Genomic DNA, 498,032 nt, shown 5'->3' with positions numbered 1-498,032 from the left:
GCTGATGGGAACAACCTGGGACGCCCCCGGGGAAGCGTGGGCGGGAGAGAAGCTGAAACAGGCCGGGCGGGCCTGAGGAGGGCGCCGCAGTGAGCACGGGCTCCCAGACACGCGGGAGGTGTCGGGGGAGAAGAAGGAGCGCCCGAGGAGCGGGAGGGACCCGTGAGCGGGCCGTGGGGCCACAGCGGCGACCTGCAGAGGCCATGGCAGCTCCAGGACGGAGAGCAGGTAAGACGGCGGCCCTGAAGGGAGGAAGAAAGCCCTCCCCTCTACCCTTGTGCCCCATGACGCAAGTGACCCCGAAGCCCCCCAAATGGGTACATTCAGTTCCCTCTCGGGACTGGCCTCCCCTGCGGGAAGGGTGAGATTCCAGGGCAATTGGATGTGCCTCCCCCAGCCTCCCCGCACCTATTTGCTGACGGCTGAAATTATTTTAATAGCACCTAAGACCTTTCACTTCCATACTTAAAAGATTGAATTATAGTACAAAGGACAAATGTTTCCTGAACCCAAATGTGTTCGTAGTAAAGTATAAGTGACTAAGGTAAGGCCTGTTCAGTAGTGATAGAGGTTAGGAAAAGGGACACCTCGCTTGGGGTGGAAAAGCCCTGAAACGGGAGGCTGGGGTCCGAAGAGGCCGATATTCACAGTCTGGCCGTGTCCTTCTGGGCTGTTGACCTGAAATGGATCTGAGTCCGGGAGAAGCGGCCCGGGCGGGGTCCCCCGGTGGGCAGCCGCGTCGTCAGCCGCAGCAGGGCCACGGCTTGAATTATTTCCTCTGCCTGAGATCGCGCTCGGAACTTTTGTGTAGGAGAAGCGTTTCACGAATCTCTACACCGCAGAATACTTCCCAGTATTGAGTTACTCAGAAGATGCTTACGATTCATGGGCGTGAGCCCAGAGAACAAATACGCTCACACCAGGGGGACAGACATAAATGTGGGGCTTTCTTTGATCATATTGGCTCCTAGTTAAACATAACAGATACTCCTTCTCCAGGTGTCTACAGACTCTTTTCCAGAGTGACAGTAACTTTTTCCCTCTGACTCAACCTCCTCCTCCATCTTCTCGGCGTCCCCTGCCAGCAATGAGGGGAGGGCCTCATTCCGAAGTCTGTTTGCCAGGTTATGGGAGCTTGGAAGTCTTTTCAGCTGTGGAACGCAGATTACTCACCCCTTTTCAAATGATCTAACATACACACAACCGTGGTTAGAGTAGTGACTCAGCCACTAAGTGAGTGGGTATTTTTTTTAATCCATGACAAACATGTTTGGAAGTTATCTTATTGTCCCCTCACTTCCTAATTAGGACACTGAAGCGCTCTAGGGAGTCCCTTCCTTTCAGACGGCAATTTTAATTCTCTTTAGTGTATCTTCACATTCATTGTCTCCTTCTATTCAGTGCCAGTAAAGTAGGTAGGGCACGTGTCATTATTCTCACTTGACAGATCAGAAAGATGAAACAAGACACAGCAAGGGTTTGCTTTGGTCACAGAGTAAATTAGGAGCAGACCTGGATCTGTGAAGTGAGGTCGGCCGCATTGGGTGGTCTCCTGACCCAGGCTTCGCACAACTTCAGGCCCGTGTATCCAGGACTAATGAGCTCACCTGAATCTCACTAGGCCTGAGCATCAGGTGAGCTGTGGAGGGCCTGTCAGTCATCCAGCCGGCACCCTCCTCCCTCCAGATAGGATGGGGGTGGAGAAGCCAAATGCAGGCTGTCTGTCCCTGAGTCAGGGCCTAATGGGCAGGGAGAGCTTTGCCTTTTTTTCAGAGAACCTTATCAGGTTCTTAAAGTGGGACTTGTAGTGAACAATATTCTCAAAATAACAAGTGTCAGCCATGGAAAAAATTTTCTAAATAGTAAAACATTACCACTGATTAGAAATCTAATGTATCAAGGTGCTTTGGGCTTAGAACAGGACACTTCTCTCACAGAGGGGGTTTGCTAACAATTCACTGGCTACGGTGGCAGAGCCAGGGTCTCTGTTCTGTCCCTCTCAGATCTTTGTTCTGTGTCTTGATCAATTCTTCTGTCATTCTCTGTCCTCTGTGGGTATGTTTGTGCGTGAGGGTAGAAAGGGTGGATGGATATGTGTAAATTCTCTGCAGTCTATCCAGTGCCTGATTATTCTATTACAAGGGCTTTGCTGTCCTGCTTATAAATCCTTACATACTTTCTTTCTCTCCTCCACTCTATTTGGAAAGTTTTTGTCTCAGATCATTGACTATTGGTTATATCAGCCCCCCTCCCCCTCTTCAAGAGGGAGACGCTGTTTATCTTTCCCAAGAAATTTTATGGTTTAGGTGGGAAAAATCTGGCTCCCTGCAGAGCCCGGAGAGGAAGATCCAAGAAAGAAAATAACCCTGTATTTCTGGCATTTCCTGGCTGCCCAGAGCTTCCCTCTACAGCTGACATTGATAAAATTTCATCAAGGACATTAGTCGATCAGGCTACAGGCTTTTATTATGTCACTTACTCAGAGTCATATTAGCATTTAAGATACTGGTCTTTTTTTCTGCCTAGAATGTGATATGTCTCTATTTGGCATGTTATCACATTCCTAAAAACTCAATACAACCCCTAAATTAACTGAAAAGTGACTTTAAAATATAATTTAACACTCCTGACAGACACAAAAGTATTCTTAAACAAACGGAAAGACATTTCCTGTTTTTGCATAGGATGACACAACATTATAAAGATGTCGTTTTCCCTAAATTAATTTAAAAAGCTAATGACAAGCTAATGACAATACTGACAAGTTGCATTTTAGGCAAGTTGATAATGAAGTTCACGTGAAAAAACAAATGCATAAATAGCCAGGAAAACACTTGAAAAATAACAACTACTAGAGATGACTAGCCCTACCAGATATTAAAATATACTATAAATCCTGTGTAATTAAAAGTGTAGTGGTGCCACATGAAGAGACACATTGACCAGTAAAATAGAATGCCCAGAAATAGACCAAAAAACATATGGAAAGTTAGACATTAAAGATGGCATCTCAAATCATAGGGCGAAGATGGACATTTTAATAAATGGCACTATTCACAAAAGCCAAAAAGTGGAAAAAGCCCAAACGGCCATCATGTAATGAATGGATAAACAAAATGTGGTATATTCATACAATAGAATACAACATGGATAAACCTTGAAGACATTATGCTAAGTGAAAGAAGGCAGTCACAAAAGACCATTATTCTATGATTCCATTTATATGAAATGTCTACAATAGGCAAATCCATAGGGATAGAAAGTTGGTTAGTGGATGCCTAGGGCTGGGGAGTGGGGAAGAATAAGAGTAGATACCAGATTTCTTTTGGGGGTGATAAAAATGTTCTAAACTTAGATCGTGTTGATGGTTACCGAAGTTTGTGAATATACTAAAACCAGTGAATTGCACACTTGCAAGGGGTGAATTCTATGGTGTATGAATTCTATCTCAATAAGGATGTTTTTAAAAGGGACAAATGACCAAAAATCCAATAGAAAAATGGGGGAGATATTCTTCAAACATATGAAAAAAATGTTCAAATCCACTCAGATGCAAATTAAGCAACACTGAGCTACAGTTCTCATCCATCATATTGGCGAAAATTAAAAAGTATGATGGGGGCTTCCCTGGTGGCGCAGTGGTTGAGAATCTGCCTGCTAATGCAGGCGACACGGGTTCGTGCCCTGGTCTGGGAAGATCCCACATGCCGCGGAGCAACTAGGCCCGTGACCCACAATTACTGAGCCTGCGCGTCTGGAGCCTGTGCTCCGCAACAAGAGAGGCCGCGATAGTGAGAGGCCCGCGCACCGCGATGAAGAGTGGCCCCCGCTTGCCACAACTAGAGAGAAAGCCCTCACACAGAAACGAAGACCCAACACAGCCAAAAATAAGTAAATAAAAATAAATTAAAAAAAAAAAAAAAAGTTAGTTTAAAAAAAAAAAAAAAAAGTACGATGATCCATTGGGTAAACAGGCATTCTCACACATTGCTGGTGGAAATGCAAACTGCAAAGAGAGTTAGGAAATAACCTAACAAAACTACAAAAGCAGTTTGACCTAGCAACACCACTTTTAGGAATACATCCTGCAGATACACTTCCAACAATGTGAGAATATATAAGCACAAGGTTACTCATTGCAGCATTGCTGGTCATTACAAATCTAAATGCTCATGCAAAGGAGATTGATTGAATAAGCTATGGTTCATCTAGAAAATGGAATACTAAGCACTCTATAAAATAATGAGGAAGATCGCTATAAAATTGATATGACTTCCAGGATACACTGTTAAGTGAAAAAAATAACATGCAAAAGAGCATCTTAGTATGTTATCCTACATGTGAGAAAAAAAGAGTTATAGGGAAAATATACATGTATTTGTTCTTTCATACAAAATATGAGGAGAAACCAGAAACCAAGAGATAGATTACTATTATGAGTTGAATTGTGGTCCCCCCCCCCCACCATTACCCTCCACTCCTGAAGAGGTCTATTGAAGTCCTAACCCCCAGTACCTCAGAATGTGATCTTATTTGGAAACAGGGTCATTGCAGATGTAATTAGTTAGGATGAGGTCATGCTGGAGCAGGGTGAGCCCCTTATCCAGTATGACTGGTGTCCTTCTAAGATGACCATGTGAAGAGAGAGACAAAGGGAAAACACCACGTGAAGATGAAGGCACTGATAAGGGTGATGTATCTATGAGCCAAGGAGCATCAAAGATTGCCAGCAAACCACCCGAAGCTAAGAAGCAGCAAAAAGTATTCAGAGGGAGCTCGGCCCTGCCAACATCTCCATTTTGGACTTGGAGCCTCCAGAACTGAAAAGATAACTTTCTATCGTATTAAACCACTCAGTTCATGGCACTTTGCGTGAAATACAGTTTCCTACAGAGTGTAGGTGGGAAAGGGGTTGAAAGAAGGGAAGAACTGGACTGGGGTCATTGGGATAAGGAGAGAGCACACTTCTTTGAATAGACCTTTCTTTGAAGCTCTGACTCAGAACCGTAGTAAGGTTTCACATACCACCCGAAAATAAACATTTAAAAATCAACCAGGATGTGGGCGAACCCAATGTGGCATACAGGCAGCAAAAAATGAACCTGACCGAGGTGAAAATAACATAACTACATTGAGGGGAGTGAGGGAGAAAAGAAATAACCTAAAGAACTTTGCAGAACAATATTTTGGTTGGATACTATAAGGTTAAAGACAAACTATATACAAATTTTGTACTCCAGTTCCTATACTTGTTTCTCACAGTGGTATGGGTTAGCCATTCTGAAACGACTGTAGGTATATACCAGAATTGAACAAGTAAGTAAATATATTATAAATGTTGAAAGGTACATTTCTCAAGGTGAGAAGGAAGTTACCAAAAAAGGGAGAAGGCTAGAAGAGGCTCTATGGTGGTGGGTTAAGTTTGGAGGAATTCTAATGAATCTTGGTTTATAATATATATAAAGATAGATGGATCCATCCTTCTCCAGTAAAAGGAACCAGGGCTCCTTAAAGAAAACGTTGAATCCAGCGTTGGGGCAGGGAAAATAAAAGATAAGCCTGGAACATCTTGTAGTTACAGAAAGTAAGTTCTCAAAACCTGATAAAGGGACCTCAGAAGAACCCAGAAGCCAACCTGAAGGAGCTCTCAACAGCGAGAGTGGAAAAAATTGAGAAAGAAAATGATAGTATTGCATTATAACCCATAGAATAAAATAAATATCCATGAGTCTATACTGATCAAAATAACTGAGTAAGTACAATGGTGGAGGGGGACAGCCCCTCCTCACAAAAGAATTCCAATGAATTAATGTGGGAAGACAGAAATTAAAAATCATGGTTAGGCAAACATCACAGTAATAATTGTTGCGGGCACGACTCACACTAATGGATGCTGAAATTTAAAGAGAAATGGGATGTTTGCATAGTCTTAAAGTATCTCCCTGGAGAGAGTAGTTACCACGGGGAAAATAGTAACTTTGGAGAAGCCTTGCAGACATCACCTTAACCAGGTGATCAAGGTTAACATCACCAGGGATAAGTCATGTTGATATCAGGTACCCCCAATTCGAGGCAGTGAGAAGGGCACAGTATCACTCATGATCTTCTTGCCAAATGCATAGCTTCAATCTAATACGAATGAGAAAACATCAGGCAAACCCCAGCCAAACACTCTGCAAAATAACTCTTTAAAAGAGTCAAAGTCACGAAAGACCGGGCAAGACTGAGGAACTGTCACAGATTGGCGGAGACCAAGGGTGCATGACTAATAAATGAATGATGGAATCCTGGATGCGATCCTAGGACAGAAAAGGACAAAAGTGGAAAAACTGGTGCAATTCAGATAGGGTCTGTATTTCAGTTAATAGTATCATATCAGTGTTAACTTGCTGGTTTTGATCATGTGCCATGGTTATGTAAAATGGTAACATCTAAGGGAGGCTGTATTAAAAGTACATGAGAAATATTTGTACTATTATTTACAACTTTAAGTTTAAAATTATTTTGAAATATAAAGATAATAATGTAGTTTGAATTGTTCATCCTCAGTTCTACCCCCAAAGTTTTAGTTATTTCCCATCATATGTATAAACAACGTTTCTGCTTCTATTCCTTGATGTACCAATTTTACACTTTACCTATTTCCTGCTATAACAGGTGATATAGCTCATTTATTCTATCTCCTACTGTTATAAACTCCCAGAATTGTTATATTCCAATTTTCAATTTCTCTCTTGACCCATTGCTATGGTCTGAATGTGTGTCCCCCCCAAAATTCACATGTTGAAATCCTAACCAAAGGCGATGGTATTAGTAGGTGGGGCCTTTGGGAGGTGATTAGGTCATGAGAGTAGAGACCTCATGAATGGGATTTGCTCTTATGAAAACGATCCCACAGAGCTCCCTAGCCCTTTCTACCAAGTGAGGATACAGGGAGAACTCTGAACCTGGAAGAGGGCTCTCACCAGACCAGGATGGCACCCTGATCTGAGACTTCCAGCCTCCAGAACTGTGAGAAATAAATTTCTGCTGTATATAAGCCACTCATTCTATGGTGTTTTGTTATAGCAGCCGGACAGACTAGGGCAGCCATACTTACAACTTTACATAAAAACAATACCTTTTTCTCTTCCATCTTCTAGAGACAACACTTCTTGGCTTCCTATCAACACCCCTACTTTTCCCTCCAGCTGGCTTCCTCTCTTTCTCCTAATCCAGTTCATCTAACTTTTAGTTTTGTATTTTGAAGATTCCTAATGGTTACATTCTGTTTTCAAACCATACTTTAGTCTTCCTTGAACTGCCTGTTGGTTAAGTCCAACAGCTGAAAATTAGTAAGCAACAATTATATTATTATGACCAGGTAAATAGTGTTCATTGCTGAGTCACACAGTGTATGCATTATAATTGAATTTCTTTTTGTGCAGCTTTCTATTTTTCCTGGAATTTCTCAGTAGATTTCTTTTTTGTTCCATCAGTTGTCTTTAGCATATTCCCAATTATTTCCAAGCTCTTCATAACTTAAGTATTAAGTATTATTTTCCCTGGAGACCTCTTTTTGGAGATCTCTGGCTTCCTGCTCAGGTTGGAAACAGTTGCTCAAGAAACCTCTTGAAATCCCTTGACACCTCTCCTAGACTGGCTCCAGTATTTCCTAGGTCTTATTTTTTTTTTTTTTAACATCTTTATTGGAGTATAATTGCTTTACAATTGTGTGTTAGTTTCTGCTTTATAACAAAGTGAATCAGTTATACATATACATATATCCCCATATCCCCTCCCTCTTGCATCTCCCTCCCACCCTCCCTATCCCACCCCTCTAGGTGGTCACAAAGCACCGAGCTGATCTCCCTGTGCTATGCGGTTGCTTCCCACTAGCTAGCTATTTTACGTTTGGTAGTGTATATATGTCCATGCCACTCTCTCACTTTGTCACAGCTTACCCTTCCCCCTCCCCATATCCTCAAGTCCATTCTCTAGTAGGTCTGTGTCTTTATTCCCATCTTACCACTAGGTTCTTCATGACTTTTTTTGGGTTTTTTTCCCCTTAGATTCCATATATATGTGTTAGCATACTGTATTTGTTTTTCTCTTTCTGACTTACTTCACTCTGTATGACAGACTCTAACTCCATCCACCTCACTACAAATAACTCAATTTCGTTTCTTTTTATGCCTGAGTAATATTCCATTGTATATATGTGCCACATCTTCTTTATCCGTTCATCCAATGATGGACACTTAGCTTGCTTCCATGTCCTGGCTATTGTAAATAGAGCTGCAATGAACATTGTGGTACATGACTCTTTTTGAATTATGGTTTTCTCAGGGTATATGCCCAGTAGTGGGACTGCTGGGTCGTATGGTAGTTCTATTTTTAGTTTTTTAAGGAACCTCCATACTGTTCTCCATAGTGGCTGTATCAATTTACATTCCCATCAACAGTGCAAGAAGGTTCCCTTTTCTCCACACCCTCTCCAGCATTTATTGTTTGTAGACTTTTTGATGATGGCCATTGTGACTGGTGTGAGATGATATCTCATTGTAGTTTTGATTTGCATTTCTCTAATGATTAATGATGTTGAGCATTCTTTCATGTGTTTGTTGGCAATCTGTATATCTTCTTTGGAGAAATGTCTATTTAGGTCTTCTGCCCATTTTTGGATTGGGTTGGTTGTTTTTTTGTTATTGAGCTGCATGAGCTGCTTGTAAATTTTGGAGATTAATCCTTTGTCAGTTGCTTCATTTGCAAAGCTACAGTAATCAAGACAGTATGGTACTGGCACAAAAACAGAAATATAGATCAATGGAACAGGATAGAAAGCCCAGAGATAAACCCACGCACATATGGTCACCTTATCTTTGATAAAGGAGGCAAGCATATATAGTGGAGAAAAGACAGCCTCTTCAATAAGTGGTGCTGGGAAAACTGGACAGGTACATGTAAAAGTATGAAATTAGAACACTCCCTAACACCATACACAAAAATAAACTCAAAATGGATTAAAGGCCTAAATGTAAGGCCAGACGCTATCAAACTCTTAGAGGAAAACATAGGCAGAACACTCCATGACATAAATCACAGCAAGATCCTTTTTGACCCAGCTCCTAGAGAAATGGAAATAAAAACAAAAGTAAACAAATGGGACCTAATGCAACTTAAAAGCTTTTGCACAGCAAAGGAAACCATAAACAAGACCAAAAGACAACCCTCAGAATGGGAGAAAATATTTCCTAGGTCTTATTTTTAACCTCCGTTTACTCCCTCCTTTTTGGGGAGCATACCTTAAAGTAAATTCCTAAGAAAGAGATTGCATGAAATAAATTTCTTGAGTCCTTACATGTCTGCAAATGCCTTGGCTTTACCCTCCTGTTCAAAAGGTTCAAATGGTTTTATACACCCTTTGTTGGGTATATAAAAGTTGATCATCTTTTTCCCTCAGAATTTTAAGATCTTTGTCCCACTGTCCTCTTGCATCTACTGTTGATATTGTCATCTGATTCTTGTTCTTTTGTTGATATTCTGTTTTATTCTCCCTTGAAGCACTTAGACTCTTCTTCATTCTCAGTATTGTGAACTTTCATACCATATCTAGGTATGACTCTATTTTTTAAGTTTATTGTACCAGGCACTCAGTGGACTATTTTAATTACAATGTCACTCATTTACATTGTAACATCATTCAGGTTTAGACATTTTTCTTATATTCTTCCTTTCATAATTTCCTCTCCATGTTCTTGGTTTGTTCTTTCAGAAACTTAAGACAGAGTTTGGACCTCCTTGATTGGTTGTCTTTTTCTCTCATTTTTAGTGTCTCTGTGGGATTTTTTGTTGTGGTGGTGCTGGTGGTGGGTTTTTTTTTTTCCCCATCTTATTGTCCTTGTGTCTTTGTGTGTTGTCTTTATTTTACTTTCTGGGAGAGCTCCTTGTCTTTATTTCCAAAATCTCTACTGAATATCTATTTCCGCAATCATATTTTAATCTCCAAGACCTCCTTCTTATTTTTTCCTTTTAAAATAGCATCCTGTTCTTGCTTTAAAGGCATGATATCTTCTCACATTCTTCTGAGGATACTATTTACAGATTTTTTTTCAAGTTCTCTTCTGTTCCCTGAATTACCTTTGTTTCCTCTGGAGCCAATTTTTCTATTTGTTTGGCTCTTTCATTCATGTTGTAATTTGAACCAACTGTCTGGTGATCCTTGGATTTCTGTTCCTGTTTAAGAATGAGGGGTTAAGAAATTGTGTGAACGGGAGAGGCCTGTCAACCAGCAGGTGAGTGAGCAGGAAACTAGCTGTCCCATTGGGCAGTCCCTAAATGCTAAATCCAGGCAACTCTAGAGCTGCTCAACTTCATTAGGAGAAAACTTCTAATTTTAAAGTTTTTAAATTTTTTAAAACATTTTTTTCCAAGGGAAGAGATTCCAGCTTCCAAGAGTTGTGTGTATGAGAGAGGGGAAAGATGGTAGGGCTCAACTGGTCTGCTCACCTTCCTCCTTGCATGGTTTGGTGCAGGACAAGTTTCCAACCTGGGTTCAAGCCCTGGTTCACTTCCTGGGGAACCTTGTGTGAGTGACTGCAGCATCACAGAGCCCAGGCTTCTTCCAACTGCAGCTCCCTCTAGGACATCACCCCCAATCCCAGCAAGGTCAGCTGGTAAGGGCAGTCACTGAGACATGTTCTCTGTGTGGCCGTAAGCCCCTGGAGCAGGGCAAGCTCTATAAATAGCAGTGGTGATTACGGAGTAACACTCCTTTTAAATGCCTGGACTTTCCATTCAAAACAGTTCTGGCCCTGTGTTTAGTCTGTCTGGGGGGCAGCTGTAAAGGCCACCTTGTTTCACAGCTAAGGAGAGGTTACAAGGCAATTAAAATATTTTTGTCTCTTCTCTCTTGTGATGATTATTCCCATGCGGTGGTGGCCACTAGAGTAGTTCCTGTCTCCATTGCCCACAGGGAAACTTGACAACACAGGGGCAGCACAAGCCCTGGAGCTGGGCTCAAATGAGAGCTTCAGCCTGAAGCCTCCCCTTGGTTTTCAGAGAGTTAGAAGTAAAAGTCACAAATAGTGGTGTCTCTAATCGCCATAGCCAGGCAACTGCCACTTACTTTAAAGGGGTGTTTTTCCCTTTTAGGAACAGGATTAGGTCCTTTAGGAACAGAGTAAATACTTCTTGTGCCAGAGTAATTAGATGCACTAAACCCTGGATTCTTCAGTCTGATAAATATAGTCATTGTACAAATAAATGTATGTTTGACACACATGGACATATTTAGTTAAAGACAACGTGCCACATCTCATAGCTCTGAATCATAACAAATAATGATAATTATCCTAGTCATAAAAATTATCATCATATGGAAAGAGTAGCTGTCATAATCTTAAAACTGATCCTGACATAAGCAGCCTCTTCAGTGTTCAAGACTTGTCATTAGGGACTTCCCTGGTGGCGCAGTGGTTAAGACTCCGTGCTCCCAATGCAGGGGGCCTGGGTTCAATCCTTGGTCAGGGAACTAGATCCCACATGCATGCCGCAACTAAGAGGTCACATGCCACAACTAAGGAGCCTGTGTGCCACAACTAAGGAGCCTATGTGCCACAACTAAGGAGCCGGTGAGCTGCAACTAAGACCCAGCGCAACCAAATAATTTTTTTTAAGTGCACTGTTGGAACATTAAGAAAAAATCATCATTAACCCCCTCAGAGCATCCACGCAGGGCAGGCTAGACAGGTATCATTACCACCCCACGCCCCCCCATACAGATGGACACACGGAGGCCTAGAGAAGTTCTGGCAGTAGTTAGTAGCCAACACTGTATTAGGCTCATCAGCCGTCAAACGCTCTGTGTGGTCCCTCCCCGTGGGGCTTGGTGGCCAGTGGACAACAGCCCACGTCACACACCTTCCAATGCTCTCTGCACCAAGTGATGGAGGCTGGTGTTTGGGGGCGCTTGTTCCTTCACTGGCCTGAGGAATGGATGACAAGGGGGAGGAGGAGAGAGAGGATTTGGAGTGTTAAGGATTCTCCAACTCAGCAGGAACAGATTCTGCAAAACCATTTTCTCTCTCTCTCTCTCTCTCCCTCCTCCAAAAGAGCAATTATGAAAAATATTTCCAGGAAGGAAAATATTAAAATGCAAATTAAATACAGTTGTGACTGTAAATCATTGAAGAAAAATGCCATCACTCTTTTTAGAGTCCAGTGTAGGAGCTGAGGAACATTGGTGGTGAGGCCAATGGAGCTGACATCAGATAGGATAGGACCACAGAGATAATAGGGTCCAGATCCCTCATTTTACAGATGAGAACACTGAGGTGGAAACGGTTAGTGAATTTTCCCGATAATGGGAGATGGCATAGTACAGTAGCCAGCACAGAGCCGGGTACAAAGCACGTACTTATATCAATTAGGAAAGTGTTTGGTTGAAAGCAACAGAGAACTGGCTTTACAGGTTGGTTTTTCTCACATGAGTGCAGAGGTAGGAGTTCTGGGCCTGGCTGTTCCTGGGCCTAAACAAGAAAAATAAGCCTTGCTGTTCAGCAGCTGATCTTCCCAGAGGCAGGGTGGAGTTCTAGGGATGCAGTGTGACCGGAGAAGGGAAGCCTTGTTGAGAAACCATGAAAGAAACCAAGGATATTTAACCTGAAAGGAACGGTGGAAACTTGAGAGAACAGGTCCTGTGTTGCCCAAGAGGTCAGAATTAGGACCAGTACTGCAACTGTTAGATGACAAACAGGACTGAACAACAGGAATAATTTTAATGATAAGCACTTACTGAAAATTGGCCACCTCTTAAAATAGTGAGTTTCCTGGAGACATTCAAGCTGAATAAGGAATTGGAGAGGGGTGTGTGTGTGCGTCTGTGTTGGGGGTGTTGAACGGTGAATATTGGGTGGGGGGAGAGAAGGAGAGGTTAGGAGGGAGAGAAGGAGAGTTACAGCACTGCATGGGGAGATGGTCTCCAAATTCCCTTTTGGAACAATTCATTTAGCAAGTATCTGTTGAGTGTCTATTGTGTTCCACAGAGGAACCATATTTTCCAAATAAGAAGCTGGTCTGACATTTATGAAAAAGCTAACTGAGAGAACAGGGTGTATGATGAGTGTTGCTTACTGACTGACTTCTCAGGAACCACTTGCTTCCTGGAGATTCCAGGGCTCCCAGCACCCCCTCCCTCTCCAGGGAACTGGCCTATCTCCATCCAGGCTCTCAGGACCGGTGTAAGGGCCAGATGCATAGTTCAGTAGCAGCATTTTTTCCAGATACGCTGGAGCCCGGGCTTACTCTCTGTCGCCTGTGTTGTCCACGTGTCTGAAAGGCAGCTGGGAAGTATCAGAAAGGTAGCGGGGAGCTGGGTCACTTATTCGCCATCTCGAGTCTTTCTTGCCCTCACTTTTCTTACCTGGAACATGGGAGAGAAGAGATCGTCTTCGCAGGCTTCTGACAGGGATGTCCTGGGCTTTGCATAGTGCTCAGCCCTTGTTAAGGATTCAACAGATGTGGCTCATGTCGTGCCTCAGCTCTGCCACTGATTTTGTGAGGCCCCTTTTGCAGACCTGGGTTTCCTCTCCTCTACAACGAGGGCAGGTTGGGCTGCAACAAGCCCTGTAATTCCTGCCCGCGCTGAACCTTCTGGTGTGCCCAAACAAAATGGCTGCTGCGCTCTCCCAGCCTCGGCCTGGAGGGCGTCTCTGCCAGGAGGGGGCGCCACTCACTCATGTTTCCACCACAGGTGAGTCTGACCATTTGGTAATCTCCACTCAGCTTTGAAAAGGAGCCTGAAAAGGCGCTTGCTTAGCAGCCGCCTCTACACTAACTTTTAAAATCACGGTGCTGATGGTGTGACTGGATTTTGCACTCTTCCGCTTGCTTCCAGCAACTCAAAATCATCTTCCTACGGACAGTCCTCAGTATTTACAAAAGGGGTAAAGAGAGAAACGTGGCAGGGCCAACTTCCCCACTGTGGCCCTTCCCCTTGCTCAAAATCAAAGCTGCAGATACCAAGGAGCATGTGCTGTGGAATTGCACCCACAATCAGCCATTTGCATGCTATTCAGGGGGCACAAATGGCCACTGATGCTGGCAATTGCCTCACTGCCATGTGGGCAATCACAGATACAACTTTGCAGCCTCAGACCTCTGGCAGTGGCTAAGCTGGAGAGGCCCAGAAAATGTGGTTTCCTAGTCATCTTGGGTTCCTGTGAGCAGGGTCAGCATTGTGGAGACTAAGCAGGTCAGGAAAAGAACTAAAGGCCAATAGGGCCAAAGTCTTAAGTTTACCCAAGGTCCGTCCTGGGTTTGTTAAGTGAATTGAAGATGGAAATTCCCTAACTCTCTTCCACTCTTTGACTTTTCTCAAGAGTTAAACAGAAGAGGGAGGAGAGAAGGAAAGAGAAGGGTGGAAGGGGAGGGGGAGAGAAAAAGAAAGATTAATTATCATAAATAGTTAAATATTTATTTATTCATTTATTTTGGCTGTGCTGGGTCACCATTGCAGCATGCAGGATCTTTTAGTTACAGCATGCAGACTCTTAGTTGTGGCATGCATGCAGGATTTAGTTCCCCGACCAGGGATCAAAGCCGGGCCCCTGGCATTGGGAACACAGAGTCTTACCCACTGGACCACCAGGGAAGTCCCCATAAATAGTTAATGTTCAAATAGATTATCCTCTCCATTGTAGCACTATTTACAATAGCCAGGACATGGAAGCAACCTAAATGTCCATCAACAGAGGAATGGATAAAGAAGATGTGGTACATATATACAATGGAATAGTACTCAGCCATAAAAAGGAATGAAATTGGGTCATTTGTAGAGACATGGATGGACCTAGAGACTGTCATACAGAGTGCAGTAAGTCAGAAAGAGAAAAACAAATATTGTATATTAACACATATATGTGGAATCTGAAAAAATTGGTATAGACAATCTTATTTACAAAGCAGAAGTAGAGACACAGACATAGAGAACAAATGTATGGATACCAAAGGGGGAAGGTGGGGGTGGAATGAATTGGGAGATTGAGATTGACATATACACTATTGATAATATGTATAAAATAGATAACTAATGAGAACCTACTGTATAGCACAGGGAACTCAGTGCTCTGTGGTTACCTAAATGAGAAGGAAATCCAAAAAAGAGGGGATATATGTATACGTATAGCTGATTCACTTTGCTGTACAGTATAAACTAACACAATATTGTAAAGCAACTCTACTCCAATAAAAATTTAAAAAAAAAGATTATTCTGCCTTTTCTCTCTTAAGAAGTACATAATTTTAAGCTTTAGAAAGTAGAAGATATAAACGTATTATCTGGTCTTCGCTTCGAGCTCACCCTATCTCCCATACACTTGTGATCAATAAACAAGTATTTGGTTGGCAGGCTGGAATATTAATGGGCTAAATCAAATTATCATGTGGACTGGTTTTGACCTTGTGAATGTTAAGTTGTCAAAACTTTCTTCTCTGGGGTACCAGCCTCAGCTGAACATTTAGGATGCATCCATTTCGAAGAGGAAAAAATTACTTTCAGACCCTATGAAAGATTCTCTTGTCATTCAAAAAAGACACGATGATTCCTCATTTATGGCGAAGGAAGTGGTGTAGGCAGAACAAGTGTCTCTCTGTTCTTTTTTTTTTTAATTTAATTTAATTTTTATTTTACACTGGAATATAGTTGATTTACAATGTTGTGTTAGTTTTAAGTGTACAGCAAAGTGATTCAGTTTTACATATATCCATTCTTTTTCAGATTCTTTTCCCATATAGGTTATTACAGAATATTGAATAGAGTTCCCTGTGCTATACAGTAGGTCCTTGTTGATTATCTATTTTATATACAGTAGTGTGTATATGTTAATTCCATACTCCTAATTTATCCCTCCCTCCCCCTTACTCCTTTGGTAACCATAAGTTTGTTTTCAAAGTCTATGAATCAGTTTCTGTTTTGTAAATAAGTTCATTGGATCATTTTTTTTAGCATGCACATGTAAGTGATATATGATATTTGTCTGTCTCTGACTTACTTCACTTAGTATGATAATCTCTAGGTCCATCCATGTTGCTGCAAATGGAATTATTTTATTCTTTTTTATGGCTGAGTAATATTCCATTGTATATATGTACCACATCTTCTTTATTCTTCTGTTGGACATTTAGGTTGCTTCCATGTCTTGGCTATTGTAAATAGTGCTGCAATGAACATTGGGTTGCATGTATCTTTTCAAATTATGGTTTTCTCCAGATATATGACCAGCAGTGGGATTGCTGGATCATATAGTAACTCTATTTTTAGTTTTTTAAGGAACCTCCATACTGTTCTCCATAGTGGCTGTACCAATTTACATTCCCACCAACAGTGCAAGAGGATTCCCTTTTCTCTACGCCCTCTCCAGCATTTACTGTTTGCAGACTTTTTGATGATGGCCATTCTGACCGGTGTGGGTGATACCTCATTGTAGTTTTGATTTGCATTTCTCTAATAATTAGTGATGTTGAACATCTTTTCATTGTGCTTTTTGGCCATCTGTATGTCTTCTTTGGAGAAATGTCTATTTAGATCTTCTGCCCATTTTTTGATTGGGTTGTCTGTTTTTTTGATATTGAGTTGCATGAGCTGTTTTTATATTTTGGACATTAATCCTCTTCTATTAGAGCTAAACTGATTACTTTAGGTTGCTTGAGAAATCACATCACACATTGTCAAGTCTCATGGATGGGGGTGTAGATCTTGTTAAGCAAATCATTTTTCTTCACTATTAACCAACCAAGTGTTTTGTGTGTGTCTTTCAAATTTACATTAAAAAACCCATGTCTTGAAAGACTGAAGGTCTTTCAAGGTTTGAGAGGCAGAATGGGACAGGGGATGTCATAATGATGGTTCTGCCATGTCCAGTGTCATGCAGACTTTGGCGGGGGCTTGTCTTTCACTGGACTGGGAAGACAGGGGTTGCTACATCCCAGAACATTCCCTTCTGCTCTTGCCCCCGTACCATCTGCAGAGTGGAGCAGGTGGCGTGTGGGTGAGAACATTATTCTGGTTTCATCTGTTGTTGCTTACAGAAAGAGAACTTCCCTGTCGAGGTTTTGGCTTTCTCCTGGTCTAATGAATGAGTCCTACTCTAAGATCAGCATCTCATGACACCACCAACAAACGAACTCTATTAGAGGATTTTGCAGCGGCTTTTAAATTTATTTATTTATTTATTATTTCTTTTTGACTGTGTTGGGTCTTCGTTTCTGTGCGAGGGCTTTCTCTAGTTGCGGCAAGCGGGGGCCACTCTTCATCGCGGTGCGCGGGCCTCTCACTATCGCGGCCTCTCTTGTTGCGGAGCACAGGCTCCAGACACGCAGGCTCAGTAGTTGTGGCTCACGGGCCCAGCTGCTCTGCGGCATGTGGGATCTTCCCAGACCAGGGCTCGAACCCGTGTTCCCTGCATTAGCAGGCAGATTCTCAACCACTGCGCCACCAGGGAAGCCCTGCAGCGGCTTTTAAAAATGTAATCAATAGCATGGAGGCCTTTGCAAAAGGCAGTTTCTTTCTCTTGCTTAAAGTCACACTTCTGGTGTGCAAATGCCTTATGTGACAGTGTATAAAAGGTAGAGATTTTTCTATTTTGAGAAGAATACCCAGTCAGATTTCTGGCAAACTGAATGATGCTTTAGGTCCTATTTCCTTTTTTGAGACTTTCCCAGAGTGTCGAACAAGGATAAGGGGACAAACGCTACAGGCCCTTGTGGGGGGTGGTGCTCTATTAAATTGCGTTGGAGGTGAGAAGAAAACACACTGTGAAGGAGACATTTAACACATGATATGAATTCTCTCATTTAGTCCTCACTACAGTGTAGGAAGGTTTTGCCATCCCATTTCCTAGATGAGGAAACAGGTTCAGAGAGAAAGAGTAATTTGTTCTGAGTCACGCTGCTTCTAGGTACTGAGAGGGGAGTTGCAATCTAGGTTTGTCTGATCAACCCCTGTGCCGTTTTGATACCCCGTGTAAGTTGATTGCTCTAGAAATGCAAAATGCTATTTGTCAATCATTTCTATGGCGCATATTATATGCTAAGCACTGTTTTGAGTTAGAGCCTGAACTGGGCTGGGTGGGGAGAGAGTGACTGCTGGAACCTAGAGGAGTAGGCTGGGGAAATGGGTGCCTGGAGTTTGCCAAAGGAAGCAACAGTAGCTCCAAGGATGATTCACTGTGGGGCCTGAGACAAAGAGGGAGGGAGCAGTCAGCCTTGGTATCAGGGTTGGATCTGCACCAGCACATTATTGCAGGTTGACTCAGAGCAGCCTGAAGTGGGAGAAGACGATCCCCCTCCCCTAGGCTGTACTGTTCAAAACTTTGCAAAAAGTCCAAGAAAACATTGGCCCAGAGGACTATAAAACACTGTGGTGTAGACCAGCTGAAGTGAGTTTTAGGCTCAATTGAAAGTCATCTTGGCCGCATTCCCTCAAAGCAGTGTAATTCTCTAGAGAGCCTGGCTTTTGCAGTTGGACCTGGCTTCGCATCTCTGTATCTACCTACTTGATATGTGACCTTGCACCTCAGTTTCCTCACCTCCAATAATAGCTGCCTTATAGGGTTATCGTAAGGATCCAGTGAGATCATTTACAAGATGTGCTTGACACAGTGCTGGCCTAAATTCAGCATATTATACATACCTCCTCTGGGATTTTGCTGTCTCAGCCATCCCCCTCCCCTGGCATGTCCAAACTCCATCTCCCCTCAGCCTGAGACCATATGCAGATCTCCTTCATCTTAATACCAACACAACAACAAAGCCAAACAAACTTTTTCTCCACTGCTTTGTGGTGCTACCCTCCTAGTTCTCTTTGTCGTTCCTCCGATCTTCCTCTTTTTTTTTTTTTTCTTGATTATTGAGGTGTAATTGACATATAACATTTCCCCAATCTTCTTGAAAGAGGACTCATAAGCTGCTAGTTCCAAAAAGTAGAGACATGACTGTTTTGCATATTCCTGAATCCCAGGGTCTAACCTAGTACCTGGCATGTAGCTGGCACTCAAACATTTGCTAAACGAATGACTGAATGTCTCCATTTCTTCATTCTACATTCCCACCTTGTAACCTTGCAGTCCAGCTGCTTCTCTCACCACTCTTCTAAAACTTCTCTTTCCAAAATTTCCTCTGACTTGATTACCAAAACTGGGGCTTCTCTCTTCATCCTCTTCTCTCTGAGCTCTCCCTAGTCAATGTAAGTCTTTAAAACAGATTCCACTTTGCAGCATAAAGCAAATGCAAAAGTACTCCAAAGAACACAGACAAGGCTAGGCTCTCCAGTTTCTTAGTTATCTACTTGGTTAGCAGTATCCTTTGAAGTCTTCCGAGGTCACCTCTCTTTGACGGGGGTGAGTGGCATAAGACAGTGAACATCCCGGAAGCCACCTTCCCTGATCTCAACAGCTGGAAGCAATCTCCCCCTCCTCTGACATGCAGTACTAAGCTTTATCTGTGCTTCTCTAATGGAACTCTTTCTATTTTGTTAGGGTTTATTATAAGCATATCTGTGTCACCTGCTCTGTGTACACCCTCTGAGGGCAGGAACTGGGCTTTATCTCATCCTCCCATCTTGCTCAGCCTCTAGCATCGGGTTATACAAATGGGCCAATGGAAAGAACTAATAGTGGAAAGAAGAGAAGGAGACCTTGAGAGACAACAGAGACCCTGCTCATGGAGAGTTTTATAACAAACCTTTCACTCATGATAGACTGAGTAAAGCCCTGTTATGAACTAGCCCTGGCCTGGGTACAGTGGGAAGGATAAGATAGAGAATGACCCTGAGAGCAGAGACCTAGCTTACAATCTAATTGGAACAACGAGCTATACATGTGAAATGTTAAATAGCAATTCTAAAATGCAGGGGAAAATGCAATGAACAACATGTAAGGGACAAACATGTACTGAAATAATATTAAGTAGCAACTACATGCTAGCTGTGTGTTATAGGACTAAAAGGGGGCTGGGAGGAGAATCTCTGAATTGCAGTGATGAGGGGTAGTTTCTAGAAGAGGTTGGAATTATGCTGAACTCTTTTGACGACTCCATTCAATTTTCCACAGTATGAGATAGATATGTCCTAGCATTAATTCCAGTCTATGAGCTGTGGGTCTTGGGCACTGCGCTCTTTAAAGCCCAGGTGGTTCCACTGTGGTAGAATGGTTAAGAGTGAGAGCTCTGGGTCAGCAAGACCTGTGTCTGGCTGGCTGGTGGCCCAGGAACACATGGTCTCTCTGATCTGGTAGCTGCCATCTGGAGTAAGAGGAGTTCAGTCCAGTCTCTAGTATTTTTTTAAATGTCTAAATGTCATGGTGCTGTCTTCCCACAGAAATATTTCCAAAATGTAATCAGAATAAATGCTAATTGTAATAAAGTTAGAGCCACGGCTAGGCTCAGGAGGAAGCAAGGGTGACCTTTCCGGGCTGCTCTTGGCTGATGTGAAACACTCACTGCCCGTTGAGGGTGGCATTTCACTGCTGGCTCTCTCCACTCTTCCCCGGAGTCTCTACTCCCCCTGCTCCTGCGATGGTGCTGGGTCATCAGAAAAACAAACCAGCATGGTTATACTCGTTTATAATCTGATTTGTTTGGGGTCTACTCTAGGCTTATCTGAGGCGAAGTTCTCACACATTCCGATAACTAGGTAACTTGACCTTTAATCTCACCATTTTCAAGTTAAGGGTACTTTATTCTACACTCCATCATTTGACCGGATATTGATCTGATTTTTCACAATAGGCTGTGTTCAATTATAGCCAAAGAGGGCATCCTCAGTTATATATATAAAAAAGAATTCACGCTGATTAAAATTTGGTCCTTACCTGTGATTCAGGGTACATCAGGATGTCAGTGCAAACCTGTTGAATATGCTTCATATCGAGGATGTCACCACAGGGCTTCCCCAGTGGCACAGTGGTTAAGAATCTGCCTGCCAATGCAGGGGACATGGGTTCGAGCCCTGGTCTGGGAAGATCCCACATGCTGCAGAGCAACTAAGCCCATACGCCACAACTACTGAGCCTGCGCTCTAGGGCCTGTGAGCCACAACTACTGAAGCCCACGTGCCTAGAGCCCGTGCTCCACAACAAGAGAAGCCACCGCAATGAGAAGCCTGCACACCGCAACAAAGAGTAGCCCCCGCTCACCACAACAAGGAAAGCCCACGTGCAGCAACGAAGACCCAAGGCAGCCAAAAAAAAAAAAAATTGCCCTAAAAAATATGTATATATTCAAAAAAAAAGAATATATTAGACTGAAAATTCAGGAAGTGATTTTAAAAAAAACCCTAACTTTGTCTAACCCAAGGATTCTTTAAGCATTTAAACCATAGGACCCCTTCAACCTGTTAGGTGTTCTACCAGCCTGAAGGGCGCTGGTATCCATTGAAAGCCATGGGAGAAAGTCTGGGACTAGCTTCAAACCCTGATGTGGACAGCAAGGCCTTCACCATCAGGCTCCCAATAGCCTTTCTAACCTCTTTTTCTTTCTCACCATCATCTTTCTCTACTCTCTCTCCCCAAAATACCCCATATCATAACCTCAACAGACTGGATTTCCTTAATGTTAGTGGGCTATTGCCCACATCTAGACCTAATGCTTTTCCTTCTGCCTTGAATGCCTTTTCCTGGCCCTCCACCATCAGCTACTTCTACACTTATAGTTCAGTCTCTAGCTATGGACACCTCTTCATCTCTTAAGACCTAGTTCAGATGTTTCTCTCTCCAGGAAGACTTCCTGGAGGATCCAGCCCAGCCCAGCCCCTCCCCCAGAGTGAGCCCTCCATCCTGTGCTTGTGCAGCTAATAACATTCCTCTGCTAGCACACTTGTCCAGCTGGATTGCAGCTACTGGCTTATACGCCTGTCTCCTTGGCCAGTCTAAGAGATCACACAGGGCAGGAATGGGCTTACTCATCATGATGATACCTGTGACTACAATTTTGTTAAATTGAATGAATAAATGAATATACATTCCTTAGTTCAAAAACTTCCAATGTTTTTCGAAGACTCAACAGAGCACTTAAACTTCCCTGACTGTTAAGACCCTCCATAAAATAGCCCACGTATCCATCCAGACTTCTTCCTCATTGCTGCCCAGCCTGCAGTGTCCACTCCCACCCTCACCCGAAGGGTAATACCTGACCACTCCTACAGCCATCTATTTGTTAGCACAATTTTCTGAAAGGAAAAGATGCTCCTGTATTTTTTCATATTTATCCAATCATAGGGTTGTTCATGGGGATGCCACTGAATAATAAAGGTGAATACTTTGCAGAAAGTATAAAAGGTCAGACCCTGTTAGGGAGCCCCACTGGGAAGGGGGCATCTGTGGACTGGGTCCCCTTTGTGACAAATTGCAGGATGGTCTGAGGGCCCCAGGAGAAAAGCCCTCTGTCACCCACCCCCGCCCTCTGGTTCTCCTGTGACTGCAGCCAGAGTCTGCAGATGCCTATCTGTGTAGCCCGGGGCAGCTGTCTCTCATCCCACAGCCTGCTGAAGTCCTTCAGAGGCTCTTTTGTGTCAACAAGCTCCTTTCTAGAAGTTAAGAGGGTATATTAAGCCATTCGCCTTTTAAATCTTAATGTGAATTGTCATAAACTTTGCCTTTCTCTCAATAGTAAAGTCTGAGGGGAGGGGACTTCTGAAGGGGGCTACTCAGGGTATTTTCCATTCTGACTATGACAGCCTACTAAACAGAGGTGGGAACCAGCCTTTCCAAGCAGAGGGGGTACATTTTGACCTAAAATTTCCTTGCTGGTCTAGTAGTGCATCCACTGGAGCCCCTCAGGCCTCTGAACACACCCTTTATGGAGGAGCCCCCACTGCCTGCTATAGAGTGATTGACGGTATAACCGGGGTGTGGGCTCTGCAGAGGGACTCCCAGGGTCCTAGTCTCGCCTCTGCCACTTACTAGCTGTGTGATCTCAGGCAAGTCACATACATAAACTCAGTTTCCTTATCTGGAAAATGGAGATTATAATAATTATGCTCGTTTCACAGAGTTGTGAGGTCTAGACAAGCAAATAAAAAGTGCTTAGCAGAGAGACTAGCCCTTGGTGAGCATTACACTTGTTAGCATTTTTTCCCTGTGTCCTTCACCAAGGCACCAGATGCCTAGAAGACCCTCTGTGAATGTTAGTTGAAAAGGAGGGAAGCATTTTGGAACAATGGAAGGGGCACTTTGGAGAGATGTCCTGGGTGTGATCCGTTCATTTCTCCCTTCCCTCACGCTGAACACGTAGCCACCAGGCCAGCCAGATAGACATCCCCCCAACCCCAGGGGCCCTCAGGTCTAGAGGAGACAAGTATACAGACAGATCACAAATCCAACGAAGCATAGCAAGGGATTGAGATTAAAGTAGAAAAGAGGAAGTGGGAGGGAGCAGCTTCACGTAGGTGCCTCAGAAAGGGGGTGAATTCAAGCTGACGGTTCAAGGATGGGTTCAAGTGGGATGCGGGATGTGGAAGAGCTGGTGGGAAGGAGAAGAGACACACATGTGGATCCCAGCACTGAGCTTTCATGCCTACAACTTTGGCTCCTGGGTGGGCACTCTCCTCTCCTGCCTGAGATCCGACAGACAGCTGCTCCTTTCTTAGGAGCCCAAGGAGAAGGGGTCCCAGGCCCCCAAAGCCCACTATCCTTCCAGCCCTGGGGAACTGAGTTGAGGGTACTAAATCTCCATCTTCCCCGGGGACAGCCATTCGCCCATGGCCCAGGGACCCAGCTCCAAGGAGAGAGTCAGACCCACCTTCTTCCCCTGCTCCTCCTGTTTCCTCCCTGCAGCCGCTTTCCTGCTGCAACAGGAGACGAAAGCCCTTCTTCTCTCCCTCCCTCCCTCCCTCCCTCCCTCACCTGCCTGGAGAGCTGGCGCCAGAAGGGAACCCACAGGGCCTGGAAAGGTTTTTCTGGGACAAAAGCACGAAGACACCAGGGAACGTACTTCTGACCATTAGGGGCCTCTGGCGGGGAGCCCTGTCTGCAACTCATCAAGCAGCCTTTTGTTACCTGCTGCTGGGGGATTATTGACCCAATTGGCTATTCTGAGAGGTCATGGTTTAACATTCCTACCTGGCCCCGGGGCTGTGCTTTTCTGAGTTTCATTCCTACACCCGACATGAGATTTGCATGTGTGACTCCATTAGGGGACAGTGTTTATTTCTTTGATTTATGTGGGACCTTCACGTTAAAAAGCTAAATCCAGGCTTGCAAATCATGCCAGTAGGTAACTGTCACTGTCCTGACAACAGAGCCCATTGCTTTTGCCCTGAAAAGGAAGACGAGTTTAGAGAGCAGGCCCATCCACGGCTTCTGCTGACCAAACTGCTCCCTACCTACTCCACCTCCCCCAGTTACTCACTGATGGGAATACTCACACGTCAGGTTTTTTACTGACTATCGTTAAGTGTAGAGTTGCACGACTACTTGCGTCCCTTCCAGAAGTAATCACTCTCCACTCCCAGCCCCACTACTGAATGACAGACGGCAAATAAACAAGATGCACTGGGGCTGCAGAGACATTGATCCTCTGGTGGACGCGGAGGTGGTTGCTGTGAAGACCTGGGTGCACAGCCAACGTAATATTTATTTACTTGTTTATTGGGCTGCGTCGGGTCTTAGTTGCGGCATGCGGCATCTTTCGTTGCAGCATGTGGGCTTCTCTCTAGGTGTGGTGCGTGGGCTCCAGAGGCGCGGGCTCTAGAGCGTGCAGGCTTAGTTGCTCCGCAGCAAGTTGGATCTTAGTTCCCCAACCAGGGATCCAACCCGTGTCCCCTGCATTGGAAGGTGGATTCTTAACCACTGCGCCACCAGGGAAGTCCCCACAGCCAGCTTAAAGAGGACAGGAACAGGAGTTGCCAGAGACATACTGACAGTATCCATACAAGTCCCCGGAAAGGAATTCGATCAACTGTTCTCAGGTGGCAACTGTAACATCAGAGAACCACTGCGTGTTAATAACCCTCAGTTCCCCGTTTTTCTATTTGTTCACCTATTTTTGAACCAGTTTGTCTTGGCATTGCCGCCTCCTAAAAGCCGGAGTTGAGCTAACCCCCCCTCCTCCCCAGGGATCCTGAGATGACAAGAACATGTGACCTGTGCAGAGCAGTCATATTTGGGGTTGTTTTTAAAGCAGGGGGATGGCCAGAAGGGTCCTTCCAGAGCAGGGGTGGGTAGGTAGTGTTGGGAACAAGCGTTGCAGACAGAGAAATCTGTTTATCTTCACACTCCAGAGAGGCAATCCCTCTTCCCGTGACAGCGGAGAGTACTGTAGCAAGCACATTCCAGGAGCGGAGATGTGTGGGCTCCCCGGCCAAGTGGCCTTCTCCTAATCAGCAGTGGGTCTCAACGAGATAAAATGGGGCAAGAGCAGCAGGAAGCCTGTTCCATCTTTCTCTCTAGGTCTTCAGAAGAAACTTTGATCAAAGGAGAAGTGGTATTTGTGAAGAGCCGAGAAAACTTGAAAGAAAATCACAAGGGGCATGGATATTTGTTTATATTTGTCTGGGTTTCTGGGGCAGTCTGGCCTGCAGCTATTTCAGCAGCTCTGCCCTCGCTTCATCTCTCCACCCCTCACCCCATCAATTCCCCCAGACAGAGAGCTTTTCTGAAAGGTCAAAAATTTCTTACAATTCTGTCATTTTTCCAAGTACCTGATCCATCCACAATTTTATGGGCTAAGAAGGAGCTGTGAGGGTTCAATTGGATTTTACAATTTTTATTATGTATAAGAGTAGAAACCCTCAGGAATGCTCTTATCTTTGTCTCCAAGGCCTCAGAAAGGAAGGCTTGTGGACACAGACCGGACAGAGAGAAACCAAATGCGTGTGCGCGTGTGCGTGTGTGCGTGTGCGTGTGTGTGCGCGTGTGTGTGCTGGGGGGGCATTTTTTTCGATCAAAGAGTTTCATTTGGTGTCCTTCTTCCTCTCCTCTTCCCTTCCCCTCCCCCCTTCATCTCAGATCAGTTTGAAAAGGACTCAGATCTCTTTTCCCACACACACAGGCTGACCTGATAGTGGAGGAATGAGCGGGGGAGGGGTCCGTTCTGGTGTGGAGCGGAGCCAACTCAGCACCGTCAGTCTCTGATCTAAAGACGATCCTGGTAAAAGGAGACTGTGCGTGATTGCTGGACAGCTTGGAGGTGCAAAAAGTAAAAACAAATGCCCCCAGACCAGGCAGTAGTAGTAGTATTGCTTTTACTGCTTCACCCAGGACTCCTGATAGTTGCCATGGACTGAGTGTTTATGTTCCAGGCATTGTGTTCAGTACTGTGCACGAAGTAGCTCATTTAATGCTACCGACAACACTCCGTAATAGATTCGACCCCTGACTTCCAGATGGGGAAACTGAGGTTAAGGGACAGGAACTGGCCCAAGGCTGCCTGGCTGGTAGAGCCAGTGTTCACACCCAGGTCTGTCTCACTTCAAACCTTGGTCACTCTGCAGTAAATGGTGCTGAATGGTGTTGCAGAGTATGGGCTCTAGGCGCCCGGGCTTCAGTAGTTGTGGCACACAGGCTCAGTAGTTGTGGCGCACGGACTTAGTTGCCCCTCGGCATGTGGGATCTTCCCGGACCAGGGCTCGAACCCGTGTCCCCTCTGCAAAATGTGTTGATGTGCTTCTGCCACCACCTAAAAAACTGGAATCATCTGTCACTTCTTCAGTAGAGCCTGATTCACATCTGGGACAAATATATTCCTGTAGTTTGGGGCTGACCTCGCCCTTGCAAAAGTGGCAGAAAAACCAGTGCGCGGCAACCGCGGCGGCCGCGCTGGCCCCGGCCGCCAAGACCTCCACCATTTTTGTCTTTCGCCGCGGCCCTTGGTCAGTCTGCAATAAATGGTGCTGAATGGTGATGTAGATATAAATCCAGGGCAGGGACTCCTCTGACAAGCGTTAGGCAATATGCTGTCCACTACAATGCAATGAAATGAATAACATATGTTAGTAAACATGCAAGCCTTTGTGGCAGCAGAATGACTATGGCTCTGCTGACAGATGGAGACGTTACTGTATTCCTCGTGGACTGTGGCACATCTGGAAACAGAGGCCAGCCTTGAAATCAGATGTATTCCAGACATGCACAGGTCCCCCTGCCTCCCCCCTGGAAAAACCTTTGCTGGGCCCTGCTGTGCCCTCCAGCTAGGAGCCTGTTCTCTCCTCCCTTGCCCTGCCAAACTTTCTGAATGAAAAATGGAGCCACTCAGCATCCTGCTTCCTCATCCCCAGCCCCTGCACTCCAGCTTCCTCCCACTGCTCTCCTGAAACCTTGAAGAGGTCACCAGTGAACTACTCATTTCCAAATCCTACGACATTGGCTCTGTCTTCATTCCCTTGACCTTCCCCCAGCCTCTGATGCTGTTTATCATGGTTTCTTTCTCCCTTGATTCTGTGATTCTGTCCTGGGCAAATCCACTTCTGCCTTGGTCTCTTCTGTGATGTCAAAACACCGTCTTGGTGGACCAGGCTTTCTCCCTATTCTCTTTTTTCTCCGCCCTGTGCTCTCTCGGTGACGTCTCCTAGATGTCTGTGCTTCAGCTATCATCTGTGAAAAAGACATCGGAGGGGATTCTGTAGAAAGAGAACAGGACAGAACACTGGCCACTGCTCCCACACCGTCTGGGAGGTCTTTGGGAAGCCGCATAATTACTTTCTCGTGCCTCACTTTCCTTGTCAGTAAATTAAGGATGGCCATAGGTACGGCACAGGATCATCTTATATAAACTGTAAAGCACTGTGGAGATACTAGTTATTGTGATTGTCATTATCTTTCTTTTCTCACCTTCTGCTCTAACAATAGCACTCATCAGCTTTTCCCCAGAAGTTGGAGCAGGCCTTCTCAGCTCCCAAAACTGCCATTCCCATCCCAAGGTGTATAAATATGGTGAGATATTAAAACGTACCAAGTGACATTTAACTGTGCAAACCTGCCACGAGAATTTTATGTCCTCCAGCTCGACTGAGCCCGGGCCACTTGCCAGTAGCGCTCCCACAACTTCTGAAGCTCAATGCCCACACTGACTGCTGCTAACCTTCTCTCATTTGAACTTTCCATTTTCTCTTCATCAACCCTGAGTTCACAGAGAAGATGAGAGCATCTCAGTCTTGGAGTTAGAATGGGTTTCAATTCTGACTGACTCTCATAAGCTGGATGACCACGGCAATGCATTTAGCTTCTCTGAGCCCCAGCCTGCCAATTTATAAGAAGAAAACTGTAATTGGTTGAATGGTGTCCCCCCCGCCAAAACAAATACGTAACTCAGAATGTAACCCGATAACTCAGGATATGACCTTATATGGAAATAGAGTAGTTGCAAACGTAAGTAATTAGGATGGTGTCATACTAGAGTAGGAAGGACCCCTAATCCATTATTAGTGTCCTTATAAGAAGATGGCCATGTGAAGGCAGAGGGAAAGCACCATGTGAAGGTGAAGGCAGAGACTGGTGTGATGCACCCACAAGCCAGGAACACCAAAGACTGTCAGCAAACCACCAGAAGCTAGGAGAGAGACGTGGAACAGCCTCTCCCTCAGAGCATTAGAAGGAACCAACCCTGCCAACACCTTGATTTCAGATTTCTAGCCTCCAGAATTGTGAGGCAATGAATTTCTGTTGTTTGTGATACTTTGTCACAGCAACCCTGGGAAACTAATACAGGCACAATACTCATCAGGGAAGAGATAACAGATTAAAGTGTTAGGCTGCTAGTATGGGATCAGCCCTGCCCCACCTTTCTGGGCTCCATACTGCCTGTCTTTGCAGTCAGACTCTATCTTCCCCGTGGTCCCAAAGGGAGGGCGATGTCTTTCCTCTGCCTGAACACATAATAACCACCACTCCAGCTCTAGCCCTGATCCTTTCTTTACGCCATGAAATCCCGCCAGCTGTGGATCTGCTTTCAGAAGCTGCCATGATGGCCAGAGCCATGCCCCAGCCCCAGGCATGTGCCCCTCCACGCCATCCCCCACCCCTTCTTACTTGACCCCCTCCTCCCACCTCCCAGCCTACTGACTGACTTAACTTCAATCACACCCTCACGTTTCCACCAACATGAAAAGAGAACAATCCCTGGAATTTACAGCCTCCTTCCAACTGTCACCCTATTTTCTCTTTCCATTACAACTGATTCTTCAATTATATCATCCAAATCAGCAGTGGATTTAAGATCAACTTCTTTGCTGTGTATACTTTTGCCCCCTCCAGCCTTCACCTCTCCAGCCTACAAAACACGGTAGACTGAGTTACTAAGAATGAGAGCAACATTTTTTTATTTTTAAAACAAAGACTCGTTTTCCTTCTCCAACTTTTGGAGATTGGTCAGTAATAGCTCTTCTCTTACACAACATTTGCCTACTCTAGAGGTTAATTTATTTCTTTCCCCTTTCTGCGGGGACCTCTGGCTGTGAGGTAGATGCTGCTTATGATTCCGCATAGCTCACAAAGATTCCTCCTTCTCTGTGGAGTGGCCCCGCCCCACAGGGTGGGCCCCAGAGGCCACATCCATACTATGTGACCCAGTGACCTTGGCCATAGCTGATTAATCCAGGGGTGCTAATCCCCCCTTGGGTCCCTCCCTAGAACTGGAGGTATGGAAGAGAGAGACGAGGGATCCTCGGCCTTGTTGAGGCTAAGTCATGTCAATAGCAGGAGTCCTGAGAGATTAATGTCCACTGCACAAGCACCCAGAGATGTCCTGGATCCTTTCCTTCCTTTCATCTTATTCTTTTTTTTTTTTTTCATTTTTTTATTGAAGTATAGTTGATTTACAATGCTGTGTTAATTTCTGCTGTGCAGCAAAGTGATTCAGTTATACATATATATACATTCTTTTTAAAATATTCTTCTCCATTATGGTTTATCACAGGATATTGACTATGGTTTCCTGTGATATAGAGTAGGACCTTGTTGTTTATCCATTCTATATATAATATTAGAGCTTACATCTGCTAGCCCCAAACTCCCACTCCATCCCTCCCCCAACCCCCATCCCCTTGGCAACCACAAGTTTGTTCTCTATGTCTGTGAGTCTGTTTCATATATAGGTTCATTTGTGTGGTGCATATATACAATGGAATACTACTCAGCCATAAAAAAGAACGAAATAATGTCATTTGCAACAACATGGATGCAGCTAGAGATTATCATACCAAGTGAACTAAGTCAGAAAGAGAAAGGCAAATACCATATGATATCACTTACATGTGGAATCTAAAACATGACACCAGTGAACCTATCATCCGATTCTTTCTTATTCCAAAATAGACCCCACAGAGACTTCCAGTCTCCTGTCCCACGTGTAAGGAGTCATCTTTCCCGTCCACACAAAAAAGAAGAATGCTGAACAAACCGAAAATCAATAACTCTTCTTAAATCCATCAGAGAACTGAGGTCACAGGGCAAACCCCTGCCCCCGACATTGAAGAGATAGACAGAAGGATACATAGAAACACAAGTAATTGGAGTAGAAGCCCAGGAGCATAAAATTCTGCAGGAACCACTGCCAGTTTCCTTTTACCCAGCACTGACACCGGGCTTCCAGCAAAACAGACCCTATACATTCTTGTTCTTAGTTTAACATACACAGTGTTGGCTCCTGTTGTTCAACCCCGATAAACACAGCCCAGACATTTCTACATTCTTTCACATGATCAATAGCTACCAAGTGCCCACTAGGTGAAAAGTGGGTGCCAGCCTCGGTGAGAAATGTGAAAACATGGGATTCCTCCTTTCCTGGGGCTCACGACCAGTCGGAAGCAGATTTACAAAAATAATGTTAAATACAAGTTTGGTTGAGATCTTCCGCTAAAGCAGAGGCACCAGGAAGTGCTATGGGAAATTAAGCTTGTGAATATTCAGGAAAGCTTTAGGAAAGCAAATGACAGTGAACTGGGTCGAGGGTTTCAACAGGCACAGATAGGGGTGGGGTGGTTCTCCTGTGCATGGATGGAAATGAGAATGTGGAGAGTTTGGGACCAGAACGTGAAGGATAAAGAGTTGGGAAGGGACCGAAAGGGGTGGGGGACGGCCTGGAGTTGCGGGACCAGACTGTGATGAACATAATAAATTTGACAGCTTGGTGTAAGATGCACTAGAAAGAGGAGAGACAGTTAGGGAGGTCACTGAAGCAAATCAAAGAAGTTCTTAAAACCCAGACTAGATGGAGGTAGTGGGAGGGAGGAGAGAGACACAAGCCGTGTGGCAGGTAGGATGGATGAGACTCACTAACCGGATGTATGTACATCAAGGGGACAAAAGGAGACAGAGAGATGGAGTCTACCTCCGCTGATCGTTTCTTCACCCCTTACCCTGTCTAGACCTGGCGAGCTTCTGCGCTTTGCCATCTCGGAGGGCCCCACCTCTTCTCTGAGCCACCATGGCTGGCCTGGCCTGTGTACAGGAAGATGTGGGTCCTGAGACCATCTTAGGGGGTGCATCCTTAGCAGAAGCTCACCGGCACAAGTCAGCATCAAGGGCAAAGCATCTGTCACTGTTCCACCATTTACGTGCCTTGCATTTTAATCATATCCCTGACTATTAAGTCACAGATTTTCCAAACTGTAGGTGATGTTGCAGATCACAGCATCTAATGCCCTCATTCACGTCTGAGGAGACGGGAGTGCAGAGGAATTAAGAAGCCTGCCCGAGACTAGCAGCTGTTCTTAGGGTTGGGCGAGGAACCCCAAGAGGTAACTTGACCTCTCTGGTTCTGAGCATCTTCATCTATAAATGGAAATTAAAATGGTGCTTATTTCACAGGGTTGTGGCTCGAATTAAATAAGACTGTGAGGGTAAAGTGCTGAGAACAGTATCTGGAATATACAACAAATGTTGGCTATTACTATTGTTGACTGCTCAGACATCATTATTGCTGTGTCACTTACAGCTTTGAACATATAAGCAATTCCCCCATTCAGTCAGCACCTATTTACTGAGTATCCGCCATGTGCCAAGCACTATGCTAGGTGCTGAGGATAGAGTCAGACCCTGCCCTCAGTTATTTTACAGGTCACTGGTTGCTGGTACAAAGCAGGCCAGGAGAGAGAGCTCCAGGAGAATAGTGCTGCAGACAGCAGGAAAACTTTCAAGAGAAGACATTTGATCTTCTTAAAGAATAAGTCTGCAGGCTGGGGAAGAGGAGGAAGAGAGACTCACAGGCATTCCAGCCTCAGGGATATCCTGGCAGAGGCATAGAGCTGAGAAGCAAGGGAGGCAGTGGTAAGAAAAGAGGCTGCAGAGGGAGCCTGGGGCCACAATGTGGAAGGTTCTTATAGGTAAATTGCAAGCTTCCGGTCTATCCCTTGGGGTAGTCAGCACAGTACTTAATTCAAAAAATGACTTGATTGATTTCTTTTTCTCCCTTAGACACACATGGAGAAAATGGATTCATTCTCAGCATCCGTTATCACCACTCTACATTTTTGATTCCCAAATCTGCATTTCCACTTCTCTTTGCTTTACCACGAGCCCCACATGGCCAGATGGCTTTGTAGTTGAAATATTTAAGATTCCTACACCCCACTATTTCCCATTACCCCCTTACTCTTCCCTTAATCAGGCAGCTAGACCAGAGGATATTCAGTGCCTTAATCTGTGGAGGAAAAACTTTTGACACTTAAAAGTTCAGGCCTTGGAGGGACCCTCAGAACACAGAAAACAACAACAACAACAAAAATCCTGATGCCTGCAGCAGAGCTGGCTTGGAAGACAGTGATAAAAATCATTAGCAGGAGTGGGAAGCAGCCGCATAGCACAGGGAGAGCAGCTCGGTGCTTTGTGACCACCTAGAGGGGTGGGATAGGGAGGGTGGGAGGGAGACGCAAGAGGGAGGGGATATGGGGATATATGTATATGTATAGCTGATTCACTTTGTTATACAGCAGAAACTAGCACACCACTGTAAAGCAATTATACTCCAATAAAGATGCTAATAAATAAATAAATAAATAAAGCTCAGGCAGCCATCTCTCCAAAAAAAATCATTAGCAGGTAGCTCCCTGAGAAAGGAAGCCTGTGCCCTGCCTGCCTCTTCTAGCTTGGCCTGGGGTGTGTCGGTGGGAAATGGGGAAGAAAACCGCAGATGGGTTTGGGCAGGCTGAAAGCAGAGGACACCCGTCCCCTTGTCCTTGGCAGACCCCAGAGGCAGCACAGCTCAGAGTGTATATGGCTGTGTGAGTATGTGAGCAGCTGGCACCAGGGTGGTAGAATGAGCTCCCTTGAGCCTCAGAGGCAGAGAAGAGTCAGGAACAAGAGACAACTCAGCTATGAGTTGTATAGAAGGAAGACTGAGTACAAGATGGCTGTGTATGAGCCCTCCAGGACTTATACCCAGTCCTCAAGGAAAGTGGGAGAGTCCCCCCAAATTTCTGTCACCCTGAGGGAACAGGACTCATAGAAAAGTAAATTTAGTTTTTTTCTTTTTTTTTACACACCTGGCGTTTGGGGGATATCCCCAGCACCCACCTAAAAAATTTAACTATAGTAAATTTTAAACTCACTCTGTGTAATTTATTTCAATAAATGCTTCTTGGGCAGCCACTAATTGCAAGGCACCCAAAGGAGTCCAGTGGCGGGGACAGACACCCAAATGTGCAGACTCAAAGTACAAGCAACATACTGTGAGTGCACGGAGGAAACACTCTTGCATTCTGGCTGGCGGGAGGGCAAAGCCTTGAGGAAGCGGCTGGCATTGGCCTGGGGCCTAAAGACAGGGGTAGGAAATTGATAGGGAAACAGCAGTGGTTTCCTACTGTTGAAGAGGTTGGCAGAGCTTAGAGCGCAAGGCTGGAGTAAGGGTCCACAGGGGACACATCCCCATTTAGGGATTTGGCATAATACTAAGCTTTTAACCTAAATTCTCTTCTTTATCCTTACAATAATCCTAAATATAAAAATTATTATCCCATATGGGAGTATTGTCTTCCCACTTCTACTCTAATCCTAATAGTGTCTAAATTACTAGGATTTTTTTCCAAGATGTTCTGTATCATCCAAGGTGGGGTTTTTTTTGTCATGTACCTATTGTTTTCTTAACGAAAACAATTTTATTTCTTTTTTTTAACAAAAATAATTTTAAACCAAGCCTCTGAAGTGATCTTGTCTTTAAATTTTCTTCCTGCTCTTCATCCAGCTATTATAATTTCATATTTCTTTTCCTCAATACAATTTCACACTAATATTTAATGGTTCAGGAACCAACTGACTCATTCCTACCTGTGTGCCTCTCACCATTTGCTTCCTCCTCTAGGATTTCATTCAAGCTGTTTTCTCTTCCCTCCCCTGGAATATCCACCCTGACCTTGGTCACCCTAGCCACACCTGTTCATTAAATCATACCCATTTTTCAAGACCAGGCTAACACGCTGCCTCCTACATGAAGCCTTCAGGAAGTCTTCCCATCAGAATAACTCCCTTTCTCTTTGCTATCCCCGTGAGCATTGCTTCTGTGTCTTTATGTGGTTGTATTTAAGTTCTACATGCACATATTTTTCTTCCTCTTTCACTAGATTGTGGGCCCATGTCTTATATTACTTGTGTGTCTTATGCATCCCCATTGTTCACATTACAGATTTTTACTCATATAAATATTTTTTTGAATTGAATCAGAGAGAAACAAACCCAAATTTCTCCATCAGGTGTTCCAGGCCTTCCCTTCCCATATTCTGTTCCTCCAGCGTATACACTAGATTTTTGTGAGGCCATGATCATTAACGCAATCATTTCCTCTTCTTCCCCTGGTCATTTTCTCCTAAAATGGAGGCGGAAGGAACTAGATGAGCATCTGGCAGCCAGAACTGCCCTAGGCCTGCCCGAGTCCTCAACAGGCAAACACCAGGGGGTGTGCGTGTGGGGTGAGGGGGAGGCTCTGGACTTCTAACCTTTGGAACAGCCTTCTCTGGGGGGACCCTGATGCTGGGGGCGACTGTGGTTTCAGGGAGCTGAGATCACTGCGACTGGAAGCCTGGAAAATACCCAAAAGTCAGACCTAAATTCCAGAAGATTTTCGAAAGAAAGGAAAAGAAGTGCAGAGGTAGGGAGGACTCATGGTGAGGTCTTGCTGATTTCCTTTTGAAATTGATGGAGAGAGGTTAATGAGCAGGAAATGTCCCTGTGTCAGTTAAGTTATAGTGAGCAAGTCAATGAATTTCTCTTTGAAAGATGTCTGTCCAAATGTGCTTTAAAATGTTCACAAGGGGAAAAGACAAAGTTCTTTTAATAAGAAATCGTTGTCCAAAGTACAACATAAGCAATGGATGAGTTAGATGCCAGAGAAACCAAGTACAACCATATGCTGAGCATATCTTGTGTGCAAAGTCTTAGAAGCTTATATTAAAGTCCTTAAGTAGTTTGGGGCTGAAGGCAAAAGGTTAGCACTTGGGAAAGGTGCTCAAAATGTCTTACTCCACCTTCTAGAATACAAACAATTATACATAAAGAGTAGTTTGCAAGAACAAGAGTAATCCAATGTCTTCATTCCTAGAGAGATTATGGAAAACAGAATGTGGCCTGTCTTTAATTCTTTATCAGGAACAAAAAAAGCATAGGCATTTTAAGTATCCAGACTAACAAAATAAAAGCAAGAATAACAAACAAAAAGCAAGAATATATCATGCAGGGACTTCCTTGGTGGTCCAGTGATTAAGAATTCATCTTGCAATGCAGGGAACGCAGATTTGATCCCTCGTCAGGGAATTAAGATCCCACATGCCACGGGGCAACTAAGCCCACACGCCACAACTACTGAGCCCGTGAGCCTCAACTAGAGAGCCTGCGTGCTGCAAACTACAGAGCCCACGCTGTCTGGAGCCTGTGTGCCACAACTAGAGAGCGTGGGTACCACAACTAATGAGCCCACGCCCTCTAGAGAGAAGCCCGTGCACTGCAACGAAGAGCCCACGCGCTGCAACGAAAGAGCCCACGTGCCTCAACTAAGACCCGAAGCAGCCAAAAAATAAATAAATATTAAAAAAAAAAAGAATATATCTTACAGTCCAATCTTCTCATATTGTTGATGAGAAAAAAATGAGTCCCCAAATGGTTGAATGCCTTGCTCAAGATCATCAAAGACAGATTTAAACTCATAAACTCAGAGAAGCCAAAGGGAAATAATGCCAAGATATTAAATGAGTTTTATATCAATAGCATGAGGGATGGGAGATCGCTCCTGCCCGGTCTCCATGGCTTTGGCTACCCTGCTAAACGGGAAGAGATTTGAACGCCAGCATCTGGTTGTCCATGTGCCCCTAGGCTGGGGAGGTCAGCTAGTGAGTCAGTTTCCAAATCATGCTGGTTTTTAGAAAACGGCCAAGCAGGGAGGGACCAGAAAGAACAGAGGGAGCGACAGAAAGTTGAAGCCTTTTAAAAGCTCTCCACAAAAGGCAAAGAGTTCTCCTTGACCAATTCTGACCCCAGCTGACCTCGTGACCTTGCTACCCAAGGTCAGCTTAACACTTTAGAAATGGTCCTGGCTGGCTCTGTAACCTCTGTCACTCACAACTAACAAATACGTCTTTACAGGGGTCACCTCTTGGCCAGAAACTGGCAGATTCTTTCCTTTCAATTCGCATATTACCCCCAAAGTCTCTTTGGTTTCTATCAGGAAATTCAGGCTGTCTAATTTGAAACCTTTTTCGCTAACACAGGATGCTGCAGTAATTGTCACTAACACAGAATTCTCTAGAGAGTCTACATTAATACACAGTTTGGAAAGTCGAGTACATTTCATAGCGACACTCAGAGAACAAACATAGTATGTCCCTCTGTATGTTCATGCTGCTATTCAAGATGGAGAGAGCACTGAAAACTTAAATTTTAGGGGTCCAAATAAATCTTGTCTTTGGAGGAATTGTCAACAGTCTCTCTGGTGCATAGAGATGCTTAGAGAAAAAGAATGGGGGCCTAAGTAAACAATCATCAGTTATTCTCATCACATTGTCAAATGTTGAAAGATCAAGGACAACTTGTTTAGAGCGAGGGGTCTCCATGTGCAATCAGACAGTTTAAAAGACCCCAGGTACTGTATGCAACACGGTTTCAGTTTTACTCAAGTTTCAATTTTATTCGAGGCAGGAGCGCAATCAGAAGTTATAACTAGTCCCCAGCCTTCAGGTTCCCTATATTTACTGTAAAGATATCTTATTACTCAGGGGATTTACCATTGCAAGATTCTCTCTGGCTAGTCCTCCAATTCATGTAAGGTACCTTCCAAATTCAGAAAGGGGCATGAGAAAAGGAACGTGACCATCTCTAGAAGCTGGAAAGTGCAAGAAACAAGATTCTTGCTAGAGCCTCCAGAAAGGAAGGCAACCCAGCTGACACCCTGATGTTAGCCCAGGGAGACCTGTGTCAGACTTCTGACCCACAGAGCTGTAAGATAGTAAATCTGTTGTTTTTAAGCCACTGTGTTTGTGGGAATTTGTTACAACAGCCATACAAAAGTAATACATTGACAAAAATCTAAGGATAAAAAACGTTTACTGTTATTTTCAGACACTAAATTGGGGGGGCGGGTAATTTGTTACACACCAATAGATAACCAATACAGATGTTGATGCCTCAAAGTGGGCTACTGACAAAATAAAAAACTTAAAATGTGAGAGAAATTTGGAGCCAGACAATGGGAAGAACCTTTAAGGACTTTAAGGAGAGCATTAGTGAAAAACTAAAGGGCTCTGAAGAGACTGTCTGTTGAAGCCTGGTGGCCTTTGAGAAAGCTGACACTGAGGTCTTACAGGAAAGTTAGGAAATTGTTATTAGAAACTGGAGGAAAGGTGATCCTTGTTATGCAGTGGCAGAAGTTTTAGCAATGCTGTTGCCTGTGGTAACAGGAAAGTAATAAATGTATCTAAGGAACTAAGTGCTCTAGCTAAATAGGTTTCCAGACTAAGGGTTGCAGGTGCCACTGGTTTCCCTTTGCTACTTCAGGTAAAATGTGAGAGGAGAGAGAAGGCAAAGAAAGGACTGTTCAACAGAAAGATTCCAGGAATTATTGGGTTTGAAAATGCCCAGCCTTTCCAGATGATGGCACATTGATACTAAAATTAAGAAAACGGGTTTCCAGAGGAAAATAGAATCCAAGGCATTTGCAGGAAAACATGGTATATACAAAGATGAAGTTCGCTGTAGAATCCTTTGTTAAGACCTCATAAAAATTCAGGATGGTGCCTCAGAGAACCTTTCAGTTTAAAAAAACTGGGCTCCTAAGAAACTTAAGGGTGCTGCCCCTTACCAATGGGATGAGACTTTGGGGGGCCTTGGATGGTGGTGAACATATCTTGCATGTGAGAGAGAAAGGAAACACTGGAGGCCAGGAAGTCAGGCCATGGATAGCCAGCTTGCAAGATGAACTCCCAATTATTCTTGTTTCTTTGTATTCAAGTCTTTGTGTAGTACCATCTTACAGTATGTCAGGGTTAGTCTACATGCCAAATACAATATGGCAGAAGTAATGGTGTGTGACTTTTTCAGCTGGGTCATTAAAGACATGGTCACTTTTGCCTTGTTCTCTTGGATCATTCTGTTGTTAAATCAAAAAGTAAATAAAGGGCTTCCCTGGTGGCGCAGTGGTTGAGAATCTGCCTGCCAATGCAAGGGACATGGGTTCGAGCCCTGGTCTGGGAAGATCCCACATGCCGCGGAGCAACTAGGCCCGTGAGCCACAACTACTGAGAGGCCGCGATAGTGAGAGGCCCGCGCACCACGATGAAGAGTGGCCCCCGCTTGCTGCAACTGGAGAAAGCCCTCACAGAGAAACGAAGACCCAACACAGCCAAAAATATAAATTAATTAATTAATTAATTTTAAAAAAGAGTAAATAAAACTAATAGACATGAGGCAATTGTTATTTGATAAGCAGAAGGGAAAGAGATTGGATGGCACTAGGTACTGGCTGCAAAAGGAGCAAATGAAAGAAAACAAAAATACATTTTAATTATGTAGCAATTTTTTCCCTGGTACTTAAAAATGTCCTAATAGTAGTAATAATAGTAATAATGATAGCTAACATTTTATAATAATGATAGCTAATATTTGTTGAGTGTTTATTATGTTCTAGGAATTGTACATACATTCTCTTACTAATCCTTGCAACCCTAAAAGATAAATACTACTACTATCCCTATTTTACTGACCAAGACAGCTCAGGTTCAGAAAGGTTAAGGAATGTGGCCATGTCACTCGGCAGGTAAGCATACTGCCCCTGGTAACCATTTTTCCTGTTTGCAGATACCAAAACTTTTTCTCTGACCAGACCATGATGTCTTGTTGACTTCTTACTCTCTGATAGCTTCCCAGGGTATTTGTTGGCTTTCTTTCTGAACTGGGCTATGGCAGAGACTATATGTTCATTAAAACCCATTTCATTTACTCCTGGGAAACCATCTACACTACATCTCCCCACCCACCCCCAGTTAGAAAGATTTGGTCATGGGGTTGAGTTCTGGCCAATGGAAAAATGGGCTGCAATGATGTACCATGCTTCCAAAACTGGTCCATAAATACCTTCTGCACAGTCCTCTCTCTCCTTCTCAGTCTGCTGTCCATATGTAGAATCCTCAGCAGAGGATTGTGAAGCCCTATCTGATGGTGGATCCACAGGATGAAGGGATCCTGGGTCCCTGAATGACCATGTTGATCTTCATCCACTAACCAGGAATATTTACACTGGACATAGCATAGCGTGAAATAAACGTTTATTGTGTTAAACTATGGAGTTTCACAGCAGCTATTGTTCTTTATTATACATAAAACATGGGCCTACCAAAATGGCATGCAGAAACAGAACTTGATTAATTCATATCATAAATTGCTCAGCACCTTCCTTATATGAAGCACCTTCCTGTCTGGTAACAGTTGCTACAAATATCTAACAAATTATTTGAGAGTCAAATTCTTATAACCTAAGGTGACTGTTATATGTAACATCAATATCTAGAAGAGATGCATATAAGTATACCCTACAAATCAGTGAGTAACCCTATTTGTTAGGCCAGGTGGATTTGAAGCTTCCTGGTCATTATAGACGTGGAATTGGATACCTGTGCGTTGATTCTAATAGTTCACAGGGAGGAAAGCTTGCATCAGATATTTTTCTGACTCTTTATAAGACAAGAATCCTCATATTCATTGAGAAAAAAATCTGAGCTCTTTTGGAGTATTAAATGCTTGACTGAACGTGGAGCTCAGTTGCACATTACATATGCAGATATAATATGGTTTACATTTATTGAGCATTTATTTGCTGTGTGCCAGGCACTCTGCCAAGCTGTTTATATGTATTATCTCATTTAGTCTTTGTAACAACTCTGTGATATAGGTACTAATTTTTTTTTTTTTTGAAAGTAGAGGGAAGGTTTTATTTATTTATTTATTTATTTATTTTTGGCTGTGTTGGGTCTTCATTTCGTGCGAGGGCTTTCTCTAGTTGCGGCAAGCGGGGGCCACTCTTCATCGCGGTGCGCGGGCCTCTCACTATCGCAGCCTCTCTTGTTGCGGGGCACAGGCTCCAGACGTGCAGGTTTAGGAAAAAAAAAAAAACAACTAGCCACAACTAAAAAAAAAAAAAAAAAATTTTTTTTGTTGTTGTTGTTGTTGTTTTTTATTTGTGGCTAGTTGTTTTTTTTTTTTCAGTTGTGGCCCCTGCATTGGCAGGCAGATTCTCAACCATCACGCCACCAGGGAAGCCCAGTACTAATTATTATCTACCTATCACAAGCAGGGAAACTGTAGTTCAGGGGATTAAACAACTTGCTCAATATGTGAAGGAAAAAAATTTGAAATCAAGTGGTCAGATTCAAGATTAGAGAATTCACTCTTGATAACTACAATGACTATAAAAATAAAAATGAAAATTTGGAAAGAACTTCACGTATATAGTTAGTTTCAAATCAGGTGAAGTTTAGTATTTAACATGAACAGTTTTGTTATTTTTTTGGCCAGTGTAGTCTAAGACTTGGATTTCTGTTGAACTAAAATGAACAAACACAAAAACAACCATTAGGCAAAAACAATTTAGTGAAAGAGACATGAGTTTAATAAAAGTTTGAATTTTTGTTTTGCTCTTATGAGTATTCACATAATAACTTAGAAAACCATGGATGGTAGTCTTAAACCTAAGAGTGAGGCAAGAAATATATTTCTATTCGCAGAGTGGATGGGAGACAAAAAGGTATTTATTTGGTGGTGAAATCAGAGACTGGCATCGAAAGTGGAGAATTCGTTGCTTAATCCTCTCTCATCAAGTTGGGGCCTTACAAACCCATTAAGTTAGACCTGTTTATCACCTTAGAACATAAAGTATAACATTTTGTTTTAATTTCTATGTCTTCTAAAACATTATCCTGGTTCCTCTCAAAGATTACTCATTCTTTGTCTTTTTACTCTCTTTGGATTTTCCATTTCCACATCTAATTTATTTATCTCACTTTTTACATTCTTCAACAGACAGACATTTTTCATTAACCTGTTCTTTTAATTTATCTAGAGCAAAGAGAATGCTAAACTGATCCCTGATCAAAGAAAATCAGACTTCTACCCATCATTTCTTTAAGAAATAGGAAAAAGAAAATGTCAAATGAGTTTTTATTCACTGTTTTGTGATGAAGCTTTTAAAAAATACTACAGAATAGCTGGTAAATATTGTATGAGATCAAGTTTGTGAAAACATTTGGTAAACTATAGAAATTATATAAATGGAAGGCATTATTATATGGTATTTGTTTTACTTTTTAGAAAAAAACACTTTTGAAATTTCTTTCATATTACAAAAATTTTAAGTTGAGATAAGTTAGTCAAAACTGAAAATAACTGTTCAAAACACAGTTTTCTCTCTAATTTTTTTAGTCACAATCAGAGAATCTTACAAGCTGATAAATGTCAGTAAAATTGCTTTTTTCTCTTGAGAAATTTGCAACGCAGAAAGAGCCCACTAGTTGTTGGAACGACAGATGAAAAAGAACGCACACTGAATGTAAACTGGTATAGCCACTATGGAAAACAGTATGGAGTTTCCTTAAAAAACTAAAAATAGAGTTATCATATGACCTAGAAATTCTACTCCTGAGTATATATTTGGAAAAGACAAAAACTCTAATTCAAAAAGATACATGCACCCCACTGTTCATAGCAGCACTATTTACAATAGCCAAGACATGGAAGCAACCTAAATGTCCATTGATAGGTGAATGGATAAAGAAGATGTGGTAAAGAATGAACTATTGCCATTTGCAGCAACATGATGGACCTAGAGATTATTATACTAAGTGAAATAAACCAGTGAGAGAAAGACAAATATTATATGATATCACTTATTTGTGGAATCTGAAAAAATAATACAAATGAACTTATTTATAAAACAGAAGCAGACTCACAGACATAGAAAACAAACTTGCAGTTACCAAAGGGGAAGGAGGTGATAAATTAGGAGTATGGGATTAACAGATACACACTACTACATATAAAATAAACAAAAAGGATTTACTGTGTAGCACCAGGAACTAACTATATTCAATATCTTGTAATAACCTATAATGGAAGAGAATCTGAAAAAGAATATATATGTATATATATGTAACTGAATCACTTTGTTGTACACCTGAAACTAATACAGTATTGTAAATCAACTATACTTCAATTAAAAAAAAATCCACACCAAGTCACATGATGAAATTTCAGAGCACCTTGGATAAAGAGATAATCCTAGAAACATCCAGAGGGAAAAATCAAGCCATCTTCAAAGAATTAGGAATCACAATAATTTAAAGGACTCTTCAACACAAAATAAAGCCAGAAGACAGTGACTGTCTTTAAAATTTTGAAGAATGATGATTTTCAATTGAGAATTCTGTATCTTGCCACACTGTCAATCAAGCATGAGAGTGAAACAAAAGCATTTTCAGGGATTCAAGGACTCAAATAATACCTCCCAAGCACCCTTTCTTGGAGATCTACTACAGGATATACTTTAGCAAAATAAAGGAATAAGCAAGAAAGAAGACATGGGATCCAGGAAACATAACTCCAACTCTGGAGAACTAGATAGGAAAGTCCCAGGACAAGAGCTATACAGCAGCTGATAGAGTCATGAGCCCAGACTGGAGGAGGGAGATGGAGGTTCTGTTTGGGGGATGGGGAGGGGTACACAGAACTGCTTGTTCTCATCATGACTCTTTATGTTCATGTGTTACTTTGATAACTTTTAACTTATATCCTGTCTTGGATTATCCTCTCCGCCACTTAAGCACATTCCTCCCCAGCCCAGTCCCCCCAGCACTGTTAGAGCACATATCACGGAGCCTTATCAGCATTTGTTTATATGTCTGTCTCCACAGTTATGATGTGAGTTCAATGAGGGTTGGGGCTGTGTCATTTCATCTTGATTTTCTCAGCCTCCAACAGAGTGCCTGAGTATGTGTTTGCCCAATTAAACCAAATACTGATTAAGATAGTTGCCTGTAAGAAATTCCTCAAAAAGAGCATTTTATATTGACATGATAGGATTTCAAATCAGAGAAAAAAGTCTATTTCAAACAATTAACATTCTCCTGACATTAATATTAAACTATCAACAGATGAAATGATTACGTCTACAAAATGCACTAATTCATTCATCGAATAGATATTGTGTCCACTTTATGCCAGAAAATCTTCAGCTTGCTGTAAGCCAGATAAAGTCCTCTAGTGAGAGAGAGAGGAAATAAATACAGCACGAATAAATATATGCAATAATGCTGTGCTAGGAACAGAGAATGACAGTGGGGGAGAGTGGGGTTTTCTCTTAGATGGGGTAGCCAGGGAAGTCCTCCTTTTTTCCCTGTTCTTCCTTCCTCTGCTTCCCTCCACCCAATTAGAAAATGGGGCAGCCTTAGAAAACACACAGTGAGATTTTAATCAGGACTCCCCCGAGCTGAGTCAGATTCTTCAAGTAGAGATGGAGAAAAAGAGGGCAGCTCCTCTCTCCTTCCCTCCATTTAAGGTGATAAAACAAAACAACCTTTATGGGACTCAGAAAAGGATTTCTTGCACCCTCAAAGGCTGTGAAGAGGCCACTGTGAAATCTATTAAAAAATTAACACTCCACTAGTACAAGAGCATTGAACTGAAAGCAGGTAGCCAGGGTACCACTCCACATTAGCTGCTGTCATTCAGTGGTAAATGGGATTTGACTGGTATAAATGAGAATATGATTGCTTAGCCTAAGTGAAACTTTAGGAGTCAAACTTTAAAATTAAAATCTCTTCTAATTCCTGAAACATCATAATTAAGGGGGATCAATTTTTGTCAGCGCTTGTAGTAAGTCATACCTACCACTCCCAAAATATATAATCATACATTTTCATTTTGGAAAATGAAAACATATCAGACTTTTCAGTCTTCGTTCACAGTTATGTTGTCACTAAAAATGCTACAAGAGAAAGTTGCTCTACATGATAAAGTTAATCTTTATTGGTAGACTATTTTTAAAAAAATAAATATAAGGCAACTGCTAACCTGTTAAGTCATCAGTCATAGTTATTTTAATAAGAAATTTGAACTTGCAGAATATAAATTTTCTGAAAAATGCTAGCCAAAGCAAACAAATTATAATCTATTTGTATGGTTATATATGTTCCTGCATTTATCTACCTTTTCTTCTCTAACTCTTATAGACAAGAGGTCTAGAAAACACCTTGCAGGGATTCAAAAATCTTTAAAAATCTTATACTAACTTTAAAGATTCTACGTCTATAATTACAATTATTAAAACTATTCTCCCCAGTCACCTTCACATAGCGTCTATCCCTTGCCAATGATAGCCATACAATCTGCAAACTAGAGAAATATATCTGCACATTTGTTAGCTGAAAGAATGTGTGCTTAGTGTCAAGGATCTACAGGTTTATGAGCTCCTAGATAGAGCTGGTGAACCATTTAGATACAGCCACACAGCAGACGGTAAACAGAAATTACTAAATACCACTAGTACTATTATTTATGGTAGATAGGAGAAGGAGTAACAGCGAACCAATATAGAGTGATGGGCTTGAAATTTCCCATTGATACAAAATGCATTTTCAATGTGACATTAAATACTTACCAATTGATAGAGGTCTTTGAGGGGTTGCTCAAGAAAATTATTGGTTCATAAAGTGTAACTCATTAAATGATGGGCTAGAAGCTGCCACTATATCTCTCTCTTTATGTGGGTCATCAACATTTCCCACGGCAGGGAGTAGAGAGAGCTTGGTGTTTCTCGAAGCTTGAGGCTTGAAACACTGGCCAGGTGAGTTAGGGTGGGGTGGACGCAATTCAGAAGCTTTTAATTGTGAACTACATTCCTTTCCCTACTTCCGCATCAGCCCCACCACGAACATACCAACCACGGACTAGAGACTATCAGCACCACTCCGCTCATCAGGAGACAAAGTGAAAAGCAGTTTATTCCTCCCTTGGAAAATTTGGGGACCCCCTGGTCCACTGTGTGCAAAGCACTTTGCTAGGTGCTATGTAAAGGTGTTGAGGCATGGTGCACTATTTGAGGACAGTCATAAAAGATTTATGAATGTACTAAATAAAAGCTTAGCATGGGTGTGTCTAGAAATGGAGTGCTGAAGTCCCTTTAGACCCCTGGCGTGCCTCTAATGAAGCATGAAGGTGTTGGGGCCAATATCTTAGTACACAGTGTTCCCTCCCACCAGCACCACTTTTCTCTTTTTCTCATCCACCAAACAGAGCATGAGTAAGAACACACACCTCTTTAGTGGTTTAGGAGACCTGCAGCAGGCCTGGCTGGAAGATGTGGAATTTCTAAATCCCACAGTTGTGCTGTGAATTTATTCCCCAACTTTTACTTCTTTGGTCTAAACCTTTTTTTCACCTCTTCCTTTACAGATCTCACTTCACAGATCTTCACTACACTTTCCTTCAGCATCCTCAAACTTTCCGCTTTCTGATTGTTTTTCTTTCTTCCCCTGAAGTTGTATCAAGCAGAGCTGGACATAGAACTCTTACATGAAGATAAGCTCATTGCTGAAGAGGAGGGAATGATTAACTTTCAGGTGCCAGAAGTTATACTAGGCATCCCCACTGCCATGTGTTCATGCATGTGTGTGTTTTGCTTGTTATTTCTTAGATGCATTGCAGTAAAACCCCTGAAATAAAAGTTCAGTTGACATTAAATCTTGTCTACTATAGATTTTTGAATATGATCAAAGACAAATATGAATCCAATGATAAAGCCACTCTTGGTGTGGCTAAGGAAACAAACACACACAAAGCAATAAAGCATGGATGAGACAAACCCATCTTTGAATTTTGCACTGTCACTTACTTGTTGTGAGACCCTGAGTAAGTTTTTTAATCTCTCCAAGCCAAGTTTTTTAACCTCGGTAGAATGGATTAGCTATTGCTATGGCTGCTATTATTTTGGCCTCCAAACATTTACCCTATTGGTTATTCTCTGCCTGCATTCTAGGCCTTGACTCTTAAAATGTGGAATTCAAAGATGACTATAATATGCTAGACCTAGTAGGACCAAAGTGACATATAATGAGACTAACCCTTCCTTGTCCCGGACAATATGCATCTACGGACACAACACAGGTTTGCATTAGCACGACTGCAAACACACGCATTGTTGTCTCAGTTGTGATCAATATCTGCAGGTCATTTTCTCACAAACTGCAGATAAGTCAGTTTTCCCCATGACCAACCCTGACTCCTGTCCATCAAGTGCAATTAAATTAACCAAAAAGTACGAGTTTATGTTTATCTCAGTTAAATTCCATGCTCTTTGAAAAACAAGGGAGATGTTTCTCGCCTATCACACAGTCCAGCTGTATCAGTTGTCTAAGGTTTACCGGTCCAAGTAAAGCAGGAAAAAAAGGTGGTCTCAGGTAGACTGCGGTAGGTGAGGGAGTGTGCCAGCAGGAACAAGTGAGTTGTGTTATTTCAGAGCTTAAGAAATATGGACAGAAATCTTGGCTAGTAAAAAGGACCTTGTTAGATCTGTCTGTAGTTCTAACCATCAACCTCCAGCTATTACTCCTCTCTCTCTTCTCCTTTTCACAGGACACTCAGAGCTCTAAGAACAAGGACTCTGTGTCAAGTAGACTTGCAGGAGAATCATGCTTTTGTCATGTATCTGCTCTGTGAAGCCCACTAAGGCTACTTAGCCTCTGCTCATCTGTAAAACGAGGACAGTAATATTATACCTAGCCTATCTGGTTGTGAGGATTGAGTGAGATAAAATTGCTATAGCACCTGGCACAGGGCACACAGAAAACAGTGCACCACAGGCCACTTGTCCAAAGGGCAGCTTTTGGGGAAATTATGGCCCCCTGGACAAAGTTCAAGCTCCTTAGCATGGCATGAGGCCTCTTTTGACGTGGTACTGCCTCTTTTCCCTCCACTCTCCAATGTGGCCTGTACTCCAGGTGTACTGACTGAGAGCTACAGGTCAGTATCCTGAATATACCTTGATCTTTTGTACTTCAGTGCCATATTCATACCGTTCTATCTGGAAGGCTCACCCCAACCCAGTCCAACTAGAAAACTTCCACTCACCCTCAAGATTCACTGCAGATATCAGCTCCACAGTCAAGCATGTATTAGGAGACAGTTCTTCATGGTTCTCTTGCATTTCTGCACATCTTGAAAGAGAGGCACAAGCTGCACTTTGTGCTGGACTGTCTCTTCAAGGATGTTTGTATAGCAAATAGCCATGGAAGACAGAGATAGTGTCTCCCTCTGGAGCAAAGGACAGGCATGCCTAGTACCCATTATAAAAGGTTTGGGTTCCTAAAGCTTAGGGCTCCTCTCCTGTAACACAACCCACTGTGCAGGTGACATCTGGTCCTCTCTGTGCTGTTTAGGGAACTGATGCAAAATTGCTGGTATTCTGGCTACTGTTACTGCTATGTGTAATATACTGCCCTTCATCTCTGACACAGGAGTTTTTGTGTCTTCTACCAGCATCCACGAAATGGTGGCAGGATAATCTGTTAGCTTGCAAGCAGGGTAAGATCTGAGACCGTTCATACTTCTTGGTCGCATGTTCCCTCCCTTCCCATGTCATCCCTCTGTAGGAGTGTAAATTGCTCCTTAAATTCCATTCTCAAATTATCGTGAACGTTGCAGACTTTATCACAAAATTCAGTATCTGCATCATTTTCTGATAACTGTATCTGCAGTGTCTATCACTGTCTATAACACACTGGATGCTCAGTACTTTGTTGAGTGGATGAATGTGGCTAGCTGTCAGCAGTTCCTCAAGACTCTTCCCATTGTTGGTGGGTATCCGAGGGGATGCCCAGTGCTCTCGGCCTCAGTTCTAAATGTCCTGTGTTCTCTTCTGCTCCAAACACTTGATCACCTCCTTTTTCCTGCCCTGGAATGGCGCATTCAGTTCTGGTGGCTGATGAGTTACTTCTGGCTCCCGCTTCCCGACTCTTTTCAGTTTCCTTGTAAATTGTGTACTAGTAACAAATCCTCACTTGAAGAGTCCCCCCGGATCTCTCTTCTGAATTTCCACCTTCCAGAACAACTACCAGGACTGGAAAAAAAATTCTCATTCTATCATGCAACATATTAGTTATGCATCGTGTTACATGCAAATTAAGATAAATGTGTCCACTGCATTCTTTATCCAAGCCAACAGTAACAAATGTAGAATATATATGATCTATATATTCTTAGCAAACATGGGCTTCTGCTTTGTAGTTATCATCACTGCCTTCACTATACATTTACAACCTGCTTTTTAAAAACTGTGGTTAAAAAAAAGAGAACACACAATGTAAATTTACTCTTGACAGTTTTAAGCGTGCAATACAGTATTAACTATATGCACATTATTGTACAACAGATTTCTAGAACTTTTTCACATTGTGTAACAAACTCCATAATCATGGAACCTCAACTCCCCATTTTCTCCTCCCTCTAGCCCCTGGCAACCACCATTCTATTTTCTGTTTCTATGAATTTGATTACCTTAGATACCTCATATTAGTGGAATCATGCGTTATTTATCTTTTTGCAATTGACTTAACTTCACTTAGCACAACTCCCTCCAGGTTTATCCATGTTCTGGAATATGACAGGACTTCATTCTTTTTTAGGGCTGAATAATATTTCATCATATGTGTTGTGATATATATATATATATATATATATATATTTTCTGTTATCCATTCATACGTTGATGAACATTTAGATTGCCTCCACATCTTGGCTATATGAATAATGTTGCAATGAACATGGGTGTGCAAATATCTCTTCAAGATCCTATTTTCAATTATTTTAGATGTATACCCAGAGTGGGATTGCTGGATCGTATTGTAGTTCTGTTTTAATTTTTTGAGGAACCGCCACACTGTTTTCCATAGCAGCCACACCATTTTTCAATCCCATGATGTTACCACCACTTTTAAAATAATCCATTTCAGAATGTTTCTGATGGCAAATATTAAGCTCATCAGTGAGTGATTTCTTTTTTTTGTTTTAATTAATTAATTATTTTATTTATTTTTGGCTGCATTGGGTCTTTGTTGCTGCGCGCGGGCTTTCTCTAGTTGCGGCAAGCAGGGGCTACTCTTTGTTGCGGTGTGCAGGCTTCTCATTGCGGTGGCTTCTCTTGTTGCGGAGCACGGGCTCTAGGTGCATGGGCTTCAGTAGTTGTGGTACGCGGGCTCAGTAGTTGTGGCGCACGGGCCTAGCTGCTCCACAGCATGTGGGATCTTCCTGGACCAGGGCTCGAACCCATGTCCCCTACATTGGCAGGTGGATTCTTAACCACTGCGCCCGCCACCAAGGAAGTCCTAGTGAGTGATTTCTTAAATCACATGAAGATCATAGCATGTGATCCTCATCCAGGGCCTGGCCACCTAACCAACATAGTAGGAGCTCAACTCCAGAAAAAAAAATTGAATAACTCCAGACTTTTGCTGCGTTTTCTCATTCTCTATGCTTCATAAGCATATACAAATGGTCCTATGATTCCATAGAACCAGATAATGTTTAGAAGCCAGAGGGCTGGAAGATCATTTTGTACAGCTCCATAATTTGGTGGGAGAAGTTATGTCATTTTTCCCTCCGAAAGGCTAGGAGTCTTGAATTTATCTAGAGAAAACTGATTCCTTTTTTTTTTTTTTTTTAACCTACCATCATCAGATTTCAGTTCTCTTTTAACTATATAGGCTCTACCCTTTTTGGCTTGAAAATAATTGTCCTTGTTTTAGAATATAGAATATAGAATAGCCCTAAGCAAAATAGGGCTTAGGTAGTTGTTTATATCAATGAGATTTTTTCCTTCAAGGGGATAACTTTGGGAGGTTAAACACCTAGGCATTTCTTACCTCTTTCAGGACCAGCTTAGGAACTATTTCAGTAAGTCATTATTGTTACCATCAGTGTAATCACCAAACAGATTAATCAAATTTGACTCTTAAAAACCTGAGTATTGCAAAATTAAACCCACTCTAAAAGGACACAGATTTGGCACTAGTGGGAATATTTACTCACAAAATAATAATAGCAATTATTTATAGAGCTATGCACCAGGTACTTTCCATGCATTCTATCACAGCACCCCATTGGTATTATACCTATTCCCATTAAACAGATGAGGTTTGAGAGCATAAATAACTTGTCTACATAAGACTGAAATTGGAACTCTAGTCTGTCAGACACTCAAAACTATACTCTTAGCCATTGCAGTGTTACTTACTATACGCAAGGCACTGTAGTAGAATCTGTGGGGCATTGGAGAACTAGGTAACAAGTCATTAGGTAGCTTATGCAGCCTACTACATGACATAAGACAAGTATTATACATGAAAGAAAATGTAACTGTCCAAGAAGACATGTACTGTGTTATTTAAAGAAGTATGCTATAAATTCTGAAGCCGACAGGAATAGGAGTGAAGGGAGGGAGGGATGGAGGGGGAGAGAAAGAGAGGAAGGATGGAAAGAAGGAAGGAAGGAGAAAGAAACAAAAAAGGAAAGAAAAAGAAGTTTAAATGTAAAGACATAAAGGATTATACAGTAGAAAGGGCAACAAACAAATCAGAAGGCATGGATTCTGGTTTCTAGTTACTACTTACTAATATGTGACCCAGGGTATACTGTAAATTTTATATACTATGGTATAACTACATCATCAGGGTAAGTTTATTGCTGCCCAACATGGGACAGTAAATATACCAGAAAAGTTTAATCTCATCACATTATATGTATCATATATATCATATATGTTATATTATTTTCACATTAGATGCAATGCTATGTTCTTCCCCAATACAAGTCAAGGTCCAAAGCCATCTTATGAGAATCAAAGGCTCCTGTGATTAATTGAAATGTTAAAGAAAAGGCAAAGTGGCAGTTTAAAAAAAGTTCTTCCCTTGCTTTTTAGCTTATCTCTCCCCTCCCCCAGCCTTTATTCTTCTGATTTACTCAAAAAGGAGAGCATAAAAGCATCTTATTAGCAATTCTTATCCAGGAAATATAAGCACTTAGGATCAATTGAAAGGGAACTGGGAGAAGGGGGAGTTAAGAGGGAGAAGACTGTCATACAATAAAAAAAAATCTAGTTTAGTACGCACACAGTTAAGAATATCACTTTGTGTATATCTGATTTATCAGATGTTTAAAACATCCCTGCAAATGTTTTATTACCTCTAAACATTTTCCCTTTCCATGAACCTTTATTCTGCTGCTTAGAAATACTTGAAATTCATCTAAATTATAAGTCAGCTTTTGGAAGCAATAGAGCCCAGGGTATTACATGCAGTTAAGTTGAAATTGTTAAGTAGACTGATCCCTATTATAGTAAGCTTCCGGGGGAGGTTACTCCCAGCAGATGTGCTAAAACTGTTGATTCCCCCTCCTTTTTTTTTTTTTTTTTTCCTCATAAGGAGGATTTCTGGAACATGCTAAAGGCAGCGAGTGTGTTGATGTCCTAGTGACAAAAGCTAGATTTCTGTCAGCTGCTTTCATTAAGGTGAGCTTTTAGCCTGTGCCCTCATCACGGCCATAGATTTAGTTTTGGGTTAGAAAACGCTAATCCACGTGTAAATGCTCTCCATGATCCACACATGTGTAGCAGTCTGATTACATTTTTAATGTACCTTTTAACTCCTCTTGTTATCCTTACTTAATTTTAAGAGACGTGAACAAATTCACATTTGTGTCTTTCCTAGTCAGCTTAACTTCTAACCAGGTAGTATCAACGCCTAGTCCCCCAGACCCAGCTCGGAGAATCTAGAAATCTCATCTGGACTCAACTCTCAGTACAGGGCCTTTTAAGTGCACAGTTCTCACGAATTAAAGGACTTTAGGTTGAGAAAGAGATAATAAAACGTCTCCCCAAACGGTAATTGTTCATTTCAGGGCACTCTTCAGAGATGTGTTTAAGCCAGGGCTGCATCTCACGGGGGCAGGGAGGACAGAAACCGTCTCCAAATGTCGGGGCTTATCTCCCGGAGATGCCTCCAGTGTAGCTGACAAATCTCCGAAGTGGGAAATAGTTTTCCCTCCACAGGGCCTCGGCGTGTGAGGGAAGGAGGGGGATGGGCAGGGGCCATCAGGGGAGAAGTCTCCGGCCTTTTCACGTCTCTCAACACCATCCCTCCCTCACCCCGCCTCCTCCTTCCCCGAATCCTAAACAAGCCTGGGGGTGGAGGGGAGTGGTCTGTGGGGGGGGGGGGGGAAGAGGGGCCCGGGGGCCGGCCGGGCCGGGAGGCTCGGCCTTTGTGGCTCTGTCCTCGACGGCGAGGGGGGAGGGGAGCCAGAGGGGGCGGGGAAGCGGGCCGGAGACCCTCAGCCGGGGCTTGACCCCCAGGTGCATTGTCCAGCGGGGCCCGCCCCCTCCCCCCGGGGCCGCGACCCGGCCGCCACTGGGCCCCCTCCCAGCGTCTCCCTCCGCGGCCGCGCCGACCTCGCGGTCCCCAGACCAGGGGCCAGATGTAGAAAGTAGTCCCGAGGCCGGCAGTGGCGGCGCTGTCCACTCCACCGCCCCCGCCCTCTCCAGCCGCCGCCTCACTCCGCCCCCGGGCCGGACGCTCGGGCCCCCCGCCTCCTGCGAGCGGGTGTCCGTGCGCCGGCCTCGCCGCGCCCGAGGAGACCAGCCGCCGGCCGCGCCGTGCCACGCCACGCCGGTGCCCGAGCGGGAAGCCCAGGCTGCGCGCGTCCAGCCGCCGCGCGGAGAGCGCCCGGAGGAGGGAGCCGGCAGGCGGACAGCGGCTGCGGGGCGGCCGGGGAGCATGCCCACCCAGCCCCGCTGAATGGCGCCTTCCCTGCGACCCCTCGCCCGGCCGCGGCCGCCAGGGATGCTGCTCGGCGCGCTCCTGCTCCTGCCGGTCCTCGGCCCCGTTCCAGGTGGGCGCGCTTTCTTCTGCGTCGGTGGGGCGTGAGCGAGCGCGAGTGGGCAGGGGAAGGAGGCAACCGGGTGTGTGTGTGTTGTGGGGGGGCGGCGGCGGGTCCTTTGCGGGGGCGCTGACCCCCGGTCTCTGCCCCCTCCCTGCAGCCAGTCGGGAGCTGCCGCTGGAGCGCGAGGTGCCGGCGGGCTCTGCGGGGGCGCGGGCGGCGGTGGGCGCCTCTCGCAGCGCCCGCCCCTCCCCGCTGCGCTCCCCCGGCCGCGCGCTGCGGGCCGGCGCCCGCCGTCCACTCTCGCCCCTTTCTCCTCGCGCCATTGTCCGCGCTCCGGCCGCGTACTCGCCTTCGGGGCCAGCCTGGGCTCCGCGCCGCCCGCCCTCCAGCCGGGGCCGCTGCGGCCGCACGTGGCTTTATTTATATTGTTTCCTTAGTGGCAGCCTCACGGCGCAGGGGGCGCCGCGTTTCCGCGCGGCTTCCCCTGTTTGCAGTGGGGGCTTCCCCACGTTTTAGGGCGGGGGAGAGAATAGGTGAACTCAGCGCCCAGGTCAGACCCCTAAGTGCCCCCACTTTCCCGGATCCGGATCGAACGAGGAGGAGACGGGAGGGGTGGAATTGGAAAGAGAAGAGGAGTGGAAGTTTTGTGGCCCATTTGTGCCCCGGAGGGGAGGGAGAAGGGTCCCGAAGCTGAGAAGGAAGGTATCTAAGTAGGGTTTATTTCTAACAGCTAGGGATTTTGGGGCAGGGCCTGAGATGTGTGCGAATCTGAAGATCCCTCCAAACTCCAGGTTAGCCTTGCGCAAACTTGGATGAACTAATTTTTCTCTTTTGACGTGTTGCTTTATTCTTAAAGAGTTAAAAATTGTAAAGTGGATGCGGGGGGCGCGGGGAGAAGAGGTGTTAAGAAGAATGGGTTGTTTTATTTATTTACAGGTTACAAACTCCTGACTTTCGTGGGTTTTTTGTTTTGTTTGTTTGTTTGTTTCCTGGAGGAGTTAGTTTTCTATTAGCAAGAGAAAAGGATCAAAGTCAGATGTGACTCGGAAACACAATGGGCGCCTTCCGGAGTGGTCCTCGCTGCGCGGGGCTATTAGGGTCGCTCGTGTCGCCCTGGGCATCCATTAGGAGAAGTCGGCAGCCAGGGCGTGGGAGCGTGACTAGTGTGTGAGGTTTGGAGGACCTGCCTTGATGAGAAACAGAGATCAGTCCCGGGGATTGGTACTCATGAATTCAAGACAATCAGAAGGAAGATGAAATGCCCTCCGCCCCTAAACCCCTAATACTCTACTCGGCCCCAATCAATATGCAAGACTTAAGCTGACCTTTGCGCTAAATGCAGGAGGTGACAGGGTATTAGTTGGTCATCGGATGCTTTATCCTGACGGGGACCGGGGACGATGTGTATGCCTAGCATAAAGCCTTTACTCTGCTCGATAAAAATGTGTATTGGTTGATTAAGCAATCTCCTGTCCCTGTTAGACAGTAAGGACCAATTAGTCACGCATTTTTTCCAACAGTTGGTAGTTCTAAAAAAAAAAAGAAATAGAAGTTTCCTAATCCGATCACCCACTGAGTACAAGCAGTAAGAGTTAGCAACTTTTCAAAGTCAAATGTTTGTCTTTTAAATACCTACCATACTCTGCAGAAATTAAGTAAATGGGTCTCTTTCAAGGAGTAGAGACAGAATCCTTGCTATAAAAGGGCAGATATAAAAGTGCAAACTTGTCATCTGTCACAAAAGATAAACGCACTTCCCAAAGGAGTAGGTACCAAGGGTTTCAAAAACTCTTCAAGGGACAAGGAAATAAACTTGCTTGTTCACAGAGTCGGAGTTTTGCTAATGATTTCTTGTAAAATTAGACTTTTACGACTTACCCTGTTCAAGATCTTTTTGACAAGCTCGTAAAAGTAAGCAAACAGCTTGTGCTCAAGAGTTTTCCTGATGATTTTGAAACTCTAGCAAGGCACTTGAGGACAGAATTCTTAAAAGGGGTAAAAGTTATTGAAATCTTCCCTATGCTTTTTAGTATAAGATGTTGTAAAAAAATTTCTCTGATTTGTTGAGAAGGTTAGCTGAAACTTAGATTGGCTTATTAAGGTGTAAGTTAATTAATATGGTTTGTTAAACTTTGTCTCATTACACTCTGAATATGTGTTTTACAATTGTGTGTTAAGAAATGATTTTACACTTATAATTCTGGGTATGCCTTTCCCCCCTTTTCCTTGTAGGAGTATGGTGCTTTAGCGAACTGTTTTTTATCAAAGAGCCACAGGATATAACTGTCACAAGAAAGGACCCAGTCGTTTTAGATTGCCAGGCTCATGGAGAAGTTCCTATTAAGGTCACTTGGTTGAAAAATGGAGCAAAAGTGTCTGAAAATAAGCGGATCCAGGTTCTGTCCAATGGCTCTTTATACATCAGTGAGGTGGAAGGCAAGCGAGGAGAGCAGTCTGATGAAGGATTTTATCAGTGCTTGGCCATGAACAAACATGGAGCCATTCTTAGTCAAAAAGCTCATCTTACCTTATCAAGTAAGTGCTTAAGTTCTTGATTGTTTGACGTTTTTCACTGCTACATTTTGATGATTTCTCGATTCATTAGCATGCTAACCTGAAAAATCACACAAACATTGAGAATTTTCCTGGAGATAGTAGTTGATGCTAACTAAGGCATGCAGAAAAATCTGAGGAAAAAAAATATATACATTCGAGTGAGTGATTTAGAACAAAAGTCACATTAGGTTTAGAACACCAAAACCTGTAGAGGTGGCTTTGTATAAATTTAAGTGTTTCAAACTGTGAAAAAAGTTGGATGAAAAGTTTGGCCAACACAACAAAAGTTGTTCTAAAATCTCATTTTTGTAAATTAATAATTAAATTTTGAAAATCACAAGCAACTTTTTCTGCTTTGTAGATGACCCTTAAGTGCTAAATCTTTCATATAGCCCAAGCTTCCATTTCTCTGACTGCTTTAAGATCACCCATGTTGCTTTTTAATTGAAAGAGAGGGCATTGGTCAGTAACTCTCAAGCCTTTGAAGTATTCCTAGGCTTTTCCTGCTGGGAGAGAAAGAGATTAAGGCCATTTCCATATTATGCCTAATGGACTTAAACCAGATCTGCCCACTTTTTTCCAGTTGTCATAAAGTTTGCTGTCTAATGATTTCCTTTGTATTAACAACCCAGTCAGATCAACCATTTGTCCAAGTGACCCACTGCTTGGTGGTTGCCCTGGTAACTGTTGAGTGTAAACATGGGCCTAGGATAGTTAGAGAACTCCTTGTTTTCACTGAGGCTTTCCACCTCTTCAGGTGATCAAATACCCAGCACTCAAGATTACAAAAGACAATGTAAATCTTAAGACAAAACAAAACACAGCACAACTGTATCTTAAAAATAGTTTTACAGGCATCCTAGCTACAAGCTTTTGTTAATCCTCAAAAGACAGATTTTGCACTATACCTCCAAATTGATCATTTACAAGATGAACAATAGAAGGAGGGAGCTCTTGAGATAAAGTCATAATCTTTAAGAAATAGTTTCTTCAGGGTCTCCACAGTTGAAATTCAGCTATTGGTGGGGGTTTCCTAGGTGACTTTATTGTAACAGTCCATGGCCATATTCATGCCATCCTCATTTTAGTGATATATTTTATTTGTACAATAATAATTAATAGTGGAAAATAAATTGCAAGCAAAGATATTTTTGTATTGAAAAATGTCAGAAAAGTAGAGATTTCCAATTCTAGTCCCCCTCCCCCAGAATAGTATAAACCTGAGAGAATGTCTGATAAACTTTTTTTTTTTTTGCTGTGATCATTGGCCAATAATCATCTTTTTGTGTTGTTGTTGTTGAGTAGTGGTTTTTCAGTACAGTATTGTTTTCAGGATAGTGTGCTTTTTATGCTTATGTCCTGTTCATTTAATTTTTGTCTAATGTAAAATTGTTCTATAGAGTTGTAATTTTTCTACCTTTTTGGGTTTGTGGAATATTGTGTTTTCATATCCAGGAACTGTAACTTGTATTACCTTGCCAGAGAGGAGAGGGGCAGGATGGAAAGGTGGAGGGGGCAGATGGGCTTTGAAAGATGAAGCATTTGTCATGACCACATGGTATTTCCAGGACCTCCTTAGAAGCCTGACAATTCTAAGGCACTCAGAAATACTTTGAAAACACACAGAGCTTTCAGTTTTCATAAATAAAGTCTGAACAGTATTAACATAGTAACAGTGAAACAATGTTAGTATTGGCTTTTTGAGTAGCTTTAGATTTTGTATCTTTATAAAAATTATTAATGACAAATATTTTATTAGATGTGAATCATTTTGAAGGCTTTTGTGGTGAAGTATTCATATTTTAAGTATCAAAAACTTTCCAGTTAAACTATGTAGAACATTGCTTTGCTGTTAAATATCAACTGTAGTATGTTAGTTATAGGAACCACACTTTTCATATGCACACATTTAACTTGGAGGAGGTGCTTTGCTAGGAAATTGCATTCAGTATTATAGATTTAAAATAAACGCATAGTGGGTTTAGATTTTTCTTTAGAAATGAAATTTCTTAGAGATTTGAAATTCACAAAGTTAGTTCTGATATCTGAGAAGCAATGTCCAATGACATTGTAGGCTCAGATGACTTTATCCTGTGTTCAGGGTAAGACGTTATACGTATTAAACAGGAAGAGAATAGGCATTAAGTGGACATTCTGTTTTTGTGGGTTTTTTTTAAAAGGTTAGTTCTCTCCTAGTTAGTGATAGCAGCAGGGTGCAAGTATGTTCTTTTTATTTTCTGCTCAAGGATTTTGTCAGCAAGCATATCTTTTAGTTCTGAAGTGTAATAAGTAAGACAGCACCTGGAAATCTAAAACTTTAATCTGTGCAAGTTTTAGATTTTTAACACAGGCAATCAAGTCTTGGTTTCTAAACTTAGGAACTAGAAGCTGAAAGTTGCACTCTAGGCAAGAATTCCATTATTCATGTGTAAATTAGGAATTCACAGGGTTAAAAGGTTAGAAACTGGCCAGGATGAGGTTTACCCTTGTGATAAAGAGCAGATGACCCTCATTCATTGGCCAAAGCTTTCATGTAGCTCTTCTGCAAAGTTAGTTATTGCCATGAATTGTTCTTGAGGAATGCAGAAATTCAAATGTGAACAGGCCTTTCCTTAAGTGTCACTATGGAGCCTTATCTCCCAAGCACATCAGAGCTGGCTGTGGGGACAAGGTTCCTCCCCAAAGGCCTGGAGGCTTTGCTTTCCTGTTGTTCATCCAAGCACAAAAGGATTTGTCTAACTTAGTTTTTCTAAGGCATCCCATTTTTAAAGGAAAGTATAGGGTTAAAGTAATATTTAGGTTTTTTAAAAAGTTAATCCTTTTTATTGATAGCCATTTTAGCCATTTTACATTTTCATGTAATGGAATAGAAAGGGGAGTAATGTGGGAGGCTCTTTTTCTAGTTGTATACAATAGTAAGAACAGAATATTAAACCATTTCCCATAAATTTCAGTATTTTTAACAAAATCAGATTTTCACTTTCATAGGGGCTAAGTCTTCACTACATAAATAATCTAATTTAAATATTTTAGGAGTGAGAAGTAATCTATGACATCTTGACATTTCTTGCATTCTAAATGTTGAAGTAAGATAAATTTCATAGGAAAGCATTAGTGTGGTAAAACGGTCTCATATTTCAACAAGTTTAAATTAAGATGAGACATTTGAGAGAAGTAAAGGAGGCGGGTTGTGTTCTGTGATGTGTAAAAGACTGGCCGTAAGCTAGTGATTGAACAGGAAGCTGGTTGTTTATTTCCTTTCCATAAAAGGTGGAAATTGAAGTCTTAGGATAGAGGGAAAGAGAACATAAAGCTGGCTTATATTTGTTGGGTTTTTCAGGACTGTTTGCTTGGGTGCAAAATAATTTTTTAAATGAGCATTTGTAGCTGGAAGACCATAGGAATTATTATAACTTTATGATGGGTTTTTTCCTCCAAAATTTTGAGATTAGTTTTAGCATCCATAAAATTGTTTTGGGGGGGGTGTCTATTTCTGTAATTTTATGTAGCAGTAGTCTCCTGTAAAAGGATGATGTAGGTTGTTTTCCATGAATAAAATGTTTATTACTTCAGTTTAAGTAGAGATGAAACTTGAGGTTTTTTGATGAGATTAATGAAAAACTGTTCTGTGAGTGTGGTTCCTAGCTTAAAAAGTAGTACATAAATTATAGCTCAAAGCTGATCTTGAAATGTGAAGTTCAAATATATTGAAAACATTTAGAGTCATGTTCGAAAGAAAAGAGGGTGGGTGGTATATTGAAAAGAGAAAGGTAAGAGCTATGAGACTGTTAGCCTAGATTTTGAATTTTATTAATGATCCTGGACCCAAGATGGGCAAGAGTTTGCTTCGTTGTCACTTTTTATTGAGATTTGTAGATGCTGTAAAGGACATTGTCTCTTACCTGTGTGCGTGTTCACTTCAAATTAAGCTGTTAACAGTTACTTGCCCTAACTTAAGAGTGCTAACACAAAAGTAAAAGTTGTTTGATTTTGGAAAAATAAGACAGACTGAGATATTTAGAGAGACCAATCTGCCAACATTGTAGATAACGTTCAGATGGTGCTTTCTGGGTCTAAGAAAAATCATCTATCTTTAAAGAGAAGGGGGTATGGTTCAAAAGTACATATTTAAATTAAAAATTTACTAGCTTAAAATTGCATAAGTTAAATCAGGGAAGTAAAAGCACATGTAGTTCTACAGGCTTATTTACAATGATACTTTGTTCTTAAAGTCTGTCTACCTGAAAGGTTTATCAGGTACCTGGTGATCACTGGGTAATGGAACCAGTTTTTCCCACTTTGCACTTGATTAGTGAGGATCATTTCTCATCTGCAGAAACCTGTAACGCTATCTCACTGTTTTTCAAAGTTGTTGGATTTTTTATTTTTCAATGAAGCAGCGTCCACTGAGGGGTAGAATTATAATTTGCTTTAAGATGTATAAATGTGTTTGTTTATTTTATTTTTGTCCAGCTTCTTAATGGAATTTTGAAAGGGCATTTGGTATGGCCCTCTTGTGTCAACTAGCTCTGATTATTCTAAAGAAAGACCCTAACTCTCAGCACTTGTTTGCCCAGGCATTTGTTGTCATTGCTCCTGAATTTAACAGCTGGGCCTATTGATGAGGTCCAGAGCAGTTTAAAAGAATAGCAGAAAACAAATCTCTTAAGCAGGGTGTTAGGTTGAAGGAGTATTTCAATTAATAAGTACATGCATTTGAGGTTACTTTTTTGAAAACCCTAATATTCTTGACTACAATTTTGAGAGATGATTTTTATTTCTCCTAGGCAGAGGTGCTCAGTTAGGGTTGATTACTTTCAGCTTTTAAACTGGCAATTACTATTAATATGAAAATAATAATGTTAAGTCAGGCATTTTGCTGAGGATTATAGTTGAATTTTAAAAACAACACTGATTATTGATCTGTTTTAAGAGAAATTCTAAAAGTTGTACCCCAAGTAAAGTTTTTGTTGTCAGTCAGGGCTATTTTATTTTTTAATTTATTTTAAAAAATATTAATTTATTTCTTTGGTTGTGCCAGGTCTTAGTTGCAGCACGTGGGATCTCTTAGTCGCGGCATGTGGGATCTTAGTTCCCTGACCAGGGATTGAACCCCGGCTCCCTGCCTTGGGAGCACAGAGTCTTAATCACCGGACCACCGGGGAAGTCCCAGTCAGGGCTGTTTTAGTACTTCTGAGAGTTTATAGTGTTCAGACTCTTTATTAAAACATTTTTAAAACTCTCATTTGGTAAAAATCTTGGTAAATGAGAGGAAGAAGAAGATATGGTTGTAATCATTGAAGCAGTATTGGAAGTTGTCCTAACATGGTAATCTGCACAGAGCAAGTTCACAGTCAACAGTTGACAATAATGATGTACAAAAAAGGTAAGAATGTTCCAAATTACCTTCAGTGGCTATAATTCTGAAGCCAAGTGAACTGCTTTAGGGATATGTATTGCAGAGGATAAAGGTGTCATCCTCACAAAGGTCTCTGACACTAATCTGACAAATACTTTCCTGACTTTTACATTCCTTGTTTTTTTTTCTTTTTCTTTTTTTAACCTCTGGTTCTCAGAAACTGCTTTTGATGAGCTTTAAAAGCCAAATTCTTATAGACTGAGCAGAAGGCATGAATTTAAAATGTTTGGGATTTTTTTTTTAAGTTTCTGGAGGGTCTGCCTTTTTCTTGTGTTCGCATATATATATTTTACAGCTTTAGCATTTGTAGTGGCTAGATTAATCAAGTAACTATTGGAGAATGCAATCATTGTTCAGGGTCCTGGTTTCAAACTTGTATCCTCATTGGATTTGTTGTTAGGACTGATGGAAAGAAAATTTTCTTTAAAAGTTTTGCTTTATGAAACTATAGTAAATCCCTGTTTAGAACAGTGTGACAGTTTTTTTTAAAATGATATTGCTTCATATAGACGACTTTCTCTAAATAAATCGTATTCCTTTGGAATAATCCTCCAAAATGGCCTGTTTATTGCTTTGTAGTCTTTTTAGTACTACTCAGAATGGATCTTCCACTCCACCAACATTTACCAAATAAGTAAATAAAAGAATAAATTTCTTTTTTTTTTTTTTTTGAGCTGTGGATTACATTTCTCAGGGTTTCTCAGCCTTGGGGCAATTGACATTTTGGACTAGGTAATTCTTCACTGCAGAGGCTGACTTTTGCAAGGTAGGATGTGTAGCAGCATCTCTGACCTCTACACACCAGATGCCAATAGCACCCCTTCCTAGTTGTGGTGACCGAAGAATGTGTTTTGGGAGGCAAAATCACCCCTGGTTGAGAACCACTGATGTTTCTGAGAGTAGTGCAAAACTTCTTTCCAAGTGTCACTAGGCTATTAGTATTTTAACTGTTTCTGTCTTAACTTGATATTCAACTTTTTTTGTTTTTAGCAGTGTTAAATTTATTGATTGGAGACGACTTACTATTTTTAGGTACTGTCAAGGAAGCTTGATAAAGAAATGTGTTTGGATTGTTGTTTGTCTAATTTGGAGTGATGCCTTTCCATCCCTTTTCACACATAGTACATTGAAAACTGCTACTATGAGTTTACCCTTCTGTGGGGATGGTGGTGTGCTGAATTGGGCGATTGGGATTGACATGTATACACTGATGTGTATAAAATTGATGACTGATTAAAAAAAAAAAAAGAGTTTACCCTTCTGTAGGTTCATTCATTTTGATTTCAGTATTTCAGATCTTTTTTGGGGGATATCTAGTCTAAGAGTAAATGCAAATTTCATTTAACTGTGTTTACGTAGCACCTTTCTTTTCTTGATGTGATGGACACCATAGTTGAAGAGATATGAGAAATCTCCATGTGTGGTTAATGTTAGAGAACATCTTTTGTGATGCTCTGCATGGTGAGAAGTAAAACTGTATGAGATTAACAACCCAGAGAATAACATTTGCCGTGTGGTAGGTTTTCCACTGGGTGAATGGTTAACAGAAATCTTTTCAGCTAATTCAGTGGTACCATAGACTTATTTTGGGCAGAAGCAATTTCACTTCTGCACATAATGATGTAAAGATGGTAGCATCTTGTGGGGGCATCAAGGGGCGACAGAAGGGAAAAGAATTAGACACTAAAGTATATTAACTAGTACATAGAAAGTCACAGGCAAATTGAGTGGTTATTATTGAAATATTTGTTTTAGATTACTTAGTAGTCGTGGGCAGGGACTTCACAGTTTTTATCTTTCCCAGGATATCACTCTATGTGTGTGCTTCCGTTTTGATTAAGCTGTTTATGCTAGTAAAAGTTACGATTGTTGCTACATGCGGTTAGTCACCCGTAGAGGTCACTAGCCACTGGTGGCTCAAGTGGGCAAGTTGAGATAGATGAAGGAGGAAGCAGAATATTTTAATGAGTGATTCTAGTGCTGAGCAAGTCTGGCTAAACGTTTTTGGCACCATATGTTCTATGTCAAAAACGTACTTGGAATAGAACAAATCATCAGTTAGTTCAAAATAGAAGAGAAGAATGCACATTTTCATTATATTTGAGGGAAATAGTGTTTGAGTCAAAACAGAATTTTAATATTCTTGAGTGCTTGTTTTCCTGTCCTTGTAGTCATTTCATAAAGAAATTATGAAGTTGACAATTTCCAATAGCTGGTAAATACTCTTCATGCTGCTAAATTTTTACTGAGTTGCTGGGAGGGGTGAGGTGGGGAAGCAGAAAGAATGACAAAAAGGCAGAAGAGCCAAGCATTAATGCCTTCTCCATTGTTGGTGACTTATATGACTTTAGACAAATCACTTAATCATTCTGATCCTTGTCAGATCCTTGTCTTATCTGTAAAAATAGGTGCCTGGGGGGAAAAAAGGAGGGATGGATATTGAGCAACACAGTGCGCTTAGTTTTTTAATTCTGTTATTGTAATTCTAAGTAAGTGGCCAATAAGTTATATTTTTTGTAAGGCTGAGTCCAATCACATTGCAAGAGAACCATTTAAGTCATTGAGAAAAATTTTTAAAAAGCTAGTCAGTTATTTAACTTGGTACTTTTAAGGATTCATACTCTTGCAGTGGACCTTAGGAAGATCTGCTTTTGGAGATGGGGAGGCCTTAAACCAATACTGATAATTTGAATTAGTACTCTTTTTAAGAGTCTAGAAAAATAAATTACTTTGTCTGGGATTGGACAGTTCAGAATAGTTGTGCTGCTTTGAGGGTTGACATAGTGTAGGAGAGGTATAACTTTACAAATATGTATCTGGTTCTGCTAATAATTAATAGTGTATTCTAATGTTTATTGACTCGGTGTTTAAAAAAATAGTGCTGGTTTCATCTTAAGAGAGTTTTGCTAATGTTATTAGTGTTTTAATAGAAATAGATTATACTGGCTTCCCCACTACGACCGCCAATTCCTGTTAAGAATGATAAGGTTTAATTTTTCCCCCAGCTTTCAAACTGAATTAGCTTGAGTCCCTCTGATTGGATTTAAAGTAATTTCGATTAAAGTACTGACCTCAAACTGGACACATAACAAGAAAAAAATGCTTTGATGTTGGTATTGCATTTTGGTACTTCTTTTTAAAAGGGAGTTCACAAATTTTCTTAAATAATTTTATCAGCTAAATGTGTTCACTGTTTTCTTAATAAAAAGAATTCACTTTTTGTATATTTAAGAAAGTCATACCTTCATGCTCTGACTTAGTAATACTTTTAACATAATTTTAACTGAGGGACCAACTTCAGTAAAGCAGTAAGATTACCAAAAGTTTCGCCAAAAGGATTATGAATGTTATCCCAGTGATGGAATATGATTTCTTCAAAGCCTATAAGTATCTTTACCTGGATGATTTACCACATTTTTAGAAATCTGTCATAATTAATACTTGAAAGAAAGTACACAGACAGAAGAAACCTTGTGAAATTTAAGTTTAATTTTCAGCCTACCAGTTGTCAACTTGGAAGCTCTGATATTTAGGGAAAAAATTTTACTGCTTAGCACATGGTACAATGAGAAATTATAAGTGGATCCACAGTTGGTCAGTAGAAAGGTGATCATTTTCTTACCATACTAGAATCGACTCCACCATTCTTTTTATTTTTTTAATTGAGATATAGTTAATGTACAATATTATGTAACTTACAGGTGAACAACATAGTGATTCACAAATTTTAAAAGTTATACTCCATTTATAGTTATTATAAAATATTGCTTATATTCCCTGTGTTTACAATATATCCTTGTAGCTTATTTATTTTATACTTAGTAGTTTGTACCTCTTAATCCCTTACCCCTATTTTACCACTCCCTGCTTCCCTCTCCCCACTGGTAACCACTAGTTCTCTATATCTGTAAGACTGTTTCTTTTTGTTATATTCACTAGTTTGTTGTAGTTTTTAGATTCCACAAATAAATGATGTCATATAGTATTTATCTTTCTCTGACTTATTTCACTTAGCATAATATCCTCCAAGTCCATCCATGTTGTTGCAAATGGCAAAATTTCATTCTTTTTTATGGATGAGTAGAATTGTATGTATATGTATACCACATATTCTTTATCCATTCATCTGTTGACAGACACTTAGGTTGCCTCCATATCTTGGCTATTGTAAATAATGCTGCTATGAATGTTAGGGTACATCATGTATCTTTTTGAATTAGTGTTTTGGTTTTTTTGGGGGGGGATATATATACCCAGGAGTGGAATTGCTGGGTCATATGGTTTTTAGTTTTTTGAGAAATCTCCATACTGTTTTCCGTAGTGGCTACACCAATTTACATTCCCACCAGTAGTGTACAAGGGTGCCCTTTTCTCCACATCATCACCAACATTGTTATTTTTGTTTTTTTGATGATAGCCATTCTGACAGGTGTGTGGTGATAGCTCATCGTGGTTTTAATTTGCATTTCTCTGATGATTAACAATATTGAGCATCTTTTCATGTGCCTGTTAGCCATCTGTATGTCTTCTTTGGAAAAATGTCTATTCAGGTCTTTTGCCAATTTTTTAATCAGGTTTTTTTTTTGATATTAAGTTGTACGAGCTGTTTATATATTTTGGATATTAACCCCTTATCAGTCATATCATTTGTAAATGTTTTCTCCCATTCAGTAGGTTACCTTTTCATTTTGTTGATGGTTTCCTTTGATGCTCAAAAGCTTTTAAGTTTAATTAGATCCCATTTGTTTATTTTTGCTTTTATTTCCTTTGCTTTAGGAGACAGATCCAAAAAAACACTGCTACAGTTTATGTCAGAGTGTTCTGCCTATGTTCTCCTCTAGGAGGTTTATGGTTTCCTCTCTACCATTCTTTATCAGAACAGAAGGAAAGTGATTAATCAAAGTTTTTTCCTGTTAGACAACTTTCCAAAGGGGATGACATTTTTAGAAAATAAAAGACAAAGAAAATACATTATTATTTTCCACTGATCTCCAAAATTTTAAAGACTTGTTTAGATACTGGCTATGAACATTTTGAAGAGAGAACCTTAAGATTCGTAAAACTTATCCCATAGTCAGCAGAGAGTCCTTGCTTCCTAATTTGACTTGCAGTATCATTCTGCCTTTCTCTAACATGAGTAAAGAGCACAATTCGTAGTCTTAGAAATTTCTATTTTGCAAATAATAAATATGAAGCTTGAAGGAGTTAACTGCCTTATCCAAGGGCACAGCTGCTAGATCTGAGACCAGAGCTCAGGTTTGCTAATTCTTGTCATGAATTTGAAATGCTTAAATAAAGATTTTGTCCTGTGTATTGTGTGGAAGTGTGTCTTACTATATTCAAATATCTCTTCACACCCAGAATATAGAAAAGTGAATGGTAATGGAATTGACCCTGAGGTTAAAGATACTTCTTACATTTCTTAATATTTATGTTAAAAATATTTTATCATTGTGCAACTTACCCTTTACTGTACTTATATAAGGTTTTGATGTTGTTTTTGTTGATGTAGTGAAAATCACTAATGTGTTTATATTTTTACTGGTCCTGTAACACTTCATGGAACTTCTTTTCTTGTGGATAACTTCAGTGTGGGGAGATTTTGAGCTCTTGTCTCTTTAGAGGCTCAGTGTTTGTTGATACATCTATCCAAATGGAAGTTTCATCTAAAGCAGTGATTTTCAGTGTGTCTTTGAAGAACCTCCGATGGAGTGAGACTCTTTTGTAATTAAAAGGTTGGGATTTTTTTTTCTTTTAATGAAAACTACTATTTATTTATTTATTTATTTGCTTGCTTTCTTGCTTGCCATGCCACACAGCTTGTGGGATCTTAGTTCCCTGACCAGGGATCGAACTCAGGCCCTCAGCACTGAAACGGCAGAGTTGTAACCACTGGGCCACTGGGAATTCCCCAGAAGGTTGAGTTTTAAATAAATGGTTGAGCATGTGTCATTACTATCTTATGGGAAGAGGGGGCATAGTGACAGCCTATATCTAGCTTGGAAATGGTTTTTATAACTACAGTTTTATTGAGATAGAATTCACATACCACAAAGTTCACCCTCTCAAAGTGTACAAGTCAGTAGGTTTTGTGCATCTATCACCACTGTCTAATTCTAGATTATATCCATCACCCCAGAAAGAAACCCCACACCTCCCAACTCTCCCCTCCCCTATTCCCTGGAACCACTAATCCAGTTTCTGTCTCTAGATTTGCCTTTTCTGTATATATTATAAAAATGGAATCATACAGTATGTGGACTTTTGTGTCTGGCTTCTTTCACTTAGCATAATATTTTCAAGGTTCCTCCATGTTTTAGCATGTGTCAGTACTTCATTCCTTTTTGGGGGCTGAATGAGATTCTTTTGTGTGATATACCATATTTTATTTATCTAGTCATCTTTTGATGGACACTTGGATTGTTTCCATCTTTAGGCTATTCTGAATAATTCTGCAATGAACATTGGCACATAAATATTTGTTTGAGTCCCTCTTTTCAGTTCTTTTGGGCATATACCTAGTAGTGGAATTGCTAGGTCATCTGATAATTCTACATTTAACCTTTTGAGGAGACACCAAACATTTATTCATGTGCATATTGGCCATTTGTATATTTTCTTTGGAGAAATATCTATTCAAGTTTTTTGCCCATTTAAAAAAATTGGGATGTTGATCGTTGTGTTGTTGAGTTGTAGGAGTTCTTTATATATTCCGGACAGTAAACCCTTATAAATTATATGATTTACAAATATTTTCTTCAATTCTGTATTTTTGTCATTTCACTTTCTTGGTAATATTCTTTGATGCACAAAAGTTTTTAATTTCGATGAGGTCCAGTTGATTTTTTCTATTGTTGGTTGTGCTTTTGGTGCTATATCTAAGAATCCGTTACCACATCCAGTGGTAAGTCATCCAACTTTGTTCTTCTTTTCTAAGACTGTTTTGGCTATTCATGGCTCTCTGCAATTCCATATGAATTTTAGGATTGGCTTTTCCATTTCTATTGGGTTGGCCAAAAAGTTCCTTCTGTTTTTAAATAAAAGTAAAAGACACATTTTTCATTTTCACCAAGAACTTTATTGAACAACATATTCACTGTTTTGTTCCACTACCTTCTGCCATTTTTCAGGCAACTTCATAATTCCACCTTCCCAAAACTTTTTGTTTTTTTTGAGCAAAGAACTGTTCCAGGTGCCTTTTACAGGGAATTGAAATTTTTTCCATTAACAGAATTTTGTAAAGACGAAAATAAATGGAAATCTGAAGGTGCAATGTCTGGTGAGTATGACAGATGAATCAGAACTTCCCAGCCAAGCTGTAACAATTTTTGCCTGGTCATCAAAGAAACATGCGGTCTTGCATTATCCTGATGGAAAATTATACATTTTCTGTTGACTAACTCTGGACGCTTTTTGTCAAATGCTGCTTTCAGTTGGTCTAATTGGAAGCAGTACTCATTGGAATTAATCATTTGGTTTTCTGGAAGGAGCTCATAATAAAGGACTCGCTTCCAATCCCACCGTATCCACAACATCACTTTCTTTGGATGAAGACCAGCCTTTGGTGTGGTTGGTGGTGGTTCATCTCACTTGCCCCACGATTTCTTCCGTTCCACATTATTGTACAGTATCCACTTTTCATTGCCTGTCACAATTTGTTTTAAAAACAGAATGTTTTCATTACGTTTAAGTAGAGAATCGCATACAGAAATACAGTCAAGCATGTTTTTTCGCTTCACTTATGTGGAACCCAAACATCAAAGTGATTCATATAACCAAGCTGGTGCAAATGATTTTCAGCACTTGATTTGGATATTTTGAGTATGTTTTCTATCTTTTGCCTGGTATAATGTTGATTGTTCTCAGTTAATGTCTCGATTTGATCTCTGTCAACTTCAGCTGGTCCACCCGACCAAGGAGCGTCGTCCAGCGAGAAATCTCCAGCACAAAACTTCGCAAACCACTTTTGACACGTTCAATCAGTCACAGCACCTTCTCCATACACTGCACAAATCTTTTTTTGCGTTTCAGTTGCATTTTTATCTTTCTTGAAATAATAAAGCATAATAGGCTGAAAATAGTTTTTTTCTTCCATCTTCAATATTAAAATGGCTATACAAAAATTCACCAATTTTGATGTTTTTTTTTAAATGCAAGCTGATATGACAGCTGTCACATACAACCTAACAAAATTGTTTCAAATGAAGTTAAAGACAACTAAGTGCTACTAGAGCCATCTTACGGAAAACAACCGAACAAACTTTTTGGCCAACCCAATACATAAAAGAATGTGGCGTGTTGATATGGATTGCATTAAATATGTAGATTGCTTTGGGTAGTATTGATATATTAACAATATTAAGGCTTCCAGTTCACGAACAGCATATCTTTCTGTTTATTTAGGTCTTTATTTTCTTTCAGCAATATTTCACAGTTTTCAATGTACAAATATTTCATCTTTTTGGTGAAATTTGTCAGTATTTTATTCTTTCAGATGCTATTGTAAATGGAATAGTTTATTATGGGTGTATATACACACAATGGCTTTATGTGTGTCAATCTTGTATCCTGAAATTCTTCTGAATTGATTTATTAGCTTTAGTAGCTTTCTTACAGGTTCTTTGGAGTCATATATATATATATATATATATATATATATACATATATATGTATATATAAAATCATGTCATTTGTGAATGATATAGTTTTACTTATTTTTCTCCATTGGATGCCTTTTATATCTTTTTATTATCTAATGCCCTGGCTAGAACTTCTATGTTGAATAACCTCTGTTTCCAGTTCTCAGAGCAGAAATATGGCTATTATTACTGCAAGGACTGCAGCATATGATGGGAAAATACTTATGTGTGCTACCTACAGAGTACCAACAAGGTTTACTTCAAGGAGTTTTGCAGAACTTGTCGGAAGTCTTATAACGCTTACCAAGTGGAGAATATTACCTATCAAGTAAATCAGATGTTTGCATTTTGTGTCTGAATTGGGTGGCGGTAGAGAGTTATAGTGTATTTTCTTGAGTGTATTTTCTAAAAGAGGCTAGGGTCCCAATGACCTTAGGTTTTGATTGCTTTTTATTAGGAGTTGTAGAAATAATACTCAACTAGGAAATGGGACTTCAGTGAATGTTTCCTTCTGCCCTTGCAAATCTTGGTCTTACTAACCTCTTTTGAAACTTACCTCACATGCATTAGGGAAGAATATTTGCTTTACCTGCTATTCAGAGTGTACTGTAAGAAAAAGAAGCAAACTGAAAAATAGGCTACTTTTCTACCAAAATGTGTGTGTGTGTGTGTGTGTGTGTGTATGAGAAGCTTTCTGTCTTTCACCATTGAGTGTGATGTTAGCTGTGGGTTTTTCATAAATGCCCTTTATCATGTTGAGGAAGTTCCCTTCTACTCCTAGGTTTCCGAATGTTTATTCACGAAAAGATGTTGGATTTTTTCACATGCCTTTTCTGTATCAGTTGAGATCATACAGTTTTTTTTCCTGTGTTCTGTTAATGTTATATATTACATTGATTAATTTTCTTCTATTGAACCACTTTTGTGTTAAGATAAATCCTACTTGGTCAGTACAGTCCTTTTAATATGATGTTGAATTCAATTTGCTAGTAGTTTGTTGAGATTCTGCATCTATATACATAAGGGTATTGGTCTGTAATTTTCTTTTCTTGTGATGTCTGCCTGGCTTTGGTATTAGAGTTGGCCTCATAGAATGAGTTACGAAGTATTCCTTTCTCTTCTATTTTTTGGAAGCATTTGGGAAGGATTGGTGTTCATTTTAATTTAAATGTTTGGTAGAATTCACCAATGAAGCCATCTCGTCCTGGACTTTTATTTGTTGAGAGGTTTTTTATTACTGATTCAGTCTCTTTGCTTAGTATAAGTCTGTTGTGATTTTCGATTTCTGAGTCATTTAGGTAATTTGTATGTTTTTGGAATTTATCCATTTCATCAAAGTTATCTAATTTGTTGGTGTACAATTATTTATAGTATTCTCTTATAATCTTTTTTTAAAAAATTTTTGTAAGGTCGATAATAATGCTCCTACTTTCATTTCTTATTTTAGTTATTTATGTCTTCTCTCCTTTTTTTTCTTTGTCAGTCTAACTAAAGATTTGTCAATTCTGTTCATCTTTTCAAAGAACCAATTTTTGGCTTTGTTGATATTATATGTGTGTGTGTGTGTGTGTGTGTGTGTATGTATGTGTGTGTGTGTGTGTGTGTGTGTGTATGTGTGTGTGTGTGTGTGTGTGTGTGTGTGTGTATATATATATATTTTGCTATCCTGTATTTCATTGATTTCTACTTCAACCTTTATTATTTTCCTCTTTATACTAGCTAGATTTAGTGTTTACTTCTTTTTCTATTTCTTCAAGGTATAGTTTAGGTTATTATTTTGAAAGCTTTCTTCTTTTTTAATGTACACATTTACAGGTGCATATCTCCCTCTGAGCACTGCTTCCACCAGCCATAAATTTTGGTATGTTTTATTTTCATTTGTCTCAAAATACTTCCTAACTTTTATTTTGGTGATTTCTTCCTTGACCCACTGGTTAAGAGTGTGTTGTTTAATTTCCACATATGTGTGTTTTCCAGTTTTCCTTCTGTGCTTGTACTTCTAGCTTCATTCCATTGTGATTGGAGAAAATATTTTGTATCAACTTAATACTTAAAAATGTATTGAGACTTGTTTTGCGGCCCAACGTATAGCCTATCCTGGAGAATGTTCCATGTGTACATGAGGAAAATGTATCTTCTACTCTTGTTGGGTACAGTGTCTTTATATGTCTTATTAGGTCTAGTTGGTTTATAGTGTTCTTTAAATCCTCTGTTTCCCTACAGATCTTCTGTCTGGATGTTCTGTCCATTATCGAATGTCTTGTATTGAAGCCTCTAAATGTTATTGTAGAACTATCTATTTTTCCCTTCAATTTTGTCAGTGTTTGCCTCAAATATTTTGGGATTCTGTTGCTTGGTGCACATATATTTATAATTGTTATTTTTCTTGATAAATTGACCTGTTTAGCTGTATATAATGTCCTCCCTTGTCTCTTGTAATAGTTTTTGGCTTAAAGTCTATTTTGTCTGATACTAGCATAACCCCTCAGCTCTCTTTTAGTTACCATTTGCATGGAATACCTTTTCCCATTCTTTCACTTTCAACCTGTTTGTTTCTTTGGATATAAAGTGATTCTCTTAAAGACAGCATATAGTTAATAAATCATTTTTTAATCCATTACACCAACCTCTGCCTTTTGATGGAGAGTTTAATCCACTTATATTTAATGTAATTACTGATAAAGAAGGATTTCTGCCATTTTGATTTTTTTTTTAATATGTCTTGTATGTTTTTTTGTCCCTCATTTTCTCCACTACTGTATTCTTTTGTGTTTAGTTGATTTTTTTGTGGTGAACAATTTTGACTCCCTTCTCATTTCCCTTTGTGTATGTTTTTTAGATATTTCTTTGTGGTTACCATAGGGATTATATTTAACATTCTAAATTTATAACAGTCTAGTTTGAATTGATACCATCCTAGCTTTAGTAGCATGCAAAACTCTGCTCCTATGCAGCTCAGTCTCCCCTTTTATGTTATTGTGATATGTTACATCTTTCTATGGTATGTGCCCAGTAATATAGATTTATAATTATTTCTATGCTTTTGTCTTTTAAATTATGTAGGAAATAAAAAGTGGAGGTGCAAACCAAAAATATGTTAGTTCTGACTTTAATATTTTCCTATTTAGTTACATTTACTGGAGATCTTTATTTCTTCATATGGCTTTGAGTTAATGTGTAGTATCCTTTCTTTTCAACATGAAGGATTTCCTTTAGCAGTTCTTGTAGGGCCAGTCTGGTGGTAATGAGCTTCCTTAGCTTTCATTTATCTAGAAATGTGTTAATTTCTGCCTCATTTCTGAAGGCCAGTTTTATTGGATATATAATTCTTGGTTTACAGTTTTTTCTGTCACTTTAACTATGTCATTCCACTGTCTTCTGGCCTCCATGGTCTCTGATGAGAAACTAACTGTTAATTTTATTGAGGAATGATAAGTACATGACAAGTCTCTTCTCTCTTGCTGTTTTCAAGATTTTCTATTTGCCTTTGTCTTACAACAGTTTGATTATAAGTATATTTATGTGCATATCTCTCTTAATTCATCCTCTTGGAGTTCATAGAACTTGGGTTTTCATCAAATTTGGAAAGTTTTCAGCCATTATTTCCTCAAATATTCTTTGTACCCCATTCTGTCTTTCTTCTTCTTCTGGAACTCCCACAGTGCATATGATGATCAGTTCAGTGGTGTCCCTTAGGTTCTTTCACCCATCTTTGTTTTTGCAGATCATTATGTTCTTCCCTTATGGCTTTATTTTTGTCTTTTCTTTCATGTTTTTAAACATTTTAAATCCTTATCTTGGCAGTTTTCTTCAACTTTACTGTTATCTCAAGTTCTTAAGGTGCCAGCCTCCTCGTTTTCTATGTCTGGTGATTTTCCTTAGGGCAGATTGTTTCCTTATGTGACTTGTAATCTTTTATTATGAGCTCATCTTCACTAAGGCTTAATATATCCTATATTATGGAAGTGTTTTTTTTCTGTTTGGTGCCCCACAGTTTCACTGGTCATGGACCAATTTGGGGATTAATTCTTGGCTGCTTACATTATTTATATAATTTTATAATCTACACCAGTGTGTGGTAGAGGCCAGGGGTTTATGTTTGTCACGGGAAACATTTCTTCTCATCTAGAATAAACCCTCCTTGTTGCTAATCTTACTGGTGGGTGAGTTTTTCTACTGACTCTTTCTTCAAGTGCTTCTGGGATTTCAGCCTCAGGTCTCAGTTACTTATGTTGTGATGGAACAAAACCACTTTCTCTTCCTAGAAGCCTCCAGTGCCTATAGCCACCTCTGGACCATCATGGCATCAGGCCAAAGTTTACTATTCTGTCCTTGCCCTTAAAATTTTGTTAGTGCTGGTGATGTTGTTTTGAATATGTTCTGTACAGCATTTCTATGTGGCTTTAGCAGGAGAGAGCATCTGTATTTACTCAGCCTACCATTTTGTAGGAAATGAAAAAGATGGTGTCTTGAAGAATCTCTTCCTACCTCAGAAACTACACGCCTGATCTTTGAGGACTTAGTTCCTAACTTCTTAACTTCACATCTCTGTATAATCCTAACTCTCTTCGTTTTATTTCTCATCATCCCTCCCAGCTACATTTCTGTCTTTCCTTCCTTGTTGTTTCAGCCCAGTCCTAGTTAGTGGGATTTTTCAGTGACCTTGACTTATATTCCCTTCCACTGCCAGAGCACCCAGGAAAATGCTTCGCACATTGTAGACATTAAAGCACTTACTGGTTTGTTGAGAATTGTGTGTTTAGGCTTATTTCTGACTTGGCACTGTCATTCATTGCTTCAACAAATAGTGATTGAAAGCCCACTCTGTTAGGTCCTGAGAATACCACAATTAATTAAAAAAACAGTCCCTGATCTCAGTGATAGGTGAGTGGGAGCAAGGAATTCATAAATAAATAATATTTAGAACAGTACGGTTGTGCAGTAGTAGAGTGTATTTTTGGTAGAGTTGCATGTGTAATATTATTTTTTCCAACTTTATGTTGAAAAATTTTAAATCTATAGAAAAGTGGCAGGATAGTATAATGAACACCTGAATACGTTTCACCTAGATTCTTAGCTGTTCATTAAAATTTTGCCACATTTACTTCATCCTTCTCACTCTCTCTAAAAATGTAAGTTGCAGACATCATGACATTTCACCTCTAAATACTTCCCTATGCATCTCCAAGTCTGGGGTGGGAGGTGGGAGGCACTTAGGGAGAGATACTTATGGAAGTGATGCCTAAGCTAAAATTTAAAGGAAAACTAGATTTTAGTTAGATGAGGGAGGTGATTAGTCCAGTAAGGTACAATCGTAAGAAACAACATGTTATGTGTGGAATAATAAGCTGTTTGGTGTTGCTAGAGAATACATTTCAAGGAAGTGAGGCCCAGAAATGGAGTTGGAGATGTGGGCAGGATCCACTCAAAGAAAGACTCATTATATATCAATGCCCTTTTAAGGAACCTGGAATTTAACCTGTGAATGATGAGGAGCTGCAGGGGATTGGACTGGTCAGTTTGTGTTTTAGATTGATGACACTGGAATCTGTGAGGACAGAACTCAGGTGAACAGGGATGGAGGCTGTGACAGTAGCACGGTGAGAGCTCCTAAGGGCCTGGACTGGAGCACCAGTAAGGGGGTGAAGGAAGACAGATTTAGGTTATAATTAGGATTAAAAATTGGCAGTACTCGTTAGATGTGGGGAATAAGGGAAAGGGAGAAGTTCAGGATAATGTTGATATTTCTAGTTTGGGTGACTTGGTGAATGGTGGTGTCACCAACTGAAATGGAACACAGGAGGAGGAGCTAATACAGGGAACAAGATTATGAGTTTTGCTTGGAACGTGTTCATTTTAGGCATCTGTGAGATACCTGTGTGGAGCTGTCTAGCAAGTGGTCCCACAGAGCAGTTGGGAGTCAAGAGAGGCATGGCCTAAAGATAGTGAGTTGAGCATCACCAGGACTTAGGTGGTGTTGAAGTGATGGGTAATTTTGAGCAGGATGGGTGTGTAGTGCAAGGGGCATGGGCAACCAGCAGAGACAAAAACAGTCCTCAGGAAGGTAGGTGGAAAACCAGGAGAATACAAAATCACAGAAGCCAAGGGAGAGGTTTCACAGAGTTTATGAAACAACATCAGATGCAACAAAGAGTTTCAGTAAGACAAGACTTGAAAAGTACCCTTTGTTCCAGGCTATTTATAGGTCATTAAAGTCTTAGAGCAGTTTTGGGACAGTGAAAACAAGCACAGTTTTTTGGGGACACAGAATTTTTCCTAAACCTTATCAGTGGGATAATTTCTCATTGTTTTAATATTATCCAACATTATTTTCAAATTATAAATAATACTTTTATGCTACGATTTAGAAAAATAGTATCATTTTATACTTTCCTGAAACTTTTATCAATGTCATGGTTATTATCAGAAGATTAAGTTATTTAACTAGTATAAATGGTTAGATTGCTATTGTATTTTATCTGAAATAACTATTACACATATACAGTTCTGCCTTGGGGAACATGCCCTTTAAAAATAATGATCAGTGAGGTATATGAACCCATTAATAGCAGTTCATCATTTGTTTATTAAAGTTCTCTGTGACATCCATTAAATTGATGTTCGCTCAAAATATACACTTCTAAAATTTTAGCATACCAAGTCTTTAACTTGAGAAGGAAAGCTTGAGTTTTAAACAAACTTCCCTGTTCTATATCTTTTAATATCAACTTTGCAGATAATGTTCATGTGGTATAACAAATGTAGCCATTTCTCAATAACCTGTAAATATTTGAAATATTTTAGAAAACCAACTAAGACAAGGAAAGCAATCAATCCCACAATCCCTGTACTACTATGTACCCTGTACTATGGCTTTTCTAAACAATTCAGTTATTCAATTTTCATAAGCAGCCCATCTAAGATACTGGTTTGAAAGTGTGTATATTTATAAAACCAGTTACATATGTATAATATGTGTTTGAGAAACTATTAATGAAAAGTATTTTGAGTCTTAAAAGGCCTATCATTATAAACATGGTATATCCGTAATGTTTGAGAAGGCCAAATGAAAATATTACATTAAAAACTTGAAGAAATTTTTACAAGGAGTTTTTCTTTTAAGAAAAGGATTTCATGTTAACTTTAAAATGCTGCACACTTTTCATATATGATAGTGAAAATTACAGTGATTTTTAAAAATACAAAACAGGGAAACAAAACTTTCATCTTAACGAAACAGCAGCATAGGTGTTAATAAGAGAAGGACATTTGGCTCTTCAAACATATTGTGTCCCACTACGTAATAGTTCGCTAGATTAAATGAAATTATTGATTTCTGCTTCATTACTGACATACATATATGAGCAGTTTCTTTGGCACCATAGCACTATGTCAAAGGTCACAACTTTCTTTATTTGGAAGAATAAAAGCTTTCAGATGGCAAATCCCAGAAACCTTCACTGTGGCCTTTTGCTTTTTCTCTCGCATAGAATTACTAGAGAGGCATGCTTGAAAGAAACGTCTCATAAATCAGCAGGAAAGAGCCTTTACCCTGTAGGTCTTCTTAAAATTATCGACTACTAGTAGAATTCCACTACAGGATAATATTCTGCTTTACCCTAATTTTGATAGTTTTCAGTAGGAAACAGTTTGTTGTAACATGCCTCTTTGTATCCTCTATTTTATGGGAGATATCATTTATATTTTTAGTTAAAGCATTCAGTTTGAAATGTTAGAATATTTCACCTGTGTTAAATATATACATTTTCTACTTTCCTGTAAAAGCCAGGTCTCCATGACATCAGGATGGGCCGGTAAAGAGTTGGGGATTTGGGAATTCCCTGGCGGTCCAGTGGTTAGGACTCAGTGCTTTCACTGCAGGGGGCCCAGGTTCAATCCCTGGTCGAGGAACTAAGATCCCACAAGCTGTGAGGCAGAGCCAAAAAAAAAAAAAGTTAGGGATTTGGATATTTCCATCACTTAATTGGGTCATGTAACTAAAGCCCTTGCATCAATGACTGGACTTTCCACTTTTCATCAAGATGTTTTGGTATCATGTAGCTAAAACCACAATTTTTACTGTAGCTGGCATACCACTGTGCACATGAGGATGTTACTAGACATGAATCCTATTGGAGAATAAAAAACCCTTTCCATTTCATAATGGCAGCTTGAGTTTTAGGGATTAGCAAGTTTTATAAATATACACAGGCATACCTTGGTGACATTGCAGGCTCATTTCCAGACCACTGCAACGAAGTGAATATCGCAATAAAGTGAATCACATTAATTTTTTGGTTTCCCAGTGCAAAGTTCTTCTTACACTGTACTGTAGTCTGTTAAGTGTGCAATAACATTGTGTCAAAAAAAAGTGTATATCTTAATTAAATACCTTGTTGCTAAAAAATGCTAACCATCATCTGCACCTTCAGCAAGTCATAATCTTTTTGCAATAGTAACATCAAAGATCCCTGATCACAGATCATGAGAGCAATTTTGTGACAACCTAGATGGGTGAGGTGGGAGGGAGGTCCAAGAGGGAGGGGATATAGGTATACATATAGCTGATTCACTTCATTGTACAGTAGAAACTAACACAACATTGTAAAGCAATTATACTCCAATTAAAAAAAGAAAGAAAAAAAAAGTTTGAAATGTTGTGAGAATTACCAAAATGTGACACAGAGATACAAAGTGAGCAAATGTTGTTGGAAATATGGCACCAATAGACTTGCTCAATGCAGGGTTGCCACAAACTTTCCATTTGTAAGTAGCAACATCTGCAAAGCGCAATAAAAGCGAAGCACAATAGAATGAGGTATGCCTCGTGTGTGTGTGTGTGTGTGTCTGTGTATACATACATACTATATATATTATATATAATATGTTATATGTAATCTATATTTTTGTTATATATATACTTCTGTAAAATTACTTTTTCTGTGCTGTGATAAATTTAGCAGTTATAATCCTAAGAGTTCTTTATATCTTTGTATGTTTTGTCTAAATAGATACAAAAAAAGAAAAAGAGAGAGAAAAAGGCGAAAGAATGATTTTTTTCTTCCTAGTGGTATGGTCATTTAGAAAAAAAATAAAAACTAGATTATACTGTTTTCTTCAAAAGTAGATCCTCTCAGCTCTTGACTTTAAGATGATTTCCATATTATGAAGATTTTGCAACACCCCATTGAAATGCTCTTGAAATTTCAAAACTTCTCCAGTGAATCCTTGCCTCCCATGCAACTAAGGGTTAAATACTAGTTTAGTCACATGGATTAAGGAGGTAGGAAAAGCTTACATATTTGGCAAAGGAACTGTCATTCTTCAGCCCATGGGTTGTTTATTCTGAATAAAAGCTTGGTTTTGGCTAACGACAAATAGGGCTATTACGATTGATATAAAATTTTATTTGGAGAATCAGCTAATTGTCAGTCCAAATTCATTTACACATTGGTGGCAAATAATTTTTATTTTCAAGCTGAGTGCTATATTCTAATTATATGAGAGCTTTTGGGCATATCTGAAAAAGCAAGATAGTGTGAACAAGTGTTGATCATTTTAATAGCCATGCACTTGCTGAATAATTTACCTATGCCTTCTTCTTCAACTTGTGCCAGTTGAGATAGAAATAAATTGCTCATCTAAATGTTTTATCACAAAGTTTCCCTCTTATTTTTTCTCTCACTTGGAGTTAGTGTTAATTGATATACCAAGCCAACAGCAGTTAAATTGCTTTTTGAGTTTTTCACTGCCTTTTTGGTTTAAAGATGAGCACTTGTTGACCTTAAAAACGGTATTTTTCCAGTTTGAATCCCCAGTACTCAAGAGTTTTTTGGATAATTCCAGAGGACCCTGACGTTGTGATCCCAAATCAAAGACATTTATCCCCCTTTCTAAAGAAAAAGGGATTAGGAACTTCCTGTGGCTTTTGTAAACACTAAAAGCATCCTTTAGGGCTTGGAGTTGCCCTAAGGTCACTTTTACAAATGCTTCAAATACTCGCAAGGCCCCAGGTCAGCTCTTAACTTCATGCTCTTGCTTTCAGGGATAAGGGATAAAATTCCTAATAGTCTAATAGATTTGTGTATAGAATCAATGAATCAATCAGATTAAAAACATAGTTGGGATTATCTAAAGAAAGTGTTCTTATCCCTGAAGGGGAGTGGAAAATAGCCTGAAAATTCAGGTTTATTTTCCTATGATTTTGCCACAGATGTGGTGGAAACTAATTCATTAGACAGGAAACAAATGTGAAAGCTTTGGCACTGAGGTCTTAGGATGAAAATATTTTGTTTTAACGCATAGCCTGTCATTGTAGCCTCAATTAAACAATAGATAAATTACTTAAAAGTTCATTTTTACGTAATGTAAATATATAAAGACAGCTGATATGTTATTAAATGTTTTTGGTGTTAGATAATATGAAAAATATTCTACTATTTGAATAAATAAAAAATAAATTATTAGATTAAAAATTACAATTATATTCAGTATTATCATTATAGTGTCTTGTCTGTGTATTATAAAGCTCTGCTCATAAAAAGTTAAGGAACTATCTAAATGGATTTTCCTCAATAGTCTCCATTGTGGGGCTGTCATTTGAATTCATTAAACACAGAGATTTTTTTTTTTTCCTTGGCTGCATCGCACGTCACTTGCGGGATCTTAGTTCCCCCACCAGGGATTGAACCCTGGCCACAGCAATGAAAGCCCCGAGTCCTAACCATTGGACTGCCAGGAAACTCCCTAAGCACAGAGATTTTTAAAGATTGTTTCCAGGTTTAAACTTTAGCAACATCAAAAGATGTTTATATATTTCTTTAAGGAGCTGCTGCTCAATTTTGATGCATTAAAACATGTTTTAGATAGGAAAAAAATGTATATCATTTCTTAAAGCTATTTTGTGTAGGTTTATTTTTTAAGTGTAAGTGGTTAAGAGATTTGAATAGTTGCAATCTGGACTAGATCATGACACCTGAAACAACTTAATATTTCAAAGCTTATATGATGCATAAGCAGGGGAAAGAGTCTTTATTTAGAAACTTTAAGCTTTTTTCTCTACATAAAAAAAAAATAATAATAACTTTTTGTCATCATGGGGCAGTGAACTCATGCTTTGGTGTATTCTCTCTGCTCCATATACATAGCAATGATACGTTAAATATAAGAATAGAAAACTGAAAGACATATCCTGGCTCAAAAACAAGAGAAACATCTACAGAGGCCAAAACAGAAGAGAAGTGTAGAGGGTTATGTGGCTTGAAGTTTTAGGCTTGGCCTTAGTTCTGGATACAGAATGATTTAAAAATAATTTGCAAAAAACCTAAACTATGAAGAAAAATTAATAAATTTTATTAAATTTTTTAAAATTTAAAACTTATGAATTTTGAAAAGACAGTATAAACCAGGAGTAAAATGACAAACCACAACCAAAATATGTGCAGTGAATCTAAATGACAAAGGATTTGTAACCAAAATATATGAATAACTCATATAAATCAATAAAAAAGAGACAAACATCATAGTGGAAAAAATATGAACAGGAGGCAGTTCACAGATCGCTGATAAATATGAAACTATGCTTAGCTCAGTTGAAATCAGGGAAATGAAAAAAATTTTTAAACTATAATGTTTTACATCTACTAGATTAACAAAAATCAAAACACATGGTATTTCCAAATGATAGCAAAGTAAGCTGACGGTAATCTAAATTGGTAGAACTATTTTAGAGAACAATTTGGCAATATCTGGAAAATTTGAAAATGTTGTATGCCCTTTGAATCACCAATTTCATTTCCTGGTAAATATCATAGGAAAACTCTTGCCCGGGTACCTAAGAAGACTTACATAAGAATGCTCCTTGAAGCATCCTTTGTAATAATAAAAAGTTGGAAACAACTTACTTGTCCATCAATAAGAAAATGGTTAATAAATCGTGTCATACTATATACAGTGAAATAAATCAGTTAAAATGATTAATTAGTTATATATACATCTCAATATGGATAAATGGCAAAAAAAAGTTGAGCATAGAAATGAATTACAGAATAGTGTATGATGCCTTTGTATACAGATTGAAAATATGCAGAACAGTACATACTTTGTTTATGAATACACAGATATTTAGTGATAGTGTAAAACATCCATGGGACTAATAAACACTAAATTCATGTTAGTGGTTACTTCTGGGGAGGGAAGGAAGAAGATCAGATCAGAGAAAGGTATACAAGGGGCTTCAACCAAATCTATAATGTTTTATATTCTTTAAGAAAATTCTGGAACAAATATAATAAAGTTAATATTTGATAAAGCTTGGTGGAATGTATATCAGTGCTTGTTATTTTATAAACACTTACATTACTCTTTTATATGTATGAAATATTTTGAATAAACAATCTTCAGATGAGTGGTTTTAAATACATTTCCTTGTTTTGTCAGAGATAAAGTGTCCTATTAGTGGCCGTCTGAAATTAGATTATCTTATATTGCTGTAAATATTTTGTTCGTTTAAGTTATTTGACAGCTTATCTTAAAATTTTATCTTTACTGTCTTTTTTACTATCTTCTAAGTCTTGAAGGTACCTTGAATTTGCATAAAAATGTATGATATAAAAGGATACTAATAATCTGAAATAACATCTACTCTGATATATGTTGAAAAATTAAAGCCATAACTGTGCTTGGCACCAAATTGTCTCAAGTTGATTCAGCATGGCCTTTGAGTTATCAATCAGATTGCCACATGTTTAATTCATTTTGGGAGGTAGCGCAATTATAATAACCAGACCATGAACCATTATTTTGGTTGTCTTAATGATCAAATTGGATCAACAGTTAGGGGTTGAATCAGCTGCCTTTAAGTTGGCTATTATAATATCCAAAGAAAGCAAATCCACCTGAGGTGTGTGTATTTGGTTGAAACGTATAGCAGAGCTGCATTCTGGAAAATCTTTGCTGGTACAGAAAACAACCCCCTCTCTCTGAAGACTAAAGCTATTATTTGAGACAGGGGTCTTTGTCTGTCTTTGACCAATGGTCAGTGAACTCTAACCGAGCATTTCATTTCACCATCTTGACCATAGTGTGGGTTGCCAGTGACTGATTCATTAACCCTCTAGCGTTCACATTCTTATGTCAAAGATTTATCCGTATAGGGAAAAAAGGTTCGATGTGAGGTTATTCCTTTGATTTAAAAGGCTAGGATGAGTTGTGTGATTAGAGGTTACTCTGAGGCCTGAGAATGCCTTCACTGCTCCATTTTAATTTGACCCAATTCAAGTCTTATATCCAGAATTATCTACCTTTTTCTTAACAGTTTCATCTCACTGTGATCTCTCCCTTCTCTGAACCTCCCTCTGTGTAACATTCATCTGAGAGCTGTCATCTACTTTTTACTTATCACTTATATCTGCATTCATTAAGCGGATGTTTTTTGTGTATATACACATAGATACATAGATACACACATACATATACATAGATATACACACAATTACTAAAATTATTTTTATAATATATATACACGTATATATATTAATGATTATAGGGTGAAAGATGAAACAAGGAAACCAATTATGGCAGCTTTCTAGTAGCCAGCTCAGAGATGGATGCATGAGTAACCATGAGAGCAAAAAAGAAAGTTTATCAGTTAGATTCACTACATAACAAACTACTCCTAACATGGTGGCTTAAAACTGTAAATATCTATTACTACCTACAAGTCTACCAATCAGGTGGATGGCTCTGCTGGCATGAGCCATGATTGGCTGATCTCAGCTGGGCTCACTCATGTGTTTACAATCAGCTGGCAGGTCTGCTGGGAGGAGGGGTGCTGGTTTGTTCAGGATGATCTCAACCTGTGTGGCTGCCTGTTGGAATGATGGGAGAAATTGGACCACATGTTTTTCATCACCCACCAGGCTATCCTGAGTTTGTTCACATGTCTTGGCAAGTTCCAAGAGAGTGGGGGGAATCACACAAAGCTCCTCAAGGCTCTGGCATGGAATTAGCATGCTGTTACTTCTATTCCATTCTGCTGGCCAAAGCAAGTCTCAGGGGCAGCCCAGATTCTAGAGGCGGGAAAGGAGCTCTTTCTTTACAATGGAAAGAGCATGGATTTGGAAAAGTGAAGAATTTCAGGTACTTTCACAATCAGTATACTACAGATGGAAGGTATATAAGAGAAAGTGTTGGAAGGAAGATTTGTTGATCTCTACTCTCGAAGATAACTTGAAGATTTAGGACTTTGTTTTTAGATGGTGACATCATTAAATCAGATTGGAAAGAAAGATGGGATTGGTAAGCAGAAAGAAAGTGTTGGGGGTGGGGAGAGGTAGAAAGGGGAAAGAATAGGAAAGAATATGTATGAGTGAGAAAGAGAATGCATTTAGTCCTGTCATACCAAGCTTTAGGTGTCTTTGGGACATCTCGATGGAGACATTTAGCCATATTGTTGGTAGAATTGAAGATTTTCTAAGAGAAAAGTTGAAGTCCAGAAATACATAGATTTAACAGTCATTAACACATTAGGTGCCAGAGGTTGATGGGGTTGCTAAGGAAAAGAGTAGTGTACAAAGATAAAGATAAGAGGGCTGAAGACACAGCCTTATGTTTAAGGAGTGGGTGAAAGAAGAAGAGTCATCAGCGTGTGTAAGGAAGTAGGAAAGAAAATAGTGATGTGGGTGTCAGACAAGGAGGGAATCTGAAGGTGAGGGAATTCCACTGTTGTAGATGGTGTGGAGTCCGAATCAGCTGAGGATTGAGGAGAAGCCATTTGGTTCATCACTGGTGGTCATGGTGGGGTTGAGCATTGAGTAGGAGATGTAGTGGTAGAGGAGTGAAGTAAGAAAAAGGCAAAGGGCTTGAGATGGAAGCAAGCCCAAGAGATCATCCATATGGGATAGGAAAGACATGAGTATATTTGTAAGCTGGTGGTACCTAGGGATGAGGAAGAGCTGGAAGACAGAAGTTGTAAACAAATCAATATTATGGAGGAATGGGAAGGGATGGACAGACTTAAATCCTTTGTGTAGAATATTTCATTGAATCCTCACCATGACTATGAAATAAATTTCTCACCCTTTTATAGATTAAGAAGCTAAGACAGGGGCTTCCCTGGTGGCGCAGTGGTTAAGAATCCGCCTGCCAATGCAGGGGACACGGGTTTGAGCCCTGGTCTGGGAAGATCCCACATGCCGCGGAGCAACTAAGCCCGTGCGCCACAACTACTGAGCCTGCGCTCTACAGCCTGTGCTCCGCAACTAGAGAAGCCACTGCAATGAGAAGCCCATGCACCGCAACGAAGAGTAGCCCCCACTTGCCGCAACCAGAGAAAGCCTGTACACAGCAACAAAGACCCAATGCAGCCAAAAATAAATAAATAAAATCAAAAAAAAAAAAAAAAAGAAGCTAAGACATAAAGCCATTAAGTAATTTACAAAGTCACAGCTGTTAATCAGTAGATCTAAATTCAGTTTCTTTCTGAGCTTCTGCTCTTTTTGTTTTGTTTTTGGTGTATTTATGCATATTTAAAAAAACGTATCTACTATATACCCTTTTAGAGGGAAAAGGCAAGTCTACTGAGGGCAGGTATAAGGTTTCACTTTTTCTTCTATCTCCCACTGTGTCATAGATAAAATTTGAGAGTTTACTATATTTTTGATTGACAATTTTGATTAGATTAGATAATCCATATGTTTAAATTGATCAGGAATTGAGTGAATGCATTGAAAGAGGTGTAACGTTTTAGCTTATAGGTCTTTAGAGAAGACCTTTACATCTGTTAAAATAGAATGATTTAAGGACAAATTAAGAGTATTTGAACATCCTGTGGTAAATATCCTAGATCAAGAAAGCATTAGGGCTTCCCTGGTGGCGCAGTGGTTGAGAGTCGGCCTGCCAATGCAGGAGACACGGGTTCGAGCCCTGGTCTGGGAGGATCCCACATGCCACGGAGCAAATGGGCCCGTGAGCCACAATTACTGAGCCTGCGCGTCTGGAGCCTGTGCTCCGCAACAGGAGAGGCCGTGATAGTGAGAGGCCCGCGCACCGTGATGAAGAGTGGCCCCCGCTTGCGACAGCTGGAGAAAGCCCTCGCGCAGAGACGAAGATCCAACACAGCCATTAATAAATAAATAAAGCAACCTAGTATAGTGTAATTAAAAAAAAAAAAAAAAAGAAAACATTAAATTCTAGATACTATAATGACAACCTAAATTTTCAGAAAGAGAGGGCTTTAAAGTCAGAACTCTAGATCCACATCCTCCAGAAAAAGACACAAACTGAATATGAGTAATTTTAGTGGTTTAGAGTTAGCAAACACTGTTCCATGGGGGAAAATGTCCTACGAATAACAGTTTACAAATAGACCTGTTTAATTCATGTAGTAGCTAATAAATTGTACACGTATGATGAAAAATATAGAAGTAACATTGCTATGGTAAGTGTAATTAAGTAGATTATTAACATTAAAACTAATAAGAAATAGTGTTTGACCATTGAGAATGAAGAAACTGGTGGAAATGTTTATGATTTTGAATAGGGCTTTCTGGAACTTTAAAAGGCTTTTGAGGATGCTGACTGATTTCTGTTTTTATTTTTGACATTACAGAAGTAATACATGCTTACCATAAGTATTGAAATAATAGAGAAAATTTAAGTTCTTAGTTCCTCCAGAGGTAGTTATTGTTAATGGTTATGTAGATTCTTCTCTAAGATCCCATAAGCTGCATGATATGGCCAAAAAAAAAAAAAAAATTTAGGACTTTATTCTGTGCATTTACAAACATGTATGTATGTTCACACATGCAGGGGTTTTTTTTCCTTCAGTTTTTAAAAATTTTATTGAAATATGATTAATACAAAATAAACTGTACATATTTATAGTACACAATTGAGTGAATTTGACATCTCTGTGTACTGATGACAACATCACCACAGTGAAGATAATGAATGTACTCAACACTCCCAAAAATTTCTTTGAACTTTTGTCATTCATCCCTCACCCCCATCTGCAGGCAACCACTGATCTGCTTTCTGTTACTATTAATTAGTTTGCCTCTTCTAGAATGTTATGTAAATAGAATCATGTAATATGTATCCTTCTGTTTGTCTGGATTCTGTCATTCAACATAAATATTTTGAGATTCATCCATGTTATGTGTATATCAATAGTTCGTCTTTTGTTGAGTAGTATTCCATTGTATAATATACCACTGTTTCTTTATCCATTCACTTGTTAACAGACGTTTGGGCTGTTTTCCAACAGTTTGGGGCTGTTGTACATAAAGCTGCTATGAACATTCATGTACAAATCTTTTTGTGGACGAGTTCATTTCTCCTGGTTAGATACCTAGGAGTGAAATGGCTGGGTTGTATTTTAGGTATATGATAACTTTTTAAGAAACTGCCAATGGTTGTAATCCCATTAAATGTGCATGAATTGTTCTTTAACTTTTTTTCCCCACATAATACACAAACACTTTATTTTTGTTATTGGCCTCCTTGATACTGTTGAATCATTACCGTGTCCTTATATCCATAACTACAGCCATAAAGAAATTTGATTAAACTATCTTTAAGGTCTCTTAGAGCTTAAAAAATTTCTGTAATTCTCTTAACTACTCATTTTCCCAGATAACCAAGAATTTTAAAAAAAACTTATTTCATAGCCCCAGCAGTGATCACTTTGAAATAATCCTGGCTAGGCATATTTACTAGTATAGTCAGCTCCAGTACTTTGTCACCAAATTAAAATGTACTAGAAGCTATTGTCATAATTGTTTAGCAGTGATTGGCAGAGCCATGATTTATCCCTTTGTTTTTAAATTTTGTTCCCCTTTATTTGCACCATTCATTACTGATCTGTTCCTTCTCGTTGTCTTTTTACTTGTCTTATTTCTTGTCATGGAATATTTTCCCCTGTATTTTTTCTATTTTGTTCTTTCTCTTTCCCCTCTTTCTCACTAATTCTTTTGCCTCCGTTTTCTTTGCCGTCTTACTCCACTCCTATCAGCAAGTTCGTATTTGTGGGAAAGGAAGCTTCTAAAGGGCCTCCTGGGCAGGAATAAAGACGCAGACGTAGAGAATGGACTTGAGGACACAGTCGGGAGGGGAAGCTGGGACGAAGTGAGAGAGTGGCATAGACATATATACATATATACACTACCAAATGTAAAATAGCTAGCTAGTGGGAAGCTGCTGCATAGCACAGGGAGATCAGCTCGGTACTTTGTGACCACCTAGAGGGATGGGAAAGGGAGGGTGGGAGGGAGGCTCAAGAGGGAGGGGATATGGGGGTATATGTATACATACAGCTGATTCACTTTGTTGTATAGCAGAAACTAACACAACATTATAAAGCAATTATACTCCAATGAAGAGAAAAAAATAAAATTAAAACTAAAATTAAAAAAAATAAAGGGTTGCCTATCATGAAATAGAAGGGGTTGAAAAACACTGTCTTAGTGACCTCTGAGCACTGGTAAATGTCCAAAAATCATTCAAATTACCTGATGCCACTGATGGTCATTTCTTTAAAAGAAACTCAGTGTTTCTGTTAAGCCACGTGGAAAATTTGCATTAGGCTTATGAATAGCACTCCACACCAAGTTGGAGAATCCAGCTTTACAGTTGGTTCTGAATGTGGTTGTATTTATATCAGGGTCACGGTCCTATTGGGATATCAGTCTTGGACCAGAGGGCTGTGAGGACTGAATGTGGGTAGCAGTATCATAATTTTTCTATCTCTGTAAAAGATGCATTGCATAGTCAGACACATATAACTACATTTTTCCTGTTGTTATTAAGAAAATCAGTTTTATTGTCTTTTTCAGCAGGGTCATGTTTAAGTACAAAATCTTCTCTGTGACATTCATTGTCAGCCATCAAAGAAGAAATCGGGCTCTCTGGCTCTCTCCACTGTCAATAACAGGCATTTATTTTATTTTATTTTTTTTTAAACATCTTTATTGAAGTATAATTGCCCTACAATGGTGTGTTAGCTTCTGCTTTATAACAAAGTGAATCAGTTATACACATACAATATGTTCCCATTTCTCTTCCCCCCTGCATCTCCCTCCCTCCCACCCTCCCCATCCCACCCCTCCAGGCGGTCACAAAGCACCGAGCTGATCTCCCTGTGCTATGCGGCTGCTTCCCACTAGTTATCCATTTTACATTTGGTAGTGTATATATGTCCATGACCCTCTCTTACCCTGTCACATCTCACCCCACCCCCTCCCCATATCCTCAAGTCCACCCTCTAGTAGGTCTGTGTCTTTATTCCGTCTTGCCACTAGGTTCTTCATGGCCTTTTTTTTTTTTTTTTTCCCCTTAGATTCCGTATATATGTGTTAGCATACTGTATTTGTTTTTCTCTTTCTGACTTACTTCACTCTGTATGACAGACTCTAACTCCATCCACCTCATTACAAATACCTCCATTTCATTTCTTTTTATGGCTGAGTAATATTCCATTGTATATATGTGCCACATCTTCTTTATCCATTCATCTGTCGATGGACATTTAGGTTGCTTCCATGTCCTGGCTATTGTAAATAGAGCTGCAATGAACATTTTGGTACATGACTCTTTTTGACCTATGGTTTTCTCAGGGTATATGCCCAGTATTGGGATTGCTGGGTCGTATGGTAGTCTATTTTTAGTTTTTTAAGGAACCTCCATACTGTTCTCCATAGTGGCTGTATCAATTTACATTCCCACCAACAGTGCAAGAGTGTTCCCTTTCCTCCACACCCTCTCCAGCATTTATTGTTTCTAGATTTTTTGATGATGGCCATTCTGACCGGTGTGAGATGATATCTCATTGTAGTTTTGATTTGCATTTCTCTAATGATTAATGATGTTGAGCATTCTTTCATGTGTCTGTAGGCCATCTGTATATCTTCTTTGGAGAAATGTCTATTTAGGTCTTCTGCCCATTTTTGGATTGGGTTGTTCGTTTTTTTGTTATTGAGCTGCATGAGCTGCTTGTAAATCTTGGAGATTAATCCTTTGTCAGTTGCTTCATTTGCAAATATTTTCTCCCATTCTGATGGTTGTCTTTTGGTCTTGTTTATGGTTTCCTTTGCTGTGCAAAAGCTTTTAAGTTTCATTAGGTCCCATTTGTTTATTTGTGTTCTTATTTCCATTTCTCTGGGAGCTGGGTCAAAAAGAATCTTGCTGTAATGTATGTCATAGAGTGTTCTGCCTATGTTTTCCTCTAAGAGTTTGATAGTGTCTGCCCTTACACTTAGGTCTTTAATCCATTTTGAGTTTATTTTTGTGCATGGTGTCAGGGAGTATTCTAATTTCATACTTTTACATGTACCTGTCCAATTTTCCCAGCACCACTTACTGAAGAGGCTGTCTTTTCTCCACTGTATATGCTTGCCTCCTTTATCAAAGATAAGGTGACCATATGTGTGTGGGTTTATCTCTGGGCTTTCTATCCTGTTCCATTGATCTATTTTTCTGTTTTTGTGCCAGTACCAAACTGTCTTGATTACTGAAGCTTTGTAATATAGTCTGAAGTCAGGGAGCCTGATTCCCCCAGCTCCATTTTTCGTTCTCAGGATTGCTTTGGCTATTTGGGGTCTTTTGTGTTTCCATACAAATTGTGAAATTTTTTGTTCTAGTTCTGTGAAAAATGCCAGTGGTAGTTTGATAGGGATTGCATTGAATCTGTAGATTGCTTTGGGTAGTAGAGCCATTTTCACAATGTTGATTCTTCCAGTCAAGGAACATGGTATATCTCTCCACCTATTTGTATCATCTTTAATTTCTTTCATCAGTGTCTTATAATTTTCTGCATACAGGTCTTTTGTCTCCTTGGGTAGGTTTATTCCTAGATATTTTATTCTTTTTGTTGCAATGGTAAATGGGAGTGTTTTCTTAATCTCACTTTCAGATTTTTCGTCATTAGTGTACAGAAATGCAAGAGATTTCTGTGCATTAATTTTGTATCCTGCTACTTTACCAAATTCATTGATTAGCTCTAGGAGTTTTCTGGTAGCATCTTTAGGATTCTCTATGTATAGTATCATGTCATCTGCAAATAGTGACAGCTTTACTTCTTCTTTTCCGATTTGGATTCCTTTTATTTCTTTGTCTTCTCTGATTGCTGTGGCTAAAACTTCCAAAACTATGTTGAATAATAGTGGTGAGAGTGGGCAACCTTGTCTTGTTCCTGATCTTAGTGGAAATGGTTTCAGTTTTTCACCATTGAGGACAATGTTGGCTGTGGGTTTGTCATATATGGCCTTTATTATGAATAACAGGCATTTAAAAGCAGATTTTTATCCGTTAACTTTGCTTGAATGAATGTGACACTTGACAACAGATGAGATACGAGCTGCAAGTTTCTTTGACCCCATTTCTATAAACTATGCATTGTTTTGAGTTGGCTTATTGAACATATTATAGGGGATTTCTATATGATTGTGGTCCAGAATTCTGTGCTTTTATTCTTCTTAGCTTAAGGTTGCATATAATTAACAAAAAAATATTCTGAAAGAATGTATGCTTTCTTCATTTAAAAAATGGTTTGTGAACAGCAAATACAGACTGTATCTCCCCTACCCAAATAATTCAAAGGCTGCTAACAGGCCAGATAAGAGTTTGAGTTAAAGAAACTATTCAGGGAGCATGGTTGCATAAACTTGATTTAAATCACTAGTTGGATATGGTTAGATGTGGATATGGTGCTTTTGTCCTACAGAAGGTGCGTTCTTGGTGTTTGAGGTAACCTTAAATATTCCTTCTATCATTGGTAGCCTCTGTATAGGTAAGGAAGCACTTCTTAAAAAATTTCAGCTTCATTGAGGTATAATTGACCTATAAATTGTAAGATATCTAAAGTATATGTCATGGTGATTTGATATACATTATGAAAGAACTCCCTTCATCTAGTTAATTAACACCTCTATCACCTCACATATTTATCTTTTTTTTGTGTGTGTGAGAACATTAAGTTCTACCCTCTTAGCAAATTTCAGTTATACAATTTAGTGTTACTAACTAGAGCCACCGTGTTCTAAATTAGATCTTCAGACCTTATTAATTGTATAGCTGAAAGTTTGTGTTCTTTCACCAGCCTCTCCCTTATCTCCCTCACTCCCCAGCTCTTGACAAACATAGAAAAAGAGAGTAGAAAAGTGGGAAGCATTTTTATGAAACAGTCATTCTCAAACATCAGAATCCAATAGGAAGTACACCATAAAAAGACCACATTGCATTTTTGGCGACTCATAGTTAATTTCCCATATTGCTTTCAAATCCAATCGTGTGTATCTTTTGCTTAGAATATTTCATTGGCTTCTAATTGCCTTCAAAATGCAACCCAAATGCTTAGAGCCGTGCTTCTCAAATTTTAAAGTGCGTGTAAGTCACCTGAGCATCGTTAAAAAATGCTGATTGGCATTTGGTAGGTCTGAAGTGGGGCTTCATATTCTGTATTTCAAACAAATTCTAAGGCTTTTCCAAGGACCACACTTTGAGTAGCAAAGCATTAGAGCATAAATTGGCAAGGTTCTTCATTATCTGGTCCCCCCTGCTCGGCAGCTGCATCCTTTACTACTCTGTCGCTTCATATCTCCACCCTACCTCACCCTCTGACTCTTCTTCACGCCTTACGTTCCTATCGCATGGAATTTCTGTTCTCTGAATGCATTATGCTCTCTTGTTGCTCTGTGCCTTTGCCTACTCTCTACCCTTCGCTGGGACTACTCTTGATAATCCCTTGCTGCTTACTAGGTCTTCAACCCTCAACCACATGTCACCTCCTCTTCACAGCCTTCCCTGATTCTCAGTCTTGATTTGATGGCTGGGGGATGTTAGAGCATCCTGTGGGTTGTACTTTTATGGAGGGCTTTAACAGTGTAATGTTCTTAGGTTCTGAGTGTTCTTTAAAGAATGGCAAGTGGATTACTTGGAATAGACAAGATAAGTCTGTATTGGAGAATAATGTGGATAATTGTACAATTAAATTGATGTTGCTGAAAAGTAAGTAGAGGGAGAAAGAATTGCTGACAGAAGATCCTAAAAGTCCTCACTGATGATTCTGAGAGTGATGTAATAGCCAATCAACTGGAAGGTTGGGGAAATATGTTTTTGCTGTTATTTCTAGGAAGTTTTAAAGGAGAACAAATTGGAGGAAGGGAAACTGCTTGTCTTCTGTGCATGAATGTCTGTTTCCTACTGGGGAATAGACTCACAAGGCCAGATTTGTGTTACTTCTCTGAAGTGCTATGGTGGACTCCTTGTGTGGACTCCTTATGTCTCTAGGGCTGCAGGCTGGGTATAATTAAAAAAAAAAAAAAACCACACCATTTTGACTCATGTCTGCACTATTTTACTAATTCTGTGACCCTGAGCAAGTGGATTAACCTCTCAGAACATATTTCTCTACTTGTATGTAGAAGTAATATTACTTATCTGTTACGGTTTTCCTGAATATTGAGTTGATGTATATAAAATGTATAGTAGATTAATTCTCTCTTCTCTCCCTTTTAGTACTGTGTGGTCAAGCCTAATAAAAAAGTGAGCTACTGTGTCATTAAAAGACTCCATTGTGGGGACTTCTCTGGTGGTCCAGTGGGTAAGACTCTGTGCTCCCAATGCAGGGGACCGGGGTTCGATCCCTGGTCAGGGAACTAGGTCCCACATGCATGCTGCAACTAAGACCTGGTGCAGCCAAAATAAAAAATAATAATAAAAAGAAAGACTCCATTTTGTTATAGACAGGTAGCTTAGAACTCAAGGTCCATTTTATCAATTCACTTTAACAAGATCATCTGATGTGTGTGTATACTTTTTTTTCTGTTATCAGCTAAATAGGCTTTGCCTTTAACAGCTCCTAGAAGATGAAAGAGATACCCAGACATTTCATAGTGATTGATTATTCCCAGTTTATGAATTGAGTTTCATATGTAGACCATTTAATTAATCTAATAAATTATGATTATGTAAACTTTAATGAATTGTATTGTTAAACAGGCATTTACTAAATATCCACTGAATGTCAGTTTATTATGTGAAAAAGAAAGGAAAACCAGGCCTTTTATAATCTGAGAAAGCAGCATATAAAACAACAGTGGAAAAGAATATTGTAAGGTTTATCAACAAATAATTTAATATACTGCAGTTCTTGAATTGTTGTAAATGTCCTTTAGATAATCACTTGGAAAAGCAAAACTAACCCTAGTAGGAATATTTTTGCTTTAATTTTGGTGGATTTTGTGATTTTTTTTCCCCATTATAAATTGTAAACGGATGAAGTTGCTAAGTGACATGAATTTTGTTACAAAACCTTACTCTTCTTAATGCTTTTTTGATCCTTCTGTTTCTCTGACAGATTGCAAAGTGTAAAATTGCATGGAATGTTCTTCCTGCACAGTTGAGCTATTAAGCAGAACTAATTCTTTATGGAATGACAACAAGGCATAAGAAAGGCATTTCTTGGATTAGGCAATATAAGGCAATCACTTGGCAAACGCTGAAGGGGAAGTGGTATTGGAGGAGACAAAGCAACAGCACTTTTTCTCTTCCCCTTGAATTCATAGGAGCCACACAAGTTGAACGGCTTTGAAGCTGGTTAATGTGGCTTACTATGCATGTTTTTTCTGTACTGTTTCCTGCTTGTTTTTGCCAGCAGAGGGGCCAAGAATAATCACTTGATAAATGCATTAGCATGTCTCATACACTTCTGTGACCACACACTGTTGCTGGGAAGACAGATAATTTGAGAAGAGGAAAATCCCAGTTGGGGATGTCTTTCAAAGTGAGATCAGACTTTACTCCCAAACTAACAGGATTCTGTCTAGATTATGTGAGTACCATATGGAGACTGATTATTTAAAAAAATTTTTTTTAACTCAAGATTAAGTAACAGTTGGGAAATATGAAAGGCAAAGTGAATAGTGGTTTATTTTCATTTTATCAGCTCTAGAATGGAAGACAAGGAATGTTGGTAGTAATTTTATGATGGTTAAACAACTATAGAAAACTGTTTTTATTTCCTTGGATTTTTCCTATTGACAGCATGCTCCTGTTTATTTGCTTAGATGTGTGATTTTTCCTTCTTCCTAATCTCTTCCTTAAATTCCTACCAAGACAAACTCTTTCTCTTATAGCATCACATTTCCACATCTACTTATGGTGTTCTTTATTATTTGGTCCTGAGAAGCCACCCTAATTGCCTTTTATTCTCTACTTACTGCTGATCTCTTTAAGGGGAAACACCATCAATTCAGCAGAACATAAGTCAAGGTGCAGCTGAAGAGAACTGTATATTAGCTGTAGGTGAAGATGCCAGAAGTGGTTGTGACTTCAACATTGAAAATCTTCATTCAAATAACTCTTTTCACCTTTGCTTTAGGAGAGTGGAAGTGCAAATGTGGCACAGATGTGTGTGCAAAACAACACACCTTTATTTTAGCATGCAGTGGGACAGTTTAATCCTGAAGGAGGTCTCAGATGTTCAGCAGTCTTGGTCAAACAAGAATTCCAAAACCCTGTAGCTAATCTAGAAAATCTATTTCTCATGTGAGATACCTTGGATCAAACCAATTGGTTCCAGGACCAAATTCTAAACAATTTCAAGCCTGGCCTGATGGCATCTGAGTCAGGTTGAATACTATGAGATTCTCCAAGATGGGCTCAGAATGCCAGGGGGCCTAGAGCTGACAAGTGTCTGCAAGATATGCTGGGTCATCAGCCTGTGAAAAAGGACTGTGCAGGAGTTGCCGTCCTGCAGTGTGCTGCTGACATCAAGAGGCAGGGAGCTGGGCTGGGCTACTCGGAAAAGGCTGGTTGTTCAGGTGTATGCATGTATGCGTGTGTGTGTGTGTGTGTGTGTGTGTGTGTGTGTGTGTGTATTGCCTTACTGACTCCCCACTCTTCTAGCCTCTCAGCAGAGGTGTGACTGCTCTCCCACCACTTACCACTTCAGTAGGTGAAGGGATAGGAGGACTGTAGGTTCCTTACTCCTCCTGTTCCCCAGGAACATAGGTTCATTTCTAGTTATTAGGATACATATTTTTCTATATACTTTTCATGTTAGTATTCTAAAGATAATGTAAACTTAGGTTCAGCATCTTAGTCCTTCAGATTATTATTGTGTGCACATTATACTGAATGCACTCCAGATGAAGGGGGTGATGACTGAACTGAATGTGTATGTACCGTAGGACATATTTTATTCGTGTGTTTATCAGGACCTTTTGTATCTATGGTGTTATGCCAGGAATATGAAGATGAAAAGACAGATTCTGTCTTGTGGTAGAAGCAGAAAGTAGAGCTTATAAAACACTGAGACAAACAGGATACTCCAGCCTCCTGGGAGTGTGTAAGAGTTCTATAGTTTTATTTGGGAAAATCAGGTGCATCCTCACAGAAGAAGTGAAGATGGTCTGCAGGACTTGGCATTTAAAATTTATGTGTACTGTCAACTTGCTTAATTTATAATTCTTTATTAAGAGTGATGAGAAAATTAAAAGTCTGTTTATAAGGAACATAGCCTTTTTGAAATTTATTTTTTAATTTACATACAGTGAAAATTATTTGGGTCCACAGTTCTGCGAGTTTTAGCATATGCACAGTTGTGTAACCTTCACCAAGCTCAGGATACAGAATGGTTTCATTACCCCAAACCTTTTCTCATGTTGCCTATGTAGTCATACCCTTCCCTCCTCCTGACTCCTAGAAGCCACTGTATCTTGCATTTTCCAGTATGTCAAATAAATGAGATTATACATTATGTTACCTTTTGGGTCTTGCTTCTTCCACTTAGCACAGTGCCTTGAGATTTAACTACTGAATATGTTGTTGAGTGTTTCAGTAGTTCTTTCCTTTTTATTGCTGAGTAGTGTTCCATAGTATAGGTTTACTGCAGTTTATCCATTCACCAGTTGAAGTTGAAGGACATTTCGGTTGTTTATGTTTGGGGCAATTATGTGACTGCAGCTTTGATCAATTTTCTCGTACAGGTTTTTGCATGAACATAAATTTTCATTTCTATTGAGTAAATATTTAAGGTGAGAATGCAGTAAGTGTGTATATAATTTTATAAGAAATTGCCAAGTTATTTTCCAAAGTGACTGTACCAATTTGCATTCCCATCAGCAGTGTTTGAGAGTTCCAGGTACCCCACATCCTCATCAGTTTATGGCTTGTCTTTTCATTCTCTTAACAGTTTTTTTTTCAAGAGCAGAAGTTTTTTTGTTTTGATGGAAGCCAATTTACAATATTTTTCCTTGACAGATTGTGTTTTTTATGTCCTATCTAAGAACGCTTTGCCTAACCCAGGTCACAAAGATTTTTCTATGTTTTCTTCTAAAGGTTTTATAGTTTTGTGTTTCACATTTAGTTCTGTGACCCATTTTGAGTTAATTTTTACATAAGGTTTTAGGTGTAGGTCAAGGTGCTTTTAATGTTACAGGCACTGTCCTAAGCGCTTTACACCCAATACCTGATGAATTCATAAAAATTCTTTTAAGAATCCTATTTGACATAACAGAATGTGTTTATGAAGTATAAGTAGGGAATTCCCTGGCGGTCCAGTGGTTAGGACTCAGCGCTTTCACTGACGTGGGCCCAGGTTCAATCCATGGTTGGGGAACAGGCTGCACATGCAAGCTGCCTGGTGAGGCCAAAAAAAAAAAAAAGTAACTTGCTCTGGGTTATACAGTAAGGAGTGATATAGCCAAAATTACGTTAATCTTCTCAGGGAGATAAGAGGCAGAGTTTTTTTTGATGTAATTAGGGGTAGGTGGTGATGTGGTTCACTGAGTTTACTTAAGAAACCTTTATCAAGTGCCTGTTGTATACAGGCCACTGTTCTAGCAATATACAGACAAGTAAGACATGTCTCTAAACTCAATTTACAGTTTAGGTTAAAAGTGACTGGGGACTTGAATAAATTGGAAAGGTAGAGCATTTCTGAAACCAGTTCTGTTTTTTAAAATTTTTATTTATTTATTTATTATTTTTGGCTGTGTTGGGTCTTCGTTTCTGTGCAAGGGCTTTCTCTAGTTGCGGCGAGTGGGGGCCACTCTTCATCGCGGTGCGCGGGCCTCTCACTATTGCAGCCTCTCTTGTTGCAGAGCACAGGCTCCAGACGCGCAGGCTCAGTAGTTGTGGCTCATGGGTCTAGTTGCTCCGCGGCATGTGGGATCTTCCCAGACCAGGGCTTGAACCCGTGTCCTCTGCATTGGCAGGCAGATTCTCAACCGCTGCGCCACCAGGGAAGCCCCCCTGAAACCAATTCTTAATATGAGTTAAGAGAATTGTTGAACAGCACTGAGTGGCCCAGATGACAGTGGGGACTCGACGAGCTTTGTGTCATTCTTTCCAGACAAAGAAATTGAGTTTGGGGAGTGCCAAGTCTGGCATTTGCCAGGATAGGCTTGATAAAATATCAAAGAAGCAAAGAATTCTCAGATGTTATTAAAGGTATCTTTCAGTATGGATACAGTAGGAATAGACAGAAAAATAATCTAGTCTGTGGGAAATTTGCATATAGCAGCTATTTCTGAAAGTCCCTGTTCCCAACTTTGTTACAAAGTTTCCAGCCTTCATTTTGTTTATATTTATTTGGACACATTTTGATTTAAACATTTCCTTTGAAAAGCAAATGTATACCTCTTAGCACCTGGTTGTCAGAATTGCCATAGATTCAAGCAGGATACTAAATTCACTAGAAGTCAGATAATAAACCACTTATACAATAGCTGTTGCATACTCAGTATAGATTTTAAAAATAGGTCGATATGCAAGATGTAATGATCACATTACATTATTTTTATTAAACAGATGAATTGTTTTCTGTAAAATAACTTTTAAAAAGTTCAAATAGCTTCTTGCCTAGTCTTAAGGCTATAGTAAGTTGTCAACTTCTGTTTGAAACTTGTACCTTGGTTGATTTTTATCTCAGTAAGTAAAGCATCAGTTACCCTGGTTTGATTAAATGCTGGATCAGGTCTCTTGTTTACTTCCTGTTAGTTGCAGGTCAGTCTTCAAGTTTGAAGACTCAAAGTGAATTGAACCTGATGAGGTAAGAAGTTATAACTATGTTTTGATTAGTAAATCCTGGAGTAGACAAATGCATGATTTGAAAGACCAGTTTCATAGAAATAAACTTTAAGCTAATATTCATAAAACTCCATAACTAACTCTGAAATTGTGGACATTTGAGTGTTTGAGATAGAAATCTCCTCGTTTCCTTGATGAGCTATTTATAGATTTCTCCAGAGCTACTGATTGGTGACTTAGAGCCATGGAATCAGCACAGAAGTATTGGAACATGACTGCTGGCCACTTAGGACTCCCCCAGGAGGGGTGGGGTGGTAGCAACTGGTATAGTCCTTGTCCAGCTGAGGCCTCCAGATCCCCTGACTGCTGTGCAGCGTTAGGACCACCAGTGTAAACCCTGCGTTCAGGTTCTCACCGACTGAAGTTTTTTCTGTTTAGTGAAAGAATATTTTAAATGTAATTTACAAAAGAAAATTATGTTTTCTTACATTAGGGAATAGTTTGCGAACTTATTTTAAATTACTGGATGGCTTGTCATTTCAAATTGTGTATTCATAATTTTTAGTTGGTTTTAACATCAACATGTATCAAGTATTTTATTCATTGCAACTTTTAAGAAGCATGAATGGCACATTAGTTTAATATTACAGTCATACATTTCCAAGGTGGAAACATTAATATGTTGGTTTCTGATCAAATAAAAGTTGGGAGAACATTTTCTTCTTAGCATTTTTTTTCCTCTTAGCATTTGGATCCTTTTTTTTTCTGACTGTAAATCATAGAAGCAAATGATTAAGTAGACAGGTGAAGAGGAGGAAGTCACAAATAAAATAGGCACTTATATTTATTGTGTTTGCAAGGTTGTTTTTGAGGACGGTGCATGTTTCTTGAGACCTTGTTTCTTGCCTATTTTATAGAGCTCTGGCCTCTTAGCAGCACTGCTTTAATGACTTCTCGTGGGGCTCTTGGTTTATGTTAGCACTGACTGGGGAGGGAAGAGAGAGGTCAGGTTTCACAAGAAGGCTGTAGACTTGTAAAATCATACCTAACTGGCAGAAATGAAGTCCACATCAAGGAGAAATCGAGATTTGCATAAGAATACAAGATATTTTGCCTTGTAAATAAGTACGGAATGTTTTGATAATGCCGAAAACAGTTTGTCTAAAGTTTTAGGGGGGACTTAATACTCATTGTAAAGGATGTATTCATTTACTCAGCTTAACACCACACTTAAAAAAATTAAAATAGAAAAACAAATACTTCCTGAGAAACAAAGTTTAAGACTGTCATGATATATCATATTTGTGCATGCTTTTCTGAAGTTTCTAAGTTTTGATACAAATTTTTAAGTAATTTTTTTTTTATTGAAAAGTGGTTTTTATTCAGATGTTCTTTTTCTCATCACTTTTCACATTGAAGGCACTGACTGGGGAGGGAATCAGGCATCCATAGATCATGGGTGATAGCTGCTGCCCAAAGAACGATAAGCTCAAAGTACTAAAAAGGCAGATGAATATTAAGGATGAGGGATTTTTTTTTTTTTGGCCTCATTGCGCAGCATGTGGGATCTTAGTTCCCTGACCAGAAATCAAGCCTATGCCCCCTGCAGTGGAAGCACGGAGTCTTAACCACTGGACTGCCAGGGAAGTCCCAGGATGAGGGATTTTATCAGGTAGTTGAGCAATGGTAGAAAATTTATGCAGACTCTTCCTTCAATCTATGCACCGTAAGGCATATAAAATTTATTTTTAAATGTCATTAATTTTTCTTAATTATGTTGTTTTGTAGGAAAAGATTTAAGTACAAAATACATAATTCCACAGCTAGAGATCCTCTTGTAATCTAGCCCCTTATTATTTCATCATTGAAGTAGGGGATTTTATCCTCTTCAAATAATTTATTCACGTTAAAAATGGGAAAATTATTTCTGTTTTACTGCACTTTAAAAAAAATATATTTATTTATTTATTTATTTTGGCTGCGTTGGGTCTTAGCTGCGGCATGCAGGATCTCCGTTGCGTCTTGTGGGACCTTTCATCGCGGCACTTGGGCTTCTCTCTCATCGTGGCACACGGGCTCCAGAGTACTTGGGTTCTGTAGCTGCGGCATGCAGGCTCTCTAGTTGCGGCGCACGGGCTTAGTTGCCCCGCGGCATGTGGGGGTCTTAGTTCCCCGACCAGGCATTGAACTGGCGTCCCCTGCATTGGAAGGCAGATTGTTAACCACTGGACCACCAGGGAACTCCCTGTTTCTCTACACTTTATGTACCTTTATGTAAAAGCTACATAGTCTGGCTTAGTAGAAAAAAAAAATTTAAAATCTTAGAATACCTCTACCTTTGTTAGGGCTTTAAATTTTATTTTTATTGTATAGTGGTCACTAACATCCTTTGTTTGACTTTCTTTAAGTTATCGTTCTGAAAGCAAAACCAGTGTATTCATAGCAAGATATCCTGTAACTATTACTACTTCCGGTACCACTGCTAGGAGATTACTAGATGCCAAGCAGTGCCTAAGTACCTGCTTATATTATTGTGTGTGTGTGTGTAAACATGTTTATGTATATATAATTTAATGTTATTCTTAAAATATTCTTATAAAGTATTATTATTATCCCCATTTTACTGGGGAATACTGAGGCATGGAGCTGGGTAACTTCTCAGGGGCACACAGCTCATGCATGCAAAGCTGTGATTCTAACCCAGACCTTTAGATTTTAATATCTGCACTCTTAACCTCAAGGCTATGCTGCTGCCCCACCTCCGTAAATTATTCCCTGTATCATACTGGGTTTTTTCCTGATGTTCTTTAAACCAGCTAAGATTAAATTTTACCATAGTTTTAATATCCTTTACTTCAGTTTTCTAATGCCTTAATTTCTGTCATCAAGAAATGAAAATAAGTTAAGATTGGAAAAACAGTAAACACTATTTCTCCTAATCTCATTGCAACAGAGCCTCAGAAGTAGGAAATCCTTTTCTCCACTAATTTTACATGTTATACATTGTTATTTTTATAGGCCACTATTATAAAAACTCATGCATATCTTTCTTTAAATCTTAACCACAGCCTAACATGTGAACCATTAGTTTAAAAATCAGGATGGGAACTTCCCTGGTGGTCCAGTGGTAAAGAATCCACCTTCCAATGCAGGAGACATGGGTTCAATCCCTGGTCAGGGAACTAAGATCACACATGCTGTGGGGCAACTAAGCCCGCACGCCACAACTACTGAGCTCGTGCACCACAACTATTGAGCTCGTACGCCTCAACAAGGGAGCCCACACGCCACAAACTACAGAGCGCACGTGCCCTGGAGCCCTCACGCCACAACTAGAGAGAGAAAACCTGCACGCCACAACTAGAGAGAAGCCGGAGAGCTGCAACGAAGAGACCGCGTGCCACAACAAAAGATCCCACATGCCTCAACAGAAGATCTTGCGTGCCGCAGCTAAGACGCGACACAGCCAAAAAAATAAAGAAAATAAATAAATATTTTTTAAAATTTTTAAAAAGTAAAAGTAAAAATCAGGATGAATAGATATTTGAAACTGTTGACATTATTAATCCCTGTCCTCATTTTATAGTTTCCCAGTCTTCCTTAGCATGGCCAGTTTTTTTTCATTCTCATCAAACGAGGATCTGTGATGCAGATTCATCGGTCCATCCGAACTCTCTTCCTACATCCTCTGTTCAGGCACCATAGTATCCCCCAACCTTCCAGGTGTGTAGGCCGGAAACCTCAGAACCACTTGGGTCTTTCTTCCTGTTTCCCTTGAACACCTTGTGGCCACATCGTGTTGTTCAATGCACAGCATCTTTTGTATGTGCCCTGCCTTCCATTCCCGTCATCTCTGCCATCATTGAAACCCACAGCTGGTCTCTCCTTCTCTTTCTAATGGCCTCTTAACAGGTCTCCCTGCCTCTAAGCACTATCTCTCTATAGGTATTTGACTGTTTGATGATCAAATGTGCATGGGCTTAGAACTAGGAGACTAATAATAAAGGAATAGCTAATATTCCCATGAGGTAAACTAGTTTTTTAAAAATAGATTTAAAAAAAGTACTTGATTCCTCCACGGGTTCTATCCCTGGTCCAGGAAGATCCCACATGCTGCGGAGCAGCTAAGCCCGTGTGCCACAATTACTGAGCCTGCGCTCGAGAGCCCATGAGCCACAGCTACTGAGCCCGCATGCCACAGCTACTGAAGCCTGCACGCCTAGAGCCTGTGGTCTGCAACAAGAGAAGCCACCGCAATGAGAAGCCCGCGCACTGCAATGAAGAGTAGCCCCTACTCTCCACAACTAGAGAAAGCCTGTGTGCAGCAACGAAGACCCAACACAGTCAAAAATAAATAATAAATAAATAAAAGATCTAAAATACTTTCAAAAAATACTTGATTCCTAAATAAATTTTAGACTGATTCAATTTACATGCATATATCTATCTTTCCTATCTTTTTTGTGTGTGTGTGTGTGTTAACTTTTTTTTTTAATTAATTAATTTATTTATTTATTTATGGCTGTGTTGGGTCTTCGTTTCTGTGTGAGGGCTTTCTCTAGTTGTGGCAAGCAGGGGCCATTCTTCATCGCGGTGCGCGGGCCTCTCACTATCGTGGCCTCTCTTGTTGCGGAGCACAGGCTCCAGACGCGCAGGCTCAGTAATTGTGGCTCACGGGCCCAGCTGCTCCGCAGCATGTGGGATCTTCCCAGACCAGGGCTCGAACCCGTGTTCCCTGCATTGGCAGGCAGATTCTCAACCACTGTGCCACCAGGGAAGCCCTATCTTTCCTATCTTTAACAGATTCCTAGAAATGGAAATAATACTGCTTGAGATGAGAGCCATAGTTTCAAAATCCTAGTACACCAGAGTTTAAAGGTGTTATTTGTTTTAGAAATTTGGGAATTTAACACATATTCTTACCCAGCTAGAAAGCCAGTGCATATGAACCTCTATTTGAGCAGCAGAATTGCTTGGAAGTAGAACCAGTAAGTTTTACCTTCCACAGAAAGTTTGAGAATCTCAAGCTTTTACTGAGAAAATTCACATGGGATCTTTGGAGATTACCTGGATTCAGATCGCACCCTCACCTCACTGGCTGCAGAACCTTAAGGAAGTTGCTAATCTCCTTGTGTCTCAGTTTCCTGAACTGAAAACTGGGGTAATAATAGTTGTGAGGATTAAATAAACTAGAATATGTAATGTACTTAACGTGCTGCCTTGCAATAAAGTATATGTTAAGCTATAGTTATTTCTGTCATCATTGTAACCTCTGTTCTGTGCTTTCATAATATTCCATAATTTTCCTTCATAGCATTTATCACAGTTTGAAATTACTATATACTTGCATAGGTATTTAGTTAAATGCCTTTCTCCATTGCTAGACAAAGATCCCTGAGGGTAGAGCCTCTGTTAGTTTTGTTCATCATTGGATCCTTGGCATCTTGAACATACTAGGCACTGAATAAACAATTGTTGAATGAATGAATTTAGAAGAGATTACTTTAGTCTAAAATTGTTCTAAAATAAGTGTGATTAAAATCTTTTTCTGGAATAGGGAGACAGTTAATCTGGCCCATTATTTTATGAATAATTGCTTGATTCAAAGCCTGTCAGCATGGGTTAACTATACATTAAATGAATGGTTTGATTATAAAATAGTGGGATTGATGTTAATAATGACTCATGGAGATTAACTTCTTTGTGTCGTAGTTATAATGTATACCTTTAATAGCATAAATATTCACTTTTTTATATAACTATTTTACACTGACTATTTAAATACTGTTGCATGCTTACCATATAAATAGTTTGGGAGTAATTGATGCCAAACTACTTCTTTTTTTGGTGAGGGGGGTTTGTTAAAAGCCTGCTGACAAATCTCATTTGTTGAGAATGTACCCAGTGAAAAAGAGTTAAAAATATATAGTTAGTAGAAAGAAAAATATCGGTTCCTTTCGATGTAACAAAGATGTATACGTGCGTTCAGTTTTTCTAGTAATTAGGCTAAGCAGTTTAAAGATTTAGAAGGAGGGTGACTAAGACAGTGCTTCTGGACAGCATTTAAAATTGAATCACATTCTTTGTGAGACTGTGTTGTTCATGGTGGTTTTAGCAGTAATGGTTTGACTTACAAGAGCATTTGAATTGATAGATGGAAGCCACTTACGAGTCAAATGCAGCCCATATCAAACACTGTTGTATGTCTGGAGGATGTTTGTGAAAGGGGAAGAGGGAAAATGAGAGCAGGGAGACCAGACAAGAGACTGTTATAGTGATTCCATGGAGAGATGTTGGGACAGGGATACAGGAATGGGTTTAATATATGTTTAGGAGTTAACATCAGTGGGAAGTGGTGATTGATTGAAGAGAGTGCAGGGTGAGTCGCTGCACAGTGGTGTGACCGACTGAGGTAGAGATACAGGCTGGGAGGAAAGAAGATGATTTCATTTGGGACATGATGAGTTTGAAGTACGTTTTATAACTTCCAGGTGAAGAAGTCCAGTAGGCAGTAGGAGCCATGGGTATGAAGCTGTGAGCGTGGTGATCTAAGCTGGAGATGTATTCTGGGGACTCCGAAGCAACAGATGGATGTAGTTGAAAACTAAAAGTGGATGAGATCACCCAAGGAGAATGTGGAGAGAGAAAAGAACAGAGAACTCTAGGAGGGAGGGCAGGAGGAGGAGGGAGAGCCTCAGAGGGAGTGAGAGAAATAGGAGTGCACAGTGTCATAGACACTCTTTCAATAAAATAATAGGGGAAGAAGGCACATTAGATGTTTGAGGCATCGCATCAGAGAGGAAGAAGGGGAGACAGCTAGAACTGACTATTTTTTAGGGAAGTTTTGATGCCATGGGGAAGAGAGAGAGTGGGTAGCTGCTCGAGGAATTTGTGTTGTAAAGAGAGGCCTGGAGTTTTGTTCTCTTTGAGTTTTGAGTTTGGGAGAGAATCACTTCTTAAAAAATTATTTATTTATTCATCCATTCATTCATTCATTCTGCTCTGAGTCTTAATTGCGGCACGCGGGATCTTCCCTGTGGCACGTGGGCTCTTAGTTGCGACACGCATGTGGGATCTAGTTCCCCACCAGGGATGGAACCCGGGACCCCTCTGCATTGGGAGCGCAGAGTCTTACCCACTGGACCACCAGGGAAGTCCTTAATCACTTTTATAAGCTGAAGGAAGGAGTCAGGAGAAGAAGATTTTAAATATGCAGGAGAGAGAAATAAAAAACACATATATCAGGTTCCCAGAGGCGAGGGCAGAGGAAGTGGGTGGCACCCAGATGGAGGAGTTACAAAAGGGAAAAAGGAACTTATTTTTATGGTTGAGTCATGTTGGCCTCTTTCTCTTCAGTCTCAGAGGTACTGATGAAAATCCCAAGGAATATCTGGTTTGGTCTTCTCTGGGCAAAATCATTTTGCCAGCAGGTTGGTTCAGAAGAGACCAAGAAGTTAGACATGTTAAGTATAAAGGTGTTCTTGAGGATTTAAAAAAAAAATCTTTATACAGTACTTGCTTCATAACTTGCTGAAAACCAGAGAGGGATCAAGAAATAGTCTTACTTGATGGATGTATTAACTAACCTTATTGTGGTCGTCATTTCCCAATATCTACATGTATCAGACCTCAGACTTACACAGTGTTGTACACCTTAAACTTACACAATGCTGTTTATCAATTATATCTCAATAAAGCTGGAAGGAGGGGGAAAGAAACTAGATTAAAGATTGCCTAGGGCTGGGGTGGGGAGGGGGTGGGAAGATTAGGGAGTGATAACTGAAGGATATGGGATTTCTTTCTGAAGTGATGAAAATATTCTAGAATTGATTATAGGGATGGTCACAAGCTCTGTGAATATACTAAAACCCATCAAATTGTATACTTTAAATGGGTGAATTATGGAATGTAAATCACATGCAATGTGAATTATATCTCAGTAAAGTTGTTTCATACACACACACACACACACACACACCCCACCAAAAATAAATAAAATTCCTTGCTGTATTACAGGATACATCCATTTATGTTTTAGTTCTCAGAGTTTTGTGACTCCAAAGTTCTAGCCCATTTGACCTAAAGGGCAAAATTAGTTTAGTTTTTATAGTAAAAAATGCTTAGGAGTTTCATAGACTTATTTGTCTGAGAAAGAGAGGGAATTGCTCAAAGTAAAGGTAGTGGTTCAGAGGCATCATATTGTTTGATTGATTAGATGAGATTCAGAGTGAAAACAACTCTCAAGTGCCTAAGTGGTTGGAGGGAAGTTACTCAAGGCAACAGAGTGATTATATTGTTCTCAGTAATCACAACACTGATAAAAAGTTTTATAATATATAAAAAGCCCTCACTATGTTGGTTTATTTAATCTTTATAAAAATCCTTTAAGAGAGGAGGGACAGATATTTGTTTATAAAAATAATACACTAAAGTATGGGGGGTTGTTTAGAGTTATAGCAAACAAAATAATAAAAAGCATTATTTTCTTCTCATCCCAAGCCTTGGTATTTATACCTGGGAAACTCCCTACATTTCTGGTTACTTTGTTTAAAGACCTAATAGAATTGGAAAACAGTTTTTAAATTTCAGTTTAATTCAACAAGTATTGTTTTAGTGCCGAGTCTGTGCCATTCCTCGACTTAAGGGATCCTGCAAAGAATATGACCCACTACTCAGCCTCATTGAGCTCAGAGTGTAGAATGGGAGAAAGACGTGTGAATAAGTGACTATAATACTGTGGGATAAAAGTAGCAATAAAGGTCTTCATTTTACAGAAGTAGAGAAAAACGTCAGGAACAGCTTCCCAAAGGTTCAGACAAGAGAACAAGGCTTTAAATGATAATAGGATTTCATCAGCTGGACAAAGAGACCTAGGATATTTGAAAGAGAAGAAAAGCTCGTATAATGCTCAAAAGTGTGAAATATAGTATATTCAGAGAATTAGAAATAGTTCAGTGTCCGTGGAACATAATTTCAAGTGGTTGAATACAAAGTGACAGAGTTTTGCAGGGACTAAATAATTCATCAGTAACACAAATCAAATTTCTATTTTATGACCATCACTCTGGAAGGTAACTCTGTTGTCAGGACAGATCTCACCTAAGACACTCCAGCAAGACTTCCAGGTAGTAGGTGAAAAGGACCTGAATAAAAAAGAGTACTATTAGGGATAGAGAGAAGTCAGATATGAGATGTATATTGATAGATAGAGATGTCTCATATATATGTGTATCAGATAAAACATACTGAATTAGGTGCTTGATTCATTGTAATGGGGTAATGGAAGAAGAAATTGTTCAAATAGATGGGGTTGGAGGAACTACTGCTTTATGAAGAAAAGTTAAACTATATTAGATATTTCAATCTGGGGAGGTAAATGCTGGGAAAGAGTAAGATGAAAATTCCCACTTTGAAGTCTGTAAATTGAATATAGATGGGATTATCAATGACAACTAAATCTAAAGGTCAGCTCCTCACACATGGAAAAAATAAATATGGAATCAGTAAGAGCAATTAATAATTCATAAAGCAGGCATTAAACTTTTCAAAATTTAGGTCTTAATTCCCCCGAAATATGAATGTATTCGACAAAAGTTTAGTTAATTAAATGAAAGATAAGCTTACATTGTTATTTGTTTGTAAATAGATTAATATCCTAGAAAGTGATTACAGAAGCAATGAAAAAGAAAAACTGTATTGATTTTGAGAGTTTGGTGTTCTTGAATAGTGATTCTTAAACATTTTAGTCTCACTCTTTATATGCTTAAAACTTTTTGAGGGCCTCAAAGAGCTTTTATTTATATAGGTTATATCTTTTGATACTTTATTATTAGAAATTTTTAAAATATTCATTAATTAATCTTGAAATGAAAACATTGATCAATTATATATTAACATAACACATTTAATGAAAAATAACTATTTTCCAAAACATTTTAGTGAGAGGAGTGACATTGTTTTACGTTTGCCCAAATCTCTTTAATTAGCTTAATAGAAGACAGCTGGAGTCTCACACTGCATTAGGTCTGTTGCTTTATCACCCATCATGTAGCTTCTGGAAACACTATATACTCAACAGAAATGAAAGTGAAAAAGGCAAAGGATGATTATCATAAGAATGCTTTTGACCTTGTGGGTCCACTGACCACAGCAGTTTGAAAACCAGTGTTCTTAAAGAAGTAGGAATTTTTTGTTACATACATAAATAAAGTATTAATTTACCCCCACTCCACCCTTCTTGGAAGTAGATACTCCTAAGAATATTTTCACTTTTATTCACTGACTTTGTTCCATACCTCTAAAGGCCCATGATTCATTTACAGATTAATGAAGTCAAGTCCAAGGCAGAATTTGTTAGTCTTCTGTGACCTTTTACCCTTCTCAGTCTAATGAAGCATAAGGCATCTAGCCCTTATTCCTTCTATTTTTCTTCATAATTTCTCATTTTATTGGTAAATTGTAGAGACATATATATTTTTTGAACTGGAGTTTGAGAATGGGGAGTAAGACTCTCATTGGGGCCCTTTCTTTATATCCTGGAAGACTTAGTAGAGGGAAGGCAAGCTACACTATTACCTGGAGTCTGGACTCCATCAAAATGTGGAACCATGGACATGATGACCAGTTCCTAGAGGCTTGTCTAGAATACTAAAGAAGAATTATCTAGAAAATATCAACACTTAAGACTTATTTAAATCTAAAGATAGTCTCTCGAGTCTGTGTACCTTTTTATTCATCAGACATATCATTTATCTTCACTCTTTCCTCTCTCATTCTGCTCCATCAATACCAACCTCATCTGATTCCAAACATGGAGTGACATGTCTGTGTCTAATAAGAATCAAGTCTCTGTTTTCATTATACCTGTAGAATCTCTCCGTTCTCACTGCCACCACCCAGTTCTTTCACTTTGATTTAAACAGCCTGTTGGTCTTTTGATTTAAGGCTCTTTTTCTTCAATCCATCCTATCTAACAATACCTGATTAATTTTTCCCAGACACTACTGTTATCATGACACTCCTTTGCTCAAAACTTTTCAGTGATGCCTTAATTTGTACCATGGTACAAATCTGTTTTATCTCTACTCTCCTTCCACTTTTCCATGAACGCTTAATCTGATTTATTCTACAATAGTTAGTCCTGGCTGTTACTGTAGAATCTTGTGAACGCAGGCTGCACATTTCTTACTTCTGTGCTTGCCTTCACGTTACTCCTTTAACCTGGAATGTCCTTTTTTTCTCCTTCCATCTAAACCCAAAGGGTTCTTCAAAACTCAATTCACAACCAATCCCTGTAAAAGGTTTTTACCTGACTAATCTGTCTTTATTGATTTCCCTCTCCTCTGAAATACAATAGTGTTTGAGATTTGTACTACACAGCTTAGTATATCATTATATACCATTGGTAATTGCTTATTTTTGTTTCAGTTATATTAATTTTTTTCTGAAATAGATCTAAGTTTCTTGAGAATTTCATTTTGGGAAAGACCAAACTCCTTTAGCTGGACAACTGCCCAGTGGTATTTCTAAAATTATTCCTTAATTTCTCTTTGTGCTTGTTAAGTTGAGTTGGCCTTATGTCTGGGCAGGAGTTCAAGTTTGATAAATAATATCTAGCATAATGTTATTTCCAAGTATAATATGATAGTGCATGTACTTATTCTGAATTTGACAAACTTTACCTTATAGCTATTTCTGCATTTGAAGTTCAGCCCATTTCTACTGAGGTCCAAGAAGGTGGAGTTGCTAGATTTACATGCAAGATTTCATCAAACCCTCCTGCAGTCATAACATGGGAATTAAATCGGACAACTCTACCTGTAACTATGGACAGGTAAATACAGCTTTTGTCTTTGAATATGATACAGGAATGACAAGGACTTCATCATAAAACTGTATATGGGGAAAGACCACTGTGGAGCTTATTTTCGTTTATGATAACAATATCCAATTTCTTAAAGACATTTCAAACTTAGGCAAAGAATTAGATCATCAGTCTCTGGTACATGGGGCATAGTTCCTGGTTTTTTGGTTCAGATCAGAATTCAGATACTCTACCTTAGTGCTTTGTTCCTTTCCTCAAACATCTTTTCCAATCATGGGACCACCTGAGTACCTGGATGGCAGCCCAAGGATTTAGGAAACTGAATTACACTTTTACTGCAGGGGATAGTAGTGCTGGTGTAAGGGTCTCCCATATATGCAGTGGTGGTTGCCCACTTCCATCTCTGCCTTCTGCCTACCAGCCCCCTCTACATTACACACACACACACGCACACACATGCGCATACACACACCTAGTGCTCTGAAGGTGGTCAGAGTTTAGGGGTCAACTTGGCAGCAACTTCAAAAGTTTGATTCCAATCCTGATGAGTAGCAATATTCCTTAGGAGGCAAAAATCATTTGCTGAAATGGTAGAACTAAGATGGACAAAGTTACTCAAGGAAGAGCTTAAAAAAAAAACTTACATTCAGATATATCTTGGAGAATACATAGATATTAATAGGCAAAAAATCAGGTATTTGAAAAAATATCATACTAAACTCTAGACCACCAGTTAGCTAAATGTAAGCTATAATGTGAAGTGAGATTCTGTGTAAAATCACACTGATAGATTTCACAAATCACATACAGCGGGGGTCCTCAACCCCTGGGCCATGGACCGTTACCTGCCCGTGGCCTGTTAGGAACCGGGCTGCACAGCAGGAGGTGAGCAGCAGGCGAGCAGCAAAGCTTCATCTGTATTTACAGCCACTCCCCATCGCTCACATTACCGCCTGAGCTCCGCCTCCTGAGCAGCATTAGATTCCCATAGGAGCACAAACCCTGCTGTGAACTGCACATGTGAGGGATCTAGGTTGCACGTTCCTTATGAGAACCTAATACCTGATGATCTGAGGTGGAGCTGAGGCGGTGATGCTGGCACTCGGGAGCGGCTGCAAATACAGATGATCATTAGCAGAGAGGTTTGACAGAGACCATAATAAACCAGTTGCTTGCAGACTCATATCAGAACCCTATCAGTGGCAAGTGACAATTAAGTTGCGTCTTACAGACTGGACAGGACATAAGCAACACACTTCAGGTGTCACTGTCTCCCACCGTCCCCAGATGGGACCATCTAGTTGCAGGAAAACAAGCTCAGGGCTCCCACTGATTCTGCATTATGGTGTGTTGTATAATTATTTAATTATATATTACAATGTAATAATAATAATAGAAATAAAGCACACAATAAATGTAACACGCTCGAATCATCCCTGGGGGGGCTGGGGAAAAAATTGTCTTCCACAAAACCGGTCCTTGGTGCCAAAAAGGTTGAGGACTGCTGAGATACAGCATAATTACTTATGTTTTAGAGAGTTGTAGTAACCCAAATGAAAACAATTGATCAAGCTAATATTTTTAAAAGTCTTTAAAGTATTATTGCATCTGGCATTTTTAAAAGGTTGAGTATATGAATTCTTATCATAGAATATATGTTAAGATAAAATATAAAATCTACTACAGAGAGTTTAATCTTCTTTCCTCTCATGACAGGGTAACTGCACTACCAACAGGAGTATTGCAGATCTATGATGTTGACCAAAAGGATGCTGGAAATTACCGTTGTGTTGCTGCTACTGTAGCCCACAGACGTATAAGTATGGAGGCCTCGCTCACAGTGATTCCAGGTACCACACATAAGTTGATGTTTCAGTTTTTAATTGGCCCAGCTATTAATTTGCCTTCTCTGGCTATAATAGTATGCCATAAAGTAGTACTTTAATTACATTTAAATTTTATTGTAATCTATTTGGAAAATGATCATTTTTATCTATTTAAGCAACCTTCTTCTCAAACTAACTTGTTTTATATGTTAATGTCAACATCTTTAAGAAAGATTGAATTTTTGTTTTGTAAATACTTCATTTTTGTTTTTAAAATATAAAATACAGAAAAGCTCAAAGAAGAAGAATAATCATCTATTTCCACTAAAATTGTCCATTGTCAATAAAAATACATTTGTTTCCAGTTTGGGTTTTTCTGTTTGTTGTTTTAAGAAAAATTATAATTTACATTTGTAGAAATGATGCATGTTTTATTTTAGAGAGTAATGTCTATAAAAGTAAAATAATTTTTTTTACATTAAACAGTGTAAAAAGTACAAAGATATATTTTTAAAATGTCCCTAGTTCCATATCCAGAGATTATCACTGTTAACATTAAGTGAACATAATTTCATATATTTTGCCATTCATAAATATAGTTAGAAGGGAAACTAGCTTGAGAGATGAATATGAAGAAAGAAATATTTATTTTATTAAAATGGAATTATACATAGATGCTAGTTTTTTATTTTTTAATAATTAAATTTACTTGAATGTAGTGGAAGAAAACCAGACCAAAAGACATTGTTGAACTTCACATGAGTGTTTACTCTTCACAAGAGATATTACTTCCTAAAAGATCCTTTAAGACTAAAAATTTTTTCAAAGAAACATTGAGACTGAAATTAAATTTTTAATGCCATGTTTTAATTTTAGGTGGTATCTGTTAGCTTCTTGGTATGAAGCATAAAGACAAAAGCACTCTCACACTTCTTTGTTTTCCCCACTGTCACATAAATTCCTAACAAGATTAGTGAAAGCATTGAGTCAGTGTTTGAACCTCAATTAAAAGTGGATGATATGGAAACAACCTAAGTGTCCATCAACCAATGAATGGATAAATAAAATGTGTCTTATCCATTTAATTAAGTATTAATCTATTATTATTATTCAATAAAAAGAAATGAAGTACTGGTACATGCTACAGCTTAGATCAACCTTGAACATTATGCTAAGTGAAAAGCCAGTCCCAAAAGACCATATAATGTATGGTTCCTTTTTTATGAAATGTCTGGAATAGGCAAATCCAGAGACACAAAGTAGTTGTCAGGCTATGGGGAGAGGAGATTGGGGAGTGACTGCTGATGGGATGGAGTTTCTTTTTGGGGTGATGAAAATGTTTTAAAATTGATTATGGTAATAGTTGTATAACTCTGAAAGTACTAAAAACCATTGAATTATACACTTCAAATGGGTGAGTTATATCTCAATAAAGTTGTTTTAAAAAAAGAAAAAAGTGAAAAACTTCAGAATAGATATTTTAACTCATTTCATTCATTGTATCTTATTTATAATTTTTTCTTATATCCTGCCTTTTCCATCTCAAAGGTAAGGAGTCTAAATCCTTCCACACACCAACCATTATAGCAGGTCCACAGAACATAACAACGTCTCTTCATCAGACTGTTGTTTTAGAATGTGCGGCCACAGGAAATCCCAAACCAATCATTTCTTGGAGCCGTCTTGGTAAGTCTTAGGGGAAAAAAAAAAAGTCTTTTTCCTTCAACTTTGTTCATACCGGTGAAACTGATAACATGTTTATTTTATATACAACACACGTTTGGCAATTATGTGGCTTTTATCTTTCTGGTATTTCAGCGTGTAGAGGAAAAGTTTTAGCATAGAAAATTTTAGACTTTTTATGATAATGATTGTTTGGATAGTGATCTTTTGACAAATTTTAGATCACATGTTACATTGTTTTAACTGAAGTGTTCTCTTTGAAATAGATCACAAGTCCATTGATGTCTTCAATACTCGGGTACTTGGAAATGGTAATCTCATGATATCTGACATCAGGCTGCAACACGCTGGAGTATATGTTTGTCGGGCCACTACCCCGGGCACACGCAACTTTACAGTTGCCATGGCAACTTTAACTGTATTAGGTATGTTTTCTTTCCTTCTGCAATCAGGAGAATCTTACGTTTTAACATTTGCTGTTTTATCTCATAGCTTACTTGCACTTTTCTTGAATTTTGTAGCATTGATATGAAATTGTAAACCAGTGATGAATTTTAAGAGGAACTTAAAGCCCTATGTTAAAATATAACTAGAATCACTCTGAAGTTACCATCCTGTTTGCTTTTATAACATTATGGTCCTTCTTAGTTAATTTAAGCTTCCTTTTTATTTCCTTCTCACCCACCTACAAATTCATATACCCATTGACCAGTCTAAGATTTTAATCTGTTGTCTCCATGCATTCACAAGTAGCTGTATATTGGGCTTGGTTAAGTTAGGATTATGGCACACATATTTTTAGTGTGTTTATATAGATGGTGTCAATGGGGAAAGCCTGGGGAAAGTGGACATTAACTGAGCAATGCAGAGAAAAGGCATCTGGAGAGATAGATAGATGTAGAGTGTAGACAGGAAGCTCAGAATGTCAAATATTTTCAGGGATGGGACTTGCGTCACTTGCTGTACTCTTCCTTGACTCTATATCATTCCTGTTTGCACCACAAAAATATTTTCTTTTTTCTTTAAAAATAGCTCCTCCTTCATTTGTCGAATGGCCAGAAAGTTTAACGAGGCCTCGAGCTGGTACTGCTCGATTTGTATGTCAGGCAGAAGGAATCCCCTCACCCAAAATGTCATGGTTGAAAAACGGAAGGAAGATACATTCAAATGGTAGAATTAAAATGTACAACAGGTGGGCTAAGTCACTTTGCTACTATTTTAGATAAGATATAATGGCTTTAGTAATTCTTATGTGAAACGGTTATAGTTATAATATCAAATACCTAAATTATCCTGGTATCTTAAACTGAAGTAAAATCAATAAGAAATTAACTTAAGACTGTAATATCAGCATGTCAAAAATCCTTTTGTATTTTATATTGTGGATCACGGAAGTGGTAGATTATAATGAAATGAAGGTTGGAACAGTTCCCCAGACCTGGGTTCTGATCCTGGTAAGCCACCAGCTAAGTTATTAGCAAGCATGTTAACCCTTTGGAGTCTCAGTTCCTTGTTCCATAAAGTGAGGAATTTAGAAGGAAATAATTAAGTCTCTAAGAGTTCCTCCACAGTTCAAACTTAATGATTTTAAGAACTCATTTTTATTAGTATAAATATGAATCTTCTTGTATCACTCTTGTATGTTGAACAAAACTTTTGAACATTTTTGTTGACCTGAATTTTATGTAACATTGCAATGTTACAGAAATTAGATGCTACTAAAGATTAATATACTTTCTTAATAAAAGCCAAATTTTAAAAAAGAGATTAAGCTGTCACCTAAAGCAAACAGGATTTGGATATCACAAGTACTTATTTATATAGACTCAGAAAATAAGAGTAATTTTAAGCAATTCATATAGATTTTTTTAGTAGGGCTGGTCACACAGTCTTTTGTTCTTAATAACTTGTTTTTTAAAATTAAGAGTGCACTTAGTAATAGCTTAACTTTATTTTTATGTCATCCTTAGAATTTTCATTGAAATAATTGTTTTCTTTCCTCAGTAAATTGGTAATTAACCAGATTATTCCTGAAGATGATGCTATTTATCAGTGCATGGCTGAGAACAGCCAAGGATCTATTTTATCTAGAGCCAGACTGACTGTAGTAATGTCAGAAGACAGACCCAGTGCTCCGTATAACGTGCATGCTGAAACCATGTCAAGTTCAGCCATCCTTTTAGCTTGGGAGAGGCCACTTTATAATTCAGACAAAGTCATCGCTTATTCTGTGCACTATATGAAAGCAGAAGGTAAGCAATTTGAGGACTATTTATTTTTATGTGCTATTTACTGTCAGGGATTTGTTTTCAATATAAATGATGTCTCACATAATCCACAAAAGGTTTTTGAAGTTCTGTGGCATTTACCTCTTTTAATAAAGTAATTACTATATCACCTGTGTATAAATTTTTTTGTTAAATTTTGTATTGTTTTATACTTTATGTATATAAGTATAGTTTAAGATTTTCTGTTTAGAAAAAAGTACCATCTCTGCTTGCTATAAGTTACAGAGTGGTGTACTTATGAATTTCGTTTCAGCCGAGATGTAAATTCCTTACCTAGGACTTAAATATATCAATTTAAGTGTGCAGTTACATAGGAACAATGGTGTAACTGCTTAATAAAATAATAAGGTGAACTGTAGTCACTATAGCATGTTATTTTTAAAGGGGAAAGTAAACATTTTCAGATTCCCTGTAATATGATTTTATATATTTTGATTATTTTCTGAAATCTCATAGAACTCTCTAAAAATTGAGCAGGATACTCTTTATTGATATCTCATTTATTATATAAAAGTAGATATCAAATCTTTCTTAAAATTTTTATCCAGTTCCATTTCTGGAATCTTTTTTATCCTCATATTTTCTTTTGGCAAAAATTTAGAGGAAAAGGAAAAACTAGTTATAAATCCTAGAGATTTCACTATTGATTTCTCATGGAAACAATGGCAGAGGTTTACAGATTCTAGTTGTATACAAAACAGCCTACTTTTTATGTGATAGACATTCCAAACAAATTCAGATACCCAAAGAGTGGTGATATAATAAAATTGTCTGTAGAAACAGGTGGTTTGTTGTTGTTTGTTTTTTGTACTTTGAAGTAGTATTTTGAAAAGGAGTATTTTGAATTTAAATCAGGGGTCATGGTAGCAAGAAGAATGAAAGTCTGTTAACTGAGCATGTTGGAGTATGTTAATTCCCTTTTTAATGATTTAAGAAGGTAAAAGGAATGCTGGTTTTGGTGGAGGCCACTCTTGTTCGCTATTATGGTTGTTTCATTAGAGCCCTCCACATGCGGCTCAGTGGTCTATTCAAAGGCAGAACAAGGCTTTTTAATTCGAACTCAAGGACCTTGTTTGGTAGGTCAGAAATCGTACTATGCGGTTCCTAATTAACGAACCATTAGCTAGTCTGTTGTGAAATGCCTGTAATCTTGTCTAATTAAAATGCTATCAAGTTAATTCAGAAATGTGGGAAAACTTAATAGTGGAGTTTGCCTTCTGTTTTGTTTATAAATCCAGTGTGGAGAGAAGGGGCTCCATCCTTAGAGAGTTTTGATTAAGTTGACGTGCATTTGCTGTGAATTGTTCACAAAGCACAGTAGCTGCCAGTGCTCTTGTTCCACTTTACAAGTTTACTCTGTAGGAATTAAATCCCACAAAGACAAATCCTCTTCTATACCTTGCCATGCATATTTTATTAAGAATTGCTGAGAATTTTTTTCCTCTCTTGGGGGGGGAAAAAAAAACCTCATTGTGGAACAAAACATTTTGAAGCACATTCTGTGCCTCCCAGTTCTTTTGCTTTCAACGTAAGTAAAAGAACAACTTGTGTCAGTCAAATTTAATAGAATCTCTAGGGGCAGAATGAGATCTTTTGCAGGACAACTTTTGGTTTGGTTTGTTTTTATAAAGAGTAGAGCCATTACATTCCCTACTGTCTCTCCATTTCTGTTTAAAAGAAAAAGGAAACCATGAGTTTAAGCAAGTAAAATTTACACTGTTAATAAACTACAGTACTCTGTAGCGTTAAACTCTGTTGTGTTACTGCTGTACATTGTCTCTGCTGTGGGTTTTGACTAGATGTTAAATGATGTTTAGAGAAGATTAATTGTTTTCAGTTTGATTTATTCAGGAAAAATTCAAACTAGTAATTTGTAACAAGACATGGTTACTTTTAGAAAATAAAAACCTTCCTATTCACATTTTTTAAAGGGTCACAAAAGATAACAGAGAGATCCAAGGACCAGTGTTTCATAGTGGAAGAAAATGGTAATGGTCTTGTTAATTTTATTTTGAATATTCATGATTTTTAGACACTGATTCCTTAACCTAGGTTTAAACAATGAAGAGTATCAAGTAGTCATCGGAAATGACACAACTCATTATCTTATTGATGACTTGGAACCTGCCAGCAATTATAGTTTCTACATTGTGGCTTATATGCCAATGGGAGCCAGCCAGATGTCCGACCACGTGACACAGAACACTTTAGAGGATGGTAAGAAAACGTGACTCTACGTCATCTCAGCATGAACAGTAGTAATATGCTTTATCGCTTTCAATGAATACGTGTTCTAACTCAGAGAAAATATCCTGGTTTTGGTTTAAAAACAAAAACAAATGTGATAACCAGCAGGCTAATTTACCATTTCAAATCTTACTCTCAGTTTTTGGCAGTAACATGATGAAGAGCACTTTCATTTATAATTCGTAATACAAATTTTAATAACAAAATTGTCCTTGTATTTCTTCAAGTTCCTGGTTTAAATTGTAAATGAGTTGCAGGGTTTTTGGTTTGTTTTCTTTTCTTTACTGAGGAGAACAAAATGTGAGATTCTCTAGGCGGGAATAAATATAATGACAGTTACATATTGAGTGTATGTAATGACTGGAGGTTAGAGGCATTGGACTTCTGAAACTGGGAGTTCAAGAAGTTTAGTACTTGTCAGTTAAAAAAATTCTTATAGAATCAGATAGCAGTTAGTTTATTTTTAGATACATTGTACTTATTCTGCATAAGCAGGAAAGTATTGCCTGTTCAGTTTGTTACCTGGGGTTGGAAATTGAGCTGCTGTCCTTTTGAGGGCAGGCCTCCATATACTCTTATAACGGTGGGAAATTCTAGCCATTAAAATAGTCCTGGAGAACTGATTCTTCTCCTCTGACTCTTCATCTCTCTCTTCAGGGCCTCTCCATGGCCCATTTTTGTACTCTGCAGTGTGAAAGGGGGATTGTTTAACATATACTTAATTATACTGTTCTTCCTTTACAAATGTTTTTGCATCCTCAAGAAATGGTCCACCTTTAGTTTTCAAAACATTTTCATATAAATGATTCTCAAGTCTTTTTCTTTGTCCATTTGGTCCCAAATCTATTATATCTCTATACTACTACTTGTGTAAATGTTTATAAATTCAGACTTTTACTAAATGAAAAAATTGTCATTGATCTGGATGCTGAATTCCACATTTCAGTTTTCGTTTAAGAGTCTGTTCCATTTTAGAGTGAACCATGACCTCTCTGGTTACCTAATTACATTTAACAACCTCTGACATGCATATCTCAGGTGAAACACAGGCTGGTGTTTCTTGTAGTTGTTTTGGGTTTATTTGGTATATGAGATGTATTCCCCCATACCCTTCAAGAAAATGTGTCTTACCATAGCAAGCTACTGGTTAAAGCTTGCCAATTCCAGTTAAGTTGTGATCTCAAAGTTTTTCTCCTTTTAAACCTTTGCTTATTCTGCAACTTTTTTGTTTAATTAAGTTTCATTTTGTTTTCTGGATAACATAGAGACTTCTGACACTGCTTTTCAATTTTCTGCATCAGTATTCCCCCATTTCCTCAGCCTGTACTTCTCAGACTGAGATGTGTGGGTCTCCTAGTGTGCACATCAGATACAGCTAACACTTTTGGAGTGTTTACCACTGCCTGTTCTAAAAACGTTCCCTCCATTATCTCCTTTAATCCCTACATAACCCTATGATAGAAGAACCATTGTTATATAAGAGGTAGTAGGGTGTAGGGGGTAAGAAAATAGGCTCTAGATCTACTTCTTCACTTAACAAGCTGTGTGACCTTGGGTAAGTGATTTGACCTCTTTGTACCTCAGTTTCCTCAGCTATAAGGTAGAAATGATAATGGCACTTTCTTCACTGGGTTTTTGTGAGAATTCATGAGTTCATACACATAAAGGACTCAGAAATGCTTGATTGGTTTTCCCTTTCCTACCTATTATTTCATTCATTCAACAAATATTTATTGAGTACCTGCTATGTGTTATTCAGTATTTAGTAGTGAATGAAAGAGACAAAAAATTGTCCCATACCTTGTGGAGCTTACTTTCTATTGTGGGAGAAGGACAGAGGAACAATAAATAAGATAAACAGTCAATGATATGCTCTGTTAGATAGTAATAAGTGTTGAGGAGAAGCGGAAAAAAGCAGGGAAAGGGGTAAGGCTTTAGACGGAGATACCTCATGTAATAGGTGACATTTGAAGACCTGAAGGAAATGAAAATGAGGGAGCTGGCTAGGCAGATGGCTGGGGGACGTGAATTCTAGGAAAGGACATACATGGAAATTGCTAAGGGCCTGAAGCACAAGCATGGTTGGACTGGAGGGAAGAAGCAGAAAGCAGCAGGAGATGAGGCACAGAATGAATGAGGAGCCAACCATATAAGCAGGTAGGGCTTTGTATGAATCCATCATGAGGACTCTGGCTTTTACTGTGAGTGAAATGGGAGCTATTTTGAGCAGAAGAGTGACAAGATCCGACTTGCAATTTAACAGCAAATGTGTTAGAGACTAGATGGTGAAGAAGAGGGCAGAGGCAGGGAAATCTGTCAGGAGGCTATTGCAACAAAACAGGCTAAGGGAGACGGTGCAGGGACCAAGGAGGTGGCCGTGTGAGTAGTAGAGTCATAGAATTGAACGTGGAGAGTGTATGGGGGAGTCAGGGGTGACACCAAGGTGTTTGTCTTGAGCAGTTGGACAAATAATTGCCGTTACGTGAGGTAGGAAAGCCTGTAGAAGAAGCTGTTCTTTTCATCCCCATGTTGTATATGAAGAAACCTAGACACAGAGAAATTAATTTGGCCAAGATCACACACAGTAGTAATTGATATAACAGGGATTCAGTTACACAGAGACTAACTCCAGAACCCATCTTAGCTCTTAATACTAGACTGCCTTCCAGTATACTTGGCTCATTTTCCTGGACTGCCTGTTGTATTCGAATTATTTACAGGGAAAACATTGTTTTCATATTAAGCACCATATATTATAATTAGGAATACAAAATTCACACTAATTTTTTTTTTTAAATAATCTTTTTTTTTTTTTTTTTTTAGAAATTCACGTTCTTTTATTTATTTATTTATTTATTTATGACTGTGTTGGGTCTTCGTTTCTCTGCGAGGGCTTTCTCTAATTGTGGCAAGTGGGGACCACTCTTCATCGCAGTGCGCGGGCCTCTCACCATCGCGGCCTCTCTTGTTGCGGAGCACAGGCTCCAGACGCGCAGGCTCAGTAGTTGTGGCTCACGGGCCCAGTTGCTCCGTGGCATGTGGAATCTTCCCAGACCAGGGCTCGAACCCGTGTCCCCTGCATTGGCAGGCAGATTCTCAACCACTGAGCCACCAGGGAAGACCCCACACTAATTTTTAAGATACAACTCTTATTAAACACTTCAGATTATTTGTCAGGTTATAACCCTGGTGTCCTAAGCTTCTCCATTCTTGTGTAATTCTCTCTTCCTTGTTTTAAGGCATTTTGGTAGGGTTACTGAGAAGTATTCTCATATTAAGTAAGCTCATATTAATCCCAAACAACATCAGAACGGTCACAACAACAACAGTGAAAACCTTGCTTTCTTTGGTTCTCTGTATCGGATCCTCCCTCATTATTTTTTCCTTCCTTTTTCTGGTTTGTACTCTGCTTGACTGGAAACCTCAGCTAGGGCTGAAAGTATCTCTCTCTCCTTTATTATGTGATGTGTTGCTGTTAAGATACTTCAATAAAAACTGGTGTGCTAGTTGACAATTTTGATTCTAAATATTTATAAGCAACCTGTTTTCTTGTATGACTAGTTCCCCTGAGACCTCCTGAAATTAGTTTGACAAGTCGAAGTCCCACCGATATTCTCGTCTCCTGGCTACCAATCCCAGCCAAGTATCGGCGGGGCCAGGTGGTCCTCTACCGCCTGTCCTTCCGCCTGAGTACTGACAACTCCATCCAAGTTCTGGAGCTCCCGGGGACCACTCATGAGCACCTGTTAGAGGGCCTGAAACCTGATAGTGTCTACCTGGTGCGGATTACTGCTGCCACCAGAGTGGGGCTGGGAGAGTCTTCAGTATGGACCTCACACAGGACACCCAAAGCTACAAGTGTGAAAGGTAAATGTTGACTACTGAGGAAGAATAACACAGTATTTTTCTTTTTTTTTTTCTTATCTAACTTATGTTTATATTTTAAAATTTTGTCTTATGAATTAAAGTTATTCCATCGATCATGGGCTTAATTGAAAAAAATTTTAAACTTTTTATTGAGTAGTTGCTTTTTGCATGGAGCTCATTAGTGTGTAAAACTTTTGGTTACTCTTTGCTTACTTAGCAGATCCTTCAAAGACAGATGGGTCCAAATCAAATTGAATTACCAGAAGTTATATATTAATAGAGACCTAATTAATATCATTGCCATATTTTTTTTTTTAAATCATCAGTTTAATAGAAAAACTGTAATACTAGGAAGTTCCAGACCCGCCTCCTCTTTTACTAATGTGGAATGTAACATGACTGGGCTTTTTCTTGTTAATTGATTAATAATAATGCCTGTTCTATCACACGGGAATATTGGATAGTCAAAATTAGGAAACACATATTGCTTCTTTGAAAAAACTTAAAAAGCACATGTAATTTTGTTCTTATTTATATACCTTAGTTTTTTAGGTAGTATTTTATATTTTTAATTCTGTCTCAAGATTTGATATCATTGTGGAATTTTTAATATTAAGGTAAAGTAAAATTGTTGGAATTGAATTTTTATGCAACTGTTGGTTTAAAACAGAGAGAGCTATATACTATCCTGTGTTTTCATGTGCATTACGAGTTTCTTATACATCTGGTGAATTTTTCTAGCCCCTAAGTCTCCAGAGTTACATTTGGAGCCTCTGAATTGTACCACCATTTCTGTAAAGTGGCAGCAGGATGCTGAGGACACAGCAACCATTCAGGGCTACAAGCTGTACTACAAAGAAGAAGGGCAGCAGGAGAATGGACCCATTTTCTTAGCTACCAGTGACCTTCTCTATACTCTCAGTGGTTTAGGTGAGTGAACCTGTACTGTGTTTTTCCTTTTTTCCTTCCTCCCTGACCAACTGGGAAAAAAGTTATAGGATATAAGGCAGAAGTAATGACTTAATGGTAAAAAGAAAAGAATTGACCCTGCTACATCATTGTGCATATTCTACTGCTTAAGTCAGTGAATGGTCCTTGACTCACCATTGTGAGTGAATCGGTACAATGTCAGATAACCAGGTAATCTTTCTATCTTCTCCCCACCTTTGGGCATCGATTTTCTTTCTAAAGTTCACTTCTGGTGGAGTGAGAGCCTGATCAAGTCTTGTGACTGTGTGGTGGATGTAGAATAGAAATGTAAAATTAGGAATATCACACCAAATGATCAGATAATACACAATAATTTAAGTTTAACTTAGAAATTGCCTGAGAGTGCCAGGTAGGTGTATTATTTTGCATGTGTAAAAGGTATGTAAATTACGTACAAAATAATGCTCTTACATATGACCCATGTAACTGTAAATATTTACTTTATGTAGTTCTAACCCAGAAACACTAAAGAAAAAGCACTTAATTTTGTGTTTGGGTTCGTCAGAATTCTGAAAGACACGTTTATTCCCTATTCATCCTCTCTTTGCACAGTGAAAGGATTTCATGATGAAAACATGTTTAGTAGACAGTAAAGACACAACTACAGTAAATGCGTGAGTATAAACATACTCAAGGTGTAGAATGCACACTTAGCTATTTGTTGCTTGTGAGTAGATTTTTACCCTTAAGCACAAAGCAGCATCAACTAAATTCCTACTGGATTTTTATCACACCTTCTGCACATAATGGAAATTTACAGGCACTCTGGCTTTCCCTGTAACAGACTGCCCTTTGGAGTGCAGGAAGGGAAGAGGCACGGTGGTCCCACAGGGGACTGCTTCATTTTTTTTCCCTGGCCTCACGGCACAAGCTGTGAGAACAGCATTAGACCCAAATCCCTGTGCAGTAAGAAGCAGTGGTGGGAATCTGTTTTCAGACCCAGGGACGCAGAACCCCATCTTCCAGTTCTTTGCCGTAATTTTTCAGGTGCCGTTTTGCTTGTAATCTTGTTGTGTTGGATTTTAATTGAATCTGCATTAGGTTAAGTTTCACAGTTGATCCCTGTCACACAGCTTTATAAAGGACGAGGAGAAGTTACATATGTTCCAGGGTGACCTTCCTTAAGCCATTGATACTCAGATGACGTTAGCCCAACCTACTGTCAGCCATTCAGCAGCATTTATTTCTAGCCATGCCTTCTCAGGGTGCCCTCCCTTTCCACATGCATGTCATTTAATCAAGAAAATTTTAGTCAGTATCAAGTAAGAAACAGGATTTGAGACAATTTTTGATGAAAAATCATACATCAAACTCAGTACCTCCTATTTCTTCACTGATAAGGAAGTATACATACATTGAAGATAACAAAACAGTAGATTGTTAGACAAGTCTTATTGAACATATAGGTAGCTTATTCTAAACAGATGAATAACTTATTAGAAAAAAACAAAAGACTCCTGTGCTTGTGAAAAGTTTAGAGAAACATTTTATTGAAACTTAGCCAATTAAAAACAATTCCTTAAAATTTAAAATTTTTCTACAGATGGCATATATATATGAAGACGATCCATTGATTTTTGTTGAAATTTTTTGTAATTTCTGAATAATAGCTTTCCATCCTGTATACCTTTATTTCTTCCTGTGTTTTAAAAATAAGTCTCATATATTCACTGCCTGTGTTTTTATGTCACAAAATCCTTTGCATATGCCATTTGCAAAGGATTTAAAATCATTTCATAGTGCATAAAAGTAGGAAATGATTTTGTTATAGTCAGTATACCCCGTCTATTAAAATAGCCACGTGTCTCCTGACTGGAGTCAGACTGAGTGGCTGGAGTAATTGCAGTGCAGGGTTGCAGAGTACTCTCTCACAGCCGTAGGGCTTTCTTGTTAGAAGGCCCGTTCCATACCCCTGGAGTTGCCGTGTCCAGGGCTGGATAGGCTGACTGGCAGGGATGCAGTTGTGTGGATTCAAGCGCTGTGCAGCTGTTGACTAGATCACCTTCAAGATGCCTTCTAATCTTGAGAGCCCTAGGGTCTCATCTTCCTTTTCTAGAAAGTCACTCTTGGGGCCTAGCCAAGCTTACAGCAGGCGAATGGGTTTAACCCACTAAGCAGGCAAGTGTTAACAGCCCTCACTCCTCTCCGTCTTACTTTTGGCTGTTGGGAGAGCAGTATGTTCTATTAACTGGACAACTGACCATCTGTGACCATTTTTAGCGAGAGCATCTGGCGGTAGCTGCCTGTTTAACAGAGTGTGATGTGTCTAGAGGGCAGTAGGTTAAGGGAACCCTATCTGTGTCTTACATGGTGAATACTTGCTTTTACTGAGCTTTTGCACATTAAAGAGACTCTAACCAGAACTAGATTTACTAAGTGGGCTTGGAAATGAAATTTAAATGCTTTTGTTTGCTGATTCAGTGTCAATTTGAGTAGGAAGCTGATGTCTCAAAATTTCATTTTCATACTAATCCCCTTTCTGATGCCCTTTTCGTTTCCACTTTGGGTAATGAAGTTTTCAATAAAAAAGTATGTTATTGGGACACAGTCTCCTTAGTAATACCTACAGTTCTTTGTTTCTGAAAGAAAGAAATAGGTGAATGAGCTCATATATTTCATTTCATTTAACAAGCATTTTAAATTCTTTTTTAAGTAAGGCATTACAGCACTGGATTAAAAAAATGTAACAGATGTGACCACTGCTAAAAACAAGGATTAAACCAAAAGATTAAGTTGAATCACTTGTCCAGTTTTCTCCCAAATTTCTGATTAACTAAATTTAATTGTACTTAGTAATGAAAGTTATTTTAGAATATTTTACTGTAAACCCTCAAAGCTCTATTCCCTGAGATGTAGAATGTTTTGTTTTTTAAAGTGGCTAAAAAAGGTTCTTGTGTCTTTATTAGTATAATATAAATATTGGCAGAGCAGTGGAAGTATTTTTGATGTTGCTCGTTTGTTTTAGTTTAATGATTTTAATATATACAGTTTGATTTTATTGGAAGTGGTTTACTTTGGGGGAGTTGGATAAAAAGCACTAGGCTTGTGATTTAGTGTTTATGTGATTTGTTCTAAATTGTGGTTTGCGGTTTTCTTCAAGATTTTGCATCTTCGTAGTAATGATTTTCACTTAGTTTTTTTTCCTTGGCACTTTCAGTGTTTAGTTCAGTTTTAAATAGAATTTTTAAATGTTTGTTTCATTCATCACACAATAAACTGAAGCAAAATTAATAGCACACTTGTGTTCCCTGATAATAGACTGATTGAAATAATTTGTTCCTCCTTTTTCGGTCTGTTTATTTCAGAAGGCTTCAAATTCTGAAGTTAGAGTTTCTAATTGCAAGAGGACTGTTTTCATAAGCTGATTGTCAGAAACTGTTCTTAATTGTTTTGTCTGTAGAATAGAGTGAAAAGGGGGGGATTATTTAGATAGTGCTGTTGTTTAGCATTTAGGACACTGATGTTAGATAATCTTTAGCTTCTTTTTTGTCAATGAATTTGTGCTATTAAATTTCACAGCGAGCATGATTAATGAGCATTCTATTTAGCACCAATTGTGAAGATCCAAAATATTTAAAATCACACCTTCAAAACTCAGATCTTTTTTTGAGAAATCTAAAGTTATAACTCCCAGTTTCTGCTGGGAGTAGGAGTCTGAAGAAACAGTCCCTGGTTAATGATGTAATTTTTGAAGAAACAGTCCCTGGTTAATGATGTAATTTTAGAGTCCCTTAGCCAGTTTGTATAGAAGCATGGCAAAATTAAGTTAGATTTCTGGGTGTTATCTTTCACTGTAGTAGAATAGGATTTGGTTGTGTGGCTACATATCTCAAGAAAGAAAACAGAGAACTAGCACTGGTGAGACAAATTGATATAGCTGGAGGCAGTTGTAAGCTTTCCTTTAGTCGAGGCAGAACAAGATTTTGTGGCATAAAGGAGACCACTTCGAGACCACTTTGAGCAGAGAGGGATCATTGTGAACCTTACTATAATAGCGATTTTGTCTCGAAGAGAATTAGAATCACTCAGTTTACAAAATATGGAAGTCACGTTTTAAAGCAAGCCAAAGTCTTTTCAGAGACTGTCTTCCCTCACCCCTCTCACACAAGGAAGCCTTAGATAACACTCAGAAAATCTTTGGAAACATGCTACAGGTGAAAATCCTTATTATGTGGTTGGTCTGCAAATTTCACATAAGATGGAGTAAAAAATACACTATATTTTATAACAAAATCTTCCTAATTGTGAATAATTTCAAGTGTATAGTTCCATGCTGACTTAGCCTATAAATTCATTTCGGATAATCTGGTGCTTTGATACTGACTACCAGCTTAAATGTCATTGTAGATGCCAGGAGTCTTCCATGCTGAAGTAATGTATAGTCGACAACATAAATGTCATTAAGCATTCTGTCCAGATTAGCTTTGACTTCATAAAGCAGCACTGGTTTCTGTGAGATCACTTTGCATTTATTTAGCAGACCTTTTTTAGGCTTGGTGTAAAAATGCCATTAACATTATTGCTGTCATTTACCACAGGAAAGATCTTTGGGGACATAACGTCACATTTTTTGCCTCTCTTCAGTTCTTCCTGTGCTTTACCACAGGTAATTTTTACTTTTAGTAGAAAAAGTTGCTCTGAGCAGTATCTGATTGCATTCTTTCATTCTTTTCAAATAATTACAAAATAAGTTCATTTAACTGAAGTCAGCAGACTTCTTAAAGAAATGATTTTGGAAACCACCTACTATGTAGGCCATAAAATCGACTGTGAGTACAAATTATAACATAACAAAGGGAACATTTGAAAAGTACTGTATTTCACTTCCTTCACTGTTAAATATCTTTTAGGTTATTATGTTGTGTTTAATCTTTTATCAAGACAAAACATGCTGAAACTTAAACACAGACTTTAGGGAATACTGAACTATTTATTCCTAATTTATCAAGAGAGTAAAAATTTTTGAAAATTCCCTTCTCTGCAGTATCCAACAATGCCAAATATGATTGATATTCAAATCACATTTTAGAACCTTAATACTTAAAATTAAAAAAAAATACTTAAAAAACCAATACCTCAAAAGAAATGGAGCATCCACTTCTAAAAAATCCCATTACTAAAAACGTACTGCTACATTAAGACAATAAAAAAGATTTTCATTTGCCAATTTGCAACTACCTCTAGTTAAAGACAGAATGTTTGCAGGTTGATGAAACTGTAAGAACTATACAAAAGTTACAGTTAATCATCTGTTTATCTTTCCTTAAATTCTTTTTCTAGGATGAAAGGTAATCCTCCATTTTAAAATATTTTTGATGCTCTCTGGACAAAATTAGAGACCTATCTCTTCTCTCTGGAAAAAATCTTGCTCAGCTTTTAAGTCTTAACTCTTGTGGGAATCCTCTTGTGACCCCAAATTGTGTCAGTCATTCCCATGGTGCGTCATCTACAATGCTTTATTATGGGAGGCACGTGGCACTGACAGTTAAAAGAAAAACATCAGTTGACTAAGCTTCATGTCTGCTGCCTAGGTTTAACTTACAAGCTCCACAGCTTATTAACAAATTAAATCCTCGTTGTTTGCCTAATCTTTTAAATAAGGATAATAATAATAATAGCTATTTTAGAATGTTAGGAAGATTTAATGACATACACATAAGGGTTAACATTGCATTGTAAATTGCATTGTAAGTCCTCAACAAATGTTAGTTAGCTGTTGTAGTTGTTTTTACAATAACATAGTTCTCTTCCGAGTGTAGAGTCTGAAAATCTGTATTTAAAAAAAATTTTTTCCCATATAACTTATCATGATCATTAGATATGGAAACCACTACTTCTTGAGCTTTAATATGTGTTTGAATTTACCCAGGGACCTTGTTAAAATTTAGTAGGTCTGGGTGAAGCCTGAGATTTTTGCATTTCTGCTCACTTTGAGAAACAAGGGTCTAGACCAGGGCCAGGCAAATTTTTTCTGTAATGAGCCAGAGAGTAAATATTTTAGGCTTTGTGGGCTTTATGAACTGAATGTTTATGTTCCCACTAAATTCATATGGTGAAGTCCTAACCCCTAATGTGACTGTATTTGAAGATAGAGCCTTTGAGAGAGTGACAAATGTTAAATGAGGTCATAAGGGTGGGACCCTAATCCAATAGGGCTGGTGCCCTTAGAAGAAGAGGAAGAAATACCAGAGCTCTCTCTCCACCATATGAGGCAAGGAGAAGGTGACTGTCTACAAGCCAGGAAGAGAGCTCTTACCAGAAACGGACTCCTGCCAGACCTTGATCTTGGACTTCCCAGTCTCCAGAACTGTGAGAAGTTAATTTCTGTTGTTTAAGCCATCCAGTCTATGGTGTTTTGTCATGGCAGCCTAAGCAGACTAATACAGTGGGCCATATGGTCTCTTCCACTGCCACTGTAGCACAGAGCAGCATAGAAAATTCATAAATGCATGGGTGTTGGTTATGTGCCAGTAAAAAGCCTTACTGTATTTATGGAGACTAAAATTTGAGTTTCATATAATTTGGACGTGTCACAAAATATTGCTTAAAATTTTTTCTGACCACTCAAAAATATAAAAAACCATTTTTAGTTGGCAGGTAACCCAAAGACAGTAGACCATATTACCATGGTTTGCCAATTCCAGATGTAGACTTTATAGTCCTTGCTCTTTAAAGTGTGGTCCCAGGCTCAGCAGCATAATCTAGAATTTTACTTAAATGCTGAATTTCAGGCTCCCCCTGTCCCTTCCCCAGACCTACTGAATCAGAGTCTCCATTTTAATATAATTACTAGGTGACTAGTATGCACATAAAAGTGGAAACACTGGTCTAGATGACCTAGTAATATTCTTCCTAAATAGCCAATGTTAATTCTTTATAACTTAATAACTCTTAGCTCTAGTTTGTTATTCTTGTTGGAAATCTTTCAGAAATTTGTTATTGTGCCTTCTAGGTTCCCATATTTCTGACTCTCTTAATTGTCAGGCCAATTATAATTTTTAATTATTGTTACTACTAAACCTTTCTTTAGTCCATGTTTACTGCACTTCTTACTGCTTATCTTGTTTCTAGTCACACTTCCCCATACTTCTCAGCTTACACATGGAGAAAAACATGGCCTTTCATGAGTATCATCATTCAGTCAGTACATTTCTTCCCAAACATCCAAGGAGTGGATGAATCACAGGCTTTCAGGTATAATCTTCTCGTTTGGGCCCTTTGTTTCTATATTCTGTTTGCCACTGATACTCATTTACCAAACTCACTATGTGGTAGTCCCTACATTAGAACACAGCCATATTTAATGTAAGCATGATCATAGCATTTGGGGAACTTAGGAGGAAGAATGATAATTAAATAAGCAATTAAAATAAGGTGTGATGAACTCCTTGATAGTAGATGTCAGATTGCTGTTACGACACTTGGCAGGAGTCTCTGACCTATTTTAGGGCTAAAATGGGGATGGCTTTCAAGAAGAAATAACATTTATGTTGAGATCTAAAGGAAGATTAGCATTAGCCAGGCAAAGGGGCAGGGGCAGGGGCAGATACAGGTTATGTGGAGCCTGATAAAATAAAATAATATATAATAAAATAAGTTGAAATAATATAAAAATACACTGTAGTACAGTGTCTTTAATAGACCCCATGCAGGTCAAGGGCTCTGAAAGTTAAGCTTCATAGCTTCAGGGTAAATCTGCCTCTACAAAGAGGGAATGGCAGAACCCAGGAAATACTCAGGGAATGCTGAAATTTATGTGGGATGGCCAGGCGGTGAGGGAGACCATGTTCTGGAGGAACTAAGTGTTACTATGACCAGAGTGAAATTGGAGAGGCCTGCAAGAGGCCAGCACCTGGTAAGGCACGTGAGGGAATTTGGGCTTTGTCCTAAGGGCAGTGTGAAGCCATTAAATGATTTTAAGCAAGCAAGTGGCCTGATTAGATTTATGTTTAGAAATATCTTTCTGTTGCAGTGTGTAGAACATAATATAGAGAAATGAGACACAAAAGCAGCTCAGAACTGCTTCCTCCCTGAAAGAGGTTTTGTGAACTTTCTTTTTACTTTCTGGTTCAGACATGTTATAAAAGTCTATACTCCAAGTTTGCTGTAGTCCCTACTGTACATGGCAGTTTCCATCTACACAAATGGTAAATTAAAATTCCTTTAGAAAACAGCTTATTCTGTTGTTTTAAATCGCTATATACTCAACTTTTGGGGATTATAATCATTGTATAATATAATATCCACCAGGTCAGCAAATTTGGAAATTTCACTGTGCAGACCCTCTTCAAAAATCATTTACAGAGTGTTAGGTAATATTGATCCCATATCTGGAAAAAAAAACCCCTACCATTTTAACATATAAGGGAAAGGTATTTGGTCCTTTGGCTTATGCCTCCCTTTAAGCCAGTTCTATAACTGTTAGTTAAAGTGTTTTAATTTATCCTTCATTTTGGTTGAGTAAACTCTCAGGAGGCATCCAGTCATATATCTAATAACATATTCTATCCCCTGAGAAAACCTAATTACTCTTAATTTGGTCATCTCATTTTAGGTAACTGTGATAGTGCCAAATTAATTAAATTTTATGTTTTTAAATGATCAAAGAAATAAACATAGCCATGGATTCCATAAACCCATAACACAAACTGTTCTTTGAATCGACAGCATGAAGCCAGGAGCGTTTAGTAGTCACTCGAAAGGAGAATATTTTTCAACCCACTCAGCTGCTATCATTGCGCTTCACGATGGGCTCTGAGAGCTACAGCACTGTTTGTAAAGCCCTCATTAGCACTGTGTGAGTACAGTGAGTACAGTGTTTTATGGAACTCAGTAGGCCTCAGATAAAGAGACTCCTATGCTTTCCTGGGGCTGGTCTCTTGGGCCCTACTAGAAAGCTTATAACACAGAAGCTCTTTGGCCTTGCAGATCAGTTGCGCTCCATTTAGAAATTACTGATAATGGGCTGCAGTTACCGTTAAATTAGTGTAAATTAATTACCAGCAAATTAATTGCAAAATTGAAACCATCCCCACAACATGCAGTTTTGACTTCTGTGATTTCTTCTCCTAACTCCTCATGAAGACATTGCCTAGAAGATAGTGCCAATTAGAAATGCAAAATTTCTAATTTTAGGGTTGATACAATACACATTTTTCTCAGAAGTTCCTATGTATGTGTTCGCCATTATTTTTAAAATTTAAAAATTAGCGTATATTGATTGAATGCACATACTCACCAGGCCCTGGATTGGGCACAAGGAACCTGAATGTAAAATGGCATGCTTACCTCCAAAGTGTTTAAGTTCAGCCTGGAGGACCTATCAGTGTTCATAGGAAAATGTGCTGATAGACAAAATTGAGGTGTAGTCAGACTACTCTGAAAGCACAGAGGATAAATGACTAATTTTACTGTATGCTAAACAATTGCCAAGTAGAGAAATGGAGGAAAATCATTCCCATCATAGGAGCTTAAAATGTACAGAAACAAAAAGATTAAAAGAGGTAACCTCATTGGTTTGCTATGGCTAAAACATGGGTTGCTATGGGTAGGAGTTACGGAAGCTAAAACCATAGAGTTAACTAGGTCCCATGTTTTAAGGACCCTGTGTACCTTGATAAATCAGTTAGTCTTTGTCTTATCTTGTTAGTAGTGCAGAGCCATCAAGTTTTTAAGTGAGAAAATGACATGGCTTGTTCAGACAGATAACTGGTAACCATATTGTAGAGGATAGGTTTAGAGAATGCAGTGAGCGTGAGCCAGGGAGGGAGGGGGCTACTGAAGACAGGAAATCAATAAAATGGTTGTTGAAATAATCTAAAATAATAAGTATAAGCTAAGACAGTAGTTCATTGGAGAGAAGGCAGGTGTGAAGTTTTTCACTCTTAGAACTTGACTGATTACATGTGGGCCTAATGGGAGACCTTCATATATAGGGATTACACCTAAGGGGTCTATGAAAAGATGCTCAACATCATTAGCCATTACCAAAATGCAAAATAAAAATTTTTAACTACAATAAGATACCACTACATACGTATTGGAATGACTAAAATTTTTTTAAATGTCAAAACTGCCAATAACAAGTGCTGACATGGATACAGAACACCTGGAACTCTTATGCATTATTGTAGGAGTGCAAAATGGTACAGCCACTCTAGAAGACCGTTCAGTGCTGTCTTATGAAGTTAAACATGCCTGTGCCATGTGACCCAGCAATCTCATCCTACGTGTTTACTGTAGAAAAATGAGAACTGATGTTCACACAAAAACCTATACATAAAATGTATAGCTCAATTCACAGTCCCCCAGACAGGAAACCACAGTTGTCCTTCAGTGGGTGAGTGGATAAACAAACTGTGATATACCCATACCATTGAATTACTCCTCAGCAATAAAAAGCAATGAACTATATGGCTACTTGCGATAGTTTGTTGATGAATATTGGCATTATGCTGAGTGAAAGAGGCTGGTCTCAATTTTTTTTAAATATTTATTTATTTGGCTGCGCCAGGTCTTAGTTACTGCATGTGAGATCTTCGATCTTCATGGTGGTATGTGGGATCTTTAGTTGAGACGTGTGGGATCTTTTAGTTGTGTCATTTGAACTCTTAGTTGAGGCATGTGGGACCTAGTTCCCTGACCAGGGATCAAACCCAGGTCCCCTGCATTGGGAGCGTGGAGTCTTACCCACTGGACCACCAGGGAAGTCCCCATTTATGTGACATTCTTGAGAAGTCAAAACTATAGGGATGGAGAACAGATGAGTGATTGCCATGGATTGGGGTGGGAGTAGGATTTAACTACAGAGGGGCAGCACCAGCAGTTTCTTGATATGATGGAATTGTTCTGTTTCCTGATTGTGGTGGTGGTTACACAAATCTGTGCATGTGTTAAATAGAACCATACACCCCCAAAATGTCAGTTTTAAAATTTAAAATAGAAGACTGAGGGTTTTGAGATAAGATGGCCAGGCTTTGAATTCTAGCTCTCCACACACTTGATCTTGGTCAAGTTACTGCACCTCCAGGAACCTCAATTTGCACAATGTCCAGGATGTTGAGGATTAAGTGTGCTAGTACATGTAGAACCCTCAACAAGGTGCACTGGTACATAGTAAGTGCTCAGTAACTATTAGCTGTTTGTAAATATGATTAGGTGAGGAAGAAGTTGGACCAGTTCTCGAGAGCTCTGGGTGGACAATACTTTAATTGGAGTAGAGCGTTAGGAGTTAAGACCAGGTTTGGAAAAGTGGGAGATATTAAGTTCAGTTTTGACCATGTTGAGTTGGAAAGGTTGGTGTTCTGGTGGAGATGTCTCTAGCAGCTTAGTATATGGTTTCAATTTCAGAAGATCTGAAATGGTGAATCATTGGTGTGCAGTTTGGAGTTAAGCCTACACACTGATGCTGTCCTGCTGCAAGGGACCCAGCATCTTTCTGTCTTAGCTGCAAAGATTTGAGCAGAAGAAACCATTGTCAGCATAATTGTAAAATGAAAGACATTAGGTCATTTTCAGGAAAGTGGGGCACATCCAACAAATCTCATTGAAATTTCTCTTACTATGTGAAATTTTGAACATTCTCATTTTCTGAGTTGTCACTTTCAGTGCTATCTTTTTTTGTTTAATCATCTTCATAGACCTTAGGAAACTGAAATTCTTTCCATATAGATGAGGTCATATTTATATTCTTAATTTGGTGCAATTCTAAACATTTATCAGTTTCTTTTACTTGCCGCAAAAGATAGAGGAATTTTGGTTAAGAAAGAAGCAAAGGGATTAGACAAACCATTGCTGCTATATTATGGGAGCAATATAGTTGGCAAATTCCAGATTGTATCTTGCAGCAGATCACAGAAGATATTTTGCCCTCTTCAGTATATGAAAGCCTTTCTGTAGCTTTTTTTTTGTAAAAAAAAAAGTTGAATGTAATAGCAGTACTGTTAAAATTTGCATTTCTGCCTCTTAAATTCAGAGGATTGCAAAAAGCATTAAAATGACAGTGTCTCCTGAAAGAATAAATGCCTTTTACTCTTGTGCTGTATCGGAATTGTTATCAGTGGCACCCTATGGGATGTTACACTCAACAGTTTTACTTCCCACTTTAAAAAGATTGTTTTGGTGAGAGAGAAGAAAGGCAACAATAAATGCCTATGTTTTCTTAAATATGTTTCTCCATCTTTAAAAAGATATTAAGGTTCAACTTTCCATATCATAGCCAAAAACATAATTGGGAAAAGAATTTTGATAGTTTTTCCTGGACTTTTATATTCTTAGTCTTGAATAGTCATTACCTTTCAAAATGCTCTAAAACGTGAAAAGCTCTGAAAAACATTTGTCTTGTTAGTAAATGAGGTATAATTTGTGAACAAAAAAACCTACTCTTTTTTTTTTTTTTAAAGGATAAAGCAAAGTTGTTTTTTTTTTTTTTCAAGAATGAAATTGATGTATTTGCCTAAATGGTCATCACTTTTGTGGGTTTGAAGTTGTTTTACTGCTTTAGCAGCTGTGTGGCAAGTTTTCTAGGAGACAATGGTGGTGGGGAGGGAAACTGGTTGCATCTGGTTTCCCTTTGTAAAATGCCTGAAAAGTTGATATTTAGTAGTTTTCTTGAGAAAGCAGTTCATCTATAGAAGAGGGATCTTTTAGTACCTAAATTAGCTTGCTGTGTTTCATATGCATATGTTTTGTTTTCTTTTAAAAAAAGGAGAAAGAAAGAAAGAAAAGAATAAAGAAAATCATCTACTCTAAAACTACATAGCACAGATAACCCTTTGACCTTTGGAGCTGGGGTAAAGATTTACAGTACTTGTGGAGCCTCACTTCTCATGCCTGACTGAAAAGAACCCTAAATAAAGTAAGGCCCCTGTGGAGATGGGGAAAATAAGCAGGATAAGGAAGTTCCATTATTTCAAGTGGCAGTGTTTTTTTTACCAGTCTATAAAGTGAAATACCAATTGTGATGTGTTTCCACTTTTGAGTCTGAGGTCACTTAAGTTTGGGGTCTGATGTTAGAGTAGTTAAGAGTTGGGGATGCCAGAGGCAAAGTGTCCTTCACTGCTTCCTTCACTCTCAGCAAATATCCCTTCCTGCTGGCTCCCTCAAAGTAAATTTCCACTTGAAATATCTTTTCTTTAGGGAAAGCAAAACAACAGAAAACTTACCAAAAAAACCAGAAACAGGCGCTATTGAAATATGAGTGAGAATGGGAATTGCCAATTGTTTCTCTCTTTGTGTGTTAAGTAGTCAAATTTTTCTTCAGATATCAAATATAAAAAGTATATGAGAACAAAATTAGTCCCGCTGTTTGTCTCCAGGAAAAGTATTTTTTAAAATTTATTTCATTCAAGTATAGTTGACACACAATGTTGTGTTAATTTCTGCTGTACAGCAAAGTGATTCAGTTATACATATGTGTACATTCTTTTTCATATTCTTTTCCATTATGGTTTATCATAGGATATTGAATATAGTTCCCTGTGCTATAGAGTAGGACCTTGTTGTTTATCCATCCTGTATATAATAGTTTGCATCTGCTAATCCCAAACTCCCAATCCATCCCTACCCCACAGAAGAAGAATTTTTAACTTCATTGCAAATGACACCAAATTAAGATCTTTGAAGAAACTTTAATAATTTACTATCTAATGATGTTCATATCTATTAATAATTATTTAACTAATACTTTTATCCTGAGTCTTTAACCTTATGTATCTAGCTCCTAAAATATCCCAGTAGTCTCTATAGCACTTTGTATTTACATTTTGAAGTTTATTTATTCAATTTATCTTCTGTTATATTTTCTGCTTCCTTTCTACATGTGCTAATAAAACCTCATTAAAATGGTAACAAATAAAAGCCATGTTTCTTTGGTATTAGGAAGACGCTCATAGTTATTGATCAGCTCTTGATTGTTTTATAGGCCAGAACTTTTCCAGTGGTAATTTTATAAGTGAAGGAAAAATTTCAATAAGCTTTGCCTTCTTATTTAAAAATAAGAATCTGTAAGCATGGTAAAATGCTTGACATGAATTGCGAACAACAGTTTTCCTTACAGAAGGGAAAACTCTTGTTTTAGGAAATTAAATCAGTACTATCCATTAATCATACTGCATGTCAACCCTCAGACCACTCTGGAAGTTTCTGGTGAATGTAAAGAATCTTTAGATGTGTGAGGTCTTTAAAGATCTAAGTTAAAGGAGAGGAGGTTTGTTAAATACCACATTAGCACATGAAAGAAACTTCAGGGTGGATAGAAAAAAAACATTTGCTGCATAGCAGTAATTATACTTGGGGGTTTTGTTTTGTTTCTGTTTTAAGCTTGTTCTTAAAAAAACTTAGTTAATGCAAATGAAATGTTAAGCTTTGTACAAATTATACACACCATGAGGTGGAGGGGAGCTAGCTACAAGACAAGCATTACTGTAGGAAAGTATTTTTTATCTTAGCCTTTAAAAATATTTTTGTATGTTTATTTCACAGTGTACATAATAGGACAGTCACACATGTATATATGTTATAAGTATGCTTGCTAGAAAAAAAGTTACTAATGGGGGGTAAAATGAAAAAAATGTGGAGACCACTATTCTAAAATAGATGATTGGTTATTTCTAACTAACTACCACAGTTATGAAATGTTACAATCTAGAGGATGAAACAGACGTTAATCAAATCACCATATAAATTGTAATTGCAAGCTTTTGTAAGTGCTGCAATGGAAAAGCATAGGGAGTGATAAGTTATAGGGGACACCATATAGTTTGCAAGTGGGCGTTGGGTTAGGTTTCCCTGAGATACTGATGATGAATTGAGATCTAAAGGATAATAGAAGTTAACTAGGTGAAGGACCTTAATGGAACAATGAAAGACTTAAAGGAGGCATGACATAAACATAGTCATAGACTAATCGTCAAAGCAGGCTAAATACTGGTATATTTTCCTATCTAAACAACTTGATTTATCAGTTCATTTGGATAGGCTGCTGTGATAACATAATCCTGACAGTTTATTGAAATTGTACTTTTCTCTTCCATTTTGAGATGTTTGAACTCTTCAAAGACTTTGCATAACATCCCAGAACATAGGCTGTCCTGTGTAAGTGGAGGCTTCTTGAATTGGCCAAGATAGGTGACTCCATTGACACTTACCTTATCATAGAAACTAGAGCAGTTGCTTCAGCTGAAGGTAAAAATGGCATCTTAGCTTTCTCAGCATGCCAGGATGTTAACAATAACTTAGGAAACCTGTGCAGACGGTAGGCACCACATTGTGCCTGATTATCACAGCTTATACATCCTCCCTGGTAGATTTTGTAAATGTATCTAGCTAGTCATTATTTCAAATTTATATACCTCCTGCTTCCTTCTAAGAAAGATTTGGAGTAACTCAATACAGAAACACAAAATAAAGAAATAGGTGATATAAGGCCCAGTGTTAGTAAGTGTTGGGGATTAAAGAACACTCATGTTAATAGTGGGAGTGTAAATTGATACACAGCTTTTCTAGGGATAATTAGGCAACACCACCAGGAGGCAGAATAATATACACTCTTTTACCCAGCAACTCTATTAATAGAACCTGTCATAAGAAAGTATTATGAACATGCACAGTAGTGCATGTTCACTGTAGTGTATGGGGTCAGTTATAATTGTGAAAAGCTGGAGAAAACCTAAACGCTCAGCTACAGAGGTTTAATAAAGTAAACTTGGTACCTCCATACAATTTGAATAAATGTAGACATTAGAAGGAATGTTTTAGAATATTTAATAATAGGAATAGTTGTCCAAGGATACTAACTGAAAAAAGCAGGTTATGAAATATGAAATATACTGAGTATGGGTGCATATGGATAGGAAAGGGAATGAAAAAAACATAACAAACTAATGTTCACAGTGCTTATCTCTGGGTGCTGGTTTTAAGGATATTTTATTTTTATTTCTTTTGGCCCGAGTTACATAAATTTTCTGTAACAAACATGTATTTGATCATAATGAGAAAAAACAGTAAAGTATATTTTAGTTGACTATACTTAGATGAAGAAATTGGAGCAAAGACAAATCAAGATTGAAAGAGTCAGTGAAACCAGGATAACGACTTCTTTGTTGCATGCCGTAAGATACTGTACAGTTGCTAGAAATGCCTATAAATTTAGCTATGAGAGCTTCCTTGCAGCCAAAGCAAACCACAAACACCGGTAGCTGCGGGGAACAGGATATTTTAATTATTAGGAGATTTTAATATACTAACTAAATTCCCAAAATACAGTACCTCCGAAAAAACCACATGCTCACATTGTTGGAGAGTCTCTGTGAATCTGTATTGAAAACTATATTATGTTTGACAATGACTTAAGCTTTAATAAGGGAAGAAGATTCCTGTAGTTTCTAGGATCATTTAACAAGTTACAGCGTTTTGGATGACCTAGAGATACTAATGGAGGAAACAACTAAAATAATTTTTTTGAACTTTCACCTTTCTCCATCTGGATGACCAAGTATGATGATTTTTAGTATGGCTTCCCTTTCTTGAATACACTCCCACTCTTTTCATAAAATGGACTTTTGTCTCAGAAGAAAAATCATGGCAGATGGGCCTTAATTCTGACCCTACAAAACTATAGAAACTATATTTGAAACACTCTTTTTAAAAGGCCCTTTTTCCTATGCACGTATCCACTCTGAGAAATTACAGTGATTGTTTTAATCATATTAATTCTCTGTCCCATGTTAACTGAATTGCACACTTTATGGCCCTGATTTCTTGGTTTACTCTATTCCCAGGCTGTGTATATTACAAATTGGCTTTCCAGTGTGAGTCATTGAGAATTAAGGAAACAAATCTGCATTTGCATTATTTATGTACAAAGTCCCAGATATTTCTAGAAATCTTATAAGAACCCTAAAAACAAGTTGGTACTTTTCATTGTCTTGTCAGGCAAGAGTTGAATACAAACATTCATATGGATAAATATAGATAAATGTAGAGATAAAATTGGCCACTAAGAAAACACTATTCTGGAGTTAGGAAAGCTTTTGAAACTATGATAGTTCCTCTTCAACAAAAAATATAACAAATTTGCAGTTACAAAAAATGTGTATTTTAAGTTATATTTCCCTTAATAAAAAAACCCTATATTAAAGTCATAGTCTAACCTGTGTAATATTCTTGCCAAAAACATTTAGTCTGGATCTAACAATGAGGAAACAATTAGATAAATCCAGATGTGAGATAGTCTATAAAACATCTGGACTGGATTCTTTAAAGATGTCATTGTCACAAAAGATAGGAAAAGGACAGGGAGCAATTCTAGATGAAGAAGCAGTGTGTGACCCTCAATTGGATTCAGGAATTTGGGTGGGGGTGGGGAATATAAAGGACATTATTGGTGGGAAATTTCAAAATAGACTATGTATCAGATAAAATTGTGTCATTGTTAAATTTATTGGATGTAATAATGGTATTGTGGTTATATAGGTTATATATGTTTCACCTTGTTCTCAGGGGAAACATGTCCAAGTATTTCGGTGTGAAGTGTACTGATAATTCAACAAAAGAAAAAGTGGTGTGTATATGTACACTTGAACACATGCACATACAGATAAGAGAATAAGAAATAAGGAAAATATATCAAAGTGTTTAAAAAATAATTTAAAAGGTTAAAAATGCTCTGTGCTGTGTGTTTAATTAGTTCCTCCAGGTTAGGAATGGTTTTACAATGATTATGCACATGGTTAAAACGACAGCACTTCTGAAATAACAATTGATTATATAAAACAATTTTCTGGAGATGTGTGGGATATTTAAGAGTTATATCAATTGGCATACATTGTAACATAATTTTACCTACTGAGAAAAAAAATACAGAAAATCAGTTTCTTATTCATACTATCCAGTAACCCTTCCAATTAAAGCTCACTTGAGGAACTAAAAACTGAAATTATTTCCTTAAACAACTAAATATTTCTTCTGTCCTTGGAACGTTTATAAACTGGTGTTTATAATAATATATTTCTTTTTTTTGGCTGCGGCTTGCGGGATCTTGGTTCCCCAACCAGGGATTGAACCCAGGCCACAGCAGTGAAAGCGCCGAGTCCTAACCACTGGACCACCAGGGAATTCCCTTATAATAATATATTTCAGATTGAATATAAGAAACCTTAGGTCTTCTGTTAAATATTTTATTTCTCAGAAAATGTTTTTAGTTTAACTTCATATGCTCAGATTGCTTCAGATTCTCTATCATATGTGTTGAAAACTATTTAAAGATATACTGAATAACTTCCAAGCACCCCCAGACATCTTCAGTGTCTTTCAGTACCTGAAAGATTTAAGGTTTATATAGAATTTGAGTGGACTGTTTATAGCCAATTAACATGGTAATGACCTGCACCTGCTTGTATCAGACTCCCAGAATTCTCTCATCTGCTAACATTAAAATCAATTTTGAAGTGGTACATTCAGCAACGTTTAAATAAATTGCTGTAATATAGTGCTTTTTGTGAGTTCTAAAGGAGGCATAAATAAACAACGCAATCATGTTTTATCACTATGATTGATGAAGCTGATATTTTACCAGCTTGCATTTCCTACTTGAGAAGAAATTTAAGACTGGTTTCAAGCTGTCTACCTGCTTCTCTCCCATCTTGTAAGCATGCTTTTAACTGCCGAGGGCTGAGATTTGGAGGAATGGTTATCAGACCACAGATGTTTTTGCCATGAAACGGTGCACCTCCAACCAAGTCACCGTGGTTCAGGAGATGATAGATGGTATTTTCATGTTGCCTCACAGAAAGGTCAAAATGGCATGGCGAGCCCATGACAGTGAAAGGGAGAAATGTTAGTCCTGGAAGGAAATTTATTTCATGGCTTCAGGGGAAGTTTGGTTGTCATGAATAGGCTCTCTCTGTCAGTCTACAAAAATATTGTTTGTAAGGCAATGATGTATGTCAAACAGACAGTGTCTGTGTGTTGGCAGACAGAGCAGCTAGTTAAACAAATGCTAAGCCAAGTATAGTAGCGCAAGTCAAGTACTTTGTATGCTTTTAGGGTAAGAATTGCTCTTGATAGAAATATCAACATAATCAAAGGAACTTATTTCATTTTCTTACGTAACGACTTTAAGTAAACTTCCTTTGTAAATTTTACGACCTTTTAAAATGCACCCCGCCATTCTAACACTTTTTATGTGTTAAAAATTCTTATAATCAGCAATCGCTCTAGTTTATTCACTTCTAAATTATTTAGGAACATATATGTGGACCAGCCTTATTAGTACGCTTCACATAAAGCTGTTATCAATTTTGAGACAGTTAAGCCCCTGCTCTTTTGGAGTCTTCGTTCTTTTTCTCTTCCCCAACCCACAGGGGCTATCAGCCACGGGCATAATTCCATTGATGGTGTGGTAGGAGAGACTCAGTGGCATTGCTCACTCATCTTACAAAATTAGACCATGGAAGTGCCTTTCTTCCACGGGGATTCCCAAAGGGAAAGGAATGCCATAAGAAAAGAACATAAAAGATCAAAAACTGTGTTTCTTGGAGCCTCCATTATCACTTTTAGATTTGTTTTTCAGTGTTTGGATGAAAATCAGATTGATTCATGGCAACGTTCAAGTAGAAATCTTCAACCCCAAATATTTCTTATCCAGACAACCCGAAGTAATACATTTGTCAAAAATAAAAAATAGATTTTTTTAAAAGTCTTGAAAGCCTAATAGATGTATAAAATGAAATCACATGATCAAAAAAGAAATCACATGATCACAATATTCTTGAACACAGTATAATTGGGAAAGCCTTATGCTTCTGGATTTTACAAAACAATCCCAGTCTTTTGGGGAAGGTTTTTAAATTAGAGATTAACAATAGGATATACTTATTTTGGTAGGAAACTAATCTCAAATGTCACATACAAAGAACTTTCTTCCAAATTATCCTAAACTCAGTAGGAGAGGGGATGTTTTTACTGGGAGCGAGAGGTGTTATTTATCTTAGGGCCCTTCAGGGATGCAGGACAAAAGGGACTGAGTCTTTTCAGGTTTAGACAAATACTCTACCATCAGCTTCCATAGAGAGCTGTTCTACAGAACACAGAGGGAAAGCTGGGAGAGTGGGGGATTGCCCATTCCATCTGCCATTCTGTTTTACACTCAGATAAATATTCTGGATTACCACAGAATACATTTATAACATTTTGGCATGGTGATCATTAAAAAAAAATACTTTCTTTAAATTTTTAATGCAAAGTGAATTATGTTTATGATTAACAGTCCCTTGCAGAAGTTCAGTTTATGAACAAAAGGAGAATGCATTTTTAATCTAGGCTTACAGTAAAATTTACACTCTTTTAGCTAAAAAACCTCTTTTTAAATCAGCATACTAGCGCATTTATGTAAGGCATTATTTCAACCATCATGAACTTTTTCCATTCTAACATAAGTCTGATAATACAAGACAAGGAAATCCCTCTTAGAATAGACTTGGTCTCCTAATCGCAACATGGTTTAGAGAGAGGAGAAACACTAGTCTTACAGCATTTCAGTAACTTGAAGCCAAATCACATCGTTCAAATGTGATTTGTGTTTTTGTTACTGTGCTTACACATAGCATTTTAAAGTAGAGCATTTCACTCAGCTTTCCTTTCCCACCCATCCCCCTTAGCATTTTTCCTGCTCCTCTGCTGCTGGACCAGACTTGGTCTGGCCCCAGATTCTATGTCAGAGGCCGTGACCCAGGTGTCACAGTGGTCCATACTGCTGGCCTCTTCTCTGAATAATTATATGGGGTATTGTATTGGAAGGACAGGCTTGGGGGCAGTGCAGTCACCCTGGCTAGCCAGACCAAGGAGCTCTCCCGTCAAACTGCAGGGAAACAATGGGCCGAAAAGGCTCACACAAAACCTTGTAGCACAAAAGATTAAATTAAAAATGGACATTTGGCCAGACACTAGGTTTCATCCCACAGAATGTCACCTTTCTCACTTTTTCTGAGCATTTCCTTCTTTAACAATGTTTATACTTCCTATGTTGACCTTATAGCAGCACATTTTCAGATTGCTGCTTTTAGATTACCTTTGCATATATATTCTAATTTACTTGATTATTTTTAATGCTTTGAGGCTGTCTTAATTGTGACACTTTGTTGCTAATATAAGCAAAGCTTTTCTTTAGCAGTGGTTTAAGTAAGTAATTTAAAGTAGTACATAGTGGATTTTTTGTTTGGCGGTGGTGCGGCATATGGGATCTTAGTTCCCCTACCAGGGATTGAACCCGTGCCCCCTGCCGTGCAAGCGCGGAGCCCTAACCACTGGGCAACCAGAGAATCCCCACACAGTGATTTTTAAAGTAATGCTTTTTGTTCTCTTAAGATGTTTTATTAAGCTACTCTAGCATGTTCCATGTCTGTAAATTGAACAAGTGTCAGGGGACTGTCCCAAAGTAGATGTGATTACTTTACCTTCTTTTGGTCCTAGGAGGATTATTTTTCCCATCACCTGAGAAGTTTCCATAACAAGATGGGGAATAAAACTCATTAAGTCTTTATGAGATTTGAATGTTAGAAATTATGTCAGAGGTGGACTCACTGCTGTGAGGTAAAAGTTTTTTCATGGTCCTGATCTCAGGTTTTCTCTTAATTTTATCTACCCCTGAACTGTCCACTTTGGCCTGGCTCTTTTCAAGCCTTCTGGAGCCTCACCAACAAGCAGCAGCCAAAAGAAACAAAGGCTTGGTTTTCGTGACCCCAGTGTTATTATTGGTCCACAGCTAAACACTTTGTAAATAAATAATAATTTTCTATTGTGCATTTTTCAGGAAGCCAAACTTCTAGAAATGTCAGTATTATAGCAAAGAATCCATAAAGTTTGAATTGATGTCCGTCTCTTTTACCATCTGAGTTCATCTCCAATCAGAGAACACTTGGTCTTTATAGTGTTTGGGTGAAGGTATGGTGGGGGAACTTCCTACGAAGTGAGCCTTTTAGTTTTTACTAAAAGTTTTTAGTTTTTAGCCTTTTGTATCTTAAATAAAGATGTGTAAGGATGGAACAATGATCAAAATCCAAAAGGATTGGAACTCTTAAATGTTTTCTCCTTAAAGTAAATTTTATTCCTTAATGGTTAAATCTCTGATTATTCTGCTTTTGTTCTACTGTGTAACTGATTACTTTGAATGTACATTAGTATCACCCACTTATTCAGGGCCTACTTCAGAGATAACCTAAATCCGGAAACAGGCCAAAAAATAGGGTTTAAGTCATAAAGCCATGCAGTAGGAGAGGATGACATTCTTTAGAATATATTCTCTTAATTTTACACATGTTCTCACATGTTTTGCTCTCTGACTTCTTAAACATCAGTGATTATAGGGCCCCTGGCTTTATCACAGGCCCAGAAGCACAGAAGTGAAGCTGAAGGACAACAAAAACAAGTTTTAAAAAACCTAGCTACTCTGTGTTGTAGAAGATATAATAAGTGAACTTACAGCCCAACTTATTTCTATCGTACTAAAGAATCAAAAAGATTTGAAATAGATTTTGGGGTATTTTATATAGAAAAATGGTTAATTTCTAAAGGAAAGCTAGTTTACTTATGTAGAAGTATCTTTATAAAATTAAAATAATAATTCTTATTTTATAGAGTTGTAAGGATTATTTAAGGTAATGCATATAAGTACATATTAGTTTGTTGGCATATAAAAGATAATACATTTTCCCAACAATTCTTTACCATTTTATTATTACTGCAGCTGCACAACCAAAAGCAAATCTCCACGCTTTTCTGTGCCTCAATTTCCCCATTTATAAGATGTGGAAAAATAATACCTAATCTTCCTTCCTTCTCTAAGAACTAAAGATGCTAATCTGAGATAAGATGTGCCTTCTATTGCCAGTTACAGTTTCCTAATGTGCTTAATTTTGACCCTGCTAAATGTAGCTGAAGGGGAGAAGAAATCTTTATTAAAAATCTAAGTAATCAAGGTACTTCCCTGGTAGTCCAGTGGTTAAGACCCACGCTCCCAATGCAGGGGGCCCGGGTTCGATTCCTGGTCGGGGAACTAAGATCCCACATACCACAACTAAGCACGTGTGCTGCAACTAGAGAAGCCCGCGCGCCATGACGAAGACCCAGCACAGCCAAAATAAAGAAATTAATCAATTAATTTTAAAAAAAGATAATACGTTTTCCCAAGAATTCTTTACCATTTTATTATTACCACAGCAATTCATATTTATTGTAGAACAGGTAGAAATATAGGAAGCAAAGTAACTAAAAATTTGACCGTATAGAGCTAGATATCACTGTTAACATTTTGGTACATAAGATAATGCATTTTCATTCCCCTTTATAGCTCTTCCTCCGATGTCCCACCATTTCCTTGCTCCTTAACTCCATGTTTTCTGCTACCCCTAACCTCACCCCTTCCTGATGAATTTATTCTGTTAAAGGACCTAGATAACCAGATGTCATTCTTACCCTTGGTGACTTCTCTGCAGCTTTGGATATTGTCAGCCGACCTTCTTTTGGTTTCCATGGTATTTTACCTTCCCTGTTTCTCCTCATGACTCTTTAAGAACACTTCTCTTCTTGCCCCCAGGTTTCTAGTCCTTGCTGTCTTTCCTCTCCCGTGGCATCCCATCCTCCATTTAAATGACCGCTGAATGTGGTTCTCCATCCTAACTGCCGGCTCCAGCTGACACTTTTAGTCGCCCGCTGGTCAGCTCCATTTGAATGCTCCTCTGGCATCTCTGATTTGGCATGTCAATGCCTCCACCAGGCATATCCTCTTCCATCTCTGTCAGTCAAGCCAGGCTGGAACTTGGGAGCTTTCTTACTCTTTCTTCTCGTTAATCCCTTCTCTCAACCATCTCATTTAGTCACCTGTTTTCTGTGCATATGTAATAAAATCCACAATGCCTAGCCCGGCTCTCAAAGCCCTGTGAAATCTAGCCCCAGCCCAACTTTTCTTTGTGACCCTCACTCATCATGCACCCTTTCCTGAGCTCTTCCCTGTCACTCATCCCTGATCCATGTGTTCCTGTCCCCGAGCCTTTGCTTGTACTCTTCCCATGACCTCAATCTTTTCTTCCCCACGCTTACTAGAAGGCCAGATTCTGCTCGGACGCACTTCTTACATGAAGTCCTCCCCACCCCCCCAAACTACTAGTAACCATTCCCTCTTTAGAATTCCCTTAGAGTTTCAACAAATCTCTTTGTAGCAGTCACTCCTGTTTTGCATGGTGCTTTTTTGTTCCTTTGTCTTAGCTCCCCTACTACAATAGTACATAAACAAATTTGAGAGCAACCGATATATTTCAACTTCCTAATTTTAAAGACGAGGAAACTGAGTTCCAGGAGACCACCTTTGCAGCCGCACAACTACTAAATCCAAGATTAAAATCCAAATCCCCCAATTCTCAAACCAGCCCCCTCCTCTACATTTATTTATTCAGCACTAAAAAGCACCTACTCGGGACTTCCCTGGCAGTCCAGCAATTAAGACTCCACGCTTCCAATGCAGGGGACATGGGTTTGATACCCGGTCGGGGAACTAAGATTCTACATGCTGTGCGGTATGGCCAAAAAACAAAACAAAACAAAAAAACAATAAAAAATAAAGTAAAATAAAAAGCACCTACTCAGTACCAGACATTCTTCTAAGCTTTTTATATATATAAACTCATTTAATCCCCATTTTATAGAAGAGGAAACTCAATGCAAACCCAGGTAGTCTGGTTCCAGGGTCTATCCTTTCACCATTACACCATCCTGCCCTTCTACAGGAGAGGGAGGAGGGATTAGGAGTTATGAGATGCTTCTAATAATTATATTATTACTACTGATATTTCTATCTGTATATTATTTTTATTGGTAGGTTATTATTATTGATGTTATTATCATACACTGGTACTACTTTAAGCACTTTATGTGAATCAATCTATATCATCCTCCCATCACCTCAAGAGATAGATGCTTTATCATCATTGTACCCATCTTACAGGTGATCTTAACCAAGGTAAAGAAGAGAAAATAACTTCCCAAGTTACACAGTATTGACCAAGCTAGAACTGGAATCCAGGGAGTCTGGGTCTGACATCTCAGCCCTTAACCCTCGTGCTAAACCGTCTCTTAGGTTCTTAGTAGAGCTGAGTCATTGGGAAAGTTACCTTACTTCTGTTTGTCTCAGCATCCTCCTCTGTATGGGACAGGTGATGAAAACAGTACCTTACTCACAGGGTTTTTAAAGTTCATGTGAAATATTTCTGTGTATGACAGACGCTGATCCAAGGCAGCCCTTCTCCCTTTTACAGCTTTGCATTTCATGAAATCTTTAATTGGTGAAACTAAAGCAGTCGCCCCAGTTCATGCATACCTGTTTTGAATTGCTCATTCATCAGTTTCAGCTGATATCTGAATAGCTCTCGCCTTAGTAGCTAGATGAGTCGTCACTCTCCTTACAGGCACACAGATGCCATCTAGTGATAGAGAAGAGAAACGCAAGTTAGTCAGGTAAAACCCTGGAAGAAGGCATGGGTTTTTTTGTTGTTTTGTGGTGTTTGGAAACACGTTGCAGTGAAAAATGGGTATATTGTACCAAAAATTTTAGTAGGTTACTTAAGATTTTGCATAAAGATACAGTTAATTCACTGTTGTTAAATCATATGCTTTTAGAATGGAATTAAGACAGGTTCTTGATCAGTTTTAATCTGTGTGCATCTTTAAAAGACCTTGGCATTACAGGGAGTCTCATTTTATTGATCTTTGTTCTTCTTGTTCTGAGTTGTCACTGAAGGTAATTAACACGTAATTGTTAAAACTGGATATAATTAACAATAAATTAGTTTGTTGTGTCCGTCTGCTTGCTGTATCTAATGCTAGTCCTCAAACTTTTCCATATTTTGTTTTTGTGAAACCATCTACTGTTCTTCCATTAGGAAAGAGATCTATTAAGTTGCTTTCCAAAGCATTTATCATCATCAGGTTGTTTCTTTGTTAGCAGATGATAGCGTATTCGATTAATATGGAAGACGTGGGTGAAGGTGGATTTGACACTGAGAGGATTATACTCCATGTGACATGGTTGCCAAAACAGCAAGAATTCTTCGTGGCCATAAACACAAAACACAGCTCCTTCAATCATGTATACAACTCAGACACACACTTGAGAGCTTTTGCCTCATTCCCTATGAACCAGGGAATGTTAATGAGGATAGAGAGTAGTTAGAGCTCAGCTTCAGTGTCTGCTAATTGCAAATTTGCTGATATTCTGGATTCTAGACCTTGCTTGTATGAGCGAACAGCCTTCCTACTCATTTGCCTTCACCAAGACGATTCCCAAACTTAAGTGCAGCGTAGTTTTGGCGGTGCCTTTTCTGTTCTCCCAGGCAACTTTACTCACATAACAAAAACAACAGTAATGTTGTGTTTACTAATTATAGGAGCTGCTGTACAAAGTCCTTAATAGGCATGGTTTCATTTAATACTGTTAAAATCCCTATAAGGGATTACATTTGTATTTTCCATATGAAAATAAATGAGGCTTAGAAAACTAAGAAACTTACCCAAGGCTACACAGTTGGTAAACAATACATACAATGTCTTCATTTCCCAGTCTGTCCCCTTTGGTAGATTGAAATTAAAAGCAAGAGTTACAGCTTTCTAATGCTTGAGTCTTCCATACAGTGCCTGACTTTTAGTAGGTACTTGATAAATGTGTATTTGATACCTGTGGACTCTTTCTTGGCCAACCAGATTTCTGGTTCTGATTCCTTATGTGAAACAAACTCAAGTAGAAGAACTGGTAGTGAGAATGAAACAGAAGGGGAAGAAGGTGAGGCAGGTCCTAGAGCCAGTGGAGAAAGGTAAAGGGTATAGCCATAGTAATGTTTCAGGAGGGAGAGCTTCATTTTTGGCCACAGGTTGACTCCCTAATAAAGAAAGACAGGTTAATTTGGCTGAGACCTCGATCACATTAACTTAAACTGACACTCCAGAGTTACGTATCAAAAGGTTTAGTCAGATGTGTGTTAAATTAATTTGGGCTTTCTTTCCTGACCCTTCATCTTTATATATTGCTAAATCTTTAAGCAAGTTTAACCGGAAACCAAATGCTACCTATCACCCTCGAGACCATTAAGAAATTAGCCCTCACAGCAATCAGAGAAGAAAAAGAAATAAAAAGAATCCAAATTGGAAAAGAAGTAAAACTGTCACTGTTTGCAGATGACATGATACTATACATAGAGAATCCTAAAGATGCTATCAGAAAACTGCTAGAGCTAGTCAATGAATTTGGTAAAGTAGCAGGATACAAAATTAATGCACAGAAATCTCTTGCATTCCTATACACTAATGATGAAAAATCTGAAAGAGAAGTTAAGGAAACACTCCCATTTACCACTGCAACAAAAAGAAAAAAATACCTAGGAATAAATCTACCTAAGGAGACAAAAGATCTGTATGCAGAAAACTATAAGACACTGATGAAAGAAATTAAAGATGATACAAACAGATGGAGAGATATACCATGTTCTTGGATTGGAAGAATCAACATCATGAAAATGACTATACAACCCAAAGCAATCTACAGATTCATTGCAATCCCTATCAAACTACCAATGGCATTTTTCACAGAACTAGAACAAAAAATTACATGATCTGTATGGAAACACAAAAGAACCCGAATAGCCAAAGCAATCTTGAGAAAGAAAAACGGAGCTGGAGGAATCAGGCTCCCTGACTTCAGACTATACTACAAAGCTACAGTAATCAAGACAGTATGGTATTGGCACAAAAACAGAAATATAGATCAATGGAACAGGATAGAAAGCCCAAAGATAAACCCACGCACATGTGGTCACCTTATCTTTGATAAAGGAGGCAAGAATATACAATGGAGAAAAGACAGCCTCTTCAATAAATGGTGCTGGGAAAACTGTACAGCAACATGTAAAAGAATGAAATTACAACACTCCCTGACACCATGCACAAAAATAAACTTAAAATGGATTAAAGACCTAAATGTAAGGCCAGACACTATAAAACTCTTAAAGGAAAACATAGGCAGAACACTCTACGACATAAATCACAGCAAGATCCTTTTTGACCCACCTCCTAGAGAAAAGGGAATAAAAACAAAAACAAATGGGACCTAATGAAGCTTAAAAGCTTTTGTACAGCAAAGGAAACCATAAGCAAGACGAAAAGACAACTCTCAGAATGGGAGAAAATGTTTGCAAACGAAGCAACTGACAAAGGATTAATCTCCAAAATATACAAGCAGCTCACGGAGCTCAATATCAAAAAAAGAAACAACCCAATCCAAAAATGGGCAGAACACCTAAATAGACATTTCTACAAAGAAGATATACAGATTGCCAACAAACACATGAAAGGATGCTCAACATCATTAATCATTAGAGAAATGCAAATCAAAACTACAATGAGGTATCACCTCACACTGGTCAGAATGGTCATCATCAAAAAATCTACAAACAAATGCTGGAGAGGGTGTAGTGAAAAGGGAACGCTCGTGCACCGTTGGTGGGAATGTAAATTGATACAGCCACTATGGAGAACAGTATGGAAGTTCCTTAAAAAACTAAAAATAGAACTACCATATGACCCAGCAATCCCACTACTGGGCATATTCCCTGAGAAAACCATAATTCAAAAAGAGTCATGTACCACGATGTTCACTGCAGCACTATTTACAATAGCCAGGACATGGAAGCAACCTAAGTGTCCATCGACAGATGTGAATGGATAAAGAAGATGTGGCACATATATACAATGGAATATCACTTAGCCATAAAAAGAAACGAAATTGAGTTATTTGTAGTGAGGTGGATGGACCTAGAGTCTGTCCTACAGAGTGAAGTAAGTCAGAAGGAGAAAAACATACTGTATGCTAACATATATATATGGAATCTAAAAAAAAAAATGGTTCTGAAGAACCTAGGGGCAGGACAGGAATAAAGACTCAGAGGTAGAGAATGGACTTGACACGGGGAGGGGGAAGGGGAAGCTGGGACGAAGTGAGAGAGTAGCATGGACATATATACACTACCAAACGTAAAATAGATAGCTAGTGGGAAGCAGCCGCATAGCACAGGGAGATCAGCTCGGTGCTTTGTGACCACCTAGAGAGGTGGGATAGGGAGGACGGGAGGGAGATGCAAGAGGGAGGGGATATGGGGATATATCTGTATGTATAGCTGATTCACTTTGTCATACAGCAGAAACTAACACAACATTGTGAAGCAATTATACTCCAATAAAGATGTTAAAAAATAAAAATTGGCCCTGGTGAGGAGTGGTTTTTATGCTCCTTGTCTTGAGTTTTGAAGGAACTGGGACCAGCTCTCTCCCCTCTCTCTCATTCTCCTTCCCTCACGGGGTTTTGAGGAGGCTTGCACTGTCCTTTGTGGCTGCTCTTCCTGACTCTGCTGGTTTCCCCCTAAACCACATAGCCTAAGTCTGCTGAGTCTTGTGTAACCAAGCACCACATACGTGGCAGTGCTTGACTCAAGAAAGGCTGTAACAGGCCCTGGGAACCAGCTCCCTGTGGCATTTCACAGCGTTGATCCTGAGTGTCTGCTTTGTCCCTTACGCATCAGAGGGTCTTTGCAGAACTGTAGAGTTTTAAGACTTGTGCCACTTTGCTGTGGTACATTATTTGTGCATTTAACTGTACTTAACATATTGGTCCTAAACGTTATTCTTTTACTCTGTATCCTTAATTTTGTTAATTGTGCAGCTGTTCTCGGTTTCCTTTCTTAGCTGGTAACTTTTATTGCCTGGTAATGCTCATCTTAACATTATGTGAGGGCTCTGGTCCTTGGGTCCCCTCTTAAATTTACAAAAGTAGATGAAATTGAATTTCTAGCAAATTGATGAACAATAATGAGCCAGGTTTTTCTGGGGTCTCTGGATTCACAAACCAAAATAATACAGTGACGAGATTTTGAAATTGGACTCATTTTTAAAACCTAAGAGAGAAGTACATGGCAGATGCAGGTGACCCACAGCTCAGCTTGGCCCCCAACCTGGCACTTTTTTTTTTTTTTTTTTTTAGTGTGACGAAATGTTTATTATAAGTTCAAGCATGAATTGACACCAGAGAGTCCATACGAAAGGGAATCAATGTAACATATAGGACAGAGGACTTGTTCAGACTTCACAACTCACTAGACATCAGAATATATACATCTTTGATGAAGCCACAAGAATGTAATGTGTGTATAAAGGCTTTTATCCGTAGTGGCACTTTTTATTTTTTAAAATAGATTCTTTATAGAGCATGAAGAGTAGATCACATGTGAACAAAGGTGAATGGATTTTTCCCTTTCCTTTACATTATTTTTCCTACCAGTATGTCCTATAATTTTATTTTTTTTCTACTAAAATAATTTCCAATTATCCTGGTTCATGTTTTACTTTTTTTGTGTGGATAGAAAGGAATCTCGTGCACCCAGTGTACTCTATTTGCCTGCCTGATGGTTTGCCTCTTCCTGACCTCACATAAACTAGCAGGGGGAAGGAGCCCAGCATTGGAGACTGTTGCTCTGGCTACGTGGATGATTTCCAGGTGGGCGTCAGAAGAGCTGCCTCTTCTTGTGTTGGGCTTGCTGGCATCTGTGCTGAGTGGGTAATAGCCAGGTGCTGGCCATGTTGAGGAACCAGCTCTGTTCTCCCATCTTCTTAGGACATGTAAGCTGCTTCTTTCTGATCAACGACAACAACAAAAAGGTTAATTCTGGATTTAAAATTTAGTATAAGCAGCTCATTTTTTGAAAGAGGAAGAAGGGAAAAATGAATCAATTTTAGGGTTAAAAATAAATAACCATTCCAGAGAAGTATTTATGAAGTATTGACTGATTGTTTGCACAGTGGAAAAAAGATTAATCTCTCCACCTCTAATGATAACCCTCATCAAAATCAGCTTTCTACGAGAGTTTGCTGTATCTGTGTGTGGTTCCCTGAGAATGTGAGTTACTGTGGGCAAATTCTACTTCATTCTTCCTTTTCTATATCTCCTAATTCCTGGTGTAACACCTTATCATACTCAGGAGGCTTTCCTAAAAGTACTCTTCTAATTGAATAGAGACAGAATAAAGAAATATGTCTGAAGAACTTCTGCAGAGATCCAATTGAATTTCATTTATACCCATTCAGAAGGAGTATTTGAGATACGGAACTCAGGATTCAGTTGACTAATGAGTTCAGCAATAAGAGGAAAGAAAGAAGAAAACAGATTCAAATGAAGTAGCCATTGATCTGAACAGAAACCTTTTGAATCTTAGAATTTCAGTGCTGAACGTTAGAAATCATTTCAGTGATGAAATTCAAATGTGGTTATGTTTTCTGATAATTATTTTATAAATTGAAAATATTTCTATGTTAAAATTCATTATAAGGAGACATACTTGCTGTGACAAAGGCACATGTATTTGTGTAAATTTAAAGGCCCTGTACTTCGTCAGAGAAATAGCCACAAGTTCCTGGTTCCACTTTGTGTGACATTGGACGTGCTAGTTAATACCTTTTTACCACAGTTTATAAAATGGGAATAACATATATCTTACAGGGTTTTGTGATACTCAAATAAGATAATGTATCTAAAAAACATTTCCTATAGGATGGTCAAATGTTGTTAGTCTTCCCATCTTTCTATCTAGAAAATACAGAAATGTTCTAAGTTGTATAAATTTTTCTTCTTGTGTAATTTTGTCAAAACAGATAGAAATAAAATTTTTATATTTTAGGACATCCTTTTAATACATTTTAATATTAAATATTAAAATACATCAGTTTCAAAAATATTTATACAAATTCTTAAATTACATTGGAGAATTTAATAAACTTTACATCTTGTTTTTGGATATTAAATGTTTGAATTCAATCTAGAATTATTTTTATTATTCTAAGGGTTTTTTTTCACATTTGATATATCTATTAAGGATGATTGCTTTCCCTTGTGAAATTCCCTTGGATTTATTTATGTGTTTGTTTTATTATTATTTAGAGCAGTATAATACAGAAATGCATTAAAATTAGAAATAGACTTAGCGTATGATCCAGCAATCCCACTTCTGAGTATATATCAAAAGGAAATGAGATCAGTACCTCAGAGAGTTATCGTGAAAACAACCTCAATGCCTGTTAACAGGTGAATGGATAAAGAAAACGGGGCATATATATACAATGGAATGTTATTCAACTTTTAAAAAGAGGGAAATCCTGCCGTTTGCACAACATAAATGAACCTAGGGTACATTATGCCAAGTGAGATAAGCCAGAAAGACAAATACTACATGATCTCATTTATATATGGAATCTAAAATAGTTAAACTCATAGAAGCAGAAAGTAGAATGGTGGTTGCCAGGAGTGGGGGAAATGGGGAGATGGGTACAAAGTTTCAGTTATGCAAGATGAGTAAGTTCTGGAGATGTGATGTACAGCATGACTATAGTTATCAAAGCTGTATTGTATACTTGAAATTTACTAAGTGTATAGATCTTAAATGTTTTCACCACACATATACACACACACAAATGGTAACTAGTGAAGTGGTGGGTCTTTTAATTCACTTGATTGTAGTGATCATTTCACAGTGTATGCCTATATCAAACATCAAGTTATATACCTTAAAAATATACAACCTTTATTTAAGGTCAACTATACCTTAATGAAGCTGGGGGGAGAAAAAAGAATACATTATTTCTGAATAGTTTTATTTTTGCCCTAAGCAAGTATTACTTTATAGTTAAACGTTATCATAAGCACTTACATTTAAACGTATTTATATCATTAAACTTCTTGAATATCTTCTAAAGTATATTATTTAAAATTGTAACCACCTAATTCCTCAAAAACCTGAAAAAAATTTTTGTTTTAATATGTATGGGATGGACTTCAGTTTCTGTATTGTGTTAGTTAATGAACACCGGTAGAGGGAGCTCCAACTCATCTTTCTTGATAAATTTAGCTCTCAACTGAAAATGTAGGTTTGTGGAAAAGGGCACGCGGTGAAATAAACTTAAATAATACGTGGTTATAAACGTTTTCAAAGGTACTAAAGAATGACAACTGTAATTCTTCTTACCTCTTAGGGGGAAAACAATCTCAGTTTGATTTCCATGCTTTTAAGTTAACTACCCTCAGATAACCAAACAGAAAACTTCTATGTAGCATAACCACTTGTAAGGAATCCATCAGGCAGCCCGAGGCTTTTAAAATCAAGAATCTATGTCTGGTCAGTTGAGGAAGAGGAGGAAGAACAGTGGTGGTAATGTTATTGTTTGAAATAAGGTTAAATAAAATAAAATTTTATTAATTGGTAGATAGTCACAATAGCAATGTCATAATAAGGCTAACTGCTGAGTCACTGTGTAGAACAAGGAGAGAGAAAATTTTCATTTTACTTAGAGCTCTTATGCATTCAGAAGGTTTTTAAACCAAAATCTAGAAAGGCTGTAGAACCTTTGTTCCTATCTAGAGGGCTGGGCCTAATTATTACCTGTTGGTTTCTTTATAGACCCGAGAAGAAAATACCATGTGAGATTGCTGGCTTACAACAACATAGAAGATGGCTACCAGGCAGATCAAACAGTCAGTACTCCGGGATGCGTGTGTAAGTAAGAGTTACAGTAGCTTGTTTCACAATGTAAGACTCATACTCTTTTTTTCCCTTCTTCCTTCTTTAAATTTAAGTCTCATTACTACTTGGATACCTTGGTGGTTTTATTACTTTCATATCCTCCAGGATACCTAACATAGTATCTTGAACAAGTACATACTCAGTAAATATTTAAGTGAGATGTATTTAATTATAAGAACCTATTTTAGTTTTGCAAGGAAGAGACCATTAGAAATTTAACTGTGGGGACTCCCCTGGTGGTGCAGTGGTTAAGAATCCGCCTGCCAGTGCAGGGGACACGGATTCGAGCCCTGGTCTGGGAAGATCCCACATGCCATGGAGCAACTAAGCCCGTGCACCACAACTACTGAGCCTGCGCTCTAGAGCCCACGAGCCACAGCTACTCAGCCTGCGTGCCGCACCTACTGAAGCCCACGCACCTAGAGCCCATGCTCTGCAACAAGAAAAGCCACCACAATGAGAAGCCCATGCACCGCAACGAAGAGTAGCCCCTGCGCGCCACAACTAGAGAAAGCCCATGTGCAGCAATGAAGACCCAACGCAGCAAAAATAATTTAATTAATTAAATTAAATAAAAAAAAAAAAGAAATTTAACTGGGAAAATAACCCTGAATACCTAGAGATACTAAGTTTTCTTTTATCTCCTTTAACCTTGAGGCTAATTATTTCCTTCCAGTTGCTATTCAGTTTTATTGCTACTGAGAGCTGTTTGGTTTTATTGCTACTAAAGAGGATGTCAGTCTAGTTTTAAGTCTACTGCTGGCTTTCTGAATGTCTTCGGCTGGTAGCTTGACTTCTCTGTGCTTCTGTCTTACATTCTAAGTATTGATAATATTTGATTCCTTATCTAACTTACGGAAAAGTCGCTCAGGTTTGAATGATACATCTCTAGACCACTCTGAACCTCTGGTGGAAGAAAGACCTGAAGGGTGGGGTGTTATGATTTTACCGCTTTCTACATTAAATGTTACGCCGTGTGGTAAGCTAGCATTGTCTTTTTCAATAGCTGTTCGTGATCGCATGGTTCCTCCCCCGCCACCACCCCACCATCTCTATGCGAAGGCCAACACCTCATCTGCCATCTTCCTGCACTGGAGAAGACCTGCGTTCACCACTGCACAAATAATTAACTACACCATCCGCTGCAACCCTGTTGGCCTGCAGAATGCTTCTTTGGTTTTATACCTTCAAACGTATGTAGCTTCTATTAATGGTGGTTTTCTTTGCTCTCCTCCCCACTCACACTTCCTTCTTTACTATCTTGGGCCAACTTGAGCTTCAGCTGTAAGCATTTGTCTCAGAACTTACCTTACTCATGTTAGGGCGGGGGATTTTGCATCTTTACCATATTCAGTTCTGAAAACCGCATTTATTTTGAAATTTAATTTTCATAAATGATTCTTTGTTGTTGTTTCCCCAGCCTCATGCAACAAGATTAGACAAGAAACTATCAATATGATGACTTTCAAGTAGCTAAACTTAGCATATTGAAAGAAGGAAACAAGGCAATTTTCATGCTGGCATCAAAAAATAAAGCTAGTTATTCTGTTTGCTAGGTTATAGGTAGAAAGATGCCCATCATTATACTTTAAAAGAGTGATTTGACTTACAGTATTTCAGAAGAAATCCCTTTGATTTGAGACATTTCTACACTGTCAATTTCCTAGTTTCCTCTCAGAGAGGCAGTTTTTTTTGTTTTTTTCTTTTAATTTATTTATTTATTTAGTTAGTTAGTTAGTTTTGGCTGTGTTGGGTCTTCGTTTCTGTGCGAGGGCTTTCTCTAGTTGCGGCAAGCGGGGGGGGCCACTCTTCATCGCAATGCGCGGGCCTCTCACTATCGCGGCCTCTCTTGTTGTGGAGCACAGGCTCCAGACGCGCAGGCTCAGTAATTGTGGCTCACGGGCCTAGTTGCTCCGTGGCATGTGGGATCTTCCCAGACCAGGGATTGAACCTGTGTCCCCTGCATTGACAGGCAGACTCTCAACCACTGTGCCACCAGGGAAGCCCCAGAGAGGCAGTTTTTAGGCTTATTTCTATAATACCCAATGTAGCATTTTAATAATCAAATTAGATTGCTTTTTAATCTAAAAAAAATTTTTTTAAAGAAAATGAGGAGGTAATAAATAATAACAGTAACCTGTATTGATTGGAAATACTGACAGTCTTTTAGAAACAATGTGCTACCAGCATTAACTACTTTATTACTCATTATAGATCAGAAACTCACATGTTGGTTCAAGGTCTAGAACCAAACACCAAATATGAATTTGCTGTTCGACTGCATGTGGATCAACTTTCCAGTCCCTGGAGCCCCGTTGTCTACCACTCTACACTTCCAGAAGGTAAAGAAAGCAGCTCCCCTGTGGGTTTTATCTACATATTATACACACACACACACACACACACACACACGTGTACGTCACTTTGAAGAAGATACTACCCTGCTTGCCACCTACCAGTCTACGTGTATGTATTTATTTTGTTTCTTAACTTTTGAAGTTTCTTTTCCTTTATTACAGTAAAAATATTTTTCCCCTCAATGTATTGCACAAGCAAGTGGGCTTTAATTTAGGGTCTCTTTAGGGGGTGCTACATTTTCTAAGAACAGGTGTGCTGTGCAAGGCTGCACCCAAGTAATTTAAAATGGAAGAAAGTGAGTAACATATTTAATGATGTTAGGAGCCCACATTAGAATCTAATGTGAATGGTAGCTTGATGCTGTGCATAGTGCAGTATAGATGATACCTGATTGAGCACCAATTCTGTAGCTTACCAACGGCAGTTGCTAAAATATTTCATGTCTCTAAACCTGCATTTCCTTTTTTTAAAAATTAATTTTTATTGGAGTATAGTTGCTTTACAATGTTGTGTTAGTTTCTGCTGTACAGCAAAGTGAATCAGCTGTATGTATACATATATCCCCTCTTTTTTGGATTTCCTTCCCATTTAGGTCACCACAGAGCACTGAGTAGAGTTCCCTGTATATAGACAGTATATAGCTGTATATATACAGCTATATACAGTAGGTTCTCATTAGTTATCTACTTTATACATAGTATCAATAGTGTATATATGTTGGTCCCCATCTCCTAATTCATCCAACCCCCCCCACCCCTGGTATCCATACATTTGTTCTCTACATCTGTGTCTCTATTTCTGCTTTGCAAATAAGTTCATCTGTATCATTTTTTTAGATTCCGTATGTAAGCGATATTATGCGATATTTGTTTTTCTCTTTCTGACTTACTTCACTCTGTATAACAGTCTCTAGGTCCATCCACGTCTTTGCAAATGGCACAATTTCATTCCTTTTAATAGCTGAGTAATATTCCATTGTGTATATATACCACATCTTCTTTATCCATTCCTCTGTTGATGGACATTTAGGTTGCTTCCATGTCCTGGCTGTTGTAAACAATGCTGCAGTGAACATTGTGGTGCATGTATCTTTTTGAGTTATGGTTTTCTCCAGGTACATGCCCAGGAGTGGGATTGCTGGGTCATATGGTAGTTCTATATTTAGTTTTTTAAGGAACCTCCATACTGTTCTCCATAGTGGCTGTATCAATTTATATTCCCACCAACAGTGTAAGAGGGTTCCCTTTTCTCCACACCCTCTCCAGCATTTATTGTTTGTAGATTTTTTGATGATGGCCATTCTGACCAGTGTGAGGTGATACCTCATTGTAGTTTTGACTTGCACTTCTCTAATAATTAGCAATGTTGAGCATCTTTTCATGTGCCTCTTGGCCATCCATATGTCTTCTTTGGAGGAATGTGTATTTAGTTCTTCTGCCCATTTTTTGATTGGGTTGTGTGTTTTTTTTTTGTTTGTTTGTTTTTTTGATATTGAGCTGCATGAGCTGTTTGTATACTTTGGATATTAATCCCTTGTCAGTTACCTTGTTTGCAAATATCTTCTCCCATTCTGAGGGTTGTCTTTTCGTCTTGTTTATGGTTTCTTTTGCTGTGCAAAAGCTTTTAAGTTTAATTAGGTCCCATTTGTTTATTTTTGTTTTTATTTTCATTATTCTAGGAGATGGATCAAAAAAGATCTTGCTGCAATTTATGTCAAAGAGTGTTCTGCCTGTGTTTTCCTCTAAGAGTTTTATAGTGTCTGGCCTTACATTTAGGTCTTTAATCCATTTTGAGTTTATTTTTGTGTTTAGGTTGTGTTCTAATTAGGTTATTTTGTGTTAGGGAGTGTTCTAATTTCATTCTTTTATATATAGCTGTCTGGTTTTCCCAGCTCCACTTATTGAAGAGACTGTCTTTTCTCCATTTTATATTCTTGCCTCCTTTGTCATAGATTAGGTGACTGTAGGTGTGTGGGTTTATCTCTGGGCTTTCTATCCTGTTCCATTGATCTATATTTCTGTTTTTGTGCCAATACCATACTGTCTTGATTACTGTAGCTTTGTAGTATAGTCTGAAGTCAGGGAGCCTGATTCCTCCAGCTCCATTTTTCTTTCTCAAGATTGCTTTGGCTCTTTGGGGTCTTTTGTGTTTCCATACAAATTGTAAAATTTTTTGTTCTAATTCTGTGAAATATGCCATTGGTAATTTGATAGGGATTGCATTGAATCTGTAGATTGCTTTGGGTAGTATAGTCATTTTCACAATATTAATTCTTCCAATCCAAGAACATGGTATATCTCTCCATGCATTTCCTTTTCTCTAGAATGATGGTGAAGGTGTAGATGGTCTGTAAAGACCATTGCAGCTCTAATTTAATGATGCTGAGAGAAAACAAAGGATATTTATTTAAGTGAGCATTGGGCTGTTTTGCTATTGTTTTGGCAGTATTCCATATGTGAGGTAGTGCCCAAAACCAGCTCTTCACACCTTTAGCTCATATTGAACATGGGCTCCACTAAAATCCCAAGACTTCACTACCTTTCATAAACGTAAGGTATTAGTCTAAGATAGATATAAGGTAAAGGTAGATAAGATATGAGGTAAAGTCTGTTCTATAAATTCACTGATTCACAACGATTTGGCGAGTAACTGAATGTTTCAGTCTCAAGTATTTCTTGAGTGGCTTCCTAGATCAGATTAAATATACATTCTGTGCATTTTAGTAAGAAATGTAGTTTAGCTTCAGTACCTAATAGAGTGAGTAATGCACAGGTGCCCTGGTGGAACTGTAAACCTTTCTGGTTGTCCATGTGGCAAAACAATATAAAGAGCCCTAGAAATGCTGACAACCTTTGACTTAGTAGTTCCTCATCTAGGAATCTACCACCTCCTTTATATATTTTTAATGTTTTAAACATTATAAAAATGAAATGAGTTTTCAGATAAAGAAGAGAAAAATTGTATTTTGATATTATCACTAATGAGCTGTAAAAGCTGTGATTTTGAGATGTTTTTATAGTAGTTTCTAGTTTTTTAAACTCTTATCTGTGCCTCTCCAGGTATTTGAGTACTTAATGACCATTTTCTCCTAATAATACAGTATTTTCTACATGTGTGCACAGCACCAGCAGGCCCACCAGTTGGAGTGAAAGTGACATTGATAGAGGATGACACTGCCCTGGTTTCTTGGAAACCTCCTGATGGCCCAGAGACGGTTGTGACGCGCTACACTATCTTGTATGCATCCAGGAAGGCCTGGATTGCAGGAGAGTGGCAGGTCCTACACCGAGAAGGTATATATGATCATAATTTACCAAAGGGCATGAAAAGTAAGGTTATTAATGATAAGGAAACAAAGGGAAAGAGGGATCTAGAGTTTGTTTTGAATTTATGTTTATGAAGTAACAAATGATTAAGGATTTTAGTTTTGTTCAAAGGACGTTGGGAAGCCATCAACATACTTTAAGCATAAGCCTGATTTCACACTTCAGAAAAATCACTCTGAGTATTGTGAATAGAAGAGGTTTGGTAGAGGAGGGGTAGGGGGTAAGAGTAATGCAAGGAGACTAGGAAGTGATTGTTGCGGTCCAGGAAAGAGAATGATAAGCCCGGGTTAGGGTGGCAAGGAGTGAGACGGAAAGAAGAGGGTGGTTGAAAGACAGACAGTAAGGAGGTAAAATTAACAGGACTTGGTCACTAAGGGAGGGAGAGAGAAGGTAAGGAAGTAAGAATTGTTATAGATAATTACTAGATTTCCAGTGGTTGTGTGTCTTGCACTGGAGTAGCAAACACTGGAGGAAGACCTGGTTTAATGGAGAAGACTTTTGTACAGCTACTAAAATGGTCCACATGCAAATAAATTGACCCATATGAGTATTAGGGTCCACTTAAGTACAGGGAAAAGCTGATTAGGGCTTAGGAACACTGAATTTAAATTGTTTAATACCAATTTTATTTTGGCTGAGAAAAACTGTATTCTAGAATTTAACATTCTTACTTCATACTGTTATAATATGCCCTTTTTAAATTTTGGAAGCTTTCATTTGGACACATCTCATATGCCAATGTTTGGATGGACCATCACATAAATAGTATAATTTCATGATTTTGATACTTCTTTTAACTTTTTATTGAATTATAGTTGATTTTGATATTTTTTAAATTCAGACATGCATGCTAAGAACTGTTTTCCAGGCAATTAAAAGCTTAAGAAGGATTTTGAGAAGGAAATTTGTTTTCCATCTACATATTCTAAATACTTTACAGTGCCAGGCACTTCCACATACATTTTAACTTTTAAGGGGAATATTTACCCAGTTAAGAGAATACACTCTAAGGTCACTTAACGTGGATGTAATCAATATAACACTTTTGTAATTGTAAAATAAACAAATGGTAACAGAAGCTGGAGTTTTGATAGTTGCATATTCCTATTTTTCATTAAGCAGGTGCCCCACTAAGTAATGCTTTCCTAGTCACTGAACAGCCTGGAAAGTAATAATAAGTACCTGCCAGCAATACAATTTTGTGTTTTATCCATTATCTATTGCTACCTAACAAACCACTCTAAAACTCAGCCATTTTATTTTCTCACATTCTCTGAGTCAGCAATTTGGACTTGGATCAGCTGGGCAGTTCTTCTTTTGGTGTCTCCTGAGGTCACTCACGAGGCTCTAATCATCTCAGGGTTTCAACAGGGTGTGGGTAGCATAAAAACGGTGAGAGAATTCCAAAATCCGGGAGAGAGGGAAGAAGCCCCACATACAAAGCTTTGCAGACCTCTGCCTGATTCACATTTGCTAACATCCCACTGGCAAAACGAATCATGTAGGCAAGCCCAGACTTAGTGTGGGAAGGGACTGCCCACAGGTATGGAGAGATGGAAGCATAATTTATGCAGGGCTATTCATCTTACAGTCTGCCACAATATTCTTAAAATATATAATTCAGTTTTCATTAATTAATTCCAAAATGATTTATTGACACAACATTTGACCAAGTGACTAACCTGATTTAATGAGTGTTATATAAGTACTAATAAAAGCATTTTGATCTCAGGAGCACATACTTCCTTTGGCTCTTCGTTTGTACCTGCCTAAAAAGAAACAGTATTTAGTTTTGGTTCTTTTTAATGCATTCATTTGTCAGTTTCAGACAAGGCCCAGAAAACAACATTTTTGCCTCATTGATGGCCCAATAGCGAAATGAAATGTAATTAGAGGTTTTTACTTCTGTACAAGCCTTCCTAACTATATAATGAAGCATAGGGGGAAAAATTCTATTTTTGCCATTATGCTGCTTGTGTAAGTTTAAGAAACATTATCAATGAAGAGCTTTTGTCTTTTGTTAAATGTAGGGAACCTTTTTCATAGCTAATGCTAGTAATTCATAGAGAACAAAATAAACAGTATGAGTAAAAAGCAATTGAGTTTACTTTTTTCAGAGAGAAAAATATAAAGAGTTTGAGGGGGCTTCCCTGGTGGTGCAGTGGTTAGGAGTCCGCCTGCCAATGCAGGGGACGCGGGTTCGAGCCCCGGTCCGGGAGGATCCCACGTGCTGCGGAGCAGCTAAGCCCGTGCGCCACAGCTGCTGAAGCCTGCGTGCCTGGGGCCTATGCTCTGCAACAGGAGAAGCCACCTATGAGAGGCCCGCGCACTGCTGCGGGGAGTGGCCCCCACTCGCCGCAGCTGGAGAAAGCCCGCATGCAGCAACAAAGACCCATGGCAGCCAAAAAATTAATTAATTAATTAATTAATTATTTTAAAAAAGAGTTTGATTTACTCACTTATAAACAAAAAGTAAAGAACACACATGGCATTTAAAGAAAAAAAGAAAGTAGTCTATAGTATCTAATTTTGGCAACTTTTGGAAAAGATAATGGTGTAGAAAAATTGGGGGAAAAAGAAAGAATATCAGTATCTCATATATATCTATTAATCTTCTATACGTATTATGTTTATACACATTTATGTGTATAATTAATTCACATATTTATTGCCAAGTGGAACAAGATTTTTTTCATTAGTCAAAACATTTTAAAAATGTTCCTGGTGACCATATATTTGTGGCTAAAATGAGACATTGTAAAATGGGTTAGCAGAAATGCAGTATGAAATTATGCTTGTGTGTAATTTAAAGTGGGTCAGAAATTACAGCCTTTACCTTCCTGATATTGCTGAAAATCAGCACAAAGTAATCAATTACTTTAAAACCTACAAGGCAATGTAGGAAGTCATGCTCTACTACAGCAGTTTCTGGACTCTGTTCCTTACAGCATTAGTTTCCCAAGATCATAAAGGCACCCTGCTTCAAAAAAAAAAGTTCCATAACTAAAAAAGTTTGAGAAACATCATATACCGTTTCCTCCTATTAGAGATTGACATCGGAAATTAAAGTCCTTCAGTAAAGGAATCCATTTAACTTAATATTTACCAAATAACTTGGACTACTAATAGTAAGAACATATTGATTTATTAAATATTGAGGGATTACTATGTGCCAGGCTCTTTTCTAGGCATTGACAATACCACAGTGAACAACAGAATGTCCCTTTCTCATTGGCACTTACATCTCAGGTAACAAACAAATATATAAATATTCAGGTAGTGTCATGAGTGCTAAGAAGAAAGCTACAATAGGGGAAAGAATAAAGTGATGGAGGTAGTGGGGTAAGTTCTTTTGAAAGAAATGACATCTGAGCAGAGCCATATGGATATCTGGGGTAAGTGCAAAGGCCATGAGACAGAAGTGTGCTTGGCATTTTAGAGGAACAACAAGACGGCCAGGGAGGCTAGAGTGAGGGGAAGTGGGAAATGAGGTGGGGAGGTAGCCAAGGGAAGATCAGGTAGGCCAGACTTCCTGGACCACGGGTTTTTTTCTAAGAGGGATGGAAGACATTGATCTGATTTACATTTTGAAAGGATTACTTTGACAACCCCCTAACAGCCTACCTGAAAAATTGACTATAAGTAGGTAAGAGTAGAAATTGGGAAACCATTTACTTTTTAATTTTTTCTTTTTTTTAAAGTATATTTTATTTTATTATTTATTTATTTATTTTTGGCCACGCCATGGGGCATGTGGGATCTTAGTTCCCCGACCAGGGATCAAACCCATGCCCCTCACATTGAGAGCGTGGAGTCTTAACCACTGGACCGCCAGGGAAGTCCCTGGGAAACCATTTAATTCGCAGGTGTCTGTGTGAGAGCCAATGGCAGTTTGGCCAGAGATAATAACAAGGAAGGTAATAAGAAGCTATGAGAACCTAATTTGAAAGAATACTCTACTTGATTTGCCACAGATTGATGTGGGGTATAAGAAAAAAAAATAAGCAAAATTGGTGGGGGAAATCAAAAGTTTGGTTTTGAACATGTTACATTTGAGATGCCTCTTGGATGTCCAAGTAGAGAGGTTGAATAAGCGGTGGGAGGGTTAAGTTCACGGGAGGGGTATGGACTAGTGGTATAACTTAGGAGTCATCAGTATGGAGATGAAGCTAAGACTGTGGAATTGAAAAAAAATCACTTAGTGTGGACAGAAGAGAGCAAGGTATGAGACTGCATACTGGGACTTTTCTCCAACCGTAAAATCTTACGCTTTGCTTTTTTAAAATAAATTTATTTATTTTATTTTATTTATTTTTGGCTGCGTTGGGTCTTCGTTGCTGCACGCAGGCTTTCTCTAGTTGTGACGAGCGGGGGCAACTCTTGTTGCAGAGCATGGGCTCTAGGCACGCAAGCTTCAGTAGTTGTGGCACATGGGCTCAGTAGTTGTGGCCCACAGGCTCTAGAGTGCAGGCTCAGTAGTTGTGGCTCACTGGCTTAGTTGCTCCACAGCATGTGGGATATTCCCGGACCAGGGCTTGAACCCGTGTCCCCTGCATTGACGGGCGGATTCTTTTTTTTTTTTTTTTTTAAAGATTGATTGATTGATTGATTGATTGCTATGTTGGGTCTTCGTTTCTGTGCTAGGGCTTTCTCTAGTTGCAGCAAGTGGGGGCTACTCTTCATCGTGGTGCACGGGCCTCTCACTATCGTGGCCTCTCTTGTTTCAGAGCACAGGCTCCAGACATGCAGGCTCAGTAGTTGTGGCTCACGGGCCCAGTTGCTCCACAGCATGTGGGATCTTCCCAGACCAGGGCTTGAACCCGTGTCCCCTGCATTGACACGCAGATTCTCAACCACTGCGCCACCAGGGAAGCCCCGACGGGCGGATTCTTAACCACTGCCCCACCTGGGAAGCCCCCAGAGTCTAATATATTCTGAGAGGTTTTTTGTTTGTTTTTGTTTTTTGTTTTTAGCATGAAACAGTGTTTTATTGTATAGGTTAAAAGCATTTGTAAGATTTGATAAATCTTTACTGAGTAGTTTATAAGTCAGGGTGCTCCAGAGAAAGAGAACCAATAGGATTTGCATATGTGTGTGTGTATGTATGTACAGATAGGTAGGTAGGTAGGTAGGTAGGTAGGTAGGTAGATAGATAGATAGATAGATAGATAGATAGATAGATAGATAGATAGATAGATAGAGAGACAGATAGATAGATAGATAGATAGATAGATTAGATAGAGAGAGAGATTGAGATTGAAGGAACCGGGGCTGCTAAATCTGAAATTTGCAGAGCTGGTCAGCAGGCTAGAAATTCTGACAGGAGTTGATGTTGAAGTCTTGAGTCTGGAGGCAGAATTCTTTCCTTCTCAGGGGTACTCAGTCTTTTTTCTTAAGGCCTTAAACTGATTCGATGAGGCCCACCCGTATTATGGAGGGTAATTTGCTTTACTCAAAGTCTACTGGTTTAAATATTAATTTCATCTTAAAAAAGAAAACTTCACAGCCATATCTAGACTGGTGTTTGAGCTAGCAACTGGACACTATAGCCTAGCCACGTTGATATATAAAACTAACCAGCATAAGTACCCATTAGGCACTAAGCATTGCTCTGGACACTGGGGACACAGCAGTGAACTAAAGAGAGGAGGTCCCTGAGCCCCGTGAAGCTTGTGTTCTTATAAAAGTCTGAATGTCATTTCCAGGGTGAGTTGGGGGTGGGAGGGGCAGGCAGCGGAGGAGCTGGGGAGGTTGGGGTCTGGGAAGCCAGAGAAGAGACACGTGATAGCGTGAAGGTATGGGGTGATGATGTTAAGACTGGAGTGACAGCAGTGTGCCTGGAGTGGAAGGCGCTAATTGGAGGCGGAATGAATAGTAATTAGTATTTGGGGATGGGCACCAGCTCTTCATTTTACAGAGAAGAAAATTCAGGTCTGGAGAGGTGATATGACAAGTTCAAGAGCTTGTGACATATGGTGACATTCTTTTTTTTTTTTTTCTATAAATGTATTTATTTTTGGCTGCGTTGGGTCTTCGTTGTGGTGCGTGGGCTTCTCATTGCAGTGGCCTCTCTTGATGCGGAGCACAGGCTCTAGGCGCGTGGGCTTCAGTAGTTGTGGCACGCGGGCTCAGTAGTTGTGGCTCGCAGGCTCTAGAGCGCAGGCTCAGTAGTTGTGGCTCACGGGCTTAGTTGTTCCGTGGCATGTGGGATCTTCCCAGTCCAGGACTTGAACCCATGTCCCCTGCATTGGCAGGCGGATTCTTAACCACTGTGCCTATAAAAGCAGGGAAGCCCTGCTTTTATATTTTAAATGAACATTCCTTTGGTAACAAATGGCTCATATTTTAATATAAGTTCAGTTGGTATTTACTGAGAATTATCTTATGCAAAGCATTATGCTAGCCACCTTCAGCTGTTCACATGTGAAAAAAAATTTCTGTCCTCCAGAAAGGGAAGAGGGGAGATCAGAGGTGAGGAGGAAGACCTACTTTCATTGAGTGTATACACTTGTGTCAGACACTTGTCCATGGTAGTTCATTTAATCCTTATAATAATTATATGAGGTGGGAATTATTGCCCCCACGAGGAAAGTGAAGTTCAGTGACATGCCCCAAGTTGCAAATTACTTAATTGGTAACATGCCAGGACTTATCAACATTGATCCAACACCAAGCCTGTTACACTGTCCGGCGTGTGAAACTCCTAGTCTAGCTAAAAGTTCAGAAGCTGTAAAAGGCTGTAGACTGAAATAATCACACCAGCTGGAATTTAGACCGTTTGCTGAGAGAATATAGGGGCAGTCAGATCACTTTAATATTTGGGAACTGGTTTAACTGTGCTCATATGGGAACCAGAATGTTACAGTTTCCTTTTTGTTGTCTGAAGGAAGACTTTCTGTGGGAGAAAGGGGAGTGTGCATACGCACATATACACACAAAGCTCAACCATTTGTAATGTTTAAAGTAAGCGAAAGAATTTTAATTTCAGGTAGTGATTGGTTTTGCCAAACACTTTCTAAAATTAAATGTAAAGTATTCTATGGTAAAATGGAGACTCAGTTTATTTATATGTTGGTAAAGAAATTGAATTGTTCTTCCTTCTAGCTAATGGTAACATGTCACAGTACATTGTTGCTTTTTAATTCACCTGCCTAAGAGCAAGTGGCAGTGGAAAGACTTCCTGATTCTAAATAGGGGTCAGTGTGTTTATTCAACGATTGTGTATTCAAGTAGCTCACGCTCTTTCTAGGCCAGGTTGAAACCGGAGCACATGAAAGCAAACCGCCTTCAGCTCCTCGCACTGCCCCTGGGTTCGGCCCCCTCCCACCATGTGACCTGCAGAGGTAGCCTCTGAGTCATGGCCTCAGCTCTAAGATCACCCTGCCTTTCCCTTGCATAATGAAATATATTGTAGCAAGTGCACTAGAGTAGCCAGCTCTGAACTGGTGGTGACAGCTACCAGCTGTTGTAAGCTCTCTAAAACTATTTATTGTAAGGGTGCCCTGCATCAGGAAAAAATGAGAAGAAATTACCCCAGGGAAGCTAGGTTTCCCTGTGAATATCCACCCACAAATGCAGTGCAAGAACAACTTCCTGGTTGAATTTCTTTTATACCTGCTTTCATAACATTAGGACTAATTCCTGGGGTGGGATTCCCTTTGTAAGAAAAATACTTCAGTGCCGTGGCAGGACAAGAGCAGAAAGACGCCTCAAGAAATAGCAGTGCCCTATGAAGACATTAAATATTATTATAATATTATAATAAATATAAAAATATTAAAAAAAAAAAAAGAAATAGCAGTGCCCAAATAGGAGTCCTTCTTGGCAGTCATGCCATCAGAGAAGATACTTTTCAATACCAAATATATATAAATTCAAATGATTACTTTTGGAGAGAAGTAGATGCTAGCCAGGTTGCTGGTGATAATTTTGATAGTCTGGGGTCTCGGCCTTCAACACCCTGAGGTTCCTACATAACTTTGGCATCTTCTTGCCTGTTTATATTCAGGAAATCTTAGATAATGATTAGGAGGGTGAAAAATATATTCATACTTTCAAAAATAATTGTTGTTTCTAATTTAAGAAATAAGAGCAAAATCATCTATCACAATTACTGTAAGTGGTTTAAACATTTCTAAAAGAAAAAAAAAAAAAAAGATACTCATTGGAGTTCCCTGGCAGTCCACTGCTTAGGACTCAGCGCTTTCACTGCAGTGGTCATGGGTTCAGTCCCTGGTCAGGGAACTAAGATCCCGCAAGCGGTGAGGCGTGGCCAAAAAAAAAAAGAGTCTCACATTGGATTTTTTAAATCTACTTGTAATTGTTGAATCTGAGTTCATTGTGTTATTTTGTCTTTACCTATGTTTGAAATATTCCATAATAAAATGTTTTTAATGCTATTTGTATCCATACCTATGTAAAGAGTAAAAAATTGCATATATGTTTATATATATTTTTTGGTTAAAAAAAGTGTGTATTTATATATATATATGTATATACATATATGTATCCAAACAAAAATGCATGTTGATTTTACGAGCTACTCTTAAAACAAAATTACAGAGAAGGATTATAGGGGCAGTGTGCATGGCACAATGTTAAATGAAAACTCTAGGATATAAAAATGCATGTAGTAAATATGTACTCACACATGTATAGTACACACATACACATACACACATACAAATACACAAAAATGTTAACAATGGGAGATTGTCATTTTATTTATATTTATCTTTATTTTACAGATGTTTTAAAATGTGTTATTTTTATAATCAGAAAAATATTTTAAAAATAAAGGACCATGGTTGTGTGATTAAAAGAATAAATAAAAGATAGTTTACTTAATTTGTAATTGATATATTTATAGGGGCAATAACCATGGCTTTGCTAGAAAACCTTGTGGCAGGAAATATATACATTGTCAAGATATCTGCATCCAATGAGGTAGGAGAAGGACCCTTTTCAAATTCTGTGGAGCTGGCCGTACTTCCAAAGGAAACTCCTGAATCAAATCAGAGGCCCAAGCGTTTAGATTCTGCTGATGTCAAAGGTCTGTATACTGCCATAATCATTGATTTTCCTTAAGAAGAGAAAACACACATATTTTTTTCCAGCTCCCCTCTGCTTTATTTCTGCTCCTACCATGACCGTATCCCTAAACCCGTACTCGGCTCCTTGAATTCTCGCTGGCGAGGTTCTGGTGCTGTGGGGCTGCAGGGCGCTCTCTGCACTCCCAGGAGAACACACTGACCTCAGAACTAACCGCGGTGTTCAGACCGCTGTGTCCCAGTTACTTCTCCTCCCAGCTGTGCATCCACCAAGACAGACGAGCCACACCACCCCTGAGCTGATGGGAGCGGGCGTCTGGGGGTCTGTGGAAATAAATGGCAGTGATGGTTGTGGTGTTCAAGCTAAGAAGAGCATGGTTTTCATTAAGAGTTTTCCCCACCAAAAACAACAAACAAACAAAAACAAAAAACTCATCCTCTCCGGAGTGAAAGTTATTTCTCTCCAGAAAGCAATTGGAAAAAAATACCTTTAAAGAGCCATTCTCACTCCACTCGGTATCGTCCTGCTGTTGTGAAGGACGACGGGGCCCCCTGTGACCCAGGACTGGACACCTCCTTTTCCCCCTCTCTGGGGGAGGGGGCCTGGGTGGCGATGCAGGGTGTGGCAGGGAGAGCTTCAGATCGAGGAGATGCCAGCTGAATTCAGGGCGGGATTAAAGGCTCTTAGTTTCTCAGAGGATAGTCATTCGGTATTGTGTGCGCTTTGGGTATGGACACTGGGAAGGAGAGAGAGAAGCAAAGAGAAGGGCAGGGCAGTCGGATTTAAGCACAGGAAGGAGGTAGCCACAGTAGCTGCCATATCATCAGGGGAAGCAGAGAGCAAGGCTCATATCCGTTTCTCAGATACCTTGCTAGTCAGAGTGCCTAGAGACCAGCAGCATAAATGGCACCCGGGAGCTTGTCAGACATGCAGAGTTGTGCGTGGGCTCTACCCCAGACCTCGTGAATCAGCATCTGCATTTTAACATATCCCCTAGTGACTCTTATGCACATTAAAGTTTGAGAAGCACTGCTGTGTAAATGAAAATACGTAAATGGAAAACTAATCTTCAATATACAGATCTGCTTTTAAGGTAATATGACATGAAAGCTACCCTTTGGCCTATCAGTGAACATCTATGCCTTGTGCCTTTTAGCATTATAAATTATGAACTGATGTTCATGTTTGATATAATAATATAATACCTGGAACTCATTTAGAATCTTCAGTATGAGAAGATAAGCCAATTTTAAGGTCACTGATAAAAGAGTAATACGTCTTTTTTGCTTAGACACAGATACTGTCAAAAGTTTTCCTATGAGAGGAAGGCAAATGATTGAAAAGCTAATATCTGAGAATTATGATAAATGGAATCATTTATTTTTCTGATTGACTCTGAGTACATGTGTTTCCCCTTCTAGTTTATTCAGGCTATTACCATCTGGACCAAAAATCAATGACCGGCATTGCTGTAGGTGTTGGCATAGCCTTGACCTGCATCCTCATCTGTGTTCTCATCTTGATATACCGAAGTAAAGCCAGGTGTGTTTCCATTGCTGGAGATGTTGATGTGGTTAAAAAACATTTAAATTACAGTAACCACAGAAACAAATTGAAATCAAGTGCCTTTTAGAGTAACTGGGATTTTCCACTTTAAAATGAATGTATTATTACTTGGGTTCTTACAGCTACAGAGATGTGCTCACTTTGGAAGATTATTCTCTCGCCATTTGAAAAAAATTACTGTACCAACAAAATACTCTTAAATGAGGACCTAGTTTTCTCATTTCCTTGGTGTTTTGAGAAACACAAAGTATATCCTTTGGATTTTTAAAAAAACTAACCCACTTAATACGATGCATCTGCTGATTGAGGGATTCCTTACTGACTGGAATATTTTCATATTTAAGTAGCCTGAAATGTCTGAGTCACTTGAGAGCTCTACCCTCACCACCACAGGTCATATGTTTGGGATTCTCCAGACATGGATTAAAACAAATGTAATAACTAGGGATTAGTTCTCTATAAACTGTTGTCAGGCAATTTTATCAGTGCTTTTGACTTCAGCTAAATTCTCAGCATTCAGTGAACCTCTCTGTTTCTAACCTTTTATATTTTGGCTTTTGCTTTCATTTATTAAGGTTCTTTATTTTAAAAAATCAAAGTCAAATACACATCATTTTTAGGTAATCTCTATCACTAGACTGTCTCCATTATCATAGGTTTTGCAGAGTTTATTCTATATGTTTTTGGTACTTGTGCGTAGAAACACACTCAGAAAACATGTTAATGAAAGAGTTAGTTCTAAAGTTTTTTGTATATGGAACTGGCTTAATTTTACTGTCCAAGTTTCTCTTCAAGAATTTTTTAATGAAATCTTTATGTACATTGTTTTAGTGATGCCCAAATCTTGCATAAGTGCTACTGTAAATTTGTCATCGTTAATTGTTACGTTAGTGTGACAGTCTGCAGACCTGAAGGAGAACATGTAAATTTTTTAAACTAGTTTCTGTGTATATTATAAATAAGCGACAATAATAAATAATAGTACTTTATAAATATTAAGGTTTTTACTAAGTGTAAAAAGTAATTTTATATAAACAGACCTTGGGACAAAAAGAAAGAAGCCTTCTCACATCATAGAAGTTTGCAGCAGTGAGCTGGAGTTATAATATAATAGTTTCTAAAGATATTTGAGAAACAAGCGTTAAGGAACTCCATTGTTTGCAAAGTTGTGAACTTCCCAGATTTCACCAAATTTGGTACATTTGCTTCTCTCTTCTTGTGGACTTAGAAAATTTCCTTTCCTTGCAATATTTCAGGAAATCAACTGCCTCCAAGACAGCACAGAATGGAACTCAACAATTATCTCATACCAGTGCCTCCCTAGCCAGTGGAAATGAAGTAGGAAAGAACCTGGAAGGAGCTCTAGAAAATGAAGAGTCCTTAATGCCAATGATCATGCCGAACAGCTTCATCGATGCCAAGGTACTGTGAGCTGAGGGACTGTTGTGCTACGTAATCCTTCCTACCATTCATCTTCTCTTTATGCGTAAAATCTTCTTACCAGAAAATTGTGTGTTGAATGTATTGTGTCCATACTCCACATAATGAAATGTGAAACCGTTTCGCTCAGATCCTTCCTTGCATACAATATTTGGGGAGAAGATAGGGATAGATAAAAGAATAAAAGATGAAGATAAAGAAAATATGAGAAAGTAGCATAAATTCAATTAGTTCGGATTATATGGAGCTGAGATGTGTTAAGTAAGGACATCAAGGTCATCAGTCCATATTTACTATAATTTGGATTGTTCTGTGTATACTGGATGGACAATTTTTTATTAATCCATTCTCAACTTAGTTTATTTGATTTTAGAACTAAATGGAGCCTCAGAACATTCCAGGTGTGAATGAAATTTTTTTAAATACGGAGTATATAAATAGATGTCTCAAGATCCTTCCCTGTATGGCCTTAGGAAGTTGGATATAGTAAAGAGGTGTCACTGGAGGATATTACTTCATGTCCTTTCCACTATGTGTAATAATAGTACAGCGATAAGCGTTATGAACACCAACTGAAAATTATTTTTAGTCACATTGCAGCATTAGATATCGTGCATTGTTATAATAGCCCTCATAACCAATGTGCTGTAAATTAAGTATCCGCAAACTATATCCCAGCCCAGGCCAGCCTACAGCCTGTTTTTGTATGGTCATCTCTGAGCTAAGTATGTTTTTCACATTTTTAAAGGGTGGTTTGGGGGGAACAAAAAAGGAGGAAGAGGAGAAAATGCAGCAGAGGCCATGTGTGGTCTGCAAAGCCTAAGACATTTACTATCTGCCCCTTTACAGGAAAAGTTTGCCAAATCCTGCTATAAATTCTTCTTCCCCAACCTTTCCCTAAAATTTAGAATACCAAAAATATAACAAAATTTCAGGCAATTTTGATGTTAAATTTTATATAATTATATTTAGCAGATGCAATTTATGTGTATCTAGCACAGTGCTATCTATATACTATATATATTATGGGTAAATAATAGTAAATTGATTTTTGCTACTCCTGTTGTCTTTTTGTTTGCAACGTAATTTAGCTTTTATTTTCTGATACAAATGTAAGCCATTTAATTCAAATTAATCTAGAACATTAGAACCTAAAACTTTTAAATAAGCACAGAAAGTACCAAAATACACTGTCATTCTGTTATTACTAACTTGGAACTAGACATAAGAAAGGATTGAAGAGAAGTGAAGTGGGGAGGAAGACATGGGAAGAGAGAGGGAGAATCTAAAATGAAAGGAGACAGAGCAGAGTGGGGGCCTGAAGTGAAGCAGAGAAGCCAGTTTGGAGGCCAGGTCTCTGAATTCCCTTGGGTTAGCCTAAGAGCTGATCCCCCGTCTATTGCCATTTTGTTGAGCATATGTGGGCCCATTTTTCTCTTCCTAAATCCTTTTTAAATTTTTCAACCATGTGGAAATGTTGAAAAAATTTAATAAATGCACAAATAATTGTCAGTATCTTTTCATACTTTTGTATCTCTCTCTGTATATTTTTGTTTGCTCTGTCATTTGAAAATAAGTTTTGGAATCCTTACACTTTACCCCAAATACTTCAGCATATATAGCTCTCTTAGGAATAAACCTATTATATCTTTTTGATCACTAACAAATACCCTGTATTTGTTGTGTGCTGCTAGTGTAAAAGAAGAAATAATAATGTCTGTGATCATTTTTTTCTTTCAACATTTAAAAATTTTGTGTACTACTTGTAATAAACGGAAATCTATAATATGTGCATTTTCCCCTTTTATATCTCCAGGGAGGAACTGACCTGATAATTAATAGCTATGGTCCTATAATTAAAAACAACCCTAAGAAAAAATGGCTTTTTTTCCAAGATTCTAAGAAGATAAAAGCTGTGCAGGTAACTCACCCATTAAGTGGAAAAAATCTTTTGCTACTCCTGGTATATGAGATGGTAATTTTAAAAAGAGGAAAATGTAAATGAGTTTTTTTTTTAACTTCTGTGTTCTTTCTAGCCATGATTTTATTAATTTGGGGCATGACTTTATGGAAAGCCATGGGGACTGATGACCGAAATGACAATTGGAATAGTAATCAGAGCTGTGGTTTTCAGTGGGAGTTGAGGGGCAATGGAGAAAGGGATGGGGCAGGAGCCTGCATCAACATCACTGAAGAAGCCTTTTGACATTTCACTTGCCCCAGTCATTCTGATGTGTTCCCACTCCTCGGAGAACCACGGACCTAGACAGTTCCTTCATGATGATCTTTTACCCATGTACTCGATCAGTTTGCTATCTCAGCATACATAGAATATGCAAAACCAGATTCGTTATTTTTTAAGAGCACTCTGGTATCACTGATGGTGTTTTATGTATTTTTACCTAGCCTCAAAGAAGATTTACTCAAGCGGTCTGCTTTTACCAGCCAGGCACTACCGTATTAATCAGTGATGAGGACTCCCCCAGCTCCGCAGGTCATACAGCCAGCTTCCCAAGACCCTTTGGTGTTGCAACTGATACTGAGCATTCAGCGAATAGTGAAGGCAGCCACGAAACTGGGGATTCTGGAAGGTTCTCCCATGAGTCCAATGATGAAATACACCTGTCCTCAGTTATAAGTACCACACCCCTGACCCCCAGTTCCTTCACTGGCACTGATTCGAGTGGGGATCCCTCGATGAGAAAGTGTGAAGAACATGCAGTGCCATCAGATGCTGAGCAGATTTCCTCTTCAGTTCCTCAGCCACCATCTGCCGTGCTCTGCTTTGATAAAAAGGATTTTCCAATCTAGATAGCCACGTCCAGGTATTCTCACCTTTAAGTCTTTTCGAAGGACAGTGAACAGGGAGCCAAAGCCTTTTGTGAAAATCATGATATCTTATTGGGTATTTCACCTTTTATGAATGTGTTTTGTTTCTTTATCTTTAAGCTCACGTATTTTGAATGTTTCAGTGTCAGCAATGTGAAAAGACAGTCAAGATATTTGACTGGATTATGAAATATATCACTGGAGCAAAGGGAAGACTTTTGAAAGCCCCTTTGCTGACTATCTACCTCAGTTTGCCACACGGCAAACTCAGAAGACAGCTTTGTTACCTCGTTTGTTGTGATAGTTTCTCAGCTACATAACCGATGATACTTCCTAGTAGCGTTTTGTTTTCATTGCTGTATGTGTAATGTGTGTGATCAAAGGAGTCATATAGGTAGATGAGTAAGAATGTTTATCTGAAGCTCTGATTTAAGAAACAGCAGCAACAAACTATGACCTCTGTATGGTTTGGATAATTTAACACCTCCAGCTGTGAGGACTGAAACCGCAGAGAAGAGAAAAGTGGGACTGTTGACTTTACTGAATGACCAAAACAAAAAGGTATATCTCTTTTGAGAATAGAACTGTTCAGTAGCATACAGGGACTCCTATTGCGTCTAGGGCCTTTATGTTGTGGGCATTAGAGTCTTGAGTGCTTTATCTGCTGTATCCCAAACCTCAGCCTGCCTAGAAGCTGTGCCTTTTCTACCTGCTCCTTTGCCTGACAGTTGGCCAAAGGCTGCACTGTCTAGTTTGCAAAGCATCCTCAACCTTTCCAGAATTAGTTGCAAAACTCCTTGCAGAAAATAGACTTTCAAAGAGAACAGGTTAGGGTTGGTGTTTTTTTTTTTTAACTCCAGCTTGGCTTAAAGGGGTAAAGAAGTTTCATTAAATATTAATAATGAAGATAAATGCAGCAGTAGACAGTAAAATGAACTTGAGGTTATCACGGTAACAGTGCCTTCCATTATATATTATGAAGTTCTTTGCCTTATACCTTTTTAATATTCATGAAGTTGTTGAGGATAAGAGTGCAAAAAGTTGCCTTAGGAGTTTCTTGGATTTTATCAGTAACTCTTTTGATGTACAGTATTTTATCAAAGCATTTTGGTTTGTTTTTGTGCAGGTTTTGTTTAGGGATAACAGAGCTCTACCAACTTGGTTGTATTTTCTTGAATTCTTAAGAGAATTTGGTACTGTTTAATCTTCCTTCAGTGTCAGTGCTGTGAATGAGGAATGCTAGCTCCAGGAGTGAGTTAATCCTCTTGCTGGTTTGAAATCAGTGAACTGTTTACTTAGCCACATAGAATAGGCCTTCTTTCAGTAATGAGACAGTTACCTGTTAGGTGCCCAGCAGTGAGAGACAATAAAGAATTAAACACATGGTGTAGAGAAAGGACCCCCTTTTCCTTTTGAAAGTATTTCTTGAAATTATCTGGAAATGACTTTTGAGCCGCTTTTTAAAAGGAATCTTAATGGGTATCCCCCTTGAAACCTTTTGTTTATGGAAGTGGGGGGTCGTGTTAAATGGTGCTTTAAAGTCAAAAAAATGTTACTGGACGACAGTCCCACCTCTATCATCTTCTATCCCAGTGTCTGATGACACAGCATTTTTTGGTTGTTTTTTAATCTGTAGTTTTGTGCCAAATTGGATGTGTTCAGAAGTAGACCAACGTTAACTGCTAGCATGCGTTTCTGAACTAAATTCACAGTCCCCCATTTAGTTATCTAAGTATGGGCTTGATGGCAAAACAGAAAAGCAGAGCTTTAGGTGAACAATCTGAGGCCAGGAAACATGCTGCTCCTGCCTTTATAGCTCCTGTTTATACTACCTCCTTTTAAACTTATTCTAGTGTTATTTTTTTTTTTCCTGTACTCAGGGAACGTTTTGTTACTTTTGAGCTGCCTCATGGAAGCATGGGCAGATTGACAGGGTATGGCGTTTGGGGGTTCATAAGTAGAATTATGCGAGGCCAGCTTTTATCAATATCTAAAACTAAGGACTACAGTGAGTTCATTTTACGTTTTTAAACTTTCGTTAAAAGGCAGACAGAATCTAAAGTTGAAACATCATCCATCGTGTCTCGGACTCTATTAATTTGAATCATTTTAAAAGCCTAAAATGATGATCTGAAGTCCTTAAGGAAAGTATTTAGTTTGTTTTGTTTTTGATGAATAGGCCCATAGTTATTGTAGATCTTTAGGCTATAACTGTTCGCTAATTATTTACCAGTACATTTTTCACTCTTTCACCTTTTCATTTTGTTCTTATATAAGATTTTTTTCATAATAATCCTATTACCAAAGAATTTTCAGTAGAAAGTGAAAATTTGACTATGATTTCCCCCAAAATTGAATTAACTAGAAACATCTATAGGTATGACGCTTATACAAGTAGTTACTAACCCAGAATAATAGGGTTTATCTTGATTGTTGTAGTTAATTAGACTAGTAATTTTAACTACCTTATTGTTACCAGAGCATTTAAAATAAGTTCTTTACCAGCAGATAGTTCCAAAGAATTTCAAGTGTAATTTTTTTTTCTTCAGCAAGTAAATCTTCAGCTATACAGTATTAAAGTATTTTGAAATTGTTGAAACTACTTGTTGTAGAGAAAAAAAAGTCTTTTCACCAAAGATAAATATTTTGGTCTCATTGAATAAGATATTTAGTGAACACCAAAGACTTCTTTTTACTTGGCCAAAGCTAGCTTCTTTGAAGTCTTAAGTATGAAATTGTAACTAAAATGTGAAGGTTCTCTTTCATCTCTCATAGTGGTGTTACTTCATGGTATTTTCACTCTGAAGGGGCTAATATGCAAATAGTAACTATTTTCTTTTCCAAAGACTTATTTGCTGTAAGTACTAATACATGCATGTCATTTTTATGCCAAATATTACAAGATACTGCTCATCAGTATTTTCATACCAAAGATCATGCAAATATATAGATTAGCCTGTAAGTAAGTAAAGATGAGCAGATTTGAAATAAATTTATTTAGAGGCTGATAGGGAATCTAGCTTTAGTAGCAAAAGATATCAAAGGGCTAAGTTTACATAATTAAAAGCAATACAATTATATTGGTATTTATCAGTGTTTTAATTCACGTACTTTTTATCAACAAATTTTTAGAAAACCAAAGATATTTAAGGTTATGTCCACATATAGGCAGATTTAGTTGTACATTAAACTGTTGTTTCTTGTTTTTATGTCAACCAAACTTGTCTCTCCAGAACCCTGTCTGTATACAAATAGCATAATACATAGGAACTTCCCATTAAATCTGCTGATTCAGCCACAGGATGTTTTTGCCACATGATGTGATACTTTCCTATGCACCTTGAGTGTGAGTTGTCAACAGAAATATCAGCAGGCTTTTCCACTGCAGAGCATTATGGCAACCCCTGAATCAGTCTGTGCTGTCTTCCTCCTGCTTAAAACATTACGTGGTTGACTCTGAAGGCTCGAGGCAGTCCCTTAATAATAGGGATGTTCTCATCTCTGGGGAGCAATGGGATATAACAGGGAAACGAATCATATCACTGTTCTAAGTGGCTGTTCTTTGATAGATGTGCTCTTTAAAGTTGTCCATAAATTGAAATATTTTAATTGCATCAAGGGAACAAAAATCTTTTTCATGAAATCTGGAGTTTTATATTTTGATTAGCCTAAAAGTAAGGACACAGCTTTATCCACTAAGTGGCTTTAAAAAATCAGTTTTGGCACCCCAGGGAAATTAGATCCTCAGTGAAATGCTTTTTGTTTGCTTTTGCTTCAAACAAGAGCAGTGCCAACGCTGGGAACAATGACAGTGATTTGCATTGGTGTGTCTTGGCTTCATTAAGGACATATGCCAGAAACTTGCTCATGTTGACAACTCAGGGTCATTGATCAAGTCGATGAAGACACCTTTGGAAACAATTGAGTGTCACAAAAAAAGATGATTTGAAAGGTTTTTTTTTTTTAAAACGCTAGAATATCCAGATGTGGTTCCATCTCAGCAGTGGCTGTAGTGATTCACACATACATTTCGATTTCATTGAATATAAATGTTTAATACTGAATGTAAAAAAAGAAAAAAAGTGCCAATACATTGAAAGAGGCATGATTTAAGACTAAACATGTATTTTGTAGACTTTGTTCCTGACGATTTGGCACATGGGTCTCTGGTAAAATTGCTTTGGTTTAATAGTCATAATTTCTGTGGGCTGTGAGCACAGAGTACAGGGTTCTGGAGATCACCATACACAACCAGTTGTCTAATTGTGAATTTTATTGATGTTTAGAAGAACACATACCTAGAATTCTGTGTGAAGTTGATTTATGCTCAGGACATAAGATCACAGGCTAATGCAATGTGTATGTTTGCAGGCTTTAATCTTCTCAGGCGGTTTCCCTTGGTAAGCCTTTGAAGGTGTTTAAGATTAACATGACAGCCTTGCATTTTTACCAGGCAGATACTGTATTATTTTCTTATTGCTGCTGAAATGAGTTACCATGAAGCTGGCCTTGAAGCAACACAAATTTATTCTTACAATTCTGTAGGTCAGAAGTCTGACACAGGTCTCAATGGGATAAAATCAAGGTTTGTTTCCTTGTCTTTTCTGGATTTTAGAAACTGTAGACCCCACCCTCTATTCTCTCTGACCCCACTTCCATTATCATATCTCTTTTTCTGACCCCAACGGGGAAACATTCTCCAGTGTTAAGGACTCACGTGATTAGCTGGGGCCCATCTGCACGATCCAGGGTACTCTCCCCATCTGAAAATTCTTAACTGAATCACCTCTGCAAAATCCCTTTTGCCCTGTAATGGTAACATATTCAGAGTCCAGGGATTTGGGCGTGGACTTCTGTAGGTGGCCATTCTTTTACCTACAACAGATATATTATTTCTGTAGAATTCTGATCTCCATAAAATGTCTATAGCATTACAGAGATTGGAAGTGTGAAGCCATGTGCCCCTTGGTGATCTTCAAAATGTCAAAGCTATGAAAACCTCGGCTTATCGCCTACTGAAAGTTTACATTAAACTTTCTCTCTAAATCACTTGCAAAAACAGTTCGGCTTTAAACTTTTTGAATATGTGCTTTGTAAATTAACATCTCAGTTCTATGTGTTTAACAGAAAGTTTCCTAATATTTGGCTCTAACTTTATGGAATTTCATCAGATATTTTTGAAAACCGTTCATATTATAGTTGAGCTTTCTCCTTTTCTCTTAAGTGATTACGTCGGTGGGGTAGGGTTGGGGGAAAGACCTCAAACGTAGGAACTCAGAGTAGATGAGCAGGACCATGCTCAAGTTCATTCTTCATTTTCTTCTAAAAGCATTTTGCAACATTCACCCTTTCTGACTTTTAAATCGGGTCTGTTTCTTCAGCTTCACCAGCCACTGTTTGGTTTTCAGTTTGATAGCCTCTTGATTCTCCATCAGCCTTAGCAAGAACCTCCACTTGTACTTAGCAGCATGTACAACTCCTAGGAAATTTTGTCTTTGTTTTCTTTGATTTCACTTGTCCCTTTTCCTAGAAAGCTTTAGATTCCACAGCTCTAGTTTGTTCTGATTCCTGGATCATGTCAAGTCAAGCCTTCTTTCAGATTTGAAGGATAATTTATAATTATACCCTAAGTTTCAGCATTTCTTCAATGAATGAAACAAAGCTATCTCCATCATGGGGTAGAGACCATGATGCTATTCTGAGTAAGGTTAAGAGTGCTGGTCATTTTTCAGCCACTTCTGACTCTACTCCTTAGGAAGGGAGAAGGCCATTTACTGAGTGTATATGATGTGCCAAGCACATCTTCATCCCTGCACACTGCTACATTCTGCAAGGCAAGTATTATTCCATTTTAGAGATCAGGAAACAGGTTTAAAACGTCTAACTTGCCAAAGACCACAGCTAGTAAGTGGCTTAGCCAAGATACAAACCCAAGTTGGTCCAACTTCAGTGTTTATAGGATTTCTACTATGATAACATCATCTCAGCTAAGACATGATGTTTAATTACCTAGGCTCATAGTGCCTTCCACTGTGTCAACACAACCTGTCCACACAGTCATAGCCAATCAACAGAGAGAAGTCTGTCTTAGTTACGTTCATTTATTCAAGGAGGAATTTAGGAGGCTGGGCTATAACTCACTCTTTGTCATCTCGTGAACTCCCTTCTTTCCTCCTTTAAAACCTTCTATTTCTCTTAGCCGAAACTGTGTCTGAAAGCTGATGCTTGTGCCTAGAGTTGCAGTAAACAAGGTAGGTATGGTTTCTGGAGTCCTTATCTGTTCAAGCATTTCCTTATTAGACTAGGTGTTCAGAATTGAATTTTATCTTTTGTAATTTTTCTGTAGTCCCCATATCTAAATAGAAACTTATTAACTAGAAAAAGCCAGGTGTGTAAGCAGTCATCCTTTCTTGCTAGATCTGAAGAGCATATTTGTTATTTGAATTCAACCTAATTAATTTAGGAGAGAGCAAAGTAGAGAGGAGAATCATATAGTAGAACAAGTATAAGGTTAGTCTTCGGCACACCTAAATTCTAGTTTTTGACCATTTTGAGAATTGTTTGGTAGGAAAGTTCTTAACCTATTTTTGTTCCTTTTCTTAACATGAAGTAAGGATACTTTGCTGTGCAGAATGAAGCAGTAGTACTTTGAAAACTTAAAAGTGTAGATAATTATAATCCAAAAGTCATTTCTATAAGGCTGTGAAACATATCTTAACAGATTTTTTTGTTTTACAGGGCAGCCTTTCCAATTACATTTTGCCTGTGCTAAAATGAAAAATGTTTGCATTTCCTGTATACGCACCAAAAAAACTAACAGAAGAAAGTGGTGGATAAAAGATGTAGACGGGGATTTAAACACTCATCTTTAATATAGGTAAATCTATAAGATGAATAGGGGAATTTACAGTGCTTTCGAGAATACTAAACATGAAATCATCTTATCCTAATTTAAATCTTTCATTTTTTGTTATCTTGGCTTTTAAAGATCTCTCTCTTAAGGAGAGAGTCAAATATCCCCAGAGGGGTAGATGGGTAAGACAGAAGTGCATTTTTAGGATTCTTCTCTAACAGATCTACTTTTTCAAGATTATGGAGCATTTCCAAATTTCTTTAAACTATTTGGAATAAATTTTAGGGTAACACCTACTGGCACCTAATTCTAGTTTACTCAAGTCAACCTTTAAGGCTTATTGACAAGAAATATATGATTATCATCTTTTTTTTAGAGAAAGGAAATACTTTCCCTAACTTTTTCTTGAACCAGCCAATATCACTCTTAGTATAATCCATGAGATTGTGAACACCTTTCTTGATTTACTCAGGTTTATATCTTGTAAGTAGTTCATGGTATGTAGACACAGTCCTAACTTACAAACTTCATCTTTAAAAATTTATGTTACAGCAGTTTCTTTTTCTACAGAACTGTCTTTAAAAATAACGAAAATACTTAAAATTTTTACCTAAAACATTTTTCTCCCTATTACCACATTCTTTATTCTGTTTGCAAATGAAAATGATTACCGATGATTAGCAACATGAGCCTGTTACAGAAATTTGCAAAGCCTGAATACACACACATTGCCTTAGCCTATCAGTAGACTGGAGGACATATATTAAGTAAGTTTGTCTGTCCGTTGCTGTTGTTGGACAAAATTTTATGTCTGTGTATGTGCGATTTTTTTTTTCTATTTTCTTTGAAGATGTGAATTAAATGAAAGCGTGGGAGCCAGTTATATTGTTTCATATTATGGGTGTTCTGGGTCCTTCCACTCTGTATACCATTTCCTTGTAAGGGCAGCATTTGCAGACTAGCTAATGGACTCTAGAGCTGAGCTATTTTAATTTTATACTTGACTCAGGGGATCAGCTCTGTGAACTCCATTGCATGAAGAAAGCAAATGTTTACCTTGATTTTGAATGTACCTTTTTAATGTCTTCTTAAAACGTATTTTGCTTAATAATGTGGGTTTGTTTTCCTTTTCTAGCATCATAGTAAATATTGCCTAGTACCTTCCCCCTCCCCAGGATAGTTTATATACTATCCTACAGGTCATGCCAAAAATGAATAAAAGTTTAAATGCCAAAATGTTTATAGAACTGCTGTCTAAATACTGATTGATTGCACAGTTTAAATAAAAGTTTTCCTTAGTTAAAAAAAGAAAAAAAAATGTTTTCTTTTACTCTTCACTTTTCTTTTGGGTGATAGAAAATGAAAACTTTGAGTTTATAGAATGATGGCTTTCATATCCTGGGATGGGATGATTATAGAGTCTACTGCAAGCAGTAGGAATAGAGCCTGTTTAAGGCATCTAAGAATTGTTTTCATCTGGCATTTACTGAACAGCAACAAGGAAATAACAATTTTCCCATTCCAGTAGATGATTGCTCACCTCAGGAACTAAATAGCCTAAAAGCTATGGGTCATCCAGATAGACACATTTCTAATTCAGGTTAAAATTTTGGTTTTTTAATATTATAAAAAATGGTTAAGAAATATTGAAAACACTTCCACTTTAAAAATCTAGAAATAACACGTAAAGTATGACCCAAACAAGCTTTGTAAGATAGCTGAATTCTTATTTTTTAGAAACTCCCAATTTGGGAGGGGAACTGAAAAACAGAACAGGAACTTCTTGAAAAGATATTGTGCTGACTGTGGAGGACATGAAAGAAAGAATTGAAACATTAGAGAACAATAAACTATATATTTAAAAAAAAGAACAGGTACATTTAAAAACAGAAATGAATAGAATTTCCAGAAATTAACAAAAAAAGTCACTGAATTTTTGAAAATCTGTTAAATAGCATATCAAATACACTGAAAGAATATTCTAAAACTGGAAGATAGATGTGAGGAAATTATCCAGGATGCAGCACAATAGATAAACAGAAAATATAAAAGAGATAAACAGAAGATTCAGCATACATCTGACAGTCATTCTAAAATGAAGGGGAATGAAGGCTAAGCAATTTCCAAAAAGAATATGACTAAATAATTTATGAAATCCTCAGATTCAGGAAGCATAAACCTCAGTCTAAAAATATAAAAATAAGTCCAAACCACGATGTCTTAGTGAACTGCAGAACATCAAAGCCAAAGATAAGAACTTAAAGGCAGTTTGAGGGGAAAAAATGATAAATAGATTGCACTAAGAAGATTTCTCAATAAAAGAAGCAAGAAGATGGTGGGATAATATCTTCAAAACATCGCAAAGAAAAATAACTGCAGTGTGGAGTTCTGTAACCAGATAAATGATAATTTAAGTGTTAAGTAAACACAATTCTAGATACAGATATGAGTGAATTTACCACACACATACTCTTGCTAAATAAACAATAAAGGATGTACTTTAGGAAGAAGGAAATATAACACACAAGGAAGATATGAGAAGAAGCAACAATGAATGAGAAATACAAATCAAAAAGACAGTGAGATACCACTCCATATCCACTAGGATGACTGTAATCAAAAAGACAGATCATAACAAGCGTTGACAAGAATGCGGAGAAATTAGAACCCTCATAGATTGCTGGTGGGAATGTTAAATACTGTAGCCACTGTGGAAAATAGTTTAGCAGTTCCTCAAAAAGTAACATAGTGTTACCATTTGACCCAGCAATCTCATTCCTTAGATATATACCCAAGAGAAATAAAACATGTTCATATAAAAACTTGTACAGGCATATTTATAGCAGCATTATTTATAATAGCCCCAAAGTGGAAACAACCCAAATATGCACCAACTAATGATTGGATAAATGGAATGTGGTATATTAACTTAATGGAATGTTATTCAGCAATATAAAGGAATTACGTACTGATATATGCTACAACAAGGGTGAATTGTTTTTAATGCTAAGTGAATGAAAGCAGTCAAAAACCCCAACATATTGTATAACTCTATTTGTATGAAATGTTCAGAACAGGCAAATCTATAGAGACAGAAAGTAGATCAGTGGTTACATAGGACTGGAAGGTTGTAGTGAATGGGAAATGACCACTGGTGGGTATGAGATTTCTTTTGGAGAGATGAAAATGTTCTGAAATTGATTGTGATAATGGTTGGACAATTCTGTGGATATACTAAAAAAAACTATTGAATTGTACACCTTAAATGGGTATATTGTATGGTATATGAATTATATCTCAATGAAACTGTTCTTCAAAAATCCATGATGAGCAAAGAGAGAAATGTGGGTAAATCAACATTGACTATATAAAACAAAAATACTACTAACTAGTTTTATATTAAAACAAGGTAAAACTAAAATACTAGACAACAATGAGCCACAAAACTAGAAGATAAATGAGCAGAGCCAAAGTATTCTACCATTCATTTTAAAAATAACTGTATGTTAAAATTTAAGATTAAGTGCTAAAATAATAGAAATAGAATGTATCATTTCTAAGTCTGCTAATTTAGGTGGAAAAGGAAATGAAGAGTACATGATCAATTTAAGAGAAGGCAGTGAAGCAGATGGGAAAAAAGCAAAAGATAATCCTGAGAAAAAGAACAGTAATATGGTAGGAAAAATACAATTATATCTGTAGTTACAAAAAAAAAAAGTAAATAAACTACTCCTATTTTAAAGATTGGATAAAAAAAATCTTCCTATATGTTGTTGCCACTTAAAACTTAATAACCCCAGTCTCCCAAGGCAATAGAAATAAAAGCAAAAATATAAACAAATGGAACCTAATTAAACTTAAAAGCTTTTGCACAGCAAAGAAGACCATAAACAAAATGAAAAGACAACTCTATGGACTGGGAGAAAATATTTGCAAATGATACAACCTGTAAGGGCTTAATTTCCAAAATATACAAACAGCTCAGCAGTTCTCCAAAGAAGTATACAAATGGCTAACAAGCACATGAAAAGATGCTCAACATCCTTAGTCATTGGAGAAATGCAAATCAAACCACCATGAAATACCACTTCACATCTACTAGGATGGCTATAATAAAAACAACAAAATTGTAAAGGAAAATAAATATTGGCAAGGATGTGGAGAAATTGGAACCTCACACATTGCTAGTAGGAATACAAAATGGTGCAGCCATTGTGGAAAACAGTTTGGATTCCTCAAAAAGCTAAATGTAGAATTACCATATGGGCCAACATTCCACTTCTAGGTACATAGCCAAAAAAATGAAAACAAAGACTGAAACAGATACTTGTACACCAGTGTTATTTGCAGCTTTATTCACAATAACCTAAAGTTAGAAACAACCCATGTGTCCATCAATAGATGAATGGGTAAACAAAATGTAGTGTATCCATAAAATGAAATATTATTCAGCCATAAAAAAGGAATGAAGTTCTGATACACATTACAACATTGATGAACCTTGAAAGCAATACTGCTCCCCCATGAGCTAGGTTAGTAGGTAGAACTGCAAAAGAAGAAACAAAATTATCATTACATGCATATGGTGTGATTGTCTGCATAGGAAATCCAAGAAAAATCTATAGACAAACGATTGGTCCAAACAGAAGATTTAAGCAAGATTGTTGGGTATAGGATCAAAATACAAAGTACAAGAGAATTCCCATTTATCGGCAACAAATACCTACAATGTATAATTTTAAAGAAAGGTATAATTTACCAAACCAACAATAATTAAGGATTAAAAATATATCATACCAAACGTGTAAGACTTTTACAGAGAAAATTATAAAGCTCTATTGAAGGACATATTTGAAGAACTATTTAAAGAAGGAGAGAGCCCATGTTTATGGATAGGAACATTCACTATCTTGAAAATGTCAAAACCCCCAAATCTATATGTTTAAGGCAATTCAAATGAAAATCCTAATAGGATTTCTCACAGAAATTTCCATATGAAAAAGATAATTTTGGATGCCTACCTAATCTAAATGAACAAAACACAAATAAATGAACAAAACATTAAAGACCTGATTGCAAAAAGCCCAGTAGAATTAATTCTATATAGCACTTACTACTATTCTAAGCACTTTGTGTACATTAACTCATTTAATCTTCACAACAACCCCATGAAGTAGATGCTGTTATTGTACCTATTTTGCAGATGAGGGCACTGAGGCACAGACAGGTCAAGGAACTTTCCCAAGATTATACAACTAATAAATGTAGAAGCAGGATTTGAAGTCAGGCAGCCTGGATCCAGGTGTCTGAGTACTTAACCAGTATACATACTGATTCTCTTTTACATGTATTTACACATATATTCAGATCAATATAAACTAAAGAAAATTGATAATTAGGAAAATAGCCTTTTGTTCTATTAGATCCTCCCTGACTTCCTCCAATCCTTACCGTTCTCTCTCTCACCCTTCTTCACTTCCAGTTCCCTCCAGCTCAGCCTTATAAGAGCTATCTACTAATCTCTGTGTAAGGTATAAACCAATTGTAAAGCCTTTAGAGCCAGGTAATATACATTTCAATAGATAACTCTTTAAAACCAGAGCAATTTTACAATCCAAAAGCATGGTGAAGAGACATCAAAATAATAGTGGAGCAACAAGTGGTGGTGAGGTTGACATTTTGGGGAAAGAGAGCCTGACTAAAATTCATTTAAATGAATGACCATGTACTCTCAAACTGTGCATGTATACATGAGTGCACATGCGTATAATGTGTATGCATTGTTAATATAATTTTGAATTTAGAAATGAAAGCTGTGCTCCCACATTTTGCTTATTTTGTAACAAAAGCTATAATAAAAATGGGAACTCTGGGAACCAGGGTTCTCATTTTAGGAGAAGAAAGATACAAGAAGGGAAACAGTAAAGGCAAAGAAGAACCATGTGAAATTGGTTTGGAATTATAGGTGTTCGTATGTATTGATATGAATTCATGGTTTAATATATTTAGATGCACCATATGAAACTGAATTTTTCCCCAGAAAAGAGTGTAGAAGCAGTGACAGTTTAGTGGCAAAGAGCACACCAAGCACTCAGAGTTTGTTTTCTAAATACCATTTCCCACTAGAAGGAACGAGGGCTCCTTGTGGGAAATTGCTTATCCTAGGGCTGGAGCAGAGACGGTATTTCATCCTGGAACACCTTGTTGCATCAGAAAGTAAGTAATAGCTCAAGAAATTATGGGATATGTTCAAAAGATGACAGGAGTCACCCAAAGGGGCTCCTACTAGCCAAATCTGGAACAAATTGAGTATTAAAATGAATAATGAATTACTATTATAACCCTTTGAATAAATTTATTCTGATAGGAAAGAAAAAAGGAAGGAGGTGACGGAAGGAGGAAAAAAAGGAGAAAGGCAAGCTCTTTCTTACACTAGAATGCCAAGTAAGAAATGTAGCGGAATGGCAGAGTTAGAAATGACCATTTTGCAGCTATGATAGTAATAACTGATTCAGACAGGAATCACCAACTAATGCAAAAACTAGTAGATGAAAGTTTAATGAGAAAAGGGATATTTATATAGTCTCAAAGTATTTTCCCAGAGAGTACTCATTAACTTTACAGTGATGATATCTTTATAGTAGAGAAATCTATTGGACACCATTTTAACCAGGTGATCAAAGTTAACATCACCAATAATAAAACAAATTGATATCATGTGCCTCCTGGTGTGATACACTGAGTAGGACACAGACTCATCCATTATTCCTGCCAGGAGTGCAATAATCAGTCTAATCCTGAACAAAAAAAATCAGACAAGTCCAAACTGAGCATCATTACACAAAAACAACTGTCCTGTACTCTAAAAACATCAACATCATGAAAGACAAGGGAAGACTGAGGAACTATTCCAGACTCAGGAAGACCAAAAGGACATGATAGTTATATGCAATCTGGATCTTTATCAGAGGGAAAAAACTGATATAAAGGATATTATTGGGAATATTGGTGAAATTTAAATATGGACAGTAGGACTTCCCTAGTGGCGCAGTGGTTAAGAAATTGCCTGCCAATGCAAGGGACATGGGTTCGAGCCCTGGTCCGGGAACATTCCACATGCCGTGGAGCAACTAAGCCCGTGTACCACAACTACTGAGCCTGCGCTCTAGAGCCCGTGAGCCACAACTACTGAAGCCCGCATGCTTAGAGCCCGTGCTCTGCTGCAAGAGAAGCCACCGCAGTGAGAAGCCCACGCACCGCAACATAGAAGCCCACGCGCAGCAACAAAGATCTAATGCAGCCAAAAATAATAAATGAATAAATAAACTTACAATAAATAAATATGGACAGTATGTTAGATAATAGTATTTTATCAGTGATAAATTTCCTTAATTTGATCATTATTTTGTGATTATGTAAGAGACTACCTCATTCTTAGGGAATATATTCTGAAGTATGGGGTAGAGGGGCATGATGGTTCAGAAGATGATTCAGAAAATAATAATAGCAACAATAATAATGTGTGAGGGTAGAGACAGAAAAAAGAGAGAAAGAAAGCAAATAAGCAAGTGAGGCAAAATGTTACTTTATCTATCTGGGTGAAGGATATATATGAGAGTCCTTTTTATTATTCTTGTACCTCTTCTGTAATTTTGAAAATAATTTAAAATTTAAAAATTTAAGAAGTGAATGTTCTGGTATATTCATACAATGGAATATTATTCAGCTATGAAAAGGATTGAAACACTGATACATACACAGGATGATGGACCTTGAAAACATTACGGAAAGTGAAAGAAGCCAGTCACAGAAGGCCATATATTGTATGATTACATTTACATGAAATGAAATGTCCAGAGTAGGTAAATTCATAGAGACAGAGAGTAGATTAGGGGACTTCCCTGATGGTCCAGTGGTTAAGAATCCACCTTCCAGGGCTTCCCTGGTGGCGCAGTGGTTAAGAATCCGCCTGCCAATGCAAGGGACATGGGTTCGGGCCCTGGTCCAGGAAGATCCCACATGCTGCAGAGCAACTAAGCTCGTGCACCACAACTACTGAGCCTGCGCTCTAGAGCCTGCGAGCCACAACTACTGAAGCCCACGGGCCTAGAGCCCATGCTCACAACAAGAGAAGCCACCGCAATGAGAAGCCTGCACACCGCAAGGAAGACCCAACGCAGCCAAAAATAAATAAATAAATTTATAAGAAAAGAAAGAATCCGCCTTCCAATGCAGGCGACGCGGGTTCGATCCCTGGTTGGGGAACTAAGATCCCACGTGCCACGGGGCAACTAAGCCCGTGTGCCACAACTACAGAGCCAGAGCGCTCTGGAGCCCACACACCACAACTAGAGAGAAGCCTGCGCACCACAACCAAGAGTCCAAGCACCGCCACGAAAGATCCTGCGTGCCTCAACTGAGACCTGACGCAGCCAAAAATAAATAAATATTAAAAAAAAAAATTACTAGTGGCCAGGGGCTAAGAGGGGTCAGGTAGGTGGAGGGGTGCAATAGGGAGTGACTGCTAACCAGCACAAGGTTTCTTTTTGGGGTGATGAAAATGTTCAGATTTAGATAGTGGTGATGGCTGCACAACTCTGTGAATATGCTAATACTAAAAAGTGAATATACGATACACCGAGTTGCACATATTTAAGTGGTGAGTTTTATATATAAATTATGTCTTCATTCAAAAATCTGAATGTACAAAAAAATGGGGGAACTCAAAGAAATGTTACTGTGCAAAGTTGTCATTATCTTGCCTCCCCTTTTCCAATCTTTCCCTCCCAACACACATACAAACTAAAAAGGCTTAAAATTGGCACATTTTCTGTCTTTTAAAAGAGATTTCATAAAATGCCAATTGTTTTATATTTACAGTTTGTTGTTTTAACACCCAGATTTGTCATGTTTCTTAGGTAGTCCTGCCTTGCTGTGTTTCATTCACAAATAAGCACATATCTTGCTCATTCCCACATGCTCTTAAAAAATTTCTCAAGCACCCACAGTGTTGCAGTCTGCCTATGTTGGCAGTATTTATATCCTGAAAAAAAAATCTGCCTCTTTTCCCATTGCTGTAAGAAACAGAGCAAAACAAGGCAAAACTCCCACATTACTTTGCCATATTGGTTTATCAACTGTCATGTAAGAAGTATGTGACTCACTATGTCTTTAGAGTCAAAGATCAAACACAGGTGCCCCACTGGAGGCACCTCACTTAACCATGAATGTTTTAACCACGCTGCCCCAGGAAAGATTGAGGACCTTCCTTGATGATTATGTTAAACTCAAGTCTTGTGCTTATTTGCAAAGGGTATGTCAGGTTCATATGACAAACAATGATCATGATGAAGAGCTACATAGACACTTGTCCCCTTTCTTGTCTTGCAAGCCTCCTTAATATTTTAAAAGAATTACAAATGCTCTATCAATCATTTCCTTTGTTATTTTTAAATAACAATTATCCAGTAGGAATACTTCGAAATATGTCTTAGTCTGAAATAATATATTTCAGAATGTATTAGTCTAAACTTTGTATGACTGAAATTTTTTTTGGCTGTAAGAATCTTACTTAGTTGACCACCTTGAACATGAGTGTTAATATATCCTTTTTCCCCCCAGCTTTACAGTAGTTACTATATCTTAAACAATCGATAGACAAAATTATAGAATGTTAAGACTTTTACACTGAATTCTTAGCAAGTATATAATTCACTCACTCATTCCAGAAAGTGTTTATTGAGCACCTAATATGTGCCAGCAAAAATCAACACAACCCTTGCTCTCATGAATTTTAAAGTCTGGAGGTAAAGACAAAATGTAATCAGATAGTCACAGAAATTAATATGTAGTTTCAAACTGAGAGAAGTGATGAAGCAAAGAACATGGAAAAACAGAATCTGAGGTAGACTAGAGAGAGCCTTCCCTGAGGAGAGAAATACTTGAGTTGAGAATGAAAGATAAGAGTTTGAGTTAAGTAGAGTAAGAGTAGGGAGAAGAGCATTCCTGCAAGAGGAAACAGCATTTGCAAAGCCCTTGTGGCAGGCGAATGTTGGAGGAAACTTTTTTTCCCATTTTTTAAAGTCTTTATTGCATTTGTTACAATATTGCTTCTGTTTTATGTTTTGGTTTTTTGGCCACGCGGAATGTGGGATCTTAGCTCCCCGACCGGGGATCAAACCCACACCCCTTGCATTGGAAGGCGAAGTCTTAACCACTGGACCACCGGGGAAGTCCCTGGAGGAAACTTTTAAAAGGCCCGTGAGCATAAAAAGCAAGGGCAGTGGCACAGGATGAGGTTGGAGAAATCAGTGGAAATCATTGTATAAGCCTTATAGTCTGTGTTTAGGAAAAAAAAAAAAAAAATCTAGCCTTAATTATAATAGCAGTGGGAAGCCATTGAGGAGTTTTATGTAAAGTGATGACAGGATGAGATTTGTGTTTTAAACAGAGCACTCCACATTCTGGAAAATAGTTTGGCATTTCCTTCAAACTAAAAATGGACTTACCATATAACCCAGCAATTGCATTCTTGGGCATTTTTCCCAGAAAAAAATGAAGAGTTATTTTCACACAGCAACTTGTACATGAATGTTCATAATGGCTTTATTCATAATAGCCAAAAAAGTAGAAACTACCCACGTAGTACTTCAGCGGGTGAATGGTTTCACAAACTGTGGTACATCCATACCATGGAACAATACTAAGTAGTTTAAAAAGGAGCAAAATATTGACACACACCATAACTTGGATGAAATTCAAGGAAATTATATTACATGAAAAAAATCTCAAAGGGATACATACTGCATGATTTCATTTGTGTAACCTTCATGAAATAACCTAATTATAAAAATGCAGAATTGATTAGTGGCAGCCACTGATAGGTTAGGGATCAGGGGAGTGGATGGGTATGGCTGTAAAGAGATGACACCAGGGAATCTTGTGCTGAGAGTAAAGTATCTTGATTGTGGTGGTGGTTATACGAGGCTATACCTGTGATAAAATTGCATAGACTTACACACACACACATACACAAACCCATGCATGTATAACTGGTAAAATCTGAATAAGTTCTATGGATTGTACCAATGTCAATTTCTTTAAAATTTAAATTTTTGCTTTTTAATATCGTACTATAGTTGTATGTGATGTTAACATTGCCGGAGGATGAGGGAAGAACGCACAGGACTTCCCTGTACATTTCTTTGCAACTTCCTGTTAAACTATATCTCAAAATAAAAATTAAAAAACAAAGAGCACTCTAGCTACAGAGCAGGAAATGGATTGAATAGAAGTTAAGGCTGATATGGAGGAAACTACTGACTGATTATTATATTAGTCTAGGAAAAAGACAAATGATCATGGCTAGACTTGGGTGGTCTAGCCAAGTCTCTCACCTAGGAGAGACTTAGGTGGTCTCTCTACACGGCAGTAGAGAGAGAGAGAAGAATGGACACATCTGAGAAATATTTAGGAGGTAAAACTTATGGAATCTGGTGATGGATGGGATATAAGAGGCTAAGGAGAATGACCTCAAGGGTATTTTGAAGTGTAACTTTGCCCCATATTTCATAGCCTAGAAAATAGATATACATTTAGGACAAGACAGCAAAAAATTGGAAGGCATCATCTTATGACAGAGCATATTCCACAACCAAAGGTGCTGTTGCTATGAGGTCACTTGGGGAGCTTTGCTAGCCTAAAGTACACAGTATTATTGTGTCAAAACTCAGTTTATTGTCTCTCAACCCCAATTTACCCTTCATCGCCTGTTCTCCAAAAATGAAGCTGAACGCTTGAACTATTTTTCCTTTGCCAACCAGCACGATGTTATACTTTCTCAGCAGAGGGTGCTGGAGAGATATTACAGGAGGAAGGGGTTTTTCTTCCTGTTCCAGTTGCTCCTCTTTGTAGGCTCCTTTCAGCATGCATGGCTTCTCCAGCGTCTGGCTGCTGCAGCACTGGCAACTTATCCAGTGCCAGGATCCCGCAATACAGGCAGCACCGAGGGACCGGCAGCTTCCACGGGCACTCCCCTCCGTGCGCGGCTGCACGCTCTCCAGTAAGTTCAGGATCTTAGCCTGGAGAGGGAGGGGTCTCTTCTCTGGGGGCTCTATCGCAGTTTTAAGGGTAGTAGCTCCTCCTTATGTCTGCTTTTCTCATATTTTTTAGCATTCTCTTTACTCCTTGCTATCCAATCCCTCCCTACTTCAACCTCCTGCTGTAGTTAAGAATTCTTTGATTAAACTTACCCTGTTCAAATTACTGTATGACTTTTGTGTTTGGATTGAATCCTGATTCAAACAATCCCCCAAAGAGTGCTGTTTTGATTCCCTCAACACTGAGCTTTTAATAGCCCATCTATATTTGTCAACAAAGGGCTCCTGGATGTGGTTGACCAATGTATAGAGGTTGCTAAACTGACCATGGTTTCAATTATATCATGAAAGTATTCAAACCAATGTCGCAAATTTTCCAAATATCTAGAATTGGGTTTTACTTTTATTCAACTTGAAACAAATCTATGATTTTAAGTTTGAAAATAGAGTCTATAGCAATATTTTCTTTTTTTTCTGAAAAAAAGTTTGCATGTTAATCTAAACCAACTTATATTAGCATCTTTATGTTTAAAAGCTCCACTGTGCTACCTTGCACAATATAAACAGGTAAAATTTGAGATGTAAAATATTAAAAGCAAAGACTATAAAATACTTCCAAATATAAGCAAACGAGGTTGAGTAGACTCCAGGCCAAGGATGGTGATGATAGAAATGAGTGTTTCTTTCCGCAGCATGTGAAAACGTTGATCTTTTCTCCCTTTTCTTGATTGCCCTAACACTCCTGGTTTTTGTTTTTGTTTTGTTTTGTTTTTCATTCCTTCTCATTTTCCTTTACAAGCTCCTCTATTTCAGTCCACCCTTTAAAATGTCAGTGTTTCCCTGGATTCTCTTCTTGGCTCTCATTTCTCATTGGTGTTGGGTGAGTTTATCCAGACTTAGGTAATGTCTCCTTTATTTGTATCTGCAGCCTAGGCCTGTCTCCTGAGCTCCAAAGTCCTTTACATGATCCAGTTTCTAGTCTGGGGTCAGCAGATGATGGCCTATGGGCCAAATTCAATACAGTTTTTGTAAATGAAGTCTCGTTGTAACACAGCCACACCCACTTGTTCACATATGGTTCTTTCCTACTATAATGGCAGAGTTAAGTAGTTGTGACAAAGAATGCATGCTCTACCAAATCCATATTTATTATCTAGCCCTCCACAGAAAAAGTTTACTGACCCCTACTCTAGCCTAAGCTGTGCATTCTACTGTGGTCTAGGCATGACTGAGCATGTACCTTTTTTTTTTTTTTTTTGGCTGTGTTGGGTCTTTGTTGCTGCGCATGGGCTTTCTCTAGTTGCGGCGAGCGGGGGCTACTCTTTGTTGTGGTGCGCGGGCTTCTCGTTGCGGTGGCTTCTCTTGTTGCAGAGCACAGGCTCTAGGTGCACGGGCTTCAGTAGTTGTGTCAGGTGGGCTCAGTAGTTGTGGCGCACGGGCTTAGTTGCTCCACGGCATGTGGGATCTTCCCCGACCAGGGATCGAACCTGTGTCCCCTGCATTGGCAGGTGGATTCTTAACCACTGCACCACCGGGGAAGTCCGAGCATGTACTTTTAAATAGAGCGGTAGGCCCGTCAACAATAGCTTTACCTGCATCTCTCCGTATGAGAGAACCATACTCATAACTCTGGAACTCATATCCAAGACCCATGGATAAGAAGTACAACAGCAAGGTGAAGGGATATTTTTGTTAGGAATTCTGTCATACTGGGAACATAAGGAGCATAACGCACGATGCTCTTTGCTGTAGAATCACCTAGAGAGCATTTAAAGACAGATTGCTAGACCTCATTCCCAGAGATTCTGATTCAGTACAGCGGGGGAGGACCTTGGGAATCTGAAATTTTAGAATGCTTTCCAGGTAATTCTGACATGTAGCAAATAGTCAGGATTTGGAAGTCCAAATGATCTAAAAATCCATGGCCAAGTAAGATGGTCTTTTTATTCTTGATGAATCATTAAAAAGAGGCCAATTCGTTTCTCTTCATTTGTATATTATTTATGAGTCTCTAGCTTTAGGGAGTACAATAAAGAATTCAAAATCTCTTAGCAATGATTTTTCTCAACCACTTTTCTTGCACTAAGGATCATGTAATAAAACTCTACGCTTCCATATTGCCTGATATTTTCAAAGTGGTTTCACATCTTCTCTCAGTGACCCTGTGAGATAAAGTGAGGATCCAATACTTAGCATTCGCTTGAGTTTATCACACTTACCCAAACCCTGTCAATCCGTTGACCAAGGGCCACTTCCAGTCTGTTATTCATGCATTCATTCAACAACAAAAAAATTTTTTGAACACTTGCCAGTCATTGTTAGGTACAAGGAATTGTGGACTGGATAAAATTCCTGCCCACATGGAGCTTACATTCTAGTTGTGGGACGGGGAGGGGGGCGGGGGGGCTCTCCTTATACGTGCCTTCTGTAAAAAATTCCCTAACCTCTCCTAGTCTGAATCTTCAAATTAGGAATTTCCCCCCAAACTTATTAAATGAGAAAGGATAACATTTGTCTCATGGCCACACCATATCCTGTCATTTAAAGCTGATTCCTCTGCTGTGGTGCTTGTCTGTCACGTAGCCCTTAAGGCTGTAACACTGGCTTCATGTTTACATCTGTTCTGACATTATACGTGCAAGTGAATGAGTTCTATGGGTCTTGTCTCCGAAAGGAAGAGACTCCTATTTGTTGTTAGTTCTAAGCCCTCATATGATTAATGAGCGCTTCTCAGTGATTCTGGATCAAAATAATCGGTCTCACCTGATTGAAGATTAGAGTCTGCACCTACAGATTCTCTTTAGTAGGAGAACTGGAAACCCAACAAACAGGGAGAATAGTTTCGTGAAAGTAAGCCAAAGAATGTCAGAGCTAGAAGAGACCTCAGGGATGTAGCACCACTGCCTTTTCAAGATCTGAAATCTGAGACTCAGAGAGGTTACCTAAGTTGCCTCAGGTCACACAGCCTAAACGATGGATGTGGAATCAGTAACCAAATACAATCTACAATCACATGGGGGCGGGGAGATCCTTCTCCTAAAATTTAACGTCTACATCAGGTCCCGGCGCCTCATCGCTTCCACCCATCCCCCTTTCTTGTATTAATTACGCATCGCTCTTTTTTGAAGAATCGGGTCGTTAAAACTTGCAGTTGGGGCATTCCACAAACAGGTGTCCAGATCACTGACACATAGTCGGGGAATCTGGGTCTCCACCTGCCCGCCGAGAACTCTCCAGCTCCCGCGTACAAAGTTTGCTCGGCTCGTACACTCCTCTTTCAGATCCCTGGCCGCGAGGCCAAGATGCCTGCTGAGGCCTCCGAAGAAGTTCGGAGATGCAGTTTCCTCGCAGAAGCCGGGCCGGGGCGCGTCGGCCGCCGAGCTGAGCGTCCTCTGGCTCGGTGGCGGCGAGGGAGCGCCGGGCGCCTGTCGGCGCGGGGCTGGGCGGGGCGGTCCCTCAGCGCGCGCTGCCCGCCCCGGCTCCCGGGGCCGCGGGCCCGCTAGCCCCGCGGCGAGCGAGAGGCGCGCGCGGGCCGTGGGGGCTGGGCCGAGGCGGAGCGCGAGGCGGGGGCGGCGGCAGGAGGCGCCGCGCGACGAGGCAGCGGCCCCCGCCCCCCGAAGTCCGTCCCCGCGCGGGGCTGGGGAGCTCGGGGCGGGGAAGCCGCGGGGCCGCGCCACGTCCCTCGCCCGCCCCAGAGCGGGTTTTGCAGGCGGCTCTAAGCTGGGGGCTTTTGTGTCTGCGACTCGGGAGCGGCGAGAGCGCAGACCTCATCCTCAGAGGGCGCTGTGAGTGCGCCGCCAGGGCCGGGCCGCCCGCCTCCCGCCTCCCGCCTCCCGCCTCCCCTGTCAGCGGCTCCTGAGGCGGCGGCGGCGGCGGCGAAGAAGGAGTGGGAGGAGGTGGCGGCGGCGGCGGCGCACTAGTCCTCCGCACACGCCGGCCCCGGGCGGGGGGCCGCCCCCAGGCCGCTCTCCCGCCCGCTCTCCCGCCGCCGCCGCTGAGCCCGGCCGGCCCCAGCACGCTGCCCGGCCGCCCCGAGGCCTCGTCCTCCTCCCAAACTTTGCAAAGTCGGCCCGCGTCCCCACCGCCCTCGGCCGCGCCTCGCCTCGGAGGCTCGCCTCGCAGCCGCAGCGGCCCCGCGAGGAGGAGGAGGAGCCGCCGCCGCAGCATCAAAGAGACCGAATTCCCGCGGCCTGGGGGGGAGTCATGCTTTGCGGTCTGTAATGTCAGCAGAACAGGAGAAGGATCCCATTTCGCTGAAGAGAGTTCGAGGTAACCGAGAAGGGCGCCGGGTTGAGGGGAGCGGGGTGAGCGGGGCGCGCGGGGGCCGCGTGCCCGCCCGCCGGGAGGCCACGGGGCTCTGTCCGGGCCTAACTCCGCGCAGCCTGCGTCCCGCCTGCGCCCCGGGGACCGGGCTGCGGTCGGAGGCGCGCGGCCCCCGCGTCCCCTGCGCCGAGCCCTGGCCGCCCCGACTTTGTGTTAGGAGGCAGTTGAAGCGGCACTCAGCATCCCTTCATACCCCGCTCTTCGCCCACCTTACCTCGTTGGCCAGACACAGCACAATAGGCAGCCCGGAGGGTGAGAAAGAAACACCCCCTGGCAGAGGCCACGAACGATGCCCTCCACCCCCGCCTCAAAAAAAAGTAAGTTGGACCGCACTAGAGTTGACGCTCTTGCAGAAGGTGTGCCGGGCCTCCGTGTCTCTCCCAGCCCCCCTTCCCATTCTCCAAAAGGCAACAAACATACAGCTTTATTTTCCTTAGGCTTAAGAGGAGGAACTATATTCATTCAAAAGGCTTTTCTCTATTGGCTTATGGATAAGAATCATAATCGCCCCAAATCAGTTTTATACACGGTTGGCTTGCTTCTTCCTTGCACACTAGTTAGGCATTTTCCTGCTGCCTTACTATCTAAGAAATATCAGAGGGAACGATGTGCCAGACAAAAGATAACGCATGTAAGTTCACAGACACCAAGTGCCGTCTGGAAATTTGGGGAGTATCCTCCCGCTCTTATTTCCAGCTTTCAATAGGGTTCAGGCCGAAAGTCCCAAAGTTGAAGTAATACTGTTTGTTCATTAAGCAAATATTTATTGAACATCTACTGTGTGCCCGGCACTGTTTTTGGCACTGGGATACTGCGGTGAACAAAGCAAAAAGACCATCTGCACCCAGGAGGAATGCACACTCTTGGAGGGTAAACAAATGATGAGCACATAAAAGGTATAGAATGTCAAATGGTAGGTGGTATGGAGAAAATCAAAGCAGGGAGAGTGGTTAGAAAATATGTATGGGGGTGGAGAGGTAGCGATTATGTATAAGAGGGCTCACCTGGAAGATGGTGTTTGAGCAAAGACCCAAAGGAAGTGACAGAGCAGAGCCATATGGATATGTGTGGGAATAACAGTGTTGGCAAAAGGAACAGCAAGTGCAAAGGCCCTGGGTCTGGAATTTGCCTAGTATGTTCAAGCAACTGCAAAGAAGCTATTGTGAGTGAGCAAAGGGAGAGTAGTGTGAGCTGAGCTGAAGTATGGGGTGAATGTGTATTGGCCTTGTGAGCCATTTAAAAGATTTGGGCTTTTACTCTGAGGTAGGGACTGGATGGGTTTGTGCAGAAGAGTGAGTGATCTGCCTTATGTTTTGTTTTGTTTTTTTAAAATTATTTATTTATTTATTTATGGTTGGGTCTTCGTTTCTGTGCGAGGGCTTTCTCTAGTTGCGGCAAGTGGGGGCCACTCTTCATCGCGGTGCGCGGGCCTCTCACTATCGCGACCTCTCTTATTGCGGAGCACAGGCTCCAGACGCGCAGGCTCAGTAGTTGTGGCTCACGGGCCCAGTTGCTCCGCGGTATGTGGGATCTTCCCAGACCAGGGCTCGAACTCGTGTCCCCTTCATTGGCAGGCAGATTCTCAACCACTGCGCCACCAGGGAAGCTCCTTGCCTTATGTTTTTAGCTGGCTGTTCTGCAGAGAATAGACTGTAGAGAACAAGGGCTAAAGCAGGGAGGCTAGTTAGGAAGTTATTGAAATAATCCTTTCATCCAAACAGGATAAAGTGCTTTATCAATCAGTAAGTAGTAAGGTAAATTTCCAATTGACTTAAGTGATGTAGAGATCAAGGAACACAGTCATTCATCTATGTTTTTGTTCCCTGTGACTAGAGAGTAAACCTATAGAACTGGCTTGTGACACAGTGACAATGTGATATCCAAATAACATCACTTGAGTATTTAGTTAGAGATTGATTTTCTTAGCCATTTAAGCAAAAACATAATTTAGAGCAGAATATTGTTTTTACAGGCTTAATAGCACAATCTTTCATTTGGTGAAGGTTTTCTATTTCAACTTTCTTTTCTCTTTGTGGTTATGAATTGCCAAAGCCTTTAAGGAATAGACCTTTCTAAGATAGTTATTTCTTTGATATGTTTGCCATGTTATTTTGCCTACTATTATAAATTACTTTGGGGTTGAAGGAAAAGAAAGCTTTATTAAGTTTATACCTTTGAACTCAATTATCAGTCTTAATCAAATGTAATTTTAAATAAAATTGATGGGTATTTTATTGTGTGTCAAGACTACAGATCTATCTTTGTTTTATTACAACTGCTGGTTTTAAGTTTGATGCCCTAGTTGTTGGAAGTTGACTTAGGTGTCAGCTCAAGAATATTCTGAGAGTCAAGTACCAGAATAAAAGACACAGCACTTTTTAAAATAAAAAACCAATATGAAGAGGGGTTTTTATGATGTCATTTTGTACTAATTAGAACATTAATTTTTAAAACATTTTAAAATTATTTTATAATCCGTAAAAGGTACCAGATTATCTACATGAGCTCTTCCGAAGCACAATTCTGCTGAACTTCACTGCCCTGGAGCTTCTAGTTATAATTTATATCATCAGACTGCATGTAGAATGTGGTGTTTGCAGAGCATAATCTCTTGAACAGTGCTTCTCAACTGTTTCTTATCCAATGATATATATATAATCAGACTTTTTAATGGTTATGTATTTATTTCATGTGTATTATCAAAAATATAAGTTATCAAACCTTTTGCTTAGGATAAGACTAAGATATAGATAAATAGATATATCTGCATATATCTGTCTATATAGGAAAGACCTATATATTTTTTTAAATTTAAAGGAATTACTAGAAAATAATATTATAGACATAACTCAGATATGGCAAAATTATGACAATGTGAATGACTAAGGACTTTGTAGACCAAAAGCATCGTAATCCCTTAGGATGCTTATTCAAAATGTAGCTTCCTGGACCCACAGAATCAGAATTTCTGAGAGATTTCTCTGCATCTTTAACAAGCTCCCCCGGTGTTCCTTATGTACACTAAAGTTTGAGAACTGCTGCTGGTAGACCTAGATAGTGAAGGTAAGTGGACCAGAGGAAGCTGATTGGTGGTTTTCCAAACTTGTCCTGATAGTTTATTTATTTATTTTAATTTTATTTTTTTAAATATTTATTTATTTGGTTGCGCCGGGTCTTAGTTGCGGCAGGCAGGCTCCTAAGATTCCGCTCGCCAGCTCCTCAGCTGTGGCATGCGAACTCTTAGTTGCGGCATGCATGTGGGATCTAGTTCCCTGACCAGGGATTGAACCCGGCCCCCTGCATTGGGAGCCTGGAGTCTTACCACTGTGCCACCAGGGAAGTCCCTGTCCTGATATTTTAATATTAGATTCAGAATTGCTATTTAGTGCCAAAGTATCTTACTCCTATTTCCTACCAGTTGTTACCACCCCCCAAACCCTCAGCCCTGGATTGTAAGACAGATCCATGAGGATAGGTGCAATATCTTGATTATCTTTCTGTTTCTTTCCTAATTGCCTTGCTCACAGTAAGTACCAAATGAACGAATGAGTGAATACAAGAAGGAACTGATTCGTATCTTTATGCTGCTTTTGGATTGTCCATAGCCCCTCCCACCACGTTTACTTGCCCTTTTTCCTTATTTTAACCAACACTCCCATTATCCAGTATTTTTAGAACTCTTAGATGTTGATCTGATGACGCTATTCATTCGTTTATTCAACAAATATTTGTTGGGCAGTTATAGTGCCAGACAGTGGGAATACATTGATTAAGAAGACATAATACCTGTCTTCAAGAACTTTTAGTGTAGTCTGGGATACTGACAAATAAGTAATCAGTTACAAACAGCATGATAAATGCTGTGATAATCTACAGGAAATAAAGGAACATATAACCTATCTTTAAGGGAGTCAAGGAAGGCCTCCTGGAGGAGAGTTCTAAGAAGCGGTGGATGTTCCTTTGTTTTAAATGATGTAGAAAGAGCAGCAAGGAGGACGAGGGATGAGAAAAAGGTCTAGGAAGTTAGTGGTGATTTTGAGAAGGCACTTTTGGGAGAAAACTACATTTCAAAGTGGTGAAGATATGATTTAAAAGAAGCTTGGTGATAGAAGGAAAGACATAGCCAATAACTTGGAAAGAGAGTCAAGAGGAAGTTTGTATGGGTTCTCTTTATTATTTTTTCTCCCTTGAAAAATGACAGACATATTAGTAGACAAACAAAAGAACCTGATTTAGAAGGAGAGGGGAGAAACTGAAAAAGCAACAGAAAGAGGATAATTCATTAATAAAGCATTCAATACATGTTTTTTAATATCTACCATGTGCTAGGCATTCGCTGTTGTGGAAGCTGGGCATTAGACAGACAAGACTCCTATTCTCGTAAATCAGGTTTCTGCATATGAGAGAAGGAATAGCAACAAGGATGCAAATGAAGAGTTAGTCTTGGGGAAAAAAAGAGAAAATGAAGGAAGAAAAACAAATTTAGAGATGAAGAAGGAAGTTGAAGCATTCATTTCAGATGAAATGCTTGTTTTTTTTTACATAAATGCCACATTTATTGTTTCAAATGCAGTTATGTCTGATTTATTACTGATTTTGCCTGAAGAAGTTAAGAGAGCAGACTTAATGACTCATATCAAGACTATGGTGAACACTGTATAGTATCAAGATAACTCCATCTAGACTATGAACAAATGATAGTTCTTTAGTAAAAGTAGAAATTTCACTAGTCATGAGGCAAAAGTGATTAAGTAGCTATCTGCTTTTAAAAGACTGTGCACCCTCAGATGAAACGCTTTTAACCAGAGTTAGAAATGACATTGGAGAGGTAAGCATGTATTTTAGAATGGCATAGTAACACAAAAATGTCACAGAAGTGCTAAAAGTAGACTGTACTAAAAAATATAGACCATCTTGATCAGAGAAGTGTGTGGAAGATTTGGATTAAGATTGAAGAGAAAGCATAATTTACAGTCACAGAATTGACGGAAAGAGCTGACGAGAGAAAGTCTGAAGGAGAGAATTGGGGGTTTTTGTTGTTTTGTTTTGTTTTTTAATTGGCATATGTAAGGGCTAGGCAGAGTGTCAGGGAAGCGAGTTTGGTTTTCAACACATTGAATGACTATCCCCCTGGGATGTTGCAGTGTATGCAACAGATATACGTGGTTTGGACTGAGGCGGGTGGTCTGAGCCAGAAATAGAGATCTGGAAGTTATCAGTAAACATGTGAATACTAATTGATGCCTTGGGAGTAGATGAGCTCACACAAGCGAGTGAGGCGTGAGAAGAGAAAAACATTGAGAAACACAACTTTAGGAACACTAACGTTTAGGAGATAAAAGGGGAAAGAGAGGGGCTTCCCTGGTGGCTCAGTGGTTGAGAATCCGCCTGCCAATGCAGGGGACACGGGTTTGAGCCCTGGTCTGGGAGGATCCCACATGCCGCGGAGCAGCTGGGCCCGTGAGCCACAACTACTGAGCCTGAGCTCTAGAGCCTGTGCTCCGCAACAAGAGAGGCCGCGATAGTGAGAGGCCCGCGCACCGCGATGAAGAGTGGCCCCCGCTTGCCGCAACTAGAGAAAGCCCTCGCACAGAAACGAAGATCCAACACAGCCATAAATAAAAATAAAATAAAATAAAATAAAAATAAATTTAAAAAAAAAGGGGGGGGGGTGGAGAGGACCCTGAAAAACAGAATGCAAAGCAGTAGCCAGAGAGGTAGAGGAGAAAACTGTAAGAGAATGGTGTCAGATATATAACAGGAAGAGTAAATTTATGAGGGGGAGATAAATGGATTTTGTTGTTAACAAGTAGAATGAAAGGTGTCTATCTCTGAGACCTCCAGCATGCTCTTTCTCCCATATTCCCTAACTTGATGAAGATCATTCATCTAGTGACCCAAACCCATGCCCCACTGCAACTCAACACTGTCCCAGAGTCCTAGATTATCTGTCTCCTTAGTATGTTTTGAACCCATCATCTCCTCAATCTTTCCACAACCACTTCTTTAGTTCAGATTTTGCTTATCTCTTTGATTATTATAATAACCCTATCACTGGTTTCAGTGGCCTCCCGTTTTGTCTTTCTTAACCCATTTTCCACATTGTTACTTACTGCTGGTGGTAAGTAACTACCATCTATTGAGTACTTACCAAGCAGTTTGCTAAGTAATTTAAATGGATCATCTTGCTTAATCCTCTTAATAACCCTGTAAGCTAGCTGATATCATCATTCTAGGTTTACAATTGAGGAATTGATATTCAGAGAGGTTAAGTAATATGTGGTTAAGTAACATATTCAAGTTTACCCAGCTAGTAAGTGGTGAAGCTAGAACTTAAATTCTACGGCCCCAAATCTTAGCCAGTATGTTCCATTGCTATAGTGCTCCCCAAACACAATTTAGTCATGTTACTCTTTTTTGTAAAATTCTTCATTGGTTCCCCATTGCATTTAGGATAAAAATCCAACCTTCTTATATTAACCCAATCCAACCTTCTTATATTTTTATTTGGCCCAGGCCTACCACTTAGTCCTCCATCCTTCATATTCCATGAAATGCTTACCCTTGTCTCCCATGCTCCAGTTCTGAAATAGTCACATTTCCTCTCTAGATGTTGTCATGATCTCTCATGTCTTTCAGTTTTTCTTTGCACATTCTGTTCCTTCTGCTAGGCATGCCCTCTTTTTTCCCGACTTTGGTAAGATACTCATCCTCAAAGCTTCAGCTCCACTGAGACCGCCCATTATTAGAGGTATTGATATTATTGTGTAGAGTCAGCTTCACACTTGGATGCCATCCACCCACCCTTCTATGCTTTACCTTTGTGAGCAGCCTTAAACCTCATGTACCTCAGTAATGCAAAGATCATTAGTTTGGGGAGAACAACTGGCACAAGAACCACAAATATATGAAACTTTAAATCACTGATGTTGAGGGCTTTCTGAATTTAATATTTATTACATGCCCAGATTGATCTAGGTTTGGGGCATCACATAGCAGACACTTTCTGCCTTGCATTCTAAAAGGAAATAATGTCTTTTTCATGTCAATCATATAAGGCCATTTTGCCAAATGCTTAATGGAATTCATACAATACTATATTCACATATTAATTCACAATATTTCCATTCCATGGTAGAGACCAGTATTACAGAAGTGTGTGTTTCAGGTGAAGATAAAGCTGTTAGCTAAGATGTTCACATCCATAGTAAATGGTAGAGTAAACTGACATTATATCCCAGACTTCTGTGCTGTTGTGAAAAACTGATACTTGAGTGTCCACTGATTGTGCTGACACTGCTGGCTATTAGATATTTTGATAGGATGTTAAATACTATAGAAGCTGAAATGAAGTGCACTAGTGGTATAGTTTAGTCTAAAGGAAAGCAAAATGAGAACTAATAATTGAGTACCCATTGTGTGCCAGGCAATGTGTTAGGCACTGTCTTAGTCCGTTTGGGCTGCTGTAACAATACCATAGACTGGGTTGCTTGTAAACAACAAACATTTTATTTCTTACAGTTCTGGAGGCTAGAAAGTCCAAGATCAAGGTGCCAGCAGATTCGGTGTCTGATGAAGACCCACTTCGTGGTTCATAGACAACAATCTTTCTCACTCTGTCCTAACATGCGGAAGGGGCTAGGGAACTCTCCCAGGTCTGTTATATAAGGGCACTAAATCTCCCAGATCTGTTTTATAAGGGCAGAGCCCGCATGACCTAATCACCTATCAAAGGCCCCATCTCCTAATACCATCGTAATGAGGATTAGGATTTCAACATACGAATTTTGGGGGAAAACAAACCTGGTTTGAGTCATTTAATCAGCCTAGAATACATCCTTATACCACATACACATATTAAAATAAACACTTATTTGGAATAATGAGGAAGCAAGTCTCTTTAAAGGAAAATGTTGATTATAAAATATTTTAAAATAATGTAGTCACATTACTTATGAGAGAAGTCACTGTCACAAACCAAACCATTATTATGAATAAAGTGAGTTTAATAAAGGAAAATTTAAAATATATTAAAGGCACTCTGCTATCCAGTGTACAGAATAATGCCTTCACTCCCTTTTAAGGACATGGGGCCAAAATAGATTGAGTCTTTAATAGGAAGAATAAAGAAGTTGTAACTAGACCTAAAAAAAAAAAATGCATAAAAGGCCTAAAGTAAATAATCCACTCTTTACAAAATAAAAAGTACTTACAAATAAAAGAATGATTTTATACTTACAAACGGATTTCATATCAAAAAATCATTGATTTATAGCATCTTTAGATGGGGAAAAAATTGTATCATTTAGTAGGTTGGACTCTCCTCTAAGACCACAAGTAGAGAAACAACTTAAGCTTCCAGCTCTAAATAAAGGTTAAAGGGTGAAAGGAGAGGTAAAACTATTTTTGTGCTTAATTGAGATTGATTGGCATAATGAAAAGTGATAATATATAGAGAAAATTCCTTAACTTAAGATGAGAGAGGTTTCTTTTTCTATTGTTGATATCACCCTTTCCCACTTCACTTCCGCCTTGTGCATTTGGAGGGCTCTGGGAAGGTAGGAGTGAAGAGATGAGTTGAAGAAATTCAATTATTAACAGAAGGATCAGAGTACCCACTGTTACAACAAGATTTGGAAGTTCCCCTTTTCTTGGTTCTGTGCCCCACAACTCTCAACTTCTGGCTGAATGTTCATGGTTTACCTTGCAGAGTTAGCCACAGCAGATATGTAGAGCAGATAGAGAGACGCTTTGGTACCAAAAGTTATGAAGGTAACCTAAATAACTGGCTTTATGACCACTACTTTCCCCTCCCCTTGCACTTCGTTTTTAAAGAGTAATAATTACAGAAATTCTTGGTAGCTTATATTCTGATTAGCCCCGATGACCATGAATCTGATCTAACATTACTTATTAACATCATGGAGATGACAGAACCACCAGTATTACATATACCAATGGGAGGGACCTAGGTAAGGCCAAGAGTCAGAGCCATTGGAAATGTTACATAGTTAACTTTTTAGATGAACTGTAAGTGGGGCAACTGAGACCAGTGGGAACTTGAAGATTGTTTTATGGAGGGAAATATTAGACCCTTTTTTTTTTTAATTTTTATTTATTTATTTATTTTTATTTTTGGCTGTGTTGGGTCTTCGTTTCTGTGCGTGGGCTTTCTCTAGTTGTGGCAAGCGGGGGCCACTCTTCATCGTGGTGTGCGGGCCTCTCACTATCGTGGCCTCTTTTGTTACGGAGCACAGGCTCCAGACGCGCAGGCTCAGCAGTTGTGGCTCACGGGCCTAGTTGCTCCGCGGCATATGGGATCTTCCCAGACCAGGGCTCGAACCCGTGTCCCCTGCATTAGCAGGCAGACTCTCAACCACTGCGCCACCAGGGGAGCCCCGAGATATTAGACTCTTAAATAAAAAACTAATACTATAAAACTCAATTTTCAAAAAAGAATTTTAGGTGGTTTTGCTTACAGATTACTTGAAAATAATGAATTTATTTAAATGATTACAAATGTCAGAGTTTTGCCTTATAGTAAATACAGAAATTATCATTAGAGTTTTAGAAAATGAACAGAGATGGTAGATACTAATCATTAAGAGTACATTTTGTCCATCTTTAAATTACAGCATTTTAATAGTAAAATTACAATTATTCAGTAGTCTTAATAATGCTGTGAATGGTAATTTATGTATTCTGGATTAGAGACTAATTTGTTAATAACTTTTTATTTTTTAAGAATTACCTTTTTCTATTGATACTTTTGTTATAATGAAATACCCATAACAAATGTTAGGAAAGACAGGACTCTGATGTTTGGACCTTTTGTTTATTTATATAGCCACTTTATTATTTGACCTCAAGCCCATTACTAATTCTTTTCCACAGAATTTCTAGGTATTCAGATTCAAGAACAACACATTTCTCTGTTCAGTATGTTAGTATATACTGTTATGGAAAACTGCATACAAATTGTTAATATGAACTCATTAGTTCAGTGTATATAGGCTACTGAAAGTTATACATTGGTTAAGTAGTTTAGCCATTCCTGAACCATATGATTTTGAATGAATGACCTTGAGGAGTGCACTGGATCTCTCTCTTAGTTCTTTACTTACCATCTGTTCAAATGGGATTACCATGTCAAATTAAAATTAAAAGATAGGAGTCCCTTTATCATTTTTTATTAAAAAAATTTTTTTAATTGTCACAACTATATTTTAATTTAATGAATGTTTATATTTTTCACTGTTTACGGTTTTTTTTTAAAAATTGAAGTTTAGTTTATTTACAATATTATATTAGTTTCAGGTGTGCAACATAGTGATTCAGTGTTTTTTATTGATTATATTAAGATAGGAGTTCCTTTAGTTTGAACCAGAAGTTTCCATTTTTGCCTTTTGTGGGCCACTGAGGAAGACAGTATATGTATAAGATCTTAGGGAGGCAAACTACTATATTAGAAGCAGATAAACCTAGTTTTATCCAAGCAACAAAACAAAAATAAATAATTCGAACTTCATCAAAATTAAAAACTATGGGTTTTACATCTGATGATTCTAGTATCCTTAATATATACATAAAGAATTCTTAAAACTTAACAGAAAAGACAAACACTCTAAAAAATAGGCAGAGAACTTGAATAGGCATTTCTTCATAGAAGATAAAGAAATGGTCAATAAATACACGTAAAGATGCTCAACATCATTAGTAATTTTGGAAATGCAAATTAAAAGCACAAGGAGATACCACTTCATACTCACTAGAGTCACTATATTAAAAAAAACAAACTATAAATCTTGGGGAGAATGTGAAGAAATTAGAACTGTCAGACTTTAGAGGTGGGAACATAAAATGGTGCAGCCACTGTGGAAAACCGTTGAGCAGTTCCTCAAAATGTTAAACATAGAGATACCATGTGACCCAGCAATTCCACTCCTAGGTGTATACCCAAGAGAATTGAAAACATACATTCATTTAAAAACGTGTGCATAAATGCATTATTCATAGTCCCTCCAAAATAGAAACAACCCAAATGTTCACCAGCTAACGACTGGATAAACATAATGTGGAATATCGTTCAGCCATAAAAAAGAATGAAATACTAATACATAAAATTACGTGGTTGAATGTCAAAAATGTTGTGCTAAGTGAAAGAAGCCAAACTCAAAGCCACATATTATATGGCTAACAGGTATGGGGTTTCTTTTTGGGGTGATGATAATGTTCTGGAATTAAATAGTGGTGATGTTTACACAGCCTGGTGAATATGCTCAAAACCCACTGAACTGTACACCTAAAAGCAAAAGAAAACAAATACTAGTTTTAGATTTCAGAGCTGCTTTTTTACCAGGGGTATGATCTGTACCTTTACAATTCCATTTCTTTTTCTTTCTTTTTTTAAAATGGGGATGATTTTCCTCATAGGTTTGTTATGAAGAGTAAGTGAAAGAACATAGATATAGATATAAACTTCTAAGATAGTAGAACAAAGCTACCGTACAGATTCTCTTCTAAATTTCAAGTGAAATGAACCAAAACAGTTTTAAAAAACAGCAAAAATGTCAGCGATAGCAGCAAACAAGGGAAGTGGCATAGCCCGGTAACATAAATCTGCAACAGGGTGAAATCTGGATCACTGTTTTAGGCTTCTAAAACAATCCCTGCCCCTTGGAAGCTGCTGGTGATTTACAAAATTTTGAGAATTACTAATAACCCCAAGTCTGGAGAAAAGCAAATTAAATGAGTAGTCTTGTCTTCTCACTCCTTTGAGTAAGAAAAAAAAAATGAGTGAAACAGGAGAAGTTTTTGTTGTTGTTTTTAAAGGACTCTCTGGCAGAAAAGAAGCCTTCAGGGATACAAATTGAATCAGAGGACTCAAGGGAATCCTCCCATGTGAATGGGTTACTGCACCCCCTGACTAGGTAGATGTGCATTTAACACAATCTTAGAATTAAGAGCCTGGATGTTTCAAGGAAACACAACAGGTTAATCTTACTAACATAGGCAAGCATTATAAAGAGAATATTAGCATATCCAGTCACATAAATATAACATTCATATAAAAATTAGTAAGTTGTGTTTACTAACATAGGAATGTCAGGCTGGGTTCAACATTAAAATAATGTAAAGGGGACTTCCCTGGTGGCACAGCAGTTAGGAATCCACCTGCCAATGCAAGGGATACAGGTTCGAGCCCTAGTCCAGGAAGATCCCACACACTGCGGAGCAACTAGGCCCAAGTGCCACAGTTACTGAAGCCCGTGTGCTCTAGGGCCCACGGGCCACAACTACTGAGCCCATGTGCCACAACTACTGAAGCCCATGCGCCTAGAGCCGGTGCTCCACGAGAGAAGCCACCACAATGAGAAGCCCACGCACCACAACAGAGTAGCCCCCGCTCGCCGCAACTAGAGAAGACCCAACGCAACCAAAAATAAATAAATAAATAAATAAATAAATAAATTTATAAAAATAATGTAAAGGAAAAACATCATATGATTATCTCAATAGATGCAAACCATCTAAGCCAGGCAAACAATCTTAGATAAGAATAAAAGGGAGTCAAAGTTACGCACATTAAATCAGAGCTTAAAAGGTCTGGGCAAAGTTACAAGATAAAAATAAAAACACGATAATTATGTAAACATACTATAGCAAACTAGTGAACTGACACACAAAGAATAAAAAGAGAAAGAGCATGCAGAAGATGAAGAACCCATAACCTACAGGACAGAAGGAAATAACTCACATGTACTTCAAGTTGTAGAACTTAAATAAAATAAGAGCTCAAAGACAAGATAATATTAAAACACAGAAGAAGGGTAAATTGCAGACCTAAGGAAATAAATTGACTGAAACAACATATATAGAGAACAAATATATTACAAATTAGAAACAGAATAAAGATAGTTAACAATTAAGTTACATAAAAACTTCAGATAATCAAATTAAGTGCAGATGAAAAAGACTAGTCAGGTGAGCTAATAGGTATGGAGCTAAAAAATCTCCCCAGCATAATGATAATTAGTACCCCTGAAATAGAGCACTCAACAAATAGAGCGGAAAAAAGTATTCAAAGGTATGAGAAAAGAAAATTTACCTGAAATGAAGAATCTAGAGATAGAAAATACCCTGCTAAATTTAGGGAGAAAAAAAGTAGAATAAGATGTGATACTATACTATCCTCAACTTTCAAAGCAGGAAGTCACTTGACAACATCTAAAGACTGAAAAAAGAAATACCATAATTTCTCCAACTTAATGTTTTTCTTGATGTCTTTTCTTAGCCTTAGAGAATTATTTTCAAAAATTTGTCTTTTGGTGAAGAAACATTTAGCATATTCTTCAGTTTAATTTATTTCTTTTTCATTTATTAAATTCTAATAAAGTTAAAATTTAATGCTTTTTTTTTTTAAATTAATTTTTTTTATTTTTGGCTGCGTTGGGTCTTCGTTTCTGTGCGAGGGCTTTCTCTAGTTGTGGCAAGCGGGGGCCACTCTTCATTGCGGTGCGCGGGCCTCTCACTATTGCGGCCTCTCTTGTTGCGGACCACAGGCTCCAGACGCGCAGGCTCAGTAGTTGTGGCTCACGGGCCTAGTTGCTCCGCGGCATGTGGGATCTTCCCAGACCAGGGCTCGAACCCATGTCCCCTGCATTAGCAGGCAGATTCTCAACCACTGCGCCACCAGGGAAGCCCAATGCTTTTATTTAAAAAATAATAGCCCATTTTTGTAAAGGTATTACTATCACAAATTTATACACAGGAGGAAAAGTAGGTAGGTAGATAGTAAGCTAAATCTCTGGAATGATGTTAACGTAGGAGTAATACTATTTTCAGCCTGGGAGGTGTTTGAAATATGTATCAGTCAGGGTCTAGTCAGGAGACAGAAACCAGACTAGTTATTTTTAATGGAAAGAATTTGATATAAAGTATAGTTAACAGATATTAAACTGGCAAAATAGAATACTAAAGTTTTTACAGAGGTAACAACTGTGGGAAGCAGCTACCATTCTTAAGGCTGAAGGACATAGGAAAGAGGTTGGAATTATTAAAATATATAAACTCACAAGAGGGTCCCTGTGGAGTTTAAACTCAGGTTTCTGAGAAGGGGGTGCTGCTTAGGCTGGTATGAATGCCTATGGGGTTAGAGGATGGGCCCTGTGGGCCTGGGACTCAGACACCTGGTGCTGATGTCCCTGAGGAGGGCACCACCAGGCTATCTGGGATAATATGTGAGCTAAATAAAAACAGTGTTATTTTGTTCTAGATGGCTAGCCAGAACAGGGAGTACCTTTCCACTTATTAGAAGTCTTCCTCTTTGTCCCTCAATAGGGCTTTTAAAAAGTTTGTATTCATACTGATCTTGTGCATTTCTTAAATTTATTGCCAGCTATTTTAGTTTACTTTTGTTCCTGTTAATGGAAGCTTATCTTCTACTTTATCTTTTAACTGGTTATAGTTTGTAATATGAAAGCTTTTGATGTTTAGATATTAATTTAACGTCCAGAATCCTTACTAAAATTTTGTTATTGTTGTCATAGTTTTTTACCTCCACAATATTTAAACTTCTTCTAAGTAGCTCTTACAGACATCTGCTTTGCATTTTTGTTATGTGTGGAACTATCGCCAGCACACTGATTTCTCTTTATTGCCAAGTACTATTTCTTTTCCTGAACTATTATTATAAAGATATCATTACTGGTCTCCCTGCTTCTACCACATTCCCATCACCAATTTATTCCCAGTACAATTGCTAATGTAATCTTTTATAAACATAAATCGTGTTACTTGCCTGCCCAAAATCCTTAAATGAGCATCCACTGTTCTTAAAATAAAATCCAAATTCCTTACCATAAACTATAAGGCTCTATGTCTCAGTTGGCTTGTGCTGCCATGACAAAATGCCATAGACTGGGTGGCTTAAACAACAGAAATTTATTTTCTCACAGTCTGGCGCTAGGAAGTCCAAGATCAAGGTGCCAGCCAGTTTGTCAGTTCCTGGTGAGGGCTGTCTTCCTGGCTTGTAGATAGATGCCCATCTCCTTGCTTTGTCCTCATATGGCCTTTCCCACTGTTTGCATGTGGGAGGAGGGAGGCTGGAAGGGAGGAAGGGGGTGTGGAGAGAGAGAGAGAGGTCACTTTCTCTTCTTATAAGGCCACTAATCCCATTACCCTCATGACCTAATGTAACCCTAATTACCTCCAAAAGCCCCCACCTCCAAATACTATCATATTAGGGGGCAGAGCTTCAACATATGAATTGTGCGGGGACACGAGCATTCAGTTCATAACACTTTAAAATGATCTGGTCCCTGCCTGTCTCTTCAGCCTCTTCTAAAGGTGCTCTCCAGAGTTCCGTAACACATTGGCCTCTTTTAAATGTCTCAGACATGACACATTCAAGCTCCTTTCTATTTATTCTCTCTGCCTAGAGGCTTTTCGTTCTGCTCTTCATATGAGAGATTTCTTATCATGTTTTAGGTCTCAGTTTAAATATCTCTTTCTCGGAATCCACATGTATGAGCAAGTCTCCTATAATTCTCTGTCAACTCATTGGATTTATTTATTAATCTATTACAAATATGTATTATAGTTTACTACAAATGTGTATCTACATATGTGTGTACATAATTTTATTCTGTCTGCTTTTGTATATGTTCAGAATTCTCTGTAATAAAAAGTGTGTTTTTTTAATGGAAGAAAAATCCCATGTTTTTTTAAACTTCTTAGATTCACAGTCAAGCTTTTGCTTTTGCTTGATCATATTGAGAAAATCATACTCACATACATTGTTGTATTTTGACAATACTTTTCAGAATTAAGAGGCATATACCTAGGATGCCATAATTCCATTCCTAGGAATGACTTTTACATGAGTGTAAAGACATTGATACGTGGATTTTCATTGCAGAACAGCAAAGGTTTGAAAACAATCAAAATATCCATCAATAGGGAGGGGGACTAGTTTAATGAATTATGGTATAATCATACTGTGAACTACTCAGTTATTAGAGAATGGAGCAGTTCTATATGTAATGACATGGAATGATTTCCAAGTAAGAAAGCAAGGTACAGACCATCGTTCCATACTAAGCATGCCATTGTTTGTGTACTCCCCAGAGCTATACTGGAATTTATCTAGATGATCTTTGGAAAGATAGACCAGAAACTAGCAACAGTGTTTGCTTCAGGGATAGGAAACCAGATGACTGAAGGTTTGAGGATGGGATGGAGAATTACTTTTTTCACTGAAAGAATGATAAAAAAATGCTATGGGGTAGAGGTGAATGACTGCTTCTGGCTGAGATTATGGGGAAGACTTTTTTGAAGAACAAAGATAATAAGAGCTTAGTATTGCTTTTATCTAATAAAAGTAGAAAACATTAACAGGTAGCTATAATAGATATTGCTATGAGAGATACAGATTTCACTTACGAGTAGAAATATTATCTGGATTGACTGATTGATTTATTTTTAGGTGGTGATAGCGGACTGGATGGGTTAGGAGGACCAGGTGTACAACTAGGAAGCCCAGATAAGAAAAAGCGCAAGACAAATACCCAGGTAAATGGGCATTTTCTTTAATAACAGTTTTTCTTCACTGATATGATCAGGCTATGAGGTAAATTTAACTTTCGTCATGGGTTTTGTTTCCTCTCCTAATTCAGAACCTAGTAGTGAATTCTGCAGTGATTTGTTTTTTTTGGGTTTTTTTTTGCTTTGCAACTAGTGGCTATTATCGGACTGTAAGCCTAGAGTGAATATTGCAAGAAGGAAGTGTAGGCAGATAAATTAAAATGCTTATTCTTAAAGCTGATTTAAAAGGAATAGATGCCTGCAGTTTTATGAAAAGATTTAAAAATATATGGATACCAGTTTAACTTGGAGTAATGTTCAACTATTATAATAAATCAGTAGTATGTACATATCATGAAGCAATCATGGTGGAAGCATCTTTTGTCTGAAACCTTTGGTTGTAATAAGCAGTTATAAATACAGACTTTCTTGGTTTTATCCTCTATAAATTTTAAGTACTGTTTTTATTATAAAGACTGCAAGTAAGTGTGAAATGTGTACAGATTACCTTTTTCCATTTTGGCCACACTGTTAAACTTGCAGTTGTGACTAAAACTGGCAGTTTATTTTTCCAGTCTGAGGCCTAGGCCTTAGTGCTTTGGGAATACTTTAATAGCTAACTCTCTGAAGTTAAGCTAGGGAAAAAAATTTAGATCCTGTTTACTGTTATTTAATTTTATGACTATTTGGAGGTATAAAGGTATTTTTAGTTAAAATTTTAAGTGAAAGATTCTAGAGTTACAGGCAAGCATATTCAATGAAAATTATGGTAATGAAGCTTCTTTTGAAGGCTGAATACTTCTAGCATTTGTAACAATTGATTTGAGCTCAAAAAAGTACACCTTATTTCCTTTCCTCAATGAAAGAAACCTACACAGTTTTATCATTAAATATAAATATGAACATTATTTGGAATTGAAAGGTCAGGTGAAGAATTAAATTTTTGTAACACTTCAAAAGAAATTTAAAACTAGGTTCATAAATGTTAACATTTATGACTTCTTTGATCAAACACAAGTATTTCACATTCTCATTTCAGGGGCCTTCTTTTCCTCCATTGTCTGAGTATGCTCCACCACCAAATCCAAACTCTGACCATCTAGTGGCTGCTAATCCATTTGATGACAACTATAATACTATTTCCTATAAACCACTACCTTCGTCAAATCCATATCTTGGCCCTGGTTATCCTGGCTTTGGAGGCTACAGCACATTCAGAATGCCACCTCACGTTCCTCCAAGAATGTCTTCCCCATACTGTGGTCCTTACTCACTCAGGAATCAGCCACACCCATTTCCTCAGAATCCTCTGGGCATGGGTTTTAATCGACCTCATGCTTTTAATTTTGGGCCACATGATAATTCGAGTTTTGGAAACCCATCTTATAATAATGCACTAAGTCAGAATGTTAACATGCCTAATCAACATTTTAGACAAAATCCTGCTGAAAACTTCAATCAGATTCCTCCACAGAATGCTAGCCAAATATCTAACCCTGACTTGGCATCTAACTTTGTCCCTGGAAATAATTCAAATTTTAGTTCTCCATTAGAATCTAACCATTCTTTTATTCCTCCCCCAAACACTTTTGGGCAAGCAAAAGCACCACCCCCAAAACAAGACTTTAGTCAAGGAGCAACCAAAAACACTAATCAGAATTCCTCTGCTCATCCACCTCACTTAAATATGGATGACACAGTGAATCAGAGTAATATTGAATTAAAAAATGTGAATCGAAACAATGTCGTAAATCAAGAGAATAGCCGTTCGAGTAGCACTGAGGCTACAAACAACAGCCATGCAAACGGGACACAGAATAAGCCACGACAACCTAGAGGTGCCGCAGATACATGCACCACTGAGAAAAGCAATAAATCCTCTCTCCACCCAAGCCGTCATGGGCATTCTTCTTCTGACCCAGTGTATCCTTGTGGAATTTGTACAAATGAAGTGAATGATGATCAGGATGCCATCTTATGTGAAGCCTCTTGTCAGAAATGGTTTCATCGGATCTGCACTGGAATGACTGAAACAGCTTATGGCCTCCTAACAGCAGAAGCATCAGCAGTATGGGGCTGTGATACCTGTATGGCTGACAAAGATGTCCAGTTAATGCGCACTAGAGAAACTTTTGGTCCCCCTGCAGTGGGCAGTGATGCTTAATCACAGGCATTAACTACAGTGGTTTTTTCCCCCTGTGTAGTACAGAGGTTCAGTGACACAGGATTTTAATGTTTTCATTATTTTTTTAAATTGCACACACAAAAAAATTATTTACCTTTTAGTTTTTATTAATACACCACTTTGTTGCTAGTGCAAACTTTGTATTGTTTTTGTTTGCTATCTTAAATAAGAATAATGTATATGGGGGTGCATTAGAAAGTAATATACAAATAAATTTTAGTTTGTAATCATGAACATAAAAGCCTCTTGAAGCTTCAAGATAATATATAGCAAATGTAGGCAAGTTTTGACTTTTAAAAGTTAGAATCATTGAAAAATGTATCAGTTGACCCTTGAACAACACAGGTTTGAACTGCATGGGCCCACTGATTTTCAATAAACACATGCTATAGTACTACATGATCCACGGTTGATTAAATCCCAGGATGTGGAACCACAGTTTTGGGGGGCCGACTGTAAAGTTGTATTCAGATTTTGGACTGTTAGGGGGTCGGCACCCCTAGCCCCCGTGTTGTTCAAGGGTCATGTGTATTCCAGTGCTGAACTTTGGCAATATCAAATTAAATATTTAGTTCAAAAAATATTTGAGGATCCATTTAACATGTTTTCAGAAAGAATATATGTAGCTGAAACATGGAAGAAAGCATACATTTTAATGAGTGTTTTAAAAAATAATAGAGTATGACACCAGATTCGTCCCATATTAGGGTCCTTGAAATTAGTGACCGTCATATTATCAACTCAGTCTTTCCAGGATGTCTGTTTGTACAGATATGAGACAGATGTTAGCATATAGTAGATGTTCAATAAGTATTTGTTGATTAACTTGTGGATTGTACCACATGAAATTGCTAACATTAGATCAGTTGAAAATTGACTACAATTAGTAGAGTTGTCATAAAGGATGTTTTTAGTTGTGCTATTTAGAAATATAACAGTATTCTCTTCACTCTTCAATTTGATTATTGAGTTGTTTTGTTATTGTTTTCCAGAGAAATAAATAATACAGTATCCTCAGAAGAATTGTGAATACTTTTCTTAATATCATTTCAAACCAGGGACATATTGCAAATGAGATAGGTAGAAACATCAATTTGGCCTTAGAGGGCTCTGCTGGCAAAAGAGTGGTGGTTTGAAAAATCTTGTTCTGGGGATCTGAAAATTAAAAATGAGCCTCAGCGGAGTTCAAAATCCATTTTAAACAAAGATCAATTAAGAGCCAAGATGAGAGCTTACTCACAGTTCGAGGCCCTTCAGCAGACAGGAGTTTCGGCTGTGACTGGGGAAAATATAAAAATGGACCTGAGAGTATTCTCTTGAGAGATAACAAGAATGGAGACAGTTGGAGGTGCACTCATTAAGATTTGAAACAACAGAAGCCTGTTTTTGGAGCGGATCATAAACTGTGACCCAAAAAAAGGATTCTATATGACAATTGATAATAATTTATACAATGGTTGGATGTTGGTAAATCTCCCAAACTTAAACCATCGTTGTGACCAAAAAAGTTCTGAAGACTATGTGGTGACCTGCAAAAGGGATAATTTAAACCTTGGCGAAATGACAGCAGCAGCAATATTGCCAAGAAATTTAAATTATGCATGAAAATTTTGATTATAGTCCTTCGGTTAATAAACATGAACCCACACTTTTACATGACAGCACTGGTGTCACATGTCACAAGCCACTAAAGCAAAGTTAATTGAATTATTCAATTCTGTTGTTTACAGTGTAGTCACCAGAACTTTATCCAGTGAACTGGTGTAGTTTTCATCCTTTGGAGATTTTTCTAAGAAACTTCATATTCTCCAATTGAACAACAGTAATTGGAGGGTTTGAACAGTTTATACAGCCTAGCAAATGACGAATTTTATAAAAATGAAATATTTAATGTCCTATTAGAAGAAAACTATTAATGCTTGTGATGCGTATTTTGATTGAATAAAACTTATTTTTTTAAGTAGCGTTTTAATTTTGACCTACAGAAACAGCAATTTCATATGGTACAAGGCAATATAAGGTTTTCTCCATTTACCTGTGACTAGTTAGAGATGAGTACAAGATATTTTAAATATAGTTGTAATATAAATGTCTTTATAGTTTTAGGAAATGAAATGATATAAACTCTAATACTAGGTACTCCTTTGTGTGAAAACTTTACCAGTTGGAGCAGGTTAAAATGCAGTAGTTTGGGCTGAATCTTGACATTTGGTATGTTCAGTAGCATCTCGAAGATCACATTTTGCTTACATTGTAGTTTTTGTTAAAGATACATAATTTTCTAAATGTTTAAGGACCTAATTATGTTGTTTTTGAAATCCTAGTGAGTGCAGATTTTTAAGATATGATGCACTGTATGCTATATGCCTAGTTCTAGCATCAGATCATGGTTTTTTTTTTTTTTAATGACTGAATACAGTTAGGTAGGTACTGAGTAGAACCTTCCAATGTCTTCAGGAGTTAACACTTTACACGGTAGTACTCAAGTTGTGCTCATTGCTAAAACTGATTATGCAGTTTCTAAAGCCCTCTATTGCTTACACTGATTACTTGTTTTGTGAAAATGAAATAACCTCTCCCAAGTTAGTCTAAAAATACTTGATTTATAATGTGATTCTTTTATTTTCCATTTCCAAGTAGTTGTTTTTAAAAACTTAACAAACAAGTGAATTTTTATTCTTATATTTAGGTCTTAAGAGCACCTTACTTAAATACGAATCTCTTAAATTTACAGAAGAAAAACCCGTGGTTGATTCTAACAGTGAATCGCAGGCAAACTACAATCATAGCTGATGAATGTTTTCATGTATTTGAATTAATTTTCTTACTAGTTCCACATTTGTCTCTACATTACACTGTCAGAAGTTATCTAGAGGCTTTTTGGTAGGGAAAGTGATGAACTGTAAGAATGGCCAGATACTATTTTGCCTAACGTGACTCAAAGAAGGCTATGGTACAAATCGATATGGCTTTCTTAAGACAAGTGACGAGCTGCCCTAAACATTTAAAAAGTATTCAATGAGGGAAACAAATGCACAGAGGTGGCATAATCTTCCAGTAGCGTCGCACCTTTTTTGGTGTAATCCTTTTCCATCACTGAAAGGCCTCATCTCACATGCACGCATATACACAAAGACACACATACATGCAATTGAGCAGGAAAACTTGGGGTTTCTCCTACATTCTCAAGTTTTGCCAAAGTTCAACCTGGCTGTCAGCAGCTAGGCTCTCTCACCAAGGCTAGGTTACTAGAAAGTTTTGAAGTGTCAGTTCCTTTCTCAGAACTTGCTTTGTTCATTTCACTAGAGAATTCCCGATCCACTTGCTTCTAGATGCTACTGGACTCCCTAATGTAGGAACAGCTTAGCTTGCTAGAGAAAAATAAATTATTCTTCAGATAGAGTGCTTGGAATTAGATTTGTGATCCATGTTTTCCTTTCGTGTGAAATACTGTAGCATACTGCTATTATGATTCTTGTTATCCAGACTAGAAGATTATGTACATAAAACTGAAGATTTTCTTGTACTAGTGCTTATTCTTCATAGATGAACACAATATAAAGAAAACCAATTTGTGTGTGTGTGTGTGTGTGTGTGTGTTTAGACTCCCAACTCTGCCTAGTGGTAGGAAAAAAACTTCAATAATAAGTTACCCTGAAATCTGCTGACTTTAATCATCCAGATAAAATATCAGGAGTTTTCTTCTAATATTCTTTTACATTTGTTTGTCTTGAACAAACTGAGTGCTAGTACTTATTGTCCAACATACTATAGTAATTGTATGTAATAGTAAAATATATATATAAGCAATGATTTTTAAAGGGAGCTCGAGAGTTTTTGGATTTCTTTTTTGCAGTGTATAAAGGTTTCATATGCATGAACATTTGTGCTATTTAAGATTTTTTTAATTAAAAAAAAAGTTTAATTAAAAGCATCCAGATTCCCAAAGTTCATTTGTAAATAGTGGTTTAGAACTCTGTATAAGATGATTAGATCCTTAGGGAAGCTCATAAAGGCTTATTTACACCATCATGTAGTTAACAACAGTATTGTATCATACTGAGTGCTCAGTCCTCTTTAGGGAATCAATCAATGTAGGAAGGAGAAAGTAGCAGAGGTCTTTCCTTTTTCCTGATTTGGTTCAGGAAGGTTGAGTTGTTTGGTGTGTTTCCCAGTTGCCCTCTTCCCGTCCTAAACTCTCAAGTGGAATGCTGTATAAACCAACTTGCCTTTTGCCTTCCTGGATGCTCTGTACTTCAAAATTTCGTATCTTTCCTCTAATCAGAATTCTCATTTCTTTGTTGGCTGTGGTTGGCTAGATTTTAAGGGGACAGTCTTTTGCAGCAAGATTTTAACAAAGATAATGAAGTGAGATTAAATATCTCTTTTTTTAAAGACTTTATTCAGAATGAATCTTTAATATCTTTGATTTCAGACAATATGACCACATTTAGGCACCGTGGAAAGCAGTATTTTTATCAAATTGACTGATAGGTTCTTGAGAGTACTTCCCAATCTCCTTTAGATTGTGGAGACTTTTCACAATTTCTTTTCCTCTACTTCTGAACTCAGAGATTTTCTTCTCATTTCCAAATTTTAGCAACTTCCCCCTTTTCTCTATTCCATTTATCCGATAAAGCAGTATAGAAGTTATATCTGTAATTTTCCAACTCTTGGTACAGTGATGGGAGCTTAGAGGCATCCCTGGAGTAAAGGGACTGGGGATGGGATTAGTATCTCCCAAGACAAGTGGTCTAGGGCAAATAAAGGGAAGAAAGTTTTCATTGAAGACTTTTAATGAAACCCAATGGATAAGCTTCGTCTTTGTCATATTTTGTTGAAACACATTACTTGTAATTATATTAAAACTTATTCTAAATACCTGTACTTTTCTTGTTCTGTAGGTGATGTAGATGATGTTGCTTGTTAGTTAAAATATCTTTTATAAAAGAAAGTCCTGCTTCTTATCATGATGTATGTGACTTAAATGACTGTTTCATATTAAAACTATTTCTTCCTTATGTACTGCTTACATATACCTCTTTTTGGGATATTAGTTCAGTACTTTTATACAAATCTGAGTGTGTTCCACATTGGTGACATGTATTTTTGCAGTAAATTTTTGTTTTGTTCTTAGAGCATGTTTAAAGTAACACATGCACTAGTGCTGTGATCTGTGGCAAAATTACTGTAATTCAAATTGGAAAATAAAATGTTTCCAGACTTTGTCCAACATTTATTCCTATGGCAAAGGAAATTACTATGTAATACTAATTATTTCATATGCTGGTATGTTTAAGCTACTCTATGAAGTATGTGAGACATCAATATTTATGGATTAGTAGATGGCCTGATGTCTTTGAAATGGGAGAGAGGGGTAAAATTTGGTGTTGGCAATTCATAGCACTCATAATACAATAAATACTTCTTAAAAATTTGATCTTCCTCTTACAGTTATAATTTACTAAGGAATTATCTTAATTGATAGTGCATATTCGATTTTTTTAGCCCATACCATTAAAATTATATATTAGACTTTGAACTTATTCTGATGTCTTCCAACCAAAAAAGATATCATTCACTCCACCATAACCAAAATAAGTAGTCATATTAATCTTCATTTATTAATAAACTATTAAAATACCATAAAACTCCTCTAATTACAATTTATAACCACTGATACAAGACTTGAATGTTTACTTTGTATTATCTGATGAAAAGATTTGTTAATAAAAGTCATAATCAAAATTTTAAAGAAAAATGTTTAATCTTGGGAAAATTTTAAGCTTTTTAGAGGCATTTATTTCAGAATACTAGTTTAAAAGCATTCTTTTGTCATTAAACCTTAAGTACCCAAAAGAAGCGTAATAGATACTTGGAAATTTGTATATTTGAAATTACATGCTTAACAGAAAAAAAAAAAAGAATGTGAGTGCTTAAACTGCATATCTTTTAAAATATTCAAATTTTTAGACATCAATTTAACCTGAATTAACAAGGTTTTACTCTATCAGTGATGTATATTACAAGATTAATGTCTACCAATGTTATGCTAATGATCTTTCTATACAGCATCATTTTTGGCATGGTTGTTGTGGTATATTTTGTACATTTGATTGTTGGCTGTTGATAGAATTGACATAGCAATAAATCTGATTCAGTTCTTAAATTTTAAAAAATGCCAGATACGATACTGTGTCATAATCCCATTATACTTTATTTGAATGCCCAATGTTTTCATGGGTTTCTTTTTTTGTATTAAAAATTTAGTTTTACATGTTAGGGATATTTTTTCTGGTATTTTCATATACAATCTTTTAGAACTGGGTCTGTTTCTATTTGAATCATAGAAATTGAAAGAAGTATTCGTATTAAATGATTCATGAATTGCTTTGTGGAAAAATCTGAATAAAGTATGAAATGACTAGGTTACCCCCAAATTGTTTATTTTCTTTATGTGGTTAATGTACAGGTTACAGTTTTCAGGGAAATAAAATTGGCTTGGTAACTGATTGGATATAGTAGATAATGGATAGTTTAACTGTCTAAGGGCTTCCAAATATTAAACCAAATAATTCTCAATTCTGAATACTTTTTAATAATTACTATAAATAATGGTAAGCCAATTCTCATTTTTCTTTTTAAGATACTTAACTCTTATAATTTCTTCCTTCTTATCCTTTTTCTTTCTTCCTTAAACACCGTGCTAGAATTTAAAATTGGATGAGTAACTTATCTCCACATTTTAGTTTTTTATTCTGTAGGTAAGTAGTAAGACGGGTAGAGGTTCTATCAAACAGTCCATGTTATTGTTGGCCATTCTTTTCAGGGATCATGCTAAATGTCATTTGTGCATTGTATAAAGAATGTTATTTATCAGTATGTAGACCTACTATTAGTAGAAATTATGTATGGCAGGCTTTCTTGAACAATATGTATTGTAAGTTTGTTTCCTATTAGTGTTATGCTTCAGATTCTTTTAAATAAAGCTAGTTTTTAAAGAGAAAAATAACTGTTTTTTAAATGCTTGACTTTTATCAAGACAAATAGGCGTAACAGTCTTGGCTTTGGGTAGGAGATGTCCTAGGAAACATTAAGCAGCGCAGTAGCCTACAGTTTACCAGGAATTTAGTTTTATACTGAGGAGCAAACCAATATTTTTGCACAGACTTTGCTATACACAATTTGTTTTTCCTGTGAAGTTTATACATAACACTGAGTCCTGAGTTTCCTTAAGAAAATGTGAACATATCTCTATTTTGATTTTTACAAATTAGGACTCCGGTTTTGTTAATAGAAAATTAATTGGAGAGGAGTGCTACAATCTCAGAAGCTTAGTGATCCCTGAAGTAGAGACACCGCTGTAGCAATATTAAGAACAAACTTGCTTGAATGATAAAATTAGTTTTACAAAAGACATCCAAAGTTTTCTTGAAACAACCGTCAGGTGCCTTGAGTAAAAAGAGAATGCATAAAATGTGAATGTATCAGTTGATGCAACTTGGTATTAGAGGTAATAAAAGTGACAAAAATACAAGATAAAATTTGAATGCACAAAAGATTTTTTTTAATGTGTGGAAGGAAAAAAAAACAGGAAAAATGTTTATCTTACCTGTTGTAGGAAAGAGAAAAGATGTACAGAGACTTCTGATCAAATATCATTATGAATTGATGCTCTAAGGTATCCCTTTGTTTCAAACGTATAGCAATGATAAATATAAAGAGACACAATTGGGTTCAAAACCAACATAAATACATCCCAGGACAAGAAATAAAGAAAAAAGCATAAATGATGCTGAAGCAGCATCCTGCCTGACTCTGAGTCCAAAGCAGAAATTTGCAGTCAAAAATTCTAATCTGGCAGGGTAATGAGGTCTAAAGTGCTACTACATTTCAAAACTTAAGAGATGCAATAACACAATACTTAATGGGAAATGTATAGCTTTAGATAATTTTTAAGCCCAAAATATAATGCTAAATGTTGATCTCAAGAGGATAAGAGAAGAATAAAAAATCCTAAGGAAAGTAGATGGAAGGAAACAATAAAGAAAATAATAGGAAATATAATAGAAAACAAACACTAGAGAGGAATAATAGGGCCACAAATAGGCGATTTTTGTCTTTAAAAGATAAAAGATTTTATTTTATTGGATTGGCCAAAAAGTTCATTCGGGTTTTTCCATACTATGTTATGGACAAACCCAAATGAACTTTTTGGCCAACCCATATTTAAAAGATTAATAAAATTGATGAGCCTCTGGTGAAACTGATTTTTTAAAAAAATGGCTGACAGAAATAACAGGAATGAAAAAAGGGCAAAAATCATAGCACTGCTTTAAGCCTGGAGGGAGCTGGGATTCCTCTGCACTGCTGCCCCACATGTGAAAAAGGTTAAAAAGCAAGCCTAGCTCCAACTGATACCTGGGACTCCAGCTTACAGGCCTAAAGTGGCAGAAGTGCACAGTTTTGTAATTTGCTCAGTTGATAACTGGTGTACAGTATCACCAAAGAATTCGAAACTAAATTAGCATATAACACTTGGCTGAATTGGAGTCCCTAGGACGCAAGTTAGAGGCAACTTAAAACTGCTAGAAAGGAAAGGATGAACCTAGAGGAAAGAAATAAAAATAAAAGGAAAGTAAAAAAAACCAACCCACTCTAAATCAAAATTTCAAAACATATGAAGAAAACTAATGATAAAAACAGCCAACCAACATCCTTTAAAATTTCGATCCACTCAAGATGAAAATGACAGCATAGCCTGAAAAAGGCTTTAAAGAGAAGTACCATTCAGGATCCTGAAAGGTAAACTAAAGAATAAAAATTAAAATTACGAAACCCAGTATGTAGATATTCATTCATTCAACATTTACTGAGTGTTATTTATATGTCAGGCACTGTTGTAAATGCTAAGAATATAGCGGTAAATCAAACAGACAAAAATCACTACACTCATGAAGTTTTTATTCTGTAGAGACAGAAAATAAGTAAACTAAAAGTGCATTAGAGAATAAGTGCTAAGAAGAAATAAAAAAGGGAATGGGATAGGAAATGCTGAGCCTGGTAGGGTGATAGGTGCTAGATCAAATAGTAAGAGTATGTTTCATTTCATAAGAAACTGCCAAACTGTCCTTCAAGTGGCTGTACCATTTTGCATTCCCACCAGCAATGAATGAGAGTTCCTCCACATACTCACCAGCATTTGGCGTTGTCACTGTTCTGGATTTTGGCCATTCTAATATGTGTGTAGTAGTGGTATCTCATTGTTTTAGTTTGTATTTCCCTGATGACATATGATGTGGAGCATCTTTTCATATGCTTATTTATCAACTGTGTATCTTCTTTGGTGAGGTGTCTGTCAAGGTTTGGCTCATTTTTTAATCGGGTTGTTTGTTTTCTACTTGTTTCCGTTTTAAGAGTTTATGTATTTTGGATAGAAATCCTTTATCATATGTATCTTTTGCAAATATTTTCTCCCATTCTGTGTCTTGTCTTTTCATTTTCTTGATAGTGTCGCCCACAGAGCAGAAAAATTTTATTTTAATCAAGTCCAGCTTATCAATTGTTTCTTTCATGAATCATGCCTTCGGTGTTGTACCTAAAAATTTATCACCAAATTCAAGGTCATCTAGATTTTCTCCCATGTTATCTTCTAGGAGTTTTATAATTTTGCATTTTACATTTAGGTCTGTGATCCATTTTGAAATCACTTTGTGAAGGTTATAACCGCTATGCCTAGATTCACTTTTTTGTATGCGGATGTCCAGTTGTTCCATTTGTTGAAAAGACTATCCTTTCTCCATCACGTTGCTTTTGTTCCTTTGTCAAAGATCAGTTGACTATATTCCTGTGGGTATACTTCTGGGTTTTCTATTCTGTTCCACTGATGTATTTGTCTATCCTTTCACCAATACCACACTGCCTTGATTATTGTTCTTCAAACTTGATCTATAAATTTAATGCAATCCCAGTCAAACTCCTAGCAAGTTATTTTGTGGATATTGACAAATTGATTTTACAGTTTATATGGAGAGGCAAAATACCCAGAATAGTCAACACATTACTGAAGAAGAACAAAGTTAGAGGACTGACACTACCCAACCTCAAGACTTGGCACAAGGTTGGCTAAGTCTTCTTGGAGATTTCTAGGGTGGCAGTATGTCTGGCTTTATAGAATGAGTTAGGAAATACAGTCTCTGCCTCTATCTTCTGAAAGAAACTGTAGAGAATTGGTATAATTTCTTCCTTAATGTTTGGTAGAATTCACTAGCGACCCCCATCTGGGCCTGGAGCGATCTGTTCTGGAAAGTTATGGATTATAGACTCAATTTCTTTAATAGACATAGGCCTATTCAGATTGTCTATTTCTTCTTGTGTGAGTTTTGGCAGATCATGTTCTTCAGGGAATTGGCCCATTTCTTGTAGATTATCAAATTTGTAGGCATAGAGTTGTTCATAGTATTCCTTTATTATCCTTTTTATATCCATGTTGTCTGCAGTGATATCCCCTCTTTCATTTCTCATATTAGTTATCTGTGTCCTCTCCCTTTTCTTCCTTAGGTAACCTGGCTAGGGGCTTGTTGATTTTATTTTCAAAGAACCAGATTTGTTTTATTGATTTTCTCTATTGAGTTCTTATTTTTAACTTCATTGATTTATGCTCTAATTTTTAATTATTTCATTTTTTAATGCTACTTTGGATTTAATTTGCTTTTCTTTTTCTAGCTGCCTAAGGTAGAAGCTTAGTTGATTGATTTTTAAATCTTTCTCTAATATATGCATTTAATGCTGTAAATTTCTCTCTAGTCAGTTAAACTCTGATAAAACCCTAGTAGGTTAGGCTCTGGTTAAATAGTTTCTCCCGAGGTCAGATCTTGCTAAGAACAAATGCTCTGGCATATTTCAGAATGGTTCCTTTTCCCATCCCCCTGCTGGGAGCATGAGAATATTTTTGTGCAGTATTCACTGTGAGAACCTGGTAGAACTTAAGGAAGTAAAACTCACAAAAGTGTTGAGGGCTCCCTGATGACTGGGTCCCTCTGGAGTTTTTATCTCTCAGACTTGCCCACAGTGGGCCTCCAGCAATTTGTCAACTACATTCAGGTTTTCCTACCACGGCACTAGTTCCCACGGAGGTTTCTGCTCTGATGGGTTGTGATTCTCTATAGATAAAATCTTTCCCATCAGGGAGGCAGGGGTTTGCCCTGTGACCTCACTTTTCTTGTGGAGCTAAGAAGAGTTGTTGATTTTTCATTTTGTTCAGCTTTTTACTTGTTGGGACGGAGTGGTGACTTCCAAGCTCTGTACATGCCAGATCAGAAACTAGAAGCACTTAAAATTTTTTGAAAAAACTGATATGCTAAAACAAGTCTAATAGGAAAAATCATTGAGATCTATACTTTGTAAATGTCAATCTAAGATATTTGGGCCAAAAATAAAAGGAAAAGTATAAACGGATAGTTCACACTGTCTACATGAGCTCTACCTATATATTCTTGTCTAGCTGTAAATCACATTGTGTTTTTCTAAAGCGCAAATTTAAAATAGTAAAATAGCTAATGCATTTAAAACCTAGTACCTAGATTTTGCTCTTGAAAGCTATTCCCCATTAAAAAGAACTAATGGTTCTTGGAGAACGACTGATTCCCTTTCCTAGAGGAGAAAAAAAAAAGGAAAAAAATTCAAAGTGGGTCTAAATCATTTTTCTTCCAAGAATAAAGGATTTTGAAAGGCTTAAAAAAGTTCTGGGGTGGTGTTAAAAAAGTCATAAATCAACCTTTCCCAATGGCCAAATTTGACAGTTTGACCATCAAAAAATAAACAAATTTTAGTTAATTCATTTTAGGTGAAGAATAATAAATCAGATTTAATTTTTGCTTCATAATGTACATTTTCACTCCCTAAGAGCCTCACAATACATAAGGAGAAAATAAGGACCCTTCTCTATTATAGAGCTTGTTTTTAAAAATTTTACTTTAATTTTGTAATATTTGTTACATAAAAAGTAATAGATATTTGTATATGTACGTTATGAATCAAAAGATGAATAAGGCAAATCCATCACCAAAATTAGAGAGGGAAAAAAACTGGCAATTTCTTTGATGGTCTCTGATGGCATGCTTTGTTGTAATGAACAAAATCAAACAAAAAATAATTTGGGGTGTTCTCTCGATTTTCCTAGGGAACCAGCCAATAGGACCTGGACCTCCTGTCTTCCAGTGGGAGGGGCTGCATCTGACGCAGCTTGCCAGGGTACTAGTAATTTTTTTCTTCCAACTAAATCTTTCCATGTGAATCAAGGTCTCCAGATATTGGGTAGCTGGCTTTCACAGATAAGTCTTATAAATAGTTTGCACCTAAACCAAGATTGCCTGGGTCCCAATAACTTCCCTCCCGAAAATGTTCCTTTCATGTTTGCCCTATAAGAAGGGAGAACAGCAAGGGGATGGAATTCCTCTCCTGTAATGCAGAGCTACACTGCAGATCGAGCATAGTGCTCTGGCCCCAGTGTGCTTCTCCTTGGGATGATGGGAGAATGGGGAAACCTGTGTTTTTTCTTGGCTTTGTAAGTTTCTCCTTTCATTCATTAAAACCTAGCTCTTAACCTAGTGGGTCACAGACTTTGATATGTATCAGCATTACCTGGTGGGCTTGTTAAAACACAGATTGCTGGGCCTCAGTTCCAGATTATCTGGTTCAGCAGGTCTGGAGTGGGGTCTGGGAATTTGCATTTCTAGCAAGTCCCCAGATGATGCTGATATTGTTGTCAGGGGACCACACTTTGAGAAACTTTGTCTTAATTCATGCAGTGTGTCTGTGTAGAAATCAGCTTTTCTGGCTACCACAAAGGGTGTCATTTGCAAGACTTTCACCTAGGAGTTAACCATTACCCTTTCTTACACCTTAACTTTCCTTTATAGTTGTACCACATATGTACAGATAGGAATCCTTAACCAACAGATTTGGTTTTCATTATTTTCAAGTTTTATAAAAATGGCATTGTTCCTTAAGGGTCTTATAAGACTTGCTTTTTTCCACTCATCCATCCAGTGTAAAGTAAAATTAATTCATTTTTACTGTTGTATGATATTCTTTTGTATGAATATACCTATTGATAGATATTTGGCTTGTTTTTAGGTTTTTGCTAGAAGCTGCTATGAACAGTTACTTCTTTACCCAATCATAGAGTTACCCTCCCCTTAAGAAAGGACCCAATCTAGAGGAAACCCTCCCTCCCTTAGATCTTCCCTCCAGTTCTGACACCCCCTTACTGAGACACTCAATGTGCTGTGTGCTCAATGACTAAATAAACTCAACTTGTTCAACTACAGGTGCCCCTGTGGTCTTTGACTGAAGGGCATTGAAAAAATATATATCTTGCCATTCTTTATTGTGCCTTTTGGTGAGCACCAGCTCTTAATTTTAGTTCAAGTTTTCAATCTTCTTCCTTTAAGGTAAGTGCTTTTGATGTCATACTTAAGAAATCCTTTCTTACTCCAAGATCATACAAACACACATGCGTATTTGTGTATGTGTATATATAAAATATATATATATGTTTTAAGCTTGTATGTCTTTAGTTCATCTGAAATTCATTTTTGTGTGTGACACCATATGCATGTAGAGAGCCAATCCCATTTTTTCCCATATGGTGACCATTTCTCCTAGCACCCAATGTATTCAATAGTCATTCCTTTCTTTGCTTTTCCCCATTTATGTGCACAGTCACTTTTGCCATATATCAAATTTCCATCCACACTCGGGTTAGATTAAGATTTTTTGATTTTTAAATCTAATAGGAAACACAGATTAAGACTTTTAAGACTGAATTAGTTTCAAGGCTTGTGAAACACTTTTTAGGTAAGTACCTGTCTTGAAACAATGTATAAAGATTAATGGTGTTTTAAATTGGTATCAGCTGATGTAACGATTCAGCAATAAAACTGATCAAGTTTTTTTAAAAAAAGATATAATTCACTCAGAGTGTAAAAAGTTTCATAAGACTGGTAGTCAGGAGAACAATTTCACCACAGAGGTTTGTATGTGCTTAACAAAATGATTGCTAACGAATTTTTCTGAAACTCCCAAACAGAACAAAGTATCCTTTTTATTTTCTATACATACATTGTATCACTTGTGTTTTTATGTAGCGGCAGAATCTACACTTTAACATTTTATGTAACAGGAATGCATAAACTCTGTCTTTTGAAGACACAGGAGAGTTTGAAACAAAATGGTAAAAGTAGGAATTGAACACAAGGGGGAAAAAATGCCAAAAGCAACATAAAAAAGAATCTACAGGATTGTTAGGTTTCTCCGATTAGGAAGACAAGGGAAAAGAAGTCTAACATGGCCCCAGTATTCAAAGTTACAGAACCTTGAGATGATGAACAGCTGACAAAATTAGGTAAGGTAGTGAGGGGTGCTCTGTTTGGGGGGTAAAAGATGATTTTTTTTCCTCCCAATGTCTGCTGCTCCTTAGCTTTCCTCAAGGACTTATTCAGGAGCTTTTAAATTTGTATTAATGACTTCCAAAAGTAAAATGTTAAAAAATCCCCATTCCTAGGTGGCAAATAGTTTGTAGATGGTTAATTTTCATGTCCTTTTTTTTTTTTTTTAACATCAAATTCCAGTAATTTATAAACTGTGTCTCCAGAAAGCATCCCAAGGAAAGAACATTGGAATGGGAGTTATGGGGTCAGGATCTTAATCACAGTTCAGCCACTAATCCATGTGGCAATGGGGTTGGGTATGTGGATCTCAGATTCCTTAAATACTGCATGTGGGAAGACCACATGATCTTCAAGTTTCCTCTCAGCGCTAAAGTTACAAGTCTCCTTAAACAACTGTAAAACATATCCGTGTCAATTCAACTTATCCTACAGTTGAGTTGCAGCCAAGCATTCGCCAGATGAGTCATACGGTCGTTTCTCCCCAGTTCTCAAACCAAGGAGCGAACCCTACCTACATGCTTGTGACGGGCTTACGGTTGATAGGATTTTAAGGACTACAATAGTACAGGCAAGCTCCTAGGCCAGAACGTCAGTATAAGCAGGAAATTTCCAAAACAGGAACACCAAATGGTGCTAACTTCTACAGCCTCCGTCAGAACAAACAAAAGGCCAGGGCTGCAATGGCGCGTGGACATCGCACCTGCTTCTCGCGGGTCACGCTTTCCCACATCCTTTTCTGCATTTTCAAGCGTGAAGCTCTTTTCTTGCTTAAGCGGAAGTGGGTCTGCTACTTCGCAGATTCGCTTGGACTGCGGGTAAGAGATAAGACCTTAGGCAACGGTAACGCTCCCGCCAGGGGCGCCCAAGCAGCAGCGAGTGGAGTCCGCAGATCGACCGCAGTGGCGCGCCCGGGGCACGCTGGGAACGGCGGGGGGAGGAGGCCACGGCCCGGCCTGACCCGGAAGGGCTGGCCTGTGGTAACCCCGGCTTCCCTAGCAACCGAGCGGGCGCGCGTCCTCCCCAGCCTCTCCGGACGCCTCCCGGGATGCCCCTGCAGGTTAGCGACTACAGCTGGCAGCAGACGAGGACTGCGGTCTTCATTTCTGTGCCCCTCAGAGGCGTCAGCGTCAGGGACGCCGACGTGTTCTGCACGGAAAACTATCTGAAGGTAGGAAAGCGAGTCGTGCCTGCCGGGGGTGGGGGTGTTGGGGGGCCGGGGGTGTGGTCCGAAGCGGCTGCAAGGGCGCGGCTGTGGACATGCACAGGCGCGTCCTTGCAGATAAGCGTCCTAAAATTTTAGTCCTATTAAGAATAAAACAAAGCAAAACAAACAAAACAAAATACGGATCCCATACAGGTGACACCTCGTCTGTAGACAGATGTCACCAGGTCAGAGATTATTTTATCCAGGACTTCCTCATATGCCGTGCTTTTATCGTGACCTGGAATAAATTTATAGCAGGAATTTAAGAAAATGATTTTGGCCTCTATCACTTATTTCTTAACGGGTGTGTCTTTCATTTGTGTAACTAAATTGACTTCCGTTTTCCCCCTTCTGAATAGGTGAACTGCCCTCCATTTTTATTTGAGGTGTTTCTCTATGCTCCCATAGACGATGAGAGCAGCAAAGCCAAGATTGGGAATGACACTATTGTTTTCACTTTACACAAAAAAGAAGCGGCCATGTGGGAGACCCTTTCTCTGTCAGGTGGTAAGTTCTTTACTAAAAGACATTCAGCTGGTTGTGCTTTTCTTTTTTTTTTTTAAGATTGATTGATTGATTGATTGCTATGTTGGGTCTTCGTTTCTGTGCTAGGGCTTTCTCTAGTTGCGGCAAGCGGGGGCCTCTCACTATCGCGGCCTCTCTTGTCGCAGAGCACAGGCTCCAGACGCGCAGGCTCAGTAGTTGTGGCTCACGGGCCTAGTTGCTCCGCGGCATGTGGGATCTTCCCAGACCAGGGCTCGAACCCGTGTCCCCTGCATTAGCAGGCAGACTATCAACCACTGCGCCACCAGGGAAGCCCTGGTTGTGCTTTTTATACTTTATACCATTTAAAAATTTCTCTTTTGAAATTTATGTTGCTATTTTAGGAAAACGAAATAGACACATAGCATGATTTAAAAGAGTTAGTGCTTCAGCTGCCTCTTAAAATAAATCACCTAATTCCTGAGTAATCTAATTACTCAAAAATTAGAGTCCATTGATACTAGCTTTTAAAGGTTGTGGGCTCCTATCTTCAGGGGATAAGGCCTCCCAATATGGCCTTTATTTAGCACTCATTTTGTATTAGGCATTAGTTCATCTGTTAATCCTCACAACAATCTATCACTTAGGTACCCCCCCCTCTTTTTTTAAGGTGGGGCTACTGAGGCACAGAAGGGTTGAGTAATTGCCAAAGGTCACACAACTAGTAAGTGGCAGACTAGAAGTGGAGTCTTAGCAGTTTGACTCTAGAGCAGTGTTTCACCTACGGAACTTTTACAGAATACAGATGTCTGAATCTCACCCTAGACCAATCAAATCAGTTTCTGGGAGTGAGACTGAGACCTAGGTACTGGTAGTTTTTAAAATGCTTTTTGGGAATTATAATGTACAGTCCAAGTTGAGATCCCCCATTCTCTGTACTCTTAATCAGTACTCTATTCTTCTGCCAAGATCAGCTTTGTGGGTCAGTAATTGCCCTATACTGCTTTAGCTCTGTTATCTTCCTCCCTGATCTAGTTGTCATGTTTTCTTGTGTTTTCTATCTACTGCCTGAAATTTCTCTTAGGTCTTTGGTGTTAAGCCTTGAGTTGGGACTATTGAGAATGGGGAAATTGCAGCCATTCTTTATATTAATGTTTTCTTGGTATCTTTCTGTGAAATTTAATTTTTTAATACCTAGGACCAGGTGGAATTTTTCTCTAAAATGTGGTATTCAGCTCAGAAAATACTGGTTAAGTTAGGTTACCATAGCCAGTTTACTTTAGTTCTTTATTGAGTCCCAGAATAACTGAGGAGTTTTTAAAAACCAGATACCTGCTCTCCTACCCCTGCCTTCCTTTTTGATTCAAGTCTGAGATGGGGCCTGGGAATATGTCATGAAACACACCCAGGGTGTTCTGACTTCGTACCTAAGATTAAATGTAAATACTTTGATTTATTTCAGCTGTTGTTGATAATCTTAATTTTGAAGTTAGATGGGACCAGAACCATCATCTATTAGAATGGCTTCTTTTAAAATAAACAGATTGGGGGTTGAGAACTCCCCAGGTGATTATGATGCCTGGCCAGGTTTGAGAACCACTGACTTAAGTGTGTGTGTGTGTGTGTGTGTGTGTGTGTGTGTGTGTGTGTGTGTGTGTGTGTCTTGATTTCCCCAGGTAACGTTTTGTCCACCAACTTTTTAGGCTCTAAAGAAGAGTCATATCTGTAAACCTGTTACTTTCCCCTGTTTCTGACATGAAACACTTTCTTCTCTGTCAAATTCCCTTCTTAAACTGGTTGGCCACCTTATCCAGGAGTGGGAAGGGAATTTTCTAATCATAACCTTCCTCTCTGATTTAGATATCTGCTTTCATTGCACAGGTGCTTGAGTCTTCTCTTTCATGGTTATATGGTCAATGATTCCAAATTTTGACCATTTAAACTAAGGGTTGGCAAACTTTTTCTGTAAAGGACCTGAGAGTATTTTGGATTTTGTGGGCTATGTGGTCTGTGTCACAATTACTCAGCTCTGTTATTGCAGCACAAAAGCAGCCATAGACAATAGGTATTTATTGACGCTGAAATTTCAATTTATTCTAATTTGTATATGTCATAAAGTATTACTATTCTTTTGATTTTTTCAACTATTTAAAACTGTAAAAATTATTCTTAGCTTATGTGCTGAAAGAAATCAGGGAGCAGATTGGGTTTGACCGTAATTTGCCAGTTAGACTAATCAAAACAGTCTTAAAACTAACTTATATAACAAGTAATGAACATCGATTTTACTTCAGAAACCAGGTTTGAGATTCTTTTAGAAGTCAAACTCAGTTTCACATGCAATTCAGTGAAATTGTTTAACAATCTTTTTTTCACATGCAGTATTGTGGAGCTCCAGTCTATACTCCAAGCCTGCCTCCCTCATTATTCAAAACATACTTGCTCCATTTTTTTCTGAAGTTCCTTCTTGATCCATTTTTCATTTCTTTTAGATGTGGAGCATTTCACTTGGAAACTTGATTTTCTTTTAATTATTTCTGCCCCTGAAACTGGTCCAACTGTCTGCCACTCTGTTACTAAACAGGAAGTGGTTTGGGGAGAGACTTCTGAACTAATTTCAGTCCTAATTCCCAGCCAAGATCTTGGATGGGTAAAAATTCCATACTTTTTACTTATTTTTAACTGAAATTAATATTTCCTTCAACTATGAATGTAGACAACAAACAACAGTAGTGTCAATAAAAATCACAAATATGTTCATATCACAGGTACCTCTATCTTTTATATGTACTACTTTGAAATTATAGTATTTATTAGACATTTTGCTATGTATTATTTAATGCATTAATAAAGAAACACATACTTGTATATCACAAATTTATTTTTTAATATTTTGTGTTTTAATATAACTAGTTTTCTTTGTGTATTTTTTCATATATTTTAAAACACTATGAAGGTGTGTATAAAGCTTTACTAGTCATCCCTCCACTCCTGCCCTTCTTATCACTCCCCTACTTCACACTCTCCTCCCAAGTTTCCTCTCCCCTCCTGTTTTTTTTTTCTTCAAAGTCTAGATCCCTTCCTTATGCTTCTTCCCCTAAGATAATTTACCCCCTAATGGATCACAGCCTGCAGTTTCTAAAATACTGAGTGACTGAATAAAAAATAATTGTGAATGGTAAAGTCTGTATATAACATGTCATGTTACTTTGTCATTTTTACTAAGGCTGGCTCTGTACTCTTCATATGTATCACTATAAATCACCATTTATATTTTTGAAGGTGATTGATTATATCAGATGGTCTCAACCCATCTTCTCTTCTAGGAGACCCCCCAGAGATGATTTATTGTGATCAGGTTTACAAGCAAATAGTTCTAGTTTCTCAACAGAGAGAGAGAGAGGAGAATAAATGTGTTCTCTTTCCTCCCATCTTGTCCCCTCCGGCTCCCTTTCCCTCTCCCCCTCCCACTCATTCCACACTCCTCTCTCTCCCTCTTGTGACCCTCTCTTCCTCTCCCTCCCCTCTCTCCATCCTCATTCCCTCTCTTATTTCCCCTCTCCATTGTTTCTCTTCTCTCTTATTCATATCCTCACTCTCTGTCTCTCTCTCTCTCTCTGTTTGTCTATCTCTCTCAGTGCACAAAGGCATTCTTTTTTTAAATTTTATTTGTTTATTTATTTTTGGCTACATTGGGTCTTCGTTGCTGCGCGTGGGCTTTCTCTAGTTGCGGCGAGCAGGGGCTGTTCTTTGTTGTTGTGTGCAGGCTTCTTATTGCGGTGGCTTCTCTTGTTGCGGAGCACGGGCTCTAGGCGCGGGCTTCAGTAGTTGTGGCACATGGGCTCAGTAGTTGTGGCTCTTAGGCCCTAGAGCACTGGCTTAGTAGTTGTGGTGCACGGGCTTAGTTGCTCCACGGCATGTGGGATCTTCCCAGACCAGGGCTCGCACCCATGTCCCCTGCATTGGCAGGCGGATTCTTAACCACTGCGCCACCAGGAAAGTCCCAAGGCATGCATTCTTTACTAATTCATTACTATTACAGTTACTTGCTTACCTTTTAATATTAGCTTCTTGGCCAGTTTAATATTGGGAAATGTTTTCACTTCTCCATGTGAAGTTGGGTCCAAAAACATCTTATCCCAGATCAGTATGTAAGCAGTTTCTCCTAAGTAAAACAAATTCATCATGATCCTAATTTATTGATATTCCTTATGTTTTAGTTGACAAAGAGATGATGCAAAGAATAAGGGAGAAATCTATCCTACAAGCACAAGAAAGCGCAAAAGAAGCTATGGAAGCAAAAGCTGGGGCAAGGCGGGAAGATCAAAAATATACACTAAATGTCATGATGAAGGTAAGTTGCAGATTGATAGGAAAGTCCTTTAATTAAAGATATATTAATTGCACTGATAATTTGTTGCAACCACTGTACTTCCTCACCTTTTTTGTTCATACTTTGGTTACAGGCCTTGCTGTGTTATGTAGGCTATCTACTATTAATGTGTATTTCTGAAAATCTGTATGAAAGTTGAGAGTATAAGGTTGAACAATAGATTTACTTGTTTGAGGGAAAATGTTCTATTTCCTGGGGAATAAAACAGTTATAAGGTTTTATGCTGTAAGTGTTTTACTTCTTTTTTAATCTTGGAATTATTGGACATGATTATTTAAAACAAGAAAAGCATGGGTTTAACACTAAATATTGACCAATTAATATCTTTTAACTGTTGAGCCTTTCAAGTTAAATCTTTAATCAGCAATATATTTTTTGAGATATAATTCACATACCATACAGTTCACCCATTACAGGCTTACAATTCAGTGGTTTTTAGTATATTTAGAGTTGTAAAACTATCACCACAATCAATTTTAGAACATTTTCATCACCCCAAAAAGAAACCCTGCACCCATTAGCAGTCACTCCCCATTCCTGCGAACCCCTAGCCCTAGACAACCACCCATCTACTTTCTATCTCTATAGGTTTACCTATTCTGACTAATTTTTACAGATAATTTCCCATCTCAAATTCTCTTTTTTGACATTTTGAAATGATTAAGGAATCTATAATAAGCATTATCTCATCAAGAGTCCTATGGACTCATGACTGTTCTTTTGCATTTGGATCACTAGTATTGTTTTTATAATCAACAGTTCATAATTCCAAAGATTTCTCTGCTTCTTTTATCATTTTTACTTGACTTCTAAATATCACCAATTGTTAATATACTTTGTTTTTTACTTAATAATTGAACACGTGGTCATCCGTCCAAAGATTTCTGCTTTCTGTATACTTGATGAGTTCCACCTTTTCTTGATCATGTTATCACTACTATCAAACTTTGGATCTTACCATTTTCCTGAATTTTAAAAACTAAAAGCAAAATACTATAAAATTTGTGGCAACAGTTAAGTATTTACTGAACTAATAAAATAGTTAAACAATGGCACACACACTGCTGCATTGGTAAATATAACGAAGCTGAACAGTTGATTGGCAGGCAGCACTACAATGCTGTACCTTGAAGTTATTCATCTACTGACATATGAAAGCCTGACTTTGGTAGTATTTGGAAAGGTGCTTTAGGGGCATTAGTATATAAAGGATGAAGCTATAGATCACATTGAAGTGATAGAACCTATGAAAGTCTATACCCTATACTACAAACTATTCATTTTGTCTGTCTCTTTCCCTGAGCAGTGTTGAGAGTTGAGACTACATTTTCTTTCATCCTTATCATAGCAGTTGCCAAGTAAATAGTAGGTGCTCAAACAGTTGAATGAATTAATGTGAATATATTGTTCGAGTACCCTATAACCATAGTACACTTCTATTCTGGTGGATACATGTAGCTATTTTTACTCTGTCCAATATTAGACACCATTCAGAAAACAGCAAAAAAGAATTTTGATGTTCCATTAAGAGCAAATGAAGAGATATGATGACAAAAGGCAACTCCCTATTAGCTTAAACCATAAATTAGCTTAAAACTTGAATTACATATACCACAAAATAATAGGTTTTTTTTAGTAGTAACCTTTTCTTTTTAAAATTAATTAATTAATTAATTTATTTATTTATTTTTGGCTGCGTTGGGTCTTTGTTGCTGCACGCGGGCTTCTCCCTAGCTGCGGCGAGCGGGGGCTACCCTTTGTTGCAATGTGTGGGCTTCTCACTGCGGTGGCTTCTCTTGTTGCGGAGCACGGGCTCCAGGTGCATGGGCTCAGTAGTTGTGGCTTGTGGGCTCTAGAGCACAGGCTCCGTAGTTGTGGCTCACGGGCTTAGTTGCTCTGCAGCATGTGGGATCTTTCTCGACCAGGGCTCGAACCCGTGTCCCCTACATTGGCGGGTGGATTCTTAACCACTGCGCCACCAGGGAAGCCCTAGTAGTAACCTTTTAAAAATAATTAGCAGGGCTAGTGCTAAGACTCACTGTGTTAGTTTGCTATGCTGTATAGTATAAGTCTGCTTGGGCTACCGTAACAAAATACCAAAGAGTGGATGACTTAAACAACACACATTTATTTTCTCACAGGTCTAGAGCCTAGAAGTCTCAGATCAAGGTCCAGTGGGGTTGGTTTCTGGCTTGCAGATAGCTGAGAGAGAGAAAAAAATCTCTGGTGTCTCTTCTTATTAAGAAACTAATCCTATTGTATCAGGGCCCGACCCTTATGACCTCATTTAACCTTAATTACTCCTCAGCAGCCCATTTCCAAATGGGAGTTAAAGCTTCAACATATCTGGGGGGACACAAACATCTAGTCAATAACACTGTATAAAAACTATCCAAAATTTAGTAGCTTAAAACATTTATTTTCTCACGATTCTATATGTTGGTCAGGCTGTTCTTGTGGTCTGAGGTTGGCTTGGTTGTGGCTGGAAGTTCTAGGATGGCCTCACTCACATATTTAGAGCCTTGCCAGGGAAAGCTGAGCCCCTCTCCATGTGGTATTTCATTCTCCCAGAGGCTAGCGCAGGCTTCTTTACTTCATAGTTAGTGTTCCTGGTAGCAAGAATGGGAAAGCCCTAAGGCACAAGTGCTTTTAAAACCTCTGCAGTGGGAAAGCCCTAATGCACAAGCCCTTTTAAAGCCTCTGCTGTGTCACATTTGCCAGTGTCCCATTAACCAAATGTCCCATATATCCAAGCCCAGATTAAGGGTTAGAGAAATAGACTGCACCTTTTCTAGGAAAGAAAGATTAAGTCACATTGCAAAGGGGCATGCATATAGTTATGGGAGGAACTTGTGGTCATTTTACAACTTAGTTGGAATTGAAAATATTAGGATTTAAACAGTAAAGATAATTTGATTGATCTAGCAGGAAAAGTTCCGCGATAGAGCAGTAAATCCAAGCTCTGACTCCATCTCTCTGCAGCATCCTTAGCACTGCTTTTTCTTTGTGTCTGCTTCATCCTTAGGCTGATAGGGAGATGATCCACATCTTCACCTAAGCAGGGGCCAGCGGGAGACAGGCTGTCTATTCTGTTGGCTCTCTTTCAAGCCCCATAAAACAATTGCTTTAGGTATTGTAGAATGATATTTCAAATGGTAATCACTTTTACACATGTTCGAATAAATCTTTACTTCAAGTCTGTTGCTTCCAACTTGGTTTACTGCATCCACTTCTCATTATCTTTGCTGCTGATGTATCATTCATTAGCAGACATTTATTGAATACTGTGAAAGGTACTGAGACAGAGCTGAACAAATCAGTCTTCACTTTCCGTTTACTCATAGTATAGAGAGGGTGACAGACAAGAAAAAACAAAGATTACACCATAGTATGCATAAGAAGTCATGGGCAGATGAAGGGAAAACACTGGCAAAAGATTAGTATCTCAGTCTGAGAGGCTGGTCAGGAAATACGAAGCAATGTTGTTTGTGCTGAATACTGGAGAATAAGCCACAGTTACCTGGGGATAAATGGGAAAATGACGTTACAGTTAGTTTGGATAAGTGCCTGACAGAGTTTGGCACAGCGAGGAACATTTGTTGATCAGAAATAAAATCTTGATATTTAGAAAAATCTCCTGAAGGGAACTCTTTAGGAATTTTCAGCAAGAATCCCAAAATAATTGGGTTTGTGTTTTGGAAAGCTCATTCTGGGGAATGAGTTTGAGAGGTTGCAGGGTGGAGGCAGAGCTTTTGTATTCTTAAGACGAAAGGATTTTGAACATATTTATATGTTGAAGAAAGAAGCCAGTAAAGAGCGAGAGATTGATAATATAACCAAGAGAGAGGATTGATGATGAAGCAGTTGTTTTTTGTGGTGGGATGAAGGTTGGAACAGGTGAAAAAATTAAATCTTAGGTAATAGGGGATATTTTATCTTTTGACCCTAACGGGCAGAAGTAAAGAATTACTAAGCATTTGGAAAATTCTTAGAGACACAGATAGTTAAAGTAACCCTTTGTTTCCTTGGTGAAGGTAGCAAGGTCATCTACCCAGAGCGTGAATTTAGGTGGGGTAGGAGTGATTAATGAAAAGTTGGAATATTCATGGCAGACCAATCTGAAACATGCTTTTTTTCCCCCCTCTTTATTTTGGACTGCTATTGCCTACTTTTCCTGTTTTCTTCACTCTTTTGTTTTGTAGGTTGCCTTCTTCTATTTTGAATTTTTTGGTTTTATTTTGTTTTATTTTCTACTTTAGGGGACCCCATTTCCCACTAATTTTTAAACTAAACAGGTGAAATTTGAAGTGCTTTCTTCTGCTATTCTTTTCTTAAAGTTGAAACCCAGAAACTTTAACTGTAAAACAACTTTGCCCGATCATGCAGATGAGGTATGAGTTGCTTTCTAGAGTTGTCTAGATTATACTATAGGGCCTTTAAAAAGCCCTTATCAGTGAAACCACATGCCCTGTTTATTAGAAGCATGTATAACTAAGGGATAGAAAGGCCACAAGTAACTACTTGCTCATTTTTTATTCTATGCAATTGTAAATGTGATTGTTTTGTTTATTTATTTATTTATTTGGCCGCATGGCTTATGGGATCTCAGTTCCCTGGCCAGGGACTCAACCGGGGTCACAGCAGTGAAAGTCCGGAATCCTAACCACTAGGCCCCCAGGGAACTCCTGTAAATGTGATTGTTTTTTAAATTTCTCTTTCTGATAGTTCATTGTTAATTTATACAACTGCAACAGATTTCTGTATGTTAAATTTATATTCTCCAACTTTACTGAATTCATGTATTCTAATAGTTTTTTGCTGGCATCTTTAGGATTTTCAATATATAGTATCATGCCATCTGCAAACAGTAACGGTTTTACTTCTTCCTTTCCAGTGTGGGTTCATTTTATTTCTTTTTCTGGTCTGGTTGCTATGGCTAGGAATTTCCATACTATGCTGAATAAAAGTGGCAAGAGTGGGCATCCTTGTCTTGTCCTGATCTTAGAGGAAATGGTTTCAGCTTTTTACCATTGAGAATGACGTTGTCTCTAGGTTTGTCATATATGGCCTTTATTATGTTGAGGTATGTTCTCTCTACACCCACTTTGTGGACAGTTTTTTTTTTTTTTTTTTTACATCTTTATTGGAGTATAATTGCTTTACAATGTTGTGTAGTTTCTGCTGTATAACAAAGTGAATCAGCTATACGTATACATATATCCCCATATCCCCTCCCTCTTGCGTCTCCCTCCCACCCTCCCATAAAGCACTGAGCTGATCTCCCTGTGCTATACGGCTGCTTCCCACTAGCTGTCTATTTTACATTTGGTAGTGTATATGTGTAAATGCCACTCTCTCACTTCATCCTAGCTTACCCTTCCCCCTCCCCGTGTCCTCAAGTCCATTCTCTACATCTGTGTCTTTATTCCTGTCCTGACCCTAGGTTCTTCAGAACCTTTTTTTTTTTTTAGATTCCATATATATGTGTTAGCATATGGTATTTGTTTTTCTCTTTCTGACTTACTTCACTCTGTAGGACAGACTCTGGGTCCATCCACCTCACTACAAATAACTCAATTTCATTTCTTTTTGTGGCTGAGTAATATTCCATTGTATATATGTGCCACATCTTCTTTATCCATTCATCTGTCGATGGACACTTAGGTTGCTTCCATGTCCTGGCTATTGTAAATAGTGCTGCAATGAACATTGTGGTACATGACTCTTTTTGAATTATGGTTTTCTCAGGGAATATGCCCAGTAGTGGGATTGCTGGGTCATATGGTAGTTCTATTTTTAGTTTTTTAAGAAACCTTCATACTGTTATCCATAGTGGCTGTATCAATTTACATTCCCACCAACAGTGAAAGAGGGTTCCCTTTTCTCCACACCCTCTCCAGCATTTATTATTTGTAGATTTTTTGATGATGGCCATTCTGACCATTGTGAGATGATACCTCATTGTAGTTTTGATTTGCATGTCTCTAATGATTCTTGATGTTGAGCATCCTTTCATGTGTTTGTTGGCAATCTGTATATCTTCTCTGGAGAAATGTCTATTTAGGTCTTCTGCCCATTTTTGGATTGGGTTGTTTGTTTTTTTGATATTGAGCTGCATGAGCTGTTTGTATATTTTGCAGATTAATCCTTTGTCAGTTGCTTCGTTTGCAAATATTTTCTCCCATTTGAGGGTTGTCTTTTCGTCTTGTTTATGGTTTCCTTTGCTGTGCAAAAGCTTTTAAGTTTCAGTAGGTCCCAATTGTTGTTTTTTTTTAAATTTCCATTTCTCTAGGAAGTGGGTCAAAAAAGATCTTGCTGTGATTTATGTCATAGAGTGTTCTGCCTATCTTTTCCTCTAAGAGTTGTATAGTGTCTGGCCTTACGTTTAGGTCTTTAATCCATTTTGAGTTTACTTTTGTGTATGGTATTAGGGAGTGTTCCAATTTCATTTTTTTTTTTTTTTTTTTTTTTTTTGGCTGTGTTGGGTCTTCGTTTCTGTGTGAGGGCTTTCTCCAGTTGCGGCGAGTGGGGGCCACTCTTCATCGCGGTGCGCGGGCTTCTCACTATCGCGGCCTCTCTTGTTGCAGAGCAGAGGCTCCAGACGCTCAGGCTCAGTAGTTGTGGCTCACGGGCCCAGTTACTCCGCGGCATGTGGGATCTTCCCAGACCAGGGCTCGAACCCGTGTCCCCTGCATTGGCAGGCAGATTCTCAACCACTGCGCCACCAGGGAAGCCCCCAATTTCATTCTTTTACCTGTAGCTGTCCAGTTTTCCCAGCACCATTTATTGAAGAGGCTGTCTTTTCTGCATTGTATATTCTTACCTCCTTTATCAAAGATAAAGTGACCATATGTTTGTGGGTTTATCTCTGGGTTTTCTGTCCTCTTCCATTGATCTATATTTCTGTTTTTGTGCCAGTACCACACTGTCTTGATTACTGTAGCTTTGTAGTATAGTCTGAAGTCCAGGAGCCTGATTCCTCCAGCTCTGTTTTTCTTTCTCAAGATTGCTTTGGCTATTTGGGGTCTTTTGTTTTGTTTTGTTTCCATACAAATTGTGCAATTTTTTGTTCTAGTTCTGTGAAAAATGCCAGTGGTAGTTTGATAGGGATTGTATTGAATCTGTAGATTGCTTTGGGTAGTATAGTCATTTTCACAATGTTGATTCTTCCAATCCAAGGACATGGTATATCTCACCATCTGTTTGTATCATCTTTAATTTCTTTCATCCGTGTCTTTTATTTTTCTGCATACAAGTCTTTTGTCTCCTTAGGTAGGTTTATTCCTAGGTATTTTATCCTTTTTGTTGCAGTGGTAAATGGGAGTGTTTCCTTAATTTCTCTTTCAGATTTTTCGTCATTAGTGTATAGGAATACAAGAGATTTCTGTGCATTAATTTTGTATCCTGCTACTTTACCAAATTCATTGATTAGCTCTAGTAGTTTTCTGGTAGCATCTTTAGGATTCTCTATGTATAGTATCATGTCATCTGCAAACAGTGACAGTTTTACTTCTTCTTTTCCGATTTGGATTCCTTTTATTTCTTTTTCTTCTCTGATTGCCGTGGCTAAAACTTCCAAAAGTATGTTGAATAATAGTGGTGAGAGTGGGCAACCTTGTCTTGTTCCTGATCTTAGAGGAAATGATTTCAGTTTTTCACCACTGAGAACGATGTTGGCTGTGGGTTTGTCATATATGGCCTTTATTATGTTGAGGTAAGTTCCCTCTATGCCTACTTTCTGGAGGGTTTTTATCATAAATGGGTGTTGAAATTTGTTGAAAGTTTTTTTCTGCATCTATTGAGATGATCATACGGTTTTTATCCAATTTGTTACTATGGTGTATCACATTGATTGATTTGCGTATGTTGAAGAATCCTTGCATTCCTGGGATAAACGCCACTTGATCATGGTTTATGATCCTTTTCATGTGTTGTTGGGTTCTGTTTGCTAGTATTTTGTTGAGGATTTTTGCATCTATGTTCATCAGTGATGTTGGCCTGTAGTTTTCCTTTTTTGTGACATCTTTGTCTGTTTTTGGTATCAGGGTGATGGTGGCCTTGTAGAATGAGTTTGGGAGTGTTCCTCCCTCTGCTATATTTTGGAAGAGTTTGAGAAGGATAGGTGTTAGCTCTTCTCTAAATGTTTGATAGAATTCACCTGTGAAGCCATCTGGTCCTGGGCTTCTGTTTGTTGGAAGATTTTTAATCACAGTTTCAATTTCAGTGCTTGTGATTGGTCTGTTTTTATTTTCTATTTCTTCCTGGTTCAGTCTCAGAAGGTTGTGCTTTTCTAAGAATTTTCCATTTCTTCCAGGTTGTCCATTTTATTGGCATAGTGTTGCTTGTAGTAATCTCTCATGATCCTTTGTATTTCTGCAGTGTCAGTTACTTCTCCTTTTTCATTTCTAATTCTGTTGATTTGAGGCTTCTCTCTCTTTTTCTTGATGAGTCTGGCTAATGGTTTATCAGTTTTGTTTATCTTCTCAAAGAACCAGCTTTTAGTTTTATTGATCTTTGCTATTGTTTCCTTCATTTCTTTTTCATTTATTTCTGATCTGATCTTTATGATTTCTTTCCTTCTGCTAACTTTCGGGGGTTTTTTTGTTCTTCTTTCTCTGATTGCTTTAGGTGTAAGGTTAGGTTGTTTATGTGAGATTTTTCTTGTTTCTTGACATAAGATTGTACTGCTGTGAACTTTCCTCTTAGAACTAACTGCTTTTGCTGCATCCCATAGGTTTTGGGTCATCGTGTTTTCACTGTCATTTGTTTCTAGGTATTTTTTGATTTCCTCTTCGATTTCTTCAGTGATCTCTTGGTTATATAGTAGTGTATTTTTAGCCTCCATGTGTTTGTATTTTTTACAGTTGTTTTTACTGTAATTGGTATCTAATATCGTAGCATTGTGGTCAGAAAAGATACTTGATACGATTTCAATTTTCTTATATTTACCAAGGCTTGATTTGTGACCCAAGATATGTTCTATCCTGGAGAATGTTCCATGAGCACTTGAGAAGAAAGTGTATTCTGTTGTTTTTGGATGGAATGTCCTATACCTATCAGTTAAGTCCATCTTTTTTAATGTGTTATTTTAAGCTTGTGTTTCCTTATTTATTTTCATTTTGGATCAACTGTCCATTGGTGAAAGTGGGGTGTTAAAGTCCCCTACTATGATTGTGTTACTGTCAATTTCCCCTTTTATGGCTGTTATCATTTGCCTTACATATTGAGGTGCTCCTATGTTGGGTGCATAAATATTTCCAATTGTTATATCTTCTTCTTGGATTGATCCCTTGATCATTATGTAGTGTCCTTCTTTGTCTCTTGTAATAGGCTTTGTTTTAAAGTCTGTTTTGTCTGATATGAGAATTGCTACTCCAGCTTTCTTTTGATTTCCATTTGCATGGAATATCTTTTTCCATTCCCTCACTTTCAGTCTGTATGTGTCCCTAGATCTGAAGTGGGTCGCTTGTAGATAGCATATATATGGGTCTTGTTTTTGGATCCTTTCAGCCAGTCTGTGTCTTTTGGTTGGAGCATTTAATCCTTTTACATTTAAGGTAGTTACTGATATGTATGTTCCTGTTACCAGTTTCTTAATTGTTTTGGGTTTGTTATTGTAGGTATTTTCCTTCTCTTGTGTTTCCTGCCTAGAGAAGTTCCTTTAGCATTTGTTGTAGTGCTGAATTCTCTTAGCTTTTGCTTGTCTGTAAAGGTTTTAATTTCTCCGTTGATTCTGAATGAGATCCTTGCTGGGTAAAGTAATCTTGGTTGCACGTTTTTCCCTTTCATCACTTTAAATATGTCCTGTCACTCCCTTCTGGCTTGCAGAGTTTCTGCTGAAAGATCAGCTGTTAACCTTATGGGGATTCCCTTGTATGTTACTTGTTGCTTTTCCCTTGCTGCTTTTAGTATTTTTTCTTTGTATTTAATTTTTGATAGTTTGATTAATATGTCTTGGTGTGTTTCTCCTTGGATTTATCCTGTATGGGACTCTCTGTGCTTCCTGGACTTGATTATTTCCTTTCCCATATTAGGGAAGTTTTCCACCATAATCTCTTCAGATATTTTCTCAGAGCCTTTCTTTTTCTTTTCTTCTTCTGGGACCCATATAATTCGAATATTGGTGTGTTTAATATTGTCCCAGAGGTCTCTGAGAGTGTCCTCAATTCTTTTCATTCTTTTTTCTTTATTCTGCTCTGCAGCAGTTATTTCCACTATTTTATCTTCCACATCACTTATTCGTTTTTCTGCCTCAGTTATTCTGCTATTGATTCCTTCTTGAGAATTTTAAATTTCATTTATTTTGATGTTCATCATTGTTTGTTTGCTCTTTAGTTCTTCTGGGTCCTTGTTAAATGTTTCTTGTATTTTCTCCATTCTATTTCCAAGATTTTGGATCATCTTTACTTTCATTACTCTGAATTCTTTTTGAGGTAGACTGCCTGTTTCCTCTTCATTTGTTTGGTCTGGTGGGTGTTTGCCTCGCTCCTTCATCTGCTGTATGTTTTTCTGTCTTCTCATTTTTCTTAACTTACTGTGTTTGGGGTCTCCTTTTCGCAGTCTGCATGTTTGTAGTTCCTGTTATTTTTGGTGTCTGCCCCCAGTGGGTAAGGTTGGTTCAGTGGGTTGTGTAGGCTTCCTGGTGGAGGGGACTGTTGCCTGTGTTCTGGTGGATGTAGCTGGATCGTGTCTTTCTGGTGGGCAGGACCGCGTCTGGTGGTGTGTTTTGGGGTGTCTGTAAACTTATTATGATCTTAGGCAGCCTCCCTGCTAATGGGTGGGGTTGTGTTCCTGTCTTTCTAGTTGTTTGGCCTGGGGTGTCCAGCACTGGAGCTTGCTGGTCATTGAATGGAGCTTGGTCTTAGCGTTGAGACGGAGATCTCTGAGAGAGCTCTCGCTGATTGATATTACCTGAGGCTGGGAGGTTTCTGGTGGTCCATTGTCCTGAACGCGGCTCTCCCACCTCAGAGACTCAGGCCTGACACCCGGCTGGAGCACCAAGACCCTGTCAGCCACACAGCTGAGAAGAAAAGGGAGAAAATAAAAGAAATAAACAAAAAATAAATAAAGTTATTAAAATAAAAAATAAAAAAATTATTGAAATTAAAAAATTTAAAAAGTAATAAAAAAAAAGTGAGCAACCAAACCAATAAACAAATCCACCAATGATAACAAGCCCTAAAAAACTATACTAAGATAAGCATAACAATCAGAAACTAGTCAGTTGCATATAGCAAACCCCAAGTCTACAGTTGCTCCCAAAGTCCACAGCCTCAATTTTGGGATGATTTGTTGTCTTTTCAGGTATTCCACAGATGCAGTGTACATCAAGTTGATTGTGGAGATTTAATCTGCTGCTCCTGAGGCTGAACGGAGAAACTTTCCCTTCTCTTTTTTGTTCACACAACTCCTGGGGTTCAGCTTTAGATTTGGCCCCGCCTCTGCATGTAGGTCACCCTCTGGCATCTGTTCTTTGCCTAGACAGGAGGGGGTTAAAGGAGCACCTGATTAGGGGGCTCTGGCTCACTCAGACCAGGGGGAGGAAGAGGTATGGAATGCGGGGCGAGCCTGCAGTGGCAGAGGCCGGCGTGACATTGCAGCAGCCTGAGGCGCACCGTGTGTTCTCCCGTGGAAGTTGTCCCTGGATCACGGGACCCTGGCAGTGGTGGGCTGCACAGCCTCCTGGGAAGGGAAGTGTGGATAGTGACCTGTGCTTGCACACAGGATTCTTGGTGGCTGCAGCAGCAGCCTTAGTGTTTCATGCCTGTCTCTGGGGTCCGCACTGATAGCCGCAGCTCGCGCCCATCTCTGAAGCTTGTTTAGGCGGTGTTCTGAATCTCCTCTTCTCATGCACCCTGAAATAACGGTCTCTTGACTCTTAGGCAGTTCCAGACTGTTTCCCGGACTCCCTCCCGGCTAGCTGTGGCGCACTAGCCCCCTTCAGGCTGTGTTCACGCAGCCAACCCCAGTCGTCTCCCTGGGGTCTGACCTCTGAAGCCCAGGCCTCAGCTCCCACCCCCCCCACCCACCCCTGCAGGTGAGCAGACAAGCCTCTTAGGCTGGTGAGTGCTGGTCAGCACCGATCCTCTGTGTGGGAGCCTCTCTGCTTTGCCCTCTGCACCCCTGTTGCTGCACTCTCCTCCGTGGCTCTGAAGCTTCCCCCCCGCCCACACCCTGTTTTCACCAGTGAAGGGGCTTCCTAGTGGGTGGAAACTTTTCCTCCTTCACAGCTCCCTCCCAGAGGTGCAGATCCCATCCCTATTCTTTTGCCTCTGTTTTTTCTTTTTTCTTTTGCCCTACCCAGGTACGTGGGGAGTTTCTTGCCTTTTGGGAAGTCTGCGGTTTTTTGTTTTGTTTTGTTTTGTTTTCTAATTTATTTATTTATGGCTGTGTTGGGTCTTCGTTTCTGTGCGAGGGCTTTCTCTAGTTGTGGCAAGCGGGGGCCACTCTTAATTGCGGTGCGCGGCCCTCTCACTATTGCGGCCTCTCTAGTTGTGGAGCACAGGCTCCAGACACGCAGGCTCAGTAATTGTGGCTCACGGGCCCAGTTGCTCCGTGGCATGTGGGATCTTCCCAGACCAGGGCTCGAACCTGTGTTCCCTGCATTGGCAGGCAGACTCTCAACCACTGCGCCACCGGGGAAGCCCAAGTCTGAGGTCTTTTGCCAGCATTCAGTAGGTGTTCTGTAGGAGTTGTTCCACATGTAGATGTATTTTTAATGTATTTGTGGGGAGGAAGGTGATCTCCATGTCTTACTCCTCTGCCATCTTGAAGGTCCTCCCCTGTGGACAGTTTTTATCATAAATAGATGTTGAATTTTGTTGAAAGCTGTCTGTGCATCTCTTGAGATGATCTTATGATTTTTGTTATTCAATTTGTTAATGTGGTGTGTCACATTGATTGATTTGTGGATATTCTTGCATCCCTGGGATAAATCCCACTTGATCATGGTGTTTGATCCCTTTAATGTATTGTTGGATTCAGTTAGCTAATATTTTGTTGAGGATTTTTGCATTTGTGTTCATCAGTGATACTGGCCAGTAATTTTCTTTTTTTGTGGTGTCTTTGTCTGGTTTTGGTATCAGGGTGATGCTGGCCTCATATAATGACTTCAGATGCATTCCTCCCTCTTCAGTTTTTTGGAGTGGTTTGAGAAGCATAGATGTTAACTTTTCTTTAAATGTTTGGTAAAATTCACTTGTGATACTGTCTGGTCCTGTACTTTTGTTTATTGCGAGTTTTTAAAATTAATAATTTCAATATGAACCGAATTGGTCTGTTCATATTTGTATTCTTTCTTGATTCAGTCTTGGGAGATTTTACGTTTCTAAGAATTTATCCATTTCCTTTAGGTTGCCCATTTTATTGATGCATAACTGTTTGTAGTAGTCTCTTATGATACTTTGTATTTCTGTGGTGTCAGTTTTAACTTATCCGTTTTCATTTCTGAGTTTATTTATTTGGACCCTCTCTTTTCTTGATCTGTCTGGCTAAATGTTTATCAATTTTATCTTTTGAAAGATTCAGCTCTTAGTGTCATGGATCTTTTCTGTTGTTTTTTAGTCTCTTTCATTTATTTCTGCTCTGATCTTTATTTTTTCTTTCTTTCTACTTTGGATTTTATTTGTTCTTCTTTTTCTAGTTCTTCAGTTTTAAGATTAGTTTGTTTACTTGAGATTTTTCTTGTTTTGTGATGTAGGCTTGTATCGCTGTAAACTTCCCTCTTTGAACTGCTTTTGCTGCATACCATAGATTTCGGATCATTGTGTTTCTGTTTTCATTTGTCTCCAGGTATTTTTTGATTTCCCATTTGATTTCTTCAGTGACCCATTGTTTGTTCAATAGCATATTGTTTAGCCTCCATATGTTTGTGTTTCTTGCAGTTTATTTTTTATAGTTGACTTCTAGCTTCATAGTGTTGTGGTCAGAAAAGATGACTGATATGATTTCAGTCTTCTTAAATTTATTCAGACCTGTTTTGTAGCCTAGCATGTGATCTGTCCTGGAAAATGTTCCATGTGTACTTGAAATGTTTATTCTGCTGTTTTTGGCTGAAATGTTCTATGTATAAATATATATCTATTAAGTCCATCTGATCTAATGTGTTATTTAAGGCCAGTATTTCCTTATTGATTTTTTTTGTTTGTCTGAATGATCTATTGATTTAAGTGGGGTGTTGAAATATGCTACTTTTACTGTGTTAATGTCAGTTTTTCCCTTTATGTTTGTTCATATTTGCTTTTTGTATTTAGGTGCTCCTATGTTGAGTGAACATATATTTACAATGGTTATATCTTCTTGTTGGATTGATTCCTTTATCATTATGTTAAGTTCTTCTTCATCTCTTGTTACAGTCTTTGTTTTAAAGTCTATTTTGTCTGATATGAGAATTGCTACTCCAGCTTTCTTTCCATTTCTATTTGCATGAAATACCCTTTTCCATTCCCTCACTTTCAGTCTGTTTTTAGCTATGAAGTGAATCTCTTGTTGGCAGCATATAGATGGGTCTTGTTTTTGTACATATTCAGCCACTCTGTGCCCTTTGATTGGTGCATTTAGTTCATTTACATCTAAAGTTACTATTGATAGGTATGTACTTATTGCCATTTTATTAATAGTTTTGGGGTTGTTTTTGTAGTTGTTTTAAAAAATTTATTTATTTATTTTTGGCTGCGTTAGGTGTTCGTTGCTGTGCGTGGACTTTCTCTAGTTGCAGCGAGTGGCGACTACTCTTCGTTGTGGTGCGCGGACTTCTCATTTTGGTGGCTTCTCTTCTTGCGGAGCACGGGCTCTAGGTGCACGGGCTTCAGTAGTTGTGGCAGGCGGGCTCAATAATTGTGGCTCGCGGGCTCTAGAGCGCAGACTCCGTAGCTGTGGCACACGGGCTTAATTGCTCTGCAGCATGTGGGATCTTCCCGGACCAGGAGTCAAACACGTGTCCCCTGCATTGGCAGGCAGATTCTTAACCACAGTGCCTCCAGGGAAGTCCCTGTAGTTATTTTTTGTTCCTTTCTTATTCATTTGCTCTCTTCCCTTGTGATTTGATGTCTTTCTTTAGTGTTATGTTTGGATTCCTTTCCCTTTTTTGTGTTTCTATTATAGATTTTTGGTTTGTGGTTACCATGAGGTTATATATAGTAACCTGTATATGTATGTGATTGTTTTTAGCTCTCCCTCCCCCCACATTTAATGCTTTTGACATTATCTTTTACATCTTTTTGTTTTGTGTATCCTGTAACTATCTATTGTGGATATAGATGATTTTACTACTTTTGTCTTTTAACCTTTCTACCAGCTTTATAAGTGGTTGATCTACTACCTTTACTGTATATTTGCCTTTACCAGTGAGGTTTTTTTTCTTTCATAAATCTCATATTTCTAGTTCTGCTCTTCTCTCTTTTGCTTAGAGAAGTCCCTTTAACATTTCTTGTAAAGCCAGATTAGTGGTGCTGAACTCTTTGCTTTTGCTTGTGTGTAAAACTCTGTATCTCTCTTTCAAATCTGAATGATAGCCTTACCATGTATTCTTGGTTGTAGGTCTTTCCCTTTCATCACTTTAAATATATCGTGCCACTCCCTTCTGGCCTGCGAAGTTTCTACTGAAAAGTCATCTAACAGTCTTATGGGAGCTCCCTTGTATGTAACTAGTTGCTTTTCCCTTGATGCTTTTAAGATTCTCTCTTTATCTTTAATTTTTGCCAATTAATTACAGTGTGGCTTGGTGTGGACCTCGTCAGACTGATGTTATTTAGGACTCTGTGCTCCATAGACCTGGATGTCTGTTTCCTTTCCCAGGATAGGGAAATTTTCAGCCATTATCACTTCAAATAAGTACTCTGCCCCCTACTCTCTCTCTTCTCCATCTGGGACCTCTATCAGGCGATTGTTTGTATGCTTGTTGTACTAGAGGTGTTTAAGACTGTCCTCATTTTTTTAAAATTCTTTTTTCTGTTCAGCTTCGGTGATTTCTACTACTTTGTCTTCCAGTTCGATGATCCATTCCTCTGTATCATATAATCTACTGTTGATTCCTTCTAGTGTATTTTTTATTTCAGTTATTGTACGCATCAGCTCTGTTTGGTTCTTCTTTATATTTTCTGGCTCTTTGTTAAACTTCTCACTATGGTCATTCATTCTTCTCCTAAGTTCATTGAGCATCTTTATGATCATTACCTTAAATCCTTTATTGGGTAGATTGTTTGTCTTCACTTTGCATAGTTCTACTTCTGGAGTTTTATCTTGTTCTTTTGTTTGGAACATGTCCTTTGTTGCTGCATTTTGCCTAATTCTTTGTGTTTACAGTAGGTTTCCTACATACAAACGAGTTCCATTCTGAGAGCGTATTCATAAGTCCAATTTTTTCGTAAGACCAACAAAGTTAGCCTAGGTACCCAACTAACAATCGGCTATATAGTACTGTACTGTAATAGGTTTATAATACTTTTCACACAAATAATATATAAAAAACAAAAAAGAAAAATAAAGAAAACATTTTTAATCTTACCATACAGTACCTTGAAAAGTACAGTAGTACAGTACAACAGCTGGCATACAGGGGCTGGCATCGAGTGAACAGGCAAGAAGAGTTACTGACTGGAGGAGGGAGAGGAGGTGGGAGATGATGGGGCTAAAGGATCGTCAGCAATAGGAGATGGAGGGCAAGCTGCAGTTTCACTCATGCCTGACATTGATGGCAGAGGTTCTGGTTCTTTGCTGGATTCAATTCTATCTACCCTCTTGAAAAAAGGTTCCAGTGATTTCTGGGTAGTAGCTCTTTTTTTTCTCATCATGGATGACATGGTGGCACTGGATTGCATTCTGAACAGCTGCTGCAACCTTTGTGTACTGTTCTACATTCAGGTCCTGTGCCTCAAAAACTAACAGTGCCTCCTCAAATTAAGAAAATCCCCTTGCCATTTCTTGCATCGTGAATCTCTTCAGTTCTTCAGTTACTTCTTCCTCTTGTCTCTCTTCATACTTTCTCTGGGCCACTGCTTCTTTGTCACCACCACTGCTTTTATGCTTGCTTTTGGACACCCTGGGCTTGAAATAAAGATACTGTACAGTATTGTATTCTATACAGTACTGTACAGTAAAGTACACAAAAACACAACCACTGTAACGGATGCACGCACGTGACAACGTACGCCAGGCATGTGAACTAACTCACGTGATTGGACATGCGAACGCATGTTTGCATCTTTGAAAGTTCTCAACTTGAAGGTTCATATGTAGGGGACTTATTAAGTAGGTCATTTATATTTCCCGATCATGGAGAAGTGGGCTTGTGTAAAAGATGTCCTGGGACTTCCCTGGTGGTCCAGTGGTTAAGACTCTGTGCTCCCAATGCACAGGGCCTGGGTTCGATCCCTGGTCAGGTAACTAAATCCCACATGCTGCAACTGAAAATCCTGCACGCTGCAACAAATATCCTACACACGGCAATGAAGATTCCCACCTGCCGCAACTAAGACCTGATGCAGCCAAATAAATAAATTAATTAATTAATTAATATTAAAGATAAAATAAAAGACATCCTATGGGGCTCAGCAACATACTCCCCTTGTGTCACCATAGCTAGATGATCTAGGGGTGCCCCCTATGTGACTAAGTGGGCCCTTCTGTTGTGGCAGGGCCAATTACTGTGGGCATGCTGGTAGAGAGGGCTGGCCCCTGTCCCTGTTGGCTGCTAGGCCCTTCCTCATGAAGCGGCAGTCAGCTGATTATGGGCAGAGCTGGGTCTTGGCATGGTTGGATGCATGGCTTGGGCTGTCCCGGGGTTTGTGCCAGCCGGAGTGGGGCCAGGTCCCAGCAAGGCTGTCTGTGGGCAGGGCGTCCTGGAGCAGCTGGCTGCAGAGCCTAGGTGTCTTAGGATTGGTGCTGCCTGCTGGAAGGTGGGGGTGAATCCTGGGGGATCCTGGGTCTTGTGTCAGCCCACGGGTGGGGGGTACCAGATCCTAAGGTGGCTGGCTGGGAGGCTGTGGAGCCAAGGCTGGTACCCGCCCACTAGTGGAGAAAGCTAGGTCTCCTGTGCAGTTGGCTGCTTGACCTTAGGTGTCCTGGTACTGGTGCTGATAGACTGGTGGACAGGTAAGCCTCCTGCAATAATAAACTAGAGGGAGGACTCCAAAATGTTACCGGCACCAGTGTTCTCATGGTAGAACAAGCTCCCCAGAATGGCTGCTGCCCATGTCTTTATCTCCAGGAGGAGTCCAAGTTGCTTCCTGGCTCTCTGGAAGGCTTTCCAATATCAGCAAGTGGGTCTGACCTAAGCTCTTTTCACATTATTGCCTCTGCTAGGTCTTGGAGTGTGTGAAATTTTGCATACTCCCTTTAAGAGTAGAGTCTGTTTCCTACAGCTCTCCAGCTCTCCTGCGCAAAATCCCCACTGGCCTTCAAAGCATCATGTTCTGGGGGCTTGTCTTTGTGGTGCAGGACCCTTGGGCTAGGGAACCCGATGTGGATTTGGACCCTTCTCTCCTTGGGAAGAACATTTGCAACTGTGTTTATCCTCGTGTTTGTGGGTTGCCTGCTGGAGTTGTGGGTCTTGACCATAGGTCTCCACCCCTTTTACCTGTCTCATGGTTCCTTCTATATATTTTTAGTTGTAGAAAATCTTTTCTGTTAGTCTTTAGGTCCTTTCTCATCCATAATTGCTCTGTAAATAGTTGTAATTTTGGTATGTTTATTGAAGGAGGTGAACTCAGGGTCTACTTCAAACTGCTGCCATGGTAACTTTTTATTTTTAAGCTATTTTTTTTCCAGTTATTGAGGTATAATTGACAAATAAAATTGTATATTTAAAGTGTACAATGTGAAGATTTGATACATGTTTATATAGTGGAAGGAATCCCATAGTCAAGTTCATTAACACATCTATCACTTAACATAGCTACCCTTTTTTAATCTTTTTTTTAAAAATGTGAATCCTTAAGATCTACCCTCTTAACAACTTTCAATTATGTAGTACAGTTTATCAACTATAGTTACCATGCTATACATTAGATCCTCAGCACTTGTTCATCTTATAGCTGAAAGTTTGTACCCTTTTACCAATATGTTCCCATTTCCCCCACTCCCCCAGCCCCTGGCACCACCATTCAACTTTCTGTGATTCTGACTTTTTCTTTTAAGATTCCACATATATATGATTCAGGATTTCCTTCTTTTTTAAGGCTGAATAATATTCCATTGTGTGTGTGTGTGTGTTTGTGTACATATATATACACACACACATACACATAAAAAAATAAAGTGTACAATTCTTTGAGTTTTAGTTTATTCACAGGTTATACAACCATCATGACTAATTCTGGAATATTTTTGTCACCTCCAAAAGGTACCCCATACCCATTAGCAGTCACTCCCCACTCTTCCCTCCCCTTAGTCCCTTAAAATCCCTAATATACTTTCTGTCTCTATGAATTTGCCTATTCTGGACATTTCACATACAATATACGGCCTTTGGTGCCTGCTGTCTTTCACTTAGTATAATGTTCGTAGGATTTATCCATATTGTAACATATCTGAGACCTTCATTCGTTTTTATGGCTGAACAATATTCCATTGCATGCGTATACCACAATTTGTTTATCCATTCATCGGTTGGTGGAAATTTAGGTTCTTTTCATCTTTTGGCTATTGTGAATAGTGCTACTGTTAACATTCACTTACAAGTATTTGTTTGAGTACCTGTTTTCAATTCTTTTGTGAATAAACCTAGGAATGGAATTGCTGGGTCATTTGTAATTGTATGTTTAAGTTTTTGAGGAACCACCAAATAATTTTTCATGATGGGCGCACCTTTTACATTCCTTCCAGCAATATATGATGATTCCAGTTTCTTACATCCTTGTCAACACTTGTTATTTTCCATTTTGTTGATTATAGTCATCCTATTGGGTGTGAATTGGTATCTCAATGTGGTTTTGATTTGCATTTCCCTGACACTAGTGATGTTGAGCATCTTTTCATGTGTGTCTTGGCCATTTGTATATCTTATTTGGAGAAATGTCTATTCAAGTCCTTTGTCCATTTTTAAATTGGAATATTTGTCTTTTTGTTGTTGAGTTGTAAGAGTTCTTTATATATTCCAGATACTAGACCCTTATTAGGTAAATGACTTTCAAATATTTTCTCCTACTTTGTAGATTATATTTTCACTTTGATAGTGTCCATTGGTACACAAAAGTTTTAAATTTGCACAGAGTCCGATTTGTTTATTTTTTTTCTTTTGTTGCTCGTGCTTTTGGTGTCAGTCATATATATCTAAAAATCTGTTGACAAATCCAAGGTCATGAAGATTTACCCTATGTGTTCTTCTAAGAGTTTTATGGTTTTACTTCTTATATTTAGGTTGTTGATCCATTTTTAGCTAATTTTTGTATATGATGTGCAGTATGGGTCCTGTCTCATTCTTTGGCATGTGGATATTCATTTGTTCCAGCACCCTTTGTTAAAAAGCCTTATCAAAAATCAGTCAGCTCATAGATGTATGAGTTTATTTCTGGACTGTCAATTTTATTGCATTGGTCTATATGTCTGTCCTTATGTCAGTACCACACTTTCTTGATTACTGTAGCTTTGTAATGTATTTTGAAATTAGGAAGTATGAGCCTTCCAACTTTGTTTTTTTCAAGATTATTTTGGTTATTCTGGGTCCCTTGTAGTTACATTTGAATTTGAAGATTGTCTTTTCCATTTCAGTTAATATGGTAGCATATCCATGTGTTTTCTGACGATTTGAAAAAGGTCATTACATAAAATCTTATTTTTATAATTAAAAAAGTATAGAAAATGAATGGGGGTTAAGATCACTAGTATTGTTTTTCTTTTGTTTTTTTTGAATTTTTTATGTATTCCCAATAATAAACATATGTTTTCCCTAATAACAAAACATTTATTTTTGAAAAAGGAACAGTGCTTATCTTCCTATGATTATTTTTTAGACTTTTAATTTCTTTTTGTTCTAACAGGAATTACTAAAATTCTGTGTACATCTACCAAATTTCCAAACATATGAGAAATTAACTTTAGCTGTTAGCATGGTATCATGAGAAAAGGCAGTACCTTTGACGCTTTCTTATATTTACACTTTATCAAGTCTACTGACCTACTTACGTTTTGTGTAAATATATCCCAAATTCACAGCATCTGTGCAGAAATAAACTTTCAACAATCATATATATCCACTTTTTTGCTGACTATAAGCTTTTTCATCTTTTCCAGAGGTATGGTTAAAATCTTTTTTTATTTCCTATGTCCCCTTGCCTCACAGAGCTCAGAGAAAGTCTGTGGGCAGTTTCTCAGAGCTCTTACAACTTGAGTGTAGGACAGTCAGTCTTCTTTCACTACTTTCCCTAGGTCCCTGAATCTAGACCCTAATCAGCTTCTTGGGAAGTCACTGAAGGTTTATAAGTAAATAATTTTAGGGCAATATATATATTTTTAATGCTCTGTATATGGAAGTAAGTGGCCCACATTTTATGGAGTTAAGCTTGAGTACCAGTTGAGTTGTTCAAGTGGCTAGTATATGTATTATGGAAATAGTGTTATGGAAAAGAGATGGATAGTATAGGATCACACATTTATAATACTGATTAGGTTTTTGTTAGCCTTGGAAAGAACAGAGTGTGGGAGAAGAAATACTTTTGTTTCAGAGAGAAGTTGAGAGATTTAAGTTGTTGATGGTTCCTTGTTATCTCAACAGCAAGGTCTTTTGAGATGGAAGTAGCTGAGTTCAATTGGACACCTCCAAAAAGGAAATTGTTTGCAAAAGTCTGTTATCAGAGATGAATAAGATTACTATTGAACAGCAAGGATGAGGTGAAGAGTAGGGTACAAGAGTATGATATTAATTCATTTCCATTAGTCAAAATCTGGTTTAAAAAACTAACAATTTTTCTTCTGTTCCTCAGTTCTGTCAGATTTGTTCCTTGAATTTGAAGGCTAGTTTAATAGAAGCATTTTAACATATATGACAGTAAATATGTCAGTACTATGTCTCTGTGTAGTAAACCCAGGTACTGACTTAAGAAAGATTTCTTCATCAGTAAGCCAAAGCTGAATCTTTGAAAGATACCAACAAATCATGACAGGATTGTGAAATCACATAGTGTAAGACCAAAGAATTTTCTATCAAGTAATAACTTTTGTTCAAGGACAGATAGAGCTAACTGCTATAGTAAGAGTTTGCTCTTATCCTTGTCTACACATGGAGTTTCCAAGACACTTACAAATTCTTATGCTTTATATGAAAGCCCAGATTTCAATTTAGTTAGGTCATTCTGCCTTTCAGTTTACTTATGTCCAAATTTGCTGGAGAGTTTAACAAGTTCCTCTCAGTTATTCATGAGTTTGATTTTTTACTTTGTGAATTAATTAGCCATTGGCTCTCCTTATAACTCTCAATGATACCTTTGGGCCACCTTTCACCTATTTGAAAATCTGCCAAAGGGAAAAGAAAATCTCCTAGTCTGCTTGGGCTGACATAACAAGCAAAAACCACAGACTGTGTGGCTTAAGTAACAGAAATTTATTTTCTCACAGTTCTGGAAGCTGGGAAGTCCAGTATCTAGGTTCAGGCCAATTCATTTTCTGGTGAGGCCTCTCTTTCTGGCTTGCAGCTGGCTGCGTCCTTGCTGTGTCTTCACATGGTAGACAGAGAGAGAGAGAAAGTGCTCTGGTGTCACTTCTTTTAAGGACAATAATCCTGTTGTATCAGGGCCCCACCCTTATGACCTCATTTGACATTAATTACCTCCATGTAAGCCTTATCTCCAAATATTGTCACATTGAGCGTTAGGGCTTCAACATTACAAATTTTGGGGGACATGATACAGTTCGTAGGGAGAAGAGAAGGGAACTGAAATGAAAATCAATTTTGTTACATTTTAGCTTTGAACACATACCTATATTATTTTAACTGGATTATCATTTCCACAGAATATAAACAAACAACTAAATAATTAAATTTCAGAAGTTAATAGCTTTCCAAGAGAAATTTTAATACTATATTTATTAAACTTCAGACTGAATTAATACTTGAATTTTCTTAGCTTAAGGGGGCTCATTGTTAGAATGATATATAGCTCCATGTGGAAGATGTTGACTGAAAAGATAAAACATAACTCTCAATTTTTAGGCTGTGTGTTATTCAAGGACCTCACTGAGGACTGTAGCCCTGGAAACAGCCTCTCAGATAGCTCTGAGGAACTGTCCCAGAGAGGTAAAGAATGAGCCAGGATATATAGGGGTTTTTGCTGAAAAAACGAAAAAACAAAAAACATATAGTTGAACATCAAAAGATTACTGCTAGGCACAGAAACAGACATCTCAAGTTAATGATTTTAGTGCTTTTCTGTGTATGGGAAGATGCTAGAGTCTGGGCTCATTGAAATTATTCCTTTGAAATGCTTCTTAACTGTCTAGGGCCAGTATCCTGTTTTTCTCCATCCTAATTTCCCCTCAGGGTGCACCACTGGGGCATCTACAATGGCTGATGGCTTGATGGTGGACAACATTGTTTGTTTACCAGAATGGCAGGCAACGTTCTTTGTTTACAGAGATAAAACTTTTTTTTTTTTGGCCGCTCTGCTCAGCATGTGGGATCCTAGTTCCCCGCCCAGGGATCGAACATGCAACCCCTGCATTAGAAGCCCAGGGTCTTAACCACTGGACCACCAAGGAAGTCCCCACAGAGATAAAACTTTAAGCTATTCTTAGGGGGCATTTTTGCATGTTGTCTTCTTTTCCCATTAGAACCCTTAACATATTAAACAGTTATTTTAAATTCCATGCCTAATAATTCTTACATCTGTGTTGTATCTGAGTCTGGTTCTGATGATTGTTTTGTCTCTTTACAATGTGTTTTATCTTGCCTTTGGCATGCCTTGCAATTTTTTGTTGAACACTAGGCATATTGTATCAGGTAATAGAAACTAAGATTAATATGCCTTTAGTGAGTAGATTTATTTACTCTGACTGGGTTTTGGGTTATGTTTAATGTTAGCTATGTTAGCTGTACATAACAGGTACCAGAGGCTTCAAATTCCTCTAGTGTTTTTTTGTTTTTTTGGGGTTTTTTTTTTTCCCCCCTTCTCTTTTGAATTTGGGATTTTTGGCTTCTCTGTCTACTCATCCTCAGAGAGAGCCTTTGTCATAAGCTCTTTCTTCTGTAATCCACTGTCATTATCCTGGAACCCTGTTGGTGTGGTAATAAATTGTAAGGGAGTGGAAACAATCTATAATCTTGCCATTAAATCTCAGTCTTTTCATGGGCCTGTATCTTGGGCCTGTAATCTTCACAAGTGTTCCTCCAGTGATACAGCTTTTCTCCCCTGGCTCTTATTCTCTTCCCCAGCTGCAATGTTCCCCGTGTATTTTCCTGAAGCCCTGACAGATAACTGTGTTTTTTTCTCCCTTTAGGTGGGACCGGACGGCTGGGGAGGACTGGAGTAGGAGGAATTCCCTTCCCCCAATGAGAAGGGAATTCCTTTAGCTCTGACAAGGTCCTTTCTCCTGGAGAGTAGATCTTTGTTATGGAGAATACTCGGGGTATTTCTGTATTTCACAATGATTATTTTTCCCCCATTTCTGCCAGAGTTCTTATTCATGGTAACCTAGTTGGGTTTCTGATGGTAAAGCTCACAAAAATATGGGGTCACCCTCCAAGATTGTGGCTCCCGAGTTTCTCACTGTCATGCTGGGCCACACTCAGACTCCAGCATTTTGTCAAAATTACCATTTAAGTGTTCCTACCAGTTTACAGCTGTAGTTGCTTCTGCAATAGGCAAGCAGATCTTTTTGTCTTTCTGGATACACTTATCTCTGTGTTTCAGGGTAGCAGTTTGCTCTGTGACTCACTTCTCTGATGGGTCCAAGAAAACTTGGTTTTCAGTGTGTCTTTTTTTGTTATAAGGATAGGAATGACAACTGCTTAACATGTCAGAGCTGAAACTGGAGCTCCCTTGTTGACCTTTTAGCTATTTACATGTCTATGTGTATGTATGTGTGTGTATATACATATAATCTAATATAAATAAACATAATTTTTACAGTATGTATATATTTTTCAGGTTGTGAAAGTTTTTAACTGTTGCCATATGCACCTTTAACTTATCACAATCTATAATCTACTTTAGGTTAACACTGACTCAATTCCAGTAAAATATAGCAACTTTGCTTTATACAATTCCATTTTTCTCTCCGTATTTTTGGGCTGTTATTGCCATTCATGAATAGGTATATGTACATGGATATTATAAACTAAACAGTATGTGTTGGGACTTCCCTGGTGGTGCAGTGGTTAAGAATCCGCCTGCCAATGCAGGGGACACAGGTTCGATCCCTAGTCCAGGAAGAGCCCACATGCCACAGAGCAACTAAGCTCGTGCACCACAACTACTGAGCCTGCACTCTAGAGCCCATGAGCCACAACTACTGAGCCTGCGTGCTGCAACTACCAAAGCCCATGTGCCTAGAGCCCGTGCTCCGCAACAAGAGAAGCCACTGCAACGAGAAGCCTGTGCACCGCAACAAAGAGCAGCCCCCCTGCTTGCTGCAACTAGAGAAAGCCCGCGTGCAGCAACGAAGACCCAACATGGCTAAAAATAAATGAATAAATTTATTTTTTTAAAAAAAGTATTGCTTTTTAAAAAATCTCAAGTTTTTAAAGAAAGAGAAGAAAAGCAAGAAAATATTTATTCTCTTTTTAAATTTATTTTTTAATTGGATAAAACATAACATAAAATTTACCATTTTAACCATTTAGCAGGGTATAGTTCAGTGATATTAAGTACATTCACATTACTGTGCAACCATCACCACCATCCATTTCCAGAACTTTTTCATCTTCTCAGACTGAAACTCTGTATCCGTTAAATAATAACGTCCCATTCTGCATTTCCCTAAGCCCCTAGCAACCAGCATTTTACTTTCTGTTTCTATGAATTTGACTCCTCTAGGTATCTCATGTAAGTGGAATCATACTATATTTGTCCATTTGTGCCTGGCTTATTTCACTTAGCATAATGTCTTCAAGGTTCATCCACTTTTTAGTATGTATCAGAATTTTCCTTTTTAAGACTGAATAATGTTCTATTATTATGTATATACCACATTTTGTTCATCCAGTTGTATTCTTTTTTTTTTTTTTAAGATTTTTTCATGTGGATCATTTTTTTTAAAGTCTTTATTGAATTTGTTACAATATTGCTTCTGTTTTATGTTTTGGTTTTTTGGCTCCAAAGCATGTGAGATCTTAGCTCTCCGACCAGGGATTGAACCCGCACACCCTGCATTGGAAGACGAAGTCTTAACCACTGGACCGCCAGGGAAGTCCCTGTGTTGTCTTTTATACTTACCTATATATTTACCATTTCCCATATTCTTCATTCCCACTTACAGATCAGAGTTAGTGTTTAGTGCCATTTCCTTTCTGCCTGAAGATTTTCTTTGGTATATCTTGTTGGACAGGTCTGTGGGCAATAGTTTGTCTCAGTTTTTGTTTATCTTGGAATGTGCTTATTTCGTCTTCATTTATGAAGAATGGTTTTGCTGGATCTAGAACTTGTAGTTTTAGATTCTTTCTGTCAGTGCTTTGAATATGTCATTTCACTGTCTTCTGTCCTGCGTTGTTTCTAATGATGAATCAGCCTTTAATTGTATTATTGTTCCCCTGTACATGACGAGTCCCTTTTTTCTTGCTGCTTTCAAGATTTCCCTGTTTTTGTTTGGCTTTTGTATTTACTTAGCAGTTTGACTAAATTGTATCTAGGTGTATCTCTTTGTATTTATTTTACTTTGGTTTGAAATTCTCTGAGGTATGTAATGTTTTCTTCAAATTTGAGAATTCTTTAGTAATTATTTCTTGATATATTTTTGGTTGAAAGCTAGGCATTTTAATTAGTAGATTATAGTAATTCTGAGTTCTGTTTTAATTAATTGTTTATTTTTTAGTAACTTGCCTGGACTTTAACTGTGGGATCAGTCTAGACACCCTTGTGGTATACAACTGCTGATGTCTCTGCTGAGTTTTTTAATTCTTGTTTTTTGGACTGGCTTCCTTAAGGGTCTTCCCTGTGTCTGCGTAACTCACTTGTTAGCTAATGATTTGGGCAGAGGTAGTAAATACCTTCAGCCTGAAAGGCTTCCACCCCTTTGCTGATTGGTCTATGTGTGGGTTTGGAAGTACATTCACAGAGCAAGTTCTCAAGTATCCCTTGGCTTTATTTTATGCCAGGCTTCCTTAGATCTCCCCCAGAAATGCATAGCTTGCTGTTTAACCAGGGGTGTATGGTGAGCTTATTACATACCTTCTATGGCTCTCTAATTTACATGATCTTTCTCTTAATTTTCTGACTGCTCAGGCACTTACCCTAACTAGGACCTCAACCTCAGACCTCAGTTTTCCCTCTTCATTCCCACCAAGTTTACCACTTTTCTCCACTAAAGCCACAGATTTTCACTGCCCCACCCTGAAATGAGTCCACCGTTCTTGCTAACAAAGCTGCTGGGTTCTTTTTCCTAGTTTCATGTTGGTAAAAATGTCAGTCTTGTCATCCTGGCTGGAGGTGGGTGATTGGGAGTAACCTTAGGCAGAAGGTCAGAGCCTCCCACTGTTCTTACCTATAACTTTAGCAGTTCTTCTAGAATAAACACTTAACAATTTGCAGGCTGCCTTTGGTTAATTCCCACTGCCCTGAATTGGTTGTTTTTTTTTGTTTGTTTGTTTGTTTGTTTTTATTTTTTATTTTATTTTATTTTATTTTTTTTAATTTTATTTATTTATTTATTTATGGCTGTGTTGGGTCTTCGTTTCTGTGTGAGGGCTTTCTCTAGTTGCGGCAAGTGGGGGCCACTCTTCATCGCGGTGCGCAGGCCTCTCACTATCGTGGCCTCTCCCGTTGCGGAGCACAGGCTCCAGACGCGCAGGCTCAGCAATTGTGGCTCACGGGCTTAGTCGCTCCGCGGCATGTGGGATCTTCCCAGACCAGGGCTTGAACCCGTGTCCCCTGCATTGGCAGGCAGATTCTCAACCACTGTGCCACCAGGGAAGCCCGAATTGGTTGTTTTTGATAAATTTGTCTAGATCTTTATGGATGAGAATTGCCAACCTCTTCACGCCTCCATAAAACCTGCACGTTTTCTGCTGTGGATGAATTTCACAGTTACTTATCAAGCTCCCTAAGAGTTCTTTTGGTATTTTGATTAGATTTACATTGACTTATAAATTAATTTGTAGAATATCAAAATACTGAGATTTAAAATATTGAGATTTTCTTCCAGGAATGTGGCATTTATCTCCATTTATTCAGACTTACATTTTATATCCCTCAGCAAAATTATTTAGTTTACATATAGGACTGGTTCATATTTTGTGATGCTTACTTGTAGCATTTTAAAAGCTTTTCTGGCAGTTACTAATGAAATGACTTTTTCCATTGTATTTCCTAATTGTATATTGCCAGATTGTAGGAAAGTTAGTTATAAGAGTTTGTGTAAGTTGATCTTGTATGTGATTGCCTCGCTGAACTCTCCTTTTCATTCTAATAGTTTGTCAGTTTATTATTTGTGTTCTTTTAGGTAGTCTACCATATTATTTGCAAATAATGATGGTTCTATCTCTGCATAATCTATATTTGTATTTCTTATTTAAAGTTTTTTTTTATTTTAAAAATTTATTTATTAAAAAAAATCTGTTGTGTAGGTTATGCCCGCTAGGAAAATAGTAAAGCAGTAGGCATATTGGCCTTAGGGACTTTACTAGAAATATTTTTAATGCTTCACCATGAAGCATAATATTGTGTAGGTCCTTTTATTGATCTAAAAATTTTTTCTCTTAGTATCAAGGGTATTCTGAGAAGTAGTGAGATCATATTATTTTTCTCTCTCTTTTTTTTAAAATTAATTAATTAATTTGTTTATTTTTGGCTGTGTTGGGTCTTCGTTTCTGTGCGAGGGCTTTCTCTAGTTGTGGCAAGCGGGGGTCACTCTTCATCGCGGTGCGTGGGCCTCTCTTGTTGCAGAGCACAGGCTCCAGACGCGCAGGCTCAGTAGTTGTGGCTCACGGGCCTAGTTGCTCCGCAGCATGTGGGATCTTTCCAGACCAGGGCTCGAACCCGTGTCCTCTGCATTGGCAGGCAGATTCTCAACCACTGTGCCACCAGGGAAGCCGTATTTTTCTCTTTTGATTTCCTAATATCAATAGATAAGAAATACATCATTGATCAAGATGTATTATAATTTTAAAATTTTCCTTGATTCAGTTTTCTAGTATTTTATTTATTATTTTTACACGTAATAAATGAGATTGGTTTAAAAAGAACAATGCCTGATAAACCAGAGATTCATTCCAAATTAAAATAATTATAGATTTCCCTTTCTTCAGGAATTTCGTTTAGGAGCTGCTCATTATTCTCCTGTTACTTATATTTGCTGTCTGTATTAAACTAATATCCCATACTATATGGCGTCCTTTTTTGAGCAGTACAAAGCACTTAAAATCCAGTTCCTTCAGTGTGGTGATTGTTTTTCTAGCTTTCTGAATTACTACACATTCCTCCTTTAAGTGGTATATTCCCCTTATCATGTTTTTTAAAAAATAAGACCTTCAAGGATTGTTTAACATTTGTCTGTCTCTGTTTCTCTTTGCTGTATGTAGTCTGCCTTTATCATAATCATAAGGTATTACCTTCTTCATGTTTTTCTGTTCATTCTAGTTCCTTCTGTCAGCTGCTCTTTGAAGCCTTTTTTAATCCTTCCTCTTCCTCATTAATCCCTGAGGACTATTTTTGTGTTTCTAATATAGCCTATTATAAATTGCATATACATATATCTTTATATGCACACATGTGTGCGTGCGTGCACACACATATTTCCCTTAACTACATCTTGGCATAATAGAAGAACTTTCTTGTTACTTTTGGTTATAAGAACAGTCTTGTTTTTGGTAAGTAAGACTCAGTCTTATGCATTTTTAAAAACTTTTCAAAATTCACTCTGCTTAACAGAGATCATGAGGGGTGAAGGCGTTCTGACTCTTCACATACTTTTTCCTCCTTCCATGTGTTGGGGAACAGAGGAAGGAGGGGAAAAAGGCAAACATATTACTAAACTGGGGGAAGTTGTCATCTTCTTTTAGGTTGTGGCTGCCTCTAGCTAACACTGACTGTTCATCATGGCCTATTATCAGGCATTTAAATGCTGGTTCATTGCCACGTGCAGATGCTTTCTGGCCCAACCTGTTGGCGGCTCACTGCGGCTCTCTGAATTTAGGACATATAGTAATTAGCATCTTTTGTGCTTAGTTTAGGCCTTAGGTGCAATTCTGGGATTATAAGAAACTCCTGTTAGTAATCTGTGAAATTTATTTTAAAATAAATGTTTCATGGTATAATAAGAAAATAAATAGTCTCCAGAAGAGGGTATTAACTCATGCAAATATTATAGAGTACCTCTTCAGTGCACGGTTTTCATACCTATAATGTTAATTCTATATCCTAAAATAATTCAGCCTTTAGGAAACTTTTTCCCAGCATGTCATTCTAGAGCTGTGTCAGATGTCCTATTTAAAAATAAATTAATTTAAATTTACATTAATGAAACATAAATAAAATTACCAATTCAGTTCCTCAGTCACACTAGCCCCATTTTAAGCGCTTCATTAGCCATGTGTGACTAGTGGCTAATGTATTGGATAGTACAGAACATTACACCTATTAAAAAAAGTTTTGTTAGACACTGCTTCTCTGGAGGATAGAGGTGAGAAATTTTTGTTACCATAGGAAGGTTAGGTACATGGAGTCAACCATATATAATAACCAGTTACTCTGTTTCACAGGGGTTTTTTTTCTTGCCCATATGAGGGAAGTTTGTGAAAGGGAGAAAAATTGGCACACAACTGAGCAATGTATTGCTTTCAGATTCATCTGATATTTAGCTTTTCATGTGGAAATGTCAAATAACTGCTATTGCAAACATAGTTGACAGCAGGATTCAAAGTTCAAACATTTCTACCAGAGACGAACTCCCTAGTTCCTCCTTCCTATTCCCTTCTTATTATTCCCTCATTCCTCAGGTGAAGGTCGGCACAACTTCAGTCTTAAGACAAGGTAAGACTGGCATTAGTAGAAAGATGAATGTTTGCATATATGTTTTTGTGTGTGTATAAAGATTTTGGGACAAGTGACTTAACTTTCAGAGTAATAAATTCTTCCTTTTTTTTTTTTTTTTTTATTAACCAAGCCCTTAGATATCATCTAATTGAATGCCTGTCCACATTTTACATGCAAGTAAACTGAGGCTAGAGAAAGTGACTGCCCAAGAACATATCAATAGTTAATGGTAGATCTGGAACTAAGACCTTTGTTCAGTGACACCATATCATTGAGCATTCTGCTAAATCATTTACTGTTCCCATTTTAATTCTTTATTCACTGCTAACTATTGCTTCAGATTTAATGACAAGTGTTTAGAGGTAAAAATAACTAATTACTATAATGAATTTCTTATTTTTAAAATACTGCTTTTTGTATGTTTTAAAAGATTTGGTAATTTTAATTTTTTCAGATTGAAGAAGAAGAGAGGAAAAGAATAGAAGATATGAAAGAAAATGAACGGATAAAAGCAACTAAAGAATTGGAAGCCTGGAAAGAACGTCAAAGAAAAGCTGAAGAACATAAAATAATTCAGAGAAAAGAAAAATTATATCAACAAGAAAAGCAAATTGAAGAAGAGAGAAAAAAATTAAAACATAAAGGTCTTACTAGGAATTCAGTATCTAGAAATCTTGTCACAAAAGGTACAATGATTACTTAATATTTTCTGGGAAAGTGAGTCCTGTTAGTGAAGTATATATGTCAGAGTGTGTGTGTGTGTGTGTGTGTGTGTGTGTGTGTGTGAATGAATTTATCCACAGTATTAGGTCATTATTTTGCTATATGAATTACTACAATACAAAGACTGAGGTGAAAGACATTTCTTCTTCTAGGAAGTAGTGAAGTTTTCATAATAAAATGAGCAAAGATTCAATATTGTTTTTACTCATGTGCTTCCTTTAGAAATTTATGCAGGTGTTGTTAAATATGTGTTTAACTCAAGTGCAGTAAGACTTGGAGTGAATTAGCAGTACCAGGAGCATTCACTTATTTCTTTAGAGATAAGAAAATAGGAATTTCATTAAAAGACCTTTTCCTCACGTAACTCAGAAAAATGAGTACTGTTAAGCAAACTTTGTTGTAAGCAGACAAGAACTCTTCTGGCCTTTGATTCTGGTGTATTCAAAAATAGGTGAGAGGACATTTTTCTTTATTGAAAGCTATGAGTTTGTTTTTATCTGATTTTAGAATGTTAAACTTTGTTTTGGGTTTATTTATGTTTAGTAAATGGAGCATTTTGCAGTTAAATCACTTACATAATAGTGACAATTAACGTTTCTTGGGTGATTACTATATGCCAGGTAATTTTATTGATTGTATCACTCAATCCTCACAACAGCACTTTGGGGTAAGTGCTGTTATTCTTATTTTAAAGGAAGTAGGTGTTTTGAAAGGATAAACGACTACCCAGTAAGCAAACCTATGGGATTTGAACCCAGATCTGATTCTGAAACCTATGTTCTTTTCAAAGGCTATATGTCTTTACTACTTTAACAGTGAGGTTTAGCATGTTAAAAAGTCACTTAGAGTAAATATTAAGCAGTAGCTTTATTAAATTTATATATTTTTGTGGTTTAATATTGACATGCAAGTTAACTACTACACTATCTCCTTCTTTAATGCCATTTCAACAAAATATTGATACAACTGGAGTATTTGAAAGCATTTCCTTCCTAATTTCAATTACTTCTAAACAAATTGGATGTTTTAAAACACTGGTGGAACCCAAACAAACTTTTGTATATAAGAGATATCCTGAAGATGTTTTAAAAAAATTCATCCAAGGATACAAGGGAAATTAAACATGGTGGAGGAAAAAGATGTATAAATCAGCTTTTTTTGGATTTTTTACTCTAGAAGTCCTTTTTTCCTTATTTCAGTAGTATCATTATGGATGCCTGGTAGCATCCTTTAGTAGGCTTTGGTTACTTTCTTCCATCTCGTCCATGCATTTAACAAATATTCATTTACTCAGTGTCTCCTCTGTACTAGGAGTTATGGAATATACAAATATGACTTAACGTGTGGCCAGTGCCTAAGGAACATAAGATGTTGTAGATACAAATAACTTCAGTTAGCCGGGATTTGTGAGTAACTGCTTTAAAAAATTGACAAATGTCTCATTGGTCAGTAAAGTTAGACCTCTTAAAGAGGAAAACTTGGCTGCTCCTAAAAAGTCTAATGCTACTGTTTTAATGCCACCTTTAACTAAAAATGCTCATTTGATAGCATTTTTAACTATAGAAAGAATATTGTATTATTTGCCCCAGAATAGTTCTTGAGACAAGCTACTTTTATAGTATACTGAATACAAATGGTGTGGCGGGTGCTGTAGATTGCCTACTCAACAATAGAATCATGATTTGGGGGTGGGGGACAGAAGAAATGTGTCCAGCTAAAAAACTTACCTCTTGGAAGTTTGAGTATTAATTGGATATTTGAAGAAATTAAGGAATAATTACATTTTTTTTCTTTAGATGTGATAATGGTATTGTAGTTAGGTTTATGAAGTCCTCAACTTGTAGAGATGCCTACTGAAATATTTATAGGTAAATATGATGTCTGAGATTTGCTTCAAAATAATATGGTATGTGAAAGTGGATAGAGGTAAAGATGAAATGGTATTCGCCATGAGTTGATAATTGAAGTCATGTCATGAATGCATGATGGTGATTATTCTATCCTACTTTTGTACATATTTGAAATTTTTTATTATAAAGTGAAAAAATAAGGATCAAAGCACAGTGACTCATTTTTACAAAGTAATTTTAAATTAGTTAAAAAAAAAAGGGAAAACAAAATTTACTTCCCCAGACTCTCCTGTAACTAACTGTATGTAGGCAAGTGACACAGTTCTGGCTCTTGAAATGCAAGAAGAAACCTACTAAGGATTTATAGAAAAGTATTACTTTTCTGAGATAAGTGTCCCCAGTTCCTTTCTGCTTGCTCCCCCTTTCCTTTTTCTACCTAAGATGAAGATCTTTGCCAAAAAGTGCATTAGCACGTCTTGAAATCATGAAGAGGCATGCCATACATTAAGAATGATAGAACAGGGAAGAAGAAAGAGCCTGGGACATTAATGACATTGGAAAGCTGATAAATCGTGCTGGACCATCTTTCTTCAAGCTTCTTAAGTGAGAAAAAATAAACACATGTTTGGTTCAACCACTGTAGTCGTGTTTTTTTTTCACACAGCCTAGAGAATTTTTGACTGCTGGAAATGGGTAATGGAAGGGAAAGTTGATTTAGCATTTGAAAATCATTCAGTCTAATTATACTAACAGAACAAAGGACAAACGTGATTATTTCAATATTGCAAAGAGGCATTTGACAAAATCCAACACCCATTTATAATAAAAAATTGGACTAGAAGGAAACTTTCTCAATCTGATAAAAGCCTTCTACACAAAAATCTATAGCAAACATCATATTTACTGATGAATTAATGTGTACTTTGTCCCTTAGGTTGAAGAGCAAGGCAAGCATGTCTGTTTTCACTACCTCATTCAACATTATACTAGAGGTCCTAACTGCTGTATTAAGACAAGAAGAAGAAATAAAAGCCATGAAGATTAGACAGGAAGAAGTAAAACTGTCTATTTGTAGATGACATGATTGTCTATGTAGAAATCCCTAAGGAATCTACAGATAACTGCTAGAACTAATAAGTGAATTTAGCAACGTCTCAAGATATAAGATTACAAAAATCACTTATGATTTTATTTACCAACAGCAAACAATTGGAAAATTAAACTTTAATCAGTTTATAATAACACTAAGACAAAAAATATTTAGGAATAAATTTAATAAAAGAGGTGTAAGATCTCATCACTGAGGGCTTCCCTGGTGGTGCAGTGGTTGAGAATCTGCCTGCTAATGCAGGGGACGCGAGTTTGAGCCCTGGTCTGGGAAGATCCCACATGCCATGGAGCAACTGGGCCCGTGAGCCACAATTACTGAGCCTGCGCGTCTGGAGCCTGTTCGTCTGGAGCCTGTTCTCCGCAACAAGAGAGGCCGCGATAGTGTGAGGCCCGCGCACCGCGATGAGGAGTGGCCCCCGCTTGCCGCAACTAGAGAAAGCCCTCGCACAGAAACGAAGACCCAACACAGCCATAAATAAATAAATAAATAAATAACTGATTGAAGGACAAAAAAAAAAAAAAACCTCATCACTGAAAACTATAAAAATTTACTGAGAGATATTTTTAAAGGCCTAAACAAATGGAGAGATATAGCATGTTCATGAATAGGAAAGCTCAATATTGTTAAGATGTCACTTCTCCTTAAATTGATGTATAGATTTAATGCAATTCCAACAGAAATACCAGTAAGCTTTTTATAGAAATCGACAAGTTGATTCTAAAATTTATATTAGAATGCAAATGACCTAGACTAGCTAAAGAAATTTTTAAAAATAAGAACAAAGATGTTGGACTTATACTACCTTTATACTACCTGATTTGAGGACTTAACATCAAGCTACAGTAATCAACATAGGGTGGAACTGGTGAAAGGATGAACAGAAAGGTCAAAAGAACGGAGTACAGTGAGCAGAAATAGATCCTTACCTGTATGGTCCGATGCTTTTCGTCAAAAGTAGGACAGTTCAAAAAATAAAAAAATTAAAAAAAATAAAGTAGGGCAGTTCAATGGGGAAAGGAAAGTCTGGAACAATTGGGTATCTGTGGGAACAAATGAACATTGATTCTTGCCTCACCGTGTACCTAATATATACACAGAAGACAAACTACCCAATAAACAATTAGACAAAAGATTTGAATGGACTTTTCACAAAAGAAGACATATGAATGGTCAACATGCACATGAAATGATGTTCAACATCATTAGTCAGTAAGGAAATGCAAATTAAAACCACAGTGAAATATACTACACATCCACTAAGATAGCTAATATTAAACATTAAAGAGTTCATCAGTACAAAGTGTTATTGAGGATGTGCTGCAATTGGACCTTGTACAATGATGGTCAAAATATAAAATGGTACAACTACTTTGGAAGAGTGTCAACTGTCATATAACCTGTCATATAACTCAACCATTTTAGTCCTAGGTATTTACACAAGAGAAATGTGTCCACCTAAAAACTTGTATTCAAATGTTTACAGCAGCTTTATTTACAATAGTGAACAACTGGAAACAATGTCCATCAACAGGTGAAAGGATAAACATTATGAAATACATTCATAAAATGGAATATTACTCTTCAATAAAAAGGAGACAACTGGGACTTCTCTGGTGGCCCAGTGGTTAAGAATCCGCCTGCCAATGCAGGGGACATGGGTTCGATCCCTGGCTCAGGAAGATCCCACATGCTGCAGAACAACTCAGCCCGTGCACCACAACTACTGAGCCTGCGCACCTAGAGCCTGTGCTCTGCAACAAAAGAAGCCACCACAATGAGAAACCCACACACCGCAACGAAGAGTAGCCCCTGCTCGCCACAACTAGAGAAAGCCCGTGCACAGCAACGAAGACCCAATGCCATCAAAAATAAATAAATAAATTTATTTTTAAAAAAAGAGAAAACTACTGATACACATGACATGAATGAATCACAAAATTATTCTGAAAAAAGCAAGGCAGCAGTCCATAGTGCAAGAAATTCTAGAAAATACTAATTTATAATGACTGAGAGCACATCAGTGGTTGCCTGGGGCCAGGAGTGAAGGGAAAGGATGAACTTCACAGGGTTATAGGGGACTCTTAGAGGTGATAGAAATTTTCTGTGTTGATTGTGATTTCAGGAGCATGTACATCTGTCAGAACTCATATAATATACTTTAAAATGAGTATAGTTATTGTACATGAATTATTTCTCAATAAAATTGAAAAAATAATGTTTATTGATTTTAAGCAGGAAAGCATCAAAGTGTGCACAATTTCCTCAAGTTCTTACTATTCCACAGAGTTATGCTTAGGGCCAGGCATAGTGAGGCCATTCCCCCAAAAGGCTGCATTTGAGGGTCCCTGCTCTTGTGCTGTTGTCTATATTTATAAGGTATGAGGAAAGGGGAATCAATGAACATTAATTAGTTACATGACTATGGGGGCTTTCTTGTCTTGTTAGAAACAGCTTTGTTCAAAAGGGGAAGCCGGGACTTCCCTGGCAGTCCAGTGGTTAAGACTTTGCCTTCCAATGCAGGGCGTGCAGGTTCGATCCTTGGTCGGGGAGCTAAGATCCCACATGCCTTGAGGCCAAAAAATCAAAACATAAAACAGAAGCAATGTTGTAACAAACTCAGTAAAGACTTTAAAAATGTTCCACATGAAAAAAAAAAAAAATCCAAAAGGAGAAGCCTCTTGAGGTCAGTTACCGGTATCTGTTGAGCTAGTTTTGATTTGCTGAGCTATCTATTTGCTAAGCTACTAAAAGCATTGTAGTGGGAGAGATGAGGCTTTAGGGCAAGTGGATTTGTCCCTTTTCAACTTGGTAGAACTAGGTACTCCTAAAGGTAGGGGCAAATGTAGGTCTGGAAAAAATAGGATTGGTTGAAAGTGCATAGGACTTTGATTACCAGATCTCCTCCCATACTACAGCAGATAGCTGGAGGTTTACTTTCTGCACAATTGAGGACTGAGTGAGATTCTGCTCTGAAAATACAGAGATTGAGTGAAAGTCTGCATTGTAAAAATCTAAATACTGATTCAAGAGATCCCCTCCAGCTCTATCCTCTTCCGCATATGCATGCAGGAGCCCAGTGCACCTGGGATGCAGGTTGGAGAATTCCTCTACAGGGAAGCTAACTAGTATAGGATGAAAAAACCCTGGCATTTATAATGGCCCCACTAGTTCACCATGCTGAAGCTCACTAGTCAACAATCTTTAGATTCATGTACACAAAACTTCCAGTCAGAATATTTATACTTCATCTTTAATATGAGCAGACAGCCAAGAACCAAACAGAAAAATGCAACTTGGAACAACCAAGTAATGCAGAGAATAGAAGAAAACTTAAAAAGAACTATAATTAGGTGGGACTAATGGCAGACTCTGGGAGGGCTCACGCCAAGGAGTACATCCCAGAACTTATGCTGCCAGTGTCCTTGTCCCCACGGTGAGCCACAGCCACCCCCCGCCTCTGCAGGAGACCCTCCAACACTAGCAGGATGGACCCCAACCTCCAAACTTCATTCATATGTTGAACCTGAAGACAGTTCACACACCAAGAGAATCTGACAGAACGTCCTCACATGAGGGACTCCTGGTGAAATCAGTTTGTGGAAACAGTCACAGTGCATCAAGAAGCCTTTACTATTCACAGAAAGATAGACAAGATGAAAAGGCAGAGGGCTATGTATCAGCTGAAATAACAAGATAAAACCCCAGAAAAACAACTAAATGAAGTGGAGATAGGCAACCTTCCAGAAAAAGAATTCAGAATAATGATAGTGAAGATGATCCAGGACCTCGGAAAAAGAATGGAGACAAAGATCGAGAAGATGCAAGAAATGTTTAACAAAGACCTAGAAGAACTAAAGAACAAACAAACAGAGATGAACAATACAGTAACTGAAATGAAAAATACACTAGAAGGAATCAATAGCAGAATAACTGAGGCAGAAGAACAGATAAGTGACCTGGAAGACAGAATGGTGGAATTCACTGCTGCAGAACAGAATAAAGAAAAAAGAATGAAAAGAAATGAAGACAGCCTAAGAGACCTCTGGGACAACATTAAATGCAACAACATTCGCATTATAGGGGTCCCAGAAGGAGAAGAGAGAGAGAAAGGACCTGAGAAAATATTTGAAGAGATTATAGTCAAAAACTTCCCTAACATGGGAAAGGAGATAACCACCAAGTCCAGGAAGCACAGTGAGTCCCATACAGGATAAACCCAAGGAGAAACACGCCGAGACACATAGTAATCAAATTGGCAAAAATTAAAGACAAAGAAAAATTATTGAAAGCAGCAAGGGAAAAATGGCAAATAACATACAAGGGAACTCCCATAAGGTTAACAGCTGATTTCTCAGCAGAAACTCTACAAGCCAGAAGGGAGTGGCATGATATACTTAAAGTGATGAAAGGGAAGAACCTACAACCAAGATTACACGGCAAGGATCTCATTCAAATTCGATGGAGAAATCAAAAGCTTTACAGACAAGTAAAAGCTAAGAGAATTCAGCACCACCAAACCAGCTCTACAACAAATGCTAAAGGAACTTCTCTAAGTGGGAAACACAAGAGAAGAAAAGGACCTAAAAAAACAAACCCAAAACAATTAAGAAAATGGTCATAAGAACATACATATCGATAATGACCTTAAATGTGAATGGATTAAATGCTCCAACCAAAAGACACAGGCTGGCTGAATGGATACAAAAACAAGACCCATCTATATGCTGTCTACAAGAGACGCACTTCAGACCTAGGGACACATACAGACTGAAAGTGAGGGGATGGAAAAAGATATTCCATGCAAATGGAAATCAAAAGAAAGCTGGAGTAGCGATACTCATATCCGATAAAATAGACTTTAAAATAAAGAATGTTACAAGAGACAAGGAAGGACACTACATAATGATCAACAGATCAATCCAAGAAGAAGATATAACGATTTTAAATATATATGCACCCAACATAGGAGCACCTCAATACATAAGGTAACTGCTAACAGCTATTAAACAGGAAATCAACAGTAACAGAATAATAGTGTGGGACGTTAACACCTCACTTACACCAATGGACAGATCATCCAAAATGAAAATAAGGAAACAGAAGCTTTAAATGACACAATAGACAAGATAGATTTTATTGATATTTATAGGACATTCCATCCAAAAACAGCAGATTACACTTTCTTCTCAAGTGCACACGGAACATTCTCCAGGATAGATCACATCGTGGGTCACAAATCAAGCCGCAGTAAATTTAAGAAAATTGAAATCATATCCAGTGTCTTTTCTGACCACAATGCTATGAGATTAGAAATGAATTACAGGGGAAAAAAACGTAAAAAGCACAAACACATGGAGGCTAAACAATACATTACTAACTAACCAAGAGATCACTGAAGAAATCAAAGGGGAAATCAAAAAATACCTAGAGACAAATGACAATGAAAACACGATGATTCAAAACCTATGGGATGCAGCAAAAGCAGTTCTAAGAGGGAAGTTTATAGCTATACAAGCCTACCTCAAGAAACAAGAAAAATCTCAAGTAAACAATCTAACCTTACACCTAAAGGAACTAGAGAAAGAAGAACAAACAAAACCCAGAGTTAGCAGAAGGAAAGAAATCATAAAGATCAGAGCAGAAATAAATGAAATAGAACCAAAGAAAACAATAGCAAAGATCAATAAAACTAAAAGTTGGTTCTTTGAGAAGATAAACAAAATTGATAAGCCATTAGCCAGACTCATCAAGAAAAAGAGGGAGAGGACTCAAATCAATAAAATCAGAAATGAAAAAGGAGAAGTTACAACAGACACCGCAGAAATACAAAGCATCCTAAGAGACTACTACAAGCAACTCTATGCCAATAAAATGGACAACCTGGAAGAAATGGACAAATTCTTAGAAAGGTATAACCTTCCAAGACTGACCCAGGAAGAAATAGAAAATATGAACAGACCAATCACAAGTAATGAAATTGAAAATGTGATTAAAAATCTTCCAACAAACAAAAGTCCAGGACCAGACGGCTTCACAGCTGAATTCTATAAAACATTTAGAGAAGACTTCACACCCGTCCTTCTCAAACTCTTCCAAAAAATTGCAGAGGAAGGAACACTCCCAAACTCATTCTATGAGGCCATCATCCCCCTGATACCAAAACCAGACAAAGATACTACAAAAAAAGAAAATTACAGACCAATATCACTGATGAATATAGATGCAAAAATCGTCAACAAAATACTAGCAAACAGAATCCAACAACACATTAAAAGGATCATACACCATGATCAAGTGGGATTTATCCCAGGGAGACAAGGATTCTTCAATATATGCAAATCAATCAATGTGATACACCATATTAACAAATTGAAGAATAAAAACCATATGATATCTCAATAGATGCAGAGAAAGCTTTCGAAAGAATTCAACACGCATTTATGATAAAAACTCTCCAGAAAGTGGGCGTAGAGGGAAACTACCTCAACATAATAAAGGCCATATATGACAAACCCACAGCAAACATCATTCTCAATGGTGAAAACCTGAAAGCATTTCCTCTAAGATCAGGACCAAGACAAGGATGTCCACTCTCACCACTATTATTCAACATAGTTTTGGAAGTCCTAGCCATGGCAATCAGAGAAGAAAAAGAAATAAAATGCATACAAATTGGAAAAGAAAAAGTAAAACTGTCACTGTTTGCAGATGACATGATACTATACATAGAGAATCCTAAAAATGTCACCAGAAAACTACTAGAGCTAATCAATGAATTTGGTAAAGTTGCAGGATACAAAATTAATGCACAGAAATCTCTTGCATACCTATACACTAATGATGAAAAATCTGAAAGAGAAATTAAGAAAACACTCCCTTTTACCATTGCAACAACAAGAATAAAATATCTAGGAATAAACCTACCTAAGGAGGCAAAAGGCCTGTATGCAGAAAATTATAAGACACTGATGAAAGAAATTAAAGATGATACCAACAGATGGAGAGATATACCATGTTCTTGGATTGGAAGAATCAACATTGTGAAAATGACTATACTACCCAAAGCAATCTACAGATTCAATGCAATCACTATCAAATTACCAATGGCATTTTTTTATGGAACTAGAACAAAAAACATCTTAAAATTTGTATGGAAACAGAAAAGACCCCGAATAGCCAAAGCAGTCTTGAGGGAAAAAAATGGAGCTGGAGGAATCAGACTCCCTGACTTCAGACTATACTACAAAGCTACAGTAATCAAGACAATATGGTACTGGCACAAAAATAGAAACATAGATCAATGGAACAAGATAGAAAGCCCAAAGATAAACCCATGCACCTATGGTCAACTAATCTATGACAAAGGAGGCAAGGATATACAATGGAGAAAAGACAGTCTCTTCAATAAGTGGTGCTGGGAAAACTGGACAGCTACATGTAAAAGAATGAAATTAGAACACTGCCTAACACCATACACAAAAATAAACTCAAAATGGATTTGAGACCTAAATGTAAGACTGGACACTATAAAACTCTTAGGGGAAAACATAGGAAGAACACTCTTTGACATAAATCACAGCAAGATCTTTTTTGATCCACCTCCTAAAGTAATGGAAATAAAACCAAAAATAAACCAATGGGACCTAATGAAAGTTAAAAGCTTTTGCACAGCAAAGGAAACCATAAACAAGACCAAAAGACAACCCTCGTAATGGGAGAAAATATTTGCAAACTAATCAACGGACAAAGGATTAATCTCCAAAATATATAAACAGCTCATGCAGTTCAATATTAAAGAAACAAACAACGCAATCCAAAAATGGGCAGAAGAACTAAATAGACATTTCTCCAAAGAAGACATACGGATAGCCAAGAAGCACATGAAAAGCTGCTCAACCTCACTAATTATTAGAGAAATGCAAATCAAAACTGCAATGAGGTATCACCTCACACCAGTTAGAATGGGCATCATCAGAAAATCTACAAACAACAAATGCTGGAGAGGGTGTGGAGAAAAGGGAACCCTCTTGCACTGTTGGTGGGAATGTAAATTGATACAGCCAGTATGGAGAACAGTATGGAGGTTCCTTAAAAAACTAAAAATAGAATTACCATATGACCCAGCAATCCCACTACTGGGCATATACCCAGAGAAAACCATAATTCAAAAAGACACATGCACCCCAATGTTCATTGCTGCACTATTTACAATAGTCAGGTCATGGAAGCAACCTAAATGTCCATCGACAGATGAATGGATAAAGAAGAAGTGGTACATATATACAATGGAATATTACTCAGCCATAAAAGGAAATTGGGTCATTTGTTGAGACGTGGATGGATCTAGAGACTGTCATACAGTGTGAAGTAAGTCAGACAGAGAAAAATATCGTATATTAACGCATATATGTGGAACCTAGAAAAATGGTACAGATGAACCGGTTTACAGGGCAGAAGTTGAGACACAGATGTAGAGAACAAACTTATGGACACCAAGGGGGAAAGCCGTGGCGGTTGGCGATGGTGGTGTGATTAATTAGGTGATTGGAATTGACATGTATACACTGATGTGTATAAAATTGATGACTAATAAGAGCCTGCTGTATAAAAAAATAAAATAAAATTAAAAAATTAAAAAAAAAGAACTATAATTAATGTCCTCAGAAAGATGAGAACATATTTTTATCCTTGAACAAAAACAAGAGGCTGTAATAAAGAAAGTTTCCTAAAAGAATGGTTTGGAAATTTAAAATGTAATTAAAAAATTAAAAATTAAATCAAATAGCTGGAATATAGTTAATTTTTTTTCCAGAAAATAGAATGAGATGACAAAGAGATTTTATTATTTTATTTTATTTTATTTATTTATTTTTGGCTGTGGTGGGTCTTCATTGCTGCCCGCCGGCTTTCTCTAGTTGCAGTGATCAGGCGCTACTCTTTGTTGCGGTGCACAGGCTTCTCATTGCAGTGGCTTCTCTTGTTGCAGAGCATGGGCTGTAGACACATGGGCTTTGGTAGTTGCAGCATGCAGGCTCAATTGTTGTGGCTCACGGGCTCTAGAGCACAGGCTCAGTAGTTGTGGCACACGGGCTTAGTTGCTCCGTGGCATGTGGGATCTTCCTGGACCAGGGATCGAACCCGTGTGCCTTGCATTGGCGGGCGGATTCTTAACCACTGCGCTGCCAGAGAAGACCCAACAGAGAGATTTTAAAATAGAAAAGATAAAACAACTAGAGTATCCATCCAGGTTGTCCAACATTCAAATAATAGGAGTATTAGGAAGAGGGAAGGGAGAAACAGAGGAAAGGTAATAATTTTTTAAAAATTCTTTTTTTTATTGAGATATAATTGACTTATTATAAGTTTCAGGTGTACAATATAATGATTTGATATGTGTGTATATTATGAAGTGATCACCACAGTAAATCTAGCAAATCTGTCCAGCACCATACGTAGTTACAATTTTTTTTCTTATGATGAGGACTTTTAAGATTTACTGTCTTAACAACTTTCAAATATGCTATATAGTATTATTAGCAATAGTCACCAGGCTGTACATTTCATTTGCAGGGCTTATGTATTTTATGACTAGAAGTTCATTCCTTTTGACCATCATCACCCATTTTGTCCACCTCCCACCCCCCACCTTTGACAACCACCAATCTGTTCTCTGTATCTATGAGTCTGGTTTTTTGTTTTAGGTTCCACATATAAGAAATAATTTAAAAAAACATTTTTTTTAGCAGGGGGTGGTGGGAGAGAGAAATCAGGAGTTTGGGATTAACATATACACACTACTGTATGTAAAATGATAAACAAGGACCTGCTGTATAGCACAGGGAACTATATTCAATGTCTTGTAGTAATCTATAATGGAAAAGAATCTGAAAAATAAATGTATATATGTATATATATATTTGTTGTTGTTGTTGTTCCTAATAGTATTTTATTTTTCCTTGATCAACTATTGCAGCATTTTGCAGATTTTGTCTGTTCAAAAAAGCAATTTTTGGTTTTGTTGATCTTTTATTGTTTCTTTGTTTCTATTCCATTAATTCCTGTGTTTATTTTTATTTGGCTTCTTCTAGTTTCTTTGGGTTTTCTCTGTTCTTTACACAATTTGTTTGCATTAATTTTTGAATCTTTTAACACATGAATATGAAGTTATAATTTTTTCTCTTAAATACTGCATTAATACATTCACCAAGTCTTGAAATCTTGTGTTTTCATTGCCATTTAGTTGCAAATATTTTGTAACCCATCATGATTTTTTTTGTCCTTGAATTATTAGGGAGAATTTTTTTTTTAATTTCCAAATGTATAAAAGGGGAATGACAGTTGTTCTCATATTTTATATTATCTGGGTCATTGTGTTATATACAAATGTGTTTATAAATCATTTGTAGTTTGCTAGTGTATATTTTTGTTTATTGTGAGTCTTTCTTTTGATATGGGCTACTTAGGTTTATTATTATAAATAAAATATATCCTGGGACCTCCCTGGTGGCACTACCTCCCTGGTAGTTAAGAATCCACCTGCCAATGCAGGGAGCCCAGGTTTGAGCCCTGGTCTGGGAAGAATCCACATGCTGTGGAGCAACTAAGCCCACGCGCCACAACTACCGAGCCTGCGTGCCACAATTACTGAAGCCCATGCACCTAGAGCCCATGCTCCTCAACAAGAGAAGCCACTGCAGTGGGAAGCCCGCGCACTGCAATGAAGAGCAGCCCCCGCTTTCCGCAACTAGAGAAAGCCTGCACACAGCAACGAAGACCCAATGTAGCCAAAAATAAGTAAATAAATAAATTTAAAACTATAATAAAATATATCCTAACGTCTTAGAATTTCCTTCTGCCATCTTACTTTGTGATTTATATTTACCAGACTTCCTTTTTTTTTTTTTTAACTTTTTGGTTTTATTTATTTATTTATTTATTTATTTATTTTTGGCTGTGTTGGGTCTTCGTTTCTGTGCGAGGGCTTTCTCCAGTTGTGGCGAGCAGGGGCCACTCTTCATCGCGGTGTGCGGGCCTCTCACTAACGTGGCCTCTCTTGTTGCGGAGCACAGGCTCCAGATGCGCAGGCTCAGTAATTGTGGCTCACGGGCCTAGTTGCTCCACGGCATGTGGGATCTTCCCAGACCAGGGCTCGAACCCGTGTCCCCTGCATTGGCAGGCAGATTCTCAACCACTGCGCCACCAGGGAAGCCCCTAGACTTCCTTTTTTGTTCTTTTTTCTATTTTTCTGCCTTGGATTAAATAATTTTTCTTAATTACCTCCTTTCCTTTCTACTAATTTGAAAGGTATACATTCTATTTTTGTTCTCTGAATGATATTAAATTTTTTATAACTTTTGATACATAGATATAATTACAATTATTATATTTTCAATGTGCATACTAAACAAAATTTAATCTCTACCATTATTTGTAAATATTAGAAGGAAATTTAATACATGAACTTCAGTCATACCCATCCTCTATGTTACTGTCTAAAGATTTTATTCCACTTTTTTGGCAGGGAGGGAGTCAGGTGATCTCACCTTATTTTTAAACCTCTAAATTTAGTCGTTAGTGTGGCTTTACCACATATACTCATTACTCTTTCTGTTGACCCATATTTACTGCTTTCTAATTATCTTTGCTTCTTGCATCTAAGTTCTTTCTGGATCCAATTACCTTTCCTTTAAGTAAATCCTTTAGTAGTTTTTTATTTTTTTTAACATCTTTATTGGAGTATAATTGCTTTACAATGGTGTGTTAGTTTCTGCTTTATAAGAAAGTGAATCAGCTATGCATATACATATATCCCCATATGTCCTCCCTCTTGCATCTCCCTCCCACCCTCCCTATCCCACCCCTCTAGGTGGTCACTGAGCTGAGCTGATCTCTCTGTGCTATATGGCTGCTTCCCACTAGCTATCTATTTTACATTTGGTAGTATATATAAGTCCATGCCACTCTCTTACTTCGTCCCAGCTTACCCTTCCCCCTCTCCGTGTCCTCAAGTCCATTCTCTATGTCTGCGTCTTTATTCCTGTCTAGTAGTTCTTTAATAAAGATCTGAATGTTAAGTTCAGTTATTTTTATTTTGTTATTATTATTCAATGATGTTTTACATGGTTGTAGAATTCAAGATTGACAGTTATTTTCCATCAGTAATTTGAAGATATGTTTCTATTGCCTTCTGACTTCTAATATTGCTGCTGGAAGTCTGCTCTTGATTCAATATTGATCCTTTATAAGGTAATCCATCCTTTGTCTCTGGTTGCTTTAAAATTCTTCACTTTGGTATATGTTGATTTTATTACTCTAAGTGCAGTTTTATATTTATTCATCTCATAATATCAGAACTTGGAGTATAGTTTCACTCAAAGAACGTATGTCTTACCTCAGTTCTGGGAAGTTATAAGCTGTTGTTTTCAAATAGCAAATTGTTTTCAAATTGCCTTTATCTTCCTTGGCTGCGTTCTGTATAATATCCTCAGATCTGTCTTCTAGTTTGCAAATTTTCTTCAAATATGCCTAATGTGCTGTTAAACTTGTCCTAGAGGTTTTCAATTTCAGGGACAGTATTTTTCATTTTGCAAGTTCTGTTTGCTTCTTTCATACCTGTTTGTTCTTTTTTCATTCCTTAGTTTTTCATTATGGATTTTAGCCTGTCTTAGCTCTTTAAGTAAGCATGTTTTAAATTATTATAGTCTCTTTCAGATTGTTCTGTTATTTCAAATTCTTAATAGGCCAGTCTTCCTGTTTGTTGTGTCTGCTGACTGTTCTCCATACTGTAAGGAAGAAACGTACCTTGTATCCACATGTGATTTGTAGTTTTTGTTTGTGTGCTCATCTTCAGCACGGATTATTTTTATGTGTGCATATGAGGAAATTTCGTGTGTCCTGGTTTGCAGAAGTAAGAATTCCTCGGAAGGGATACCTGAAGTTTAGGTTTCTCACGAGAGATGTTTTTTCTTCTCTTATCCAGAGCCCCAGGAAGAGGCATGCTTCACTTTCCTGGGGTTGTGGACAGAGATTTTATGTGTCCATTTCACTGAGAGTGTAGCCCTTCTCAGGCTGTAATTGCCTTTTCAGCTCTCACCTCTGTACCTATATCAGCATTAAATTTCCAGCCTTTATCCTTTATATATAGTCTCTAATATATATATGTATAATATATAGTATATTCATATATATAAAATTTCAGATACAGATATGGATATCTAGATAGATATATACCATCATAGGTATACCTATCTAGATATCTATATCTATATCTGAAATCTTTCCAAGTAGCTTTTTGTCAGCTGTCAGCTTTTTTTTTTTTTTTTTAATTTTTATTTATTTATTTATTTATTTATGGCTGTGTTGGGTCTTTGTTTCTGTGCGAGGGCTCTCTCCAGTTGCGGCAAGTGGGGGCCACTCCTCATCGCGGTGCACGGGCCTCTCACTATCGTGGCGTCTCTTGCTGCCAAGCACAGGCTCCAGCCGCGCAGGCTCAGTAGTTGTGGCTCACAGGACCAGCCGCTCCGCGGCATGTGGGATCCTCCCAGACCAGGGCTCGAACCCATGTCCCCTGCACTGGCAGGCAGACTCTCAACCACTGCGCCACCAGGGAAGCCCAGCTGTCAGCTGTTGAGATTACCCTGGCTATAAGTTGCTGATAAGCCTTTTCTTTTGCATACTTTTTGAACTGAACTATGTACTTGAAACTTTTGTTTATTTGTTATATTTTTATCAAGCGTTTTATGTGTTCATAGCATTTTGTCTGCTTGTAAAATTGTGTGTTAAAGTTTGTAAAAACTTTAACCTATGCTGCTGAAAACAGAAAGCTAATTTCTTTGTATGTTTTTCTGTGTGTCTTATTTTACTGTAAGAGTTTGAAAGCTAGATATCCTATTTTTAATGTAACTCATGGTCACCGTAATGATTTCCATAAGCATTTTCAAATGTTTATTCATTTACTTTTATTTAGCAAAGTTAATAGCAAAGTAATTTTTAAATTTCTCATTATGGAAGAATAGTGCTTCTTCCCTCCATATTGTGTATCCTAGTAATCATTAGTATAAAATGTGAACTTATATACTTCATTTTTACTTTTTATTCTGTTTTCCTTCTGTTGTAGTAACATTAAAAAATCTTACAACATTTTTTTGTGTGTTTTAGAAAACCTATCCTTTTTCATTTTTACCCTCAGGTTTCCCAGTTCTGAGTTCTTAATTTTATTTGTCCATGTTCTGGAACATTTCTTTGAGTAATTTATTCAGGAAACATGGCTAGATGGTATATTTACTTAGTTCTTACATATCTAGGAATGTCTCTTGGCTTCACAAGTGAACAACCGTTTACCAGGCTATAAAATTCTTAGGACATTGTGTTAGGTAGGTTCAAGCCAACTGCTGAAATAAAGAGGTCCAAAGTTATAGATCAAATAAGATAGAAATTGAATTCTCTGTAATCTAAGACTTATTATGTAACAGCAATCAGTCTAGGCCTGATAGATGGCTTTGTTCCACAGGGCCATCTAGGCTGGTGGGGCCACATCAATCATCACATCATTTGGCTTCCACTTCTGGGTCCAAGGTGGATGCTGCAGTTGGCATTGTTTTTTAGCCAGTGGGAAGGGGAAAGAGGAAGTCCACTGCGAGTAGATTTACATGTAAGATAATGATCCATCAGTTTTATACAGCACTTGTATTCATATTCTATTGTCTCAGGTCTGGCACATAACTACACCTACTCTTAAGGGAGGCTGGATTTTGTAGATTCTACCTTGGCACAGTAGATTCTATTACTAAAAGAAAGAGGGGAGGATGGGTAGGATACTGCATTCCCAACCACAATCATCTGTGGAAATTTTTTGTTCAAATTTTTGTTAATGTTACTTTCTTTGTTTGAGTCCTTATTCTTTCTTCCTTGCTCCCTTCCTCCCTCCCTTTGAAATGTTAATTCATGCCATTTTCAATTTTTCTTTAAAGTGGAAGTTTTATTTTTTATTTTTTAAAAATTTTCTCTTTTTTTCAGACATTTTAAAAAATATATGAATTTATTTATTTTTGGCTGAGTTGGGTCTTTGTTGCTGCATGCAGGCTTTCTCTACTTGCGGCGAGTGAGGGCTACTCTTCGTTGTGGCTCACGGGCTCTAGGCGCGTGGGCTTCAGTAGTTGTGGCACCCAAGCTTAGTTGCTCTGCAGCATGTGAGATCTTCCCAGACCAGGGCTTGAACTCGTGTCCTCTGCATTGGCAAGCAGATTCTTAACCACTGCGCCATTTCCACTTCCCTAAATTGGAAGTTTTATATCTTAATTTTATGTGTTCATTTTATATCAAGGATATTAACTCTCTGTCATGTTTCTGGAAAATCTTTTTTTTAAACAATTTTGATATTTGCCTTTTAAATCTGTATATCGTGTTTTTAGTACTTTTCCTTTTTAGTACCTTTCCTTCCCTTTATTCATATAGTTTATATTCTAACACATAGATTAATTTCTCCTCTTGTATTGACTTAATAATTATTACATCTAACTACCTTTATACAAATGTATAGCCTTTCATTACAACTCTTTGCCTGTTCCCATTAGCTGTCTTTAATAGCTGAAAAACTTTTATGTCATCACCAGGGAGCTTATAGAAGATACTGATACCGGAGCTTAAGGAAAGTGATGGCTTTGCCTAGGTGCCCTCCTCTAGAGTTGATGTAGATTAAGTTGCCTAGAGTGGCTTCCTCTATAGTGAATGTAAGTTAGACACTGTGTGGTTTAACAAACAGAACCCCAGAAAAGTAGCTGAGGTCACTGATGAAAGAACAGATAATTAGCTGCCATAATTTCAATGAGGGATTTTACATTCCTTATTGTAGAAAATATGTTTGGATTATTTGTATAGGATTTTAGAAGTAGCTTTAATGTGTAATTACCTTAAAAGTCAGTTTGTTAACTAGGAAATGAGAGATAAATAACTTAGTTGCTGATATTGTTTTTGAAGGGAGAAATTCAGAAAATATATTTTTTGAGAAGTTAAAGGAAGACAGTATTCCTGCTCCTCGCTCTGTCGGCAATATTAAAATCAACTTTACCCCTCGAGTATTCCCAACTGCTCTCCGGGAATCACAGGTAGCAGAAGAAGAGGAGGTTGGTATACTTGCTGTTAGTTACAGTGACCACAATGAAAATATTTTTTATTCCATATATTGAAACTGTTACTGGGTCTGAATTTTTAAAGTAGTCATTAAGCTAAAGATATTACTTCATGAAAAAATTTAATATTTCCTTTTGACAAAAATATATTTTGCAGGATTTTCTTTTTTTTTTGGCTCCAGAATGCTGATGAGAAAACACTGATTTAATATCCAGTGTTGTTGCTTATCCCAGGAGATAAAATGTTGCATGTGCATTTATTTTATCAAATACATCATTTTCCATAATAGATTTGTAAACTTTGGGTCAGTGTATGTTGCGGTAAGAAAAGATTTGTAAATTTATTACTTTATTACAATTAATTATTAATATCAAGTATTTCTAATGTGACATTTGGCATTAATAGCTTTCATTCATTTATAAATTCCTGAGCTCTGGGATTTTGAATATTGTATATTTAGTTGTGTAAGCACTAAGAACTGCTTTTTTTTTTTTTTTTTTTTACTGTAAGGTGTGAACTGATACCTCTCTCAATTGAAAAGTTGTAGAAATAATTGAATCTCCTTAAGATATAATGACAATTTATAAATATTAACTTTTTTCTTATTATTAACAGCATATTTCTATATTTTATTATTAAAGTATCACTGTAACTATAAAATTATAATTATTTAAAAAATCATTTATATATTTTTATAATGTAAAAAATATATATATATTATAAACAAGAAAAATAAAACAATATTCACATGAACTCCCAGAAATTTGGATGAAATTTGGACTAGAAATTTTTATACATTTGATCTTGATCAGCTAGTGAAGTTTAAAAAAAAGCTTAAAGATGTATAAAAACTAGAAGTTTAAAATCACCACCATCAAATATTTTATCAGTCTGCTCAGACTGCTATAACAAAGTACATAGACTGGGTGGCTTAAAGAACAGGCAATTATTTCTCACAGTTCTGGAGGCTGGGAAGACCAAGGTCAGGATGCTGGGGTGGGGTGGGGTGGGGAAGAGCATGCCCTCTGGTCTCTCCCTCTTCTTATAAGGACACTAACCTTATGATGGAAGTCTCATACTCATAACCTCATCCAAGCTTAATTATCGCCCAAAGGCCCCATCTCCAAATACCATCACATTGGTGATTAGGGCTTCAACATATGAATTTTGGAGGACACAAACATTCAGTCCATAACAAATAGTATTTCCATCTTGTATAGGAAAATGGAAAATCTAAAAGTAACTTTTAATAAAACAAGACTTTTGTGTCCTTCATTAAACTTCATTCTCATTTCAGTGGCTACATAAACAAGCAGAGGCACGAAGAGCAATGAATACTGACATTCCTGAACTTTGTGATTTAAAAGAAGAGGAAAAGAACCCAGAATGGTTGAAGGACAAAGGAAAGTAAGTTGTTTGAACTCTGGCCATGAGACTTAAAATAAATTTATGTAGATATTAATACTTACATATTTTCTAGTTATCTTGACGTGTGTGTGTGATTTTTGGGGAGAAATAATGCAAATATGCCAATTCTGTAGGTAATGCTTCCATATTTAAAAAGTCAGATCTTATAACAATTAAATAAGGCTCTTATTTTTATTGCTTTTGTATTTATATGTCATGGAAATGAAAAATATCATGTCTTTTGGATTGCTTATCAAAATCCCTTTTTAAATCACTTAACGTTTAACATAAGTCCTTCATAATACTTCCCTTAAAATCATGGTTCTTTAAAAGTGTAGCTACTTTGATTAGTCATATCCATCTTTAAAAGATTATCAAATTATCCTATAAATTATCATTTTATATCCAGACAATCCTTTTATTTATTTATACGTGGCTCTATGTGTAACCTTTTAGACAATTAACAACAATGAATTCTGCTATATTCTGTGGTAATTTGAGTTAATATTTTGAGGCAATTGTAGACATTATTTATCTCATTTTATACACTTTTGTATTATTTTCCTATTGCTGCCATAGCAAGCTACCACAAACTTAGTGGCTTAAAACAATACAAGTTTATTATCTTATAGTTCTGGAGGTCAGAAGTCTAAAATGGGTTTTGCTGGGCTAAAATCAAGATATCAGTTGCAATCCTTCTGGAGGCTGTAAGGGAGAATCTATTTTCTTGGGTTTTCCAGCTTTGAGACTGCCCACATTCCTTGGCTTATGGCCCCCAACCAGCAGTTGCGTCACTCTGGACTTTGCTTCCAATTTCCTTGTCTGACTCTGGCTCTCCTGCCTCCCTCTTTTATAAGTGCCCTTATAACTACATTAGTCCCACTTGTATAATCCAGGATAATCTCCTACCGCAAGATCCATAACTTAATCACTTCTGCAAGGTTCTTTCTAACTAACCATTTTAGTTAATATATTCACAGGTTTTGGGGATTAGGATGTGGACATCTTTGGTGGGGAGATTTATCTGTCTAACCACAAAGTCTGTGTTTTTCTTTTCTCATCTTCTCTCTGTTCTTTCTTGGTCTTTTCTCATATCTGATAACAACACCAGAGATTGATTTGTGGAGTTGAGCTGGAGTTAACAATTTTTCTGAAGTTCAGAAGCCTGGGGCTGACAGGTTTGTTCCTCTTACTCCCAACAAAAATCCCCTCTCCTTCTCTCCCTTCTTCTCCATCTATTGAACCATTAAATAAACATCTCTTGATTGCTTGTGGTTTGTCAGACTGTAGGCTAGGCTCTGAGCTACAGAGATCAGTAGAGGAGAGAGACATATACAAATACTTATAACACTGTGTGGGAAGTACAATACATAGAAAGAACAAGGTAAAATGAGAATACAGAAGAGGGGCACCTAACCTTAAAGGAAGGAAGGTAGTTTCAGGAAGAGCTTCCTAAAGATTATAGCACATGAGCTCCTCTTAATGATAAGTAGGAGTTTCAGGAGGAAGGACAGAAAGGCATTCATTTTAAGCAGAGGAGACAGTATGAGCAAAAGCTCAGAGACAAGAATAGGGTGATATATAGGTCAGGAACTGGGTAGTTTATTGCTTGCTAAAACATAAATTTGATGCTAGGAATAATGCCAAATGAACCTAGAAAAATAGGCAGTGGCCTCGTGTTATTCTTATATTTTATTCTGTAAGGTGGGGAAAAATGTGTTTCAGAAACTATGGCAGAGGTCTTGAACCATGATGACATTGTTATAGGGTGAAGAGGAGAGCAATGTGAGAAATACTCAGGAGGTAAAATAGGGAGGACTTCTTGAGTGATTGTTGGGGAGTGAGAGAAGAGTAGTTGTGGGCGAATTTGGGTTTCTAATTTGAATGATTGATTATATGATGCCACCAACTGAATTAGAGAACTCTAGAAGAGGGCCATTTAGGAGGGAATGTAGGTAAGTTCAGTTTTGAATATGTTGAGTTTGAGCTGTCTCTTGGTGAGTCTGGCTGACAGTGTCCAGCAAGTTTGAAACTCAGGGGAGAGGCCAGCAGTGTATTATGGATTTGGAGGTTATCAGCATTTATGTAGCAGTTGATTTACAAGAGTAGGTGAGATATCTGAAAAGAGCACGAAGACCAGAGGAGTAGTGGCCTAAGGATAAAACCCTGTGACCTACCAACATTTGAAGATCTGGTAAAATAAAGGAGTACACAAAAATACTCCCAGAAGCCAATGGATTAGAAACTTTCAGAGTTTTTGTTTTGTCTTGTTCTTCTTTAAGAATAGACAAGGTTTGAATAGATGTGCAGATGAGACAGAAGAGGTGGCTGAAACGTCCTCGAGAAGAGTGGAGAAAATTGGGTCAAGGCCAAAGGTAGATGGTTTCTCCCGATTTTGTTTTTGTTTTTCCTCCTGTTAAAAGTTGCATTCATTTTTACACTTTATAATAAAGATATATCTTTTGAAAAAAATTTACACTGTACATCAAAGTCCCCCTTGGTTTGTTTTTTTTTTTAACATCTTTATTGGAGTATAATTGCTTTACAGTGGTGTGTTAGTTTCTGCTTTATAACAAAGTGAATCAGTTATACATATACATATGTTCCCATATCTCTTCCCTCTTGCATTTCCCTCCCTCCCACCCTCCCTATCCCACCCCTCTAGGTGGTCACAAAGCACCGAGCTGATCTCCCTGTGCTATGTGGCTGCTTCCCACTAGCTATCTATTTTACGTTTGGTAGTGTATACATGTCCATGCCACTCTCTCACTTTGTCACAGCTTACCCTTCCCCCTCCCCATATCCTCAAGTCCCTTCTCTAGTAGGTGTGTGTCTTTATTCCTGCCTTGCCCCTAGGTTCTTCATGACCATTTTTTTTTTCTTAGATTCCATATATATGTGTTAGCATACAGTATTTGTTTTTCTCTTTCTGACTTACTTCACTCTGTATGACAGACTCTAGGTCCATCCACCTCACTACAAATAACTCAATTTCATTTCATCTTTATGGTTGAGTAATATTCCATTATATATATGTGCCACATCTTCTTTATCCATTCATCTGTTGATGGACTGGACACTTAGGTTGCTTCCATGTCCTGGCTATTGTAAATAGAGCTGCAATGAACATTTTGGTACATGACTCTTTTTGAATTATGGTTTTCTCAGGGTATATGCCCAGTAGTGGGATTGCTTGGTCATATGGTAGTTCTACTTTTAGTTTTTTAAGGAAGCTCCATACTGTTCTCCACAGTAGCTGTATCAATTTACATTCCCACCAACAGTGCAAGAGGGTTCCCTTTTCTCCACACCCTCTCTCCAGCATTTATTGTTTGTAGATTTTTTGATGATGGCCATTGTGACCGGTGTGAGATGATATCTCATTGTAGTTTTGATTTGCATTTCTCTAATGATTAATGATGTTGAGCATTCTTTCATGTGTTTGTTGGCAATCTGTATATCTTCTTTGGAGAAATGTCTATTTAGGTCTTCTGCCCATTTTTGGATTGGGTTGTTTGTTTTCTTGATATTGAGCTGCATGAGCTGCTTGTAAATTTTGGAGATTAATCCTTTGTCAGTTGCTTCATTTGCAAATATTTTCTCCCATTCTGAGGGTTGTCTTTTCATCTTGTTTATGGTTTCCTTTGCTGTGCAAAAGCTTTTCAGTTTCATTAGGTCCCATTTGTTTATTTTCGTTTTTATTTCCCTTTCTCTAGGAGGTGGGTCAATAAGGATCTTGCTGTGATTTACATCATAGAGTGTTCTGCCTGTGTTTTCCTTTAAGAGTTTTATAGTCTCTGGCCTTACATTTAGGTCTTTAATCCATTTTGAGTTTATTTTTGTATATGGTGTTAGGGAGTGTTCTAATTTCATACTTTTACATGAAACTGTGCAGTTTTCCCAGCACCACTTATTGAAGAGGCTGTCTTTTCTCCACTGTATATTCTTACCTCCTTTATCAAAGATAAGGTGACCATACGTGCGTGGGTTTATCTCTGGGTTTTCTATCCTCTTCCATTGATCTATATTTCTGTTTTTGTGCCAGTACCATACTGTCTTGATTACTGTAGCTTTGTAGTATGGTCTGAAGTCCAGGAACCTGATTCCTCCAGCTCTGTTTTTCTTTCTCAAGATTGCTTTGGCTATTCAGGGTCTTTTGTGTTTCCATACAAATTGTGAAATTTTTTGTTCTAGTTCTGTGAAAAATGGCATTGGTAGTTTGATAGAGATTGCATTGAATCTGTAGATTGCTTTGGGTAGTAGAGTCATTTTCACAATGTTGATTCTTCCAATCCAAGAACATGGTATATCTCTCCATCTATTTATATCATCTTTAATTTCTTTCATGAGTGTCTTATAATTTTCTGCATACAGGTCTTTTGTCTCCTTAGGTAGGTTTATTCCTAGATATTTTTTTTAAATTTATTTATTTATTTATTTTTGGCTGTGTTGGGTCCTCGCCTCTGTGTGAGGGCCTTCTCCACTTCCGGCGAGCGGGGGCCACTCTTCATCACGGTGCACGGGCCTCTCACTGTCGCGGCCTCTCCCGTTGCGGAGCACAGGCTCCAGAAGCGCAGGCTCAGTAGTTGTGGCTCACGGGCCTAGCCGCTCCGCGGCATGTGGGATCTTCCCAGACCAGGGCTCGAACCCATGTCCCCTGCACCGTCAGGCAGACTCCCAACCACTGCGCCACCAGGGAAGCCCTATTCCTAGATATTTTATTCCTTTTGTTGCAGTGGTAAAAGGGAATGTTTTCTTAATTTCACTTTCAGATTTTTCATCATTAGTGTATAGGAATGCTAGAGATTTCTGTGCATTAATTTTGTATCCTGCTACTTTACCAAATTCATTGATTAGCTCTAGTAGTTTTCTGGTAGCATCTTTAGGATTCTCTATGTATAGTATCATGTCATCTGCAAACAGTGACAACTTTACTTCTTCTTTTCCGATTTGGATTCCTTTTATTTCTTTTTCTTCTCTGATTGCTGTGGCTAAAACTTCCAAAACTATGTTGAATAATAGTGGTGAGAGTGGGCAACCTTGTTTTGCTCCTGATCTTATTGGAAATGGTTTCAGTTTTTCACCATTGAGGACGATGTTGGCTGTGGGTTTGTGATATATGGCCTTTATTATGTTGAGGAAAGTTCCCTCTATGCCTACTTTCTGGAGGGTTTTTATCATAAATGGGTGTTGAATTTTGTCAAAAGCTTTCTCTGCATCTATTGAGATGATCATATGGTTTTTCTCCTTCAGTTTGTTAATATGGTGTATCACATTGGTTGATTTGTGTATATTGAAGAATCCTTGCATTCCTGGGATAAACCCCACATGATCATGGTGTATGATCCTTTTAATGTGCTGTTGGATTCTGTTTGCTAGTATTTTGTTGAGGATTTTTGCATCTATGTTCATCAGTGATATTGGCCTGTAGTTTTCTTTCTTTGTGACATCTTTGTCTGGTTTTGGTATCAGGGTGATGGTGGCCTTGAAGAATGAGTTTGGGCATGTTCCTCCCTCTGCTATATTTTGGAAGAGATTGAGAAGGATAGGTGTTAGCTCTTCTCTAAATGTTTGATAGAATTCACCTGTGAAGCCATCAGGTCCTGGCCTTTTGTTTGTTGGAGGATTTTTAATCACAGTTTCAATTTCAGTGCTTGTGATTGTTCTGTTCATATTTTCTATTTCTTCCTGGTTCAGTCTCCGAAGGTTGTGCATTTCTAAGAATTTGTCCATTTCTTCCAGGTTGTCCATTTTATTGGCATAGTGTTGCTTGTAGTAATCTCTCATGATCCTTTGTATTTCTGCAGTGTCAGTTGTTACTTCTGCTTTTTCATTTCTAATTCTATTGATTTGAGTCTTCTCCCTTTTTCTCTTGATGAGTCTGGCTAATGGTTTATCAATTTTGTTTATCTTCTCAAAGAACCAGCTTTTAGTTTTATTGATCTTTGCTATCATTTCCTTCATTTCTTTTTCATTTATTTCTGATCTGATCTTTATGATTTCTTTCCTTCTGCTAACTTTGGGGTTTTTTTGTTCTTCTTTCTCTAATTGCTTTAGGTGTAAGGTTAGGTTGTTTATTTGAGATGTTTCTTCTTTCTTAAGGTAGGATTGTGTTGCTATAAACTTCCCTCTTAGAACTGCTTTTGCTGCATCCCATAGGTTTTGGGTCGTCGTGTTTTCATTGTCATTTGTTTCTAGGTATTTTTTAATTTCCTCTTTGATTTCTTCAGTGATCTCTTGGTTATTAAGTAGTGTATTATTTAGCCTCCATGTGTTTGTATTTTTTACAGATTTTTTCCTGTAATTGATATCTAGTCTCATAACGTTGTGGTCAGAAAAGATACTTGATACAATTTCAGTTTTGTTGAATTTACCAAGGCTTGATTTGTGACCCGAGATATAATCTGTCCTGGAGAATGTTCCATGAGCACTTGAGAAGAATGTGTATTCTGTTGTTTTTGGAGGGAATGTCCTATAAATATCAATTAAGTCCATCTTGTTTAATGTATCATTTAAAGCTTGTGTTTCCTTATTTATTTTCATTTTGGATGATCTGTCCATTGGTGAAAGTGGGGTGTTAAAGTCCCCTACTTTGATTGTGTTACTGTCAATTTCCCCTTCTATGGCTGTTAGTATTTGCCTTATGTATTGAGGTGCTTCTATGTTGGGTGCATAAATATTTACAATTGTTCTATCTTCTTCTTGGATCGATCCGTTGATCATTATGTGGTGTCCTTCTTTGTCTCTTGTAATCGTCTTTATTTTAAAGTCTATTTTGTCTGATATGAGAGTTGCTACTCCAGCTTTCTTTTGATTTCCATTTGCATGGAATATCTTTTTCCATCCCCTCACTTTCAGTCTGTATGTGTCCCAGGTCTGAAGTGGGTCTCTTGTAGACAGCATATCTACGGGTCTTGTTTTTGGATCCATTCAGCCAGTCTATGTCTTTTGGTTGGAGCATTTAATCCATTTACATTTAAGGGAATTATCGATATGTATGTTCCTATTCCCATTTTCTTAAATGTTTTGGGTTTGTTATTGTAGGTCTTTTCCTTCTCTTGTGTTTCTTGCCTAGAGAAGTTCCTTTAGCATTTGTTGTAAAGCTGGTTTGGTGGTGCTGAATTCTCTTAGCTTTTGCTTGTCTGTAAAGGTTTTAATTTCTCCATCAAATCTGAATGAGATCCTTGCTGGGTAGAGTAATCTTGGTTGTAGGTTTTTCTCCTTCATCACTTTAAATATGTCCTGCTACTCCCTTCTGGCTTGCAGAGTTTCTGCTGAAAAATCGGCTGTTAACCTTATGGGGATTCCCTTGTGTGTTATTTGTTGTTTTTCCCTTGCTACTTTTAATATTTTTTCTTTGTATTTAATTTTTGATAGTTTGATTAATATGTGTCTTGGCGTGTTTCTCCTTGGATTTGTCCTGTATGGGACTCTCTGTGCTTCCTGGACTTGATTAACTATGTCCTTTCCCATATTAGGGAAATTTTCAACTATAATCTCTTCAAATATTTTCTCAGTCCCTTTCTTTTTCTCTTCTTCTTCTGGGACCCCTATAATTCGAATGTTGGTGCGTTTAATGTTGTCCCACAGGTCTCCGAGACTGTTCTCAATTCTTTTCATTCTTTTTTCTTAATTCTGCTCTGCAGTAGTTATTTCCACTATTTTATCTTCTAGGTCACTTATCCGTTCTTCTGCCTCAGTTATTCTGTTATTGATCCCTTCTAGAGAATTTTTAATTTCATTTATTGTGTTGTTCATCACTGTTTGTTTGTGCTTTAGTTCTTCTAGGTCCTTGTTAAACGTTTCTTGTATTTTCTCTCTTCTATTTCCAAGATTTTGGATCATCTTTACTATCATTATTCTGAATTGTTTTTCAGGTAGACTGCCTATTTCCTCTTCATTTGTTAGGTCTGGTGGGTGTTTGCCTCGCTCCTTCATCTGCTGTATGTTTTTCTGTCTTCTCATTTTGCTTAACTTGCTGTGTTTGGGGTCTCCTTTTCGCAGGCTGCAGGTTCGTAGTTCCCGTTGTTTTTGGTGTCTGTCCCCAGTGGCTAAGGTTGGTTCAGTGGGTTGTGTAGGCTTCCTGGTGGAGGGGACTAGTGCATGTGTTCTGGTGGATGAGGCTGGATCTTGTCTTTCTGGTGGGCAGGTCCACGTCTGGTGGTGTGTTTTGGGGTATCTGTGGCCTTATTATGATTTTAGGCAGCCTCTCTGCTAATGGATGGGGTTGTGTTCCTGTCTTGCTAGTTGGCACGGGGTGTCCAGCACTGGAGCTTGCTGGTCGTTGAGTGAAGCTGGGTCTTGGCGTTGAGATAGAGATCTCTGGGAGATTTTCGCTCTTTGATATTACATGGAGCTGGGAGGTCTCTTGTGGACCAGTGTCGTGAACTTGGCTCTCCCGCCTCAGAGGCTGAGCCCTGACACCTGGCTGGAGAACCAAGAGCCTTTCATCCACACAGCTCAGAATAAAAGGGAGAAAAAAATAGAAAGAACGAAAGAAGATAAAATAAAATAAAGTAAAATAAAGTAAAATAAATAAGGTTATTAAAATAAAAAATAAACAATAATTATTAAGAAAAAATTTTTTAAAAGTAAAAATAAAAACAAAAAACGGACAGACAGAACCCTAGGACAAATGGTAAAAGCAAAGCTATACAGACAAAATCACACACAGAAGCATACACATACACACTCACAATAAGAGAAAAAGGGAAAAAATATATATATCTTGCTCCCAAAGTCTGCCTCCTCAATTTGGGATGATTCGTTGTCTATTCAGGTATTCCACAGATGCAGGGTACATCAAGTTGATTGTGGAGCTTTAATCCGCTGCTTCTGAGGCTGCTGGGAGAAATTTCCCTTTCTCTTTTTTCGCACAGCTCCCAGGGTTCAGCTTTGGATTTGGACCCGCCTCTGCATGTAGGTCGCCTGAGGGCATCTGTTTTTCGCTGAGACAGGACGGAGTTAAAGGAGCAGTTGATTCGGGGGCTCTGGCTCACTCAGGCTGGGGGGAGGGAGGGGTACGGATGTGGGGCGAGCCTGCGGCTGCAGAGGCCAGCGTGACGTTGCACCAGCCTGAGGGGCACCGTGCGTTCTCCCGGGGAAGTTGTCCCTGGATCATGGGACCCTGGCAGTGGTGGGCTGCACAGGGTCCCGGGAGGGGAGGTGTGGATAGTGACCTGTGCTTGCACACAGGATTCTTGGTGGCTGCAGTAGCAGCCTTAGCGTCTCATGCCCGTCTCTGTGGTTTGCGCTGATAGCCACGGCTCGCGCCTGTTTCTGGAGCTTGTTTAGGTGGCGCTCTGAATCCCCTCTCTCACGCACCCCGAAACAGTGGTCTCTTGACTCTTAGGCAGTTCCAGACTTTTCCCCGGACTCCCTCCTGGCTAGCTGTGGTGCACTAGCCCCCTTAAGGCTGTGTTTATGCAGCCAACCCCAGTCCTCTCCCTGGGATCCAACCGAAGCCCGAGCCTCAGCTACCAGCCCCCGCCCGCCCCGGCGGGTGAGCAGACAAGCCTCGCGGGCTGGTGAGTGCTACTCGGCACGGATCCTCTGTGCGGGAATCTCTCCGCTTTGCCCTCCGCACCCCTGTGGCTGCGCTCTCCTATATGGCTCCGAAGCTCCCCCCTCCGCCACCCGCAGTCTCCGCCCGCGAAGGGGCTTCTTAGTGTGTGGAAACCTTTCCTCCTTCACAGCTCCGTCCCACTGGTGCAGGTCCCGTCCCTATTCTTTTGTCTCTGTTATTTCTTTTTTCTTTTGCCCTACCCAAGTACGTGGGGAGTTTCTTGCCTTTTGGGAGGCCTGAGGTCTTCTGCCAGTGTTCAGTAGGTGTTCTGTAGGAGTTGTTCCACATGTAGATGTATTTCTGATGTATTTGTGGAGAGGAAGGTGACAGCCACGTCTTACGCTTCCGCCATGTTGAAGCTCCTCCCCCCCTTGGTTTTTACCCAGTCTGCTGGCCTTCTACCTGCCCTGCCCCCCAGGTGTATCCAGTCTAAATTATTTAATTGTGTTTGCTTATCTTTAAGCTGCCATTGTCATAATCACAGTTATTATGTTCATAGCTTGTGGTAGGTTACAAGCGCTTCACATATACTATCTCATTAAATCCTCACAACTGTAATTGGCTAGGAGCCACTGCTTTTGCAATCATTTAACAAATGTTTATTGAGAGGCTAGCAGCTTTACACAAAATAGCTCTTTTAATTCCTTTAGCAATCTAGCTAGTTGGATTTTATCATCTTTATTACGATTTTATGAATGTAGAACAGGGCTAGAGAGGTTACGAAACTTGTCTCAGGTGGTAGTTTATAAGTAGAACCAGGATTGAATCCCAGGTGAATATGATTATGAAGCTTGTGTTTCAGATAGTGCTGTGCACCTCTCACAGATGAATAACATCTTCTTCCTGTCCTTTTGTTCCCATTGTTTAGCCTTCATGAAGGCAGCCCAAGTGGTGTGGCTATGAATTGCTCTTCCTTGCAGCCTGAGAGTACTGAAGTGTGCATAGCTGAATGTGCTCTCCTGTTGGATTGGTTTCTTTGGTCTAGAAAATATTGAAAGATTAAGTTGTAATAGACAGAGTTTATTTTCTGAGATGGAAGGAAAGAAAGTGAAGGCAAGTATGAAACTAGATACAGTTCTAACAATAATTGCTTGGTGGGTACTGTTGAGGGCTCTGCTAGATTAGAGAACGTGAATTCATAGAGATGCTAGTCAGTATAGCTATGTGATTTATCTTCTATAGTGTTTAGTGTTTTGGATTTAAGAATAGATCATTGATGCAAGGTTGGAGTTTTGACTGACAAGTACAGCAGAAGACTAGTAGTGCAGGGGACCAGATTGCTCATGGAAAAATAGCTCAGATATTTAACCATGAAATCTAGGCTGGGTTAGAAAGGAAGAGATGCCCTGAGGGGCCCAGTGGACTAAGAGAAAACAGAGCAGTTAAGAAATTAGAGGGCACTGTAAGGTTGAAGGTTGACTATAAAGGGAAAATTTTGCGGAATAGAAAGTTCTGGTCAGTGGCTGGGATTCCAGAGTTTGATATCGCTGAAGTAGTACAATTCAGGTGATGACAAAGCCCAAGATGTGGCCCAGGGAGTGGGTAGCAAAAGTGAAGTTGAAGGGAAGGTAATTTGAGTTAAGGAGTCCCAGGTATTTCAAGGCTAAATTGATAAATGGGTCATATACATAAGCCTTAGAATCTTCTGGAATTATGGCATAAATTGGGATGGAGACGGATGCTGGGAGCCAGGTTTCAAAGCCCTCAATAAATAAGAGAATAATGCTTGTAAAAAGCCAGTTAGATGACAGTGACTGGAAGGCTATAGGGTAAAGATGTCAGGAGTCCCAAAGGATGATGATTTTTTCATAAAGGGAGAATTACACCTTGGAACTAGCAAAAGCGAGTCTGGAAAATGCCAAGTCCTATGGTCCTAGCCCCTTCCCTGATGGTCCTCAGTAGAGACAGTGGTAGAGATAGCACTGCCCTCTGGAAAGAACCAGGCTTACTTTAAGAAGCATTGTGTGGAAAATTTGAGGATTAAGAAAGGATTGGGGTGGGAGTTGGAGTCAATTATGGCAGAACAGGAATAAGAAAGTGCAAAGGAATAGAGGAGGATGAGAGTAGGAAAGACCAGCAAATACGAACTTTCATGTGAGGACAAAGAAGAAGCATGCTTTTTGATCAGCCCAAAGGTAGCAGGTTGATGGAGATGGTTAGAAAGTCCTTTGGCATAAGATGTTTTTGGTGCTGGGACTGGCTAAACGTCTTAGACAGTGTTTGGTCTGGTTTTATTTTTGATATACTAATGCTGTGATTTCGATTTAAGAGAGGAAAGAGCAGATAAGATCATTGAGCTGAGGTTGGAATTTGACAAGTACAGCAAAAGACGTGTGTGTGTGTGTGTGTGTGTGTGTGTGTGTGTGACCGCTGGCAAAAGCAATGAATTGCCAGCAACCTAGTGCAAAAGTGTACTTGGTTGCAGTCGGGTGTGACTGGTAGATTGTAATCACTTCAGTCTCTGTTGTTTTTTGTACCATTTTGCCTCCCTGCCTCCAATTAGGTAGAATAAGAAAGAGAAGCAAAATAGGAGAAGAAAAGAGTTAAAAATGAGGAGAGATGGAAGAAAACTTATTAACTAGTGACACCCAGAGAAACAAAGTACAGTTAATCATAGAGCCAAGTACAAACAGATAAAAGGAAAGGTACTAATCATTAGAGAGAAATGTATCCTCTCTGGCAATGTAATGCAGTACAAAAGACAGAAACAGACATAATAGAACCCATTCAGAAGCAGTGTTGAATTTAAGCCAGAAGATAAAATACTTTCAAATACTTTCTTCTCCAGAGGCTTTGTTTCATGCTAGCCTTCTATATTTACACAGGCAAAAACAGTCCAACTGTCCTTTATTGTTTTTAAACCCGTGGGTAGAAGTGGACAAGCCTTCCAAAAGAGCAATAGTTTGAGAAAACTGTTTATGGGATTGTATCTACTCGAAAGAGACTCTTAGAAAAAGCCATAGAATGTTTTCATTTTTTTTACCTAGCATTCTACTGCCAAGTCTTAGTTTTAGATGCCAAATCTACGTTTCAGGAAAATTTATAAGCTTAGGTAATTTTATTTGCTCATGAGAACATTTTACCGTTGGCAATTAACATTGTACCAGATAGCTTGTTACTGAGAATATCTCATAAAACAGAGTTTCTGTGCTCTAATTTATATATTCACATGGTGTGTTGTTATTTAACAGCCTTACATGACTCAGAATCTGTAAATAATAGCTACCCTTCCAGTCAGTTATAATCATATAAGGTTAGATGAATCGTTGTTCTTGTCCCACTGATGTTAGTTTGTGCTTGAGTTTTAGCATGCGTTTTTTTGGATGCTCTCTTAACCCCAGACTGAAAGTTCCTTCTTCCCCCACATTAGGACCACTTGAATGCCATCTGCATACGTCACTCTCTACAGCAAATTGTAATGTTAGATAGGAGGAAATTAAGGATATATAATTCTACAATCTAGCGCCCTGCATCATATTACTGTTGTTACATAAAATTACCTACATTAGTTCTAGTGTCTGAATTTTCTTTTTTTTTTCTCTTGGCCTAAGTCAGATTTTATAGCCTGCCCAATACTCCAGTCCTTTTAAGACTGAGGCTCTGCTCTGCTTTTACTTATTTTCTTTCCACCCAAGTTAATTCTCTTCTGAACCCCAGCTTTGTGTGTGGGAGCCTGCTATTTGATGACTGACTAACCTAGTACCAACTTGTGCCAGTCTGAGTTTCTGTTTGCTTGCTGTTTGTGAATTTTCTGTAGCTGCATTCTATCTGCCTGTCTGGATGTCCTTTTACTTCATGTTGGACTTTTTTTTTTTTCCATTTTGGACTTTTTGATACTGATTGTTAACCACCTGTTACCATCTTCTCCCAACACAGCATACAGTTCTACTTGCCAGATTGAATTTCTTTCTAACACTTTGGTTTGGATCCATGCCCTGGCAAGAACTGTGAAGAGTTAACCTACCACAGTTTCATAGGTGCTGACAGAAGTCAGGAGACTCATGAGTCAAAGAGAAAGGACTTCACTATTCAAGGCACATCAAACAGAATGACCTTCGTGTTGGTTCACTCTGCCCCTAAAGTCCCATGGGGCCAATGCAGAGGGGGACCCAGGTGGATGCTGTACACACAGTAGGTTTTGTACCGTAGCTGAGAAGGCCAAGCTTAAGGAACACAGCTTTTTAGAGAGGATTGTAAGCAAACCTGTCCAACTTTTGCCTCACAAGGTGATAATATCTTTATTATACTGAGCAGTGAACAAATCTATTCTTTGCCCCAGAGAGAGACACTATCTCTATCTTCCAAGGCTGTGCTCTATACAAACATCTTCGAAAAGATAGTCCCAAACAGAAGCTGTCAGTGCATCTGACATATGACACGCAGGGTAAAAGACCCATGGAGAATTGTCTCCCAGTATTTACTTGTACTTGCCTACTTTCAGAACAGATCTGCCAAATCTGCCTTGTTGCTCTGCTGCATTTTTTACAACTTTATTTGTTTATGGAGATAAGACAGTTTTCTTATGCTGCTACCTTTTGCCTGACTTAAAGTTTAGAAGCCATATTCTAAGATGACTTCTTTGACATAATTATAATTTTGTTTGTTGATTGTATGTATTTTACAGCCCATAATATTCTGTTGCAGTACAGTCCCTATTATGGCCTAACTTGTCATTTTATTTTGTGTGCAGTGTCCTTTTCCTCCTTCCATCCTGAGTGCTAAATTGTACTGGTTGATGTTCCTTCACTAAGGTGCACTAATACTCAGTTTTAGAAGCTCTTGAGATACCAAGAATGTTTTCTACCCACATAAGATGCTGAAAGAAACAAGGACCTTAAAAGTCTTTTGAGGGGTAGGTGGCTGTTAGAGTCCTTATTACCCACAAAACAGAGCTGTTGTGTCTTGTATTGGAATATGTGTTACTCTCTGCCTCCATTGCTGTTTCTAAGCCCCACTGCTTTTTTTTTTCAAATAAGCAAACATTGTTATAGTTTAACTGGCAGATTTTTTCTTACTATATATAAAATGACGGTGTGACATATAATCTGTAACATCTCAGTATACAAAGAACAGTACTATCAAGGTACAAATTCTACGTCTTGCTTCCTTTAGTCATTTCTTTTTTTTTTCATTAATTTTTATTGGAGTATAGTTGCTTTACAATGTTGTGTTAGTTTCTGCTGTACAGCAAAGTGAATCAGCTATACATATACATATATCTCCTCTTTTTTGAATTTCCTTCCCATTTAGGTCACCACAGTGCATTAAGTAGAGTTCCCTGTGCTATACAGTATGTTCTCATTAGTTATCTATTTTATACCTAGTATCAATATAAGCCCCACTGCTTTTGATTTCTCTTTTGATTTCTGCCCCTTTCTTTACTTCCCTCCACATTGCTTCTTTCTTATCACTCCTGCTTCTTGTAACTTCTCCTATGCTGAACCGTTGCTCAAAATGTTTGGCCCTTTTGGCCATTGCCAATCAGAATGTTTCTTTCTGTACAAAGTCAAACCAATCAATCATCATAAAAATGACAGGAGTGTTCGCAATTGTCCACGTCTCTTTTGCTCTTTCTGTACAGTCAGTACCATAAGGACTCAATGTGTTTTGAATGAGTACTTTTGCATAATTCTTTTCACTGGCATTCCTTTATTTGGAGCCATCAGGCGAGACTTACTGGTTATTAGCTTCTCTGTTTAAATTTGGTGTTCAAAGGCTACTACCCTTAAGACAGAGGTTTAATTTTTTTTCCCTTTCCTTTTGAAATTCAGCTATTTCTGAGTTCAGAACCATTCTGAAAGCCATAAAGCAAATTATGCTTTATTGGTTGTTTGTACTGGTATTGAACTTTAAAGAATGTAATGTTCATTTGGATTTATATTTTAATATATATGTAAACATTAAAAATGTTTAATACTTCATATTTCTTGCTCTTATGCCTCCTACAGTGGCTCTTATTTTTTAAAATTTTTATTGGCGTATAGTTGATTTATAATGTTGTGTTAGTTTCAGGTGTACAGCAAAGTGAATCTGTTATACATATACATATATGCACTCTTTTTTAGATTCTTTTCCCATATAGATCATTATAGAGTGTTGAGTAGAGTTCCTTGTGTTGTACAATAGGTCCTTATTAGTTATCTGTTTTATATATAGTAGTGTGTATATGTCAATCCCAATCTCCCAGTTTATCCCTCTCCCCCCTTTTCCCTCCTGGTAACCATAAGTTTGTTTCCTACATCCTACACTGGTTCTTTTAATACTGCTCATTGTAAGTTCTTCTTCCTTTAGAATTTGGGAGAATTTTTCTGATAAAACTGTTACATTATAAAACTGTAAACTTATGTTAAAGATGAAAAATGGAACTCCAAATGAATGTATTAATATAAGGTTCATATAGATATAAACCAGTGGAATAGATAGCCCAGAAACAACCTTCATATATGAAAATCATATGGTCAAATGATTTTCAACAAGGGTGCTAAGACTATTTAATGGAGAAAGGATGTTGTTTTTCAACAAATGGTGTTGGAAAAACTGGATATCCAGTTTTCATTCCATTTTCAGTCTTTATTCCAAAGAATGAATTTGAACCCTTACCTAACACCATATACAAAAATTAACTCAAAATGGATCAAACACCTAAACATAAGAGCTAAAACTATAAAACTCTTAGGGGAAAACATAGGGTTCTTCATGACATTGGATTTGGCAATATTTCTTGGATGTGACATCAAAAGCACAGGTAACAAAAGAAAAAATGGTTATTTTGGAATGCATCAAAATTAAAAACTTTTGTGCATCAAAGATACTGTCAACAGAGTGAAAAGACAACCCATGGAATAGAGAAAATATTTGCAAATCATATATCTGAAAAGGGTTAATATCAGAGTACATATAAAGAACTTCTACAACTCAACAGCAAAAAATAAACAGCCTGATTAAAAAATGTGCAAAGGACTTAAATAGACCTTTCTTCAAAGATATGCACATGGCTAATAAGCATGTGGAAAGATGCCGAACATCACTAATCATTCAGAAAATGCAAATGAAAAGCACAATGAGATACTACTTCACACACAGAAGGATGGCTATTATTAAAAAAACAAACAAACAACAAAAAAAACCCCAGAAAATAACAAGTGTTGGTGAGGTTGTAGAAAAATTGGAACCTTTGAACACTGTTGGTGGGAATGTAAAATGGTGGTGCACAGTAGAGAAAACAGTACGGAGGCTCCTCAAAAAGTTAAAAATAGAATTACCATATGAGGGAATTCCCTGGCAGTCCAGTGGTTAGGATTCCATGCTTCCACTGCAGGGGGCACGGGTTCGAACCCTGGTTAGGGAACTAAGATCCTGCATGCTGTGCAGCATGACCAAAAAAAAAGAATTCCCATATGATCCAGCAGTTCTGTGTCTAGATATACACACAAAAGTATTGAAAGCAGGGACACAAACAGATATTTGTACACCCATGTTTATAGCAGTGTTATTCACAATAGCCAAAGGGTGAAAGCAACCCAAGGGTCTATTGATGGATAAATGAATAAACAAATGTGATATATCCATATAGTAGACTATTATTCAACCTTAGAAAGGAAGAAAATATTGTCACGTGCTACAACATGATGAACCTTGAAGACATTATGCTAAGTAAAATAAGCTAGGCACAAAAGGACAAATATTGTCCTTATATGACTCCACTTATATGAGGTACCTAGAGGAGTCAAACTCACAGAGACAGAAAAAGAAGGGTGGTTGTCAAAGGTAGGAGGGAATGGGGAGTTATTGTTCAATAGGTATAGAGTTTCATTTTGGTAAGATGAGAAAGTTCTAGATATGGATGGTGCTGATGGTTGTACAAAAGTGTGTAAAGTGTGTATGTATTTAATGCCACTAAGCTGTACACTTAAAAATGGTTAAAATGGTAGATTTTAAAATTAAAATTAAATTAATTTAAAAAGAAGGTTTGTAGTAGACACAGTAGGTTATCTAGCCAAAATGTATCATCTCCTTTTATCCTTGTTGGCAGAGTCCCTATTTTGTTTAGGTGTGTCGACCTTGCCTGTGTGACTTAGGGTGGGGACCCTATCCCAAGTTCAGCTATAAATTCTGATTGACTGCAACAAATCAGGATTACTTTCATTACACTGCTGGTGTGTGTGTATGTTTTATGTATATGTGCAGTAATGTTTATTATAATATTGTTTATAAAAGCTAAGTATTGGGAAACAAAACACCTAACTGTCTATCAGTAGGAGGAGACTGGTTTTAGAAATCCTTGCACAAATGAGAGAGTGGTCTGTAAAAATCTCTGTAAAAATAGTATATCTCTATATTTATTAACATGGACAGATGGTCATATTGTTGAATTTTTTTAAAAGTTCCCAAACAGCAGTATATAGCATTGAGGAGTGAAACGGGAGAGAGAGAGAATGGGTAGAAGGATTGAGAACAGGAGAAACTGGTGGGTTTTTTAAGGCAAAATATTTTTTAAAGGTAGATATTTTTGGTCAGTGAGATGGGAAAGGAAGTGAACTGGGAGATTTCTGGGCAAGGTTTTCTAGCTCACAAGGAGCATATATCAGAAAATACTGTCCCATTTTCTTCTAATGAATATTGTGCCTGAATGTGGCACCTTGAACTATGCATGAGGAAAACCAGCTCCAGGATGAAGTAGCTGCTGAGTCCAGTAGGGTAGAGAAATGGAAGGAACCTGAGGCCTTGATAAGATCCTCGTTCTGCTGGTCATATTGGGCATGGAGCCTTTGCCTCTGAACTTGCTTAATGTGAGGTGATCTATTTCCTTCCTTGTTTACACCAGTTTGAGTTGAGGTTTTGTTACTTGCAGTCAGAAACATCCTAGCTGAAATGAGACATTTCAGAAAGCTAAACTGTTCCCACAGAATTAGCTTTTCTTGTTTGTGGAAGTTATTTTAAACTTGAGTCAGGCTTAGGTTAGATGTCACAGTGGTGTCATTTTACCTTTTATTCATGATTCGCTGGCTCCTTTTATGGGTCTACTTTTGAAGTCATCGTGTTTATTATTCTAGAATTGTAAAGTGTACAGTACAATCGACTGGAAATGAATACAAAGTGTTGTTTATATGGCACTTTTATATTTGGCAAAGTATTTTCTATTTTCCTTATGTTTATGCATTTTTCGAAATACCAGGAATTGTACATGAAAAACAAAAAAGAAACTTTATGTTTTAAATACATCCTTTAATTATGTACGTCTCTTTATTTGAAGAGAATTTTGGAAGGTTTGAACTGAAAGAGTGTATTTATTAGGATGCTTTTGTTTTGCAAGTAACTGAGAAACCCAATTTAAACTGACTTAATGTTTAAAGGAATTTATTGGGTTATATAACTAAAAAGCTAAAGGTGTGTTACATTTCGGGTAAAGCTGGGTCCAACAGCTTAACTGCCTTTTTATCCTTTTCATAATTCAATAGTATCAACTTTATTCTAGTGCTAGCTCCTCCCACAGTATTAAAAATGGTCAGCAACAATTTGGGCTTATGTGCTTTCTTCATTTGTGTCCAGCAGGGGGAGTTTTCCCAATTTTTCGTTCTCCAACGTTGGTAATCAAATCACAGGCTTCATTCTGAATAGACCAGTTTAGGTCATAAATCCATCCCTTTGTCAATCATTGTAGCAGGGAGGATGGAAATATGCCTATTGGCTTAAGCTACTGATTGGCTACCCTTGGAGGTGGAGGTGAGGTCAGTCCCGTTCAGATTACATGCTGATGTATGGAGGATAGGTGGGCTTAGTGCCACCCAGAATGTCCATTTTACAAGGAATGGAAAGAAAGGAAGCCATCCATCCCCTGTGCCAAATATCATTAGATATTATTTCTGTGTTTCTCTTTTAGTGTTACATTGTTTTTCTTTTGTGTTTTCATCTCATTAGCAAATTGTTTGCAACAGAAAACTATTTGGCAGCTATTAATGCATACAACTTAGCCATAAGACTAAATAATAAGATTCCACTACTATATTTGAATCGGGCTGCTTGCCATCTAAAACTGAAAAACTTACACAAGGCCATAGAAGATTCTTCTAAGGTATGTATATCTATTTATTTATATATGGTGCTTTAAAATTGTTATGCTCCTATTTATTGGTTTAAATGGTGCCCTTATCTTTTGTCAGTTAAATTTGAATAAATGAGATGCAAGGATTTTAAGAATCTTGCTTATCACATCTTTTTACTGAAAAAAAAAATATATATATTTTTTTGGCCGTGCCACATGGCTTGCAGGATCTTAGTTCCCCAACTAGGGATCGAACCTGTGTCCCCTGCATTGGAAGCACAGAGTCCTAACCAATGGACCCCCAGGGAATTCCCCCCAAAAAGAATTTTTTTAATGGACAAGGAACTAGTGTTTCTTGAGACTTCAAATTAGATTAGAGATCCCCTATCAATTGCCCTGGTGTATCAATTGAAGTTCAGAAGGAAATTAGTAAATGGTTGTCAGTTTGTGCTCACCTTTTTTCTTATTAAAGTTTTGCAGACTTAATGCGAGATAGAAGAACACTTGGTGTCACTACTGCTTGCACAGTAAAAGGATATCTCCATGATCATTTTTCCATTTTCAGAGTAATTTAGTATATTCTAATTTCCATTATGAATATCATGTCATTATCTTAAACTTCTAGTTTTTTCTTTTTTTTTCCCCCCATATCAAAGTAACTTGTTTTAAGGGAAATCACATGCAAAATCTCTTATGTGTCTCCTTGAGATTGAGGATACGGAGGAAACAATCAAGTCCTCATATTTTGATCTCATTAAGCTATTGAAGATCTGACAATATTTTTATGATCCAGTTTTCCTATTAGTAGCATAATTTCAGGCACAAACAAATATTTATTGAATGAATGAATAAACTGAATCACCAAATTTAAATATAGAAGCATTATATATAGTATATATAATACTATAATTAATAGCATTAATTAAATTAATGCTATTTAATCATCCCTGCTAGTAAAGGTAAAGCTGTAGAGGTTTCAAATGATAAACTAAATCATAAGTTTGGGGGCAAGGGTATGAATCTCATATAGGAACAATTGAACAAGTCCTAAAATTGTTCAACATAAATGTATGTATTTGATAAATTCCTGTCCTAGTTAAGCCAAAAATTTAGGTGGGTGAGGGCTTGAGGCTTGTTTTAAAGTTGAGTTTTATCATGTTTTTGCTCAAGTTTAAATTAGGAAATTATATTTTTCCCTATTTTTTTTTTTCTTTTTGTAAGGCACTAGAATTATTGACACCACCTGTTGCAGACAATGCTAATGCAAGAATGAAGGCACATGTACGACGTGGAACAGCATTCTGTCAACTAGAATTGTATGTAGAAGGTAAGAAATGACAGAAATGTTTTAAGTTCGAAGTTATACTCTAAAAAAAATGTCATTGCCATTATTCAAGATGACTCCATTATTTTATACTTCTGGCATTTAATTTATTCTTTGCAATTTATCTGACAAAACAAAAGATGATTTGAAATATTTTAAAAAATCATTGTTGTAGAAGGGAATTAACACAAGATATAAACATCTTCCTAGGTCTAGGGAGATGCTGTAGTATCAGACAAGTTTTTTTGTGGAAAGATGTGTGATAAATGAGTCACTTAAGATATAATGGAAATTTTAAAATGACCTTCTTTGGTCAGACACACAGACACTACATACATACATATATACATATATACATTCATAAGCTCAGAAATAACTGATCTACCACAATGTATGATCAATTGCTTATTTTTGTGAGACCGTACTAAGGTTTGTAATTCAGTCTCGTGTATGGAAGCCATATTTATTTAATTTTTATTGTTTTAATTTAATTTAATTTTTATTGTTTTTCATTTTTAATGTAATTAAGGACTATTTGCGGTTACTCATGTTGCCCCCGAGTTTTATCTTCAGTGCTCTTCTTCCCATACTTCCCTACCCAGATTCCCGTTCAGTTTCCCTTTATTCAAGGCCTAAAGGCCTATTCCTGATGATGTCTTGCCAGGGAATTGGCTTTAGCTTATAAAGTTTTATTATTTCTGACTTGTTTGTAAGCTTGTTTCTGGCCTTTTTAGATTTTTCTAACCAAAGCATCCAAATTAGGTTTATATGCCTATCCTTTTTTTTAAGAGTCTTGTCTAGCTTCATGACGATAAAAATTATCAAGACAGGAATGAAACACTATAAGCATTCTTTAGGAATTACAGCATCCTAGACTTTTTTGAGCTAAAAGGACCCTTCATTTTAAAGATGAGAAAATGGAGACTTAGAGATGTTAAGTGATTTGCCTGAAGTGGCATGGCAAATCAATAGCACCTGGAACTCAAGTTTCCTTAGAAATTCTTCAAACTGATATTTTTGTTAAAGATTTAGATTCAGTTATATATTTTTAACAACCAGTCCACAATGCTTTCCTTTTTAACCAATTTTCCTCAAAGAAATTTTGTAGATAGGATAATTAGAAAAAAAAAAAAAGAGAGCACAAACTATAGTCTATAAATTATATAAAGTATGGATTGAGTGTACCAAAATTATTTTTTAAAATCTAGAATTTTGAAATAAGATGACATTTATTACTTTTTCATTGAAGTGATAAAAATGTCCTTTTGATATATGAGTTTTGAGTCTATTCATGCTTTAATGAATTTAAGCTGTTAGCTTATTTGTATTTCAGTTTAAAATAACTGCTTCTTACTGAATCTTGAATGAAATCATAATTATTTCTGAAATTACTGAAAAATTTCTTCAGTCTCTTAGAGACCATGTATGTGAAAATGGGAATCTGACTAAAACCTGTTGCTTGTGCTGAACCATGGATTTAATGATTCTTTTTATTTTTAAAAAATATTGTTTAGATAACACAAGTATTTATAAAATATTTTGTCCATCATCATTGCTATATAAATATAGGCCTACAGGATTATGAAGCTGTCCTTAAGATTGATCCATCCAACAAAATTGTACAAAATGATGCTGAGAAGATTCGGAATATAATTCAAGGAACAGAACTAAAATCTTAATGACTACTAGAAGCAGCTAAGTATTGTACTAGGTATTGTTCTAAGTTTTACAAAAATAACTGGAGGCATTAGGAATCTGTGCATATTATGGCTGATTATACAGAATCACTTTCTCTTTAGTTCTGTACAGGGCAGAATACTATACATCTGTAGAAAATGAAATGTTTGATTTCAATGGCTTTTGAATAAGTAAATCAAAGTAAGAATAATCTATTTTAATTTTTTGTTTCACATTACAACATAATTTAATTATATTTTTTTGTTACTGAATTCAGCTTGCCCTTATAACTAACAAAATATTTGTTGGTGTGATTACCAGGACACTTACTGATTCATTTTTAATGTGGAGAAGTTTAAAATAAAAGATTGTGTTTATAAAGTATTTTTGTTTGTATTAAATACTCTATTTAATTGTCTGAATGATTGGCCTTGGTATAATCAATACTGATGTTTTGACTTAGTTTCCAAATGCACAGAACCTTCTTTTAAAAAAATACTGCTCCGCTACCTGTTGTTTGAGGTTAGACCAGTTTACCCTAGTAAAACAACTGTTTGGGAAACCTTATCTTCAACTTTAGTTGTGGGAAGTGTTTGCCAAAGCGTCGATCATATTTTATAACACTATCTGGTGGTGATAAATTTTCTACTGAGATTTTTTCTAGTACCTTCAAGTACATCAGGAAAAAAACAAAAGAAGGCAGCAGGGACTTCCTTGGTGGCCCAGTTGTTAAGAATCTGCCTGCTAATGCAGGCGACAGGGGTTCGAGCCCTGGTCCGGGAAGATCCCACATGCCACAGAGCAACTAAGCCCGGACGCCACAACCACTGAGCCTGTGCTCTAGAGACCGAGAGCCACAACTACTGAGCCTGCGTGCTACACCTACTGAAGCCCGTGCGCCTAGAGCCCGTGCTCCGCAACAAGAGAAGCCACCGCAATGAAAAGCCCACACACCGCAACGAAGAGTAGCCCTTGCTCGCTGCAGCTAGAGGAAGCCCGTTCGCAGCAACAAAGTCCTAACACAGCCAAAAATAAATAAATAAATATATTAAAAAAAAAAAAAAAGGAAGCAAAGGTGAAAATGTTAACTTAGAGTATTATGATACTGACACTGGATTGCACCACCACTTGTGTTATATCTCTGTGATGATGCAAGCATTAAGCAAAACCAGTACAGCTTCCCTTTTGCATCCAATAGTTGTCACATTTCTCTGTGATTACATGTAGAGGATTTTTAGGAAAACAAAACAAAATTTTTAGGAGTAAGTTTTTATAGTATTTGTTCATCAGATGTCATTCAAGTGGATCATAAAACAGCCTCTTTCTTAAAAAAAAAAAGCAGTACTTTTTTGAATAGGTAAGAGTATCCTAGTTCAGCAACCTTGAAATTTTTACTTCTATAAAGCAACTCTTGATAACTTCTATAGCAGTTCTGCCCAGTTATCAGACCTTCTGGTGAGACAGGATTGCTTTTTTCTTACAATCAACCCTGGTTTGGTTTTTTTGTTTTAATTAATTAATTAATTAATTAATTACTGGCTGTGTTGGGTCTTTGTTGCTGCAGTGAGCCGGGGCTACTCTTTGTTGTGGTGCGCGAGCTTTTCATTGCGGTAGCCTCTCCTTTGCCGAGCACGGGCTGTAGGCACACGAGCTTCAGTAGTTGTGGCACTCGGGCTTAGTAGTTGTGGCTTGCAGGCTCTAGAGCACAGGCTCAGTAGTTGTGGTGCATGGGCATAGTTGCTCCGCAGCATGTGGGATCTTCCTGGACCAGGCCTCAAACGTGTGTCCCCTGCATTGGCAGGCGGACTCTCAACCACTGTGCCACCAGGGAAGTTCCCCTGGTTTGCTTTTATTTTTAAAAATAAATGTGACCAAAATAGAGGTGGTTCTTCTGTTTGTCTCATACCAGTTTGACATTCAAAATACTTTAACCAAACTAGTCTTTTCTCAGGCTCTTCCTGTTGCAGGAAAAATGGGGCACATGAGGATGGTCATGTCCCAGGTCTCGGGTGAGTCCCTGGGACAGGCCACCAAGTGAGGATCCTTGGCTTCGCGCAGGAAATAATTCAAGAGTGAGCCATAGTAAAGGGAAAGCAGGTTTGTTTAGAGATATACGCATTCCATAGTCAGAATGTGGTCCATCTCAAAAGGCAAGAGTGTTGCTGAGGTGTGGGGGGGATAGTTTTTACGGGCTGGGTAATTTCATAGGTGGGAGGATTATTCCTACTATCTTGGACAAGGGGCAGGGATTTCCAGGAATTGGGCCACTGCCCACTTTTTGGCCTTTTATGGTCAGCATCGGAGCTGTCATGGTGCCTGTGGATGTATCATTTAGCTAATGTATTGATATTACAGTGAGCGTGTAATGAGGCTCAAGGGCTACTGGAAGTTGAATCTTCTGCCATCTTGGACCTAGTTGGTTCTAACTAGTTTTTTTCTGCATCCTCAATGGCTGTGTCATTCTTTTAAAGGTTGTGCCCTGCCCCCTTCCCTCCTGTCTCATTCCTATTACTATCCCAATCAGAAAACAAAAACTGGGCCCAATAGCTACCCTAAGAGCAAAAAAATCTATTTTTGGAGGAGGTAGAAGAAGGGAGTCTTAAGTAGTTATTTATTCTTTTTGACCCTATCCTCTAAGTCTTGGTTTAAAAGCAACAGACACTCATTTGTATTCACTTGACCTTTTTTGAGCAATCTTCTGTTAAGGGACTTCTGTCTTAGACTGAAGTAGTGATAGAGTTAAAATATAGATACAGACATTCCCATTTCATTTATGATAAAAACATGCTTCCCAAATAATAGTGTTATCATTAAAGCCTATGAGTAAAAGATTATTAAAAGAAAAAATTGTCATGGTAGTCCTTTGACATGACCAAGCCAGAGAAGGAAGGATTTATTACTTGCAGCAAGTAAGGAGAACACTGGGGATCTTTCCCAAGGCAGTGTCTCCCAGAACAGCAAACTTGGGGAAGTTTTAAGCTAAGGGTCCATGCATATTCATGAAGGAGCTTGAGCAGAGAATTCTGCATGGCATTGGGCAAAGGTCAACAGAGTTCCAAGCTTTAGTTGATTGAAGTCATGAAGGTCAGAAAAGGTCAACATCATCATCCCTTAGCTTCCAGTAGATCTGGTGGTTGAGCCCTGGAGGGGGTTTAAATTCTGCAGAACAGCTCAAGAAAGTGCTTCAGGCTAATCTTTACCATTGAAACAGATCTGGAAGTCTTTATTATCCGATTTGTTATCTCTGTTGTTGTTCCTTCTCTTGCCTGATAAGAGTCCTTTGTTCTTTTGTTCCCTTAAGATCATTATTACTGAGGGCAAGCATTGTGGCCAGGCGTAGATCACAAAATGGCTTAGGCCTAAAATGGCTTCTCTTATGTCAAGAAAGCCATGCCTGAATCTCTTTCTCTGAGGACCCCCTACCGTAACTGCTTATTACGTAAATACACAGTGTACACATTAATTAAAGAAACCTTTTCTGCAAATTTGGTAATAAACAAATATCAAAGCTATATCAAAATTTTGCATGCAAAGGAAAAACTGCTAGTTAGTCCATTTTGCAATTGATGCTTTATAGAAATAGGAAATGTTAAAAAACAAAGTTCAAAGTCTGAAGACCTAATTGGCCTTATTCAGTGATTCATGATTTAAGCAGTATCATATCTAGCAACTAGAAGGGCCCCCTGAGAGGTTGTACAAAAGGGAAGGTTTTTATAGAAAGAAGGGTGGGGCACAAGGGAGCTATTAATGAAAAAAAATAATGGATTATTTTTAGGCTAAGGCATCTTTTGCTGGGAAGGGTTTTGTCAGGCAGATTGCTTCTTCTTCCTTTAGGGGGTTGGGTGGAGTTGGAGAGGGCCCAAGTGACAGATTACCTCTTGGTGCTGACCAGCAAATTCCAAATTGATTGATTAAAATTACATTTCTGGGAAAGGTCAAAACTGCTGTTAGGTTAGGTATTAAATCATGGGCTTTTAACACAAGTGCTGCCATTTTGGGCCTGTGATTTTTCTCTTTAACAGAAATAATAGGAAATAGGAATAGGAAATAATTAGATTATTGTTAGACCAGATTTTTATTTTGTTTATTATTTTAAAAAATTAATTTATTTATTTTTGGCTGCGTTGGGTCTTTGTTGCTGCATGCGGGCTTTTCTCTAGTGTGGCGAGCAGGGGCTACTCTTCGTTGCAGTGCACAGGCTTCTCATTGCGGTGGCTTCTCTTGTTCCGGAGCACGGGCTCTAGGCGCACAGACTTTAGTAGTTGTGGTGCACAGGCTCAGTAGTTGTGTTGCTCAGACTTAGTTGCTCCACGGCATGTGGAATCTTCCCGGACCAGGGCTCGAACCCATGTCCCCTGCATTGGCAGGCAGATTCTTAACCACTGCACCACCAGGGAAGTCCTAGGCTAGATTTTTTTTTTTTTTTTTTTTAAATAAACTTATTTATTTATTTATTTTTGGCTGTGTTGGGTCTTCGTTTCTGTGCGAGGGCTTTCTCTAGTTGCGGCGAGCGGGGGCCACTCCTCATTGCGGTGTGCGGGCCTCTCACTGCCGTGGCCTCTCCCGTTGCGGAGCACAGGCTCCAGACGCGCAGGCTCAGTAGTTGTGGCTCACGGGCTTAGTTGCTCCCCGGCATGTGGGATCCTCCCAGACCAGGGCTCGAACCCGTGTGCCCTGCATTGGCAGGCAGATTCTCAACCACTGCGCCACCAGGGAAGCCCCTAGACTAGATTTTTAAAAAGAGTTATTTCCTTACATGCCACTTGCCTCTTGACTGACAATCACATGAGAGTCAGCTAGGGTGGGTAAGTAACTAGTTTCACAAAATGTGTCTCTATCTCATTAAACGTGCTTAAGCATTTTGTCAGGGATGCTCATTTCCTCCTTTCTTTCCAGAAAGAGAATTACATCAAGCAAAAAAAGGTTTGTCCCAGACCAGGTTTGGGATAACTTTTCTTTTACACATTTTAGCTCTTTACTGACAGAGGTAAAAGTATTACTCCTAATAGATCAATGCTGTCTAATAGTTAAATGGAAAGTAAACACATGTATTTAAGTAAACATATCCTGTTCCACTTTCCTAGTATCACAAAAAACTAGAGCTGCACAGTAGTTACAGCAGTAAAAACAAGTATTACTAAGGAACTATTACAATAGGAGAAAAGAGCACTCAGTATAGAACTGGGTTCAGTTCCTACTACAGAATGGACAGGTGATGATTTATAGCCAAGGAGCAATAGTGGGGTCGGGGGGAAGTGGGGAAGGGGGTGGCTTGTCAGTGGATAGAAGATTACTGAGAGGAAACATCAGGGGTAGGGAGATTCTGGCTAAACTAACCTAACAGGATTCCTGCTGAAGGCAGGCCATTTTGATCAGATATCACCTGGGAGATGGTGAGAGATGAGGAATTTGGTTAGACATTGAAGGTGATCAGATGTTGATGGTGGGATTGTGGTTAAACCGATTTAACACTTCTTTTTTTTTTTTTTAAATCTTATCCTCTTCAACTAATCAACATGACCACCGGTGACACAACACTGTTATTGACACACAACACTCAAAAGTGGGGCCTCTCTTCACTCCAGGGGGACAAGTCAGGTGAGTGGGGCTTCCCTCATGGGGGCAAAGGAGTCAGGGCTGCTCACCTGTGGGGCAGGTGTCATGGAACCCACCTCTTGGTTGTAATGGTTTCGAGTTTCCCCACCATTCAGGATTCATGCCCATGCTCCCTTCTGACCTCCATATCCATAGCAGTTTCAAGTTTCAGCCTAAGCTCAGATCAGTTTCTACTCTCCCCTTTGCTTTCACCAATGACCCTGTTACCCTGTGTTGCGCTTCTCCATGAGGGCACTTCTTAAGAGTCAGGCTTGTGTGGAGTTGAACGAGAGGGTTTAACAAGAGTCTTGTTACAACTAGGCTCTGAAGGACAAGGCCCAAGTGTTACCCGAAAACTGGGTTCACCTCTTGGTGGATGTCGAGCTTTTGCAACCAAGGGAAAGAGCGAAAGAAGGACCCATTTATTATTTGCAATAAGTAGGGAGAACATGGGCGATCTTTCCCAAAGGAGTGTATCCTGGAACAGCAAAATTAGGGAAGTTTTAAGCTAAGGGTACGTGTATATTCATGAAGGGGCTTGGCTGGTGTATGCATATTTCTGAAGGAGCTTGAGCAGAGAATTCTGCATAGAATTGGGGCAAAGGTCGACAGAGTTCCAAGCTCTGATTGAAGCTATGAGGGTTAGAAAAGGTCAACATCATCATCCCTTAGCTTCCAGTAGATCTGGTGGTTGAGCCCTGGAGGGGGTTTAAATTCTGCAGAACAGCTCAAAAAAGTGCTTCAGGCTAATCTTTACCATTGAAATGAACTGAGAGTCTTTATTATCTGATTTGTTATCTTTGCTGTTCTTCCTTCTCTTGCCTGATAAGAGTCCTTTGTTCTTTTATTCCCTTAAGATCATTATTACTGAGACCTATTCAAAGGCAAGCATGGTGGCCAGGCTTAGATCACAAAATGGCTTAGGCCTAAAATGGCTTCTCTTATGTCAAGAAGCTGTATCTGGTTCTTTTTCCAGGGAGCCCCTACCCCATCTGCTTACACAAGGATGAGGCCTAGTTGAAAAAGTGGCTCAGAGGAGCCCGTTTAGAGTTTGGCCAAGGAGAGACCACTTGCCATTGGCAAGCCAGGTTCTTTTCAACAAACCTCATCTATGTGGAGAATAAAAAAGCAAAGGACTTTTGCACATACCACCTGGGGAAAAGGTTGGTATATGATCTCCCAAGAAGCCTGATAACAAGGGTGGTGTTTCATTACCTTATTGAATTGATCTGGCTCAGTCTCACTCTCAGTCTCACTCTCAAAGGGCCTCAAGAGCTGGCCCATCTGCAAGGATCAGAGTCACGTTAACCAAGCTCAGGAGACTAAGTAAAACAGATTGCCTACTTATTATTAATTCATAATCAGAAATTGACTGAGGATGTTCATTCTCACGGTAGGTTAAATGAAAATTCATTTCTCTTTATGAGCAGATTTGATATGGTAACTCAAATCATAAAGTTGCTTGGCAAACAGGGACTCAGAACCCGGATGATTAGTTTAATGAATGGAATGTTTCATGGCATCATGTATGCAGTTCTACATAACAGGCTTCCTTTTTCCTACAAAGTTTAGGATAATTCCCTTTGTTTACAAACCTTAAGACATACCTCACTGTAACTAACTCTCGTGTACTAACAATAAAACCAGGTTAATTCTTCAGGTCATGACAAGGTTACCAGCATCTTCTCTTTGAAGTGTGATTTGCCCTTCTTTTTTTTTTTCTCTGAAAGAACATTAATTGAGTAATTTATTTAGTTGATGTTGTGATTCGCCCTTCTAAAATGTTTTAAAGGCATATGACTCTAAGACCATCTCTCGCTTAAGATACTCTCTTCAAGGAGCTACTTTTGACAGTACTTAGAACATACTTCATTTTAGCCTTTTTATGACCTGAACAAACATGGTTTTTGTTTAATAAACGAACTGCTTAGTATAGTACCTAGAACATAATAAACTCAGAATAATTTTGAGCTATTATAGATAGTAAAAACCAACCAACATTATTTGGTCAAATATATTAATTAGATTATTGACGGGGTAAATTATATTTATGATAGTCTTTTAGTTTATAGCTAAAAGAGGAAAAAGACCTAAACAAATTGGTAAAATATTCCTTTGGGAAGATAAGCCTTCAGTTTCATTTGAAGCTGAGAGTTCATGCTGTATTTCAAGAAATGATCAGTCAATAAATGGAGGTAAAACTTCAAATATTCTGATAATTGTGTAAAGGAAGGAAAGTTTGCCTAAAGTATGTGAGTTTTCAAATTAATTTGCTTTAAATATCTTCCAGGAGAATTGATTGTTCAAACTGTTATCTGAAATGGAGTCTTTCTTTTTGGAAAAATTACAGAGTATGTTTATTTTTTTACACTTTAGGATAGCATATTCCAAATGTACTACTTTATTTAGTGTATCTCACAAAATAGTTAAATTAATACTTTACAGTCCATACACTAATGCTTTTTTTGGATTGTTCTTATGTATCCTAGTTCTAAATATACTATAAATTGGTGAATAATTCTGTGTTCATCCTCTCTGTGCCTTTGATTTTATACACTTCAGCTTTTTTTAGTCCATATTAAAGAAACATTACTGTGTAGTCATCTTTAGCTACATTTTCTCTATGGAACTGATTACCGTGGGCGAGAGGTTCTCCAAATGTGGTTCCATCAAAATACAAACATGCTATATTATGATCCTGTCTTTAAAAAGTAACCTTTGCCCCCACATCTGTTTCCAGCTATCACCCCATTTCTCTGTTCAGTGTACAGCAAAACTAATAAAAAGTAGTTTTTACTTCTTGCAGCCTTTTTTTTTTATACACATAAAGAACTGCTTTTATTGAAAACAATACAACATGAATCATAATATTCAGCATTAAAAATGTTTCCACTAATGAAACATTTGAAATTAACATTGCATTAGAGGGGAGGGATAAATCAGGAGCTTGGGATAAACATACACACACTACTATATAAAGATAACCAACAAGGACATACTGTACAGTGCAGAGAACTCAATATTCTGTGATAACCTATAAGAGAAAAGAATCTAAAAAAGAATGAATATATGTATATGCATAGCTGAATCACTTTGCTGTACAACTGAAACCAACACAACACTGTAAATCAACCATACACCAATAAAATTAAGATTTAAAAAAAAAACCACTGCGTTAGAAAATTACAGGAATATGGTCACCATGCCTATGAAAACTACAGTCAATTAGTCAACAAAACAGTTAAGCTTTGTTCACTGTTCTTCTCCCCCATATGTTTGTGGTTATTAAGACCATTTACATTAAAAATGGATCAAGGTTTAGTGTCGGTTCTATAGATACGATGAGTATTTATCCCAGGTTTCCTGGGACACCCCAGGTTGCAAAGGACTGTATCCTGGTTTGGGGATGGGAAGATGTGGTCCACACTGTTGGCTTTGTGTGGTGAAGGTCTCCTGATCCAGGTGTGAAGGGGTTAGAATGGATCATTTGGATAACATGAGACAGCAACAGAACAAAAGGGTACAAGAACAAGAAAGCTGTTTGAGCGAAACTGGCGGCCCTTGAAGAAGCAGGCAAAGGTGTCAGGCAAGCATGAGGCCAGGATGTGTCTGGGCGAAACAACTTGAGGATAGATCAGGCAACCGTCTTGGAAGACAAAGTTGGTTTTCTTGAGTCAGCAGCTTAGCCACCTTCCGGCATCGTCAGTGTCAAGTACTTTTTAGCCTTCAGGACCTGGCCACGGGCTTCTGAGGTGGTTTCACCACCTCGGAAGGGGTGGATTTTAGAAGGGTGGGCCTACGGGTTCATTTGTGGGAGAAACCTTCATTCCTTCTTCACGTGAATCCATGCAAGGGCTTCCTCTGTGCCCAGCAGCCTGTGAGAAACTGGGCAGGATCCAGAAATGGCCAAAACCCAGATCTTTGCCTTTGAGGAGTTTTCAGTCCAGTGTGGGGTACAGGCCTATAAGGTAGTAAATTATAATCCCACCTTATCAAGGATTCCTATCTAGATAGAACCAAGCACTGAGGGGCAGAGAGAGGAGAGAGCCACTGACCACGGGATAGCTGGGGTGACTCAGGCCGGCCGTCGTGTAGTGGGCCTCACACAGTCCTTTCTAAGTCCTTTTCCCCCTCAGTGGGTGAGTACAGGGAATAACAAGAATTGTTCCTCCCGGGGTTGTGTAAGTGCTTCTGAGAAGCCCCCTTATCCTTCCAGGCTCCTGTTGACTGTTTCCCTATTTTCTTCCCTTTAAGGACCTGTCAGAGTCCGGGCAGGAAACAGAGAGTACACTCAGCTGCGGTGTTTAAAAGGCTTTTTAGTGAAGTGACTATTTACAGAGGTTTGGGTAGCTTCCCAGAAGTAGTAAGAGACGTTGTGCCCCCAGCAGCTGCCCACAAAGGGAAGCCGCTCGCCCACCTGCCCTGCAGAGGCAGGGGAAGAGGTGGTGGTGGCGGCATCCAGGTGAAAGCCAGCATCCTGGGAGAGGGGCTGCTGGACAGGAGCTGCTTGCCCACAGGGCACCATGCCAGGCATTGAGGAATTAAGGATCAACCAGCCAGACCTGGCCCTCACCTTTACGGAGCTTATGGTCAAAGCAGACTGTCCTGCAGGCCCCAGGGCTCTGGTGATTTCTGATCTCTCTCCCTCATTCCTTATTGGCCACGCCCTCTTCTTACCCCACGTGCTCTGAGGGCCTAGGGGATACGAGCTACAGGGCCAGGTGCCATGGGTTTCAGAGATTCCAACCCGACATGCTTCCTTCCTCTAGGGAGTTCATCGGGGTGGAGAGCAAAGCAATCAAGTTTCAAACCCGCATGTCACTGGGGAATAGCTGGGTGGCCGTGGACAAGACACTTCCACCAGGGCACCCATTTCTCCATCTTTTTACATCTCAGGGCTTTGTGCACTTTCTTGGGCTCTAGTGGAAGAAGAGTGGCTGCAAAGCTGAAAAAGAGGTCTCCAGTCTCCAAGTTTCCAGGCTCCAAGGTGCACAAAGTGAACCAGGGATGCAGGCCCAGAGGAGACTCCAGCTTTCTGTTACCGATGAGACAGCTGGCTCCTCGATCCAGGAATGGACAGGCCCACAACTGAGGATTCTAAAAGTCTCCTGGATTTGTCTTTTCTTCTCCCTCCCAGAGCACCTTAGTTTGGGCGCTCCTCACATTTTGCCTGCACTCTCTTCTTCCCATGGGCTGTGGATTAGTGCTGAGCGATAACTGTGCAGAGTTGCAGGCTTTCTTAAACCTATTCCGATAGTTCTCCTCTCTACAACCTCACTGAAACACTTCTTGTTGAGGACACCAATGATTTCCGCATTGCCTAATCAAACCCTCAGGTCTCAGTTTATGTGTTAGCCTCCAAGATAATTTCACACAGCTGGATCATTCCCTGTTCTGGAAACAAGTTCCTTACATGGCTTCTAGGCATCACAGTCTTACTAATTTCTTCCTACTTCACAAGTTACTTCTTCTTGGTCTCATTTGTTTATTCCTAGTCATTCCCCTGACTTCTAAATGTTGGAGTTCCCTAGAGATTAGTGGTCCTCTGTTCTTTTTTCTACCTACACTTTGTTGTCTTATCTCATGATTTTAAATAATATCTTTGTGTGGATGTTGTTTATATTGATTATATTCAACTTCTCCCTTGAATGCCAGACTTGATATTCAGTTGCCTCAACAGCTTGACTTTCCCTTCACTTCCTTCAGGGGTGTGGTCAAATACCAACTTATCAGACACTCCCCTACCTAAAATACCTCCTTGCCCAAGCACTCCTGCCCCAACCCTAAATTATTCTCTCCCCATAACTCTTATCGCCTGGTATGTTGTATATATATAGACATATATAAATATTTACATGCTAATAACATGCAAATAAAATATTTACATAAATAAAATGTATGTACCATAAATACATAAATGTTATACATATATGGACATAAGTATTTACATGTAAATATGTATACATATTTTATATTTACATATTTACACATATGTATATTTATAAATGTTTATATGTCTGTTATACATATATGTATAACATATATGTATAACATAAACATATAAACATTTATGTTCCATAACATTTATATATAAATATGTATACATATTTATACATATGTCTTTTGGTCTGTTTTCCCCTACTAGAATTTATTAGAATCTAACCTCCATGAAGGGAAGCTCTTAGAGCCTAGAATAGTCCCTGGACTTTGATAGGCACTGAATGACTACATAATTGCATTCCAGACAATATGCTTGATTCCAAGATACTCATCCTTCCTAAGAATTTTAGCAACAACAACAAAACAAAAGGCCTAACCACCTGTCATAGTAAGGAACTTTAGGTTAACCTCTAGATTCTACATATTAAAAAGCTGACTTCACTTTCTACAAATCAAGCACCTACAGTGAAGGGGGAAAAGGGTTTGTATAGGTTATGCAGAGAAAAATCTGGTAAACTCAAATTCTGTTGCATCATTTGCCTGGAAATCTTGTGCAGTGCCTTGATTTTTGATGTTTTAGAGGAAGTGAACAAAACTAATTTTTTTTTCTTTCTTGTGCCAAATATCATATTTTGGGATATTTGAAAGAATTTCATGAGGCTGCAGAGTTTGAGCTGTTTCCTCACATCAAGCCATTTTTGTAAATAGAAGATTCAACTTTTCTGTATCCAACTTTTCTGGTCCCCTAGTGACTCACAAGATTATTTTTTCTAATTGATGTTAATATCCTGAACCTGAAACCAACAGGGAAAAATAAGAACAGTGATTTTTTTTTTTCCAGTAAAGGTACTCAGATCCAACTGAACAGGAGGTTTCAGCAGATGGCAGCTGAAATAAATCTCTCTATGTAGTGGAATTACAGAGTTTAAAGAATTGTATAGCCCATCATCTACCACTGCTTATGCTCTGTGTTAAAGATGTAGCAAAGTAATTACATTTGGGGAATTCCCTGGTGGTCCGGTGGTTAGGACTCCTCGCTTTCATGGCCTGGGTTCAATCCCTGGCCGGGGAACTAAGATCCCACAAGCTGCATGATGCGGCCAAAAAAAAAAAAAAAAAGTAATTGCACTTTTAAAAATGTGCAACATTCTCTCACATTTTCATTCTTGTATATGTAACGTTTCTTCTGCCTGGATGGACCTTTCCTTTGATTTGGCTTTACCTTCTCCAGAATGTTTCTCTTGATCTCCTTGGTCTCAATTTAAGCAGTTCTGTCTCTGTGTCTGAAAGACCTTTTACATAGTTTACATTACATAAATTATCATGTATTACTAATTTGCTACTCTCATTTCCCCCAAATATTGTTTATTGAAACAATAAAAGACACTGTTTTCTATTTCTGTGTTCCATTTGCATCGTATAGCACCTGCCGTAAGTAGGTGTTCAATAAATATTTGCTAAATGAATGAATGAATAACAAGTCCTCTCTTCCACCAGTTTAGCAGTGTGAACTAACATTCCCCAGGTTCTAAGCTATTAGTTGAAATAACAGAAAAGCAGGAAATTACTCGTCAGAATCTTCCTTAATTCAGTTTTCAAAATTAGAGTTCCTGTGTTCCTTTGTCTTGATAAATATACTCAGTAGACAGTTGAGATCCTGAAAGCCTTTTGAAGCTTTTGGACTACATGAACTAAATAAAGCTAGGTATAATAAAATGCTTTCTACCTTTTATTCTATTTTGAACACATTTTTATTTAAGAAGTCACTGTCATTCAGTTATTGGTTGAAATGCTTTATTTCTTAAAGGTATTTTTAAAAAATTAATTCAAATCTTTTTATATTTCAAATTAGGTATCCTAGCCTTAGATTTAAAACTCATTTTTCCCAAGTATATTTTCTCTCTATTTAAGAGCAATATATTTTCATAGAGTGCGTTGAAAATTAGGAAAATCAAGCGTTCTTGTTCTGTCAGGTGCTGTGTTTAGAGTGTTATTTTGATAAAATCCAGTAGCTCTGATATTGCTTGAAAATACTTGGTCCTTTGGAGTATAATAGCAGGGGAAAAACTGTGGCATGGGTAAAAATTCACCATAATTACTTGAATTGGTTTTATACATAATCATCTTAGGTTTTGATAGTGAGGTAGCTGTATGGAGTGTCTTTGGGTCCAACATACATGAAAACACAGGATTGCCAGGGTTCACACAAGGAGGCAGTTGTTCAGGTTTCATTTCTGTTTCTGAATTTGAAGCTGAAGTACTTTTCTTACCCTAAAAGATAAATGCATAAAATAATTCTCAATTATAAAGTTCTGAAAAAAACAGAATTATTTAAACTTAGCCCTAAGCCTTTCTTATCCCACTACTCACAAAAAGTGACTCGAAAAAGATCAAAGAAAAATGTAAGATCTGACACCGTAAAACTCCTAGAAGAAAACATAGGGAAAAAGCTCCTTGGAGTTGGTCTTGGTAATTTTTTGGATATGACAACAAAAGTACAAGCAATAAATGCAAAAATCAATAAGTGTGACTACGTCAAACGAAAAAGCTTCTGCGCAGCACAAGAACAGCAGAAGGAAGAGGCAGCCTTGGAATGGGAGAAAGTATTTGCAAACCATACATCAGATAAGGGGTTAATTTCCAAAATATCTTTAGAACTCATACAATTCAACAGCAAAAAACCAAACAATATAATTAAATAATGGGCAGAGGATCTGAACAGACATTCTTCCCCAAGAAGACATACAGATGGCCAACAGGTACATGAAAAGATGTTCAACATCCCTAATCATCAGAGAAATGCAAATCTAAACCACGATGAGATATCAACACCTGAAGAATGGCTATTATAAAGTTAAGAGAGAATAGGAGTTGGCGAGGATGTGGAGAAAAGGGAACCCTCATGCACTGTTGGTGGGAATGTAAATTGGTGCAGCCACTGCAGAAAACAGTATGGAGGTTCCTCAAAAAACTAAAAATACGGGACTTCCCTGGTGGCGCAGTGGTTAAGAATCCGCCTGCCAATGCAGGGGACGTGGGTTCGAGCCCTGGTCCGGGAAGATTGCACATGCCGTGGAGCAACGAAGCCCATGCGCCACAACTACTGAGCCTGAGCTCTAGAGCCCGTGAGCCACAACTACTGAGCCCATGTGCCACAATTACTGAGGCCTGAGCACCTAGAGCCTGTGCTCTGCCACAAGACAAGCCACCACAATGAGAAGCCCGCACACCACAACTAGAGAAAGCCCGCGCGCAGCAATAAAGACCCAACGCAGCCAAAAATAAATAAATAAAATAAATAAATTAAAAAACAACCAAAAAAACTAAAAATAGAACCATCATATGATCCAGCAATTCCACTTCTGGGTATATATCCGAAGGAAATGAAATCACATCTTGAGGAGATATCTGTACTCCCATGTTCACTGCAGCATTCACAATAGCTAAGACATGGAAACAACCTAAGTATTCATCAACAGATGAATGGATGAAGAAATTTTGGTATATACACACACATACACAATGAAATATTATCAGCCATAAAAAAGGAAGGGATCCTGCCATTTGCAGCAACATGGATGCACCTTGAGAGCATTATGCTAAGTGAAGTCAGACAGAGAAAGACAAATACACTATGATCTCACATATATGTGGAATCTAAAAAAAAAAAAAAAAAAATGTCAAACTCAGAGCAGGATGGTGGTTGCCAGGGGCTGGGGATGGGGGAAATAGAGAGATGTTGGTCAAAGGGTACAAACTAACAGTTATAAGAAGAGTAAGTTCAAGGGATCTAACGTACAGTGTGGTGACTACAGTTAACAATACTGTATTATATAATTGAAAGTTGCTAAAAGAGTAGATGCTCTCACCATACCCACACACAAAAATTTGTAATTATGTGAGGTGATGGACATATTAACTAATCTTATTGTTAATCATTTCACAGTATATATGTATATGAAAGCATCATGTTGTGCCTTAAACTTACACAATGTTATATGTCAATTATACCTCAATAAAGCTGGAAAAACAATAGAGAAGAAAACAAAAACTTAGCCCCATCTACTCTCCTTTTGGGAGTCCTTTTCTCTGGAGGACATTGAAGAGTGCCCATTCAATTATATATATCTGTACAGAGCAAACTTGTCAAAAGTATGTACAAGGTAGCTTTTTAAAATCCTGTACTAGAACTATGAGAATTTATAAACACGTGTAACTTATAGAGTAAGACTGCAATAGGTCATAGTTCGAAGAGGACGTACAGCTTAATTTTAGAGTGAAAAGGGAACAAGATAAACATTCAGGGATCTTAACCTTGTGGGGGATAGCCATTAAGCAAATAATTATACAACTGACTAATTATAATTGTGGTAAGTGCTATGAAGAAAAAAAATTCAGGATGTTTATGAAGACATACAGGGGGTTCTAACCTAGTGTGAGGGCCTAGGAAGGCCATTCTGGTGAAGTGTCACTGAATCTTAAGACTGGAAGGCAAGGAAGGAAAAGACAGAGGAGGGCACAAAGAAAAAGCATGGCCAAAGTGGAGTAAGTTAGAGTGAAAATGGCTGCAGATGAGAATAGAGGGGCAGGAGCCAGATCCTGAAGGGTCTGGTTGGCTGTGTGAAAAGTTTAGATCTTTATGGTAAAAGCAATGGAAAGCTGTTGAAGCGTTTTAAGGAGAAGCATGTCATGATGTAATATACTTTTTAGTAAGATTACTCTGGCTGCCGTCAGAGACTTGAATGGATGTGGAGAGGAGCTTCAGTATTCCATGTGACTGACGATGATGATTTATAGAAGAATGGTGGTATAGAGAGACTAGTAAATAAATTTGAGACACATTTTGGAAGTAGAGTTCATTGGACCTGGTGATTGATTGGATGTGGGTAGTGAGGAAGAGGGACAGATCAAGAAAGACTCCCACATTTCTGGACAAACATTTGGGTAGATGGTAGTGCCATTTACTATAATTTAATATGTAATTAACATATATAATAAATTTAATAAATATTTAAAATATACATAACTTAGCTATTTGGGGAGGGAGGGAGCAAGATATTAAAAAGAATGGGTACAAAAGTGCATATTGCTTTCTAGCAATGCATATAACATGCTTATCCTTAGTAAAGTCCATTCTATGAAAAACATCAAGCTTCAATAGTGAAGGTGAAAGAATTCAAATGGAACAGACTATATGGACCTTGTTTATCACTCATTCAACAAATACTGAGTACCCACTGTGTACCAGGCATTGTTAGATGCTGGAAAAGTAGTGATCAACAAGCTAAAGTTCCTAGAACTTACATTTTATTACATAGAAGACAAGCACATAGGAAACCAGCTCAATAATGTTGGGAAACTGGTTATTTAAAAAAAAAGTAGGTCTTCACCTTCAAATATTAGGTGTCACCAGTTCTGGGTTCTGATGTTTCCAGTGATAATAGCTGCGTGACTTTGATGAAATTATTTTGCAAGGATTCAAATTCCTTGTCTATAAATGTAAAACAAAGGAGATGGATTAGATAGTTTTTTTCTTTTTCTAATAGGATATAAGGGCTCTCCAAATGTAGCAATAGGAAAGTGATTTTTCAGTTATTTGAAAAACATGAAGTGTATATTTACTTGTGATAAAGCTCTTAAAAATGATTCTGTGGTGTCCATGTAGGCAAAAAATTTTGGTAGTTAAAAAAACCCTCCAAAAAAAAAAAAAAAAAAAAAAAAAAAAAAAAAAAAAACCCTCCAAATTTGGCAACTTCTGGAATACTTAAGATCTAAGTCTTTCCAGATCAGAAATTATATTATATCTAACCTCATAGAGATTGGCAGGGTACTGTAACTCTGACTTTTTAAGGTTGCATTAAATAGAAGGTTGTTTATATGCATTAAAATTATTTTGCTTTGAAGACTCTATAGTAGATTCTTGTGATTCATGAGGCTGAGACCCTTTAATAATTCTAAATCCTTAAAACTAGCAAGCATATAATCTCAGTTTCTCCACCTCTAAAACGGAGGAAAGAATATTGACCAAGTTGTTGTGTCAGGCTTAACTGAGCATCAAATTTGGGTCAGATTAATTCGGTTCCTCTTAGACTAACCCAGCTCACTGAATTCCTGGGTTATTCTACTTAATGTCTCTGCAAAGTTAAGTTCCCCACTGTCAGGAACCTATTTGTTTTGAAATCTTGAGTTCAAACCTGCAAATGTGAAGTATTTACTCCACTTTCTTTTATTTTGTTCAGATTTGAAGAAGTATAATAGTGTTGGAGGAGTAGCACAGGCAAGAACTTTGTGACCTAGATTCCAATCCTTTATCATCATTGCACCTTTGTTTTTATATTGTCTGTAAAATTGGTAAAAAAGGGGGAAAAAAAACACAACCTGCCATAGTTCTTGTGGTTGTGGAAATGAAAGAAAATCGGATGTAAATGATACGCTGCTATATAAATGGAACCAATTTTTACCATTTTCTTTTTTGCAGGTATACTTCAATGCATATGCATGATCTTCCAGAATTCAGTTCTGAAATTTACAGGTTAAGAAAACTTTACAGTAGTGTGCTACCATTGACTAACACTCATTATCTTGTAGGAAGCTGGCAAAGCTGGAAGTAGAACTCATCAGATCTTGTTTATTCTTTTTTGGCACTGCTTATTAATTTGTTTTAAATATCAAGAGCACAGACATTGGAGAATAGTAAGTCACCAGAATCCTATGGCATCACAACAGGTCAGCTTTTCTCAAAATGTCTAGGTTCTCTCAGCACATGGAAGGCTTCTTAGGTGGAAGGTGCTGCCCTGTGACTTGTGAGAAAAAGTACCAACCCTAATTTACTTTATGGACACCAGTCAGGTTGCCCAGGGCAACCTCAGTCCCATAGGTTGTGACTTTCAAATCACCTTCTGCAACTGGCTCTAAAATTCTGATCAACTTTGACTCAAAATGGAATACAGAAAACAGAATCTAGTCAAAATAGAAGACAAATTAGCTGAAAATTTTTGTTGGCATAATCCGTACCAATCTGTAAAAATTAGTGTCTACCGAAATCTTTTAGACCTCCAGGACAATTCACAAATGTTTATGGACTTGGAAACAAAATACCCCTTGCTTTTACTTTATGTCCTAGGCCCTCACTGCAACTTTCTTATTTGGGTTTCGACCTCTTCAAATCTGGTATTCTTAAAATGTAGAGTTCAAAACAGATACAATCAAAAACAAAACAGTCTAATATAAAGAATAATAAAAATATTACTTTAAATTCTCTTCTAGGTTATACATTGAGTCAGCAACTGTTACTGAAGGAGAAGGTTAATGAAAATTATAAATGAATCTTTTAAAATCGATTAAGTCTAAAATTAGACTGTGCAAGTGCCTTGAAAAGAATGAAAATCTACAAATAGATGGTATTAACTTCCTTACTAATTTAATTTTCAGGCTCTCCTAGAATTAGAGAAAACCAGGCCACTTTGACTTTTCCAAGTCTTTTGTTATAAACACACACACATTTTTATAAAGATAAATAACAAGCTACTGAAATAATAAAAATGCCCATTATAGAAGCTGTAATTATAAAACTAAAAAAAATTTTTTTTTTTTTTTTTGGTTTTGTGTCACAGTTGATGTTAACTACAGTAACACCAAAAGCAAAAAAACCCCTGTAAGTCTAATTTTGAGGCACCCTTTTGTTTCTCCTCAGGCCCACCATCCTCCTTGTTCGTGTTTTTCTTAATTTATCTTTTTCTGGCCACAGTTAGGTGACAGAGAATTAAACCTTAACTTTCTACTGTTTCCATCAACAGTGAGTATAAATGCAGCATGTCCTTTTTTCCACTCATATCCTTTTTTGAACAAGACACAATGTACACAGACGTCAAATTAACAAGGTACGTTTTTCTTGTTCAAAACCATCACGGCATTTTGCAATGGGGCATGAGTTGCATACCATCCCCAATCATCCTTATAACTTCATAGGCAATTCTGGCTTAATGCAATGCATGTTACATCTGTGTACCCCAGTGGTTGCCTACAACGGTGGTTGTTTCTGGAGGGTGGGGGTGGGTGGGATTGTGGGGTGCCCCAAATTTATAGTAAAGAGTGTCGACAGTCAAAAACATCCAGCCCTCTGCCCAAACCCACCCAGTCGTACTCGGTCATTCTCGATATCTTCTTTATTTTTTTCGGCAAACGCAGTCTTTTCCTGCAGCGGATGGCAAGGCCAGCGAGCGCCGACTTTTACTACACCCAATTAAAGCAGCAAAGAGAAGGCGAACCGTCGGCTGGATGGATACGTGTAAACTAATCGGCCTAATCCGGGGAGCCGTCCTCCAGGGTGGAATCCTTCGGAAAGGCTGTAGCAGGCCGTCTCCACAGTAACCGGCAGCGGCGCCTCTGCAGTGCCGGGGCCCGGATGTTGTGAGGACCACGGCCGCGGGGCCTAGCTTCCTGCAGCCTGCCGGCGGCGGGCTGCGCTCCTCTTCGGGAGTCGTAGTTCTTCCCTCCGCCGCCGCCCGGCATAAGGCGCGGGCGGGACTACGAGTCCCGGCATGCGCCGCGGCGCCTCGCCGCCCTCCGCCTCCCGGCTGCGGACGCCTGCGAGCAGGTTGTTGTTTTTACGAGAGGCGTCACTGCTCTCGGAGCTGTGACCGCCGCCACCGCGACAGCTAACGCCGTCGGGCGGAGGTGGCGCTGCTCCTTCAGGTACGGCCCTGGGCGAATTTGGACCCCAGGAGGGGAGTCCGGGCCGACTGTCGGGGTCCTGGCTCAGCCGCCTGGCGGAGGCGGTCGCGGGGTTTCCGCTGAAGGGGGGCTTGACCCTAGGCGCTCGGTATTTGCGGCCGCCTGGGTGGCCTCCTCGGAAGGCGAGTCTGCATCCCCCGTGGCGGAGCCGGTCCGGTGGTCCTGCAGCCTCGGTTCCCTGCGTTGCAGACGCAAGCGGTGTGCCGGGAGTGTGGGGGAGCCGACAGCCCAGGGGACGCACCCGCCTTCCTCCGCTGGGCTGGCTTAAGGCTCTCCTCGGTCCTGATTGATGAGAATCCATATGGTAAGATGTTATGTGCGTCACCCCGCCGGGTTTTCAGCCGGCCGGTCTTTTTTTGGTGACGTTTGAGCCCCGTGATGCCAGGAAGAGAAAGATTAAATAATGTATTTGAGATTTCTGCTTGTGAGCCTGGCTGATAATGATCAAATCTCCCTGTCTATCCTTTTTCCCCTCCACCGGTCCCCTTCCTAATCGATAAGCCCTCCGTAGCAGCAGGTCACACCGTGCCTTCTACGCGTTACTGTTTATCTTTGTTTAACGAATCAACTTTTTGCCTTTGGGAGCGCCAATTTTAACGAACTCAGCCAATTAGGTACTTTGTTGAGTGGGTGAAATTTGCACTGTCTCAGTCTGGCTTTATTAAAAAATGGAATGGAGCCTTCTTGTAGCTAGAATAGGTAATTATTTTAGTACTGGGAATTTTAGGAGATTTGCCTCCTCAAATAAGGTCACATCTACTGGACGGTACTTGAAATGTCATTATTAGCGCATCGTATCTTTCGCTTAACGTTTGAATCTTATTAGGCCCCACCTTTCTCAGGGGGGTATTTATCACACCTTGGACGCTAGTGTGAATGGTTTACTATACTTCCCTGAGCTGTGGTCATAAAGGGGAAGGGAAGGGAGAAAGTGAGGTATTATTTTAATAAATAATTTCTAATCCTTTACCCAAACCTAAGGATGGGATTCTAATTAAAGAAGCTATTAAAAATCGCTCTCAAATAATATTTGAGGGTGTGGGAAATACTAGTTTTTAAATGAAAATAGGTTAGAAAGTAGTGTAATACTAGTTTTGTTAACTAAACCATAGAACTAGAAGTGATTCGATGTCTATTAGAAATAAGACTCAAAGGAGTCTTAGTTGTCATAATTATAAAAGTGATTAGATGGTGAAACTACAAATTATTTTTTTCTTTATACTTTTTGGTATTTTCCAAATTTTCTATAGGAAAAAACCTTCATTTAAAAAAGACACAGGTGCAGCAATTCCAATGATATAGACTCTTAAAACATTAATTTTAAAAAGCAAATAACAACTACAAACAACATAGGCAGAGCCCCTGTTACTGCATCCACAGACTCTGTGAATAACAAGTTTAAATGTATATTAGTTGCTGAGAAGTGACAAGAAATGCATTGGTTGGACTGGAAAGGAAACAAAAAAATATTACAGTAATTCTTAGCATTTGTACATCTCGTCTTATTTTGATCTGTTTTCATTTTGTACAGTAAAATCAAGACAGAATTGCTTACTTTTCTTCAATTAAGGGAGTGCAATCTTGATTATTACTATAACTCAAGGTGACAAAGCATGGGCATATTAATCTGAAAAGATCTGGGATGTAGCAGGATTTTTCATTTATTATTTGTAAACATTTGCCAGTGGAAGTAAAGAAGTTAAACATTATTATAAAATAGGGGCTTTAAGCTTGTTTTCATCAAGTCATTTTAAGTATCAACACTATGTGTAATGTGCCTGATATTTTGGATTATGTTTTTGTTTCATTTTCTATTATGGATATGTTGGATATGGTTGGGAAAGTAGCATATTTAGCCCACATTTTGTTTTCTGTCATAAAGAAAGGGCCACATTGTTCTTTGATAGGAATAGTCTATGTATTTTTGCAGTTATCAGTCTTGAAAAAATGGGGTTTACCTCAATTCCAAGTGTCCATTAACTCAATAAAATAGCCATTCTGAAGCTTTGTTTTTGTTTTTATTTTTTTGCTTTTTTGTTTTTTAAGCTGTAGAAGTCATACTTTGTTTTCTTAGGTTCTTTTCTTTGGAGCATTGCTTCTCTCCCCAAATTTCAGTTTCTTTTCAATAGTTTCTATTGTTTTATTTTGTGTATTTTGTGCCCTTTGTTGGCTCAATATCTCACTAAAAATTTGGGTTCATTTACAGGGCATAAGAAACATTCATAATTACTTAACATGTCTGATTTACTAACTGGTTCCACAGTATTGTCTAGGTTGTGTAATTGTATTTTATCCAAGTTAAATATTTAAAAAATTAGGTGAGTTTGAACTGACATCTTAGAAGTAGTAGTTTCTGACATGTAAAGAATATGGACACAGTGCAAGGCCTCTTAAGCCCAGGGTATTTTAAAACAAAGTGCAGACTCATCTAACAAAGCAGAACTACTAGAGGCTGAATTGTTTTTGTGTTTGTGAGTGGTGAGGATGAGGAAGTTGCCGTATTGTAGGTGATAACTTACATTTTCAAGAATTTTCTTACTGGGAGTTGTGCAGTTTTTGTTTTGTTTTTAAATTTATTTGTAAAAATTTGTTATACAGTTTTTAAAGGTTACTTTCCATTTACAATTATTACAAAATATTGGCTCTATTTTCCATGTTGTACAGTACATCCTTGAGCCTATCTTACACCCAGTAGTTTGTACCTCCCATTCCCCTACCCTGTATCGCTCCCCCCACCGCCAATCACTAGTTTGTTCTCTATATCTGTAAGTCTGCTTCTTTTTTTGTTATATTCACTAGTTTGTTGTATTGTTTATGTTCCACATATAAGTGATATCACACCATGTTTGTCTGTCTGGCAGTTCTGCAGTTTTGACTAAATTAAAACAGTTAAAAAAAAATGAGTTGGTTTAAAAGGTCATGTTCGATGTATTGCACCAGATAGACTTGAAAATAAAAATCTCAGTTTGAGTTCTAAGGTGAAATTTATAATATGGGGAGGATTGCAACTAACTGATAGAGGATTTTTTTTCCAAGGGCTGTTTAAGGTGTGGAAACCTGCTTAAGGGCTTATAGAGTTTTCTGAAGGAAGTATTAGCAAGGAAGTATTAGTATTAGCAGGAAGTCAGAAATCTAATTTTTCTTCAGTATTTGTCCATAAAGCACTTTCCTAAAACCTTATTTCTGGTTCATGTTGCCAGCATGATGAAATGTGAAAAAAGAATTGGATTGAGAGTCAGGACGTTTAATGATGTTGACAAATAACTTAACTTATGAGCCTCTATTGTTTCCATTTGTACATTATAAATAACAGCCATTGCCATACTTCATGGGGTATTTGTGAAGATCAAATCAGGTATAAAAAGTCGTATCACTTTGTAAGTGGCAGAGTGATCTACCCATGCAAAGTAGTATTGGCCTGCGTAAGTAACATTTACATAAAGCATATTATACGTTTGAAGTGTGATAACTTAATGTGATATATACTTTTGGACTGAGAAGTTTGATGGAAAAAAGTCAAATGGGATCTTCATTTGATTTTTTTGATAGTGCTTTTTGCCTTTTACTAGGTTGAAGGGAACCTGGCCCCTTTCCTGACTGTGACTTTGTACTCTGCTGCATTAAAGATTCTGAAATTGCAGTGTGGTTTTATGGTTCGGCCTTTAATTTTGGTTTTGATTTGTTTTAGTTGCACATCTAAAGTATAAGGAAGATCATCAGTGTAACTTAACAGTAGGAAGTGGATGTTGTTTTTAAAGTTCTAAAACGGTACTTTGAGTTGATTTCATGAACAGTGAGCCTACACTGAATGTCAAATTCCAGGTCCTCCCAGAGATACATTACATGTGTAAGCATTTGTCTTTCAGGGAAAGAGAGTTTAGAGCTTAGACACTCCTTCTGGGGAAGTCAGCCCTATCTGTATTACATACAGCACCTGCCCCTTGAGATTAACTTCAAGTTGGGTTGACATATAGAACATTCAAGTAAAAAAGTCTTTTAGAAACTTACAAAACAATTCTGCGGACTTTATGAGAGCAAATATAAGTGAAAGTAAAAGACAAAGAAACATATCATGGGTTGGTAATGACTGCTTCTATACTTGATTAGTTGATAACTCAAATAACATCTTTACTAACATTTTATCTAATATTACTACTACAAAGTAACAATGGATGTGTACTTAATTGTCTATTATGTACTTTAAAAAATGGAGAACAGAATAAAAATATATAGAATCCCTTTGTTTTCCATCTCTCTGTCTTTTTTCCCAAATGAAAAGTAGAAGAGAGTTGTAAAAAAAAAATTAGGACAAATTATCCTTTTGTGGAAAGTATGTTTAAGATAAACAAAAAATATATGATGAATACATATATTTTAACAAGTAAAATCATTAAAAAAATTTTTTTTGAGAGTAGAAGAAAAAAACATCAAGCTAGATCCCAGTAGTTTTACTTATCTCTGAAAGGGGAGAGGAGCCAACAGGGGCTTGCAGTGCCCAAGTGAGGGCTGTATGGCGCCTAGTCAAGCTTCTGGATTTACTACTGGCTCTTTCAGGCTTTTACAAAATTAAGATGTAACAATCGTGGAAAGTCAGGATTCTTTTCAGAATGGGAACACCTGGTGAAAAGGCGATTTCCATACTAACAGGTATCTTAATTTCCCCCCAGCATTTTGAATTTATATGGTTTACTACTTTGTTGCAAACTTTTAATCAAAGGTGTAGCTTCTGTTAGATGGAGGCAAAAAGGGATACTTTTATCTTCAAATATGGCAGTAGTTGCTTTTGTTTCCCAATTTGAAGGATGTTACATCATAAACGAAATCTTGTGAAGAAATTGTGTATTGACTCACTTCTTGCAGAATTTGTTTTCTAAATCAAAAAGTTAATTTACTGTATGTAACAGTATTGCTGCCTCTTTCTGGTCATGGATAAAGTGAAATTACTACTATTGGAGATTTTTTTCCGGATACCTATCTTTAGCGATAGATATCAGTGTTTAAATGAAATTCCACTCCATTAAAACTAGGAAAGCCTGTTTGCTATGGAGAGGTTATCTTTGAATCCACTTAGAAGATGCATATAACCAAGAGGACAGCCATTGGACCCACGTCTTGATGCCGTAATTACTACACTGTGGACTCTTCACATCCCTGGGTTATGCTCTCTTTTCTCTAGCGTCAGTTTTCTACAGTACACTTCTGATACCTCAGATATAAATGTTTTAATATGATTCCCTTTAGTCCTTTAATTTGTTCTGAAGAGACTGGTCATCCAGAAGATTATTGGATTTGTGTCAGTCATTCATTTACTTAATATTGGGTTTGTCTTTTCATTTAAGAAAATGTATTATTTTTTTCCTGCTGATTATGAAGGTAATAAATAGCTCACTGAAATATAGCAGACATAATACGTGTAATTTTAGTTTTTTTAGATTTGAAAGATACTCTTTAAAATTTTAATTAGACTAATGCATGTAAATTAATATCAATAGGGTTTATTATACATATCATTTTCTGACTCGCTTTTTTCACAGAGTATATTATTGATATCTTTCCATGTCAGAACATGTTGATCTATTTTAAATTTTTAATGGCTGCATTAATAATAGATATTATACATTTTAATTTTAATAAACTCACTCTTGATAGACATTTCACTTTCTAATTTTGTATTATAAAAATTCAACCGTTCTTACACACATGTATATGTATTTTCATATTCATGTGAGTATTTCTACCAGATAAATTCCTAGAAATGAGGTGGATAGGAAATGAAATAGAGATAATAGGTCACAGGGTATCAGCCTGTAAAATTTTGTTATTACAAAATTACTCAAATGATAATAACTATGCATTTTTACTGTTTACAGTGCCTATTTTTCTGTATCTAACCTACTAACCTGTTTAATCTTTGTTGATCGCTTAGGCATTAAAATAATCTTGCTTCTCTTTGTGTATCTTTCATAGTAGGGTTGAGCATTTTTTTCCTTACAAACCATTTTAATATCTTCTATAAATTGCTTACTCATATTCCTTGATAAATTTTCTATTCAATTTTTTAACCTTTTTCTTACTCATTTATTGGTGTACTTTAAATGTTTTGAAAACTCTGTTATATATGTCACAGGTATTCTCAGTATATCATTCTTTTATGACTTTTGGCAAACAAGTTTATGATTTTTATACAATAAAAAGCTTTTCCTTTACAGTTTCCAGGTTTTGTGTAAAGCTTAGAAAAAAGATCATCTTTACCCCAGGATTGTAAAACTTTTCTGTTTTGTTTGAGTCTTTTTTTGTGTGTGTGTGGTTTTATTTTATATGTTTAAATCTCTGGGCTGTATTTTTACCAGGTGGTCTTAAGGTTTTATGAAGTCTTATCTTAATAATGCCAAACTTTCACAAGGCAAACGTGACAGATGACATCAATCTGAAAGTCTTTTGCAACACCACATTTATGATGTTTAGTGGAGAGTATGATTCCTGAGTGATGCAATTTGTCAAAAAACTGATTTTTTTCCCCCTTTGGGAGGTAGGAGGGGAAGGACAATGAAATTTACTGTCTTTTTAAATTCAGAAGCGTTTTATGTGAAAGTGGCTCTTATCTTTTGCATCTCTTTCATTCTCTACCTTTCACACCAACCATAGAAAGGCTCTACTGTTTTGAGCATCCAGAATGGCAGCCAGCACTTTAGTTCCATATTCAGAATTGCCTGTCAGATCATTTGTCTCTTGATGCTGTTTGGAAGCAATTTAGTTTGGCCTGGGCTTAGTGAAAATATGTTGCAGGATTTATCTGCTATAACAGTTAAAAAGCCATACAAAAACTTACTCTTTTTCAAATAAAGAGTTTACCTGACCATTCTAGCCAATAAGCCTTGGAATCAACTTCCCTAGGGTAGTCTTTTTTTTTTCCCCACAGCACAAAGGCCTAGTGGGTACTAGGCACTCCTAGGCTAGGCTTATTTATTGCCAGAGTTTGGAGACTGAAATAAGGTTGACATTGTAGATGAAAAAGAAAGTATAAGCTGAGCCTTCACTTAAGATGAGACTATTTGGAAAAAAGAAAGCAACACAGTGAAAGGTTCTTCCCCCACCACAATGAACAGGATTGAAGACCCTTTAATTCCCCAAAGAGATACAGTTCTCACCATTTACTACAGAAGTGTTTGTCACAATACTTTTTAAAATGTAGATTTGTGCCAAATTACCATAAAGCATGGTGACAGTAACAGTTTTAAATACTTACTTAGACAGAAAATCTTAGAATTTCTTAAGCTTTTCTGTTTCAACCCCTTCATTGTGGTGCTTAGTGATTTTAGTGGCCCTAGCTCCCTTTTGAAAATAGGCAGGAATAAAAAAATTCATAATTGTGGTACATTTAAAAGAGGCAAGCTTAAGGGTGGAGCTAGACCTGAAATTAGACCTGTAGCTCATAACTATTTCTGATCCTTTAATTCCTGATCTGAGTAAAAATGCTTGTATGTCCTTTTCTATAGATAAAATAGAATATTAAGCGATTAAAGATGAGAGATTATTATGTATGTATTGTATGACTTCTGACTAGTAGAGAGCAGTTAAAATTTTTGTGCTGTTATAAAGACATTGAAAATTAAATTGGAACTCCTTATCAAAAGCTTTGAACTTAACACTAACTAGTAAAGTAACTCATGGATAAAAGTAATAGAAGCTGCTATTAGGCAAGCTATGCTAAGAAGTACAGAAGTTATGCTAAGAAATAAGAAATGCTGTACATTCAGGGAAAGGAGAGATCAGTTTGTCAGAAACATGAAGGAAAACTTCATGGAGGAGACTGAGCCTTAAAGATGGAAATCAGAAGAAAGGAAAAGAGGAAAGCATTCCAGGAAGTGTGACTTGAGTAAGTGAAGACGTGGAGGTAGGGCTGTGCTCCTCTACTTGTAGCAAGTAGATTACTTTGATGAGATGAAATAGTTCTGGAGGAGAGAACTAATCGATTGCAAGCTAGGCTAGAGCCAGGTAGTGGAAGCATTTGGATGTCCCCCTAAGAAGTTTGACTTTATTGTACAGAATACTTATTCTCGAGGTCATGGGGAGACTTTAGCACGGGAAGTTAAAAAAAAAAAATTTCTAGCATTTGGAATAAGTATTGCATGTAACCTGCAATCAGTTTCATTGTTGCCTGTATGTAAATGTTCAGGGTGGTTGTGTGTGTTTAGGGAGGGACCAAGTGAAGAGTTGCAAAATGGCACTGTAAAAAGTGGTGAGTACCATTGTAATTAAAACAGCCTTGTTTTGGTGCTGGAATATAGATCATTGGAACAGAATGGAGACTACAGAAACTGATTCATAAATGTATGGGACTTTATGTGACAGATTCATAAATGTATGGGACTTTATGTGACAGAGAGTGGCATTTTAAATCATAGAAAAAATATGGAATATTTAATAATTGACATAATTTCTACCTCACACTAAAAGGGAGAAAACCCAGATTCACAGATTAAATAGCTAAATGTAAAAGCCAAAACTCTGAAAAAGTATTAGTAGAAAATATAGGAGAAAAATTTACAATCTTGAGAGTAGGAAAGACTTTCTAAAGCAAGGTGTAAAATATAGGCTATAAAAAACACCTTATTCTCCATCCTCAACATTTTGACTGCATAAAATTTAAAGACATCTATGATAGAAGATATTTTTTTAAATGGAAGCATGCTAGAAAAAAATATTTGCAGTAGGTTTAGCAGTGAACTCATTCATGACCCAGTTTATGAAGAACTTCTGAAAATCAAAAAAGGCAGCCCAGTAGGAAAGTGAACATGAGAACATTAGATAATTCATGGGAAATGAAATAAGGATAGCCAATAAACACAGGGAAAGATGCACAACCCCACTGAGTCATCTGGGAAATGCAGATTGAAATAGGAGATTTACTTTTTTGCTCATGACATGATCAGAAATTAAAGATGGTTACTTTTTTGGTGAGGTTGTGGAGAAATAGGTACCTTCGTATGTTGGTGGGAGGTCTTCCCTAACAACCTTATTTAAAATTCTGATCCCCACCCTCTACTCCCTGCATTCAGTTTTCCGCCTTTTTGCTTTATTTTTCTCCACAGTCCTTGCCACCAACTAACTTAACTACATCTTCTGCTTGTTTATTTCTGTAGGGTTGTTATTGGACAAAAAATAGAATATAAGGGACATTTAAAAAGTTTTTTTTAGTTGGGATCTTGGGTCCTCTTTCCTTTATCCAACAGTCTGGTTTAAAGCAGGCATTTTCATATCCTCTTGGGGATATGAAAGTTCCAGAACCTCTGAAAAGCATGATAGAAATAGGTTCTTGAAAGCTGTCTAGACTTACTGACTCATCTTTGATCACATTTACAGTACAGCAGCACTTTTGGGACCTTTTTTGGTCACACCCCATTGGTTGGCTTACATCAGAATTGTAGACGTGTGGGAGAATAATGCCCCCATTCTTCTCCATCGTGTCTGATTCTAGAAGATACAGTAATGGAAACCGTACCTTTTCCATAGTAAAATGTAGCTACTCAGGAATGATGAGAGGCACCATCATATCAGGTAATATTCACTCCAGTTGTACTTTATGAGGTAAAATTAATATTGTTGCTCTGTTATTAGTTTTGAAAGCTGCCACCTTAAGTGTTTTAAAATTACACCTTTGGTCTGTATCTCTCCCCTAAATTCAGTCTCCAGCTGCCTACTTGACGTTTCAACTTGGATGTGATAATAGCTGTCTCAAATTTAATATGTCCTCGACGAGTTTACCAATTTTCCTTTCATAACCTGCTGCTTTTGAAGTCTTCCAGTCTCAATGGTCATTCCATTCTTGTATTTACTTAGGACAGGGGTCATCCCTCATACCTCGTATTCAGTACGTCGGGAAGCCCAGTTGGTTATACCTTCAAAATATATGTATAATTTGCCCACTTCTTACTGTCTTTGCTACCACCCTGGTCCAAAGCACCATCATCTCCCCTGGATTACTGCAGTAGCTTTGCAAATGGTCTTCCTGCTTCTGCCTTTGCCCCCTTCGCAGTGCTGTCTCAGTAGGGCAACCAGGGTGATCTTTCTATTCCTTTCCTCAAAATTCTTCTGTGACTTTTAGTTTCACTCAGAGTAAAAAGTCTTAGGATCTGTAAGGCCCTACATCATTTCTCTCCCACTCCATTATCTCTCTGTCCTCATCTCTTCCCACTTCCCTGGTAGCCCACTCCTCTCCAACCACACAGGCCTCCTTGCTGTTTCTCATAGATATGGGCTTGGTTCCAACTTTGTACCTACTGTTCCTTTGGTCTGAAACACTCTTTACCCAGTTAACTGCACGATGATTCACTCGCTCATTCAAGTCTTTGCTCAAATATACCTTCTTAAGGAAGCTTTCACTGATCATCCTTTTTGAAATTAAGCCTCTCCAACCCAGCATTTTCTATTCTCTTTTCCCATGCTTTCTCTGTAGTAGGAAATATACCATCAAATACACAGTGTATTCTACCAGGTAATGTTGTTTATTGGATGACTCCAGTGTGAAAGATGAAGTGCATAGGAAAATTGAGATGATTTTTTTTTTTTCCTTTGGCCACGCCGTGCGGCATGTGGGATCTTAGCTCCCCAACCAGGGATCGAACCCATGCCCCCTACATGGAAGCATGGAGTCTTAACCACTGGACCTCCAGGGAAGTCCCAGAAAATTGAGATGAGTTTAATTCAGACTATTGCAATAGGAATATCTCATTAATGAACCGAGGAGTCTTACAGAGGCAAGTAAACAAGGGACTCAGGATGGGTGGAAGTGAGTCTTACCTGGGATTTTTTGAGGGCAGGTTGGTCCTTTGCAGTTAGCTATCTGTCAGAACACAAAACAGGATGGGGAAATTTCTCAACCTTCCTTGCTTTGCTGGAGCACAGGGCTCAGATGAAGTTCAACCTAGTCAATTACTGATAGAATTTAAGCTCCAGGAAGGCAAGACTCTTATTTGTTTTGAACATTGGTATATTTTCAGTATCTTGCATGTGCTAAGAACTCAATAAATATTGAATGAACAGATGGATAAAGGAGTGAATTAAAAATGGTACTAACTATAGGCCCATTTGCTGGAGCGTGTGATTATACTAGTGTAGTATAATCCTTCTACCTTAAGTAACTTCATAAATGAGATACGAACATCCATGTAATAAATTTACATCCTAATATGACTAATATGTGCTATATTCTATGTGGAAACCGTATGTTTGTAATGCTTAGTGTCAAATTCTCTTCCATAGAGTTCTATGAATAAAATCTTACATGTTGTGAAGAAATGTTCCATAGGATTTCTTAGGAAGTGAGAATCAATTTAAATGATTTGTCTCTGTTCTAGAGGCTATTATTATAGGATTTTGGAGTTTATCTTGAAGGCACTGGAGACCAATTTTAAGTGATTAAGTGATCAGATTTATGTGTTAGGATAAACAGAGTAGGGACAGCATTGGGAAGGAGTGACTGGAGGGGAATTTGAAACTGCAGGCAGAGATCTCTTAGAGAGCTGTCACTGTAATAGAAGTGGGAAATGATGAAGTTGGGATAGGAAGTGGATAAGGATTTAGACCTGATTGGATTTTTGGGTCAAGGCAAGTTTTAGTTATCCCAAATGTAGTTATACTAAATCTAGGATTTTTGACCTGATGTTTGGTGGGTTATGCTTGCAGCCAGATTATTTTTGGCTGATGCTATTCTCTGAGATGATAGAAACAGGAAGAGCAGCAGGAAGATGATCTTAGTTTTGTAGATGCTTTATTTGAAAGGCCTGAGAAACCTACTAGTGATCATCCAAAAAGCAATGGGGAAATATATGACTGGAGATTGGGGTAAAGAAGCTACCCCGAGGAATAAAACGAAGCCTGAGTCTAGAAAAGGGCTTCAAGTTTATCATCTTCGTAAAGTACCCTTAGCTTTATAACTTTGTATGATTTTTTATGCCTTTGTAACTTTCCCATAAACTCTGCTTATTTCTAAGTTACTATTAGTAAAGCCCTCAAAATGGAACAGGTTTTTGCATTTACCTTTGGTCAAAATAATGGGGAGAGGAACCTCATGGATTCCTCCAGAATTCTGAGTTCCTTGAGGAACAATTTAGAAGTGTGTCACTAACTGCATCATCACCCAGAAATGTTTACCTTTTTTCTTTATTGAGTGCTTAATATGTGTTACCAGTCAAGTAAACAAGCAGTTACAGCACAGTGTTCTATTTTAAGTAGTAGATTAGGGAATATACTAGTCTTTAGGGATGGGGTCAGGGAATGGTTCACAAAGTGATGCGTTAGCTGAGATAGAAGAGTGGGCACTGGAGTTTGGGTAGAAGTAAGGAGGTGAGGAACTGAGATCAGAATATGCAAAGCCCCTGAATTAAGAGAAAGCTAAGCTTTTTAGCGGAATTGAAAAGGTGGAGGGGAGAGGGAGGGGATGGAGGGAGAGAGGATGAGATGCTAGTGGCAAAACACTTGATATTTAAGGCCTGTGGGCATTATCCTGAAGACAGTATGAAAATCTTAACATTTTTAAGGAATGACAAAATATTACCATTTTAGGAAGATAACTGGCTATAGTGGGGAAGTTCAAATACAGAGGCAGCTTTCAGAGTCAGTGTCTAGGATGGGACTCAGAAATTTACTTTTTAAAATTTTGATTTAATTTCAGTGCACCCAACTTTTTGAAAACACCTGAATTAAGAGGGTTCTTTAGTAGGGCTGTGAATTTTGCTTATCAAACTCTTACTGTGGTGTTATGGCCAGTAGGGGAATCTTTTTTTCCTCATTTGGGCTAGATGTCAAGCTGTTCTTCCTCCAGGGCAAGTAAACAAAGAATTAAACTGGGATCTGATTAAAGTGGGCTCCTTGATTTGAGAAATTCAAATATGATAAAGTCCCAGTTTAGCAATGTATGTAACTTCTTTTTGAAATCTTGTCTTTATCTCCAGAGCAATTAGAGTTCTTGATTGGAAAACAAAAGCTGGGGACTATCTATTTAAAAGAACTGTTTAAATGGAAATTACCTAAATAAGGGTAGGAGATATATACCCATTAAATATCCCTGATCAGGTCTTGTATCCCAGGAGTTTTGGAAGGTTATGTAAGTCTGGGGGTGAGCTGGAGCAGCAGTGAGAATGTGGGCTGCTAGAGGAGGTTAGGAACGGGGGGTTTGCAAAGGGAAGAGGAGCTTTCACATGGTGAAGAATGATTGCTTTTTTTTAGGCCAATTTTCCTTTTTTTTAAAAAAAAATTATTTATTTATTTTTGACTGCTTTGGGTCTTGTTGCGGCACACAGGCCTTTTCTGGTTGCAGCGAGTGGGGGCTACTCTTCATTGCGGTGTGTGGGCTTCTCACTGTGGTGGCTTCTCTTGTTGCGGAGCACGGGCTCTAGGCTCGTGGGGCTCAGTAGTTGTGGCTCGCAGGCTCTAGAGTACAGGCTCAGTAGTCGTGGCGCACGGGCTTAGTTGCTCTGTGGCATGTGGGATCTTCCTGGACCAGGGCTCGAACCCGTGTCCGTCCCCTGCAGTGGCAGGTGGATTCTTAACCACTGTGCCACCAGGGAAGTCCTAGGCCAATTTTCTTAATTGTAAAGCCCTACCTACTTGTTCCATATAGAATGGTTTTTCCAGATACCAAGTCACTTAAACCAAAATATACTACACTTTCTCTTTTCTATTCTTTGTTATTCTTCTTGGTTATTCAGTCCTTTAAAGATCTTTCGTGTCTGTCTTCTCAAATCTCTCCTAACCCCTCCCCATCCTATTTACCCTCTCCCCCTCATCAATACTGGTTAAATTTAGGTGCTCATCTTTTTCATGGAATATTGCATTGATTCTTTGTATCCCACAGGTCTAGGGCCCTTTAGTTGTTTCCCCATTTTAATATGTGCCCTTTTAAAGATTCTGATTTTCAGATGTCTTCTTTTAATACTTCACTCATGCTAAATTAATTGCATTTCTTAGAAGTTTCATATTCTTTAGTTTTTTCTGCCTTTATTTTTGTAGTGCTTTTCCCATTATCTCTTGGGAAATCCTTCCAGTGTCGTCATATTTTTTTTTTTTCTTGGTAATAAGGAACCAGAACTTTATTTTTTTGTGACAGCTCTCAATTTTAAAATTTTGGCAACTAATTCAGTTAAAAAACATGCTGTCCAGCATGTCTAAAAACATTACAACCTCATTTATAAAGCCTGCTTTGACCATTTTCCTTTCTTCCTGCAAAGTTAACTGCTCAGTCTTTGTGCAGTCTAATATGTTAACCCACAACTTTCAAACTGTTATAAAATAATTAAAATACAAATAGTAACATCAAAGTTTTTTTTTAACTCACGGAAACTGGTTCAATGAGAAATTGGGCTTTATGTAGTCAGTTTAATAAGGAATGGTGAAATAAAATTGCTAAGATATAAAATTGGTTAATATCCTATAGGGAGGGTATTTAGGCCTAGCCTTTGGGATAGTATTCTCTACTGGACAGAAAAGGTGCATTTCACTGTAATAGTTTTTTTTTTTTTTACAAATTTACCTCTAAATTTAGAAACTGCCTGGGCCCTAATTAGTTGTAAATGGGAAATCAAACAATCAAATGACCTCAGGTGAACTTATTGTGAAATGTTCTGTCTCGAGTGACATTAAAAGTCACACCGTCGTCTTTATGTCTTATTTTAGATTTTGAATAATTTGTCTGAAAACATGCTTATTTTGTACTATCAGTGACCAGCCACCTCTCTGTATCTTCTCTTTTTAAAATATTAATTTACAAGAGTTTCCAGAATCACTAATGGACGGTCCAGATCTATATTTTTTGCCCTGTTTTCATTTGTGCAGTGGTTCCATATTAAATTGTCTGCAGTAGAGTTCTGTTAGAACACTAACCATCAACTTGGATATAATGGGTTCTCAGTATATGTGCCATAATAGAAGCATTTATAAGACCTATGTATGGAACAAAGTCAGCAAGATACCATTTACTTTAATGAGCTTAATTTTGAAGTTTAAATGGGAGTTTCAGATAGAAAGGGTAGAACAAACAAGGTGGAGTGACCAATGTGTGCTGGTTTAGGACTTGAGTCTATCTAGGTTATTGCCAATGGCCACAAGTTTCTATCCAACTTCTGGTCTTTTTCTTCCCCTATTTTAATGTAACTGAAGTGTTACCAACATGGTTATTTTCCTAAAAACCATTTGATCACATTCCTTCCCTGCTTGAAAATATTAATTGCTTCATGTTGACAACAGTAGATTTCATTTTGCTGGTCCTTGGAACTCTTCTCTTTCCCCCACTTGGTTTCTTCAGCCATGATTTTCACACCATACTGTTCATTGAAAACATAGGCTTTTACTCTGGCTGACTGTTCCCCATTTGTCATTCCCTCAACAGTTGACTTGCTCAGAGTCAGATTGTTCTCATTTACCTTTGTTTCTGCCTGGCCAAATCCTACATTTTCTTTCAGATCCAGCTTGCCTCTTCATTCCACAGTACGACCATCTAGACTGTTTTGGCTCAGGAGGATCTCCTTGTCATAAAGTTTGGTTGTATTTGTTCATATAGATATGCAAGCATATCCTGTCTGGTAAATCTGTGGGTGGGTTGTCTCAGTTTCACCTGGAAGGCAGTAAGCCACTTTTTGTACTTAGGTCACATATTGTACTTCCTATAGAATTTTTAAAAATGTGTCCCACATATCAATATGTTTTTGTATTTGTAGACCTGAAAAATGTCTGAAAATTCCAGTGACAGTGATTCATCTTGTGGTTGGACTGTCATCAATCATGAGGTATGCTACTTAATACTTTTTATAAGGCAGTTTGTAATATTACAGTGTTAACAGTGATGTAAACTGGGTTCTTTGAAGGCCATTAGTTTTTTACATTTAAGCATAAGGTTCCATTGTCTGTAGCTTTTCCCACCTACATTTCACTTCCCTGCTGAAAACTCTTCACGAGCCAGCATGTTATTGGACATTGCTTTCCTCAGCTTTGAGACATGAGGCAGGTATTTACTGAGGGCTTATTATTGGTCAGGTCCTGTGCTTTACTTATGTTCTCATAATTTTAAACAACCCTCTGTGGTACAGATTGTTTTCATTCTCATTTCATAGTTGAGAAGACCAAAGCTTATGGAGATTCAGTAATTTGGCCAAGATTATGTAACTAGAAAACATCAGAGCCTGCATTTAAACAGACCAAGGAGCATGGAGAACATGGGTTCTACCCATGTTATGTTACGTTACATTATATTATCATTTCAGAACTTGATGGAAAAAGGACTATGGCTAGAACTCTATTACAAAATGAATTTGATTATAGAAATATGATGTTACATAACTAGTACATAATAAACAGTAATTTATTTTCTCACACTGGTAATATATGTTAATTACAGAAAAATCATAAAATAGTGATGTATAGAAGCAATAAAATAAAAACTATACCTATTTAAAGTGTTAATGGATTTATCTATAATTTTCCTGTTTATTTTTAGACTCAAGCCTCACTTATTTTCCTTCATCAATAAAAATTTTAAACAGTATTTTTTACAATTCCTTTGATAATTTAATATTTAGACAATTAGTTAGTCATGACTTCTAGAAAACAACATTAACCAAAGTTTCTGCAAGAAAGTTTTAAAATTTATTAGCAGCTGTACCAGTTGAAATTAATGTGGTTTCTTTTTCTTCTTTCTTCTTTTTTTTAATAAGTGACTTTTCTATTTTTAATCTGTTTTCTCCAAAGCTTAGATTAACTCTCATAGTAACAATTTCTCCTTCAAGGATAATTAACAGTATAGAAGTAAGGCAGCTGTGGGAGTCTGCAGTATGAAGCAAGATAGCAAACTTTTCTGGCATTTAGCCAAGTGTGTCATTTGGGCGTTCTGTATTAGAGATACCTGTCACAGAGTTGATCATATTTGTACCTTTATCCTTCTTCCTTCCATATCTTGTTATCAGGTACTACTCTTTCTTGCTAATGTCTCTTACATGTATTTCCTTTTCCTTTACCATCGCTACCATTCTGATTAGGCCAGATCTGGTCTCCCCAGTGACTCACAGTTCAACCCGAACCTTGTGTCTGTTACTACTATTCTCCTGCCACTTTAGGCAATCCCAAAGTCTTATACTCAGAATTCTCTTTAGGACTCAACTCAAACCCACTGCTTTAATGACGTCTCTTAGTTTTTGCTGTTGTGAGTTATGTATATCAGGAGAACTCAGACCTTTTGATTTCATGGATTACTAAATTATAGGAAAATTGAGGGAGGGGCCTGGAGAGAGACAGAATCATTAGTGGATAACTTATTTTGCTAATTAAGATGAGAAAAAAACCCTGTTAAGATCGACTTTTATTAAAGAAAAGACAGTCTGACATCAAAGTAAGAAGGAAAACCTTGGAAGAATAAAAGAACAGTCTGAAATTTTATAAGGAAAGTTTACTCCATTAATCTAATAGGTTAATTTTAATCCTTGCCCTTAAACCTTTTTAGTCATATGTTGCAATAATAAGTAGTTATTTGCTTGTGGCTGTTTCTCTGAATAGGCTATAAATCTGAATTTTAGATTTCAATTTTTCATACCCTGTGACACTAGCAAAATGCCTTGCCTAGAGTAGTTCCATAAGTGTTGAGTAGAAGCAAATTAATAGAAATAGCTAAATTTAGAAACTTATCCTCTGGGATTCAGATTTATTGCTTGGGCTTAGTTAGAGTGTTTGACTTTTAGACTGACTTTTATTTTATTTTTTTTAAGATTTTTAAAAATTTTATTTTTTTAAGATTTATTTATTTTTGGCTGCGTTGGGTCTTTCGTTGCTGTGAGCAGGGGCTACTCTTCATTATAGTGTGCGGCTTCTCATTGTGGTGGCTTCTCTTGTTGCAGAGTACGGGCTCTAGGCACGCGGGCTTTAGTAGTTTCGGCATGCGGGCTCAGTAGTTGTGGCGCACGGGCTTAGTTGCTCTGCGGCATGTTGGATCTTTCTGGACCAGGGCTCGAACCCGTGTCCCGTGCATTGGCAGGTGGATTCTTAACCACTGTGCCACCAGGGAAGTCCCAGGACTGACTTCTTTTAGAATCTAAACCTATGGCTCCCCTGCCGTAGGTTTTATGGACTAAATTGAACAAAAGGAATAGATACTGGACTTCCCTGGTGGTGCGGTGGTTAAGAATCCGCCTTCCAATGCAGGGGACACGGGTTCGATTCCTGGTCTGGGAAGATCCCACATGCCGTGGAGCACCTAAGCCCGTGCACCACAACTACTGAAGCCTGTGCCCCTAGAACCCGTGCTCCGCCACAAGAGAAGCTGCCGCAATGAGAAGCCCATGCGCTGCAACGAAGAGTAGCCCCCGCTCGCCACAACTAGAGAAGGCCCATGCGCAGCAACGAGACCCAACGCGACCAAAAATTTAAAATAATTTAAATTAAAAAAAAAAAAAAGGAATAGATACTGTTCCCTTTGGAGTATAGCAGCATCTGGGACTTTTAAAAATGGAAGCATCTACATGTAGTCACATCTAGCTTTCGGCAGCTGATAGACAAATAACTGATTAACACTTTTTATCTAGGGGTCTGATATAGAGATGGTGAATTCTGAACATGGTGCAGCCAATGACAGCTGTGAGCTCACCCCAGAATGTTCATCTTTATCACAAGAGGAGCTACAAGTATTGCAGTTAGAGCAGGGAGGTAAGTTTAAAGAAGTCTGATTTTTCTTTTTTTTTTAATAGGATATGTGAGCAACGTTATGAATCTTGCCTTCTTTCTAGGTGGGCAGCCTTTCTGGCTAGTCTAAATCATCAAGTCACGCTGAAAGACTAGAATTTTCGTGTGGATTAGGTGGGCAGGCCTAAAGAACCCAGTGGCACCAAATTGCCCAGGGTATTTGTTTGTTTGTAGCTATAGTACATACTTGGGCTTCCATATGACTCTTTTTTTTTTTTTTTTTTTTCCACACACACACTGTATTTTATTTTTACAAGAGATAAATAGACTGACACCAAGCATTGTACATGGATGACCACAACAAAAGCAACAATGATTGCAATTACCAAACATGAAACACACTCATACTATGTCATAATATTGACATTCAGTCCAGTAATCCTCCACTGTAACAGCTCCTTTACTTTGCAGTGAAAATTGATTTGTATATTCTTTGCCTCTGAGTCCTTGTGGGATTTTTTTTTTTTTAATTTCAGACAGAAAGTCACAAAAATTATACTCATCCTCATCAGTTCACTCAGTCCCATGTAATTAATTGTTTTTTTTCATCTTGATCTTTTGTTAGCACTTTTATGAGTTCATCAGTTTTTCATCAGAGTTCTGAAAATGCTTATTCATTCAGTTCAGCAGTACAGTCAGTTACCAGAAACCTGTACTTGTCAGAGTCTTTTCCATGAATTTCTTGAAGATGAAACCCTTTTATAGGAACATATTTGCAAAATCATCAGAGTACACCCAGAACTGTCTGTAAATGACAAAAGACTTAAAAATGACCACGGTAAAAGATTTGATGAAAGTTCATAATAATGCAGTTGACAAGAAAATTAGTTATTTCTGAGATATACATTTTAAAGTAATAACTAGGATTATTACTTATAACATTATACCAGAACATATAAGATTTTTAGAAATTTCATGTAATGTCTGAAACATTTATATTAACATATTTCCATACATATTTCCATACAAATACAAATATAAGATTTTTAGAAATTTCATGTAATGTCTGAAACATTTATATTAACATATTTCCATACATATTTCCATACAAATACAAATATAAGATTTTTAGAAATTTCATGTAATGTCTGAAACATTTATATTAACATATTTCCATACAAATAACCCAATGAAAGTTTAGTATTAGTTGTTTTGTTTGTTTTTTTATACTGCAGGTTCTTATTAGGCATCAATTTTATACATATCAGTGTATACATGTCAATCCCAATCGCCCAATTCAGCACACCACCATCCCCACCTCACCGCAGTTTTCCCCCCTTGGTGTCCATATGTCCATTCTCTACATCTGTGTCTCAACTTCTGCCCTGCAAACTGGCTCATCTGTACCATTTTTCTAGGTTCCACATACATGCATTAATATATGGTATTTGTTTTTCTCTTTCTGACTTACTTCACTCTGTATGACAGTCTCTAGATCCATCCACGTCTCAACAAATGACTCAATTTCGTTCCTTTTTATGGCTGAGTAATATTCCATTGTATATATGTACCACAACTTCTTTATCCATTCGTCTGTTGATGGGCATTTAGGTTGCTTCCATGACCTGGCTATTGTAAATAGTGCTGCAATGAACATTCGGGTGCATGTGTCTTTTTGAATTACGGTTTTCTCTGGGTATATGCCCAGTAGTGGGATTGCTGGGTCATATGGTAATTCTATTTTTAGTTTTTTAAGGAACCTCCATATTGTTCTCCATAGTGGCTGTATCAATTTACATTCCCACCAACAGTGCAAGAGGGTTCCCTTTTCTCCACACCCTCTCCAGCATTTGTTGTTTGTAGATTTTCTGATGATGCCCATTCTAACAGGAGTGAGGTGATACCTCATTGTAGTTTTGATTTGCATTTCTCTAATAATTAGTGATGTTGAGCATCTTTTCATGTGCTTCGTGGCCATCTGTATGTCTTCTTTGGAGAAATGTCTATTTAGGTCTTCTGCCCATTTTTGGATCGGGTTGTTTGTTTCTTTGATATTGAGCTGAATGAGCTGTTTATATATTTTGGAGATTAATCCTTTGTCCGTTGATTCATTTGCAAATATCTTCTCCCATTCTGAGGGTTGTCTTTTCGTCTTGTTTATGGTTTCCTTTGCTGTGCAAAAGCTTTGAAGTTTCATTAGGTCCCACTTGTTTATTTTTGTTTTTATTTCCATTACTCTAGGAGGTGGATCAAAAAAGATCTTGCTGTGATTGATGTCAAAGAGTGTTCTTCCTATGTTTTCCTCTAAGAGTTTTATAGTGTCCAGTCTTATATTTAGGTCTCTAATCCATTTTGAGTTTATTTTTGTGTATGGTGTTAGGGAGTATTCTAATTTCATTCTTTTACATGTAGCTGTCCAGTTTTCCCAGCACCACTTATTGAAGAGACTGTCTTTTCTCCATTGTATATCTTTGCCTCCTTTGTCATAGATTAGTTGACCATAGGTGCGTGGGTTAATCTCTGGGCTTTCTATCTTGTTCCATTGATCTGTGTTTCTGTTTTTGTGCCAGTACCATATTGTCTTGATTACTGTACCTTTGTAGTATAGTCTGAAGTCAGGGAGTCTGATTCCTCCAGCTCCATTTTTTTGCCTCAAGACTGCTTTGGCTATTCGGGGTCTTTTGTGTCTCCATACAAATTTTAAGATGATTTGTTCTAGCTCTGTAAAAAATGCCATTGGTAATTTGATAGGGATTGCATTGAATCTGTAGATTGCTTTGGGTAGTATAGTCATTTTCACAATGTTGATTCTTCCAATCCAAGAACATGGTATATCTCTCCATCTGTTGGTATCATCTTTAATTTCTTTCATCAGTGTCTTATAGTTTTCTGCATACAGGTCTTTTGTCTCCCTAGGTAGGTTTATTCCTAGGTATTTTATTCTTTTTGTTGCAATGGTAAATGGGAGTGTTTCCATAATTTCTCTTTCAGATTTTTCATCATTAGTGTATAGGAATGCAAGAGATTTCTGTGCATTAATTTTGTATCCTGCAACTTTACCATATTCATTAATTAGCTCTAGCAGTTTTCTGGTGGCAGTTTTAGGATTCTCTATGTATAGTATCATGTCATCCGCAAACAGTGACAGTTTTACTTCCTCTTTTCCAATTTGTATTCCTTTTATTTCTTTTTCTTCTCTGATTGCCGTGGCTAGGACTTCCAGAACTATGTTGAATAATAGTGGTGAGAGTGGACATCCTTGTCTCGTTCCTGATCTTAGAGGAAATGCTTTCAGTTTTTCACCATTGAGAATGATGTTTGCTGTGGGTTTGTCATATATGGCCTTTATTATGTTGAGGTAGGTTCCCTCTATGCCCACTTTCTGGAGAGTTTTTATCAGAAATGGGTGTTGAATTTTGTCAAAAGCTTTTTCTGCATCTATTGAGATGATCATATGGTTTTTATTCTTCAATTTGTTAATACGGTGTATCACATTGATTGATTTGCGTATATTGAAGAATCCTTGCATCCCTGGGATAAATCCCACTTGATCGTGGTGTATGATCCTTTTAATGTGTTGTTGGATTCTGTTTGCTAGTATTTTGTTGAGGATTTTTGCATCTATATTCATCAGTGATATTGGTCTGTAATTTTCTTTTTTTGTAGTGTCTTTGTCTGGTTTTGGTATCAGGGTGATGGTGGCCTCATAGAATGAGTTTGGGAGTGTTCCTTCCTCTTCAATTTTTTGGAAGAGTTTGAGAAGGATGGGTGTTAGCTCTTCTCTAAATGTTTGATAGAATTCACCTGTGAAGCCATCTGGTCCTGGACTTCTGTTTGTTGGAAGATTTTTAATGACAGTTTCAATTTCATTACTTGTGATTGGTCTGTTCATATTTTCTGTTTCTTCCTGATTCAGTCTTGGAAGGTTATACCTTTCTAAGAATTTGTCCATTTCTTCCAGGTTGTCCATTTTATTGGCATAAAGTTGCTTATAGTAGTCTCTTAGGATGTTTTGTATTTCTGCAGTGTCTGTTGTAACTTCTCCTTTTTCATTTCTGATTTTACTGATTTGAGTCCTCTCCCTCTTTTTCTTGATGAGTCTGGCTAATGGCTTATCAATTTTGTTTATCTTCTCAAAGAACCAACTTTTAGTTTTATTGATCTTTGCTATTGTTTTCTTTGTTTCTATTTCATTTATTTCTGCTCTGATCTTCATGATTTCTTTCCTTCTGCTAACTTTGGGTTTTGTTTGTTCTTCTTTCTCTAGTTCCTTTAGGTGTAAGGTTAGATTGTTTACTTGAGATTTTTCTTGTTTCTTTAGGTAGGCTTGTATAGCTATAAACTTCCCTCTTAGAACCGCTTTTGCTGCATCCCATAGGTTTTGGGTCGTCGTGTTTTCATTGTCATTTGTCTCTAGGTATTTTTTTATTTCCTCTTTGATTTCTTCAGTGATCTCTTGGTTATTTAGTAACGTATTGTTTAGCCTCCATGTGTTTGTCTTTTTTACGTTTTTTTCCCTGTAATTCATTTCTAATCTCATAGCGTTGTGGTCAGAAAAGATGCTTGGTATGATTTCAATTTTCTTAAATTTACTGAGGCTTGATTTGTGACCCAAGATATGATCTATCCTGGAGAATGTTCCGTGCGCACTTGAGAAGAACGTGTAATCTGCTGTTTTTGGATGGAATGTCCTATATATATCAATTAAATCTGTCTGGTCTATTGTGTCATTTAAAGCTTGTGTTTCCTTATTTATTTTCATTTTGGATGATCTGTCCATTGTTGTAAGTGAAGTGTTAAAGTCCCCCACTATTATTGTGTTACTGTCGATTTCCTCTTTTATAGCTGTTAGCAGTTGCCTTATGTATTGAGGTGCTCCTATGTTGGGTGCATATATATTTATAATTGTTATATCTTCTTCTTGGATTGATCCCTGGATCATTATGTAGTGTCCTTCCTTGTCTCTTGTAACATTCTTTATTTTAAAGTCTATTTTATCTGATATGAGTATAGCTACTCCAGCTTTCTTTTGATTTCCATTTGCATGGAATATCTTTTTCCATCCCCTCACTTTCAGTCTGTATGTGTCCCTAGGTCTAAAGTGGGTCTCTTGCAGACAGCATATATATGGGTTTTGTTTTTGTATCCATTCAGCCAGTCTATGTCTTTTGGTTGGGGCGTTTAATCCATTCACGTTTAAGGTAATTATCGATATGTATGTTCCTATGACCATTTTCTTAATTGTTTTGGGTTTGTTTTTGTAGGTCCTTTTCTTCTCTTGTGTTTCCCACTTAGAGAAGTTCCTTTAGCATTTGCTGTAGAGCTGGTTTGGTGGTGCTGAATTCTCTTAGCTTTTGCTTGTCTGTAAAGCTTTTGATTTCTCCATCAAATCTAAATGAGGTCCTTGCCGGGTAGAGTAATCTTGGTTGTAGGTTCTTCCCTTTCATCACTTTAAGTATATCATGCCACTCCCTTCTGGCTTGCAGAGTTTCTGCTGAGAAATCAGCTGTTAACCTTATGGGAGTTCCCTTGTATGTTATTTGTCATTTTTCCCTTGCTGCTTTCAATAATTTTTCTTTGTCTTTAATTTTTGCCACTTTGATTACTATGTGTCTCGGCGTGTTTCTCCTTGGGTTTATCCTGTATGGGACTCTCTGCGCTTCCTGGACTTGGGTGGCTATTTCCTTTCCCATGTTAGGGAAGTTTTCGACTATAATCTCTTCAAATATTTTCTCTGGTCCTTTCTCTCTCTCTTCTCCTTCTGGGACCCCTATAATGCGAATGTTGTTGCGTTTAATGTTGTCCCAGAGGTCTCTTAGGCTGTCTTCATTTCTTTTCATTCTTTTTTCTTTAGTCTGTTCCGCAGCAGTGAATTCCACCATTCTGTCTTCCAGGTCACTTATCTGTTCTTCTGCCTCAGTTATTCTGCTATTGATTCCTTCTAGTGTAGTTTTCATTTCAGTTATTGTATTGTTCATCTCTGTTTGTTTGTTCTTTAATTCTTCTAGGTCTTTGTTAATCATTTCTTGCATCTTCTCAATCTTTGCCTCCATTCTTATTCCGAGGTCCTGGATCATCTTCACTATCATTATTCTGAATTCTTTCTCTGGAAGGTTGCCTATCTCCACTTCATTTAGTTGTTTTTCTGGGGTTTTTTCTTGTTCCTTCATCTGTTATATAGCCCTCTGCCTTTTCATCTTCTCTGTCTTTCTGTAACTGCGGTTTTTGGTCCACAGGCTGCAGGATTGTAGTTTTTCTTGCTTCTGTTGTCTGCCCTCTGGTGGTTGAGGCTATCTAAGAGGCTTGATGGGAGGCTCTGGTGGTGGGTAGAGCTGACTGTTGCTGTGGCGGTCAGAGCTCAGTAAAACCTTAATCCACTTGACTGTTGATGGGTGGGGCTGGGTTCCCTCCCTGTTGCTGTGGCGTCAGAGCTCAGTAAAACCTTAATCCACTTGACTGTTGATGGGTGGGGCTGGGTTCCCTCCCTGTTGGTTGTTTTGCCTGAGGCAACCCAACACTGGAGCCTACCCGTGCTCTTTGGTGGGGTTAATGGCAGACTCTGGGAGGGCTCACGCCAAGGAGAACTTCCCAGAACCTCGGCTGCCAGTGTCCTTATCCCCACGGTGAAACAGAGCCACCACTCACCTCTGCAGGAAACCCCCCAACACCAGCAGGTAGGTCTGGTTCAGTCTCCCCCAGGGTCACTGCTCCTTCCCCTGGGTCCCGATGCACACATTACTTTGTGTGTGCCCTCCAAGAGTGGGGTCTCTGTTTCCCCCAGTCCTGTCAAAGTCCTGCAATCAATTCCCACTAGGCTTCAAAGTCTGATTGTCTAGGAATTCCTCCTCCCGTAGCCGGACCCCCAGGTTGGGAAGCCTGACGTGGGGCTCAGAACCTTCACTCCAGTGGGTGGACTTCTGTGGTATAAGTGTTCGCCACTCTGTGAGTCACCCACCCAGCAGTTACGGGATTTGATTTTACTCTGATTGCGCCCCTCCTACTGTCTCACTGTGGCTTCTCCTCTGTCCTTGGACGTGGGGTATCCTCCTTGGTGAAGTCCAGGGTCTTCCTGTCAATGATTGTCCAGCAGCCAGTTTTGATTCTGGTGCTCTCGCAAGAGGGAGTGAGAGCACGTCCTTCTACTCCGCCATCTTGGTTAATCCATATGACTCTTTGATACTGCTAGTGTAAACAGTGACTAAATATTTTTAACCTTGATTAAGACTAGTGATATACAAAATTATTTATTCACACAAAGGCTCTTCTCCAGTTACTGCACTTCAGAGTACCTTTGGTTGTAGGTGGTAAATGGCATTGAACTACTGTATTGCATTGATGTTATATATTCTTCTGTGGGATTTGATGCCCATATTAATTATATAGAGGATTAAGAAACCCAAATAATTAATACATCTTCATATTTAAAAATTACTTCTTAAATTTTCTTTTAAAAATTGCATTAAAATGTAAACAGAACATTTCTCCATTAGGAGAATAAAGTACATGTGTCAAGGCCAGAAATATAAAGGATTATAACTGTTAACCTTGTTTTCAGCTTATGTGTTGATTGCTGTTCTCATTTGAACAGTGATTCTCATCTCTGATGGGTCAGAGATCTGTTTGAGAATCTGAAAGCTGTGGATGGTCTCTCCCAAGAAATGCATATATTTAGATACGTAAAAAAAAATTTACATACTTCCTCAGGCGTCCTTGGACCCAAGTCCACCTTCATTGAGGAGTCTTATCTCCAAATTAATATTCTGTTAGGAGCTATATAACACACACAAGTGATGTTTGGGTGTTTTTCCCTTTGTTATTTTGGAGGGGTTAAATTACATGAAAAATACACATTTATGATAGAAAAACAAATGATGAGCAAAAAAAATCAAAGCCATCTATAATTCTTTTTATCTGGAGGTAACATTATACCAACAATGCATATACTTTGCTATGCATAAAACCTGATGCTTATTGTATACCGTTTTAATATTTTCAACTTCTATTAACATTTTATAGCCTTTTTCATTAAAAATATGACATTATAAACTCTAATTTGTACATTGTTTTTTGAGAGTTACTTATAAAATATATCTGCATCTGCTATGGTGACATTATCTTGTTTTTCTGTGTTCTTTTGAGGCCTTGTTTTTTATAGTCTATTTTTTATTGTAAAGATTTGTAATTTGAAGCCATAGTTTTGATTCTTGTGTTACTAGGCATTGACAGTCATTAGAATAGTGGTACGTTTAAGAATTATGAATAAACTAAGAATTCAGGAAATGTCCCGTCAATTATCTGAGAATCAGTTTTCCATGTTAACAGGTTTTTACAAACACCTTGGCTTAAGTACTTTGGAATTGTAATGTAGAGATTGTTTATTTAGGGATTATGGTTTTTAGTAGATTTTTAAATGAGTTCAGTTCAGTACCTAAAATTATCCCCTGACAATTTCAAATAGTTATATTTGAAATACAGAGATCTTTTTAGTAACAATAGAGTGACTGTTATAATTACATGTGGCATTTCATTAGATCCACTTTAAAAATTAGGAATAGATTTTATCTGCCTATATTATAATATATGCAGACAAAAAAAGTCAATGAAGTGTAATTAAATTGATCTTTGCTTTATGTCAGAGAGCAGCCAGAATGGCACAGTGTTAATGGGAGGAACTACTTATCCAGCTTTGGAGGAAATGAAGTCAGCACTTGAGGTAACCTTGTGTTTTACTATGTGGATATATGATAAACAGTATTTATTAGAGAATACTAATTAAAGCTTCCATTTCTATTTGTGTGTTCTGTTCCTATTTGAATTATAAATATCTTTTGTTGAAAAATTTGGGATTCTGCAGGTTGGTCAGTTTTAAGATTAAAGTTAGCTTCCATTTAACTCCTAATTAAGTGAGCTATCTTTTAATTTAGAACAGCGATTTCTTGGTAATGTGTTAAAGACCTATTCATTTCACCTCTAATATTTTCTTTGGAAATATGTTGCTTTCTTGAATTATACTGAGAAATTAAGGGTTCATATCTAAAATGAAGGTTAGTTTTAAAATTTGAGAACAAACTTTGTCCTTTGGCATTTTACTTGACTTCCAGATAAAACTAGATAGCTGGATGATCTTTACATTGCATAGCTTTTGAAGTTGATCAGGAAAATTTAATCAGTCTTTTATGGGCTCCCTGACCACAGAGTTATGCCCAAATAAACCTGTAGAACTGGTGAGAAACAGATCCTCTCCTTTTTGTGGACATTGGGTTGGAAAGGTGGGTTTGTTTCTCAGCTTCTGCAGCCCACGAATGAATGGTAGACAGCAGTTTGATTTAATTCTGAAAGGGAGAGTTGCCAACAGGTTTGATGGTATTTTCAGACTGAAAGATAAGCCTACTATTTGTTTTTGTTTTTGTTTTTGGGCTGTGCCACACGGCTTGTGAGATCCTAGTTCCCTGACCAGGGATTGAACCTGAGCCCCTGGCAGTGAACGTGCAGAGACCTAACCACTGGACTGCCAGGGAATTCCCTAGGATGAACCTACTATTGCGTAATCCTTTCCTGTTGGGCAGGACTTATTTTAAACCCAATCACCATACTACTTAAGTACCATTATATACTTTGAACTGCCTAGAAAATATAAGGCCCATAAATAATTGTTGAATTTGTCTCTAAAATTATTATTCTTCAGGGAGAGGAAGAAAAGTTACCTGATGACAATCTCTATTTTGGAACTGTCAGTGATGATTCTGATATTGTTACACTTGAGCCACCTAAGTTAGAAGAAACTGGGAATCAAGAAGAAACAATAATTGTTAAAGAAGCAGAGAGTCCAGAAGACTTTAACATGGGCTCTTCCTCTAGCAGCCAGTATACGTTTTGTCAGCCAGAAACTGGTAAGAACTACATAACGGATACGCTGATAGGAGACTTAGGACTCTTGTGACCACATTTTATATAATGGCTTGTTTTCTGACCCTGAATTTCAAGTTTTGAATATGTTTGGGTAAAACTTGTGAAAATTTTTTGTAAAATCTACTCTTATATCTAGTGTTTTCCTAGACCTAGGGCCTAGAGCACAGTAGTCCAATAAATACCATCTGTTATCATTGAAAGAAGAGAAAAAATAGCTTCAAGGAGATTTGTTAATGTCTCAAACACTCCAAAATGCATTTGACAATTTTTAGGTCTTTAGGAGTGGGAGATTGAGCCATTATACCTAAAAAAGTAGGACAGTGTTAATAAGATTTTTGGTTACAGTGGTACAAATTTTATATTATAGAAATAGTAAAAGAAACTTTTTATTGAAGCCTTCCAGATCCATTTAATTATTAGTCAACAAACATTTATTGTGTGCCACCATGTGCCAAACAGGGTTTAAGGAACTGGCAAAACAGCAGCATCCTAAAGCCCCTGAACTTTGGATCTTTCACTTTAGATTGAGTTATGAGAATGTACCTATTGTAAGTCACATTCTTAATGCAGTGAATGCCTATTGTTCAGACAGAATCATTTGGAGGTAAAATGTGAGTTACTGAGCTAATTCCCTCTACAATTCTTTGGCTCAGTTTTAGGGACATATATGACATCTTTCAGGGTAATATAAATATTTAGACACAAAGTGACAGAAAATCTAAGAAAGAAATCTATAATTAACCCACGGTTTTTAACCCCCAATTGTAATTTAGGGTGAATTATGTGAGAGATACCTGGGACATTGTTAGTGATAATAAGAGTTTCTTAATTTGATGCAAAAACAGGAACGTGTAGTATTTATTTCAGATAATTTTCTTAGATTTTACCATTCTTTGTTTAATTTGCCAGAATCAGACAGTGGAATTTTTCTTACTCTAATTTAAGCTAATAAAATTCAAGTAGAGGTTAAACCAGAAGCTGGTTTAATTTAAAAATATTTGTGGGCCAGAATGTGTAGTCAAATTGAAGACAGGAGCATTGCAGAAGAGTCCAAGCAGACATTTAAGAAATGATGCCACACACTGTTGATTTTTTTCCCAGGAACTTCAGTACTTCAGAGCACATTAATCTAGTTTTTAATTTACTTTCTGAACTTGGACTTCTTGGGAATTTTACAGATTCAGTTAAGCAGAGTATTTTTTTAGGTGTATTTTTATCCATTGCTGTCCCTCCCAAGGGAATTAATTATTTCAATAAAGAAAATGTTAAAAAATAATCAAAAATGATTTTGGACTATGTTGAAAATAGTATATATACATCAATTATCAAGTTTTTGTTCTCTTCCCTTAGCCCGTATTTTTCTTGGTTGGTTAATTTCCTGCTACCTATTTCTTCTTTTTTTTTTTTTCCTTTCCCTTTCTTCTCCATCTTTATAGGATTTCAACTTCATTTTTTTCTTTTTATAAATTAGATTCTATGGCAATAGTCTTTTTGTTGATTTAAGAACATTTCCCACTCCCTCCATATGACCCTCTCCTCCCCTAAGGAACCAGAGTTTGTAGCTGTAGAAAAGTTTGTATTGTGTGTATATATATATATATATTTTTTTGTATATATGTTTTTTAAAAAGGCATGATTATTAGATTTTGATGGAGTACAAGTGATAATGTTAAGTGATAATTAAAACAAGTGTTTTTCAATTCTCTTTTTCCTTTTTATTCTTTATAATAAAGCTTTATACATCTTTTTTCCTGTTTATTCACAAAAGAAAGGTGGTGGGAGAAGCTGTGGAAGATTCCTGAATGCATAAGGGGATGGGATGATCAGCTGAAACACCATGTTCCTAGCCAACTCGCTTTCCAAGGTGGTGTGACTAAATCTGATCAGCTTTTCTAGAGCTGAGTGTGCCTAGTCACATTTACAATTTACTTAGTGCTTTGAAGATATCTGTTGTAATCTGTGATACTCTGAACAGGTGTTCAAAATTGATCTTGTAATAAAGCTGGCTAAGCTTATTGCATGCCTTTGCATTGCTTGCATCTTGGACTGTGTGCCAAATTATGCTTTAAAAGAAGTTTAAAAATCAAAATATTTCAGCTATCATACGTATGGGTTAAAAAAGATGGAAGCATTAGATAAGGATGCGAATTTGTTCATGTGGGTTAGGCTGGTTTGTTTACTTAGACTGTATAATGAAGGCAATAAGTTAATGTAGAATTGAAAATTTAAGAAATTTTGACAAATGGTTTGTTTTTATATTTACCCATCTTAATAATGTCAGAAAGTCTGACTTAAGTACTCCAACCATGATCATGAATGCCTTTGTATTATGTAATGCTTTGTTTAAGTCTTCCTTTCTTTCTCTTTTTCCAAGAAATGTAACCTCACAGCTGAGGCGACGACATCTTGGAAAAACTAGTGATCAAGAATAACCAGATAAACATGATGGGCATAAGGGTTATGACCAAAAGATCTCTCAGTGGCATCTATATCACTAAATATTAGGAATATTCATTCATTCAGTAGTGCCTTCTGTCTTTGTGTTTGTTGTTGTAAGTGTGAAAGTTAACTGAATTCTCTATGATGCATCTTTTAGAAGTATTGTCTAACCTAAGTCACCAGCTTTGCTGTGGCATGGATACCCTGTCTTCTGAAGAACTGTTCTGCTTTTTCGAAGCATGAATGTTTGTTGTTTTGGAGCTCTTTGTATCAAATTCATGTTCACATTTTATCCTTACTTTTAGTGCTTTTTTTTTTCTTCTTCTCTCTGGCCTATGGAAATTATTACTGAGTCATCTAATCTTCTGTGTCAGCATATAGTTTATTGATATATGGAACAATGTTAAGAAATTATACACTTGAAAAAGCTGAAGATGGTTTTTTCCAATGAATATGCTTCTAGTCCTTGAGATTTCTTGTGGAATTTTTTTTCCAATTTGTTGTTCTTTATTATTCTTTTCATAAAGGAGCAGCACAAGACTAGTCCTTAAATATCGGAGATAGCTGTTGTGTCACTTCCTCATGCTGACATATTTACTAGAGGGTAAAATTAATAACCTTCTAGTAAGAGTGGCAGTCGAAGGGAAGGGCTCATCTGACTTCTGGAAACCTGTGTTAAACTATAGTGCTTTGAACCTTGATTTTGGGCCCATAGGATGGAAACAAAACTAGGGACTAGTACACTCAAGGAAACTTTTGGCAGTTGTTGTCTTTTTTAAGTCTCAGGAACTGCTTATATACTTCCCTCTGTTCCTTAAACAGTTGAGCTTAAATTACCTCTATTTGAAATTAAATGAAGAGATAGAGGGGGTTTTTTTTTTTCCCCTTCTAGAAATAGTATTTGTTTGTGGCTCTAATAGCAGTGAAATTTAATAGGCTATGAGAATGATTGTTCTAATGGTGTAAACTATAAGGCAAGTTAAAAACAAAAAAAAAACAACCAAAACCAGACCCTCAAAGGCACAGAGTATAGTTAACGGTTTCTTATGTATTGCAGTTGAAATCTTTGGCTTTATGTTGATAAACTTGAAAACTTGAGTTTTTGTTTCTATTGTGTTGTTTTTGTTCTTGGCTGTCGTATGTAAAAAGGCATGTAGGGATGGCATTCTAAATCATATTTACTGGGAAGGCTTTTCTAAAATATTTAATATTTATCTACATTTTTCTTTTTAAAATAGTATTTTCATCTCAGCCTAGCGATGACGAATCAAGTAGTGATGAAACCAGTCATCAGCCGAGTCCGGCCTTTAGACGACGCCGTGCTAGGAAGAAGACTGTTTCTAGTTCAGAATCTGAAGAAAGGTTACTTGCTGAACAAGAAACTGAACCTTCTAAGGAGCCGTGTAAACGTCAATTCAATAGTGGTCTCAATAAATGTGTTATACTTGCTTTGGTGATTGCAATCAGCATGGGATTTGGACATTTCTATGGTAAGTATTTGAAAATTTGTTGTATATAAACTGGTGGTGAAGAGAGAGGAATTCTGGGATCTGTTTTCAGTGTCTTCCTTAAAATATATGACCTTGGAAAGCTTGTATGTGTTTGAGCCTTGGTTTGCTCATGTGGAAACTGGGGATAGTGTTGCCTCACAAAGCTGTTTGTTTGCACTGAAATGAGTCAGTATTTAAGAAATGTAAGGATTGCTCATATATATATTTATTTAAAGAAAATATTGGAAGATTAAAAATCTGAAATGCTTATGAGGCAAATCATTTTAATTTAGAATCACAGTTAAACTAGCTTTAACTGTGACTTAATAGGAGGATTATTTAAATTCCACTTGAAATAGTTACATATGAAATGTCACAATAATAGGTGCTCATTATTTCTACTTTTGGGTTTCATGAAAGCATTATATTTTGTGACCGTTGTTACTTCCATGATTCACATGACTTAAGAATTCATTTGTTTTATACTTTGCTCACTATTATCCTTGTTAGTGTTTATTTACATTGATTAATAATTTTCTTAATGCAAAGCCTTTAAAAGTATCCTGGGTGAAAAGAGGAAGGAATTCCATGTGGTGTTATTTTTCTTTCGGGAGCCTAACCGTTGAGTCTTATTTAAGGTATATATTTGTACAAAGATAAGACTGAGAACTGAACATTCATTCTTTTTGCTTTATTAGAATTTTGAAAAAGACACTTTAAACAAATGTCTTAGATCTTGTCAACTTCACAAATTTCAGTTTGCCTTGTATTAACTACTTTTAGGATTTTTGCCTACATAATCCACAGTTTAGCTTTCTGGGTAAATCAGGTTTTGCTAGTTCCTTCCAACAGTGTGTTCCTTAATGTTGAAGAATTATATGTTCCCTTTGTTGATTTGTGGAAAAGGTATATTATTCAATATAGTGTAATGTTAGAAGAAACTTAGTGAAGACAATCAATTCTTGTTTAAAGTCAGAGTCAGTAAAATGTGTTTCTTCTTGTATTTAACTTTATATTAATAAAAATAAGTATTTAGACTCCTGGTGGATGTCTGCTTGAATTTAATACTGGGATCCTGTAATTTGTATCCTCCCTTGAAGTTTGTTGTAATGAGATTTGACTTGAAATATATACTTAACTTGTTTATTATCTAGCTGGAGCAAATATATGAATATGTTTTTTTGAGCATGGTTTTTTCCCCTTGCAGGTAAACATGGAGGTAACAAAGGAGAAGGTCTTACTTTAATCTTCTTTTCTTACTAAAAAAAAAATTGGACAGTGATTTAATGTTAATCCACATTGCATTAAAACCCTACAGATTGCATGACCTTTAAATATTTTGTAGGAAGATCAATGTAGGAGTGCTTTCAAAGTTGAGAAATTATTGCCCTGTTATTTAAGAATTTTGGTTACTTGTAAAATTTACTTTATTAATTATATTTAATAAATATTTTCCTGTAGTATTTCAAATTAGCTTTTTAGAATAGGAACAGCCTTCATAATAATAGGTCCATATAGTAATATGATTGGCTCAGGGAACATAAAAAAACTTAACCTGAATGATAGCTTTTCAAGGTCACTTTTAAAGGACATCACATTTTTTTTTCTTAATTGTGGCACCGATCTCAATACTTTTAGAGCTCTTTTGAGTTGATTTTAGAGCCAGCTTGAATTTCCCAGGCACTGTGAAGTCAGTCATTGCACTCCATAATCAGTCATTTGCTTTATAACCATTTAACAAGAACTACTAAGTTAATCACTCAGAACATTCACCAACCTTGGTGATATAAATTTGGAGTGTCAGATCTATCTTGGAAGGAAGAGAGAACTAGAAGGACTGAGGATAGTAAAAGAATGTACTATAGGTATTTGGCACTGCTTCAGGTCCTGAAAGTGCTTACAAACATTTAAAAAAAAATCTTGATGAAGCACCTATCTTATTCTTTCTTTTACCTGTAGACTATCCATATTCTAAATCAACCGCGGAGTTCAGTTGATTTGGTTTCCTCATGGAGTTGCTTTAAGTATAGGCTGTACTGCTTTTCAGCAGACAGTATAACAATATAACTAGGTGCTAAGTTATGAAGCACAGACAAGAATCATAGCTCAAACTATGACACTGAGTCACCCTAGAGATGGTAGGATTTAAGTTGGGTCTGGACTTACACTAGGTGGAAGGAAAGTAGAACATTCTAGCAGTGGAGAACCTGATAATCTGGAAGTAAACTTGCTAGGTTTGGGAGTGCTGGAAAAACTGGCAGGATTATAGCAGAATAGATATTTAGAGATAATGGAAAATAGGTTGGAATATGTGGGATGCTATTAATTGTAAAACATCTTGGAATCCAGGTAGGAGAGTTTGATTTATAGAGTGAACTGAGAGCAGTAATTTTAGAGGAGAAGTGCAGGAAGATAAATAGTGTGGGAAAAATTAGAACAGTTAACTAGAAGGTTTTGTAATTCAGGTATTCAGTGATCAGGACCTTGACAGTTCTCGTGATGGTGGGGATGGAGAGAAGGTTGGTGAAATAAGGGACACTGAAGTAACAATGGAAAACAGAACTTTGAGCCTGGATGCTTGAGATATTGGTGGTTTACTTTTTAAATTCCAAGAAGTGTGTTAGCTGCTTTACTTTTGGCGTTGGGGGAGTTAGAGGGGAAGAGTTTTGCTAGATGAGAGAGTTAATAGATGGTGAGCACAGTTCGGTTTGTTTTTACCCAACTTTATTTTAGAATAAATTAGGGCAGGTGCTGAAGTTCAGTTTTTTGTTTCTGTTTTTTAAATGAAGACACCCCCAAAATTGTGCCTAGCAGGCAGCTGGATATATTGGCTGCAAGCTCTGGTGAGATTGAGACTCTTCACCTGTAGAAGAGAAGTCTTACAGCAGTGGTAGCAAAAACTGACAGTGGGTTAATGTGATTAAGGTAGGCAGGTTTGTGGATATAACCAGAAGGCCTTACACCCTGGGTTGTAACACTTCATAGTTAGGCAGTTGAAGATGTAGAGGGGAAAAAAAACCTAATTGTTTGTGAGATTGATTGATAAAGGGCACATTGATAGTCATCAAACATATGCTATGTAATGGTACTGCAAACTCAGATCTCAACACATAGTTTTAAGTTATTTTCCAGTGGCCAAAGGAATTCATTCTGTTAGCAGTTTGAAAAAAAGAAGTTTTCAACTGCCTTGGGAACTCTAGATAAATTTATTTCGATATTTCAAAAAATCTGAGATTCTTTTGAGTAATATTGAAACAAATTTGCCATGCAAATTTGTGATTTTTTTTTCTTTTTGAGAAGTGAATTCTAACAATATCATAGCTGTTAACTGGTAACAGTTGTCTGTAATTTGGCAGAAGGTTTCTCTTTACTGGTTTTCAAGATGTACTGAAGAAATAAGTTAATTTTTCAGAAATCAATTAACTATTAATTATTATATTCTTTCATTACAAAATTCTGTGATGTCTTTTACATAATGGTATGCCACTCAGTAGATGTAATATTATGGTTGCCGAATGCATTTTACCTTCTTCTTGATTTAGTGTTGTTTTTTTTCTCATGCATGAAGCATGTAGCAGCATGTGAACAGCATGTCTTGGCAAATTAACATTTTGATTTTTAGGGTGAAAATATAGAGCATCCTGGTTAATTTACGATTTCTTTATTACTGGGATAGGGATGGTGATACTCCAGTACAGACCTAACTAATGCAGAGTTCTTAAAAGATCTGGCTTTGAGAATGGTGGGTAATCATAGTTAGCCAATTATTTTTCTTGCTATTCTTTTTGGGCTTGTGCTGTATCATTTAGGCAAAATACAGTGAGAAAAAATAGGCATCTTCATTTTTCCTTAGTTACTTATAACCTGTGAATAGACTCCATGGATTGTTCCTTTCTCTGTTGAAGTGGGGAATGCAACACTTTATGTACCTCAGAGAGCCCTTAAATACAACAGTAAGACAGAAACATTACATACATTTTTTTGTTTGGTAAGGTAATATGGTCTGGCTTGTTTTAATCAAAAGGATAGTGAACTGTTTAAATATCCCTGGTGTATGCTAAATAAAGTAAAAAATATATTAACCTACTTGGCCTGATTTATAAATTAACATCCATATACCACCATTTGATGAATGACACTGTAAGATTTTACTTATTCCTTCTTTGTTTATATAATCAGAATTTTTGTAGAAGTGTGAAATGATATTTTGAAGAAAATGATCCTGCCTGGATTAAGCAGTTAAATATATGCAAAGTAAATGTTTTATTGTATGTTTAAAAATATTGGTAATCATGACATTTATGTTATATATCCCTAATAAAAATTTTTATTTTTAGGCACAATTCAGATTCAGAAGCGTCAACAGTTAGTCAGAAAGATACATGAAGATGAATTGAATGATATGAAGGATTATCTTTCCCAGTGTCAACAGGAACAAGGGTCGTTTATAGATTTTAAGGTATGTACTAGAAATAAAATTTTAAAATTGTGTTAGCCAATAATTATGCTATTCAGAGACAACTACAGTGCAGATTAGTGAATCAGTAATAATATTGGTAATTATTGATTGAGTACTTACTGTGTCCTGGGCACTGTTGTACCTCACATACAGTATTTCTCTTATTTCTCACCACATCCCAGTGAATTAAGCAAGTATTAATTTCATTTTATGGATGGGAAAGAGGCTCAAAAAAGTTAAGTAACTTTCCCAAGTCTAGCAGCCAGCAGAGCTGAATTTAATTCTGTTTATCTGACTCCAAAGATGTTATTCCTAATCACTATATTATAGTTAACATTATTTTAATTGATATTATCTATGAAACATTATTATTATTAACGTTATTTTTATAGAGCCAAGCAAAACATTTTCATTCAGTGAGAGAGAAAGAGGAGAGTTTGTAGCTTCTCTAGGAGCCACCCTTGATCAAGGGAAGTGATCAGCCAGTCCTTTCTCTCTGGTTTCATGTCAGTTATGAAGAAAGATAAAGCATGTTACACTTTCATACCTGAAATTCACCTGGCTCCAACAGGACTGTGCTGTCTATTCTGGGTTTATGAGGATTAGCAAAATACCTGGTCTCCTCTCTAGTTCTTGCCTAGGAAGGGTGTAGGGATTACAGATAAACTCAGGGTAGAAAGGTAAACTGTTCCTTTTTCCTTCCATTTCCCTAAATTTCCTTCACAGTTTATGTATATATTCTTTATAGGGTTATGATTGTATTTCTTTGGAAGACAGAATCCCACTTAACATCTGAATTACATCTTTCAGGGAGGGACTACTGAAGTTAACTGTAAATAGTGTAGTTTTCCCTGCCTTGAGCAGAGGATGTTATAAAAAAGCAGCCATTTTCTTCTTACCATCATGGTTTCTGGTTCCATAGAATGATGTTGGCTCTAAGGAGACTCGCCCTGCATAGATATTTGCTGAGTCAGTTCTTGCAGACCTCTTGTCTCCAGCTGTTAAATGTAGTTTGGATTTTAAAGATCATCATGGAAGACCTGTCCAGGATCTGCTTAGTCACTTGATTCAGGATTTTAGAGTTTACTGGATACAGAATATTGTACCCTGCAGTCATTCTGTGGTGCTCCCCGTGCTTGTGCATTTAAAGATAATGTTACATTAGTCTGTTCTACTCCATAGTTCACTTAAAAAAAAATTATTGAAGTAGAGTTGATTTACAGTATTATATTAGTATCAGGTGTACAGCATAGTAATTCATGCTAATTGATAGTAATTCATAGATTATACTCCATTAAAAGTTATTACAAGATAATGGCTGTAATTCCCTGTGCTGTAGGATATATCCTTGTTGCTTATCTATTTTGTACATAGTAGTAGTTTGTATCTCTTAATCCCATATCCCTAATGTGCCCTTTCCCCTTCCCTCTCTTCACTGGTAACCACTAGTTTGTTTTCTGTATCTGTCTGTTTCTGTCTTGCTATATACATTTGTTTGTATTATTTTTTAGATTCCACAATAAGTGATATCATACAGTATTTGTTTTTCTCTGACTTACTTCAGTAAGCATAATATTCTCCAAAGTCCATTTCTGTTGGGTAGATGAAACTTGTTTTCTCTCACTCAGGGAGAGCAGATGAAATGACTGTAAGGAAATTTTAAATTTTAATTTGTTCTTCGTAGATTAATGAGCCAGACAGTGAAACGTCCATTTCAGATATTTATTTTTCAAGTGGAAAATATCATCATTCAAAGGATTTTTTTTTCTTTTTTGTCTCTGTAAATCAGATATTTTTCTGGTCTGATTCAAAGGGAATAGTCATAATACTTGTAGTAAAATAAGCAAAGTTGAAGTATCATTTTGCTGATTTATGAAGATATTTTAACTGACTGGATAGTGCTATAACCATTAACTGACTGGATAGTGCTATAACCATTAACCTGTTTAAGCATATTGTTTAATTTCTTGCTGTTTTTTTTAAAAATAAATTTATTTATTTATTTATCTATTTTTGGTTGCATTGGGTCTTTGTTACTGCACGCGGGCTTTTCTCTAGTTGTGGCGAGCGGGGGCTACTCTTTGTTGTGGTGCGCGGGCTTCCCACTGCGGTGGCTTCTCTTGTTGTGGAGCACGGGCTCTAGGCGTGCGGGCTTCAGTAGTTGCGGCTCGCAGGCTCTAGAGTGCAGGCTCACTAGTTGTGGCGCACGGGCTTAGTTGCTCCGCAGCATGTGGGATCTTCTCTGACCAGGGCTCGAACCCGTGTCCCCTGCATTGGCAGCGGATTCTCAACCACTGCACCACCAGGGAAGCCCCTTTCTTGCTGTTTTGATGAAAGTTTGTTACTAATACATGCATTGAAAGAAAGATCATTCAAGGCTACCTAGCACTGCAGCAAAATTCTCTAAACCTGACTGGATATAATTTCTCAGCAAGAATGTTGACGTCAGAGTTACATTGCTAATCTGGTTACAGTCTCTTCAGAAAATTATTTGAAATTGGAGAAATTAGTTGTAAATGTTACCAAGATTCAATGTGTTCTCTAAAGTATGGGAGAACTTGTATGACTTATCTGAACTTAGAGATGTTAATTTGCATAGGACCAAGATCTTTCAAGTGGGACTAAGATTATGGGAATTTTTTTCCTTCAAAGAGTGCAGTAAGTATAAACAGAACTTTCTGAAGCCTGAAGTCATCTCTAGCTGTAGTTTTACTTTTTTTAAAAAGATAATCGCCCTCACCCAAGGATCAGAGAACCTTTAGTCCTTCCTACATTCTCTCTAGGAGCTTTCTCAGGAGAGATTGGAGTCCTGTAGTCAAAAGATAGAAGGCTGTCTTCTTCCAGTGTGCTATGTTTTTATCTTGATGAAGCTCTTTGCTGTGTATTTTCCTGCATATGAACCTTGTATTTTCCAGTTTTCATATATTGAAAAAACTACATAAAGGATAGTCTCTGCAGAAATAGACACTAAACATTTATGGAGTATTTGTTGTATCTTAAAGATTTAAATTCAGCCTTTAAAGCTCTTGACATTTTTCTTTCTTATCTTTCAAAAAAATTTAGTCATTGAAGGAAAACCTTGCAAGGTGTTGGACCCATACTGAAGCAGAGAAAATGTCCTTTGAAACTCAGAAAAAGAACCTTGATACAGAAAATCAGTATCTAAGAATATCTCTGGAGAAGGAAGAAAAAGCCTTATCTTCATTACAGGAAGAGTTAAGGAAACTAAGAGAACAGATTAGGATATTGGAAGATAAAGGGACAAGTGCTGAATTATTTACAGAAAATCAGAAACTTAAGCAGCATTTGGAAGAAGAAAAGCTGAAAACACAAAGCTTCCTTAATCAAAAGGAGACTCTGTTGGCAGAAGCAAAGATGCTAAGGAGGGAACTGGAAAGAGAACAACTAATAACCATGGCTTTAAGGGTGGAACTCCAGCAGCTAAGCTCTAGTCAGTCATACAGCAACCCAGACTCTCCCGGTGTAGTGACTGAAAACAAGGAAATAGAAGTGTTACGGGAAAGACTCACTGAGCTGGAGCGCAAGCTAAACTTTGAACAGCAGCGTTCTGACTTGTGGGAAAGACTGTATGTTGAAGCAAAAGATCAAAATGGAAAACAAGAAACTGATGGAAAAAAGAAAGGGAACAGAGGAAACCACAGAGCTAAAAATAAGTCAAAGGAAACATTTTTGGGTTCTGTTAAGGAAACATTTGATGCCATGAAGAATTCTACCAAGGAGTTTGTGAGGCATCATAAAGAAAAAATTAAACAGGCTAAAGAAGCTGTAAAAGAAAATCTGAAAAAATTCTCAGATTCAGTTAAATCCACTTTCAGGCATTTCAAAGACACCACCAAGAATATCTTTGATGAAAAAGGCAATAAAAGATTTGGTGCTACAAAAGAAGCAGCAGCTAAAAAACCAACAACAGTTTTTAGTGAATATTTATATCCACAGTATAAGGCACATACACAAAACCAGAATAGTAGAGGCCCTACTACGCAAAGAGAGAGAAGGAAAGAAAAGCCTCATTTTGAAGAATTTGGAAAAAATACACATTCACAGAAATGCAGTGCTGAGCATGACTGTGGTGAAAATTATAATTCTTTCAGAAAGGCTTGTTCTGGTGTTTTTGAATGTGCTCAACAGGAATCCATTAACCTTTTTAATGTTAAAATGTTGAATCCTGTAAGGATAGATGAATTTAGACAGTTAATTGAAAGGTATTTATTAGAAAAACTGGATAGTTTTCATCATTGGAAAGAACTTGATCACTTCATCAGTAAGTTTTTCCTAAATGGTGTCTTTATACATGATCAGAAGCTCTTCACTGACTTTGTTAATGATGTTAAAGATTATCTTAAAGACATGAAGGAATATCAAGTAGATAATGATGGAGTATTTGAGAAGTTGGATGGATATATGTATAGACACTTCTTTGGTCACACCTTTTCCCCTCCATATGGACCCAGGTCGGTTTACATAGCACCATGTTATTATTATAATAGTTTTTAACATTTATATTGGATAGCATTTGTATCATTTGATAAATTTCTTAGAATGTTACTACAGTTGACCTATAAACAACGTGGGGGTTAATCTGCATATGACCTGTAGTCGGACCCTCTGTATCTGCAATTCCTCTGCATCTGTGGATTCAACCAACCACAGACCATGTAGTACTGAAGTATTTACTATTGAAAGATATCCATGTGTAAGTAGACCCACGCAGTTCAAACCCACATTGTTCAAGGGTCAGCTGTATTTGTGAAAGTACTTCTTGTAAACAAAAGTACTATTTGTAAAAGTACTTTATTGCCTGAGAATTTAGGATAAATTAAATTGAAAGATAAAATTTTAAGTTAAAATCTATTACAAACTGAAAATTTCATATAATCAGTTTGCCTTGAGCAAATGGTTTAATTTCTATCTTAAGAAATAAGTTAAGGATATATAATCCTATTTTAGCCTATTTTGTTTCTTTTCATTATACTTTATGAAAAGATAATCACTTTAAGTGAAATTATTTTCCTTTAATTTTTTATTTATTTACTCACTTTGGGAAGCTAGGAGGAAAAATACAAATTTCACTTTGAAATCAGAATAACGATTCAGGTGTCCCACTTACTTTCATTTGTCCATTCCATTTACCAACTAAATTATGATATCTAATACATTTATTACAGAATTATTGTTGGTAAAGGTAGAGGCATGATCAAAGTGGCAAACTTAGCAAGCCAAAAGTTCTAATGTGTGTGCTTTATATATAACCTCTAAAAGTAATATTGTATCCATTGCATATCAGCTTTCTATTCTGTAACATGAAACTCACCTAATCTTCAAATGTTAGCTTTATTTTTTTACCTTTTAGAAAGGTAACTAACTTTGAGATAGTTTTATATATATATCTTTTTGAGTAAATGTAATGTGTCTATAAAATAATGAGACTGATTTTGGTGTCTTTACTCATTAAATACATATCTAGTGCAAAGTACTGTGAGGCTGCCCTGAGGAAACAAATGAAAAATTCTTGCTGTCAAAGAGCTCACAAGCTTTTGGAGAATTAGGTCAGTACAAGGAATGCAGTGGAGGTATGGAGGCATATGTATATGGTGGCCTCAGTCTGGAGATGTTCGGGAAGGCTTCGTAAGTGAGATGGCCTTTGAACTGAACTTTTTAACAAACTTTTGAAGGAGAAGTGAGAACTTGCCAAGCAGATAGGGTGGGTTATTCCACTCAAAGGCAACTTCATTTGCACAGATTTGGAGATATGAAGACATGCTACTTTAAGGAGGCAAGATAATGCTGGGGTGTGAACAAAAGAAAAGATTCAGAGCATGAAGAACCTTCACTTTATGAAGGACTTGCTTTATTGCATTTTGGGTCACGGGCAGTAGCCTGAAGGGTTTGTTGGAACGGGTGAAGCTAGATGCTAGAAAGTGGGCTTTGAAACAGTATAGACATGAGCTGAAGGGTATCTGAACTAGGGCAGCAGCAGGACTAGAAAGGAGGAGGCAGATCTGAACAATATACAGTAAGTAAAACTGGTGGTATTTCTTGTGAAAGGGAAGTAGAAAGTAACAATGACTTCCAGATTTCTGGGTTGGGTCACTAGTTAGATAGTGACATCAGCTACGCTAAGGAATACCAGAAGGTTTTGCATAAGGGGAATTGGAAATGAGAATTGTGTTTGGAGGGTACCTGTTGACATACAAGTAGAGAATTAGTTGGCTGTTGGTTATATGACCGTCTCTAGCCCAGACTCCATGTGTGTGTAGACAGTCTAGGCTGGACGTATTTATCAGACTCCTGGGGAACACCAACATCCAAGGGGTTGTAGAGAAGGAAGGCTGAGAATGAATGGCCAGAGAGTGGCATCATGAAAATCCAAAGATGTTCTCAAGTAAAAGGAATATTTCAGTGTTAAATGCTTAAACAAAACAAAACAAAAAAACGGAAAAGACTGGATTTCTTGGCTGGGAATTGGATGGCCATGGATGGCATTGTGGAGTGTTTCAGTGAAGTAGTGACAGAAGCCTGATTATATAGATGGAGAACTGTTCATGTAGACATTGTTTATAAGCCTTAGCTTAGAGAGAGAGACTCTGTAAGAGATGTATATGTATTCATGAATGAAGCCACTGGGGGGGATTAATTTTTATAGGAAAGGAGGAAAAATAATGGAAACACATCTCATTATTTTATTGTCACATTTCTACTTATCTATTGAGTGTTTCCCCTCTTTGCCAGCACAGTTTGTCTATTTTTTCTTTCTATAGGATAAAAGTATAAACTCACTGAATCTTTTTCGTATGGTTATAGTAGGATTATACTTCAGATTAATTTAACATCCTTTTTCAGTGTTCAGATAATAGATTAATGGATAAAAACATTAAAATTGTTTCTTGTTTAAATAAATTTAACTCTAACATGGATGAAAAATGTGTTTACTGCTTTCAGTCGACCAGATAAAAAGCAACGTATGGTAAATATTGAAAGCTCCAGGCATCGAAAACAAGAGCAGAAGCACCCTCAGCCACAACCTTATAAAAGGGAAGGTAAATGGCATAAATATGGTCGCACTAATGGAAGACACATGGCAAACCTTGAAATAGAATTGGGGCAATTACCTTTTGATCCTAAATATTGACCATCACGATTAAGTTAAATTAGAAAACTGTAACAGAAACTTGGATGCTTTCTATACTGTTTGGTGTTGAAACTAAGATGAAATTATCAAGATAACAATGTCTTTTTATCATTTCTAAGTATCAGTTTGATGATTTTATATTATTACTCAGAAGCATCAAGCAAAAGCTTACTAACTTGCATTTTCCTGTAGTTTAGCTTTGCTGAATTTTTTTTGGCACTGGAAATGTTCAACTGTAGATTTATTAAGGAAGCCAGGCATGCAACAGATTTTGTGCATGAAATGAGGCTTCCTTTCAGTGTATGAGCTTAAAGCAAGCTCAAATCATACATGACAAAGTGTAATTAACACTGATATTTGTGTTAAATTTCCAGTAGAGCTTGAAAAAAGTACATTGTGATGGAATTTCATCTCTAACATTTTATAATCTTACACTTCTTGTCTTTTTGTGGGTTCAAGAGCCCGTTGACTTGTGAAGAATTTGCTGCCTTATGAGCTTGCTGACTTGTTCTCTTGTGAAATTTCTTGCACATCTGAATATTGTGGAAGAAACAATAAAACTACACCATGAGGAAAACTAAAGGTCTTTATTTAAAATCTGGCATTGCATTATTAATACATGATTTTATATTTTGTGATATTTTTCATATATTTCCTCAGTAGTATATTTGGTAAAGTAGTTCATAGTGGTTTTTTGCTAGTTCCATGAATTTTACCCAGTATTTACTAGCATATTTAAGCAGCATCTGGATATTTCTGCTCAGCAATGTCTATTTCTCTGAGAAAGATCTAAACAAAGTCAGAATTTCATGTTCATGTTTGGTTGAGTTTCCCTTTTAACTTCCGTTCATAGACGTATATGTGACTTCCAGTTCGACTCTCCGGAAAGTGAGTGTGGAAGAATATAGCAGTTCTCTCATACTTGTTTGAAATTAGGAAAGGATTTATTTCCTAGAAGTAAATAAATGTTTAAGTAAATAAAGGCTACATTTTGCTGAGTACCGTTTCGAGAATTTAAGAATGACCTATTTGTTCTTCTGAAACCCTCTTCTTAATAAAACAATGCAATTTCTTAATAAAATAATTAACTCATGGTAAGTAACATATATTCCTTGGTAGTTACAGAACTAGGGGTGATTTGGACTAGGGAAAAGACCAGTTATAAAATATGGGTTGAAAGGGACCATAAAAAAAGTGATGTTGTCTATTTACCTGAGTGTTTGCTAAACCTGAGGTGAAATAAAAATACTGAGTTATACCTTTTTTCATGTTCCCTTACCTCCTCCAAGATGCTGAAGATGATCAAGTGAGTAGGCAGTGTTGAATCATTTTGAAACTCTCTATACAACCACTTTAAGGGATTTAGATAAAATATATCTGCTTCAACAAGATAATCACCTTTTCCAGTCAGGTCTGGGGGACACTGGAGAAATCTCATTGGAAGTGGGTGATGGACATGGCTATAAGAAGAAAGTTACCATTATAGTTACAAGAAGTAAAAAAAAATTTTTTTTCGTGAAAGTTTTCAAATTACTCTTAAGATATGCTCACATAACAAAATGTGAAACCTGAATCTAAACTAGGTTCCAGTTAAGGTGAGGAGGCACACCTTTAATGCAGTTTTCTCAGAAATGGAGAATATGATTCTCACATTGTGTACCTGTGCAGTAACCTCAAGTCCAAACTAAAGAGCACAACTCCATTTCAGGGCGGGAAGTAGGTCAGCAGCTTGTGGGACTCAATAGTCTATAACATTAGTATGCTGTTCCAGGGATGGATGGGGCCTTTGGGACCGGGTATGTTGCTTGTTAATAAGAGAGTAATATCTGGCAAAGTAGAAAACTGGTCATGAACCAGAAAGGATTCTTTTCCTCTTTCTGCTCTGAATCCTTACACAACAAGTTTTTCCTTTTTTTTTTTCTTAAATATTTATATAAGTAAGATTTAGTAATAGAGAGCCACATGGGTTCACTGATCAAAATTCAAATAAGTAATGGTTTTACTGTGGCATAGAAAGACTAGAGTGTATGTAAAAAAGATGGACTGATGAATCATAACAACTTAAGCCAGTTACTTGGGCCATGCAAAAAGCCATGTTTACAACTTTGCCTCAGGAAAATTAATATAGGGACTTCCCTGGTGGCGCAGTGGTTAAGAATCTGCCTGCCAATTTTTCACAGAACTAGAACAAAAAATTTCACAATTTGTATGGAAACACAAAAGACCCCGAATAGCCAAAGCAATCTTGAGAACGAAAAATGGAGCTGGGGGAATCAGGCTCCCTGACTTCAGACTATATTACAAAGCTTCAGTAATCAAGACAGTTTGGTACTGGCACAAAAACAGAAATATAGATCAATGGAACAGGATAGAAAGCCCAGAGATAAACCCACACACATATGGTCACCTTATCTTTGATAAAGGAGGCAAGCATATACAGTGGAGAAAAGACAGCCTCTTCAATAAGTGGTGCTGGGAAAATTGGACAGGTACATGTAAAAGTATGAAATTAGAACACTCCCTGACACCATGCACAAAAATAAACTCAAAATGGATTAAAGACCTAAGTGTAAGGCCAGGCACTATCAAACTCTTAGAGGAAAACATAGGCAGAACACTCTATGACATACATCACAGCAAGATTCTTTTTGACCCAGCTCCCAGAGAAATGGAAATAAGAACACAAATAAACAAATGGGACCTAATGAAACTGAAAAGCTTTTGCACAGCAAAGGAAACCATAAACAAGATGAAAAGACAACCTTCAGAATGGGAGAAAATATTTGCAAATGAAGCAACTGACAAAGGATTAATCTCCAAGATTTACAAGCAGCTCATGCAGCTCAATAACAAAAAAACGAACAACCCAATCCAAAAATGGGCAGAAGACCTAAATAGACATTTCTCCAAAGAAGATATACAGATGGCCTACAGACACATGAAAGAATGCTCAACATCATTAATCATTAGAGAAATGCAAATCAAAACTACAATGAGATATCATCTCACACCGGTCAGAATGGCCATCATCAAAAAATCTAGAAACAATAAATGCTGGAGAGGGTGTGGAGGAAAGGGAACACTCTTGCACTGTTGGTGGGAATGTAAATTGATACAGCCACTATGGAGAACAGTATGGAGGTTCCTTAAAAAACTACAAATAGAACTACCATACGACCCAGCAATCCCACTACTGGGCATATACCCTGAGAAAACCATAGGTCAAAAAGAGTCATGTACCAGAATGTTCATTGCAGCTCTAGTTACAATAGCCAGGACATGGAAGCAACCTAAATGTCCATCGACAGATGAATGGATAAAGAAGATGTGGCACATACATACAATGGAATATTACTCAGCCATAAAAAGAAATGAAATGGAGGTATTTGTAATGAGGTGGATGGAGTTAGAGTCTGTCATACAGAGTGAAGTAAGAAAGAGAAAAACAAATACAGTATGCTAACACATATATACGGAATCTAAGGAAAAAAAAAAAAAAGGCCATGAAGAACCTAGTGGCAAGATGGGAATAAAGACACAGACCTACTAGAGAATGGACTTGAGGCTATGGGGAGGGGGTGAGATGTGACAGGGTAAGAGAGTGTCATGGACATACATACACTACCAAATGTAAAATAGATAGCTAGTGGGAAGCAGCCGCATAGCACAGGGAGATCAGCTTGGTGCTTTGTGACCACCTAGAGGGGTGGGATGGGGAGGGTGGGAGGGAGGGAGATGCAAGAGGGAAGAGAAATGGGAACATATTGTATATGTATAACTGATTCACTTTGTTATAAAGCAGAAGCTAACACACCATTGTAAGGCAATTATACTTCAATCAAGATGTTTAAAAAAAAAAAAATCTGCCTGCCAATGCAGGGGACACGGGTTCCGATCCCTGGTCCACGAAGATCCCACACACTGCGGAGCAACTAAGCCCGTGTGCCACAACTACTGAGCCTGGGCTCTAGAGCCCGCAAGCCACAACTACTGAGCCCACGTGCCACGACTACTGAAACCCGCGCGCCTAGAGCCTGTGCTCCGCGACAAGAGCAGCCACCACAATGAGAAGCCCGCGCACCGCAACGAAGAGTAGCCCCTGCTCTCCACAACTAGAGAAAGCCTGCACGTGGCAATGAAGACCCAACACAGCCAAAAATAAATAAATAAATTTATTTAAAAAAATTAATATAAATAAATGATAGAAGTTTATTTTTATCTATGAAATGCATACAAAATAAATTTACACAAGACCTTAATACTTCATGACTGGGACTTCCCTGGTGGCTCAGTGGTTAAGAATCCACCTGCCAATGCAGGAGACACGGGTTCGATCCCTGGTCCGGGAAGATCCCCCATGCCATGGAGCAACTAAGCCCGTGCTCCACAACTACTGAGCCTGCGCTCTAGAGCCCATGCGCCACAACTACTGAGCCCACGTGCCGCAAATACTGAGCCCACGTGCTACCACTGCTGAAGCCCATGTGCCTAGAGCCCATACTCCGCAACAAGAGAAGCCACCGCACTGAGAAGCCAGCTCGTCACAACTAGAGAAAGCCCGCACGCAGCAACAAAGACCCAACAAAGCCTAAATAAATAAAGTTATTTCAAATACTTCATGACTTTTACAATTTTGAAGATGAAGGTCTTGCTTTAAGGGGAAAGCAGAAACTGAGAAAAAGCTGCCAGCCTTATATTCCAAAGTAGGTATCAGACTTTTTTTTTCTTTTTTTTTTTGTGCTCCGTTGTGCAAGTTGAAAAAATGTAAGACATGAACTAGGTGAACTATACAAAGCCTAAGATATCAACCACTACAACCATGTATGGGAGAGCATCTTGGTACCTCTAGAATTCCTGTTCTCTTCAGTGTTAACACTACTGAGAGCATGGATGGAGAGTGAATGTCCCTCTCTCAGCTCTAGTCTTTTTTATATAGTGTAGGATCCTCAAGTTAAAGGGATACTTGGGGTCTTACATCCATCTAACCTGTGGCTTTTGCTACACATTTCCAAATTGCATATTAATGATTGGCATTAATGATTCAGTTAAGTACAGTATTCCAAAAGTGTTAAATGACCTTAAAATGATATCAAGTTTGATATTAAGTTGACTGAATGTGCACATGGAAAATTAACTTCAGATTGTTTAAAGCCAGATAGGTAAAGAATTTTCTAAAGGAAAGCTGTTTGCTTTGTCCTTTTACCCTTATTGGGCAACTGGTGAAGTAATACAGCTTCCTGAAATACAAGCATAGGGTCAATGATGTCTTTTTAAACATCCTGCATAATTAAAGCAGTTTCAGTGTTATTTCCCAGACACACTTAATCCAAGCATTAGGATGGCATCTAATTGAATTCCCTAATTTTTACAGGCAAGACAGCTGATATCCAAAGAGATTAAATACACTGGTTTAAGACCAGGGCAACAGTCCAACAGTAAATCTGGACTTGAATCCAGTGTTTTGAGATTATTTCAAAATTATGTAAATAATAAGATGTATCACAAAGATTTGTACGGATCAATGATAAGTGAATTTCTTTACTAAGTACCATCAAATAAACCTATATGATATTTTATACTACCTTTAAATAGTATAAAATATCGTATAGGCTTTCGATCAGATTATTTAAATGTAAGTTGTTTTGAAAAAAGTATTAAAGTTAAAAGTTGTGTATGATTTTCATTGACACGAAGAGCAGTTTCAAATTTCTTATAATCATTTGATCGATTAATTTAAATCCAGGAATCCAAAAGGAATTTTAAAGTAGTTTTCATAATAATAGCATATTGTGAACAAATTTTATTACCTATAATAAGGAGTAGAGTGACAAGGCATCATCATAAGTACTGAAGCTGAAGATATATTTGTATTGTTGTAACAGAGTTCTTGAATAGTAGTCATGACATCAAGAGTACCTCGTTGATGAACTAAACCAGTATAGAGGGCAAAGAACATATTTGATAAAAACAGGAAACTTAGAGCTGGTTTCTTCCACAATTTCAGGTTGTTTAGGGAGTATCCTATATAAAGATAGACACATTGAATTGTAACACTGGTAATGTTTTGTTTTCTTATAGCTAAGCAAATATTAACTGCAAATATATTTGTAATCTTTCATGGAAGTGTAGTACAAGCTGTAATGCTGTCATGGGCAAACAAGAAATCAGCAATACCTCATCTTTGTAATTTCTCTGACCATTCACTGTCATTATCCATTATCATCCATGTCTTGACCTTTTTCTAGAAAAAGGAATTGAGGTATAGCGGAAAGATTATGGCTAGGGAATCTAACAGAAACAGATTTGAATTCTAGCTCTGGAATTAGTTTCCCTATCTTCCCTAACAGTACCTTTTTCAAGTATTAGAAAAAAAATGTATGTCCAGTGTCTGTCCTGGTACATAGTTGCTAAATAAATAGGACTTGTATTTATTCCATTTACCTATCACTTTAATCTCCCAAGCACTAGCAATGGATTGTGTACATTACAAGTCTCAGTAATTCTGGAGGAAGTATAACAGAATATCCTCTTAGAAAAATACACCACTAAGCTCCTGGGAGATTTTCAGTGGTCAGTTTATGAGTGGTGGCATGGATCTCTTTCTGGAAGAGAAAGATTTATGTTTTATTATTATTTTTTTCTTTCACTATAGTGTTGGACAATTTGGAGATGCTAAACAATTTTTCTTTTTTAATTTGTAAAAGTAATTCTTGTACGTGGCAAAACAAAACAAAAAAACCACTTTGCTAAGGAAATCTATATTTTCATTTTCCATAGTGAGAAGTCAGTAGATAATGCCAAAAACAGTAACCTTTAAGAGCATTATTAGCATTTTATTTAGAGAGGGAGACAAATAACAAAATAACCACCTAAAAGAGTGTAAGTGATTGCCTCTGAGTATGGTAATGGGAGGGAGGGCAGGGGAACCACTCTTCTTTAAAAATCCTTATCTGACTTTTGAAACAGTGCATGTGCAGTTTTGCTAAAAAGATTAGCATATGGAAAAACAAAGTGGCCTAATCAAAGACCAGCAAGTCTGCACTGGCCACTGTAGTAAAAACAGATTAAGCAGAAACCCAACCCAAGATCCTGCCACTTAAAGACTCACTCTTTTGGAATGGGAATGAGAATTCAGACAACTCAGTCTTTAAAACACTCTGTAAAGACACAGAGCAGAGAAGTGGAATGCTGGAAAAACCAGATTATAAAAATGGAATGAAACCAAGTTCCTAAATTAACCAAACCGAACATGTGCACAGAAATATTTGTCCTCCAGTAGTCTGGCAATGCTCACCTGGGTGAAAAGCAAACAATTATAACTCTAACTCAAGTTACTGTAAAAAAAAAAAAAAAAAAGTTTAAATCTGAATAGTGATTTGTGAACAGATTTGCTCTGCCAAATGGTCCCACTATTCTTAAAACTTGCCAAATAGCTCTTAGATGCTTATATTTTTATTTGTGCCTGCATTTATATTTGAAGTAAGACTATAAATAGGACACTAACTTTGGTTTCAGAACTTTAGATGTTTCCAGTACATAGATGTGTATGTTTGTGTCTAAATTGAAGAGACTACATCTGAGATCTGTAGGAGATAACTTATACTTGGTAAAAGAAGGCTGCTTAACTCAATGGGTTGTTTGGAGGTTTGGTTTTTTTTTTTTTTAAGTAAAAAGTTTGGTACCATTAACTTCCTAGTTTTTCTGAGCCTCCAGGCCCAGTTGATTACTCATTTCTTCCCTCCTTAGTCCAGTGATTTTTTTTTTAGTGATTAATATTTGAAGGAAGCCAACAGTCATTCTGAATTAAACTTGAAGTTAATAAAGTTTCAATTCGTAAATTTTCCAAACCAACCAATGAAAAAATTCATATTTTCCAGAGCCAAGTAATATAAGACTTTTTAGAAGCCATATGTAAAAAACTTACTGAAAAAAACCTAGTGGAAAAATGGAGAAAAGATTAAAAATTAAGTCAGAGGTGTGAATCACTTAAAAAATTGCATATGCATTAGAGTGAGTCTTGAAGGGACAGATGTGTGTAAAGCATTAAAAACTAGTTTCAATATACATTTTTCATTTGTGGAATGTAGAACTTTGTAGTTTAACCATAAACTTAAATTAGCTATTCTAAAATAGACATGTTGTATTACTTTTTAGCGAAAGATTTCTGACAGCCAGAAACACCACCACCAAAATGTGTTACGGATACTGGATCCTTATGTTTTTATCTCACTTTACAGGACACAGGAAAAAAGATATTTAGGCTGCAAAAAGGGAATGCTGCAGTAATATACTCAATTTGTAATTAAGGAGCAATTCTTATTTAGCCTAGTAGAAAATAAATAATATTTTAGAGTTTAATAAGCATTGATTGTCTTAACTGTTTCTTTATAATTGATTTTTTTCTCTATTATACAAAAATACTTACCACAGAACACCATACAAAATGGTAAAACTGGATAGATAAACCTGAATTCTTTGTGGCTCAACATGCTATAGTAAAAAAAGATATTCAAAGAAAATATTATTTTCTTATATTAAATGATGGTTTGAGAAGTTCATGTATTTAAAATGAATGTAATTAACATGATCTGTTTTTGTAATTGCTGAGACTGAATTTCATGCTTTAGGAATCAGTCTCATTCTTTTTTAGTTATTAAGGTGATGATGATGTGTTAAAAGTAATCCTAACATTTGATGTCAATGCGATATTCTAAAGTACAACTGCATTCTAAAAAAAGGATTTCTATTACCAATCCAAGTAAGTTATTTTACTCAAATTTCAAATAAAGGTGCATACATTTTCAAAATATTTCTCTGGTCCTTCAATACTTAAAATTTTGACAGTGTCTGTTTTTTAAAAGCAAATACAATTTGTTCAACCTCTTTAAAAATTGAATGTATCCATATTAAGCAAACTGTATCAGAAGTATTCAGTCTGTCTGAGTACCAGCATAATTATTACATTTTCCATCTGCTAAATAATCCCCACTAACAAATCATAAGAATTAATGCACCTCCAAAAGATAAACAGTTTACCTTTTAAATAATTTAGTTAATTTCTTGGTAACATTTAAAAAGTGAACTATTTGAATAAATAAAATCTTACCTATAAACTAGCAGTGTCCACAGCACAGTCACCAAAAATATCCTATACCTCTTTGGGGCTAGAAGGCAGCCATGAATAAAGAAGGGTAAGTGAGTACCCAGGACAGCTGGAAATCCTTGACTGAAGTACCAGTGCCATGGATGAGAACCATAAAATGATCCCACATTCTGCAGCACGTTAAATTTCAAAAAATTATATTGAACCAGAGTCCACTGGCATCATTGAAGGAAAAAGAAATAGAAATGTGTTAGTGCCAAGTATGAATCTTTGGCATTAGGGAATTTGGCGGAATCATGAAATTAAATCAGAATGAAGTCTAAACACCATACCGTAGTTTACATTAATAATTTTGAATATGACCTCATTCTTTTTTCTTTTTTAATAAAGTTATTTATTTTATTTATTTATTATTTTTGGCTGCGTTGGGTCTTCGTTGCTACTCTACGTTGCGCTGCATGGGCTTCTCACCGCAATGCCTTCTCTTGTTGCAGAACATGGGCTCTAGGCACACGGGCTTCAGTAGTTGTGGCACGCTGGCTCAGTAGTTGTGGAGCCCAGGCTTAGTTGCTCTGTGGCATATGGGATCTTCCCGGACCACAGCTCGAACCCGTGTCCCCTGCATTGGCAGGCGGATTCTTAACCACTGTGCCACCAGGGAAGCCCGAACTCATTCTTCTTTATATATTCTTTTCCATTATGATTTATCATAGGATACTGAATATAGTTCCCTGTGCTATACAATAGAACCTTGTTGTTTATCTATTATCTATATAATAGTTTGCATCTGCTAATCCCAAACTCCCAATCCTTCCCTCCCTATTGGCAACCACAAGTCTGTTCTCTATGTCTGTGAGTCTGTTTCTGTTTTGTAGATAAGCTCATTTGTGCCATACTTTAGATTCCACACATAAGTAATATCATATGGTATTTGTCTTTCTCTTCCTGACTTACTTCACTTAGTATGATAATCTCTAGTTCCATCCATGTTGCTGCAAATGGCATTATTTCATTCCTTTTTATGGCTGAGTAGTATTCCATTGTGTGTGTGTGTGTGTGTGTGTGTGCGCGCACACACACATATATACACACCACATCTTCTTTATCCATTTATCTGCAATGGGCATTTAGGTTGTTTCCATGTTTTGGCTATTGTGAATAGTACTGCTGTGAACATAAGGGTGCCTGTATCTTTTTGGATTAGAGTTTTTCCTGGATATATGCCCAGGAGTGGGACCGCTGGATCATATGGTAATTCTATTTTCAGTTTTCTGAGGAAACTCCATACTGTTTTCCACAGCGGTTGTACCAACTTACATTCCCACCAACAGTGTAGGAGGGTTCCCTTTTCTCCACACCCTCTCCAGCATGTATTGTTTGTGGACTTTCTGATGATGGCCATTCTGACTGGTGTGAGGTGATACCTCATTGAAGTTTTGATTTGCATTTCTCTAATAATTAGCGATGTTGAGCATCCTTTCATGTGCCTGTTGGCCATGGCTTCTTTAGAGAAATGTCTGTTTAGGTCTTCTGCCCATTTTTCAATTGGGTTGTGTGTTTTTTTGTTGTTGAGTTGTATGAGCTGTTTGTATATTTTGGAAATTAAGCCCTTGTCAGTCTCATTGTTTGTAAATATTTTTTCCCATTCTGTAGGTTGTCTTTTCATTTTGTTTATGGTTCCTTTGCTGTGCAGAAGCTTTTAAGTTTGATTAGGTCCCATTTGTTTATTTTTGCTTTTATTTCTGTTGCCTTGGGAGGCTGACCTAAGAAAACATTGGTATGATTTATGTCAGAGAATGCTTTGCCTATGTTCTCTTCTAGGAGTTTTATGGTGTCATGTCTTATATTTAAGTCTTTAAGCCATTTTGAGTTTATTTTTGTGCATAATGTGAGGGTATGTTCTAAACCCATTGATTTACATGCAGCTGTCCAACTTTCCCAGAACCACTTGCTGAAGAGCCTGTCTTTTTCCATTGTATATTTGTGCCTCCTTTGTCAAAGATTAATTGACTGTAGGTGTGTGGGTTTATTTTTGGGCTCTCTGTTCTGGTCCATTGATCCATATATCCGTATTTGTGCCAATACCACACTGTTTTGATTACTGTAGCTTTGTAGTATTGTCTGAAGTCTGGGAGGGTTATGCCTCCTGCTTTGTTCTTTTTCTTAAGGATTGCTTTGGCAATTTGGGGTCTTTTATGGTTCCATATAAATTTTAGGGTTACTTGTTCTAGTTCTGTGAAAAATGTCATGGGTAATTTGATAGGGATCACATTAAATCTGTAGACTGCTTTGGGTAGTATGGCCATTTTAACAATATTAATTCTTCCAATCCAAGAGCATAGGGTATCTTTCCATTTCTTTGAATCGTCTTCGGTTTCCTTTATTAATGTTTTATAGTTCTCAGTGTATAATTCTTTCATCTCTTTGGTCAGGTTTATTCCTAAGTGTTTTATTTTGGGGGGTGCGATTTTGAAAGGTTTTTTTGTGTGTGTGTGTGTGTGTTTAATTTATTTTGGCTGTTTTGGGTCTTCGTTGCTGCATGCGGGCTTTCTCTAGTTGCGGTGAGCAGTGGCTACTCTTCATTGTGGTGCGCGGGCTTCTCATTGTGGTGGCTTCTCTTGTTGCGGAGCACGGGCTCTAGGCACGCGGGCTCAGTAGTTGTGGCTCGTGGGCTCTAGAGCACAGGCTTGGTAGTTGTGGTGCATGGGCTTAGTTGCTCCACGGCATGTGGGATCTTCCCGGAGCAGGGCTTGAACCCATGTCCCCTGCATTGGCAGGCGGACTCTTAACCACTGCGCCACCAGGGAAGTCCCAGGTATTGTTTTTTGACATTCCCTTTCTGATATTTCATTGTTAGTGTAAAGAAATGCAACTGATTTCTGTATGTTAATCTTGTATCCTGCTACCTGCTGAATTCGTTTATCAGTTCTAGTAGTTTTTGTGTGGAGTTTTTAGGGTTTTCTATAGATAGTATCATGTCATCTGCATATAATGACAATTTTACCTCTTCCCTTCCAATTTGGATACCTTTTCTTTTTCTTGTCTGATTGCTCTGGGTAGGACTTCCAATACTGTGTTGAATAGAAGAGGTGAGAGTGGGCATCCTTGTCTTGTTCCAGATTTTAGCGGGAAGGCGTTCAGCTTTTCACCATTGAGTATTATATTGGCTGTGGGTTTGTCATAAATAGCTTTTATTATGTTGAGATATGTTCCCTCTATACCCACTTTGGTAAGAGTTTTTTATCATCAGTGGATGTTGAATTTTGTCAAATGCTTTTTCTGCATCTATTGGGATGATCATGTGGTTTCTGTCTTTTGTTTATGTGGTGTATCACATTGATTTGCATATGTTGAACCATCCTTTTGAACTTGGGATGAATCCCACTTGGTTGTGGTATGATCTTTTTTATGTGTTGTTGGATTTGGTTTGCTAATATTTTGTTGAGAATTTTTGCATCTATATTCATCAAAAATATCGCCCTGTAATTTTCTTTTTTGGTGGTGTCTTTGTCTGGTTTTGGTATCAGGGTGATGATGTCTTCATAGACTATCTTTGGGAGTGTTCCCTCTTCTTCAATTTTTTGGAAGAGTTTGAGAAGGATCAGTATAAGCTCTTCTTTGTATGTTTGGTAGAATTTGCCTGTGAAGCCATCTGGTCCTGGACTTTTGTTTGTAGGAAGTTTTAAAATTACAGATTGTTTCACCTCTAGTGATTGGTCTGTCCAAATTATCTATTTCTTCTTTTTTTTTAAAAATTTTTATTGGAGTATAGTTGCTTTACAATGTTGTGTTAGTTTCTGCTGTACAGCAAAGTGAATCAGCTATACATATACATATATCCTCTTTTTTGGACTTCCTTCCCATTTAGGTCACCACAGAGCACTGAGTAGAGTTCCCTGTGCTATACGGTAGGTCTGTTTCTTCTTGATTCAATTTTGGTGGGCTGAATGTTTCTAGAAATTTGTTCATTTCTTCTAGGTTGTCGAATTTTGTTGGCATGTAATTGTTCAGAGTATTCCCTTATAGTTTTTTGTATTTCTGTGGTATCGGTTGTTATGTCTCCCCTTTCATTTCTAATTCTGTTTATTTGGGTTCTCTCTCTTTTCTTCTTGGTGAGCCTGGCCAGAGGTTTGTCAATCTTGTTTACCCTTTCAAAGAACCAGCTCTTGGTTTTATTGATTTTTTTCCTATATTTTTTAATCTCTATTTTATTTATTTTCTCTCTTAATCTTTATTATTTCCTTCCTTCTGCTGACTTTAGGTTTTGTTTGTTCTTCTTTTTCTAATTCTTTAAAGTGGTATGGTTAAGTTGTTTATTTGAGATTTTTCTTGTTTTTTGAGGAAGGGCTGTATCAGGGTGAACTTCCATCTGAGAACTGCTTCTGCTGCATCCTATAGATTTTGTATAGTTGTGTTTTCATTATCATTTGTAATAACAATGAAATCATTCTTTATTAATTTTTTATGTTCTAAGTATTAATGTGTTTTTTGTTAATTTGTAAAACACTAGCTTCTTGAGATTCAAGAAAGTATGAATAGGGGCTTCCCTGGTGGCGCAGTGGTTGGGAATCTGCCTGCCAATGCGGGGGACATGGGTTCGGGCCCTGGTCTGGGGGGATCCCACGTGCCGCGGAGCGGCTGGGCCCGTGAGCCACGATTGCTGGGCCTGCGCGTCTGGAGCCTGTGCTCCGCAGCGGGAGAGGCCGCGATGACGAGAGGCCCGCGCGCCGCGATGGGGGGTGGCCCCTGCTTGCTGTGGCTGGAGGGGGCCCTCGCATGGAAGCGAGGACCCAACACAGCCATAAATAAAAATAAATAAGTAAATAACTAAACCCAAAAGTTTAAAAAAAAAAAAAAAATTAAAAAAAAAGAAAGTATGAATAAATGTTATGACAGTGTTAAGTTTTACATACAACTGGACATAAAGAATCCTTAAAAATAATTTTTATGAGTATATGTGTTTGGTACCCATATTAAAATTTTTACTGTTCTACCTTATGGCATCAGACATTACCTATTAAGATAAAGCTTTGAAAACATTGCAGTTTGAATTATAGCATAAAGTAGGTAATAACAGCAGCAGCTAACATTAAGGGCTCACTTGTGCCAATGCAGTGTTGTAAGCATTTTACATGTATTATTTCATTTAATCTTCCAACCGTAAGAGACAGGTATCACATTTATTTCCAGATAAGGAAACTGGCAAGAAAGATACACAACTTGTCCAAGGTCTTACAGCTAATAATGAGGGCACTAGGCCTCAGACAGTGGCATCTGATTCCAGAACCCATAAGTGACTTAAAAACAGGGAACTTAAAAACAACCAAAGGCATTACCAATAGTCATAAGATTAAAATGCCAAATCAGATGCTTAAAGAATATTCTGGTTAATTTGAACTCTGAATGATTGAGGTCAATTAAAATCATTTAAAAATTAACCTTTATTGTTACAAAGCTGACAAAAATGTTCAAACCTGACAAAAATGCCTGAAAATGGATTCTTGAACTTCAATTAGGAATATACAATTCTGTTATATAGAAAGCACAGCAAAGTGAACCAAAGGCATATGCTAGTAGTTTTTTTCTAATATATCCCATATCATTAAAAAAATGATTTGCTTATGCTCCCAAATATTCATGGATTAAAAAGTAAGGTTGAGTTTTTAGTGTCATAAATGATTACATTAAAATAGTTTTTTTAAAATAAAAAAAAGCATATTTTTACTTACTTGACCAAAAAAAATACGATCAATTATCAGAGAGAAACTCAAAGTGACAAATCTGAAAAACAAAATAAAAGGGTGATTAACATTCTGAACTTGCTGAAAATCCAACAGTGGCATATGGCTTTGCAAGTGCCCTGCATCAAAAGCCAGTTTAAAAATGCTTTAAAAGTTTTACAAAGTGAATATCATTTTGAAAGATCTTTCATTGAGAGAAGCTGTATTTAATTAAGCAAACTTGTTAAAAGTAACAAACTCTGTATTATCTATTGCTGCATGACAAATTACCCCCAAAATGTGGTAACCAAAAACTGTGAACACTTATTATCTCAGTTTCTGTGGGTCAAGAATCCAGGCGCAGCTTAACTGGGTGTCTCTGACTCAAGGTCTCGTAACTTTTCAGGATATTGACTGGGGCTGTAGTTTCATCTGAAGGCTCTCATGATTTTTCCCTATAGCACTTATTGTCATTTGAGAAACATGTTAATCATATGTTTCTAGCTGTCTCCACCCCCACTAGAATGTATACTTCATGAAGGAATGGACTTTATTTTGTTAAATTGCTGTGTCTCCAGCATCTGGAACGACACCTAGCACATACTAGGATTAAATAAATATTTGCTGAATGAATGCATTACTTCCAAAACAATGCTAATAAATCTGAGAAATGACAACACTGGCAACTTAGCCACCGGATGATTTTGTACTTTTTTAATAGCTACCAAAAATAACCTGTACAGAGTGAATACTAGTATATTAAAAAGATCACTGTTTTAAGAGTCAAAATGCATTCATCCCTTCAATAAATAATTATTTTGGATATTCCACTAGATACCTGGGATAATTCTGATCCTAGGAGCTCAAAATGTAGTTAAGAGGACCTGGGTTTCAATCCCATTTCCATCAGAGCAATCAACCCAGTGACACTGGCTAATTCATTTTTAATTTCACCAAGCCCTCCATTTTCTGTATCACAAAGTAAAAACACCTACATTGCTTAGATCCAAGAATTGTGAAAATCAGGTAATATGTGAACACATATATTATAAAGCCCCATACAAATATGAAGGAATCAAGTATCTCTAAAATGTATTTGAAAAATATTTAAGAAATAAAGCATAGGAAAGTTCTAATTTAGAAAAATTGCCAAGATCCTCATTTAAGCAAATTAAAATACTTTAGAATCACAAATAAAAATATAAAATGTAAAATCGGAAATACTATGTTTCCTTGGTCTGGCAATTCTCATTGACGTTAGAAGATATAACTGACTAAAAGATGTAAAATCTTGTTCATAATTTATAATTTATAGGTTATTAAAATTAATAGATGGATTGTAGCCATACTTACCCTACAGGTAAAAACTGATGTAGAATAAGATCAAGCTTTCTCTGTTCTTGCCAGAAATGTCTGAACAGCAAAGGTATCCACGGAATAACAGCTGTGGGACGAATTATAAAGGCAAGTGCTACCAGGGATGAGTACTTGACACTATAAGCAAGGAAAAGGTATTGTCAAGACAACTAGGAAATGAGTTCAGAAGTTATCTATTTATGCTGTGGTATAACATTTTTTTTAAAAAAATGAGAGCATTTTCCTTTTGGTATAAATAGCTATGTGAACTTGGGGAAGTTACTTAAACTTCTGGCTCTTAATTTTTCTCATCCATAAAGAGAGGTAATATGTAAGGTCTTTTCCAGCTTTAATATTCTAAAATTTTCAAGTAAGAAGTTATTCTGTGTCCTAATGTTTATCTTGTTTACTAAAAGGTATACCAACTTTTAACCATACAACTCTGCCAATTGCTTTCCTGGTGGAAAAATGATCAAGTCTCTCCTAAAGAGATAAAAGAGATAAAAGACAGTCCCCATTTTATAAGGGAAAAAAAAAAAAGCTCCCTTAAAGAAACATTGGGTTTATTTAGGCAATGATGGGCTTCTGGGCACATGTGGTTTTGTTTTGAATGTAAGCTGGTAATTTTGTCCAACTGAAAGATGTGTATATACACCTGATTTTTTTAAAAAAAGCTTACTTATAAAAACCTATATGATCATGGATAGAAATGTGGGTTTTTACTATTAGGACTTCTCTCAATAAAGGGTTGAAGGCGAGCACCTGATAATTTAATCATGAGGACTACAGACAGTGGCAAAATAAAACAACTTTATGGTACCATATATACCTATTAACTAATAAGTAACTATAAAGAAATGTCCAATGTTGGTGAAGATGTAAGAGCAGGGATTTCAAGTTCAAATGCTTACAGAGACCAGATAAGTAATAAAAAATGTGTGATATTGGCTGCATGGGGGCTCTGATATAGTCATGAAGGAATCCTGGCCCAAAATGTTAACAGGCCTTACGTTTTTTTTCAAGAGAAACTAGAAATCCAGATTTTAGGTAAGATCTCCCAATTTAAAAACTTTGTCAAGTAGTTAAAAAACAAAAAACAAACACTGTGTAGGTGAAATAAAACATTTGTGGCTTGGTCTGACTTGCAGACAGCCTAATTGCAAATTCTGCCATAGTGAAACTACCTACCTCACTCCAAATTTTCAGACTTGGATTTCTTACTCCTTTCTGAATATTTCTACATAAATTTCTTACTGGCATTCAAAATCAAACTGTATGAAATAAGCTCCACACCTTTCTCTCAAACCTGTTTACTATCTAGTGTTTAAGTTAATAGTATCACTCAGTTTCTCAGTCTTAAAATTTGGAGTCACCTTAAATAGAAACTTTTCATCCCACACATTCACTGTGTTTCCTCCCCATTCTCATTGCCATCATTTTACATCAAGTCCTCTCACTATTCTAGAATCTTTTCACAGTTGTGTCACTTGTTTGGAATCTTTTCATAGTCTTTTTTTTTTTTAATTTCCCAGAAATATTACTTAATATCATTCATCAGTACTTAACACTTACTTTGTAATAGGCCATGTGCTATATACTATATACTATCCATAGAGTCTCATTTAATTCTTGAGAGCTGTTGTATTATTCTCATTTGATAGAAATCAATGTTTAGATATCCTCATCTATAGGTAACTTAAGTGAATGCCTATTCTTGCAGTCGAGAGTCTAATGCAGAAATGATCTTACTCAATTTGATCCTCCCAAAAACCTTACATATAAGGGAGAGTGGATACTAGATTCCTAAATTTTCTTAACTAGATTCCCAGATTTTCTGGCTTACTCCCTTTCGGTATATCCTAAAATACTGCTACTACAAGAGAATTATTTCTAAACCAGATTATGTCATGCTTCTCGAAAGCCACCAGTGGTAACCTGCTACCTATAAAGTCCAAATTCTGGAGAAAGGCAAAGTTCCATTCTAGCCTCATCCCTCATTCTTCTCTTCTCCCACACATCCTACCACACATTAGCTCCTCTGGACAACCTGCCCAGAATACAATGAAGCCCTTTTATAGCTCTGTGCCTTTTCTCATGTTCCCTTTGCTTGGTATTTTATACCAATTTATATAAACCCAAACCAGGTCCATATGTTTTCTATTTGCCCATCCAGATCTGCTCTTTACTCTTCACCTGCTCAGTGTGCAGGGAGGCTGACCTTTATGGACTATATCAATGGGCTATCTTGCTTTTTGGCTTCTCATTAGTACTGGTTAACAGCAGGGCAGAAGAGTCAGGGTATTTTGTTCACCCTGCTCTTTCCTTGCTATGGTTAAAGGCTGGCTGTGCCCCTCTCCTGTTGGGGTCCTCTCAAAGTTACAGCTCTGGATTTCAGTAACTTTCCTCTCCTTGCTCCTTGGGGCCAAAGGGTAATTGAAACTTCCTGTTGTGACTAGCCCTTGGGTACTATGGTATCCCTTTATTAGCTTTTCCAAACATTGTTTACACCTTTGTTCCCTGGTTTGAGTATATCTCTTTCCTGCTATAATGAATACATCAACTGTGAATTTGTGGTTCTAATAGCCTTCATGAGCATTAGGGGGTCCACTGGACATTGCAATATATTGATAATTTAAGATTTTTCAAAAGCATGCTTTAGAGTTTTGTACATAATTATAACAGTACTGTTACTCACCTGTTCATAAACTTTGAACCTTCCAAAGGATAGTAGAAAAGAGCAATTATAGTGAGAACAGTTTCCATGGTGTTTGTAAGAGTTCTGGTACAGCAATACCACGTGAACCAAGAGCATAACTGGCAAAAAAACTAAGAACAATTATAAGCAAACGTATATGGAGTGGGAAATGGAAAAGCTTAGTATTCTAAGGAAAACAGCAAGCAAGTCTAAATAATGTTAAAAGTGGGCATGCCTAAACATTGTTTTTAAGAAGTTATATCAAGCACATCTATGATACCAGGTCTGTATTTGTTAAAGTTAAGAAGTTTATACTTTCAGGTACATTTTTGTGGCATTGCATTTGATTTAAATCTCACTTCACACTAATAAAAGACATAAAACACAGATTCTTTGATGGTAGAGTTCAGAGAAGATTGAAATTCATAACTAGAGTCTCACAATCAGTATTCCTCAAATTGTCTTATATTACTGACAAATATTTTGACTGATTTTTATTGACCTTGGTTGGAATGTTGTCCTATTTCTTGGTGGAAAATTTAAGACAACGTAAGAGAGAAAAAATCATGACTATCAGGAAACATCATTAAATTTTAATTTGGAAATTGACTAAATTAATAAACCACTTTTTGGTAGAACATGCAAACGGAAGCATCATTCAGTCTACAAAACAAATTCCTTAAAAGAAACTTATTAGTTGGTGCAAGGGTATTAAATGTCGTACCAGCGTCCTATCTCTTCAAATACAGACTTTAAAATATGTTCCCAATTTTTGTGAAGTTAAAGGCTCTTCCTGAGCCAGAAGATCCTAGTGCTGCTACTTTGGAGGAAGGATTTCAAAGGCATTATGCCTTTGCCATTTTAGGTTCAGCCTTCGACAGTGTGTATAAGCACAAATTAAAGAGATTGACTTAATCCTTGAATCAGTTATCAAGGACTCAATCGCTAAAGCAATCTGTGTTTTTAATGCAAATCAACACAGTGCCTGCAGAAATATGTCCTATTAATAATTAATAAATTGTTAATATTCATTAATAAATTAACAATAAATTATATTTCAGAAATGTGTTGGTAAATTGGTTACTTGGAATTTGGAACATATTTGCAAACAGAAACATAAAAAAGGTAGTAAGGTTTCTAAGTTGGCTCATATAAGCTTACTTATGGTTTAAATGGGAAAATCCATTCAAGATTTGAATGGGAGTTTGAGAATCTATCTCCCCACTGTGAAATGAGCCAAATGACAAAAGACAGTCTTCTATACCACATTCTCTCTCTTACAAAGTCCAGCTATTTCCACCATTCTAGCCAGAAGAGAAAGAGTGCATCAGTGAAAAGATATGTCTCAGGTAGCTGGAGGAATAGTGAACAAGGGTTGTAAACAGCTGAGGTGATCTGTGAGGCAGGCAGTGGTTTAGAACTATTCCTACTGAATATTAGGGAAAGTGAGGCAAGGAGTCAGTTCTGAGTCATGGTGCTTCCCCACGGCTGGGTCCTAGGGTTTAGCCTCTCATAGGGTTGGAGGGCATCAGTGGCTTCTGCCACCTAGGGCTCATTCAGAAGGAGAGAGAGAGCATGTCCACTTGCATTTTACTGTTCTTAATTATGGAAGTACCTCTATAAAGTTGTACAAATTATCTTCTGAAACTGTTTTGGGAATCAGTCATATTGACTGACCTGTTCATGTGCTTCATGCTTGTAGGAATGAAGTAACTGACATACAGTTTCTAAAGTGTTTAGGACTTACCACCCATCTTGCCACTTGCTGATTTTCTAGTTGCTTCATTAATGAGTAAAGCCTCAAGTCTGCTATAGCAGACAGAAGTGCTTGGGCAAGTCTAGGAATCCAAATCTTCATTAGTTAAAAAAAGAAAAAGACATTAAAAACATCTGTTGGTTCATACTTTAAAATCATAAGAAATCAACAAGCTGACCCAACTATCAATTGAAAGCCATTCTTAGTTTAAAAAAAGATGTATTATTCCATTCTTCTGCAAAAATAATTTATACCTTAAAAATTACATTAATTTTCATGGAAATACCGAAAGGTAGTTTTCTCATTCTCATTCTCTCTGTAATATATATATATTACAACACTACTAATTTTAAATAGCCAGCAGACCATTTCATTGTGTGAAGGTTCTATTTTAGAAGCACATGTAGTTCTTTTCAGTAGCATAACAGTAGGTAATTTTTTATGAAACATTTACCCTACTGTATGCTAAGTATCATACTAAGTACTTTATGTATATCAGCTAATTCAGTGCTTCTAACAGGTACTGTTTTATAAATGAGAAAACTGAGGCATAGAGAGGTTAAGTAATTTCCCCAAGGCTGCTGAGCTAGTTAGTGTGGAGGTCAAGATTCAAACCCAAGTCTGCCTGACTCCAAAGCTCTTAGCTACTAAGTTATATTGCTCCCCTATCCTGCAATATAGATAATAAAATAATGTTACTTTTTTTTAAAGCTTTAAGTAATCTGTAATTACAGAAACATGGTATCCAGTCAGATGGCACTAAAGAATAAATTTAAGAGAAAAAAGAAAGAGTAAATGTATTATAACTTAATTACAGTTAATGATTCTAATGTTATACATTAGCATCTTTGAGTTTTAAAATGTGTCACAGTTATTATTAACAAATAACACTTGCTGGTAGATCACAATTTTAGTTTGTTCAAAAGATGTGTTTCTAAAAATTTATATGTAAATCTGTATTTTTGTTGAATCAAGCTTCACTAATTTTACATTATAATTAGAGCTGCTTTACTTTCAGTTGTCAGTGGCTTCTAACATTTTCGCTTTACGTCCTTTATCAATAATCTATAAATAAATGTTTAAATTTTAGAGTTAAAGGTACATTGTACTTCATAATTCCACTTAAACTGTGCCCTGTAAAATACAGTAAAAGGCACTTCTGTACTCACCTTCTGTTTGCCCTGCATAAGAATCTATAAGCTTCCTCCTCACCTCCCAGGTATGATAGTACTTCATGTAAAAAGTTAATTTTGCTACAAACTTAATAGGAGCTGAGTGTTGAGGTAGCCACTAAAAGACTAAAAGGATTCTTGTGCACTGAGAGAAGTATAGTATTTATGAAGTTAATGGTCTCACTATATTCTGAGCTAGTTACCCTAGCTTTCAGTATCGTGTTCAGTTTCGAGACCCACATTTTAAGATGGACATTAATAAATTACCAGATGTTTAGAGGACATTATCTGATTATGAGGTTTAGAACTGGAGATATTTATCCTGGATAAATAAAACTTTTTTGAAGGGTTGTCATGTAGAAATCTTGAATTTAAGAGAAGGTAGATTTTAGCTCGACACAAAAATAAGTGGAGTTGTGAATTCCCAGTTATTAGCAGTCTCTCCAGACTTTTAAGATATCATTATTTTCCAGGTTATAAGGACCTGACAAGAATTAAACAGTTACACATGGCTTCTGGAAAATAAAAACTAGGGCGGTGGGGTAAAGGGGAGAAGGACCATGCCAGGGGTAAACCCTGAAGGTGAGGCCTGTGTTGGCGGCTTACCTTTCTACACTCCTGGCTCTTTCAGATCCTCCTCCCTTAAGCTCTAGGAGCCACATGCCCTCGTGCCATCTCCTGACTGTTTAAAGCCCCCACTGTGGTACTCCCACAGGTCTCCCTTCTTATCCCTCTTTCTTCTCACATATTCTAAGCCAGCGCTGTCCAGTAGAAATGCAATGTGAGCCACATACCGAATTTTAAATTTTATAGTAGTCAAATTAAAAAGTAAAAAAAAAAAAAATCTCTAACAGGTAAAATTAATCTTAGTGCTTTTGTTTAACTCATTATATCTAAAATATCATTTCAACATTTAATCTATATAAAAGTTACAGAAATAGTTCACATTCCTATTTTGTTCTAGTTCTTTGACGTCTGGTATGTATTTTACACTAATAGCACTTCTCGATTTGGACTAGCTGCATTTCAAGTCTTCAGTAGCCACAGGTGGCTAGTGGTCACCATATTGGACAGCAGAGCTTTAAGCCATCCCTAGTTCTTTTCACACACCTTATGCAGTTTAGAGAGAAGCTATCTGGAAAGAACACTAGGCTGTAAATAAGTAGACCTAGGATCTAGTTTTAGTTTTTAACATGCTGTGACTTTGGTCTATTTTCTTCATCACCTCTCTGACCCATTCTAGTTTCAAAATTGTATAATCTATAGTTAAAAATAATCAATATGAGAGTATGAATGAATGACTGATAGCATCATAATGGTTCTCTATCTGCTCAAGTTCCAGGTAGGATAGAGGTTTTTTGGGGGGTGGAAGGGTATTGGAGTGGGGTAGGATGGGGACGAGAGGAGGTTTCCTTTAAATCACAAAATGGCCAGGTGGGTCAGCTACAGGTTGAGGGCAGTGGATAGATCGTGGAGGAATAGGAAGTTTTTCTATCTTGAAGACTCCTTCATTCATAATATAACCTACTTTCTGGGATATTATATATATTTGCCCTGTTTCGAGTCTTTATGAATATCCTTCTTGATCTAGAAGCTAGTGGGTAGCCCTGAGAGAAGGAAAGAGAATTCATAGTTCCTAACTTCTACATGTGTTAATGGGAGAAACCCTGCTACTGCTCTCAATTTTCCTTCCCTGTGATATTCCCAAATGAAGCATCAATTTTACCAATATGGTCCTGTTTCTCAATAATGGGTAATCAAATATCGTTGCAAAGGGGAAGGTACAATACAGCCTAAGAAAACCAAAACAAAAACCAAAACTCCAGAACTTCAATGTCTTTCCAGGCTTCAAAAAACCCTTCAGGATTTAGACTGCCTTTGGAATTCTGGGCCAATTCCCTAACAGAAAATGGGGAAGGCCCAAGCTTCTGAGTCCAACTTGATGATAGCTTAAAGATATTGAGAATGAGGTTAGAAAAACTTTTGCACCATTAGTTCTTCTTTTGTATCCTCTCCTGGCAACTGACCCTAGAAATTCATGATCTAGGGATTACAACCCTGCTGACTATTGATGGCTAATTACTACATAGCACAATGATTGTATATATCACTATATTTTTGTCAAATTAATTTTCCTAATTTTTAATTTCAACACTAAATCCTGAGTGGGTTTACATGTATTTAGTCTAGTCTTCATAGGCTCATATAACATGATCTTCTGCTCACAAGTTAAAAAAAGCAAGATACAACACTGCTCTTAAGTGATCCTTTTATGAAGGAAATTTACTTCTAAAATACAAATAATATATAATGTAGTCATTCTGAGAATCTGTATATCTTAACAGGATTGCTCACAGCAGAACACTTTCATGCTCAGTCTTATGTTTTAGCACATATTGAACAGTTACACATCACAGTATGTCTTTGAACCCTGGGCTTCCCAGATGCGGTCTGAGTTTAGCAACAGTAGTCTTTCAAAAACAAACTTCATGATACCAATATTATCATTTAGTTAATATACATTAACCTTAAAAACGGGATGGAATAAATCTGTTAATGACTATTTTGATTACTTTTATTTAAACTTACCAGCAACTGAACACTGTCTTTCCCCAAAAGGTGCAGAATCTTGTATATGCTTGCAAAGATTAAGGGGTAAGTGTAACCCCTCAATCTTTCTGTCCATTCCCAAGTCAAATAACCATAATTAGTATTATTAAGGACTAACGTTAAATAGCACTGAAACAAAACCTCTTTTCAGTTTTATATATAAAACACTTTTATTTTTTGGCAAAGAAGCTTAAAAGCATAGTATTTTACACTGGGTATCTGAAGTAAAAATGCAGTTGGCCAACTAAACTGTTGACTTCTTCAAAGCAGGAATGTATTTTTTACTTCATCTATATCCTCCACATTACTGAACCCTTTGGGAATATATGCTAAAGGCTGAGTCAGGTACACTAACATCAAAGAGAGATAGAGAAGAAATATTAGAGTAAAATAATGGCACACTTTTATAAGTTAAAATTATTTGGAGAAAATATGGAAAATTTATTGAAAATATGTCATGGAGCTGACACAATTCCTAAGATGAATACACATTTCTAGTCCAGAAAAGAAACTACAAAGGATATTTGAAAACCATGTGATGTGCAACTTCAAGAGACTGCCAATATTCATCTGGAACAAAACTTGTCTGGACTAAAAAGCAGTTACATATTCGTAATGCTATGGTAAACAAGACCAGATAAATGTTTTCACCAAGAAAATCTGAAAAAAGAAAACAAAAAAACAACAAAAAAACGAACAAACAGGTAATTGTAGCACAAAAGTCAGGCAAATTCCACTTGGGGAACTAAAATCTGCTGCTCTGGTTGGCCCCTTGCTCAGGCTCTGTTAAAGCAGTGGTGAACTCTGGCCCCTCCACACTACTCTCAAAGCAGACCTGGGCAGAAAGTTAGACAAGGGCCAGAGCCTCACCAATCTTTCTGGCAACTTACTAATATAAAGAGGATATTAAGATACATTTTGAAAAAGATTGGGTTAACTAAGGCCTTAGGCTAATTAGGTTTTCCTATATGTATATCTAATGAAAGAAACCAGCTAACAAATTACTAACATAGGAAGCGACACTTTGTATATGTGCATATACTAGCATATGAAGTGGTCCTCTATACATTTTAAAATCGTCCTTACTGATAACTTTCTATATGCTAGGCACTGAGTTCATTCCTTTACATGCGCTATCTCATTTAGTCCTCAATGCTACGGGGAAAATATCATTAGCCCTATTTTATATATGAGGAAACTGAGGCTCAGAAGTTAAAACTGCCTTCTCCCAAGTCAAACGGTTGTAAATAACTAAACAGGATTCAAAACCGGGTCTGTATGTTGACTCCAAAGCCCTGCTCTTAATCACAAATGGACTGCCTGTAGACTGAATATATTTTTTTTAATGTGAATTTAGTTGCCAACATTTAAAAATCAGGTTTTGCATTAACATCTGTATTGCAGCATATCAAAACTCTTTAAGATCTGGCAACACAGAGCTCAGCTGGGAACAACTGGCTGGTACTGAAATATAGGGTGCTTTGACTTCTTATGTATATAATATTTAGCCTTGCCTGTCTGGCCTCCTGAGGACTTGAGTTTGCAACCTGCCTCTGATCCACTGTGAGTCTTTGCTATCATTCCGGGTTCCTGCCACTCTCCTTCCTTCTTCTCCAGGAACATATTTTAAATGTTTCTCAGACATTGAACTGGTACGTTCAACACCACATACATGCCCCTTCTGAACTTTCATCTTTCAGAAACAAATCTCCCGACTGCACTGTATCTGCTGTCAGAAAACCTTGTTGTTCTTTCCTTTCCTCCTCTTTAGTCCGTGGACTCGGGCAGAAGAAACTGTACTCAGAACTGGCCCTTGAACAACCGCGCTTGGCACATAAAAGGCGCACAATAAATAATGAATGAGGAGCCCATCTTTATAGTAAATACCCCCTCCGACAGATCAAAATCCCACTTGCTGGGATGATTTTTCTCTTGTCAACATTACATCAGGACCAAAGAAAAGGCGGAGGGGGCAGTGAAGAAAAAGCAGTGCGGCGCGGGTCAGACCTGGTCCCACTCCAGGAATCAGCCCCTCCGTAGCTACGAAACCTCGGGAACACTGGGCCAGGGTGGCGACCCCCTCTCTGAAAAGGGGATGGCCACATCATGCCTACTCACTTCACACGGCTGCGGGGAGGACGGCACAAAATAATGCAGAATACACTGCCGCGCAAGCGACAGGGATCGAGAATCCCGTCTCGAGAGCAAAGCGATTTCTTGCCCCCTGCCCACCCCCACCCCCACCCCCCAGCAGATGGAGCGCTCGCTCAGTGTCGGCGATTTCCCGCCACCGCCACTCCGCTCGTCTTCCACACCCACTCACTCACCTCCGCCGCGCCCAGTGCGCTTCTGCTGGCTGAGGTACAAGGTGGACTTTCTCGTTCGCAGCTTCATCTTCTCGTGGGAGCGGTTCTGGAGACCACGGAAAAAGAGGCTGCCGCCGCCGCCGTCTCGCTCCATCCTGCATCTGCTTCGAGGTCTGCTGGGGACAGCCAGCCGCCACCGTCCCCAGCCCTGGGTGGCTGAAGCAGCGCGCGTTGCTCTTCCGCCCACTAAGTTTGGCCTTTGCGAGCGGCCGTCTCCGGCAGGCGCGGAGGTAGCCGGGAAAGGCTAACTTGGTTACGCCCACGCCCGCGGCTGGTCCCTGTGGCGCAGTGCTGCATGTTCAGGCAACGCTTCTGCGCTTCGCCACGGACTCGTCCCTGCTTTCCAGTCTACGTTTCTTTCTCGAGGGATTGTTGCCCACCTTTGGCTTCGTGGTCTCTGCGGCTGGTGGTCCGGAAACTGCTGAAAGGAGCCGGATCTCACCTCTGCGAGGGCAGGCGGGAGGCGGCGCGGAACCAGAGCAGAACGGTTAGAGGTCTCTGAGTGGTAATGATAATAGTAATGATTATTACAAACGGAAGTGTTGGTGTAACATTGCACTGTTTGGGTGATCTCACAATTAGTATTTGTTGAACCACGTAGGCAGGGTAGGGGTAATTTAGCCTGTGGGAAATGGGGCCCCCAAACGTTAAAGGACTTGGTCAGGGTTACTTAGCGAGCTAGTGGCAGAAGGGGAACCTCCCCGTGTTTGTGTGGTTTAATTGTCTGTTTTCCAAGGAGCTGACCTGCAAACGTTTCCTTTTCTTATACCTAGCGGTCATTGAACCAAACCAAGCTTGGTGAAGTTGTCATTTATCCAGTTAGCTGTAGAGTCCAAGAGAAACAGGTCCCCCCCCGCCCCCGATTAGTTTAAATGACAATTTTAGCAATATATTAAGAGCAAGCTACTAATTATTAAGCCCCTACTGATTTTTGTGAACTTGGGAGCTGGTTTAGGAGGCTGTGAAATATTGTTGTAATAAAGAAAACGTGTAAATTCTTCGCTCTGCTTTCCTCGTTCATAAACATCTGCTTAGGGTCTCCTGCAACTATAGGACTTCTCACAGACTATAGACTGTAGCAAGGAGTATAATTTTATGAGACGTTGTAGAGCCTTAACTCCTCAATTGTTAAAGGTAAAACCAGCCAAATCCCCGTTATATTTTTGTCAAAAATGGATGGCAAATGACTTAGAGGTGATGTCAATACGTACCCACTACAGCATCAAAAGGAACTAGAAAGTCTTTTAGCTTGTTTTTTAAAATTGTTTTTAATCATACATATTGCCAAAAAAGGGCTAATAATGAAAAGTAAGAAATTTCTTTCTCCTGCTTCCAGATGGGATTGGCAATCACTTTCAACTTTTTTGGGGGGGCTCTTTCTTTCAGTAGTTTTGGTATGCCTTTAAAGGCTTAAAGGTTATGCTTCTCCCCTCTCTCACACTACTGCCATTTAAAAAATCATCCATTTCAAACCACTGAAGGCTCCCGACGGGCCCCGCGGTACCGCACCACCACTCCCGACGGGCCCGGCGGCGCCTGACTACCACTGCCAACGGACCGCGCGGCGCAGGACTAGAAAGACGCTGGTGGTGGCGGCGGCCGCAGAACGGAGCAAGGAACCCATCCTGCGCGTGCTGCGGCTGTGCGCGGTGGCCGCTTGCTCGAGCTGGCCTCGGGCTCTGGCCAGCACACGGCCCACTTCGGGCGGGCCTTCCCCCACGCCAAGTGGCAGCCGAACCACGTGGATCAGAGCTGCCTGGACAGCATCCTGGCCACCACTCAGGCCCAGGGACTATCCAACGTGAAGGCCCCGCTGTACCTGGACGTGAGGTGGGATCGGGAGCAGTGGGGCGGGATCCTGCCGCAATCTCTGGATCTGCTACTCTGCATCAACATGAGCCACATCAGCCCCCTGAGCTGCACCGAGGGGTTCTTCAGCGCAGCAGGACACCTGCTCAAAGGCAAGGCGCTCCTCATCACCTATGGGCCCTGTGCCATCAACGGGAGGATTTCTCCCCAGAGTAACGTGGACTTTGACCTGACCGTCAGATGCAGGAACCCAGAGTGGGGGCTGCGGGATACAGCCCTTCTGGAGGACCTGGGCCAGGCCAGTGGGCTGCTCCTGGAGAGGATGGTGGACATGCCAGCCAACAACAAGTGCCTAATTTTCCGGAAAGAGTAACCCCCTTCTCCGCCATGCCTGCGTCCCTGGGACAAACCCAGACCGCCAGCCCCTGCCAGACGATGGGGACTAGCCCTCCCCACACTGGGGATTCTTAGCCAGTGGCCACAGGGCTGCTGAGAGCCTGGGAATAAAGTGTTTCCTGCTGTCCAAAAAAAAAAAAAAAAAAAAAAAAACCCAAAACCACTGAAAACATTCTATAATAGGATTTAGCTTTATCTTACCCCATCCCCTAACCGTCATTTCTCATATTCCCTATGTATCTGGATCCCTATTTTAGTTACATCAATAAGCATATGTGCATATTATGACAAAAATACTGTTCATGCAGGAGCAAAGTTGTGACATGAAGACTTTATAAAGGATATTGTGCTAAGTTACTGCTTTGCTTCCCATTTTCTTTGTATACAGATCTGAAGAGATTTCCTGGAAACCACCCTTGCACTATGCGGTGTTTGTTGAAAAAATGTTTGGAAGATTGACTTTTCCACAACTGCTTTTTGCTAGCATCCTTGGAATTGCTGGAGGAATATATATTTATCAACCAATATTTGAACAGTATTCCAGAGATCAGAAGGAATTAAAAGAAAAGTTGAAATTGGTACAAGACTCAGAAGAGAAGAAAAGTTAATACTACATGGAGTCGAACTGTAATTGCTTAAAGTTCCATTGAAATTATACATTGACTATAAATAATCTAGTAAAAAGTTATCAAATGTATTTTAATTGTGAATAAATCATAGATAATGATTTTAAATTAGTTTTGAAACTAGCACTGTCAATTTTAATGTTTCCTGTATTTTTATTTGCCATTTTATGTCTTTTCACCAGGACAGATTAGTACTTTCCTTTTAAGCAAAAATAAATGTCTTAAGGAATATTTTATTTCCTAGTTGAAGCTCCTTTTTTCTGGGAATGCGGCCTATGAATTGGCAGTCTAGACTGTATAAACTAGCTGGGAATGTTGTTTACAGTTGTGTTTGTAGATGAAATTAACCAAGTTAACTTCAGGCAGGATGCCCCTCAGTTAGCCTATAATTAGCCTGCTTTAATATACTTTAGAAGTCTTTCAATCCCAGCCCTTTCTCATCCCAGGCAGAATGGAAGAGTAAATTGAGAATTGGGGTGGCTCAGATCAAATGGAGGTTTTTGAGAAGGTAGGTGCTGTCACATAGGGTGGCAAACATGCCACAGCTCTGTTTACTTAACCCACTCAGCAAATTTGCATTATAATGGTGGTCAGGGAGGAGTTAATTTATTATGAAGCTATTCACATAGTTAAAGGGTTTTTTGGAAATCGCTAAGAACTGATATTACTTTAACAATGAAAGCTTAAATGTAATCACATATGTACAAAATGCTTTAAATAACCTCATTTCTTATTATTGATTTTTTTGAAAAGTAAATTCATTGTAACTTAATCTAAACTATGTTGAGACCAGCATAGGTAATTTAAAAAAAAAAAGTGAATAAATTACAGAGTAGTACATGTTCACCTCATTAAAAAAACCCGAACAATACAGGATGAACAAAGTGAAAATTACTGTTTTTCAGTATACATTGATTTAATTAGCACCTTTAATAGTTTGAGCTTTTGAGACTGTTTTTCTTCTATGCACACTGAAAAATATATGTAAATTTAAAACACATACCAAGTATCTACTGTGTGACAGGCTTGGCTTGTCTGTCGGTAGACTGGGGTTCTGTTCTGTGTGTCTTCTCATTGTGGGCCCCAGGCTCAAGGAGTAGCCCCTGTCTGGGATATGACAGAGTTTAGGATTAAGAGAGAGAGAGACTGAAAGGAAACATGAATTGTAAATGCCTGCTCAGTTGTGGCAAATATCTCCTCAGAGTCTGCTGGTTTAGAGCATGTCACAAGGTCCTGCCCAAAGGTGAGGCCAGGAACAAAGACTCTTCCCACAGGATACACAGTCAAGTATATTCCTGCCTGTGACCATAGGCAAGAATATATAATCCTGTTATCCAAGGAATGATAATCCTATTTAACATCATGTGAAATTGAACTGCTTTTTTTTTTTTTTAATTTCCAATCTGGCAGAGATTTATGATCTATAATAGTTTTGTTTTTTTTAATTAATTAATTAATTTATTTTTGGCTGTGTTGGGTCTTCACTTCTGTGTGAGGGCTTTCTCTAGTTGCGGCAAGTGGGGGCCAGTCTTCATCGTGGTGCGCGGGCCTCTCACTGTCGCGGCCTCTGTTGTTGTGGAGCACAGGCTCCAGATGCGCAGGCTCAGTAATTGTGGCTCACAGGCCTAGTTGCTCCGTGGCATGTGGGATCTTCCCGGACCAGGGCTCGAACCCGTGTCCCCTGCATTAGCAGGCAGATTCTCAACCACTGCGCCACCAGGGAAGCCCTTGAACTGCTTTTGATCCTCCTTTTGAGAAGGATGGGTTTGTCAGTTTGGTAGTCACATACCAAGTGCCAGAGAATGAGTTGTTTTTTGTTTTTTGTTTTTTCCAGTAAAGGTACTGCAGCCATTCAAATCAAAGCCACAGTGAGATGCCGCTTCACATACACTAGGATGACTACAGTCAAAAAGGGGAAATAATGAGTGTTGACAAGGATGTGGAGAAGTTGAAACCCTCGTATATTGCTGGTGAGGATATAAAACAGTGCAGCTGCTGTGAAAGTTTGGAAGTTCCTCAAAAAGATAAACATAGTGATACCATATGACCCAGCAATTCTGCTTTTAGACATATGTCCCAGAGTAGTGAAAACATATGTCTACACAAAAATTTGTAAATGAATGCTCATAAAATCATTATTATAATAGCGAAAAAGTGAAAATAACCCAAGTGTCTCAGCCAGTGAATGGATAAACATATTGTGGTATATCCACACAATGGAATATTACTCAGCTATAACAAGGAATGAAATACTGATACCTGCTACAACATGAATAAACTTTGAAAACATGAAAGAAGCTGAGCACAAGAGGCCATATATTGTATGATTCTATATGACATGTCCAGAATAGGCAAATGTGTAGAAACAAAGTGTATTAGTAGTTCCCAGGGACTAAGGGGAAGGAGGGATAGGGAGTGACTGCTAATGGTTATAGAGTTACTTTTTAGGATGATGAAAATATTTTGGAACTAGATAGTGGTGATCAATGACAGCTTTGTGAATATATTAAAAACCACTGAATTGTACACTTTAAAGCTTTATTGTGTGGGATTATATCTCAACAAAACTGTCAGAGAAAAAAAAACCCACTGCATCCAGAATAGCAGCTGCAGTTGAGGTAGTCCATTGTTTCCTGCCATAATCCATCTAGTATGTGTGTGTGGTGTAGAATATACATAACATAAAATTTACTGTTTTTACCATTTTTAAGTATACATTTCAGTGGCATGAAATATATTCACATTGTTGTGTGACCACCATCACCATCCGTCCCTAGAACTTTTTCTGTTTAGTTTTTGCAGGGCGCAGAGAGGTGAATTGAATGGTGATATAGAGAGGAACCCCCCCCCCCCCATATACTTCATATCTTTGAAGGTGGCATTAACGTCTGCAATTTTTTGCACGAATTGCTTCTAATTTACTATTGGAGCCAGGGAAAGCAGATTTAGGGGCTTTCAGTTGGTCCTTTCTACCATAACGATGTGGTATGGACTGAGTGCTTTTCCCCATTCATATGTTGAAGCCCTGATCCCCAATGTGAGGGTATTTGGAGGTAGGGCCTTTGGGTGGTAATTAGGTCATGAGGGTGGAGCCCTTATCAATGGGATTAGTTCCCTTATAAGAAAAGATACAAGAGAGATGCTCTCTCTCTCTCTTGCCCATGTGAGGATACAGCAAGAAGGTGGCTGTCTGCAAATCAGGAAGAAGGCCTCATCATACACTGAATCTGCCAGCACCTTGATCTTGGACACCATAGCCTTCAGAACTGTGAGAAAAAAAATACCTGTTTTTTAAACCACTCATTTAATGGTGTTTATTTTAATAGCAGTCTGAGCAGACTAAGGCAGGGGCTCTTCCTTTAAGGTCAGTGTGAGGTTTCTGCCAGCTACTGAGTATATGTATGTATCCTATGGAATGTACCCTATGGAATGACAGAGTGGGTCCTGTAAAACAAATTTGGGCCAAACCTACATTTATCTTATCACCCCCACAAGCCCCCACTCTAAACTGAGGGACTGTGGTAGCATTTAGAGCCTCCTTGTACCAGTTTCAGCTCAGATCTTGCGGTCATCAAAGTCTGAATTCCTCTTTCCCCAAGGCACATTTATCCTGGTTGAAGGCCTTGGTCTCTTGGTAGGAGCAGAGGAAAGTTTATGATATAATTCTTGTGGCATTGGTATAATTCTTGTGGTATTCACCTTCCTCAGGTGAATACAGCTTCTTCAGTCATTGGCTCTAAGTCTGTGAAATGACTTAAATCTGGAAGCTGGTGAAAGACCATGATTGCCATTGTGGAGACTGACAGGCTTCTGCTCACTAGTTCTTGATTTTCTTTTAAAAATATTTGAGTCAAGAAACACCCCTTCTCTCCTCAAAACAAAAACACCCCATCTGTCTTTTCCTTCAGAACACCATGACCTATAAGCCACCATCACAGATCTCTGTGGGTCAAGACACCCTGGTTGCACCCCAGCCTGGCTTCCCATTATAGCACTTATGGCCTGCCATCTGTTCTTTGCCATTTGGGCATTCTTTTGTTTCTAACTGATACTCAGGAGTCCTGTTGCAGCAGCATCTTCTGTCAGTCTCAGCTCATAAAGGACGTCCACCATTGTGCTTTTCCGAGGTGTCAGTTGCCCTCCTCACCAGTGCCTCAGTGAAAGGAGTATCATCAGGGCCTTCCCAGGTAACATAATCAGGTGGTGGTTCTGCAGTCTCATCACAAATCCATTCTAACTCCAAGGTCAGGAGAGCAAGATAGGGAGAATAAGAGACTTAAAGGGGGAAAGCCTAGACAATGGTAGATTTTCAAGGGGGCCACTAGACTTGATCCTATGGGATTTCCTGAAGAGAATTCTAAAAGTTTTTTAGATATTATTTTGAAATAATTTCAGACTTAAAGAAAAAGTGCAAGAATAGTACAAAGAATTTTCATATACCTGTTACCCAGATTCCACAAATGTTAACATTTAACCACAGTTGCTTTAATCTCTATATATGTGTGTGTATGTCTATGCACACACACATTATTGTTTTTCTAAACCCTTTGAGAACAATAAGTTGCCCGCGTGATTCCCTTTTACCCCTAAATATTTCAGTGTGCAATTCCTAAAAACAAGGATATTCTCATTTATAATTATAGTATAACAATCAAAATCAGGAAGTTAAGATTGACAGGATATTATTATCTCATCTCAGATTTCATCCAAATTCTACCAAGTCCCATTAATGTCCTTTAGAGCAAGACAAAATTTTTTTTCTGGTCTGGGAACTAATTCAGGATTACATATGAGTTTAGTTGTCATGATTCTTTGGTTTCATTTATTCTCATTCCTTAGTCATTGCCTTTCATGATCTTGAAATTTTTAAAGAATACTGGTCTGTTTTGTAAAATTTCCCTTAATTTGGGTTTGTTTAATGCTTCCTCATGATTAGACAGATTCAGGTTTTACCTTTTTGGTAGGAATACTGCAGAAATGATCTGTCAGTATGATTCACAGATTCCTATTTTGTTCAGTGAGTTACAATCTATTACTGTCACCAGTGCTAGCCACATGATTTGTGGGGCTTAGTGCAGAATGAAGATGCACAGCCCTGGGTGAGGATGAGAAAGTCAATCTCCTCTTCTCATGGACCCACCACTCCAACCCATGGTGAATGTGCACCCGCCCAGGGATTGCAGCCTCCATGCTGGGGTGCTCTTGATTCCTGGGTGATGGTGGCAGGAGCCCCCTGCTGAGTGGCACATAGAATGTACTGTGGTGCTACCAGACTACGGCAGTGATACCTGCCTTCTTGCCCGCCCCATGGTGCCATGGGGCCTGGGCTCAACCCTGATCCCTTCTGCTCTCACACCCAGGCTCCTGGCCAGGTGGAAGGTGATGGCGGAATGTGGGCCTCCCCCAGCCAAGGTGACTTAGTCACTGCCCTGGAGTAAGGTAGTGAATGCAAAGCTGGGTAGGGCCCAGGGGACCAGGGAGTGAGGAGTGGGCAGTGGCAGGAGTCAGAGCCATGTGTTCGCAGAGGCTTCAAGCCTCCAGCATCCTCCATTGTGCCATCAGATTTCACATAAAACACAAATTCAAGGGTAAAATTATTAAGAATTTTAAGACAGTGACTGCAGAGCATTAAAATTCTGAGTGCAGGGCCCTGTGTGATGTTCTAGTTGCATACCCATGAAGACAACCCTGACAATCACTACATGTTCAAATTGTCCCAGATTTGGCTGGTTGGAGTCCTTTCAAGCTGGCTCCTGTATTCTTTTTTTTTTTTTTAATAAATGTTTATTTCAAATATGAAATGTAATGTTTAAGCATTTTCTGAAGATAATTTTGTAGTTTAACAAGTGTAAATAAGACTTCTTAAAAAAGTTTACAACTAGGTATAAAATACTCAAGAATATACTTTGACATTCACAGTGGACATTTTTGAAAGGTAAGTTTTGTTAATGTAGCTTATAAACAAAAATATATTGACAGTCCCAGTTAAAATAAGCAAGCTCTTAGCTGAGGAATAATCCTCCCCCAGATGGGTCCTGTGTCCTTTTGTTATGTCCTTGTCATTCTCTGAGTACTTCTTTACTTTCTGGCTCATCCTTTTCTTAGACCAAGCTTTGACTCTAGGAGTTTGGTTCTTTTTTAAAAATTGAAACAAAATCACATAACACATTTTAAAGCATATCATTCTGTGGCATTTAGTACATTCACAGTGTTGTGAAACTATCACTTCTGTCGAGTTCCAGGACATTTTCATCACCCCAAAAGGATGATGTGCAGTAAACAGTCATTCCCTATTCCTCTTCCCCACAGCCCTGGCAACCAGTCTGCTTTCTGTCTCTATGGATTTACCTTTTCTGGATGTTTCATATAAATAGAATCATACAGTATGTGACCTTCTGTGACTAGCTTCTTTTACTTAGTATACTTTCAAGTTTCATTCATGTTGTAACAAGTATTAGTGCCTCCTTTTTGTGGCCAAGTAATATTCCATTGTATGGATATACCACAATTTCTTTATCCATTCATAGATTGATGGATGTTTAGATTGTTTCCACCTTTTGGAACCTTTTGGAGTAGTGCTGCTATGAACATTTATGTACAAGTATTTGTTTGAATACCTGTTTTCAGTTCTTTTGGCATATTTCTAGGAATAAACTTGTTGGGACATATGGCGATTCTCTGTTTAACTTTTTGAAGAACTGCCAAACTGTTTCCCAAAGTGACTACATCATTTTACATTCCCTCCAGCAACGTATAAAGGTTCCAGTTTCTCTGTATCTCGCTAACACTTGTTACTTGTCTTTTCTTTTTTAAAAAAATGTTACGGCCTACCTAGTGGGTATGAAGTGGTATCTCATTATGGTTTTGATTTGCATTTCCCTAATGACTAATGCCATTGAACATCTTTTCATGTGGTTGTTGGCCACTTTTATATCCTCTTTGGAGAGATGTCTATTTTAGTCCTTTGCCTGCTTTTTAATTGGATTGTCTTTTTGTGGTTGAGTTGTAAGAGCTCTTTATATATTCTGATACTATATTCTTATCAGGTATATGGTTTGCAAATATTTGCTCCCATTCTGTGGGTTGTGTTTTCACTCTCTTGAGAGTATCCTTTGATGTGAACAAATTTTAAATTTTGATCAAGTCTAATACAGTTTTCTTTTGTTGCTTATGCTTATGCTAATGCTATCACATGTAAGAAACCATTGCCAGATCCAAGGTCATGAAGATTTCTGCCTATGTTTTCTTCTATGAGTTTTATAGTTTTAGTTCTTATGATTTAGGTCTTTGATCTATTTTGAGTTAATTTTTATATATGGTGTGAGGAAAGGGTCCAACTTCACTCTTTTACATGTGAATATCTATTTTCCCAGCACCATGTGTTGAAGAGACTGTTCTTTCCCCATCAAATGGTCTTGGTACTCTTTTTGAAAATCAATTGGCTATAGTTTTATGGGCTCATTTCTGGACCCTCAAGTCCATTCCACTCATCTATATCTCTGTCTTTATACCAATACCACACTGTTTTGATTACTGCACTTTTGTATTAAGTTTTGAAATCAGGAAGTGTGAATTAACTTTATTCTTTTTCAGGATTTTTTTGGGGGCTTTTCCTTTTCTGCAAAAATAATGTTGAATTTGATAGGGATTGCATTGAATCTACAGATTGCTTTGAGGAGTATTGCCATCTTTACAATATTATGTCTTCCAGTCCAACAACATGGTATATCTTTTCATTTATTTAAGTCTTCTTTAATTTCTTGCAGTAGTGTTTTGTAGTTTTTAGTGTATAAATCCTACATCTCCTAAGTATTTTATTCTTTTTGTTGCTATTATAAACAGGATTTTTTTTTAAAAGTTCCTTTTTTGATTGTTCATTCCCAGTGTATAGAAATACAACTGATTTTTGTGTATTGATCTTGCACCCTGCATCTTTGCATATTTCATTTATTAGCGCTAATAGTTTTTTTGTAGATTATTTAGGACTTTATATATAAAAGATCATGTCTTTGGTTCCTTTTATTGGAAAAGGGTATTTAGAAATCAAGATCTGAGTGCTAAGTGTGTTCATAGCTACTATGATATACTTGCTTCTAGGACCTCTTAGCAGATGGAGCTGGAAAATATATACTTAATACATATCTATATGTAACTCTATTTCTCCATATTAAAAATCATGAGTTTGTACTGATACCTCCAATTTCAATCCTATTAATGTGACTGGAGCTGGGACTCTGCATGTTTCAAGCAGCAGCCTGCAGTGTCAGAGAAGCTCCAGAGCTGGAAGCAAGAGGGGTACTGTGACCAGTTCTGTGGCTGGAGTAAGAAGTGGTGTGGGGAGGATTTTGAACTGGTGCACAAGATGGGTTTAATATACTTAGTTTCTGTAATAACTTTCTCTCTTTGTTTTCCTCTGGACACACTTTTCTCAAATTCCTTTTTGGATTTCCTCTGCCCATGCCTTAAATACTGAGTGATCCTCTAGGTTCTGCACCAAGCTCCCTCTTTGCCCTCTCAGCACATTTTCTAGACTAGCTCATTGCCTCTCATGTCTTTGAGTCCCCTTGGTAATAGCTCCAGTTCACGTCTTCTGTGCTTCAGACCAACTTATTCAACTACATACTAAACAGTTTCACTTGGATGTTCTGCTGGTGCTGGTATGTCAGAGTTGAAGTGTCCTAAACTTGTTTATTATTGCCTGTTTCACTCTCCTTCCCTGTTGCTTTCTTCCTTTTGCTCAGGGGTTCCTAGTTGCCCAAACCAGAAATCTGGGCATCTCCATGGATTCCTCCCTCTTCTTCACCCCCTACAGCAAAGTCTTCCTCTTTTTTTTTTTTTTAATTAATTAATTTTTATTTTTGGCTGAGCTGGGTCTTCGTTGCTGCGCGTGGGCTTTCTCTAGTTGTGGCGAGCGGGGGGCTACTCTTCGTTGCGGTGCATGGGCTTCTCACTGCGGTGGCTTCTCTTGCAGCAGAGCACAGGGTCTAGGCGTGCGGGCTTCAGTAGTTGTGGCGCATGGACTTAGTTGCTCCGCGGCATGTGGGATCCTCCCGGAACAGAGATTGAACCCGTGTCCCCTGCGTTGGCAGGTGGATTCTTAACCACTGCGCCTCCAGGAAAGTCCCTAACAAAGTCTTCTTGATTCACTCTCTTAAGTATCTCAAATCTGTCCATTCATCTTCATTCTCAGGGCCACTGCCTTAAACCAGATCACTGTTATCCCTCACTTGGACTTCAGCATGCTAATTGGCCTCCCCAGCCCATTCTTCGCCTTATAGCCATTAAGAAAATGGGTTCTAAGTTCTGGTCCTGGCTTTGCCACTTATTAGCTATATGAACTTGAGTTGCTTAATCCCTTAAAGGCTCAGTTTCCTCATCTGTAATATGGGGACAAGAATAGTGATTATTTTATAGGGCAATTGTGAGAAGTAAATGAGGTGATATATGTAAAGTTCTTAGCATATTGGCTGATTCAGAGTAAATGGTCAATAAATGTTAGCTAATATTATTATAAGCGTTCCAGGATTCTTCATATTCCAGCCTCTGCTCATTTCTGCAGTTTATTTGATTGCTTTCTTCCACTCAGTTTTTCAGCTCTCCGAACTTCTTTCAGTTGCTCCAATATCTCATTCTCGTCTCCATACCATTCCTCTGCTCTCTTTCCTAAAATTCTCTCCTCTCTCACTTTCCCCTCTTATTCATCCTTCTGAATCTATACATCACTATCTCTGGGAAGTCTTGACTTGGTGTCACTTATCTGTGTTCCAGTTACACTCTTTAACTTCCCTTATCAAGAATCGTATCTCACTGCACTGGAGTTAACTTGGTTTCTCTGAGGGCAGGATCCCTGAGAGCAGGGACCAATTTACGTCGTTCACTATTGCCTCTCCTGTACCTAACACAGTGCTTGACTCACTGAATGAAATGAATGAATGGGTGATGACGAATGGGCCACAGCATCGCTATTTTCTGATCTCCTGCCTGGTAAACTCCTGGTGACAGCCCTGCCTGGCTGCAGGAGTGGGGAGGGCTGAAGGGGGAGCTCTCCTTATATGAGCCATTAGCGGTTGCTGCATTGTTGGCCCCCCAGATCTTAGCTGATCAGTGACTCCCAAGACTTCCTTTACACATGAACATCGGGCTACTTTTCCTGTCCTAACTTCCATCAGCAACAGTTTGATGGCCTTTCTCTTCCCTGGGAAACATCCCTTGAAAGCATCACCCTATGGTGAAATCTGTTATCCCTAACTTTGAGATGACTGTGTTATATTTGGAACTATTAAATTGAATGTATATTCAATATTTGACAATTTCATATGGTTCATCCTATATGTGAATCTGAGAAGATAATTGTACTGTAGTGCAAACTGTGAGTAGTTATAGACTGAAAGAATGATGGAGTTGGGCAGGTCGCCCTGAGAAAGCTGGAATTTGTGGTGCAAGAAGAATCAGTGAGATAGAACAGATAGTAAGAGACAGTAGACTAGGGCTTCCAGTCATTTTCTTTTGCTTAGAAGTAGAATTATTTGGTTCAGAAGTGCTTTGCCTGAAAGCCCACGGGGCAGGCCCAAAAGCCACTGTTCAGACCCCCAGGCCACTGGAGGAGAATTTGGCTGCCTCTCAGTGGGAACCTGGTGGCCCCAACAGCCACAGGTCCAAGCGGCCCCCACAAAACCGTCGGCACTGAGAGAAGGAAGCCGCTGGGGGGCAGCAAAGGCTCGCAGATGTCTCCTTACAGGGGCTACAAGTGCTGTACTTTGCTTTTTTTTTTTTTTTTTTTTTTTAACGAATTGCTCTAATCCTCGGAAATTTAACTGAGAGCGATTTTATAATCTGAACTAGACTGTAAGAGTAGAGACCTCGTTTGTCATTTCCTTCCAGAAATATATTTTTTCCTGCCAGAATCCTACTACTCTCCCCCCGCCCCCCCTTCCCACGGTCATTTTCAAGAACCCCAGAGCTTTCTCTCACTCCAGGAAGGCCATGTCCAGGCCCCCCGAGTGAGGAGCTGGCGGGGCGGGATGGACAGTGGCAGAGCCGGATGCCCAGCGCGGATCCGGTCCCTGGGGAGCCGGACCAAGGGGGCACTGTGAGCTGGAGCGCCCCCGGGCCTCAGGAACCGCGTGCAGGGCTGACTTTGCAGCCGCTCAGCACCTCTGGCTGCAAGGTGGACACACCGACCTGCTGCCCTGGAAAACACCTTTAGAAAATGGCTTTTAGGGGAGCAGGTTTGGCGAGAGGCACCAAACTATACCTTGCAGTGCCCGATCCCGTGGCAGTTTGTAAGTGTCACCACTGTGTCTCAGAACGAAAACAACCCCCTAAGGTTTCGCGCCTTCCAGGAAGCGGCAGTGGAGACCCAACTTGGACTAAAAAGAGGCGAATGGGGCCTTTGCTTGGCAGGTGCGGCGGGGCTGGGGGCGGCGCGCGGGGAGGGCGCCCGCAAAGCGCTCTCGCCGAGTTGGGCGGGGGTGCTCGCCGAGGTGACAGGAGGAAGCGGGAGGTGGAGGGTGGAGAGGAGGTCCCGCCCCCACCTCGCTCTCCTTTACGGGAAGTGATGTGGGGCCCGACGGAAAATACCCGCCGAGGACCCAAAAAAGGCCGTCAGCGGGTGGACGCAGCGCGCGCAGAAGGAGCGGCGTGGGGACCGCGGGCGGAGCAGGTGAGGCGGCGGGCGCGGGCGCGGGCGGGGGAGGCGCGCTCAGGCCCGGGGCTCCGGGAGGCTCCAGTCACCCCGCGGGGCTGAGCGACGGAGCGGGCGGGCGCAGGGTCCGGCCCTGGGGCGGGGGGTGGAGCTGCAGCTCCTTCTCTCCCCGCCTGTGGGCAGCTGAGCCCACCAGAAAAGCTGCTTTGCTTCTCCCAGGCCCTCAGCACAGACCCCGCGATGACAGTGACGGGGGTGGGGGTCAGCTTGGGCGAGGTGCTGATGAGATGGAGTCCCAGGTTGGGACGGGGCTGAGGTCACCTCCGGGCGGCATCCAGGTGCGAGGCTCCCCATCTCGGGGTGGGAGGAAGGAAACTTCTCTGGCAGGAGAGGAGGAAGGTCCCAGACCTCCTGCACGCCCCCCCTCCGCCCCCCAGCCCCCCGCCGTTCTTTCCTCCCTCCCTTTGTTGTCGGTTGAATGATTTAAGGTCTTGACATCTTTGCTGGTGAGGGTCTGGACGGACAAACTGCCCGGGTAGGAGAGAGTTCTCTCTTTCCCTGCCAGTCAGACAGAAAACCCTACCAGGCAGCCAGGCCCTCGGGTCTTGACTGGTGGTAGGGCTGATGTGATGACTCGTTTCGGTAACTATTGCCAAAGCTTTTACCTCTGTCCCAATAGATCACCGATTAAGCAAAGTCAGGCCTTAAGTGAAGGAAATCTTGTGAGCCCTTGACTTCACCTTCCCAGCATTTCGGCTCCTGCGGGCCACAAGGCATCCTAATCTCCTGCCAGGGGGTCCTCTTTCTTACCTCTGTGGGCTACCAGCTATTTTTTCCTGCTGGATAGATTATCACTTTTGGGTCAGCTCATCATTCAGATGTTGGAAGGGGGAGTAGTGTTATGCTGCATAAATTTTCTATAATTATTGGTGATATAATTTGTTGGTGCTTCACTGTTCTTGTTCCATTTATTTATTTATTTATTTTAACCTTCTTAGAAACTTGCTGTAGGGAGAAAACAGTCTGGAAAACAGAATTTCTGCAGACGGTTACAAATGAAGAAAGGTTAATGTAGTGCTGAAAAAACTTGACTGACCATCATTCTTTTCTGTATTTTATGTTAGTTTTCATTCCTACTTTCTTCCTTTCCTTTATTCTTTCTTCCTTACTCCCTCCCTTCCTTAATTTCCATGGCCTGCCTTGATTTTTAACTTTGATGAAGTACAATTAATTTATTTTTTCTTTTGTTGCTCTGCTTTTGGTATCAAATCTAAAAGCCATGAAGATTTATGCCTATGTTTTCTTCTAAGAGTTGTATAGTTTTAGCTCTTACATTTCCATCTTTGACTCACTTTAAGTTAATTTTTGTATATGGTGTGTGGTAGGGGTCTAACTTAATTTTTTTGCATATGGACATCCGCTTCTCCCAGCACCATTTGTTGAAAAGAGTATTTTTTTCCCCTTTGAATGCTGTTGGTGCCTGTGTTGAAAATAAACTGACTGTAAATGTGAGGGTTTATTTCTAGACTCAGTTCTACTCCACTGATCTGTATGTCTATCCTTACGCTAGTGTCATACTCTCCTCTTTATTAGCTATGTACATGGTAAGTTTTGAGATCGGGAAGTGTGAGTCCTCCCACTTTTCTTTTTTGAGACTGTTCTGGCTATTCTGGGTTCCTTGAATTTCCATATGAAATTTAAGATCAGCTTCTCAATTTCTGTTGCCTTGGTTTTAAAAGAGATATAAGGGTCTTGAAGTGGGCAACAGTCTCTAGGTACCAGACTCTTGATTTTCCTCTTCCAAACCCGCTTTCGCTTAGTCTCACCTGTCTCAGATAATGGCAACTTCACTCTTCCAGGTGCTCAGGCTAAAAACCCCAGGGTCACCCCTGATTCTTTTCTTTCTCTCACACTCCACATCTAGTCCCTCAGCAAATCTCATTGGTTCTATTTTGAGTCTATACCTAGGATAGGAAATTTCCACAGTTTCCATTGCTTCCACCAAGTTCCTTTCACTTCTGTCGCCTGGATTACTCAAAAGCCTCCTACAGGGCCACTCTGCTTCCACCCTCACCACTCTACAGTCTGTTCTCAATGCAGCAGCCAGAGTCAATTATGTCTCTCACTCCGGTGCTCAAAGCTCTCCAGTGGCTTTTTATCTCAGAAGGAAACCAAAGTCCTTGCTGTGGCCTGCAGTCCCCTTACATGGTGTGGGGGGCTTCATCTTCTATTACTCCCCTCTTTTCACACTCTGCTTCAGCCACGCCTCAGGACCTTTGTATTTGCTGTTTCCTCTGCCTGGAATGTTCTTCCTTCAAAAGTCTGCACAGCTTACTCACTCATTTCTTTCAAATCAAAAGTCATTTCTTTAGAGATGCCTTCTTGTACCATCCCGTCTAAAATAGCATCCATCACCCCCCACCCCCGCCCTGCCCCATCATTTTCTTCCCCTTTCCCTTGCCTTATTTTTCTTTCGAGTATTTATAGCACTTACTGTCATCACACACACACACACACACACACACACACACACACACACACACACACAGATTTTGTACACAACATCTATCTCCCATTGGTGGAATACAAGCTCCATGAAGGTCAGGAATTTGTCTTGTTCACTGTGGTGGGCATAGCACCTAGAATGGTTTCTGGCACATACTAAGCCCTAAAAAATCATGTTGAGTGAATGAAAAGGGAATGAGAGGCTGAGAAATGGGGATCACTCTGCTATTTCTTTCTCACTCTTCTTCCCACTTTATCCGAGAAGCAATGTCCATAGCTACACCGCAACTCGTAAATCTCTCCTCTCCTCTCCTCCTATTTTCCTCAAGATAATGGCCTTACCCTCCTTGGAAAGGGAAAGGTCAAACAAGCAGAAAGGTGAGGACTTTGGGTCCTTCCCACCGTGGCAGTGGGGAGACCTCTTCTCTGTAGCCTGGGCAGACTGGGTGGGGGCATTCAGCATCTGTCTCCAGTGATTCGGTCTCTTGTGCTGATCTAGGGAGAGAGTGAAATCCCTTGGAAATTTGAGAAAATGGAATTTCATTTCCTAATGAATATTTTGCAGTACAGTGAATTTAATCTTTTTCTGACTTCTAACTGAAATGGCCAATTCTGAGACTCATTTTGGCCTTTAATGACGTAACGACTTTAGACTGTCAACTGAGTATGTGTACGTGGCCTCATGTCCATGAGTAGATTGTAATATCCTGGAGGCAGAGCACTGGCTTTAGCTCCTTTGTGAGTCCTATACTGCAAGCTATCATAGACAAAAAAAGAAGTGTTCAGTAAACTCTTGCTGAATGTACCCATAAGTTAATGAATAAACTTGGATTTGTTTTCCTCATTAGAAACCTCTAGTCCATATATTTAATTTTTCTTAATGTATAGATATAAGTATCTTGTCTTAGTCTACCTCATCCTGCTGCTCCTGTGAGATCAATATTGGCCACAGTTGAGAGGGGTTTCCTGCGGACCTCTCTCAGTGAGAATTGAATTAACTGGCCCAGACAGCATAGTAATCAGTCTTTATTTAAAAATTAAATTAAAAATTAATTTTTAAAAAAATTAAAAATTATTTAAAAAACTGAACTAGCCTATTGTTATTTAAACTTACCTTGGAATGTGCCCTGTGTATATCTTCACTACAAACTATGAAAAAGGATTATTTTTACATACATGGAATATATATATATGTATATATATATATATATATATATATTTTTTTTTTTTTCCTCTCTGATAAATTAGAATAGGCTTGATACCACCTGAAAAACAAAACAGGGCTCACATATTTAAAGTGTGAGCCCGTAATTAACTGGATGGGTGGGAGACTCCCTCTCACAATGTGTATGTATATCAAATCACCATGATATACACTTTAAATAATCTTACAATTTTATATGTCAATTATGCCTCAATAAAGCTGGCTCACAATAAAAAAAAAAAAAAAAGTGAGCCCCTAGGCAGCAAGATTGTCTTGCCATTGTTCGAACAAGATTGCCTTCTGAAGAGAGGAATTTTTCCCTTTCACTGCCTTCACTTTTTATGCTGTGTGCAGGTTTTGCTTGGATCATATTTATTCCTCTGCCTCTTGGTCAGGAAGTTCCAGTTTATGGTCTGGTTTCCCTTAAGCTGATTATCTTGGGAGCAGACATGAGCACTGAGTTGGAGGAAGAGATAAAGGGTTTGTAATTAACTTTATGTCCAGAGGGTGAGAGGTGTGGAGCTGTGAGCATGCAGCTTGTTTAGGCCTCCTGTCTGGCCGTGCAGTACACCACATTCTTTTTCTTCTATGATTGAGGTCTACTAACACTCATATTTCACTTACTGTTAAATAAAACTTGATGCCTCACTTACTCAAAAGAAATGCTGAAAGTTATTCTTCCTTGCCTGTTTTTGTTTTGTTTTTTGCCTCTGTGTATGTTACCCATGAGAAGGCCTCCCATTTAGTGCCTCAGCCATGCTCCCATTTAGTGCCTCAGCCACCCACAAATATGAAATCAGACTTCTGAGTCTTGAAATTGAACTTTAAACGTGGGGTCAGAGGTAGGGTGCCAGATTTAGCAAATTGGAAAAAAATAAAAAAGAAATTTGCATTTTGGATGACCAACAACTAATATTTTACTATAAGTATGTCCCATGTAATATCTGGGACATACTTTTGCTAAAAAATTAGTTGTTTTTATGAAAGGCAAAATCAACTGCTGTCTTGGATCTAATCTGGTAACCCTGGTTTGGTAAACCTAGGTTTATGCACAGGGAATGCATTGATCATGATAATGTCCAAAGAACGACTGAGCTGTGGCTCACTTTGGTGATTGCACATGTGTCCATCTTAAGGAAGGAGAGGGCTTATAAACTCAAGGAGTATTAGAACTAGAAGGAAGTAGAAGATTGTCTTACTCTAGTGTTTGGTAGTTAAGGAAATTTTTATCCAGAGATGTTAAGTCATTTTCTAAGATCACACAGTTAGTAGCAGAGCCAGAACCGGAACTCTGGGTCCAGTGGTTGGTCTGCTACATAATGTCTTCCCTGAAGAGATCATGTGTGAGTTGCTTATGTGTTCGTGCTGACCTTTAATCACTTCTTTTGCCACCCTCCCATGATTGCTCCATTATCCTGCCGTCCTTCCAGTCTCTAGATCCGTTATGTGGCAGGCAAAGCCATCCTCATGGATACCCTTGTCTTTTCTCTGAGAACCACAGGACTGTTTTAAGCCACCATTGGTTGTATTCCTGTGGTGATGCCAGAAAGCCAGAAAGCCTGTCTTTCCATGTGTTTTTATTCCTTTTAAGGTCTGGTTAATATTTTTGTCACCTTTGAGTGTTCATTGTAAGATGCTTTGATTTAGGAAGACTTGCTGAGAATAATCCCACAGCCACCAAGTACTGTCTCACTGTAAGTCACTTGCTTTGTGTGGCCTATTCCTTTGATACTGCGTATCCTTTTGTATTTTGGTAGAATAAATATGGAAGCTACATGGTAAGGACCAACGCAGTAGATAGGTATATGTGACTTCCTCTTTAGAGATGTGTCCTCTTAAAACACTGGGTTATTTTCTTACTGTTCTAAAGTTATTTGTACTTATTTGAGAAAGCAGTCTTGAAAACGAATATGCTTCCTCTGACTGCCACGAGAATACCACATTTCAGAGCCACTAATCCTGTTTTTTCATAGCTTTGTTGATTAATTCATATAAAGCCTTACCAGCTGCCAGGTCAAAGCAAAACAATAAAATCGGTTGCCAAGAGACTGAAAAATCTGTTCGTTCTTATTAACTGCTGCTCATCTGTCTTGCTCTGATCCCACCACATGGGCAGCTGGTCAAGTCTCATTTGATGGTTACTTCTCTCCTGTACGTTTGTATCATTTGCAACAAAGACAGGGTCTCAATCAGCTAGTAAAACTTATGGTACGGTATTGTTTAAATTCTTGCTGTACTAGCCCTAATACGGGAAGGAATGAGACATACACCTGAGAATTTTAAAATATAATCCATGGTTGTGGTCGGGATTTCTTTGTTCCCTGCAATGTGTGAATCGTTTTCATAATGAATCTCACCACTGCAAGGGAGCAACCCCAGGCATGAGTAAAAAAGTCCAGCAGCCCTTGAAAAGATAAGGTATCGTCCCTCTAGTCAGATACTGGAGACCAAATGTGGCCAAACAAGCTGCCGGCTGTTCCAGGCTGGGCTTCCTTCGTCAGGGACAAGGTCAATTCTCCATTGCCCCCACTCCGCTTAGGCACAGAGGGCCCTGAAGTGGGTTGTGGTATTTCTTCAGGGAGTGACTCATCCCTGTGTTCCACAGCTCCTGCTGGAATGTGGAGGAACCAACACAGGCAGGAATTAGTGGATTGGTTTTTAGTTTCTAACACTGCCAATAATTAACTAAGTCATATTACACCAGCGTTCTCAATTGGGCTGGTTCCGACTCCCTCCTCCCGCAGAGGGCACCGGGCAATGTCTAGAGACATGTCTGGTTGTCACACCGGGGGAACTATTGCTGGCATTTAGTGGGTAGAGACCAGGGGTGCCTCTAAACATCCCACAATGTACAGGACAGCCCCTCATGGCAAAGGGTCAGTCCTGCCCACCATGTCAGTAGGGCCAAGGCTGAGAAACCCTGTGTTAGACACATCATTGAACCTCTCTGGTGTGCAGTTTCCTGAGTTCCACATTCTCTCCATCATGTAAAGTTAACTAAGCCTAACTCCACCACTCTTGCCTTTCTAACCTCTCCCTCACCCCAATTCTAAGTCATTAAATGTGAAGTAGGACCCAGGCATCTATATGTGTATATCGTTTTTAATCCCCACCAGGGATGCTGATGGGCAGTTGGGACTGAGAACCCTGCCCTCAGGGACCATGGAGTGAGGTCCTCACCAAGGTGCCAGGGTGGACCATCTGAGGGAGTGGATGCTGTGGGGAGAGCCTGCCAGCAGGAAGTGAGAGCCGGGCGGCAGGGCCTGGCTGCCGTGTGATTCAGCGCAGGTGGAAGGCTGCCAGAAGGGCCGCAGGGAGTGCTGTGACTGAAGGCTTGGCCCCTGAATTCCTCAGAGATGGGGCCCTCAGCCCCTCGGCCTGACGAGCTCTCAGCTGCCCGGGAGTGTGTGCTCCACAGATTGCCAGCTAGCCACCGTACCCTTGTGCCAGAGGTGCCACAGACCTCAGAGTTTCCCAAGGAAATAGTAGGACTGGCCAGTTTCTTCATTAACACCCCATTTCCTGCTTAGCTAGAGCCTCTCTGGGAGATTAAAAGTCAACAGCAAAAACCCCAACCCTGAGTCAGCAGCCCATTTTGCCACCCAGATAAGGAAACCTCACTTGTTACACTTACGGCATCGTGTAATTTAAGGGCTGGTAGGCACCTTAGAAACAAGGGAGCCCAGCCTCCCCTCCACCTCAGAGGTTCAGAGCGGTCCCCAAGGTCACATGACAAATTGATGGCAGAGACGGTTCTAGAAGACAGGTCTGCTGGTTCTTTCTATGCCCCTGTGCTAATGTTTCTTAATTGTAACCAGCAGTGTCTCTTCCTTGAACTCTTCTAAAATATCACAGGAATTGAAGCAAGTATATTAATGATTTTCCCCTATGTTAAAGCAGTCCAGAAATATCTGATTGTCTGCTATGGCTGTGTGCCAGCTGCCAGTTAAAGGCCACCATCATTTTTTTGCCTGTACTGTTGCTTTTCTTCTTCTTTTTTTTTTTGACCACACCATGCAGCATGTGGGATCTTAGTTCCCCGGCTCAGGGTCAAACCTGCACCCCCTGCTGTGGAAGCGTGGAGTCTTAACCACTGGACCACCAGGGAAGTCCCTGCTGCTTTTCTGGTGCCGTTCTTTGCCACCCATAACCCATTCCTCACACAAAGCCAGTGATCTTTAAAAAATGTAAATCAGATCGTATCCTTCTTCTGTTTAAAATTCCTCAGTCACTTCCCACTGCAGTTGGTGTAAGATCCAAATGTTCTAACCGTGGTCTGGAAGAGTCTCCGTGTTCTGAGCCCTGTTGACCTCCTTGACCTCAGTTCATCCCTGTGCCCCCGTCTTTCAGCCTCCTCTACTTCCTTTCTGTCCCTTAAAAATGCCAAGTTCTTTCCTTCCTCAGAGCCTTTACACTTGCCTATAATTCTTTTCTCTAGATCCTCGCCTGGCTGGTCCCTGGCAGCAGAGTAATCCCTGATCACTCTGTTGAAAGTAGTCTCTACCCTATTATTACACTATTGTCTTCACAGGACTTAGTACTATTTGGAATTATTTTACCTCTGTGTTCACTTATTATGTCTGTGTCTTCCTGCTGAATTGTTCTCTCTATGAGAGCAGGGACTTTTTCTGTTTTGTGAACTCTCTATGCTTAGCACCTAGAATAATGCCTGGCACATGGTAGACGCTAAGGTAATAAATGAATGATAGAGTAACTAGGGAGTTGGTGTTAGAGAAGATTGCTTGACAGATTGTCCTATGTAATTCCTATTTTTTCCTACATTGGACTTTATTTATTTATTTTTTAAACCTGTTTCTTTTTTTTAAATTAATTAATTAATTAATTAATTTTTGACTGCGATGGGTCTTCGTTGCTGTGTGCGGGCTTTCTCTAGTTGTGGTGAGCGGGGGCTACTCTTCCTTGCAGTGCACGGGCTTCTCATTGTGGTGGCTTCTCTTGCTGCAGAGCACGGGCTCTAGGTGCGCAGGCTTCAGTAGTTGTGGCACGTGGGCTCGGTAGTTGTGGCTCACGGGCTCTAGAGCGCGGGCTCAGTAGTTGTGGTGCACGGGCTTAGTTGCTCCGCAGCATGTGGGATCTTCCCGGACCAGGGCTCGAACCCATGTCCCCGCATTGGCAGGAGGACTCTTAACCACTGTGCCACCAGGGAAGTCCTGGACTTTATTTTTTTAACTAAAACTGGAATGCCAGTTTGATACATGAGAAAAGCACAACTGTTAAGCAGACTAGATTCCTTTCTTTGAAGACGAGTGTACTCACTTCCTCTGGTAAAAACTCTGTGGGAAGCAAATATAAAAGGACAAGAGTACTTGGTAAGCACAGACTCAGACACAGGGACTTAGAAATCAAACAGGTCCAAGAGCTTTAGTGCTGGATGGGGCCTGAAACATCACCATGGGAATGGTTCCTCAAAACTGGCTGCCCATGAAAATCACACAGGGAACTTTTATTTAAAACATACTCACGCGGGGACTTTCCTGGCGGTCCAGTGGCTAAGACTCTGCGCTCCCAATGCAGGGGACCTGGGTTTGATCCCTGGTCAGGGAACTAGATCCCACATGCCGCAACTAAAGATCCCGCACGCGGCAACAAAGATCCCGTGTGCCACAACTAAGACCCGGTGCAGACAAATAAATATTAAAACAAACAAACAAACAAACAAACAAAAACCTAAAAAAAATACACACGCAAAACCACACGTTTTTCAGTCTCTCCTTTGGAGATTTTAATTTGCTATTCTTGGCTTTAAGGCTGGGGAATCCATGTTTTATCTAAAATGCTGCTGTAGTGATGGATGGTGCACAGCCAGGTTTGGGAACCAGTGACTGAGCCCACTTCTGTTCCCAGGTGAGTACACTGAGAGGTTCAAAGAGATCCCCTGTCTCACTCAGGGGCACCCACCTGGGGAGCTGGGAGATGGTACTCAAATCTCCCAGCCTTCTCTCTGCGCCTTTCGAAAAATGTAGTGAGAAAGAGTCTCAGGGACAGAGGTGGCACAGCCTTGGAAGTTGTGGGTTTATTACTTTTTTCTTTATTGACATGTAACTAACCAGTCTGGTGTCAAACAGGAAATGCATCTAGCATCGTTTTCCTTTTTTATTACAAACTATCAGAACAATCTGATTTTAGTGGAGCGATGATCAAAGTGTGGTTCTGAGACCAGCAACACCAGCACCATCCGGGAACTTGTTAGAAATGCAGATTCTCAGCCCTGGCCCAGAACTACTGATTCTGGCACTCTGGAGATGGCCCAGCAGTCTGTATTTTCAAGCCATCCAGATGATTCTGATGCCCACTCAAGCTTGAGAACCACCATCACAGGTACTTTTTACAACCCAACCATTGGTTAAAGAAGCTGGCCTCGGCCTTTTAGTTGGTGACTCATTAACATGCAGAACTTAAGCTAGCCATCTGCTTTCCTTGGTGAAGTTTGTTCAAAATAGGGACTTTTGTTATAAATCTTCATTAGACTGCTACACAAGAAGAAAGCGGGGGATGGGTTAATACTTGCTGAACACCTGCTGCATGTGAGGCTCTGTGCTGGAAGCTCTTACCTGTTGTCTCATTTAATTCTCACAACCATCCTGCTAGGTAGGTATTATTATCCCTATTTTACAGATTTGGAGTCTGAGGTTGATGGAGGTTAAACGTGGTCTTTCCTCTGGGTTATTTGCCCAGCGATGGTTGTGCATTTTGCTGTCTGTTGTCTCCATAGAGCAGCTGCTCTCAAACCTTTTTATGCACAATCAGGAGTCTTCTGGGAATCTTGTTATAAATGCAAATTCCCTAGCCATCCTCTCCGAGATCCTCATTCAGGGGCCTGGGTGGATTTTCTTCAGGTGCTCCAGGTGACTCTGCTGCCAGTGGGCATCAGGCCATACTTGGAGAAGTTCTCTCCTGGATCCAATCACTCTTGCCTCAGTAGTTGGACCAGATGTCTCTCAAGGCTCCTCGGAGGTTCTGCGGTTCGCCAGTGTTTTGCTCACAGGCCTTGGGCACTGGGTGGGGACTCTGGCAGAAGAAATGTGAGCATGGGAGGTGGGAGCTTGGGAGCCTGGACAGAGAAGTCTCTTACATGCCTGGTGGTTCATGCTCTCTGCTGCCTCTTAGAGTGCCCAGGCCATGTTTTGGCTTTGAGTAACTTGTGACCCTTTCAGTTATCTACCCCAAATTGTGCAACTTTTCTTATAGCAGCTTCGCCCTTGTGTTGGTGGACTGCCCTGATGTGAGCAATTTCCTTCAGCTTTTGAGGTCAGAATGGCATTTCATCTGTTTGATGATAAGATCCCTTATTTTTCAGGCATAGAATGGACATATTTAGTGAATGCATTGTTACTCCATTAGGAGACAATGATTTGGTGCCATTATGAAGGAAAAAAGTGAGATGCAAATTAAAAAAAGAATTTCAGGTATGATGTCTGATGTCCTTCTTTGTGAGTTGGAATGCTGATTTCTGTCCAGAAGTTTAGAAGCAACTACTAACATAAGTACCCCAGGGCTTCTGTAGTAGAAAAGACGCATGTATCCAAAGCTGGTGGAAACCTCTCAGGCCTTTGCCCAGGGGAGAAGTCAACATTGTTGAAATATTACATTTCTTTAATAAGTCTTAGTCCCTGAAACAAATTGTGTAGGAAAAGGGTGGAAGGAAATTCATGAAAGCAAACATTTCAGCTTCCTGGAATCCATTGTATAAAAGGTAAATTATTTTTCCAGTAAGAAAATAACCAAGGTACAGGTTAAGTTTCTAAGGATAATTTGTTTTGCCACTGATCAGAGTTGGTAATAACAATAGGTAACTGAGTCCAGTAGCTAGAGCTATCATTTATTGAGAGCTTACTATGTGTCAGGAATTATATGAACATTCTCTCACTTCATCCTCAATAGACTTTCAAAGTAAATATTAGCCTTCATTTTACAGCTGATGAAACAGGCTCAAAAGGATTAAGTAATTTAACCAGTGCTGGGACTGGGGTTTCCAGGTATGCAGGACTTTCAGTGCTAAAACGCAGTCCCAGGTAAACTGGGATGGTTGGTTTCCCTGAGTGTCACCCAGTGCACTGACCTACAGTTGATAGTTAGAAAGTAAGCCCAAAGGGTTCTGAATTGTCAGATAGATGATTTGTATATGGAAATGTGCAGATTTGCCTCACAGAGAGACCTTCAGAACATTTTGTGGTGCCCATTTTTCTCCATTTTATACATAATTCTAATCTTGGTTATTTGGTTTCCATGTGCCTTGTCAATTAGAAGCTGCACATTGGCGGGGGAAGGGGTCACCCTAGAAAGGCACGCTGATTATTGTGGTGAGGGACAGCTGGCTAACTGACAGAGAAGGTGAGGGCAGGGAGAATGAAATATAAACTAATAAAAGACAAAATCAATACAGTGTCAGGAGGCTTTTACTACAGGGGCAAACATACCTTAATAAGAATAACTACTATTGAACATTTACCATGTGCCAAACACTGTTTTAAGCACTTTATAGGTATTACATAATTCAATTTTTACAAGATAATCCTGTTATTATCCTGGTTCCACAGATGAGGAAACTGAGGCACAGAGAGGTTAAGTAACTTGCTGAAGGTCACACAGCCAGTGAGTGGTAAAGCTGAGATTCAGAGCCAGGCAGCCTGTCTCCAGGGCCCAGATCCTCAGCATCCTGTTTCCGTGTAGGCCCTAGATCCTGAGGATGTAGCACACGTTAGGGGTGTTTATTGTGATGGCCTGAGTCATCCAAGAAAAAAAAACTTAAGCTTGGGCATTACCTTTCATTTTGTATTAATTAATTTTAAAGATTTTATCAGGGCATAGTTCTACAAGGCCTGTTAGGAGAAGCCATCAGAGTCCCCGCCCCCAGTTCATTTCCTGCTCCCCAGAGTCAACTGCTTTCAGTTCTTGCAATGAGTTGACTCTTGCTGGTCGTTATATCCCCTGTCTCTAAATGACGTACTTATATTTCTATGGCCGATTTTTCAGTTTTAGGCATTATCTGTTGATGCTTTACTATGGAAGAAGAGAATTTTAGCTTGTTTTTCCACCTACCCCTACCACACACGTATACCATTTCCATCTCCTCCTTCTCCCAACAGGTACATCATAGTTTTAGCTAGATTGACATGTCATGGGCTCCTTTGTATCTTTCAGCGTCCCTCCTGGGTTGGGCAGATTCTCCCGAGAAGACCATTTGAACCACCTGTCTGTGGAGTATGCCTGCCTTCTGGAAGTCCAGTGTGTAGGTGAGGGTGGAGGTGTCTTCATACTTACTCTGCAACTTCTCAGTGCCTCCCCCTGCCTCCACTGAAGTTGGTATGACTCAGAGACCCTCTGAGAGTTTGATACTCGGAGTTCTACTCTCTCCAGAGAATAAACCTTCGACTACTGCCAGAGCTGGAGGAGTTACAAGGCTGGCAAGGGTGGGGCTTGGGGTGTAAACAGACTTCCACCATTTTTAGCCCCACTTTACCCTATCCCCTCCCTCAGAGGTGTTTGGGGCTCCAACTGCCTAAGCCTTTCTGGAGATTCTGTGATGAGTTGCTTGTTGGCTTTCTCTAATGGCAGGTAAGGAGTCTGCTTTCCTGGGTCTGCTAATCAATTACCTCTTGTTCATCTATTCGATACTTTCTAGCTTGCCACATTTTCTTCCTGTTGTTTCCACTCACTTTCTCTTTGTTTTTGTAAGTTTATGTCTATAAGAAATAAAATTCTCTTCCTTGTTATACTAGTGAGATTTGGGGAGGTAATGGAACTAAATGTATTTCGTGTGCCGTCTGTATCCTGAAGCCTGAAAGACGTTTGAGAAAGCTTTCAATGCAAAGTGGTCAAAAAAAGGTTGTGTTGCTCTAAGGAGAAGACTTATAGTTCTATGAAAAATGGGGCTGTTGAAGTTTTACTTGCTACTGAAAGTGTAGCTCTAGGACCAGGCGCATCACTGTTACCTGGGTATCACCTGGGTGCTCCTTAGAAATGCAGAATCCTGGGCCCTACCCAGACCTGTTGAATCAGAATTAGCATTTTAACAAAATCCTAAGATTCCTAAGGACACTGAAGGCTGAGGAGTGCTAATAAGAAACTCTACTCAGCTTCTACTGTAATTTAGAATAAGCTAACTATAATGAATTTTAATCTGGGATTTAAACATTTTGGTACATAACGTTAATAAATTATTCTCCACCTTCTAGAGGTTGCTGTGAGAAAAGAGGAGTATATAAGTTTTCCTTTATAAACCACATAAACCGAAAATTCCGTGTCACTTACCAGATGATGTCAGACTGGCTATGTTCAGGCTTTTTCAGTTGCTCACATTTCAGGTTGGTGATGGGATTGTGTAGATTGTATCGGTGGAGTCTTCAGTCACACTTTGAGTGGTCAAAGTGAGAGGGTGGCTTCCCCCAGAGGCAAAGGATAGAGTGATTCGTTTTACGCCCGGCATCTATCCCAGTGACAGGCTTGTGTTCAACTAGTGATCTGTGGGACGGGTGAGTCAGATAAGACACAATTCCTGTCTTCAAGATATTCAGGGACTTCCCTGGCGGTCCAGTGGTTAAGACTCCGTGCTTCCACTGCAGGGGAGCACGGGTTTGATCCCTGGTTGGGGAACTAAGACCCCACAGGCCGCGTGGCACGGCCAAGAAAAAAAAAAAAAGATATTCACCAACCAGCAAGAAGTAAATTGGATAATTACCATACAGGGTTAACCTGTTCTAGGAAGAGTGAGCACAGAGAAGGGGCATCTGATGCAGCATTACTGGCAGAAGAAGGAGCCGAAGGACTGAGTCTCTGGGTGAACAGGGCTTGGTGGGTTTAGAGCAGGTGCCCTCTGGTGAGCGTATCAGAATCACCTGGAGGGCTTGTTGGCCGCCCCCATCCTTAGAATTTCTGCTTCCATAGGCCTGGGGTGGACCCACGAATGTGCATTTCTAACGGTTTCCCAGGTGCTGCTGCTGACCCTGCTCTCCCATTTTGGAAATCACTGGTTTAGAGAATTACAGCTAGCTGTGGTGGCTGGAGTCAGGAGGCAGGGATGACAAAGAAGGCAGAGGCCTGAGGAGTGGGGATGCCACTGCGGAGGTGGTGGGGAGCCGTTGGCTGCTTTTACAGAGGACAGTGATGGACACCCGCTTACCGTCTGGAAAGATCACTTTGGGTGAGGCGTGGAGGATGGGTCCGTGGGGGGGGGGCCCAGTTGGGGGCCAGAAAACCAAACGTGTGGTTGATTGTAGCCATCCAATGAGAAAGGAGAAACACTTGGAATACAGGCAAGAGGAGGAAAGAGCCCTAGAACTTGGTGGCTAGTGGAAGTGGGAGGGGTGAGAGGGAGGGGCCACTGAGGACCGTCAGATGTCTGGCTGGGTGTGTGTTCGGACTGTGTTACTCAAGACGCAGGAGGAGAAGAGGGTCTGAAGCAGGGTCTGGAGAGAAGAACACAGGAGGTAAGTGGAGGGCAGGACATGTTGAATTTAAGATGCCAGCAAGATATCTGGGTGGACCGCGCGGTAGAGAGTTTTCCTCATGAGTCTGGAGGCCAGAGTGAGAGGTGTGGGCAGTCCCATCACTTCTGCCACTTAACACTGATCTCCCGTGGTGTTTGTTTGGTTCAGGCCTTGTATTTGTAAAGAAACAGTATTAATATAAACCTTCAGGGCCTTGAGAACACAATACTTTTAAAGATGTTTTTTCAAGAAACATCTAATTTTTTAATGGGGGGGAAAAAGAAAAAGTTGAAGTATGAGTCTTCTAACATTGGAAGGCGGTGAATACAGCCACCTTCTGTCTGAGAGACCAGGAGATTGGGTTTTAGTAAAAACTTGAAAGGGGCAAAGTCACTTGACTGGTTTGCAGGCCATATGACGAACAGCTGAGACTAATTAGCTGGATTGTGGGTTTTTACAGAGATGCCTGATTTGGAAAGTTGATGGAGCAAATTGCTTTTCAAAAGGCTCTTTTGAAAAACTTTTACAAGTAGGCGATTCTGACTTTCACATCTTTGTATTAGACAAAAAGTAACTTTTTAGAAGAGGACATGTGATTCCAAGTTGTCTAATTGTTGAAGTATTGGGAACGCCAGTCTCTAAAGTTTTAGGAAAATTAACCAGCGATTTATACTTTGTCAAGGTATGGTTTTGCTTTTTTTGGTGGTGGGGAGGGAGGTAGAGTTCTGCCATGCCAATTTTCAAGTACTTAAAACATGTGCAAGTTAACATAAAATACCACTGCACATGTTAAATTTTTTTTAAACAAAGACTTCAAGACATCTGCTAAATTTCTTGGGTTTAGTTTGAAAAGTGCATTTTCAATTACCAGAGAGTGAGTATGAATACTGACTGCATTCTTCCTTTCTTTTCTGTACTTTAACAAAGTAACAGAGGCTTTTATTCTCAGATGATATGTTGAATAAGAGAGCCGATTATGGAATCGAATTGCTCTAAGAGTCTTGCTCATCCTCTGAGCATTTTAGCCACAAAAATTCAAGCTTATTGGGATTTTGTTTTCAATATTGTTAATAGCTCTAGTGGAGGATTATATAAGCATGTGTTTTAGTATAAGGTGTATTTCTTCTGTCAGTTAAATTTGCCTTCAAATTATTAATTTTGTGATGTTTGGAAACAGCATTGTGAGGAAAGGTCCATCTATTTTAGAGATGCTTAGTGATAGTATGCAGGAATGAAAGATCTGGGTGATGAGTGTGATGGGGTATCTTATTATACAATTCTCCCTACTTTTAGATATGTACCAGTTTGCTGGGACTGCCATAACAAAGTGTCACAGACTGTGTAGCTTAAACAACAGAAATTTCTTGTCTCAGTCCTGGAGGCTAGAAGTCTGAGATCAAGGTGTTGGCAGGGGTGGCTCCTTCTGGGGGCTCTGAAGGAAGGATCTGTTCCCGGCCTCTCTCCTTGGCTTGTATATGGCAGTCTTCTCCCTCTGTCTCTTCTTGTCATCTTCCTTTTCTGTGTGTCTTTGTTCAGAAATCTTCTTACAGGGACACCAGTCACACTGGATTAGGGCCCACCCTAATGACCTCTTTTTCATTTGATACCCTCTCTAAGGACCCTCTCTCCAAATCAGGTCATGTTATGAAGTACTACGAGTTAGGACTTCAACATATGAATTTTGGGGGAACACAATTCAACTCATAACAGATAAATTTGGAAGATTTCATTACACCACACTTTGCCTCCACGTGCATGCAATAAATATTTATTAAGCCAAGTGCCTAGACTGTGTTGGGTGTTGAGTGTGTGAAGGTAAATAAGACATGGTCTCTGCCCGCTAACATTGGTTTAATCATATGTACGGCTATAACTTCGTGAGTGTGCGTTCACTTATCTCTTCCATTGAGTCGTGGCCACTTTCACTGTTGGGTGTCCCTGGAGACACAATCAGCATCTTGGCACAAGGGCACCTGGAAGGGCTCCCTTGCTCCAGAACACCCTCAGGATAGGTGAGGAGAGTAGAAGGACCCTTAACATTCATCTAGCCTGACCTCCTCATTTCACAAATGAAGAAACTGAGGCTTCAAAGTGCTCAGGTCATTTGGCTGATGAGTGTCAGAGCCAAGGCAGTGTCCTGACTTCCACTCCAGTACATCGTTTTGTTTTCTTGGTCACAGTTCATGCTTTCACCTAGGAGTGAACCCAAAGTCTCATCAGAAATCAGATGAGAGGGGGACTTCCCTGGTGGTCCAGTGATTAGGGCTCTGCGCTTCCGCTGCAGGGGACCATCCCCGGTTGGGGAACTAAGATCCCATATGCTACATGGTGTGGCCAAAAAAAAAAAAAAAAAAAAAAATCCCATGAGAAAGAGACTTGATAAAAAGCCGACGTTCTCTGTTGAGATTCTTGTAAGTACTAAAAAAAAAAAAAAAAAAGTTTTGGGGAGGAGTGTTTATTCGTGAGGGCATTTCATCCATAGAATGTCCAGGTTGTATTTAATACCTCCCAAAGGAGTTTGCTCCCACCTTGGTTAGTTTCTCTGTCTCTTTCCACTTTCCCTTTATTCTTTCCAGGCACAGTGTTCAGTGACCCAGCGGCCATTAGAGTACAAACAACATTTTTTCTTCTTTCTTGCTGCCGCTGCCGCCCACAAGACAGGAACTGTGGTAGAAAGAGAAGGCTGATGCAACATTACCGGCCAGCAGGATGGCGCCATGGCAACCAGGACCTGCGCCTGTCTGGCAGGTGCTGGGAGCCCAGGGCTGCCTCTGCCGCTGTTTCAGCATGTGCCCTTTCCAGTCCCTCAGTACCTGAGTGCTCACGGAGGACATGCTCCCCACTTCCCTCTGCTTCTCTTCTCTCTTTTGCTGTTATTCCCTTCTTCCTCCCTAGGAACTTGGTTGATTTATAGCTTGAGCCAGGGTGCAGCATATGTGATAGCTGATGAGTCATGGAACAGGCCCATTAAAAACAAAAGCTGGTTTTTGCAGAAGCCATCGTTCTCTGGGGCTGTCTTTGCAAGAGGACACCTTCCTGCTTTCTCCGGCGCTCCCGGGGTTGCTGTGGCGTGGCTGGGGCCCTGCCCTCTTGGCAGAGAAGAGGCTGGGTTCGGTGGGGGTTGGAGGGTAGGGAGGTGATGAGATGAGGGCGCTGCATGAGAGGTGAGCTTGCATTGCTGCTGCTTCTCTGGAGGCAGGAGCCACTTTGCTCAAACACAGATGCAAATCATCCAAGAGCTGACAGCATTGATTTTTTTTTTTTTTTTTGTCTATTTGTTTTCTTGTTTTCCCCATTTCATCCTCTGTTGGGCTTCTCTTCTCCCTGATGTAATCTGTAAAGGGGTCCTTTATTGTAAGTGCTGGATTTATCACTCAGCAAATATTGAATGGATCCTCTGTTTTCACAAGAAGGAGAAAGTCCAGACGGCTTTAAGCTGGCACCTCTGTGCGGTGGTGACTGACCCAGCCTATGGACTGTCGTTTGAAAAATTTCCTTCCTAGGGTCCTTCTTGGATCTCTCTTGCTGAGCCTTACATTTTGGCTCTTCACTCTAAAAGGCCATCTTATCTCTCCCATTTTCTCAGTAAATCAACTGTGTTGATGGCTTTAAAATCCATCTTGTTAACCCTTGTTTTTCTTTTGAGCCCTGGTTCTATTTTCCACATGCCAATTAAACACAACTCCCTGAATGTCCCTGAGACATGAGGGACATTTAATTGGTCTTGTTCCATACAGTATAACATAGTAGTTGAGAGTGTGTCTGGGTTCAAATCTTGGCTTTGCCTTTTATTGGCTGTGTGACCTTGGAGAACTTACTTAGCCTTTCTACGCATGAGATTTCTCATCTGTAAATTAGAGAATTCATAGGGTTGTGAAGCTCTAATGAGTTAATATTTTAAAGGGCTTAGTAGTCAGTGAGTGTTACTTATAATCATCTCAAACCAGCTTTTCCTCTCTTAGTTAATGATAATACCTTTCATTCAGTTTTGGTTATCTTTAACTCCTATACCAGTCACTTAAGAAATTATACTGATTTTCTGCCTCCTAAATCTATCTTGAATTAATCCCTTCTTCTTCATCCCACTGTCACCAACACATGTCACTCACTGTCTCTCCTCATAGCTTCCTGGTCCTCTGTGTATTCCCAGTCTCCATGTGGCTGCCAGAAAGATCTTTCTAAGACACAGACCTTGTGTTCCTGTTCTTCGTAAAAGCCTGTAGTGGCTTTCCATTGCCCAGAGGATAACACAAGACTTTCTAGTGCCACATAAGAGTCCTTTCAGGCCCAGGTCCCAACTCTCTCCCATCTTTTCAGCCTGTTGGGACACCTCCTGTCGCATCCCCGTGCAGCCCTTTAGCAGCATGCATCTGCTGAGGTCCCCTAAGTGAATCGTAGCCTTTTCCCTCTTAGACCTTTGCAAGTGCAAATGCTTTTCCCCTGACTCCCACCCTCCCATTCAGTCACCCCAGCATCTGCTCCCTTCTCATGGCTCTAAGCCTGGCCTGTGTTTTGCACTTCGAATGTCAGACAGCCCTTACCTAATTCCATCAAAACTTGGTTACACCTTTCGGATTGGCATCGGTGATCATTTCGGTTGATGGTTTCCGTTATCTTTAAAAGATAATGCTTATTTGACATATGAGGTGAAGTCCTTTACCACATCATATGTGAACTGTGTAATTTTTGTTCATTCACATTTGTCACTTGTGTCTCTGTGTGCTGATGTAAGTCCTTGGCTCAGGTGCCCCTCTGTGAGGCGGCATAGTGGGCTCCCCGCCCCTCTGGCCCTCTCTGCCCCAGGCCTCCTGGCTGCCCAGCATTGTGTGCCTATTTCTGTAACATTCTTGTTCCACTGCATTTTCGTTGTTCCTTTCCACGTACAGCGCTTCTATTAGACCGTTGCTTTTCTGGAGCCTTGTTCTAGGTGCTTAACATAGCAATGAGCACAGGGCCTGTTCTCAGTGCTAACTTATTACAGGCATGATGTTTGAACTGATGTGCTCATCAGCCACGACCTGAATTTCTGTCATTCATACCAGGCTCTCCCTCCTCAGTGTCTTCAGGCTTTGCTGGTGTATCTTTGGATCATTGGTGTAGGACAGTCCACTTGTCAAATTTTATTTAAAATTATTAACACCTTTTAGATTGATATTTATATATCATTTTGCATTTAGTTTTGGTTATATTTAAGGACATTTGGTGTATGTATATTTCTTGGGAAATACTTCCGTATCTGTCACAGCCATTCTCCACATCATCCTATCCTTTATAATTTTTGCAATTTTGCATTTGTCTTTTTTTTTTGGCTGTGCCTCACGGCATGCGGGATCTTAGTTCCCTGACCAGGGACCAAACCCGCGCCTCCTGCAGTGGAAGCACAGAGTCTTAACCACTGGACCGTCAGGGAAGTCCCTGCATTTGTCTCTTGAGCCAAGTTTTTCCTTTATTTATTTATATAAATTTTTTTATTTCTTTATTTATTTTAGTCTGCGTTGGGTCTTCGTTGCTGCCCGCCGGCTTTCTCTAGTTGCGGTGAGCGGGGGCTACTCTTTGTTGCGGTGCATGGGCTTCTCGTTGCGGTGGCTTCTCTTGTTGCGGAGCATGGGGTCTAGGCACGAGGGCTTCAGTAGTTGTGGCATGTGGGCTCAGTAGTTATGGCTTGCGGGCTCTAGAGTACAAGCTCAGTAGTTGTGGTGCACAGGCTTAGTTGCTCCACGGCATGTGGGATCTTCCCGGACCAGGGACTGAACCTGTGTCCCCTGCTATGGCAGGCGGATTCTTAACCACTCTGCCACCAGGGAAGTCCCCCCAATTTTTCCTTTAAAGCCACTTAAAAGTGTGTTAAAAAAATAGATTCCCATGTAGTCTAGTTTTTATAGTTCTGAAAAGTGTTTAAAAACTAAAAGTGATTAAGTGTTTATAGAAATCACAGAATGAAGATAGTCTGTTTTTTGTTTTGTTTTGTTTTTGTTTTTGTTTTTATGGTGTTAGAAAACTTACTGCTGGCAATGGCCCTGGGGCTCCTTGGAGTCAGGTGTGAATTACAATTCTATATATTCTTGTGGTGTTTAATTTACTTTTCTTAGGATGAAAGACTCTAGAAGTTTGTTTGAGAGCTGCTTGCTGATTTCTATTTAATTGCCCGTTTTCATTTCTAGGTCATGTCTCATCTAACATCCTTGATAAAATAAGTGTATTTCATGGAGTTAAATACAGACTTTAGTATAATTGTATAGGCCAATTGAAACAAAAAAAACTTGGCAAAGTTTTTTCAAAAGTGCATCCTAAATAATTAGCCAGAGTTTAGAAATGTACCTTCAACTTCTTTAATTTTAAAATGAAGATGTCACTTTTTAAAAAAATTTTTTATTTTTTTAACTTATTTTTGGCTGTGTTGGGTCTTTGTTGCTGCGTGCGCTTTCTCTAGTTGCGGCAAGCAGGGGCTACTCTTTGTTGTGGTGCGCGGGCTTCTCATTGCAGTGGCTTCTCTTGTTGAGGAGCACAGGCTCTAGGCACACGGGCTTAGTTGCTTTGTGGCATGTGGGATCTTCCCGGACCAGGGCTTGAACCCGTGTCCCCTGCATTGGCAGGTGGATTCTTATCCACTACGCCACCAGGGAAGTCCAAAATGTCGCCTTTTAAAAAGTGATAAGATCACATTTAAAAAAAATTTTATTGGATTATAGTTGATTTACAATGTTGTATTAGTTTCAGGTGTACAGCAAAGTGATTCAGGTATACACATATTCATTCTTTTTCAGATTATTTTCTCATATAGGTTTTCATAGAATATTGAGTAGAGTTCCCTGTGCTATACAGTAGGTCCTTGTTGGTTATCTATCTCATATATAGTACTGTGTGTATGTTAATCCCAAGCTCCTGATTTATCCCCCACCTTTCCCCTTTGTTAACCATAAGTTTGTTTTCGATATCTGTTAAGTCTGTTTCTGTTTTGTAAATAAGTTCATTTGTATCATTTTTAAAAATTAGATTCCACATATGAGTGATATCATATATTTGTCTTTGTCTGAATTACTCCTGTTAGTATGATAATCTCTAGGTCCATCCATGTTGCTGCAAATGGCATTATTTTGTTCTTTTTTAATGGCTGAGTAATATTCCATTGTATATAGGTACCACATCTTCTTTATCCATTCCTCTGTCGATGGATATTTAGGTTGCTTCCACATCCTGGCTATTGTAAATAGTGCTTCTGTGAACATTGGGGTGTATGTATCTTTTCGAATTATGGTTTTCTCTGGATGTGTGCCCAGGAGTGGGATTACTGTATCATATGGTAGTTCTATTTTTAGTTTTTTAAGGAACCTCCAAGCTGTTCTCTGTAGTGGTTGTACCAGTTGACATTCCCACCAACAGTGTAGGAGGGTTCCTTTTTCTCCACACCCTCTCCAGCATTTATTGTTTGTAGACTTAATTAATTAATTAATTTATTTATTTATTTTTGGCTGTGTTGGGTCTTCGTTTCTGTGCGAGGGCTTTCTCTAGTTGTGGCAAGCAGGGGCCACTCTTCATTGCGGTGCGCGGGCCTCTCACTATCGCGGCCTCTCTTGTTGCGGAACACAGGCTCCAGACGCGCAGGCTCAGTAGTTGTGGCTCACGGGCCTAGTTGCTCCGCGGCATGTGGGATCTTCCCAGACCAGGGCTTGAACCCGTGTCCCCTGCATTAGCAGGCAGATTCTCAACCACTGCGCCACCAGGGAAGCCCTGTTTGTAGACTTTTTGATGATGGCCATTCTGACTGTTGTGAGGTGATACCTCATTGTAGTTTTGATTTGCATTTCTCTGATAATTAGTGATGTTGACCATCTTTTTATGTGCTTTTTAGCCATCTACATGAAAAGCACATTTTTTGACTAGTAGAGGGAAATGGCAGATTGGGTAGGATCTAGTGCATAACAAGAGAGGTATAGTAAGGCAAGAAGGATGAGGAACCTATTTCATACTCACTGTCATAGTCTTCTCTCCAAGTATCTGGGGAATACATTGATTTTTTTTTTTTTTTAAACTGTAGCCTTCAGGGTGAGTCACACAGTTGTGTGTGTGTATGGGCAGTGGGGTGGGATGAGGGGAGAGTATGGATGAGGGTCTTTGGATCTTTCAGCTTTTCTATTCTCTCCTGTTCTATACTGTTGGACTGTAGAGTGCTTTCCCCCCAGGGAATCCCAGCTTTAATGTACTATTTAGGGCTGCAAATTACTTACAGAACTTCTCCATCTCCAGACACCAAACACTTTGTACACTTCCTCTCAGAACCCACCTCACCTGTATCTAGGTTAGGTGTTAATCTCATGTGCTCCTTCCATTATGCCAGCCATAGGTACTAACCACACTTGGAGTCTTGCTTCAGTGGTCAATATTCTCCATTAGATGGTAAATTTGGGGCGGGGCAGCAGGTGCTGTATCTGTCTTATTTGCATTTCTATCACCTTGCACAGTGTTTGCCTTTGGTGGGCACGCAACTATTAAATGAATGAACAAAACAAACATATAATAACCCCTCATTAACATAGAACGTGGCCAGTCTTTTCTAGAGGTATAACCTCCCTTGATGCAGCATTCCACAAATCAGATTTGTTCACCCTGATTTAAGCAAAAGGAAATAACTATATTTTCCCCTCTATCCTCAGATTGTACGAATTACATGATCATTGTGACTGGTCTGGTTTAGGTTTGGAACCAAGGTTTTGAGACATGGGCTGGCCCCTTTGGCTGATAGTGTTGAATTGCAAAATATATATAAGCATCACTTTTTATCTCTCTTAAGATGCTTACCATTTTTGAAATCTGTTACCCTCATTGCTAGGTGTTATAATGGGGGGGGCACTTGAACCCCAGCACTTAAAGTCCAACATAGTACTGAAAAGAAAATTCAAAAGACAACTAATGATTTTCTGATATTTCTCTAGGGAGTAAAAGACTATTTCAGTTGAAAACTTTCTGTGATAATTACTTCTGTCTCTAACTGACTGCATCTTGAGTAACCTTTTTCTTTTGGCCCCAAGCTAGAGCAACCTATGTACACGTGATGTGTTACATTTGAAGATTGGTTTTGAGTAAATCCTCTCAATTATGTGATACTTATTAGGTATTTCATTTTTTTATTCATTCAAATATTTATTAATGATTCTGAGAACTATAGCGTCCTCTCCTCAGGGATGCACATGGAAGAAACAATGACTTTGAAAGAGAATTCTTGGGTAGAGAGTATAGGTAAAGAGGAGAAGTCAGGAAAGTTAGAGAAAAAACTAGAAGAAAGGAAAAATAAAGATCAAAGGCAGAATAATTGTAAAAGCTTGTAAATTAACAGAGAGAAGGAGAAAAAAAATCACATAATTTTCCCAATAGATTTAGGAACGAAATTTGATAAAATTGATATGCATTCATAACACTCATTCTTAGAAAACTAGGAATAGATGGAGCACTTCCTTAACCTGATAAGAGTGTGTACCAAAAACCTATAGCAAATGTTATTCATCACAGTGAAACGTTAGAATCAAGACAAGATTTTTATTCAATACTTTTGGAGGTCCTAACTAGTAAAGTAAGACAAGGAATATAAATAAAAGTTATAAAGACTAGAAAAGAAATATATAGAACGTATATGTATATATATATATATATATATATGCGTGTGTGTGTGTGTGTGTGTGTGTGTATATATATATATACTACATATATATACTACATATATATTATATATATTTAAAAGATGTCACTTATAATAGGCACAAAAATATAAAGTACCAGTAAATCTAAAAATGTACAAGGTCTTTATGAAGAGAATTTACTTTGACAACATTTTTTGAAGAAATTCACGTTCTTTTATTTATTTATTTATGACTGTGTTGAGTCTTCGTTTCTCTGCGAGGGCTTTGTCTAGTTGCGGCAAGTGGGGACCACTCTTCATCGCGGTGCGTGGGCCTCTCACCATCGCGGCCTCTCTTGTTGCGGAGCACAGGCTCCAGACGCGCAGGCTCAGTAATTGTGGCTCACGGGCCCAGTTGCTCCGTGGCATGTGGGATCTTCCCAGACCAGGGCTCGAACCCGTGTCCCCTGCATTGGCAGGCAGATTCTCAACCACTGCGCCACCGGGGAAGCCCTGACAACATTTTTAAAGGCATTAAAGAAGACATAAATAAAGGTACAGATTATACATTACATGGATAGATTCAATATCATGAATATGTCAATCTTCTCAATTTGATCTATAGATTTAACGTACTCCAAATCAAAATTTCCTTATGGTTTTTGAGGAACTTAGATGGAAGTGTGAAAGGTCAAGGATGTCTACAGTGAGGTAGAGGGGCCTGGTCCTCCCAGATATAAACAATAAATATAAAGCTGTATTATAAAGCCATAGTAGTAGTTAAGACCATATGACATTGGCCCAGGGGTAATGAAAATGACCAAAGGAACAGAAGAGAGAGCCCTGAAACAGATCTGCCCAGATATGGTGACTCACTAGGGAAAGGATAATTTTTCTCAATAAATGGTACTATGATAATTAGGTGTCCTTCTGGGGAAACTAATGAAATTGGATTCCTACATACACCTTAAAAATTCCCACTGGATTGAAGACTTAATGTGAAAGGCAAAATCTTTTGGAAAATAATGTAGAAGAATATCTTTATTATTTTAGGTAAAGAAGGATTTCTTTTACATGATATAAAAAGAACTATCTATAAAAGATTGATAGATATGACTACTGGAAGATCGAGCCATTAAAAAAGTGAAAAGACTAACAACTAGGCCCTACTGTGTAGCACAGGGAACTATATGCAATATCCTGAGATAAACCATAATGGAAAAGAATATAAAAAAGAATCTCTTGCGCGCGCTCTCTCCCTCTCTCTCTCTCTCTCTCTCTCTCTCTCTATATATATATATATATATATAAACTGAGTCACTTTTCTGTACAGCAGAAATTAACACAACATTGCAAATCCAACTATACTTCAATTAAAAAAAAAAAAAAGTGAAGAGACAAACCACAAACAGGAAGAAGATATTTGCAACCTCTGTAACTGACAAAGGACGAGTAGCCAGAATATATGAAGAACTCCTGCATGTCCATAAGAAAAAGACAACCCAATAGAAAAAAAGGGAAAGGACATGACTATGCTCTTCCACAAGAAGAAATCAAATGGCCAACAAGTTAAAAAAAAAAAAAAAAGAAAAAGAAATTGAATGGCTCAACCACATTAGCAATCAAAGAAATGCTGATTTAGATTACAGTGTGTTACCATTTTGAGAAGTCTGACAATAAAATGTTGGTGAAGATGTGAAGCTGGGAGAGTATAACGATTATGCTGGACAACAATTTGGCATTGTCTTGTACTGAATATTATTGAACACGCACATACCTATGCCCCAGGAATGTCTCTCTTTGGTATCTACCCTTCTCCCCTGGTATGTTCTGAATTGGTTCAGATGTGTTGAGACAGTAAACCCTTCTTAGGCCTGTTAGGCAGGGCCTGGCATTGCTGGAATGCCCAGATCTGTGGCCTTCGATTATGAGCATTTGACCCAGTTTGTCAAACAAATAGCATGAAAAAGGTTGCCAAGCAATTTGCTGGAGAAGCTCTTGCTGGCATGCATCAGGAGACGGTGCACATGCATATTTATAGAAGTGTTGTTTTATTTTAAATGCGAACAAAAACATGGGGGACATGGTCTAGTTAGCTAATTCTCTTCTGAAAACCCACAGGCATTAAGTAATTAGAAAAGGGTTTGGGCTTGTCATTTCTTAATATCAGCGGTAAAAGTGGTAATTATTTCAAGCCAAGTGAGAGAGGCAGAGAATGAGGCTGAAGGAAAATGATATACTCCTGGCCAGTATGTATTTTTATTAACATGTAGTCAGATGAGTGGGATATAGGATGATGTTTTGAACCTGAATTGGTGCCCTAATAAAGGCTCCCCAAAGGAGAGAACAGTCTAGAGGCAAAGAGATAGCCAGCTGTCCTCCTTGACATTTCCTTTTTACTTACTGTCAGATACTAGAGGCGTGATGTCTGCAAATGAAGTTTCATCAGAACAGCAGGGACCGCCCATCATGTCTCATGTAATTTAGTTTGGGTGAGAACACCCTGCTGTGATCCTTGGTCTTGTGTGTTCCCTCTTCTGTGGTTTGTACAGTCATGGCCTTCTTTTTGGACCTTTCACTGTTAGCCCCTCTGCCTCTGTCCCAAGGACAGGGATAAATGTGGGACCATAGTGAAAGGGGATGGTTTTCAAGCACTCCTCTGTCATGTGGCTTTGTTGACCCCTCTCAGTCTCTCCCAATCCAATCTCATCATCTTTTCCCTCCAAAAAAAAATCTGATGGCCACCCACAAGAACCTTCTGCCCACTTCAGCTTTCTCCCTTCCCCCACTTCAGATATCCTGTTTCCGTCAGCAGCCCCATTTTGCTCTCTTGGTCACCCAGTTTCATCCTTTGTAGTACTTTCTCTTTGCTGCTTCCTCCTCTACCCAGTGAGACACTGCATTTTATTATTATTATTTTTTTAATACATAACCATTTTATTTACCATCAAGAATCCACACAGTCAATGCAGATGTCTCTTGGATCTTTTTCATCTCATGCTCATGTCTAGGCTCTCGTCTTTAAGGAGTGAGAGGTGACACGAGGGACAGCTGCCACCATGACCCCATTTAAACTTCTCGTGGCTAAACTCTTCAAACGTAGAATGTTTGTGTAGGGAAGAGACCATTGAGTTCAGCCCTCTTATTTCATATTTGAGGAAACAAGGCCCGGAGATGGGTGGTGAGCCATGCTGGATCACACACAGATGGTAGCAGAGCTGAAACGAGTACCCCGCACACTGACGGGTTCGTTGTCCAGCCCTCTTCAGCTTGCCACATTGCCTCATAAGCATTCCTTTGAGTTTATAGCCAGTTTTATAGTTATTTGTGGACTTGTCTTATGTTTCTCTGACTGTAAATTTTGAGGGAAAGAACTATATCATATTTACATTCGTAGCCTTTGAAGTAGTTAACAGGGCTTCTCAATGCTTGTTACATTGCAGTCAAAACATGCTCTTGCACCAAACATGCCATCTTTCCTACTCCTCACCACTGAGCTAAATCCTTTCCGGCTTTGAAGGTGTTCAGCTAAGGCCCTGGTTTCTGTTTGAAGCCTTGGTCAGATTGTGCCCTGTTTCTGACCTCTTGGGGTCTTTAATCCTCCCAGTGATCTTGCTAGATAAATACTCCCATATTGAGGAAACAGGCTGGGAGAGGTTACATGACTTGCCCGAGATCACACAGCTAGGAAGTAAGTCGCAGAATCCAGGTGTTCTGACTTCAAGCCCATTTCACTTTTGATATCCTGGGCTGGGTGACATTTTGCTTCCTGATTATCTTATTCGTCCTTTGTTGGAAGTGAGTTCATTTTATTTGCTCATCCCAATTACCAAGTTCTTGAGGGTTCGCGTATTTCTTTTGTGCCATTTGTAGTTACCAACACAGTACTGGGCACATAGAAACTGCTTATCAAATACTGTTGAGTTGAATGCCAGTATAAATTAATTTACCAAAAAAGAGCAGCTAGGGACTTCCCTGGTGGCTCAGTGGCTAAGAATCTGCCTGCCAATGCAGGGGAGACAGGTTCGAACCCTGGTCCGGGAAGATCCCACATGCCGCAGAGCAACTAAGCCCGTGCGCCACAACTACTGAGCCTGCGCTCTGGAGCCCGTGAGCCACAACTACTGAGCCCTCGTGCCACAACTACTGAAGCCCGTGTGCCTATCGCCCGTGCTCTGCAACAAAGAGAGGACACTGCAATGAGGAACCCGTGCACTGCAATGAAGAGTAGCCCCCGCTTGCCACAACTAGAGAAAGCCTGCACGCAGCAACGAAGACCCAACACAGCCAAAAATAAATAAATAAATAAACTTATTAAAAAAAAAAAAAAAGAGCAGCTATCAGTGGAGCTCCAAGACACTTTATGAGTCATTCCTGAATGAAATCAGCAGGGAACAGAGGGAAACAGAGGAAGGAAAAGGCTGTCAGAGAAAGCCAGATGGTAGACACAGTTAGCAATTGAGTGGCAGCTGGCCTGTTTTAAGTCCAGCGGTGAGGTGTGGAGGGGAAGCGACACACAAGAAGAACAGTCCAGGCAATACGCAAGTTTACTGGGCAGCTGCGGAATGGGAGAGGAGTACTCAGAAGTAGTGTAATACCCGTCCAAGTTAACGAAGATAAAGCACTCATACATATTGAGAAAACATTGGTTAGAGGAATATCCAGAGCATGATGTGGCCTAGGAGGACTGGTTTCCAGGGTGAGAGTGGAATGGATAGAGAAACTTTTGTCTTAGTTCGTGATCATACTGTTAATTACTGAGACTGTGAGAAAAAGAACGTAAGTAGGTGAAGATGTTGCCATTGAAACAACTTCCCTTCCCCTTTCTCTACTACGGCGATCAGTAGGGTCTCAGTCCTGAGCCCTGATGGTCAGAAGTGAAGGGAACTCAAATGGTTGCACGTGTCCTCTGTGCCCAGAGGTGTGTTGTGATGGCCAACTCCATGGCTTTTCTGATACTGCTTCATTTCACTTTTTTCTATGTGTATTTGCCCTATAAATTAGTGAGGTGCTTTAGAAATTCCAGTACTTTGATAACTAAACTATATTCCCGATTCTGCCTTTTTCCCCAAACGGTCATGAAAATCCACTGACAGACCTCATGCCCCAGATTTTGGTTTGGAAAATCACACTGCATCTCCTGAGTTAATAAACATTTTGCATCTTAACAAAATGTAAAACCTCTTGCACTAGAATGTATGTGGTAAATGTCCAGTTTCCTAATAGAAGCTTGTTCTCTTGCTGATTCATAGTTTCCTTGCTAACACAGAATCTTTATTTTGTGTTAGCAAATCTATACTGATGTTTATTTATTCACTCTTTTTTAACAAGGCCCTGTAGATTCTTTCTGAGCGGCCGTCTTGCTTACTGACTTTGGTCCCTATATTCTTAGTCCCCTGCCTTCAAATATCTTTCTCGTAGGTGCATTCAGAAAATAGGAGCCTGGGCCTTTCTCCCCTTCCGAGACGGCCCACACTCTGTCTGTGGAGTGTGTTTCTCTCTAAATAAATCCACTTCTTACCCATCCAAAAAGAAAAAAAAAAAAAAAGAAAATAGGAGCTTGGTTCCCATAGGTGTCCTTATCCCAGGCTTGGCTGATGACAAAGACAGGTATGGCTTTGGGAACCAAGTTCTCACCTGGATGCTTGACTTTTCCATTTGCCCAGGGCAGCAGGAGGACACTTAGTGAAGGAACCTGTTTGGGTTGATTAGGGAGCCTTTGAAATTGGATGGGTTAAGCAGGGGAGAGCAAGTAGATGGAATAAATTGCCCTGACTTAGAAGGGAAGAATCTCTCTGGCTTTTGATAAAGTAACAACTACCTGGGTCTTTTCTAGGTGTTGTTCCTACTGGCTCTGATGAGCAAGTGGTCTTCCCAGTCTGTATGGCTAGCTGTCCTCCTGAATTCCTCAAATCCACAAGCCATCCCTCCCCTTTTTGATCTGCTCCTTACTTTTTTGGTGTTTGACTTTGATGTGACTTTGTCCACCTGTCTGGGACCTCCATTTGTATCTCCCCCTTCTGGCCTGAAGTTGGTTCTATGCCATCTTCATATGAGACTGCCTGCTCTGGTAGGGAACACTAGGGATTGCTCTGTTCCCATCTTCCCCATGCCCTTTCCTCCTTCCCTGGAACTTTCTAATGGTTCTAAGTAGCAGTCCTTTTTTTTTTTTTAAATTAAATTTATTTATTTATTTATTGGCTACGTTGGGTCTTTGTTGCTGTGTGTGGGCTTTCTCCAGTTGCGGTGAGCGGGGGCTACTCTTCATTGTGATGCGCAGGTTTCTCATTGAGGTGGCTTCTACTGTCGTGGAGCACGGGCTCTAGGCGCGCGGGCTTCAATAGTTGCAGCATGCGGGCTCAGTAGTTGCAGCACGCGGGCTCAGTAGTTGTGGCTTGTGGGCTCTAGAGCGCAGGCTTAGTGGTTGTGGTGCAAGGGCTTAGTTGCTCTGCGGCACGTGGGACCTTCCTAGATCAGGGCTCGAACTGGTGTCCCCTGCATTGGCAGGCGGATTCTTAACCACTGCACCACCAGGGAAGTCCCAGTAGCAGTCCTTTCATATGAAACATTCCTCGTGACATAGCCATTAGCTGGAACAAGGGGTTCTATGGAGAAAATACAATACTAGCAATTTCTTCTGAATTTATAGAAAAAAGTCAAGTTAGTGGAGAGAATTTTTTCTCCCATCAGTATTTTCTTTTAAATGTATGCTGCTTTGTGTTATCCTGTGCTGTACTTTAGTACAAAGTGGCTTCTGACATAGCACAAAATAATATATTCTCAGTTATTTTAAGTTTGCTATATCAACATTTCATTGTGGTCTTCAAAGCATATCTTGACTTCTGAGGGTTCCACCCAAGCATAGGTTGTTGAGTCCATTGAGACTGACATGGCTATGTTTTATATGCCCTTTGGAAAAAGATCACCAGTGTAGCTGGTTATAAACATCCTCCCAGTAGTTCCCTTTTTCAAGGACACTGGTTTTCTGTCCCAAGGGGGATGCTGCCCCTTGCTTCACTTCTTGCCAGTTTGGTCTAGATTTTTCCCTGGACTGTTCAGCCTTAGATCCAGAGCTCTTCTTTCCCTTTGGTTGACCCAATGATCATTGTCCTTTCCTACAGACTTATTCTGTGAAGCTCCAGGTAGCCCTTCTTGGAATTCTTACCAGGGTCACCCAATACATTCCAGATTTTCAATCCTAGATAAGAAGAGTCCTAAGGTTGTGGTAAGGGGACAAGATTTGAGAGATGGCATTTTTAGGAGATGCTGAATAAAAAAGTGTAGCATACCTTGTAGAGGTGTCAGTTTGAGGTGTTCAGGCAGACAGGAAGTGTTGGGTACAAAGTTGAAGGTAAACGAGATGATTCAGAGCCACTTGAGGTCGAGCTTTCCACATTGATTTTCCACATGTGTACAATGGAGCACTTGTTAGGACTTTGTTGGGTCCACAGGCCTTGGAGGTGGGGTCTTACCTTCACTTCTTTTACCAGAGTGGTTCTACTTTCACCTGTTTTATATGTTAAAGTGCCAGGTAAGATTTCATTTGAAGAATCTTGCTAAAGAAAGTTTGCAACCAGCTGGACCAGAGCAGTTTTCTGAGGGAGCGAAAGATTTGCTGCAGTGACATTATGTAGCTTTTCTGAGACGCTATGCAAGAGTATTCAGCTGGCTGTGAAAACACTGATCTGCTATGAAGAAGAAGTAACCCAAGCTTAGCGTAGCTCTAAGTCAGATAAGAAGCTCTCCAAACATAAAATCATATCTGCAGTGCTCTATAATAAAATGTTAGGATGCAGCATACTGTGTTCATTCTTTATTGCTCAATTGACTGTCCTAACTGGAGAAAAGCTAACATGTGCTGAACAGATGTGCCTGAGCCTTGCTGTCATTTACTGAGTGTGGCTCACATATGCTTCCTTAAATATTCTCACAAGAGTGGACATGTGAATCCACTCCAAATTTTTTTTTAAAAGGAAAGAGAATGACAAACGCCTAGTGCAAATTATAGCCTTCTCAATTAATGACACATTTATAAGAATTCCAAATAATATGTATGCACTAAATGCAGAAGCAAATAACTTAGCCAGGCAGTAAGGGAACAATTTGGAGGTCTCTAAATGTGGTATATAACTCATTTGACTCTAAGTTTTTATTCCAGTTAAAAAAAATAACAATAAAGGAAAAAGGACATTTGAATAAAAGTTTATAGACTCCTAAAGAACCTCAATGGGTCCCAGAGTTCCACAGACTTGAGGCCTCTCTAATAAGAACTGCAGTGCCTTATTCTTTTATGATGTGTTATATTCATCTCATTTAAGACATTGTCTTGTGCTTATTTTCTAAAAATAAATACGATCCAGTATTTTTCTCGGAACCTAACAGGTGAAGTAGGAAAACATAAACAAGGATATATCAGATTGAAAAATACAACTAACTAGCTTGAACTAGTACATACGTAATTCTGCATACAACAAACAGGGAATACAGATCCTTTTTACGCAACCAGGGGACATTCGTAAAACTTAACAAATCCCCCCAAATTTGATATTAGGCAGCATTTACTGATTCAAAGGTAATAAAATTAGAACAAACAACAACAATCGCAAAAAAGCCAACTGTGATCTGACAGGCTGATTTAGAAATAGGCTGGATGGCTGCAAGTACCTCAGTCCTCTTTTGCATAAGTAAACCCAAGGCACGCCCTAGTCTGTACACAGCTGTTGATAGAAATGCAAACAGTCCCTGCTAAGACTGCCTACTGCATAGGTGGAACGGGGCAAGAATCAATAGGAAGTATATCAGATTGGACCTGCACCACAGGTGAGTTTCTCTTCTTTCCTTTTGATTCAGCTATTAAAGAATATGATATTTAGGGAGCAGTTAAACATGTATTGTAAGTATATTAACTGGAGAGAGTGGACCTGATCGAGGACCAGGAAGACCTATAGCTGGCTGTTTAGAGCTTATTGACACCAAACGAGAGAGGCTAAGAATCCTAGTACTGTTGTTTTGTGGTGCTAAAACATCAGGAAACAGTTTGATTTTTCTGAGCCTATTTTACTGTTTTTAAAAGAACTAAGTTAACACATGGTAGAATATTTACAGACACTAGTTTTTTAAAATAAATTTATTTGTTTTTTATTTATTTTTGTCTGCGTTGGGTCTTCGTTGCTGCACACGGGCTTTCTCTAGTTGCAGCAAGCGGGGGCTACTCTTCGTTGCGGTGCGCGTGCTTCTCATTGCGGTGGCTTCTCTTGTTGAAGAGCACAGGCTCTAGGCATGCGGGCTTCAGTAGTTGTGGCTTGTGGGCTCTAGAGCACAGGCTCAGCAGTTGTGGTGCACAGGCTTAGTTGCTCCGCAGCATGTGGGATCTTCCCAGACCAGGGCTCGAACCCGTGTCCCCTGCATTGGCAGGTGGATTCCTAACCACTGCGCCACCAGGGAAGTCCTCAGACACTAGTTTTTTAAACTCATGATTAACTTGTGTCAGTATGCTGCCTTTTCATCAGTATATGGTAAACCCCAAACTGGCACAGTGGAGAAGCACTTGGGTTTCTGAAATGGCTCTGTTCCCAGACTTAGCTGGGGGAAAATTTTCCTTATTGGAAAAGCAGAAGTCCCTGAAGACAGAGTAGCAAATGAGCTTATGGAGGAGAGTCCAGTACCTTGAAATTGATATAGCAGCTCACTGTTACAAGGAAAGCACCAGTATTCATGAACTGGTGTTGTTGGTGTGAGGTCAGTTTTTGCACACACAAACTGGAGTTTGGGAAGAGTACATGGAGATGAGGGACAAGGAAGAGTAGAGAGGCTCAGGGTAATGGATAGAAGTGGGACTGTTAGAACCCAACATGGGGGTGCTGTAGGGTGGATAGGAGACTATGGGAAAGAAAACCAGCTGTGCATGGGGCTTCCCTGGTGGTGCAGTGGTTAAGAATCTGCCTGCCAATGCAAGGGACAAGGGTTCGAGCCCTGGTCAGGGAAGATCCCACGTGCCGTGGAGCAACTAAGCCTGTGCGCCACAACTACTGAGCCTGTGCTCTAGAGCCTTCGTGCCACAGCTACTGAAGCCCGCGTGCCTAGAGCCTGTGCTCCACAACAAGAGAAGCCACCACAATGAGAAGTCCGTGCACCGCAACGAAGAGTAGCCCCCACTCGCCGCAACTAGAGAAAGCCCGTGTGCAGCAACAAAGACCCGACACAGCCAAAAATAAAAACAAACAAATAAATTTATTAAAAAAAAAAAAAAAGAAAACTAGCTGTGAAGAGATGGAATCCTGTGTGCTTTCATAAGCCAGACTGCACCTGAGAAGCATATCCCTGGGGGTGGAGAACAGCTGTGCCCTGGTGTGGTCAGCGCGGGTGAGGCTGTGGTGTAGGCAAGACGAGGGAGAGGTGAAGCCCTGTCTGGTGCATCCTAGTGGCCTTTGTAAGTATCTGTGTGCCAAACTGATGCTTCATCTTAGCCTTCAGAGTAGGGTGTGTGGAATAGGAGCCCTCACCATTTACAGTTTCTGCAAGTATACAGTTACAGTATCTCATCACAGAAAAGTTGAGGTATGGTCTATGCCCTTTGTTTAAGAAGTCAGGGAAATGGTTACAGTACACTGTAGAAGTCACCCTTACAAAACAACAGTGAAAATAATATCCTGGTATGCAAATGATTGGGTCTGGAAAGGCAGGGTGGTGGTATATTCTGGACACAGTGTCTCTACGGGGTGAATAAATATAGAGCACTCATTCTAGTTTTTAAAAAAGGCAATGGTAAAGGAATCCCTCTCCTCCCCAGCTACTGCCAACTCAGGGATATTAATCTAATTGTTTTTATTATCTGGACAGTCATCCTCAACAGGTCTTGATTCTTTTAATTCACAACTGTTTTTCCATCCTAAAATTTTTCTTGGAATGAAAGAAGCATCATTGCTCCATCACAAAGTGAAGTGATTCTCTTCTTGATTTGGTGCATTTCCTCTGACAAATCAACATCTTTCCTGTGTTGCAGCACATGAAAAACTTTGAGGCAGGTGAGATGCAAGAGGGCAGCTAGGTTGTGTTGGTCGGAGACCTTACAACCCTCGCATATTCCGGGAGGACCAGGCTTGGCAAGAATCCCTGACTCCATTTCTAGGTCATAAATGGAAAGGTGTTCTGTGTTTTGCAACCTTGGAAATGCACTTTTTTTTTTTTTCCTTTTTTTGAATTTTACTTTATTTTTTTATACAGCAGGTTCTTATTAGTCATCCATTTTATACACATCAATGTATACATGTCAATCCCAATCTCCCAATTCATGGAAGTGCACTTTTCAATTTCAAGCCCTTTGAGTGCTACTTGATTTGTAATCCTTCCGGTCCTGGCTGCGGTAACAGCACAGTCACTCCTAATATTTCCACCTTTGAGTCTTGGGCCCAGGAGTTTGGCATCACTCTGACACAGCCAAAGGCTCTCCACTTCTACCTCTTCAGAACTTAACAGCAGAATTCCCTCTATGAATCAGTTGGTCTTGCAGCTACCTTCCAGGTGGCTTAGGTCGCTCCTCCTTTTCCATTTTCGGAAAACAGTTTTACTCCATTCTTTAGGAGATTTAGTAGGTTCAGTGTCCCTCTTAAGGAACAGTGGAAAAAGCACCAGTCTTGATGCCATAAGGTCAGTGTTCAAACCTTAATCTCTCTTAGTCATAAGAGCAGCTACGATATATTGATCTCCATCATGCATTTTTGCTACTCACTTTACACCGGTAGGTGGTGGTCCCCTGTTTGAATTGAGGAGACCCTGACTCCAACACCTATGTCTTACTGTTTTCTATGTGCTCACAAAAAGCAACCGCTGAGTGGGAGTAGACTTTACAGGTTTTGCACTTCTGTGGAATTCTTGGAGAATTCCAAGAATTCTCCAAGAATTTCCTGCTTCACGGTGTCATTAGGAAACACATTTAGCCATGGGTGGGACATTCCATTGCAGGGACGTGTGGTTGTGGCCGTTACGGGGCTACTTTCACCTTATTTGAGATATTACTCAGCAAACCAAACAGTCACTCCTATTGCCACTGTATTGTCTATATTTTACAAAGGACAGATTCTGTAGTACGCCTTTATTCCTATTACCCTGTGTCTATAAAATAAGGTGTACTTGTCACAAACTGTAAGTAAATAACACCCAGTATTTACTTTCCATAAATTTCTGTAAACAATTATATTCTGATCGTAAAAGAGGCGTGGGCAGCAAATAATGTCTTTTGAATAAATGAATCGATGATCTCCATATCTTAATAAAACAAAAAAGCCAGTATCTCATTTGAGTCGTTGACAGTGGTCTTCCAGAAGAACATTTTCTACTTTCAAGAATCATTCCAGTGCCCCCTTCTTTCTTAATGTGTAGTTGCTTGTATTATTTGACTACTGGCTTACGTTAGTCACCTACTGAGGTGATGGTAACATTTCAGAAATAGTAGGTCAACTCCTGGATTGAGACTGCTTATTTTTTCTTTATTCTCGTCTTTCTCTTTAATACTCATAAGGAATTGCAAATGGCTGAAGGATGCTTTGCAAATGATATATTTGGATGTGCTGGCAGTATTTGGGAATGTATATTTAATTCAACAGTGTTTGTAGATGATTTTATTTTTTCTCTGAATAACTTGCTATGTTGGAATATCATCAAATACCATAATTTAGTCTTTTCACTTTGTGTAATTGGGGAAAATGGAATATTCCTGTGTAACAGGCACATTTATAAATATTAAGCCAAATTATATGTAAATTTAGATTGTCAATTTTTAGCTATGTACCTCTCTTCTCAGTGTTAAGGGTGGATCTATTATATTACTATGAAACAGATTCCAATTTCTGTCTATTCTTCAAAGCCATTACATTTCTACTTACTTCTCTCTACCTAAGATCTTTGCACAAACAAGATAAGCTCTGTTTATAATTTCATCTATTCTACTGTCAACCTATTCAGGAGGGCAGAAACCTATCACACTAGATCAGAAATTGAGAAGAGGAAGGTCTCGTGCACAGAGGGCAGAGGCTATCTCCTTTTGTGGAAATGGGGAGCCTCACTCTTGGGCAGTACACATCTTGCTTTTGCAGTGAAAGTAAATGTATTTCACTTCAGGGTATAGCAATTGCAGTGATCTAAGACAGTTGTAGCCAGGGCTCATCTGGTAAACACAAGTTGCCCCTACTCATATCTTGGTACATTATAAAATGCTGCTTTTTTTTTTTTTTTGGTTTTTCCTCGCGGCTTGTGAGATCTTAGTTCCCCGACCAGGGATTGAACCCAGGCCCCCTGCAATGGAAGCACGAGGAGACTTAATCACTGGGCCACCAGGGAATTCCCCATTATAAAATGCTTTTATGATGAACAATCTAGCTCTGAAATTGCCAAAAATCACCCAGTTAAAACTCATTGTTAGATTGGAATGCCAAGGTAGCTTTTGTGATAGAGACCTCATAAATGATTGCACCTAAATTGACTTTCTTTCTCTATTTTTTCTAAAGGTTCAGGTACTGGTTACATTAAGAATAGGTTATAAAATTACATGCCTTGCCTAATAAGAACTTGATGAGGCTATACGTTAGTAATAGTATTGCTAAAAAGAAGTTTCAGTTATTGAACACTTAACACAAACCAAGCAATGCGCTAAAACTTTCTGTGGATTATGTCACTTCATCCTTAAAGTAACCCAGTGAGGTCAGTAATGTTATCTCCACTTTGTAGTTGAAAGAGAGGAGACTTAGTTTGAAGAACTTGGACCAAGTCACACCAAGAAGAGTCCAGAATTTGAACCCAAGCCTACTGGCCACCACAGTAAGAAAAAACAACGTTCTCTTTATGTCTTACCCAGACGTTAAGTTCCGCTTAAGGATGATAAAATAGAACCATGTCTACTACCATTCGTGACACATAGTAGTTGTTCAGGTAATATTATGCCTCCCTGCTTTTTTACTCTCTGTATTAAATGTGGTTGATAGAGGGAAAATTGGGCTTTTAAAAACTGGCTTATCTGGAGTAGATTTTGAATGATTCTGCCTAGTGATTGGGGATCGTAAGGCTGGAATCTATGACTGAATTTAATAGGAAGTTTCATGGAGAATTTGGGCTATAGTGTGTGTGTGTGTGTGTGTGTGTGTGTGTGTGAGAGAGAGAGAGAGAGAGAGAGAGAGCTTTCCCCTTTGCACTTAACTAAAATCAATTTCTTCTATCATTTCCTGAAAAGCAATTAAAATATATTTTATTTTTTAAATAAGGAAGAAGATCATTGACTTTCTCTCACCAGGCAATTATCACCACATGGTACATGTTGAGGAAGTAGGTGTTCCTTGCTTTCTGTTGTTAATCTGTTGAGAGTGAGGGTGTAGATCACTTTGAAAAAATATTTGTGTAAGGAGGAGAGATAGATGTGAGATGAATAAGAAAATCTTTTGCCTGTTTCAAATTGAGGGCATTCTTGACTTTTTAGAAGACATTTCCTCAAGGAAATGCTACTTCCTCCAGGAGGTACAGTGTTTAAAGAAGTGACCTTAGGTTCAAGTGCTCTCCATAGATTCTTTTTTTTGATAAAATTTATTTTATTTTATTTTATTTTTTACATTTTTATTGGAATACAGTTGATTTACAATGTTGTATTAGTTTCAGGTGTATAGCAAAGTGAATCAGTTATACATATACATATATCTACTCTTTTTTTTTTTTTTTAAGATTCTTTTCCCATATAGGCCATTACATCTCCGTAGAGTCTTTTTTTTTTAATCTTATTTTTCGATTAGGGATTCAGTTCTTTCTTCATTTCTAAGAAAGAATATTGCCTTCGTATTGACCCTTCGGAGCTAGACTGCTTGACGATGCTAAATGCAGTTAATACTTATTACAGGACTTACTGTGTGCCAGGCACTGTTCTAAACTAAACTTTATATGTATACTCAATCCTCACAACAGCCCTCTGAGATAGGTTTACTGTTGTGCTCCATCGAATCTAAAATGTGTTGATGCTGCATTCTTGATTTTGCTTAGAAGTTGCTTATGAAAGGTTTCACACAACTGTATTTCCAGTGCCACCTTATTTAATAACAATTGCAAGATGTCATGGGTTCTTAGACTGTGAAATATAAGATGCACCCCACTTTTAAAGAAGTTAAGAAAGCAGATACATGATAGTATTAATAAAATAGGTTATCATTCCCATTGTTAAGATGGGGATCCTGAGGCAAAAGACATTAAATTTTCTAAAGTGACATGACTGGATTCATAGCCAGGTGATTCAACTCTAGAGTCCTTGCTCTTAACTTCCACTTTTTTTATGTCTCGCAACAATTCATTGGAATTGAGCCCATGTTAATATGTGGAGAGACTGCCCAAGACCCACTTCCTCATCCTTTCATTGTGGCATTCATGATAGACTGGCACCGAGATTCTTCCGAGGGAGGAAGTGTGTGTGATGTATGTATCACCTGCCTTTAGGGCTGTGATGAGGGCTGTTACACTAATGCACGTAAAGTGCCTGACATGTGGGCATCTTACTTATTTTTAGCAAGAGCAGTGCAATTGGGAGGCCTTGATGAACTAGCTTCCCAAGCATCAATAGGCTGGAGTGCTTGCTGGAAATTGTGTGCACAAAATGTTGTTTGGGTGCCCCAAATTCTGCATTGTGTATTTTTACTGTTTCCCTGTCTGCTCTAAAATGCCAACATAAAAATAATTTGTTATTTCCATAATTGGGGAGTGGAGTATTTTTTTTTTTTCTGAAGAACAGGTTCCAGAAACACCACTCAGGACTTGAGTAACAAAAATAAAAAGCAAAAATAATTTTTATTTTTTTTTAATTAAAAAATTTCAAAAAAATGTTTATACTCTTTAAAAAAATTTTTTTTCTTTCTTTTAAAAATAAATTTATTTATTTTTTATTTTTATTTTTGGCTGCGTTGGGTCTTCGTTGCTGTGCGCGGGCTTTCTCTGGTTGCGGCGAGCGGGGGCTACTCTTTGTTGCGGTGCACAGGCTTCTCATTGCGGTGGCTTCTCTTGTTGCGGACCATGGGCTCTAGGCACGTGGACTTCAGTAGTTGTGGCACATGAGCTCTAGAACGCAGGCTCAGTAGTTGTGGCGCACGAGCTTAGTTGCTCCGCAGCATGTGGGATCTTCCAGGGCCAGGGCTCGAACCCGTGTCCCCTGCATTGGCAGGCGGATTCTTAACCACTGCGCCACCAGGGAAGCCCTGATTTTCTTTTTTTTAATGTGGATCATTTTAAAAGTCTTTATTGAATTTTTTACAATATTGCTTCTGTTTTATGTTTTGGTTTTTTGGCCCTGAGGCATGTGGGATCTAAGTTCCCTGACCAGGGATCAAACCCTCACGCCCTGCGTTGGAAGACGAAGTCTCAACCACTGGACTGCCAGGGAAGTCCCAAAAATAATTTTTAATAATATGAAGATGGTTCTACGTGAAGACCTACCAGAAACTGAAACTTAACATTTAGTTGTCTTTACCTCGTGGTGGTAAGCGGTGGCGAGACAACCACATATAGGACTGCAGGATGGGTTTGGGATTATAGTCTGCTATGGGCTAGAATTATTTTCTCCTGAAAGATGGAATGATTCTATTAACTGTAGGCTTTGACTAACTGACTGTAAGCTCAGATAAGGAACTTGTCACCACCAATACCCTGAAAAATCTCTGTCAACAATTTGAAGATCTGCCTGTTCCCTGAATACTTTTATTTCCTAGCAGCTTCCTTACTCTTTAGAATTCTGGTCTCTGTTAACCCAGACCAGCCTGGTCATTGTGACCAACTTAGGGCAAACTCTAAATAGCATCCCAATTTGCTAAAGGTTGCCCCCCAGCTGAAATCTCTATTTTATTGTTGGATCACAGATCAGTGTTTTGCTGCCAGGTCCTTGAGATAAGGCAGGAGGTGAGTTCTCAACCAAGGAAGACTGTGTCACTCATCATACCTTTCCCTGTTGTTTATCGTATTCTCCTCTGCCAGTATCCCTTCTCCCAACCTGTTTACTGTACTCCAACACGTACAAGCTGTTCAAGTGTAGAAAGAGACTATACTGTGGTGGAGATAAATATTTGAGCACAGATTGTCTACAGTTGGGATACTTCTAAGTAAAATTTTAAGTTTGTTGATTTGGTGTAAGTTTAAAGCACCAAACCATTGCTTTTGGTGCTTCTGAGTATCATTTTACATTTTTAGTCTTGAACTGTTTGAACATCTGATCAGTCAACTTGGACTGTTTTGAGCCAGTTTTTACCTTGAACTAGTTACAAGCAGTCTGATAAAATTAGAGCAACTATGACCCAGTTGGAGATAGATTTAATTGGTCAGCACTAGCTTGATTCAGTAAAATATGCTCTGAACCAATCACACCTTAGGTGAGCCACTCAGAACCTGCTTGTCCAGGTCAGAGCTTATTTGAGCTAGCTAAAACCAGTGTGAAGCAATTTGAGCTCTTAAAACCAGACCTAAATGATTTTCGTTAGATACATGTGGTTTTAGCCAAAGTGGCTTTAGATCAATCAGAAATGGTTTTGTAGGTAGAATGTCTTTGAACTTAACTCTTTCACTCTGAACCAGAATGAATCATTGAGATCCTTTTGAACAAGTATGAATTTTTTAGTATGGATCAGAGTGTTTTATACAACTTAAACCTGTTCTTAAGCTGGTCATAACTCTTTTGAAATTGACATATCTACTTAAAATTAATTGAAAATGGTTTGAACCAGCCAAGAAAGAAGGTGATGTTTGCTGACTCGGTAAACTACTCTGAGCCAGTCAGCAATCTTTTGTGCCAGAAATACATGTTTTGAGCTGCCCAGAGGCAATTTTAGAAATTGTTCTAGGTCTTCAGAGCCTGTCTGATCTGTTCAGAATGGGGAGAAGAGAGTGAGCCAACATTTACTGAGTACCCAGCATATGCCAAGCATTGTGCTGGGCACTCCACAAAGAGTATCTCATTCAATCCTTAGAACAATGGTGTGAAGTAGTGTACATTGTCTTCTTTTTCATGGAATGGAAACCTGAAAATCCAAGACTGAAAAACATCTGAGTAGCCAGTATGTGGGAGATACGGAATCCAATCCAGCTCTGCTTGACTTCAGAAGTCACATGTTTCCTGTTAGGCTACCTTGTATGATATCATACCTGGTCACTTTTAAATCCAACATCCATTTGTAAAAACTTGAGTAATGGCCACAAAGCTTGAGGTAGAATGGACATTGGACTTGAAGTTAGGAGACACATGTTCTAGACTGTGCAAATGAGTTAAACTCTCTGGGTTCTGTTTCATTCTTTAGCAAACTGAACCCAGAAAATGGAAGGTCTGAACATTTATTTTCAGGCCTGCAAGGCAGATAATTGTCTAAAGGTGCAGTCTGAAGAGTATAAAATATGATTAATTTCAATGGTGGTATCTATACCTTCAGTTGTGGTATTTTGTTTGTTAACACTTCCTTTATGACGGTTTGGTTTGGGAACAAACTGTTATATATTGCTGTCATCACGAATAGAAGACAAAACCCATGAAGATCATTTGTAGACTTACCTGTGTAATTCTTCTCCCATGATAACTAAACATATTAAATTTTGGTGCAGCAGAGATAGGTTCATCTGTCTTTGAATTCCATTCAAGTAGGTTTAGAGAATTCTAGAAGAGTATGCCATTGGTGACATTTTCTCCTGTACCTGAAATGATACAGAAACTAGTTATAAAAATGACCAACTTCTTTCAAAATAAAAGTAAAGAGGAAATAAGGTAGCCACAGTGACTTCTTGCATCATTCTCCTTGCAGAATTTGGAGTTGCTTTCTGCTTCCTCATTTATTTGGAGGGGAGCCCCCCCAAAAATGATTCAATGTTATCTGGACCTACTTTTCAATTCTTAGCTCTTATTTATGAATAACTTGGAGCCGAGTGAGATGCTGTGATAAAACATACTAGAATCTTTATTTGTACCCAAGTGGTCATCTTCTGGAGAGGCTTTCTGTTACACACCATTAATACTGGCAACCTGCACCTGTGAGTACAGAAGCTATAACATAGGAAAGCCATCATCTGTACAGTGTCACTCCTTATAGTGTGCAAATAGAATGCCAAATGTTTGTAGAGGCTTTGCCCTTGTCGACTGACCAGCCGTATCTGAATGTGAGGCCACAGCTCTGCACTAAGGGACTCTGTGGAAGTCACTGCAGCAGCTCTTGGGGATCAGAATTCAGGATTTTTGAGCATAATGTGAGTCACCAAATTGAGGCTAGGGTGGGGGAGGCAACCTTGAAAATCAATAAATGTCCTTGCCTGAGCTTTTATGAATTTTATGGATCTGTAGAAATAATCCTATAGGAAGCGTTGAGAATTGTGGTAAAGTTTCTGGGCAGGAGATGGCTGGGTGAAAAGGGGACAATGAGAGGAAAATCAGCAGCGTCTAATGTAGGGCATATGATGTGTATGTGGATGGGTGAATATGTATGTTGAATGGGCAGGTAGAGTTGTCAGTGGTAACGGAATAGCTGATTGTTTTTCTGATTTTCAGGAGGGTTTATCGGTATTAGAAATGGGAGGATAAAAAGAAGTAAGCCTTCCCTGGAGACAGACTCTATTTCTAGTCAGACTGATATTTTGAATAGTTTGAATCTATTTAGAGGATAAAAACAAATCTTGAAAAGTGCTGATTGCAAAGGATAAAAAGTAACCATGGTTAGGTCTTGCTGTAAAACCAAGAATATTTCTTCTCAAAGGTAGACTTCTGACCAATATTGAAAAGCTGAATTGGTAGCATTTCCTGTAGAATACCAAGGCAAATGTAGATAAATGAGCCCTTCATGGTGGAACTCAGTTCTCAAGTGACCAGTGATATTCTAGAAAGATCTGATTTAATATGTAGTAACAATAATAATTTGTAAGGAAGCTGCAAACCAAGTTTTACTTGTGAACTTAACATTATCTTCGAAGGAATGATAATCACATGTGAAAATGCATAGGATAAATGAAATTGCCTCAATGTCCAAGTAAAAAGAGAAAAGCCAAGGATGCAGCACTAGGAGACTTTGAAAAAGGAGGGGCAGTTGGAACCACTTGCACTCTAAGAATTATTGTTATTCCTGTAACATTCTCCTTCCTCCTTTCTTTCTTTGTTTTGTCAACTCTTGTTCTACACGATCTGCGTATAAGCCTTAGTGACCATTATCTTTTTTGTTTTTTAAATTAATTAATTAATTAATTTATGACTGTGTTGGGTCTTCGTTTCTGTGCTAGGGCTTTCTCTAGCTGCGGCAAGCGGGGGCCACTCTTCATCGCGGTGCGCGGGCCTCTCACTATCGCGGCCTCTCTTGTTGCGGAGCACAGGCTCCAGACGCGCAGGCTCAGTAAGTGTGGCTCACGGGCCTAGTTGCTCCGCAGCATGTGGGATCTTCCCAGACCAGGGCTCGAACCCGTGTCCCCTGCATTGGCAGGCAGATTCTCAACCACTGTGCCACCAGGGAAGCCCACCATTATCTTTTTGATTTTCATTCTCACTTGGAATTTTTGTCTTAACAGTACTATAATATGCACAATAAATTTAACCTAAACTGTTAGTTATTTACAAGTTCAGTAGCATCTCATCTAGCAAATGATTAAGTCCTTGGAATAGTGAATAATGTCTAATCCTCTCTTCACAGAACCCTTAGGCACATAGGTGTTACGTGGAAGTACTTGATGAACTGGATATTAAAGGAAGTCATTTTATTCATGGAAGATTCTAATATTTTCTAATCGGTTTTTGGTAAATATACATTTGTTTGTATTTTTCAGGTGAACCACTGAGTTCTTCATTATGTCTGATGGAGACTATGATTACCTCATCAAGTTTTTAGCTCTGGGAGACTCTGGAGTAGGGAAGACCAGTGTACTTTACCAGTACACAGATGGTAAATTTAACTCCAAATTTATCACGACAGTCGGCATTGATTTCAGGGAAAAGAGAGTGGTAAGTTCTCTATCCTTCTATATAAAAACATAATCTGAGTCAACATTTGCCTGTCTGTTTTGTTTACTTTGTAGGAATTAGGAGGACAAAGGTTGGAATCTAAAATTAAAGGGTCCTCAGACCCCTGTTTTGTGGGCTATTTCTTCCATTTTTGATATCATTTTTAATGGATTTTCTCTTAATTAAGGCCTCAGCTATCGCATATGGAACACTAAGTGGGAGAACTCATTGATCCCACCAGGAGTGTGAGGTTGGAGTAAGGATGGGAATGGCGGTAGGACATGTGAATCTGGGAGGTAACCAAGGGAACAGCAAGGTTCTGCAGAATAAGGGAAGAGGATATTTAAAAAAAAATTTATTTAATTTATTTTTCAAAGGACAGCAAGACAAGTTATTGTGGGGTAGGGAGGAAGGCAGGAGGTTAGTATGTCCAGGAACTACGTTTCTTACTGAAAAAGCAGCTGTTCCCATGAAGCAGGTCAACAAGTAGTCAGGAGATTAATGACAAAAACTCTGCAGTGGAGAGTATTCTACCTGGGAAAAATGAATGGTCTCTGGCTTCTAGGACAGAGATATTCATTCCCTCTGATCCACCCTAAGCCTTCCACTACCAGAGAGTCTGTTTTTTTTTCATTTTTAAAAATTATTTTTAAATTGAGGTATAGTTGCTGTACAATATTGTATAAGTTTCAGGTGTACAATATAGTGATTCACAATTTTTAAAGGTTATATTCCATTTATAGTTATTATAAAATATTGGCTATATTCCCTGTGTTGTACAATATATCCTTATAGCTTATTTATTTTATATATAGTAGTTTGTACCTAATTCCCTACCCCTATCTTGCCCCTCCCCTATATGCTTGTGATTATATTTATTAACTAATCCCCATTTTATAACTTTGTTTTTAAAAAATAACTTTATTGAGATATAATTTATATAAAATTCACTCGTTTAACATGTACAATTCAGTGGTTTTTCAGTATATTCACAGTTGTGCAACTGTCACCACTACCAAATTTTAGAACATTTCATCACCCCAAAAGAAACCTCATATCCTTTAGCATTTTTCCATTTTCCCTCCCCCAGCCACTAATCTACTCTCTGGATTTGCTCATTTGGATTTATCATGTAAATGGAATCATACAGTATGTGGCCTTTTGCATCTGGCTTCTTTTACTTAGTGTAATGTTTTCTGCATAATGTTGTATCATATATCAGAACTTCATTCCTTTTTATGATCAAATAATATTCCGTTGTATTGGTATACCACATTTTGTTTATCCATTCATCCATTGGTGGACATTTCAGTTGTTTCACTTTTTAGCTGTTTTGAACCATACTTCTATTAATATTCATATACATTTTTTGGGTGAACTTATGTTTTCAATATACTTATATAGGCTTGGAGTGGATTTGACTGGCTATATGATAACTCTCTGTTTAACTTTGAGGGACTTTCACATTTTTCGGAAGATGCTGCCCCATTTTACATCCTCACCAACCATGTATGAGGGTTCCAATTTCTCCATATCTTCACCAACTCTTCTTGTTGTCTATTTGATTGTAGCCATTCTAGTGGGTGTGAAGTGGTACCTCATTGCAAGTTTGACTTAAATTTCCCTAATGATGAATATTGTGGAACAATCACCTTTTCATATGCTTATCGGCCATTTGTTTATCATCTTTGGAGAAATGTCTGTTCAGATCCTTTGCCTATTTTGAAATTGGTTGTTTTTTTGTTGTTAAGTTTTAAGCGTTTTTTTTGTGTGTGTATTCTGGATAAATGTTCTTATCAGATATATGATATGCAAATAGTTTTAGCTTTTACATTTAGATCTGTGATCCATTGTGAGTTAATTTTTGGGTATAGGGTGAATAGGGGTCCAACTTCATTCTTCTGCATGTGTATATCTAATTGTCCCAGCACCATTTGTTGAAAAGACTATTCTTTCCCCTGTTGAATGTTCTTGACACTCTTGTTGAAAATCAGTTGACCATAAATGTAAGGGTTTATTTTTGGACTGTCAATTCTATTCCATTTATCTGTATGTCTATCCTTATGCCACTATCTTGATTACTGTAGCTTTGTTGTAAGTTTTTTTTTTTTTTTTAAAGTAAGCGGTACCTTATTTTATTTTATTTATTTATTTATTTATTTATTTATGGCTGTGTTGGGTCTTCGTTTCTGTGTGAGGGCTTTCTCTAGTTGCGGCAACTGGGGGCCACTCTTCATCACGGTGCGCGGGCCTCTCACTATCGCGGCCTCTCTTGTTGCGGAGCACAGGCTCCAGACGCGCAGGCTCAGTAGTTGTGGCTCACGGGCCTAGTTGCTCCGCGGCATGTGGGATTCTCCCAGACCAGGGCTCGAACCCGTGTCCCCTGCATTAGCAGGCAGATTCTCAACCACTGTGCCACCAGGGAAGCCCCTGTTGTAAGTTCTGAAGTTGGGAAGCATGAGTCCTCCCACTTTGTCTTTTTTCATGATTGTTTTGGGTTCCTTGTAATTTCATATGAATCTTAGGGACAGCTTGTTAATTTCTACAAAGAAGCCAGCTGAGATTCTGATAGGGTTTGCATTGACTCTGTAGAATAATTTGGTGAGTATTGGTATCTTAACACTATTAAGTCTTCTGATTTGTGAATGTGGAATGTTTTCCTATTTAGATCTTCTTTAATTTCTTTCAACAATATTTTATAGCTTTCAGAATATGTTTTATACTTTTTTATTAAATTTATTCTTAAGTATCTTAATCTTTTTATGTTATTATAAATTAAATTGTTTTCTTAATTTTATTTTTGAATTGTTCCTTGCCTGTGTATAGAAATACAATTTATTTTGTAAGTTGAGCTTGTATACTGGAACCTTACTGAACTTGTTTATTAGTTCTAATATAACCTGTACATGTGTGTGTAGGGGGTGTATGTATCTGTGTGTGTATTTATTCCTTAGGATTTCCTATATACAAGATAGGAAATAGATGTTCGGAATTCCCATCTTCTGTTATACTTCTTCCTTTCCAACTTGAGTATGTTTTGTTTCTTTTTCTTGCCTAATTGCCCTGATGAGAACCTCCAGTAAAATGTTGAATAAAAGTGTTGAGAGAGAACATCTTTGTCTTGTCTTTTAGGGAGAAAGCATTCAGTCACCATTAAGTGTAATATAAGCTGTGCATTTTTCATAGATGCTGTTCTTCAGGTCAAGGATGTTCCCTTCTATTCCTAATTTGTTGAGCATTTTTATCATGAAAGGTGTTGGACTTTTTCAGATGCTTTTTCTGCATCATTGAAATGGTCGCGTGGTTTTAGTCCTTTATTCTACAACTGTTCTATTCCATTACAAATCAATATTGATTGATTTTTGTATGTTAAACCAATCTTGTTGTTATCGTGATAAATTCTACTCAGTCATGGTATATAATCCTTTATATATTTTTCTGGATTCTTCTTGCTAGTATTTTGGTGTCTGTATTCAGAGTGGACATTGGTCTGTAGTTTTTTTTCCCCTCGTATCTTTGATTTTGGTGTCAGGATAATATAGGCCTCCTAAAATGAGGTGGGAAGTAAGTATTTCCTTCTTTTCTATATTTTGGAAGAGTTTGGGAAGGATTGGTGTTAATTTTTCTGTAAACATTTGATCAGATTCATCAGTGAAGACATTTGGGCCTGGCCTCTTCTTTGTGGGAAGTTATTTTTATTATGAATTCAGTCTTCTTATTGGTTATATGTTTCTTTAGATTTTCCATTTTTTCTTGAGTTAGTTTCAATTGTTTGGGTCTAGGAATTTCTCCATTTCTTCTAAGCTATCTAATTTTTTGGCATACAATTGTTCATACTATTCCTTTATAATCTTTTTACATATGTAAGGTTGGTAGTATTGTCCTTTCTTTCATTTCTGATTTTAAGAATTTGAGTCTTCTATTTTTATCCTTGATTAGTCTAACTAAAGGTTTATCAATTTTCTTGATTTTTTTTCAAAGAAAAGTTCATTTATTTCTACTCTAATCTTTATTATTTCTTTCCTTCTGCTTGCTTTGGATTTAGTTTACTCTTATTTTTCTAGTTTTTTGAGTTTGAAGTTTAAGTTATTGATTTGAGATCTTTCTCATTTTTTAATATAGGTGTTTACTGCTAAAAATTTCCCTCTGAGCACTGCCTTAAGTTCACTTGATATTTTTTGTATGTTGTGCTTTTCATTCATCTAAAAGTATTTTCTAGTTTCCCTTGTGTTTCTTCTTTGACCCATTGGTTATTTAAGACTGTATTGTTTAATTTCCACATATTCATGAATTTTCCAAATTTCTTTCTGTTAATGATTTCTAATTTTACCACATTGTGGTTAGAGAACATACTTTGTATGACTTCAGTTTTTTAAATTTATTGAGGCTTGTTTGATGACCTAACATATGGTCTGTCCTTGAGAATGTTTCATGTGTACCTGAGAAGAATGTGTATTTTGCAGTTGTTGGGTGAAATCTTCTGTAGATGTCTATTGTGTCTAGTTGGCTTACAGTGTTCTGCAGGTCTTCTGTTTCCTTGTTCATCTGCCTGCTTGTTTTATCCATTATTGAAAGAGTATTGAAGTCTCTAAATATTATTGTCAAATTGTTTATTTCTCTTTTTATCCTTATGTATTCTTAATAAATCAGCCCTTTTATCATTATAAAATATCCTTCTTTGTCTCTAGTAGCTCTTTTTGTCTTCAAGTCTATTTTGTCTCATATTAGTGTAGCCACTCCAGCTCTCTCTTTGTTATTGTTTGCATGGTATATATTTTTTTCATCCTTTTCCTTACACCTTTTTGAATCTAAAGTGTGTCTTTTGTAGATAGCATATAGTTGGATCATGTTTTTAAATCCATTCTACCAACCCCTGCCTTTCACTTGGAGTCTTTAATACATTTACATTCAATATGATTACTAATAAAGTAGGATTTATATCTGCCATTTTGCTACTTGTTTTCTGTGTATCTTATCTCTTTTCTGTTGTTTTGTTATTTCTTTGCAACTGTGTTACATAGATATTTTCCAGTATACTATTTAAATTCTCTTCTCATTTTTTACTATATATTTTTTGAATTATTTTCTTAATAGTTCCCCTAGGGATTACAGTTGTCATCTTAATTTTTAACAATCTAGTTTGGATTAATACCAACTTAATTTCAATGCCATACTCTGCTCTTATGTGGCTCCATTTCCTACCCCTTACTTTGCACTGTTATTGTCATACAAATTGCATCTTTATACACTGTGTGCCCATCAACACAGGTTTATGATTATTAATTTATGCAATTGTATTTTAATCAGATGGAAGAAAAGAGTTGCAAAAAACCATTTATACTGTCTTTTATATTGACCCACGTAGTTATCTTTACTGGTGCTCTTTATTTCTTTGTATGGATTCGAATTACTGGCTAGGGTCCTTTCATCTCAGCCTGAAGCTCTGTCTTTATTATTTCTTGCAGGGCAGTTCTGCTAGCAATGAATTTTCTGTTTTTGTTTTTCTGAGGATGTCTTAATTTCTCTTTTAATTTTAAAGCATAGCTTTGCTGGATATAGGATTCTTGGTTGACAGTCTTTTTTCTTTCAACACTTTTTGTCATCCTACTGCCTTTTGGCCTTCATTTTTTTTTTTTATTTATTATTTTTATTTTTGCTGTGTTGGGTCTTCGTTTCTGTGTGAGGGCTTTCTCCAGTTGCGGCGAGTGGGGGCCACTCTTCATCGTGGTGCGCGGGCCTCTCACTATCGCGGCCTCTCTTGTTGCGGAGCAGAGGCTCCAGACGCTCAGGCTCAGTAGTTGTGGCTCACGGGCCCAGTTGCTCCGTGGCATGTGGGATCTTCCCAGACCAGGGCTCGAACCCATGTCCCCTGCATTGGCAGGCAGATTCTCAACCACTGCACCACCAGGGAAGCCCCTTCATTTTTTTTGATGATAAATCAGCTCTTAGTCTTATTGGGATCCCTTGCATGTACTGAATCACTTTTCTCTTGCTGCTTTTAAAATTCTCTCTGTCTTTTGATTTTGACAGTTTGGTGGTGATATGTCTAGTCAATATCAGCAAGTTTATCCTTCTTGGAGTTTATTGAGTTTCTTGAATGTGCAGATGAATGTTTTTCATCAGATTTGGAAAGTTTTTGGCTATTATTTCCTCAAATATTTTTTCTGCCTCTTTCTATCTCTCCTTTTTTTTATTTTTATTTTTTTACAGGATTGCTAGTATACATATATTGGTACGTTTCATGGTGTTCCATAGGTCTCCAAGACTCTCTTCACTTTTTTTTTTAAATTTATTTATTTATTTTTGGCTGTGTTGGGTCTTTGTTGCTGTGCATGGGCTTTCTTTAGTTGCAGCAAGCGGGGACTACTCTTCGTTGCCGTGCGCAGGCTTCTCATTGCGGTGGCTTCTCTTGCTGCGGAGCACGGGCTCTAGGCACATGGGCTTCAGTAGTTGTGGTGCACGGGCTCAGTAGTGTGGCTCGCAGGCTTCAGAGTGCAGGCTCAGCAGTTGTGGCACGCAGGCCCAGCTGCTCCATGGCATGTGAGATCCTCCTGGACCAGGGCTCAAACCCGCATCCCCTGCACTGGCAGGTGGATTCCCAACCACTGTGCCACCAGAGAATTCCCTCTCTTCACTTTTATTTATTCTTTTTTTTTTCTTTTGTGCCTAGACTAGATGATCTCAATTGACCTATCTTTAGATTCAGCGATTATTTCTTCTGCCAGTTCAAGCCTCCTCTTGAGCCCCTCTAGTGAATATTGCACTTCAGTTATAATTTTTAACTCCAGAATGTCTGTTTACTACTTTTTATAATATCTATCTCTTTATTGACATTCTCTATTCAGTGAGGCATTATTCTCATACTTTCCTTTGATTCCTTAGACATGATTTCCTTTAGTTCTTTGAACATATTTATAATAGTTGATTTAAAGTCTTGTAAGTTCAGCATCTGGGCTTCCTTAGGAATGGTTTCTTTTGGTTGCTTTATCTGTGTGTGTGTTCCTATTTCTTTGTGTGTCTTATAAATTTTGTTGAAAACTGAACATTTAAATTGATAGAATGTAGCAACTCTGGAAATCAGATTCCTCCCCAGTCCCAAGGGTTTCTTGTTTTTCCCGTTTATTTTTGTTGTCACTGTTTGTTTCATGATGTTCTTGGGCTAATTCTGTGAAGTCTGTATTTCTTGTTATGTGCAGCTACTGAAGTCTCTGCTTAGTTAACTTAGTGGTCAGCTAATGAGTGGACAGAAAGTTTCTTAAATTCTTGAGCCAGTATATCTCTCAGCTTTCTCTGCGGGACTCTGTGTGTGTGTTCTGGGATGTTTGCTTAATGCTCCTGCAGGCAGTTTACAACTCTGCCTTAGCCTTCACTTCTGCTTGAGAAGAGCCTCAAGGTCAGCCAAAGGTGAGAGATTAGGGCATTTTTAGGTCTTTCCTGGACATATGTACAACCATGCACATGAGCATGGCCTAGTAGGTTCCAAGGAATATTTTGAAACTTTTCAAATCTCTCTGTGGACATCTCATATCATATCTTTAAGATTTTTGGTTAGATTTTTGTTAGGTCCAACTGGTCTTGCTGCCTTTGGTAGCTGTGATGTTAAATAATTGCTGCTGATTGCTTTCAACAAATGGTCTAAGGATAGGGTTTTCTCATAGAACAAGCTAAGTCGGATAAAATAAAGACAAGACTTGGGAATGGAGCTTCGCAGGCAGATTTCAGACGCTACTCTGGGGATGAGACTTTTGGGGAACTCCAAACCTGTTCTGCCTCTCCTTCCTACAGTGGTTGCTGCACTGATGGTTTTCACAGCTACTGTAGTTGTGCATCTGTTGGTTTTCAAGGCTACAATGGAGCTGGGGAGGGGGAATGGGAATAGGACAAGTTAAAACAGCACAAAACTTACAATTTTTATTGATATTCAGCTGTTTTTCTTGAATAGGTGCTCCTTGGAATGTTGCAAGCTTTTGTTAATTTTAAGGTTTTGGAAAAAGTTGATTTTGACTATTTTTGCCAGTGTTTTTATTGCTTTGATGGAGGAAGAGATTTTCAGAGGTCCTTACTGTAAAATTGTTTTAAGAGTACTTTTTAAAGATAGGATGGGGAGAAGGTAATATTTCCTGAAACTAGTGACCTGAGGGGACTTTGAGGAAAGGGGAGCTAATTATTATTTTTTAATACAAATTATGTATTACTTGTATATTTTGTAATATATTTATAAAGATATATAATGTGCATACATCATTTAATACAAATTATTGTGTTACCCAAAGACGATTATTTGGAATAAAATACAAATAAGATTGTATTCCAGATGGGATTTCCTTTAGAAGTTTAGATGCTTAGGGGAGTTGTACTGAATAGGAAAGTGAGAAGAAGTTCTCTCAGAAGTTCTCTTTTTCTCTTTCATTTTTCCATTTTAGGTGTACAGAGCCAATGGACCAGATGGAGCCATTGGCAGAGGCCAGAGAATCCACCTGCAGTTATGGGACACAGCAGGGCAGGAGAGGTATGAGATCTTCAGTTATGTGCTCCTTACTGGAGAAAAGGGGAGAAACAACTACCTCTTCACACAGTGACCTGAGTAGGAAAAGGCCAGCTGATTAGTTGATTTGCACCTGGATAAGACACGCTGCCAAATTAGCAGGAAATGTATCAGTCTGAGGTGATAATGGTGGCTTTATTTCATACAAGGTCAAAGGAAAAATGAATTCTTTTCAAAATGGACCCTTTTACTTCTGGACTTTTTTCTTTTTCTCCCACCCTTTTTTTAGACCTGTATACTTTTCTCCATTTGCTTTTGCTGTTTACTCAACCACAAAGAAAGCTGTAGAGTTGCATGCATTATTCTTACCTGATTGTTGAAACCTAGTAGAAAATCTCATTGGAATTAATTTATATGGTCAGAGGTTGCTTGACAAAAATGTCACATGAAATCTTCATATACAGTTACTTTTTAAAAATTGCAGTATAGTTGATTTACAATGTTGTGTTAATTTCTGCTGTATGGTAAAGTGATTCAGTTATACAAATATATACATTCTCTTTTATGTTCTTTTCCATTATGGTTTATCACAGGATATTGAATATAGTTCCCTGCGCTATATAATAGAACCTTGTTGTTTATGATAGTTTGCATCTGCTAATCCCAAACTCCCAATTCATCCCTCTCCCACCCCTCTCCCCCCTTGGCAACCACAAGTCTGTTTGAAGTTGCTTTTAGTTAGCTGTAGCTCTGTTATCTCTCACAATTTCCTTGAAGGATTTTGTTTAACTTTTTATTATGGGGAAACTCCGAGTATATGCAGAAGTAGAGAGGCGAGAACGGTGAACTCAGGTACTAATTCCTTGGTTTCAACAGCCATCAAGTTGTGGCCCATCTTACTTCACGTATATCCCTCACCTCTTCTCCCCACCCCCACCGCCCAATTATTTTGAAACAAATCCCAAATAGCAAATTATTTCATTCATAACTATTTTGGTACGTATCTCTAAAAGATAAGTACTCTTTTTGTAAAAACATGGATTAGAAATATTTGAGAAAACTTAGAAGAGCGGATTAGATGACAGATTCTTACCAGTATTTTCTTCCCTGGAGCCTATGCCTGTCAGTTGCAGCCTTTGCATAAAAGCAAAATAAGAGAAAACCTGCTACTAGAGGGAGGGAGAGGGGAGCGAGCAGGATAAATCCTTGGTGGAGAGAGTACCTTTCAGGGGAGACTGAGGGGATACTATCCCCACCTTAAAGCCAAAGAAATGGTTCTCAGAGATAAGAGATTTCTTTAGAGACTGAAAATTAAAAGGTCATGGAACACATTGTGGTGTTAAATCAAGTCAAGCTTTCACAGGACAAAGAAGACAAACACAGCAAGCACCATTGCTTTTGGCCTACTTAACTCTTAATTGTACAATAAATTCTTGGCTGCGACTAAGGAATCACGAGCTAGTTCTTGTCATCCCTGTCAAGGGATGGGTTTTTAAATCACATGGCCTATTAACACATAAACTTTTATCAGTTAGATAAATAACTGTATTATACATGTTTGGAATATCATCATCTAACTTATTTAAAATTTTTTAAAAGTTTACACAGATGGTCTTTATTTTAAAAGAAAATTGCAAGTTTAACTTTGGATAATTGTTGGCATTTTAGAAAGTCTAGATTTGTTTTCAAATATTCTTTCTTGCTCTAGATATCTATTTACTATATTTTGTATGCTATCCAATATCATTGATTATGTACATAATTTTACACTGTTGAAATGATCTATTAATGTAATAGCATAATTCAGTAAATCTTGCACAAATAAGATTTATGCATGTATAATGTGCACATATAATGTGAAGTTACTAGAAACAGCGGCATGTTATTAAACATCTAACTTGTTTTTGATGAACTGTTGTAAGAGGCTGAGGGCACTGCTGGTGGCTTTATATTTCAAGAGTGGCGCCATGGTTTAGGTGACCAATCTGCTTTATGTTCCCAGGTTCCGCAGCTTGACAACCGCATTCTTCAGAGATGCTATGGGGTTTCTTCTGCTTTTTGATCTGACAAATGAGCAAAGTTTCCTCAGTGTCAGAAACTGGATAAGTAAGTGTTAATAGTCTCCATGCCTCTTGCTTCCCACTCCCTGCAATAAAACCCCTTTTATATTCTACTTCTTTTGTAAGTTGTTTTGTAAGAGCTCCTAGTGCTGTTTAAGATGCTGTTTAAAGGAGCAAGGCTCTTAGTTTAGGGGCGAAGATAACTGAAATACTCTGCTTTCCCTAGTCATGCTAACTTTCATTTGTTGAGTGCATCCTGCACTCTAGATACAAGGAGTGCTTTCTGTGTAATCTCTTCATCAGTCTTTTCCACAAAGGGGACTCTTAGCTGCATTTTATAGATGAGGCAATAGAAGCCTAGAGAAGTGCTATCAGGTATTTTACCATCTCAGGGTTTAAAACATATATTACATCGACCCTTTTGAAAACTTAATGGACCCTACCCCTGGTATTTAGAGGCCCCCTTTCTACTTTTAGGGCCAGAGCATTTACCAGGAGGATCCCGTCATAGAAACTTCTAGAACTGCATTGGCCAGAGTGGTCCCCAGCACAATATATATGAACCTGCATTTTGGCTCTTTGGAGACAGCCTAATCTCTTACATGATTGGTTATAGTAGCCATTTAAAATCCTGCTACTTGACCAAATGTAGCATTTTCTTGCATTGCAAATGTACATTTTCCTCCGTTGGTTGTATTAGTGTTACTTTAGAGAATCTATTGAGAGGGCTGTAATGTTAAATTCTTAACATCCAAATCTTTAAAGTGAAAACGCTTATTTCGAAACTCCCACTACTTAAAAATTTGGAGTTTTGGTATTATGAAAGGGTAATGGGCTGTGGTTTCTATAGTAGAAAACCTTATTTTAAAAAATGAGGGACCTCCCTGGTGGCTCAGTGGTTGAGAATCCACCTGCCAATGCAGGGGACACAGGTTCATGCCCTGGTCCAGGAAGATCCCACATGCCGTGGAGCAACTAAGCCCTTGCGACACAACTACTGAGCCCACGTGCCACAACTACTGAAGCCCGCGAGCCTAGAGCCCGTGTTCCACAACAAAAGAAGCCACCGCAATGAGAAGACTGCGCACTACAACGAAGAGCGGCCCCCGCTCGCCGCAACTAGAGAAAGCCCGCACGCCACAACGATGACCCAACACAGCCAAAAATAAATAAATAAATTTTACAAATTAAAAAAAAAATGAGTTTTTAAATAAGTAATTTATTAGTGCCTTGTCGTTTTCAAAGCATTTTCACATAGTTTGTGTCTGATCCCCATGTGCCCCCACGTGAGCAGATGCAGGGAGGTGGTGTGTCCTAATTTTAGGATGAAGACGCTGAGCCTTACAGAGTAACAGACTTGTCCAATGACGCGGAGCTTTTGGCTTTTGATTCAGTGGCCTTTTTTTTTCCTTGATTCAGTGGCCCTTTATGTTCTTCCTCAACTAAGTTTATCACTAAGAGTTGAAGAGCTATTTAATACTTTAAATATAGGTTCCCCAATTTAGTCATGCTTACTGGGCTTCACTTCGTTAAATGCCTGCCTGAGTCACACACGCTTACAACTGAATGGTGGTGGCTATTTCTAATCTCTCATCCTCATTCCTTGCTCATCATTCTCTCCTTTGCATCATTGGAACAAGTTCTGGGGCTTTCTTAAGTCAAGCACTTTATAAGGATTGTTGTTAGAGATGGGCTCATAGAATCTTAGCATCGAAAGAGCATCAACCCACCTATTTTTCACTGGCAGAAACTGAAACTATGGACAAGATAAATCTTGTCCATTTGGGCTTTATGGCTAGTTAGATGAAGAACAAAAATCATGTGAAATTATGTGTATTATTTTGTGTTTTCCTTATAGTGTACAAGAATTCTTTTTGCCCAGTTAGGTAAAGAAAACACGCATATTGGAGATTTCGCATCATCAATGGAAAGTTTTCTTCTCCCTCCAGCCCCGTTTTTAAAAAAAAGGTATAAGGTTCAGTGTCAGAGGTGGTAATATCAAATCTTAATTAGGAATAAAAATTTGTTAATTATCTATACATTTTATTTTTCCTCTTCCTGTTAGTATTTTGAGTATTAGAGGGATCATTCATGTCTTCTTTTTTTTTGGTCAAATTAAAAAAAAAATATATATATATATATACACACCAGTGGTGATAGAAGAACAGAGGCAGTGTTGCATTGAGCAGGTAGCTGAGTCCTGGGTGCTGAAGGCCCAGGGGGAGGAAGCAGGTCTGTCCCCTCCCTTTGCTTCTCCAGAGCTGCATTGCAGTCCCTTCTCCCTTGACCCAAGATCTGTCCATGCCCTCTTGGGCAAGGGGTAAGAGTCCCAAGGTGATCCCTGCTGAGTTTAGGAGACTGAATAGAGCGCTGTGTCCTCTGGGCCTGAATTTGAAATCTGAGAGGAATCAGATAGTTTTGTATCACTCACCTGTCTTTCTGGAGCTTGGAGGATGAGCCAGTCATGCCCACAGGCAGCGTGTTTTGTAGGGAAACTCTAAAGCAGCCTATATTTCTAAACTTTTCTTCTGTAGCCTCACATAAATGGGACAAAGAGCCCAGCAGGTATATTTTTAACATATTTTTGCCTTTATATTTTTATTCCTGTTATTCTCTCTGTCTGAAAAGCCCTCCCCACACCCACTCCCATTTCCTTAAAAAGTTGAGTTTCACTTATTCTTTAAAATATAGCAAAATATGGCCTCCATGAAATTTTCTGTGATAACTTTGTTGGATTAAATTTTTTCTCTCCTCTTAACTCCTATTACATTTTGTACTACTTACAGGGTCCTTATCACATACCACCTCTAGTTGTAGTTATTTATGTGTGTGCTTTTTGCCTTGGTGAGATTTTTTAAAAGAATTAATCAATTTACTTTAAAAAAAAATTTTATTTATTTATTTGGCTGTGCCGGGTCTTAGTTGAGGCATGTGGGATCTTTAGTTGCAGCATGCGAACTCTTCGTTGTGGCATGTGGGATCTATTTTCCCTGACCAGGGATCGAACCCGGGCCCCTTGCATTGGGAGCGCAGAGTCTTTAGCCACTGGACCACCAGGGACGCCCCTAATTTACCTTTTTTTTTTTTTTGGCTGTGTTGGGTCCTCATTACTGCACACGGGCTTTCTCTAGTTGTGGTGAGCGGAGGCTACTCTTCGTTGCAGTGCACGGGCTTGTCATTGCAGTGGCTTCTCTTGTTGCGGAGCACAGGCTCTAGGCACACAGGCTTCAGTAGTTGCAGCACGTGGGCCCCAGTACACGGGCTTCAGTAGTTGCAGTGCATGGGCTCAGTAGTTGTGGCACGTGGGCTCAGTAGTTGTGGCTCACGGACTCTAGAGCACAGGCTCAGTAGTTGTGGTACACAGGCTTAGTTGGTCCACAGCATGTGGGATTTTCCTGGGCCAGGGATCGAACCCACGGTAAGTAATTCACAGATTGTGTAGAAAAGTTGGGAAAAAAGAAAAAGAAAAATTATCAATTATCGTACTTCCCAGACTCCTCAAAATAAATACTATTAAACATTATTACTGGTAATACACAGCATCTCTAAATTCTTTATTATATTAACTTAATGGTTGTCAAGTGCAAGCATGCATCTAGATCCCCCAGAGGGCTTGTTAAAACACAGATTCCAGGCCTCAAACCCAGCCTTCCTGATTCAGTAGATCTGGGGTGGTACCTGAGAATCTGCATTTCTAACAAGTTCCCAGGTGACGGTTAGGCTGCTGGTCCATGGACCTTACCTGAAGAGTCGCTGAATTAGCTCATTTAATCCTCACCTAAACCCTATGAAGTAAGTACCATCATTATCACCATTTACAGATGGGGAAACTGAGGCACAGGGTGGCCACATAACTTCCTCAAGGCCACACAGCTAGTAAATGGCAGAGCCAGGATTCAACCTTAGACACCCTGAGTCTTGGGTTCATGCTCATAACCATGACACCGAACAGACATGGTGTTAACAGAGCACAGAGTCTCTCTGGAGACCAGAAAGGTTTCACAGTAGAGGTAACTGAGAGGCAAGTCTTAAAGGAAGGGTTGGGAGTCCCTGAAGGAAGGTTGTGTTTGGGTATTCAAGGGTGTGGGGACAGCATGTGTAACAGCCCGGAGGAAAGAAAGGATGCGGCTGTTGTTGGAAATGGTACACAGTTTGGTCTTGCCTGTATAGGTCTTGTTTCCCCTAACTGTCCCTTGAGGGCAAAAGTCAGTGCCCTGAATTCTACACCAAGTATCAGGCCTCCCTTATTGCTCAGTAAATACTTGCCGACTTGACTTTCTTATGATAAGATATAGCGAACGTGACTTTATAATGAGGAACTAAAATGTCAACACTTTTCTGGTTAACCATGATAAAAAATAAATTAAGCCATACATCATTTTTTGAGGATGTCTTATTGTGCAAGTTTGGGTTGCTTTCATTTCATTGTGGAGTGTGATGAGGAAGAAATAAGGCTTTATTTTCCTTCTTTGGGAGATTAAGCTCTTTAGCTTAGTTGAAGTTCCCTTGATTTAACTGCTTTTAAAAATTACTGCCTATTTACATGTTTTCAGGTGAAAAGAAATAGCAGCTATAGAGTAAGAACTGTAGTCTCCTGCTTCTTGGTTCTGGTGACAGAATCATTTACTATTTATTCTGGGTTTTCTATCTTTATTTGATCCTATATTTTGTTTGTTTTAGATAAATTGATTCTGCCTTAGGATAATAGAAAAATGTGAAAAACATTTCAGCTGGAAGTAGGTTAGTTTATAGAAAGACAATTTGTTTTAAAATGTCATTGCTATGGAGAGAAAATATATGAAAAACAGAGCTTTAAGATTAGCCATAAGCACTAGTAAATCCTCCAAGTGTTTTTTTTTTTTTCAAATGGCCTTCATAAGAAAGACAGCTATGTTGTATGTGTATGCGTGTGTGTGTGTGTGTGTGTGTGTGTGTGTGTGTGTGTGTGTGTGTACATAACTTTTGGAGAGAGAACAAATTCTCCCATTCCTCTCCGATATAAATAAGCTGGGGTATGTGCATAAGGACAGGATTAGTTTTACATCTCTGCCCCATCCATTTAGTTTTATAGCTTAGGGTCTTGGTGCTTTGAAAGAATTATATCAGTTCCTTATATCTGTATATCCATTTACAGTTTCAAAGCACTTTTGCATGTATTCTCCACTGATCATAGACTTACATTACTTACCTATAATAAATTTTCTTATATTAATAGGCCAGCTACAAATGCATGCATATTGTGAAAACCCAGATATAGTGTTATGTGGAAATAAGAGTGATCTGGAAGACCAAAGAGTGGTAAAAGAGGAAGAAGCCAGAGGACTTGCAGAGAAGTATGGGTGAGTATTTTTGTGGAGGAATCTACAGAGCAAGTTTCCAATACAAACATTTGCATATGAATGGGTAACAAAAAGGGCAAAAGCAAAAAATTGAAACACTCAGATGTAGCCCTTGGGGGGAGGTGTCAAATACCTACTTTGCATATTAATATTATATGATATGGGAACCATAGCAACAGCAGTGGGCGAGGGCCCTCATTCAGCGCTTCAGTACCGTTTTTCTCAATCTCTTGGTGTTTGAAGAAAGACAGCTTTGAGGTCAAATGCCCTAGCTACGTAAGGCCTCCTTTCCAAGATGCAGGTAAGAGACACCCAGGATAAGGAAATTCTCTATATTCAGCGAGGAAATTTCAAAGCCAGTTCCTATGCTGCTGTAGAGAGCTCCCGCAGACAAGAAGGCCTTATTGGCTTTGGAATATCTGTTCTGGGAGAGGAGTGTGAAGATCTGCTTTGGTTTAAGTTGTGTTTTTGTGCTGGAGAATCAACTAAATACTGTCTTCCTCCTTTAGCTCAGGGAATAGGTTCGTAGTAGCAGCAGCATTAACTGGACATGAAAGAAGGGGTCAGCCGCTGCTAATTAAAGTGTCTGGGGCACCTCTACAAAACAATTTGTGCTTTACTTTCTTTCTGCCTCTAATATAATGAGAATGCAAATGTGTACGTATTAATTACCCTTAATATAAGTGTGAGGCAGCAAGTGGGGTAGAGAAGGAAGGGGAGAGAGAGAGAGAAGAGAGGGAGGGAGAGGTGGGGTGGTGTGGGGTGGTAGGCTGTGTGTAGGGGGCGTTACCAGGCTGGCGGCCTCTGTTGTTAGGCAGGTCCGAGGAGGCCGGAGGAGGCCCTTTCCCTTTTCGTTGTGTGACCCCTGCTTTGTTCTTCCTTGGGCTGATTGAGTTGGGAAAGCACTCAACGATGGGGTTCACACCGGGGGGATGGGGTGGGGGGGGAGTGGAAGGATAGGTTGGCCCGGTGGGAAGGAGCCAGAGTTTGTAGAGCTTTGAATACCAGGTAAGAAGAGTGGACTTGATCTCCTGGGACACAGAAAGTTGCTGAAAGCCTTCAAACGTGGAGGGCTGTTATGAGTACTTTCCCAGGTCAGCCTGGGGATGACAGGTGGGGTGGAGTGGAGTGGAGAGCTGTTGGGCGGCCTCTGTAAAGTGTTGCTTTGTGTCTGACGCTGGAGCCCACAGGGCAGGCGGTCAGAGGGGAAGATGGATTTGAAGTGGCGGAGAGCCAGAACCAGCTGGGACCCGTAATGATGGACTGAAACTTGTATCAGTTCTTATTGCTTCTGACCTGGACGGTGTGGGTGTCCTACGGAAGCCAAGACCCTTTGCCATGGAGCTAAACACACATACCTGGCCCAGGAGGTGGAGAAGCTGAAGGGGGATCTAGGGGAAGGTGGAAAGGGGGCAGGTCTGGGCACTGGTCTGTGCCAACGAGGTGAGCCAGCGGAGAAGTGTTGATGTATGAGCAGAAGGGCTGCTCCTTCACTTCCGCCCTCTGCATCCCCCCCGCTGCATCTCTCCGTGGTCCACCCTGACTGGGAAGGGAATTCTGGGAAGTGTTGTTCAATCCAGCCAAGCTGACAGATTGCAAAGCCACCACAGGTAGGGAGTGGGGGCCGGGCACTGGTATCTTTTAAAAGCTCTCCATGTGATTTTTGTGAGCGGAGGTTGAGAACCTCTGATGGAGGTGATTCTGAAATGGGGGCTGACAGAGCCCTGCAGGCGATTCTGATCACCTGATATGCCCCCTCCTCTCGTGAGAGGCACTTGTGTAAAGGAGTGAAAGGAAAGAGGGAGGGATCAAATACCACGGAGGCTTCTGAATTGTTGAAGCTGGGCGCTGTGTTGCAAGGGCGTGAGGAGGAAGTAAGTGATGAAGCAACGGAAACTGTGGACCATGCTTTTGAGAAGTGTGTTCGCAAATACCAAAAAAAAAAAAAAAGGCAGCTAGGGGAGTTAGCTGGATCAAACAAGCACATTCTCAAGCCTTGTGGGGGAGTCTGGATTGATTTCTTACCCCTCTGGCCTTCTTCAGCCCTTGGCTTGTTTCCTCTGGGCAGGTTCTTAGGATTCCATCTCCTGCCTGGTGTGAAAGAGCCTGGCATTGCTTTCTGACTATATGGGGAATCTGGGGATAACAGGGATTGTCTTCTCTCTGTGCCCAGGTTGGAAGATCTGGGGAGTATTTCATAAGAGGGACTCAATGTAAAGTTTCTGAACTGAGTTAAAATAAGGAGAGGAGAGATTAGCAGATAAGATAATTGAAATTACTGAAGAATGGAAAGGGATGGAAACGGACTTCCCTTAGGATTTAGGAAGCATACAATAGAGTTCTGTAGGCTGAGTTTCAGAGGAAAGTGTAACGGGGAAATTTGGTTCACGTGCATTTCACAAATTTGACATATGTTTAATGATTATTTTCACAGAAATCTTTTTTTCATTTTTAATAATCGTAATATTTTCATTGGTTGCACATGCACTAGAGGACTATGTTGGTTAGTCCATCGATGTGCTCACAGTCAGAAAACAGTAGTTTATGGCATATCTTCATATCATTTGTATGTTGTCTGATAAATTTGCATTTTTTGTTACTATCGTGTTGCCTTCTCTCCTCAGTTCATAAAAATGGGTCATTGGTTTGCAAGTGGTTCTCTGAAATATACATGCATTTGGAGAGTGAAAGACTATGTCTCAGAAAAACTTTGCAAACCTAATAAAAACATGTTACAGTGCAAATATGGAACATAAATCTGTGTCTGCTGGGACAAGTAAATCTGAGAATGAGGGCTTCATGCAGCAGCCCAAAATAGAAAGGGTGAATTGGATGCATGATGATGAATATTCAAAAAATTATTTTTAGTAGACTAAGAATCCCTTCACCCCTAATTCCCTTTTTTTTTTTTTTTTTTTTGCTATAAAACTTGGTTAAATTGTAATGTGAAGCTCTTAGGTCACTTCCTAACACAACAAAGCGATGTGCCCCATAAACCAGTCAAGTTTTTTAGAACAACTACAAAATAATGCTTTCCAGTATGTAATATTGAATAATATTGTCAATGAACTCGGAGGAGAGAGCAAAACAGAGGGTTATTCAAATTTGTACTTCTGCCAGTCAAAACTATTATAGTTTACACTGTTGCTGAAATACTTTCAAAAATAGCTACAAAGTCAGTGACAAATACATTAAAAGAGAAAGCAGAATGCAACATTGACAACATTCGTCTTTTAGATGATACTGTTGGATCTCAGACCTTAGTGTGCTCCAGCTTCACCTGAACGCTGTCCCACTGAGTTTCTCATTTAGTAGGTCTGGGATGAAGCCCCACATTTTACATTTCTAGCTGATTCCTAGATGCTGCTGCTGTTAGTGATTGAGGATAACACTTTGAGAACCACCTGTGTAGATGTCAAGTTACTATGAGCTGTGCATGCTGCCAGATATTTTCCTTGACAGCAGAGCTGGACAAAATCATTATGCACAGAATATGAAGCAGGTGTATACTTACTTGTGCCACGCTTGGAGAAGGGAAATGTGCTCAATGACTTAACGTCGGAAAATCCATGCTAAATCCAGGAGGATTTTTTCTCTTGCACAGTTAATGACATCAGCTTTGATAACAGACTGGGCAGGGACACTGGGATTGGTACCAAAGGAGAACCAGCCACAACTGGGTGGGAAAGGACTTTATTGTGAGTGAAAATGGTTGCATCTAAGCATCCTTCTACCCTCTTCTTTATTCACAGAAGATAGTTGGTGGTCAATATAAACCTTTTGTTTTTGATTCAGGGTCGAGGCAAATAGAGAACATTATGAATATGATGAAAGTATGATCATTGAAAGTATGTATTTCACATGTGCTGTACAAAGAAAGAGTCAGCAAATTTTTAACAAATGAGATATAATTGACATATAACATTGTATTAGTTTTAGGAATACAACTTAATGATTTGATTTATGTATATATTGTGATATGATCACCACAGTAAGTTTCGTTTACATCCATCACCACATGTAGTTACAATTTTTTTTCCCTTTTTTTTTTTCTGGCCACGCCTGGTAGCGTGTGGGATCTTAGTTCCCAGACCAGGGGCGGAACCCGTGCCCCCTGCAGTGGAAGTGCAGAGTCTTAACCACTGGACCACTAGGAAAGTCACATGTAGTTACAATTTTATTTTCTTGTGATGAGAGCTTTTAAGATCTATTCTTAGGGGCAGCAAATATAAGACAACTTTTTCCCCCACTGGAGACTGCTGGCTAGTGATGAGAAGGGCACTCAAGAGTTTCTTGAATGAAGGATGTGTTAAAAACATTGATTTACAACATTAATAATATGAGTACAGACCATTTCTGGGATTTCAAGTGGCTTAGCATACTGCTGTCAGTGTCTTATCTAGTCTGAACTAGATGAAATGTATGAATAGTTTGATCTCTAATAGTTTTTTATTCTTTGAAAACTTGTTGACATCCGACCCTTATTCAAGAAATAAATTAATGCCGTATCATTGGGCACATTTTAAAACCACACACATAAGCTGCAACTAAACAGACAAGGCTGATTTCCAGAGCCCCAAAGAACTCAGTAGAGGACCTGAATTTCATTTGGGCACAATCTCCCAGGCTGAAACAGTTTATACACTCACTCTTTCCTGTAAACGCTTGTTCATTTACCAGCCAACAGGCCATGAAAAGTAGTGAGACTCGCTTCTTACTTTAGTGAAAAATACCTTCATAATTTCTGGATCCACACGTGAGCCAAATATCTAGAACCATTGGACAGAATCACCAAATACACTTGCTTTCATTCCTGGGATCTAAGATCTTCTAGTGTTGTAGAAATAAGTCATGGAAAAGAAAACATCTAAAAATGTGGGTCCTAACCTATGACATGAGCTGGATATAGGTGTCTCGGTGAAAAGCTGCAAATGATAATGCCCACCCTAATTTTCGTTTTGCTCATTTGTTTTAACTTAAAAATTTGTCATTTACCTATTTATTAAAAGCACATCAAAATTTGTGTTCTGCATGTGTTCCAAAAGGTCATTAAGTGCTCGTTTACAGATTGATATCAATTAGCTGCACAGGATTTTTTCAAATGTTTGGCGGTACTGCTCCCTAGTCATGCTGCTCTAGCACCACCATGTGGCGAGAAGGAACAATACACCTGTCTCCATGCTTAAAAGGGGGACAATTGATCCTCTTGAATTTAAGCTAAGATTACTAAATTTTTGCCTAGAAACTTTTAGGAAAAGCAGAATATTATTTTTAGAGAAGAAGAGAACCCCATTAGATGAACACTGATTGAGCACTTGCCGGATGCTAGGCTTGTGTTAAGCCCTTTACGTGTATTATCTTATTGCCTCCTTATCAAGACCCCATGAAGCACTGTTACACCTCTTTACAGATACGGAGAACTGTTCAGATAAAATAGCCCGAATGCCTTCTAAAAGTGAACATCAGGAAGATATGGACATAAAAATATGACTGACTCCATCCACTAGACTTCCTGTGCCCTTAGGACAAACTGAGCAGTCCAATTTTCAAATGTGAGGACAAGGCACATTTCTGTGTCTGGGGCATCATTTTATGCTGGAACAGAAGTCTTAATTCAGGGTCTTTACTGTGCGTCTCATCTAGTTGGCTTTTCGTCTGGCAGCTCAAAGAACTGAGAGTAGAAAGGAGTGATCTCTAGCATTCATTTATTCCTATAGAAACAAAAACCATGTTGCCCCAATTGCTCAGAAGACTCTGAATAATTAGTGCAAAGATTTTAAGGTTGTTAACCTGACTCCTGGTCACATCACCTGAAGATTCACAAATGGCCAGGAAATATATTTTTAATTTTTAGTTTGTTACTAGAAGTTGAATTAGAACTCTAAACTACATCTTATTAATACTGTACCTCTTTTAGTATGAGTGACTTAAAAATGTACACCTTCACTCATATACCCTGAAATTCTACCAATTAAATATTTGCTAAAGTTAGTAAATAGAAAATAACTCATAGTTCTGCTCGAGGCATCGGTCATTTATACTTCAGTATTGATCAGTAAAGTAAGATCCATTTTCTCTCAGCATTTAGTGATGATCACTTGGGGGCAGTAAGGAACCTCTTATGGTTTGACAAGGACTGGAGAGAGACAAATGCTTTGAAGCATGAAACATTTTGGCTAGGACAGATCTGAGTGAGCCATCTCTGATGTAGGGAAGCATGGTTCAATTTACCAGAATTTAGGGAAGGACTGTATATCAGCTACATTGTGGATTAAATCAATGCTTATGGGCTAGTCTGGAAATTTAATGTTTATAATCTTGCTGAGGTCTCTTGGAGCTATGATTTTCCATGATTCAGTGACATTGTTTCTATGTGTCCTAAGTTTTAAACAACAAAATTAAAAACAAACTTTTGTAACCTAACCCATTACTGTGTTGGAAATAAGAAATGTTTATCAATGACACATTTGTCAAAAATGACGCATTTCTAAGTGCTTTAAATGTTAACTCATTTAATCCTTAATAGGAAGATACTGATATGATCTAGTTTTATGGATAAGGCAACTGAGGCACGGATGTTAATAGCTTGCCAGGACTACACAGTCGGTAAGGAGTCGTACTAGGATTTGAATCCCGGCAGGCTGGCTCCAGAGGTTATGGCTCTTAACCATTCTCCAGACTCTCTGTAACTTCCATGCATAGGTTTTATCATTTTTTAAAAAGTATTTTCAACTGTGTTTTCTCATTTATGCCTTAAAAATTATTGTGAGGTAATTACCAGGAGCTGAGATGGAAGAAACTATGGAAAGTAGAAGTAGCTTAATGGAGACCCTGTTGAGGAATCCATTGAGGCTGAGGACTCTGTAGCTGGAAAGATATTTTTAATTGACTTTGAGGAAATTTTTAAAGTAAGATGTACACTATTATGACTAGTATTTACGAGGAAGTTTACTGCTCAACTACTTTTTTATTTTTGTATTTCCAATTTCAGCCCATTATTCTCGGAGGGAGAGATGAGTTTTTCAGTTGCTTTTCCGTTAAACAGTAGCTTTCTGAATGGTGATAGAATGATCAAGCCTTCTCCTTAAGTATAAGAAATGTTCTGCAGATATTAAATGATTCTTCATGGGTATAATTGAGAAAGAGCACGATGGAGAAAATCTAAGTATTTAAATTTTGAGAATTCTTAATCGAAAATTCAGCTCATGTAAAAATGGCAGCATTACAAAGTGTCCCCAGGACTTAGCTCAGTAACATAGGTACTTGATAAATAAGTATTTATTCAGTCCCCACAAAGAATGTCTTCTTCAAACTTGGTAAAGAAGTACTGCATGTGACCAAGGGGATGGGAAAGATGTATTACCTTCATTTTGTGGCTAAGGTGCCAGATGAAGATGTAGGGAAAAAAGACTGACAGTAACCAAAGAGGTATCCAGGCAAGAGGTTTAAAAACCACTGAGATGATGTAATTTGCCCAGTGGACCCTTCTCTGATTAAGATTTTTAGAGTCAGCATATGAAGGGCTATGAACATGGTCATGGTAGAATCAGTGGACCAACCATGTCCTTCAGAACTCACAGATAGGTAGATAAATCCTCAAATGAGGTGATGGTTCCTCAACCGGTTTTTAAGAGCTATACTCAAACAGGAGAGGATTGTAGAGTCCAGTTGCAAGGCCTGTTAGCTCCCATAGGAAGCGAGCAGATAATAAGGCAACATCTTGAGGAAATCATAATGGACAGACAACCTTCCATCCCTACACATGTGCCCCTAATGTGCTTCTTGGTGACACAGGAAACAGAACAGTTGTGAAAAGATCTGTAAAAGTAGTAAGAAGGTTAAAACAAATCTGTAAAAGCTCTCCTGTGGAAGCTGCTCCTAGCCAGGAAATAATGAAAGAATAACCAAAGTTGTAATCAGAGTCATTGATGTAGTGTTAACATGCTATGAGAAGACAGGAAAACAGAGACATTCTTCAGGAAGAGTATTGTAATAGAGTCGGATGTTAAAGTCTCTATAAATGTAAGGAATATTTTACTGAATTCAATTGCAGGACTCCCAGAGGTGCTAATCTTTTGTAGATTTTACATCTAAGAGCATTTTTGCTTACTAAGTGGTGGGAATGAAATCAACAGTTTGAAGAAAATACAATTTTATCACTATTTTCATGCCTTTATTTAGAAGGAGGAAGAACTTGGCAGGTGATTGATTAATCCCCTTGCAAAGACGGACTCTAAGTATGAAAGGTGACCACCATGACAAGACTGATGTCTTAAGAATATGTGAAAAGTAGCCTTACAGTTTTGAAATGATGCTTTGTGAGTTACTAAAAAATTACACCTAACCTCGGGCCCTGGGATAACAAAACAAACATACTTAAGATTGATAATACCTGAGGAACTCTGAAGTGCTGTGGAATTCAGAATGTCTTCAAGTGTGTGGTCCAGGAATACAGCCTGGAGCTGACAAGTGGCAAAGCCTTTGACAGATACAACCAGGGACCTCTGATGTCTCTCTTATATCAGCTTGTTTTTTGTCTTTGTTTTTTTTTCCTCCGTATGTAGCAAGTGAAACAGTTTTCTGTTTTGGAAATCCTCATGCAAGTATGCATATTTGGAACCAGTAGAGCCTATGGTTTAAGTTGGTTACACTAGAATCAAACAGCTGTGGATTCAAATCCTGGCTCTGCTACGTTCTAGCATTATGAAAGTGGGCACGTTACTTTATCTTTCTGAGCTGCAGTTTAATCATCTGTGAAATGGGAGTAAACACTTCCGAAGTTTTACATCTGTTAGGAATGCATTGTCAATTATTTTATTTTTCACTTTTTAACGTGGCCTGTGTGGCAAAATGCTTTTGTTGTCTTGTATATTTGTATTCTTCTGATTTTCTAAGTTGAATTATCAAGAGCAAAGGTCACTGTCCTTTCCCTCCGCATGTTGTTACCCGAGTTGTCACTGTCTTCCAGAATCCCCTACTTTGAAACTAGCGCTGCCAATGGGACAAACATAAACCAAGCGATTGAAATGCTCCTGGACCTGATAATGAAGCGAATGGAACGGTGTGTGGACAAGTCCTGGATTCCCGAAGGCGTGGTGCGATCCAACGGTCACACCTCTGCAGATCAGTTGAATGAAGAAAAGGAAAAGGGGTCATGTGGCTGTTGAAGAGTCCTGCGAGCTGCACAGTAATTCAGGTGGCCCACGTCTGTGACCTGCTCTACGGTGATACACGGCACAGGGAGAAATTAACGGGCATTGTGTACAAACTGCTTCTCACCGTCCCGGTTAGACCTATCAGTAAAGCATCCAGTTTTAAACTTACTTTGCTGCAGCTTTGTAAATATTTCTTTAAGATTCAACCTGAGAGTTAGGAGAAATATTTCACATAGCCAAAAGTGCCTTATAAAACCTTAACCCATGGCAGTAGATCATTCAAGTATTCAGGATTTTGTAGCCACAGAACAGTGCATTTATTATGTAGGATGACTGAAGATACTGTCACCTGCCTTAACATAGATAGGCCTGGAGTCTCACATTCAAGATCCTAGTCGTAATATCAGTGTTTAACCCAAATTTAAAGACCCTATTGCACCATAGGGGACCTACTAAAATGCCATCTAAACCATTTGAATGTTAAATAAGAATATACACAAATGATGGTTCAATGTCTTTGAGTATTAATTTATGTAAGCATTCTCTTTAAAATGAAATAGGGCAAATTATTGGCCATATCTGTAGACCTTGGATAAACTGGATCGAGAAATTATATGCTCACTGTGACTGTTGCTGGTGGGAAAGGGCTTGGGGGTGAGGCCTGGGGTGGCTTAATGTTGTATAAGCAGCTGAAGGGGGACTTCTGGCTCCTTGCTGGATTCCCATTGCTCGGAAGGGTTGATTGAAGGGTCAGGGAACTAGATTTTTATGGCTTTAGTTCACTGTGATCTGTGCATTTATACTTGGCCTATGTGCTGGCCCCATCTGAACATAGCTGGTGCTTATGCTGAAGTTATTTGTGATAAGTAAACATTTAGCTTCTCTTTCTTCATATTTATAATGTTGGTCTGGCATCCTCAGGCTGCAGTTTCAATTAGCTTGTGAGCAACTCATCTTGTTTTCACCCTCAGTCTCTATATTGTTGATCTTTGCAACTTGTTTTATTTTTACATTGGTGGAATTGAAGGAATTACCTTATAATTACATAAAATATCTGTTTACTATTTGGTGGAAGATGGATGTTTTTGTTTAAGCAGTTATATTTGTACTCTAGCTCAGTATAAGAAAAACGGAGTGTTCTGTAGCCTGTAGTTATCTTTGAGATCATGGGCATTTACCGTACTTGCTGGGTCTTTCCAAGGTCATGTACTCTTCCACATTGCCAAAGTGTCTTTTTACCAAATTTAAAGGTGGTTTCAAAATATGCTTCATGGCAGTTGCTTATAAAAATCAAAGGGGAAAATTCTTATTTATTAAAGTAGTTTAAGTAAAGTAGATTAAAATTTCCAAAGAGCTTAATGGCTATTTAGGAAGAAACACCACTCATTATAATTTAAATAAAGAATAAAAATAAATGTATTTTGTGGTGGCAAATGTTTGGCATAACAGTAATTAGAAAAATACAGCTATGATGGAAAGTAATTACTTTTATGATAATTTTCAAACGGCTTTTTGTTGAGCACCTGTCCTGTTTTCTTTGCCACTGCCCTCCCACCATCCCCTTAAGAAACTTAGCTGTGTTTACTAAGATCTTATATATTTCTATCCTTGAAATGAGGACCTCTTTAAATACTAAGGCGTCATTGAGTCCTATGCGTCTGAATTGTGTATCCTGGTGAGAAAAAGATCCAGACATTTCAAGGGCAGGGTCATCATCTCAGGCAGTGCCTTCTAAAGTTGCCATAAGACTTAAGTGGAGTAAATAATAGTTTTATAGCTACGTATCAGGGAACATTTTATATGATTCATTTGTATAGTTAAAAAGAAGACGATATCAGTATGTTCCAGCCTATTTAGGAACCAACTGAGAAGTTAGCTACAGATTCCATCGGCCTTAAACATAACACACAATTAAATATATACATGATATTGGCACATGCAAGAGCCATCTTTAATTATTGACGTAAATAACCTGTATTCTCTCTGGAAATCATTTGTTTAAATTTATTTCGAAGTACCAATATAAATTTTTTTGTGCGTCAATGTATTTTCCTATTGACAGGCTTCTGTAAAAGTGAAGTGTATCTTCAGTGAACTTTGTGCCAATTAAGCTTATAATAAAAAAGTGGTTTAACCTGTCAAGTTTGGATGTGAACATAACTTCATTTCCCATCACAATAAAGTTTCAACCAGAAGTCATAATGCTACAGGAAACCACATTCAGAGACACAAATTCCATTAGGTACGTGATGAGGGACCAGCCAAGACAACATATTCTGGAGAAGATAATTCAAGTATGTTATCCTCGAACATTTATGGAGCATCTACAGTGCAGGAAATGTACTAGCTGTCCTCAGGTGAACAAAGCAAGGATGGTAAGGGCGTGCACTAAGACTGGGGCTGAGAGATGGGTGCAAGAGGCATTGGCAGTGGTGTAGTACTTGATTGGATGAGGAGGGAATATGTGGGGAGATGGACACTCTTACCTTATTTCCTACCACACTGTTCACCCCACTCACTCCTCTGCGGGCATACTGGCCTCCCTGGAGCGGTCAAGTGTGTTCCTGCCTCAGGAATATTTGCTGTTCCCTCTGCCTGGAATGCTAGTCTTCCATACATCTGCATGGCTCTCTCTCCCATCCTTTAAGACAGTTCAAATGTCACGTTGTCCAAAAGGACTTTACTGATCACCTTATATAAAATAGCAGTCAATCCCCCTCATGGCCCCAACCAGATTATCACCTACTGCCTTGTTATCCTGCTCTGTTTCTGTACATGTCACTTATCACCACTCAATATATTTGTATGTTTGTCTCCATCCACTAAGATATAAGCTCCATGAGGACAGGGGCTTGGGAAGTTTTCTTCAAAATTGTGTTGCCACTACCTGGAAAAGGCCTGGTACACAGTAGGTACTCAAATGGTAATTGGTGGACTGAATAAAGGACTTGAGATGCAGCAGGGTCAAGTGAAAGAGTTTTCAAAACAGGAGTCACTATTAATGTTCAAAGACAGGAATAGAATTTGAAAGTAACCACTTCAAAAATGTTTAGAAATGCTCTCATATAATAAATCCATATTGGTTTATTATGAGAAATTAGGAAATCTGAGAAGTATATTCTGATGTTTTGAAGTTGATGTCAAGATAGCTAACAATCTATTGAAGAAATGTTCAACGAGGACTTTCTGTTTTGGCCGCTCCCCGTTGCATGCAGGATCTCAGTTCCCTGACCAGGGATCAAACCCATGCCCCCCACAGTGGAGGCATGGAGTCCTAACCACTGGACCGCCAGGGAATTCCCAATACGGAGTTTTTTTTTTTTAATTGAACTGTTGTTGATTTACAATATGTGTTAGCAAAGTAATTCTTTGCTAACATTATGTATACATTATATATGTATATATATAATATACATATGTATATTCTTTTTCAGATTCTCTTCCATTATAGGTTATTACAAGATATGGAATATAGTTCCCTGTGCTATATAGTAGGTCCTCGTTGTTTATTTTATATATAGCAGTGTGTATCTGTTAATCACATACTCCTAATATATTCCTCCTCCCTCCTTTCCCCTTTGGTAACCATAAGTTTGTTTTCTATGTCTGAGAGTCTGTTTCTGTTTTACAAATAAGTTCATTTGTGTTATTTTTTAGATTCCATATTTAAGTCATATAGTATTTGTCTTTGCCTGGCTTACTTCCCTTAGTATGATAATCTCTAGGTCCATCCATGTTGCTGCAAATGGCATTATTTCTTTCTTTTTTATGGCTGAGTAATATTCCATTGTATACATATTACCACATCTTCTTTATCCATTTATCTGTCAATGGAGACTTAGGTTGCTTCCATGTCTTGGCTATTGTAAACAATGCTGCAATGAACAGTGGAGTGCAAGTGTCTTTTCGAATTAGAGTTTTTGTCTTTTCTGGATATATGCCCAGGAGTGGGATTGCTGGGTCATATGGTAGCTCTATTTTTAGCTTTTAAAGGAACCTCCATACTGTTCTCCATAGTGGCTGCACTAATTTACATTCCTACCAACAGTGTAGGAGGGTTATTTTTTTCTCCACACCCTCTCCAGCATTTGTTATTTGTAGACTTTTTGATGACGGCCATTCTGACTGGTGTGAGGTGATAACTCATTGTAGTTCTGATTTGCATTTCTCTAATAATTAGTGATGTTGAACATTTTTTCATGTGCCTGTTGGCCATCTGTATGTCTTCTTTAGATAATGTCTCCTCTGATCTTCTGCCCATTTTTGGATTGGGTTGTTTGGGTTTTTTGATATTGAGTTGTAGGAGCTGTCTGTATATTTTAGAAATTAATCCCTTGTTGGTCACATCATTTACAAATATTTTCTCCCATTCTGTAGGTTGTCTTTTCATTTTGTTTATGGTTTCCTTTGCTGTGCAAAAGCCCGTAAGTTTGATTAGGTCCCATTTGTTTATTTTTGCACACTAAAGAATGTTTTGCTTGGCTTTTTATAAGCTGGAAAACTCTATATGGTATTTCCAGGTCTTCTATTTTTGGCAATATGGGTGAGTATAGAACTGGAAGACTCTCCCAATATAAAACACTTGATAATGCTGGATAAAATATAATGAACATTTTTTTAAATGGACTGTTGATCTCTTAAGAAAGTAAGGGAAATACCTTGAGATCATCCCTCTTTTTCCACAAAACAGACAACAACAGCAGCAACAACAATGGCAGCGACAGAGGGAACTTACAACAAACTGATACTGAGTGTGGTTTGCTTTTGGTTTGGTTTTTGCCAGTATCAGTAATCTAGGTGCTTGGTTTTAATGGCTACATGCCATCATGGGAGAAAGCCTTGGATCTGTTGGAGGTAGGACACTGGGATGGAGGGCCCCTACCGCCAAACACACACAAAGTCAGGGCCTGGTCTATGTCTTAATCTTCCCTGAGCATTTATAACCATAAGTATGCTTTTACACAGGTTTGAGGTTCAAGTTTACATTAGCCCCCTTTTTTTTCCTGGGAATGTCTAAGCCAAAAAATGTACATAAACTAACATAAAGTGATTTGTGGTTGGTAATACCTCTGGATTTCTTGGGAGAAGCAAAGTAGAATCTCTTCAGAGAAAACATTTTCACCCAGAGCTTACAGGATTTTTACAGAAAATACCCTACTAAGAGTGAGCTCACTATTTAAAATGAAAACCCATTCCTTCCTCACCCCCTTCAGCCCCAAACATGAGCAAGGGCCAGTGAACCAAAATTCAGCAATATGGCACTTAAGAACTTCAAATAATATACTTATCGGATGGAGACCATAAAGTAAAGATGTTTAAAATACTTACAAACATAAAAGGAATGGAAACATCTGGGAGAAGAAGACTTTATTAAAGATACAAGACTGGTTTGAATTTTAGAAAAAGACTTCCATATATGGAAAAATGTAGCCATTGATATTCAAAATGTAATGGTCAGAAGTTAAGTGGCAAGTTTGACAGTTGAAGAGAAAATTGGTGAACTAGAAGATAGACTGGAGGAAATTATACAGAATTCAGCAGACAGGGATAAGGTATGAGGGAGGTTAAGAGAGATAGAGGAAAAATTAAGGCTCCAACTTATGTCTAATAGGAATTCTAGAAGGAGAAATGGGAGAACATAGAGGAAGAGGAAATATATGAAAAGAAAATAGCTGAGAATTTTTCAGTAATGGTGACAGACATACACCTTCAGATTCAGGAATCATTAAGTTTCAAGCAAGCTAAACAAAAAGGAATAGTATTTCCAAGATTTCAGTTCAGTCTGTTGGACGTGAAATACATGTTTGTTGTTGTTGTTAACCCCTTCTTCTGTATTCCACTATAATAATTGGAAAGAAAAACATTTTCTAAGACTGGCTACTCACCTATTCAACCTAGAGCGAAGCACTGAGTATGCTCATAGGCTGAAGGGAACAGAGTCTCAAATGAAGCCTTAAGGTGTGGGATTAAGAACACAGATAAGGGATAGGGCCCCTGACACTGAAGGTAAGAAGTGAAGCTGGGTTATCACGTTGGTGAGAAAGGCAGGAAATTTCTTGTTGAAGTAAAGGGATAAAACTGAGAGAGTTGGGAAGGAACTGTGTAAAGAGCTTGGGAAGACTGATGAGGCTCTTCTATAATTATTGAGGGGGATGAGAGAGGGAGAAGA

General features: G+C 38.6%; 8 protein-coding genes, 1 long non-coding RNA gene and 1 pseudogene across 33 annotated transcripts; 7 read left to right on the top strand and 3 right to left on the bottom strand.

Moving 5' to 3' along the window:
- The first annotated feature begins 52,905 nt into the window (after positions 1–52,905).
- PRTG (protogenin) lies at positions 52,906–183,170 on the top strand. 2 transcript variants are annotated; one of them, XM_082445087.1, is made up of 20 exons: positions 52,908–53,363; positions 55,587–55,889; positions 110,685–110,829; positions 112,537–112,670; positions 114,195–114,332; positions 114,596–114,754; positions 115,362–115,521; positions 116,334–116,581; positions 118,670–118,834; positions 122,426–122,731; positions 123,473–123,661; positions 157,255–157,350; positions 158,384–158,570; positions 159,592–159,719; positions 162,858–163,028; positions 171,931–172,113; positions 173,534–173,654; positions 174,935–175,100; positions 176,935–177,039; positions 177,525–183,170. In XM_082445087.1, the coding sequence occupies exons 1-20, from the start codon at positions 53,270–53,272 to the stop codon at positions 177,927–177,929; spliced, it is 3,603 nt and encodes a 1,200-aa protein (XP_082301213.1). In that variant the 5' UTR covers positions 52,908–53,269; the 3' UTR covers positions 177,930–183,170. The 2 variants fall into 2 exon arrangements, with proteins under 2 accessions (XP_082301214.1, XP_082301213.1); XM_082445088.1 differs by lacking the exon at positions 55,587–55,889 and having other exon boundaries at positions 52,906–53,363.
- LOC309654371 lies at positions 121,697–472,450 on the bottom strand. Its single transcript, XR_014260197.1, has 2 exons — positions 468,954–472,450; positions 121,697–121,826 (listed from the first exon to the last, which is right to left on the bottom strand). It is a non-coding gene; the product is annotated as an uncharacterized lncRNA (long non-coding RNA).
- PYGO1 (pygopus family PHD finger 1) lies at positions 200,461–226,422 on the top strand. Of its 2 annotated transcripts, none has more exons than XM_082447489.1 (3): positions 200,461–201,167; positions 217,708–217,793; positions 218,845–226,422. In XM_082447489.1, exons 1-3 carry the CDS (start codon positions 201,119–201,121, stop codon positions 219,967–219,969), a joined length of 1,260 nt encoding a protein of 419 aa, XP_082303615.1. In that variant the 5' UTR covers positions 200,461–201,118; the 3' UTR covers positions 219,970–226,422. The 2 variants fall into 2 exon arrangements, with proteins under 2 accessions (XP_082303615.1, XP_082303616.1); XM_082447490.1 differs by lacking the exon at positions 200,461–201,167 and adding an exon at positions 201,451–201,538.
- DNAAF4 (dynein axonemal assembly factor 4) lies at positions 201,468–319,595 on the top strand. 3 transcript variants are annotated; one of them, XM_082446904.1, is made up of 10 exons: positions 201,468–201,538; positions 235,440–235,611; positions 236,007–236,154; positions 240,351–240,484; positions 272,093–272,324; positions 291,298–291,443; positions 292,748–292,857; positions 312,341–312,494; positions 313,686–313,791; positions 315,358–319,594. In XM_082446904.1, the coding sequence occupies exons 2-10, from the start codon at positions 235,489–235,491 to the stop codon at positions 315,465–315,467; spliced, it is 1,263 nt and encodes a 420-aa protein (XP_082303030.1). In that variant the 5' UTR covers positions 201,468–201,538; positions 235,440–235,488; the 3' UTR covers positions 315,468–319,594. The 3 variants fall into 3 exon arrangements, with proteins under 3 accessions (XP_082303030.1, XP_082303031.1, XP_082303029.1); XM_082446905.1 differs by having other exon boundaries at positions 201,472–201,538; positions 235,468–235,611; positions 315,358–319,595; XM_082446903.1 differs by lacking the exon at positions 201,468–201,538 and adding an exon at positions 232,945–235,258.
- Positions 328,778–335,431, bottom strand: PIERCE2 (piercer of microtubule wall 2). Of its 2 annotated transcripts, none has more exons than XM_082448230.1 (2): positions 335,134–335,431; positions 328,778–329,271 (listed from the first exon to the last, which is right to left on the bottom strand). In XM_082448230.1, the coding sequence occupies exons 1-2, from the start codon at positions 335,149–335,151 to the stop codon at positions 328,924–328,926; spliced, it is 366 nt and encodes a 121-aa protein (XP_082304356.1). In that variant the 5' UTR covers positions 335,152–335,431; the 3' UTR covers positions 328,778–328,923. The 2 variants fall into 2 exon arrangements, with proteins under 2 accessions (XP_082304356.1, XP_082304357.1); XM_082448231.1 differs by having other exon boundaries at positions 335,144–335,430.
- CCPG1 (cell cycle progression 1) lies at positions 335,555–409,315 on the top strand. 12 transcript variants are annotated; one of them, XM_082446083.1, is made up of 11 exons: positions 335,602–336,037; positions 351,447–351,515; positions 354,297–354,417; positions 363,030–363,106; positions 364,079–364,283; positions 366,071–366,166; positions 367,980–368,231; positions 372,569–372,690; positions 375,754–377,162; positions 378,176–378,257; positions 379,651–379,732. In XM_082446083.1, the coding sequence occupies exons 2-10, from the start codon at positions 351,456–351,458 to the stop codon at positions 378,255–378,257; spliced, it is 2,424 nt and encodes an 807-aa protein (XP_082302209.1). In that variant the 5' UTR covers positions 335,602–336,037; positions 351,447–351,455; the 3' UTR covers positions 379,651–379,732. The 12 variants fall into 12 exon arrangements, with proteins under 12 accessions (XP_082302210.1, XP_082302207.1, XP_082302217.1 ...); XM_082446085.1 differs by lacking the exon at positions 378,176–378,257 and adding an exon at positions 406,024–406,130 and having other exon boundaries at positions 335,603–336,037; positions 379,651–379,748; XM_082446087.1 differs by lacking the exon at positions 378,176–378,257 and adding an exon at positions 405,657–405,742 and having other exon boundaries at positions 335,603–336,037; positions 379,651–379,748.
- On the bottom strand, positions 380,413–406,832 carry PIGB (phosphatidylinositol glycan anchor biosynthesis class B). Of its 5 annotated transcripts, none has more exons than XM_082446750.1 (12): positions 406,580–406,832; positions 404,779–404,912; positions 404,232–404,351; positions 400,462–400,566; positions 398,715–398,845; positions 396,017–396,157; positions 394,673–394,724; positions 388,947–389,158; positions 388,266–388,330; positions 385,648–385,861; positions 381,239–381,300; positions 380,413–380,791 (listed from the first exon to the last, which is right to left on the bottom strand). In XM_082446750.1, the coding sequence occupies exons 1-12, from the start codon at positions 406,710–406,712 to the stop codon at positions 380,757–380,759; spliced, it is 1,404 nt and encodes a 467-aa protein (XP_082302876.1). In that variant the 5' UTR covers positions 406,713–406,832; the 3' UTR covers positions 380,413–380,756. The 5 variants fall into 5 exon arrangements, with proteins under 5 accessions (XP_082302876.1, XP_082302875.1, XP_082302873.1 ...); XM_082446749.1 differs by having other exon boundaries at positions 381,120–381,300; positions 385,648–385,768; positions 406,580–406,831; XM_082446747.1 differs by having other exon boundaries at positions 381,120–381,300; positions 406,580–406,830.
- On the top strand, positions 408,073–408,993 carry LOC309655625 (methyltransferase-like 26 pseudogene; annotated as a pseudogene). Its single transcript has one exon. The product of its transcript is annotated as a methyltransferase-like 26 pseudogene (transcript).
- On the top strand, positions 409,267–409,685 carry PIGBOS1 (PIGB opposite strand 1; the record flags this gene model as incomplete). Its single annotated transcript, XM_082448243.1, has 1 exon — positions 409,267–409,685. The coding sequence occupies one exon, from the start codon at positions 409,267–409,269 to the stop codon at positions 409,429–409,431; it is 165 nt and encodes a 54-aa protein (XP_082304369.1). The 3' UTR covers positions 409,432–409,685.
- Positions 420,954–492,031, top strand: RAB27A (RAB27A, member RAS oncogene family). 4 transcript variants are annotated; one of them, XM_082448203.1, is made up of 7 exons: positions 420,954–421,111; positions 433,965–434,056; positions 466,650–466,824; positions 475,248–475,333; positions 477,312–477,415; positions 482,585–482,708; positions 491,677–492,031. In XM_082448203.1, the coding sequence occupies exons 3-7, from the start codon at positions 466,672–466,674 to the stop codon at positions 491,873–491,875; spliced, it is 666 nt and encodes a 221-aa protein (XP_082304329.1). In that variant the 5' UTR covers positions 420,954–421,111; positions 433,965–434,056; positions 466,650–466,671; the 3' UTR covers positions 491,876–492,031. The 4 variants fall into 4 exon arrangements, with proteins under 4 accessions (XP_082304329.1, XP_082304328.1, XP_082304331.1 ...); XM_082448202.1 differs by lacking the exon at positions 433,965–434,056 and having other exon boundaries at positions 420,956–421,111; XM_082448205.1 differs by lacking the exons at positions 420,954–421,111; positions 433,965–434,056 and adding an exon at positions 430,934–431,141.
- Positions 492,032–498,032: the final 6,001 nt, after the last annotated feature.

Source organism: Balaenoptera physalus, assembly GCF_965194825.1.
Source record: "Balaenoptera physalus genome assembly, chromosome: 2".
Taxonomy (NCBI): Eukaryota; Metazoa; Chordata; class Mammalia; order Artiodactyla; family Balaenopteridae; genus Balaenoptera; species Balaenoptera physalus.
This window is presented reverse-complemented; position numbering and strand designations above follow the sequence as displayed.

What these genes read in the sequence shown, in the direction of transcription:
- PYGO1 (XM_082447489.1), top strand. Translation starts at nt 201,119, where the DNA reads ATGTCAGCAGAACAGGAGAAGGATCCCATTTCGCTGAAGAGAGTTCGA. An exon ending in TTCGCTGAAGAGAGTTCGAG is followed by an intron (nt 201,168 to 217,707) that starts GTAACCGAGAAG and finishes ATTTATTTTTAG; the next exon opens with GTGGTGATAGCGGACTGGAT. An exon ending in AGCGCAAGACAAATACCCAG is followed by an intron (nt 217,794 to 218,844) that starts GTAAATGGGCAT and finishes TTCTCATTTCAG; the next exon opens with GGGCCTTCTTTTCCTCCATT.
- RAB27A (XM_082448203.1), top strand. Translation starts at nt 466,672, where the DNA reads ATGTCTGATGGAGACTATGATTACCTCATCAAGTTTTTAGCTCTGGGA. An exon ending in GACACAGCAGGGCAGGAGAG is followed by an intron (nt 475,334 to 477,311) that starts GTATGAGATCTT and finishes TTATGTTCCCAG; the next exon opens with GTTCCGCAGCTTGACAACCG. An exon ending in GGACTTGCAGAGAAGTATGG is followed by an intron (nt 482,709 to 491,676) that starts GTGAGTATTTTT and finishes ACTGTCTTCCAG; the next exon opens with AATCCCCTACTTTGAAACTA.
- PIGB (XM_082446747.1), bottom strand. Translation starts at nt 406,712, where the DNA reads ATGGAGCGAGACGGCGGCGGCGGCAGCCTCTTTTTCCGTGGTCTCCAG. An exon ending in GGTTCAAAGTTTATGAACAG is followed by an intron (nt 396,158 to 398,714) that starts GTGAGTAACAGT and finishes CCTTGCTTATAG; the next exon opens with TGTCAAGTACTCATCCCTGG. An exon ending in TCTTCAGCATCTTGGAGGAG is followed by an intron (nt 380,792 to 381,119) that starts GTAAGGGAACAT and finishes ATTTACTTCTAG; the next exon opens with GAAATAAATCCTTTCCTAAT.
- PRTG (XM_082445087.1), top strand. Translation starts at nt 53,270, where the DNA reads ATGGCGCCTTCCCTGCGACCCCTCGCCCGGCCGCGGCCGCCAGGGATG. An exon ending in CAGTACTCCGGGATGCGTGT is followed by an intron (nt 157,351 to 158,383) that starts GTAAGTAAGAGT and finishes CTTTTTCAATAG; the next exon opens with CTGTTCGTGATCGCATGGTT. An exon ending in ATATACCGAAGTAAAGCCAG is followed by an intron (nt 173,655 to 174,934) that starts GTGTGTTTCCAT and finishes GCAATATTTCAG; the next exon opens with GAAATCAACTGCCTCCAAGA.
- CCPG1 (XM_082446085.1), top strand. Translation starts at nt 351,456, where the DNA reads ATGTCTGAAAATTCCAGTGACAGTGATTCATCTTGTGGTTGGACTGTC. An exon ending in AAATGAAGTCAGCACTTGAG is followed by an intron (nt 363,107 to 364,078) that starts GTAACCTTGTGT and finishes ATTATTCTTCAG; the next exon opens with GGAGAGGAAGAAAAGTTACC. An exon ending in GGGATTTGGACATTTCTATG is followed by an intron (nt 368,232 to 372,568) that starts GTAAGTATTTGA and finishes TTTTATTTTTAG; the next exon opens with GCACAATTCAGATTCAGAAG.
- DNAAF4 (XM_082446903.1), top strand. Translation starts at nt 235,071, where the DNA reads ATGGTGCTAACTTCTACAGCCTCCGTCAGAACAAACAAAAGGCCAGGG. An exon ending in GCACGGAAAACTATCTGAAG is followed by an intron (nt 235,612 to 236,006) that starts GTAGGAAAGCGA and finishes CCTTCTGAATAG; the next exon opens with GTGAACTGCCCTCCATTTTT. An exon ending in TAGAAATCTTGTCACAAAAG is followed by an intron (nt 272,325 to 291,297) that starts GTACAATGATTA and finishes TTGTTTTTGAAG; the next exon opens with GGAGAAATTCAGAAAATATA.